A 466,534-nucleotide genomic window follows, 5' to 3' on the forward strand; every position below is an offset into this window, starting at 1 on the left:
CATTTGGCTGCCGCAGTTGTTGCCTCCTTCCATTTTCTTCCTCCTTTTTCTTCCAGTCGTTGCTCAGTCTTTTCCGGCGGTGCCCCAAGGCGTTTTTTGGTGATCATCTTGATCCCTCACCTTTGGTCGGCGACATTTCTGGTGAAACCCACAGTAGGTCTCTTTCCTTCGTTTGCTCGGAGGGTTTTTGCCTTTCTATTTTCTTCCTCCTTTTTTGTCTTCCTCTATTCAGTGAGCACAGCAATGTCAGGCGGTGCCTCGTTCTCCGGTAGGGACCCTGTCTTGCAGGAGGGAGGTCGTGTTGGAGACAGGTCATGGCCCAGACGGAGTCGGGTTCAGCTTGACCGAGGAGGAGTTGGAGCAGATCCGCGCTCAGTTTTTTTCTCAGCGCGGGTTTCGCCTTGATCCCACGGGGTCGGAAGACCGGGTGACGAGACCTCCTCCAGGTCGGATCGGGGTGTACATAGACACTCTGGGCCGGCCTGCGATCCTCCCTGCGCGGGTTCGTGAACGAGCTCCTGGCGGCGTATCAGCTCATCCCAGCGCAGCTCGCTCCGAACTCGTGGAGGACCATCATTGGCTTTCTATCCCTTTGCCTCGCGCATGGGATACCGGCCTCGGTGAACGTCTTTCGTTGGTGCTTCATGTTGAAGTCCAACCCGGTTGACAGAGAATGGCTCTATCTTGCTCTTCGGGGCGGTAGGCCGTTCTTCCGAGGTGCTCCTTCCTCCATTCGTGGGTGGAAGGAGAAATTTTTCTTCCTCTTCTTCGAGCGCACGTGGGAATTTGACCCGAGATGGGGGTAGCCCCGGCTCAAGGCCATCAACAAGCCCCCCAAGCTTTCGGCGGACGAGCATTGGATTCTTGATGCTCTTTGCAGCCTCGAGGGGAATATTCTTCTGAACGACCTCCTGAGCGAGGAGGCTTTGGTGAACGTCGGCCTGAGCTCGGCGCGTCCCCAGGGTAAGGGCGGTTGTACTGCTCCTCCGTTTCATCGCCATTTGTCTTACTTGTCTTCTTCTTCTCTTGCTTCTCTCTTTATCATCATCATTTTTTGGTGTCGATCTGACACTTGAGCTTTTTCTTCTTTTCAGACATTGCACAGATGGTGGCCAGCAATGCGGCCCTCCTCGCCTGATACAAGAAGACGATAGCCGAGGCCGGCGGGGCTCAACCCATGCCCCGGAAGAAGGCGAGGCCAGCCTCGCTCCTGCTCCCGCCGAGGTGAGGGACCCGGAGGTCGGGACTTCCGAGTTCATCCGGAAGGAAGCTCCCCTGCCGAACGCGTGAGCTCTTCCAAGGGAGCGAGGGATCTTGCGGCCCCGGCTTGCCCGACCCCCATTTCTCGGCGGCCAAGTCGCCAAGTCATTCGTTTGCAGCGCTTGGGTCCCGAGTTGGGCAGCGGTCTTGGGGTCCCGAGCTCTTCTCTGTCGAGCTTAACAAGGCCCGATCTCCCGAGCTCTTCGAGGGCTGGGAGCCGCTTTGAGAGGAGACCCTACTGCCTGGAGTGGTCGGTCTGCGAGGGCGATTCGGCCCTTCATGACAGCAACGTCGCACGCGAAATATTCCATTGCGCGCTGCTCCCAACTGATCGAGCCGAGTTCGAGGCCGCCGATCTTGGCGGTCTTGTCGATCAGACCTACTGCTCCGCCATCCGAGTAAGTTATCTTCTTGCTTTAATTTTTGCATCCTTTTGAATTCATGACCTTCACTCATCTTCACTTTCTTTCTCTACAGCATCTGCATGAAGTCGACATGTTGGTTCTCGTGGCGTCTGAGTGTCAGAATAAGGCTCGGAGGAGCCAAAGAGGGCAGGAAGAGGCTGAGAAAAAGCTCGGCGAAGCCAAGGCCGCACGGAAGGAGGCCACCGCGAAAATGGAGGCTGCCGAGGCCGAGCTGCGATTCGCGGTCGAGCGCCTCGAGGAAGAGAAGGCCTCGCATGCTTTGGCCAGTTCGAAGCTTTTGCGCCTTCGAGGCGCGCTTGGCCGACGCCCACTCCGAGACCGCCGGCCTCAAGTATGAGGTAGGGGTCCTTCGACTGAAGATTGAGCAACTCAAAGCTCGAGAGAAAAGGGCGTTGGAGCAAGCCCAAAACGTGGCGCAACTCTTCCGGGAGTCGGAAGAGTTCCGCGAGCTGATGGAGGAGGAAGCGGTGGACGGGCTCATCCGCGACTTCGAGGACTTCCGGAGGCAAATGTAGCGGATCTGCCCCCAGTTCGACCTCAGAGGTCTTCGGCCCAATATGGGGATCGCTGAGAATGAAAGCGAGCCCGGGAGTCCGGAGGACGATGGCGCGATTAGCGGCACGCCTGCAAGCCCTGAGGCCGAACGGGAGACCGTCGAGGCCGAGACTGAGGCGGCCTAGCAGACTACTCGTGAGTCTCTCCCCGGAGAGGTTGCGGAAGGCACTCCTGAAGGAGCGTCTGAAGCTGCTCCCGAGGTCACTGGCGAAGCCCCATCCGAGGTTGCTGCGGATGCTCGCAGAGACGGACCAGCCAAGGACCCTGGGGCAGCTCCCGCTGAGAATCCCAACGTGATCGTCGTGGACGACCTTAAGGCCGACGCCGAGGCCACTGCTGCCCCAGAGATGCCTTAGGACTTAGCTTTTTTCTTTTCTTCTTTTTGTAAATGAGGTCGGCCACTGCAGCCACTGTACGGCCAGGTGGGTCGGCCTCGAAATCAAGCTTTGTACTTAGCCTTTGGGCTTTTAATCAATGAAATACCTTCTTTTTCAAATTTTATTGTGTGTTTGGACCTGTTTTTATTTGTGCAATCTGCGAGCCCTTATTCCAACCGCTAGGTCTTTAGGCTCAGCTTCTAGAAAAATCCGCCAAGTCTTTAGGCTCAACTTCCGGAAAAATTTGCTAAGTCTTTAAGCTCAGCTTCCGGTAAAAGCTGCCAAATCTTTAGGCTCAGCTCCTGAAAAAATTCCCTAAGTCTTTAAGCTCAGCTTCCGGTAAAATCTGCCAAGTCTTTAGGCTCAGCATCTGAAAAAATTCGCCAAGTCTTTAGGCTCAGCATTCGGAAAAATCTTGCTAAGGCTTTGGGCTTAGACTTCGGAAGAATCCCGCTAAGTCTTTGAGCTCGGGCTCAATGGCAGTGTAAACCGAGGCTGAGTTGCCGTCGGAGCTTGCATGCTTCTTGATCTCGAACTTGGTCGAGGCGCCATTAGGTGGGACTTGAGGTTGAGTTCACGGCCAATGCAACTGGGTGTCCCTGAGCTTGGCCGGGACATTATCAGGTAGAGCCTGAAGTCGTCACAGTAGGCCATCTCGAACTAGGTTGAGGTGTCCGAACTGGGTCGTGCATCCGAACTTGGTCGGAGGATCGTGCGCGAGGTCGAGGGAGCTAGGGCTCGCGGTCGGCTCCGCGATACTTTCCGAGGTCGAGGGAGACTCGGCTCGCGGTCGACTCAGTGGTGCTCGGCGGTGCTTTCCGAAGTCGAGGGAGACTTGGCTCGCGGTCGACTCAGCGGGGCATCCCGAGGTCGAGGGAGACTTGGCTCGCCGTCGATTCGGCGGGGCATCCCGAGGTCGAGGGAGACTTGGCTCGCGGTCGATTCGGCGAGGCATCCCGACCTTGGTCGGAGAATTATGCGCGAGGTTGAGGGAGCTTGGGCTCGCGGTCGACTCTGCGATACTTTCCGAGGTCGAGGGAGACTTAGCTCGTGGTCGACTCAACGGGGCATCCCGATCTTGGTCGGGGGATCATGCACGAGGTCGAGGAAGATTGGGCTCGCGGTCGACTCTACGATGCTTTCCGAGGTCGAGGGAGACTTGGCTCACGGTCGACTCAGCGGGGCATCCCGACCTTTGTCGGAGGATCATCCCGAGGTCGAGGGAGACTTGGCTCGCGGTCGACTCAGTGGGGCATCCCGAGTTTGGTCGAGGTCTTATCGGAGATGGAGACCGAACTTGGAATTGTCGCGATGGGGCATCCCGAACTTCGTTGGGGCATCCGAACTTGGCCGGGCATCCTGAAGTCCACAAGTAGATTATCATCAGTAGAAGCATCGAATAATTAAAAGAGGGCCTTAAGTAGATTAACATAAGGGGGAGTATCAGTTGTGTTCTCAAACATCGAAGACCCCTGGGAGCTTTACTGATGATACATCCGGAGATTTTCGGAGTTCCAGCTTCAGGGAATGGGGGTCCCCTCAAGGGATTCCAACTTGTACGCTCCAGGACGCTGGACTCGGGCAACTCGGTATAGCCCCTCCCAGTTTGGGGCAAGCTTTTTTTGCTCGGTAGGTTGAGAAGCTTCAGCTTTCCTCAGGACGAGATCTCCCACCTTGAAGAGCTTAACCTTTACCTTGGAGTTGTAGTACTGCGCCGCTTTCTGTTGGTATCTCGCCATGTGGATTCGAACGACCTCCCTTGTCTCCTCGACGAGGTCCAAGATGCTTTTGAGTTGAGATGAGTTGGAGGCTGCATCATAGTTCTCCACCCTTAGCGATGGAAGTCCGATTTTCAAGGGGATGACGGCTTCCGTTCCGTAAGCCAGGTTGAAGGGTGTTTCGCCGGTGGGAAGTCGAAATGTAGTTCTGTAGGCCCAGAGAATATTGTAGAGATCTTCGACCCATTGCCTTTGAATCGGTCGAGTCTGGCTTTGAGTCCCTGAAGGATGGTACGATTCGTCACCTCGGTTTCTCCATTCATTTGTGGATGAGCGACCGAGGTGAAACGATGGTCAATGCCGAGCTCAGAGCAGAACTTCCTGAAGCGGGCGTTGTCGAACTGGCGGTCGTTGTCGGATATGAGGATGCGGGGGAGTCCGAATCTGCAGATTATTGATTTACAGACGAAGTCCCGCATCTTTGGCTTGGAGATCCGAGCCACCGGTTCAGCTTCAACCCACTTGGTGAAGTAGTCGATGGAGACAACGAGAAACTTTCTCTATCCGGTGGCTTGAAAAAATGGTCCCAAAATGTCGATCCTCCATTGGGCAAATAGCCAGGGGGAACTGATCGAGGTCAGTGGGACTGAGGGTCGGCGCTGAATGTTGGCATTTCGCTGACACCGATCGCACCTTTGGACGAAGTCCACAGCATCTTTTTGAAGTGTAGGCCAATAATATTCTTGGCGCAGAATTTTTTGGGCCAGGGCCCGGCCTCGTAGGTGGTTTTCGCAGATTCCTTCATGAACCTCTCGTATGGCATAATCCGCCTCTGAAGGGCAGAGGCATTTGAAAAGGGGAGAGATGAATGACCTGCGGTAGAGCTTGCCTTCGTACAAGAAGTACCAGGAAGCCTGACGCCTAATCCGGCGGGCTGCAAGCTCGTCATTGGGGAGGACTTCGCTCTGCAGGTAGGTGACGAGCGCGTCCATCTAGCTTGGTTCAGTCTCGATGCAGAGAGCTGGTTCAAGCTCCTCGGTGCTGGGTGCTTGGAGATACTCAAGTGTTGTGGTCTTCGGAAGCTCGCTCATACAGAAAGTCGCCAGTTTTAATAGCTGGTCCGCCCTTGCGTTCTCCGCTCTGGGGATGTGCTGGATGTCGAAGGAGCCCAGTGTGGAGGTGATGTCTCGGACCTTTGGAGATACCTCTGCATTGACGGCTCTCTTGCTTCAAAATCTTTCAGGATTTGGCTTACGACCAGTTGGGAGTCACTGAAGGCCTCTAGGCTTTCGACCTTCAACTCCTTTGCCAGTCTTAGCCAGCCGATGAGCGCCTCATAGTCCTCCTCATTATTCGAGGCGGAAAATTTGAAACGTAGGGCCTGCTCTGCAACTACCTCGTCTGGGCTAGTGAGAATGAGTCCCGCTCCGCTATCCTCCGAGGTTAAGGAGCCGTCTATATATAGAACCTATGGTTGCCTCGGGGTCTCCTCTGTTGGTGTGAGCTCGGGCTCGGGATCATCCAGCAGAGTGCATTCTACAATAAAGTCAGCGAGCACTTGGGCCTTGACTGCCGGCCTCGGACGATATTCAAGTCGAATTTTCCGAGCTCGACCGCCCATTTTGCGATCCTCCCCGCACGATCCGACCGTTGCGGGACTTACTTTATAGGCTGGTCGGTCAATATGGCCACAGTGTGAGCCTAGAAGTAAGGTCGGAGCCTTCGGGCTGAAACGACCAGTGCATAGATCGTCTTCTCCAACTTGGAGTATCGGATCTCGGCATCCCTCAGGACTCGGCTGGTGTAATATACCGGCCTTTGAGACTTGTCTTCTTCTTGGATCAGGACCGAGTTCACTGCCATCAGGGAGACGGCTAGGTATAGATAAAGGAGCTCGCCTTGTCGAGGCTTCGTGAGTAATGGAGGGAAGGCAAGATAGCGTCTGAGCTCTTCAAAGGCTTGCTGGCACTCTTCTGACCATAGGAAGTCCTTCGGCTGCTTGAGGATCTTGAAGAATGAGAGGCATCGTTCTGCCGACTTGGAGACGAACCTTCCTAGGGTCGCAACTCTTCCGGTGAGCCTTGTACCTCCTTGACCGTCTTTGGTGGTACCATTTCTTGCAGTGCTCGGATCTTCTCGGGGTTCACTTCGATTCCGCGTTGGGTTACCACGAAACCGAGGAACTTGCCCGAGGTAACTTCGAAGGCGCACTTGGTAGGTTCGCTTCGATTCAGCGTTGGGTTACCACGAAACCAAAAAACTTGCCCGAGGTAACTCCGAAGGCGCATTTGGTGGGGTTGAGCTTCATTTGGTACTTTCTGAGGGTGGAGAATGCTTCATCGAGATCGGTGATGTGGTGTTATGTCGTCTGGCTCTTCACCAGCATATCGTCTATATAGACCTCCATGTTTCGGCCTATTTGGTCTTTAAAAACCTAGTTGACCACCCTTTGATATGTCGTTCCGGCATTCTTTAACCCGAACGGCATCACTTTGTAATAGTAGAGGCCCTTGTCGGTAATGAAGGATGTCTTCTCCTCATCCTCGGGCACCATTCGGATCTGATTGTACCTCGAGAAGGCGTCCATGAAGGTCAGCAGCTGATGTCCCGAGGTGGAGTCGACAAGCTGGTCGATCCTGGAAAGAAAAAAACTGTCCTTTGGACAGGCATTGTTCAGGTTGGTGTAGTCCACACACATGCACCATTTTTCATTAGCTTTCTTCACGAGGACTACATTGGCGAGCTAATCTGGGTAGGAGACTTCTCGGATGAAGTCGGCCTCGAGAAGTTTGTTCACCTCCTCGGCCGCTACTCGCTGTCGTTCCGGCGCGGAGCTCCGTTTCTTTTGTCTTACAGACTTGTAGGTTGGTCTCACCTGGAGTCGGTGGACAATGACCTCGTGGTCTATTCCCGACATATCCGTGGGCTACCAGGCGAAGACATCCATGTTGGACTTGAGGAACCCGATCAGGCGATCCCGCTCGCGAGGGCTCGGGTCGGAGCCAATCTGCACGGTTAGTTCTGGGTAGTCTCTTCTCAGAAGGATTTGAATGAAGCTCACCAGGTTCTGCCCGCTCCCTCCGAGACTCGTCCCGTACTTCCAGGGTTTTAATGGGCAGCGCCTGATTCGAAGCTTGGGTTGATGCCTCAATTGATTGTTCCGCTCGGCTCGGTGCTTTGGCCAGTTGCTTTGCTTTGAGGATCGCCATGTAACATTGTTTGGCTGTCATCTGGTCCCCACGAACCTCGCCTACTCCTTGCTCGGTAGGGAACCGCACGAGCAGATGGTACGTCGAGACCACGACTCGGAGAGCATTGAGCCCTGGTCACCCAAAGATGGCGTTGTAGACCGAGGGCAGGCGGACCACAAAGAAGTCCATCCTCACGGTGCTCTCTCGAGAGGCGAGCATCGTGACAAGTAGGTTGATCTCACCTTCAACCAGGACTGTCTCCGGTGAATCCGACCAGCGGAGCATTCATTCTCCGGAGCTGGCCTTCTTTTTTCCATTATTTGGAAGGCATCATAATACAAAATGTTTGTCGAGCTTCCATTATCAACCAAAACACGCTTTACAACAAGCTTATTCATGATCATGGAGATGACCATAGCGTCATCATGAGGAGTCTCAACTCCTTCTAAGTCCTCGTATGAGAACGAGATGGCTTCAGAGGTGTGTTGACGCTTCGGAGGGGTCTTTCTCCTGGTCAGCTCTTCAGCCGAGCTCCCTTCGGCCGGGCCTCTTCCTATAGTATTGATGGTGCCAGCGATGAGCGTGTTGTCATTTGGATCTTGGGGCGGCGCAGCATTCTCTACCGGCCTTCTTTCATCACGCCGGTTTTGCACGAATCGGTTGAGCACTCCACGGCGAATGAGTGTCTCGATCTCATCTCGAAGTTGGAAGCACTCCTCTGTGTCGTGGCCGTGGTCTCGATGGAAGCTGCAATACTTCATGCAGTGGCGCCGGGTTCCTGACTCCCGCATCGGGGGTGGAGGTCGGAAGTAGTTTCGGCCTTCTATCTCCATAAGGATCTCTACCCGGGGTGCATTGAGAGGAGTATAGTTTTCGTACCTTCCCGGAAGCATCCGACCGAGGTGGAGATCTCAGTCGAGGCTGTGCCCACTGTCGAGGTGGACTTCTCAAACGAGGTAGATTATTTTCTCGGCGGGGGGACCGACTTCTCGGACGGCCGCGCTCCTCGCGGCGCCTTTTCTGCCCTTTTAGGGCCTGCTCGGCCGCGCCTCGCCTGGAGGCGATAGCCTCCTCGGCCTTGCATATTTCCATGCTCGGACCAGCATCTCGGTGAAGTCGGTGGGAAAGCTCTTCTCAATGGAATAGAGGAATCTGTAGGAACGAGCTCCTATCTTCAGCGCGGACATGGCGATCGACTGATCGAGCTCGCGAACCTCCCAGGTTACAGCGGTGAAACGGTCGATGTAGTCTTTAAGGGACTCTCCCTTTTTTTGCTTGATATCGAGGAGGGAGTCTGATGTTCGCCGCTGGCGTCGGCTGGCTGGAAAGTTGGCGGCGAACTGTCTGCCGAGCTGCTCGAAGCAGGACACAGTACTCGGCTTCAGACCGGAGAACCAAAGCCGAGCCGTTCCTCGGAGAGTTGCAGGGAAGGCCTTGCAGAGCACGGCCTCCGAGGACCCTTGCAGTGCTATAAGGGCCCGGTAGCTCTCCAAGTGGTCAAGGGGGTCGGTGGTTCCGTTGTAGGGCTCTATCTGGGGCATTTTGAACCTTGGTGGGACCGGTTCATCCTCGATCTGGCGGGAGAAAGGTGACTTGGTGGTGAACTCAAAGTCACCCTCGCGCCTTGCCTTCTGGTTGTGGAGCGCCTCGACCTGCCGCTTGAGTTTCTCGACTTTCCTGTCGAGTTCCTCGCCCTGGGAGACTGCCACAGTGGTCTGCTCCGGTGCTGATTGACCCAGAGCCGACTCGGCCTCCGAGGGCTGTGGGCGTCTGCCCTGGTTTCTCCCTTGCGGCTCTCTCCGAGGAGATGCTCGGGTTGAATCCTGGTGGCAGCGCCGTTCTCCATAGTTGACCCTCGAGGAGTCATGGAGATTTTGGCCTTGGAGAGCCGGTTCGTCCGGAGGGAGCACCGATTGGATCTGAACCTGTGGAGGCGGCATAGGACGAGCCTCCACGCGTTGCAGGCTTTGGACTGCTGCTGCCAGGGCTTGAACTTGCTGCACCAGGGTGTTAAACTATTCTGGCTGGACTTGGGGGACTGGATCCGCCGGAGGCCTTGGTGGTGAGTTCTGGACTGAGTGTCCAGAACTTGGTGCGGGACGCCGGGAGGTGTTAGAGGCTCCTTTACTTCTTAGCTTCATGGTCACAACTCAGTCCCTTCCTCTAGCGCCAACTGTTGCTGGAAACTGGATCCGAGGGCGACCACAAGCTGAGAAGGAGGAGCTCCGGCAGGTAGTGCGTCGGCGGGCTGCGTCCTCCAGGGGGTCTGCAAGAAGCCGGTGGCCGGGATTTCCGGCGCCGGCCCTCCGATGCTTAAGTCAAAAGGGGCTTTTGTGGAGAAAGAGAGAGTTTGTATGTAGAAGTCAAAAATCAGAAGTCCCCCTTGAGAGGAAGAGGTTTTCCTTTTTATAGGAGGGATGCCAGGGTTACCTGTGATGTCGCTGGACGAATTAATGGGTTACCATCATGATTGGGCGTGATCGTGTGAATTAATGAGTTGGCGTGGATGACTGGACGAGATTGTGTGAGTCAACGAGTTGCCGTGGATGGCCTGAAATTTTGGGCTGGCTGGAGGTCCGTGGAGATCATGCGCATTTAATTGTTAACAGTCGCTCTGGCGGAAATTGCGGGATTGGATCCCGGATGAGGAGGAGAGGAGCTTGATTCCCGGTGGAGGGGAGAGGTCTGCTTCATCCTTTGACTGGATTTTCTTCGGATTTAAGGTCGATCGGGCTCAGCTTAGCCGAGATCAAGGCTGCAAGGCTGCAAGCTCTGAGGTTGGGCGCACTGAGATCGGGCGCCTTTGAGGTCGGGCGCCTTGAGGTCGGGTGCCTTGAGGGTTGCCGTTGCACTCGTCATCACGTGCCGGCGATGTATCCATGTGTTTCGGGCAATCCATTTTTCCCCCAACAGTATGTATATACAAAATGCAATGGGCTTCCAATAATGATGTGGTGTCCATTCTAGTGTCCTAACAGCTGTAATCTTTAACCCTTTGCAAAGACGACTTCTCCTTGAGCATTACCACACTACTTTTCTCAGGCAACGCCACACATGTCAAGATCCACACTGAATCCAAATTTAAACTATTAAAAAAATTATTTTACTATTTAGCCCATATCATATGCTTATTTTAGTGAATCCATGTGGTTAACTATGATTTTGCAGTCGATGCGATCCGCCAAAACTGAAAGTGAATTTTCTCGTAGCTGATTTCCATTCCCCAAATCCCTCATTCTGTTCCACTCCACCCAGCCCAGTTCTTGTTCAAGTTCCCACTCATTCTGGTCTGGAGTCCGTCATAATGGCAATAGAAACCACTAACAGAGATGGTGGTGGATCAGCTTTTTCACCACGAGCTCTGTAACTCTACAATAGGTGAGAATAAGAGCTAGATCAGATGTAAATGCTATGAGGCTATCATAGATGCTTTTATCAGTTTGATGTTTTTTTGGAGATATTGTATAGGTGATTGAAGCAAGTTCTATTAGATTAAGGTTCACATATGATGAGTTCCTAATATATAATGGGGATTGCAACAGATGCTACCGATTTTTATATATATTTTATAAATAAATAAATAAATAAATATATTCTCTTTTATAAAGAAGTGTGGCTGATAGAGAGGGAAATGATGTGCTTGAAAATTTTAGAATGGCTAATGTGAGGAAAACCCACTTGCAATATGAGGACCAAATACAATTTGCTTTTGAATAACTTTAAGATTGTGATTGAAGTATTTGGCCGGTTCATAAGTTGCATGAAAGTACTCTGAAGCTTTGGATTTTGAATGTTGAATGATCTATGGGGTGGAATTGATGGTTGGAGAGTGATGCTGCTATTATGTCCAGCCACAAATTTAAGCTTCTTGTTGTCTCCTAAATGATTTGGAGGTGTAGAAAATGCCAAATTATAAATTCGTTGATGTAAGGGGAATATTGATTCTTGACAATGTCTTTAAACGTATTTATTGGAGGACCTTGATGTTTAAGTGATAATTGATTTAAGTCTTCTAATCGAACCTCTTTTGGAGAGGGCTAATGAGTGTAAAATAAAGGTAAATATGATATTTTTATTGTTAAAGGGTGTCCTCAATATCTTGACATATAATCATAATCGTAATTATCTGGCTTTTTCCCAACTAAAGAATGTCCTCAGTATGTCTAGATGTGCCTGACACATAATCATAATCATAACCATCGGGCCTTTTCCCAACTATTTGACGACAGCTTTATTGGTCCTCATTAGCCGAGTTCCTATTTAGGCCACCTCTGATGTTATTCCAAGTTTTGTTATATCCTTCCTCATAACCTCCATCGATGTTATCTTAGGATTTTCTCTCCTTTTTTTTTACTACCTTCAACACAAACCAAAGTACCTCTTCTTACTAGAGCCTCCTTAGATCTTCATTATATATATTTATACCATTTTAATATTTATTTTTTTTCCATCACTTTGTCCTTAATTTATGTAACTCATACAACTCCTCTACATGTTCGTTTGTTATGTATCATTTCTAGTTTTACCAGACATGTATCTTAGCATTCTCATTTCTACTATGTTCAACTTGTTTCATATTCTTTTTTTGTTGCCTGACGCTTTAAGCCAAATAACACGGCAAGCCTTATTATTCTATAAAATTTTCTCTGGAGTCTCCAAGTTTGCTCCTGTCACATAATATTCTAGATGCACCTCCCTACTTCATCCAACCAACTCTTAGCTCTGTTACATGTATCTTCACGACTTCATTTGTCTTGATATGCAAAATATATTAGAGATTATCATTTTGGATGTTCCCATGTAGATGGATAGACATAATAATTATGCCAGATTATGATTACAAAATCTCTAAAGGATTCGAATGCTATTAAATTTTCTTCCCAAAGATGTTGGGAGGTTGTTGGTAAGGAATTCAATTGAGTTCATGCTTTGGGTACATGTGCTTCTTTACCTGTTTATCATATTTCTTTTTCCTTGGTTTTTCTTCCCATTCTTTGCATGGTCAGATGGAATGTTTTCCTTCTCTCCCTCACATCATCTGCAGGAAATAGTCTTCACCTTTTCACTTGTTATTAATTTCAGTATCTTCTGATATACATACATTGATTTTTTTAAGCTGCATGTACAATCAAGTACTGATTCAACTAATGTGATTTGCCAAAGTTCCTTAATGAATATCACTAGGGATTGGTCTTCCTCATGTTTTTCAGAGAAAAGCATGCATCCCCTACGAATCAGTACAATCAAGTACTGATTCAAATATTTTAAATCAGTGGTATCTACTGTTTGATTATTAACTTTCTGAATATATCAACAATGGTAACTGTTATGCATCATAATGTCTTGTAAAAAATGTTGGGATAAGTGGCTTCCAGTTTTCCAGTTGGGAAAATGCTATCTAGATTTATCACCAATCCTGCTGTTGCTCTTGAGTTTTCCAGTTCCCTCCCTATAAAGGAACTAGCAATGTATGTTGCTAAGCCTTTCCTTATCTCAAGTATATATCATTTGCAGTGTCTCTCATAATTTTTACTTAAAAGCGGATCTCTTCTAGGGCATAAAAAACTATAAACTGTTGCCTACACCAGTATTGTCTTTCCTTGCTTTAATGGATTTCTTTATCAGTGAATTAGTCATTATATTATTCTAATTCCTTTATTTCAACTTTTGTAAGTTATATTATAAGTCATTTTCTTTTCAGCAAGTAGCACTGGTCAATTATAAGGTGTAGGAAATTCACCAATGTTTTTTTTTTTTCCAGCAAAAACAGTTCTGTAGAAAAGTGTTTTAACAGATGATGAGATGAACATGGTGACTCATATAGTCGTATTGCTGTTTGGAATGATATCCCCATGGTAAGAGACCAGCAGCTGAGCAAAACGTCTGCTGCCTTCTTGTGTACGTGAAGTGATTCTGCAAACTTGACTTATCGTGATTACATATCAGTAACCTGGAATTCGGGGTAAAAAATTTTCCACTGCTGGCACAAAGTTGTATTTGGCAATTAATCTGCAGAATAAGCTCCTTCTAGTTGCTTGAATGACCTAAATATGCCAATGTATAAATGGAGGATCTCTTTTCAGGCAGAATTATTTTTCTTAATATAGGAAACTTATTTGGTGCAGTCTTGATCAACATATTTAGTTTGTTGTGCTGATGTTTTGTATTATGACAATAATCTTTTCCTTTTAATTCTGTCCATGAGATGAATAACATATTGGTTTTGCATTAACGTTGCAGGAGCTTACTGAAAAACACCATAGAGAGGACATTTCTTGTTGATGTTGTTCCATTACAATTTACACATTGATGTCAATTTATGTGAGATGTCAGCTAGAAGCTGTTAATGCAATACCTTGAGGTTCTTCCTGCCTTGCTGCTGCTTCCTGACGTCGTCAACCTGTTTGTAGTAATATAGGATCAAGTGTTCAACGGCAGGGGGAAAAACTGAATGATGCTCGGTTCCAGATATCAGACAATTAAACCACCATTTGTCTTAAAAAGCATTGCATTTTTGATTGTTGAAATCAGCCATTTTCTTCAGCCAGACTAACCTTTAGCAACAAATCAACCAACTCTGCAGCTACAAGAATGGTATTTTGTTATACGGTCTCTACTTTTTAACAGAAATATGTGTATGCTTTTTATGCAAATATCTTGAAACCAGTCAACCAGGTCAATTAAGGTGCCGAGGCGAGCTTTTTTTACCAATAAACTGACCATTGGACTTGTACCAGCTGCCACATTGTACTTCTACAAGGTTAAAGTGGTCGTGCACCCTTTACCCACTGTCATGATACATCAGACGGAGGTAAGTATATTCTACTGCTGTCGCAGAGTTTTGCTTTGGCAATTAAGCTACAGAATTTTCTCCCTTCTAGTGATTTGAATGACTTCTGAAAATGCTTGTAACGTATACAAGGATCTCTTTGCAAGTGGAATTATGATACACTCGTGAAAATTACATGGTTATAAAAATCTTTAACCTGCTTATGTGGTGTTCAATAGAATGATATCCTTCTTTTCCTTCTTTGCTTGGACTCCATCCATGAGATGGCATGAAATACACGTCTCTTTTTCATTAATGTTGCAGAAGATTACTCAAACACCATGGAAGAGAGAGTTTAATATCTTTTTCCAGCTGAAATAGATTCATAACACATTGATGCGGACTCAAGTGAGTTGTATTCGAGCCAGAAGCTGTTAATGCAGGTGCTCAGACTCGAGTTTCTTTCCCTTTGCTGCATCATTCACCTCATCAATCTTTTTTTGTGGTACTACAGCATCTAGTTCTCTAATTGGCCATTAGTGATTTTTCTAATTTTTCTAATTTTTCTAATTAGACAAAAGAAGGCTTGCTCTGTTTTTCTAATTTTTGAGAAATTCTATAGTTTTTGATATAGTTGGAAAAAAAACTAGATAATTATGATTGATAACAAATTTATTTTTTTCCTGGCAATATCTTAAGTTCTGTTTCACCGACTGAAAGTTTATCATCTACCAGAAGGATTACAGGCTATCAATTCCAAAGTCAATCTGATAAAAGAAGCTGCTTTCATATAAAAAAGATAAAATCAAAGATGCCTAATTTATCTCGGGGCTTACGCTTTGGGTTTTCACTTTCATGCGTTCTGAGTCACCAAGTAAATAATACATCTTAAAAGAAACACGTGAATCCACAAAGAAGAGGTAGTAAGACAATACCATCGGCATAAAAGAGCAAATCAACATCCCATCTAAATCATATCCCAATTCGGCAGCGATTGGCTTCTTTTTGTCTTGCCCGGTGTTAGCATAGAGTACCACTTCGAAAAGTATCGTCCTTTTTTTTCCTTTTCTTTTTTTTTTATTTTAGCTTGAAATATCACATTTAGCTCACGCAGGAACTCACCAAGTCGACTAATCCAGCACGGCTCCCTATTGGTGTCGCTATAGCTATCGCCTAGGCCTAGCTTTGCCCTTTTGTTTTTTCCGCAGCTAACCACCACCTAGAATGTTTAAGCCCATAGGCCCATTATTGCTACTGCGGTTGTTTTAAACTTTATTTCTTCCAGCTGTAAGTTTGAAATCCAACATTACAAATAGAGAAAGATATATTCTACTTTCTGTATGTATGGATTATAGAAAATTTCTACAATTAAGGAGATCATCAATTTGGAGAGGTTCAGAAGAAATTAATTGAAGTCTTTTTTATCACATGAAATTAACCACCCTAGTGTATTAGATATTGGCATTAGTTGCCCAGCCAATAAAAATCTGCCAAATTTAGGGGAATTCTATAGGATCACTGGCAAAATTTAGATGTCCTAGTTAGTAAATGGACATCTAACCGTCCGTATAACAACTAATTGTCCTAGTTAGTAACTGGCAATTAATTGCACGGGCCCTACCATCACATCAGGCATTGTATGCAACCCCAGAGGAGGGTCTACTGATTGCACCATGACGGAGTCTTTTCCGTGCGCCCATACTGCTGACGGACGGTCCAAATAGCGATCCCACGGAAAGCAAACTAAGGACGAAATCACGAACCATAGGCTTTTTGTTATTTTATCTGACAGTCAAGGGCATTTTCGACAGTCCATAATACATCAAATTCAACCCAGCTGCGACGATTCGTGAACCAAATTGGGCTTGTGGACAACTAAGGGTGGTCCATGTCCAGATTGTAATATTTGAACTTCCCAGGTGATGACAATTTTCTAAATATTAGTTTGATAGGTCTGTATGTCAATTGCCAAAACAAGCATGGAATAACCAGGTTGCTTGCCAGCATGGTATGAGAGTCTAAGAAGCCAAGGTAAGTTTCAGGGCAGAACACTTTGGCTTGGTTCATTTATTGCTTGGTAATCAAAAAAAGAAAATTTATGGCTGTCTGAGATTGATGTCCTCTGTTTTGTTTGCAAGTAATATGCTCGTTTGAATGGCAAACACACATGATTGCAAGCAATATCATCTGGATGATTGCAGTTTCAAACGCACATGAAGATAGAAACCGATAGAGGAGGGTAATTGGACAATGAACGAAATGAGAGTAGCTCAGAAGCAACCAATGTGCAGTTTGACAAGAGGAGGTCTCGCTCAAAGCCGCCTATGAATGGGCTCAGACCCAAGACCCACTAAGCCAAAAATCGCTCTGTTGGACCATGCTTGTAGGTTGATTTCCGCCGGCTGGCCACCGCCGGCGGCCGCTCACCACTGCCTGCCACTGCCACGCCCTTGCTGGACCACCACCACTTCCTACCTTTCTCCTCTTACTTCCCCTGTTCTTTCAAAGAAGAGAAGGTAGGGAAAAAAACGAAAGAAGAAGATCCATCTCTCTTCTTTCTCTCTCTTCTTCTTGCTTCTCTCTCTAAATAGACTTATGGATCCCAGTGTAGTATTCTATCTTTTTCTTGAACCTGAGATGACCCTTGCAAAGAGGTTCTAACTGCCCTGATGCCTGAATTGCCTATTAGACCAATCATCCTGGTCTTGACGAATCTTGTTGAATGATTTTAGCCCTGATCGAGTTCGTGACCTATGATTCAATGAGCGAATCGCTTAGACCCAACCCACCCGAAATTGTTGTATGGCTGGTCAACCCTTTGCTTATTATTTTAATTCTATTAAAGTCATCAAATAAAAATTAATTTTATTTTTTAATATTTTAAATACGTCTAGCAGATTCACCTAGCAAAATTTGACGGTTTAAGGCGAAAGAGATAGGTAGGTATTGCACTTGTCAATATATTTCAAATTATCATATTTTCCATGCATATAATTTTGTCAGTAAAAATATCTTGTTTTTCTTAAATTATGGATCAACATATATATTATAAAAATCATACTTTATTATGAAAAATAGTTCCATGAATATTTTTAATAAAAGTAGCTTTGTTATAAAATATGCATCTGATCATACCATTTAGTATTTTTTATCTATTTTTTTGTATCTTTTAAAAAATATATATACTTATTCTAAAAGCTCTCAGATAGCTATGATGACCCCTTAGAATTGAATAAGATCGATATATGGAGGTAGCATCCATACGAAAATGGTCCTACAAATAGGTATAAAGTTAGCATGCGAAACATGAATCTTTATCGATTACGAAACATGGCCCTGTCATGGGTATAAAATGGTTGTAGCACAAATATTTGTGAGTAATATTTTAAATGTAGCTCAATAACAAAAGAATGATTTACGAATTTATTTGCAATATAAACTTAAAATTATGTTTATGAAAGATGGATAATTTGTTCGTGCATGATTTGTTTTATGGCTTACTTTAATATATTATACTATAAAATGCTTTATTTTTGCAATAATTATTATTTTTTTTAAAATGATGCATTGGCATAAAAAAATTTATGCTTAATTCAGTAAGGTAGTGTAAGATTTACTTACTAAGCTATATCGCTCGTATATCTTTATTTTTCTCTTTTCAAACGAGTAGGATCAGTAGGAACAAAAAATGATTCGGGCTTAGAGTTCGCACTAGCAAGCTTGGCGATTTTGTAACAAAACTTTCGTTCTTTAGTTGGCTATGAATTTGTAGCTTAATAATTTTTAAAATATTATATATATATATATATATATATATATATAATATTTATGATTGAATTTAGAAGCTCTGAATCGATGTTTACTTTGTTATTTAATGAATAATAAAATTAAACTTTTATTTATTATATTTTGTTTGAGATAGATTTGAAAACAATATAATGATTGGCTTCGTGTTATTGTGAGTTGTTCCTTTAGTAGCATGGTCATATTATGTCCTGAATTTGGGACATGATATAAGGTATATGAGAGCTATAGAGAGAGAGCAAGAGAATGACATCAGACATAACTATAGATTCAATATCAATTTATGCAATGGACATGATACACTATTTTGGAAAGATTCTTGGGTTTGTGATGCACCTCTCCAATTCCTATTTCTAGCTATATATAATCTTAGTATGAGAAAATATGCACTGTTGCCAATCACTACAACCCACATTCTATGTCTTGGAAGCTTAGAAGGCTATCTTCTGCCTCCTTGGAAGCTCGAAACCAGTTCGATAATCTTTCATCTCTTTTCGTGTCGATCACTCTTAATCAGGTAGAGGACCAAATATGTTGGAAATTAAGTAGTAATGGATCCTTCTCCACAAAATCACTTTACCACTTCTTGAACACCAGAGGTATCAAATATAGATTTGCTTACTCATTGTGGAAACCTTCAATATCACTTAAAATCAAATGCTTTCCTTAGCTATGTTGGAAAAAGAAGCTTAACACTAGAGACAACCTTGAAAAAAAGTTGGGTAAGCATCTTGGCGGTTGTGCTCTGTGCTATGATGCAAACGAGACTGTTGATCATCTCTTTTGCACCTGTAAGTTCTTTTCTACTATATAGAAGACCATCTGTTCATCTTTTAAGGTGTTTCATCCTCAACTAAGTTTTGAAAATCTATGCATTAATTGGAGGTTGAGTTATTTTACAAAATGTGCTCAGTCCGTCATTCTTATATTGATTACTGCTATATGTTAGGCCGATTGGAAGGAGCGGAACACCAAAATTTTTCTAAATAAAAAATCTTCAATTGTCTCAATTACTACAGAGGGACTTCGAATTTTCAATGATTAGTCGAGGTTATATGATCCTAGTATGCAGATAGAGCTGAAAAGAATTTGGTCCAAAGTGAAGAATATTGTCTCTAAGCTTGTGGATGACTAATGCAGTTGATTTTTTTTTTTCATCGGAGAATGCTCTCATTTCAGGTGGATCCTGTTCTCCCTTGTCAGCATGGTTTTGCCTTGGTTGCATATGATGAAATTTCAGCCAACTACATCTCTTCTAATATATGCTCTTGAAAGTCAAGTATGATTGGAGCATATTATGTCCTACTTACTATTCAACTATCATACAGCCCCACCTTCGACCTGTGCCTCAGCTACAATCAGCTTCTTCAATGTTTGAGGGATTGCAACTTAGTTTTCTTCGGCTACAGCTTTTGTTCGTCCTCTAATGCCTTCCAGTAGATTGTATTATGCTTCAGAGGAAGTACCAAACGTAGTATGAAATTGGTTATGGACTCTCTTAAGTCAAACTTTTCTGTGAAATTTGGAAGTTGAGGCCATTCTGAATTTTGGTGCTTTTTTTTAAGTCTCATTCGGATGTGGAAAAGGATACAACAACTTAGTCTTCTGAGATCAACAAAACAGAGCTCTTCAAGTTCAAAAGAGGCTAGTATAGCAGGAAAGTGTTGGCCTAAAAATTTTTGTAAAATTACTTAGAACTTTCAGACAATGAATGCTCCTGCTTGTAGGTTTGGATGAGGTCATTTCCTCTACTGCTTCTTCTTACGAGCATCAATAATTCCTATCCTGATTATCAGACACTTGATTTGAAACTATTTAGCTTCTTTTTCTTACATCTGTTTCTCTCCTCTCTTAACAATGTAACTCATCTCTGCCCCTCATTTCTGTTATAAATATGTTTAATCTTCAATAAAAATTGGATAGCTCCTTTTGCCTCCCTTTACATCAACAAAAAAAAAAAAACCAGGGCCTATGTGTAAATTAAGCGCTCTATGCTTTGAACAATTCCATCAATGTTTCAATGCAAAGACAGTATCCAATAATAGAAAAACAAGCAGAACAAAGCAAAAGAAATATATAACATACCTAAAAATGGCTCATACTCATTAGCTTATAAGGTTCATGGAGATATTACATTAACTGCTGCAAGGGAGGGAATGAAGAAAGGGAAAAAAAATAGGGAGCCCATGCAGTCTCTAACGCCCCTTCCGACCAAAACTATAAGAGAATGGAAAGCTTATCCATAATGCAAATCCCAGGCAAAAGAGGGAGAAAAAAAAAAGAGGGCAATATCCAGCCACAACCCACCAATATCACCATGAGTGCCGAAACAAACACCAGCAAACAGATGAATGTACATGGTGATCATCCATGGCTGCTACAGACTCACACAAACAGCTCTTCATAAACAGATGATCGAATTGTTTACCTTGGAGACTCACCACTCAAAGACTAATGGGTTGGGACTCATCAATCAATCCCCCAGCCTACGACGCCACGACCATCCCGGCAAGGAAAATATCCTCATGAAATGATGAATCAGAAGCATCGTAACAATCAGCTGTAGGCTTCTCCGTTTCCTCTTCAATCAAAATTTCCTGCTCGCGGCAATTGCAGCTACAGAATGCTTTCTCACCTCTGCAACGCATACAAGAATTTTTTTCAGACACTGAAACTGCTAATCCTCGTGATAGAAGAAAGAGATGAGTGCTTAAAAGGATTAAAATTCCGTGTCAAAGAAACCAGAGAGCATCAGAAGACGAACCTATACATGTAGATGTCTTTCCCCTCCAATTTCTTGTTGCAAGAGAAACAGTGGCTCAAGAAATCATTGGAGGGGCAGGGCGGCGAATCCACGGGGCACTTGACCAGCCAAGATGAGCCTCCCCCCTCTTTTCCAAGCTTATTCTTAGAATCCGGCGACTGAATCGGGTGGCTTTCAAGAACGCAATCCCCAAAAATGTGCGTCGTCTTAGGGTTAGGACCATGGGAAATTATGCAGGTATAGTCCTCCGAGAGCTCGATCTCGCTCGCGGAGAGAGAAGAGATGAATCCATGAGAGGAGCCAAGGGATATCGGGAGAGACCCCGACAAATTGTCAAAATTGATGGGCTTGCTAACTAATCGAGAAGCATCCGGTGCGGAATTCTTCGAATCGGATGGAAAAAATTCAGAACTGGACTTGGGACTACGGTACACAAAACGAGCCAAGGGAAGTGATGATCTACCGATATCGGCGGACCAAGATCGAGTTTTTCCGAACTCCCCAGGCTCCAATTCGGCTCCTTCGGATCCCACGGCCAGTTTCGAGCAGCCGGATCGGGAGGAAGGCGATCCTACGTGAGCTTGTGCAGAAACCCAGACGATCTCAGGCAGGGTTTTGGGGGTTGGGATGTTAATCCTCAGCTGTGACCCAAGCAGTATGTTCTTGGTCTCGGAGAACCCCAGCACCCTGCCGCCCGCCTTGGACTCGTCGTTGAGAGAATCCACGAGGCCAAGGCCCACCCTGGGGCAGTCCCAGCTCCTCGGCTGCCCCTCAGGGCCTGGTGATCTCGGGGACCTCACGAAGGAGCTGCCCAGATTGGAAAAGAGCTTGTAGTCCAAGGGAGAGGTAGGGCTCCTCGCTGATTCCGAATCTGCCGAGCCCTTGGCGCTGAACCCCACGAAGAGGCCGGGGGCGCTGAAGAAGGAGGTGCTCCTGGCCCTTTGCATCCGGCCATCAGGCATCAGGTGGTCTTTTCTTTGCTCCCTCTGCACCGGCCTGCTCCTCTGCCTCAGCATTATCTCAAACCTACTCTCCTCCTCCCGCCTAGAGAACAAGAGATTCCTGTACCCCAAAAATAAATTAATAAGAACAAAGAAAACCTTTTTAGAATGGAAGAAACCAGGTAACAAGCATACATCGATCAAAAGGAACGCAAGAAACAAAAAAGGATGATCGTGGTCTCACAGATATAAAGATTACAAACCGAAACTGTTCACAAAAGCCTGCTATGAAAGAGCAAATCAATATGAAGATTCATTCCATAAATGATCACATCTCTAGAGATATGTTCAGATGATGATTCATATTGAACAAGGGACATCAGGGGAAACCAACATTATAAATTAGCCCATGAGAGACGAACTCCATGAATGCACTGAAAAGACATCAGTAACAACGAAGAAAACGCACAAGCTTTAGAAAAGAAGACGGATTGAGATATATCGACGAATGTAGGCATCAAAAAAGAGACTTGCAACGCCACCGGGGCCATGCATACAAGTAGATGACAGAGGAAATAGACAGCCGTCCAATTGTTCATCCAAATACAAGCACTAACACAAGGAAAATTAAAATAGATGCATCGAAAGAGGTCTCGAGATCGTATCACCAAAGAGCAACTTGAAATCGTCAGTAAAGGCCAGATTATGACCGATTTGGAAACATTAACTCTAAGAATATGAAAGATCAAGGGAAAAAAAATCCAAGCAAACAAAACGAAAAGGATGAAGGAAAAAAAAAAGAGGATTGGAAATAGACCTGCTGCCTCCAAAACCCAAAATGGAACCCAGAAAGCAGCACCTCCACAAAAGGACTACAAAAGATGCGTCAAATTATAGAATAAATGGAAAAGGGAAAGCATCAGATTTCACGAGCTCCCGAAGGCTAAATCCAAGAGGGCATATGACGATAGCCCATGAATGCATGAGGGCAGCCCAGAGACCAGAGGGTGAAGCAGAGAACCCACCTTCGTCTTCTCTCCTCCTCCTCTCTCTCTCTCACTGTATCTGAGATGCCTCTCAGACAGAGGCTGAGGAGAGAGCCAGGTGCAGTAAAAAAAAGGTTGACAAAGGTATGAAGCTTGCACAGTACTGCTCTCCCCCCACCCCCTCCCTCTCTCTCTCCCCCCTTTTTCTGGCTTCATGCATCAAAATCAGAGCAGCAGCGTGGTTTCTGAAATACTCCTCCTCCTATTCATGACTGTCAGGAAAATAAATTAAGAAATACGTATTGAATACGGTTGGTACATACAACATAATGCTCAAAAACAGGCTCTAGTGGATGGGACCCCCTTTTTGTACTCCATGTTTTTTCTGGAGCCGTATACCGTCCACAAGAACAGAACCGGGAAACCGAATCCAGTTTGCGATGCGGACCGTTGCTTCCGTTTTTTTTTTTTTGGGGGTACCGGTGGGAAACGGATGTAATCAACGAGAACAGAAAAGGAGGAGGGGAATCCGATTCCCTCGGATTTTACCGAACAATTTAAACCAAGTAACTGCCGTCGGGGATGGCCTCCTCGATGATCAGTGCTCGCTACCGACCACCATCGTTCAATGGATGGGACCCTCGGGAGGACCGACGGTGCCGAATCACGAATGAGAGCCAAATGGATGGTGGCAGATGAGAAATAGTCCCATTCACGGGTGGGTCCAGGAAATTGGACGGTGCAGATGATCCGTCAGTGGTGGGGCCAGGATGGCAGAGTAGGGGCATCTTTTTTCCATCGGTTGAACAGGAAAGGAAAGATGACGACAGCGATAGCAGAAAAGGACAAAGCTGACCGGGCGGGTCCCGCACCAACTGACGCGTGTCTTTTTTAACCTTTACCTTCCTTCAGGTTCTTAGTTCTTATCACGGGGGGTTTACTCTTAAGAAAGTAGCGGGTGCGTCCACCGCGCCCATCTAATCGGGGCGAGTTGCCAAAACTCAAGCATACTCTCCCCTTCTTCTTCTTTTTTTTTTTTTCTTTTTTCTTTTTTTTTTTGTTTTTATAAGCCGGCCTCTCACTATACTTAACCGTGAGAAGGCCCATATTCCTGCTGCAAAATTGGTGCAAAAACAAAGGAAATGGTGCAACGCAAACATTTTCTACGAAAAATGCTTTCTTGTCCTAATATAAAATTGTACGGTATAATTTGATTAATTGTAGATTTAGTGAAAAAAAGTGGAGATGGGTTTAAGTAGCTCCTTAAATTGCGAGAGATAGATTTTGATGGAAGAAATATTAGACATCACGACCTCAAATTATACTAACCTCCTTGATCTCGATATTAACCGAGCTAAACAACTTCAATCAAAATTGAGGAGATATTCTGCGCGCGCTAATAAAAACGGTAGTTATGACAGCACTGCTATCAATATATAATCTGCGTAATTACTACTGCATGCTGCTCACGTGAAATATTTCCCACATTGTAACTATGCAGGTAACCGTTGCCTGGCAATTATGGCACGTCACGCCAAATCAGGTAACATATTGGTAGACTATCCTATATAAAGATTAGTTCCGAGGTCCTCAAATAAGCTCATTGAAAAGCTTTATTTTTTAAAAATTTCTTCCTTTTATACTGATATCCTATTATTCTAATTTAGGTATCGGAGAGTCTCTTATCGAAAACTTTTTAGCAAGCAACGTTCTTGCAAGTCACCTCTGAAGGAGACTAGTTCTTCCCCATCTCAGTCGTCTCGTTTAGTTCGATTCTCATCGATCTTATATCAGTAGTATCTCCTGCGAATAAATATCCTTCATTGGTAGGTTTCATTCTTTCATTGGATAGGTGATTTGGAGCAGGAAAAATGCTGTGGGGCCTATACCGGTTCACATGGAAATTCTACCCGGACCATCTTTTTGAGGCATGGCCGCTTGTCATTGCATGTAACCTCTTAAGCCACCAGGCAAAGAAACTTTTCTCGTGAACAAAACAAGGAGCCTCTTTGGGACCGGTTCATCATTATTAATTTATGACCATGTAAACACGTATCTTTTGCAACATGGGCAGCTCCAAATCAAGTCTATTAAATATGCGCATGGAATATACCCCATAAACTTTCTTTTCTATGCAACTTTTATGTATATCGAATGGCATTCAAGCGTCTTATATCTCCTTCATCTATTATTTTAAAGTATTTATTATGTGGTGTTTGTTGTTTTTAATTAATTTGTTGCCGGTATGATATACAAGTTAAAGGCAAATCTACTAATGAAAAAGCATGGGATGGATGACCCCATCCAAATCATCAATTCATTGAATTAAATGTTAATTTTATATTTAAAAGCCCTTATAATTCAATAACTTGCTCATCAAGGATGGAACACTATTTAGCACCAAGAAGTTGTTATTTAAGAATATTATTTTTTTCTAAAAATATTCGTTCTATCTTCTGCCTTCTTTATCTCTCTCATGGGCGCACTTGGTTAACAAATTATTATATACATAATCCAAAGCACCGAACAATTATACTTTTTTCTGTCCATCTTGGATTTTATTTCTACTTTATTTAATTTATTTGATTTAACCTGTTGATTTGCGAATTTGCATGCAGCGCAAGATCAATGCAGGTTTTAATTTCAATCCGTTCTATATCTCCAACATTTTGGAGATTTTAATTTCACAAAATCTAATATGCAGTGTGATTTTTTTTTTAAACTATGACAAAATCTAATATGTAATTTCACATTCACCCTCCTACATAACGAGTACTGCTTCATTTACCCTTATCCTATACGAATTGAGAGTCAAACTTCGTTATTGTTTATCATAGGTGGAGGCAAGTGGTTTGTGAAGGACTTTATTGCCCATTATATTCGTGCTAACTCTCTCTCTCTCTCTCTCTCTCTCTCACACACACACACACACACACAAAAAAAAACTAGGATGTGTCCGTTAAAATGTACACAAAGCATTTTCTTATATTAGACTTGCCACCAAGTAAGCAACCCATAAGTATTTAGTTACACTTCTTTATTGGCCAAATAAAACTCATGCATAAATTCAATTCAAATTGGAAACTAAGCAACAATATTCGTGTCGCTTGAATCCAAAGTTGTATTATAGCAATGACATGTCCCACACGGGATGAATTATTAGTAGTGGGAAAGGTATGAAGAGATTAATTGTACTAGGTGAACAGATGTACGAAAGTCCGTGGGTAATGAAAAGAGCCCAAGAAGTAACAAAACAAAGAACAAAGCATCGGAGGTCCCAATGCAAAAGCGTCCAAAGACTTGAGCTGCAAGGAAATTTAGGTGGTGGAAAAGATTAAAATCATCTCATCACCAAAATTAAACTCATTTCCTGCTACTAGACCAAATAACGATATCATTAACTATCCAACTTATTTTGTAATGATGGAATTAGGCTGGGAAATCATTCATTAATATCATAATTACTGGTTTTTCATTTCCTTGATCTCCTTGCATTATGTTTCATTTCACGTCCCACACGTGAATGTGATGAGTGGTTGACCCTTCAATCGATGGCCACTACAACCTTTTGCCTTGCATCGGCCCATACTTCCGTCTCCGGCCCGGCCTTAAAACGGAGCATTTACGGTTATTTTTGAGTTCCTTAATTTCCTATAAGCATTCAAGATCTCTTCAAAAGTTATCAATATAAAACTAAACACACGCCTGCATGAATCTTCACATATTTTCTCTGTTCAAACTCCGATATTTTCATCAAGCTAAAAGTTTAAATCTATTCAAATCAAATCACAATCACAATAATCGGCTCATGGTCAGCCTTCATGAATCAGATGTCATTTCTAACATCCTATAATTTTATCCAAAAAGACTAGCTAAAAAATATTTTTTAAATTTTTTAGCCTTGAATAAATATCTAAGATGTTCTTTACGAATGGTCGGTTTGGAACTAAATAAGTAAGTATGTACGGTATCACACGTGCCATCATCCCATCACGTCGCCGCTAGGTACTACGTCACCAACTTTCGATGGTAAAAAGACGAGCTACGGTTTAACTCGGACCGGGTTAGAGTTAAACCCGACGCCCCTTCGCTAATGTTACTATAGTACTGTCCTTTATAATAACAATAATAAGAACAAATGCAGTCGTTGGTGTCGTTTAGCGAGACTCAGCTTTTCATGATTTCGGGTGGCAGAAAACGTCAGATACGTACCCCCGCCTCCGACGGCCCAGGATGGAGATTCGCTGACGGTTGCCGGCTCATCGACGGCCAATATCCGCCCTCTCGTATGGCACGCACGTGGCGAGCATCGCCGCCCCACCACACGTGCACTCTCCCACGTGGCAGTCGCCGCAGCGCGCCGATGCTTGGAACGTCGCGTACGGTAACACCGCTCTACGGAATATGAAAAACTCGTCCCAATTATAATATCCACGGATTATAATATCCATCGATTAACCCCACAACGGCGAGATCCATCAGAACCAGTGCAGAAGATTCTAGGTACAATATTGCAACCGTCGTCCATCATTTGTTTGTCTTATTATTCTATTTTATCTTCACATAAATAGATATACATAAATATTAATTTTTTAATAAATACTCCCATATAAAATCGGTATTTACATATGCATACTTTATAAAATACTTACTTTTGCTACTCTATTCTTTTTTATTCTTATTTTTTACTTTTAATACTACTAAAAAATTAACGACTTCATATTCAAAGCAACATTTATAAGCCGGAAAAAACAAAAATATAATTTCAAAATTTTATTTTTAATTAAAATAAATATGATTTTTATTAACCGTGTTAAAAAAACGTTATGTTAAAGATATTTATTTAAAAATAGTATTTTATAAGAATACAAAAATGAATATAAATTTTAAAAGAATATTTATATAAATTTTATTTCTAAAAAGATATTGATAAAAAAAATCATAAATATTTAAAGATTATTTTGATTAATTTATTTTTGCATTTTTATTAATTTTTAATTTAATGAATGATTAGTGAACTTGGGATAAAATTTTGTACTGCTTTAAATTTTGAATCTCTGTAGTGGGCTCACACGCGTCATAGCTAGAGAGAGTGGCAGTAAAAAAAAAAAATAAACGGATTGTTCTGGGTGGTCGAATTTTTATATCATTCTGCTTCTTTATTTGAAAATCTACTTTGCAGTGCAATAATTGCAGCAGGATGCGACCCGTCACGATTGACGAAAAATTCCAGCAGATGGCGACCTACAAATTTTTGTTTATTCTTGCTATGATATCAAGAAAGTGCGTGGCGACAGAGGAATGGAAATAGAAACGGTAAGTAAATATTGTTTTATTTTTTTATTGTTGCTATGATATCAAGGTAGTGCGTGGTCAGGAATAGAAATAGAAAATGTAAGTAAATATTGTTTTATTTTTATTGGTGCTAGGGTATCAAGTTAGTGCGTTGCAAGAGAGGAATAGAAATAGACAATTTAAGTACAGCTAAATTAATTGAAAATAGTTGACAGCAGTATTTTAATGCTTAAATTATAAGTTATTCGCTTACCTGATCTCTACTTTACCCAAAAAGTAGAGTATTAACCCACGTTTAAGCTACGAGAGCAATACGTATTGGTTGGATACATAGGTTCATGTGGCTCGGATTTGTAGGTTCACGATGGTTACCAACCAGACCAACCAATAATAAGGCATTGCATGTCTCCGAATCAAACCATATTAAGAACATGATAAAATCTAGCAACCTTGAGTGTTTCTCCTTTTACTCATAGGTTGGATTCTTCATTCCAAGCAAACCTTTCAGTCTGAGCAAAATAATCTGACTAATCCATGTCTGATCATCTGATTTCATCATCACTTCACTGGATCGAATTTTGGCAACAACTCAAATGTTTCAAGATCACACCGTCCGCCTTCTATGCACAGGTTGATTGAGGCAATATGACAAATTTGTTTGTTTACAATTTTGAGATTGATTAGGTTTAGAGCGCGGAAGTTTCTTCTACTAGTCGATGTCTGATATGATATCACATCATTGAAAGCCATGAATTTTTTTTCAATGTCCAGATAGGTTATGCCTCGGATAGATTTGATTCCCGACGATAATACACAATTTTTGTTCATTAGAGCTGAAAATAAGGTCGGTTAATATCAAAACATATTCAGAACTATCTACCAATCAATTTTGCTGGATTTGGATTTTTTTTTAAAAAAATTGAAACCAAACCAGAATATTGGGTCAAATAATATTCAGCCTTGAAAACGAGTTGGATAATCTCTTTTTATGGTTTCCAAGCAGGTTTAGTAACTCACATGCAATCTTGATAGTGTTTATGATCGTATTATTTATTAATTTCTACTCAAGATTCGATTTATATTCGGATAATATCAACTTATATTTGTATTCAGATAGAAAGATATAAACATAATTAATATCCAACTTATATCCATATCCATTTAGAATAATATAAATATATTTAATACTCATATTTATTCAGAATAAATATGAAATTAATTTTGGTATCCATTTAATAACAGCAATCATATTCATATACTAATATAGGGCCCATATTCATTCAATTTTCCATCATATTATATTCTTTATACATAACTACACTTCTCGTGTCCTACTCACAATCATTCAACTATCGGAATAAATCGCTCTCAGCATATTGAATTTGTGACCAAGGAGCCATCTCTTTGCCTGAATTATAATGTGGCAGTCTCATTATAGAGGGGACCAGCCATGGTGGGCCCGAAGACAGTGCCGGGCCTATCAGAATCATTTCGAAGTCAGAACGAGCTCTAATTGGACGATGCTCTAAAACATTTCTTATCATAAAATAACGCACAAGATGCTCCGTGTCGCACTATATTTGCGTTGCTGCGTGCGTTCGCTTTACAGTCCGTAAACCTCCTAATCCTCCCACTCTGGTCTCCAAGAATATCTTATGGGATTTTTACCATAAAAAAGAATATCTTATGGGATCCCTTCACCAAGACTTGTCCCATTTTTCTTGCACTAAAACAAACTAAATTATGGGCCGCACAGTTTCTTTTATTTGGTGGGGTCGGCAAAAGCTTTGGACGGACCGACCTGCTTCCTTGGTCGATATTAATCATTTCATGCGACCACATCACTAACCATATAGAATAAAAATACATCAAGTGCACCGGTAAAGAATTTGGTGGTGGTTTTTTAAAAAGGGAAAAACAAAAGGTCCGGTCGGCATTGGATGAATTTTAATTTCCATGGTGACGTCTCCTTAGATACTGTTCAACCAAAGTATCTACATCAATGAGTAAACAAGCCCACTTCTTGTAAAAAAATAAGCCCTCCTCAAATGGAAAACAAATTAGAAGGGTTAACAATCTATAGAGAAGCAAGCAGTACTATAAAGTAGTGGTGATATATATAGCTAATCATACAAGAGCTATTTTATGAACTGTTGTGACGGATATTTCTTATGATTTGTTAGACATTTTATTTTCTGATTTTTATGAATATATTTATTCTAAACTAGTTTAATAAATTTGATTTTATTAAAATATATATATATATTGGTTACTAGAGGAGGGACTCAACTCTCATGAGCAAAAAGGATCAAGGGTGCACATAGAGAGAGAGAGAGAGAGAGAGAGATTAGCTTAGCATTTCCATTACCATTTTACCCCTAGCAATTTAAAGAACCAAATTATGGCATGTAAATCATTTTTATCTAGAAGATGTCAAATATTAATTGAAAAGAGCTATCAAAGATAGATAACGTGTCAGAAAAACTTTCCCCCAAAGAAAGACATATAGGCAATGAGGCGCATAATGAGCCGGGGCAGCCGCCTCCAAATACTTCCAACTTTCCAAAGCCCCGAAAAGATGGGATCGATCCCATGGGGATTTTATTAGATTGATAAGTTGGCAACATTGGAAATTATACTGGGTTGATGAAGAAAAATTTTCTGATAAGAAGAAGCTGTGGATTGGATTATTCCTAATTTTTGAGAATATTAGATTCTATTATAAAAGACCTATTTACATTTTTATTTGAAATTTAAAGATTGTGAGTTCTTTGGCTTCCTTCAGAATTGGGATCCCCTCCGGTTCACACAGGGATCGAAGAGGGATGCTTCCTTAATCACAACCATCTGTGATTGATGCAACGACTATGATTTGATGTGCTCTATCAGCTATAAAAAAATATAAAATATATAAATAAATTCATCTCTTTCTAGTAGTTTAAATTTTTGGAACAAGTGGTGATTCTACCATCATTCATTAGTGTCGGATCCAATTATGACGTAACTGTTGTGATTGTGGAATGCGGATCCACATTCCTGCCTCTGATGCGACGTCTTTCTCTTGGACGAGGCTCTTCTTTCGCATCAAAAGAAGTAGATGGGAAAATCGTTAATTTATATTAAGTAGTAAGCAGTCGGCGCTAAGTAGCGCATGACTCGTGAAATAAGTACTGGCAAGTAGATTTTTAATAATTTAGATTACTTTTAGGCCAAATAAGAAGGTTCACAAATAGGTGGAACATTATTCGATGGCTCAAAAGGAGCTTGGACGGTGCACTGCCTGGATCATAACGCAAATTTGCTGCTTTAAGTGCATCTGAAATCGAGATGTTTAAAGCATCGAGATATGGTTTGGAAGTGTGCACTAATTTTTTTTAATTTCAAATTAAATTAGTGTGGTTAGTAACTTTATATTCATTACTGTGCATTAAGAGTAGTGCCTGCAAGGTTATTTCCCATCAACATGGCAGCGCAATGGACTTGAAAATTTCTATGCGGGCCTGGGATTGCTCATACTCGACCATGTTTCAAGGTCCGAATCGGGTGAGGGCTCATTGTTCCACGGGCTTTGACCTGGCATAATTGTTAAATAGTTTGCCAGTTAATGGAGTAGCCGAAGCTCAGGTTCCGAAGCTGCCTTATATTAATGGGTGATTAGCCCATGGAGAGATGCATTCGTGGCCTATCAAGATAGACCCATACTTTTTAGCCTATTAAGTATGGGCCGCTTCTCAAAATATAATGGCGAAGCCATCAGAAAACAGTTCATTTCTTTATTATTGCATCTGAGCCTGGGTGAAGCTGCTAACGGATGGTGATGATAAGCAGTGTTTATGATTATGAACACGATTTAGAATATTTATATGAACACGATTTTCATTAAACAGGTACCAATTTAAAACAGGTTGCATGAACGACTGAACTATTTCATTGGTAGCCCCATTAACAGAGAAATTACAACCTATTACAACCTAAATAAGACCTAATCTCGGTGCCCCCCATGCAGAGACCAAGGAGCAACAAGTAATCCCAGCTGTTTTAGCTCATGTTTTATTGAGTATCTGTCTCCAAAAAAAAATAAGTTGTGCATAGTACTTATTATGCCCTTAATAAAGCAAATAAATTTATCTCATTTTATCTAAAAGCTTAAAAGTATTTTTTTAAAATTTAAAAAAATTATCTTAATTCTCAAACAGTGGGAGTTGGATTTTTTCTATATATCCCACGTAGAATTTTCTTTTCTATGAAATGTGAAAATCTTATTCTCACAAAAAAAACTACTTTTCTATGTTTCTCCTTTGAAAATTCCAATCAAGCACGAGCCATCTCTCTATTTTTCTGTTGATTCTACTTTCCTCCTCCTATTTTCCACGAACCAAACGAGTCCTAAATTTAAAATGGTTCATTGTCCTGAATCTGTCAATTGTAGACCAAAGATTAATATTGTCCTAAAAATGACATGTAACTTCCGATCGTGCTGATTGACACCAAATTCATTTGCTTCGTGGCCATTACCAAATACTCAATCTTCTTGAAAGAACCAGTGCATCCGCAAAAGGATTCCCTTTTCTCAGTGATCAAACCAGCTACAGTACTCTATAAATCTCGGAATTTTTTATCCTACAAACAGAAATAGTTCATAAAAAAGTGGCTTATCACTATTTTCTACGGAACAATATATGTGAGCACGGTTGTGCACATTCTTCTGAAGGAGATGCAATACAAAATTAAAAACAACCATAATAACAATTAGGAAACAAGAAACGAGATTCACCCCAGTGATGGAACCCAATTCACGAAACAACAAAGGGCATTAGACGTTGAGCAAAGGCTGGGGTTGTACCAGGTTTCTCGAGGTACAGTATTTGGAACAATCAAAATCGCGGGACATTTTCACTAAAGGATTACCTGAACCAGCCTTCCATCATTTCAAGGAATTTTGTGGATGCAATATGCATGCATTCATGCATGCATGCATGTATGGTTTTTTTTATTTCTTTCCTTCGGCAAGGCACACAGCCAGTGCAAGCTCGGCTGGTGTTAGCGCTGGCACCTCACCGCACTAAGTCCAGTCTATGGGCCCTTAGCCCAAGGATAGAGACATTGCATAGATATAACCAGATAGAATAGAAGATGAAAGCTGGCCTCTTCATGAATGTGAGAATCAAATTTACTGTATCATAATGGAATGAAGGCATGAAGACTGGTGTTGGTTTATTAATAAAATATTAAATTTAAAATTTTGAGATTTTAGAATTTTATATTAGATATTTATCAAATTATAAACTTAGTTAAATATAAAAACTCGGACTCCCAAATAACTTGGTATACTAAATACATAGATTTAATTTTTTATCTTTATCTCTCTCTTCTCTTAAAATTCTACGAAAATTTTATGGACATCTCTCTCACACGGTATCTTAAAAAGAAGCATAGAGATGCATTTTATGGACATATCTCTCACACGATATCTTAAAAAGAAGTATAGAGATGCTTTCTCTTCTCACAAGACATCCTGAGGGATATCTCACAAACGGACTCTTCGAAAGACTTCCATAGATGAAAAGATACATTCTTATGAAAAGATACATCTGATCTGATGGTGATTCTATGGGACACAATCTTTGATGAATGGATAGATTATAAGAAAGGATATATTCAACAAAAGGATGTTTAAGCATCTAATCATACTCACCCTTTCACGTCTATAAATAAAAAAGGATCGTACTTTCTATCCATCATAACATCTTTTCTTTCATATAAATAACTCTAAATTAGAGAAGAGAATTAAGAGCACCATGTGAGTGAACACAAGTGCACCCAATAAGCATTTGAGAAGAAGATTGTGTCCATATATAAGAGGATTGAGAGAGATTGCTTCAATCAAATTTGCTGATTTTCAACGCATTTGGATTTAGCTAGTTCAGGTTCGACCATGATTCTCCTTTGTTAATTAGAGTGCACTTAAAAAAAAAAATGGTTTATAGTAGATCGTCATCAATTATTTGCATCTGAGCAAGATGAATTCTATTATAAAGAAAGCACCTTTCATAGCATGCCTCAAACAAAGCGACATCAAAACTGAATTTATTTATTTAATATGTACAGAAAACTATTAATTAAATATTAAAAATAAAATAATAAAATTACATGAAGGAGATTTATAGGATTTTAGCATGCAGATTATTTTCCAACAATTAGATTTGAGGGAAATCTTAAAAGAGTAGTTCATTAAGTTGGAGCACGTTACACCCAATAACAACTTCAGGTAGACTAGCTACATATCAAATTGACGATATCTAAAGTATGCATTGTAACAAAGAATAGTCCCATATGAACTAGCATTATTGAGGATGGCACAACCAAAACAAAGAAACACACTTCGATTACGTTGGTTCCTCATGGCTTCTTGAACAAAGCATCATGTTTCTTGAGAGAGCTGCCACCACCTCCACCACCACCTGCGCCCCCTCCAACTCCACCACCCACTCCACCACCTCCGCCATGTCCACCACCACCGCCACCGCCACCCACTCCACCACCTCCACCTGCGCCCCCTCCAATTCCACCACCCACTCCACCTCCGCCATGTCCACCGCCAATACCTTTCTCACCCTTTCCTTTATGACGGTTCTTTTTACATCCCTTGCAACGATGATGACTACCCTTCCCAAATGCCCCACTACCACCAATTCCACCTCCTCCTCCAACTCCACCACCAATGCCAACGCCTGCACCACCTCCTCCACCAGCTCCGACACCAATCTCGTGCCCAGCTCCGCCTCCTCCACCAAACCCGCCACCAGTTCCACCACCTGAACCACCTCCTCCACCAACACCAACTCCACCTCCGCCTCCTGTACCACCACCTCCTCCAGCAAAACCACCGCCAGCTCCTCCTCCGGCACCACCACCAATGCCACCGCCTCCACCAAACCCACCACCAGCTCCACCACCAGCACCAACACCAACACCAACGCCAACACCAACACCAACGCCAATGCCACCGCCTGCACCAGCACCACCACCTCCACCAACTCCAACCCCGACTCCGCCACCTACCCCGACGCCCACGCCAGTGCCACCACCACCTATACCAATCCCGCCTCCAGCACCGGCACCTCCACCTATTCCGACGCCCCCATGCCCACCTTTGCCAATGCCACCACCAATTCCTCCACCTGCTCCGATCCCACCACCACTTCGGCCAATCCCTCCACCAACTCCGCCACCGGCTCCGTGGCCACCACCAATTCCACCACCACCCGCACCAATGCCGCCGCCAGCTCCCCCCCCTCCACCAACGCCCCCACCGATCCCACCACCAGCTCCACCGCCAGCTCCACCACCTCCACCAGCGCCTCCCCTACCAACACAGTCCTTAAGCCTTCCCTTGCCGACCCCCACTCGCATCTCTCCCAGCATAGGCTTCCCAAAGCTAAAACGCCTGCCATCACCGAAACTAGACGAATGCCCAAAACTCCAACCGTTCGAACCGCCTCCCCTGAAACCACCACCACCGCTCCAGCCCGAGCCGGACTCAAAGAAGAACTCCGGCCTCTTCGCCTTCCCGTCATCCTTTCTCCCACCATTCGTCAAGCCCTCACTCCGAGCACCGCTTACCGCCCACCATAAAACCACCAGGAGGATCCAAAGCCACTTCACCCTAAGAGCGGTAGAGGGATTACCCATACCCATTCTAAGGGAAACTCTGCGTACACCATGAATCCAAGCCGGAGGGCTTTATATAAGACTCGCTCGATCCCTATAATTTCCCCGTTTATTTCTAGTGACGAGTAGTGATTTAAATGCTCCGCCGCTGGCTTTTGAGCTCGCTCCACTTCTACGTGAATCTTGCTCCCTTGCATTTACATCCAGCTTCCCCATCTCTCTTTATGCTTTCCTCTTTTGGCTCATTAACCTTGGGAACGAGCAGGTGGCGCTGCCAACCGCCTGCAAAAGAGAGAGGAGATGCATGCTCCGCACAGGGGCGGAGGCGTATCTTTCTCGCGAAAGAAGGATTCTTCTTTCTTCGCGCGAATCCACCGTTGGATCATCCACCGCTCGCTTTGAGAGCTAGGATAGCAACGGATTCGGAGCGCTTCCTACAGTTCTTTCTCTGATCAGTATTAAATTATTAGCGTGCTTTAGGAGGGTGACTCGCAGAAAGATTGATCCAACTTTACAATGGCCAGCCGCGCTTTTTCTCTGGCTCATCGTTAATAAATAGATGGCGAGTTCATAAATAGATGCGTTTCTTTTGTTTCTTTTTTAAGAGAAAATGCGAAAATGCCATGTCCGTCTTCTTCCAAAGGATGCCCGAGTGTTAGGTTGACGACCTATCGTCGGACATGTAGAGCACGAAAAAGTAATGAGATGTTTCTTGTTTGGTTGGAGTTTTCAAATGAGATAGATGGAAAAGTTGTATTCTTATAGAAATATGATTCCCACATTCATGAAAAAATCTTCCTCATAAGAAACATAAAAAAGTTATTTTTCCATGAGGCGGAAATCACTCCATTTTTATTTTTTCCCAAAAAAGTCGTTCAGCATTAAAGAAGCATTAAAGAGGCATTAAAATCCTAATTTTTATTAAGGGCATAATGGAAAATATACATTATTTTCTCAGGAAAATGAATGGCCAATCAAACATAAGCATTTTAAAAATTTGTTACTTTTCCATTGTCAACCAAACATGCTAAAAGTATTTTTCTAGGCATTCTCTTCCCAAGAGTTTGTTTCCCAGGAATCATATTCCTACAAAAGAAAATGCTTTCCGCGAACCAAACGAGCCCGCATAGAAAAGGGCAATATGAAGACGAGAACGGGAGCCGATGGCCATGGGCATTAGCCATGAGGCTTCACATGAGAAAAAGGAGAGATAGAGCATCTATTATCTTTGCTAATAAAGGAAAAATTTGGTTAGGAGCTGGGTCGCATAGGTGGGTGCTGGATGCTTTGTTGCTTGCGTGAGATGTTGAGGAATTCATGATGCGTGGAAGGATGTTTGAGAGTATAAACTAATGTTCAGGAATTCATGATGCGTGGAAGGATGTTTGAGAGTATAAACTAGTCTGATATATATATATATATATATATATATATATATATATATATATATATATATATATATATATATATATATATATATATATATATGTTTTTCCTCTTTACACTATGTGAGAACATAACTAGGAGGTTTCACTCTATCGAGTTGGATAAGGATTGTTTGGATGTTGGAAAATCTTATAGAAGAATTTGGTGGATAGCTATCCTTCTTGTTCCTTACTTGTTCCTTCTTGGGAAGAGATTCCAACTTCACTTGCAGGTAAGGCTGCAAATGGGTTGGGCTGATCCATGACTCGACTAGGCCTGACCAGTTTAGACCTGATCCGACCAGATTTAAAGAATTCGTGAGGCTGGATCGGGTTCTAAATTTGGATCAGTTTTATTTTTTGGGTCGAGCTTGGGTATACTGAATTCTGACCCGACCCGACCCTAGTACACCATTAGAGCCCATAGCAGTGCTTAAGGGTCTCTAACTCTATATTCCTTTAATTTTTTCTTGTATTTGAATACAAGAGGAATGAAAGAGATTATTTTTGTATACTATTGAATGACATGAATTTTATATTAAAGCTTAGGTTGGTTACATTAAATGAGAATGCTCTTCTCCTAAGAAGAAAGTTCAAACCAATCAAGGCAAAATAGAGTATAACTTTACTGATGGGTTCATGATGATTTTTTTTGCAGCTGTTGAACTTTATCATATGTCATTATCAAAACTATATTTCTCGTCTTGGCTCATGGCCCCATGTATGCTTTTTTTAGTAATATGTTTTGAAAAAATAGTAGCAGATGCATTTTAACAATTTTAGATGATATCACTGCTGAATAAAAAGGATTAGTATAGATGTAATTTTTTTCTACTAAAAAAATATTAAATATATGAATAGAAATTTTTTCTTGTAGCTAACAAGGTTGAGCTTATCATTATTAGGTTAGTTTGTAATGGCATCAATCCTTGATGCTTAAGCACTTTCACTTGTATGGTCTTGCATAATCTGCTTTCCGTAACTTTCATTCATTGCAAAAAAAACCAAGCATAGAGAATAATAAGTACAAGGATCCAACCTAGACTTAATTCAGATCCGAATTTTTTGGATAAGGTCCGTAGGAACTAGGTTATACATGGATCTGATCCCACCTGAATGATCCGCTAGGTTAGAAATTTTAGCCATGGATCCGACCTAACCCGTCCCGATCTTCTATTGGATTGGGTCTGGATCCAATATTAGGACCCAAATAAGAAAACGAGTTGGGTCGGGATTACTTATAACTCGATCCGATCCGATCCATTTGTACTCCTAAGAGGTCATCTTGGATGGAGTTTTCAAGGACACCTGATGGCCTTGATTCAACCACCAGAGATAGCAATATTAATATTGCATTTTTAGTATAGATTTTCCTATTGCCAACAAAACAAGAGCCTTCACTTGTCGAGGAAAACTTTCGCTCCAACATTGATAATTTCCGGTGCGGGTTGTATGTTTTGCACGAAAGATTCCGTCAACCGTCTGATCACGTTCCGCACATCTCTCAAAGCGCCCCAATCCCTTCGTTCAATCATTCTGCGCACATCTCGAAGCGGACCTTGCGCGATCAAATGGTTCACGTTTCTTTCGCGCGCAAGTGGGTCAGAAAGAGCATTTAACGTTCTTTTGCGCGAACGACCTAAGCCAAACCTGTATCAAAGGCGCAGCCGATCGTGATAAGAACGTTATCAACTCAATCAGTTGGACGGTCATGATTATGCTCGCTTGTCAGTCTAACTAAATCGGATGGAAGGTCAAGATTATGACGAGAGTTTGGAAACCAACGTTTCCCTCTTTAGAGCCGCGGCTATAAAAGGGGCGGAGCCGAGCGCTCTAACTTTCGCCAGGCCCAGATCGTCTATCCTCTGAGCTCCTGAGATGGAGAACACGAAGGCGATCCTTGCGCTCTCTTCTCCCTCCGAATCCCTAGCGCCCGAAGCCGAATCACAGATCTCATCTCTCCTTTGCGGTACACTTCCTTCCGTTCGGAAACCCTACATTCTTGTCTTGTGACGTACTGCTAGAAACCTCTGCCCATCATTGCATCGTTCTGGTAGGCTCTTCAAGAGATTCGGTAGAACCTATAGAAAACTATTAATAATTTTTTTGGGATCGGTTTTTCTGATTGAGGATCTAAGAAAATCGTCAATCTCGTTAAATTCTTGTAAGTCTCGAGTTTTCTTTGATGGATACCTGAATGCTTCGTCTCCTCGTTGTTTTGATCTTATTAAGATCGTATTTGCTGCCTAAAGATTCATGCTAAGATGCTTTTGCTCGCGGCATTTGGAATTTCTTGATCCGTTTAAAGATCTGAAAAGTTTCTCCTTTAGGATTCAAGAACTATAGTTTCTTGAACGAATTCTAATAGATTTTATTCCCTTTTTTCTATTTGTGGATTATCTAAGTGCTATGATGTTTCTACTGTAATTTTGTTCCCATATATGTTTCCATAAGCATTTTCTAGTGAAATCTTTAACGTTGATGCACGGAAAAGCAGAGTTGCAGCGTGTTTCTTGATTAATATCAATATAGTATTTATGCTATTTTTGGAAGGAATACTCATTCCTCTTCTTTGTGTAGATCAATATGTGAAGTCATCGAATCTTTCTATATGCAAGGATTTCATCCATTTTGTAGAATCTATAGAAAACTAGTAAAAGTTTCTCGGATTAATCTGGGAGAAAACTCTTGAGTTTTCTTATGAATTCCATGCTTAAACATCTTGAATTCCTACTTTTTGGAATTAGTTTGCTGAAGATATACAAATATTCCTATCTAGGTGTTAAACTATAATTTCTTGAATGGAGTCTTATAGTTTCTTTTCCCTGAGCCATGTAATTTAGTTTGCTGGTTTATTTCACAAGCTATTCAGTGTCCGGGACTTCTAAGTGTGCTTATGCAATTCTAACAAATTATATTTCGATGGTTTCTGGTGATTGAATGGATTCATAATTTTTTTTTTCTTGTGGAGTCTTCTCCAATACTAGAAGATCTGGAAAGAGAGATGCACGTGTCACTTGATCAATGTGTGATTTAGTTTATTCTGAGACAAAGTTGTAAACTTAAAGATTTCTATAAGGGTTGCCTTAACTCTTCTCTTTGTTTTGGTTTTCATCTTAGATCATATTTACTGCTCAAAAGCTCATGTTTAGATGCTTTGGCCTGCAATCCTTGGAATTTTTTGGTTAATCTTCAAATATCTGGAAAATTTTTCCATTCCAGGAATCAAGAATCACAATTTCTTGGACTAATCTTGACATATTTCCATTTTGGGATGATTTAAGGACCAGTGTCCTAAAAAGTGGCTGCAATATGTGGGTGGTCAATGGATTGCATAGTACATATGCAGTACATGGATGAAAATAAATATAATATTTTAAGTCTAATAAAGAAAATAATGATAGTATTTTTTTATGGATGGATAATAACAATAGTAATAGCAACATGTATTATTTAATATCTACCGTCTAATAGCAATAGTTGTAGCAAAATCAATATTTTAGCACTATTAATATGTGTACAAGTCCTGCTTGAAACTCAGCAAACCTAACCATCAGCTTGAACCCGCTTCAGCTACACAGCCCCACATAAGATTGGGCTGTATATGTAGCTCCAGAGTAACAAATGCAGCCATATGATATTAAGCCGGCCAGCTTTGCTGCCGTGCAATGCTAAGTTGACTGTCCTGGTCCATATGTGATATGAGTTATATAGTAATGCATACAAACAGTGCTGTATGGTCAAGGGGCTGCATATGCTGCAACATGCATTGCATTTAAAACACTGCTAGGTACTTTGACAGTTTAATTTCTACCATAAGTTTGTTGCCATATGCATTCACGAGCTCTTGTTATTGGTAGGTACTGCAAACTATTTGAAGCATTCTGAAGTCCTGAACTTCTAGGTGTAGTCCATGCAATTCCGATCATTTTTACTGCAGTCTTTTGGTATTTGAAGAACTGATGATATCATTGTTTAACACTGAATGCATGTGAAATTTAGTTCATGCACTGCAAAACGCAGTTCCATCTGTCTGCCTGTTATACCAGCTCAAGTTATATTATCTGCAGCAGGATTTTGCGCTCTTCATTTGCAAGCTTGGTTGATTCTTTCTGCATTTGAAGGTTTGGTAAAGTTGGTAAAATTCATATAAAATTTAAAGTTTCTCAGATCATTATTGAAATTCAGTAAAATTGACAATCTAGTTGAATTCTTGCAAACCTGAGAGAATTCTTTAATTACAATTTGGAAGCTTATTCAAGATCTTATTGTTTCCAACGACTTGCAACTTTTGGAATTAAAATTTAATCTTTGAAGATCTGAGAACCTTTTTTCCTAGGATTTAATGATTGAAATTTCTTAAGTTGATTTTGATAGTTTATCTCCCCTATATTCCATTTTGGGCTTATCAGAGCATTATTTCAGTTCTACCATAATCCTTTTGAAATGTGCTTATGTATGCTTTGCTTGATGGTTGATTGTACGAGTTAAACAAAGTTTGTGAACTTCTAAGTGTTCTTATGTGATTCAGAAAAAAATTTCACAAGATGGTTTCTTGAGATGCAGTAGATTGTGAACTTTTTATTTATGGAATCTTGTGTGGTACCAGAAGGTGACATTATCATTTCATTGGAACATACATGATATTGTTGTTGATGCTTTCTGAAATAGATGCATGTATCCCTTGATCAAAATCGGTTTGATGTATTAGATTTGCAAGGAAGTGGCATTCCTCCTCGATCTAACTTTATGCAAGGCAATATTATGTTTCAACTCATGCCCTTGATCAGCAAATGCTATTAAATAGAGGGTTAAGAAGTCCTTGATATAGTTGCAATTTTCTGCCATTAGGGATATTATAGTTTTGCTGTCTTCTCATCTTGGTACAAATTCTTACTTTAAACATCCATTAATGAATACAGATGTGTCACAGCAGCTTCAGATAGCTATCCAAAACATGCTTAAGATGACCAGGTAAGCTTCTTGCTGGTTGTCATCTTCATACTAATAGTTTGAAGGTAAAACCAGTTCTTTTCAATCTAAAGAAACATAACCTGTTTTGTGTTTCAAGAAAAAACATGACTACCTTAACTAGTGCCTCACTGCAGAGTTAAGTGTCTCCTCACTTGGATGGGCGTCAACTGGTTCAGTTGGGAAAGTTGCTGGGATTAGTTACTAGTGACCTGGTTAGGTCCCACTTACCCACTTTAAAATTTATTATCTCATGAATTGAGTAGGGGCTAGAAACCCCTTTTGTTGTTCAAAAGAAAAGTCATATTTTCATTTTATTCCTCTCTTACAGCATGTCATAATTTTGATAATTATTTTTCTTCTAGGTATATCTGTTGCTCTTTATTTTATACATAAATATTGGGTTTTGATCCAAACATGCAAAGCTGACGGTTCTGTTTGCTATAACTTTGTATATCAATCAGTTTTCTATCTTCCTTTTGTTAATTTCTTGTTTCTGATTGTGCTCATCGTACATAAACAGTGAGATTGATGAAACCTCTGCTGAGATAATGGAAGAAATAGAGAAGTCCAAGGAGTCTGCAGGTGTTAAAAATAAGATCTTGGAGGAAGAGAAAGAACGATTCCAGAAAGCTGCTATTGCTGTGTTAGAGATGCTGAATGGCAGTAATGTCAATTAAGATCTGTCTACTGTCACTTCGTGAAGCATTATATGTTTTTCTTTTTATTCCATTCTTTTTTCTGGCTAGAGCCATTCATGTCACAAGGTGAACTATGTGAATAGTAGTTTGGCCTTTGAACATTGACGCATATGCAAGGTTGTCCTTTTGTGCATGATTTTCATATTGTCAATTAAAGACAATTTTTACTTTGAAGGCTACTATATTAGTTATTTGGATGGCTGTTCTTACAGGAAGATAGTGCTAGAGTTATGGTGTTCAGTTATTAAAGTATATAATGAACACAATGTACTTATATCATCAGTTTTTAATATTTCATCTTCTTTAAATTATTATTAAATGATAGTGCGCAATATTTGTAATGGGAAGATGTTTGATATCTCAGAATCTTTTTATGTGAAGGATAATCTGTTCATTTGCTGGGTACGAATTTTATAAGAATCTCTGCAACATTGTCGAGTATCTTGGTCCTGACATCATGTAAATGGCCTTGGATTTTTCTTTCATCCAAGACAATCTAGACATATAAGGACTTCAGAGACGTTGGCCTTTGTGCCCATGTACACTGCCTCAGTATGAAACAGCAGTTAATGAGTCCTGTAATTATGGAAAAAAGACCCAGATGGAATATATTCTGTTGTTTGGCTTTTTAGATGGTTCAGGATTTGATCCACTTTAAAAATCTTTGGATCTAGTAGAAAAACATTTCAGCATTATATAGCTATTGAACTATGCTATGAGTTAGATGTATGTATCTTTAAGTTAGTATTAGTCTGTTGGAGGGCTTAAATATGTAGTGCTTGTATCTGGAAGCTGCTGAAGAGATGGATTTGCAAAAAAACTTTCTATACTTCATAACACACATATTCTTTGTCCATATGTTTTTGTTCATTCTTTATGTGGTTATCTACACAGATCTAGCTATGGCATTAAGTCAAATTTATGTTGTTATCAGAAGACTTCACAGCCTAATGTTTGCACAGAAGTGATCAATGTTCCCCTAATATCTTGAACGCAAATCCAACCACAGTTAGCAACATAAGTATCATCTAGGTCAAGATGGCTAGTGTAGTAGCTAATACACTTGCATTGACTTTACAGCAGATTGATTGTTTGCAAGAAAGATCTGAATGCAGTCTAGAAAGGTGACATGCAAACAAGATTGATTGTATAGACACCACAACACTCATATTTTTATGTTATCAATAGTATCCTCTCGTGAATAAAGTTTGAACACGTACATGTGGGTTCAGTAGCTAAACTTGTTTTATTTGTTATTTTTTCTTAAAGGTATTTTTCTTTCTTGAATTGTAAGATATGAATTTGTTTTCTCACATAAGTAGAGAATAGTAATGTTTCAACCTTCACAATTGACTGTTAGTGATTTATGAGCAGTTATGATTGTTCCTTTTTGTCTTTTCACCTTGATCAAAGTGATCACATATCTGATGCTGATATTAAAGCGGTGAATTATCGACTCCTTTTGCAATAGCTAGCGGTTGACCTTGTTTAACACTGCACTTACATGTTAGCATTTGCCTTCCTTTCTCTTCATTCAGAACAGATTGCTGGCAACATCCAGGATGCTTTTTTATTCAGATTATCAAGAGTAGTGAGTGGTGACTGTTCTTCTGTTGACTAAATATTTTTTTTCTAACTTGAAAGTTCTTTTGCTTGCAGTTCTTTCATTATTTAAGTTAAAAAAATTCTCTTTTTATGCACGCATTCAAAAAACAATTTTAAATCAATTGTTTAAGGCTGCTTAGTCAAAATTGGTTTCTTTTTGCTTCTCTTCCTGTTTATTCTGTTTCCATGCCAGTCCATCCACAGCCCCCTCAACACCCCCCCACCCCAAAAGAACTTTTATTTTTTGCTGGACCGATCAAATTCTTTGTATTTGGATATCTTTAGTGGCTACAGCTGGTTGTGCAATGGAGCTTTCAGCTTCTGCTTTGGGGTCTGACTTAGGCTTCACTGCAGTCCAACCGATCGGTGTGAAACATTTTCAAGCATCGATGCAGTGCAGTTTCGCATTTTCTTGCGTACCTTTTTTGTCCTTTCTTCCAAGCTCTCTTTTCAGTCTTCCTACCTTTCAAATCTCCTCTTCAGTTTTTGGATGAGGATGGATGAGGTCAAAGTTTGGATCAAGATTTCAATAGTGAATAGTGCATTGATGATGGAAGGCCAATGAAGTAGGAGTCTGCCATAGGCTGAGGAGATGCTGATGGACTGTGCATCAAGCCTTACCTGGTCATAACTCACCTTTCAATACATTCAAATTCCATACAACCACCTTTGAGTAAGTTATTTTGTTTAATAAATTCAACATAGAATTTTCCTTCTAACTGTTCTCCTTTTTAAAATCCATTTTTTCCTACCGTCCTGAAATTCTTGCAACTCTGGCTTTTATTTTTTGCTAGTTGAAGTGGAAGAGAAAATATTAGAAAGGACATCTGGGAACCAAAAAGTACATGGGTTAGTCTTTACACTCGGTCCATTATTTCAAAATTTAATGATTTCTTCTCTATCCCCTAACAACCAAGGATGTAGGTATTAGTTCAAAATTATTAGAAAGGACATCTGGGAACCAAAAAGTACATCAGTTAGTCTTTACACTCGATCCATTATTTCAAAATTTAATGATTTCTTCTCTATCCCCTAATAACCAAGGATTAAGGTATTAGTGCCAGTACCTTTGCTGATCACCTTCCACCACATTATGCCCTTGCCATTCCGGCATGTGTCAGTTTGTATCAAAGAAAGAAAAGGTACTTGAAATCCCTTTTTTGATAAAAAATATGAAAAAGTAGATTTAATAGATGCCATGCTGACATGTGCCACTGCCAGGTGCTGGTACTAGCCTGGCATGATACATATTGACCAGCACAGACCAGTACAACCAGCACTTGATAATATTTTAACAACAAAGTAATCCATTGAATTGTTGAGCAGTAGATTTTGTAATGGGGACAGGCATCAAAAACAGCATTTGTGCTTGGTTTTGGGGCATTGCTGTTTCCTATCAGATTTCCCATTGGTTTGGTGGTGTTTCTCAAAGGCTCTTTCTGAAGATGGGAACCATCATTTATCAAAATCTTCACTCTGTTCCCTTGCATAAACCCTCTGACTAACATAAGGGTAGATATCTGGCTCTAATCCCTGTGTTAGTCCCATTTTGCCTCAGCAACCATGGATTTCTACTGATAAGAGAGACATGTGGCCTGGTTGCTGCTAGTGTTGTTTGTGATGGCCATTTGTGGAATCTCCATCACCCACCAAACTGGTAAAGTTCTGGAATGAAATATAGAAGAATGTCACATGGTTCTGTTTTACGTTGTAGTTAAAAAACAAGAAACTAGAACTTTAGTTGCTCAGTATCTTGTGATTGCGTTTATTTGGGCTGTAACAGTATAAGTTTAGGAATCATACTGTTTTCAATGACTTTTGGTTTAGTCTTGACTGCTTCTTATTTAACACTATTTAGTGTTCCTTTTCCACATTAAGTTATTTGAAATGTTTGATATTATTTTCTTTTGTTAAAAACATGTTATCAGAACCAGTGACATAAAGGACTCACCGTATTACCCTTTCTAGAAGAAATTTCAGTTCTTTACTTTTCATTCTGATCTCATCTTGCAAACATCTTATTCAAGAATACTTATTCCCCCATCATTTTTTCTTACTCTTTGCCTACCATCTCACTTGCATGGTGGCTGGTCTTCAGAAGCAGTTTTATTGCTTTGTGCCCACTCTCTCTCTCTCTCTCTCTCTCTCTCTGAGGAAATCATTGTGCCCATTCTCACGCTTACACAAATAGATATTCACACATGCACAGAGAGAGAGACCCACGTCCTGACCTACACATGTACAGACTGTAGACGGGACCCCTCTTTTAATGCCTTAGAAACTATCCAAGTGCCTTAAATAATGACACCCTGGGACCCCACTTTTGCCGGAATGGTTTGATCATGATCGTATTTTGCATTGCATCTGAGGCTGCATACTTCAATTTTTTCATGAAAGGACCAGATCACGAGGTTTCAGGATATCCGCTGTTCAAGATATTCGGACTACGTGTGATCTACTGTCTGAAGTCATAAGATGTTAGTTATGTAATCATCTGACATTTTAGCCCACCTGACAATCAGGCAACTGGCCTTATTGGATGGTAAGCTCTCCGCCATCAGATATTTTTATGACAATGAAACATCTGTCTATTGGTTCTTTTCCAATGATTTCTTCCTTGCCGTCAAATGCCTTCTAATGGTGTGATCCACACCATCAAAGGAAACAGTTGTCTTTTAGCAACTAAAGTCCGAGAGTCCCTCTCGATCCATGGTTTTTTTTTGAGATTTAGTGATTTTCTTTAGTTCCACATTGCTTGTGCCAAAACTAGGGGCCTCCCGAGGTACCTAAATAAGCCCCTCTACCTGCTAGAAGCATTGCTCAATTTCTCTAGCAAGTGGCCTGTTAGCAAAGCTCCAGCGTATCTTGCAGAAGGTGGCCAGAATTTGATTGTTTTAGGCTCCGAAGGATGCAGAGGTTTTGGGCACTGCAAAAGGTCCCGGCCAAGGGCGTAGTGATTCAGGGAAGCCCTATTTTTTCTTCTCGTCTTTCCTTTTCTTTTCTGCTCTTAGTTTAGTTTTAATCTCGCATGAGCATGGCATGGCATTTTTTCCCATCCTAGTCTTTAGTTCTCCAGGGGTTTTGGGGGAAGGAAAAGCGATCACACCGTCTTCCTTCCCCACCAATATTTCAGGTTAGTTCTCCCACAGTTAGTCCTCTAGTAGTTCTTGGCTTTAATTTTGGTAATGCTTCTAATAGTCCTCATTCTGCTCGATCTTTTTTGTAGGAAAACACTTTCAACACAACCAAGGCTCCTAGTAAAGTATACTCTTAGGGAGGTAGAATCCATAGATCAAATATCTCCTCGGAGGCGGTGTCTCAGCGGCCAGCGGAAGGGAAGAATTGGTTGGCAATCGCAGAGCATTGTTTCAGTGGTAGGTTTCTAGATCAAGGCTTGTCAACTACTACATCAGTAGCAACCCTCCACCGACTGGAGTGCGGCGAAACCCAATCCTGCACAGACATGCACACAGAGACTAAAAAACTTTGCATATGATGAACCTTTTAATCACTTGATTCTTTTCGAGCTACCTTTGTTATCATTTTCCCCAATTCTTATTTGTCCAGGTAGGGTAAATAATTCTATCTAGTTTTTTTAGTGGCTGTAGTAAACTGGTAATATATTTTTTTTGTTATTTTACCTAATTTTATCCAAGATAACAATGTTAGATGAATTTTCAATATAACTCTAATTGCTGTCACTGCTTTTCTCTTTAGTACTGTTTCTTTACTCAAAGTTTTCTATTTCAGTGATTGGTTGTTGTACAATTATTATAGTTGTGTAACACGTCCATGTTGCTTTTGTGATATTGTTGTACATATGTTCTTTCAGTTCTTCCCCTCACCAATCCAATAGTCGATACTTTTTTGGTTGTTTTGATTCTTATTTTTTGATGACGTCCATGCATATTTATTTTTAGAAAGAAAGGCTTTTTAGTCTCATTTTAGATGATCTAACAATAGGATTACTATTTGCCGCCCATTACTTTTGTTTTAGGAATGTCTATTGTTACAACTTTGAAAAGATAATCGCCCATTTTTGGCAGCTGTACAAGCAATTAATAATATGAAATATTCATATCTAGCATTATAGCAGCAATGGACAACATACCTCATTCTTTTTTAATACTTTTGTTCACCAGATGGATTAGCCCGTTTATCGCATGCATATCAAATTACTCTTTCTGTATATTGCACTTGTCTTCTTGTTTATGTGAGCGTATATTGTTGACGAGCACTGCTAGATTCAATACATCAGATTAAGTCTTCTATACCCCTTAGATTTCATGCTTTTGCATGTATTGTTTGCAAACAGCCCTATTTAACAGGTTCTATAAAATATTTTTCCTTGATTTTTTTTTTTTTTTTTGTGTAGCAATGATAATGCAAAACATCTTGTAATCCTTAAAAGCACACTCACTCTAATCGCAGGTTGTAGTTATTGTATATGGTTTTCCTCTTTTTTTTCTAAGATATTGGATTTGAAATGATGTCTTTGCTTCCAAAAGCATTCAGCTCTTCAGCTTGTGCATTACCAGAGATGAAAATCTTTCAGAGAAAAAATAAATAAATTCAAAACTTGCTGAATGTCTTTTTTCTTATATTATTTGTACCTTTTCCAAAACCTACTCAAGAAAATTAAATACTAATGCAATTGATGATGAACTCTGAAAAGGCATGCCTTCTTATTTAAATTGTTCGCCATAGCATATACTGGAAATCATTTTCAACCTTTTGAAATTCAGATGCATTTGCCATATATAAATTTGGATGGTACCATCCACCACTTAAGGGTAATGGTTTAATGCTGAAATGTGTTGATCCTTTCTTACATCGGCTTTGCAAGTATTTGGGTCAGGCTTTATTTGGCATTGCTTTAGGAGGGCTAGAAATTGCCTTTTGATTTTAAGATGCTTAGTAAAAATTTTAAAATAGCTTCTAACTTCTCCATTGGCTAAAAAAAAATGCAAAATAAGGTATCAATCTGTTGGAATATAGATTTGTAGGATAAAGAGTGGGGTATGTAAATTTTGGGTTTAAAAAAATCAGATCCCAGGTTGACATGTCAACATCTCGCATTGGACTTAGTTTTTGGGTTTTTTTGTATGTAATGGATCTGATATAGGTTGCTTAAATGCTTTATTGTCATATGATGGGTTGGTGTAGGGGCAAAAATGGATTAAACAATATTCGTTCAGACCTGTTTTCATATTCAAATTTATACGGATATAAATAAAAATTTGAGCATTTCACTAATATTCTATCCTATTCATATTCATAAAAAAAAAAGAATATAAAGATGGATGGACAACTATTCAAAATATCTATTTTTATTTATAACTCTATAATTTTATATAGCTCTCTATAATTTTTTTTTAAAAATAAATAATTACGTTAATATACTATCAACATGATTTATCATTTATTTAGTAATATTTCAATTTATATCCATATTCATATCTATTATTCCAATATCTCATATCATTAAAACAAATATAAATATAAATTTTTATATCCAACTAACATTCATATTTCAAATAATATCTATATCCATATTTATATTTATCAAATACAATAATTATATAAATATATTAGTATTCAATTATATCTGATCTAATTTCAGCCCGAGTTGGTCCGTCATTGGCCGTTTTAGGGTTGCCAGGGCCATTCTTTCCAGCTACTCCGTCCAATGAAATGGAAGCGATAAGAAAAGGTCCATTACCGCTTTTCTAGGCTGTTTTTGAATATAGAAAAATAAAAAAAAAAAATGGGGATCAGCTACGGACAAAAGTACCACAGGCCCAGGTCCCTTTGGAGACCATCACACCAGTCGTCCTGCAGCATAGAACACCAGCAATCATAAAAAATCCAGCACCGGACCGTTTGCAATCCGGGCATGACTAGATTTTTTTTTTTTTTCTTAAGAAAAAATGCTTTCATTTTTTCATTTTTACTTGTGGAATATTATCCTCTGGCCAAATGATGCTTGTTTTCCAGATATATTCACGCACAATAAGCAGCAACTCTACAACAGCTAATACATCCCAAGCCTGGTAATATCCAGATTCACACTTTTGACACTTCTCACTGTACAGCTAGTTCGTTTGTCATGGATCAAACTTTACAGGCCTGACAGCATATCTTCACGGCAAAAATATGCCCCGGTATTTTACTATGTCCTGCATTTAACCTATCTGTAGAAACCCTTGAGTTCATGCCACAAACAAAGCAATGTATCAGATGCATCATCATCCCAATAATCATTATTAATCCCAGAAATGGACAACAGGGTCTTTAGCCACTCTTCATGAAGGGAGGAAAATTTAGATCTTCCTTCACTGGACTTGAAATTTTCACCAATCATCAATTTCATTCTTTGGCTAGCCTTTGATGCAGTTTCAACAACTTGTTTTCGAATCCCTGCCATCAAAGCAACTTGTAATCCATAGCTCTCTGGGCAAGCTCCTGAAGCAAGCCGGTAGAGAAATACTAGATCTCCATCCCCATCGAAGGAGCATCCAGCTCTAGCCTTGAATGCACAGGCCATGTGCTGCAAGCTTACATGAGGATGAGATGCAAATTCCTTTGTAAGGGGATGGTAGTGCGTGGCAAAAAGCAAACGACAGCGAACCCTTTCCACAAGATGCCGAAGTACCTTGAAAGGAAATTTGTGCATGGAAAAGCATGTCATGGGTTAGACATTGGAATTTTTTTTGCAGAATCAAAACAAATGTTTTGACAAAGATGAAGTCCTCCGAAACAAACAGTAGATTGCAATGCAAGCTATGTTTTTCACCTAAAATAATCCTTTCATATGATCATCCATTGGTTTAGTTAAAAATAAAACTCTGGGGCCTCATACACAGTTTGGGTTGTTATCTGATAAATTGATGCCCTGGCATGTATTTACATGTTGGAAATCTGGAGCTCCATACATCCGCTTAAATTGCCAGCCCAGGGCATCTTCAGTTTCACACCTGCTAGTCCTAGAGCCACCAGAACTTTTGCCTACTTTTATGATTATAAAACATAAACCAAACTAGAAATGTTTACCTGTGACACTATAAAGTGGTCATCCAACCCAAGACCTGACTGAATTATCACCTAACCTACAAATTCAAATCAAGACCCATGAATAACTGAAAAGTGCCTTCATCCCATACAAAGATCCAACTCCAACCAGGTTGCAGTTTGCTGTCAATTTTCACAGGCAAGTCCCAGAACTTTGTACGGAATGAAGTCAGTATTCATGAGAATGCTGGGCAGTATTCGTGTAGGCGGATCACTTTGAGTTGGATCTTTGTCACAACTATAGTACTGCACAGAAAGATCCAATAAATGATGGATCTTCCCGATCTTACTTTGCGAGATGGCATTTTGCACACAGTAACCCGATAGAACATATGCTTAACTAGTAGAAAAGACTGTACTTACAGCATAGGCAATTGCATATCCATCAAAAGTGCTTGTTCCTCTACCAAGTTCGTCAAGCAAGACAAGAGAATCTTGAGTGGCATTTTGAAGTACTGATGCTGTTTCTGCACATTCAACCAAGAAGGTACCTAGAAGAGAGTAAATATTAAAAAGTTGAAAATGATTCTGATCTACAATAAATCGATGTGGAATAAGTCGTTCATGGTGCACTCACTTTCGCCTGACATGATGCGATCGGTTGCACCCAGCCGTGTAAAGATAACATCAGCAGGTGAGAGTGCGCACATTTCACAAGGCACATAGCAACCCAGCTGCCAACGATGACATGTAAGGTAAGTTCAACACCTGCCCTGACCTATAAAATACTTGAAGATTAAATGAACTGAATTCAGTTGTCTAATATCTAACCTGGGCCAGTATAACAGCCAGACATGTGGCACGAAGTAATGTTGATTTTCCACCCATATTTGGTCCAGTCAACAACAGTGCACAAGGATGGTGTCCATCTGAATCTTGACCAAGATAAATGTCATTGGGAACTAGACCATCTTCATTTTCTGCAACAGCATAGGGATGCCATAAACCCTTCATTCGCAGTGTTGGTCCTTTACTGTCTCGGTGTGAATCCATGTGATCTGAATTAGCTGGCAGAAATACAGGCCTACTCATAGAACCATGCGATTGAAATGCAGCTTGAGCAAATGATTGGAGCACATCAATACAGTTCAGTGCATTGATGACTTGTGACCACTCAGTAGCCTTTCCAACAAACAGCTCAACTAGAACAGCTAATGTTTCAGCATCCGAGTCTTTCACATCATGATCCTAGCAGTCATGATAAAATCAATGTACTTAAGCCAAGCATCATGGTATAATCAGTGGGTGGTTCCAGTGATATCAGGTTTTAAGTCACAATGAAGCATACAACACAAAAATGAAGGGCCTATAGAAGTAAGATAAAAGAGTTTTTATATTTAAGAACACTTTCAGATATGACAAACTATTTTTCATCAGTGCACCCATCACAAAATCGGACTAAGCTGTAAAAGAAGGAAACATCAATTTTCATAAAGCATTACTCATTGTTTTACGTTAGATTGCCATTATGCAATCTTTGAATTTGATGGAAGAAGCACTTTTACAAAACTTAAATACTGGTCTATTACAAGACCATTTGTGATATATTACATGCAGTTACAGGTAAGCAAATTCAGAACAGCCATAAGACCATGCTTTAAGTTACATGCAAAAGATTCACAAAAATACAGTAGAAATTTACAGAATTTCGATATGTATTAGCAACATCTCCTATAGTGGAAGACGAGGATAAGAACGCATTCTGGGACGAGGCACAGGAAGTTCAGACAATGGAAGGAGAACCTCACTGGCTCCTCAATCCTTCAGACAACTTATTTCGTAACTGCGCAGTTTGGAACATCCATAATGATATTAGTATTGAAGAACACTACATTGTTAAAACTTAAGATTTGGTTTATAAGTTTATGCCAGCGATCTGTAGACCTCCAAACCAGAGGTAAAAATATGTGAAGTCTTTTAATTGATTCCATGTAACAGAAGAAAAAAAAATGTGGCACGAAGTTCTGTATAGCAAACCTGATACCGTGGAAAATCATCATCCAGAGCTACTTCATACTGGTGAAGTAGTTCATCGAGCTCACTGAGCATTGGAAGATTCACAATTGTCGACAATGATGAGATTTCATGGTTCTTTTTCTGTAGAACACTTAACAAATTTATTCCCACTCGGAGACCTTTGACAAGAGACCCAAATGCTTTGATCTGAATAGGCCACAAAATATGCATGTTGATATTAATAAATCACCTTCTGTCAAGCAAAACAGAACTACCTGCAAAATATTAACTGTTCCCTAAAAATAGAATGTTTTAGTGGTAGAAAGATTATAAGCTCTATTTAGTGAATCAATTCAAGGAAAGCACTATCATAATTACCAATGCACAATTATATGATGCATAGAAAGTATGGCGTAACCTGTTACCTGTCAGATATTTAGCTCGTGCTGACATCAGGGACCGAAAATAAGACCATGCATGTCACACATAGGCAAGACCATACATTTTCTTTACAAAACTAAACAGAAAATTAAATAAGAGAGCACACATTACGGTCATAGCTGCAAATGTGTGTATATACATGGCATTGAAGGGGGATGACAAACTGTTTTACCATCCATTCCTCTTCCAACAAAAAAGTAGCAATCTCATGCCAAAGGAGATAATAATGGGTAAAATTCCTCTTCAAAACTAAACTTTGTGATGACAGACCCAAATTTCAATGTTCTTATCACTTAAAGAAACAATAATGGGTAAACTTCTCCACCAACTCCAATCAGATATGGAAAAAAACAAGGTAATCCATATAGTATATGGATCCTTAAGTTTGCCAAAAAATACTACTGATGCCATAGACTTAGAATTCATTATTTGGTGCATAAGATATCGCACACTTTGAGTTTATCCAAGTATATCCTATATATTATCATTATTTCGTCTCCTATAAAGCATAATCATGTACTATAACTCAGGCATGCCTGATACAAATAGAATGTGCAGATAATATCATACAATTTATACAACCTATAGTATCGCTAATAATAACATTAATACCTATAGAATAGATAGTCTGCCAGCAAACTGATTTTCTTTGACATCTGAAAAATAAATATTATTATTCCAATAGTAATACCATCAATTACTGACCACTTACAACAACCTGATTTGCATTTTAGGAAATACAAACTCCAGAGAACAGGCATTGCTACCACAAGCCCTTCGTTAGGAGGCCAGCTTGACCGTGCAACAGCTTTGCTATATGCAATAGAATAATCAAACAATCAACTACCAAAGTCACCTGAATGTGAAATCAGATATAGGTCAGGCCTACGCAAGTGATACAGGAATACCCCTGCATGCCGAGTGAACACATGATTGATCATAGATTAAGAGACCTCAAGTAAATTCGCAGAACATGTTCAAGTAATTCTTTACAAGAAATTTACAAGCTACTCAGCAGGCTGGATGTAAGGAGAAATAGCATATGGGTAGAAGTGATAGGTCCACTAATTAAGTGTTCTGTGCTCAAGGTGCACACAATCATTTCTGCATGCATCAATATAGTAACTAGTAGCTAGATTTGTCCTGTAGAACAATAAATGAGTTAGAAAAGTATTGGTCCCAGAGTTTTGTTCAAAGAAATCCAAGATTACAAACATTTGAAGTGCTTCATAAAAATTTTAAACAGCACGTTAATTACACCAAAAGAAGGTACATTCAAAACTGTGTTATTTGGACACGTGTCCGGCTTCAAAAATCCATGTCGGGTATGAGTTTGAGTTGGATAAATATCAGACACTTGAATATTTATGAAGCTCTATGATTGCCACTTATAAAGATTATGGGACAGTTGAACTCTTGCAACAATGAGTTTAACCCCCTATTTCCATGTTAGAAATGAGTATTCATTTTTTTTTTAAAGATTGACCAATATAGGTATTAAATTAACTTTGCAAATACTTTTATATCCTTAAGTTTATTACGAAGTATGAATGAGAAACATGTATATTGAAAGACCTTAACAACCAATATCTTCTTAATATTTATTTTTAATGTTTAAACAAATAGTATTAAAGATATAAGTATAATTTAGTAAAAATTATAACTTATTCTATGCATCCCATATCTCCTTTTTTCCCTCGCTCGTTGAGTCCAGCACTTGGATGCATTGGAATCCTACTCTTGCATCTATGTACCAACGAATGTTGCAGGTTAGCTAAAAATGAAGCACTAGTCACAGTCAGTTTCCTCAAATTACTCTATCATGTACCTAGGATTTATTATAATGAGAAAGTAGAAGACAAATGAAGATATTTCTCGGACTACAGCAAGCTAGCTGTAATAGACAGCACAATACCATATTGGCATTCATGTGATACATGCTTGCTGAGAAAACTAATGAAGAATTATGTAAAGCTAACTATGTTGTATAGAAAGTGGGATATGGAGCAGAGAACAATGCCAAGGATTCTACAACCAATTACAAAAAAATATACATTTTTATGCTAATAAAAGATAAGAATTGGTACAAATTAAAATGGCTTGGTGATACACAGTAGATCAGAGTAGCTCATGACATGGACTTTGATAGATGAACAAGAAAAGAGGAGGTAATACAGGCCTAAGATAAAACTTGATGAAGGTAATGCATTTGGACTTTCAGACTTCGAATGATTGGCCTACAATATGTAGAGACTAAGCCCTATCAGTCTGACTTTTGTGGTAATTTCGATGCAGCTGTGCTTGTAATTTAGTGCAGATCCACAAAATATAGCTAGTAGAAAAAATATGGGAATGCGTTCTTAGAAACAGTGTCATTTATACATAGCTGCATCATCCGTAGCTTTGCCTTCATGCGTTGACAGATGCAAATATATATTAGTTTATTATCTTAATTTTAATTTTCTTTTTTGTTATTTTATTATGTAGCCCACTTACCATGAGTAATAGTAAGCCTGGAGTCCTAGCAGATTCCATGGCCAGGTTGACGTTAGGCCAAGTTGTGAAACTATGCTTAATACTTATACCGAGCCTTCTTGCTTCAGAGGCACCTTTTATACCATCCTCTTGCTCAGCTGATATTCTTTATATTTTGCAAGGAATTTCTTTGAAGTTGAGCCCAATAAATAACATCAAATCCTTTATCAAACAGAGGCGATTATCAGAATATTACGCCCATTATTATATACAAGTCCTCATGTCGAAACTATGGAGAAACCAATAAACACTATCCATTCACAGAAAGCAAGATAAAGTTGCACATATAAAAAATGAACATACTGCAAGAACAAACTGTTTATATGCACACATGCAATGATGACTGTAATCAAAAGGCAGCATGCATTCATGAAAATACCATACTAGAACCAAACTAGAGGATGTAAACATGTAAAACATGACACACACAGACAGACAGAGAGAGAGAGAGAGAGAGAATCAACTACCCGTTGTTTCAGTACTCTTTCTCCAACCAAAGGCAAAAGGAGCATAGATGATGAACCAACAGTAGCCTTAACACATCCTAAGAGTCTCTCAAGATCAGGAAGCCTGCGCAGATACTCAGCTATGATGTAGGTTACCCCTGAATCCTTTATTAATCCCTCCACAATATTAAGCCTATCATTGATATCATCAATATTCTTTAGTGGATGGCATATCCACCTTCTTAAAAGCCGTTTACCAGATGCAGTTATGCAGTGATCAAGATATTTATATAATGTGCCTGGATTTGTGAAAAATGAACTTGGTAAGAAAATAGAAAATCTGCACTGCATCTGAAAAAAAAGAGTTTGGCTTTCAAAGCAAAGAAATCAACAGACTAGGAGGTTCAGGTAAAAGTCATGTTCTTACCTGACTGGCCACCATCAACATTATTGCTGAAGATCTCAAGATTCACGAGAGTCTGGCCATCCATCCTTAGGCAACTTTTATATACATGGTATGGCAAAAGTTCTCCATTACGTAGAGCATCATCTAGCTGGTTTGAAACAGGCCAAGCATCAGAAGTTGTGAAAACCAACCTAAGAGCTAGAACAACCAGCCCTTGGAAACAGTGATAATTACATGTTATCCTCTCAAATTTCAATAATTACATATAGTCTCCAATCCAATATATGAAAGTTTCTATATGCATGAACCAAGGTCCGCCGTGCCGACCATACCAACGTACTGATGGATGCCGGTACCGAACCGTTACCACTGGTTCGGCTTGGTTCACGCATACAAAAGTCCCAAAAAAATTTAAAACCGGTACGGTCGGCCGGTTTGGGCCGGTACCAGCCGGTACTAGCATTCCTTGGCATGAACCCATGATTTGACTCTTTGTAAATCCTATAAGCAAATGGTTCATCCTAATCACATCCTAAAACAAGAAATGACACAGCATAAACAACCCTATGACCAGGAAAATGAAAGGAAAATAAGAAGAAGAGATGAAAGCAAGATCACTATTTTCAAGTCTCTTGAGTTCGTCGAACCGTTACGAATTAGGGGGTTTAGGCGTACCAAACCGGATCAGTTGGTAATCACAGTTCAGCCCTTTAGTTCGATCATTTTTAATATATAAAGAGGGCGAGTGGCCTCTCAAAGGCTCCCTCCGCAATCTTTCTCTCTGCAATGCTCACCCTCTCTCTCTACAATCTCTCCCAACAATCTACATCGATGGACCCCGATGCCAACGCCTCTCCCTCGATATATGCCTCCCACCCTCTCCTTCTCCCTCTTCCCCCTCTCACTCTTCCTCTTTCTCCCCTTCATCTTCTCTCCCCCCTGGTTCTCCTCCTTCTAGGGTTAGGGGAAGGTTGGGGTTTCTCCCACTCTCTCCTCTTGTCTTCTCTCAATCTTTCATCTCCGGTACACCTCGGCTTGCAATGGTACATACTGGTATTATACATAACCGGTCGCTGGCTTGTATGAGCCTCGGTACCGGTTTGACGAACCTCCCTTGAGACTAAGGATATGTGTATGCATTAGGATTATCGAAGCACTAGAAGGATAAGGTTTTGCCTCAAAAAAGGGAAAAAGAAAGGGAAAGCAGAAAATAAATCAACTATCAAATATAAAATGTTATCTTTTGAACTACCATAATCTCTTATGGGGTTGCATGTAGGTAAAGAAAGAGGTTACATCTAATGTTGCATTTCTGGAGTCAGTTTAAAAAACTAATCTAGGAAAGTAAATGATAGAAAAGAAATACCACTGTACTCACCATTAGCCTAGATAAATGACCAACAAGTCCACCAAGAGCACAAATAATGAGATCATGGTTCATCAAACAATCAAACGTAGAAGACCATGAATTAGAAGATCCCCTGAAATATCCTTTAGAATGTATCAATTTTCTAACTTCGGAAGCATCCAGAAAGTCTATGCTGGGCATTGCAGGAGTCATTTGCACTTTAGTGGAACCTGCATTGTCATAACATGTTTTCAGGACAATGTTTAATTACCAAAAAACAATACTGTGCATCTGGACTATCTCATTCAGGTTATTGAATTCTTCTCTGCCATCTGTTTCTGACTAAGGCCAAATAGTTCCTCACAAATTCATGCAGGTTTTCATAGGTCTTCCTCTCCTTTTCTCTAACAGACACAGACCCATGCCCATGCTGCCCATCCTGCAGCAGGCATACATTCTCATCGCTGTAGATAACCATTCTCGATTGGCCATCTACAAGTTGACTATTAAGTGGTACAAACATACACCCTTCCACTGATGTCATTATGTACAATCCAGCCCTTCCTAGTTCATCATGCCTTCAGTTCAACATTCAACAAACAAATTAAAGGAATTTTAAATGATATGAAAACCACAAGATAGATCACCTAGCCAACAAAAAAAGCTTATATCCGTTCTATAAGGATTAGAAACAGTGGCTCCTCCACTTTGTGAAGGAGAATGACTTAAAAGCTATTTAATAACAATAAAGTGCTGACTGCTGAGGGGCTTCTTTTTCTAAAATACTTTGATACTATGAATATTTTTCATAAGCTCATGCTGGTACACTGCAGAAGCTCTCTCATCAGTTGCATTTTGGGGAATTGAAGTGAAAAGCAGTAACAACTAGATCTGATAGATAAACTGTATCCCCTTAAATACCGTCAAATGCAAATCATTTGTTAGCTTGACTATTTAAACGTCCAACAAAGCAAAGCACCTTATATAAAATCACAGCTAAGCCAAACAGAGAAAGTAGATAAGTAGATAAATGATACAACCCACAAAAGTAAAGAGTATGCAAAAGCCCGAAAGAGTGTTGCATCCTAAAACATCAAATGACAACCTCACAAAAGATTTCAGCATCGAGTAGATAAATTTGTTCAAGTGATGTGGGTGCCTCTTGATGCTGACAACCACAGCATTATGGCTGAAACTTATCTGGAGATATGTGCTACCAGAAGCATCCATGCTTCAAGTTACAGATGACAGCAGCATGAAAAATGTGATCAATATATTTAACAGGTCATGTAAAGAAGAAAAAACATTTAAAATTCAGAAAGAAATTTCTTTCATAATATTACGGACCTAGGACCACTCTTTGCAAAGTTTCTAACAGGCATGTTCTGAACGAAATGTAAAACAATATTAATCATTTAGGAATTAGGACAATACTTGAAGATACATAAAGCATTCCATGTGTACAAAATATTCACAAATACACGAGATCCGCAAACTAGGAAGGAAAGGAGTCAATGGTAACTAAAGTCAGTTATAAAATAGAGATGACCCAACACAACCAGGCCTGATGGAAGTATTATGAAATGTGGGGAATTAGCCCTGTAATTTACAACCAACAGAAACACAACTTAAAACTGGAACCTGTTATGATAGTCAGGTTTGGTCCAAATACAAGAGTTGAGACCAATTTGGATTGCACTCTGTCGTGTTCGGCTCCAACACACTACAAGCCCACTAGCACCTAGCAGAAAACATCTCAAGAATTTCTCTTTGGAGATGAAAGGCTTGATAGAAACTTATGGATTTTAATTCTCTGCTTCATCATAACTAGTGTCACTATTTAAAAAAGAATAGTTACGTCATTAATTATGTATATTTCAGTGATCACCTGCTGAAGCATATTTTGTCAGCGTCCTGTGGGTTTCTTCAGAGAGTCCTGCAAGTAATGCAAATGATGAGTTTTCAAACCTTGCTCTCCAGCAACCAAAAGAGAACGTTTGTCTTTATACCTGAGCTTTCATGGATAACTTCCCTTGGTGAAACCTGCAAAACTGGACCCATCAATGCAAGTTCATTAGACCAAAGAAAAAAATTATAGGTGAATAACAGAGCTTACTTGCATCAGCAAAGAACCCAAAGCTGCATGAGAATCATCATCAGATACAGAACCCACCCAGAACTTCAAGGCGGCACAATCCAGAAAAGCAAATCCATATATGGTAGAACCATTCACTGAACTCTGCTTTCCCTAAAAATTCAATCATAATAAAACTAAAGATGGTTATGCCAATCAAAAAGAAAAAGAGCTCCTTCTAAACCAAGTTTTGATATTTTGCTTTTGAACTTCTGCGAACACTTTGAGTCAGCACAAGACTACAGGCCATGATAGTGATCGGTAGCAACCATACATGCAAACCTAAACCTACACACATATAAATATATCTAAATGTATGTGTGTGTTGTATGTGTGTATTTCGTGTGGGTTATTGTGATCTTGTGTCGCATAAGATTGAATAAGGAGCATTGAAGTGCTACAAACACTACCAAGGTGTGGTCCAAGATTTACCATCTCGATACTAGACCCCGTACCAGTACCATCATATCACAATATCGGTTTACGGTACAGTACGAGATAGCAAGGTGTACCGAGTGTCGGTACGGTACGAGAGTTCGTACTAATTTTATATTGGTATGGTACGGTATGCCAGATATGGTCCGATATAGAGGTCAACTAATGACCCATGATAGCTAAAATTTAACACTGAAATTGGTAGTCAACAAGTAGAATAAGGGTACAACATTTGGAAGAAAGAACTGGAGCATATAAGGTCCTGCATTCTGAGTTGTAAAAATTCATCTGAGGTTCAAAATGAAAGTGATAAACAACAAGAATCAATTAAAGGGCTCGCCAAAGAGGTGTGCAGTGTACTCTATATAAGAAAAAATCATGGGTGAAACTCAACTACATTTTTTACATGGTGTAATGTCTAATGGGCTCGTGAGGACGTTGTGATTTGTTTTCCTGAAAATTTATCATAAAACTATGCTTGATGCTGTTGTAAGTAAATATGTGAGAATTTGTAATGAAATTTACTGGATTCTGCATTCAACTGTATGGTGATGGAAGAGTTTGTTGCTAGCTTGACGAAAGAACTGTTGGTGGTCTGTATTGTAGTTGGAAGTTGAGAGTATACTTGCAAGAACTCAGTGTACTTCTTACAACCGAGGTTTAGGTTAGGGGTTAGAAAGCACTTGGACCAGGATGGTTTCAAGTTTCAATGGTAAGTCAGGGCTGGAATAGCTTAACCCTTGAATTCAATCATTTTCATACTTGAGGTCTCTAATGATGTATGCTAAGAAGCCTATGTTGAGTTTACTAGTTTCTTGATATAATGTTCCTACTCTTGATATGGTTTTCCTCTTTTCTCATAATTGAAAAAAATGTATACACACAGTTCACTTAGAAAGTCAGTATCATTCGTTTGACTTCCTAAAAGATAAATCATGCATTGCTGAGATTACAAGTTATAGCAAAAGAAATTAAATAAACTTCACTGCATTCCTATCTATAAAACCTATACTTTATGTTATTTGGTGCAATCAAAGTCCGCCGTACCGACCATACCGACATACCGGTAGGCATCGGTACCGAACCGGTATCACGAGTTCGGCTTGGTTTACGCATCCAAAAGTCCTAAAAAAATTTGGAACAAGTACGGGCTGGTTCGAGCCGGTACCGATTTTTAACACCAAACCAGACCGGTCAGAGCCGGTACCGGTTCGATACAGACTGAACCGGCTGGTACAGGTCGTTTCAGCATTCCTTAGTTGCAATCTTTGCTAGACTTCCATGCAATGGCTTTTAGATATGTGCTATCTTTACAACTTCATAATTCTTTGCAATAATCTGTTTTGCCAAATCCAAAAACCATCTGAGGTAGTGTGAGTCAAATTTCAGGTGCAAAAAAAAAATAAATACCTCGCATTTTACTATGTTATCATAATTTGCAGATTGTGCTCATTTTGAACCTTAGTTCCTAGAATCAGGAGTGGGAGAAGGTGCTGGGAAGTGGATACTTAGGAGTACTTTTAGTAAGGAGGTGCCTAGGAAGCAGAAAAATATTCAAGATTCTCATAATATTCTGAAGCAGTTATGCTGCCCATAGGTAGAAGATTTAGGCTACTAAGATTTGAAGCTTTGACAATAATGTTTATTATTTAGCTTAATGCAAATATCCACATCAATTTATTTCTTCCTACTTCTACATGTAAGACTTTCAAATATAGTTAAGCAAGTGTTGAAGATTGATTGTATGAGTCATAAACACCTAACTGTAAGGTTAACCACCCTGCCCACCTACTGGAAATTAGGATCCAATGGCAAAGAATAGGTACATTTCTTTCTTGATGTTGACTAAGCCAAGAATAGGTACCAATTTATAGAGGCCTGACTCAAAGGTGGTCATGGAACATTCCCAAAATTTGTCACTAAGTTGTATCACACTTGCAACCAATATATATAGGAATAAGGCCTCTGCTTAACATCAAATAATACCATACATAGAGAATGAGTTAGATAAACACTTGAGACAGAATTCCATCAGAAACATGTGGGACATCATGTTTGGCAATCTAGAGAGGGGATAAACCACAGAAAAATAAATAGAGATCTGCTTGTACCTTAATTATTATTACTATTACTATTATTACTATCATTATTCTATTACTATTTTTTTTGGTATTAGGGGGTGGGGGTCCTTTCAGTGAAGTTGAAAGAAATTAGAAACATATATAAATAAAGTTTCCTGCCAACAGATAAAGTACCGGGTAAATTGTCAAGTATATTTATAAATAAAGTATATGCTAATGGGAAAAAAAAGAATAGCACCTCTTTCAAGGAAAGAAGGTGAACTGCATCTGGTCCCATGCTGCCATCAGTTATGGTGGATGGTGTTGAAACCTCAACTAATTTTCTTTGGATAACCTGAAAAATTCACATTCGTAGACATATCATAAGATAAGTACAGAAACAGAATGCATATCCATTCCTTCTAAGATCAAGCACAAAAATCATCTGAAAGAACCAGAATTTGAAAAAAAATAGCTTGAAATATAACTCTGACAGACCCCAATGGGCTCGCCAGTTAAACTAGTTTTACAGCCAGAGAGGTGTCAGATTGTAAGTATTCATTCATGACTGCATAATAGAATATAAATTGAATTTCTTACGAGTTACAAGTCATGAAAGGGGTGTAAGCCTTTCTTACAAGTCATAAGATTACAAAATGAGATCTGCATAACTGATGCAGTGAATGATGATTGAACAAGATAAAATGTTCATCTTCCGAGTCCTATTAACCAAGAACAATATGAATATGCTGACTCAACAAATTCACCATTTCCCTTTCAGAAGGTTAGCAAAAGCCATACTTTGAAATGTAATATTTAAATTATCTTGCATAGTTTTTTAGAGTTCCTAGATCAAGAGAAAAAGAGTGGCCCAGTACACGAGGCTCCCGCCATTGTGGGTTTGGGGAGTGTCAGATACATGCAGCTTTATCCCTACGTCCAGCGAGGCTATTTCTATGCTTCAAACCCGTGACCCTCTAGGTCACGATAGAGCAACCTTACTGTTGTGCTAAGGTTCGCCCTATTCCCAGGTCAAGAGACAACCTAGGTACTTAAGGAATCAAGTCATCTGCAAGGTCAGAAATTCTGTAATGAGAATACCCAGCTTGATTCTTGGAACTAAAGATGAGAACTCTCAAGCTTCGGACAATGGATTGCGTTAGTTTCAAGTTGCAACCAATCTAACACCTGCTCCTCATGTTTCAAGACTAGTCCAAGTAGTAAGGTGTTGATTATGAAATGGTGTGAGTGTATATCTAATCCTGAACGCTTTAAGAATTTTTTCTTATGTCGGTGCTGACAAGCTTTATCCAAAAACACCACCACATGGCACGAATTTTCCACTACATTATAATCTTCCTTAATGGACTAATTTACTACTGGTTATCAAAAAAGAACCAAAGAGCCGCAACAATGAAACCTTGCACTGAAGAAGGATGCATCCATAAGCTCATGAAGTACTTACAGAAGCACGCCCTCTAGCTTTAGCTTGGTCTGAGGTCTCAAGTTGCTCCATTCGTCCAACTTTATACCTATGATCACGTTAACAGTTATGAGCAACTGGCAAAGAATAGAACCACTAAGATGCATGAGCTGTAAGGAATACATATACAGAAGGACCAATAAAGAGGCACCTCTCAAAAGAACTCAACTTTGAAGGCTAACTTATGGGTAATTCATTAAGAAAAATTTACTGATACAAACAGGACAGAAAATGATCCAGCTCCATTTCTAGTTGTAAAAATCTTAATCTTCAAGAACATGTCATTTTTATCAGCAGATGATACAGTGAATTTAGAATTTGTAATATGGTATTTTATATGTAGCATCTCTGGAACTCCACTTAGTCATGAAAGCACCAAGTTGGCCATTTTTAATCAGAAACACTAAACCAATTACCTGGAGTCCCCACACTCAGGTACTAGCCATAAACATCAGGCTTTTGGATTTTGGCAGTTAAGCTAAGGCCATGACTCGCCCCAACAAGACCCATCAAAACTCCACCTTCCACCACCCTTCCAAAGTTGTTGAGCATGCCTGCACCACCTCCTGCCACTGCCATAACCACCGATGAATGTGGCATTATCCATCCTCCCACCTAGGATCGGCGGAACCGTCCCAAACCGCCTAGTTCGGGGCATCCCGAGCCATACTGGCGGCAGACCGGGACGGTTCCAGCAACGAAACTGAGACGCCGTCACCGAAGGGAGAGAAGGAAAAGGAAAGAGAAGAAAAGAGAGCGAGCGGGGGAGGGAGGGAGAGGGAGAGAGAGGGCACCCAAGCAAGAGGCGGAGGCGGAGATCGCGGCCGGGTCTCCTGTTTCGTTCGAAACAGAAGTCAAGCCGCTAAAAATTTCGGCAAATCTGAAGTCGGCAAATCGCTTGCCGACATCATTTAAAGTCGCGAAATTTTTTAGCGGCCGGACCCCTGTTTCAAACGAAACAGGGGACCCGGCCGCAGCCTCTGCCTCCTGTTCGAGCGCCGGCCTCCATCGGCCTCCGCCACCCCCCGCCGGCCTCCTCTCTCTCTCTCTTCCTCTCTCCCATGGTTTGCATTCGTCCTCTCCTCTGTCGGTACAGGCCCGGCACGGCACAGCTCGGGCCCGTACCAACTCGTGCCGCCGGAAAACCGGTACGGTGCCCGGTACCAGCACAACAGACCGTGTTCCCACCTACTTAAGCCTGCAGCTGCTGTTAGCAAGCAGCAAGCAACAGAGAGGCTATGACCAAGAGAGACTAGGAGGTTGGCAGACTGGCTTTTCCTTAGTAGATTCCTATGATTTTTTCTTGTTGTTGATTTTGTAATATGATATTATTGCAGAAAGGTCAAATAGAAACCCATCACCTAGCTTTATCAACAAGATAGAAGCAATTTGCCCTAGCCAATGCTAAAAGCTGTAAGCAACACATTTATGCATTATACATACATACATGCATACATATATATCTATGTGCGTATGCATCTACTGCACTATATCGAACTCTGCTTCCCGTTTTAATTAACATTGGACTCGTGACATTACAATGTATTTGTATAGACAGGCATAAACTGCACTATAGTAACTCTGAAAGTTACTGATATCATGATCACCAACCCAAAAGCATATATTTATTATATTTTCTTGCACAGATGCTCTAAATAACAGTGAGATTACAAATGTTAAAAGCAACAAAATCAATGTCCTCACCCACGAGCAATAAGCTTCTGAACAGCATCACCAATCCCAGCCTCGGAAATGCCAACCTGTAAGAATAATAAGAGATTACATGTTCCCAGCAATGAGAAAGATTAATAAAATTAAAGCCACAGTAACAAGAGATTGAAAACCAACTGATAGAACCAACAAAAGAAACCCAAAGATCTAGACATTATTGACTTCTTCAACAATGTCGAGGAAGCCAGCATTAAATATCTCAGAACAAACTCGATTAGAAGAGCTCCAAGACAACATACGTAAGTAAACAGACATAACCTATAAACTTGAAATCACTTAATTGGTGTAGCCATTTCATAACACTAGCCAAGGCATTCTACTTACATTTTACTTTTACATTAGATATAAAAAGACAAAGGTAGAATTTCTACCGTAGAAACATACAGGATTACATTTTCAGACCAAAATGTGCAAACCAATTTACTGACCAGGGGATTTGAATCCACAAAGAGAATCAGATTCCAACATAGAAAGGATGGAATCATGCCATCCAGGAGATTGGCAGCATCATGTTCAAAATTAAGCTTGATGCCAAACTCTATTTCTTGTTGTAAACACTAACCAGTCCCAGTCAAGAAAGCAAGCATGTGTCATATCGTCCTGTGGGCTTACATAGAGAAACCAACCTGTGTATCTTCAGTGGTTGCATATCAACATATATCAACCTAGTATCATGAAGCATTGGATTGTACTGTTGTTTATCAAATAATACATGTAAATAGAGCAGCATGATTTTCTTAAAAGCTAACATTTTAACGTACACACTTTCTGTTATTTCTTTTTCCTCACACAGGTGATTTTGGTGCAAAAGAGTACAACAATAAGTTAATATGGGAAGAAGATGAGCAAACAATACAGAAGAGGAAAACACGGAAGGCTGACATGGACAGAGGTCAGACAGCTATCTGTTTTCACATATAATATAGCACAAGAAACCTTCTTTATCGGATAACATTTTATGAAAACAAAAGAACAAAATCATTTTTCAATACAAAATCATTTCTGGGTTGCACCTTTCCAACCCTCTCTTCACACATGCAAGAGCAGTTTATAACATAGAAGATCAAAAGGAAAATTAGAAACTCATCTCCGTAAACACATGCATCAATTTTCATGATTTGAATTGTGAAAGAAAATTCTAATCCTTTCAAAGTCCAGTTAATTATGTGATGATCTCAAATAAAACCTCTGTATGCGGGGGAAAAAGACACAAAATACATGAAATTCAAACATAATGAACGATCGGCATTAAAAATTTAAGTTTGTTTTCTGTGCTGATGACAAGGTACAGTCGCATATGTTTTCTCTTTGAAGGAACACAATTGTATACATTGTTGACAGTGGTACAGGAAAAGCTGTTAACTCCATGCTTTTGGCTTTGGATGCTTCACCCAAGTCGTGGAATAGCATACCGTCATTGTTTTCATTATATAATGACCAGTGGACATCATTCCAAGAAATGGTTTAACATTACTTAATTTTTGAACAGCCACATCAAAAGATTATTATTCAGTAATGCAGATAAATTTCAGATGATCATCAGCAAGAAACTTGAGAATAAACCAAGAAATATATCAAGTCGAAAGGAGAAAAACTTCGATAGCAAAAAGAAACAAGCAATCTAAGACAAAATTTAACAAGTAACTGTAGTTGAATTCAAATGTACAGAGAAGATAAGACCATTATAACATTATGAGATAAAGTAACAATCAAGATTTTAAAAATCCTATAGGACGAGGTATCCTAGTGTCTCCATGGAACCGGACGCCCCACTGTCCCATCCCGTCCCGTCCCAGCGGCGGTCCCGGTCATGCATCCCGACGGATATCCTCCATCTCTCTCCCCTTCTTTTCTTCCTTCCTTTCTTTTTATTCTTTCTTTCCTCCCTTTCTTTCTTTTTCTTATACCTTCCTTTCTTTCCTTTCCTTTTTCTTTCTTTTTCTTAGCCCTTCCTTTATTTCCTTTTTTCTTCTCTCTTTCATTTCTTCCTTCTTTCCTTCATTTCATTCTTTTCTTCTCCCTTCCTTTATTTCCTTTTTCTTTTTCTTCTTTCCTTTCACTTTTTCCTTTTCTTCAACTTTTCTTCCTTCCTTTCTTTTCTCTTTTTTCTTCTCCCCTTGTGTGGATGGGTTTCGGACTCCCGACCCTATCCTAGTCATGTTTTCACATAGAAATGGAGCGGGACGGCTGGAATGCCCACCGTCCCCCTCAGGACTTAAAACCTTGGAAATAATAAACAAAAAAACTGCTATGAAACTACAAATAGCATAACTAGGCCTATACAACACAAAATAAACATTGCCAGCTTACCTGTCTGCATTTACCTACACCGCTCATAGTCATTTTCCAGTCAAGCTCCCTTTGGCCAATCTCAGCATCTAACTCATACAGCTCATAAAACTTGCCCTAAAATTTAAAAGTAAAAGATTATGTTGCCATTAGAATGTTCTGAGAAACAATGTGCCCTATATATGTGAGCAGATAAGCATGTTAGAAGAACTGCTAGCCTTTCAGAATCGGAAATCATGTACTACGGCAAATGAATAAGCATAGAAAGATATTATGACCAAAGCAAGAAAAAACATAGCCTAGGTGTCGATGAAGTAATGGGATTGTAGAGGCATTAAAAAGGTAAATAGGTACAAAACAGACTTCAGCAAACCTGAAGGTGTCTCAAAAGATGAACAATGTCATCATTGTTTTCTTTTCTTTTCTTTTTTTTTGATTCACGCCCTAACTGAGATAGGACATTTCCTCCAACACCTGCACCTTAATGTTGACATATACACATTGACTATTAAGTTAAACAGGAAAAACCAAACACCTTACTTGGAAAGCAAATATGCAATTATGTAGCGATGATGTATTGGTGCATCAAAGGATCACAGCTGTGCTTGCAAATGTGTAAAAGGACAGCTTCCCTAGAAAATTCTGACAAATCCTTGGGGCATATCTACGAGAGCAGTTCTTTAATAGGTTGATACAGGCAAGTTACTAAATCCAATTATTCTCACAAAAATGTAAAGCAACAGCTACCATAGAATATTCAGACAAATTCTTGTTTACTAGAGTAGCTCTTTAATTGATTGATACAGGCAAGTTATTGAATCTAATTTATTCTCTGCCAAAATTTAACATGAACAACTTAGGTATGTTCATCATGCAGAGTGTCCATCTAATCTTTAAGATGAATACACCCTCGCAAACTACAACTACAAGCATCATATGGTGTTTCCTTCTTTGGCATTGAAACAGCAAGATCAGCAGTAGTTTACTGTAGAAGGAACTCAAAGGTCCAATCTGTTGCTACAGTGAAACCATATAATTATTTTAGCATATAATCCTCTATTTTAAATAGCACAAAGTGCAGCCATCTAAATGAGATACTAAGTTGTATCAAAAAAAAATATGAGATACTAAGCAAAGGCAACTCTAATTAGGATTGCTTTAGCAAATTACAGATTTAGAAAGCATATCTGGTGTAATTGATACAGGAACTTACAACTTTAAAGAAGAGGACAACATCCATGTATCGGCATTTCGCACTCCAATACTGCTTTTGAGATGCTGACATTTTATTTAATGCATCAGGTGGAATATACAGTGTTCTCTTGTCATAAAGTGGGTCATTTGGTCGTCTTCCATTTGCATCTCTAATAGCAGAAGGATTGAGCCACTCAAACTTGCTGGTCAGACTTTCATGAACTTCACCATGAGCCTTTTGTTCAATCACAGAATCTTGAATTGATTTCAACCTTTTGCTAGAAGACAAAAGGAGAGAATCATATTTATTTTCGCTATCACAAGGATCCTCCTGTACCCGCTTTAAACGAGGAACAAGTGGCCGCATAGCTGGGGTTTCTGGCCCCAAGACATCTGCATTCAGTTCAAAATGCAGAGGCTCCATCCCTTTGGAGTCATCTTTAAACACTGAGTAATGATATTTTGAGTGTTCGTAGGTGGGTGTTTCATGTTTCATATATCTATGATCTTCTTCAAGGGTATCAGATTTAAAATGAGAGCTAAGGGAACCACTATCATCTTGGTTCCTGCAAATCACCAGGAAAGAGTTTAGCATAAATTAGTGGTAAGCATAGGCATGTAGAGAGTTTTTTTGCAAACTAAATTTACAAGAGATCCATAAAGGAGCAAGTAGTTCAGTTTCAGTGGTGGGCCAGCACAACCACCTTTCCTGCACTTCTTTTATTTTCTAATCTGTAAGAGTGCAAAATGCTTGCACAAGAAAAGGGTAAAGCATTCCAAGTTAAATCGCAATCACATACCAAAGAAATATAAAATCTCCTTCAGAAAAGAAAAAAAAAGAAACTAATGGTTAGGCAAAAACAGAAACAAGCTGACCAGTAGCTAATAATCTGGTACCAGAATAGGCCCGTGCTACTTTCTGATGGTAAGCATCCACATTCAGATTACAAATTGATTCAGTTAGAGTTAGTACCAGAGGTTTGTTTTAAAATTGTGATTTTAAAATTTGCTAGGTCTTATGCGTTAATCTTTGAGTGTATGGCCCTGCCATATTCACTATTTAATGCAAAAAAAATAATGCAAAAAGAGTACCAACTGGCATCATGGGTACAAAGCAGTAACTATCAGCCAAGATTTCCATGTATCTTGTTTCTCTTAAACTTTATTCAGCCTTCAATCTTCACCGAGATAAACCAATATCTCAGTTCAAGAGTTCATCTTATTATAGGTCGAGATATCAGCTTCAGAAATGTTGTCATTGTCAGAGATGAACTGTTGAACTGAAAAGAATCTGGTCAAAAACCAATATCGTATGTCTGTTTACATATGAAATTTTAACTAAACTATGCAGCAAATCCAGCAAAAAAGAAGAGTCGCATCGAAAAAAGAGAAAAAAAAACAGTTAATGATGATCGTCTATCCTTATTAAATGGAGAAGAAAGATAGCATTTAGCTTTCTTATAGATCATCTTTCCGTAAAGAAAAGCGAAACCCTAATTTCTCCTGGATCCCAACAGAATTGAACACAATAGTAGTGGTGGGTCAAATAAAAACACAGATATGAATTCAAGCAAAAAAACAAAATGTAAATCTATATAAAAACTTGGTGGTTGAAGACATTTAAAAGCGAGACAGGGCTATGGAGGGACCTATTAATATCTCTGCATTCAAATGATCCAACAGTCAGTGGAATGCTGAGGAGACAATGAACTGCTGGATCTCAATTTTGGCTTCAGTTTTAAGCTTGGGCAAGAAACTGAAATAAGGTTCTGGTATCTATTTCCCTGACTTGCTGCAATTGCCTTCACTCCAGAAGCTAGAGTAGCTGAAGTGGAGCAGGAACAGGGTTGGAAACCACGACCTACCCAGGAACCCGCGAAGGACCTTGTAACTGGGTCCTGTTCCTTGTATTCTATGTTAAGAGAGCAGAGCGTAGAGAATCATAGAGATGAAATTCAATGAAAATGGGATAAAAAAAAGGTGAGTTCTCAACTAAGTCAACAAATAATATTATTAACTTCAGAGAAATTAAGTCCATGTTGTTTCAGGCATTTGGAAGATCAAAGCCACTCTCAAATCAGGATCCTCTGCTGGGCTTTACACAAGAACAGACTGCCAACGAAAGACAACCTGTGCCGCATAACTATACTGATTACTGATGAATCCAGGATGAAACTTCTACTCATCTATTCTTTGGCTGCATTTTCACTAAGGTCTATGGACTGAGATCTTACACAGATTCCGAGTCGTAAGCAATCGGACGGATTATATAGAGAGGAATAACGGGATTTTGGGAAATGAAATGAGAGGAGCGGTGAAAAAGCAACTACGCGAGGGGTTTGGTCTCTTATTTCTGATTGGATCTCCAAGAGGAGGTGAAAATCCAGGTGTTGAGAAATGAGAACTCTTGAGAGAGAGGGACCAGCTTCCCTCATCTCCCTTCCCACCATTCCAATCACTCGTTGTCTGTTTTGTATTTATACCTTCCCGTTCTGGGAATGGCTGTAACTTGTAAGTTTTTCTTGTCTTAATGAAACCGATGGGAGATCATCTTTTCTTTAAAAAAATATTAAACTACATCGGAACTTAATTTGTAATCCAAGCAAAAAGATGAGGACAAAAAATCATCAGATGAGCTACGAGAGACGAAAAACAATTAAAAAGGTCCAAAAGGGGATCACGTAAAACCCTAGCTCGGTACAAACATCGTACCCCTTGCTGATGCTTTCCGATCTGTCTTCCCTGGTGAACTTATGCATGATGCTCGAGAATGACCGCGCTGCGTTCTTGTCGTCGTCGTCGGTCGCCGGAACTCCCGCTGAGAGGATCGGGCGGCGCGGCTTCTCCGGCGGAGTGTCTGTTCCTTGGATATCCGGCGAGGGATCTTTCAAGGGTTTCTCCGGTACGGAGAAGCTCCGACGCGGGTCTTGATTTGCCTCCGGCCAGCGATCGAGCATGTCGGCATACGAAGGAGGGCCGCCGGTTGGCTGGTTTTCCGGCGAAGGCTTCTGAAGGAACGAGAGAATGGACTTCTGGCGCTGCATCTCTCTTTTCCCGAGGACGGGGACAAAAAGAGACCAAGAAGCCAGAAGCCCTATATTGAGGTGGAGGGAGATTGAGGGTTTTGGCGGCAAAATATGACGAGATCGACCCGACCATCCCGTAAAATGGACGGTTTAAAGAAGTTCAAGGCCATTGATAGGACTCGAGACACGTGATGGTAGAACGAAATCATGGCCCTCGATCTCCTTAGATGCTGGTTCATCAGCTTGATTTAGTGGAAGTCTTAGCCCACCGTCCGTATTATCCATCTGTTTCTCCATCATTTAGGATTGTACACCTTGCACGTTTCTAGAACAAAAATTATGCGGCCGGATGGAAGCGAAATGCAAAATAATTATCGATAAACGATGAAACCAACTCTGCTTGCATTCTGACTCCACCATACCCTAAGCTCATCCCAAAACACCTGCGCCGACCCAGGCCCAGCTCTAGCACAAGCCAACGGTAGCAATGGAAGAAAAACGGATTGCGGCTAACCTTGACGCTGAAGAGGTCCGATAGAGTCATCCACTAGGCGAAGGACCCGGTTTTTTTTTTTTTTTTGCTTAGGAAAAGAGGAAGGATGAGGAAGGGGCAAGCCTATCCCCGCGTAGCAGCCTCCACCCCGTCAGGAGAACGTTCGATGCGGACAGAACTAACTGTGTGTTGGGCACGCCGACCGTTTTTACTCATATCCTCCTTACCCGTGGTCCAGCTCGATTATCCCTCTGGGCTCCGGCCCGAACCTCCGTGTGAGTATGTCACATCCGGCACCACCGAGGCTATCAGCGGATCAATAAGCCCTTCCATCCCATGTGTCCGAATGGAGAGCATTCGGTCTTCTCATTTAATCGACGCCCGCGCATTTCGAACTCGGACCACGTGGGTGGAAGTAAAGGCCCAGTTCCACTGAACTACCACCTCAGAGGTATTTTTTTTTCCTATTGTTTTATTTGCAAAGACTCCTGCCTTGGTTTGCGCCGTTTAGAATGAGAAGGTGTCGACGATGGGGCGACGGTGTACCCCCGAAAGCTAGACGATTTTAGCCTTAGCCAAATGTTTGCATGGGATAGATATGAGAACGAATCACCGCCCCTAACAAAATCCCAACAACACCGTACCTTGGCATTAGCTCGAATCAATCTCGGTCAAAATCTGGGTGTCTGTTCCGTAGGACACCCTCTTCTCAAATTGTTTTTTTTTTTTTTTTTTGAAATCCCTCATGCTCGCTTTACTCAAGATTGATATAATTCACCCAGCTCATGAAAAAATATGCGTACTGTCATGATGCCCGCAATATGAAAGTGGAGCTTTTACGATCCTTGGGCATCTGGGAGACAGCAGAGGTCCCCTTTTTCATCGTCGAGCTTTTGAAATTGCCATAACCGACCTTCAACATTAACGCTGATGCTACTATTACGAGCGCGCAGGAGTTTATAATGCGGGGTACTTGGGACTATCATGCAATGGTACAGCAAAGTGGCAGCGGATCTAGTTACTAGGATGCCGTTGCCGAGGTCCGGTGAACGGAATTCTTGGGTCTGAATGCCGCATCCGCAGGTACAGACGATGCTATCTCAGTCTACAGATTCTACAGATTATGGCATTTACCCTATTTCTGGAGTTATGAATATTTGGTAAAAATTTTAAAAAACTGTTTTAGCTTTTTCAGAAATCTAAAAATAGCTTTTTATAAGAAGCTTCATTTTGAAGCTTTTCGAAAAAACTATTTTGAAAAGTTATTTTTTAACCAAAATATCTATAATAAAATATAACAATTACATATTTTATCACTTTATAAATCTAAAAATCTGTTGAAGTCCTAATAATTATAATATTTTATACCTTTATTATTGTATTATACTATAAATATAATATTATATTACATTCTACGATAATACATTGATATGTTATGTTAAATAGTTTAATTATTAAATTATTATGCTACGGTATACAATATTATATTACTATATTATAATAATATTATATTACATTACCATAATATTATACTATATTATATATTTACGTATTAATATATGTTATATTTTATTATGCTCTGTTGTATAATACTATGCAATGTTTTTTATAGTAATTTTGTCATACAAAAGTACTTCAGCAGTTTGTTTATGTGTTAAAGTGCCACAATACTTTAAAAATATAGTTACCAAATAGCAAATAGCTTTTTATAAAAGCTCTACTTCAGAAAGTTCTACTTCTAATAGCTCTACTTTCAAAAACTCTACTGCCAACAACTCTTCCAAACAAAACCTAAATATTTATCTGAAAAGACTTGTGGCGACGATTGTTTGCTCACGCTCACTTGCATACATCACCGGATGCTACTTGCTCTGCTTGTGGTTTACATGTTGAAGCCATTAGACACCATTTTTTGGGCGCGGTCATGCTAGATTTGTGTGGGTAGAAAAACGTATCATTTCCTTTTCGAGTTGATGGAGGGGGGCTTGGCTCACAGCAATACAATTGAATCGGCTTCCATGTATGGCATTTTATGCTGCAATAATGCGGTATATATGGAAAAATCGGAAGGTCTTCCGATTTTTAGTAATCAACTCGTTAACACATCGTTCATCGTGCATTGGTCATCATTGCTTATGCTACCGATCTGAGTCAAGAGCATGCGAGCCTCTCAAGTGCTGTTAGCCGACACCATGACCTCCCTGACCGAAGACTGGCCTTATGTAAAGCTCCACCACGTAGTTTAATGCCTGCACACGAACTGTACCTGAAGAGAGTCCTTTTTCTTAGCACAAACTTGGTCTTGTGAAAGGTTCTACCTGTATGTACCAAAAAAGGGTTCTACTTATTATTAACGATCTTGGTGTTTCTAGACTTGATCAAAAGTACTTCTCTCAAACGGGCTAAGGTCTGATCAAAAGCAATTCTCTCAAACAGAAGAAGCGCTAATCAAAAGCGATTCTCTCAAACAGGCTAAGCGCAAATCAAAAGCGATTCTCTCAAACAGGCTAAGCGCAAATCAAAAGTGATTCTCTCAAACGGGCTAAGCGCATTCCTTGAGTTATCAAGCCTCAAACCTCTTGTTTGGCGTTTATATAGTTGGGCTTACACTACGTTTGAGTGAATCTCCACCATCTATGACCCAAAGCTTTGAATATGATCTACCATCTATAAACAACTTATCTATTAAAAATCATTTATACAACAAATAATCAAAAAATTGAATAATTTAATTAATATAAAATTATATATATATATATATAGACACTACTTAAGGTATAAATTACGGATTTCAAAATCATATAATTTTGATAATGTAAGCACACACGTAACAACTTGAGTTGTCACGAGGTAGAACACCACCATCCAATCTCGACTTGCTCATACCCGAAGATCTACTCGAATATAACCAAGTCTAATTCTCTCCATATGCATATTAATTAAAAAACCTAATAGACCCATAGACCAACCGTAGTCAAAAGGGGAGATACATCTGACATGGACTCACAACCGGATAAATATTTAACAGCAACATCAACACAAAAATCATAATTTGCTGTTGAAAGTAAACAACTAGTATAACCGAGCAGACTGAAACCACAACATTCCCAATGCAGCATGAGAAAACAACAGTTGAAATTTAATCAGGTATAATCTTTCTACCGTTTGGCACCGGCCACAGTTTACTAGGAGAACCATCAGAAGCACTGGCACAAGTTGAGGCATTCCTGAAGCATATCTCGGTATACCTCGAACCCCAATTCAGATGAGATTTTGGTCCCAAACAAAACAAACTGAATCCATCAGAACGTAAATCCAATTCTTCCCGTAAACCACTTTCCAAAAACTGGATTTCGGGTCATGAGTACAAAATAGGAAGTAAATATTAAAACCCAAATATCACCTATGCAGGAACCCGACACTCACCTTTTGCAGAGCAAGACCCTAAATGAAAGTGACAGCACCGAGACGAGCATAGCTTCTATGTAAACAACCGGACTATAATGTTTTCATGCTGCAGGATCTGTGACACCCTCTGATTTATCGGTATCCATTGGCTCAGCAGCACTCGGCGGCGCATGACCACTTTCATCAGCCACCTGCTCCCTGGAGGCACCATCTCCTTGAGGCTGCTGCTCGTTGGCTTGAGGTTGTGCTGCCGTCTCAGCTGGTGGTGGGGTCTGCGGCTTGGGTGGAGGCGGCCTTGGTTTCGTCATTATCGGTCTGCAAAACCTGTGCAAGCAATTTCTTTATACACTTAGCGAACAATATATGACGAACATGAGATGCTACACTAGTGTGGTACAAACTTCTCTCTCATTTCAAAACACTAGAGATCACGAGTGCCAAAGCTTAAATGCACAATTCAGCAAAGTCAAAAGGAGGATTCGGATGACTATTTTTAGATCAAGTTGCCAAAGAATCGGTTCCATCATAAGAGTTACAGGGGAACACTGTTTTGTTATTAATTTTAATTTCAAACACATGGATGCACAACCGAAAATCAGCCTGACAAACTATATTATGGGTCTGTTTGTTATCGTTGTTGTCTGTCTTCTTGTTCCTGTTTGGTATCATTGGTGCTGAAGATGGCATTTGCACAAAACTATGCTATTCCCGGTTTTATTTTCACTCCCTTTCGACAGCAACAGATATTTGCCACCAAAAAATATAATGACTTTACAAACAATATAAAAACAAAAGACATATCCAGTTGTACAATCATTTTGCTTCTTGGGTTTTTGAAAACTGAAAGAGAAAGCAAAAGCAATACCAAATGAGCCCTAAATTATTACCTGTCCAGTGTTTCAGCCTTCCTCTTCACATCTGCCGAAAGAAGAACGGGAGTGGCATGTTTGGGCAAGGCATCCTGCTGCTGCTTTTTCTCTCTTAACCAGGTTTCTGCTCCGGCACATTCATTAACAACCTATGATAAATGATTAACAAATAAGCACATGACTGCAAAATTTCTACAAAATTTTTACACAAATAAATCTTAGCAACTGTAATTCTTTCAAATTCAACTTAAGAACTGCAGGAGATATATTAAAATATGCAGTATATGCCAGATATTTATGCAGCGAGTATAGTGAACGATTGGATGCTAAGCTTGTGTTACAGCATAAACAATTCTGAAGATAATGTAAACTCTTGGTGGCTGAAAATTAGACAAAACCAAAATCCCAGTTGAGTGTGCCTACTGACGAAAACATGAAAGCAGGGACAAACACTGGATGTCCACATACAGATGGTTCTAACAGAAGCACAGCCAAAAATTCTGAGATTGAAAGCAAAACAATTTTTAGACATTCCAATTGAATGTTGATGCCAACGGACCACAAGGGCTTAAAAAAAAGGCATAGTTGATGTTTCACCGACAATTAAGTCATAAACATAACAATTACCAAAAAAGTGCAACAGGTTTTTCTAAAACATCATACCTTGTGCTTGTCTGCTATATCAATGTGATCAAACTTAGGATCTTTTGACGAGGCGGCCTCTCTAAAACTACTAATACAGTAAATGAGTTGATCAATGGTTGGACCTCTCTCTGTCCACTCCTTGTAGCGTTCTTCAATAGGGGCACCTTGCTGCACTCAGACAGCCCTTATCAGATGAACTAAACACCTCATCAGCTTGACACAAATGAAAACAAGAAAGTCGAATGATTTACCTTTCTAAGTTCTTCAAGCTTAGCAACATAAACACCCTTTGTCTCATCCTCACCATCTTCATACAACCAATCCTCGACATCCTGAAGCTTTGCAATGAGCTCATCCTTCTCGCTTGCTGTTACGAAATCCTGATACTTATCATGAAGCTGAAAACAAAAAAGAGACAATATTGATGTCAGACCATATAGATTAATATAAAAATATAGTACAAAATGGGTCATGAATGGATGACAAAACCTTGTTTCGCATGTCATAAACGTATGCTTCCACAGCATTCTTTTTGTCTTTGGTTTCTTCCATTACCCTATCTTGAAGAGCCATTTCAAACTCCCTCTCAACTGCCTTTTGCAAATCTTCAGCTGACATTCCGCCATACACCAGTTCAGAAACTGGAATATTTGTTTTCTTCACCTTCTTTTTTGGAACCTCAACCTGAAGGACCAACATTATATCAACAATTGATGATCTTTCAGATGTGCTTTTGCACCAGACATGGAAAAAAGGGATGTAATTTAGAACTAGAAGAGCTTTATGTAAAATATATAGATATAGCACCCCATGAAAGGTTTATTACTGTTCCTGTCAGATATTGCAAAATATTTTATTAGGGCAATCAAATTATAACATCTGCTTTACAATCACAGGAAGAGAAAATATATATTTGTAAAGGAAGAGGAGACTTGACTTCTGTCAGAGGTCAGCAGAAACATTTCACAGATATAATCTTCACATTTGTTAAGAACTAAGACAATCAACTCTCTGAAATCAAGGCATAAAAAACACATACGAAAGCATATTCTAAGATATGAACAAGTCAGAATATCCACTTTCTATTTTTTCCCTGCAGGAAAATGAAGTTCCTAGTACTTACAGAGCACGAGCAGAAAATTTTCATGAAATATATCAATTGCTAGCTTATTTCAATTCAAATACACAGCTTTTGATTTGTGCGGAAAACATTGAAACATCTGCCATATATAAATATAATGCATCTTTCAGAATCCATAAATACGAGCTTTGAGATGCAATTTAATCATTGTGAGCTGTGGGTAAAGAAACAAACTCAGGATAATTTAACTGTTTAACTAATATAGTCAAACTAATGAATAAGTTATATTAATCAAAGCCGTACCATTAATAAATAAGAAACTTGTAATGAGTACAATTCTATCTTCAAAACTACTGGAGAAGATAACAAACTCCAACTAGGTTACATAATTTATAATATAAATATGTCCATCCAACGATCAAACAAAGAAAAAATCATTGCCCTAATAAATGGGGTCAGAAGCATAAAATAACTTCGTGCAAAATCCCAGTGATATACAAGCATATTGAAAAAACTAGTAGCTGATGATTTGCAAACCTTGGCATCAGTTTCCATCTGCACAGGCTTTTCTTCAGCCTCTGGCGCACCATTTTCGACCCCAGCACCAGCGTTATCTGCTGCCACAGTTTTAACATCCTGCATATTTTCATGATTCTCAGTTCTAGATGAGTCACTTGTTTCATCTGTGTCCATCTTGGTAGCCTCCTTTGATGGCTCCTTTGCATCTGATACAGGAACTTCAACTTCTTCCTCCTCCAACATCTGCATTATTTTTTTCGGAAAGTGGAGTTAAATGAGAGAAGACACTAAAATGTAGATAATTTATATATGACTTCTTCAAGACTTACAGTTGCTGACTCGATAGAAACAATCCCATGAAGATTCAAGCGAACTTTAACCTTCAATTTTGCTCGCTCACCTTTGCTGGATTGGAATGGGCCAATCTGTCATACAGGGTCCACGATTGTCATGAACAGCAGAAGACTAGTTTTATGGCCATATTACATAAAAAAAAACATAAAACATCATATAAGTGAATGACAATGTATCATTAGTTACCGTGTAAGAACTAATCCTTGCTGGAACTTGCAAATCACCCACATCGGCATACATCACATCAACTGTAAATGTACTAGATCTGTAGAATGTAAGAGCTTTGACGCTGGGAATTGAATTCCCTTTTGGAAATACAATTGAACTCTGCTGGTTTTCCATTGCACCGTTCTGCGAATCTGGGGCAGATCCTTTCCATGACAAGGCAATTGAGAAAGGGAAGCTATCATGAACCTTCAGACATGGATAGAGTCAATGATATTGTCATGTATTCGTATGAAGGAATAACAAATGAGACACTGCTCAGTCAGTACATTCTCAAACAAGAACGCAACAATAAATAGTAAAACAAAAGAAAGAACTAAAATCCGTTACAATATATTTTAGAATGAACATATTAATAGAAGCAGCACACAAGCAATCAAACTGTAGCCTTGACCATGTTTATAGGCATTAGAAATAATAGTGGATGCAAACACCCTTGTCCATAAAAGTTGATAGGCACAACAAAAAACAAAATTAATTTGTCTCTCGCATAATAGAATGATATTGCAATTTTGCCTATTAACTGATATTTCACTGTTGGATATAAAAGCAATTGATAACCGGCCCAACAGTTCAAATGTGTAAAGTAGGCTACCCAGACCTAACCAGAAAAATATTAGGTCAAAAGAATATGAACTCACCTAAGATATGCAAAGCTATATAGACAGAATCACAAGAAAAATAATTTAGGTTATTTATTACATCCAGTTCAGAAAACTATAATTTATCACATTAGCACATACAAGAAAACTAGAAAGCTATATGTAATATTGCTAATGTGGAGCTACCTATGAACCCCAATCTATGCAACATTTACAAAAATTCAGAAAATGTATACACATATTGGTAAAATTTATCCTTGAAACATAAGTTAATCTTAGCCGGTTTCCTCGCTAATGTTGATAAGTGTGGACTCACCCACCTAAACAAATCAGAAGGCTTTATCTTGAACAGTTTTAGGACTAAGCAAAAGAGGATAGCTTTTCGGAAGTTATAGAATTTGAAGTATAAAATGAGTTTTCTTTCACGTGTGCCAATTCTTCAAAAACAAATCAAATTTCTTTACCATAAGAAGAAAAGATTTTGAGGTATAATACATGAAATGGCACACACCCATCAAATCAATCTTACAGAAGCTAACTAATAAGTCATTGTGAGCTCCTATAAAAAGGTTGGTAGCCCTTCTAGGCTGATCTCAAGATTGCACGCTGACAGACAAATAATAACAACGAGAAGCTCCCCAGGATACCGTATCAATTTCAGTTGGCCCAATTTGAATTCCAAGCTTAAGAAATAACAGGATATAAGCTCCAGCAACAGATCAAGCAGAACTTATACATCAGTTACTGGTTAATACCTTAAAAAGGTACGGCAAGAAAGAACCATTTTAAGGTATTAACCAGAAACTGAAGGTTCTTTCTTGCCGTACCTTTTTAAGGTTTTAACCAGTAACTGATGTATGAGTTCTGCTTGTTCTGATGCTGGAGCTTTTATCCTGTTATTTCTTTGAAGTTAAGCTTGGAATTCAAATTGGGCCAACTGAATTTGCAGTGCATGGACAGAATCAGAAAAAATGCTTTAGTAAATACATAAGTAGCATGTCAAGCCCCCACATATAAGGAATAACTACTTCACACTTTAACTACTAAAATCACAATTTCATCGAGTTAAGGGAGATAAAAATTTATGCACTATATGAAGCCCCCAAGAATGACAGCAAATACTTCACAGCAAGCTAAACAGAATTACGTAAGTATATGAAATGGATAGGCAAAAAAAAAAAAAAGATAATACCTGAAATTCCCGCACTTTGAATGTGGGACTGAGAATGGCACATTGAAGGGCACAGCCCCGGGCAACACATTCACTCGCATTCATGGTGCGTCTAGGCTCCTTTCCAAAAAACTCCGTTAATATCTTAATAATAGCTGGAACACGAGACCCTGATCCAACCACCTCAACTGCATGAATATTCTCGGTTGTCAGCCGAGCTTCAAGAAGTGCCGTCTCCAATGGTCCCTTTACACGCTGCAATATTGGGGCACTGATCCGCTCAAATTCCTCTCTCTTAATGAAACCCCTCACATCCTTCTCATCCATCAAGCACTCAATATTGAGCGGTGCCTCTGGGTTTGCACTCAGCACCTTCTTCAGCTTCTCGCATGCCGCCCTGAGTCTAAGGCAGGCACGGGCATTCTGGTAAACATCAATCTTGTACTCCACCTTGAATTTAGCAGCAAAGTGCTTAAAGAGGACCTCATCAAAATCTCTCCCACCAAGAGACTGATCATAAGCATGGGCCAAAATCTTCAGCTGCCCTTTCTTATAGCCAGCAATGCACACCTGCATGCTTGCATGACCAACGTCAACAAAGGCCACATTGAGCTGGTCATTCTCCGGCAAGTCTGTCTTGTAAATACCAAAAGCCAAAGCAGTTGCTGTGGTCTCGTGGAACAGCTGGAGAGGATGCAATCCAGCAACAGTAGCAGCATCCAGGACAGCCCTCCTCTGGAGATCGGTGAAATATGCAGGGATGCCAATGCAGCAATCCACAACCGCTGCACCAAGATTCTTCTCGGCAATGCTCTTCAGATTAGAAAGAACCATTGCCAGGACCTGGGTCGGAGTAAAGGCCCTCTGTTCCCCAAGGTACCTAGCATGGATCAGAGGGAAACCATCAGGGCCTTCCGTTACCAAGAAGGGGAGAGACTGCAGATCCCTCTGGAGCTCAGGATCGGAGAATTTCCGGCCCAGCAGACGCTTTATCTGGGAGACAGAGTTCTTGGGATTCATCAAAGAGGATGCGGCCCCAGCTGTCCCAACGAACCGCTGCTTCTCGCCGAAGCACACGATCGCTGGAGTCTCTCGCTTGGATTCTTCGTTGAGAACCACATCGATCCCGCGTTGCCGAGCGACCGCAACAATGCAGCTCTCATTTCCGACATCGAACCCGACAACGCTCATCGTTTTCCCGATGTATCACTATGTCCCGTGCGAAAACGAGGAGATCTGAGAATCAATAAATAAAAACATATTAAAAAAAAAATCTTAGTCATCCCATCCCTAGAAAGCCAAGGACTTGGCCCAAAAATCAGAAACTGGATAAGCAAAAACAAGAATTTTATCCAATTATGGAATAAACCATGTAATATACTCATAGACAAGAAAAGATCGGCGAAAATAGTGCTTCAGAAGATCTCTGATTTGATAAAGAATTATAAAAATGAACTATAAAAAACGGCGAACAGAAACAGCGTACAGATATTAAAGTCTTGGGTCTCGATCGATCGAAGTGTCGCGAGGAATTAGGGTTTTGGGATAAAAAGCCAAGCAGATCTGAAGAGGAAACAAGGAAGAGAGGGGAATCTGGCGTACCTTTTTGGCAGCCGCAGAGCTCCGATGCGAAGAGGTTCCCGATTCCTTTCGGAAGCTCGCCGGATCAAACGTCTTTCTATTATTTTTTTTTCAGGTTTTTCCCCCTTCTGTGGGGAGAACGGGTAGATATCGTCGTGGGAGGCGTAGCTTTTTCTAGAACCCTCGAATGCAAGTGCTTTGAGCGGCATCATAGACCTAAGCACTTCCGTGCGAGTCTGATACATAGTTAAATCGTATGGTGATTGTTCATCGCACGCCAAGTTAGGTGAGCGTTGATGGGTTTGGATTGAATCAAACGTGCGGTTGACATGGCTTGATTGTTTGCCCTGCGGGTTTGGGAGGCGAACGGACTGGACGACTCTGGAAAGGATCGAACGTTGCAGTTCCGGAAAGATCTACAAGGGACCGTTTATAAAATCTACGATTCGATTGGAACGACAGGGTTTTTTAAAAGAATTTTAACAATTTGATGTACGGAGGTGGTCATCCACTTTCCAAAATTCTTTGAAATTATTATTATTATTTTTTTTTGTTTAAGTGGAAGTCCGAGACAAATTAAGTATGAATATACCTAAAAAAAAATCAAAAAATAATAAGTTGCAAAATGCACCGAGTAATCTCCTTCCTTAGCCATAGGATCTTTCTATAATAGTTAGCCATATATAAGACTACCCAATCTACTGCTTCGTTGGTCTTATGAGATACGTGCTTTGCCTGCAATGTCATCCCACCACTGGTCATAGTCTGAATATTTCTAAATAGCGGGTGGTGCTCGCCCACCCCCTGCTGAATCCAATAGTATTTTTTTTTTAACCTTAGTAATGCAATAGATAGTTGGACATTTTAGGATATAGATCAAGCTGGAAAACCTCATGGTGATCTTTTTCAACCCATGCGTTTTGTTATTTCTTTCAAGTGCGATATGCTATGTTATTCATCTTAGAACTAGGAGATAGTAACTGTAAAGCATATCTACCATGTCTTGCATGATGTAGATTGTAATAACGATCCCGGTGCTCGCATAATATTTTTTTTAGATCTGCAAAGCTTGCTAAATTGGACACTTGAAGGGAAAAAGAAAATAGTCTTTTAGATTTTTTTCTTTTTTTGGCAATGCGGACAACTTGGGCGAATTTTTGGATAAAGATGGTGTAGGAGGTGGAATCACCGCTGCCCGCTGCACTCATCAAATGTTTTGCTTATATATCTTGAAGACGAGTCCCGAAGTAACGATGGAGTAGCGAGGTGGTCTCTATTTGTTATACCATTCATCGCATTTGGCTATACATAAATACTTGTATATTTAAAGATGTGGATCGGGGTCCTCCCACAATCAATCATAAAAGCTCAGTCTCGTGCCAACAAAATCATCCAAACTAAACTAACGCCGCTCATAGGTCTTTGATGGTTAGAAAAATTGGGCCTCCCTTAATCACTTGGCCTTGTAGGGTTATCCACTTTACATAGGATTCTCCGTTCTTGGATTTTTTTCAAGATCAACTTTGATGGCATTATCTTGGATGAGGGTAGACATGATGGTGTTGGGTTTGTCTTTTTTTTTTTGGTACAACGGTAGTTCACACCCTGCAGGTGTGGATGCAGCAAACAAAATTAAAACATAATAAAACAGATAAAGAATCTGGCACTCTGTCACACTCCATCCATACAAATTTGCTAGAATGGTGAGCCGCATTAGGATGCAGCCCAATCAACTGCTTTATTTGCTTTCCTGTAGGTATGTGTGGCTTGGTGGGCATCATACTTCTACAATAGTCTACGAACGTCGAGAAGTAGTGGCCTACCCTCACCTGTCGACCCTGACTCTAGATCCAATCGATCACCATGGGCAAGTCGCCCTCGAGAATGAGCCGGTTCGCACCCAATATCCGTCGGACAAAGAAAATGCCCTCTCAGGCAGCTCTGAGCTTGGCACACACCACTGAAGCATCGAAAATCCGCTGACCCTCCGCAGCCACTAGTATGGATTCATGATCTCTGATGATGAAGCCCGTACCTCCCCATCTTCCATCGTCTGCCACATTGCCATCGAAATTTACCTTCAGGAAGCCAGAGGCTAGGGGCACCCAAGATACGAACACATAACTGGGCGCTGCAAGAGCAAAAAGGGAGCCCCAAATGTCTTTGGCCAACCCAGTAGGTGAAGTCTCAGCAGTACTAATGAACTCCGCTGCGTGCAATAGTGCTCTGGTCACCACCACTCTTGGATGCGAGCTACTGTTCTTAAAAACTCGAGCGTTCCTGTCCAACCACGAGTAGTAGGCCAGGTACACGAGTCCCTTTCTTCTCTAGCCCAGATCCAGATGCTGACTCCTCCAAAAAAGCAGGAACTCCTCAATGGACGACCACCTCTGCCCCTGACCATGATGTACCCATGCACTCCTCCATATTTGACTAGCATGTGGGCACTCAATCAGCACATGATATATGGACTCCTCCTCCTCTAGGCAAGCTCTACACTTTGCGGCAATCCTCACTCCCCGCCGCGCCAGAATGCTCCTCGTGGGTAAGCAGTCCCGAGCTACCTTCCACAGAAAAAGTGCGACGCGGGGATGAACACGTAACCTCCAACAATTAGTACTTGTAGCAGTGTTGTTATCTTTATGATTGTTCGATACCATTGGTGGAGCTTAAAGGAGTGTAGAAAAGTTTGGTGCATGCTATTTCAATCCTCATAGCTCTTAACATCATCTTGGCAGGGAACTCCAAAACAGCTATTATTGGAATCTCCGGTCGGCTACTCACGATGACATCAATCCTATCTTAGAAGATTTAAAGTACATGATCTCCACATTGAAATGTTTTAAGACAACTCATATCTACAGGAGATTTGATAGCTTCTCATGCGGTGAATCACACTAATTTAGTAATTTGAGAGTCTTCCCTAATGTCATAGTCCCACGAACCGAGTCACCACCCAAGATTTAGATCTTTTCATGCGATCCTATTTGGACTAGTTTATCGTTCAATTATAGCCATTCATGATTCACATGATAAATGGTAGTTAGATAGAAACACAGTAGCATATGAGCAAATATAAGTATCTAAGATCTATCCAGCAAATAATCGATATGGAACTAAATACACGTCCGCACAAGTCCTCACATACTTCTTTTGTTTAAGTTCCGACATTCTTAGGCTAAAAAAATTAAATCTATTCAAATATAATTACAAATATCATGATAGGCTTGTGGTCAGTTTTAATAGATTCGTATTATTTTTATAATTTTTATAGAATTGTGAGCAGAATCTATTTTATTTTTTAATTTTATATAAATATTTAAGGCGTATCTGGTGAATAATTAATGCGAAACTGAATATAACTTTGGCACGTATCCTCGTGAAACCTTGTCCAATTCCCATCAACTATGGACGGTCTAGAGCCCGTCTTTGCAAAAAGTCCTCCCCGATCCAGGTGGGGAGGGGAGAGATTCCCATTTCCCAGCGATCAAGCCTAAAAAAATAACAGCAGTAAAAAATGAAACGAAGGAAGACAAGCTTGCGGCGGGAGTGCCCTCCCATTTTTTCTTTCACTCTTCCATCTTCCTCTCGCCCTCCCTCCATCTCTCTCTACGTCTCCCGTCTCGATCTCCACAAAAACTCTCTTCGAGCCCTCCTCCCTCGTCTCTCCTTTATTCGCCTCGTGCCTCTCGTCTCCGACCCTTTCCGCCTCTAGGGGCCGTCCCACCCAGCGATTTTCCCGCGCTTTTCCATTTGAAATGGCCGAGAAGCGCGGGAGGGGAAGGGCCGCGGGCCGCACGATCTCGGAGCCGGAGGTGGTGATTCTCGACGGTTCGTCCTCAGATCCTTCAATCTCCGCCTCGCAGTTCGCGAGGCTCCGGCTCCGGCAGCGTTGGGAGCTCGCCTCCGTTCTTAATTTCCTTCACGTGAGATTCATCCGTTTCTTTCTTTCTTCTTTTTTTTTTTTCTCGAGGATTTTTTGTTATATTTTTGCTTTTCCCTCCTTGTCTAATAGCGTGATGTTTGGATGTGAACGTAGGTTTTCGAGCCGCTCATCCAGAGCGATGTAAAGATGTCCGCGGAAGAGATCGAAACGGCTCTGATCTCGCCGAACGATGCTTTGGCTCGGATTCATATTGCCCTCTTGAAGGTTTAAATGCCCGTTTATTTACTATCTCGAGAACCTGGATTCCATTCCATGGGATTCTTTTGGCATGCTGTATTATTTGTTTAATGCGTTTTTTGTTTTATACTTGCTTGTGAATATGAATCTCTCGCTGTTCTATAATGCATGTTAATGATCCGAGCACATTCAACGTTCACTAGATCCAACAAGTCTTATACTAATTTAGAAAGAGATCGTAGGTTTTTTGTATTTAAACGTATGAATGATGTTCATGCCCTTCAGGGAGAGAACGAACTGTAACTACACAATCCACGTCATTCTATTCTGGATTTTCAACTTGTTTATTTGTTGACTGGGGGAGAATCATAGAAATGGTATGATTTCCCCTGTATTTGCTATCCTTAATTGATACTTAGGGCTGAAATGGTAAAATATCTCCCGTGTATTAGTCATCTTAAGTTTGCAGTCAAGAAACTGCCCAAATTCTAGTTGCTCATGGCTCAAATAAAATGCTCTATAGAGTTGTTTCCAGGTCTGTACCCAAAAGGAAAGAGTTGTTTCCAAGAATAAGCATAAATCATCACAAACAACATATTGGTTGAGGTGATAAATTGCTATAGTATATCTGTTTTGTCTCACCACCAATGTCTTTATATTTTTTTACACATGTAAATTTCTGGATACATTTTTTATTATGTGACCATTTGTGATTACTAGATTTGAGCTCATTTTTGACATAAGAATGGAGCTGTTATTCTATGTAGACACCAAATTTTCGATCTTATGATAGCTAATGCATGTGGATGTATTCAGAGGAGATGACTTCCTTTCTGGCACATCAGAGTGAATGCTATTCATTTCATGGGTTAAATTTTTGAAACGGGAATACTTGCACTTCTCCTACTTCTTCTTCTTCTTCCCTGCTTATCAATATGACTATGTAATTTATGTTTTGCCATGTTTTAGAATGTACTAATCAACCATTTTTTAGAATGTACTAATCAACCATTCATTTTGTTTCTCTTTACATATATAATATAAATAACTTAATTTAGGGGGAGATGATTTTACATACAAGTTTGCTAATCTAACAGCTTTATACGCTGCGATCCAATTATTATATAAATGCCTCTATATAACACTTTAAACCAGGCTCCCTCTATGGTTGTCATCTATTTGTACAAATCATGTATGGAAAGTTTTTATGTAAATGCTACAAGACTAATTCATGTAATGCAAGATGCGTACTGATTCTAGTGCATGCTATCTTGCTCGTATAGTTATTTAAATCTGATTTTGATGTGGTAACATGTCCATTTCCTTAATCCATTTTGATATGCCTTCAAAGTATTTGTCTTCTTCACATAGTTCTTTGTATGTCTTTTATCTTGTCAACAAGAGATGGTTGCTCTTCACTTTCTGTTATCTCTTTTACTTTTGCCAATGCTTTCCCCACTTTTCCTTCTTTCTTATTCTTTAGCATCTGCCTATCCTTCTCATTTGTCATGATATGCCTTATCTACTCATGAATCATCCATATTTGAATGACATAGTTTTGGAATTTGAAGAAACCTCCCCCAAACCCAACCTTCCACCAACCTCCCTCCTCCCCTCCCACTCGTCCCTGTTCCCCCCCAAAAAATATTATTCATTTCCAATTGCTCTATTTGTGCTTGCATCTTTAATGCTTTTTCCAATATGGAACATCATTTACTTTGTGTTTGTGCATCTGTACTTCAAATTCTAACATTTTCACCTTAAAACTTCTGAACACATTCTCCTTCATAAAAAAAGTCGATGCTTTTATAAACATTATGCTTTCTTTTAGATATAGAGGGCCTACAATTTTTAAAGGCCGTGCCATGCTAGCATGCATGAAAAATGGTTCATTACTTTCTTCGTGCATTTTTTTTGTATTTTACTGTTCACATACCCAGGAAGAGCTCAACTTGAAGTCTGTAGTTTTGCCGTATCTTTGCATAAATCATAATTCTGGAAGAAAGTATATAATAATTTATTGATAGACAATAGAAGTTATGGTGTGATTGTATTTGTCTTCCAAATTATATTATACTTGTATTTATATGTTTGTTTAGGTGGGCTTCTTCATGACATACCAGATTTTCTGAAAATGCAGTCTGTTTATGCTTTTTTTTTTTCCCATGCCATTGCTGAATGTCCAATAGGGTGCAAAATCTCCTCGGGTTGAACTGCAGAATATGAGCCTTGCATGAAGGGGCATTATTCAAAAACACTCTTCTTTTGGCTACGAGTTGATGAATGTGCATTTTTTTTTACTAAATTTCTTTGATATCTCACTAATGTCAGGACAAGTTTGAAAAGAATTGGCGAGATGCAAATTATGCAGAGGCCAACCTTGAGACTCCTGGTAGAATACAGGAAACATGAGAGGACAAAGTTGAAGCCAAGCGATTTTAATTTCATAATCTCTCTTTGACCATATTAACCTATTTCTACTTGTGTTCAGTAAATTATTATGTGAAGCACATTAACAAAATGGTTTATCTTGCTCTGGTTTATGATGTTTTCGCTAAAACATAGGTGAAATGCAATAGTAAACATCTGTACAGTCTCCTGAATATGGAATCTCAAAAAACTTTTATATCTAGTGTCAGTGTTCATGTTTTATTAGTTCTGCAGTTATAGGTTTTAGTGGTATTCAAGATGTGCACCAATTCTTTTGTAAGGTGCAGATTGTATGGCAAGGATGATATGTTTTGGATGCCATCTACAAGGTGTGAAAAAAAATTGTAGTTTTATAGATCTTATGGGTTTTGCCTTTGAAATAATCTGTTTTGGCTGTAACTTGAATATATTTTAGATAGAGAGAGATGTGGTCGGAGAATCAGCTAGGTTTGGAATTGTGCCTCTGTCTGTTTATCATGAGAGCAAAGAGGAAATGTCTTTTCATTTATCCTTCTGGGTTGTTCGGACTTGCTGCCAATTCCCTTCATTTCTTTGTGCAGATCCTAAGATGCCTTTGATGTCTCAAAAGTTCAAAAAAATAAAGGTCATCCTAAAGGTGCACCTAGTCTCCATGCACATACAGAGCATGTTGGAACTCATGTTAGAGTTACATAGTGAACCACAGACGAAGCAAGAGCATGCCATGCAATTGCCATGACTTTGCTTTAGATGGCAAGTTGTTTGCATGTTTATGTCTTTTAAGGTTGACGATCAATTCTTTAGTGGGTACATTATGCCTCAATGATGAGGATTTCAAATTTTCCATGCGACCAGAGTATCTTTGAAATGCACCTGTAGCTTTAGCCATGATCTAATTGTATCATTCCATGCAATCTTCCATATGGTCAATGCTTGATATCAAATGATCTGGCAATGATTGGAGATCAGTAAGGACAGATTCAACAATTCATCGAACCATCAGGGCATTCCATGATTCATGCATTGAAAGATTAAAACATTATGACTACAAAGACCTAACAATATTCCAAATGAGTAAAATCTACATACACTGATTGAAAGATTACAAAATAATGCTTACAATATACAGATGTTGTTTGATTTCAGAGTTGTCTCTTTCATGTTTTATGTGTCTCTTGGATGTGATAAACTTTTTTTCTTTAATATGCTTTTTGAAAATGAAAATACCTGCAATAAGAATGAATTTGTGCAAGCCTGGAATTAGAATGTTGAGGCTAGTAAAATCTATGGGTAATACTTTTTTGGAGGACCAATGTGATGCTTCAAGTACAAGTGATGCACTTGGATCGGTATTCAATAATCAAAAAATGAGGGAAAGTTAAGAAAACCATGGCCATACTTGCGAGGAAAGATAAAAAACTTGCTTTTTCTGAACATGTACCTGTAGTTTTTGTATAAATTGCAATGGAGGGATCTGATGCAAAATACTTGTGAAATGAGGGTTGCTGGTTGTGGAAATGGTTTTGATAATTGATATGTATCTCAGAGACTCATCCCTCAGTATTATTATCTTCTGCTATAGTAACTCGATGCCGGAAAGTCAAGCGCTCGGGGTCTCCATCCTTGGTTTTTCTTTCCCTCTCTCTCTTTGGTAATTTGTGCATTTTAAGGATAGTAAACTTATGTCAGTGCTGGAATCGCTCCTGTTATGAAAGCAACATCATCCTAACCATCATGGTTAAATGCGTAATAACCATGACAATGACAATTTAGGGAGTACGGATATGTCATGATTACCGTGACATGATAATAATATCAGTATCTTGTATCGCTGATGCCAATACTTTTGGGAGAATTAAGACATTACTCTTGTGAAATTACAGTTTTTATATCATCGATAAGTATGCAAATTATCATGCATGTATAAAATGGCAATGTCCTAAACTTGACAATTTAACAAGAGGTTCTCTATATTGCTAGTCGGGTGGCACTGCCTGTCTTTTATATGCTTTGTGGTTGTTTGTACCTTCATACAAAGAAAAAGAAATTTTCATGTGTTTCGGAAAAGTGAGATGAAATGATTATAGGTCGAGCCAAGCTCACAAGATTGACACCGAGACTTTCTTAGGGGTCTTCCTAATGGCTTGCTGAAACTAAAATGTGCTTCCCGCAACAAATGCAACCCAGGACATGGATCTTCTTCGTGAATAAGCTGGGTCATGTGGTTGCATGCATCGGACAAACTGCCAAAGTAAATTTTGTGATTTTGAGGACTTGGTTTTTTCAAAATTTGACTACTTGCTGTAAATGTTGTGATGTCAAAAACTTGGCATTTTCAATGTTCAACCACTTGCCAATATTGGAGCTTTAAAATCCTTGATCTGGTACAACTTGTGTAGTGACTGGTAGCAACTGTAATTGTTCTCCTGTTTTATTGTTTCATCTTCTCCATTTCATATATGGTCTTCTTCTAGACAGATCAACTTGCTAGTACTGTTTGGAGTTTACTTATATGCATTTCATTTATGTTACAGTTGACTGTTAGAAAAATCTTTCTTGGTTAACACAAACAACCTTTGGATTCGGTAGAATAAAATGGTGCAAAACAAAATGGCTGAGAAAAGATAGGATACAGGTAGGATAGCAGTTTATCCATATCGGTACCCATTTTTCTTTGGTTGAGGTGGATGAATATATGGATATTAGTTGGATACGAAAATTCATATCCATATTTGTCTGCATGGATGTGGTTGCAAATCAGACATTGAAAGTACGGATATGAATACGGATATAAGTTGAACAATTGAACTTTATGATCGTCAAATCAAAGATATCACTATGTGAAAGGTAAATTAAGTAAATGCCATGTTAATAGTCACTTATTTCCCTTAACAATTCACGAGTGATATATAAGATTATATGGGATTAGAAGTGGAACCGGATATACATGTATGATTTGAATACTTGTCTATCCATATATGTATCTATTTTTCTCTAATGGATATAGACACAGATATAGATATTAGTCAGATGTTCAAATTTGTATCCATATTTGGATAGATTTAGATATGAGAGTGGGGCAAGACAGGCATTATGTAGTGCACTTTCACCCCTAAATGACATGTGGATACAATTCACTTGGGTGGGCCACCCACCATATATTCTCGAACCAGGTCAAAGCTACATTTTCTATGTCCTGGGAACATAGAAAGCGATTTCTCATATATCCAAGTATGTGAGTTTAGATAACATTACTATTCGGCTACTTTGCTTGCTGGTTATACCTTTTTCTGTATTTTCAAATAAAATAATCATATGGCCTCTTGACTATGCAAACAAGCTGGTAGACATGACTTGTATGTTGTACGTGATGATTACATAAATTGAGATTGTGTATGTGTGTTCCAGGGGATACCACCTGTAAACAAAAATTGTAGAGAACCCGATGCATGGGTCACAACAGTTTGCAAAAAACTTTCTCTGTGGTGGCCATGGGTAGGTTAAAGCTTCATATTTGATCCTAGTTATCTATTTACTATCTTGATCCGACTGTGGGAACTAGGAGACTGCTTGTTCATGTTTCTTTGTCCTCAAGCAGGTTGCTGAGGGAGAGAATCCACTCAAAGTTAATCATGGGTAGGCATAGATGATTTCTCCAACCATTTGAATATTCTTCTATTCTATGTTATAAAGGCTGCAATTACGTGAACACTTTCCTGCTTGTGCAGGGAAGAGATAACAAAATATAAGGAACTTGATCCAACAATCCGTTTGCTGATCCTGAAAGCACTCTGTGAAGTTCGTGCAGATGTAATAGATGTTCCTTTGACTTTTTCTTATTTGATATTTTGAATTGTGCTGCCATATATATTCTTCCTGGTGGTTATTCAAAGTCACCTATTGCACTTATAGTTATAGGTGATCTCGATCAAATGCCCTATCAAAAATTCAGGATTTAAGCTATTTTACATGCATTGATTTTTTATTCAGATATGTACCTTTCTGCCACCTTCTACAAACTTTTGACAAATTTGTGCATGTACCTTGCAGCAAGATGATATATTGAGATACATCACTGATGAACTGAAAGCTGGAACAAAAATTACTGCTTTCCGTAAAGAAAAGATATGCAGCAGTGAGAATGGAGTTAGTTATTGGTAATCTTAGGGGCAATAAATTTTTTTTTTTAACTCATACCTCTCTACTGTGCTTATGCTGTGGAATTTACAGTTGTAAGAACATCATACAGCACGCTTTTTGAACTGTAATATTTATAATATCATGCTGTTACGGAAGGCTTGTTATTAATCATATTATAGAAAAGGTGGTAGTTCTGGAAACCATATGCAGATCCTTAACTATTCATGGTCCATACTCCATACCATGCAGATGTGTTATTATCAAAGAACTTACGTGTTCTTTCATGCTGATCGCTTCTTTTTCAATGTAAGGTATGATGGAGATCCAATTATTGGTCATAGGTTGTATAGAGAAGTTGTTAAAGTTGATTTCAAACAGAAGTGGAAGGGGAAGGGCCGCTTAACACAACCAACAATTGATTCTTGCTGGGAAACGGTGGCAACAAATCTCGAGGAATTTCGGGAACTATCGGTAAGATCCACATTTATGTTGTTTATGTACATTTAAGATCTTAATTGTCACATTTTTGCCCTGCGGATTTTTCAGAAAAATCTATCATCGAGCAAAGTTACATCCGAAGCTGCAGTTGGGGAGACAATTAAAATTGAAATCATTCCTCTTCTTGAGGAACACCAAAAGGTAAAGACTACAATCTTCTGTTTTCTTAGCTTTTTGAATTGGACTATAAAAAAATTATGGCTATAATCGATCTTCTGCTAGTATTCCCTTGGTCACAGTCAAATTTTTTGACACCACGTTCTAAATTCAGTTCATCTGTTATCATTTACAGAAGAAAAAAAGGGCATTACAAAGACAGCAGAGGCAAGTTACGTTGTTAGATAATTTGCTACATTCTAACTGGACTGGCAGTCGTTCCTGCCGTGAGCGCAGGCCTGTGAGCTACACTTTTGGTAAGACTCGAATCATCTGACTCATATATGAAGGATCAGCCTTTGTCTGAATTGGCGTGCTAGACCTTTCTGGTCTCCATTGAAATGATTTCTTGCCAATTTTGGATGTAGTAGCTTCCATATGTTCCCTGTTTGAGGGAGACTTGTTTATCTGATTTAGATGAAACATTTTATTTTGCCATATCTATAGGACAGGTTTTATGAAGGAACCTAGCCAGAATCTGAAACATATTTCATATAACCAATACATTGCACACTGTGATCTCTTGCATATAAAAATAACCTAGGGTTAAAAAACATAGGAGGTAGTTATTGTGATATAGAATTTCAGTAAACAATACATGAATATTTATCTAGTGTCTTTTTCTGAAAATTTAAATGATTATTTATTCTTTTCTTATGTATTTATACTTTTCTGAGCTAAAACCCTGCATTAACTTGGTATGCTGATTGGGAAGGCTATAGATGTACATTTAGTGCGGTTTCATTTTGTTTCTTTTCCCCGCCTTTTATATCCTAGCAACTGTGCATTAGAATACAAGGTTTGGAATTTATTACTTTTGTTGTTTAAGCTGATTCTTTCTATCAGTAGAGCCACCACTATCAGAAGCTATATAAATTCAGCTCTCTTAGAAAGTGAAAATGTCATGTTACTATGTAAAATGTTTTCTAATGGCAAAATTCTTTACTTAATGTGCTGGATGAAGGAAAGTTATCAAGAGCCTTCAGATTTATCTGGGTTTTCTACTTTTCATTTTGTTTCTCATATTAATTCCCTTTTAAATTTTCTGGGTTTATCTACAGATGAATATGATCGTTCCATTGACGAGGCTATACAGATGTCGAAGTAAGTTTGATATACTATCTAATATTTGGTTTTTAGGTTTTTGAATGCTGCTTGTGTTTTTTATTTCATCACAATTTTCATGTTACTATGCTCCAGGATGAGGCGGTTAGAATTGTAACTATCCAGCAAACTCTTAGAAAAAAAAATCATGTTTCCAGACAAAAGGTGGTTGGAACATCAGTTACATGTGTACTTTTTTGATGTATTGCCTTCTCTGCACAATTTTCGTCTTCTGTTTTCGTCTTCTGTCTAGTATTGGATATGCCAGAGATGCAGGTCTTTTGCAAGCTGAATGCTTCTAGGATTTAGAATATATTGATATATTCAATAAACGTATATCTTTTAGCTTTCTGTTTTTTAAATATGAAAAGCACAAGCATTCTATGGTGCCCATCTAACAAGCATATCAATGGCCAAACATATTCCACCTTCATCTCTTAAAATATGGTCTTACTGATTCGAACATTTTGTCATGTAATGACACCTTCGTCATTTCAAGGCATGAGGATCTATAAGAAGTGAAAATTTTAGGATGTGATGACACTATATCATTTCAAGAAGCAGCCTGTAAAAGATTTGAAATTCACCTCGCTACTAAGTATTTGGTAAGGGAAATATGATAAGTATTTCCTATCTGTTATGTTGGCATGAAAATATGAGTCCCATATTTATGCTGTCTTAATTTGGAATGGTCATAAAATTCATGGTTGATCAGGTGGTTAATTTCCACACCATGCCAAAAATTTTAACTAATTTGCATGAATTGTGATTCAGGAAATCAAACACAGATAAATTGCATGAGGACAGGGGCAAGGGAGTAGAGCATGTACCAGGTCAGAACCGCGTGCTGGATGGAACCGTGCATGCAGATACAGAGAACACTACCTCAGATTCTCAGGCTGGCGATGATGACAAGTATCGAGGTAAGATTGGTGGTGATGATGCTGAGGACGATGACTATGATCAGAAAGGTAATGACTATGCTGAGAACAGTGGCAGCAATGATAGTAACTTCGATCTGGGTGACTCCGACAAGGAAAACACTGCTTTTCCAAGGAAGAAATGGCGAGGACACGCTCAGAATAAAAAAGAAGCTAAGCCTAAAGTAGTTATAGGGGTGCGCCACAGTAGAAGAACTGCAGCAAGTGCTGACCATGGCCATCTTGGCAGATTCCACGGAGAGATGACAGGCCATGTGGAGATGAAGAAAAGGGTGAGGCAAAGACCAACTCGTAATGCGGACTATGCCGTTCATATTTTTTCAGAGTCTGAAAATGAGAAACAAGCTGAAGAGGTCTCAGGTACTGAGAAGGAGCCTGTTTCTTCTGGTGATGAATTCCAAGCGGGCAATGATGAAATTGACGATGAATAGCACTTCAAAAAAGTGCTTATCCGTAGACTTCCTGATTGATATCCTCAGAAAATACTTTCCTTACTTCATGGACTAAAGAGCAAAGTGCTTCCTTTGTGTTGTGTCATAACAAGGAAGCCCAAAGTTGTTGATGTCGGTGCTCTAGAAGGGAGCTTCCATTTCGTGGAATATTGTTGTTCTTGAACACTCTGTCTTGTATTTTGATATCCTAAACTGAAATGCTTCTTTATCTGATAGTTATGATGTACTACAATTGATCTTTTTGTTGAAAATACTTTCCTTCAAGGACTAAAGAGCAAAGTGCTTCCTTTGGGTTGTCATAACAAGGAAGCCTAAAGTTGTTGACGTCAGTGCTCTAGAAAGGAGCTTTCATTTCGTGGAATATTGTTGTTCTTGAACACTTTGACTTGTATTTTGATATCCTAAACTGAAATTCTTCTTCATCTGATAGTTATGTACTACAGTTGATCTTTTTGTTGAATATGTATCTTTTTTTGCTGAAAAATGTTGTACATGTCTATGCGGACTATTCAATGGCATAAGAGAAATGACTGGTCAGCACTAATTCCTTTGTTCGGTAGGATGAATGAATGATTTTCATTTCTGTTTAGCATAGGAAGTATAAAAGAAAAAATGAATGATATTTTTATTAAACCATCTTTTTATAAAATAATAATAATAATAATTATTATTATTATATAACATTTATTTATACTAAAAAAAGTAAGGCAATATATAAATTTATAATCTCTATAATTTATAATTATATAAAAATTACACAAATATTTAATATATAATTTAATTAAATGAATGATTTAATAAATTAATTATATATGAATTCATTTATTTATATATTAATAACTTAAATGATTAATACTTTATAATTAAATTTACATCGTTAATTAATTTTATATAAATGGTTAGCTAAAAAATAGCGAATATATATAGAAAAATAGTAGTAGTGTTAGAGTTTTATCAAAATATTAATGATGGATAATTTTGGCAGCATAAAGACCCATCCCTCATGCTCAGTCCTTCCTTCCATACTATTCTATATCCTTCCAATTTGGGAAGATGCAAATGGATAGGTTAGGATAGATGGATAATCCTTTTTTTTTTATCCATCCTTTCTAAATGGGGGCTATTCATCTTTTCAACCCCATCCATCCTTCCTTTCATGATTCCAACCAAAAATAGGGTAAAGTGTACTGATGTTATCTTGAAATTAGCTACCTCGACCAAATGATTGATTCAACAAAAGGTTCAAGGATCTGTTACTCATTGGACTATTCTACTCACACTATTTGAACATTGTGCCAAGGACAACATCTCACTAAATAACTTTTTTTTTTTACAAAAAAGGAAAACATATTAATATTCGAGATGTACCATTGAAGGCTATAATTCAGGGTCTGTTTGGATGATTGTGCTAAAAATTTTATTGGATTCATGGATTGGACCAGTGCAACCAGCAAAATTATAGAATTATAGGCTGGGCTAGGCTTATATTCGTAAGTAGCTAGGGATAGCTTTGGAGTGGGCTGGCCCGTATTTCATAGGGAGAAAAAAAGATATACTGCCATTCTTCGATGGGATTTGGCCTGACTCACTCCAAAACTATGTTTAGATACTTATAAATATAGGCTAAATCAGCCTTTAAATTCTATGATTTTGCTGATTGCTCTAGCCTAATACACGAATTCAATAGAATTTTCAACCCAATCATACAAAATGTTTTTGATTGTTATAAGTACTAGGACAGGCCTTCATGGCTCACCAAATTATTAAAAGTTCTTAATTGTTCTTAGTTGCTGGTTTCTCTGGAAATTGTAATGAATTAAGGAAAGCAGTGTATCAATAGTAGAATAAGGAGCCGTTCAATCCCTTCGCCTTCTTTTATCTATCATATCTAAATAGCATCGAAAAATTTCCAGATATATATTTTTTAAAATTGCAAAGAAGCACATGATCGGCATCAAGCTTACCACCGGAAATTAAAAAGAAAAAAAAAAGAATTTAGGATATCACAGCCTTGGCGACCTGCGGCGGAAACCGGCGGCGGCGAGATCGGTGAAGGCCCGGACGATGTGCTTGTGGACGCCGCGGTCGTTGAGTCGCAGGAAACAGTAGAGCAGCTCCTCCACGAACTCCCAATCCAGCGGCTCCTCCGGGTCCACGTGGCGCGCCTCCACCATCTCCAGCATCGACCGCCGGAAGTCGGCGTCCGGGTCCCTGGACAGGATCCCCACCGCCTGCCCCTCGCACCGCGGAGACAGAGAGCCCACGCTCAGCCGGGCCTCCTCGATGAGGGAGCTAGACGAGCCCGGCTTCACGAAGAACCGCTCCGACGCCCGGATGGGTTCCGGCAGGGTTTCCGTCGACCGCGGCGACCGCTCCGACGCGGGACCAGGCACGTACCTGGAGGTCTTGATGTTGTTGTAGTTTCGTGCGGTTGGGAGTAGTGGAGGCTGTGAAGCGGATTTCTTCCGTTTGGGAAGCGAGAGGTAGAGAGATCTGTGCATGCCTTTTCCCATTTTTTTTTTTTGATTTCTCTGTTCAATCTTTCCTGACCTCCGGATGTAATGAAACGGTTGCAGTGAAAAAACTTGGGTTGAAGAGTGAACAGGATTTTGTATATAAAAAAAAATAGTTACGAGTAAGGAGGGGTGCATGAATAAAGGGGCAGAAAGAGAAAGTCAGCTGACTATATTTGAAATTTGAACATATCTTTTTTTTTGCTATCTTTTAGCCTGGACGGATTTAATGCTACAGTACAGAATTAAAGTTTTGAAGATATTTGCGAACGGAAAGGGAGCCAAGAATTCGCAGATGAACAAGGTAAACGGACTTACAGGTTTATAACAGGAATGTAATTTCTTATTGGTTTTATGGGAGAAATAAAATGGTGTGGCTGGTATGGAAATAAGAAGAAACAATGGTAAGCACTTATTCTGAGATTAAGTGGAAATATGAGCTGAACTGAATTTGAGCAGATTCTCTAGCTGGGGACAGAATTCGGAATATATTTGGCTAAGGGTCTTTTTTTTTTTTTGTGAGATTTTATGGATAGAAAGTTTTATAGGAGGTGTTTAAATGTGTGGTGGTTATAGTTAAAATTATTATAATTTTATCACATGTTGAGCACGCACTTAAATGCGCACCCCTTTCCCGAGTTCGGAGCTTCACTCCTTGAATTTTATCTTGAATGATTAGAAGCTGCGGTGGTAGCAGTGCCAGCACCAGAGATCCCTCCAATGGCGGAAGCGGAAGAACAAAAAGAGGCGGTCTCAAAACCAGAAGCCGCACCACCTGTAGAAGAAACCGTCCAGAACAAACAAAATGAAGTACTGGAAGAAGGATAATAAGCCTCAGAAGCTCTGGCTGAGTTGCCGAAGCCCAATGAGATCCCAGCCACCTTTTTCGATAAGAAGAGGAACTTGGAGGACCTAGAGCAAAGCCGGCGATGAGGCCTCAGAGAAGAAACCAAAGGCCTCCAGCCCAGGCACAATCTTTCTCTAGCCAAAATATCCGTCTCCTTAAGCCTAGTTCGGTAGCGGCGATGACGATGGAGAAGGCGGTTGTCGGCGAACTAGGTTTATTCTCCAAGGTTTCGGCAATGGTGCTTGGGCTGGAGGGTGGTCCGGAAAAAACCCTAGTTTGGCTTTGTCTTTGATTTCGGATATATACTTTGGCTTAATTATCCGTGTCCACACTCCCATTTGCCGCCTCTCTCTCTCTCTCTCTCTCTCTTCAGAGATGGCAACGGGAAGGGTAGGTCATTATCGGTATCCATCCCATACTTATCTAGAGACAGGACAACGATAAAGTTGGATGGATCCAATCGGATAAAACTAATATATATATATATACATATTAAATTTTTTTTGAAGAGGGGATATGTGAAAATTTTTATATATTTGAGTCAAATTTGGAGTGGAATTTACCACTATAGGTATCTGCCCTGCATCTGTTGGGTCAGATAAAAACTGCCGCATTAGAGTCGAGCTTGGTTGGATATCTGATGAAACGAAGTAAATTGCACCACCTAGTCTCCAGCCCACTAAATCAAAGAAAACCAAAACAATTGAAACTTGGATCAATTAGGATGCCAACACTGCAAAACCCTAAATCTTGACGTGATCAAAGGTAGTAGGTGTGCCCCCAAAAGGAACCAAAGTCGAAATTTGAGTCGGTTAGCATAATGACGGATACTCAACAGGCCAGTGGCTTTGTGTCTTTGGTGTAGCATACAGTGTGGACCATCGATTGGGGTGGTGTTAATGTTGGACCAATTGATATTTGGGCCTTCGAGGCCGTGCCTCCGCACGGGTGCGTGCGCGGCGCCAGAAGGCGGAGCGGGTGGCAAATATTGTCGGTTGGCTGCTTGAGCAGCCTGAGCCAACGGTAATCATATCTCTCTCTTTCGTACAGGGCAGCAAGTAGTCCATCCATAGCTCATTCCATATATTTTTCCAAGAAAGAAAGCAAACATGCAATGTTACGAAGAAAGAGACGCAGTTTCCTTCTGCAATGACGCTACGGAAAGAGCTGCTCAAAAACGAGGAGGGAGTCATCATTTATTACAGTGAACATAAAGAAACCTTAATACAACATTTTCGCCTCCCGATATCTCTTGGAACTGCTCAGGAAATGGGAAGAGAGAAACAGAGAGCAAAAAAAGAGGGTTCAAAGGAGCTGCTCCTCTTCAATCAAGAGGACCCAGCTAGAAAATAAATAACAAAAGGAAAAACACGTTAATGAACCAGAAATGTAACAATAAGGGCTACAAGCATCAGTACGTAAGCTATCCCTTGATCGATCGCCTTGCTGTCACTGGTTGGCAAGGGTGCCATTGTTTGTCCATGGGCTCGCTGCATAAGCACTGATAGCAAGTACGTCACCAGCAGCAGAGCAAATACTCTAATCGACCTCATCCAAGAAGCAGCAGAAGTTGAAGCAGGCCTTTTTCTATCTCGTTTTTTTGAGGCAGCGAGGAGCAAGCAAAGAAGGCTCCTCTAATGGACGTGGGAAGGAAAGAAAGAAGACAAGGTGGAATTGCGAGGTGTTCGCGATGGCCGAGAATTTATAGTGGAAACGGGCGAAGCTTCGACCCTTCCGCAGAGAACAGTGTGCTAATAGAATTCAGAAGTCGTCCGGCTCCTTCTTTTGTTTCAAAAAGAGAGAGACGTTTGGATTCTAACTCTTGGCGCTTACCAAACAAGCAAAGAACAAACCAGTCAAATAATACCAAAAATTCCATGTTGCGGTGAAGTTCATAATCTTTGACAGCAAGAAACGTCGTCGATGGAGACTAAATACAATTAGAAACACGAGAGAAATGTTTTCTAATTAGTGGATCTAGTCTTCCAACATTTTCCCATTAGCTTAAGTTATACCGCGCATTCCATGCGGATTTATTATAAGTTGACGCCACCTACCGGCATTAGTTTGGATTTTAGTGGTATTCCTGCAGATATTTAATATTTTAAAATGCGACGTCAAGTTTGACTCATGCATTAATAATGCTCGGGAGCGTACGAGTGATGGCCGCATTGCTGCCACGAAGAATCCTCGAGGCTGCTAAGAAGGGGCGAGACAAGTACTGTAATTGACTGGGTGATATTAATGTAACCATTTCTCCGAGATTTTTTTGGGGGTTTTATAACAGTAGACTGAGAGCATCTCAACGTTCAATATGGAAGACTTGGTAATATTCTCTGCGGATCTATAAGATATGGTTGAAGAATGACAGTAAGATAAACAACTATTTTTGAAAAATATCATTATTTTACATTCACTATTGGCCAGGTGATCAATATTTTGTAAGATAAACAACTGTTTTTGAAAAATAGAGTCGCAGCTTTGATGCCAAAACACTTTTGCTTCAAAGCCAGGCTGAATTGGTTTCTGCGCATACTTTCCATAATTTCATCCATATTATCATATTTCAGAGTTTATTGGCTCCTTTAGTATATCATTGTTCGTCGGAGCAGCAAGTTCTGTCTATAGAATTAATGACATAATAAATAGAATAAATTACAAAAATTTTTCTCAGGAACATCCTAGAGTTTCTTTTTCATACCTCTCTTGGAACACAATGAGTTGTTGGGGATTTCTTTTGCAGGAACATCCTAGAGTTTCTTTCTAACCAATTTTGCCAATAAAATGTAAGTATCAATTGATCTTATGCTCTATAAAAAGAGGAGTTGACCCTCTTGCATCTCTAGGTTGTCCACAACCTCTGTAGGAAAGTTGGCCAGCCTCTCCAAGCAATGCAATTGTTGATAGCTAACCAAATATCTTTAGAAGATAGTGAAATGGAATTCAGAGCTCAGTCGTGCAGACATCAACTAAGTTCAGAGGATCATGCGGTCGTCCATGACCATAGAAGCTGATGATTTGAGTTGTGTGCATGCCATGTGTGAATCATATATTCACAATCAAAACACTTATAAAAGGTTTTAAATGGATGAGACCCGGCATTCATTGCTCGCTAAGATCTCGAGACCATTCATATCACCCAATGCAACAACCATATCCAAATTTATTCAAATTCAATCATATATACTATAAATCCAATCTAGACACATGCTACAGTATTTTCTAGTCCATATACACCATAAGCCGAGTCCACTCTGATGTCATATTAAAATTCAAAATCTTAGCTAAAAAAACAAGTCGAAAGATATTATTTAGATTTTTTGGTGCTATACAAGTATCCAAGATCTACCTTATATATAGTCAATATAAAATTAAATATACGTCCGTGTGAGTTCTGATAGAGAAGTAATGGATATATAGAAAGGTGATTAGTGGTGTTTTCAGAAGCTCTGCATCATGGGCAGACAAAATTGGTAGGGCCAACCTTTTCTTGTTAAGAATTCTTTAATATGAATTCCGTTGGTCAATAATGCAAGCCCCATGAAAATCTTCTTGTTAGAAGGTGCATTCATGGTATCATCATGAAATTTTTGCACTTCAGCAGTACTTATGGTACCTGTGCTTCGACTGCTCCCATTATCCTACACACAAACACAAAAGCACCCTTGGCATAGACAAATAATAGAAGACAGACAGCTGCAGGCTGCCAACTAGCCACAGGCAGATGGAAGCCATCAATATGCCAAAAGCTTCAATCTTTTTTTCCCTTTGGCCTCGACCCGGTTCGGTCTGCGCAGAAGAACATCGTGGTCTTTCCCACGGACGCCCACCCGGAGGCAGCTGCGCAAGTCGTGTGCAAGACCGAGAAGCCGCTCCCTCTCGGGCAAGTCGGATGGGATCCCTGGCCTACTTTGGGCTACAGAAGGAGCTGAACTTTGAACCAACCGGAGAACAACAAGCCTCATTCCAACATCAAGGTCTTTCTGACACAAACCAATCATCTAGCCGTAGGTTCGCTTGAATGAACAGTTCAATATAAGAAACAAAGACTTTTTATAACAATGATGAAATAAAAATACAAAGAATGATGAATTTCTTTTATTGAATCTGATATAAAAAAAGAATTATACAAATGATGAATTCCCGAGAATACAATGCAGTTGTTCCCATTAATGGGATTTGTACTGCTCTCTGGTGTGAGAGAAAAATCAATGAATAAGATAAGTAACAAGCAGGGCTACAATCATCAGGGCATAAGCTATCCCTTGATCCATCGCCTTGCCGTCGCTTGTTGGAGAGGGTGCCATGGCTTGGCCACGGGCGAGCTCCATAAGCCCAGACAAGAAGAAGGCGACGAAGAGCAGAGCATACACTTTCACGGCAACCATCTTCTGAACAACCAGAAAATACAACTGGATGAAATGAGTGGAAGGACAAGTTAGCGAGGTAGAAGAGATGTCAGAAGCCTTTGCTAAGAGAGCTGAGAGAAAAGAAGAGCTGTTTGGTAAGAGAGCAGGCCTTCATGTGCCTATATATAGAGAGAGGTTGGTCAGCAGTAAGAGTTCTTTAGGCCACCAAGTTTGAAATATAAGATTACCAAGGAAAAAAGACTGTGGACTAGCAAAGGGAGAACAAGCTTTAGGCCTATAACGATTTGTTGGTTGCAGCCATTGGATCCAGTGCTTTGAATGTTATCATCATCAGCCTCTGAAGCATCGAAATTTTTCCTACCAATTATTATCAGAGGAGGAAGCTTCGTTGGTCCTTTCGAGAGGAGTGTTATTCTCTTGAATTGACCACGCCGTCATTGGAGACGCCAATTATGAGCGAAGGGTTGGGCGTTCTGACAATTGCATGCCGCGCGTCGACAAATAGGAGCAGTTGGCTCCGTCAAGGGAGCGAGCTCAGACAACCGACCGTTCCAACCCTCCTAAAAAGGAAAGAAAAAACAACTAAGCCGGCCGAAGACCAAACACTCGACGTGCTGACTGCTGACCTCGATATTTGCACCAAATTATCAGCCTCTCACTTCATCTCGTGCATTCCGTTTATTTTTGGTGGCGTTACAATTGAATTAAAGTGCCTGGTACATTGCAGGTACCATGCACAACGAGAATCCTTCAACCCATACGTTATCTTAGGAAGAAATTGCCGAGGTCCGTGCGTATACATATTTAGTATTATATCGATTATTTATAAAAAAATATCTTCTAACTAGCTTTTTTGGATGAGGTATTAGATTGTGACAAATAATACTGGAGCGGATCCGGCCCATAGCTTATATGGACTAGGAGACATTAATTGCAGCACACGCTTATTGAGACTGACCATGAATCGATCATGGTGCTTATGATTAGATTTGAATGGATTTAAATCCTTGGTACGACAAGGATGTCATAGCTTAAACGAGAGAGTATGTGAGGACCTATGTGAACGTGTGTTTAGTCTCACATTGGTTATTCGTCGGAGAGATCTTAAATACTTATATAGGACTAAGAAATACAAGAAGTACATTCTCACTAGCCTTTTTGGATGAGGTCCTGAGTTGTGACAAATAGTATTATAGTAGATCCGGTCTATGGTCTATGTGGACTAGGGAATACTGCAACATGGGTTCATTGAGACTGACCACAAGCCGATCGTGATGTTTGTGATTAGTTCTACATAGGTTATTCGTTAGGAAGATCTTGGGTATTTTAAAAATTATTTTTTGACTAATTTTTTTGTATGAGATTCTGGATTGCGACAGAATTAATCACTCATAAATGGTGGGGTAAAAATTTTTTCTCCTTTTTTTTTTGACATTTAGGAGGATCAATTTAGCAATTGGAGATCCCAAGAGGACCAAAAGTGAGCCTTTATATGCAAAGAAGTACAAGAATAAGAGGTGGTAGTAACAAGGGGTTGAGGAAAGGGAAGGTGGGGAGGAGGGGGAAGATAGATCGGGACACGAGGTGTTAGTTTTTCCTAGTCCCCTTTGAATCAGGAACATTTTGATTGGAGGACGGCGCAACTGATTTTTTTAATTAGAAGAGGTACACCAAAAGAGATATAGAAATTTTAAGAGAGAAGGCCGCATAACTCAAATTTGAAATAGTTACAAAATAATAAAGAGTTTAATCAATTAACAAATAAAAATTAATAGTTTAATGAATAAATGAGTAATTTGGATAACTTCGTGAAAATAACCAAAACTTAAGGATGACTAAAATTTTTATTTACTTTTAAGACTGCTTTTTATGTCTAAGAAAAAAAAATTGCTTCAAATGTCGCCTCCTAGTCCAACTCCCTCCCAGATCAACTATTTGAAACCATAAAACTCTTCCCTTCCTTGGTCAGCTTGTTCAAACAAAGACTCTCTCTTCCTAAAATTTCAAGTTAAACTAAACCACATCGACTATAGGTTGGAATTTTGAGCTGGGCTTTAGCTTATCTTAATTGAATATTTGATTTTAGGGCCATACTTTTATATACGTAGTACTTTATCCTTACTTCATTACCTCTCTTTCTTTATCCCATCCACTAGATTATATCAGCTCTTGATTTTATCCCTCATTATAAGGCACAATCCTTTCCGCTACTCAACCGATGTGGGACTAAATCCCGAGCTCTCTTCTGCCTCTCAATACTAGCTCCCCTAGCAGGAAGGATTCGTGCGGAGGAGTTTCTGGGGAGCCCTTCCTCTTGCGCCATCTGTTAGAGCAGAAAATGGAGCTGCGTCCCAACGCAAGGTATTGTCCATTTTGGAAAAGTATGTACGTGGTTTACATCGTGCGCAGCTCGTACACGGTAATTTTTTTTCTCACGGCTTTGTCCCACAAGGGGCACCTTGACTAGGAAGGAGAGTGCTGGAGCAGCTCAGCCTGGCTAGAGCAAGGTATTGTCCGCTTTGGGGGAGTACATATGTGCTTTACATCGTGTGCAACTCGTGCACAGCAATTTCTCTCCCACGGCTTTGTCCTACAAGGGGCGCCTTGCGAGGGAAGGGGTGACCCCTCCTTATAAGGCATAATCCTTTCCGCTCCTCAACTGATGTGGGACTAAAGTTCTGAGCTCTCCTCCCTCGAAACTTCTCCGTACGAATCCTTCTTGCTAGGGGGGCTAGCATTGGGGGGCGGAGGAGAGCTCGGGACTTTAGTCCCACATCGATTGAGCAGCGAAAATGATTATGCCTTATAAGGAGGGGTCACCCCTTTCCTCGCAAGACGCCCCTTGTGGAATAAAGTCGTGAGGGAAAAATCGCCGTGCACGAGCTGCGCATGATGTAAAGCACGTGGGTACTCATCCAAAGCAGACAATACCTTGCTCTAGCCAGGCTGAGCTGCTCCAGCACTCTCCTTCCTAGTCAAGGCATCCCTTGCGGGACAAAGCCGTGAGGGAGAAATTGCCGTGTACGAGCTGCGCACGATGTAAAGCACATGCGTATTTTTCCAAAGCGGACAATATCTTGCTCCGGCTGAGCTACTCCAGCACTCTCTATCTGTAAGGCGTCTTTTAAAAGACAAAGCCATGAGGAGAAAATTGCCGTGCACGAGCGGCACACGATGTAAAGCACGTGCGTACTTTCCCAAAACGGACAATACCTTGCGCTAGGACGCAATCTTATTTTCTGCTCTAACATATGGCACTAGAGGAAGGGCTCCTCCGAAAGTTTTCCGCGCGAATCCTTCCTGCTAGGGGGGCTAGTGTTGGGGGGGGGGGGGGGAAGAGCTCGGGACTTTAGTTCCACATTGGTTGAGTAGCGGAAATGATTGTGTCTTGAGGGGTTACCCATTTCCTCGGTTGAGTAGAGGAGGTCTAACTCATGGCTTATGTAGACTAGAATATATTGCAACACAGGCTCATCAAGGCTGATTATGGCCTATCATGATGTGCTTATTATTAGATTTGAATTAATTAAAATTTTTCAACCATTGTTTTTTGGGGAGATTAGGGGTTGTTACACATCACAAAGGAGGGAGAAGAGCTTATCCAAAGTACATATCACTAATGCATATGGGTGTTCTAATTCGCTCTCACGGGGAAAACTTTGTGCAAAAGATCTGGCCATGCCAAATCTTCGTACTAATATCTATAGTATAACACGGAAGAGAAGCCGCTCCCTCTTGGGCAAGTCTGATGGGATCCCTGGCCTACTTTGGGCTACAGAAGGAGCTGAACTTTGAACCAACCGGAGAACAACAAGCCTCATTCCAACATCAAGGTCTTTCTGACACAAACCAATCATCTAGCCGTAGGTTCGCTTGAATGAACAGTACAATATAAGAAACAAAGACTTTTTATAACAATGATGAAATAAAAATACAAAGAATGATGAATTTCTTTTATTGAATCTGATATAAAAAAAATTATACGAATGATGAATTCCCGAGAATACAATGCAGTTGTTCCCATTAATGGGATTTGTACTCCTCTCTGGTGTGAGAGAAAAATCAATGAATAAGATAAGTAACAAGCAGGGCTACAATCATCAGGGCATAAGCTATCCCTTGATCAATCGCCTTGCCGTCGCTTGTTGGCGAGGGTGCCATGGCTTGGCCACGGGCGAGCTCCATAAGCCCAGACAAGAAGAAGGCGACGAAGAGCAGAGCATACGCTTTCACGGCAACCATCTTCTGAACAACTAGAAAATACAACTGGATGAAATGAGTGGAAGGACAAGTTAGCGAGGTAGAAGAGATGTCAGAAGCCTTTGCTTAGAGAGCTGAGAGCAAAGAAGATCTGTTTGGTAAGAGAGGCAGGCCTTCATGTGCCTATATATAGAGAGAGCTTTGGTCAGCAGTAAGAGTTCTTTAGGCCACCAAGTTTGAAATATAAGATTACCAAGGAAAAAAGTCTGTGGACTAGTAAAGAAAGAACAAGCTTTAGGCCTAAAACGATTTGTTGGTTGCAGCCTGCTTTGAATGTTATCGTCGTCAGTCTCTGAAGGATCTAAATTTTTCCTACCAATTAGTATCAGAGGAGGAGGCTTCCTTGGTCCTTTCGAGAGGAGAGCTATTCTCTTGGATTGACCTCGCCGTCAATGGAAACGCCAATTATGAGCGAAGGGTTGGGCGTTCTAACTATTGCATGCCGTGTGTCGACAAATTAGGAGCAGTTGGCGCTCATACTACTTGAATAAATCTTCGGGCTCGGTCAAGAGAGTGAGGTCAGCCAATGGACCGTTCCAACTTTCCTAAAAAGAAAGAAAAAAACAACTAAGCCGGCGGAAGACCAAACACTCGGCGTGCTGACCTCGATGTTTGCACCAAATCATCAGCCTCTCACTTCATCTCGTGCATTCCGTTTATTTTCGGTTGCGTGACACTTGAATTAAGTGCCTGGTACATTGCAAGTGCCATGCACAACGAGAATCCTTCAACCCATACGTCGTCTTAGGAAGGAATTGCAAAGAATCCGTATACATATATATAGTTTTATACCGATTATTTATTAAAAAAAATTTGGATACTTATACATAATTAAGGAATAAAAAAAATAATAATCTTATAACTAGTATTTTTAAATGAGATTTTGGATTATGACAAATAGTATCACAGGAGATTCGGACTATAGTGTTTGTAGACTAGGAGACATTGCAGTACAGATCTATTGGGGCTGATCATGAATCGATATAATGCTTGTAATTAGATTTGAATGAATTTAGATTCTTAGCATGATGAGAATGTTAGAACTTAAATAGGAAGAATATGCGAGGATCCTTGCGAGCAAATATTTAATTCCATATTGGTTATTCGTTAGAGTGATCTTAGGCACTTATACATGACTAAAAAACCCAAGAAGTATATTCTGGTTAGCCTTTTTGGGTGAAATCCTAAATCGTGACAAATGGTATTAGAGTAGATTCAAGTTATTACCTATGTGGACCAGAGAACACTGCAAAACGGGCTTATTGAGACTGACCACAAGCTGATCGTGATGTTTGTGAGTAGATTTAAATAGGTTTAGATCCTTAGCCTAAAAAATCGTGGGTATCTCAAAAAATATTTTTTGGCTATTTTTTTAAAGTATAACGGTTACTCACACATCTCTAACGTAAGTATAGCCAAAAGAGTCGGCTATTTTTTTTTGAATGAGATTATAGATTGTGATTGAAATAATCACTCATAAATGATTGTGTAAGAAGAATCTAGTGGTTTTTTGTTCTTTTTTTTATCATTAGAAGGATCAATTTAGCAATTAGAGATCCCAAGAGAACCAAAGGTGAGCCTTTTTATATATAGAAGTACACGAATAAAAGGTGGTAGCTAATAAGGGGTTGAAGAAAGGGAAGGCGAGGAGGAGGGGAGAGGTGTTAGTTTTCCTTGGTCCCTTTGAATTAGGAACATTGATTGGAGGACGGCGCAACTGATTTTTTTAATTAGAAACGATACACTAAAAGAGAGATTCAGGGCATAACCAAGAATCTTTCTGCTTTGCAGACTGCTTACTCTATGCTTAGTCTCGAGAAGTGGAATTCTGCGCCTCCCCGTATGCCAGAGGAGAAGGAACCCGAATGTCGAATTGTCGACTTGCATGTGTTAAGTATATAGCTAGCGTTCCTTATGAGCCAAGATCAAACTCAGATTTTGACTATGATTGGGCCCTACAGTGGTAGAACCTGGTGAACCGGGCATACAGATTTTAAGAGAGAAGGCCTCATAACTAAAATTTGAAATGGTTTTAAAATAATAAAAAGTTTAATCAATTAACTAATGAAAATTAATAGGTTAATGAACAAATGAGTAATTTGGACACCTCCGTGAAAATAACCAAAACTTAAGGATGACTAAAATTTTTATTTTCTTTTAAGACTGCTTTTGGTATCGAAGACAAAAAAAATTTGCCTCAAATGTCGCCTCCCAGATCAACTATTTGAAACAAAGTCTCTCTCTCTCTCTAAAAAAGGGAGAAGAGCATAATTGATACATTATCTTATTCAATCCAGTCAATGTATTAAGTATATCAAAACTCTCACCAAGCACAACATACATCCTGTAAAGGCCCACATGTTGGGTGGGCCGGCCTATAAGCAAGGGCAGCCCAACGCCAGAAAAAGGGGGAGAGAAGACTCCCGATCGTCTCTCCCTCCCCTGCTTTGAATCTCTTTCCCCTCCTTCCGAATCCACCAGAAGGAGAGACTTAGGGTGATCAAACCCTACCATATTTGGGTCAATGCCACAAAAGACCTCCTCCCTCTCTTCCTAGGGCATCAACCGAGAGCCCTTCCATACACACACACAAAAAAAAAGGGGGAAAAGAGGGAGATTGGAGTTCTAAGCTTGCCGCGGGAGGGATCGGAGCATTCGCCATCGATCCGGTCGAGAGGATCTCGCCGGAGGCAAGGGGAGTCGTCCCTTCTTTTTCTTCGGTCTCCAAGTCCTTGTTCCTCTTGAATCCGGCCGGCGAGCCATTGGATTTGGAGACCAAGGAGTCCCCGGTTACTTGTTCCTCCTCCCGTCGGCGGCTCATCGCCGGGGGTGGTGCGTGGCTTGCTGCCGCCGGGCGGCGCATGGCCGGCACCACGTTGGGGCCGTCGACCGCTGGGGTCGTCGGCCACGTGGCTGCTGCCACCGCCCACAGGGATGAAATAGAAAGGAGAGAGGGAGAGAGGGAGGAAGAGCCACTCCGTTCTCTCCTCTTTCTTTGCCCTTCTCTTCTCTCTCTAGTTTATCTCTCTAGTTGGGGTTTTCTCTCTAAACTTAGATTTGGGGAGATCATTGTTTTGAGGGGTCCTAGGTTGTATCTTGGGTAAATTTTAATATTGACTTGGTGCTGTAGGGGAACAATTTGTTGGACGAGAGAACGCTGAGCAGGATTTTGCGCATCCCAGTTCATAGATCGCCGTGAGAGATTGATTAAATGAACATTGACTTTGGGCCGTCTCATTATTATTGATTTGCCCGTCACAGGCTCTAAGTGTGACAATGTTGGTTTGCTTGTCACAGGCTCTAAGTGTGACAATATTGGTTTGCCCTGTCATAGACTCTAAGTGTGATAATGTTGGTTTGCCTGTCACAGGCTCTAAGTGTGACAATGTTGGTTTTGCCCGTCACAGGCTCTAAGTGTGACACTATTGGTTTGCCCCGTCACGAGCTAGAAACGTGATCGGAATTTGGCCCAAAGTCGGAAAGATAATTGATCCGGATCAAGTTAATATAGAATGAAAAGAAAAAGCATTGAACACAGTAATGAATATTTATGAGCTATCATATGCTATATCATTCTTGTATGGCTGGACTTTCATTGATGTTTGACGTACATACTTATATTGATTATTTGAGTCTTTTGATAGCTGGTTTATGATTTCATGAAATGTGCATCGATTTGTCGTAGTTTTCAAATTCATATTACTATTGTGATGGTATGGATGTGTAGGGGTTCTTACTGGGCTGTAAAGCTCGCCCCCCTTCTTCTTTCTCCTTTCAAAGTTGCAGGATGCATGCATGGATGGGTTGAGCGTCGAGCGCAAGTTTCAGAGTTATTAGCTAGCTAGTTAGTTTATCTTTCTTTGATGATGATGAGCATTTAAAGATTTTGTAATTGAACCAATTTGATTATCTGGACATGTTGGATTTGTCTATTTGAATTAATTAATTAATTATGGATTTATTAGATTTTTGTTCATCTTAGGCCTTGCATGATCTTTAGGGCACTGCTCTAGGGCTCATGCGGCGGTCGCGTACCGGACCTAGGTGCTGGGTTTGGGCGTTACACATCCAACATTTCACTAGATGCTATACCTAAACTTGGGCAAATGACCTAATGGGTTGGGTTTAGCCGTTTAGGTTATGTTAACCCAAAGCCAGCTGGAATAACTTCAAGATTAGGGATGCCGGATGCATTCGATTTGCCCTTGTAAGACTTTCAAAACCAAAGAAGCCAATTCAACACTTTGACTTCGAGAGAAGTCCAAACTCTTCAAAACAGGTTGACCAACAAGCTCAAAAGCTCCTCCTGCTGTACCACCTTACCTTGCATGGTTGCATGGATTCAACTGACCTACCAACCAATGCAAACTTCTCAATCCGCTTGCCGTTCGAGTCACCAACTAATGTCGAAATCACAAGTTCCATCCAATTCCACCCAGTTGCTAAATAACTGGCAGAAGGAACTAGGTTGGTTAGCAACAAAATAGATGTAATTTTTCTTAAATGATGTTCTCAATCCTGCAGCCAAATAAAGTTTTCGAAATGCATTGGACATTTGCCATTGGCAATTTAGATGTAATTTATCTTGCATAGCTTAAAATAACCTATGAAAGAATGGACATGTGCTTGCCTTAGTGGAAAGATCCTCATGCACATGACCAAAGAATTTGTTAATATTTTTTTTTTATAAATAACAAAAAACCAAAGTGATCTTGAAGGCCCCATGTTCATGTTCTATTAAAAGATGCATTTAAACGAGGTAAATTATTTTTGAATCTAATAGAAAGAGTTAATGACTATTAGCTATTGTTTGATGAGAATGATTTTTCTTTTTAATAGAAAATATGATCTTTATTGTTTAAAAGGGAGAATCTGTCAGATCCATTGACAAAATATTTTCAACGAAAATGTTGGATCTTCAATTGAAGTTTGAAAATCTTCAGCATATTGCTCAATCATCTGTGTCAAATAATATTGCAGTTGAAGCAAGATCATCACCATATCAAAACATAAAGATAAGAACTGAATTGTTTCATTGTGCTTCGGTGAGCATCTCTGAAATTAGAATAAACTTTAACTGCTGCTGTGTATATCCTCTTGGAGATGAAATGATTTAGCCTTTCCTTTTCATATTAAAGCCTTAATTACGCCAACTTGGTGTGCATTAAGATTGAATTTGAGTTGCGGGCGGATAGTCACAAATCGGCAAAAAGTCCGAAGCTTGCATGGACCTCAAGAACCATTTTTGCACTAAATAAAACACTGTCATGCATCGGCATGCACACAGTTACAAGCCTGCAGATGCGTCGATGATGATAAATTGCTTAATCATTATTAAAAAATGTTATAGTAAGTGGATAAATGCGAACAACATATATGAGGCAGAGTTCCTCCAAAGAATTATTGGGAATGATACAAAAAAAAAAAAAAAAAAAAATCCAGCTTTTGTCATGGAGACTTCACAAATATGATCTTTTCCGACTGCTACAAGCATCCAAGAGACCAAAGTTCTTCATAGCCCAGAATGAAAAAGCCATCAATGAACGAGGTAGGAAACAAAGTAGAGCCACAAGCATAAGCGCATAAGCTATCCCTTGGTCTATCGCCTTGCTGTCACTCGTCTGAGATGGTCCCATGGTTTGGCCATGGGCAAGCTGCATAAGCCCCGACAGGAAGAAGGCAACAAAGAGCAATGCATAAACTCTCACAGAACTCATCTCCTACTTGATGCAAACAAGAACAGCTTTAATGGAAAGGTACTAGATTTAACGCGTGGAAGCTAAGAGAAAAGGCTGGAAGGAGAGATGGAAGTTAATGGGAAAAGAAAATGTGGACGAAATTGGAGGATTGATGGAAGAGAGCTTTGATGGGCGCTTGTTTAAATAGAGTTCAGCAATGGTAACTGTTTAGCTTCTCGGCCGCCTGGTTTGAGGCGATCAAAGGAGACTTAGGAGAGGAAGGTTGTCAAAATTTTTGTTTGGTCTGTGTCGGATGAGAACGGGGTCCATCGGAATCCCATTAACCTTAGTAACGGTCAACTCTGAATCATCCGTGGGCACCATGTGGACTAATTGGACGCGGTCCATTCAAAACCATTTCAGAGCAAAATTATTGCGGGGGCTTGAATTCGCAAATTGCAAACAGTTTGGCCATTAAGCAACACAATTTTGGTATGGATACACCTACTTGCATGAGATAATGGCGTATGAAATATTTCAAAGGTGCATTATGTGAGGATCTATGTGGGCTTATATTTAGTCTTACAACGGTTATTCGTCAGAAAATTGTTTGGATATTTATACAAAATTGAGAAATTCAAAAAATACTTCCTAGCTATTTTGAGTTGTTATAGATAATATTAGATCTGATCCAGCACAGACTTATTAAGGCTAACCATAAGCCGATCTATGTATGCTTATGATTAGATTTGAACGAATTTAAATTTTGGACTAATTTTTTTGAGTGAGATCATTATGGGTTGTTACACATCACATGGGAGGGAGAAGAGGTTATCCAAAATACATATCACTAATGAACATAGGTGTTCCAAATCGCTCTCATGAGGCGAACTCAAGAACGGACTCCTACTTCGAGATATTTGGATTATGGTGAGTGACGAAGTGGCCTTTCAGACTAGGCAGTATATTTAGGGAGAGCAATAGAGTTGCGATTGGGGTGGCTCTTCTGTGGTCTCACTTCAAAAGGCATTTTGTGGGATAGAGAGGAGGATTGTCGGAAATATTTTGAGATTTATTATTTTCTGGCTTTTAATTCGAACAGTATGAAGTGTCCATTGCGCACGACAAAAAAAAAAAAAAAAAAAAAAACCTCGAGAACGGAGACTCCCTTGTGCAAAAGATCGGGCCACGCCAAATTTTCGTACTAATAATCTATAGTATAAACATGGAAGAGGAGTCTAGCGCCCCTCAGATAGTGACACGTGTCTCTTCCTCTGGTTCCACCACGTGTCCTCTTTAAATAGCCTCGGATGTGCCACGAGGTACATTACGGTCCGCAGAGACGCAGGTCAAAAAAAGGACACGTGGGAGATCGGACTCCCAGACGGCCAGACCCGAAGAGTGGGGATCCAAATTTTTTGCAACATTTGAGAGCCACTCCCGCATTCCGGCAAACACTTTGGTCCGAACCGAACCTAATCTTGCAGACCGGACCGCAGGCCTGAGAAGCCGAGCCCGACCGCGGGATCAGTTTTCGGACTTCACGGCCGGGTAAGAAATCGGGCCGAGTCGGGGCTCAACAGTACACTTTCTCGGCCCGACTCGACCCGGCCTTACATAAAAATATATAAGTAATATGTTTTTCCTTTTTCTCCTTAAATATAACAAACAAAAAATCTCCTCACAGCGTCGCTCGCCCCAAACGGCACCACTCTTGCGGTCCTCCTCCTCCTCCGCCGCCCGATCGATCGATCGATCTCGATCCCGTCACCAGGTTCTTTTTCGTCTCCAAAATCCTCCTTGTTCTGAGGATCCGGTCTTTTGGCTCCGGCACTCCGAGATCCCGATCAGGGTTCCAAGGGTTTCTTTCTTAGATCTGTGGGGAATCTTGGAATGCCCTCCATCGAATGGTGGCAGCCAAGCCAGTTTTCCGATCCCTTCTTCGTATCGGGAAATCTGTAGGGTTTCGATAACGGAGGCCATCCAAAAGTTGGGGCGGGTTCTTGGGGGATGGCCTAGAAAAGAGTAATTGGGGCTTGCCTCTGATTCTTGTTCTAACTCTAGTTTCTTTCCTTGTCGGTAGGTGTTTCTTGATTGATTGGCGATGGCCGGTCGAGCTCAGATTCGAAGCAATAACTCGGCCCTTATTGCTATGATTGCTGACGAGGTATGTTGATGGTTCTTTGATGCCAAGAGCATGAACTCGGTCTATTTTATGTCTCCAAAGAGCTAATGATCAAAGAAACAGGGTTTTGTGGCGCCGATCAGAAGAAGAATTTAGGCATCCTGTTGTGTCTTTGTTTCATTCTTGTAACTATTATTCTCTTCTTTCTTCCCCCTCCGTGAATCTTTAATCCTGTGCAAAATTTTGTTATGAGATCATGTTAATCGGACTTAATAGGCTCCAAAGCGCCCACACATCATCTGTTATTTATCAAGTGTTTGGCTATCTCTTTAATTCTAGAGATAGTTGATGTTTTATTAGCTAAGAGGCATGAATACTTCAAATCACATGTCGTGTCTGTATATCTGATATTCTTTGGAATACTTCTCATATCTGTGACTTATACTTGTACTAAGTATCTTATTTTTTTAAAATTAGAAAACCTCTGGATACTTCCAGATATATTTTAGATACTTTTCTGATTCCTCCAAAATAATAAGAGGGGACAATGTTGTAGTTTAAGGGTGTTAATTTTAAAAATATGAGGTATGGATTATGATTTATGGAATAATGACTAAATGATCAAGGCTATAAAAAATTAATGCTTACCATATAACGCATGGACTGTATTATTTGATAGTCTACTCTACTTTATGGATTTTTTTATATACATAAATAGGTAATAGGTATTTGTGCACATGTATATGTGCATGTATGTACTTTATGGATTCTTTTTTAAGATTTATCATATCAGCATATTCTGTATCCATATCCATGCTTTGTAGCTTATTAGATATGTACTTCGAACAACTAATGTAAGAAGAAAAGAAGAGAGAGAGAGAGAGGACAAGCATTCTTTTAGGACTCTGAAATGTGGAAATTAATCTTGTCCGAAAAGATTGTGAACTTTCTTTATTTATTTCATTAACCATTCTTATGATGTAGCTTAGAAGGAAAACATCAAATGAAAATGATGAAATTAGTTTTTATTTTAGAAAAAAAAAGGTGCATTTAGACTTCCTTTGAAGATAACCTGTTAAGAGGGGAATTGAATGGTGAATCTGAACCAAATATGATGCACAAAAAAGTTAAAATTGTGAAATGCCAAAAATTGGATATTAAATAAGATTCTGATGATCTTAAAATTTTTAAGAGGCTTAGCGAGACTAACTTATGGCTTAGAATATCAAGAGAGAGTATGTGCAAACATCCATGAGTAAATAAGGAGCAGGAGAGGAAAAACTAAGGATGTTTCACACTATGCAAGCTATATGCAAGGAAAATGCAATTTTGACAGAATTCCAACAATTGATGATTGAGAGCATTGCTCAAGGGAGTTACTTTAGTAGGGAACCATACTTAAAGGATGTAGACATTGTAAATCATGTCCTGTAGGAAGTCATGTTAAATGACATGCATGCTTATGTCTGCTTACATATGTTATGATATTGTTTTTGTGTGCTGTGTTCAAAATCAACAATCTGTATCCATTCCATTCTTGGATGAGTTTAATCACATTAACTGTTCTGCAAGACCACATTACATCCATTTCCCTGCAGTTCTATCATAAGACCTAGCTCTTCAAAGCTGAGCATATGAACTTTAACCAAGTCTCCTGGATACAGTCACCATAGATATGAATCTATATGCAGCTGTTATATTTCGTCTGAGATAGCATTTCTGGTCTTACTCTATGCATCAGAAGTTGTATAATCTGTGCGGCATAATGTGCAAAGGACTGCTGCTACTCTATGCAAAAGATTTTCTAAGAGCATGCTGAAATATTTGTTTCAGTTGTTGAGCTGCTGATATGATCTGTTGACTAGAGATGTATATCTGAAAATGGACTCTCTTGTTGTTATAGGACACTGTAACTGGTTTTTTGCTTGCTGGAGTTGGCAATGTTGATCTGAGAAGAAGACAAACTACCTCATCGTGGACTCAAGTATGCTAATATGCTTGCTAGTTATTGTATTCGGCTAGCTTTCGGTTATGGTCTCTCGTTTCCTGTCAAGTTGAATTTCATTTAATTCCTGTCTTGAGACAGTACGTTGCTCAATGTCAAGCAATTTAAGTGTCTAGCCATGCGTACATGTAAGTCATAAGGGCACAAGTTGACCAGTAAGCTTGGGCTGCATTTCTAGTTGTTCTTATGATAATTCCCTTCCACCTTTACATCTTTGCATTCATCCCAGATGTTAAAATTTGTCTATGTGCTAATGCTAACTCGATGCAGTTTGTCACCCTTTTTTTCTAACAATTTACATCTGATGGTCCTTCTTTTTGAAAAAAGTTTTGTTGCACTAATTATTGCATGATTCGTAATCATGTAAGATATATTGTGGACAATATGCTTTTTGTACTTGTTTCTTTTTCATATGAATCTGGCTTTCATAGTATCAAATGTTCTATCTTTAGGTTTAATGAGACAACTCCAAAGCCCAGACTCGAATAAATAATCTTTCTGATGCTCATCTAAGGATAACATTTGCTTGAATGATTAATAGCAACTTTCTTTCTGTTTATCAGAAACGACTGTGAAAACAATCGAGGATGCTTTTAAAGAGTTTACCACCAAAGAAGACATTGCCATAGTGCTGATCAGCCAATATGTAAGCTTTCATATTTGAGCACTTTATTAGTTGGTGTATGATTTTCTTTTTCTTCTAGTCACTATTGAACTTTGTTCGCCTGACATGATTTTTGGTTAGCCTAGTACATTTTGTTAATATATCATTCTATATGATGCAGTAAAAGCACGAAACTGAGTAGTGTTTGGAAGTTAATGATCAAACTTGTGCATGCCACTATATTATTAAACACATCTTCGGCTGGCAGACTTAGAGTTGCCTTAAATTCTTGCATGTGAAATTTTTGCTTGTGTCAACTCAATGTCAACTCAACTTAACTTACCTTAGCTCAGCAGGAAATTGTGTACTGCACAAAAAATTTGTACATACGAATCAACACTAGCAGAGGAGAGACGCGGGGGGGGGGGGGGGGGGGGGGGGGTGGGGCAGTTGCCCCACTGAAAATTTGCAATTTCTCATATAAAAAAGAATTTTATGGAAGATTCTGATATTGCCGTCGCTAATCTTAGAAGAGCAAGCCTAAAGAGTTTCCACTTCTACATTCTTTCTTGATATTTGCTCCCTCGAATTTTTAAATTACCCTGTAAATCATAAATATGGAAAGTCGACGACTGAAGGACTTCAATTGTCACTGTTAAAATAGGAAAAGAACTAAACATGCAACAATATCAAGAGGAGTAGCAACCATGCATCCTTTTTACCCCACATTTAAGTATATGTTTTATCTTTAAGAAAAAGGAATGACACCTGAGATCTACTCGTCTCTCCATCTTTTGTAGGGGATATGATCTTTTCTTTTTTAAAATTTCTTCAATAATTTACTATGACACATTAATGTATTTCTTAACAACTTTGCGTAGCATCATTCGATTACAATTTGGTTGCAACTTGGATTAACGGTTTGAACATTATCCCTTTTTTCTTCTTTTTGTTTGTCATCGTTCTCATCTATTATCTATTTTTATTGATAACTTGCCTATTTAAGCAAACACCACTTTATACGTAGCTTTGGGATTTAGTAGTTATTTGCAAATCAGGTTTGCACTTTTCTGCCAATAATGACAATAATCCTATATTCTTGGTGCCTTTATTTTAGTGAAAAATAAACTGAGAGTTTATGATTATAATGGTCCATTTATTAGGTTTCTACTAAAATGGTCTGTCTTATCATTTTAATACTTTAATAAGTGAAATGTTTGATGGATGTTGTGCCCCTCAAACAAGATCTTGGCTCTGCCGCTGCAAATCAAATTTACTCTACCGTTGGATTTGGCTGAACTTATTTTACTGCATAGGCCTGGACTTTCATGGACCCGAACTTTGTTTAGATCTTATCTCTAATTTTTGTTGACGTAATTTTTCCATTATATCATCTCAACTTGTTGAGCAACTGTTCAGACCATAAAACAGCTGAGAACTGGTTATCCTTTCCAGAAGTCACTGGCGTTTCAGTGCTAAAATAAAACATCTGTGGCGCCACTGACAAGTTTCTGTCTTTCTTGTTTTTGCTTTGCTTCAGGTTGCAAATACGGTCAGATTTCTCGTGGATAGCTACAACAAACCTATTCCTGCAATTTTAGAGATTCCTTCAAAAGATCATCCGTATGACCCAACACATGATTCTGTTCTTTCCGTGTGCGGTACTTGTTCGGCATCGGAGTCAGTGGCATCAGGAAGGCGCTGAAACGTCTATTTTGCATGATTTTTCTTTGATACTTATGATCGGATTTTTTTTATATATATTTAAACAATCATATGAATCCCCCTTTCTTCCATGAAGAAATAGCGTATTGCCTACAATTGGAGCTGATTCTAGCAGCGTTTAAATAAAAATCTTGTCCTTGATGCTCAAAAACCAATTGGAACGAGCAGTGCTGAAGGTTTTAGTTTGATGCTTGATATCTTTTATTGTCTATCATTCTCTCATGAACTGGACCGTCCATGTAAGCTTAGAATCATTGTCGGATTTGGTTCTTAACTGTTCCGGTGTGTTTCTCGTTCACCACCTCAGCCTCGATGGGCCAAGCTGCTGGTAAAAGTAAGAGCCAAGGAGCCGTTGCAGTTAAGCCAAGGGGCAGATCACAACTGACGTCCCGAAGCAGGAATTCATAAATTTGCGGCGGCGGTGTTGCGGGCATTCTGCACCATGGGGTGTCTCCGTTTTCTGCCACCAACAATAACAGTCTCAGAAAGGAGGACGATGGTGCGGCGGTTCTATAAATTTGAGGTGACAAAAGCAGCCTGATAGCCAGATAGGAAAATTTCTTTTGGTCTCCTTATGTTCCCCGATCTTTCGTCGGTGAAGAATCAAGCCACGCTATGACTGAAAGTAAGAAGGCAAGATATTTGCCGAATACCCTTGTTATTAATAAGATTACTGCTAGTGCGTTATGTGGCAAACCGCCTCTTTTCAGTGGTTCAACAAAATTTTAGTTTAGGTATGCGTGAGAGGACTGAGTATGAAGGCATTTTGGACTTTTAATCAAAAAATGCGCTTTGGTGAAAAAACAAGTGTTAATAATACTATTGAAGAAAATACTGCTACTAAAGATCAAAAGAAGTATTTTCAGCAGAAGCTTTATGACCATGCTTCTTTTTTTTTTGTAAATATATGACCATGCTTCTCGCTGTACCTTAATTTGACTGTTAATAACGACGAATCCAAATCTCTAACGCTATCCCTTGTCATGGTCGCTCACAAAAACCAGCCAATCTCCATCTGTCCAGTATGGAGACTGAATGGTTTTGGTTGAGCTGCTGTCGGTTTTATCGGGCACAACGTCGACGGCCGCCCTCCGCTATCCATCACCACCGCCTACTGCCACCGGACCAACATGATCACATCCATCAATCCACCTTTTATTCTCCAATTTTGCCAAGAAAGAGGAAGAGAAAAAAAAAAAAAAAGATAGAGGGAGCGCTCATCCCTCTTTCTCTCTCTTATTTTGTATCTCCTTTTTTTATCTCTTCTTCTTATTTCTCTCTCTAAATAGACCATGGTTCTCAATATGGGGTTTTGTTTACCTATTTTATGGATTTGAGTTGACCACGCAAAGAGGCCTTGAATTGCCCAGGTGTCCAGGCCAGCCTATCGACCAACCACCCTAGCCTTATAGAGTATGCTTGAGACCCACAAATGATGAACCATGTTAGAAAAAAAATATTTATTAGAGTGTTCCCATATATATATATATATATATATATATATAATGCTCTTTTTTATTTTCTGTGGCCGAATAGGGTGATACTCGCGTTCAATTGTACACGAATCCCAGCCCACTCGCTGGCAGCTAGAGGTCTGGCTCCAGCTAAGGAACGATGCAAGAAAGAGGTTAAGGCCCTCGCGACGAATGTCGGTGGTGGTTGAGAAAAAGAAAAAAGAGGCAAAAACAAGGGATCCCTTATTTTGGTCGATTTTGCGGCTTGGCGATCGAGATTTTGAAAAAAGATTGGAGTGTTACCTCAGCACCGGAGGCGGTCGATGACCCTATTTTCTGACGAGCAATTGTAGACTCAATGGGAAAAAGAGAGAGGAGAGGGAAAGAGAGGTATTGTTTGAGGTGGAGAGCTATGGAGTATGGGGCTCTCTCTTTATAGAGGAGCCCTAGGGTCTCACGAACCCTAGGACTCCTCATCCCAGCCGAAATTGCCAGAGTGGAGGAAGACTCCTCTTAGGGTTGCAACCCTAGGAGCTCTCGGTGGTATGTGAGCGAACGTATGGTTTATTGGTTTTGCCCCCTTTTTGGGCCGAGCTTGAGTCAATCAAATGGACCGGGCTCAGGGCCTTCACATCTAACATCTAAATATTAATTTATAACCAGCAGCTGCTGACAGCAGAAGAATGGCCGCTTGGATGTGTCCCAGATTCATCCTATCGAAATTATTATCATCCACTATTCTTAATACATGAGATATATTTATTATATTATTTTGTCATTTGTAATTTTAAATAGAAAGAAAAGAGAGGGGGGGTGGAAACGGGACCTTTAATTTAATTAATCCTACCACAAAGAGTTGAATATATAAAAAACGATTAAAAAGCGTCCGGAGTCTTCCCATTAGAGCGAAAAGCATCATTAATTGCTTTAGAAAAATATATATATATTTTTCTAAAAATCCATCCTGGACCATCCATGGTCCACCTTCTTATCACTTTACTCCATGGCTACTTTTATAGAACGTCGACATATGCCTTCCACTGGAAGGTAGGCATCTCATCAGGACCAAGATTTGCCCACGGCATGCCAATATAGTGGAGATAATTTGGGCCGGTCTGTGTTAAATTCGGCGCATACTGCGGGCTAACATAGTTTTGCTCAAAAATGACTCGGCTACAATAAATTGATTGGATCCAAAAATGTACTGATGCATGGAGGCTGCCATCCATTATTTTAAGACATTTGAAATATGCTAGATAGAGATGTCGCATTTCAAGCTCAAGTATGCTTTTAGAAAGGACCAATGAAAACTGGCAGGCTAATAGAATTGCAGATTGGATGGTTTTGTTTATGGTAAATTATTTTGAAAAAAATTTCTGAATTGTTAAGAGGGAGCTTAATATAGAATCTATTATTTTTTTTGACTTTTTTTGGATATATTTTATTAAATTTATATGGGTGATTCCGTTATAGCAAAAGAAATCGCCCGCTGTTTCATCCGGAAAGAATTCAAACGCTTGACCCACGGGAATGCGCAGATACCGCGCGCGCGCGCGCCCGGTTGACCCCAAGGAAAGCGTAAGATACCAGGCGCGCGCAAAAACCCACGCGAGCGCGTGGTCCTATAAATGCGAGGCTCGTGCTCGATCCTAAATAGGATTGCCATCGCAACAACGGGCAGCTAAAGAAAACGAAAAGAAGAGTAGGGCTCTGCCTCGTCTCCTTGCAATGGGAGTCCTCCAGCGGAAAGCGTCCGAGTGGAGCGGAGTGGCCGCCAGCGACGCCTTCGCTATCGACGAGACCCAACCTCTTCGAAACCCTCGGCGGTATCCAGCCCTTCGTCGACCTCTGCACCAATTTCTACACCAGGTTTCTCTTTCCGATCCTTTCTGTCCCCTTTCGTTTCCTTTCTCTCTCTGATTTGATCTTGGATTCGACCTAGGGTTTTCGATGACGAGGAGGAGTGGTTCCGGTCGATCTTTCGCTGACTCGGGGAAGGAGAACGCGTTCGGAACCTGTACGAGTTCTTGGTGCAGAGGAATGGGAGGTCCTGTTCTCTACTCCCAGAGGAAAGTAGAAGTCTGTCTTCTCTTACGATATGAGTTACGGTAGTCGGTAGATTGGAGGTTATTAGTGTTTCCCTTAGAGGCTCGTCCCATTTACATGACTGCAGTCCTTCTATGCTGGTTGACTTGTTCTTCAACTTGTCTTTTGTCCAGAATTTCCCTCTAAATTTCTCACCTTTCAGAGCCTGTTTGGGCTGAAAATCCTATAAAATTTTATAGAATTCTATAGAATTTTCAGCTCAATCATGCAAACAATACCCTTAATATTTTTTTTTCTACGTCTGTTCTCATGGATTTGTTTGGTAGCCTACTGCTGCACGATTTTTTTCATGTTGATGATATAATTTTTATTTTTTCTTATACGATAGATATGGGATAAATTATCCGTTTTTCCATTATTTTATTAATAATATGATATGCTTGGTGTAAAAGAGCAAACACCGACCGTCTGCACGAGCAGGATCTATCGTTGATGTCTCAAAGTTAAAATGGTAACAGTGAACTATAGCAGTTTTTCTTTCTCCTCTCCTCAAATTGGATTGCATTGTGGTTGCGTACAACTGCAGTTTGCAATATCAAATTCTTGTTTAGTAGCATTTGGAATTTTAAGCCGATGCCCGTGCAGAAATCTCTATTCTGCTTAATTTTAACTTTTCGTCCTTGATGAAAACTTTAACGGAAAGAAAGTTCTTTTGTGCCAATTCCCTGTACTAGAGGCTTAGATTTTTGTCACCACACCCATTTTATCTTCAATTTTCCTTCGGTAGGTGACAGTAATTATCTGTGTGTTCGACTCAAGTCACCATTTCAACAAAGCTCCCTCCACCATCCTCTCCACCTTCTACCTTTGTAGGGATCTATGTTTCCTTGAAGCTTTATTATTATTTGATATTTTTGGATGTGTAACATAGTGAAATTATTAATCTAGTGTGAGGAAAGGAGATAGGGATCTTTATCTTCTGAAGAAAAAAAGAAAAGAGAGTGTATCCAGTTGATCATAGTATTATAGAATCTCATATTGAAGGAGAAGAAATACAATATTGATATGGTGAAGAAGGTGAAGGAAGAGAAAACTAGGATGGGAAGAAACACTGCAAATGAACGTTGAAGATGGGATCTGGACCCAGGTCACCAGTACCAACCCTGCATACCAATGTTGTTGGGTTACAACTTATTCAAAAATATCCTGCTAACCAAAATCTTACATACTGTGTGCTCCTGTTGCAGGCCATCCTGCACTGATTGGAAGACATCGGCCATTTCCAGTCACGCATCAGGCAGCAGAGAGGTGGTTGCACCACATGCAGCAGCTTTAGACACCACCTCAAGCATGACCCAGATCCAAACTCAAAATGATGAATTTTTTCAGGCACTTACCTGTCCACTTGGATTTCTTCTGAGATGATTAATTTGCTGGATCAGCATATACCATTTGGTATGTTTTACACCTCTTTTTTTCCCAGGCACACAGCATACTTCCTTGTTGCTGGGAATGAGATGACAAGGCAAGGGCAAGGAGTCCCTGCAAACATGCAACAAGCAAACCAGCTGCCGGTGTAATTTCTTTGTTTTTTTTCCCTTTTAATCTTGTTTGTAGACTTAATGCGATGATATCCTATATATGTGTACGATTCCAACCATCAACATTTCAGTCTCACAGAAATTATGTATGCACATCTTTGGGAAAAAAAACATCTAAAATATATATTTGATTTATGCTTCCTGCCTGGTTGCTTCTTCTCTAATTATATTTTTGTCTGAGAGCTAATATTGTTTTCATGAGGTACAATATTATCATGCATCGATCATGTACCAAATCTTGGCATGACACAAATATGACCACCATGCTGCATGTCACCATTATTTGGCCATGTTCCGGTGGTGATTCTGTTGTTGATGTTCTGTACTGCGGAACATTAATTGTTGTCGTCTTAGCGAAGGAAATCCTGCAAGTTTAGCTTTCTGAGCTAGCTATATGTCCAAAATGAATTGCACCTCAGCCATTCGTTATATTGTAGATGTCAATCTGTTTTGTGTTGTCATTCCCTCTTAATAGATCCTTTCTGCAGTAATCTTCAAATCTTGGTGCCTTGACTACCTTCTTTCTTTGGAGGTAAGCTGTCTAGCTCTCCCTCCTGTTTGCACAGGCCAAAATCAGAGGACATACTCTTGATAGCTCAACTATATGCGCGCACCATGTTGGTGTGCTGAGAGAATTTGATTGGGCTAAGACAGTTTTGGTTAAAATAGTTGCTGTTTCAACTCAAGGATTAAATGGTTATAGTGTAACTTCGCAAGCAGGCTGTCAACTCAACAATTAAATTAAGCTATTAGTAGTGTAACTTCACAAGCAGGGCATAAGGGGCTGTATTTGGTATGATGGTCTGAGATTGAACTCCATGTTGGGATGACATAAAAGAAAATAAGAGAGCATGTGCAAGTTAGCTGGCTGAGCTTTAGCCATGAGGATCTACTCCAACATGCAAGCCTCTACTGGTGCTAGATCAGAGTGTGGCATGGGACATGGCATGTTAATGAGGTTCCAGTCTCAAGCTACCTATTTGGGTTATAAAGTTAGCCTTTTTCCTTGCAACCCACACAAACACAAAAGCTTTCTAGGTTGGGCTAAAACTGATAGAGAACCTCAATTCGCCTATATCTCTCACCCATTCGTTAGCAAGGGTTAGGGCTTGAGTTTACATTCTAAGGCCTAGAAATATAGAGCTTGCTCTTGCTTGGCGAAAGTGGATTAGTGGGCAAATTCTAGGCCTACAAATAAGATAGTTACATCGAACCTTATGTAAACACCTCAAATTTAGGTCTAAATTAATAGGGTTTGCTAAACAAACTGTCGTTCACTTTCTGGATACTGCGAAGTTGGTGAGGCTAGCTAGTCATGGGCCAAAACTTAAAGATATGTTGGCTGCAAGAAAAATTGCTGAAAACCATTTTTTTTTTTTTGGAATCTAGTTTCTTAAATTGTTTATTTCATTAGAAAATAATAAATTTGGCAAGCTTATGACTAGTTCCTGAAGAAACTTTTGTTGTCCAAGGAAAAACCATATTTTTTCCTTATCATTTCTGTCTATTTCCTCGCAACCAAGTAAGCTTTATTCCTTGGGATTCGATTGCAGCTTACTCTTGCTTCTTAGGAACCCATTTGGATCAAACTCATCTCTATAAAATTGGACTGTAATTAGGCTACAGAAAATGATGGCAATAAGGGGTTGACAAGGTTGCTTACATCAAAACCACGATTTAGAAGGCACAACCTTGTGGTTAGCATGCACGGTAAGGGTACGTAATTTGTATTGTTGGTTCTGTACACTGCGGCCACCACTTCAGAAAATAAGAAGTGAATGAATTAACACTGGGTTGTGCCATGATACAATCAGCAGAAATATATTCTAGAGCATGCCATCACCACACCTACAGCTCAGAACTATAATTAAGAAATCATTAATGGAATATTAGAACTGTGTGTTACGTATACCTATTCCAAGACCTACGTTTCTTGGCAATCTCAGCTGACAAAATATTGATACAAATACTACTGAAAGCGAAGCTCATTCTATCGCAGCCCCGCTTGTTTCCCGTTTGGAACACGCCAAAGCCAAGGAGTTAGACATACGTGAGAAGGAGAAATCCTACTTCTTTTTCGGTTTTTGGGCTACAAAATCGGGGTAGCCCTCCCGAGAAACAAGCCATTTGAGTCCCTTAAATTTGGGCAAAGCAGCTCAACCTACAGTGGAAGTCCATCACCCTTGGAAGATTGGCATAAAGTTTAGCCTCACAAGCACCGTCTTCAAGTGTAATAAGGAGAGCACAGGGGGATGAATTTCTTGCTTATCGGAGCATCACAACCTGATGGACATCAAAGACAGAGCAATCGAATACTCTACAGTAGGTTTCTAGTTGATGACCTACCAGTTGTAAATCCCCATTTGCATATGATTGTAGCTGGGCAGCAGCATAACATGTTGGCATGCAGATGTACGTGTACTTACCAATAGAATACAGAGAGGTCAATATGTATAATTAATTTTGGGGTGTTTTTTGATACTAAGGGAGGCAAAACCCCACTCAGGTCTTATTAAAAGAATTTAGTAATTATAGAAAAGATGAGTTACAGGAAGTAGAAAGTATGTCAGATCGGAACTACAAGTGTTAGTTGTAACCAAACAAACTCATGAGAAAGCAAAGAAGATAATAATCTATTAGCTGTGTATAAGTCAAACAGAAACAAAAAGAAAGAATTGTGTCATCTTTTGAAGAGCAGACCAGCCAGCCAATTTAGCAAATTAAGAAGATCTTTCTGATTGTTAGAGTATAGATCAATTCCTTAAACAGATGCATTACCTTCCCAAAATACCTTTTGTTTTGTTGAGCTTTTGTAAAGAAACATCCTAGCCGGAGCCTGCAGATTAATTTTGGGTGTTGAACTAAGTTAGCTAGAGTCTGCAGTCATTTTTGAATAACCTACAAGCACGCCGATCATCAGAATGTTATTCTTTTAATGGTAGATGTGGAAGCTTTTTCCAGCTGCTCTTGTTAATCTTTTTTTAGATCGAGGGGCGGCTTCTCCCCTTTCTTCATCCTATCTCATCATGTGCTCCATTTGCTATGCTTTGTTGAGATCATCCGCTATAAGAAAAGAAAAGGTTTCGGCTGCCCACGGCAATATAAGCGCCCTCTTTGCTACGGCATTGACATAGTGCGAGTCTGAGAGAAGTTTTGCAGCGAAGACATTTAATTGATGTTCAAAGAAATTCAGTTTAGTTGTTATATATTTTATATTTATATACATATTCAAGGATGTGCTTATATTTAGTTATACATTTGTTTTTGTTAAAAAAATATATAAAATATGTATTATATTTCTTAATAAAAAATTATTTTATTTTATCTAAAAATTTAAATTTTTTTAAAAAATTGTTTTAATTTTTAGCTGGTAAAAATTAATTTTTTCATATTTTATATATTTTTTATAAAATATGATTGAAAATTTTTTTTATTATTTTTAAAAAATGTTTTCAACCAATTATAAGATATTTTTTATCTGGTTGACCCATTCTTTTTCCTTTCCTGGTGGTCCAATGAAACCGACTTTGAAAGTCTGTCCTAGGGAAGTCCATTTCCGAATGATGATGAATTGAGATAAAAGGCCATTAGGTGTGACATTTGTTTAATGCCTGTAATTGATATAAGCTAATTTTAAGCTGGGCTAGCACTTGCTAAAGGCGGCATGGCCTTTGTGTGTTTAAAGAAATATTACTCCCCCTCAGATCGGCCACCTTTCTAAAGGAGAGCATGATTGCTCAATCTCATCAGAAATAGTTCAGGCTAATTCATGGGTTAATTAACAGCAACCTTCTGGGACCGTTGTTGCACTGCACTGGATGAACCAGGAGAGAGAATTGAATCTGTAGGTTCACAAATTCTTATTAGGGGCTCTATTAAAGTGATGGAGGAATAGATTGATTGACGGGATTATATAATAATATTTGGTCTCTACTTGATCGATACGGGATGGACGCTATCGCAGAAAAAAAAAAAATTTGTTACCGTACTATATTGATGCTGTATTAGTATGACAGAGACAAGCAAAACTTGTTGTGTATATTTCAAATCAAGGACTTTTTTGTTGGGAACATTTTCAAAGTAAGGAACACATAGGTATGCCTCTTTGATTGATTGTGGCTGAGTCATCTTTCAAAAAAAATGCATGAGGCTATTATGCGATGATCTTGCGGTGCTCAAATGAAGCTGGCCGATCTGCCAATCTTTTTAGGTAGTAGGAATGCATGCCTAGCAAAACTTGTCGAACTTGTTGGCTGATCCCACATGATGTTTGATTGCTGATAAACAAAAAAACTATTTATTATCAAACCGAGTATACGTGACTTTTTTATTGGTCTACCTCAATCAATAATAAAGTATTTTTTTTCTTTTTTTCCAGGATAGATTTATATTTATCTCATTGTTCCTGTATGAATTGTTGGAGTTTTTAAATTTTTAAACCAATCTTATCCTTTAAATCTTAGTTAGTTTATTTTTATTTTTTATTTTTTGGGCAACACCTCTTTGTGAAAAGTTATGACTTTTCAGAAGAGAATAAATTTTAAAATATTATATATATATATGAGGCATCCGACAGTGTATTGGCTTCCAAGATTGAGATATTATTTTTTAATACTTTTAAGACTGGGACACTATTTTTCTTAAGTACCCTTTCTTTCAAGTTTCTACTTTTCTTTTTATTTTCTATAAAATTTAAAAAAAAATCATTCGGATTAAGCTTTTTAGCGATTGTACATGTTAAAGGAGCATCGAACTAAAGTATATAAAAAAATTTTAGCTTAGAAATGAGATTACCATGAACTTGTATATAAAAGGGTGATCACATTATTTAGAACAGTGTATATTACATACTTCGATTCAAATAAATTTTTTAACCTTTTAAAATTTATTTTAATAAATTATTTTTTAATGATATTATTTTTAAAATAATAAAACAGCAATATAATAATTTTTAGACCGTATTCCTCCACCATGAATATTATACTCCAGATAGCATCGTTAGCCAATAAAATATTTCAAAAACGTGGTTCACTACTCAATTTTTATTCCACATCTGGGTAAAAACTAAAAAGTCATTAGGGAGGAGGTAGGCGGCAGCGGCGGCTTCATGAACGCATTAAATGAGATTGGTCGTCTCTTTGAAGGAAGAAAATGAAAAAAAGAGATTGGTTGTCCATTCCCAGGACTTTCCATGTCCGAACACTGCACTTAAGTTTAAATGCCAAGAGTTCCCCTCCTCTGCATCCATTGAAGAGTCCACCTAAAACTAAGATTTGGTGAGGCTTATATATATGACGCTAAGTTTGTTTGAAAATCCCATCCTTTTCTCATTCATATAACATCCTGGTCATCAGATTAATCTAGGCATGTGCTCGAGTTGGTATTTTGTCCGCTTTTCTCAGGTCTAAAAAGGCTGCGGTTGTTGAACTTGTGTTCCATGGGATTAGAATCACAAACACTATAGATGTATACTCCAAAGAAACCTAGCTTTTGCTGTGTCCATAGTCAAATCTTCAAAGCACGTGATGTTTGGACTTTTGAAAGTGAGGATGCAAGAGCTCAGGGCGAGGAGAGGAAACCATGAGTTTTTTGAAGATATGGACATGGGAAAATGCCCAAGGTTTATCATCAAAAGAAAAATGCCAAAAGGTTTGGTATCTCACAGACGAGATAAGATCACCAGTTAATTAGTTCTATCTCTATCTAGCGGGTCTTCTTTTTTCCTTCCTTTCTTTTTAATGTGTTTTGTAATTTTTTTGTTGAGAACTTGGTATTCTGAGCTATTATAGTAACAGGGTTCGCAAAGAGAAAGGTGAAATCCTTGTCATTTTTAAAGAAGAGAAACCAGCTCATCCAAAGTGAGGGAACACAATCTGTATCTTCTAGTGACTGGAAGTTAAACAAATGAAGCCGTTTATTCGTCACTATAAATTTTCTTTTTGCCTATCTCAAGTCTCAACTATCCACACTAAATTTGTTCATCTGCATGCAGTTCCTCGTTCCCAATATATCCAAGCTCTATGATTTAAGTAAATCAGAACAGTTGGAGTATCGACAAGAAAAGATAAATAATTTGAACTTACGAAAGATAAAAACGGGGAAAAAGAAACTAGTAGTAAGTTGAAAACATATACAGACTCAAATTGAAGGTTATAATTCCAAAACGGCAGTCCCGTTTCTGGATTCTAACCATGTGTAGGAAGAGAGAGAGAAAGACACGCTTGGAGAGGCTCGAATGCGTGCAGCAATCGGTACTTTAGGATGTACACTTATAACATAACAATACTCATTCATCCACGCACTCTCTGAAATGGTCCTGAGGGGACGGCGAACCGTGCGGAGAAAGAGCGTGACAGGTTCTCCGGCTCGACGGACGCCGATCCTTCATCAAAGTTCTGGGCATATGTGCAGGGATCGTAAGGAACCTGCATCGGGGCGCCGAGTTAAAGATCCTCCGTTTCTCCTTGATGATCCTCCGCCACCAACCCCGCCACCTCGTGCCGGTGGCCCGGGCCGATGGGTACTCCAACTCATCGTCGACCTCCCGGCTGAACCCGGAGCCCCACCGGCGGCCGTTGCCAACGTAACAGGACCTCTGCCTCTCGAGCTCTGCTCTGTAGTCCATGGCCCTCAGCCCCTGCAAGGCTGGGCTCCATGGGGTTATGTCCGCATTTATAAGCAGGGGTTGGGCTGGTGATCACGGACGTGGCATAATGATGGATTTTTCCATGTTCCTCCACTATTTCTGGACCCATGATGAGAGCGATTGCTATTGGGCCATCCGCCGCGCGTCATAGCAGGCCTAAAAGATTTCAGAGCCCATCCAATATGGGCGGCTGTGAGCCATATCGCGATGCGGATAATAGTGGGCCATTGGTGGGGATTTGGGCCTGATCCATGAGAGCTGGCTCGTAGTTGGATAGCCGTGGATTTATTGCTCCATGGATATGAGCTGAAGTCAGAGTCAACGGTCGAAGAACCGGGCGTTTGGTCAACCTTTCGCCTCACGCCGCAATGGTTCGTGAATAAGTTTCATTTTAATACGCTGTCGTGACGGTGGAATTTGTCTGCTATCACTAAGGCTGCAAATGGGTCGGGTCGACCCGTGACCCGACCCGACCCGACCCGCGTAGACCCGATCCGACTCGAATTTTAGGACCCGCGGGTCCGGGTCGGGTCCTAAAATTGGACCCGAATCATTTTCTGGGTCGGGTCTGGGTTTACCAAACGGACCCGACCCTACCCGAATGGACCCGAAGAGAGAGAGAGGAAAAGCAAAAGAAAGTCTTTTCTTTTTCTTTTTCTTTTTTTTTTTTTTTGGCGTGGGTTGTGGTACTGTTGGTCAGTGTGGGAGGATAGCAAGTTAGCAACAAGCATAGGTTCATAGAATCCAAAGGAACGTCGGCCCGTCAGGATTCTCTCTCGATCTATTACACTGTTGAGACCTCTGGTGTGTAGCTGCCTTTTTTTTTTTTTTCCTTCTGTTTTTTGGTTTTTGTTTCTTTTAACTTTTGAAGGGAGAAAGTGAGGGAACACTGCAACTGAATATGGGTCATGTGCCAGTTTTCTGTAATGGAATTGGATTTTGGAAGAAGGTCTGGGATTTTTTTTTGTCCTCGTGAGAGGGCAGCTGGGAGACACCGAGTTCCATCCAATCAGTCATATAGATAAAAAATAGTGTGATATGAAATTTGGCTTGTAGACCGACTTAGTTAGTGAGTCATGGGTCATCTGTTCTGACTGGAGCTCAATTGCAAAGTCTTTCAAAGTCATGGGTCACCCAGCACCTCATAATTATGGTATGACCAAATTAGATTTGTCCAAATTTTTTCCCAAAAGCACAAAAAAATTGGACCCGATCGGATCCGGACCCGACCCGAATCAGACCCGGACCCGACCCGAACCCGACTCGGACCCGACCCGATCTTTCAACCGGGTCGGGGTCCGGGTCCAAAATTGGGACCCGAACAAAAACCGGATCGGATCGGGGTCACCTAGGACCCGACCCGACCCGACCCATTTGCACCCCTAGCTATCACAATATATCATGAGAGACGAAGTAACATGGAGAAATTGTATCCTGGAGCCGGTCTATCAAGTCTGTAATACAGGTCCACATGGTCGGATGTTATTGGCCTGGCCTACGGTGGACCCAATCTAGAATATAATTTTTTAATAATATGTGCCATAAAAGTAACTTATCTATAGATTCTTTAAATTATTATATAAACATTAAATTAGAATGGTGATCTCCAGATATCTTGGATGGCGGTCCTTGGTTTATCATGTTATAAGATTATGATGAATTAAGGGGTACTTTTGTCCCTAAGAAGTTTTAATTGATATGAAGATGATTTTTTGAAGCATATCAAGTAGAGTTTGGACCTGAAAACTTTAAATTAGAATATATTTCTAGTAGACTTTCGGAGGAGTCAGAAAGCTGTTCTAAAATTTTTATCAAACATCTTAAAAATTATTCAATAGAGTGCTTGGCGATTCAACAAGTACTTTTTGGTTCTGAACCAACAATGCCAAACCAGACCTAAATAGGGTGATGGGATTGAGTCGTTATAAGCGTAAGCTATTCTACTGGTTTAATAGACCATCTGTTGCAACATGAAAATAAAAGATTAAGAACTAATTTTTGGATGCTCTCCTCGAGGTTTTTCATCTTAAAATTATCCAAAAGGGTTTTTAGCGCTTCATCAAGTATTTTTTTGACTCTCCAACAGTAACGCCAAATGAGACCTAAGTAGGGTGATGGAATTGACTCATTATAAGCGTAAGCTATTCTACCGGTTTAATAGACCATCCCTTGCAATATGAAAATAAATGATTAATAACTAATTTCTTGATGCTTTCCTCAAGGTTTTTCTTCTTGAAATTTTTCATCCATCGCTTTGCTTATCTAATGTAAGGGTAATACCAATAAAAGACGGTATTTGTTTTCCATGAGGTTCAAGTATGCCTTAATCCAGGCGTGCACTTGGCAGTTTGCGCCCAATGTTTTTAGAGTCTTCTAATAACTAACGGCCGTGGCAGTGTTTTAAGAGGGAAAGCAATGTAATTGAAGTCTCCAACAATTCTTGTTGATATCGGTCAGTCGCCTGTATTTGACGAGTAAAAAATAACAATTAGCATTTGGATATCACAATTAGGAAGCCTCTATCTTTCCCACCCAAACAAGAAAAACAAAGCAGAATAGAAAATAAAATTATTTTTCTTATGGATTCACCCATCTCTTCTCTATATGACAAAGTTATAAAAAGTGCAAATAGATGGAGAAACTTAGAACTCACCATCAATCATTCCAGCATTTCCTGGATACAAGATATTCACCAACAAGATGTATGCAAGTAGGAGAATTGCACCACCTCCATGAATCCCAAGGAACAAGTAGTGTTTGATGGTTACTAATATAACGTTTATTTCGAGAAAGAAGACCATGGCGTTTATTCGGGATGGAGGAAGAACGAGATGGACTGGATCTTGCTGATGTGCCTCTACCTCATTTATAGGATAGATCGATGCTATCCACTCCAACCAATGAAGAAGCACCACGTAGCAGATAATGGTCCAACACTCAAGATTTACAAGATTTTCCGGATATGCTCAACCTAAGGGTAGTGGTCTTGACCGGCCGGATGAACGGTGCTCGATTCCTTTCGACGTTTTCCAGCATCTTCTGGCATGGATCGGTCTTGAGACGTGAACCCCACGGCCGGGAAAGAGGAGCTCTGAGTATTTAAATGCAATCAATGTGGGATGAGCTTGGAAAATATCAACAATGGGCCTCTAGGTGTGAAATTTAAATTCAAGCATCTAAGAGATCTTATTCTCCACAAAAAAAAAAAAAAACTTCCCATTAAAATAAATAATGATGTTGTTTTTTACATCAAATAAGTGGCTGGTTAGAAATTTGATCCGCAAAGCTTTTATGCAGTGATTTGTAATGTGTAGGTGATTAATGGAATTTGCTTTCATTATCTCAATGAAATTGGATGCATTTCCCCCTCCTGTCTCCAATAAAAAGAAGAAAAAAATTACCATCGGCTCATTTACTATAGCCATTAAAGCTAATTAAGTGTTCTAATCATTATAAGATATATTTCTAACTGGGAGCACTCAATCTTCTCCTGATGTGGTGCTGCTGATATGAGGTTGTACCAATGAAGAATGAAATGTGCTTGGTGTAATAACCAATCTAATTAAAGCAAAATGAAACTTCACTATAGGCCTAGCTCATGTGTTTCACCCACAATTGACTCATAATTCAGCCGATTGACCTAAACGAAGAAAGCTAGATTTGCTCTTACCAAATCTCAAGATCTAAATTTCTCGGAGTGTTGTGGGTATGGTTGGATTTCTAGCCAAACTAAAGCAGAAGCACACTTCCATATATAGTCATGAATACCACTAGCCTTTTTTTGAGATAAATTAGTTTCACTATCTTGCCTAATCTTTGGAGAAAAAAAAAGTCATGATTTGAGGTGCAATCTAGTGAGGGGTCGGTCACATTAGAATGCTGTCATGGGTCAGCCATTTGTGGTCGATATGTCCAGGTTGCCGGCTATTGCGGAAATATATGAGAAGCCTGGAAATGTGAGGGCGTGTGGTCTGGATGTCTCTTTAACAAGAACTCCTAGAAAACCCATTTTATGAATCATTTTAATTGTCCGGTAAGTGACCGGGAAGCAAGACATGCATGTTTGGAAACAAAGACATGGAGTTCTTGTTTTATAAAATCAAGTACATGGAGATACAATTCCCATACAGCATTCTGGTGCTGCTTACGTATAATTTTCTATACAACTCTTGCTTACAGAATCTTTAAACAAGAAAGTTAATGCACAAGTTTTGAGCGATCGTCCCATGCACCACAATATAGGAGGAAAGTGAACACAATTTCGGGGAGAAAAGAAATCAATCCATCCAATGCAGTATGACAGTCAGTGGACAAGATAGGTCACGAGGAGTGCAACGATCATAAGCACATAAGCTATCCCTAGATCGATTGCCTTGCCTGCATAAAACAAAAAAAAAAAATTTAAATATGAGAAAGGGAAACATTAATGTTCACTGGATTAAGAAGGAATTCGAATATCCAAAAGAAAAGAATGTTAGAAACGTAAAATAAACAAGAAATGGATGCATGCGCACCATCACTGCTCGCTGCTTCCACAACGGTCGATGTGGCCGAGCCTTGGCACAGTAATGGATGAAGGAGCACTGCAAGCAAGACGTAGGTCAGGATGAGAGCTTGAACTTTGATGGAGCCCATATTGGTTCTCGAGCGTACAAGAAATGATGAGGAAAGGCAAGTGGTCAGGTAGAGAAGTGGTAGGTGAATTGGAAGTGAAGGGTGGCTGATGGTTGGAGAGAGGCCTTCCTACGTGCATCGATATATATAGAGAGAGCTCTCGAAGCAATTGAAGTTGAGATATCTTGTCTCCTTTAGAGTGAACTTAACATCGTTGACCAGTCTCTGGAGAGGTGCAGCGTGTTTCTCGGAAGGTGGGTTAGTACTGATTAATTTGGAATTGACCGGCCCACCGGTTTTGATTAGATCCAACGTATACCGTACGGGGTTGGTGCGTAGACGTGGAAGTGCAGTTCCTGCAAGCTGCTCATATTCCTTAGAGAGATATTTGTCCGAGTCGGCTGGCGTCGTTGGATTAGAATCTTGACCGCTAAAGGAGTCTTGGACCCAATGATACGTACGAATACATACATATACACACACATATATATATTATATAAATTTTGTCACGGTGAAATAATTTGTTTGGCATGGTAAACAGGCAAACAGCAACTTGAGAGAGGATCTCAATCCTCCATTTATCGACGTTAAATGGTGTTGTTTGAACCTGGACATCAATGGCAAACGTGAGAACCTTCTCGGGCTCTTAGTCCACTCCCGGCCAAACCAATGGCATCGATTGGAAATTGTTCAGCGACGACGACTACGATGATGATGATGATTGATGAATATAAGAACCACAATATTATGTTCAGACATTTTGTATTAGGCCGGCAAGCATAGCAAGGATGAGTCAACTTCTCATACAGGCCTTTCGGACCCAGTCAAAGGAAGACCAAAAAGGTGGAAGTGGTGAACAATTAGTTGAAAGAGAGAATAGCTTATTAAGATAAAATAGTAAAAGCTCTTGTCATAGTGCAAGTGATCTGAAAACATGAATAGGAAGAGAACCGACAGTGCAACACATCTCTAGCGTCATGCCTCAGCTTTCAACAAAAATCTCAAATTTACAACTTATTTAATTAATTTAATCACCTAGTTAGAAAATTTGTTACAAAGCCAATATAATCTTTTTGAGCATAGCTCAGCGATATAGACAAGAATATCTACAGACAACACATCCATATCAAATAGATTTATGTCCCGTGAAGTTATGAATGGTCGTGGCTTGCTACCTACATACATAGCAAGAGGAAGAACAGTAGCATTCGTACTGGTGCACTAAAATGATAGACCCAGAGAAGATGGGAACAGAGAGAGATAAAGAGGAAGCAAGACCATGGGAGTGGTATGTCCTAGCTGGCTGGCGGAGGGTATCACCGCTTTGGCGTAAGATCTGCAGGTACGTGCCCATGGTCATGTCGCGATGCAGGTGGCTGATAGGGGATGGCTAGCGAGTTGATGTGGTGGAGGATGCATGGGTGGACGAGATCCCATTAAGGCGTTGGCCGACCCTAGTCCGTGTTAAGGTTGGGGAGGGACTGCGGATGGATGATCTGCTCCTTTCCGATGGAGGGGGGTGGGATACTCGCCAGATCAGTTAGCTGTTTGGTGAGCCATTTGTAGAGCGGATTCAGGGATCCCAGTTCCGATACACCCATGCCCAAATATCAAAATTTAGAGCTCGTCTTGTAGATCTACAGTCAGGGTGGCCGACATCTGGCACGTTGTCTAGAAGAGCGAGTAGTAAGCAGTGGATTTTGATTGGATTTGGTGGTTTGGGTTGCACCCTAGGATTGCTTTGTTTTTTTGGAAGATCGCTTAGGGTCGCCAACTGATGAGGCTTTTACTTTTTGAGAGGGGCATGGGCATCCAACCTCAGTGCCCTGAATGTTTGACAAACGAGTCGCTAGATCATGCTATTTTTCAGTGCCACTGGGCTAGGAGGATCTGGAGGTGAGCAGGGTTTTCCGTGGAGTTCTGGTGTCATGCGACGTCGATCCTTTCTGGAGGTGCTGGGACGTTTGGCAAGGGCCTCGCATTCTAGACCGGAGGCGTTGAGGGCAACCTATATTGCCTACCAGATATGACTGGCGAGCAACGCATGGAGGTTCGGAGAGTCGAGCCCCCATCCGGGGGGTGGTGGTGGAGAGGGTGAGGCTGCTAGCTAGCAGCGGAGATCTCTCAGGCGGACCATTTGGATAGACTTTTGATAGCTCGGAACATCTGGAGCTCCACCTTTGCTAGTAGAGCACCATGTATGGTGTTTTTCACCTGGGAGCTCCTACCCCCGAGCTTCCTCAAGGTCAATTTTGATGGTTGCGTCCTGCAGGGCGGCATAAGGGAAGGTACGGACTTTGTGGTTGGAGGCCCGAGCTCCAGGGTGGTTGCTGCTGGGGGTTACTGAATGTTTGATACCTCGGTGCCCGGAACTGAGTTGAGAACGACTTGGTCTGGCTTATACTATGTGAGGCATGCTCTACAGACGAGAATGGCCGTTTTAGAGGGTGATTTTGCGAGGATCATTGGGTGGATTCAGAGGACTTCGGGGGGGATTGGCAATCACCACCCGTTGATGCGAGATATTTGGGCCATGATTCGTGCTGGGCTGATCATACAAGCACGGCACATTTTTCATGAGGCTAATGGAACTGCCGATTGGGTGGTTTCTTTTGTTCCCAATCATTCAGAGGGACACCTATGGGTGGGTGAGTGGGAGGTGCCTAGTGCTCTTTGAGATGTACTGCTTTTTGATTTTCTTAGTTGTATTCGTGCTCGTCTAGTATAAGTCTTTCGGTTTAGCAAAAAAAAAAAAGAAAAAAAAAAGAGGAAGAGGAAGCAAGAGGGTGTATGAAAATATAAACAACATACCATGGCCTTTAAGATATAGAGAGGATTGGAGAGTGACTGGGGATATTACAACCTAACCCAGCATGGCCAATTCAGCCTGAACTGCAAATTCTTAACCGTCCACTCGGTTCCTTGGAAAAACGGACAAGAATATTCCATCCCGAGGTCCAAAAAACTTGGATCTTGCCTGATCTCCTTCGTTGAAAAGTGGGCCAGGTGTTGGATGACCAACACGATTCGATTCCACGTACGATTCGTTGGAATTGCCAGATCCAGCTAGCATTCCAAAGCACTATGGATGAACCAAGTCATCCACCAGCCTCCTCCTTTCTTGGTTAGAATGGTGTCTACGAATCCTGCAGCTCAGATCTCAGAAACAAACTTCCCACGTTGTAGAGAAACGAACAGCTTCAAATTCCATTCCATTTTCCCATTCGCCATCCTTTTCTATTTTTTTACAGAATTGACGCATCCGGAGATCTCAGAAACAAACTTCCCACGTTGCAGAGAAACGAACAGCTTCAAATTCCCCTCCATTTTCCTACTCGCCATCCTTTTTTGTTTTTTTACAGAATTTGTATCATGAAGTGCTCCTTCACGAAGAGCGGAGCGGCGGAGAGGGGAGGGAGATGGGACTGCATGCAAAGAGACATAGCTGCGAGTATTTTCCAGCATCTGAACATCATGGAGTTGCTGCTGCTGGTCACCTCGAGTCGACCTCTGAACGTCCTCGCTTCCAAGAAGCGTAACATCAATGATTGGAGCCTAATCCTGCATGCGCTCTCTTGCTCCAGAAGCTCTAAATTAAGGAGCTCCGAAAGAAGTGAGGCCTACCTGCTTTCTGAGATCACTCACTGGTTGAAGTGCTCGGCCTCGTTACAAGCACCAAAAGATTTTCGAAACCGATGCATTAAAACAAAAGAAAGCATACATCAGCAGAAAGTCTCACAAGGACGGCACTCGACTCCCTGTTTCTGGACCCCGTAAGTCGGAATCCAGACATCTACGACCCCTGCTGATTAGAATTTCTGTAAAAAGAGCCTCAAAACTCTGAAGCAGCAGCTTCGAAAAGTTGGTACAGTCTCGATCTCTAGCCAACAAAAAGGAGGAATTCAGGAACCTGACTCATAACATTCCATTAATTCTGATTATAGTTCAAGATTCTAGTCCCTATCTCCTTCCGTTAGTAAACTTTTAATCCTCGTTTCGGTCTCCCTGGGGTTTTATGTTGGCAGATACCCTAGAAATGCATTATTATCTCCTTTAACTCCCATGTAATAAGACTGCACAATCTTTTATTTTAATAGATTTGGTTGGTCGTCGCCACCCTTATATCAAAAGAATACATAGATAGATAGATATTAAACAAGTCGAAAATTCCGAGAGAAATAAACAGACCATAATCTTTGCAAAAACTTACAAAAGTCGTGCAATAATAAACAAGTCTATCTTTGCTGCGATGCGACAGAAGAAGGAGAGAACAGAAATATTCTAAGCATATATGCAGCTTAACTACTGCTGAATCCAAAAACAAGACGATAAAGCAAGAACAGGAAGCGACGGAAGCATACGATTTAAAGAAAGGATGCAAGCAGCACTGAAACTGAAAACAACGCAGCATGTCCGGTGTTAACATAAGGTAGCGGAAGTTAAACATCAAGACACAAGATGACACAGCATCGCATCATAAGGTATCATCGTAACTTAGAGCACCTTGTTCTCATTTGAGAACTCTCAATCTGAAAAACCTTTAGCGATGCCGCGCAGGCCTTAATGCCTGAATGTCTTGGAACTCCTTGAGTATCTCATTATCACTAGGCCTCTTTGATGCTTTCCGCAGACATCTTCTTGCCAAAGCAATTAGGCTCTGTAGCTCCTTTGGTTGATAAGGAGAAGGGCGCAATTTCTTTGAAAGAAGAAAATCAAGAGCTCTACTTTTATACTTCTTGCCATTGATTTTTACTGCTAGATCTTTGCCCTTCCTGGAGATTGGTTTTCTTCCCAACAGCACCACTAGCATCAAAACACCAAATGAGTAGGTATCTATTCCTATGCTGGCACGACCTGCTAAGGGAAAAAAGGTCGAAATTTGTAACTTGCATAATAGTTTAACAGCAGTTTCATAAGAGTTTTATATGTGTGAAAATAAATTAAGAATGCACGTCGACCTTTCTTTCTATAGGAAGGATCTGTGTAACCAGGTGTCCCCATTGTTTCTGGGGCCTGGATAAAAGTATTTGGGGGCCTAGGTCCGTCGATTGTCGCTCCAAAATCAACCAATTTCGCATTCATCTCCTTGAAGATATAAGAAATGATCATGTATATCCTCTAGAAAATATGCAAGCTAAGAGCTAGATAGCATACAAAGAGAGAAGTAAATAAACCTACAGGATCGAGCACTATGTTGACAGCTTTTAGATCACGATAGATCAAATTCTTTTCATGAAGATACGTCATAGCTTTTGCTACGTCATGAAGTATATCGACTCTTTTGTCCCACTCGATCGGCACAACTTCCGGTCTTTCTAAAGCAGAATAAATATTCAGTCAGCTTGAACAGATAAATAAATGGGTAAGCTGCAAAAAGATAGATTAATATATACCTTCAGTGCCAAAGATCCGCTCCTTCAAGTTTCCTCCGGGAACGTGTTCGAGAACCAAAGCTTTTTTCTCTTGTCCGTCGTGAGGCTTGTCATGAAAATAACCAATCAATCTGACGATATTTGGATGATTTAATTTCATGAGATGCTCTCTCTCAATCTGCAAACATCGTAATGGATTAGAGAAGAAAATTATGCTGACATAAATGTATGGATTGTTATATAGTTTATCTAGCTAGTTTAATTACCTCCCATAGGTGAAATGTTTTAAGCTCTCTGAAACTATACTCCTTAACTGCAACTTGTTGGGCCGACAATCCACCTCTGAAACCATCAGGAATAAGTCCTGCCCACACCCTACCAGATCGCCCACTTCCTATCACTACGTTACCCGCTTGATCCAAAATATGTATAATTTCGGGTTCAGTGAACACTAGGACCGGATCCGGCTGCTCTGAATGTCATGAAAATATGTCGTTTAAATTATATATAAAAAAAAAACGAAGAAAATTTTGCCGAGCTTATTTATTGGATGGCCATCGAGATATATTGGCAGTGGCGCATATCTCAATAAAAATTTCAAAGCATCATCTCATCTCAAACGTGGTTATATGAGAAATGACGCTTCCAACGGCAAGTATATATATATAATTGTTTCACGTCGCTCCATGCATGAAATGATGGAGTAGCAACGATAATTAACTTGAGTAAAGGCAGCAAATTAATAACCGACCACTGGTTTCTCCTGCTTTCTGTTTCTTTGGATCAGCCAGCATCCCAGTGGATGAGCCAGCCCGTCCCTTCCCTTTGTCGGCCTGTAAGCGAAGAAGTAATTAATAATACATATAGAAGTCATCAAAGAAGAGGAGAGTTTTTTGTTTCTTCTTCTTCTTCTTCTAAGAAAACACTAATTTTTACCATCAGAACTTCTCCCTGCCTCTTCCCCTATGAATACTGCTTGCTCTCCTGAACTTCTCCTTTTATAGCGAAAATGGGCAGCATGACTCACTATTTCTCACCAACAGTCCTTGTCTTCTTTCTCCCTCCTGCAACCATTACTCTGAAAAAGAAGAAGAATATTCGCCCACTACTCTGCAAACAAATCAGGGCAGACCTGCCAAGTTTGTTTTATTTTTTCTTTTCTTTTCCAGAAGCTTCATTTCATTTCGTTGCAATGTAATTATGGGGTCGTCGACGTCCTTTTCACCTGGATTTCAGGGCTGCAAAACCTGCAGGCCCCTGACAAACATCATCTTTTGGTGAATGAATGGCCGCGCCTGAATGCCAGCTTTGCTGCAAAATAAATTAAACAAGTTTTAATCTTTGCTGCATTTTGTATAATAACAACAAGTAGTTGTGATTTCCACCCCAAATATAGGAGAAGCGTGGAAATGCGAGATGTCTGCTCCCGGATTCCGAACTCCATTACATGGAATTCATAGCTTCTATTCGGGCATTTGCTCATTCGTGGTTTGACGCATCCAAGTAAAAGAAAAGAAAACCCAGCCCATTTATGAATCATTCTAATTCTCCCTAAGTGACCGGGAAGCAAGATATGTTCGGAAACAAAGTCATGGACTTCTTGTTCTATAAAATCAAGTACATGGAGATACAGTTCCCATGCACAGTATTCTGGTGTTGCTTACGACTCTTGCTTGCAGAATCCTTAAACAAGAAAGTTATTGCACAAGTTAATTTGAGTGCTCGTGATCCCATCACAATAGGAGGAAAGGGAACATCAATGGTAAACAGGCAAACAGCTACTTGAGAGAGGATCTCACTCCTCCGTTTATCGACGTTAAATTGTATTGTTCGAACCAGGACATCAAAGGCAAACTTGAGAACCTTTTCGGGCTCTTAGTCCACTCTCTGCAAAACCGATGGTGTAGATTGGAAATTGTTCAGCGATGACAACATTAACGTTCAAACATTTTGTATTTGGCCAGCAAGCATGGCAAGGACAAGTCAACTTCTTGGACCGAGCCAAAGGAAGACCAATGGTGGAAGTCGTGAACAAATGTCAAGCCCATAACTAGCTAATTAGTTGAAAGAGAGAAAGGACTATTAAGATAAACTAGTACGTAAAAGCTCTTGTCATAATGCAAGTGATCTGAAAATATGAATAGGAAGAGAAATAACAGTGTAACTGTCATGACCCGAACCCAACACTTAAATTCGGCACACGACACGCCCGCATAAGCCCTAGAGTAGTGCTCTAAAGACCATGCAAGGCTTAAGATGACAAAAAACTGATAACATCTCAATAAATCAATTAATCGAAATAGATAAAGTCAACATATCCAATTAATCAAACTGGTGCAGTTACAAAATCTTCAAATATTCATCGGTATCAAAAAAAGATAAACTAACTAGTTAATAACTCTGATACTCGTACTCCATGCCAACCTATTTGGAACTATGCTTTCTGCAACTCTGAAAAAGAGAAAGAAGAAGAAGAAGAGGTTGCGAGCTTTACAACCCAGTAAGAATATTCACACATCCACACCAACATAATAATAATAATATAAGTTTGAAAATTATAAGAAAACATTGTACACATCATAAAATTACAAACCGACTATTAATAATACTCGAATAATCAATATACAGTATGTATATCAAATACCAATAGATATACAACTACATAAGGATAAAATATCATATGACATCTCATAAATCTTCAATAGTATTTTTCAAGACTTTTTATTCCATTTTTTTTTAACTTGATCCGGATCAATTATCTTTCCAATTTTGAGCTAAATCCTGATCACGTTTTCAGCCTGTGATGAGGCAATCGATAGTACCACATTTTTAGCTTGTGATGGGGCAATCGATAGTATCACATTTTCGGTCTATAATAGGGCAGTCGATAGTATCACATTTTTAGCTTATGACGGGGCAATCGATAGTATCACATTTTTAGCATATGATGACAATCGATAGTATCACATTTCTAGTATGTAATAGGGCAATCGATAGTATCACATTTCCATCATATAATAGGACAATCGATAGTAACAAGATAAGCCCAAAGTTCTTGTTCATTTAATTAAGTTCACATCCACACACCATTTTCTTTTTATTTTCGACTTTAGACTAACCACGGTCGCGTTTCCAGCCCATGATGGAGCAATCGGTAATATCACGTTTCTAACATGTGACGAGACAATCGATATAACATGGTTAGTCTAGAACACCACATTCATTAGTCTGATCATGCAAGTGTAAGTTATGCTCATATAAGTATCCATCATACCATCAATCACATGTATACTTGATAAAAATATGATTTAATATAGAAACCATCATAAAATTATTCTTGATTCTTACTTATCTTGATCATTAGCACATAATCACATTATACATATATAGGTGCAAAAATATTTATATCATGCAGTTTAGTGTATAAGAATTCTTATATCTTTGCTGGCAACCAAACAAATCAATTACCTGCCCACACCACGATCTGCAAACTGGGATCCGCAGAACCCTGCTCAACGTCCTCTTGTCCAACAAATTATTTTCCTACAAAACCAAGTCAATATTAAAAATTATCTAGGATATTTGACAACCCAGAACCTTCTATTGATCCTCTAAAGGGTTCACCATCACCTAGCAACCCAGGACTATCCAGTAGTCCTCACAAACAATGATCTCTCCGTATCAAGCTAGAGAAAGAAAACACCTACAAGAAGAGAGAGAAATTAGAGAGAGAAAAAAACAAGGAGAGAGGAAGAGAGGAATGGGAGGCTCTCTCTCTCTCTCTCTCTCTCTCTCTCTCTCTTTCTCTCTCTCTCTCTCTCTCTCTTTCTTCCTTCTTCCCAGAGGAAAATGCTTGGCGACGGCGGTCGCTCATAGCCGACGCCCCTTGTGGTCGTTTCCCCCTAGCAGTCCTCTGGTTGGCCCAACGATGAACACTTTGAGTTCTTTCCCACGGCAAGCTTAGAGATCCAAGTCTCTAATGGAAGGATTTCCAAAGACGAAGCCAAAGGAGAGGGGAAGAGAATATTTTATAGATCGAGACTGACTCAAACTAGGTAAGGTTTGATCACTCTAGAGTCTAGACTCCTCCTTCCGGTGGACTCGGAGGGAGAGAGTCGGAATAGGGGAGGAAGAAGACTTTGATCGGAAGTCTCCCTCTCCTACCACACGGGCCGACCGGTGCTGTGGCCCAGAAGCCGACCCACGCCCAAAAATAATATGGGCTCTTACAGTAACACATCTCGAGCGCCATGCCTCATCTTTCAACAGCATTTAAAAATCTCAAATTCAGTGTTTGTTTAGCCAATTTGATACGCCTAGCTTGGGAATGGTACGCAGTTGGACTTGCCAGCCACATGCATCCAACAGAGGTAAGGCAATAAGGAGGTGCACTGTGGAAACTATAGCAAAGTTTATCTGAGATAAGATCGAATTTTATATATGATACCAGGTAGAAAACATGCAACTATGGGTGTTACTACAAAGCCAATGCAATCTTCTTAAGCATAGTCCAGCGATATAGACAAGAATATCGACAGACAACACTTTCACATCAAGCATATTTATGATCTGTGAAGGTATTGATGGTCGTGGCTTGCTTTCTGCATTAACAATAAGAGGGGGAACACGTATTGATATTGGTGCACGAAAATGATACACCCAGAGAAGATGGGAATAGACAGAGATAAAAGAGGAAGCAAGAGGGTGCATGGAAATATAAGCAACATACTACGGACTTAAAGATTTAGGGCTCGTTTGGTTCGCGGGAAAAGAAGGAGGGAAAGTGTGGTCAACGGGAAAGTAATGAAATGCCTCTTGTTTGGTTGGAGTTTTCAAAGGAGAGAGAAGGGAAAGTTGTATTCCCATGGGAATGTGATTCTCACATTTCATGGGAAAGTCTTTCCCATGAGAAACATGGGAAAGTTACTTTCCCATGAGGCGGGAATCGCTCCATTTTTACTTTTTCCCAAAAAGTCCCTTCAGCATTAAAGAAGCATTAAAGAGGCATTAAAAACCTAATTTTTATTAAGGGCATAATAGGAATTATATATAACTTTCCTAGGAAAGTGGATGGCCAACCAAACATAAGCATCTTGGAAATTTGTCACTTTCCCATGGTCAACCAAACATGCCAAAAGTACTTTCCTAGGCATCCTCTTCCTAGAAATTTGTTTCCCAGGAATCATATTCCTAGGAAGAAAAATGCTTCCCGCGAACCAAACGAGCCCATAGAGATGATTGGAGAGTGACTGGGGATATTACAACCTAACCCAGCATGGCCAATTCAGCCTGAGCTGCAAATTCTTAACCGTCCACTCAGCTCCTTGGGAGAACGGCCAGAATTTGCCATCCCGAGGTCCAAAAAACTTGGATCTTGCCTGATCTCCTTCGTTGAAAAGTGGGCCAGGTGTTGGATGACCAACACGATCCGCTACCACGAACGATTCGTTGGAATTGCCAGATCCAGCTAGCATTCCAATTAAAGCACTATGGATGAACCAAGTCATCCACCAGCCTCCTCCTTTCTCGGTTAGAATGGTGTCTACGAATCCTGCAGCTCAGATCTCAGAAACAAACTTCCCACGTTGCAGAGAAACGAACAGCTTCAAATTCCACTCCATTTTCCTATTCGCCATCCTTTTTTCTTTTTTTACAGAATTTCTATCATGAAGTGCTCCTTCACGAATAGCGGAGCAACGGAGAGTGGAGGGAGATGGAACTGCATGCAAAGAGACATAGCTGCGAGTATTTTCCAGCATCTGAACATCATGGAGTTGCTGCTGCTGGTCCCTCTGGTGTGCCGATCATGGCGTGCCGCATCCCTCGACCCCCTCTGCTGGTCCACCCTCGACATGAGGCTCATCGCCGATTTAAAGGACTACTGGGAGTTTTCCGATCCCAACATTAATGGACGAGTACATATGCGAGTGTTCAAAGCGGCCGTCGACCGCTGTGGAGCAGCAGTCAGATGCTTCATCTTCTCCATATTTGTCCCGCCGACCGATGAGGAGTTGGAGTATATCTCTCAGAGGTTAGATTCTATCATAATTTTTTTGTCATGGAGTCTACTCACTCGATCGAGTGAGGTATTGAGGTGCGACCAGGAAATATATATTAGCAATCATGCTGTTAATTGTTATTTTTTATATTTGCACCTAGCTGTCCCAATATCAGCTCTGGTTACCCACAAGCATCCCTCAATCCATCAGCAGTAGTGCTGAGGAATCAAACCAGCAGCCTGTGCTGTTGCCTCGGTCTCATATAATTCCACCATGACTTTTGTATGTGTGGGAAAAAATCCATTTTACTGACCCAGCATAAGCCTTCGTTTAAGCTTCAACCTCGAGAGCTGGGTTGAATCTCCTCATTCACCGGTCGACACTCTCTAACGAGATGCATGCAGCTGCTATCCTTCCCAAAGATGTTATCCTTGCGCGCGGTAACTGAGATGGGGCAGTATCATCCGAACTAGCATTGGTGGTCTATATACGAAATCTGACCACACAAAAGAAAAGATGTTCTAGATCTCTTATTGCATGATCAATTTTTATAGTTTTGGCAATCACTTCTCAAAAAAGGTTTTCGACATTCATTAAAATATTCTTGGCAGATGTCGCAACCTCAAGCAGCTTGTCTTGCCCAACTGTGAGCTCCTCTCAGCTGACGGCTTCTGCAATGCCTTGAGCAATTGGAGTGAGCTCGAGGATTTAGCTATGCACCCCAAAGACACATATCTATGCGGTTGGCCTCCGAATAGATCCCTCCCTCCGTTGTATTTCTCGAGGATTATGGAGGGCATCGGCATGCACTGCAAACGACTGATCAAGCTCAGACTTTTGAGTTGTATCAGTCTCTCCAACGCATCAGAAATAACAAAACACATCCCTTGGCTCAAGATTCTGGATCTCTCATTTGCGCCAATATCGGAGGCAGGCTTTGCACTTATTTTAGAGGGCTGCAAGCAATTGATTCACCTAAATATCGCTCACTTCCGCAGTGATACTGAATATCGAGGCAGCGGTTGGTGTCCAGCTGCCGGTGAATTCAATCCGGAGCTCATCACCAGAGCAGCTCATGGCCTCAAGGAATTCATCCGGTGCCACCCAGATGAATGTGACACGTGCCAATCTATGTTCCCTGATCTGCACCTATTAGATGTCAGATATTTTTGGCTATTAGAAGGGCATCCAGTTTCGTTGGCAAAGGCCGCCTTTATGGATTTTTATCCAATCGATATTGGTTGGAGCTATCTGAATGCTCGGTTCATCCCCAAATATATATCGACCACTTTAATATGCAACCGAAGAAAAATTTTCTGGCATCGCGGAAGGGTGCGGCGGGTCTATGAAAAAACCTATGGACAGAGCTTGATTCTGTAATGTGTCTTGCCTAGGACATGTTTTCCTGACAATTTTATTTCTTACTCTTTGATTTCACAAATCAAACAAGACAATAAACGAACCCTTCTCTGCTGATATCTAAATTTGTTATTTTATCGTTATTTGACAAAATAATTTTTTATGGTCAAAATAAATTTAATTTTTAAGAAGAAAGAATAAAAACACAAAATAGTTGGAGTTAGGCCCATGCAACTACTCCTGCTTCCGCCCGCGGTATATGAAGGCCCCTGGAGGAATGCTAGAGTTAAATCTCGCCACCTCAAGTCGAAGCGCCGAGCGACCTCCAAACATCCTGACAACCATAAGGCTAAATAGATTAAATCTGTTGAAATCACTACTTATTCCAAAAGCTTAAGTTTTTAGGACAAGTTGTGATTTCAACATGGTATCAGAGCAAAAGTACTAAGTTCGAACCATGTCTCCGTACTATTTAACTCCATTATTAAAAATTTCACTTGGACTCACCCATTAAAAAAAAGTCCGACCCATATGTATCAGGACAAATGGTGATTTCAATAAAATCTTTGGCAACCACTTTCCACTAAGGTAATCATGAATAGCCATTATTGATTGTTTGGTTGATTTATTAGAATAATTGTGAAAAAGTGAAAAAGCAGAGAGAGAGAGAGAGAGAGAGAGAGAGAGGCAGCATAATTGTGCACATCGGCTATGATGTGATTGCCTTGCAAGAATCAGAGTAGGAGGGTCCATCATTGGGTTAATGAAGTTGATGTGCTCGGCCTCATTACAAGCACAAAAGAATTTTGGAAACCAGAAAATACTGCTGTCTCCAGGATGCACTAAAACAAAAGGAAATATGCATCAGCAGAAAAATCTCAAAGGGACGGCCGTTTACTCCCTTGACCGGACCCTGCAAATCGGAATCAAGTCATGCATGGCCTCTGCTGATTACTGTAAAAAGAGCCTCAAAACTCTGAAGCAGCAGCTTCAAAAGGATGGTACATTCTCTATAGCCAACAAAAAGGAGGATTTTAGGAGTGATATTAGTATCAGTAAACAAATCGTGAAAATGAACAGAATAAATATTTTGTAAGAGTATTTTAGTACCCATATTGTTGCTGTGCAGAGCTTGTATTTAAGGCTGTTAACGTGTTTCAATTATTCACCGTCATCCTGGGTTTGCAGGTTCATAGGTTCAGGAATATCTTCTGTTGGTGTATGCACTGCGTCATGATCTAGCTGCAACATCAGAGTTGATAAACAAGTTGAAAACGAATAAAACCTCTTCAGCATCTTCATTTGCTGAAGCTACATTGTCTCTACACGATTGGTTGATGCTGTACAAAGAGGAAGATTTATATACCTGGCTTCATGCATGAGGTTGTGGAACCTAACTCATAACATTCCATGCTCATTATAGTTCAAGAATCTTGTCCTTATCTCCTCCCATCAACTATACTTTCAATCCGCGTTTCAGTCTCCCTGGGGTATTATGTTGGCAGATACCCTAAAAATACATTATTATCTCCTTGAACTCCCTTGTAATAAATACAATCTTTTATTTTAATAGATTTGAGTGGTCATTACCACCCTTATATCAAATAAATAAATAAATAATAAACAAATTGAAAATTTGAGAGAAATAAACAAGCCAAATCTTCGCAAAAAAACTACAAAAGTTGTACAATAATAAACAAGTTTATCTTTGCTCCGATACAATAGTAGGATAATGGTTAGGCTACATATGATCGTTCATTGCCTTACTATTCTTCACAACCAGGAAAGACTGGACTGTCAAGTTTAGCATGAGATCAGTCTTGACATCCATGATCAGCCATATCCTACAACTGATATTTGGATATCTAAAAATCCTTCAAATACATTAGGATTCCAAAGAGGATATCTATTCTTTAACTTGGTTTGGTTAGGTCACCTTTTCACTGATATACCAGGTAATCAGACAAGAGTTACAAGATTAAATCGAATGCTTATACTTCAGGTCGAACTCAGATCAATCCCAATCTTATCTCAACCTGGTCCATGAACAAGTATAATGATGAGAAAGCAGGACTAAGGTGCAAGAGGAATAAGAAATTCAGAAAATGACTTAGATATTAACTTAACAATTTCGTTTTGAATGTTACCTACAGCCATTAATAAGTGGCTTGAATTTTATAATAAATGTCACCTATTTGAACTGTTGTTGATGCTCTGACCTAAACCTGCTCTGATATCAAAATTTTCTAACCCATGCTTGGGACAAATCAAGTTGATAAAAATTCAGTTGGTGGGTTAAAACAAACATGGTCAATCTTCGTCTAGCAAATACACAGAAATAATTTCAACATCAAGCAGTGCCTTGGGCCAATCAATATAGGCAGAAGTCACAAAAGAAACTCGAGACTCCAATACATCAAGATTGCAGCTCCTAACTGCATGGTAAGAGAGGAGGTGGCAGTGGGGCATATCCAAGCAATGATAGAGAAAGTGAAGAGGAGAAGGTGAGGAAACAGGAGGTGAAGATCACCAATAGGGAGAGCATGGGTTAGGTAATGGTCAGGGATTTAAATTTTAAGAATATGAAGATATCCATTGTGCGATACTATATTATGTCATATCATAGCATTTTACATCGTATCAAGTCATATCATATTAGTCACTCAAGCTTCATTGGGGGTTGGTTGAGGCCAAGGGAAGCCCTCGCATGGTCAAAATCCATCTCAAGTTTAAGAGGATGAGCCTAACACAATTCACTGGACAACTTTGTTCAGTTCCACTGGCGAGCTAATCTAAGCATCCGAGCTCCTAGCAGTCAAAAGTTAAGAACGAAGGATCATAATCTTGATTTCTGCATCCTAAAGCAGCAAGCCCAGTCCAAAATAATTAGTAAAAACAATATCGATCCTTTCTTTCCAAGGCCAGAAACTAAACCACCTTCTCAGCATATTTCTACATTAAAGCAGTACTTGGTACCCTTCACACAATCTTAACATAAATGAAGCCATTTTTCTATGGGGCAGAACAATCAGCAACATTTAGCCTTTATGAACTACAATAAACAAGGCATGATAGAGGTATTTCTTCTAACATCACTATGCTGTGATTTGATAAAAATGGGTTCTCATGATGAAAGCAAAACAGATTTCTATAGCTTGCCTTCCTACATAACCTGAATTATAAAGTTGAAAGGAGAAACCATAGAAAACCTTAGAAATCTATCTTTACACGCCAGAATAATCAATAGAAGACACTACATATACATGTATCATAAAGCATGCAAAGTCTGTTTACTTGAAGCATATATAAAGAATTGCCCATAACAACCAAAACTTTACATACCAACATAAGGAGCAGCACTGCAGCAATAATGCATTGAACTTGATAAAGCTCTGCAAGACTCCAGCCTTCATGAAACATCAAGTAAGAAATCATTTGCAAGCTGCACACTTATTAGTAAATTGCAAACAACATGGAGCTCTCAAAAAAGATCAGCATGTCAAGTTAATATAAGATATGACATAATGAGAAGGCAAAAAGGGCTTTGCGTCTTTTAACCAGTACTAGAGTATAGAAATTAATCACAATAAAATTGCTCTCCATGCTTTGATCATCTTCAAAAACTTTTCCAATTGCAGATAAACATTCTTGCCAGCATTCTGTCTGAATAACCTTTTATCTGCAGATAAGAGAAGCATGATCAAACCATCATGGTAGAGTGCTATCAACAAGGTTCTTACTGCAACTACAAATAAAATTAATTTTATGAATTACTGATTGTACCAAACAAAGATGATAAAATCAGGTTCTTCCTGGAGAGTCTGACCTGAGACATTTCCACCTGACAAAAAAAGGAAGGGTAGGGGGAGTGGATCTGGAACATAGGTAATACCTTTTGCTGCCAAATGCACACTTAGACCGTGCAGTCTACAAGATTAGCAGAACTACAGAAAGGGGAGATGAATTTCACCAAGCTCACAATTGAGGCAGTGACAATACAAAAATCATTTAGTACAGTCCTGGTGGAGCAAAGTAAGCGGGTCAACACCATGTGGTACCATTGGTAGTCACAAGCAAAAGCTGTCCAATGGCTTAAAAACAAAAAGAAATGACTCATAATAGGTTGTCCAAACAGTCAATTTTGTTGCATAAGCATAAGCAATGGGAAATGACCATTCAGTACAGTGACTGTATACAATACTATATGTCACGCCCCGAACCCAGTATCCGGGTCCGGTACGCGACCAGCTGCATGAGCCCTAGAGCAGTGCCCTAAAGATCATGCAAGGCCTAAGATGAAAAAAAATCTGATAATTCCACAGTTAATCACTTAATTCAAATAGATAAATCCAACATGTCCAAATAATCAAATTGGTTCAATTACCAGATCTTCAAATGCTCATCGGCATAAAAAAAAAAAAAACTAATTAACTAATTAATAACTCTGAGACTCGCACTCCGCGCCCAACCCATCAATATCTATGCATCCTGCAACTCTGAAAAGAGAAAGAAGAAGGGGGGTGAGCTTTACAGCCCAGTAAGAACTCCTACACATCCATACCAACACAATAGTAATATGAACTTGAAAACCATGACAAATCGATGCACATTTCATGAAATCATAAACCGGCTATCAAAAGGCTCAAATAATCAATATAAGTATGTACGTCAAACATCAATGAAAGTCCAGCCACATAAGAATGATATAGCATATGATAGCTCATAAATCTTTCTTACTGCTTTCAATGCCTTTTATTTTCATTCTATATTAACTCGATCTGAATCAATTATCTTTCCGACTTTGGGCTACATTCCGATCACGTTTTCGGCCCGTGATGGGGCAATCGATGGTATCACATTTCCAGCCTGTAACGGGGCAATCAATAATAACGAGATAAGCCCAAAGTCCATGTTAATCAATTCACAAACACACATCAATCCCTTTTTTCACTTTATTTCCGACCTAGACTAACCACGGTCACATTTTCGGCCCGTGACAGGGGCAATCAACATAACATGGTTAGTCTATACCACCATATCCATAAATCCAATTATGTAGGTATAGGTTATACGCATACATGCATCCATCATAATACCAATCACAAGCCAATACGATCAAAATACAATTTAATATAAAATTATTTTTGCTTTGTCTGGATCATAGCATATCATACATATATGGAAAGGGAAAAGGGAAGAGAAGACCCAAATAAACTCCCTTTCTCTCTCTCTCTTCTTCATTCTTTCCGACAGAAAGGGGGAAGATGCTTGGCAGCAAGCGGCCTACGGCCTGCGATGCCCCATGGTCGTCGGCCCGTGGCGGTGCCGGCGGTGCGTCATGCTCGACGACGGCCGGCTGAACGAAAGAAGGGACCAAGCCACCGAGAGCAGGATCGGTTCTCCTCAATCCGACAGCTTACTGGCCATATTCCCAAAGAAGTAATGGCCCAAAGATGAAGGAGAAGGAGGAGAGGGTGCTCACCTTGCCTCCGGCGAGTTCCCTCGGCTAGATCGGTGGCGAATACTCCGATCTCCTCTCACAGATTGCTTGCCGGTCAATCCTCCTATGGAAGGGCTCTTGGTTGATGCCCTAGGGAGGAGGGGAAAGGGAGTCTTTATAGGCAAGAATAAGGCTCAATTTAGGTAAGATTTGAGCCTCGTTTTCCTTTGGTTTTTTTTTTCGATGGATTCGGGAGGATGAAGATGGGTTTGAAACAGGGGAGGGAGAAGACCTGATTGGGAGTCTCCCTCCCCCTTCTCATGGTCGGATTGATACCCCAAGCCCAATAAAATGTGGGCCTTTATATTCTCCCCCCCTAAAAAAAATTTCGTCCTCGAAATTAGCATACCTGAGGTTTCAAATAGTTGTGGATGCTTGACCTTCATCTCTTCTTCGAGCTTCCAAGCAGCCTCTCTTTCGAATGATTGTTCCATTGTACTTTCACAAAAGGAATGGTTCGATGCCGTAGTACCTGATCTTTTCGGTCCATGATTCGTGTTGGAAACTCCTCATAGGTCAAATCCTCAGGAAGATGTAATGGCTCATTTGCTATCACGTGACTTGGGTCTGGGACATATTTTTTTTCAACATTGACACATGAAAAATATTGTGCACACTGGATAAAGCCGGTAGTAAAGCCAGTCGATATGCCACCTCTCCAACCTTGTCCAAAATCTCAAAAAAAAACCAACATACCTAGGGCTCAATTTACCACGAATCCCAAATCTCATCACTCCCTTAGTGGGTGACACTCTCAAGAAAACATGATCCCCAATTTAAAATTTCAGTTTTCTCCTTCTATTATCAGCATAACTCTTTTGACGACTCTGAGCTGTACGAAGTCGTTCTCTGATCACTTGCACCTTATCTATGGTTTATTGCACTATCTTTAGGTCTAATAATTTTCTCTCGCCCACATCATCCCAACAAATAGGAGATCCATGTTAAAACATTCCAAGTCTAAGACCAACCAAGGAATCATCAACCGTTAACGCTAAATTTAAGATACCCAAGATTCTTCCAAAAGTTGTCAACAATAGAAGAACCCACTGGTGAAAATTACATAGCTACCTCTAGATCATCCATAGAATCAACAACATTCTCCTCTACTGGAAATTAACTCAAGTGTTCCATCATAATACCTTTTAAATTAAATATTAATGTCTTTAACCAGTTTCAAAATAACTCAAACCACCACACTTTCACTACGCACTCTGATTTAATTCATTAAATGCTCTAAAGCCTCTAAATGATTTATGACTGAAATATCACTTTGTACTAGGAGTAAGAAAATCTAAATTTTAAAACTTTAATTGAGCAGAACCTCCAGATCTCTCTATCCTCAATTTATGTAGAGTATACTTACCATAACTAAGTCTAAAGCTATTATTCAAGTTTAAGGTCACTGCATGATCTCCACAACTTATAATCCAAAATATTTAGGTTTAATTAACTTTGGATTTTCTTAACAATTCGATTAGACAATCTAGATTGATCTTCCTTCCAACAGGATTTACTCCAAATTCAATGGGTTAAAAGTTACTGAGCCAATATCACTATGATTAGAAATTAACTCTATCAACCTTCAAATCTTTCTTTACCAAGATTCTTAATATGTATGATCAATGCTATATATGATAACTCACATAAGCATCTCAAAATCTAAATCTCTACTCAATGACAAAGATTCTTGGTTAGATCATAAATCTAGACTTTAGTTTAAATTACACATCCAATATTCTCTAACAATTATAAGAAAAATCCAATAAACTGATCCAAATATGAGAATTTAATTTACTACAATTTCCACCAATTTGCATACTCTATGGCCTTAAGAATTTAATCCACCGATAGGAATACATCTATTGCAATATCTAAGCATGCCAATACCAAATATAATCCATATGCAGATTTAACCTCGAAAAACAATCTACTCTAATATTATGAAAAATCTTTCTTAGCTCACTCCAATACTATGACAGATCCATGCACAAAGTATACTTCAAAAATTAGCAGCAAAACCAAAAATACTATTACATCTACACCCATATCAAGTTTAAACTTCCAAATCATTGACGCAATATCTAAATATGATATAACTGATATGCCATGGTTAACCTTCATACACTTACGTTAGGTCTAACCTCTCGTATCATGATCAGAGACAATTTATCCAATCTTTCCGTACTCATCGAATATCAAACCCAATACTTATATTTTATCACAATGCCGAGTGATCTTACATCTAAGCATTAAATTTAATTCTGCTACTTTATGTCAAGTTCAGAATGATCATAACCTCAAGATCTGACACAATTCTATCGCAATCCCTGGTGATCCTAAACTTATGCTTTGGTTCTAATTTTGTCACTATCCCCAATGATCTTAAACCTCAAATTGTAATGCCACTAAGGCCAGAGTCTCTAGTTGTCTTAAACCTTAGATTATAATATCATTCCTGTTACAATGTCAAGTGATTATAAACCATGGCTCTAATAGTTTTTCTATCATAATTGCCCACTCACCTTAACCTAAACCCTAGGATACCTTAACTTGAAGCTCTGATACCATTCTATCACGCCCCGAACCCAGCACCCGGGTCCGGTACGCGACCGGCCGCATGAGCCCTAGAGCAGTGCCCTAAAGATCATGCAAAGCCTAAGATGAAAAAAAATCTGATAATTCCACAGTTAATCACTTAATTCAAATAGATAAATCCAACATGTCCAGATAATCAAATTGGTTCAATTACCAGATCTTCAAATGCTCATCGGCATCAAAAAATATAAACTAACTAACTAATTAATAACTCTGATAATCGCACTCCGCGCCCAACCCATCAATATCTATGCATCCTGCAACTCTGAAAAGAGAAAGAAGGGGGTGAGCTTTATAGCCCAGTAAGAACTCCTACACATCCATACCAATACAATAGTAATATGAACTTGAAAACCACGACAAATCGATGCACATTTCATAAAATCATAAACCGGCTATCAAAAAGCTTAAATAATCAATATAAGTATGTACGTCAAACATCAATGAAAGTCCAGCCACACAAGAATGATATAGCATACGATAACTCATAAATCTTTCTTACTATTTTCAATACCTTTTTTTTCTATTCTATATTAACTTGGTCTGGATCAATTATCTTTCCGACTTTGGGCTACATCCCGGTCACGTTTCTGGCCCATGATGGGGCAACCGATAGTATCACATTTCCAGCCTGTGACGAAGTAATCGATAGTATCACATTTCCAGCCTGTGACGGAGCAATCGATAGTATCATATTTTCAGCTTGTGACGGGGCAATCGATAGTGTCACATTTCCAGCCTATGACGGGGCAATCGATAATATCACATTTCCAGCCTATGATGGGGCAATCAATAATAACGAGATAAGCCCAAAGTCCATGTTCATTTAATCAATTCACAAACACACACCAATCCCTTTTTCCACTTTATTTCCGACCTAGACTAACCACGGTCACGTTTCCGGCCCGTGACAGGGCAATCAACATAACATGGTTAGTCTATACCACCACATCCATAAATCCAATTATGTAGGTATAGGTTATACGCATATATGCATCCATCATAATACCAATCATAAGCCAATACAATCAAAATACAATTTAATATAAAACTATTTTTGCTTTGTCTGGATCATAGCATATCATACATATATGGTACAAAAGTATTTATATCATGCAGGTTGGCGTACAAGAATTCTTACACTTTGTTGAAAAACTCAGACAAACTAATCACCCGCCCTCATGGCGATCAATGAATTGGGATGCTCAGAACCCCGCTCAGCGTCCTCTCGTCCAACAAATTGTTTCCCTACAGAATCAACTCATCATTAAAACTTATCCAAGATATATGACAATCCAGAATCCTCAAAACAATAATCTCTCCGGATCCAAGGTTAGGGAGAGAACCCCCAACTAGAGAGAAAAGAAAAAAACATATAATAAGAGAAAAGGGAAAGGGAAGAGAAGACCCAAATAAACTCCCTTTCTCTCTCTCTCTTCTTCATTCTTTCCGACGGAAAGGGGGAAGATGCTCGGCAGCAAGCGGCCCACGGTCGGCGATGCCCCATGGTCGTCGGCCCGTGGCAGTGCCGGCGGTGCGCCATGCTCGGCAACGGCCGGCTGAACGAAAGAAGGGACCAAGCCACCGAGAGCAGGATTGGTTCTCCTCAATCCGGTAGCTTACCGGCCATATTCCCAAAGAAGTAATGGCTCAAAGATGAAGGAGAAGGAGGAGAGGGTGCTCACCTTGCCTCCGGCAAGTTCCTCCGGCTAGATCGGCGGCGAATACTCCGATCTCCTCTCATAGATTGCTTGGCGGTCAATCCTCCTATGGAAGGGTTCTTGGTTGATGCCCTAGGGAGGAGGGGAAAGGGAGTCTTTATAGGCAAGAATAAGGCTCAATTTAGGTAAGATTTGAGCCCCGTTTTCCTCTGTTTTTTTTTTCGGTGGATTCGGAAGGATGAAGATGGGTTTGGAACAGGGGAGGGAGAAGACCTGATCGGGAGTCTCCCTCCCCCTTCTCATGGGTTGGATTGATACCCCAAGCCCAATAAAATGTGGGCCTTTACACTATAATGAGTGTGAATTGAAGCCTTTAATTTCCACGTCTGTATGATGGACCCACAATTAATGATCCAACACTAATTTTACGTTAGTCTAGATGGAGAAGTCACCTGAAGCAGGCTGATAATGATCCAAGAAACTATAATAGGACTGGAATCACCCAACAGCTTAAGGTATCACTCTTATCATTTCTATAGAGGTACACTCTAGTATACCTTAGAAGAATCTACTTGCCGCAAAATAAAATGCAGAGTCCAAAGGACAAACCATAGTACAACAGGTAGAAAGTCCAAATTTGTATTCGACACAGAAAAATTCATAGCACAAAATAAAAATATAACAGTTTGAAAGGGATGTGTGCATTGTGAATCCAATAGATTGTAACTTTAAATATCTTCCGAAGCTGGCAGAGCATGAACTAATCAAGGTTGTGGAATAAAGTGTCGAACTATGCCAGAGTCCCTAATTTTCTTTCTTTCTTTTTTTGGTTAACAAAATCCCTAACCTTCTTAATGAACTAGCATTCTAACTATAAGAATAAATCCTAATTAAACCAAGATTTCGAAACACAAATCCTTTACAAGAATCCGAGGACTCTGTCCAAAAGCTTTTTAAAAATCAAAAAAAAAAAAATTCTTTGAACAGACTGGATTTCAAACAGTCGAGAGAGAATCTCATCTTTTCAGCGAAATAAAATTCGATCTTTAAAGACATGAACACCGCATGCAGACACATGATCCACCGCAACAGAGATTCCTCAGAAGAATCCAAGAACTGGAACCCTAAGAGAGAGAAAAGAAAGACCCTGATCTTTTCAACAAACCAGAATTCAAACAATAAAAGTAAAATCGTAAATGAGAAAGCGAAACAAAAAGCCGTCGGAAGAATCCGAGAACTATATCCAAAAGTCTAACATGAAAAGAAACATTAGACAGAAGAAGAAGCCCGAATCTTTTCAATGAAGATCGCACATGCGACACCGATTGAATCCCACGCCCCTCTAACAAAGATTGCAATTTCTAGGGTTCTTGATCGATTTCTAGTGTTCTTGGTTTCCTTTCCTTTTCTTTCTTGTCTGTCGATCCGGTGATGGATACCAATGGAGAAGAGATGAAAGGGAAAGAAGGAGTCAAAGATCTTTGAAAGAAAAGCGAGAGAGATGAAGAGAAGAAAGAGAGATTACCAGATGGGAAGGACGTCGCCTTAGTTGCCCTGGTGCTCTCCATCTCTCCGTCTCCTCTCTCGCTTTCTTGCACCTTTATAGCGAAGGTTCCGCTCCTGAGATCTTGGGACGACATATATCGGTTAAGCAGAGGCCTCGATTTCGTCGCCGCAAGTTATTATTATGCGGACGTTTTATAGACGGTATAGACCGCCACGTGTAACGAAAATATTTATGCGCAAAAGGCCTGGATTGGTTCGTCAAGATTCGTACCATGAACCATGATGTCCCTACCTCCTCTCTCCCTTCCTAGTGTAGTTATGAACTTGAAAGAATCCCCACTTGCTAATAGTTTCATGGTATAATTAACGCCCACCTTACATCTTATAGACATCCCAGTATTGCAATTTAGATGACACGCCAACGAAAATGACTCAATGGGAAACATCATTAAAGTTCTAAAAAACTTAAAATTCATATATGCATGAGATCTAGCAACACTCTGTAAGTAACAAGCATATAGTGACACAATAGATGAATGATAATTTTGTATTTCATGTTGGACATATTACTTCATGTTTGGATGATGTTCGTATGTATTAAAATATCCATTACTTCAAACATATTTTAGATTCAAACAGCATTTGCAACTATTATGTTTAATCCATGAGATTATCCAAATCTTGGCGATGATACGCAAGAAATTGTTTACAATAAGCAAGAAACTTGCTAGCATGTGAAACTTTTGCGCTGCTCATCATCACTTAACCAGCAATTGTTAGACAATGATGTGGCCTAAATCTAATCCGCCCATTACGGCTCGGCACGTGACGAGCATTTTGAAAAGATTTGAATCTGAAAAAATGTAACTTTTTCGTAGGGTCCAAACCAGAAAGGAGATTATAGCATCTTTGAATCAAAGTAAGGAAAGAAGTCACGACAGTCCCTTGATTTTCGCCTCCAAATCATAATAGATATATGCTCCCTCCTCTATATAAATAAGGCCAAGGGACTCCAAAAGAGGGAGAGAAAGCAACGGTTAGAGGTTCCCGAGAACAAACGGCGAGAAGCTCCAAAAAAGAAGCTCTCAAGACTCATGATAACAAGACGAGCTCTCATGGAGAGAAGCTCCCGTGGAGAGGCCTTCGAGCTCTCATGGCTACCTCTGTGCCTAACTCCTCTTCCATAACCATCCCCGCATGCTATCTCCTCTACATATGGGATATGCGTCCTTAGAGACTAGGGTAAGCATCCTTAGAGGCCGCCCTTCTATATCAACCGAGATCCAAGCACCGTGCGTATGACACCCGCATCCTTGGAGATTAGGATGCGAGTTTCTAGAGGCCATGCTCTTTTGTGCCACTGGAGACATGAGCGTCATGATGTAGGATGCGCGTTCGCCGACCGAAGCCATGTCGAACTCCTAGTCTGCGCATCTTTAGAGACTAGGATGCGAGTCCCTAGAGACCGGAATGCGTGACCACCGATCAGAGCCAAGCCGAGCTCCCAATCCATACTCCCAGACTGAGCTATTAGTCTGTGCTCCCAAGCTAAGCTCCCAGTTCATGTATCCTCAAAGACCAGGATGCGAGTCCATGAAGGCCAGGTTGCGCGTCTCCCGACCAGAGCTATATCAAGCTCCTAGTTCATGCTCCTAGTCTGCACATCCTCGAAAACCAGCATGAAGTCCCTAGAGACTAGAACGCCGGACTTCCGACTAGAGCCCTGTCGAGCTCCCAATCCATGCATCTTCGAAGACCAAGACATGAGTTTTTGGAGACTAGGACATGAGTTTCTAGAGACCGGGATGCGTGGCTGCCGACCAGAGCCAAACTAAGCTCCTAGTCTGCATATCCTTGGAGACCAAGATGCAAGTCCTTTGAGACTGAGACATGCATTTGCCGACCAGAGCCACGCCGAGCTCCCAATCCGCACTCCCAATCTATGCATCCTTGGAAAACTAGCACGCAAATCCCCGGAGATTGGGATAGCGACTACTGACTAGAACCATGCCGAGCTCGCAGTCCATGCTCCTAGTCTTTGTGTCCTTAAAGACTAGGATGCAAGTCCCTGGAACCGGAACACATGACCACCGACCAAAGCCATGTCGAGCTCCTAGTCTGCGCATCCTTGGAGACCAGGATGCGAGTTTATGGAGATCTGGATGCGACCGTCGACCAGAGCCAAGCCGAGCTCCCAGGCCAAGTTTCCAGTTCGTGCTCCCAGTCTGCGCATCCTCAAAGACCAGGACGCGAGTCCCTGAAGACTGAGACATGCGTCCGCCTGCCAGAGCCTTGCAGAGCTCCCAATATGTGCTCCCAAGTAGGGGTGGCAATCGGGTCAGGTCAGGCATAAACAGGTCGGGTCAAATACAGGTCGGGATAGAAAACTATAAATCTGAACCCGACCTGTTTATTAAACGGATCAGGAATTACAAACCTGAACCTGACCTGTTTATTAAACAGGTAACCTGACCCGACCCGTTTAACCTGTTTAATAAACAGGTAACCTGTTTACCCAACCCGACCCGACCTATTTAACCTGTTTGCCCAACCTGACCCGTTTAACCTATTTAGACCTGTTTAATCTGTCCAACCCAACCTGTTTAACCTGCCCAACTCGACATGTTTAGACCTGTTTAGACCCGTTTAACCCGTTTAACCCGTTTAATCCGTTTAACCTGTTTAGACCTGTTTAACCTGCCCAACAGTTAAACGGGTTAAACGGTTTAAACGGGTCAGATATCTAAAACCCGTATCCGACCCAATTAATAAACAGGTTAAACGGGTCGACCTGTTTACGACCCGAACCTATTTAGGCCAAACCCAAACCTATTTATGGCGGGTCAAACACGGGTCGGATTGGCGGGTCGGGTCATATTTTGCCACCCCTACTCCCAAGTCGCGCATCCTTAGAAACCACCATGCAAGTCCTTGGAGACCGGGATGCGCGACTGCTGACCATATCCATGCTAAGCTCCCAATACGTGCTCCTAGTCTGCACATCTTTGGAAATTAGGATGCGAGTTCCTGGAGACCAGAATATGTGATGCCGACTAGAGCCATGATGAGCTCCCGATCCACGTATCTTTGGAGATTAGGATGCGATTCCTTGAAGACTGGGACAAGCGACCATTGATCAGAACCATGCTAAACTCCTAGGTCAAGCTCCCAGTTCACCCGTCCTTAGAGACTAAGATGCAAGTCTCTAAATACTAGGACGTACAACTGGCGACTAGAGCCATGCCGAGCTCCTAGTTCGTGCATCTTTGGAGACCAGAACACGAGTCTCTAGAGATCCGGACGTGCAATCTCTGACCAAAGCCATGCTGAGCTCCTAGGCAAACCTCCTAGTCTGTGCTCGCAGTCTGTGCATCCACGTAGACTAGAACGTGAGTCCTTGGAGACCGAAATACGTGTCCGCCGACCAGAGCCATGCCGAGCACTCTAGGCCAAGCTCCTATACCGAGCACTCTAAGTCGAGTACTCCAAATCAGACACTCAAGGCCTAACGATCTAGGAAAATCATCCTACTCTGGTGTTTTTTATTTTCTTGCCATTTCATGCTGTTAATCCAAAGCCTGTTTGACTTAAGCATCAGAGGAGGCCCGGCCGGAGCCATCCTGATGGACCTTTCGCTTCTCTCTGTGTGCAAAACTGCGACTCTCTAAGGTAGTTGGCGCTCCGTTGTTTGCCATCGTGGATCGAGCAGGTTGTTCTGCACCCCGCACACCTCCAGATCATCAAAATATAATCGGGCATGATTTAGGCATCAACAGGCACATACACGAACCTGATCAAAGAGCATAAAAGATTGAATCCCGTTTTCTTTTATTTGTTTTTTAAAATAAAACTCCCGTTTTCCCTATTACTGGGCCCACCAATCCATCAAACAAACCAGTCCCACATCATAAGTTTTAAGATTTAGAAACATCAACCATAGTCGACTCGCAGATCTCCACCGTCGAATACACATCCCCCGATCAAACGGACGAGATGTTGTCTCTGAAGCTGGTGGACCGGGATTAACTTTCACGCGCCTCCTCTCCCAGGCTCTTTTGGATTCGGCAAAACTTGGGCCGACGGACATGAGAAGAATACGCCGCCCCCCTTCTTTGCCCATCCTTCGTCTTCTTCTCACGGCATCATTCGTCCTCCCCCCTCTTCTTCTCGATTCCCCGAAAAAAAACTGATCAAGAATCTAATCTCTAGGGTTTCGTTTTCGTCGATCAATCAATCTTGGAATCGAACGGCATCGATGGCGAAGAAGAGCAAGTCGGAGGCGACGCGGCTGGACGAGGTGGATCGGAGCGTGTACTCGACCTTCTGCGGCGCGGCGAACTCGCTGTCTCAGATCTACACGCAGGCGATGGCGCAGCAGAAGGTCGCCTTCCAGGCCGGAGAGCGCCACGCCTTGGTTTGTCTGTCCTCCCTTCTCCCTCTCACTCTTCTTGCTTTCTCTCAGCTTCTTTTGTTTGCCGATCGGCGATGAGATATGTCTGCCCCATATGCGCCTCTTTTCTTTGGCTTTCTTGTGTGGGTTTTTCGTTGATAATAATGGAATCCTTTTGTTTTTCCTTTTCCTTTAAAAGGAATTATGTTCTACTTGATGAATGGGTTTTAGTCGACGGAATAATCTATTTAGTGGGGCGTATCCTATGATTGTTGATATACTTTCAGATCCAAATCTTTTTTTCTTTTGTTTTGATTCAGTTGCTTGTTAGCTTTTATAAAAGAAAGGAAAATTTGTTGGTGTGTTGTTCGATTTTGCTTTAATCATGGGGAAATCTTCTGGTGCACGAGCTTCTCTTTGCTTAATAAATCTCAAGTGGCGATAAATTTGTCCTGCACTGTGAGGAATTTTTCCCCTCTTTAGTTACTGTGTTTATATTTGTTTCTGTCTTCTTCTTCTTTTAATGCTATCTTTCACAGATAATCCCCCCCCCCCCCCCCCCCCTTCTTTCTCCTTCATTGGTGACGGTCCCTTGGAGTATTTTTCAAATGCTGCATACCGCAATTAAAGGGGTGATAGATGAGCACTATTTCTCACTTTTTATTATGAATTATAAGCATGCTCTAACTAGAACTTGTCATTCTTCTTATCATAGACGTGGAAAATTGAAGTGAGGTTACTGGTCCTTTCTTGGATCAAAGGTTTTATCTACTCCAGTAGTGAATGTACTAGGATAATGATAACAGTAGACAACTCAGAACAATGCCTTTCTTTTTATGGATTTTTTGCCTTGAATCTATTGCAATTGAAATTTTTGTTTAGAGTGGATCCCAGGCTGTGCCAGTAAATTAATCAAGTGTGACTTTCATTTGCCTGTACTTTTCATATGTCAATTTTGATCTATATGGATTTTCTGTTTTATGAAAAATTCATAAGCAAGCTGCACTCACAAATTCAGATTAACTTCAGCCCTGATGAGCTCTTCACAAAGGTCTTGCCTTTTAGCTAGTAGTTATATAGTTTACTCCATTTTAATTTGGGGATGGTACTTTCAGTTTCAAAGCATTTTAATTTGGGGATGGTACTTTCAGTTTCAAGGTCTGTTTTGCTCTCCTGGGTTTTGTGCTCTCTTTGTGGTTGTTATATTGGTTATGCTGCATAAGCTTCTTACTGTTTCTGAATTTATGTTTTATGCAGGAAAAACTCTACCAGTGGATTCTGAGGCAGCATGAGGATGGGGCAAGGGTGACTGCAGCAGATGTCATGACTTATTTGCAGGTTTTATTAATTTCTTATTCTTTCAATTTGATATTTTTGTGGTTTTATGCTGTCTGATTTGACATATAGCTTTTAGTTTACCCTCTTCAATAATTACAGCTCAAGCTTCAAAAGTCTCTCTCTCTCTCTCTCTCTCTCTCTCTCTCTCTCTCTCTCTCTCTTCCTCTGTGTGTGTATGTTTCCCCTGCTTTAACTGGGACATATATTGTGTATTTTTTCATTGCACTTTTTTCCTTGGGTGAGCAATTAGTAGGAGCCTTTTTCAATCGGATTTAATTGTTGATTTATAAATTGTAATATAATTTCCTTGCCTATTTTGTGGGATTTTGCTTTTTGTGGGTTGGTTGTTTCTCTAACATAATTGGCCTAAGCACTCTAGGCTGACTGTCTTGTGATGTTTAATACTTCACGTTCTTTGTTTACGAAACTACAAGTTTTGTTGAAATTGGTCCTCGAATCAAGTCCCTATAAGGTATAAGGTTGTTTCTCTTGGGGGTGTTTAGGTGCCATTTAATTCTGTACAATGATTAGAAAGCTGGAGAGTTCAATCCTTGGATAGAATTGCCCTGGGTATGCTTTGGAATAGTTCAAGAAGAAGATGCATGAAAACAAGGTAACTGAAGATGCATAGCTTCTGTTCGAGAGTCCAGCTTTGATCCAACATGAGGTGGTTAATTCTGAGTATCTCGGGTGGATGGCATGTTATTTATAGCACGACAAGGCATACAAGTAGTCGTATGGGCTTGCACATATGATGCTTGATGAGTTATTCACTTTTCTTAGTTATGCTTAGCACTATAATGGAATCATGAATGTTAAACATAATACAAACCTGACACTTGTTAGTCCTTACAGTAATTGAATTTTATGATATTGGTTGCATCTTTCTAATCCATGTAAACCCATCATTTTCATTTAGATTGATTTTCATTGCAGCCATATGCTAGTTTGTGCCCACTTTGCATCTGTTTGTTGGAAGCACACAGTTGTGACACACTTAAAAGAGCAAAATGTTGGTTGCTCTTTTAGTTCCTTAAAGACTCTTGGGTTTTAGTGGTTCATGGGAGAAGTCCCTATTAATATGTTGCTCGAAACCTTGTAGATTTTTAGTTGTACATGGATGATTTTGACTGCCTTTTTGAGCTATTGTCATCAGTGTCCCTGAAACCTCAAGATATCTACCTCATGCACAATTTGTCTGATTTATTTCATGCGGTGGGAAAATGGAATAAGAAGTTGGAGCTTTTTGATGTTCAGATTCCCCATTACCTCTATCTCGTGGTGAATTAGATGGATGTAAAAGGGATGTCATTGGGTTGGGTCTAGGCAGAGCATATACAAAATTTAGAATAGGCTCAACGGAATGACATGGCTCAAAACTGTGTAAGATGAGGCCAGTGAATCTGTCTGTTGACATCCCTATGGACAACCATTTACTCTATGAGATCCAAAAATGTAATCTTGTACTACATCTATTTAAGCTGCTTGATTATTAATCTGTACCAGGAGATAGGTGTATCATCTTTAATTCCATAGCTTGTTTTATAGGACTCAGGCTTGCTTTATGGTGTGTTGATCTTTATAGCTAAAAGAACAAATGATTGTCTCTAAGTGGATGCGTAGAATCTATTGGATGTTCACTTGGTGACACTTCACTCATTTTATTAGTAGTTTTAAAATTTTAAGGGCTCCCTGGATCCATCGTTTTCCTTCAGTAAATCTGGGCTTTAGAAGTGGACATATGTCTATCATATTTTACATGTGGCACAAGCGAAAGCACAAATAAATACTATAATGAACCTAGGAAGATGCAGCATGATGGATATGGTAATTCCTTATTAGGTGTGATGAAAAAACCAGTGTGTCACCTTGAGTCCTTGTACTTGCAGTCACCTTTGGTTTGCACAAAATATCTGCAGCGATGCTAACAACCATTCAGCCAAATGCTTGTTTACTTGGTGCCAATTCTCCCATCATCCAAAAATTATCTGTTCGTTCTTCTGAATTTCTCAATCAAATGATTAGAAACAAAATCTTTGAAGGACTGTGCAAGTCAGATTCTTGTTTCTTATTGACCGTGACATGAATACTCAATGGTAGATGTGGCATCTGCCCCTCGTTGACATGTGTCGTATTGTTTTGTTAGCATCATTGTATTGTAGTTTGCTTTGTGGTGTTTTACAAGAACACTAGTTAGTGAACTAGTATAGTGAGATGGTTTGATTTCCTTTACATTTTGAATTTCCTTGGTTGCTTTAGTGTTTCTGATGACAAACAGGTTGTTTTTTCAATATTCTTAAATAGGAAAGCTTAGAACTATCGTGTTAACTGCATATTTTCTGGTATGTAGATCATATCAGACATGTCATGTAACTTGTTATGGTCTTGCAGCACGAGATTGATTGTGGAGGGGAGGATGTGTCAATGCCTCCAAGGCTGCAATTTCCTAGCCATCCTCAACCCACAATGCACTTTACGAACACAAACATCCAGGCCTCTTCTGGTGTTTCTGGACCAACAACTGTTGGACTTGCCCCACGGATTGGGCACTCTGATCAAACGAAGAACCCAGTTTTCTCAAATGCTCTCTCTGGCCCTGTTCCTCACAGCCTTCAGCCTTATCACCTAGCCCAGGGTGGAGGATTTTATCCAAATGGTGTCTTGCTAAATGGAAGTGGAACTCGGAACAATGAAGTTGTCTTTCCTAATCAAATCCGGGGCTCTAACTCCCTCAGCTCCAGCGACTTATCTATGGATATGCATTCAGATAGCCCACCTCATGAATCCTATTAATGTTTTTCAGTAAAGTTGCACCATTTCTTTGTTGTTAGTCTCAGTAACCCTATCTGCAGTTACTTCATTAAAACTCCATCCTCAAGAACTTGGTGAATCAAGAAGGTGCTATAATAGTGAGGTCTGCAGGCTGGAGTTTTTGTGGAGGCATCCAAAGTACATGTTTCTCATGAATCTCCCTCCACCCTCACAGCCAAAGCAATCTGTTAGTTCCAAGCTTACTTTTGGCCTCCTGCCGTTGGCCTAATTCCATGTTAAAAATGGCCCCATTTTGTTTTTTTCTTTTTTGTTTTTTTAGCTGCTTGTCTTTTTGAGTTGGATCATATGGATTTGGTGGACTTGGTAGATAGTATATTTGGTTTTCATGTGATGATCCTGTGAATCAAATAGGTATCTAACAAACACAGCTTGGTTGAAGCCTCATATTATGCACATGGATGCATGTTTGAAACAGGGAGACTTAAGCCTTTGGTTGATTGCTCAATCTGTTCAGCCTTGACAGCTTGCTGCAAGGAACAATCTGGCTGCATGTTATTCAACAAATGATGGTTTCAAGGGTTGATATGCATTTTTCTGGTTTAGTTTTTCCTATTGTGAACGCTGAAGATTTTAGTTGCTTCCTGTCGTTTAAGCGCTGCCCTCGTTCAATTTTACTCAACCGTGTGCTGTTTCCTATTGGGTCCTCTCTTGCTAGTCGCTTAGACTGGGGACTGTTTTTGGAAGCAGAATAACTAGTAAAGTCATTTAATGTCGTTATTCCTTCTTTTCATGACCACTTTTCAAGAAAGCCATAACGAGTGTTTTTACAAAGTTGTTACACAATTTTTTTTGCCTCTTTACTCAATCCAGGAATAAATTATTTTATCATGTAGAGGAGTAATTTTCCAGAATAAAGACCATCTGCTTATGTTTTAGTATTTATCTTTTTATTGCTAGGTTTATATGAGTCGGGTGCTACTTAGAGGCCTTTTTTTTTTGGGTGTAATTCCAAATGCTGTTATATAAAATAAATTACTAGGTGGCTCAGTTATAAAGGAGAAATTATTAGGTGGTTCAGATCCACTGTGGATTCAGGATGAAATCATTCTAGCATGTATTACTGTTACACCTAAAGAAGAGAGAGAGAGAGAGAGAGAGAGAGAGAGAGAGAGAGAGAGATTATCCGCGTAGATTTGGTCCATTTAATAATTTCTAGACAAATGGGTCTTTTTGGCCGGTGGGGGATAGAGATTCTGGCACTCTGTCGTAGTTATTGTAGAAAGGTATACCTTTCCAATTGCAATAAAGCAGACTTTTGCTTGATGAAGGAACTGAAGCAAGGCCCTGAGCCAGTACTGAAATTGGCATACTTTTTTTTGAGTTTTTAAAAATATTTAATCGATAATCATTTTTTTAATTTTTTTAATAATTTTAAATTTAATTTTTTTAAAAATTTTTTAGTATTTTTTTATATTTTTTGATGTTTCGATGATTCCGGCTTAATCTAAATGATGCATTTTATTGTTATAAAATGATACAAATCATAAAATGATTAGTAAAATGTTATATGCTACAAAAAATAATATAAAATATTTTCAAATCAAGTAGTGACATAAAAATTATAAAATGATACAATCAATTACATGCATTTAAAGTACAACATACATACAGATATCTAAAATTAGGTCGAGTGATGATGGCTCTCGTAGATATCTAGATCATCAGCATAGTCATTAGGCACATCAACCTACCCTTCTAATCAAGCAATATTATAGTCTTGTATATTCATTTCATAAGGAACGCCGAATTATAAGCACTCTCAAATCTCTCGTTGAAGCTTTAGCTCTGAGAAGTGTTTTTTGGCTAATAATACGACTATGGAGGGGCCTATCTGAATATGCCGGCAGCAAAATTCGATCTGTAAGATACTCTAGGATGCATAGGATAGTAGCTATAGGAAGATACCTCAAACGCACCATATCCATATCTGTATTCGTATGGGTTATAGACTGTCTGTGGTTGCAAATAATAGGATACGGTATATGACTTAGAACATGATATATCTATAGATTCTACTCCACGTGTGAGGTCATCTGCAGCTGCATCGTGTCCTCCTGAATGATCTTGAGAAGTTCGTCTTCTCGAACATTTCCAACAGCCACCTGATGCTTTAAAAACACCAGGTGGATCCATAGTAACAACCAGGTTTGGAACCAGGTTGACTCGGTGCGAATCAGTCGGTGCGTATTGAGTCTGCACCAAACCGGTCGGTTCCAGCTAGTTCCGATCGGTAAGGGACCAGTCCGGCCGGCTTGGTATAGGTTCCGACCGATACGGGGCCGGAACTGATATTATGAGGCGAACCGACCCAGTTTCGCACCAAGTCAGCTTGGTATTGGTCGAATAGGGCAGTTCGGCTCGATTGAGGTGATGTTGTTAATCTATTTGTTTAATATCAATATTATCATGTTTCCAAGAAAAAAGAAAAAGAAAGAAAGAAGAAAACAAAAAACGGAAGCACAATCTACTGCATTGCAAGGGAAAAAAAAAATACTCTTATCTACTTATTTGGAGGAGCACTCGTTTTCTGCTCAGCATTCTGCTCTTGCTCTGTTGGATATTTTTCTCGCGGGAAATTTCGTAAGTAATTGATACCCAGATATTTCCTAAGGGGCCGGTGCCGATGCTAGCCACCTGTACCTGTGTTTCTGGCAGCTGGGAAAGAAGAGAGGAGAGGAAAGCAAGCAGAAGCTGTGGTAGCTAGCAATATTACAACGTTCAGGTTTGCATTTTCTTTGCTTAAACTTTCTGAGAATGTTACTGAAACCTGGATTAAATGCTAAAAATCTTTGGATGGAGCCTCTTGAGGAGAGGGATCCTCATTCTCCAGCCATGAGGAGTAATTCAGCTGATCTCTGCTCAAGAAGGATACAATAACCGTCACCTTCAGATACAGTAACTGTCGGGTGCTGAAAAGATTCCAGAATCATCTTTGACTTTTCTATTCCTCTCAAATAATAATAATAATAATAATAAGATCGTCCGAGTCGCCTAATTTTTCTTTTTTACTTCAGCTCTTTCATCGGACCACCGGCTCTTTGGATGGCGGACCAGCCTCACTTTTGAGTGGAACACTCGAGTGAGGCTGTAGAGTATCAATTAATGCGGCAGGTGAATGTCGACCGATCCATCTGGCATTACTGTATCAGAAACAATTTCCTTCTCATACAGTGAGTGGGTTCTATGCTTTGCCTTAACCAAGCACTGAATGCGACACAAATAAAATTAGCGCACCATAAATTACAAAAAAGAATTGTGATCATCCAGTCCAGACTCGCATTAATCTCCACCTCGTATTAAAAGCCGTGTCCCATGACGGACAAGTAGCGTTACTATTATAAAATAAAAACTGATGTTCATCCTCCATTGTTCGGCAACTTTTCGTGTATTTGACAATGATGAAAATGTGTTGCTATCGCATCTGACATGAGAAAATTATGACCGTTTCTGCCTACAGGCATTCTTCAAAACAAATTAAGTTAAAAGAAGTTAATAACCGTTGACTTTTGCAAGTTTAATCATGCAATGCGAAACATCATGATAGAGCGTGCAAACTAGGTTGCCAAAAGCCTCCGCAGTTTGCAATCCATTGTCATCAGACCTGCAGGTGAGTGCCAGAGATCCACGGGGATCTCAACAGGTAAGAGGGCAGCCTAATTCCTTGGCAGCAGCATCGAGGAAAGCAAGCGTCAAGCCAGTTGCGCGCCTGCTGTGAGCTTCCCATTTTATGCATTTCTCGATGTCTGCATGCCAGTTGACGATACCGACACTCAAGCATCCGTAAGAGGGATCGCGGAGGCCCTGGCTATCCCCATGCATAAAGCTAGTGGACTTGATTGGGTTACTGTACATTATATCTCGAAGAACTGATGTGCTGAGAGCACGCACATGTGCGCTTGGATGAGAGAGGCAACGGATTGTGGCTGATAGACGACACTGCAGACGATGATTTGTGAATCATATTGCTTAAAAGTGCATACCTACACAAATGCCGGTTGATTGGAATGAGTGAGATAATTACCTTCAGCAGATTTGAGAGCCCATCTGCAACTGCCAAGCCTGATTCTCCCCAGTTGGCAACAAGAAGAACTGCTCTAGCTGTTGCTTCCAAAAGCTGCTCATGTTCATATAGATGGGAGCATGATCTCAGAAATAAGAATCATAAGACACAAAGCAATAACCCATGTCTATAATGTAATTCAAGAATGTTCACAAACAGAAATACATGCTCGAGGCATTAGACATCAGTTAACCTGATAATAGCAAAAGATTTTAATGGAAAAATAAATAATCTAAAGAGAGAGACCCAATGTATCAAAAAATTTTACTGAATCAAACTTTGATGAACAATATCATATATCAATAGAAAATTGACACCAGAAAGTCAGGGCTTGACATTTGCAACATAACCATCGGGTGTCGTCCCAATGTAGTTCATATAGACTATTTGTTTAATTTTGTTGAAAAAAATAGTTCATTCAGGCATTACCTCTAGCTGTGGCAAAGTGCATGCTTCACCATCAACAAGCATTCCATCTGTAGCACGTAGAAGAAGATCTGAAGCACTCGCGAGAATTATTAGTGCTTCTGGGCTATCATGATTCCTCAGAAGTTCAGCAATCAACTTTACAATTCTCTGGTTGATTCTCCACATTCTCTGACCTTGTTCATCATCCCTTGCAATCCAGGGCTGCAAATCCTTTTCTGCCTGTCAAGAACACGAGAGTCCACAAAAGTGACTGAAAAAAATGGGACAGCAGAAATAGGGCAAATACGATTTAACTAATCTACTGACTAAGAATCTGAAGATAAACGAGTTTTGGACCTGTAGAACGATAGCAGTTGATGCTTTTGTTGGTGATGCTGAAACAACATCGCAAAGGGCATCTACTACCTATACATAATGGAAAAGATGATCAGTCTGACTAATCTTTGAACTGCAAACACAGCAGTTTGTGAGTAGATGGAGGGAGATTTAGTTGGCAAACTTCCGTACTATATATGACAAGATGAAATTCATGTTTGCAATTTCTTTATTTACTTGGACATTGGAACACTATGCTTTATTTTTGTTTCTACGTGAATCTAATAAAGATAGTATGCTACTTTAACTCAAGAAATCTACTTGGATGGGTTGCAAGCAGCTATTTTTTAAAAAGAAAAATCCACATATACATAATCACATGGTATGGAGCAAGCATATTGTTGTATACAACAACTACAAAAAAAACTATGCAAAAATTGCTCTAAGAAATTCCTCGAACAAATGAGACTAGCAGCTTGCTACAATAGATGCTAGATCCACTTATTGTAATAGAGTTGAAGGGAAAAGAAAATAGACGAAGTGGTGCATGAAGTGACATCTAATTTCTATGTGCCTTTACTGCTCATGAATAACCAGGTGCCCTTTTTTTAATTACTATCACAAACATAAGGGATCATGAAAAATGAGAGTAATGCTCAAGTTAGAAGATGTCAAGACCAGGTGACCTCCACATGCAACGCATGATAAGGGATCATGAAAAATGAGAGTAATGCTCAAGTTAGAAGATGTCAAGACCAGATGACCTCCACATGCAATGCATGATTTAGCTCATGTACATAGTCGAACTCTTAGAATTTAAGATGCAATACAATCACTTGAGGCACTGATGGATTTGCCAAACTGACTAGGAACCATAATGCTGACGTCCCAAAATCCAGACATGAATTATATGACAATACATGCATTGAACAGTGAAGATGCAAAGCACAAAGCAATGAAACATAAAAAACACCAGAGAAGACAACTGATATTGGTTATAGGATAGAAGCCTTCTAGATACAAAGCATTAGGCAGTGAATCAACGCTATAGGTGGATCAAAGAGATTAGTGCAATATATTAAGACAAATAATGCATAACAAAGATAGTTGCCAGAACAAGCAGTACAAGTACAGGGATTCTGAACCATCTAAACTCTTGCTATATTTCCACTTTCAGTCTAATCTTTTGATCCTACTGTGTTAATCTTTATCATATCAAATGATCACAGTTTTGAGATAGGAAAGAATGTACCTGTCTCCAGCCTTGATGAGCAGATGTACTTTCTGCTGTCATTTGTGTTTCTGGTGCTGCAATTAATTTTTGCCATAACAATGAAACAACAGAGAAACATAATTCCTGTTTCTCTGCAAGAACAGATCTTAGCAGAGCTTGTGCACTGCGGTTGCATCCTCCATTTCGATCCATTGTGAGAAAGTTCGCTAAATCTGTTGCATCCATTCGCAGACTTGCTATATTTTTCCCTGATCTATCTACAATAACATCATTTAATATAATTTCACATGTTAAAAATGCTCGTGAAGAACTATCCTTAGACTCTGATGACGAAGGATCCTTTAATTCAGAGATGCTGCAACTTGCAGAACTGGATTGTCCTCTGACACTGAAATGCACCAGATCATCCTTCCGTACTGGCACATGCACCAAGTGTGCCTCAAGGGGTTCTGCCTTGTCAACTATGGAGGCAACCATTTTTCCATGTATGTCAATAAGGTGATAAAGAGAAGATGCCCTAGTAGAAATCTCAGTGTCCCACTTGCAATGCATTAGAACAGAGAGAGCATTCATGCAGACTTTGGAACGTCCAAATAACTCAGAAACATGAGCAGCAACCATAGCTGCAGCCACTATCTCATTGGAACTGTAACTCCATGATGTACCAACAGATGATGGCTTCAATGAGAAAAGGGCTTCCAGAATTCCGAGGATTCTACGAGTGTGACAAACAGCAGAAAAAACACTATTCTGTAGCTCATTAAACACACCATTAGTTTTTAATGTTTTGGTCATCTTTGCAGAATTTTTAGAATCTGAATGTGTACCATTTTTCGAAACCAAAGGGCACAGTTGAAGTTCACAAGCCAGAGCACATACAGCAGCCAGCACATAGGAATCAAATGTTGCAACGGGCCCTTGTTTTCTCTTGTTTCTGTTTTTTTTAGGTGCTTTCCCGTTAATTATCTGTGGCCCCTCAAAGTTCTCATCAAGCAAAAGTCTGTCACTACCTGCTGGTCTTTTACTCCCATTGGGCAAAGCCTCGTGACTGACGCAAACGGTTAGCACGACGAACAATAGGCGGGAGGCAAGGTCCGTGGATGCACAAGATTCCAGAAATAGTGAATGAATCATTGTATGAAGCTCAGCAACAGCAAGGTTCTTCATTGTAGACCATATACTGCCATGAGCTCTTGATTTTCTTTGTTGATCACCAGAGGTTTCTGGTGGAAAGGTTCTTCGCAGTATAGCTTCTACAGTAGCCACAAAGATCCTCATGAGGCATGCTTCAGATGGGCTTCCACGTGGGAGATACTCCAATACTTTTAGAAGTGGCAAGTACAAATTCCAAGACAAGGTAGGAGGTTGCAATGGGGTTGCAACTACAATTTCTGGCAAATCAACAGCCGAGGAACTCAGAGGAAGCAGGCCATATGCAGCTTCCCATATGGTGCATATTCTCCATTCAACATCAGGACCATGGGCACATAGCATAGAAGCAATTCCTTGTGCAGTTGCCTCAACAGTGGCTTCAGATGCAGGAACTTCTAGCTGATCCAATTTCAATAAGCATGGATGGATGTTAGGCATAAAACAAGCAACATAAGCTAGCTGAGTCAGCATATTCTTAAAGCAGATTTCGGGCACATGGACAAATAAATCATGGTAGTCAATAATTCAAAAAATATGAAACTGGTAATAGTACAAATCCTTGACTCTTAAGTGAAAAAAATGCCAATAATGCAAAACGACTTAAATTACCTGTTTTTTATAGGATGATATGTAGCCACCTAGAGGTTCATGCTGGACTTGAACTCCTTCAGCATGTCTTAGTGGAGGAAAAAGCAACGCAGGCTGTGAGAGTATGCGGAAAAGTAAAGCAGCTGCAGCATCTGCTGCAATACCAGCTCTCATGGACATTGCAGTGCCAATTGCTCGCAAGAAATGCAAATGCATCCAATTTCTTGGAAGCTACAATATGAAGAACAAGAAATTCAATGACTATATACTTTGCAATCAGAAATACTTCATTGACTTAATCAGCTATAGTGATGCCACCTTTTCTCGTGGAACAGGATGCCACATTTTGGATGCTAAATGGAAAACAATATAAAATATGAAGAAAAATTTGTACTCACACTTTATTTATACATAAATAAAATTTAGAAATGTTATACATCAAAATTCATGGAGATGCTGTACAGCATACTTACCAGTTACCCCAAAATTAGAATAATTGTAAAATAATAAAGGAAGAAATAATCTTTTATCTCTGTCTCCACAGGGCAAGGGTGGAGAGAGAGAGAGAGAGAGATTCACCAGTGGTAATATACAAAGAAGATATATACCAAAGTACCTACATTTCCATTTGTTAAATTTGGTGGTTAACCTATTACGCAAAATATATGTACAGTGGGTTGTAAGTGATTCTTTATATTAGGGCAACAATGTAAAGTATTCCATATATAGAATATATCTAAAACCCTTCTTTAAACTTACTGGGAATCTACTACCAAAGAGTTTGCTAAGAAGGTATTGAATACGGCCAGTATTATGGGCCTTCATCAAAAAACCCATAAGCTGCATCGTAGATGATACATACAGAAGGGAGATGCGGTATGAGGATGAAACCAGCTAATGTAGTGGAAATTATCTAGATGGGCTGTGTCATTCATGGAAATAGGAATAGCCTAATCTAGGTTATATTCTGATTGTCACAATATAAGTGATTAGACCTCTAAGTTCCAGCATTCACGAAGCGATTATAGTAGGCAAATGGTCAAGGTACTTCCTGCATGGTGCCTAAATGGTATGCAGCTACTTACTGCTGATCATTATTGAATAAATGTTAGACGATATATAAATTTATAGTAATATATAATGGAATAAAAAAATAGAAATATCTCAATAGAAATCAGGAAAAAATAAGAAAAATTATAGAGTTCGAGGGATGCATATCTAGAGATTGGGCTTATACCGGCCACAAGGGTACCCACTACGCAACTTGAAAGCTACATGCAAACATAGACTAGAAACTATGCAGGGTGGTGAGGAGGCTGCACATGCATATGCAATCACATAGACTGCTTTTTAAACAGTACTAAAAATGAATGTCCACAACTTAGGATGGTGCAACCAAACAACATCCACAGTTAAGTGACATCTAGAAGTAGCGACTAGAGTGGTCAGTGGTGCTTGATAGGATGCAGGAGTACAAATGAGTCTCATCAGCCAGTTCAAATATTGCCAACTCCAAATGCAATAGAGGAGGACTACGAATCAGTCCCTGAATAGGCTTGAACTTAGGGTGAACCCATTAGTGATCATGGCACCAATAATATATTTTGGCTGCATAAGGAAAGACTGGATCCCAGAGTCAGCAGCTCATGTTGGTGTTGGAACATTAGAGCACAAAACTCTTGCATCAATTGTTCAACCAGTTATATAAAACAGAATAACTGCTGCCCACAAACCCCAATCAACACTACAAACCCCTCTCAATTGCTATAGGCAGGACAGATAGTCTGAAATCTTCTAAGCTATCAAAAAGTTGGCAAGCTGGGGACATATGGACGATCAAATGATGTCATCAAATACAACTAGATAATTTTAACTTAGAAAAGGCTTTAGATCCCAAACAACAATATAGCCCCATAAGCACACTAAGGAAGATAGCTACAGAAGGGATAGTTATGTGAGAGAATACTGATGGGACCAAAATGCGCAACAAGATGAAAGAAAGGCAGTCAAACCTTAGCAAAAAATGATATAGGTGAAGACTGGTACTTTTCTTCCAACAAATTGGCACTTAGATCAGATATATTGACATAGACCAAGAAGGCCAAAGAGCAGCAACCATTAATAGAAATGCAACAGGTGAAGAGCACTTTTTCTCCAAATTTATACCTAGATCAAATACATCAACATAGCCTGATACGTCAGGTCCAAGAAGATGGGTCCACAAGGTAATAAACTGGCATCCAGTTGCTTGTACTAATGAGTTAAATGTCAAAGGTTAAATAGTAACTGGAATTCAGACAAGCAGTAGCCACAAGAATGAAGGAAGATAGAACCAAATGTGCTACAAGGTCGAAGAAAGGTAGCCAACCACTAGCAAAAATGCTAAAGGCGCACATTGGCATTTTTGCTTTTCCCCCAACAAATTTGATCCTGTCAGATGAGCTTTGTCACATGATTTCCTAAAGAAAAAAAACATTGATAACAGACATATCTCAAATAGAGATGGAATTCTCCTAATGATTAAAAAGATGAGAAAATTATCAAAGAACATGAGCAGTATGATGAAAACAGCACAAAGAAAGATAAAATAGGCAGTAATTTTTCCAACTCTAAACGAAGGGGAAGGGGTAAAATGCATTAGGGGACAGTGGATTATCAAATAGATATTTTCAGGTCAATAGGATGTGAGAGTTCCAGTCAGCTGCAAAAACAATGAAAACAAGGAAATTTGTCCGAAAAAAGAGTCTTTGAATCTGCACTAATAGCAGACAGGCAATGAGGTGAGAAGGAGATGGCAGAGTGCAAGACTAACTTCAGAAGGGGGAAAAACAAAAGGAGCCTCGACAGTCAAACATGCTGGAGAAGTGAAAATAATAGTTAATCCAACTCATATAAAGAAAGAAAAGGAAATCAGACCCTAAATTCAGGCTACTGAAGTGGAACCGATCCTCTGATTTGATTCAATTCCAGCAGTCAATGGCCATTGGGCCATTACTGTTTAACAGATTCTGGCAAAGTGGTTCATTGAAGTTGGCAAGGGTAGCATTACATATGTCTTAGTGCAATGATCAAATTTAATGGTAGAGATTATGTGAAGAGACTGAGTCCTGCACATGCTTCTGTCAATTCTCATGTAATAGTCCTGAGCACATATTTGAGCTATTGTACAACGAAACTTGAGTATGATCATAAATACAGAGAGAGGCATCAAATTACATTGAGACAAGGCTCTAAATGTACCATTGCAAATTACAATGTACTAAGTTGTCCAATGTGTAGTATACAGGGACAATACAAGAATGTATAATTTATACATTTGTAGAACAGTATCTCTAAAAGAAACTGATTACATACTATATGCTTTACATACCTAAGATACAACATATCTGATGAGACATTACAAGTTACTAGCATCCATCTTCCCATATGCATTCATGCCAAACTGATTTGAGAGTGTTTGTGAGGAATAATGTTTAAGCTTTACTCATCTAACTACTAAACAAATTGAAAGGAACCTTTTACCTGCTTAAATTATGTGGTGCATCTGGTCACAAATGGTGAATCTCCAGAAGCCATAAGTAAAAACAAGTCCAATCTTTTTCACGGTGTAGTACTAGCCTAAACAATAATATTTACAACTATAAAAAAAAGAAGCATGTACTATCACATATTCGTAATGGAGTAAAACCAGCAAACTTATCATTAAATTGGCATTTAAGTGGCAAAGGGAATAATTATATGAAGTACAGAAACACTGGATAGATATACCACTAGAACAGCATCATATCACATGGGCATGGTTCAATTTCATAGTTCTACACCTACCCTCATTCCACTTGCATAGTCCTCAGCTGCTCTAAGGAGTTCAACAAGTTGCACTGCAGCATCAAGTGCATCTGGAGCCCATGAGGGTGGTGCCTCAAGGAGTCCAAGAAGCAGCCTCTGTGTAGCACTTGGAGTAGCAATTGCATAGTACCTGACTCAGAAAATTTCAGTTGTATATAAAAAAAAATTCAAACATTATAACATGAAAATAAGTTAAAGGTTCAAATATCCACCTATGAAATAAACGAGCATATGGCTCAAGAGCAGGCAGCCCTGCAACTAGATGCTCATCTAAGGCAGTCGTAGGAGGAGGAAGCAAAAGTGCAGGAACAGCAGCTGCTGTTAAATTTGCAGTTTCATAGCGAGCTACTTCCTCATCACAGACACTCAATATGACTCCAGCTCCATTAGCCACAGCCCATCGAGGAGTGGATGGCATAAGTTGAGGATGCTTTCCAGACCCACGACTACAAGCTAGCATAGGCAAAAACTTAAAAATGATTACTAGTTTTACAGCATATGCTCAATTTCAGAACAAGACATGTCTTACAGACAGGATATAGTACAACTATGACAATGTAGTAAGAACTGCTAAGCCTGATATACATTGCTGGCCCTTTCCCAATTAGCTTGAGCTTTTGGGGTCAATTAGCTAGTTAACATGGCAATGGAGCTCAGATTTGCTAGAGTTCATGAGTTCAGATCCCTTGAATTCAGTTATTTATTTATCCCTAGTTATAATAGTTTATCTTTCTCAGTTATTTTTCTGTGTGTCATCCAGGCCGCATGCGAGTGGGGGAAGTTAAATTTGATATACATTGTTGACCCTTTCCCTATTAGCTTAAGCTTTTGGGGTCAATTGGTTAGTTAACAAGAACAACCAAAAGATTCAACTAATAGTCTGCAAAATCTATGAAATATTTTCTGATTATCCCATAAAAACAACTATAAATGCAATGAATATGGATCAGTAAATAGAACCAAAAAAGGTCCCAATTGCATGCAGAAATTGAAGCAGAAAACTAGAATACACAAGAATATGGAAATCTCATGTATCCATAAGATAAACAAGATGAATAAAACTTATACTGAAACATTCCAGTGATAAAAGCAACAATCAACTCCATTAACCAGCTGCAGGATAAAAACAACAAGTACGAAAAGGAAAAGCACATAAAGAGGACTTAAGTGTCAAGCTAGCAGAATAACAAAAATTAAAGGAAGATTGGACTTGCTAAAAAGGACATTGAAGAATCTATAGAAATAACATATTTTTGTTCCATTAATTCTGTCATTTACGAGTAACAAAATGAATCAAAAGCAACTAGCTAATAGGCATAATGAAGCAGTGGTTCAACTCTCAGAATGGTACTTATATACATATTTTCATAGAGAAGGATGTTGCTGTACCTGCATGCATGTATCCATATGACATTACCTTGCACGACGACAATCTAATGTAAGTTAGCATGTTGCGCAGATGAATATTATATATCAAGCAATGATCCGGACCCTTCCACAAATGATTACAGAGAGCCATTTCACTCTCTACCATAAGCTTCACTTGTTGAAGCAAACTGAATCATCTGTGGTCTCCAACCATTCATCATTGAGATTGATGCCAAAAATCTGAAGACTTATTTTTTCCTGTTAGATAATAATTATGCAAATGGACCCAATTCCATCTTGTAAGAATTGCCATGAGATATTGCTGGATATTGGAATTCAACTTACCATCCTAGACTCTGATAGGTTTCCTGTCTGTTGGCTAGCTAGTGCTTTCTCACTATGATATTAGCAACCTAATTAAAATTTTATCCAGATTTCTCAAACCTCTACCTGTTCAGATCTTGCCATGATATGCTCTCATGTTCTAAATTTCACATGCCCTGATGCTCTATCCTGTTTCTAGCTGCACCTGTTTCAGAATCTTGATCTACTCAAGCCAGTGAAGTAGGATTATTTCTCATGTCTCATGATTTATTTGAATATAATCACCAAATTCATCTATAAAGGAGAAGGATACAACCACAAATTTACTCCTCTCTTAAAATCGATGTTTTTCTGTATAGCTTTCTCTTTGTAGGAGTACCAGTTTCATGCTTTAACAATGGTTTCCCAATTGAATTTGCTCCCATATAACAATTGTCACATTTCTTGTATACATGAGCTAATTTTGAAGTTGGAGTAAGGAACCTGTACTCTAAAACACCTTAATAATTTTAATGCATTATATAGAGAGAATTAGGCTGGAATGCTTTTAGGAGCAGTAAATTCCAAATGCTTCCTAACAGAAATCAATGAAGGGTCTCTCAAAATAAAAATCAACACCATTGATCATGATCTAGGATGTATATTTAGAAAGTAGAAGTCATTTATTTTGGAGCTGCTCGCCTATACATCTAGGTAGCAAGGAAATGAACAATAGCAATATAGCTAGTAAGCAAGAACATAGTATAAATCATTTAATTTGCAATTCTAAACTATTGATCTTGATCTAAATATTTCAAAAAGTATGCAGAAAAACATCACAGCTCTTTTGGATGTTTTTAAGCTATATATGAAACTAAAACATGATATCATGCCATTAAAATAATTGATTTTGTTGTCATTTGACAAATGAGTAAAAGCCCTTAAAATCCATGACCTTTTGTTTCTAACTATTCTAGATATCATAGATCGCAATCAACGTTGCTGATTTTTATTTTTAAGGCCCGTCAATGATTTCCATTAAGAAGCATTTGCAGCCAATTTCTCTCAAAAGCACTCCAGCCTAAATATATACGCACACATGTATCCCCATAACTTTTTCTTTCTTTTCTCATGTTTGACACTTGGATACATATCATACAACAATGGAGGGGAAAAAGCTCCAATGGATATAAAAGTATAATAGGGGCCCTTATGAGCACAAACTAGTCCTTATTAGCTCATGCTCCTCCACCAAACCAGCACATTGCGGTACAAAGCCAATACAGATTGGCACCATCCAATATGCACAGGATAGTATTTTTGCACTTCGCACCATGCACATATTAGGTTGGCACAATATGTACAAACTAACATGGTTAGCTCCTGATACCTCTAATAAGATTTAGAACCATTGCGAAATTCCAAGATAGTCCATTCTAGGCATCTAAATAATCATCCCCAAGTTTCCTTTCAATTCTTGACATCCTGATGCCACTCATACAACCAAAGGAGTCCTATTTTTACTCAAGCACACACAAAAAAATTCCAATAAGCAAGGTATTTAAAGGATTATTGAATAGGTGCATAAAGGGTCTGGACTGAAACTGACTAAACTATCTGTAACTCTAAATCCTAATTAAGGTTCCCTAGGAATCAACCCCAATGCCTTATCCAATAAATCATCATAGTTCCTAGTTCCTCCTATTTTTTTATCTTAATTTATTGATTGCATAGGAATGGACTGATCATTGCTACAATCCAGAATTATTCATGAACATACTTCTCTAGATCTCATTACAGTTTAAAGACACTTCAACTATCTCTTTTCCTAAAGAATAGAATAATGAATCAGAGGGAAAATAATAATCATATAAAGGTATAGAAAAATCATTTCTAAAAGTTAACATGCATTTCAATCTCCTGTTGCTTGCAACATTAAACATCTATAAAGGCTTTCACTTGATCCAATCATCAATCAACTCTATATGCCATTCCATTTTAGTAAAATCTAACAAAAATTAGCAGCTTAAACTTGTAATAGAAATTTAAGAATTAAAATAATGTATTTGTTTATATAATAGATTTTCATAATTAAAGAAATGAGAGATCACTGTTAATCTGAAATCGAATTAGACTCCAAAAGTGAACAAATCAAAGATATTTACTCAAAATCTTCACTAACCAGTCATTGGAGGCTTTAGTTCTCCACCAGCTGCATACTTGCCCATGACCCCGCCACACCTGATTTCACAGGCATCATTCAATGATCATGATGAGCACAACATTCTGAACTTATAATTAATGCAATGCCAATATTCTAATGGGAAACAACTGCCAGTGTCTCATACTTGTTGAATAAAAGAAAATGAGTGCTGCTTTTTAGCACCACTCCAGTCCCTGCTCACAGCACCAGTCCTCCATAGCAGTTGGGGTTTGGTGTAGTACACGGGGTCAAATAATTGACAGGCAGGCCCCATGTACCAGCCTGACAATCACCGTGCATGGGTGCCGTGAGTGGGGAATAGAGTGGTGCGGTGAAGCTTTTTCCGAAGAATATTTATTGGTGCGACATTGCATACCACTTGTGGTATAACCAAACTCAAGATTTTAATGAAGGCATGGAACGTACCATTGCTCTCTTAATATCCAACAAAAACAAGAAAAAAAGAGATTTAAATTAGAACATAGTAATTTTGGCTAAACAAAATTTCCATCTTAATAAAACCATCAACATTTAAGATATCATGTTCTGTGCCTCATGCGGATGATATTCAGTTAATTGACGAGATGGCAACAGAACAGATTATTGTTTTAGAATAGAAAAAGGACTCAAACTGTTAAGGTCTAGATATTGTGACATCTAGAACAATAGTGGGAACAAAAAAGAGAACAACCCTGTGATCAAACTTGATCGACATGAGATATCCCAACATGGTTATTTTTTGATAAACGAAATGTATTACATGGTAGAAATAACGATAAGAAGAAAAATATCTATGTTACATTAAGGTGAAGTACCTAGAGAGGGCATGTGGGAGTTTAAGCAATCATTGCATTTCTTTTTTTCTGGCACACAATCATTACATATCTTTGATTTAAAGGAAAATAACATAGTAGTAACACTACCATGTTGTGTTCTTTAGGATAGGAACAACATAGATTAAGAATATTTACCAGGATATATCATAAAATTAGAAAGGATATAGTCAGTATTTAGTAAAAAATTGGAAGTTAGTTCCCTTGATAAAAGATGCCGATTGGAGAATAGTCCAAGACATTATGAAGTATATGCCAAAGTAGGATTAGAGAATAGAATTAGAATAACGATGACACCACGATAACTGTTAAAGTAAAAAACTTGAACTGACAAAAGGATGCATTTCAGCCCAAATAGTTAGAGTAAGGCTTGTTGACTTTAGTTGTGGCTCAAGCTCCTAAAAGATAGACTAAATCTGTAGGACGTCGACATTGTTTCAGCATAATCTTCAAAGTATCACTTATTAATAATTACCCCCAACTTAAAGGAACTCGAGAGAACAGAGATAGGAGTGAACATGAATAGAATGAATTTCATTGACATCTGTGGATATACAAGGAATATGTATTGTTCTAAGCTAGATATCTTTCATGGCTTTATAATGAAGAAGGATTATGCATTGAATTTTTAAACTATATTAGATTCAAAAAAATGTAATTTTGAGATCATATTATCTAATATACATGAATTCCCTAATCTTTTCAAGAGTTCCTCTTCCCTGCTCCCACAGCAGCTCCTGATTCAGGTATCTAAATTTCCATCATCGCAAATTTATGGTGAACTTTTATATTTTCCAACATAAGGGAAGCTTCTATTTTAAGTCAAAAAAAATGAAGAAAGATAATTTGGAAGAATTATGCCAGAAGATGAGTTCTGTGATTTGTCATAAAGCATGCAAAGAAGGAATTGACAGGCTTTGTCTTGATGTCTGAACCATAGACTATTAAGCAAATTATGCAAGCTCTGAAATCAAATTCTTAAATGAAATGCTACTATTGAAAGCTATTTCTGCATATACCATAATATGTCTGTGAGAAGCAATGTTCCCGACTTATCTAACTATACATGATTGAACAGCATCAAAGAAAAAAGAAAAAGGGAATTGCTCACCATCGAAAATAGTCACTTCTAATGCCCAAAGGTGCAGCAAGCAAGATATCTGTAATCCAAGGAGACAATGGCCGCAATGGTTTCCGATCATGCTCCTGCAGAAGTGAATTGGAGGCTTCTTTCTCCTTGGAGTCACTTGTGGGGGCATGATTGCTACAGCTGCTTCTATCCACTTCACTACTATGATGCTCAGACTTGTAAATTGGTCGATTATAGTGAGTAAGCACCCGAAGAATTTCCCCACATGCTAAAGCCCATTGTTCATTATAATCTTTCTGCAATTAGAAGTAACAAATATTGACGATGACATATATACAACAAAACAAATGCTCGAATGTGTTCGTTGGAACTTACAGATCATGATTTTAGAATCAAATGGTGCCACATGTAGTTAAAAAATTGAGTCTACATCAAAATACATCAGACTGTTGAAATAGAAAACCTACACAACAAATAATCAAGAATGACTTACCTCATTATTTTGGCTGAATAGAGATATAAAAGAACTAAATGGAGGATCATTCTTATCATAAACCAATGTCCCATCAATTATACGTGAAAGAATAGGATGGACAATAGCATGGCCATGCTCTGGATGATGAAGAACAAATATTGCTGGAATACAAAGTAAACAGTAAAGATCAGCAAGTTGTTTCAACACGACAGAAATAAAGGCAATATGATCAGTTTAAGCTGTTGCTACTATATCAGCTGATTAATAGGAGTGTGATTCCAGTACCTAATACATCATCCAAAAGGCGCTTTTCTTTAGATGGATAGTAATTCTGGATTAGCTGCACAGGTAAAATCAAGAAGCAGGTGAAGATAAGTTGTTTAAGCATCATTTTGTTCATTCAAATTTATGTTTTATCAGTACGAGGTCCATATAGATGAAAAGCTCATTATGGTTTCACAAGATTCCTGATTTAAGTTCATCTCATGCCAAATTCTCCTAACATGTTTTGCCAATTGACAACCACCTATACAAAAATAAAAAGGTCCATACCTGAGCTACATCTTCTGGGAATTGCTCCGAGGTGAACTGACCAAAATATTCAACATAGGCCACAATTTGTGCCTTACAAAATAGCACAAAGCATATCAGTTTTTGGAGAAAAGAAGAATGAGAAAAATTTAGAAGCTGGCTTGACACAAATAATAATATATACATGCAATAGCTATAAAGGAATAGCTATTTGTTCTAAAAGCAAGTATTGTATTATGCTGCCCCAATTAATGTCAAATCATAAATTCACAATACACCTTCAGATTTCAGCAGAATTGAAGAAACTCAAAGAAGCCCGAAATAGACATAAATGACAAAAAGCAGAAGCTTTGCATGTTTGCATTTCTATCAGTTAAGGGACAATGTGCATGTCAGCATGTCAATTTAGATGTTTATAATGCAAAAGTAACTTGAGAAAAGGAAATGGAACTAATATCGATATTTTAGCATGTAATAGAACTATAAAAGTTTTTTTTCCTAAAGTGTTGTTTTCCTATGGAAGGCAAGACGGAGTTGAAGAAAGCATGCCTGAATATCACACTTATCTTTTTTTAAGAAAAAAGTGCCTCCTATAATTAAGTAATGGTGAGAAAAGTTAACTATTCAACATTCTGTAGCATCAGAAATAGCCATGATAAGTGTGGAATAAGTAAGCAAATTAAGCACCTTACTTACAGAATAATAGAGAAAAGAGACAAATATACTTCCTTGCACCAATAACAAGTAATGGCATAAAGCACCAGATTTGTTTTTCTTTTATTTGCACAAGGATTGCCATGGGTGTAACAATCAAGATTCCATCTTCAATGTAGTGCTTCGTATTAATATTGTAGGAAAAATGTGTGAAAGCTAAAATCTTGACTCCCGACTTGCATATGTATTGGTCATTTGAAGGGATGATTTAAAATAATAATAATAGACACGACATAAGAGGGTGAGCCTTGGTGCGTTGGGAAGGTTGCTCCATTGTGACCAGGAGATCATGCATGCAAAACACAGAAATAATCTTTCTGCATATGGGGGTAAGGCTGCATACATATAACCCTCCCCAATATTGAGAGCCTTATGCATTGGGCCGGCCCTTTTAACAACAGACAAGACATGAAAAGAGAGGATGAGAGTAAGATAAGGTAAAAAGAAGATGAAAGGAGGAGAATAGAGCCACAAAAGAAAGTTTATAAAGGAACAAAGAGGGGAAAGATCAAATATAAGAGTATTGAACAATTTCTCATATTATTTATTGTTATCATAAACGAACACTAGGGAGGTGGCAAACTCCAAGCTCCCAACTTTCGGTACCCAGCCACTTAAGGTTACAAAATATCAGTACTTGGGCATGCCTGCACATGCCATAATCAAGTATAGTGAGCTGTGATAATGAGTTGCAACACAGAAGCACCTGGAATATTGAAATTTATATATAGTTAAAATATTAATTGAAAACACACAAACACATACATTACAGGAATGCCAAAGAGTCCGGCATGCTTGTTGGACTATGTGATTTTCCGTTATATTTAAGGAGATGCTAGCTAGGGGTTCCAAACAATCTATGATGTGACTAAGTAACCTATTATGTGAACACATTAAATTCAGCAATGAATCCTACAAATAACAATCGCAAACAACGCATTAGTGCTCCTCTCCGGCTGGCACAAAGTTGCTTCCACATGCTAGCGCCGTGGATAAAACTCAGAAGTGAATTCATTAAGAACATTTGTAAGGAAGGGAAAAATTGTTCCTTTATGAATTTCTATTTTTTCTTTTGTTTTATTTTTTTACATATGCACTACTAGGATTTCTGCAGATGTTTTTATTCACCTTTTTTTTACGTATGCAATACTAGGCCAGTTGACTGTTTTTATTCACATTTCACATGCCAAAACCCTCTAGATAAAGACATTTTGTAGCTCTGTGTTGGATTTATTTTTGGTCAACATCCCGTACTCTAGCAAGTAGGTTTTTTTCTCCAGAGCAAAAACTAAATACTGATGTAGACAGTGTAAAGCAAGGGCACTTAATCAAGTGGAAGCTTCAAGAATTATACAAAAAATTGGCTTGTATTGAAGATAGTGGTACTACAACATGGTTCAAGCCAACAAGTGATTAGATATAACTAAATTAATATACAAGTAAACATGAAATCAAGCCTTAATCCATTTTTTTGGCATATGTTAGCAGATTTTTATTTGTCTTTGGTTCCTATTCAACAGGAATGTATCTCTTCACCTCCATGGCATTCTCTGTGACCAACACTAGACATATCCAAACATTCTTTGACTTAATCTTTGTTTAACGGGAGGAAACTTAGTTAATCTAATCATTGAACCATGCTTCTGTGGAATGCCAACTTGTGATAATACCTTAGTACTTTTGCGGAACCCTTGGCCGATAATCCTAGAAGAGCTCTTCTGAGAGTTAAGATCTCCAAATCTTGGCACATTTTAAGTTTGTGTAGCAGTATTATTGACACAAATAGGAAAATCTTTTTTTTTTTTTCCGCTAACAAGATAAAAATGTCAAGATAGCTTTCTCTTTTCAAAAATGGAAGGTTTGCCAGAATAGTTGTTTATTAATGCCAAACTCATATTAAATATATACACATGAAACAGGGTTAAAGAAAAATCCAGCAGTGCCCCAAATATCAAGATGTGAGGGTGAAACAAAGAAGGAGAAAAAAGAAGAAATATTTATAAAATATCAAATAAAAATCAAGTGAAGTCATAAGAATATCCTCCATACCTGCCTCTGCCGCTCATCTTGTGGCGGACGCCAGAGCAGAGATGAGAACTGCAGCCCATCGATCCACTTTTCATTAGAAACAGACATTCTAATCCCTTATGAAAAAGACTCAACTCCCTCCTCGCAGCGTTCCCACAAACCCACAAATTGTTCCCCTACCAAGAACCAGAGCACGTGTAACCAAAACAGCCTCCAAAACACCACTCATCTTCGCAATACAAACCAAGGAAACCTAATCCCTGCATCAGAATCGATCTCAACCCCTCGAATCAAGAACCCTCGGCCAACACAACTTTCTTTAAATCCACACAAAACAGAAATCTTCTTCCGATCATCAATCAACCCCCCTCCAAGAGTTCTATCTCCAACGCAAGACTACGAAACATCGGAACTGATCTCGGAAACATCAACGACTCTCCAATTCTCTGCATAAGAAAAAGACAAACAAGTAGGGAAAAGGAGAAAAAGGAAAAAAGAAAAAAAATCTTCTTCACTTCCGTGAGAATAAAAGATTCGAATGGGAAAATTCAAGAATGCAAAGAAAAGGAACATATCCACCCGTTTATGGAAAGAAATCCGAAAAATGCTCCAAGAACTCGAAATTCTTGTAGAAATCAGGCGGAAAATCCAAGAGCTCCACAGGGGAAAAAAAAAAACAGCAGAAAAAATGGGGGAGAGGAGAGAAAAATAGCGGTACCTGGATGGATCGTTGCTTGGAGACGAAGCTAGGGTTTAAGAGCTGTTGTTAAGGTTGGGACTTGGGAGGAGGAGGAGGAGGAGGACGACGACGAGAAGGCTGGGGAAAGAAAAATAGATTTTTCTGGAGGCCGTGGCGTTTTATTTTTGGTAGAGAGAGAGTAAGATACTTCGCCGATCCTGCTCTGGAGGCTGGGCTTCGCCCTCCTGATCGCCCCGCTTACGTGGCACTTGATATTTTTCGCGCAGATCGGAAGGCCTTCTCATGCCATGACATGGATGCACATATCGATCTCCATTTATACATACATGAATATAGGTTACCACTAACCCCGCAAGCAAAACATCCCCCTTAGAAGAATATGAGTCCGAAATGACGAAACTGCCCTCAAACGTTCGAAAGGGACTTGCTGTCTACCTAGAAACGGGGGTTATATCTTTCGCCCGATGGAAGGATTCACCTTTCTTCGCGCGAATCCACCGTTCAAAAACTGTGCTGATGAGTTTCAGGTGCTTTGATAACTGTGCAATCTGTGATCCAATGGTTGACGCCGCAAAAAAAGATTAATCACTCTTTTGCGCAAAAGATGTAACCGAACCCAGAGAGCTAAAGCCGCGGCAGACAAAACTGGATAAGTGGGCGGTGGGAAATGCGTAAGTGGGTCCCATCAATTACATTATTGGACCTTGGCTGTTACACATAAGAAAGGCTAGATAACAAGGTTGCCGGGAATGGGATCCATGGTTTTCTTATAAGATTAGATTAGAATATTAGATTAGACGAGCAGATTGTGCCACGCAAGACAAGTGCTACATTTGAGGTAAGATGATAGGTAATTCTTTTTTTTCCGTCAATGACCTTCTATGATTGAATTCTCTCTCACTTGTTCGTTTGCGAGGCTCGCGGAGTTTTTTTTCCTAAAGATGGTAATCTATGTCTAACCCATCAATCCGACTCGCAAACGATTCACTTTAAGCATGTTTGGATTTGCCATAAATGAGCTTGGATCGTAAATAGATCAATCCGTCTAAGCATGTTTATTAAATAGGTCGAGTTCAGATTTAAACCTTGGACTTGTTTAATCTATTTTGACTCATTTAGTAATTGGGTCGGGTTATGATCCAACCCATTTAATCTAACATGTTTTTGACTGGTTTAACCTAACTTACTTAATATAATTTAATCTATTTAACCCGTAAAAAACTCCTCTAGCCCGTTTAACCTGTATGATAAATAGATTACACGGGTCGGGTCAGGTTACTTATTTAATAAATAGATTAGATTCAGAATTGAAATTTTGACCTGTTTAATAAATAGGTCGGATTTGGATTGATGAATTTTAGACTCGACCTGCTTTCGATGCTACACATATTTGATTCGACCTGATCCGATTGTCACCTAATTTTTTGGAGGCCATAGTTTGCTTGTATATGTAGCATCAGGTGGTTCCATGAAATATCTACATGCGTTGTCCTACTAGAAGATGCTTTAATAGTTGCTTTCCTGGTGCTCGATTCAATCATTTGTAATACTGGTGGGGTTCCTAGGTGGACAACCTGATAGGCTGCTTTTGTGCTGCATGATCTTTTATTACATTGAAACTCTTAAAGTATTAGAGCAAGTTATGCAAGCAACTGCAAGTTTGCTCCTTGCTGTGACATGCTTGCAGTGTGTAGGTCTTTCTTTTTCAATTAACTTGCAATAGGGATACAAATTAGTGCAAACAATTGCAATGGAGCTCCTTATCATAATGCTCTTATACTGTATATGTCCTCTCTCTACTGAGCACATTACTGATTCTCATGGTATTCTACATGCATCAATTGCAATTGATAGATGCTGATCGCCATCCCATCACTTCAATAGGTAGATTCTTGATTGCCAACCTTTTTCCAAGTAGGCCTGTTTACTACATCAATTTAGATCATAATCCCCCATGATCGAGAATTTTATAGATGCTGGCCAGATCTAATTAACCCAAATCCCTGCTTTGTTTTCACCTTTGACAACATGCTTTATGATACTCAAGTAGTGATCCTCCTTACTTTCGCACATTCAATATATGGCTAAAGATCACAGAAAATCAAAAAAAAAGAGCAATCGTTGGCCGTAATTGTCAAAGATTAATGCAGCATTTTAAGATGCCATGGTTAGTTCTCTTCTTTGATGGTTGCTGGGGAGAAAAGAGGGGCCAAACTTAGTCCCACATCGGTTGAGTAGTAGAAAGGATTGTGCCTTATAAGAAGGGGCACATTTTCTTTCTTTGAGAGGCAACTTTTAAAAGGCAAAGCTGTGAGGAGAATATTATCTTCAAAGACGGCGCATGTATGTCCTTTTGCAAAACAGACAATGCCTCGCACCGGGACGCAACCCTTTTTTCTCCTCTAACAGATGGTGCGGTGAGCGTGGACCCCTCCATAACCTCGTAAAACCTTCGGATCAACATGAATCCTTTCCACTAGAAGAGGCTAGTATTGGAGAGAAGAGAGGGCTCCGGACTTAGTCCCACATCGGTTGAGTAGTGGAAAGAATTGTGGCTTATAAGGAGGGGCACACTTTCTTTCCTTGAGAGACGTCTTTTAAAGAGCAAAGCTATGAGAAAAATATTGCGTTCAAAGGTTGTGCACATATGTCCTTTTCCAAAGCAGACAATATCTCGTATCGGGATGCAACTCTTTTTCTGCTCTAACAATAGTGATCCCTAGTAATTGTAATTTTGTAACCAAAGATAAAGGGAAATCATAAGAAGATGAAATCTTGTTCTCTTCATGTGCAGAAATAAGGTTACGGTATGTCTGACCCTCTTTAGACTCTATTCACATTATTTCCAAACTATATACCTGTTTGGCTCGAGAAAAACCCCAAGGCAGTAAAATATTTAATTTTTGCCAACATTTGAAACTTAACTTCACATAGGTATCCATGTTTCTTAACATTTGGAATTTGCCCAACAAGGTGGATAGCTTACTAATCTGTCGCACTCGCTGCAAAAACAGATAAAGTCCTTGATAGAATTATGAGAGAAGAACACCTCCACCAAGATACAAAAGGGGTGGGGCTTCCAACTTTCCTGACAAGACATTGACCTTCAATAATTGCTCTTCAATAATACTCTGCGAAATAATTAGATTTCCATCTCTAAAACAAGCCTCGGCCCACTCAGTTAATAAAGTTTAATGCTTCTTGGACTGTCCATTACTGCTAAATTCTGCACTGACGTCGGATTTTAAGTAGAATAGCTAATGTCGGTCGGAATCCAAGTGCATTAAGATCAAATAGTACCGAAGAACCCTAAGATCAGTTGAATTCGAAGTAAAAATATCCGTAGATTTTCAATAGAAAAACTTCCAATGCTTAAGTCAAAAATCTACAGCAACGATGGAAAAAAAAAAAAAAAAAAAAAGAAGAGAGGAGCAGTGAATTGCTTAACCGAGGGCCTCCAAGTCCTTTCTATATATAGTGTGTGTGGGGTCTGCTATCTAATTTATCGGGCAGTGTTATATCATAACTACATAATAACGGCTGATTGTATATTAACTGCATGGTAACGGCTCTTTACGATTACTATTTAGTGACAACCGTACAGATTGTGCATTATTGGTGCAACCGTCGCTAATGCAATTATTGCTATTCATACAATGATCTTTGGCATTATTTTCGTGCTGGACTGACCGGAATGGCACCTCGATCCATACCGAGCTCATTTTTCTTGACTAATATTTAGGTCAGGAAGGTCGAATCAATATGAGGCCAAGATAACCAATATTCTCTCTATCATCATCCATCTTTTGTTGCATATCTCACTTCACGTGATACATACCTAGTTTTTGTCGAGGAAGGTACACATCTATAGTACACATGTAACCAAATTTTTCACGGACAGACAGGGAGAGATGGTTTCACTTTCGAACGATTGGCTGCCTAATGCCACCGTCCTAGTCCTCTATGAATGCAATCAAACTTCCAATCATGCAGTTGGAGTTTTAGTCTAAAAAAAAAAAATTAAAAAATAAATAAATCAGCTTTATTTTCTAAAATTTAGATGTCTTAAAAATTTTAAAATTTTTATTTTTTTCTTCTAAAAAAAATGTTGATTCTAATTTCTATAACAGTACAATATAATGCTACTGAAACATCGCATTTTTAAAAATGTTGTACTGTATCTGTCAAATAGAGTCTATAAATAGACTTTAATCCGGTATTTTGGGTTGCTCAATTCACATTACTATTTGTTTATTTCTTGAGATGAGACAGAAAATCCTTCTTTCTCTTTTTTTTTTTTCTTTTCTCTTCTTTCAAGCCTCTTTTGAGTTTTCGTTTTTATATGGATATCAATCGTGCTCGTAAAGAAATGAGATCGCCACAGACTCGCATGTAGGAGGCGAATCGCATTCTTAAAGTAATGTTGTTCACACGCCTCGAACCAGACAAATTTTTTTTTTAATTTTATAAATTTATTTTAATAAATTATATTTTATAATACTATTATAAAATAACGATATAGTAATTTTTAGATAATATTTTTTTCCAACAGATGCTACGTGTTTGCGTGGCCACGGCATGATTTTGCTACGGTAGACCCCCCTCCCATCCCTTCTGAACCCCACAATCGGACGTACGATGGACCTAACCATTTGCCCATCATCCAATCATGGTCGGACAGGATCGAACGGTCCAAGGAGTGGCCCCGAGGCGCGGATAATACCCTCCCTTTTCTTTCTTTTGTTATTTCCCCCTTACTGTCCTCTTCCTTCTCTCCCGCGGCGGGTGGTCCTAAGGTGGGACACGTGGCAGAAAGGAGTGATGGCGTATCTGGTGGACACCGCACCGCCTCGGCATCAGATATTTCTCTTTCGGCCCGACACCGACACGAGTATGTTTTTTGGATCGCAAGGAAGAAATAAAAAAAAAAAGGAGATGTGATGCGCTGGCCAATGGGCAGCGAGCAACGGATATGTGCGGTCGTCCTGCTGACTGCGTACGTGGCGCGACGCGGTGCGAGGAATATATCTCGATCTCCCTCCCTGCGCTTGCCCCGTGGACCCCACGCACGCCATCACCTTGGATGCATGTATGTGCATGTTGAATGGGAATGGCATCGAGAGAGCGATGATGCTTTGCGGGGCCCGCCATTTGGTGGTTTCCGCGCCACCTTGGTGGGTTTGGGTCAGCGTCAGCGCTGACCGGGGTAGTGGGTTGAGCGCCGCGACGACATTGTCCTCATCTTCTCATCTTAATTACATAATTACCCTCTCAATGACCCGTGATGTGAGACGTCGTCTGGAGCACTGGATGCCATGAACTCTCAGCCGTCTGATCAATCAAACGATGAGTCAGCTGGATCTGAACGTGCCCTCAAGAAAGGGGTTTGAGCAGTTTGACTTTTGCACGGGTCAATTAGTGGAAGATATTTTCTCTCGCAACTCCAAAGGATGTTTGACGGATTTACCAAAAGCATGTTTGTTGGGCTCTCGTTGGACGGCCGTCCATGGAACCAGGACCATCGGATCAAGACTTGACGGTTGCGGTAGGCTCGGAAACCCAACTGAGAACCCACGTAAGAAGCACTTATCATGGTTTAAAAAAAAGGAGGAGTGATGATGAAAGTCAACTGGTCGGCCGAGCATGACTCAGAAACTTGGAATAAATAAAAGAGAGACGGTGGTCAGCGGCTCCCGGCCACCTACGATAAATATATTTTATATTTAGAAAGTTTAGAATGATAAGGGACGAGCAGTGTCTCCACTTAGAATTGAAAAGCAGATGAAGGAGAACAGCATTTGTGTGGATTGGGTCGTTGCTTCTCATCCCTCTCACATCCCCTCACTACACTAATTTATTAACAAATTATACCCTACACTGTATGCACCTTTTTGGCTGTGCAAGTAGATAATCATAGCTGCTCATTTCTATAATGCTGCACTAAAATGAATGCTTGATAAATTGGACTCATAGAAACAAGTTGTCGCTTTGATGCATACATGACAGCTGATGCATGCAGTGTGGAGTATAATTTCTTTCAATTGGTACGCAAGTTAGAAAACCAAGCCCGACACATGGTGTTCTGCTACCTAAAAAAAATGCTTATCAAAATCTACAGCTTGATTGAATATGGAAGGACTTTAAAAAGATCTCGAGTGGCAGATTATATATAAGAATCAAGAGAAAGCTGCCTAAACTAAAGCCGTAAATGGGTCGAGTTGAACCGTGATCTGATTCGGCCTCAACCATTTAGACCCGATTTAAAGGATTCGTAGAACCAGATCGGGTTCTAAAATTAGATTCGTTCCATTTTCTGGGTCAGTCCTAGGTTTACAAAATTTTGACCCGACCCGATTCATTTGATTTTTGGGATAATTTTGGATTTTCTACCCCATGATCCGGCTCGACCCGAACTTAGTATACCGTAGGGCCTGCAGAGATACTTAAAGTTCTCTAACTCTCTATCCTCTAATCTCTTCTTGTGTTTGAGGCTGAGAGAACTGGATGAGACTATTTTTGTGTACTATCGAATGATATGAATTTTACATTAAAACTTAGGTCGGTTACATTAAATGAGAACAGCATTTGTGTGGATTGGGTTGTTGCTTCTCATCCCTCTCACATCCCCTCACTACACTAATTTATTAACAAATTATACCCTACACTGTATGCACCTTTTTGGCTGTGCAAGTAGATAATCACAGCCGCTCATTTCTATAATGCTGCACTAAAATGAATGCTTGATAAATTGGACTCATAGAAACAAGTTGTCGCTTTGATGCATACATGACAAGTGATGCATGCAGTGTGGAGTATAATTTCTTTCAATTGGTACGCAAGTTAGAAAACCAAGCCGGACACACGGTGTTCTGCTACCTAAAAAAAATGCTTATCAAAATCTACAGCTTGATTGAATATGGAAGGACTTCAAAAAGATCTCGAGTGGCAGATTGTATATAAAAATCAAGAGAAAGCTGCCTAAACTAAAGTCGTAAATGGGTCGAGTTGAACCGTGATCTGATTCGGCTTGAACTATTTAGACCCGATTTAAAGGATTCGTGGAACCAGGTCGGGTTCTAAAATTAGACTCGTTCCATTTTCTAGGTCAGTCCTAGGTTTACTAAATTTTGACCCGACCCGATCCATTTGATTTTTAAGACAATTTTGGATTTTCCACCCTATGACCCGGTTCGACCCGAACTCAGTATACCGTTAGGGCCCGCAGAGATACTTAAAGTTCTCTAACTCTCTATCCTCTAATCTCTTCTTGTGTTTGAGGCTGAGAGAACTGGATGAGACTATTTTTGTGTACTATCGAATGATATGAATTTTACATTAAAACTTAGGTCGGTTACATTAAATGAGAACACTATTTTCCTAAGAAGGAAGTTCAAACTAATGAAGGCAAAATAGAGTATAACCTTGCCATGTAGAAGAAGATAGGTTCATAATGAGTCCTTTGCATATGTTGAACTTTATCATATATCATTATCAAAACTATATTCCTCACGTTGGCCCATTTATATTTTTCTAGTAGTATGTTCAGAAAAAATAGAAGCAGATTCATTCTAACAAATTCAAAAAATATCACTGTTGAGTAAAAAGGATTAGCATAGATGCAATTTTTTTCTACTCAGAAAAAAAATGGTGCATATATAAACAAAAAAATTTTCTTGCAGCTAAGAAGGTTGAACCTATCATTATTCACTTAGTTTGTAATGGCATCAATCCTTGATACTTGTGCACTTTCACCTGAATAGTCCTGCATAACCTGCTTTCTATAGTTTTCACTCATTGTAAGAGAAACCAAGTATAGAGAATGACAAGTACAGGAATCCGACTTGGACCCGATCTAGAGCTGACCCAGACTCGGTTTGGACCCAAATTTTTGGGTTATGACCGGATTATAAATGGACCCAGCCCGATCCGAATGACCTATTGAATTAGAAATTTTAGTCATGGACCTGACCGACTCGATCTTCTATTGGGTTGGGTATAGATCCAACATTAGGACCTGAACATAGAATCAGGTTGGGTTGAGGTCACTCATGACCTGGTCCAACCCGACCCATTTGCACCCTTAGCCTAAACTATGCTTTACTTGAAAACTGCTTACTAGTTCATTCCAAATTGATTTGTCACGTACGAAAGATACGTTGACCAAACTCATAAAATACCGCAAAATTTACAATGATCGGAGATGATACACCCCGAAATTTCCAAACAGGTGCACATAGATAACAAACACTAGAAAGCACAGGACCCATCACTTCTCAATACACCATTCATGTGCTACACAGAGCATTTTTTTCCGCTATTTCCACAAATGATGATGATGAGATCAGTGCTCACTAAGTTTGTATCTCCTAGCTTCCAATACAGTGGCTGATGATAGAAGGAGAAAAATACAATTGCCCAACCAAATAACGGGGAATTCATGCAAACATCTGTAAGAAGTTTTGATACGTACGTCAAATTTCTCCAGCTGACACACGACATTTTAGGTTAGGTGTCACAGATTGTGGCACATTCGTGGCACAACAAGGCCCTCAAGTCCAGAGTCTTTACAGTATGTGCGGTTGGGTTGGCAGTCTTATATGCGCACCTTCACCACGTTTCCTATTTCAACATGGCCTTCCCGTTGAAGCAGAATTAGGTATGTCTCGTCCAAAATGGACCAAAGTACCAAGCAGATGGAGCACGTCCTGACCGCACATCCGAGTCCAGCGAAGTCGAACATGACCGGCACCGAACTAGATATTACCGTGGAGCTGAAGACAGCTCAAGATAGAAAGAATTGGGTTCGTCTTGATGGGATTTGGTACATTAGTGCTGGCATCAGGTGGTTGAGAATGGGTGCCCATGGTGTGCTCTAACCGCAAGATAGTTGGTCATAGGGTCGAAGCTTGCCCTGTTTAGGAGTTGAAAGTTACTACAATATGGGTCGAGAGATGGAAGGTGCTTGTGGTAATCTAACCAGCTAAGCTACCTAAATAACCTTTCTAATTAAGAAAGGGCAGTTATATCGTTTCCCAATTTTGAAACTGAGAGTGCAAAGTCACAAGCTGATGAGCTATATTTGAAGTTTAAAAACTCAGTTAAGAAAGAAAATATATAGGCCCAGATCCCGACTCTGTCTTTGCTGACCAAAGGAGTAAGTGCCACCAAAGACAAGCAAAAGAAAAGAGAGAGGGTCCGATTGGTCTTGATCTCACTTTCTTCACTAGCTTGGAATAAGCAACTGAGTTCAAGAGGGAAAAGTAGTTATGGCACCCTCTGGATTTGGGTTTGTTGTGACCGAGGGTGCAGCTCGTAGGTGGATTGGGCTGGGCCTCAAGTTGATGGCCTTATATCTTATTAGATTTTTGATTGCCTACTCTTTGATTGGAGCTAGGTTTGGATTTAGCCCAGCCCAAGTTGAGCCCTACAATGGCAGGCCAGATCATTTTATACTCCAAACCTAATCCAGCTTTCGTAGAACGAAAACCCAAAGCCCCAAAAGAGCCTAGTTGCTTTGGTCTAGTAAAATTGGACCTAAGTAGAACCAACCTTGTTGAGCCACATTAATGGAGTCTGTAAAAATAACTAGGCAGAATTAGAGTGAATCTTCTAATACTAAACTTGATTCGAATGAAATCTATTTGGGATGGACGAAATCGGACATAAGGTGATTGGAGGAGAGCATACTGAATTTGAGAGGCCTGATGGGTGCAGAATCTGGCACATAAACCTGAAAAAGCTCTGCCTCAGGAACAAAGCAACAAAGAAGTCTACGAGCCCAAGCATGTATTAATCTCCCATTGCTGTCCTTGAGGATAGACCAACCCTGCACCAGTGACATGGTCCTTAAGAGACCTGCAAATCTGACCTTAATGACGTGGAGGGGTGGGGCCGCCACGGCACTAACAAGTCAGAAGAGGAAAGAGTCCTAAGCAACCAAGCGTAGCTCCAGTGCCCAAATTTCGAAGTTCCATTCTCAGTGTTCATCACTTGCTGCTGCTCAGCTTTAGAAAAGGAGCTGTGTCCACAATTATTGAGGAAATATGAGATTGGGATTGACAGAGATCTAAAAACATCTGGTTCTGATCCAGTACGCCCTTGTCACGAAAGAAATAATCTTGTGTGAAGTTTCCACGGCCTAACTTCCAACAGCATCTGCATGTAGGATGGAGGAATTAAAAATAGAAATGGATTGGAATAAAAATCAGAAAGGCCCTATTCTCTAGCACGTTTGGTTTGCGACTGAAATCGAAATTGGAATCGAAATGAAATTTGAATACTAGAGAAGAGTCGAAATTGGATTCTGGAGGATCGGGGTATTGCCGTTCTCTATTAAACTTGGAACAAGAATGAAACTTTCCCAACCAAACGGATGGAATGGGAGTCACTCATTCCCATTTTCATTCCAAAACTTAACTTTCTTTGACCAAACATGCCCTAAATGTAATGACCATTGAGCTACTAGGGATTTATAGGTAGAGTTGTTTGTATTGCTGCTGCAGTTCTCTCTATTTATTATGGTATAAAATTTGGTTAGGCAGAGCAACTATGCATTGCCATGTCCAATATTTGAAAGCAATAAATAAATAAATAAATTTTAATTTAATAAATAATAAATAAAGTTTCATTTGTGAAGTTTATGTAAGAATATTATTAAATTAATATTTTATTAAAGTGTCCTACATATCCTATAATAAATGATTAAGAGTTATTACTAGTCCAATTATATTTATGGGTAGAAGACCTATTAAAGGAGTCTTTTAGTTTTCTTGCTGATAGAAAATTTATTAAAAGAGTCTTTTGGTTTTCTCAGAATCTTTTGATTTTCTTGATGGTGGAAGACCTATAAAAGAAATGAGAGACTCTAGGGTTCATACATACAACATAATTTGTGCCTCTAACCATCGTGAGACACTCTTGAGGAATGTTGTTAGGATGATCTTTTTCTTTAAAAGCAAAGGCAGATTTTAGCAATAGATATAGGTATGTCTTTATAGTTTTATATTCCGTGTTATGATTGTGTTTAATATGATAATCCAGGATCTTCTTAATGTATAATTTCATATTTGAAATTATAACAGTCTATCCTTACTATGTCGGGGAGGGGATAGGAATTTCTTCCTCCAATCCTTGACCTGGATTAAAGTCATGTCTCTAAGACATCACATTATTGCAATAGACTTTGGAGGGACCTTTCCCGAATTCTTATCGAAGTTTTTAAGGGTCCTTTCTAAAAGAACGAAAGGTAAATGGTCAAAAGAAAAGTCTCCCGGTTGCTCCTTTAGGCCTTACTGCGGTATTAGGCCTTTATAGAGTTGGACCCAGATTCAGTGGCCAGGACCAAAGCTGAAACTTTTCATTGGAGTCAGAGTCACATTACGTCGGTTAACGAATTAAACAAAAATCAAAACTAATTTCGCTGTTGGAAATGATCAAGAATTAAACAAAAAAAAAAAAATCCTTGTAAAAGATATGAAACAAAAGCGTAAAAAAAAAACAAAAACAAAAAAAAACCATCGGAATCTGCACACCGCTCTATCTGAGGGGGAAAAAGAAAAGCAAAGCTCATGCTGCCCTACAAAAACACAACCTTGTCACACCTATATATAAAAGCGAACATGACCTAAAGGACCCTTACAATTTGGCAGCCTTTCATGCACCATCAACTATTACTTAGATCTCTCATTAAGTTCACATATTGGAAAGCGATGCAGATATAGTTCTTTCACTTGCACCACTCCCAGAAAGACTTAAGGGGACCCAGCCAAAGGCCCTCTTTATTCTCACTTACATGGGACTACCACAAATGATGCATGAAGCACAGAATGTGAGGGAAAACTACGAGCTACCAGAAGAAGCTGATCTGAGATGCAGCAGCAGCTCCGGTGTCATCTTCATCGTGGGACGGAGAATGTGCATGCCGGCCCTCATACGTCGTGATCACCATCCTCGGATCCTCGGCCAAACGCTCGACCCGCTTCTTGACCCGGCAGTTGTCCTGCGTGCATCGGTAGTAGCTCCTACACATGAAGCAACTCATCATGACTTGGCCACCTTTTACAGGAGCCTTCCATCATGAAAAATATAGTAATTATTGCATGGAATATGGCTTCGGGCCCTGGGCATTTGCTTTTCAACAGTAAGATTCGTGAGAGCATTGAGCCAACCCATCAAATTCATGGCCAACCTATGGGATCCCATCGACTTCAAAAACAACAGTGGCTGGGCCATAAAAGTTATTAGAAGGAATGATTGCAATGCCATGGGTTCTTTTCATGTCTAGTGGTGAGCCAGACCCAGGGAGGACCGACTCAGTGGAATCATGAACAAGCAGTGGTTATCAGAGAAGACTAGTTGCTGGAACTATATATGTCGCTCTCTTTGTGGGGTACTAACGGGTTGCACTCTTGCTCGTCATCATTACTTGATCACATGATCCAAGAGGAGGACTTGCTACCTCCTTGCGTCGAAGGCAGCGAACAGTGATGGATGTGGCTTGGTTTGCCATTTGTTGGCCGGCATGTAAAACCCTGGCCATATAATCCACTGAATTCTGCTTTTGAAAAAGCTCGCCGGCCAGAAAGCTAATATCATATTCTGATCATTTTCCTCGAAAAGGATATTAATTCTAATCATTATATAATCCAAGAAAACCATCATATACCTACCATTTTTAACTAGTAAAATATTTCTCTAATAGAATCTTCTCCTTCTTCTTCTTCTTTTTTGGTATATGGTGATGGTTGCAATTGTGATAGAGCTTCTCCAGACCAGCATCTCACTCTAAATACTAGAAACCAGGCATGCGCAGTGCATGCAGGAAGGAAGAGAAAACAAAGAGAAAGTAATAAGGTCCAATCTATATAGGAGTCAAATCAAGAAGTCAAAGTTTATACATAGGAGTCAAATTAAAGAAAGAGATGGAGCCTAATATGATTCGGAGTTTGAAAGGGGTCCGATTTTTCATTTGGAAAAGAAGGAGAGAGAGAGAGAGAGCACACCTGGTCGTTAACATATACAACAAATTAAGTGTGATAATAAACATACTTTTAAGATAATAAGAACAGTATTCTCAGCATAAAAAATGATAGACAGAATTAAGAAAGAATATTTTCCAACTCTGTCATTTTTATATATTATATGGATCATGTTTTTGGGGTAACATATGGCACCATCCATTGTCATCACTTCTTGATCACATGATAGAGCAGGACCTAGCTACGTTTGAGTATCCAAGACAGGAATCAACAAGGAATTAATGTAGCCAAGTAGCAGCTAGCCATGACAACCATTGGATGTACAACACAAACATTGGTAATTATATAATATAATGTTAATAGTAACAATTGTATGGGGTCTTCGATCATTCAGTTATTTACGTAGAAGTTTGATGGGTAACAAATGATGGCTCATATGATTAATTTATTGGAATTAAATATCATTATGATAGAACTTTTGCAATCTAATGATTGAAATAACTTCAGTATCTTTTTTTTTCATTTTCAAGCATGAGAACTTAATTACCAATTGATTTCGCTTTCTTAAAATAACACCTTGCCATCTTGTTCTTCATCAAAAGTATTTACCTGGAACCTTTTCATCCTTATCTTTGCACACTTCAAAATACCAAAATAGATTTATGAACAATGCTGTGTACCATAATAATTCCAAAACAAGAAAATATATATCAGCAACATGACTCTTTTCGTTCTAAGTTTATTGCTTATCATTAAAAGCTAAAATTCCTCCAAAATTAATTTATCGAGCACATATGGCATGGAAATCTTGAATAGAGAATTTCTAAGTTTTTTTTTGGTACAAAATTTCTAAGTATTTTACAGAATGGAAATAAAGTTACAGTTAAAACAAAAGGAAGTGGTTTCTCATTTAAAAAAAATAAATGGAGCTGATGCTGAAAGGAAAACCTATACATCAAACCACAATTGCACTAAAAAAAATACAACCCCATTTTCTGATTTTGGTGAAAACAGCACAAATGGAGAAAATCACCAAAGGAATTATTTGTATAAGTTGGAAAATATTCATTCTTATCCAGCCCTTGGTGATGCACAAAAATCGCTAATAATATTCTAAGTTTCAATAAACACAATAAATAAGCTGGGAAGGTTGCTAAATTCTTGTCCTTGCTTTTTTCTATGTAGATTTTTCTGTTTTCTTTGTATTGCAATGAAACAGATTCCACCTTTTCACTCAGACTAGATGGAATCACAGAAAATATACACTTCATGAGATAAAATACATGAAAATGATATGGCAAGGATGTGGAACACCTAACTAGAAGTATCATTCTATACTATGGTCATGCCTCCTTCAATTCTCAAGGTTCTTTAAATAATACAAAAAAACTTACGTATTCATGTTATTTTGCTGCGGCAAAAAATAGAGCGCACTGTTTCGGCCATTAAAACTTGTCTACTTCCAACGTTTGAAGTCTCATCCGACCTAGATTTGATCCAAGTTAGTGATAGGAAACTATTATATCAGCGTTTACTGAATCCTAGCTAGTTGAACCCAACTTAATCCTATCCTAAAGTTGACCCGTACGTAGTTAACCCATATAACTCGAACAAGCACTCCATAACTAGCGATTTTTAACAGAGCACTGCATATCGTGTTTCCGTCTGCACCAAATGTAGTGAGACCGATCCCTGGAGCCACTTTCTTTTATGCACTGTAAAAAAGGATCCTCATAGCATCTGCAATATATAAAAATCTCTTGGATTTTTTTCTCCTTCATAAGAAACAAAAATGCAAGTCTTAGTATCAATGACAAAGAAATGAAATCTGGACGGGAATTTGGGTCTTATGATATATGATTATACTCATACTTATCATCAAAAAAAAAAAAAAAAGATCTTCTGTCTATCATTTCCATCAAGTGTTTGTAAAGGCAAGCAGTAGTCTAGCTTCATCCAAGAATCATTATAGGTCCATGAGTCTATACAGCTCCTCTATATAACTTTTCCATGAATCTTTTCAAGCACCAATCTTTATCTTCTGTAACCACTAGTGTACCTCCAAGCCTCTGTGATACACTCATTTAGGGATCAATCTTTTTTACTTACCTATCCATTTTAACATTTTCATATCAGTTATGTCCCTTCGTTTGGATATGGATTGGGCATTGCTAGCATTCTCTAAAAGCTGTATATTATTGATGAAACTCACTTACTTTCTCGTTTAATAGTGCAAGACTTCATAGGTAACAAAAAAGAAGTTGAGAACAAAACTTATTTCCACTCTTTTACTCCATACATCTAACTAAATTGTTTTGATAGGTATTCGTAAGTTCGTCTCATTAAAAGGTTGATTGCATTACGAAAAAAACTATAACTTAAAGTTTTCTAACTATTTGGATTAATCCCACGTTCTGAGTTTTTAATTACAGAAATGACTTTTTTTTTCTTTTTTGTAGGTCTTGACATGGTTTCAAATTTGGAGTTCCGGGTACACCAATTTGATAGTCTTTTAACCTGTGTTTGTTTTTCTCTTTTCTTTTATGAGTCATCCGAAGTAGCTTGACTTAGGTTCGGCTGCGGGCCACGGTGGGATATGTCCCTTCGTTTTGGTTGCTTTTATAGAAGTAGACGGTAACAAATGTTTAACTGCTAAAGAATTTTGAAATTGATATGGCATTAAAGCTTCTCATCTTTCTCAAAAAAAAAAAAAAAAAAAAAAAAAAAAAGCTTCTCATTAGACTTTCACCTCCGTATTCTCTACTTGATTATCTGTGCTTAATTTGCAGCTTAGATCTGCCATGTAACTTTTTGATTTTTTTTTTTCAATTGATGTCTTTAGATTTTTCGGGGGTGAATGATATATTTAATTAGATTTTCAGAATTTTAAGTTTCCAATCTCGCATACTCAAAAACGCTATGCCTGCACTAAGAAAAATAGAATAAAGCGAAATCCAACTCCCACCAAACCACAAAGAAGACTTCCATATCACATGTAATGACTAAGAATAAGAGGCTGAAACTGATGGGGAAGTCTCCTTTTTCTTTTCAACCCTAACCCTAAATCCCTTCATGCAGAAAACCATAGAAAAGTAGGTTCTTGTTTGAAGATTTGTTTACCTTGGGTGCTGTGTGTTCTTCACAACCTTCTGGCCATACTTCCTCCACTTGTAGCCATCATCCAACACATCCACTTCACTCATGGTCTTAAAACAAAACCTTGGCTCCCTCACCTTCCTTCTTGCCTTCATCTTCTTCATCCTTAAGGCGCTGACTGAGAGACAGTTGATACTGCTACTAGGACCATTACTGGTGCCGCTGTTGTTCCTGTTGTTACTATGATGCTCCTCTCCAACTGATGATCTCTTGTTGTTCAATGACCACTCTTCATTCCATGGCCTAAGTTCCACGAAAGAAACCCAGGTATGGAAAGTCTTATAATTTTCTCATGAATGGTAAATAAAGATCAGATAAAAAGCGATAGAAGAGAAGCTAAATATGTTGCATTCCAGATTTCAGAGTAGATTAATTGGATCGTTTGAGGGAAAAAAATAATAATGGGTTTTGTGCTTCACTTGAATTAAATAAAGGGCGTTTTATGCGATCTTACCAAGGACTATTGCTGCTTGATCTTTGCACTGCAGAAGCTCCAATTTGGGGTGAGCCACCAACTCTGAGCTTTAGAGGCAAGGATGGGAGGGTTTCCCTCGGATGAGAGGCAGCATCCCCTCCCAGAGAGTGCTGGAGGCCATATGGGGAGAAGGCCAGATGAGGAAGAGGTGAGGTTTGAGGGGTGAAGCTCATGTGGGGAGTCCCCATGGTCTCTTGACTCGCCACCAACCCTTGGCTCAGCACTACTGCACTGGAGGTGGAAGGAAACATCTCTCCCAATCCTTCACTCTACCTCTCTCTTCTGTCTCATATAGGACAAAGGAATATGGTGAAGGATAATGAAAGTGAGGAAGAATGTTGTCTTTAAGTCTTGGAAGGTGGCATGTACCAGTATCAGTTTCCATCACAAAGCTAATGACCAATTAGTCCTTTGTGAGCTACACCCTTCACTGTTATTCTTTTTGGTAGTAAAAATTAATGGCAATATTCTTCTACTAAAAATCTTTGTTATATGGTGATGCTTTTATTACTCGTAAGCACTACTGTAGACCAGGGAAAGAAACAAATAATCTATACTTTGCAGTTCCACTTTAGCCCATGGATACGGATCTTAGATCCATGCAAACTCCTTTCCAATATTATTGGCATATATAAATTACACACATATCAAGGAGTGGTTTGTTGCTACAGTGTCAAGATCCATGCCTCACGTGAGCGAGGACATAATCCGATGCTCTTCTCAGGAATTACACCTCTTTCGATTACCTCGCACAGGATGAAGACATGATTCAGGAAAGGCATTGGCTTGCGTTCCATCTCTCATGACTCCCATTTGCATCATTAATGATGTGAACTTTACTTAAAATATATCCCAGTAACATCATTAATGACGCCAACCGGTGGTTGGCACGCCTCCCCTCAGCCCTCGCATATAGGGGAAATAAGTTCTTGGAGCGCTTACAATGGGGGGACGTTTCAACTATGACTTTGTCATTCTCTCACCATTGTTTTCAGTTTAATTGATTATCTGAATTAAAAGTCTGCTATGGTCTAGAAATGCTTGAGTTGTTCAGCAGCATGATTGGCTTGTATCATATCACATAGATAGCAATATGTATGTGACGATTTATACGGACGTATATTTTATTTTACATCAATTATTTGCCGAAAAAATATTAGATATATATATAGAACTAAGAAACTCAAAAATTACTTTCTAACTAATTTTTTGAATGAAATTTTGAATTGTTATATTGTGTATTTTATGTATGGATAATACTAATTTGCTCTTTAAAAAACAAAATTGAACTGTATGCAAATGCTAATGGGAAGCATATTGAGTCATTGAGTGGCCTCCTCTCGTAAAGAACAAAACTAAGTTTTGTAAATTATATTAATGCATCTTGAGATCATCATGCTAAATGCGTCTGCAAATGGCAAATGTAATTATATTATAACATGAAGTTAAAACCGTTAGTTGATGCCCGGACAGAGGCAGTAAAAAGACGGGGAGAAGCATGATAGATCTCTTCTACTGACAAGGACGTGTAGCCATTGGATATTAGAAAGATTCTCGTCTTTTCAGCTTGTTTTACTCTCGATTACATATAATGAATAAATAATCTGATGTATATCCATGATTTTTTTGCAGTCTTTTGATGAGTAAGCAATAATAATAGGGCACTGATGTTTATCCATTCAGCTAGGGCTCTCTTTTCCACGGCCTACATATGAAGCAATGATGGTAAATCTTGGGCGCAGATCTCCTCTCCGGACTTGGGCGGTGAAGATCTCATGATTGTTGAAGAGCGCATTTGGTGACCACCAGTCACCCCTCCCAAAAAGCCGTAAAAAGCTCTCCATCTTTTAACTTTTCACTTGCAACTTTTACTGATTTGAAATCTCAATTCTCTCTCAGAAAAATAGAGAATGAAATATTTTTAAAAAATTTATTTTTTTAAAAAAATAAAATATATTTAGATAATATTTTTATAGAATTAAGCTGAAAATTTTATAAAAATCAAAATTATAAGACCACGGAAAGAGAAAAAATATCTATAATTTATTTTACTTCTTATAAAATTAAGGTTGGAAAATATTTGGTTGATAAAGCCGTCGGAAAAAAAAAAAAAAAACGATGAAAGCCAACTACAGTACAGTTAGCCTAGTCTTGCCCAACTGTTGATAATGGTATTTTGAAAAAGCTCATTCTATGGTTGGATATGCTAGTTATGATTGATTTTATGAGCGTAAGACGATCGTGTTAAGTTAAATACAATAACTTAAATATATTAAGTTCTTCTTCTTTCTATTTCTTTAAAAAAATCTATTTTACACTTAAAGAGAGAGGTTAGATGGAGAGATCAAATACGATGCCTTTTTTCGTATTTTGTGCTTTCCGCCTCGTGAAACAAGATTCGTACAAGAAGCATATGTCCCTGCTTGCATTTTGATTACCCAAACAGATTCTTAATTCATCCAAATCCAAATCTTACCCAATACAGCAAATTGGTAACCAGAGACTATTTTCAGACATAGATTCTAAATTAATAAGCTAAAAACATTTTAAAAAATAATTAAAGAGAAATTAAAATATCAGATAATATGTTTATATTTTTTTAATCATGAAACTGCAGATATAACCAATTTATGTCGGCCGAGATGATAATTACTAAGACTCTAGATTTATATTATATTATGCAGAATGCTCGATGAGGATCGGTATGAAAACCTGGACTCTAAAAATAAGGAAGCATAGCTATATACCGTGATCCAGATAATCATGGATGGAATTATTGGAGCCTGTTGGGACCAACCCGGTCCCCAAAGAACTGAAAAAAGATCAGCAATTAAAGCTGCATTCATGCATCAGATTATGCTCTTATAGATCTAGGAAGTACCTGCATTGGTCCAAACAAAGAAATACGAAATGATTAGGGCATACTAGATTGCAGATCTCTGGTAATGATAGATAAATGAAATTGCAATGAATCCAAATTTAGCTTCTCCAATGCATTCAAGCTTTGCGACTCAAGCCAATGTATCATGGGTGCAGATTATTCATTAAAATTTGAATTGGTTTGTATATGCATATACATGCATGGCCTCGTGCAAGCATGCATGCATGCATACTGACACACACATATGCATGTATGCATATATGTACATGCATACATATAAATATATACATGAATGATTGCTTGTATGTATGCTTTCTATGTATGTACAGTTACATGTGTACGTTGCCCTTAAAAAATGAGTAGAAGGGAGGCAAGAGCCACCCAGAGTTTATTGTTGAAACAAATCATATCTACAGCTAGATGAACAGCTTTTGTTTAGGATTGTTCACCATCTAAAGGGTCTCAAATTAGAATATTCTACTGAAACTGCAGGAACTGATTAGAAGATAATTCAGTCTGAGACTGCTAAAACTCCGCATCTCTAAATTGTTTTCCTCGAAGCATCATGTTACCTAATATGCATAAATAAAAATCAATACTATCTGTTGTAACGGCAAGGAAAGAACAAAGACACGGAGCATATTGAGAACTTGGACAATGATAAACAAGTAAACTTAATAACAGAACTTGAATGAGAGCTATTTGTTTCTGAGTTTCCTTTCCAGAACTAATTAACAGCAGATGAAATGAGCTCCTTGTGACTTCATCCCAACAGATGATTCAGCTATGAGTGTAATAAAGAAGAAGGCAGAGATTTTACTTCGTTCCATATTTTGCTAAAATCAGGCAGAAGGTTATGGCTGCATAAAGATGAATAATGCTCGAAAAGATTAAGACCGATGGCAGCAGTAGAAGCACAACAAAAAGAGAGTTGCAGCAACTAGATTTTATGGATAGATTAGTTGAAGTTGCCTAACCATGTTCGATAATCTAATAGTTTAAGAGCAGTTTGAGATACTGTAATGATACGGTAAAGTTGAATTAAGTTTGATATTTTTATCGTTTATATTATATTGCAAGAACATTAGATGGTTAAGTATTTAAGGATGTCTTGTGAGGAAGAACTGGACAATACTCATCATTACAAAACAGCTTCGAGATATTTTCTGTTTGATTAGACTAAGCTTCCATGATCTTTATGGCTTCGTGATAAAAATTCTAGCTTTGCTTTGTGCAAATGCCAAGTGCACTACTTCTAATAAAATAAAAGGTAAATTTAAAATCTCAGTATAGCTGTGGAGGTAAATTGATTCATCTACGAGATCTAATCCAACACCCAATATAGTTTCACAAATCTATTATCGGCAGGCGTGCATATGCAGCCCTTTTCACATGCATATGCGTGCACCGATCATTGAATGTAGAACTCATCATCATGCCATCCACATGTACCGATCATGGAGCTTAAAAAAATGATTAATTGGATGTGTTAAAAAGAATGCTTTAGAAACATGAAAATATAGCTCAAAAAGGGTTCGTGTTGTATCGTTTGCACAAAAGAATGACTGATCTTTTTTCTCGATATCAACTGCAATCTCAAAGAAACCCAAACATCTCCATCCATCCACCTGTTCAGATCTCAAAGTGGCCATCACATGATTCAATGGTGGATTCATGCAAAAGAAAGTGAATCCTTTCTCTTTTTCTTTTCTAAGTTATTGGATGCCTCGTCGGGACGAAAAAGACTCTTGAAAGCAAATATATTAGCTAAGTCTTGGGCACTAAGAGGTGGAAGTAGACTTTGATGGCCATGCCTAGTTTTAGCTAGGCTCTAAATTATGATCAAGTCAAGCACGTGTGAGCTCATTAATTCCAAAGTCATGTTTGAATTGTTCACGAACAAACATTTAAAAATCTAGTAAGAGTTATTATTTTAAAAAATTATTAATATTTATTAGATTTTAACTTCATAGCCAGAATGCATTAGATTGTAAATAATCTATATTAATTTATATTTAATGCTTATAATATAATTATTCATATTGATTCCAACAATAATCAAAATAATATATTATATATGAATTATTTATATATTTATATTTCAAGTTAATTCAAGAGAGCTTCAACAAGCTAAATCTAGCTCTAGCCCGGCTCATTTCTTAACCAAGCAAGCTATTTTTTTAGCACAACTTGAGATAACTGACTAATAGCTTGCCTATTTTCCAGCCTTGTCTACGGTTCAAATCCTCTGTATTGCTCAAAAAATCGAAAGAGTGCAGACCATGTTTATGGAAGATGTTTTGAGAGCTGCCATCTGTGAATTATCTACAAAGTTGTCCATCCGCAAATCTCCAAGCCATTCTGCAAGTTAGATTGTGTGGCATCTGGATCATTATCTTCTTGCTCCATCCCAGAGAATGAAGTTGGGGCAACTTGGGAGGGAATTTACAAGGCTAATGAAGTGTGGTTGGAAGATTGGGTGACTCATTCCCAGTTATAAAATGCAATAATGGCTCTTTCTCTTCCTCTCCAAATCATATTCCCATCCTTCAAACAATCAACCATTTCGTAAGCAAATGAAATGTCAAGATTGATAGACATTATATGGAAATGTGTTTGCTTCTTTTAGGCGGATGCTTTTGCGATAATTAAAGAATTATGCTATGCAAACTTTTAATGTAAATTTCTTAGCATATGGTGGAAATTTTTTGGTCCCAAGGGGGGTTATTCAACAGCAAATGGCCCTCCATCACCATAATGGATGACTCGAGAGTCCATATTGAATTCATGACATTAAGTTTTGCTGGTACTTGACCACACTCAAACATATATACACATTTAAGCATTTAAGCATAACTCACGCCAGCCCAAGCTACCCTCGGCTCAACCACCGGGACCAAGGTGTCGAAGATCTAGTAGCCACCAGCCGCAATCGCCATGGACTTGTCCGAACCTCTGATGATAAATTCAACACCTCCCCTTCCCTCGTCAACCAGTATACAATCGTCGAAATTTACCTTGAGAAAACTCGGAAGGTGGGGGCTCTCAGGTAAAAACACCATACAAGACGTTCCAAGAGCAAAAGCAGAGCTCTAGGTATTTCAAGCTATCAAGGATCCATCCAACAGCTGCAAGTGCGCAGTTTCTGCCGCTTGAATCCGGGCCAGCTCAACAACGAATCTCGGTGAGGTATAGTTTTCACCGAACGTCTTAGTATTTTTGGATGGTCAGATCTAATAAGTCATATAGGTCGCCATATTAGCCGCCAGCCAACTGAATAATTTTTTGGCTCGGTAAACGAGGCTTAGCCATTAACCCACCCCCCCCCCCCCCACACACGCACACACAGAGAGGATATCCCTCCTTAGTGAGCCTATTAACCTATCCGGGGCTCAACTAGGCCTATTCCCTCCAAGAGGATATCTAAACTACCATATTATCCCTCTAATTTACTCTTTTATGTCTATCCACTCTCTGAATGGACTAAGAAAAGGTGATATGACATTTTTTGTCCTGAATAAAATTCAAAGTTAACGCTTACCATGAAACTCAAAGTACTTTGTTCCCATTCCTATCCCTTTTCAACTATTCCTCTTGCAGAATGCCAATAAATTCTTATTTCACAGAATAAGCCTATCACTACCGCATGCCAATCACTTCCACATTGTCTAGATAACTTTTTTCTAATTCTCTTAAAATTTATTCTGCAGTCAAACATGACTTTAAGGTTCATTTACTGAAAGAAAATTTTTTGGTTATTGTAGCTGGAAAAAAAAAGTAATGGACAGCATGAAGAAAAATTAAATTAAGATATTTTCTCATATCACCAAACAGATGATAAAATATATTTTAACTATCTTCAAAATATAGCATATTATTTTCAACTACCATAAAATTACATTTGATAAATACTATTTTATTGTGCACATATCTGTATACAGTACAATAGTAAAGGGTTAAAAAATTGTTATAATTTTGAGACTTTTTTTTTTCTTTTGTATGAAGGAACAATAGGTGTCTAATACCGAAATATGTGACAATTTAATGAAATTTTGTTGCAGTGCCGCTATAACCATTGGAAGGTGCAAAAAGATTCGGACACCAAGTTGTGGAGCGGAATTATGATGCCATCCGTCAAACCATCTTACGTCAGATTTGCGTATGTGTGGCGTCACGGCAATGTGAAACCGAACCACCGAGTTCCTTTTTTGAACAAAACGGAATTCGGCAATCAAGTGATGCTTAGCCCATTGCTCGCCATGGTTATAGACGGTCTGACCCTGCGGGACCCGACCTAGCCCATTTATTTATTGCCCGAGTTTAAGCCGGGTCGGACTTTTGCTAAGGGACTGGATCCCTCGAACGAACCCAAATCGGAAGGAATCCCAACCACGGCTATTAATCACCTCTAGGTTCATGTGTCATGTATTTTATAGTTTTTTTTTTTACATGAATACTCTTCTAAATATTAAATTTTGCATAAATATTCTTCCAAAATTGATATTTGCAAATAGCCCTCGTAAGATACTTGTTTTGCTTTTCCACTCTTTTTTTATCCTTATTTTTAATATATGTATCCACATCATCCAACGCCGTTAAAAAATTAACAGTTTCAAATTAAAATGACTAAAATATCTTTAATGGCAGATGTATAAGAAAATATTTATAAAGTGATCGCAATGAGAGACCAAAAAAAGTAATTTTAAAATTTTATTTATTTTAAATTAAAATAAATATGATTTTTATTAACGGTGTTAGAAAAATCGTTATAATATGGGCATTTGTATAAAATAGTGTTTTATGAAAGTACAAAAATAAATATAAATTTTAAGAGGATACTTACGTAAATTTAAATTTTTAGAAGAATATTCATAAAAAAAATCCTTTACTTTATTCTTAGTAACTAGGGTGGATTGAATGCTTAGTTTAAACAATAAAATCAGCAGCATTAAAGGTTTGTTTGTTGCATTACCTCGAATTGGCCTCAAGTGTCTGTATTACCTGTGTATTGGTGTTTCCAAATTTTTGGAAATTCTAACTTCAAGCTTTTGGCACCCACATTTCTTTTTAAATTTCGCATATGGGTCTGAAGAAGTTTTGAAGCCCCGGTTTGTTGCTGTTTATCGGAAAAGTGGGAGTCGTAGACAAATTTATGTTCATTTGTTCTCCATAATTTATATAATTTTAATTCAAGTGTTAATAATATCATGCCAAGACATTATTTTATTTTTCATTTCAAGAACTCCATGGCCAGAGAGGACTTGTTAAAGCTTCCTTTTATCTGGAAGAAAAAAAAGGGATAAGTTTTTTTTTTCTCCTGGATACGCAGCACCAGTAGTTGCTTAAAGTTGGACCAATCTATTTTTTGCTTCTAAGGTTGCAGTATGAGATTATATTCAAAGTTCTGCTACTTGATACTGAAACTTGGGGGCTATAATCCCTCATGATGTCTCATATTATAGATCTATTCATGCTTTTTATGTTGTTGGTGTGAATCTCATGGTAACGCCGATAACGAGCGTTATTGCATTTGCTATCTTGCATGGGCAAGAATGTATAATAATCCCTTATGCTTCTTTTCCATGGTACATTGAACTTATTGCATACAGCAAAATCCTCCATTAGATTATTTCATGCACCAATGATGGGAATCTACCAGCATCACTAGCATTGTATGTGCACCTATTATTCGGGAGAACATCGATTGTAAATTTATTGAGAGCTTCTGTTTATGGTCGAAATTCTTTGGATGTAATATGAACAATAAAAAGGTTTGCTTTAGTCTTGAGAGTCATCAAACCAAAACTAAGCAATAGGGTTAAAATAAAGTGGTTAAAATTCATAGATACAGAGTGAGAGAAAAGAGGAAAAGTATGTTAAAATGGTGATATATTTAGAAGGAATGTTTGACTTCATGTAGAATATTTTAGCTACTATGGGTAGGTCTAGAGAGGTCTCAAAACGAGATTTATCAAATTAGAAGCCAAACTGCATACTTAAACTTTCGCTGGCCATAACTTTTTCTTGCAATATTTGATGAAAATATTTCTTTTTTTTTCTCTCTCTTAAAATCGAATAACCTTTTGAGATCTACGACACCGCATTTATCCTTACAAGGTTCAACTCATATAGGAATCGAGGATGATTTTTCTCTTTAGGCTTTGATGGCCCAACTAAAGTAAAAGAAAAGAAAAGGTTTTGACTAGAAATACCTTACAATTCGAAAAAATTAGATGAAGCTGAAAAAAAAACTAATGCAGAAGTAGAGATCTGGCTCCTATAAGTTATATATTAAGTCAAGATCTAGCTCAAAGAGATTTTATCAATTTTATCATGAAATTAATGAAAGAAAAGGGAATCTAGCACTCTACTTCTGAAAATCATTTTTTTTTTCTTTTGAGAGATCCAAGTTTAGCAAATTAAAAAAAAATCTTTTCTTCTCTTTGATTGGATTACATGTTTTACTTATATTTGGTTTTACGAGCATTAAAAGCTTAGCTATTCTTGCTGCAACAAGCATCTATGACTAAAATATGATTTACTACGTGACATCAAGGGTGGTTTAGTAAAATAGAATAGGGAGCAAGAATAATTAGCCATTTCATTTACTTGTGCAAACAGCATTGTGTCTTTTATTAAATTAGTAATCCAGATATCTCAAAGCTATAAAATAAAAACCATGAAGTATTTACCTAAGGATCTATGAATTGTTTTTCGCTCCACATAATCCAGGTGAACACCTTTCTAGGATAAGCCTTAGTTAATATAATTTTTCATTCACATATTTAATAACTTGTAGCACATGACAAGTTATTCTTCCTCCACATGTTGGTCAATGCTAAGCTGGAAATATGTATTAGATTAGTAACTAATTGTTATGTAATAATTTATAGCAAACTTTAAAAGAGCTCCTTGTATGGTGATTACAATTGTTATGTTGGTTTAGGTACATCATTTATTTTAATTGTGCTACATACATGCAACGCGTATGAAGTTAAAGAGGAAGTTTGTGATCATGTGGCAACAACATAGATAATTTGGGATCATGTGAAGAGAAATACTAAACTATGATCATGTTTTATAATTGTATAAGAGTGCAAGCTCTCTACAATATTATTTGCAAGTAATTTCTATAATGTGATAAAATTGGATGTTAGTAATAAGGATTTTGAGATTCTGAAAAATTATATCATATCAAGAACTTATTTGGTTTACGGAAAAAGAAGGAAAAAAAAGGTAAGGTCAACTTTGGTTGGAGTTTGTAAAGAGGAAAAATGAAAAAGTAGCATTTCCATAAAAATAAGATTTCTATTTTATAAAAAAAATTATGAAGGACATGGAAAAACTACTAAAAATTTGAATTTTTTTAGCCATCAAAATTTATGGATATAGTCTTTCACTCTTTCTCTTTATTAAGGGTATAATGGATATTTCATATCACTTAAAAAAAAAAAAAGAAGATGTTCAACCAAATATAAGCCATTATAAAGTATATCTTTTTTTATAAATTAACTAAATATGCTAAAATAATTTTTGTAAGCATCATATTTTCATGAATTAGTTTTTTTTTAAAAAATATTTCAGGGATGAAAAATTTAATGTGTCTCAACTGATATTTAAGATATTGTAAGTAACGGTATCGGAGGAGATGCAAGGGGGATATCGGCGTCGTCCAAACGATATATCCTTATGTGTCGGTTATATCGTAAGTCGTAACTCGTAAGGCAACTAGATATCGGCATCACGTTATTTCCATCGAGCGGATACCGTTATTGCAGCGATAATTATATGTCGGTCACGGGCCGGCTATAAAAGGCGAAGTTAAACTCCAATGATGCGATTCGCCATGGAGCTCCTCTCGCTCCCCTTCTTACTCCTTCTGGCTCTTTCTTTTTTCTCCCGTCCGACGGTTACCATTGCGAGAGGAGGCGGTGAGTGCTCTCTATCTAACTAGGATTCTCGAATTCCTTTTTTGCCAGATTTCTTTTTTTCCCGGATTTCTTTCCTAAGTTTTCTTGTTTTCGATCCATTGATCGCTTTCTTTTTTTTCTTCTTTAAATTCTATGAATTGGATTCAGTTGTTTTGGTGGTGGGATCTGACGCGAATCTTTAGCGGGTCGAACGGATCCAAGAAAACCCATTGTTTAGGGTTTATGCGCGTTCTTGATTGTGGGCTTTTATTCCCTAAGATTTATACGTTAATTTTGTCAGTTTTGATTCCAACTAGAAACTTGGGATGTTGCTCAAATTTCGATTTCTTTCCTAACAGTTTTTGTCTTTGTTAAAACTCACTCAAAACGTCATTCAAATGTCAACAAGAATTGGATTTAGTATCTGGCTTTTAGGATCTTTAACGAATCTCAAGCGGACGAACGGATTCAAGAAAATCCGCTGATCAGGGTTTTTGTGCTCTATTCTTGGAATCGTGATCGTGGTTAACAATCTGAGATCACGCATCTTTCACTCATGAAAGAGTGTTGGTTTAGGTAATCTTGGTAAGAAATAAAGAAAGAGCATTGGTTTATTGATCAGTGCTAGATTTGGCACGCTACATCTTGATTCCTTTCCTGATTGATCGCCTCTATCCTGTGTTCTTTAATCCTATAAGCCGTTGTAATTCAAAATTAGTTACCATAATAGTCACAGCAGAAGTACATACGTTCAGCTGAGCGGTAAAAAAAAATTCAAGAAGTTCCTATAAGAGATAGAAGCCAGTGGGATTGAGCTGTTCCGGCACTTTGCTGGGTAGTTTGGTCGGAATGTAAAGCTCGGTTCTTTTTTCAAGAAGTTCCTATTAGAGATGGAAGCTAGTGGGATTGTGCTGTTACGGCACTTTGCTGGGTAGATTGGTCAGAATGTAATGCTCGGTTCTTTTGTCAAGGGAGGCAGCCTATTATGGAGTTATGTATGAAGACTCGTGCCTTATGGATGAATGGGTCGAGAATTTGGCAAAAACGAGTTAAGTTCACCCCATACAAGGCAGGGATTGGTCTTCCCGCTTTGATGTGGTGACTGACGGGAGCCAGACTCTCTTGGCTCCACAGGGTGATCGAGTGACTGAGGTTGGTTTTCTAGGGTGCTGTCTTGGGTGTTGTCATCCATCTTTTTCTTTCCTCTTGTGGATTTCCTTATTCCTATACTCCATTTCACGTTCTAATGAAAACTGTTCTTCTCAAAATAAAAAAAGGACGACGATATGATTTCGTATGTTCAACGTATTATTGCCCATGACTCCATTTTCTGATGTTTGTTAACATCGACCAACAAGCGCTGGTTTTGTGATTGAAGCAACCTTAAACTGATTGTTAATTCTTTGCAGAAGAGTTATGTTGTGTGATCAATATGTGCTCTGAAAGAGGCGCATCTTTCTTCGTAAACTTGGAAAACATTATCTAACTTTCATTTTTGGGCACCCATTGTATATTTGTCAGGTCATATGGACTGTACTCATGGAGTATTTGCCCGGCATCTGTTTGAAGAGAGCCAGCCTCGGATATCGTATGTTTTGGATAAGAATTTCTTTGATTATTCTCCTGTTATCCTTTTTCTTTTTTACTGATTTCCTTTATCAGACCACATCTAAAGGTTGATGCCTGTTTGTATTACAGGGAAGCCATGACTCATGAGTATATGAGTAACTCTGAACTTGAGAAGGCCATGAAGGAATTTACTCAAAGATGTGCTAATATTTCCAGGATATACAGGTATGTTTCATTTGAACTTTGATGCTGATGTTGCCAGTTTTTTCTTAATGGGAGTCACAGGTAACTGATAAATCTTGAATGGGAACCAAATGTGAACGCTACAATGTTTTACAATGCCCCATAAACATTGGGGACATTAATGGAACTCTGCTATTCAGAAATACATCCATAATTATCAACTGTTTGTGCTAGAGTGCCAAAATAGGAGATGCCTACTGCATATTAACTTTTTTTTAATCCTCCACTGGTATGCCAGCTTTTACCTAACTATGCTGATCTCTTTTTCTTCTCTCTTTGAGGGATTGTTGGAATCTGCTACCAGCATTGGAAAGAGTGTGAAAGGGATACCATTGGTAATCTTGTTGAAAACAAAAGAGTTACTTTGTCTTTCTTTATCTGAATGTGTAAAGCGTGTAATTTTGGTGAAAATAGTAATTTCTCTTGCTTATTGCATGTAGTGGGTAGTGGAAATTTCTGACAAGCCTGGGCAGGAAGAAGCTGAACCTGCATTTAAGGTTAGTGATCTTTAATCAACCTTTCTCTTATCTATTTAATTGTTAGTTTTTTCTCTTTTTTTTTTAAATTTCAGATATTCATGCAAGAATATCTTTTATATGTATATGTGTGTGCATATATGTGTGTATTTCAATTTTGATGTATATTCTGTTAAAGACCAGTTGCCATCTTTACAGAGTGAAGGAGATCTTGGTAAACATGTGAATTACCAGTACTTGCCGGTGGAATTGTTTTTTCCCTTCTTCCTCTTTCAATTGTTTGGGTTAAATCTGTCAAAAATTATGTATGTGCATTCACATATTCTAATTGATAGCTTGGAAAAGAATATGGCATGGATTGGTGGTTCAATTTCAGATGCCACCTTTTGGTTTTTATACCTGACCTCAATCACTTATATGTTAATGCAGTTTCTTCACATATCCTCTTTCATGTGATTTTTACTTTGGAAACTTCATTTTTTATATCTTTAAAATCTATTGGGATAACTGTATTTTGGGAATATTTCCACTTGCTATTAGACTCTTATCTATCCTAGATGCTGGTCATGTCACCAAAATTTTGATCATCTTGATCTTTGTATTGCTTTTCCCTGAATATTATATTAAGGGAAAGGTGAACAAGTTTGGCCCAAATCGCTGTGTATTACATTCCATCACTCATATGAAAAAATATCCACAGGACACCTTATTTCTGCTTGAAAAGTTGAGGTGTCAGTTGAAAAATTATGCCAATTAGAAGTTAGTAAACTTTAAGTATAATTGATCGAGATTTGGTTAGGATTTATCAATATCCTGGATTTTTGTAGTATGGGTCAGTTTTTCAATCCTAAGCCTGACCAAAGAGTTTGAATTGTGTAGCCCGAGTTTTGGTCCCGAGGACCAAGCAAATGGTTTTCGGGATGAACCTATTGATAATCTTAACCTTCTCATCTTTTCCTATTAGTGGTCTACTGGAGGTATGTGAAGTTGCACTGGAGTCATCTGCTGTAGTTTGTGCATAAGGGTAATTTGCGCTGTTTCTCATATTTGGTTCAGGCAACTTCATGGAAGTTAAGCATCAAGACTTCGACACCAGTTGTTCTTCTTTTGTTACTATAGATTGCAATGTTGTTTGGTTCATGTAAGGATTCTTTGTCATGCCTTTTTGCACCAATAATATGTCTAAGATCTTGTTTTTGCTAACTTTGATGAATGTTGATTTATTTGTCATATTTAGGGGCTCCCCCACCCCCCATGCCCTGCCTAATTTATTAACTAAGAGAAAGACATTGCATGTAACACAAAACACCACCATCACAATTTTGCTGAAGAGATTGCTCAACAGTAAACTCTGAATATGATGGTTCATTCTTCAGGTGATTCTGGAGATTGCATTGCTGTATATGTATCTATCTACATCGTCATTATGTTGTAGGTTTCTATCTGTTGACTCTGAGGGGAGTTAGTCCATCAAAATTATTGAATCAGATATGTGCTTAATCGCCACCCCTTTGCAGAATAGCTATTTTCAATGTGTTGTTAATATCCCAATTATGGAATAAATAATCCTTTTTTTTACTTGTGTGCTGGCTCTATTTAGTAATTTTGTTGATCTTAGTTTGAGAGACAGTTCTGCACATAAGTCTGCTGTCAACAAATTATGTTATCCCACAACCTTTTAAATCATATTGAGACTAATTTTTTCTATGCTTTCTATATTCTGATATATATCATCTTTTGTCATGTTTAGTTTGACCATATATGAATAATGGATATGACATAATTCTATAGTGTGGAGAGATGAGCAAATGAAGTAACATATTTGTTTGAATTTGAACCTGGGACTGCTTTGAGACTGCCAATATCATATTCTGACTGCATTTCTGTGGATTCTGTGCATTTCTTATGAGTCATCCCCATGGATTATGCTCTTTTGTACTCTGATGTCTAAAATGCACTGAAGATTACCAAATGGATATCGTAGTTCATTGGAAACGTGCACGGTGATGAACCTGTTGGGAGAGAGCTACTTATATCTCTTGCAAATTGGCTGTGTGACAACTATAGGAAGGATCCATTGGTAACTCTTTTCTCTCCCTTCTTTCTCTAGAAATCCCCCTTGCTCTCACAAGGTTTCTTCTTTTTTTTTTTCTTTTTTTTTTTCAGCACATAAGTATAAATTTTAATATTTTTGACTAGTCTTGATTATTTAATTGCTTTTTAAGGGATATTGCCATGGATATATGAAAAAAATTGGCTCTCTAGAGCCTACCCTGATAGAAGGGAGAAGGGTTGTGCATTATCACTGTTGAAGTTTTTGGTATATCGATATGCCTAATAAGCTTCATGCCAATGTGGTTCGTGGAATCTAGCATCTTGTTCTTCAGTAAGATTGTTTAGTTTTCCTGGTTCTTGTTGTGTTCTTAGTCAGGGACAGCTATCGACGTGCTGGCATTGTGTTTATATGAAAACTAATGGATAGATGGAACATATGTATGCAGCAGCCATGCAGCCATGCCTGCCAACGTGCACACCTAGACACCGAAATCGTGGTCAATGATTGATTAACAATCACCATACTCACATGCGGCACATAGTTATGCTGCAATGGATGGTTGATTTGATGGTAATTGCCCATCAATAAAAAGAAAAGTTATCGAAGTTAAAATTGAGCTTTGAATTTAATTTGTAGTAAGAATATATCTTCAAAACTAGCAAGTAACTGTGAGAGAAAAGGTGGAAAAAGAAGCTAATGTGCACTCCCTCATTTTATATAATGAATCACTGTCAGTGATCAGTTTAACAATCATAGTGCTTACACCTGGAAACCTGATAACCATCACCATCAAGCCCTGTCCAAACTATTTGAGTTGGGTTCAAAGTAGCATAGATAGCAACCGTCAATGTTAAGCCACAATATTCAAACAGTATCATAGGTAGGGAGTCCTTACATACCTTCTAAGATAATTGATGTTTATCTTTTTTCGTAACTCACCATTAAGCCTTGTCCAAACTATCTGAGCTGGCTTAAAAAAGCATACATAGCAGCCACCAATTTCAAGCCACAACATTTAAAGTGTTATAGGGAGTCCTTACACTCTTTTGAGATAATTTATTTTATCTTATTAACTAGCAGACTGTAGACGGAAGTGCATGGAAAAGAAACTAATTCATATATCTCCAGCTTATATTGAGCTTTTTGGATCTGCAAATGGCAAAGTATTCTTAAAAAAAAATTATATGCAGAAAGAAAGCTAAGAGTTATGTACAATATAAAAAAGATGAAACATTGTTAGAACATTTTGACCGGCTCTCCTAGTTCTATCACACAAAGATACATACATACGTACATATGTATGTAGGTATGTGGGTACGTGCGTACGTACGTACCTAGGTACATAGGTACGTATGTACATACCTACACACACACACACACACACATATATATATATATATATTAATTTAGTCATATTATGTTCCATAGAAGTTATGGTCATTGGACTATTTGTCTATACCCAATTTCAAGACTTGTATATAATGTAGAATGAACTGATAATTTAATGGAGAAAGAGGAGTCAAATGGATACCTCATTTAATTAGTGTTACCACTAATTTCTTTTCTGCATTATCTTTGGTGAAAAGAGGAACTAGAACTGTTTTTGGATGAAAAACAAACAGGATCAGAGGTATCACAGATCTCATCATGGATCTTATATGTTCCTGGTTTCTATTATGTGATAACTTGTGCGATCTCCAACTATTTTGCACAATACGAATGGAAGACACTTCAGAACCTTTGAATATTTGAATCCAATACTTTCGTGGTGACAGAGAGTTGAGCGGATCCTGTCTTGGCTATCTGCTACCCCAATTTCAGGGACTTTACAAGTGCAGATATTCAATGGCATTTGCGAACTCCAATATGTGAATATTCGCTTAATGTATTTTTCACTACCTTGTTTATCCACTTGATGCAGCTCCTCTCTTTTTCTTCTTTCTGTTGAAATTTTTCCTTTTCCAATGGTAGATAGCTGGTCATTCTAATTGTATAAATGAATGCTCAGAAATTTTTTGTCCACATGTGCTAGAATTTATTACATACAATCTGCAGGATTATGCTGATTAGTTAGAAAATTTTAGTTTATACAACAGAAATTCATGGAGTCTCTGCTGTACTTTTCATCTTATTCTTATAAGAAGGCTAGTATCTTATCATGCAACATTTTTTAAAAACTTCGTTTAGTGACCTCTATATTCTGAATTAATGTTCTGTGTTTATAGGCAACATTGATTGTAAACAATGTTCACCTACATGTTCTTCCTACTATGAATCCTGATGGATTTGCTCTTAGGAGACGTGGGAATGCAAATAATGTGGACCTAAATCGGGATTTTCCTGATCAAGTGAGCACTTTCATATTCACAATATGTCAATATTAATGATTTTATAACATCTTCTATGGTTATTTCTTGCTCCAGTCTGCTGCTAGATTACTTTATTTACTTCCTGCAGTTTACGATTGCTAACCTTTATTTATAATATTACTGAATGAATTTGAATAGTTTTATCCTATGAATGACATTGTAAGCCTGCGACAACCTGAAACGAGAGCAATTATGAACTGGATAAAAGAGCGACACTTCACGGCCTCTGCAAGTTTACATGGGGTAAGATTTTCTTTTTTGTTCTTTGTTTTTTTTTTTTTTTTTTGGTGAACATTGCTTATTGTTCTTGGCTCTTGCCCTAATAGAAGAAATCTGATGATTATGGGGAACCTTTTTCCCTCCATTAAATCCATATTATTGCTGATACCTTATGGAATTGTAAATGCTAATCTGTATCCATTATTTTACAAAGTCTGGTATTCGTCACAAGCTTGGAAGGAAAATGGCATGGATGATAATTATATGATTCTGTAACCTGTCTTACCACCGAACGAAGAACAGGAGCACCATGGGCAGTGGTAATAGTGATGGCTAGAGGACCAGCGACAGTCAACTGTTGGCCCTAATTTGATTGTTTTCTAGTTCTGGAGAATGTTTTGATGTAAACATCCAATAAACAAAAAGTCTTTCTAAATTTAAAATTTGTAAAGCTGGTACCCAATTTTCTGTTAAAGTAATTCAAGCCTACTTGTTTGCAGCCAAAACATACTGTTCGTGAAACATAAGATCATATTTCTGGTCTACTGTATCATACAATCGTGGTTGCTTAAGGATGCAATAGTTGTATTTCACTGTCAAACGTTATGTATATCAATTGCATGCTATCAATTTGCATCCCCAAATATTTTGAAGTTTGGTTTCTAACCTTGATTTAAATTGATCAATGAAACCATGGAAGCGGTGAGAGGCAATCAAGTTTATTAAACTGCCTTTGCAGTCGCAGTCAGTAAACCTTCTGAAGGCTTAGATGGAACTTTTAGGAAACCAAGCTGGCACATAAAGTTAAAAGTTGCCTATTAATTCATCAGACTTAATTAAATATTGTAATGTGACATACGATATATAAATCTTAAAGGCATAGCTTTGAGATGAGGGTGAGGTGGAAAAGAGATGGAGTATTTGATGTAATTCTTTGGTCTCATTAATTAATTCATTCAGTGTTGATAAGTAGATAATATTTTAAATTTGTTAGTTTTGCTTCTCTCCCTAAAACATTGTTTGGAAAAGTCAAGAGGGTGATTACCCGTCTGCCCATAAGTAGTGGCAGAGCACCGGGCAACCTTTAGGGTCAAATTGAACATGGCAAATCCATGAAAGGTGTGTATGTGGTGGTTGAGCTGGAAAGCAAGCAATGGTTTCATTGTAGATCATAATTCAAAGTAGCATCTGGAAGAGAACTAGAGAGGGACCAGGAGCATGGATGTGGGAATAGGCACACTTAACAACCCCCGCTTCTCTTGGGAATTGTTTCTTCTGTTGGATGCACAGGAAAGAATCCCATGTGGGCTTTGAGTGACGAAGGTCATAGTATTTGTCTGAATTTTATCATGTTTATGTACCACTGTGCCTTCATGACGTAACTCATCTTCTGTGGAAAAAGGCTGAATGGTAAAAGGGCCATGAGTCTTGGATTTCCTTTCTTGGAGATTTAAGCAGTAATGATATTTGATGAATAAACATCACCTAACCTTGCCTGTTAATACTTTTTTTTTGATGTAATTATCATATTTCATTTATCTTTTTTGGATGACATGGTGATGATGAGCACTTCTTTGAGTGAAGCAAAAGATTTCTCCCCTGGTGTACATTAAAACCTCATATATTTTCTTTGATTTATGGAAACTTCCTTTGTGCTTACATGGCATATCGTTCCCCCTAAAATAATGAGAGTCCATTTGGAAACTTTTGTGATGAGTTCTCTATAACATATATTATTGGTTTTCCCAATAAGTTTCTTTCAAACCGACCAGTTAATATCCCTTTTTCTCTCTCACTACCTGCTTGTGATGTAAATCTAGCAGTTCTGGTTATTTTTCGATCAATATATAGCCACAGAACTAATGTAAGGACTTATGAATGAAAATCATTTCCAAATTACTTTTTTTTTATATGAATATTGAACTTATTTGATTTCATTTGAGTCTTGAAAATCAAGTTTTCGCTTGGTTAAAATGACAAAGGTGTTTCCTGATAGGGGGTAGGAATTATTTTGGTGGTTGTGTAATCATAAGAAAGGTGTAACAAATAAAGTCATATGATTTGTTGTGTTTTTCTTACTTGAATGACATATCACCCTGGAAAGTATTGAACTCTTGCTGTGTAATATGTAAAACATTCATAAAATTCTTTCACTTACTTTATAAAGTAAATTGGTTTTGGTTATGGTTAATCATGGTGAGTGTTTGAAGCCAGCTGATCTAGTTATACCTCATCTTTGCTTATGGAATAGCACAGCCAATATCTGCTTCATTAAGCAGGTATTGGCAGGTGCTTTCTATCGTGTGAAATTGTTATATTAAACTAGTTTTTACAGGGTGCACTTGTTGCAAATTATCCTTGGGATGGCTCTCAAGATACAAGGTAATATATTTTATGAGCATTCTGTATCTATTACTTGATTTATACTGCCACTGTAATATAGGTTGCTTTCTAAGTTTGATGTTGGACTTTGTTAGCAACAAGAGCATATGAATTTTTTTTCTAGACTTATAAAATATAAATGAACATACATCTGATACTGCTCTATGGTTATTATCTCCTTGCCGCACCCTTATGGGCTTCTTCAACTAATCCAGTTGTTTGACATGATTTATATTTATGTTAGTTTGGTGAGATCCTGTGGTATAGTAAATTTCATAGTTCATTTTTTTTAGCAGAATGTAATCATCCTGCAATTCTCAGATGGATGTTTTTGTCATTTTTTTCTACCAGTTTTATTTTGCAATTGGTATTTGTATGATATTCAGTTTTTCCTTTCTTCTTCTTCCCTAACGTTTTCCTTTTGAATCTCTCTTCCACTACGCACTGAGCGACTTAGGCTAGGAATAAGAATAGTTTGATGGAGGGATGCCACAAGGTTGATGGTGGCCACAAAATGTCGTTTACTCTCTTTTGAAAGTTTTCTGCCACCACTTGAAGTCTACAAGCAACTCTTGTTTTGTTATAAATTTCTGTTATGTTGTTGGCATTATATTTTATGCTATAACTCTGTAGATTATCACAGCTGCGCATCCTAGTCTGCTCACTTTCATTTGCACCTTTTTGTTTCTATTTGGCCACAAATTGACTTGAAGAAAGCAGTCATGTCACACAATTTCTTCCTTGTGTGCCTATATGGCATGCTAGTGCTGTCAATTTGTTATTCACTTTGTGAATCAATTTTAGCTTGGACATGCAACTTATTCTTAGGCTTTCAGTTTCAGTTCTACTAGCATATGACCCATGTATGTGTGGGGTACATTTTTCTCTTTTATTCTTAGTATGTTTGTCTCATACAGATGTGACCATAACAATTTATTTTCTAACTTAGTTGGATATAAATCATTTCGATTCAAATACTCTTTTTCAAACAAAGTGCATACCGTGGAAGTCGGTTGTTTAAGCTAACAAGTGTCCGATGTCATCAGACTTATAGATCAAAAGGCAACATGACATAGAAAACTATTCAATTCATATGATATAAAACTATTAGAAACTTTATTTGAATAACAAAATAAGCCATAATTAGAACCAAGGTCCGCCGTACCGGTACCGGTCGGCGTACCGGTGGCCGGCCGGACCGGTACGGTACCGGTACGTACCGGCTGGTACCGGTCCCGTACCGGCCGGTACGCGGTGGTTTCAAAAACCACAGCGCGCGGCGCTGTGGTTTTAAAAAAAAAAAAAAATCGTACCGGTGCGAACCGGCCGGTTCGCACCGGTACGAGGCCGGTACCGGCCAGTACGGGCTCCGAACCGGCCGGTACAGGCCCGAACCGGCCGGTACAGGCCCGAACCGGCCGGTACAGGCCCGAACCGGCCGGTACAGGCCCGAACCGGCCGGTACGCACCCGTACCGGCCGGTTCGGATAAAAAACCGGAAAATACCGGTTTTTTATCCGTTCCGGTACCGGTCCACGGCCGGACCGGTACGTACCGGCCCGTACCGGCCGGTACGGGCCGGTACGGCATTCCATGATTAGAACCAAGTAATCCTAATTGGAACACAGTCGAACTGGACAGGGGCTGTCCTAGCCATCCAGTGAGATCACGACACGTGGGATGGGTGCAGGACAACCCCGAAACAGACTTCCGTCTCCCTTCTTGGCCATCCCGCCTTCATCTTTGCCGGATCACGTGCTGAAATGGCCGATGTGCCCTTGTTTTTTTTGCAACGTTGCTTCGGCCTTCAGCTCGTTGTCGGGAAGTCAGCGTTGTTGCTGGGAGGAAGGAGGGAGGAAGCTCGGTTCATGGGCTCATCTTTCTTTTGTGTTTTTTCCATGATGAGCGGAGCATGAGATCAGAGCCTTGAATCGCTCAGAAACCCCGCCTTTCGCGTTTTACATGCTCGAACCACTTGGAAACCGCTTCTCCCATGTTTTTCCCATGATGAGCAGAGCACGGACCTCTCGGGAGGGAGGAGGGAGGAGGGAGGAGTCATGGGGTGCTTAGAAGTTATGGGGCGCTTAGGAGCTACAAGGCATGCCTTTATTAGTATTTTTTGCTTTTTTCCTTCTCGATGCGCACACTGAGTAGATGCGGTCCACGTGAATTTGTGCGAAAGTCTCCTTCGCATGAATTTATCCTTTGATCACCAGCCACATCGTTCTCAAATTGTGCAAAACTCCATCATTTACTTATCTGCATAGATCTCAAAGCGAATAGCTGATGATTGAGTGGTGCAGAACTGCAGATGTTGACCGAGAGCTAAGAAATCGTCCTTTAGTTCACGTGTACTCACCTCTTTTTATTTTTTTTAAAATTTTATTAGTGATTGAGAAATCGTCCTAGACACGTACCAGGATGCTTGATCGGGACAACCACCGGGATGGGGTGAGGCATGGGCGCCTTGTTCCATGGGAAAACCGAGACACCCCTTTCCATGGGATTTAAAACCTTGGTTGAATTGTCATAAGACAAATCCAAAAAAAAAATCATTATATTTGAACAAAGCATTCAGAAGGTAAAATTTCCTGATGCAATTACATAAAAAATATGTGAAGTCTTTTGTTTTCATGATCTGTTGTAATGCAAGCAATATCCTTGTTCATAAATTGTTTATTTTTTCCTTTTCCCCCTATGTAGATGCTAGTGTCTGAAGACATCTTGATGTATCTTATTTTAAATCTTTTTTTTTTGCAAAATAAATTATATAGTTTTCTATGCAAATTCACTCCGCTAAAAGAAAATAACCCCCCCTAAAATATAGTTTTTATTAATTGCATAACTTTTCAGGAAATAACACCTTTATGTTCCGGTTCATCTAACTATAATGATTTTAGCCCCTCGCAATGAAATAAAACCATTATTGAAACTTTCATATCAAGGAGGATTTTCGCTATTATCCACTTCTCGCTTGTATTTCAATCAATAACTTCAAATTTTACATTGTGATGATGGTTACTTTCTTGAGATCTTTTTGGTGGGGTTGGCCGCAATATTTTTGTGGGGCAGGTTGAAGGTAGATTAACAGAGCTTTCTGATATAATTTTCTAACTTGCTTTTGGTTTGGAGGATTACAATCTAAGAAGGCCTTGTGGAATAGTACACAAACAGGCATAGTTATTGGCCGGTTGACGGGGCCCAATGAAGCAAAAGAAGAAAGCATGGTAGGAGTTGGCAACAATATATCATTACTATGCCCCATGATCGGCAGTGCTAGATGTTGACCATCATATGGTTACTATGAAAACGGGCTACTTTTTACAGGCCAGGCTACTCTATTTGTGCTGATTCATCTTGTTGTTATTGTCATGCCTAAAGTCTTCTGTATCTTAGGAAAACCAGGACATTTAATTTGCAAATGTTTGAGAGTTTTGCAAATTTAAATGGAGTATGTGTTTAGCAGTGTTAGAAAAGTAATTTCCATATTGATAATTCGATAAAATATTATGATCTAGCAGTTGCTGATTTTAAGAGAACATTTGATAAGTATGTCAAATAAGTAATAACGATATTGTAGCTAGAGCTATAAATGTATGGTATAAATTTGCCTAGATCTTTGTTGGGCTTGTTTGAATTGTATCAAGATATTGAAATTGAAACATAAATTAAAATATAACTCCCAACTTTCATAATCGCTGCTGGGCAGTGGGGCCCCAAAACCCACTAAACCAGGTCTGGGTAACGGTGGCTACCGCCTTATTTTGTGATTGACTGGTTTTCCTTCCCATTTCCATGACAGTTTTATCTATCTTCACCTTGAAAAACGTCCACTACAACACCCTCTACTTAACACAGTGGCAACAAACTCTCAGTCTTTTTGTTGGTTACAGGGTTTCAATCTTGGATTTGAGAAAGCTCGGGCCTCTTTTACTTTGAAATGTTTTGTGATTTTAACTTTTGGTGGATCAGTATTCCGTGAGTACCATAACAACATAATATTTTATGTCCCAAACGATGCATGTATGCATGGTCTGTGTGGCTCATGGCATTAATATTTGCAACTGTAACTGAAAATAGTATAGTACAAGGTAAAATCTGAAGTCTATCTCTTCCTGGAATGCCCTTTCTATTGCTGAAGCATTCATACCGAAGCATTTGTTGCCCTTCGTGGTGGATCCCAGGCGCAATTGCAAGCTGTGGAATTAAATGCCACTTGTACATGTGGCAAATGGAGAGCTCTACTCAAGCAGAGCCTTCATGTTAGTGTATATATTTATTAGATGAGCAACTATCCAATGTTGTCTTTTGGAAGCAATATGGTACGCATGCATATGATGTGTTTAAGACTGTAATTTTGCTTATTGTAAATTATTCTTATCTCTATTCTCTTCTTTGATGATAAATGATGAGAGGATATGGATTCTTTATCATGCGATTAGCTTTTTCATGATTCCATCTTCTATGTTTATTGAGCTTTCTTGTTTGATGTGTATACATTTCAGAAAACAGTATGTTGCATGCCCTGATGACAAGACATTTCGCTCCATGGCACGTTTGTATAGTCGTTCACATTACAACATGTCTTTGAGCAAAGAATTTGAGGGGGGGATTACTAATGGGGCTCTTTGGTATGGTGGAGTTGCATTGATTTTGAATTTCTTTTTTTCTTTATTTTTAACACTTCATGTTACATGCCTCTCCTATAATTATTTTTGAAAAACTTGCTCTTGTTCTTGTGTTACTTCTCTGAACTTGTTCTCAGAAAATGTTTTTTTTAGGTATCCTATCTATGGCGGTATGCAAGATTGGAACTACATACATGGGGGCTGTTTCGAATTAACCTTGGAAATTAGTGATGACAAATGGCCTAAAGCAAATGAGGTTTGATTGTTAATGACATCTTCTGCTATTGCAGCGCTTGCTACATTTTCATCATCGATGACATACTTTTCTGGACCATTTTCATGATATCTGTTAAACCTGTGTGACATTCTTTCTCATGCTTTATATCTTCTTGTGAATATTCAAAGTCTTGGCAATATTTATTTTCCTTCATTAGCTAACTTCAACTTTTTTCACTATCATTTACAACAAAAGAACTTGTATTTGCATGCATATAAAATAGTCCTACCTTGTTTATAGAAAAGAACTAGGATAAAGAATTGATAACATCAAGTTACAGATAAAATTGGATAGTATTGGCAGTTATTGATTCAATTACATGATATATTGATCATTTTCTCGTCAATAAAATAATATTATCAATGAGACTGGATTTTACTTCAGTGTCTTTGTAAATACATGTTATCTATCATGGAGTTAAAATCTCAACCTTCAATGTAGGAAAGGGTAAATTTGGCATGTTCACTTTTATCAATTCAACTGGTTAAAAATTTTAAAAAACTTAAGGGATTCTCATTAGTGCTGTACACTTTCAAGAAATTAGATTTGCTTTGATTCATGATAATATTATTCACTATTCCTTACTATATGGTAATACTCTGGACATACCATGAAAGAGGAGCAAATGAAGCTTCAAATTCCTCCCTTTCAGGTAGAGATCCACCTACCTTTTGTTCTCTCTCTCTCTCTCTCCTCCCCCCTCCTTTCTCCCTTCCCCTTTCCAATCTCTAGTTCTGAAGCCCAGTTTTTTTCTCTTTCTCCATCCTTCGAAATGGAGGACATTAAATCCCTTGGTCTATAAAATGATATGACACCAATGTTCTGAAACTTGCCCGGCTATCGGCTCGTTTTGGTGTTCAAGACCTGTTAACCCGTGACTAAGGATTCAAGTCCCAGCGGGATGTCTCGCGGGACACTAGGGCGGGGTACCATCCCATGTGTCTGGGCAAGACCGTCCGCCCATTGTCCTCGTAACTTGATCGGCACATCTTGGGACATTCCTTATCCCAATTGTCGGAATGGGGCGGGATGGCAGTACATCCTATCCCATGGAAAAAGTGAGATAGCCCTGTCCCATGGAATTTAAAACCTGCATGTGACATCATAAATAAATAATTAAGTAAATACTAAAAATAGTAGAAATATTTAAAAATCTAAATATATAAAAATAATATATATACACATATATATGTAATGATAATTATGGTACATGCTTAACATTAATACCATAAATGAAGAGATGCTTAATTCTTACAGGTTACTCCTCAAAGAATAGTACAAAAGATGTATATATTAGCACCTAATAATGATACCCTATAAGTTTTTCATTCTTCGAAGAAGAGTAAAAATATAATTTACAAAATAATGTCTAGAATCTTCAATATAAATCATCACATCAATCAAACAAGAAGTCTTTGAATAGCGGATGGAATTGGCAGGTGAATACCGGGTCAACTAGGAGAGACAATACTGGGTCGTTTGAGAGAGTCAATAGTGGGTCGCATGGGTTTTTAGGAAATGCAGATCTAAGGTTGATACTCGACTTGTGTAGGCTTACGGTTCATGGATCAAGCAGGTTGACCCAGTCAACCCAGTCGGGTATTAGAACACTGCATGATACAGACATGGCTAACAAAGGCTATCACCTTCTTGTGTGTAGAAAGAGAGAAGAGGGGGAGGTAGGGAGGTCTGTGGGCTTGCAAGCTTATAGACAGGATGAAAAAAGGAAAGCTAGCAAAAGCTCCTAGATGGGGGAGGAAGAGAAACATCACGAACTATACTGGAGGGGCTCCAAATTGTTTGATATTCTATTAGTCAATGGGGGACCTTGCACCAGTGCTCACCACCCCCCCCCTGATCCTCAGCAAGTTCCAGCTGTTGAAAATTTAAATCTGGACCATCTAACTATAGAACATTGACAGCTTAGGAAAAAATGGAAGGTACCAAAGGATCACCTTGAGAAATTTTATCCCGATCAATGTTGATGCTTTGCTAGTTAAAATTCCTAATATGTACTATATTAGATAGCAGCAATATTAATTGTATATCTTTCTCATTTTTGTTCCAAAGCCTCATGAACTAGATATGGCTGTCTTTGACAATGTCTGTGGAAGGTTCAAATGGAAATTGTTGGGTAATGTCCTCTTGCATGTTTTATGGATTTTATATGTCTTACTTAAGCATTTACGAATGCAACATGTTACTGTGAATTCATGCTTGATTTATCTAGGTTATTATTAAAGAAAATTAAGGAGCAAGTTTTGTAGTGCTACGTATTAGGACATTATACAACCAAAACTCATGCTCTTAAAGGAAACCACCTTCAGGGTGCATTAAACTCCAACTCGTATCTATGTATAAGAGATAGTTTATCCAAAAGACAGCATGCTAAAATTGTCGCGCTATGATGTATATGCAAAATTATAGGCTACCAAGTTACTTTCTTTATCATCTTCTCATGTTCTCACTAAACCATTTGTCATTAGTTTGCCATGAGAATGATGGACTGTTAGTTTGGAGTCATGATGACAATTTCCATCCACTAGGATGATTTTTTGAGACATTTTCTACTTCATTGAGGAAAAGGGACCTGACTACATAAGTTTGCCCATAGTCTGACTGGTTCTGAAAGGATTCAATTTATTGTTGTTTGACATGAGCAAAATTTAACCCAGGTTGTACCTATCAATATTTTCATTAATTAACTGATAGGTGCTGTTACCACTTATTATCATGTAAATAGTCAAAGGCGAAAATCTATTTCAGCATATAGTGATTTGAGTAGGGAAACAATGGTTCATATCCTAGCATGTCCCTAGATATATAGCATATGAACTCGAATCCTTATTTGTGTGTTTTAGATGATCCAAATCTGGTTGTTTCTTCATTATATACAATTTGTTTGGTTGCCAAGGCCCAAGGCAGTGAGGAATGGAGGAAAAGTGTGAGGTGATGTTTATGGTAGGTGGGAGTAGAGGAAGAAGAAGCTTCAAGAGAAGAGGGTGCAAGAAAATGGAGGTTTGAACTTAGGAGGACAGGAGTGGAGCCAACAGATGTGAAGAAACAAAGATTTTATTTCTTCAGATTGAAAACTTCTGCCTCAACAAGGGTGAGGGCATCCCTTTATATACACAAAAACTATTAGTGGTTTCCAATTGATTTTGGAGTCCGATGGTTAGTGGCCGGCTGAGAAAAAAAATAAAGTTAGATGTGACTAAAGCAATTTGCTTTTATAAAGTAAGCAATTTGCTTTTACAAAGTAGCTTTTGAAAAGAGGATTCTTTTTTCCTTCGTCTTCTTCTGGGCTGGAGAAATAAGATGCTTTCTTCCTCCTGAAGTAAAGTTGATGTAGACATTGATGTTGATTAAAGTAGCTTTATTAAAGCTGAGGTGTCCCAAAGTAGGCTCCGAAAGTAGCCGAAAGTGGATTCCTTCTGGATGAGGTTGCCGAAAGTAGATTCCTTCTGTCGAAAGTAGCTGGTGACTCAGGAATTGATTTGACGAGTCACATGTCTTGGTCGGTCGACTCTAAGAGGATTAGTTTGAGTGTGCTGGCTCTTTGCCTTTATCTAGTCTTGATTTGACTGTTCCTTTGCGGAGTCCAGTGGTAAGGATTCTTTCTCAGATTTTTTCTGTCTTGTCTTTTGCATGGAGAGACTGTGTTTCTTCTTCATAAGGGTCTTGGAATTCTCCTGCTAAGCATCTATACATATTGTGGTCTTCTGAAGTGGACAATGATGATGTCCTTGATTCAGTAGATTTTATGGAGGCAGTTGAAGGTGCCTCGAATATGCAGTAGCATTGCTGCTTCATATGGTCAAGACATTTGACCATGATCTCTTTGTCGATGCAGTTAGGGTGGTTCTGAGAGCTTTTGCTTTAATTTAATAAAATAATTATCATTAAAGTTATCTGATTATTGAGTTATGGCATGTTTATTCATGCTCTTATAAGAAATTAAATTAGTTTTAATAAAGATGATGATATCTTGATATTTTTCTCTAGACATGCCCAGCCACCACTTATATAAATTTTTTTTTCAGCATAGGAAGATTTTTTCTGGTTTCAAATTTTGCGGATAGGATCCATTTCCATATCCAAGGAATTTTGTTCTCGATGATGAAAATCATTGGACATAATTTTGAGGAGATTTGATCATCCGTCATTTTGTTGATGGTGGGATACTTGTCCACCCATTCTTCAAAATATTCGAATATTTCTTTGGGCAATATGTTGAGGTCTGGCCCAAAGTAAATCCACCATTCTTCAAGAGTGCTTTTTCTTGGGGTTCTCATCAAAGAACATGTTAGTAAAAGCTTGGACATAGTTCCAGTAATTTGCTAGGACTATTTACCCATTTACTTAGAATGGTTTGCCTTGATTCGGGTCAAGTCTCCATTCATTTGGTCTAATCACCTTGTGAATAGTGCATTTGCTAAAGTTGATGATGTTGCTCCTCATAGTATTATTATAAAAATTATGATTAATTTCAACAGAACTAGTTAGGAGTAAAATTACCTCCATAACTATGTTTTTTCCTTCGCATGAAGGATAACCCAATTCGTCAAAATATTTTTGACGCATAAACCATGGATCTTTCAGATTATTAACATCATTATGATCAAGGTACATAATCACCTGTTCGGATTGCTTCTCCGATTAAGTACTGTCCAGGATATTTTTCTATAGTACTTCCTTCATCGTAGGGTTGGATGATGAAGTTGGCTGGAAAAGCATTCCTTCCTTTATAGCATCAATTTGCTGTTGTTAGTCAACCTTCTTGTCCCCTTTTAGATAGTTTGCCAGATCCACCATTTGCAGATATCTCATGGAAAGTGCATTGGCACTGCGTCCCCTGCTCAAATGAGACAGAGCATTCTTTGAACTCATGGAAAGTGCATTGGCATTGCATCTCCTGTCATATCGAGCAGAATTTCTGCCTCGATTATAATATGTTCATCTGTGAGGAATCATCCCTGCAAAAATTCTCTAGTCAGAAAATCAGAAAGAGATTTTTTTTTAAAATTTAGTATGTTCTATTTCAAAATAAAAAACAAACAATTGTGCTTGCCATCCAGCAAATATTTGCTTGGATACTAAATTCTTAACATCTTTTTGTATAATTTGTTTGATTGCACTGCAGTCTATTCTCAACAGAAATTGCTGATTTAGCAGATCACTCATAGAGAAACATATTATAATCGAGACAGAAATTTTGCTCGATATGGCAGGGAATGCAGTGCCAATGCACTTTCCATAAGATATCCGCAAATGGTGGATCTTGGCAACCTATCTAAAAGGGGACAAGAAGGTTGACTAACAACAGCAAATTGATGCAGTAAAGAAAGAAATGCTTTTCCAGCCAACTTCATCATCTAACCCTACGATGAAGGAAGTACTACAGAAAAATATCTTGGACAGTACTTATTCGGATAAGCAATCCGAATAGGTGATTATGTACCTTGATCATAATGATGTTAATAACCTGAATGATCTATGGTTCATACGTCAAAAATATTTTGACGAATTGGGTTATCCTTCATGCGAAGGAAAGAATAAAGTAGTTATGGAGGCAATTTTACTCCTAATTAGTTTTGTTGGAATTAATCATAATTTTCATAATAATACTATGAGGAGCAACATCATCAACTGAAGCAAATGCACTATTCATAAGGTGATTAGACCAAATGAATGGGGACTTGACCCGAATTAGGGCAAACCATTTCAGGTAAATGGGCAGACAGTCCTAGCAAATTACTGGGACTATGTCCAAGCTTTTACCAACATGTTCTTTTATGAGAACTCCAAGAGAAAGCACTCTTAGTTTTTGCAGGTCAATCTAGACGTGTTACAGAAGCCTCTTCTAAGCTGGTTCTATAAATGGTGGTCTTACTTTGGGCTAGACCTCAACATATTGCTCAAAGAAATATTCAAATATTTCGAAGAATGGGTGGAAAATCATCCCACTATCAACAAAATGACGGATGATCAAACCTCCTCAGAATTATGTCTAATGATTTTCATCATCAAAAACAAAATTCCTTGGATATGGAAATGGATCCTATCCGCAGAATTTGAAGCCAGGAAAAATCTTCCTGTGCTGAAAAGAAAGTTTTTATATAAGTGGTGGTTGTGCATGCCTAGAAAAAAATATCAAGATATCATCACCACCATTAAAACTAATTTAATTTCTTATAAGAGCATGAATAAACATGCCATAACTCAGCAATCAGCTAACTTTAATGATAATTATTTTCTTAAATTAAAACAAAAGTTCTCTCGGAAGCACTCCAACTGTACCGACGAAGAGATCATGGTCAAATGCCTTAACCATATGAAATTGCAATTCTACTGCATATTCGAGGCACCTTCAACTGCCTTCATGAAATCTACTGAATCAAGGACATCATCATTGTCTACTCCAGAAGATCACAATAAATACAGATGTTTAGCAGGAGAATTTCAAGACCCCTACGAAGAAGAAGCACAGTGCACCAATACAGAAGACAAGATAGGAGAAATCTGGCAAAGAATCCTTGCCACAAGACCCCGTAAAGGAGTAGTCAAATCAAGACCAGATAAAGCAAAGAGCCAGCACACTCAGACTAATCCTCTCAGAGTCGACCGACCAAGACATGTGACTTGTCAAATCAATTTCTGAGTCACTAGCTACTTTCGGCAACCTCATTCAGAAGGAATCCACTTTCGGCTACTTTTGGCGCCTACTTTGGGACACCTTAGCTTTAATAAAGCTACTTTAGTCAACGTCAATGTCTACATCAACTTTACTTCGGGAGGAAGAAGCATCTTATTTCTCCAGCCCGGAAGAAGACAAAGGAAAAGAGAATCCTCTTTTCAAAAGCTACTTTGTAAAAGCAAATTGCTTACTTTATAAAAACAAATTGTTTTAGTCATATCTAACTTTATTTCTTTTCTTAGCCGGCCGCTAACCATCGGACTCCAAAATCAATTGGAATCCACTTATAGTTTTTGTGTATATAAAAGGATCTCTCTCTCTCTCTCTCTTGTTGAGGCAGAAGTTTTCATTTTGAAGAAATAGAATCTTTGTTTCTTCACATCTGTTGACTCCACTCCTCCAGAGGGTGGCAAGCGTCATGAACAAAAGGGAAGGAGTTAAAGGATGGTCTAAAGGCAGTGCAAGGTGTCATTGGTGGAAGACGACGGAGGATAACAGGGCTTGGATGGTGGTGTGCTTGGAGGGACAAGTCAATTAGTGAAGCAAGTGCATATATTGGCATTTGGTGAAAGGTGTTTTGGAGTAAAAGGTACTATCTTGGGTTGGGATTGGGATTTCGTAGCCCACTAACCCTGACTTGAAGCCTAGGCTTTTGGTATGAAAATTAGGCCTACTAACCTATTGGGTGTTGGGTTTGGGTTTCAAAATCAAGACTGATTTTTTTCCTGGTCCCTTTGGGGTGCAGGTTGAGCCGCACCCTTAATGTGAAAGCGGCGACAATCATTTGTGCATAGTTTTATGTATAAATATTCTACTGTTTTTCTTTTTATTCAGTCATCTTAACAACTAGATGGTTCCCCTCTCTGTCTGTCTCTTGCAAGCTTCCTGAGGTTCTTTCCTTCTATAATGAAGGTGGCAATTGAAGTGCTGACAAGCATCGATGCAATGGATAACGAGACAAAAAATTAGTTCACTCTCTTGTTCCCCTTGCCTCTCTACTTGTCCACCCTTGACCTTGCCCTCCTGTCTTGTCTTATGACCACGATAAGGCTCAGAATAACCTAACAATTATCCAACACAAATGTTGAAGATTGGTCAATAATCAAGTAGTCTTGGTTTAGATTTGTGTTTTTATATAATTTGGTTTGGGTATGGATATGAGAAATCGGAGCAGAACTCATTGCATTATTATCCCTTACTGCATTTTGGTGTTGGGGGTGGGTGAGAGTTTGGATGGGGGTGTGTTTAGAGGTAGAGGGTGGTTGGCATGGCGAATAGGGCATTTAGGGGTTTGGAGGGAGGTATGTTGGACGAAGAGGATGAAGGTGTCAAGGGGTGGGGTAGGGTGGGGTGGAGTGTACTACTACCACCCATTGCTGTTCACCACTTGATAAAATACCTTCTACTGGTGCATAATTTGTTGTTGCAGCCCCAAAATATTGACAAAAGGAAGCATGCAAGAGCGACTTAAGCTTTACATAGGGGTGGAAATTGGATGAGTCGGGCAAGGTTAGAGAACAAACTATAATCAACATGAGATCCCAAAACCTGTCCAGAATTTGATTGATTGGGCCAAGATGGATCAAATCAAATTGATTGCGTTAAGCTGGATTTTTGAGTTTAAGAAATCACATTTTTCACTTCAGCATTTCAATGAATAGCTTCCGGGTCTCAACCACGGACCCTATTTCACAAATCTACTGATGATCATCATGCATAAAGAGCATGCAAGGTACTTGGGGATTATTTTTTCTTCTTTTTTGTTAAATTATTTTGAGGAAATATGACCAACATTGGGGAATGGTGTTTTCATTAATTGCTCCTTGGTCGATAAATTTGGAGAGTGAAAGTAGAGATGTTTAATTGCTCGATCAAAAGAAAAGAAAAGAAAAGAAACAGAACCTAGGTGCTTCACACTCTCATGTATGGTATACTGTCTCGGTACCAGGCTTCGTATTGGTGCCATCCTATCATTATAGCGGTACTCCTGATATGGGGCCGGTTTGGCATACCGAGTATCGGTACCGAATCGGTGCGGTACGGTACGATATGTTCTATATCGTCCGATTTGGTATGGTATGGCATACCATGCTCTCATGCATAATAGGCTGGCCTAGTTCAATGTAGCTAATCGAGCCCAAGCCTGTAACAACCCACCAAAACATCCTTTACAAGGTTTTCTAGACTAGTCACAACTCTAGAGAAAAGTATATAATTGATTGTGATGGTTCTTTGTTATCCTATGACCAATAGGAGATTGGCTAGCCTTTGGGCAATATTATTAATGTGGAATTGCCTTTCTTCCTCTTCGGTGTTTTTCTTCCCTTTTGATTGCTAGAGTAGAGAGGAATCTTCTTGTTGACATGATCTACTCTACAAAGTTGTTTTCTTGGAAGAGAGTAGAAGAGAAAATATAGACAACCCATGTAACTATTTAAAGAGAGATTAGATGAAGCTAGAGGTACAACCATGGTCAGCCGAACCGGCCGATTTGGCCCAGCATAGACTGGTCCGGCCTGGAACCGGTACCCGGACAGCGTGGATACCGGTTCCAGCTATTTTCGGACTGGTACCGATCGGTACGCATACGTACCGGCTGCGTACTGTCTCGTACCGGTGCAAACCGGTACCCTTTTTTTTTTACTCCAACGCACGCGTTGTGGATTTTAAACCCCAGTGCACGTGCGCTATGGTGCAGAGCACGTGGCTCGTCCCTCGGGGCAGAGCGCCCTGCGTGCGGTTCCTCCCGCGCGTTTCCGCGTGCAGTGCGGCATGATTCCCCGCACTGAAAATCGCCTCATGTGCGGTTCCCTCACCTGCGCGGGGCATAAATGCCACAAAGTCATAAATGCCCCACGCGGGCAGCAGACGTGTGCGGACGAGAACTGAAAAAAAACAAGGAAACCGGTTCGTACCGGACCGGTTCCGGTACGAACCGGTCTCGAACCGGTCCGGTAGGCGACTGGTATGCCTACCGGTACCGGTTCAGCGTACCTTGGGTACAACTATGTGAAACCAAAGGACAAACCAATGACGAGCCTTCAATGAAGCAGGTTGCAAGTTTGTTGCATGGATCTGGTCAATCGCACCAAATTTCTAATTGGCCCTATGTGAATTGTGGCAAAAAATTAGTGGAGTTGAAGATTTAACCTCCATGTTGATAGGGCTTTATGACATATAGGTAGCCTATATATATTTTGAAGATTTGTGCTAGTCAGTAATATTTTGAATGTTCTCATAGATGCATTGTAGCAAGCCAAGGTTATGTGAAATTTCACTAGATTGAACATAGCTATTTTTCACTTACTACCACTCCTTGAATGTTAAGAGTCTATCATAGCCAAGATGTAGTTGTAGGCTTGGTAAGTATTAGTGATCTTAAAGTTTTTTTTTTTTTTTTTAAATTTGTTGTTCATAGAGTGGTTTATGCTTAATTTTTATTCACATTATGGCGCTTATAAAAAGAATTTCTATTAATGGCAAAAAATCATGCATGCTGCACTTGATTTGGTACATATGCACGGGAATGGTGTTTAACCTTTGAAGTAATCTGCAATGTAGAAGATCTTCCTCTTATTTTTGCCCCAAGAAGGTTTTGGAGATGTATCATATTACTCAATTAGCACTAGCACCCCCTCCATCCTAATTAGTGAAGAGGGAAAAATTAAAAAAATGATTTTGAAGGAGAGAGAGGGAGAGGGAGAGCGGTGAGGTATTACCTAGTAATGGGAATGATCCAAAATGGAGAAGAAAGTACAGGTTGCTAGCTCACTCTCCGTCATCTCTCATCAACCATGAGAATGAGCGATAGAGAGAGATAAAGATCAAGGGGGTCAGGTGGTCTAGGGCCCCCGCGGCCTTCGCCGCGCCCCCGTGGTTGCTTCTCCCTCCTGCCCCTGCTCGCTCGCTGTTTCTCCCTTTCTTCCCTGGCTCCGGTGCGTACCGGTTTCCACGGCGGAACCGTACTGGTAGGCCACCGGACCGGTCCAGTAAGGGCTAAACCGGCTGGTACATACCATACTGAGAAGATGGAGTATGGATTTGGAGAGGAAGATTGGGGGATATGAAGGCCCTTCCTTGGAAAAGAGGATTTCATCCACCTATACCATAAGTCAGTCATTCTCTTACATGCAAATACTTAGAACTTAGTGGATTTATATAAGGAAGAAGGTCAAATAAAAGCAAAACTTTTATCTCCTTGAGAACTCACTACTAACTAATGTCTCCTTCGCTTCTAGCTTTGGTAAATGACAATAGCTAATTTATAGCACCCATCTTAAGAATTACGAAAACTTGCAATACCGTAGCTAGTATGGGGGAATCTGTGGCACCAACATAAAGATGACTCCACCTCCACTTTTATAAAACATTTAGATAATGTTATATATTTGTTCACACTTGAGTATATGGGTTCATGTTGTGTTGGTTGCCAAATGCTTTAGCCCAAGCTTGGCTGGAATTCAAGTCTGCTTGGCCCTAAGCCTGACACAAGCTAGGGATCAAACTGCCAAAATGTGAGCCAAGTTCAGGGTTGGGTTCAGAGCTTCCTGCCTAATTTCCTCCCCTAGCTTTACCTTTCACCCATATGTTCATTTAGATTTGCCTTCATTGAAATTGGACCAAATATTTTTTGGCGCCAATTTTTTGGTATCCCTGCCTGAAATTTTAAAATTCAAGGTTTTGCATTACCAGTCCTTATTGGTCCCTATTGGCGTTCTGTACCGTACTGGTACCGAATTGGTATAGTACAAAGGCTTGAACTAGTACCATAGGAAAACATGGTATAGGTGCTGTTCCAACTTAGCGCAACTTTATTGTGTCAGTATAGGTGCATGCCATGCCGTGTCGTACTGTATCGGTATGGTACGATACAGGACTTGGTAGCGAGATGGTAGATCTTTGTTCCATATTGAAATAAAATTTGATTAGTAGGTCATCAAACTCTATTCCTGTTCTTTGATTAGAACAAGAGGTATAATTCCATTTTCCAATCTTTCATGAAGATGATTGAAAACACCAACCAGGTTAGTTTAAGCTTTTAGTAGCAGAGAACTTCCACTTAAGGTGTTGTACAAGCTTCAGAAACTTGCCCCTGCATTCACTGCCTGAGTGTTTATTCTTTTTTTGGTTTAGAGAGCGATTGAGAGAGAGAGAGAGAGATCTACTTCCTTGTTTTTTGAGAAGATTATTATTCATTCAATAACTTTATTCTTTGATGACATTGCATAGACCTTGATATGGAGGTTTTACACTGGACTTAGCTATTGAAACACTCTAAACCATTCTCTCAAATAAAGCACATTTCATCATGTACAATGCGCTAAATCAAATCAGAAAAGAAAGATATGAGCTACATGATAACTTTAGTTCGATAAGTTTAAAGTTTGAAGATTTCCCTCATTAAGCTACAAACAAAAACATATGCCATAATATGGAAATGAGGCAGGGAAGTTTTTAAAGTAGAGTATAATTAAATCCGAAAATATTCTCCTAAGATTAAATCTGCTAATGCTCACACCATGAATTTTTTTTTTTTAAAGGAAAAAGTCTAATTGAGCCCTAATATAACTCTAGATCGAAATATATCAAACTAAAATCAAACTACTGATGCAATAAAGACAACCTCAATCTTAATTGATCTCTTAAAATCTAGCTACCAAAATGAGACATGGTGACAAATCAAAAGTTTGATACTTTTCTTTTTCCAAAAAAAAAGAGAGCTGTAAGGATGTAATCTAAGGCCTTGCTCCTCTCTTCTTGATCTCAAATTCTACGTTTTATCTTGTTCTTGAGTTGAGCAAGACCTTGTTGAAAGCCTATCGAACTGTTTCGAGATTCTGCATGTATGTTTGTATTTGCATGAACATGTGTCTTTTATTGTGTGATAGTATCACCTAAATCATTCTTTTTTATTTTCTGTTAATATTATACTTGCAGCTTCCTGTCATCTGGGAGTACAACAGAATGAGCATGTTAAATCTTGTTGCTAGTCTTGTGAAGGTAAAATATTTGTTCTAACTTTACTGGATTCTCTTTTATAGATGACATTTCCACCATGATGTCATCATAAGGCTGTTATACGTGGTACCAAAAACTGAAACTCTGCTTTTCTGTATTGTAGCCTCAAAGTGCTGTTGGAATTGGAATGTTTATTAGTGGTAAAGATATTTGAAAAACTGACCCATGCATCAATGCACCAGTGGGCCATATAATCCTTTACAGTTTTGAAATGTCAAAAATTTTTCACATTATATATTGAACATATTAATAGCTGTTCACCTGTTTAGGCAACATTTTGTCACTAGTGTATAAGACAAGTGTTGGGAGAGGATGATTATGGCCTGTTGCAGTGCTGTTATCCTTAACTCAGCTTAAATTTCCAGTATACTGCTGATTAGATGAAGCAAAGCACATCTGTCTTTGAAATTTCAAACTCTTTGATTTGAAGTAGTTTTCACAGAAGTTGTCCGACAGGACTTATGCCATAAATAGTGATAGCTATTATAACAGTTTCGGCCAATGTCCTTTGTGATATTAACAAATACAACAGCATAAGAAATAATAACTGCTATCTCTGCACGACATTCATTTTGCTAGGTTTGTGATGACCATTATTTGTACATCAATACTGTGATATTAAAATTGATCTTATAAAATAAATAACAATGTTATTTTGTATATACAACAGTATTTTATTTGACTACAAAATATTCATATTAAACATTGTAGTATGTTAAAATGTTATGGTTCATAGTGATCGATTACAAGGTTTAAATTCTTCATACTTCAAGTACAGCATGGTACGGCTAGTACATGCCAGTATGGTATGGTAATTCAATCCATAATCTGCTATAACTGGTATGATAGTCCTTAGTGGCTTTGAGGCATATCCAATACATGCAGATAGCAGTGTTATTGAAACAGTCATTGTCAATAAGACACTCTTAATTCCAAATCTTTCTATAACATGTAATGGTGAGATGGAAGGGTTTATCCTTATTATGTTACTGGGTGGTAAATTGGCAGCTTAGCAGGGCAACTGGATTCTTCATTGACTGGAAAATATAAAATATGTGTGTGGGTAGGCTTCTGAAGGAGAAGCCAGAAACCTGCAAAATTCTAAATAATAAACTATGCTGGGATATACTTAAAACAGCATGATTCATGATAAAGTTTAAATGTTCTTTTTTCAATTTCATGTATATTTACTTGGTGCCATTTTTTATGTTTCAGTTAGTATTGTTTGGTGTTGGGCTGTCAGATTTTTCTTTTTGAATTATGTTAATCTTTCAGACAGGAGTTCATGGAAGGATATTCTCATCAGACAAAGGGCGTCCTTTACCAGCCTCTGTAGTGATCCAGGGAATTGATATTAGAGTATGTCTCCTCTAATACTAAAGAAGAATTTGTGTTAATATGTTTTTCATTAATTTTAGTCAACTGGATCATTTTGGTCCAAATTGTTCATGATAATGGTTTTTAATTCTTCTAATCATTGTGTATTACATCTAAGCACTTGGGCTATCTTATCATGTGGATCGTCGGTTCTGTAGCTTAAAAGCTTTGTCTACAGTCAACCATGACTGGAGCTAAACAGTTTCAAGATACTGCATATTTTTGATAGGGTTCTCTTGTCCTCAGGGGTTGCGATTTTTGTAGAATACATAGAAGATGGAAGAAGTGTTCTAGATTAATCTAGTAGAATATTAATGAATGTCAGAACATTTTGTGGTTTCCAACCACTTGACCCATTTCTTTTCTGAAGGTGAATGCTAGCAGGACATACGGTGATTACCATCGCATGCTTGCCCCTGGGGAGAGGTATGAAGGTAAAATCTCCATGTAAAAGGTTCTTGTTTTATGCTAGTCTGTTTTTCCTTGATATTGCAACATGTATCATCTTGGCAATCACCACAAAGATCACTTGTCAATAATTTGATAATTGAAAGAGATATTTTTTAAGTTTTAGGGACTTACTAAGTAGTTTTCCTCAACTGCTTTAAGCCTTTAACCAGCATTGCTCGTCTCTTTTAGTGATGAGAAATTTGAGCAACTTACCTTGTTGCTTAAGTTCTAATGGGGTTGAAAGTCCTGTTTTCACTTTCACATGCTGAATACTCAAATACTGGATAACACATACTGATCTATCCAAATGCCTAGATGGTTTTATGTCTTTTGCCTATGATCAACAAAATATCACCAGATGGATCAACCGTCATGTACTCTGTGGAGCAGTGGACTGTCTTGTTCCCATGTTCGGGCTCCTTCCAGAGCTCTAGATGAAAGAGTTATGCCTTTTTTGGTTAATTCTAATTTCGTAAACATTCGCCTGCCTCTTGGCAGTGTTGATGCTTATCATTCTCTTACTGCATGGTAGATTACCTTGTCAATGTGACCTGAATGGTTATGCAGAGAACATGTGGTGTACCATACGAAAGAATGCCTTGGCATGTTCCTGAAATACCTGCATATATGGACGCCCTAGAAACTGCTGGGAGCTCTTGAATTTTCAATTGAGATATTTGTATATTTGACATGGTGATGCTTAAGACCATATTTGATGTGTTCTCCAAATTAGATAAAGCCAATGATTTTCAAATTAGAACTCCAGCTATGAAACTCTTGATTTGCTCTATCTATATAACTTAGCAGCAGGAAGTGTTTGGTTATCGTGGAAACCTAATGAAATTGTGTAAACTTTTCTTGCAGTTACGGCATCTATGCCTGGCTTCCAATCTAAAACTACACATATATTGCTGGAAGATGAGGCTATGAACTTGGATTTCATTCTGAGTCCAGAAGATTCAAGCAAACATGAGGAAGTCAGGAACGAATGTGATTGCACCTGTGATGGCAAGGACAAGCTTGAGGTGGTTGAGTTTCTAAGGGGGATTAATTTGGGGATATACCTTCTGCTTTCTGTGATGTTCCTCATTTTCTGCTGTCTGTTGAGGAGGAAAACAATGTTTAAGTTTCTAAACCGTAGACAGTTTAATGGGTATAAAAGGTCAATTGTTGTGTAAGGCTTTGACAGAAACACGCGCATGTTGTAAATTATTTTTTTGGCTAGTTCAAGGCTATTTTGTTGCCCTATGGCATGCAATTTCCGTTGGGAATAGGCTTGATGGGATTGTTGTGTAAGACTTTGATAATAACATTCAAATGCTGTAAATTATCTTTTTGCTAGTACGACGCATTAACTGTTAACCTGACAACTGGTGATACTCTTCTACCAAAAAAATAAAAGGCCAGTGCGATGCCATCACATTAAACCCAGCGGTAAATTTGATGAGATTTAAACCTCTGTGGGGACGCACAAGGAAAACAAACTGCCTTAACTATTTGGAAAATGCTTCAGATGCCCGCATGAAGCTCCCAGAGCTTACGGCAGCTGAGCTGGCAACTCCATAATTAATTGGCATGTTATTTATATAACTCAGCAAGAAAATAATTTGTGCGCACATAAATGGAGCCGCATGCATTACTCTATTTATTTTGTGAAAAATTACTTGTCATTTAACTTGTTTTACCCCATCTGATGAGATCAAGTTAGGTTGCCACCCTGTTTGTTTATTAAAATTTTGTTGTCATTTCACTTTTTTTGCCATCAGATTAGATCAAGTTGGTTGCTTCTCTCCAATTAACAGCCAGCACATTGCTTGCGGGGAAAAACAAAGGGCAAACAGCCAATGCAACTGAGTCACGGTTCATGCTGCATTTTTTTTTTATTTAATTGGTCCGCTAACATTATAAAATTTGCTGCTGCTTTCCCTAACAAATTTCAACAGCTTTATTTTCTTGAATGATCCCAAATTAAGCGTTCTTCTCACATATTTCTGGCTTTCTCCTTGGTGACCAAAGCACCCATCCGTTGCATCAACAAATCGAAGTCATCCTGGGACCTGATGAGGCTCAGACGAGCGTAGCGGTTATCCGCTCCAAATTTGTACCCTGCGCGGGAGATTATTCCTCCAGCTCTCAATACAGCATGGCAGTTCCTGTCTTCCTCCTTCTCGCACTTCAACCAAGCGTAAGCTGCCGAAAGGCCGTCAACCAGAATGACCAGAGAAATCATTAATACATGCTTTGGCAATGCTCGGGTCTAATTTCCATGAAAGCTATTAGCTATGATCGATGAAACATAAACATGCCGTGCAGGATGTTAGCTTAAGAATTTCAAAGGCGGATCGGAGAAAAGAGGGGGAGAGCAAAGATAGGATCGATCGGATAGACGCCTTCGAGTGAAGGGAGGTAATTAAGAGTCACCTGGAGAAGGGTCCCTGATCTTTCCAAAGTAGCTGCAGTACTCAGGACGCATTTGTTGGAGGGAGAACCGGTCAGACGACGACACAAGCTTGTTCAATTTGTGCCACCTTTCCCTCATGGTACTAAATGCAAACCCAAAGATGCTCCCTGCCGCCCCTCTCTCTTCAGCCAGCATCGCTTTCAAGAGCTTCAGACTTCTTAGATGAGTATCCCTGGAAACACCCATCGTGTTGATTCCCAGGTAGCTCAGCATTCTCCTGTACACTCCTTCATCCTTCACGATCGCCCACCTGCATGCCGAACAAATAAAGCATGAGACCACCTCCTGAAACTCATACACATTCCTAGAGCAGAGTCTCCGATGCTTTTACCCGAATCTGCTGCCGGCGTGACCTGTGAGCTTGGAGATGGTGAAGAGCATGAGATCGCCATCAGCCGGAGCTTTGACTGCCGAGAAGTGAGGCCAGTAGTAGGCGTGGTCGTAGATGACGGATGAACCTTGAAGAACTGGTTGCTGCAGGCGCCCATCTGGGTTGTTGGGAGATGTCACAAATTCGATAAAATTTGCCGCAACTTCTCCACCCATCTTTGACGTGACTCCTTTCCATTCATACGCTCGGGAGTTGAAGAACTCGGTCTGCGTCCTATAAACCTGAACGTCGAAGACAAGACCCAAGCAGCCATGCCATTAGGAAGGAACTTGGCGACATCGTTAACAGTCATACTGGAAGGTGATTAAGATGGAGAGGCAACCGTATAGTAGGGAACGGATGCAACAACGCTGGCAGGTGATGATGCCGAGCTGTTGGGAGAAAGAGCATGGACTGCTGCATTGATCAGCTGCGTGGATCCGGCCCCAAAGACGATGAATCTCCCATCGGTGATTGCATTTCCTACATGCGAATGCAGTCTTCGAATGTGTCTCTCGAGTTCGATGGAGATGAAGTAGTCACCATCTGTTTGGTAGCTCATGCGGTGCCAACCGGCCACAACAACTGCACTGCTCGCTGCATGCTGCCTCCAGTATGGCTCCAGGAACAGGGGATCGCCACTGCAGCAGTCAAATAAATAGCGTTTATGAGAAATGAACAATGCGAAGAATGGCAAGGCCAACAATGATAGAAAGATGATGATGAATCTTCTATTGTAGACTAGGATCATCTCTCTCTTCCTCTCTGCACACACACACACACACACACACACACACACCATATATATTGCTTTCATCAAAGCAAGTTGCAAAAAGCCTAGGTGCTCTTTTGATCGCTAACTAGGAAGAGAATTACATTACATCTAAATCAGGAGAGGCTCTATATCATTATTTCTTCTGAATCTGTGCAAACTGATATAATTGCACGCCAAGAAAAAAAAATGCATGTTGTTATTGTTAACTTTGAATGTCAAACTTTTTGCGTGCATGACTGATATGAAACATGTTTGCTTCTTATTTAACACCGTTTCCTGTAAGCCTAAACAATAAGATATCAATCCTACTTGGTTTCCTCTTTAACATTGAAAAACTAGTGCAAGATTTTTCTTGAGATAAATCGGTCGATAGATAGGTAGAGAGAGAGAGAGAGACTTAGTTTATAGGCAAGACTATAAATTAAAGATATTCTATTGATATGTGTAGTGATGTAAACTCGAAAAACTAATGCGAGAAATTTATATAGACATGACTATAAATTAAAAGATATCTTACTGATATGCTTATTGATACAAATTCACCAGTTTGCGACCGAATTCAAGAGCATAATTTGAGATTCTGAAATGTTTTAGGGTGCACACGGCACTGAAATGAATTTTCCCTAGTTGATATTGAAAACCAGGAAAATTCTATCCATCTAATTCAACACCAAGAGCCCCACCTTTCAGCATCAGCAGCACAACCCTGCACAAACTCCGAGCAATCTTGGCCTCTATAGCATGCATTACACTCGCAGACATGTTTGCCATCGACGAGAATCCCGTCCACAAAGGCTGATCCATGCCCGGAACACGAGAGAGCTGCAACAGCTTCAGCCTCTGTGGCTGCTCTGCTGCTCCAGCTTAGCTCAGGCGATTGGAAGAGGGCTCTAGAGATGAAGAAGAAATTCAAACATGGAGAACATAAAAGCAAGAATAGACAGAAGAGGTATTTGGAGCTGTAGGCCTTGGTATTATTGGACTCTTTGGGCCCTTCTATCAGTTTAGAGAGGTGGGATGAATCCATATTTATTTGTTTTATTTCCATTAGTTTTCGAGTTCTATGAGGTCCTTTTATGTTCGAAGCTTTAGCTTGCGTGGAACAAACACCAATCTGCAAAGAAACCATTCAACACCCGGAAACTTTGAGCAGGTGCCCATTTTGAATACTAGATTAGGAATGACCACTTTGATGAAGCACCAGATCAGGATCGTTGACTGGACCCAATAATCTTCAGATCAAGGCGGAGGAAATGACGGCCAATAAACTAAAGCAAAAGTCAGCATCGGCACCATTGAGGCCGTCATCTGCTTCGTTTCAGGAGGCACAGATGATAATAATATGATTCGCTTCTTGGTGCGGTTTCTTTGACCAATCTTTCTGGTTTACGTTCTCAAATTGTGTTCGCAGGTCATGAATGACGATAACCATTAGTATTTCAAAATAGACTGCAGTTCAACCCATTGCTTCCAACTTGTTGCATCTTACGGGAAATTGTAAGCTTTGAAAAGTAGTCTATGAAGACGCTAAAAATAATCAATTGCAATGTAAGAACAACCTGGAATTGAGTGGAGATGGCAATTTGTTTTCTTCTGCTGCTGCTGCTTTTTTTTTTGTGGGTGTAGAAAATTGTAAGTTTTGAAAAGCATTGATGCAGGACAACCTACCAATGCAACCTATTATGATTTCAGAAATCAGTAAGCGTTCACAAGAGTAACTTAAAATTTACTGGTTGCTCATTTTTATTTGGAGTTAAGGTACGAGATTAATCAATATAAGAGATTAGATTACAAACAAGTATTATAGTTGTTCTGATCCTAAAGTAATCTGATCATGGAATGTTGAGAAACTTTCTGTTGCTAGAATGTACTAATTGAATAACAAAGATTTTTAAAAGGGTTGGTAGGATGGGTGTGGAAATGAATGAATCTAAATTTTGAAATTTCAGCAGCAAGGTAAGTTTTCAACGGTATAGATTTCATGCAAGAGAACTTAGAACATAAATCGGTGAGCAAATCCAGGAGGAGGAACCTATTACCTGTAGGGAAGAAGAGGATCAGAACCTTTCATTGGTGGATCCTCAAGCAATGACGAAGATGAAGGTTGCTGCGCAGAAAAATTAGCAAGTTGATTTGCTGAATCTGGATCGTTGCGCATTGGGGATGAATGCCAATGAGATGATGGACGGCTGGATGACGACCCGCGGAGGAGGGGCTGCTGCTGATGCACGAGCTGATGTTAGAATTGAAGATGGAAGGCTCAGATCAGAAGGAAGAAAGGATCATGTGCAGGCAAATGAAGGAGGAATCCTTTGGAGACTAGGGCTCCTAGTTTGACGTGGATTGGGTTGGCGTGAGGACTTCCTTGCTAAACAAAGGGTCCTTCTTAGATGGTTCATGAGATGAAACCATGGGAGAGGCGTCGTGGAGAATGAAGTCCTTATTGTTCAAGGAAAGAGGCGCTTGGAGAAAGATCCTATTCCTATTTGGATTAGGATTGCTTGTTAATGGAACGCCTTTGATGCAGAAAAATTTGATTCTTTGTTAGAGCAGGAAGACACCAAAATAAGAAAGAAGGTTGAGAGGTGTGGGAGAAGAGAAGAAAGAGGGGATCACCACACAGCATGAAGAGAAGGAGAAGAGAAGCCACGCACGGCTGAAGAAGGGAGAAGAGAAGAGAGAAGGAGGCGGCCAAAGAGAAAGGAGTTTTCATTCAATCATCAATTGCCCAAAGAGAAAAGCCTTACATCAAGTCAAATAATTGATAATAATCACATAATAAAGTAACAACAGGTTGTTCATGCAAAAAACTTGCTTTTACCTTAAAAAAAATAAAAGCAATATACAGGAAAGGATGCAACTATGCAGATAAGCCTATTAGACCAAAAGAGCCCATGGAGCAGGAATCATTGGCTTGAATTTCAGAAGCAAAACTAAGCCCCAACAGAACAGGGAGTGGTGTAAACAGATGATAACACCAAGTTCCGACCCTCAGCAATGATAAATTTAAACAAAGCACCAGCAAATATTGGTAGCTTCCAAAGTACAAGGAAAAACCACATTATTTAATTGCCAGTCGCAAGAAAGCATTGATCAGCTAAATGATCTTTGTTGTTCAGTATCCCCAGTTGTCATTACGGATTTCATCATCAAACTTCTTCTTGAGCTCAGGGTGCTTCTCGAAATACTCATCAGCCGTCATGGTGCTAATCTTCTTCTGCACAGGATATGAGGTTTATGAGAATCAATCACATCACAAAGAGCACTGCAAAAAACTGATTATAATCCAAAAAAGAAAGTGGTTGGTGTAACATGGATTCAAGCTATTCTTACCTTCATCTCTTGAACCTCAACAATTTCCTTCTCCAACCTTTCTGACTCCTTCAGAGATTTCTGTTCTGCTTCTTTCAACTCCACCAACTGAAGATTAAAAATATATATATATTTTTGTTGTCTCTTTTTTCAGAGATATAGATTGGGAGAAAAAAAAAATAAAGGACAGTAAGGTAGACTATCTCACCAAAGCATCAAACTTGGGCTTGTATTCTGGAGTCACAGTGTCAACATACTTGGGGATCTCTATGCCTACAAAAGGATGGCATTTGCATGAACTCATTAGTGCAATAAAAGATGAATCACCAATAAAACTGCAGATATGCATGAGACAAGAATAAATTAGTAAATTGTGATATGAGTCTAAATAGAAATGCTTGGCGATTCATAAAGCCAAGCCAAATAGTCGGGACAATGCTTCAAGTTTAATCAATTATGGTTGTGGTAAATTTCCACTAACATATAGAGTGAAATCTTATGGCACATCCATCATATTACTGAAATGAACCTCCAAAAATGAAGGGTACATTAAAGAACTTCTTAGTTGGTGGGTTCAGACCATCAAACCCATGAGTTCACATCCAAGAATCAAGCCATTGATCAGACAGATAAAATCTGAACAGATACTTCTTGGTTATTTTATCTTGACCCAAAATATGTTAGGCTTTTAGTACAGTAAATTCTAGAAAGATGGCATAACTCTTGGCATTAACTTCCAGACAAACGAAATGTTTAGGAATCTAATTTCCTCAAATTGCTGAAGAAAACTAGAATATGAATCTTTGAGACCAGATCAGCAGTAGGATCAATCAATCAAATCCCATTCAGCATCCAGTATGGAGTGAAAAAACTGCTCTTAAATATTCTGATGGGATAAGCAGCAGACCAACTTGATGGTTGCCCATCTAGACATAGAAGATTGTATGCAGTTTATGGATAATAATGAAATTTTCCAGCTCATAAAATGTGAAATAAAAATTAACTATAATCTGTATATTATAGATGATCCAAGCACTACTAATACTTACTAACATGATAGTTAAACGTTAGAGGCAAATAATATTCATACTCCAAGCACTACTAATACCTACTAGGGCTTCCATCTCTGAGACGGAAAGAGAGAGGGGAAATACAACAAAGAAGCAGATGAAAGTGGAGCCATACTGTAAAACAGGTGGGTGGCCAGATTTCTTCTCTGACAGAATTATTGTTTTCCCCTTCCAGACCAATCAAAAATTTGTTGCACACCATAAGTTTCCAAATGTGACCTTCCAGCTGAATTGACTAACTAATAACACTTTCTTCTACAATTAGGCCTCTATGCATTTCTAAAATTAGAATTTCCCCATTCACTTCCACATAAAGGCCTGTAACTACTTCTAAAACATGTCAAGTTCTGACTGTACGGCGACTATCACTTTCAACCCAAACACATTACATGCTCAGAAGATGCTCCACTTGCCAAACCTGCCAAAAAGAAATCAAGAAGAGTATTAGGCATATCTCACCCCTTTCTTCGTCAAGATATTATGTCGTCCTCTCCTGAGCCTCCCTGAAGACTAGAGGACAATGATGTGCCTTCCTCCGCAAGATTCATAACAACCTCCGACAAATCATCTTCTCAGACAACCTACCAGTTCTGGAATGAATAATCACCACCATCTACTATGCACTGAGGTTCCTAAGACAGCATATACCAATCTTAACAAGTCAATTCCAGACAAGTTAAAGCTAAAGCCCTTTTCAAATGAAGTATTTTGATGTCCACATTGGTCAATTCTTTAAAGAACTTATAACACATTCACAACATTTGTTTTCCAAGATATGCCAGATATGCCTATATCCCAAATAAAACCAGTGAGCAGGTTGCCAACTAGTCCCTAAACTGGGTTGAGGCAGGCCCTCTATCCTAATGAAAGTGATTTTAGACAGTAAGACTAGTGGGTTGACGTTATCCTCAATGTGGCATTCTCATAAGCATTGTCAGAACATTTGGCATCATACCAAACATAAAACCATTATAAGTATCCATCAAGACAAACTACTTAAACCTTAAAGGACATTTTTACATATGCATGGAGGGACAAAAGACAAATGATTACAGAAACTGAATTTGAAATAACTTTGACATATTTAGTCATGGATAAGTGATTGATAATTGCAAAGTTTCAAGCTTCATATTCAACATCTTATCAAGATTTTCACATGTAAGGCAGATGAAATACATGTAGAATAAGACATTTCTTCAATTTCATAGTTCTTTATAATCTAAATATTTTCTCTTTACCAGGGTTATTATGAGAAAAATATAATTGTATGCGTGTGCATGTGTTTCTCATTCATGCAGAGGTGCCATTTATTTCATTTCCATAACTTGCTTTTCTCATATATGACCTATCATTGTGGGCTTATATATTGTCAAGTTATACATACATGCATACATAGAGAGCCAAGGTTTCTGATGCTATGTCATAAACCATTATAGTGTCTAGAAAAATCGACACTTCTAGACATGACTTTTAATATTCAAGTTCTTCATAACCCACCATTTAATATACTCATCTTGAACTTCAAATTTTTAGCATAAGTTTCCATTTGCAAACTCAATTTATATTATTTACTGGCTGCTATAAGCATTACTGTCCTCTTATTTGTGATTTGGAATCTTGAAGTTCCCATTGCCAGTTCTGCAGACACCATCTTTTGGTGCCAAAGCCCATGCACAGAAATGTCCTTTAATTGAATTCATGCCATTGTTATTTCACCTCAAGATACTCTTATATATCCACTGAAGCTGAATTATCTCCCACATCATTTATGCAATGACTGTACCTACTTTTGTCTTCATAAATTTTACTGTATAAAGAGAAACTGAATAACAATTTAGTGACCTTAATTCTGTACTTTAAGCACAAAAATATAAGCTGAATGAATTGCATCTATATCCAGATATTATCAGATATTATCAGATATCCATCCAAATTTGTTTCTGTAATTGAATATATCCATATACAAATACAAATTACAACATCTGAACTGATATCTATGTCCATATTTTGTACCCAGCAAAGAAAAGCAAATATGGATATGGATATACCAACATCCAATCCATATCCAAATATCTAATTCCATCTACAATTCTATTTAGTTTCATTGAGCTGTTATAAACTTCCAATGAAAATAAGTGATAGTATCAACAGATCTTTGGTTTAATCTTCTTTTCGTGCAGTAACATTTTTGATTTAGTGGACAGCATCCTCAATAATAATCCGTTTTTCACTTCAAAACATGCTAAGTAACTTTGGAGAATTATTAGGATCCATAGAAAAAGTCAGATGACTAGATGAAGGCAATTATATCTTCAAATATTTATTTTAGGAATAATAAAAAAGGGAGGCTTACATACTTAAAAATAGTTAAAATAAAGTAGAACAATAGTTTTATCCATAAAATTTAAAATCCAATTTATATCAATATTTTTCAGTACCTGATTCATATCTGAACCTATCTATGGTTACAAATTTTAGCATCCATCTAATATTCATACCCGGATTCATATTCGATAAACAAAGCAGATAGAGATATGGGTCTACCAATATTCTATCCGTTTTCAATATGTTTGCAGCCCTACTTGCATCCATATTGTATGTAAGCTTAAATATACATATAGATCTTCATAAAATGCCAAGTTTATAATGTAACAACCAGATTTCTTGGTTACAACATGAAAACCATAAGTCTATCTCATGAAATGAGAATATATCCTCTAATCAGATACCAGTAACGAGAAACTAATTTTCCGATGTTCCATGAAGATTATAAGTATGAAGAAAACATACTCTCATAAGCCTCTTTATACATATCCACCAAGCGAGATCCAATTCCTTTTCTATAATATTCCCAGTCGATGGGTTCAGGTTCCTACATGAGTAACAAGAGAATAACAAGTAATAGTTGTCAGCATATTATAACATGCGAGCTAGAAAATAAAATACATGAAGCAAAGAGGACAATGCCCTGTTTCTAGAGTTGGGGGGGGGGGGGGGGGCGGGGGGGGGGGGGGGGGGGGGGGGGGGGGAGAGAGAGAGAGAGAAAATCACATCTACATTTCAAAAAGTAACCTTACTACTTGTCAAACTAGTTATATAATCAATGAACTAATTAAAATAAAGGGAATATATGTGCCTGAGTAACACTGATGCGTATGGATACACCATCATTGAACTATAGATGGCAAAAGAAGCATAGTATCATCTTCAGCATCCAGCTGATATTCTTGAGAAATATTGGACCCTTGAAAAAAACTAAGATGAGTATGTTTGTGTGAGATCTCATGAGCCTGTATACTTCACATAAAATAATGTTAATATTTACATGCTGGCATACATAAGCCTGAAGCTCATGGTCAAAAGTCTCTCTCTCTCTCTCTCTCTCTCTCTCTCTCTCTCTCTCTCTGTGACTGTAAAGAATATATGGATGCAAATTTAGTAGGAAAATTACAGGAAAAAAAAAACAAAATATTGCACTGGTAGAAAAAATAAATGACTGACTAAAAAAACTGTTTTTGTTTGCTCTCTCAAAAGCAGAAAGAAAAACAAATGAAGACACTCCAGTGAAACAAGAATCAAAAATATGGCTTATTTCCCCTGGAGTATTCTTCAGAAAAGCACAAGCACGGAGACCAACCATGGATAGAAAATCAGGACTTGTGGGAAGACCCGGTTTGAAAAAGGCCGGATTTGCTTTTCTTTTTTCTGTCAGTATACGAGTGAATCAATATATATATATATATATATATATATATATATATATATATATATATATATATATATATTGGTTTCGATCGTGATGGTTAATACAAGTAAGCCAACAATGGACCAGGTTGGCAAGGACCTTTTTCCTCTACTTTTAAGAGATTTGAATACGGCATGAATCGGTGTCGAAAAAAATCACTTTTTTATCCTTGAACACAAAACATCACAGCATCTCGAAAGCATACTTTCGGAAGTTTGTATTAAAATTAAGTTCTCGGACCAGATCATCCGAGCACAAGCCTCTCAACTGGGCACGATCGGAACACCATTTCAAGAAATACATCGGAAACAAGAAACGGAAGCCCTATGGAAGAATACAGCGAATCTAGGAAAGAAACCCTAGATCCCAAAGCATTCATGGAATTGAAAAGAAGCAAAGAAGGACGCGACCGGATGAGATTACCTGGCTGAACTTGGTCTGTAGGGAGTGGTTGACCTCGTCGAAGGCGCGGCGGAGGTTGGCGAACTCCTTGCGGGCCTCCTCGGAGACGAGAAGCTTCGCCATGCCCTCCCAATCGATCGACTTGGTGGCCTTCGCGGCCGTCTCCACCACCTTCTTCGTCCCGCTCCCGCTCATCCTCGCTTCCTCTTGTTTTAGTGGGGAAGGCGGCGTTCCTTCTCCGCTTCCGCGATCGCTTCTTCCAATCTTGAGGGCAGGGGGAGCCCGAGGACATGGCAAGGGAATGAATGCGGCTAAAAGAAGGCTCAAATGGGCCGGACTGGGGCTCGGCCTGGTCAATATACTTTGTTGACCCCGAGAGCCAGCCCGACACTGGCCGGCCCACAAAACGAAGGGCAGCATGGGCTTGCAAGACAGTGCGAAAGGGCTTATCGGTCGATTCGACCTGTAATTAATATTGGAATCCATATAACTCGGTGCAAGTTTGATACTTTGAGAAGAATTGATCAAATTCCCTCCCGTCCTCCTCCTGATAAAAAAATGCAGTGAATCTGTGAGTCCTCCATCGACATTAGAGAATTTGGTTGACTCGAGTAGATCCAGCTAAAATTCTGACTCAATGTAAGAAATTTGCAAAGTCCAGCAAACAAATCTGATAGCTAAGGAATCATTTCTGCAATCCTATTGTCCTTGAATGGCTCTCCATGCAAGTTTAATGAATCTTTCAAGTGCAATCCTATCTTGCTCGCTAACATAATCAAATCTGCTGTAGCACAATTTTGTGCAAGTCTATAGTGGATCAATTTTGTCTCGATCTATCCTTTGTACATGCCTCATTGAACCTTTTGATCATAATGGCTACCCATTTCCTCCCATTCCCTCTGGCCTCTTGTACCTATGCCCAATATTAGCGCATCCCTCTGCTCGACGCTTTCTCATCTTAGTAGAATTTATCAACCTGACATAGATAAAATGAGATCTAATGACATATATGATACATACCATGGGCATGTAGACTCTTATCATGTAGCCAACTGTTTTCTCTGACTTTCTTCGTGCATCAGAGGGCATTTTTGTTTCGTTTGTATGCATAGTTGTGCATGTTTTTAATATAAGAGCTGGGTAAATTGAGTTTTCAAATTTGGCTTGAGTTCCCCCTGTAATGGAACTCTTTTGCTGTGCTTTGCTGTACCATCATATACTATTCAATTTTGACACTATATTGGAAAAATTGCATCCTACAAAACTGTACATGGTAAAAACCACTACCATTATTGCTCCGTAACAATTTCAAGAATCCAAATCTACTTTACTCATCATTAGGGTTCTTCTTTGTTAGAGGATATTTATTAACCTTTGTTTTTTTGTGCTGCGTGCTTGATCTGCTATTTGATCTACGAGTGTAAACGTCAGTAGAACCAGTACTGGGCACTGTACCGGTTGCTCGGCGGAACGAGTCGGTACGGATCCATACCATGCTGTGCCGAGCCAGTACCGACACAGTAGAAGAGATGGGAGAGATAGAGAACGACACAAGAGATGGGAGAGATAGGGAACGACACAGTAGAAGGTTGGCCTCGGCCCGCCTCTCTCTTCATCCCTCTCCCTCTTCCTCTCTTCCCCTCTCTCTCTCTCTCTCTCTCTCTCTCTCTCTCTCTCTTTCTCTCTCTCTCTCTCTTTTCTTCTCTCCTCTCCGGCAACACCGTCTTTATTTTAGTGCCGGAGACGTTCCGGTCCACCACCGGTACGGCCTGAGATGCCTCAAACCGGGCGGTTCGAGACAGTTCCGCAGGCCTTGATTGTAACATTCACTCTATGAGAGTTTTGTGCATGATACTGTGCAAATGTTATTTGGCTTGAGTCGGCTTTTTAAGGTAATCTTGATGCTAGAAATGAGGCTCTTGTTAAATATGGTATAAACAAAAAAAAAATTTTTTGGTACAACGGCGGTTCATATACGACGGGTGTGGATGCGGCCAACAAAATCAGAAAACAAAAGACTACATAAGAGCTCCGGCATAGAGCCATGATCCATCCAGACGAAACCTCTCAAGTGGTGAGCCGCAAAGGAAGCAACCAAATCGGCGGCACCATTTGCCTCCCTGTAGATGTGCGTGGCCTGATGGAAGCTGCACTCTTCCATTAATCTGCGAATGTCGTAGAGTAGCAGCCCATTCTCACCTGCGCGTCCTCGACCTCGGATCTATTTGATTACCGTGGCTGAATCCTCCTCGAAAAGGAGGCGGTTCGTGTCCAATATCTGTCTGGCATAGAAAATATCCTCCCAAGCGGCTCTAAGCTCGATACACATGACAGACGAGTCGAAGATCTGTTAACCTCCCACTACCGCTAGCATGGCGTTGTGATCACTGATGATGAAGCCTACACCTCCGTATCTCCCGTTCTCAGCCACACTACCATCGAAATTCACCTTAAGAAAACTAGGAGGTGGAGGCACCCAGGATACGAGCACAATCCTGGACCACAAAGTTGTTTTCAATGATATTAGTACATGCTGCATGCGTATCAACCGCTTGCTGGTAGGAGATGGCAGCATTAGCGGCTGCAAGTGCAAGTGCAACTGGACTGTCTGGTCTGAGTCTGATCTAAATAATCCAATCATATCTGCATCCAAAATTCAGATGCATCATGTGGGTCTCGCACCAGTGTGCGACCTACATGACTTCAATCTGTACCCACACAGAAATCCAGCTCGCGAATGCTCGTAAGTCGTGGACAGTTCAAGCACGCAAGTTCCAACAATCATCAGACCAAACAGCCAGCACGCAGCATTTTGCTGAGCAGATAGGAAGGTACAGTGGCATTAATATCAGGTTATAGCTGAAACCAAAATGGCATTAATCGACTACCTTGGCCTTTTATCTCCAGAATTTTGACTATGAAATTTGGTGGATATCTTTACCTTGCTATTCATCAACACGTCCCTAATGTTCTGTGACTGAACTTTGCTCCCAAGGGTGTTCGTCGCAGAACACTGCTCCTGATCAAATGCGAGAATTTCACTCCCAATAAAGTGAAATACCAACTACCATTACCAGATAACGAAATACCAATTACAACAGTCAGCTTGTCTAAAACAGTAGGAATTTATGCAGTGGTCTCAGATATAAACAAGACAATTACATTCACAGGGAAACCTAGAGAGCAACAGAGAAACACATCCTCACAGTCAGCAAATAACAAATACAGTTCAAACATGTGCGTTTGTCAGCACGTGCCAAAATGAGAGCAAATGTGTAATCCATAACCCTACTTGAGCAGAACACCCTTTGCTCCATTTACCAACAAAACTGGACTAATAATATAATGGTCACCATCTTCAGTTGCAAATAAGTTTTGCTCAGGGAAGTCTTGGACTTATAGAGTTTCAATTGCAAATATAGGCTTCAGATCTGATTGTGACTACAGTTATAGAAGAAAACAATATGACTGATGGCCTATTTTTATTCCTAATTGAATTGTTTAAATAACAATTTTGTCACATAACATCCCCTGCCGCTGAAACAGTAAATCATCTCCAAAGGGAAGAAAACCCGCATCATCCAATACCGTGGTTGTGGCTAAGGACATCCTTTTTTGGCATCACTGCTGTTTTGATGGATCAGATTTTGTATCCTCAGTGGAACCCCACTGGGAGGCTAGCCGCTTTGTCCTCTCTAGAACACTGAAGAAAATTGAACCGCCAATACCAATCCATAAAACTCTTGGTCCAATACCCTGTCAAAGAAATCAAATCATATGAACGTAAAAAGAAGTTCAATCCTTTTTTACCTTCTGAAGTATTCATCTTTTTTTGATAGTAGCATCCTTATTTGGTACATATACAACATGTCTACTTCATATAGCATAAATCTTCCAATTGGCACAAAACTGAATGATGGATTATGGAATAATGGGTCAGAAACCATATTAATCTATCAACAAAAAGGATGCTTTAACCTAGACTGATGTTAGTTATGCCTAGATCATTGTTATAGCATTCAGTCTGTTAATACCACATGTACAAATAGTTTGATTTAATTACTTCAATTGCAGAAATTACGTTAGTATAATTAACATAAGCAGTCTTTGGTACAACAAAAAAATGCACAAGACAATGGCTCCAGATCATTCCCAATTTTACATCCTAGAGACAAGATTATCATGATGAAGCCTCCTAACAACCTTGCTATACTGGCAATTTGTGTTAACCAAGATTAAAAAGTACGTGCCAATTCAATAGGTAATGGATACCCAAGATAGCTGCTTTTGTGGTGATAAGAAGCATGGTATATTGCCACATAATATACTACTGGGGGTATATATGGGTTTCTAGATTGACTAAAGGCAGAAAAGCACAAGATAATGCGATCAGACCTTCAAGAAAGCAGCTGGACCTTCTTCTCTGATAATAGTCTGAGCACAATTAAGCAGCCCATTGTATTGGTTTGCCGAGCCCTGCGACACAAGCCCGATGAACAACTAAATTTCAACAAGGTTATTACACATAGCAAAATTTAAAAGAACAAACAATTCTACCTGAACCATCAATCTTGTCTTCATTACATCAAGCGGCGTAGTTACAGCTCCAGTTATTGCACCTGTAAACATGAGAAATTCTATCAACAGAGGCAAAAAAGATAGAATTTTGACACACTACCTAGAAATTTACTGGTGCAATTTTTAAGTGGATGCACATGACTAATATTGTAATTGTGCATGTACATGCAAGCATTAGTTGTTTCCGGAATGATGTGACTTGATAAGTGATATAATAGTTAGCTGCGTAAACCAACGGTCTACTTGCAGTTTGCTGAAGATGGCCAACTACCCGATGGGTCATCTTCCACAGTACATCCAAGTAAAACCATGATGACTCATGCAGAAGTCATTTTCATGACAGTGAAAGTCATAGTTAGAAAAAAAAAATGCCACAAGTAACCTTCAGGTTTAAGACTTTTTGGTACTAATTTTTGGATAGGCACCCTGAATCTGAGAATAGAATCCATGTGTACAAAACATGTCTGGCATTAAGAACACGAAGTTGATAACGGAATTTATGAGGTGCAGTGTAGACGAGTTATATACATCTAGGTAACAGCGCACAAGGCACTAGAAACAAGACCATCGAAAGGATTTGGGTGTACCAGCAAAGGCACCAATTACAGCATTCTCTGGATCATTTAACTCTCTCCTTGCCTGCATGAACAAGAAAAATAAAAGAGGAAAGAAGAGGGCATTAGTTTTTAGTTTACATCTCCCCTGGCGTCATTCCCCATCTTCTCAACACAAAGTTCCTGTACAGGAATACAAGTCAAACAAGAAACATTGGAAACAAACTAGTCTATCTAGCTTCTTTCAAACCATATGATACAGCATCATATATTATACTTTCTTTTTTTTTTCTGGGATAGAGATGAAGGCAACATACTTTATTGACTTATGGTACGAAGAAATCTCATGGATTAACTACAGATTAGCACATTTCAATCTCAACAAGAACCTTTTTCCTTTGAAAACTCATATGCCTAAAAACATGAACACTTTTAAACCCCAAGATACATATCCTTGTCTGCAGACAGGACACATGGTAAAACTCCAAAAGATTAAATGTAAAAGATCATCACACTTTCCATGTAAATGCATTACATGGACTATCCTAATGAACAAATTCATCTAAGACAATTTCTTGTGCACTTGTACATCTATTCCATAAAGAAAAGAAGCAATCAGGCTTAATTTGCAAGATGAACTTCAAAAGTTCATAATAGTGAGGTCTGAAATTGCCTTAAGCTTTCATCAGCATCATAATCATTGGAGGAAGATTGGATCAAGCAGCTAAATGACTATTTCATGGTACTGTTCCTTAACTTTCAGATTAAACTTAGGAGAGGTAAGGCCTTTCACCTTATGCTCTTCACAATTGCACCAAAAGCTTTGAGAGAGACAAATGCTTAGTCCGCTTGCACGATAGATCCTTCTAGATAATTTGTCGCAACTCCCAAATTTCTTCACTAACAAATCCCTTGTAAGAAGAAGACTTGAGAGGAATTCTCAAATATCTGATGGGAAGGGAAACAATCATTGAACTCAAAGCTTCCACCAGAATCTTAACTCTCCCCCGATGCCCATTCAACCTCCCTACAAATTTCGAAGTCACATCAAACAATGAAGCACAAACTTGAGACTTCAAAAAATTGTTCAAATTTTTTCTTTTAGGTAGCTCAGCCTCCACTGAGATCCAAATTCTCAAATCTTGTTCACGCCCTAAAAAAGTACTATTTCCAACATTGGACAGGTGGCGTGCAAAGCCAACCAGTTGCTTCATGAGCACCTTTAAACCATTCGATGATGTTGTCAGTTGGAAATTAGATGTTTTCAAATCCAGTGTGTGTCAAGAATTTTAAGAACAGGAAATAAATAATTGACTAGGATCAACTGAATATAATTATATGAATGGCATGAATACTCTTTCTACACCATGTAAGAAGCACTAGCTTCATTACAAAGATATCTTGAGGCAGATAATAAATCATCTCCATCAAATGAGTACAAATGCAGCATGTCATCTTACAAAAATTAGTTAGTATGAAGCATACCGCAATCTTATATCCAATTCGAAGCTGCTCATATATACAAAATTGGATGGCATCAAATGGTAGATCTCGCAACAGAAAGGAACTGTATCCCTACAAACACAATAAGGAACAATGCCAAGCATCAGATACATAAAATCATCGCGTGGCCTCAAATGCTGTTATAGTTGTTAAGTATCTATAATGACATGAAATTAGCAACAATATAAGAGGTCACAAACTCAATTAAATAAAAGCATAAGGACATCATAAAATTTAAGTTAGGCTGAACACAATACATACAGCATAAAGACCTCTAAAACCTTCTTTAGCAATGATAAGACGAACAGCATCAGGTGCAGAGGCAAACTGCCCAGTCTGCATCCTTTGTTTGACTACCTGAAACATGGCAACAGCAAGAGTGAACTTAGAGAAATCTTAGAAACTCTACCAAAAAAATATGTACTTACCTCTGTAGGAACACGAATAAGTGAAGAAGCAGCTCCTCCAATGGCACCTGCAGTCTGAGTGGAATTTTTCATCTTAGCGAAACTAACAGAAAAGTAACATAATTCCAATAACATCTTAATGCTGGTCAACTAAATCTAAAATAACAATGTCATCTATATCTAGTTTAAGGGATATGTTGCATTTAATTGTCAGCAAGCCATGAAAAAGCACTGATAAGCCTATTTATTGTGAAAAATGCCTGTCAGCCAGACTCAGGAGTTTAAAGCCCTACCAAGCTTTGAACAACAACCCAGAAATATAAGCCACTTTACAAAATTTAATTATTAACAGAGTTGCACCCATGGTTTGCTGTACCGGCCTGAACCAGACGGTACGGAGCGTACCGTACTGTACCGTACTGGTTCAGTACGGTACCTAGTATGTGTGGCATACCGACACTCGGTACACCAAAAAAATTTCATTTTGTACCGACACAGTACTAGTGTGACACCGATGCGAGGTCTGGTACCAAGACAGTAAACCTTGGTTGCACCGATGTATAATATGTACTATACATATAACAGATTTTATACTATAAATGGATCAGAATTCAATTTCTGAATTCAACAGTGCTAACACTGTAAGGACATCTATACTAAATGAACATCTCGCTCACATATGGAAGGAAATTTGGTGGGCTATAGAAGTCTGCAGTATCATGGATGACTAAAGTAGACAAGTATTTCCATAGGTATCAAAACTTCCAAACTAACAGATAGTGCTCGTTCTAGGGATGGAAGATCCAGTCCTGAATATGGGTACAAACGCAGTCGACAGAGCAGTAATCATCATGTGACATCAAAATAATCTCCCCAAGTAACAAGTCAGAGAGATCATTCGAGAAAGAGATTGCTTCTATTGAGTTATGCAATTAAGATTCTTTAAAGAAGAAAATGCTAATCAATTGCTCGAGCATCCTTCTTCCCAAATTACAAGAATAGAAGAACAGGCACAAATATGAAACAATAATGGAGTTGGCAAACAAACAACTATATAATTATAATAGATACTGATTGAATAAAGATAATGATAAATGAATATGATACTTATGGAGGAGTTACATGGACTTATTCCGGAGTAGCGAATTACCAGGATTATTAGTTGTGCAAATACTTGCAACTTCTCAAAAGTAACTAGTTCGCAAAATGCTTGGAACCTTTGATCAACTTGGGGAACGCATGTAATGAAGGTTGAGAAATAATAACCGGAAAGGTGCTGTGTCAGACATAACGATGGTTTATAGCAAGATCATAATTACAGTACTAGGGGTAAGAAACAAGAATGAGTGGTGAAGGTGGGAGTTTTACAGAAGTGGTGGACCAAGGGCTGGTCTTTTTGCCATGTCCTCCTTACACTTGTCATAGTAGTCCAGGCGGTTCATATTGCAGAATCCCCGTGTCTCATGCTATACATTGCTGCTATTCATGTGGGTGGTGCTGCTAATTCTTGAAGCATTAACATAATCCAATGCATATAAGAATGTATAAATACAAGTTGAGTAGGCGTGTAATAAGCTACAGAATAATTCAAATCTTGAATGACGGGGAAACTCCTGGTTTCCCCACAGAGCTGGACATGCCACGTCCAACATGGTCATAGTAGCCATCTTGATCAAGTGTTCTAATACTTTCTTGGGCCGCCCTTTTATCTATCTTTTATTTTTTATTTATCTTAGAAGTTTTATTGTTTTATTTGTTAAAAAATTATTGGACTCTTCAAGTAGCATATTTAGTTTTATCAAAAAAAGTAGCATATTTAGTTTTATCAAAAAAAGTAGCATATTTAGTTTTATCAAAAAAAGTAGCATATTTAGGGTGAATTGGCCTTATTTATTGTACTCTAAGGCTAATATTTGCTATGGTCAAAACCTATGTAACTCTGCTTGTATCTATTTTATTTTCATTGTTATTAGTAAGTACCTAAAACTAGCTTCAAGTCGCTACGCTTGTTCCCATTATTTTAAATTTAAAATATCTTTTTATAATTTTCACATAATTTTTATTCACACCCCCCAATGGGTACTTCATATGTTTTTCCAACCTGAGAGTAGTATCTTGGTCAGAATAGTTTTAAATTAATTTTGATATTTGGGTGTAGATTTGGGTATTGCCAAACACATCCAAAATTTATCCATAAGAACAAAAATTAAGTAGCATGCTGCAACAATAACCAAAACATGTTACATTTTTCCTGCATTTTTTATATTTTTAATAATTAATTTATCTTGAAAATATTATAATCTTATAAAAATAGAAAATAATTTAGAAAAATAAAAAATAACTATTTTGTAGCTTTGATCCTTACTCTACATCATATAATAATTTCATGCCAAACAAAAAAGATGGCACGATTTACCCTATTTTTCTTTTTTGGCTAATTTATGGCAAATAAAAGCTCACCATGATAGAGTTTCTTGAGCAACTGGCCACGGTGATCAAAATCCTAGATCGTGCAACGTCCCTTCCTCTCCCCCTCCCTCTCCCTCTCTTTTTCTCCTGTTTCCTTTCTCTTCCTCTCTTTCTCTCTTAGTTTCTACCTGCAGGGGTGATGGCAGTGATGGGCATCAAAGCCCACAACACCTCAAACAAGGTAGCGAGACACAGGTGTGGAACCTGGTCCCATTATTCTTTTAAAAAATAAAAACCCATCACGCATGAGGTTTCTCCCAGCCATTAGGAGACTTAGGGCCCGTTAGAGGAGTTGTTGGCAGTAGAGCTTTTAGAAGTAGAGCTTTTATAAAAAGTTGTTTGCTATTTGGTAACTACATTTCTAAAATGTTGTGCCACTTTAACATGTGTTTGATAAACAAAGTAACAAAGTACTTTTGGTATGACAAGATGACCATAAAGGACATTGCAGAGTATTATACAACAGAGCATAATAAAATATAATATGTATTAATACATAATATATGATATAGTATAATATTATTGTAATGTAATATAATATTATAATATAGTAATATAATATTGTATACTATAGCATAATAATTTAATATATTATTAAATTATTTAACATAACACATTAATGTATTATGATATAATGTAATATAATATTATATTTATAGTATAATACAAAAATAAAGATATATAATATTATTATTATTAGCGTAAATTAATTTTTCATAATATAACAAATTTTCTAGCTAGGTGATAAAATTGATTAAACAATTATTAAAGGGACATTTTGTGTAATTGTTATATTTTATCACGGATATTTTGGTTAAAAAAATAGCTTTCCGACCGGGTCTAAAAGTGATTTTCCGGAAAGCTCCAAAATGAAGCTTCTCCCAAAAGGTTGTTTTTAGCTTTCTAGAAAAGCTAAAACAGTTTTCCAAAATTTTTACCAAACACCCTATTTCATCTAAAAGTACCTTTGGAGGGCCAGAAAGTACGTTTTGACCCTCCAAAAGCTTCCCCAAATGGGGTCTTAAGCTAGTCCCATATTATTTTCTTTAAAAAAAAGGAATAGAAGAGATCAGAATATTGAGGGCCTCGCATGGACATGCTTCCTCTATGGATTGAGGGACCCAACCAGTCTTCCCACAAGACAAGTGGATTGTGTGGTCAGGCCCCCATCCTAGGTAGGACCACCATGGGATGGGTGGGGCGTTGCGTGTGAGGGTTTTGAGGTCCCGTCCTTGTCCCAAATCCCAGTTTCTTGCAGGAATAGGATGCCCCACCCCCCACCCCCCCCCCACCCCCCACCCCCCAACCCCCCTTCTCCCTCTCTCTCTCCCCCCTACTGATTCTTAAAATATTGAAGCTGCAAAATAATGTTGAACACTAACATTTCCAACCCTTTCTTTTGCCGTTATAAATGAATGTAACACTAGAAAGAACTTACATTTATCATTATACAATCTACTTCCTTCAATAAATGAGATAAAACCACATTTTCTAGGCCAAACAGACTCTATATACCTTAAAATAATCGTTACACAAGCACTAAGCACCTAGCTAGCTGCCCAGCCATGACCAACACACCCAAACTATGTTACAATATCCAGAATAATTAGGTTGTGCAGAAACACTGGCCTTGCATATGTGGTGAGCAGATAGTTTTTGTAAATCTTTAATTCTTTTAGATAAACAGAGATTAATGCATATGATGCTTTCTCTTTACAATTTAATCTTATAAACTAATTCTACCTAACAAGAAAATATATTATGCTATAATGACGTCATATACTATCCATTCTGTTGGAACAAGAATTTACATTCATGGACATAATTAGCAATAACTAATAAATGAGAAAACATTATACAAATGCAAGTTACCTTCCATCAAGCACATAACAGAATATTTCTAAGACAATTGCTGGAAAATTTCATGAAAAACATAAAAAGCCTGAAATAAATGAAATTAGTATGCACTTACCAGATGAGCAAAAGCGCTAAGATTTGCAGGAAAAACCTCTAGTAATTTTCGCTTAGTAGGTTCATATATACCCACAAATACAGCAGATGCTCTGTTCGATAAAAAGGAATATTAATTTGCAAATTGCAGAATTTCAAAGCAATAATAGAATATGAATAATGCCATATCTGAACATAAGAAAGAATTCTCCTAGCTCTCAATAAAAAATAACAGCAAATGAAGCTATAAGATGGGCAGCAAACATTTGGAAGAACTCAACCAAAAAAGACTAAAGAGAAGCCACACAAACTAGGGTTTCTTTAATATTATCCAAGAACAATATTTCCACAGAAAAATCAATGACAATGCCTTTATATAAGACAAATAACTCTGTAAGTATTTCCACATATGCAAAGAGTGATGAGAAGAAGAAATCAAGACAGCTAATAGTGATCCAGCTGCAACATAGAATTTGAAACAAAATGACTGTATACGCAAAAGCGCAAGAAAGAAAGAGGTTATTAGAAAAAAGGCCCAATGGATAACACTTCTATTTAGATAAATTCATGAAGAAGTAAATCTATAATATCCAGCTTAGCATGAGAAACCTATAACTTGCGTTTAAGATACTCACGGTAACACCCCAGCAAGATTGCCTGCCAATCCTGAATAAAGACCTTTCCAATGAATTTTGCTTCCACCATGAGCAGCCTGGGAGGGAAAGAGATTCCCCGTTTAAAAGGACTTTACCATATTGTTTCAACAAAATGTTATCTCAAGTGGAACAACCATAAAAGCCCAGACTTGATATTATACCAAAAACAAAATTAAATACAACCTTAAGGCAAGCTAATGACCAGCACAGGCATGGAGTTATAACATATGGAAAACAAATGGAAAGTGAAGCAGAACATAAGGTAGATCAATAGAAATGAACATTATAGTTTACAAGATTTAAAGATCATATGCTGCCGCATAGCTTCTGTCATATTTTCTATGTGAGGATATCAAATGGGCAAGCAGAAGCTATCGTGATACAAAGACAAAAGCATGTCAAAGTTTTGCTTGTAGACAGGGCAGTGGTGGTTGATGTGTCAGCTGCACATGCAAAAAGAAAATTATTTTTATCTCACATCTAGAACATGACTAGCATCAGGAAATATGGAGTTCACACTTGTATACAGCAAATTCTAAGTAAATCCAGCAAATCATGGAAGGAGTTGTTCGAAAATGAAACCACCAAATACAACACATCCAGCTTGTCCAGTTATAGTGCATCCTGCATATCAAGATGGATCTGGCAATAAACCCAGAAATGCAAAAATTTATTCACTCAAGCAAGAACCAAAATTACAACCAAAAAAATCCTCCTTGCCACAGATAAGGAAAAGCTTGATATTAATTAAACAGTATCTTTTCATTTCTCCATGGGGTTCATCACAATGTTAGCACAATCCTCCTAAATGGGGCTTGGACAATAACATTAGATATTTACAGGAACTATAGCACTCTTGAAGGATCTAAGCAAGGTTTAATTTTACAACCAGATGAATATTTTGGAAAAACCATTTCAATTCTTGAGGATTTAAAGGAAGAAGTGATGCCAAAACAGGTATTAGCCAATGTTGAAAATCTGTCCTTCTTAGACAAAAAATCTATGGTTTTGTCTGGAATGCTGTATTTTTGGATGGAACTGTTTGTCTGAAACAATGGAACGTCAGCATTCACAACCTACCTTTCAGATTACAGAAACTCGTTCAGAAAATAATAACTGAATGGTCGCTACTATAAAGTGTAAGGTCAAGAATCCATCAAAATTAGTCTTGCATCTATCAGCAGCACAACTTGGCACATGGAGGGCTAATGTATATAAATGCAGTATGCAATCCAATAAGACATTTACCTCTGGCATAGAAATATCTACTGACATTCATGATTTTATCAAACATTACACATTGTAACATCACGTCCAAAACCGTTAAGAGCCATAACATTTCTGCAGGCAGGCTAAGAACAGTGATATAATAGTAAAAGAAAAAATAATAACAAATGCTTTCTGGATGATTAGCCTGCCTGAAGCCGAGTCTTTATCGTATCAATTGGATATAAAACTGTTTCGACAACAACACCAGCAGTACCTCCAGCTATAATACCCTCTGAAAAAAACACAAATATCTACTTTAAACAAAAATAAGTGATATGTAATGTAAAAGATATTTATGGTGAGATATGGTTCCACCGCAAAAGCATACTATAAGACTAATATACTCATGAGAGGATTGCTCAGATGGTCCTCTCACCTTTGAAATTAATGATAGGCCATCTAAATTCAAGATTCAGACTGTGTTTCCCACGTCGGACCCTGCCGGGTGCACGATACCATACCACAAAACAACCCGTACTAATATTGTACTAGAATGGTACTGGTATGGGTACTACAACCCGTAGTGTGAACCTTGATTTAAACCGTTGAACATGATATAGTGTTACAAAAAAAAAATATCTAGAAACTAAACTTCATATATTTTGATGGTCTATGACCTAATCATCAAGAAAGTATCAAAATGAACATCTTTAATGGCATGATACCATATTTTACTATGATCTAATCATCAAAACATAGTGAACCTAAATCTGTCTATGGTTTAAATGGGTAAATTATGAAGGGAGGGAGGATCTGCATTCTACTTTCACCCATGCCAAAAAAGGCAGACTGATAACCCGATGCACTGCCAAGGTCAGGGAAGCTCATCAGCAACATTTTTACCATGCTTCCACTAAAGAGAAAAAGTACTCTTCACGGGATCTCTTGTGGAAAATTCAACTCTTCCAAGGATGAGGACAATTTATGTGCCCTATCTTGTATTTTACCATACTAGTGCAGTTGATATAGTTCATTTTCGTACCTGATTTGATGCATAGGTTAGAGACCACCAAAACATATGAAGTTTGGTTTCTACACATTTTTTGTGGTATAGGTCATGCTCAACAATTTGGATGGCATATCATTGATTTTGAAGGTGGGAGGAGCATCTCAACCATCCTCTTGTGAGTAAGCATCGATACATTCACACATACATATGTTCTTCTCCCTTATCTCATGAATCGACATGCACTTCTAATTGAATAACAAAAGGTTATAGAACCAGAGTGCTTTGTTGCATGTTCTACTTTTCCATGTGTGGATGTGTGAGAATAAATATCATTACATCCGTGTGTGAAATTTTTGAAACTTCAATAATGGGTATGCTTTTACAATAAATACACAATATTGTCAACTTTATGTTTTCTTTTCTTACTATCTCCATCCCTTGAAGCTCAAGAATACCCACCTATAGATCTATGACTTAATAAAAGTATAATGCATCATTAAATACCAATCATATATTCACTGTAATGTACATTTTCTTTTCTTAAGGTAATCTGATTGCAACACCACGATCTCATGATTCCAAACAAAGAAAGACCAACATGTTAACCTAGAAGTTGAACCTTTGCATCATATTTGCTATTGGATTATTATACAATTTATTTAGAATTTTGAAAAGCAATTTTTAAGCCTGATAATGTTATTTTACTTCAGATCGTGACATGTCTATGCAAATCTTTTATTGATGTATATGGTTTGACCTCCTTAAAGCAAGACAGACAGTTCAACAAGCCAATTTCATTGTTTCATTTTAAAACATTGTAGTACAAGTCTTGAGCAGTCAGACAGGAATTATTATAAACAAATTTATAAGATGCAGAATTTACCACAGAATACGCGAAGAAAATTCAATGGCTTTTCTCCTCCCACGGTAACTGATGAAAAGGGCTTTGGTGTCTCCATTATAGGGTGATGGAACTTACTTGAGGATGCATCTACAAAACCAAAAAATGAAAAATAAATAGCCTGCTTAGGGGGGAAAATGGTGAGAATAAGCATGATCTTTTTGATAACACATGAATATAATGGCACCAACTTCAGCTACTAAAATTTATTATTTGATCAGGTTCTGTAACACATACAATGTCTACATGGGTACAAAGACTACATGCATCAAAGACTAGGCATGCATCAATGAATCCCGAGGACTCCTATCTGCAAATTGGAGGATATTCGTTATAAAAAATGAAGAGAATATTTGTTAAGGTTCATAGCAGATGATTAATCTGTTGTGTCAAGGGCCAGGAAGAGTTTTAGCATTCCTCAGAGGAGTACAGAGAAATGTTATGCCTTATTGATGACAAGTAGGTTTCTTTATGAAGAAAATATAAAATAATGGCACAACAGATAACAACGGAAGGACACAAAAGTATCAAAGAAATCAAGCTTTTATGCTAATATATTACGAGGTATATTAAAGTGTTTAGTTGTGTTGTTTTACGCTTCCACTCTATATACCATCATATCAGTAAAAAAATTTATCACCAAGAAAGAAAGGGGAAAAACCAGATAAGACAAGAGGTTAATCCAAAATACAAAGCCTCTACCAGTCATGCATCACAATTAAAATCATCCCAGAAATGCTACTTATAACACTCCAACCAAAGTATCATTTGTAGATTATATCTTCCTTTATGTGATTACTATGCAAAACAGCAGAAGCTACCTGATGAAACTGCAGAACTTCTAGTATCGACAGCCAATATTGGAGGGCCCATCAAGTTCCAACTATCTACACCTGGGGTCAACAAAAGATAATTTTCAACTTGAACCATCATGCATCATCAAACTCTTCATAAAATGTGAGACTTCAGTTTCATTATCAAAGGCGGAAAATCCTATGTACATAAATCAAAAGGAAGATTATAGTGATTGGTTACAAAGCTAGGAATTGAATAATTTCAGGGAGAAATCCTGCTCTAATAATTGTTAGATAAGGCATATTTTTGTCAAATTTATGACTCTGAATTAATGCGCATGAATGTACTGTCATAGATGTCAGCAAGAAAAGAAAGTAAGAGAGAGAGAGAGAAGAAAAGAATAGCATTCCCATCGGTGCTATGTCAAAAAAAAAAAAAATGTCATACATTATATAGCATGACCATGCAATCCTTAAAGACTGAATACATCCGTCAGAAGCATTATTTATTAAAAACTAACCAGATTAGCATTTTAAATTAATGCCTACAGATAGAGAATTGGAGATGAAGAAAAACAGCATGATCCACATCTGTCTGAAAACTAAATTTCGATAGAATCCATTGAGAATTAATGCCAAAAATTAATTCATAAATTGAAAGACGCTGTTTGAGAGCAATTTGTACTACCAAATATACCCATTATAGGAAAAAGGAAACGAAAGAAAAAAAATGATGACCCGGAATCTTTCCCCTTTGCAGTCCACCAAAAATGACGTTCTTGGTTCGATCATCACAGAAACTTCACGAAAATCAAATACTAAAGAAAACGAAAATAAATGAATTTGTCGCGAAACGCAAGCTCTGTAGATGCAGTCCTAAAACTATGGCCACGAAACTAAATTTCAAAGAAATCCCTTTACTCAGTAACGCCTGGAAATTAATCAATAAACTGAAAAAGATACAGCTTATAATCAAATCGTGTCACCAAACATAGACATCAAAGATCAAGAAAGGAAGAAAGAAGAAAGACATAAAGAAAATGCGCCCTCGATTCTTCCCCGATTACATGGTGATGGTGTTCTTCGTTATATCGCTCCATAAAGCTCGAAAAAAAAAAAGCAACGATTACAGAATTCGAAGAGAAGATAACAAGAATTTTGCCACGACACGTAAAATCTTGCAGATATCGCCGCATAAAAATAACGTAAGTTTACCTTTTTGGAAGACCGACTTTCTTGGAAGAACGGCCTTCTTGGGAGGACGGAAGGAGGGGGGAGGGACAGAGAGAGCGAGCGAGCGAGCTGTGGATGTGAATCGGTGAGATGGGGTGTTAAGAGGGGATTTCTTGAGGGTTTTGGTTGGCGGCGGCTCAGGTCAGGTCTGACTTCTGACCCAGCGACCGGGCCGAACCCGGCCCGTTCCGTCCCGGCCAGATTCACCTCTCAGGCCCATGCATAAAATCGGACCGGAACCGTCGCTGGTCGGGCAGCCCATTTATAGGACAAGGCGCTGGGCGCCACCCCCCGTGTGTCAAACGCCAACTGTTTTAAAGGACTTGTTGCAGGAAAAATATAAACATAATAAAAATAAAAATAAAAAAACAAAATCTTTTTCATGTAAAAGAAAAAGTATTTCTGGAGACGTAGGAAAAGACATGCTAAAATTATCAACTTTCTGTTGAAACAAACGATTTAAGACTAGATTTTTCAAGGAAAACAACTTTCCAATTCAGATTTTCCTTGCAGCCAAGCATGTCCCCAACAGAAAACCGTTTCCTCCTACCTTCCTCTCCCGCCATTGTTAAGAGACTCCATCGAACATCATCAACAAGGGACCTCTTCTCAAATCTTCCTCCTCCCAGTAGCTCCCAATGGAGCCTCCTCGCCGAAGAACCATGATATGGGTCCTGTGCGCTGCCCTGGTGGCCTCGGCCGCATCCACGGAAGCCATCGGCGTGAACTGGGGGACCCAGACGTCGCACCCGATGCCCCCAAAGATCGTCGTCCAGATGCTCAAGGACAACGGGATCCAGAAGGTCAAGCTGTTCGACGCGGAGTCGTCGGTGATGAGCGCCCTGGCCAACACAGGGATCGAGGTCATGGTTGCCATCCCGAACGATCAGCTCGAGCAGATGGGCACCTACTCGAACGCAAAAGCCTGGGTTCACGAGAACGTCACAGGTTACCGAGATGTCAATATCAAGTATGATGAATTAAATTATAGTTGGCCATCTTTGCATCATCTCTTAGCTTCTTTTATATAATAATATTACATAAACATGCATTTCTGGTCAGGTATGTTGCCGTGGGGAACGAACCCTTCCTCAAGAGCTACAATGGCACGTTCTTGAAAGCCACGTTCCCTGCACTCAAGAACATTCAGAAGGCCCTGGATGAGATGGGAAGCAAGCAGATCAAGGCCACCGTCCCCATGAATGCCGACATCTACAGCTCCCCGGAGGACAACTCCGTGCCTTCTGCAGGGGACTTCCGCTCCGATATTCGTGATCTCATGGTCGAAATCGCGCGGTTCCTCAGCTCCAACGGCTCGCCCTTCGTTATCAACATCTACCCCTTCCTCAGCCTCTACGAAAATCCCAACTTTCCGGCGGACTTCGCCTTCTTCGATGGCGGCGGCCGGTCGATCAACGATAAGGGCACCAAGTACACCAACGTGTTCGACGCCAACTTCGACACACTCGTGTGGGCCTTGAAGAAGGCTGGCATCTCCAGCATGAAGATCATAGTCGGCGAAGTCGGCTGGCCGACGGATGGCAGCAAGAATGCGGACGTAGCAGGTGCGAAGAGATTCTACGATGGGTTGATGAAGAAGATGGCGAGCAATACTGGCACGCCGGTGAGGCCCGGGCCGATGGACGTCTACCTCTTCGCCTTCATCGACGAGGACATGAAGAGCATCCAGCCGGGCTACTTTGAGCGGCACTGGGGGATCTTCACGTACGACGGGAAGCCCAAGTTCCCGATGGACCTCTCGGGCAAGGGAAATGGTAAGTACTTGGCAGGCGCATCCGGGGTGGAATATCTATCGGATGAGTGGTGCGTCTACGATCCGAGTGCGAGGAATCAGGAGGCAGTGCCACGGAGCATGGATTTTGCGTGCTCCAACGGGGACTGCACGGCATTGATGGGCTCATCGCCGTGCAGCAAGTTGGATCGCAGCGGCAGGGTATCGTATGCCTTCAACATGTATTTCCAGATGAAGGACCAGGACGTCAGGGCATGCGACTTCCAAGGCTTGGCGAAGATCACCAGCAGGAATGCGTCCCGAGATGGCTGCTTGTTCCCCATACAAATTGTGAATGCCGCTGGAAGAAGCCCGGCGGAGTTGGGCTTACTGATGCTGCCATGGATTGCTGTATTATTATTTCTATGAGAGAGAGGACTCACTCGGAAGGGTACTGGTGGGGGCTGCTTGTACAGTAGATTTGGTGAATGTCTGGGGGCCAACTAATACATATTAGTTTATCATGAATTCAAATTCATATAAATCTAATCACAAATATTACGATCGATCATGATTGGTCAATTCTAATAGGTTCGTACTGCAGTGTCTCCTAGTTCATATAGATTATAAGCCAGATCCGCTCTGATATCATTAGATTGTGGTCTGCACAGCTCTTGAAGCAGCCGTTGCATAATTCGATCGGTGGATACGTGCGAGGGATCCAACCCCTATTCTATAATCACAGCCTATTTTTAGCAAGCACAATCGTACATTCTCAGTCTCAAGTTTCAAATGCCTGGGCGAAGAAAAAGGCAAAAAAGATGATTGAAAATACAAAGTATTTTCAACCATCCATAGAATATTCTTTTGTCTTAAATAAGTTACATACATTACACTTGCTAGTTACTCCTTAAAAATATGCTAACACATTAAACTAACAATACCAAAAAATGACGGAAAACACTTGAATTACATTAAGGAGTGAGGGTCACTTGCTAAATGAAAGGCTATCTCATAAGTAGATATTTCAGGACATGGCATAGTTTGTACGTTCATGTGAACATGCGAATGCTTCACAATTTTGGGATGTTTCATGTGGACTACTCCTATAAATCTCATTAACCTTGAACTGCATGGCCCAATACAAATCCGAAACAGAGAGAGAAACCTACACCATGACCTATAGAGTTTTTGAGATTCACGAGAAGTTGCAAAATTGCATCCAAAATCTGATACCAAGTTAACTTCATTCTTATTTTCTTTTCTAGGTTGGCGTTGCCATGTTTTTTGCGAGGTTCGTTTATTTAAAAACTTCTAAATCTTTTCAACCCTTGAAAGGAGAAGGGTCGACATCAAGTCATCTATATATCTATATATAATCATGGGGAGATCTAGAAGGAATGAAACTATTTACTATGAAGAATGGCAAATGTTAGTGAGCATCTCATGCCTAGACTCGAGACTAGAGCATTTGAAAACCCCTTAATGTGTGTTATTTGAAAAATAATCTTGCAAATCAATAGTTAAGTGGCTTCTTTGTGCAAGGTTTATATCTAGCTATAATATATATATTGTGTGCACGTATGTATAAATTGCAAGGCTAATAAACTTTCTTCCCTGAGCATAGCACAGCACACGAATATTGCAAATGTAAAATATTTGATGGCCATGTGCATGCATTTCTTGGAATCAATGATTCTTTGAGTGCAATTTATTTTTAACTTAAAAAGCATCAGTTGGAGAGAGTATTCTTATGACATGAAAACCATAAGCACTCAAAATTCAATATAATTGAAAATGACGATGATGGATGTCTCTAAATTTCATTCTAGATAATCAATGTTTTTAAAACCAATTGGGAACCAGTCGTCGCCTATCCATTCAGGTTGAAAGGACCATTTAAAGAAGGTCAAAATTCGATCGAACTCAGGAGAACCGGATAAACTAGTCAGACCAGTTGGTTCGATCTAATTTGGATTTTTTTTTGAAAAAATCAACTCAAAAATAGCTGCGGATGAAATAGATTTTTTTTTCTTCTTTTTTAGACCGAAACTTAAGCATCTAAGGCTCTCCCTTTATTCTCTGGTCTCCGACGGCCCTCTTTCTCCTATTGTCTTCTCTTTGATTCTGTTGATGAAGATGATGACCATATGTGGATGGTCATTGGTGCTGTGGTGCAACATGCACGTCTTCAGCGCATTGATGAAAAACTTCAGATTTCAAATTTGTGTGGATCCCCCACGATCCCATATGTCGACGATTTTAACGAGGGATAGGGCTAATGTGGTCCATGATCAGGAGCACATCAAGGATGTCATCACAGCCATCAAGGTGTTGATCCCCAACTCCAAGGACCCCATGATTGCCCCTTTCGTCCACGATCTCCAGTCCCGGGTCAATAGTTCTCCCGACATTCTTCGTCAGATAGTGATTGCGAATTTCTTTCTTCTTTTGGATTTATTATTTGTAATATACTCTGAAAATCTGATCTTTTTTGTGGTTTTTGGCTTATTTGGTCGGGACAAAAGATATTATGCCTAGATTGCTAGTTTTTTCGTATGGATTTATAATCACTAAATTCTAGTAATAATTTAGAAAAGTGCAACAGATTTGAATGCTTTTGGTTTCGTAGTTATGGTCTTTGTGTTATCATTGTTTCTATGTTAGCTTTTATGTTTTGTTGCTGTTGAGAATTGACTGGCCTCAAGCACCATGGCGAAAGGCGTGACGACACTGGAGAGCTCAGCGGTCGGCTGTTTTTGTCAGATTTGAGGAAAGTGAATAGTGCTCGGTCGCTGCGAATAAGTCCTCGTCCGATAAAAGCACCTCCAACCTGAAACAACATAGAGCAAAGAAGTCCATTGACCGGAATGTATCCAGCAGAGAATAGAAGTCCACTAGCCGGAATGTATACAGCGGAGACCATCTGATGCCTAAGTCAATAAAATTATCAAGGAATAGAAGGAGGCACTCTCTCAAGTTGTAAGAGTGATCTCTTTTTTTTTACCTCTTTTTTTTTGTATATATTGGGTGGAAAAGTTTACCTGCCACTAGAAAATGTGGGTACGTGGGTCGACCAAAAGTGACTGGTTTGAGTATGGCCTGGATATCGGACTTGAATGCTTTGCAAACGAATGATATCCTATCTATTATATCGGTGGGATTGCGATAATCACTAGGTCCCTCAATAAAAATACAAGCACTTGTAGAAAGTTCTCGATAAGTAAGCTCGGTGGTATGGCGTTGGGCCCGCCCAGTAATCACTCTTGATCCACCACATATTGGAGCTGTAGTATGGTTTGATTGGCTAGTCCTCTTGGTGAGAAGTAGCCAATTTGGAGGCGTATTATGTTTTATGTCTAACTTGGAAGCTGGTTGGGGAAGAAAAAATTTTTGAATTCTTTATATCTTAAACAAAGAAGAGGCATCTCGTATGTCGACCCAGCCTTTTCTTTTTTTTTTTGGGCGGGGGGTGGGTGAGCATCATACATTAAGTTTTGATTAATCACTGAGATACAAATTCTCATTTATAACTAGAGAAATAATATTGTACTAATTTATCTTGCTAGGAATTGGATCAGAGAGGATTACTAATTGAATTAGGGATACAGTTTTCCTTTTTTATTATTTTTTAAAATAAAAATATAATTGTGATGCCATGATGACATCTTGCCGATATTACCGACTGGATCAGCTGCTGGATCGGCTAACTCGGGAACCAGTTTGCTAGTTTGATGTCCTATCCAATTTTAAAAATATTGTGGATAAGAAGACACATTCCTTCCGAATTCTTAGGATAAAATGAATTCATCTAATAATTTTACTTTAAAATGAAATGAAACCATGTAGGATAGTTTCACCTTTGGTTGCATGGGGACACGATCCACCCAAGAATTAGTACTTGGTTGCGGCGGAGCCCGCACAGGAAACGCGTAGCACCGAGAGCCCGCACCCAGTGGGAAAAACACTGTTCCCGCCGCCGTTGCGATACCAAATAGGAAGCGCAGCTGCGACGCGCTTCGCTCGTTGCAACGCCTCCGACTGCCCACAGCGGCATCGACCCAAGACGCGTCTCCATCCCACTCGTCCGTCCTTTCTATTTTTGTCTTTCTTAGCCGTTATCGACGCCGTTTCCACCGGCATCTATTTATAGGTCTCTATGCTTCCTCCTTTCCCTCATTCGTCTTTCTCCCGTTCTTTTTTCTCTTCTTCCCAGGGCTAGGGTTTCCAGCGAGAGGAAAGAAGGAGCCGTTCCTGGGTTTTATCTGTTTCTTCTTCTTCTTCTTCTTTTCTCTTGAGCCATTTTGATACGAGAAAAAATGGTGGCGTTCGAGGTGGGCAGCGCAAATGACGCCGTGGAGAGGATCCCCAAGGAGGCGATGAGGATTCTTGACAGATTGGCGTCGGAATGGAGCGACGTGGCCGACTCCAAGGCCTTGGAGGTGGTGCACCTCAAGGGGGCGATGACCAACCAGGTCTACCAGATCAACTGGCCGACCATGGGGAAGGACGGCGTCTCTCGGAAGGTGCTCGTCCGGATCTACGGCGACGGGGTGGATGTCTTCTTCGACCGGGAGGACGAGATCCGGACGTTCGAGTGCATGTCGAGGCACGGGCAGGGGCCGCGCCTTCTTGGGCGGTTTCCCAATGGCCGGGTCGAGGAGTTCATCAACGCCAGGGTATGCCCAATTTCGCAAGAAATTTTCTTTCTTTCTTTTTTGTTTAGTTAATCTTTTAATTTCTAGGTGCGTGCCGATTCTTTGATTGCTCTGTTTGCTATTAGTTGTTTTAACATATTACTAGATGAGGTATGTAGAATTTGTTATTTGTTTTATCATTGTAATTGTTTTTTTTTTTCCATTTTCTTCCATGGTTGATGAGAACGATTTGAATTCATGAATGTTTTCAAGCTGAAATTTTCTTTCTTCCTTCTTTCTTTCTTCCCCCCCAAGCCGGATCTTTTGATATTTATTATTTTCCTTATTAAGATCGGTGTGCTGTCACTAACATATACTTGAGATTTGATATGGAGAAGGATGGATGCATATGGTGTGTATTTTGGGCTCTTTTTGTGGGAAGACTAGGTCTTTTATTCGCTTACTATTTAGTCCAAAAGTGCTTGTGGGGTCAAGAAGCTTTATGCTTTGCTACTTTATGATTTATGCTGTCACTGTTGCTGTTGTTGCCGGTAGTTTATCCGCATAAGATTCTAACATGTGAAAAGGCATTCTTTAGGACCTCAGCACATGCTAAACTGTAAGTGAATAATGGTAGCCTAGCACCAAATAGTCAGAAACCTTGTTTACAACTGTGAGTAGAGAGAAGTCCTGGTAAATTTACATCTAAAGGTGGAATATACCTTCATATATGAAGAGAGCTGGAATCAGGTGCATTCATCTTTTATTGAATAGACAACCTTAGGGTCTGTAGGATCGACCTCAGCTTAAGTGCTTTAATTTTTTAAAGATTAAATGGTGCTTACTTTAAAACAGAAGAGGATTATGACAGCCCACGGTATCTAGGTTGCTTAGGTAGCAACATACCTGGACTTACAAGTTACTCCTTACATTTCCCCTGGCTTGTGAATTTGGATTCATGTAGCATCATGCCTCGTGGCTTTTGTTCAGATCGTGCTTGTTAGGACAATGGTGCCTCTGGTCCCACTTAGAATGTGTTCTGAAAAAGTGTCTCCTCTCAAAACCAGATAAATGGTGTTCTTGGAATCATCTTCATAATGAAGGTGCCAGTGAGACAGTGATGATGGGAGCAAGATATTTCTTACTCTGATGTCAAGTCCTCCATTTCTTTGAAAAATCTTTTGGCAATAGATTTTAGAAAGATGCAATGAAAATAATCTCATGGCTTCTTTTTAGCCATACCACTATCATCCACACAGGTTTCATACAGGATTTTTTTAATTGAAGTTTAACATCAGTTGGGTGACAAGCATCAAGGATGGAGAGAGATAATTGTGGGAGTGTTATTTGCTACAGGTCAGCTTCTTCGTTGCTGTTATGCAAAGATGGAAAATGATGTAGTTATGGTTCTTAGGTTTTGATTGGGGTCGCTTGACGCCATACCTGGATTATCTATCTGAAGTATACACTTTATGTCCTCATCTAAATGGCTGAGGCTGTCTGGTAAGATGATTATTTTCCCCTTTTGCCAGATGATCTGACTTCCTCATGATCATTCTCGGTTGCATGAAGAATGAACCAAACATTTGCTAAGATACGTGCTGTGATGTTGGTACGTGAATGCTGTTTGATTTCATCAAGTTGTAATTGCTGCTTAAGAGCTCCTAAATCACCTGGTCATCCCATGATTTTATTAGTTACTTATGCATGGAAAGCTCTGTGGTTTTTCTTGTGTAATCTACTCATGGTAATCTTTAAACAGCAATGGTGGCATTACTTGTTAAATTTTCACAGTTTGTGTATCAATGTTCTGAATTGGTCATGCTGCTTTTGCTATTTTAGACACTTTCTGCAGCTGATCTGCGGGACCCAGAAATATCTGCTCTTGTAGCATCAAAATTAAAGGAGTTTCATGACCTTGACATGCCCAGTCCAAGGAATGTATTCTTATGGGAAAGATTGAGGTATATTTTAATTATCTATCAAACTTTGGGCTTAACTTTGAGCAGTGATGTGCCTGATAGCTTATATTATCTCTCTTTATCTCAGAAAATGGCTGAAAACAGCTCGAAATTTGTGCTTACCTGAAGAATCTAAAGAATTTCGCTTGGATACCCTAGCGGAGGAGATAGCTGCTTTCGAAAGTTTTTTCTCTGGGAAAGATCAGAGAATAGGATTCTGTCATAATGATCTCCAGTATGGGAATATCATGGTTGACGAGGAGACCAGACAAGTAACTATAATAGTAAGTTGCTTTCTCTAATACACTTAATCTACGGGCTCTTTTAGTCAATTTCTTAAAAGTTAACTTTTCAAACTTCCGTTTCTGCTAAGTGAAATGGAAAACGTTATAGTTTTGGTTGAATGGTTAGAGTGCTAGTTCCTTTAGGAGTCCTATCTTGTATTGTTTTAAATTTGGTTTCCCAACCAAATTGTTTTTCTCCAGGGACGATTCCATCTCATATGGAATTGTTGCTGCAGCTTGGTCATGAAGTTCTGATAGTAGCTGTGAGATCTTAAGCCATGAAAAGCATAAACTAAGCACTGCATTGCCAATGATGAGTCTTTTTCTTGTCCTTTTCAATTTGTTCTTTTTCCCTATCAACTTTAGGGAGAGTGATGCGGGCCAAGGAACATTAGATCTTAGGATTTCAGTATATTTCATTTCATACCATAACTTCAAAAGTTCAAAGATATCATAAGGAGTAAAATGGTTTGCTTTGTAGAGAATGGCACAATTAATGACTCCATAAGATATGCAGGAAGTTCTGATATTAGCTGTGAATGTTTTAAGAAATGTTCATAGTACTACTTCTGGTGCCTATACTAGTACCATTTTGGTATAGTGTCTGTGCAGTCGGTTCGTGGTACGAACACTTTGTACGCTTCCCATACTTAGTATTGGTTCACTACCAGTACGGTTTGGTATTGTCCGATACAAGGTATTACGGTTTGGTATGGCAAGTCATGGTTTTAAGCCATGAAAAATATGGTGGGTACTGGCCCTACTCTTGTGGTGTATGCTCCCAAACTAAGTACTACACTACCAATGACGAGTCAAATCTTTTTTTTTTTCCATTTTAATTTGTTTGCTTTTTAGAGAATAGTACAGTTAACAACTTGAGATTCCTAATTACATAGATTAATCACGTTAATCTTTAGTTGGTGAGAAGTTTATCTCTTAATAGGGCCAAATATAGTGTCTTGAGAAGTCATATTTGAATCACATTGTCCCAACAGTCAATTTTTTGGAATAAATTTTAGTGCATGGCCATAGGTAAGCATATATAATGGGGCTGTCTTGTATTATATGTTGTCTGAGAATGTAAACGGTTACTTTGTTAACTGTCATTCTTTATGTGAAAACTTATCTGCATAGGTAATGTATTGGTAGTTTCCTGTATGCGTGTTGTGTGAGAATATGAATGAATGAAAATTTCAGCACTCTTTGATCTGCGTTAGAAGCAAAGTGATTTAACTTTGCAAATGGTGTTCCATTCGTGCCAATGATAATCATCCTTTTTTTTTGTGGGTTGGGGTTGGGGGGCTGTGTTCTAGCAATTGCTAGTTATTTATGCTGAGGAATGCCTCGAGTGTTCTGTCTCTTTAGTTGCTGGAAGCAGGAGCAGGTGTGGAGGTGGGTGTGGGTGTGGGTAAGGGGAAATTGGTCTGTCACATCATAAAAGAAAAATAGGGAAATGCTTAAGAAACAGGTGCAAGGATGTCCTGACTGCCTCTTTAGTTTCTAGAGCGGGTATGCTCCACTAAATAGAAGTGGTCAGCTAAGGTCTGCTCTTGGAATGGTATGACTTGGCATGTCAAATGATTATATGTTGTATTCTAGCGATTGTAACATCATGCCTGTTGTTGTAGAGTTGTATATCCAGACACTCTGCATATCCGTACTCTGGTGTTTACTTATCTTTTTAGTTATGCACTAAGACATTTCTGTGACTTCTGGATGGAGATATAAATCATATTTCTCTTATTCTTTAATTTATTGATCAATTTTAAGCCTGCTTCTTGATGCATCAATGATATAATCGGAGCCAATCTCTGGCATAGCCAGCATTCTGTTTTAATTTTTTTTCTCGACCTCTCAACACCAGACTGAATGCAGAAATATATGAAATTATGTAGGATGTCCATGGTGTCCACTTCTCATTATTCTTTATTTTTACAATTTCTAGGACTATGAGTATGCAAGTTTCAACCCCATTGCATATGATCTTGCCAATCACTTTTGTGAGATGGCTGCTGATTACCATACAGAGACTCCTCACATTTTGGATTTCAATAAATACCCAGGTTTGTTATTCTTGGTTTTCAGTTTGCTGACATTGAAATGGACACCCCTATGCTGGTGTTAATGCTCTGTTTCTGATCTTTTTGGAAGCAGATTATGAGGAGCGCAAGAGATTTGTGCAGGCATATCTGAGTTCGTCAGGTAATCTGTTCAAAGGCTGCATAAAAAACACATAAAGAGAACTGATCTTTTTGGTTCAACTTGTACCTCAACAACAGATTGAAATAACTTATCACGATCTTAAGCAGTCTTAGACATTCCATACGTGCATCTATAAGTGCAGTGGTGTAAATGCATACATGATATTAGAACTGATAGGTGTAAGTTTCATGCAGATCCTACTTCTTTTCCACACTATGAAGGTTGAATTACAGAACTAAGTGGTTATTTTGACATCGAGATAATGAGTTAGGAAACTATAAATTTCTTGCCTTTTTTAATGTGTTCATGTGTCGCTATAGCTCACTAAACCTGGTAGATTGATGAGTTACAGTTTTTCAATTGTATATCAAGTAGGAAGCATTAAGCATGATGACCGTCAGGAGTTTATCAGATTATGTGGTCGCCATAGGATTGCACATACAATGAGATATATTGGACCACATTAATAGTTTGATAGCATCAATGTGAATTTAGATCATCTTTCAATAAGAAAGACAAATAAAAACTCCTCGTGTCCTGGAAGCTATTTAATCATCTTAATATGTGTAATGCTGGGTCATTTTTCAAGATACGGATGCTAGAGGTTGTTAGTCAAAATTTTCGGCACTATCAGATTTTTTAAAAAAAATTATTTCTGTTCCCCAAGGTGGTTATTCAAAATTTTTGGAACTACCCAATCTCAATTTTATTTCTGCTCCCCACACCCCGTCTCCTTTTTAAAATTTTCGTGGACTCTATATTCTTTTATCTATAGGTGAAACAGGCAATCTCGTGGAAATTGACAATTTACTGGAGCTTATTGAGAAGTATACTCTTGCAAGTCATCTTGTTTGGGGCCTATGGGGAATAATATCAGTAAGGCACTTCGGTTTGTTTTCTTGTTCGGTCGGGCTCTTGTTGCTTGGAAGTTGGTTTCAACCTTTTCAATTCATTTATCCATTTGTCTGCAGGAACATGTCAATGATATTGACTTCAATTACATGGAGTATGCAAAGCAGAGGTTTCAGCAGTACTGGTTAAGGAAGTCTGCCACATAGGGAGCTGGGTGGGTGAATTGAATGGTTTACGTGCCTTTGTACTTACTTGTCAGCGTTAGAAGCCACTATGAATACATGGCATGGGTTCTTCAATACTGAAATTAGATTTTTTGAGTGTTGCAAAATAATACAGCTATGTTCAATAAACCGAAGGCAGCCCCTGGTGTTTTTGTTTTGGTTTTAGGATTACAGTTAATACGAGAAAAATTTCACGTTGGTCGTTAGCATTCATAAAAAAAAAAAAGAAATATGCTTTAATGAAAGCATTTTGTAATGTTTTGTTGTTCAATATTTAGTAGTAGTATTAGCTTCCCATTTAACAAGGGCATCGTGTGTGCTTGAGCATCTTTTGTTTTTGTCCGTTCATTTCTTTTCTTCTTTGCTTTTGGCTCCAAGTCAATCAAGGAATTGAAAGTAAAGAGAGACAAAAATGCGTATTAAGATTCTCTCTTTTTTTTTTGGGTTAAAAATAGGAGGGGAGGGGGGAGGGACCAGCTCACCCGTATAACAGCCGTACTACTGGGCCTCTCTTCCATACAGGTCGTAGGTTTCGTGTGCCTTTTCCGATCCGTGGGCTTACCAGGCCCGCCGTCTCATGTGTGGGTACGTCATTTTAGCGCCATCTCGGTTTAGATGAAAGGAAAGCATATCCACTAACGAGTGGGAAAAAGTTTATGTGCCGATATGGGATGGGATGGGTGGGGTTTAGAAGGTTGGATAATTATAGTTTGTCTCATTTGACAGCGAGGCAATATCAAGTTAATGTGCCATAGGGATGGCTTAGAACTTTGGTGGACCATGGCTACGGGTTCGATCACCTTGCTATTTGCAATTAGCTGCCTTTGCCTGAGAAATATTGGTCAAATGGTTTTGTGGTGCGTGCAATGGGCCTTCAAAAAGGCTGTGAAGGCATTGATGGTTGGGATTAATCTCATCTGATATAAATGCAATTCTTGGCTCCATATATCCAGGAACGAATTAGGATTCCATGCCCATGAAGGAAGATAGTGTCAGCTGTCACTTTTATGGTTGTTATTTAACATCAATCATTCTGATGAGTCCTGTGTGCAGCATCTCCCTCTTCCCGGAAACCCTAACTGATTTCAGATGGCATTTTGGTTTTATGCGAGATGGTGCATTTGGCCTAGTCAGAGTTAGGATTTTTCAGGAATCTAGGCAAGCTCAGCGCCCATAATACTCGACGGGTTCCAAAGAAGGATTCACTTTCCTTAGCATGAATCAACAGTTGGATCGCACAGGATTGAATGAAGTCAGAGCTGGTCTTCTACTAGACCAATGAACCCCCATCCTTTCCTTTCCCTCGTGAGAGATTCTGAGTTGGCCTGTCCTGATTAGACTCGGCTGCGGTTGCCCCCCGACATCCCTGTATCTCATGCATGCCGCTCTCTGCGGCCGCCACCTAATAGTATCCCTAAGCCATTGATGGTGATAACAGGAAGGTTCTCCCATCTTTGGCTTATTCTCGGCAGACCATATCAGGTATATAAAAGGCAATTCAGTAATGCAACGCTGTATGGGAAAATGAAAGTTAGTCTGAAAATGAAAGTTAGTCTGAAAGTAGAACATTAAAGGTTTTTAGAAACAGTATTAAATTGTTATTTTTTTAGGAATGTGTGATACAACTGAGTACATGGGTGCTGCATATTGAAGCTGCATTTGCTGCAAAACCATACAGAAGTAAGCCATTAGAACACGCCATTGTTAATTCTTTTAATCAATATTAAAATGAGGGAGAAAATACCCATTATCCCAACTGTTAGAAGTAAGCTGCCTCCCATTTTTTATGAGCCTACGAAGAGAGATGATTCAGCTGATGTTGGCTGAGATTGGTTTGGACTATGCAAGGACTATTTATAATGGTCACAGCTCAGAGTGAGCAACTTCTTTTTCAGTATAGTGGACAGGTAAAATGGGAGTACTTGGCTGTATTTTCTTGACATGGGTAGCCAGCAAGAGAATATTGCTTCATGCTGTGGATGTGAGCCGCCCTTCTAAATTGCCAGGCAATTTTTGCTATTTTCCTTTCTCATGTTTAGGCCGACGAGCCGAGCCTGAGCCTGAAGGCTTGGGCTCGGCTCGTTTTACAGAAGCTCGGGCTCGGGCTCGGTATCGAGCTTGGTATTGGGCTCGAGCTCAGACTTGCTTGGCAAAGTAAAGGCTCGGGCTTGAGCTCATAAAGCTCGTTTCAATTACGAGCTCAAGCCCGAGCCTGAGCTCAGGCTCCGGCTCAGGCTCGATAACAAGCTATCGGGTGTTCATGTCGGGGATGTTCACCCTGCTCTTTCTGGCGGCCCTCTCGGTGCTGCTCTTCACCAACCCCTCCTTCCCCGTTGCCACCTCCATCGCGGGCGACCCTTCTGTCGCCGGCGACGCCCTCCGGCCCTACCTCGGCCGCACCTTCCTGGCCCTCAAGTCCGACCCCCTCCGCACCCGCCTCCACCTCCTCCTCCGCTAGGCGGCCGACCACTCCGCCCTTGTCCATGCCTACGCCGCCTCAAGCTCGATAACTCCTGCCAGCTCTGCACATTCAAAGACCTCACCGCCTCCCTCTCCTCCCTCACCGCCCGCCTCGACTCTGACCTCCCCTCCGACAAGGACTCCCTCCGCCCTCTCGAGAAGGAGGCTAAAGACCGCATCAAGTTCGTCCGTGCCCTCATCTCCGAATCCAAGGAGTCCTTCGACACCCAGCTCAAGATCCAGAAGCTGCGTGACACCATCTTCACGGTCTAGGAGCAGCTCCACTCTCGCCAAGAAGCTCGACGCTCTCACCAACCGCATCGCCGCCGGATATACCCCCAAAAGCCTCCACCACCTTGCCATGCGCCTCATGGAGGACCGCATCGCCCACCCGAACTCTTACCGCCGCCCCGGCCCCGACCCGCCGGAGCTCGCTTACCCGAATCTCTACCACTCCATTCTCATCTCCGACAACATCATCGCCGTCTCCACCGTCATCAACTCCGCTATCCGCAATGCGGCCGACCTGAATCTCTACCACCGTCACGAGCTCGTTTGGGCTCGTGAGCTGCTCGGCCTCGGATTTAAACGGGCCTCATTTTGGGCTCGGGCTCGGATTTAAACGGGCCTCATTTTGACTAACGGGCCGAGCCCGAGCCGAGCTTTTATCGAGCCGATCCCGAGTAGCTCGGCCCGTTAACAGCCCTACTCATGTTCTGCAACTGCCATCACCTTCCTTAATTTCTTATGTTTTGTAATTGCCACCACTTTAATTCTGTCTAAAATAAATAACCCAGTCTTTCTATAAATAACCTAGTTTTTCTATAATCAAGGAATGCTCCATATGCATGCATCTTATAAACGTCTTCGTGGTAGCTGCTCCTGTCAAAGGCAATATTTGATATGTTTTCAAGTGCTGAAACCAAGATAATTATAGGGTGAATGTGTGGTTTTCTCTCTCTCTCAAAAGAAAAATTGATTAAATCTTGAAAAGCTATAAGAAGCGGATTCCCTAGCAAAACCAATTATCGATAGTTCTCTACTACTACTTCGTGGCTTCTAAATTATCAGAAATTTCTTGCTATTTTCCTCTCTCAAGTTTTGCAGCTGCCAGCACCTTTCTTTCTTATGTTTTGTAACTGTTTTAAACGTTAAAGTGGCAGCAGTTACAAAACATAAGAAAGGAAGGTGGTGGTTACATGAATTTTATAGTATAATATTGTATACTATAGCATGATAATTTAATATAATATTAACTTATTTAACATAACATATCAATATATTATATTATTATGATATAATGTAATACAATATTATATTTATAGTATAATACAATAATAAAGATATAAAATATTATAATTATTAGCGTAAATTAATTTTTTATAATATAACAAATTTTTTATCTAGATGATAAAATTAGCTAAACAATTATTAAAGGGACATTTTGTGTAATTGTTATATTTTATCACAGGTATTTTGGTCAAAAAATAGCTTTTCGATTAGGTCTAAAAGTGCTTTTCTGAAAAGCTTCAAAATGTAGCTTCTCCTAAAAAGTTGTTTTTAATTTTTTGAGAAAGCTAAAACAGCTTCTCGAAATTTTTACCAAATACCATTATTTCATCTAAAAATGCTTTTAGAAGGCCAGAAGCTCTTCCAAATGGAGCCTAAGTGATTTTCTCCGAGCCAAAAGGATCCAGAAGGGCCGATGGTGGCGGAATGTAGAAGTCAGTAAATGCTAGATGGCAGGACATTGAAGTCAGTCAACACTAGATGGCAGTCAGAAAATTCTAGGAAGAATGGACAAAATTGTGAGTGGGTAGGATAAGAAAGAAAGCATGACCATTGGAAAATGTGAGGCTCCAGTTCTGCCCCAACTCTCGTTCGTTATAAAAGCCTGAGCTTGGTAGAAGGATCATCGCATTTCAGGAGAACGAGGTAGAGCGGATAAAAGGAAAATGCTTCTTCCAAAGACATTCCTCCTACTCTATCTGCTTCTCCTTTCCACTTCATTCATTCCAAATGGGACCACTGCTAGGGAGCTTGTTAAACCAAGTGAGCCTGATTTATATTTTCTCCCAAGAAGTAAATTTAATCTATCATGTTCTTTCTTACTCTTTTGTACTTGACCTCCCTACTGCACCAAGACATGGGCCATATGTATAAAAAAATAAGCATTTAGCTAGGGTAAGTTGATCAATGTTTTTTTTCTTCTAAAAAGCCGCTAAAATATCATTTATATTTGCTTTATATGCCATGCTATCGAATCTAACTCATGATCAGAATCCATCTCATTTCTTAGCTCAACTGGTTGGCATCCATCTCGATCTCGAAGAGATCCAAGGCTCAAACCTAGGTGGTGGTGCTGCCATCATATTTTTCTTAAAAAAACAGAAGAAAAGGAAACCAGTGGGCTTAAGTATATTCTGTGTCAGCTACATATATATCCTACCCCCTAGATGTCCTCACCCTTGCCAGAATCAGCTAAGCTTAGGTTTTAGTGTGCTTCCCCCCGTAAGAAATCATAAAAGTCTTTTCCGCTGCAAGAAAACATTCCAAACATAATTATATCTTGCTTGTTGGTTAAATCTGAATACGGATATATATAACTTGCTATTGGTGCATGGGTGCAGGAACTAGTGGCCAGACGCCAGCGGATGCCACGGGCATCATCGGATATCGTGCCCCCTTGGTGCCTCCGCCTCCCCTTCGCAACGTTCCACACATCCCATATCGTCGCAAGTGCAACAGCTATTACCGTTGTGCACCCCCGGTCCCATAGCTGCAGAGTAAAATCGCAGGTGTACTACTAGTAATGGCGGCAGCAGGTGCTCCATCCTCGCGTATACTGCCTTGAAATTGGCATATGAACTAAATAAGCAGTCGTATCATGATGCCATTTTCGATCGCTTTGTTGTACGCGTATGTGTACCTAATGGTAGTTGGGAATTTCAAAGCTGCCGCGTTGTTTCTGTTGCTGTTATATTCAGTTACGGGCTCTCTCTTATCTACTTCTTTTTCACTATTTTTTGCAATCCTCGTTGCTCGGATGGGAATTTTGACATCCTCTACTCCTTGCATTAATTATTAAATGGCCGATTGCCCGAGTTGTTTCCAACACCGGTGGACTCGTCAAACTACGGACCAACACAAACAAAGATGCATGCATCGCATTCTTTTGGACCAACACATACAAAAGATGCACGCCCACCACAACCAATAATCACTTCTGGCAGAGAACTTTGGCGGCTGCGTAGGAACTTTGGTACGTAGCTGCGCTTTCTGCGTACGATGATGCACCCTGAAATAGTTGACCACGTCCTCCTATCTTGTTCTTCTGTCTCTCGGTTTTGGTCATTCCACAGTGATGTCACGGATTCTCCAGTTCCTCCTCATAACTTGCCGCATCTCGCGCACCGAGAATTTTCCTCCGTTCTTGCAATCAGCTATTCTCATGCTTTTAGTGCCATTTGATTGGATCTGTTCTTGGACTGAGATGAAATCTCTCGCATCGTCCTTCACTAGAGGTCTCCCTTTGGGCCCCCATAAAGAACTCTACAGCTTCTCTAGGCTGGCAGGAGAGCTTAAGGAGAATCACTCGCAGGTTCTGTCGCGCCCCAAACCCGTCATCCGGGTAGCCACGAGATACTGCTGCACACTTTCTAGAGTAAGACCTTAGAGAATATGCTAGGCGTGAAATTTTATTACAACTTCAAAAATCCATAAACAAAAATCATGTCATTTTATAATAAGAAGAAACCTGGATAGGATGCATGGCCCAGGCTCTAATACAAAGCTTGGTGTGGTGGATTATAGGATGCATGCCCAGGATCTGACGCTGGTGGTGCTCTCGGGTGCAGCGTTGCTACACTACTACGACGCCAAGCATGCCATCGATGACGACGAAAAACTTCAGTCCTTAAATTGTAGCGAGTGCATATCCAGCCTCCACCTTAGCTTTCATTGCAGATCTGCATTCGAAATGAACGACCTCTTCGTCTCTACGGCCTCCTTCAAAAAGCACACCGACCTGAAGCAGCTGGTCCACCTGGACGAGATGGAAGTCCGGCATGACGGGCGGAATGGGGGAGGCCGGCAAGGAGAGCGTCAACCTGCACAAGTTCTTCGAGGACGTCGAGACCGTGAAGGACGACCTCCGTGGCCTCGAGAAGCTGTACCGCCGCCTCCAGGGGGCCAACGAGGCTCTAGAGCAAGAAGAAGACGACGAAAGAACTCCGGGCGCGCATGGATGCCGACATCAATCGAGCAGGTCCTCCGCCGCGCCGAGGCCATGAAGGGAACCTCCGCCGCCGCCCTCAAATATTGAGGCCACTAAATTTTGTCAGCCTTTTAGTCTATATAAAGGTTGCTCATGTATATTGTAAAGACAAGGTAGAAATACATTTTTCTTGGCTTTTTTCTTCTTTCAACATATAGTATCAGAGCTACCGATCATGTAACCTGTTGCCGTCCTCTCTTTCGCTTTCTTGTGGTCGTCGTCGTCGCTCATAGATCCTCTGTATCTTCTGCGGGGGTAGCCGGAGCTCTGGCCTCGGCAGCTTTCATTTTTTTTTTTCCGTTGAAATCCTCATGACATCATAGACTTTTTTCCTTTCTTTTTTTTTAAAAAAAATTATTTTTTGTTTGTCTTTCGTTCAAAAAAGAAAAAATGCCGCTGACGGTGTGCTTCACGTGAAGGGGGGAGGCTTGCTTCACGTGGGGAGGCATCAGAGGGTTGTGCGTGTTCTCTCATCATGAGTTATACCAGCAGATTGAGTTGTTGGGTCAGAATTTGTTTGGAAGTATTTGGGGCTGCGAGCCCATGACTTCTATCATGCAGTGCGTCACCTAATGGAACCTTGATTTCACAGAGATGAGGGAGTTAATCTCCCTTAGCAACCGCTTCCAGTGCTCATATTCCTCCATGTCGGTAAAATCTAAACTCCAGCAGCAGCGCGTTAAATCGTACTGTCAGAGCTTGGCGAGTAAATTTAGCAGGCGCGATCTCGTTCCAAATTCTAGCAGCGGCGTGTCAAACCGTACCGTCAAAAGCTTGGCGGATAATTTTGGCAGGCATGATCTCGTTCCAAATTCCAGCAGCGGCGCGTCAAACCGTATTGTCAGAAATTGGACGGATAAATTTGGCAGGTGTAATCTCGCTCTCGATCATGGAGGCATACATTTACATGGCATCACCTCAGTTCTCAATCTTCGGCTTTATTTGCTGCCTCCGGCTCCTTCATCATCCAATTCGAGGTCTCATGCTCTTCTTCTATGGTGCTTTCGTCTACGAGCATCGTTAAGCTTCAGTTACCTTCTCTCTGAGTTTTATCCTTGCTGCGGACGTCTTCGCCAAAGCTTATCCTTATGGCATCTTTCAATTTTTTGCTTCCAAACTCAAGTTGGTGTCCATATTACCACCTTGAGTTTAAGGGGGGCTGTTAAAATCATATGATTAATTAGGTCCATTGATTGATTGATTATGCCAAACTTAGTTGGTCTTACTAAACTTCACCTTGATTGATTTGTGATTGATTGTGTCAAACTTAGTCGGCCTTATCAAATTTCGTTATTTTTCTAGTCTATATAAAGGTTGCTCATGTACATTGTAAAGACAAGGCAGAAATACAATTCTCTTCTCCCTTTCTCTTCTTTCAACAATTTTAATCAATATCAAAATGAGAGATAAAATACCCATTATTCCAACAGTTAGAAGTAAGCTGCCTCCCATTTTTCTATGAGCCTAGGAAGGGAGATGATTCAGCTGATGTTGCCTGGTCACAGCTCGAGTGAGCAACTTCTTTTTCAGTACAGTGGACAGGTAAAATGGGAGTACTTGGCTGTATTTTCTTGACACGGGCAGCCAGCAAGAGAATATTGCTTCATGCTGTGGATGTGAGCCGCCCTTCTACATTGTCAGGCAATTCTTGCTATTTTCCTTTCTCATGTTCTGCAACTGCCACCACCTTCCTTTCTTATGTTTTGTAATTGCCACCACTTTAATTCTATCTAAAATAAATAACCTAGTATTTCTATAAATAACCTAGTTTTTCTATAAGCAAGGAATGCTCCTATGCATGTATCTTATAAACGCCTTCACGGTATCTGCTCCTGTCAGAGGCAATATTTGATATGTTTCCGAGTACTGAAACCTAGATAATTATAGGGCTCGTTTGGTTTGCAGGAAAAGAAGGGAAAAAAGTATACTCAATGGAAAAGTAATGAGATGCCTCTTATTTGGTTGGAGTTTTAAAATGAGAGAGACGAGAAAGTTGTATTCCAGGGGAATATGATTCCCACGTCTCATGAAAAAGTTTTTTCCATGAGAAACATGAAAAAGTTACTTTTCCGTGATCCAGAAATCGAAATATTTTTTCCTCAAAAAGTCCCTTCAGCATCAAATCAAGGATCCTTATTTGATCCAAAGCATGAAAAACCTAATTTTTATTAAAGGTATAATTGGAATTACATATAACTTTTCCAGAAAAGTGGATAATTAACTAAACATAAGCATTTTGAAAATCTATCACTTTTCCATGGTCAACCAAACATGCCAAAAGTACTTTTCTAGGCATCTTCTTTTTAGAAATTTAGTTTCCAGGAATCATATTTCTATGAAAAAAATACTCTCTACGAACCAAACGAGCCCATAGGGTGAATGTGTGGTCTTCCCTCTCTCTCTCTCTCTCAAAAAAAAGATTAAATCTTGAAAAGCTATAAGAAGTGGATTCTCTAGCAAAACCAATTATCGATAGTTCTCTCTACTACTACTTCGTAGCTCCAAAATGAAGCTTTTTCCAAAAAGCTGTTTTTAGCTTTCTGAAGAAAGCTAAAACCGCTTTCCGAAATTTTTACCAGATACCCTTATTTCATCTAAAAGTGCTTTTGAAAGGCTAGAAGCTCTCCCAAATGGAGCCTAAGTGATTTTTCTCCGAGCCAAAAGGATCCACAATAGGTACATGATGAAAAAGGGCCGATGGTGGCGGAATGTAGAAGTCAGTCAATGCTAGATGGCAGGACATGGAAGTCAGTACAACACTGGAAGGCAGTCCGAAAATTCTAGGAATAATGGACAAAATTGTGAGTGGGTAGGATAAGAAAGAAAGCATGACCACTGGAAAATGTGAGGCTCCAGTTCTGCCCCAACTCTCGTTCGTTATAAAAGCCAGAGCTTGGTAGAAGGATCATCGCATTTCAGGAGAACGAGGTAATAGAGCGGATAAAAGGAAAATGCTTCTTCCAAAGACATTCCTCCTTCTCTATCTGCTTCTCCTTTCCACTTCATTCATTCCAAATGGGACAACAGCTAGGGAGCTTGTTAAACCAAGTGAGCCTGATTTATATTTTCTCCCAAGATTTAAATTTAATCATGTTCTTTCTTACTCTTTTGTACCTGACCTCCCTACTGCACCAAGACATGGGCCATATGTATAAAAAATAAGCATTTAGCTAGGGTAGGTTGAATGTTCTTTTTTTCTAAAAGACCGCTAAAACATCATTTATATTTGCTTTATATGCCATGCTATCGATTCTATCTCATGATCAGAATCCATCTCATTTCTTAGCTCAACTGGTTGGCATCCATCTCGATCTCGAAGAGATCCAAGGCTCAAACCTAGGCGGTGGTGCTGCCATCATATTTTTCTTAAAAAAACAAAAGAAAGGAAAACAGTGGGCTTAAGTATATTCTGTGCATGTCAGCTACATATATATCCTACCCCTAGATGTTCTCACCCTTGCCAGAATCAGCTAAGCTTAGGTTTTAGTGTGTTCCCCCCCGTAAGAAATCATAAAAATCTTTTCCACTGCAAGAAACATCCCAAACATAATTATATCTTGCTTGTTGGTTAAATCTGAATACGGATATATAACTTGCTATTGGTGCAGCAACTGGTGGCCAGACGCCTGTGGATGCCGCGCGCCCCTTTGCATATCGTGCCCTGTCACCAAGGTCTGCCGTGCCATCAACTGGGCCTGGCCTTCCATATACTCGCAGGTGCAAGTATTACCGTTGTCGACCCCCGGTCCCATAGCTTTAGAGTAAAATAGTAGGTGTACTACTGGTAATGGCTGCAGCGGGTGCTACATCCTCGCATATACTTCCTTCAAATTGGCATATGAACTAAATAAGCAGTCGTATCATGATGCCATGTTCGCTTTGTTGTACGTGTAATGTGTACCTAATGGTAGTTGGGAATTTTAAAGCTGCCGCGTTGTTTCTGTTGCTGTTATATTGAGTTACGGGCTCTCTCTTATCTACTTCTTTTTCACTATTTTTTGCAATGCTCGTTGCTCTGATCGATGCCGACATCGAGCAGGTCCTCCGCCGCCCTCAAGTCTGCAGGTCACTAATAATATCACATTGTTGCAGGTCACTGACCTCAAATCTGCGAAGCGGTGGATATGCCTGTGAATCAGACAATATTCTTAGAAATTCGACCTCCTTGATTCTAACATAATGGCACCAGTGGTCTGGTGGTAGAATAGTATTATATTTAGATCAAAATGCATGACAATGCATCACCTCCATAAGCCATTGAATGTTGCCTGCACTCAACTTGATAATAACATTCATCGAAACCACCAGAAAGTAGCCACACAACAATAACTATGAATGCTTTGGAACTCAAGCTCAAACATAACACAAGCTTAAATTTGGGAAGGGAGATTAGACAAGGCACGGAGTTTGCCGATGATGGTATCAAAGATAGCATGCGATTTTTTTTTTTAATCGCTCCAAGTATAATATCACACTATTACTTTCATTTTCCGTAATTCTTTATCATTTACCATTAGGATTAGGTCAAAATGCACGACAATGCATCATCTCCATAAGCTATTGACTGTTGCCTGCACTCAACTTGATAATAATATTCATCGAAACCACCAGAAAGTACCCACACAACAATAACTATGAATGCTTTGGAACTCAAGCTCAAACGTAACACAAGCTTAAATTTCGGAAGGGAGATTAGACAAGGCACAGAGTTTGTCGATGATGGCATCAATGACAGCATGCGAGCTAGCTGTTCCTGCAAATGGCAAATGTTTAGGTGCTTCTGCACGGTCAAAATAGAATGCACCGGATGCCAACTTCTCCTTTGGCTGCAAGGCCAACCAAATCACCGTGTCTGCGCCCTCCTCGCTTGTCCTAAGCTTCCCTGATAACCTGGATTATATATGCAAATCAATATATATCAAGCTATAGTAATAAACAAGTGCAGTGCAGTCACAAGGGTGACTGTTCTTACTTCTCTGAAAAGCCAGGCAAACTTTTTGCTGTTCCAGGTGTATCGGCCCAGCCTGGATGCATCGAGTAGAAGCTCACCCCTTTGTTCTTGTAAGTTTCAGCCCACTTTTCAGTTAATGCCACCTGAAACATGTTGAGAGGGCAGGAAAGAAACCCAAATGTATAAATTATATTCATGTAAAGAAGGGAAAGAAGCATCTTGATGTGTTCCGTAGCTTAGTATGAAACATCACGAGTAAGTTAATGCCAAACATGTCCTATTTGACAGAATATGGTTTGGAAAAGAACCACCGTCTATCAAATCAAAAAGGACAGCTTGAAACTTTGCTTCAACCCATTATGACAGATAATCTGCAAGCGATCCTTGTAGATGAGAGTAACTCCATAATGCCCTCTGAAGTTTCGTATAGCTCCAGATCTTCGATCTAGGTTGTTTTAAGAATCATTCTTTATTCAAAATAACCCTTCACGGAGAACCATGGAAGACATGATGTCAAAGCTGTAAATGTGCAACGGGGTTAATATCTTTTTGTTTAAGTTTCTCTAATGAGTTCACAGAGGTTGCCGTAGTACTCTGGGATTAGGCTTACATGATACCCGATTCAATTTTCAGGTAATGTGAGTTAGCTGCCCTTCTGGTGCATAACTCAATATACATATCCAGTTTTATAACTATTGGTTTCAAAAGATGCCTCAATGTTCCGTATCTTTCATACTACAGCTTTTTGGCAGTTCTTGTTGCAAGAGTCCTGAACTTTGAGTTACAATAAGATGACAACGTTGCACCTAGATCAATGCCAACACTGGCATAGGTTTGATAGGTTCTTCCTAATTCTAAATTGATGGATCCCACATTGCTTAAAAGGTTCTTTCTCCCTCTCAAGATAGCAGATTAAAGCACTTGTTTGAGTCAAACAAAGATACTGTTTGGCAGGTTGTGTCGAAGTCATGTTAATATAGGGTGTTGAGACCATAGCGACATTATGACATACCAGTTAATCACTGCTTGTGGCCAAATAGTTTTCTCATAAGGAATCTCTAATGAATACTTTATGAGCCCAAGGAACTGATACTTTTCAATAAAGTATTTTAAGATAGAACAAATGCATCCGTATCACTTGTTTGCTTCAGCAACTTCTTGTATGCTGTTCTTGTGATCAAGGGATAAGGCTGGAAGTGGGCCGGGCTATGCCCCTATCCAAACCTGGCCTAAATTTTGTTCGGGCTAAGGCCTGAAAATTTTTGGACAATCCAAGCCTGAGCCCAACCCGAGCCTAGGCCTAGGCCTGACCTGAACCTGATTGGGCCCAGCCACATCATTGAAGTTTAATATTTCATAATATTGCTTCACAAGTAAATGAGCTAGCTAAAAATTGGACTCTCTCCTATAACACAAATAAATGATACATGATACATTATTCTCTGCTCAACCCATTTTAATTTTTTGTTTACTTTCTCATTATTCTCTCTAAATAACAACATACAAAAACAAATTGATCCGGGCTTGATTTCGGGCTCAATTTCGAGCCTTGTTCGGGCTTCATTTTCGGGCCTTGTTCGGGCTTGGGCTAGGCCCTGGTCGGGCCAATGACATACCCAAGCCCGGCTCGAAAAATAAATGGGCTCTACATTTAAGCGCAAACCCGCTCGAAACATTTTCGGGCCTAGTCTGAAACCCGGCCCGAAAGGCCTCGGGCTGGCCCGAGCCCATTTCTAGCCCTATCAAGGGAAGGTTCTGATTATATTCAAGCCTAGATCAAATCTGAAATGGCAAGCACCGAGTACTGCTTTTAGTTTTTGGCTTTGGAATATTGAAACATTCACAGTCATGCTGAAGTATTCAGAGTAAAAGGCATTCTTGGATGAATGATATTACAAAGGAATTCTAGACCTTGTTTACTGACCTGAACTCTCTTGTTTCGAGCATATTGTAGCACCCCATCAAACTTGCTTTCACTGAACTGCAGTGAGAAAATATCATCAGTAAGTTCAAGATTGTAAGTTTGAAACCCAGGCAGAAACCCAGGTAGATTGTTATTATATATTCAGACTACAAATCAAATTATCTGTCTAAAGAACTCAAAACAATAAATGAGAATTAAGTGATAGGAAACTGTATAATGAAGGAATGCAGCAATAGAATAAGTAGTTTTAAAATGACATTAAACAAAACCTAAGTTAAACAGTAATACCAAATCCATCTATATCGTTTGCTCATTTGAGAAGTATGAATAAAAAGAAAGCAACCTGCAAATCCTCGGTCAAAGGTGTTGTGTACATGCCACCAGAAGAAACTGTAATAACCCGAGCATCGGGTGCTGCTTTCTCCAATGATGGCATCATTAATTCTGTAATAGCATATGTTGCTACTACATTAACAGCGAAGCTTAACTCCAATCTGGTAGAAGATGACAAAAAGTTATAGGCAAGTTGTCAGTTTCAGGATGGTTAGAAAAGAAATTTTCATCCCCTAAGCCAGAGAAGTTCTAGCTACATAAATGACTATATTAAATTGAATGGGAACGATAGGGTGAACTTCATATGCAAAGACTAAATAAAGATCAAATTTATATGGCAAATAATGAAAGGGGCACACCCTTCTGCTGTGGTAACTCGGTTGTGCTCCAGTAAACCAGCATTGTTAACCTAAATGCACAAGTCTGTCAGAACCTTCTCATTTCGCACTTGTATAAAGCATTTACTTTGCTATAATCACAAGGTGAAAAAGATCTAGGCAGAATAAACTTCCCCAGGATTTTGGAAAGAGCCGGGCATGGTGAAATTACTCGAAGAAAACACAACTATTTTATAGCATCATTTGTTTCGGAATTATTTTCCTGTCCATAAATCTATGGACCACTTCGCTAAAGAATGCTGACGTATTTTGCCTATAATATTTGGATGCTCTGAAGAGACAATAGGGTAACACATTGCCAGAAATACAAATAAACAGGCTTTCAAGGCAGACATGAGTGCCTTCATGAATCCCTTGAGGGAGGTTCCAGTTCAGACCATGGACGTGGCATCCCCACTGTACTTCTTTTTTTTTTCTTTTGAAAAAAAAAAGAGTCAATAAATCCCTATGGTTCAATAAGGAAAGGCGTAATAATTTAAAAATAAAGAAAAGATAAAGCACATATTATTTACAGAAAATTGTGGCCATCATAGGCCATATGCCATCATGAACGGCCGAGCGAGCAAAAATGCATAATAAATAACAGATTACAAGGTTATATGTATAAAGGACTTCATCATTCATTGTAACTTAAAAGCTATCCTATGCACAAACAGAAGCATACATAGCCACATATATATAAAAATATGGCAGGCACTTTATCTTCTTCACTCATTCAAAATGTGTAACAACCAGAATTTGGACAAAGGAAACATTTGAATCAAAATTACGAAGCATGGTTAAAAAGAGTAATAAAAGACGATATATATTGTACTATTAGCTATGTATCTTTTCAAAATTCATAAACTATATACAAGGAAAAAGCTTACTAAAACATGAAGTCCCTTCTCCTCTGAAGAAAATCTAGACACAAACGACTTAACTTCGCTGATGGAAGACAGATCACAAACCTACCACAAAAAGTGAATAAATAATTAAACATGTTGAAGAAATAGATATGATACAACACAAGCAATGATTTGCTCACAGGTCAAACAGCAAAAATGTATGAGAAGAAAGTCCAGTATTTGATCTTTATGATTGTGTCAAAAAGTTATTGTGCCTCTAAACTTTTAAATGCAAAGGATGTCTATAGGAATTGTCAGATGAATCACATGAAGAAACAAGAACTTCAGGCAGTATACCTCCAGATGGACATTTGGGTTACCCGTGGTTGACTGAATTTTAGAAAGGGCAGCCTCTCCCCTCTCCTTACTGCGACAGACCATATAAACCGTTGCACCACTAAAAAGAATATGATACAATATTATGTGAAAACACTCTTCCTGAGAGTAAACAGCCAAGAGCTTCAGTAGAAGAATTACATCATTCGAAACAGAAGAAATCATTACCGTGAAGCCAAGCCCTCTGCAGTAGCATAACCAATGCCAGAATTAGCCCCCGTGACCAAGCAATTTTTCCCTTCCATAGAAATTTGCATATCTTCTTCTTTGAATTTCTTGGCATGTTCCCTGGGAAATTACATTCTGATATCAGCAAGGAATCCATAAAACTCACAACAAGTTAACTAATAAATAAAAAAATAAAAAAAGCTGGAAATAGAAGTGTAAAACTTTTCTGTAATACAGTATATAAATACATAATTGGCATGCTTTATCCCATAAGTTTGTGGCAAGCTTTCTCATATTTCACCATTCATTTTCGAACAGTCCAAGTCATCTAATACTGCACCTGTCTTCAAATCACATATAAGATTTTTTTTTTCTCACTGGTCAATAGGCCTCAGGTCATTTTTTCTTTGCTTTGATTCGACAGTGAACTTCTCCTAGCTATAGTCACTGCCAAATGACACTTTGCTATAGGTTTCTCTTAGAACTTGTTTTGTTCACGGGAAAATTTTTTCCTTACTAGAATGCTTTTCCTAAAAAGCCGATGCCTAGGTAGATGATGTCTGGAAAAATGATTTTTGCAAGTTTGGTTGACCATAATAAAGTGGCACATGCTAGAGTGGCTTATGTTTGATTGAGTATCTATTTTTGTGGAAAAGTTGTGTAAAATCCTGTTATTCCCTTAATAAAGGAAAAGACCTTATTGCATTCTTTCTAAAAACTTAAGGACACTTTTGAAAAAAAAATAATTATCCTAATTTCCAACCGGTAGGAATTGGAGTTTTCCATGTCCCACAATTTTTTTTTTTTTAAATCTTATTCCCATAGAAATAGGTATCCAGGGCCTCTTGTCACGATTGCTCTCTCCCCACGCCATCGTCATTGAAACAAACATATATCCCAGTTATGAGGTTCGGAGACAAATTTGCCAAAGATTAGCAAATCCTACGAAGGATTTATAGAAGAACAGACAGTACCATATAGAAGCGAAACAATTCTGTCGGTATATTTCGGTAGATAGTGAAGTAAAAGTTGAAGGGATAATAAGAAGGAAAGATTACTGAAAGCCGGCTTTTGTGAACTGCTTGAAGCCATATAACCCGAAAGCCGCAGTCCTCCATGCCTGCGAGGTCGAGCTTTCTTTAGCTTTTTTTAACAAGTATAATATAATCGGAGGAGAGGAGAGGAGAGGAGTCGGGATCTGTCGCTTCTCAAAACCCTAGAAACCGGGACGAGATCAATTGGGAAGAGCGGGGTTTTACCTTCAGAAGAAACATAATTCGGTCCCCAACGGCGAACGTACAATCCGGCCTTCTGCGGGTTCCGATTTTGTCTGTGCGTGCGTACTAAGTTCGTGCGCTCGGATTATACTAATAACGAGTACCTTACAAATGATGCACTATCTAAAATTTTTTCGAACGAATAATTGATATAAAATTAATATTTTTTAATTTTTTTAATTTTATTAAGTACCTATAAATTTTTATCAATGTAAAACTAAATGCACATCCTTACCGTAAGAGTTTTCATAATCCGCACCCATACCATAATATTAATTCTTTTCTTTTCTTTATAAAAAAAAAAGAGACATCCCTTAATCTTAATCATATGGTGATCATGGGTGGTCCAACCGCGAGCTAGATTGTGGTGGACGTCTGTTGGATTCCTTGTTCCTTTTGTCTTTTGCTTCCTTTTTCTCATTATTAGACTTCTGAATTATAATTTCTAATCTTTTTGACTGTAGGACTCTTGTATCGATCAAACAGCGATATTATATAGGGTCACAAAATATTCATAAATATAATTTTAACTTAATATGCAACAAGATATTTCTTCTATGGGGTCATTATTGGGTTTGATTAAGCTAAATTTGAGTTCGGTTGGATTGGTGAGCTGAAATAATGCACATCAGGTTTGAATAGAACTGAGTTGTAATTACTGACGTCAAAAATTTAATTGCATAACTTTTTTTGCTTATCATGCTTTTTTTTTTGGAGTCCATTCAAGCCTTGCTGATTGGTTAATTAATAATGACTTCAATCATATAAAGAGAGAACTTTCTTGCTTGTTGAACAGATCATGGTGCCCAAGCATTTTTTGCAGATCTCAATTGAAGTCTTTGTCGAGCTGCTAAGAGTGTTGAGTTAGAGGTTAAGCAGGAGATGCACTTCCTCTCTGTTTTGTTTTCTCAGCTTCATCAGGTTCTAGTGTGGTAAGTCGCAATGACTTGATAGGAAAATTGACTCTCGGGTTTTAGCTTCTTTAATATGGCCTACATCCCGGAGGGGAAGGTTTTAACTAAGCATATCTATTTCTTTCCAAAATATCATACCATTCTTTGTAACTCGATGCCATGTTCCAGTCAAGCCTTAACATCCTAATAGTTGCAGAGTTTGAAAAGGGCTGAAGAGGAGTAATACATCAATATGACACTGGGTTTGTAGTTTGTTTTAATTCTTTACAATATACTACACATTTTTCATAATTCAAGTTACATGGCTTCTTTTAAGATGTATACCCACATTATGATTTTACGATGGTATATGACATACTATTAGCTCTCACTTGCTTTGAGAAAAAGAACTCTCACTGGGTAACTTTTAGAAACGGACAAATAGTGAAATACTAGTTAAATAGATTTAAAATTGATTAAGTTTTGTGTAAAAATTGTAAAATTATGTTGGATGAGAATTTAACCATCCAACATGGATTGGTGGTTTCAGATGCACGTATCAAAGAAGAGAAGGATGGAAGAAAATAAGAATCCAAGAACTAGAAGATGTTATTTACGAGAAGAAAAACAAATAACTTTTAAGGATAGAATCTCGAATAAATAAAAACGGAATACAGATGAAAAAATCACTACCATACAGAGCACTTCATACACTCTCATTAAGTAGTAAAACATACAGAGCACTTCATACACTCTTATAAACGATGTGTTATAGCTTACATTCCATTCATTAATCTGCCACTTCTCAATCTCTTTGCATACAAACCTAATACAGTAAAACTACAAGGATGTACCAAACCATATAGATTAGTAGAGTATGATCCTGCATTTCTTTGAACAGAGAGCTACAAAAAAAAAAAACTTTTTGCTGCGTCTACTTGCAGTATATCTATAAACCAACAGCACCAATAAGGAATATCTATCATTGTAGATAAGCACTTAAAGCATCCTTTCTGCAACAATAGAAGAAATGTTCAACAGCAGTTTGAGCATACGTTCTCCCAGTCACTGTCAGCTATTGTCTCCGGCGGCCTATACCATAAGCATCATCCTGTAAAATAGACAGTAAATCCCAGTGAATATGATCTCCTGCTTCCCAACAGCAGTCCCCTTGCAGAGCCATTTTTGCAATGAAGTCAGCTGCCCTATTAGCTTCACGAAGAGTGTAGGATAACTTGAATCTGCCCAATTCAAAATATCTTTTAGTAGTGGCATCTCCAAGGACCTGCCCAAGGAAAAGTTAGCAATCCATGATATCACAGTTATATTCTCTTGCATTAAGGAAAGATATAGGCTATCCAAGCTGCTTTTTTGCATCCTGGGATCAGTGCCGGCTCGAGCCTTAGGCGACCGAGGCGGTCGCCTAAGGCCCCCGGCCCAGGGAAGGCCCCCACGGGCCACCACCCACTTGTTTTTTTTTTTTTATTCCAGCTCAGGGCTATTGCGGAGGGGACTGGCTATGCCTATGGCTATGGGCTATCAGCTATAGAGGGAGTGGCCGAGTGGCGGAGTGGGCAGCGGGTTTGGGCGGCGGCGACGCGACGTAAAACGGTGAAAGGCTGAGGCCGACTGCGGCGACTGGCGACGGGCGACGGGCGATGGCGTGGTCGGTGGTCGAGCGGTCGAGTCGTCGACACTCGACAAGCAACGGGCAAGTGGGCAACGGCTTTTTCCTCCCCGGTTCCCCCCTTCTCTCCGACAATCCGACTCTCCCCTTCTCTGCCTTTTTAATGCCGGAACCTTCTCCGGTTCTCGGCACTCGGTCTCGGCACTCGGCAGGGCAGATCGGCTATTCGGCTTGCAAAACCCTCTCTAGCTCTCTGCTCTCCTCGCCGACGTCCGGTCCACTGTGCGTCCGTGCAGAGTCCCGTGACTTCCGTCCTCTCCTCGGCATCCAGCGTCCTCGCCGACTCCGAGTCGCCGTCCTCGGCAGTCAGCTCCTCCGACATCCGACTCCGCGGCGACCGAGGGCCGAGGCGGTGAGGCCTCAGTCCCATCCTCTTCTCGCCGACGTCGCCGACTCGCCGTCCTCGGCCTCCCGTGAGGCTGTGACCGGCGCCGGCGGTGGCCCCGTCCTCTCCTCAGACCTCAGCTCCTCCGCCGCTCCGGCCGGCGGCCTCCTCGTCCTCGAGGTTCCCGGTTCCCAAATCCCAAGTCCCGACGGCCGACGGACCCGACACCCGACCTCCTCCCACTCCCAGGCTCCCAGTCCCACGGTCCCACCGGCACCGGGCCACCTCCCGAGGTTCGGCTGTTCCCAAATCCCAGTTCCCACTGTGGCACTGTGCCACTGTCTACAGTCCACTGATCCCGATTCTCCAATCCCACTGAGGTGAGTAAGTAACTGTAGTATGTAGTTACTTAGTTTATTAATTATTTTTTGGTTTAATTAAATTATATTTAGTTAAGTAATTAATTTAAAATTTGTTATTTTTTGGTTCAATTGTAGATTGGTTGTGACTTCACTACTTCAGCGGTTCGGCACTATTCGGCCTCTTCTCGCTGTCGAGTTCGGAACTATTCCACCTCTTCTCGACACAATTAAGTTCGGCACTGCTTGTCGGGACCCGAGTTTATTTTTCTTGACACAATTAAGTTTTATCATTTTTAACTTTTTATATTTTGATTTGTTTGTGGTGGTTTTTTAATTGCTTAGTTTGATAATATTATTTATAGATTAAAATGTCTAATAGAAAATATGACTGTGGGTATGAAAAACTCAAAAAAAAAAGAAAAATCGATAAACTCATTCAATCTCAAAAAGGAGCTCTAGATAGATTTGTTGTTACAAACAAACATAACACTACATCAAATTCAACTCAAGAATTAGCAATAGAACAGGCACCCGAAATAGAGTTAAAAAATGAGATTGCCAGTGAAACAATATCTAGTGAAGAACACAATGGAGAATCAGATGGAGATAGGATAAACAAGCAAAAAGATTGTGAAACTAGTTCTATTCCTACAAATTTATATGATCCTGGTCAATGGAAAATAATTGATACAAAATTTAGAGATCTAATAGTGGAAAGAGGTCCAATTAGGGATTATGATTTTCATTTTCCTAAGGATGAAAACAATAGACACTTTTCTACGATATATTATATTCGTAAGTTATCTAATGGTAAAAAATATGATAGAAAATGGTTAGTGTATTCGAAAGATTTGGATAGAGTATATTGTTTTTGCTGTAAATTATTTGATTCAAAGTCTAGCACGAGTCAATTAGTCAATGAAGGAAGTAGGGATTGGAAAAATCTAGGTATCAAGCTTAAAAGTCATGAAACAACTAATGAACATATCATTAGCATGAATAGGTGGATTGAGTTAGAAGTGAGATTGCTAAAAAATAATACAATTGATAAAAATCTCCAAGAACAAATAAACCAAGAGAAGGATCATTGGAAAAAAGTTCTATTTAGAATTATTGCTGTCGTAAAAAATCTTGCAAAAAATAATTTAGCATTTCGAGGAAAGAATGAAAAGATCTATCAAAGCAATAACGGAAATTTTCTAAGTTTTATTGAAACGATTGCAGAATTTGATCCAATAATGCAAGAACATATTCGACGCATTCAACATGGTGAAATTTACAATCATTATTTAGGTCATAATATTCAAAATGAATTGATTCAAATGTTAGCATCTGAAATTAAAGCTATAATACTTAAAAAGATTAAAGAAGCAAAATATTTTTCTGTAATACTTGATTGCACTCCTGATGCAAGCCATCAGGAACAAATGACCCTAGTTTTAAGATGTGTAGATACTTCAACAAGTTCAGTAAAAGTAGAAGAATATTTTTTAGAATTTTTAGAAATAGATGATACCTCTGAAAAGGGCCTTTTTAATGAACTTATAAATATAATAGAAAAACATAAACTTGAGGTTAATGATATAAGAGGACAAGGGTATGATAATGGATCTAATATGAAAGGAAAACATCAAGGTGTACAAAGAAGATTATTAGATATAAATCCTAGAGCATTTTACACACCATGTGGATGTCATAACTTGAATTTAGTATTATGTGATACTGCTAACTCGTGTCCTAAAGCTATATCTTTTTTTGGAGTGATACAACGAATTTATACCTTATTTTCTTCTTCTACAAAACGATGGAAAATTTTACAAGATAATATATCCACATTAACTCTTAAACCCTTGTCACAAACACGTTGGGAAGGTCGTATTGAAAGTGTCAAAGCAATTAAAAACCAAGCTCCTAAAATAAGAGATGCTTTAGTTCAATTAGCGGAAACTAGTGAAGATCCTAAAATAAAGAGTGAAGCCACATGTTTAGCTACATATGAGATTGAAAATTTTGAATTTTTATTAGGCATGAATATTTGGTATGATATATTGTTTGCTGTTAACTCAGTTAGTAAGATTTTACAATCTGAAGACATGCATATTGATGTTGCTATAAATCAATTAAAAGGTCTTCTTTCTTATTTGAAAAGTTATAGGGAAAATGGATTCATGAATGCTTTGAATTCATCTAAAGAAATTGCAAATGAAATGGAAATAGAACCTATATTTCGTGAAAAACGTGTGATCCGTAGAAAAAAATATTTTGATGAAAATAATGATGATGAGATAACAAGATCAGCTGAAGAATCTTTTAGAATTGATTACTTTTTATATATAGTAGATCAAGCTATTTTTTCAATTCAAAATAGGTTTGAACAATTTACCGTATATGAAAATGTTTTTGGTTTTTTGTTTAATTTTAGAAAGTTAAAATCTTTGAATGAAGATGATTTGAAAAAGTGTTGTCTTAATCTTGAAAACTTTTTAAAGCATGGTGAATATTCTGATATTGATGGTATTGATCTGTTTTCAGAGTTAAAAATTTTAAAAGAATTTTTACAAACAGAAACTAGTACCCCTATTGATATTTTAAGTTTTATAAAAAAAACAGATTCTTTTCCAAATGCATGCATTGCATATAGGATATTATTAACAATACCTGTAACAGTTGCTTCTGCTGAAAGAAGTTTTTCGAAATTAAAGTTGATAAAATCTTATTTGCGATCAACTATGTCTCAAGAAAGATTAAATGGATTAGCTATATTATCGATTGAAAATAGTATTTTAATGGATCTTGAGTATAAAAGTTTAATTAGTAATTTTGCTTCTCAAAAAGCTAGGCGAATTATTTTTAAATAAAAATTTTAAAATATTTTTATACTTATTAAAAAAATTATTATTTAAATAATAATAAAAAAGGCCCCTTCTAATGAGTTCGCCTAAGGCCCCCAAATGTATTGGGCCGCCCCTGCCTGGGATGATGATAACAAAATTTGTGGACCAAATTTTGCCGATCACAGATGTGCTGTGTGATGTAACTACCTATGAAGTGTTTGAAAAATCCAACTTATTGATGGAAGATAAATGCTTCTATTTGTATGAATTTTGATGCAACTGAGCAACTCTACTAGGAAAGATACTTACCTCCTCAAGCCTAGCTTACACGGCCCATTCCAACTTCAAAATCTATATCTGATAGAATTTCCCCATCCCCAATCTCTGCATCTGTCAGTATAAGAGCCTTTTGAAGTTTTCTATGACAGAATACCTCAACCTCGGCCATGAAAATGGCAGTCACTGGGCGGTGATCTGAAAGTTTCAGCTCGGATCTTTGGTAACTCAACAACTTCACACCCTTTCCAAATGAAAGAATACGGTCACACCTGAGGAGAAATCAGTTACTATAGTCTTGAAGAACATGATCATTGGAATTCACAAACAGAAGCTGAAATTAACAATATTCCTAGTGCCCCATAAATGTTGAGATAGCATTTGAAGAAGCATGGGAGGAAATGGACTACAGTCAAAGAAAAATTATAGTGGTATCCATGAGATTCACTACTCAAAGCACAGTGTAAACTGAAAGGAAAGATAACATAACCTGGTATAGAAGTCAGAATTTTTTCTACAAGCAACTAACTCGAGTCAAAGCAGGAAAATCAATCATTGCCATATCATTTACGTGTCCTCTCTCCTTTATTTTAAAAAAATACATATTGTTAAATTAATTTAAAAACTAATCAACATATTTCTCCTGATATGAATCAGGCCTTCATGAGACCTACAACACGAGTTTCAAACTCTATAATTGTCGAATCATTAATTGGTGAAGTACAGGCATGGGCCCAAATCTACTGAACACCACTTTGTAAAAAATGTTATTATCAACCATCTGGATGGATGCATGAGTTTTAACTCAAGGTTTCTATCAACTTAAAAAAAAAGTCATCTCTTGACAATGATATTCTGACAGATCAAGATATACTTGCACAATTCATGTTTCACTACAAACAAATAATACAATAGTGCAAGATAAAACATAAATTAGTAATTGCTCAAGAATATGTGTACAATAGCCAGTATATATAATTTCAGTCGACATATCCAAAATGTTGTTTGGTATCCCAGTCTCGATCATATTTCAGCTGAGAATTTAACCAAAAACAAGCTGTTTCCAACAAATATACGCACTTTAATCAATTGGGAGGTTAAGAAACCACATGGAGTAAGGTTCAAACAATAAAGGGGAAAAAGAATTATATATAATATAGGATTGTTAAGAGCAGTGCCCAAAGAGGATAACTGTAATACCCAAAAAAAAAAAAAAAAAAAAAAAAAAAAGGTTAACGGGCCGGCCCGAAAAGACCGGACCCGTATCCCTCTTAAGATCGTGCCCTAGGCACGATCGTGGAGGAAACCCTTTTGAGAGGGTGCACGGGAGGGAGACGGCGGCGGCGTTAGAGGGGATCGCCGGAGGGAGCTGATCGCCGGAGGAGACGAGCGCCGGAGAGGATCCGGCCGGCCGCGGGGGAAGCTCCACAGCTTCCTTTCCTTCGGTGAAGACCATCCACAAACCGGGAGAAGAAAGAAGCCGAGCTCGATTCCTCCGATTCCTCGCCGGAAAGGCCGCCGGAACACCCATCGGACTGAGGTAAGCGTGGATCTTTCCCTTGCGTTTCATTTGCTAGGTTTTTCGGGGGGTGTTGTGGGGGTTTTTGGTCGGAGAATCGTCGGAGAAGAGCCCGAAACAGGGGTACCCTGTTTCGCCCTCTCTCCTCCGGATTTTGCCACCGCCGGCCGTCGGGATTGGCCGGGATCCATGGTACTTGGGCGTTGATCAAGTTTGTATGGAGTTTGGTGAGGGACTGAAGGCTTGGATGGAGATGGGGGATGGCGGATCCGAGGCTTTCTTCCTCGTGATCCCGCCCCTTCCTCCTCTTCCTCGCGTCGGATGACCATCGCCGGCGGCAATGGCGGTCGGGGGACTGTTGGGTTGCCGCCGGGTGGGGTGGGAAAGGCCGAGCCACCATCACGGTGGCCTTTCCGTGGAAGAAATGGAGGAAGGGGGAGGGGTCAGTGTCGGTTGGAAAGAAGAAGAAGAAGAAGAAGAAGAAGAAGAAAAAGAAGAAGAAGAGGAAGAGGAGACCCCTTCTCCTCTCTTTCTCTTGGCCGGCCACCATCGCCGACGACTGCAGCAGGGGTGGCCGGCGATGGTTCGGCCAATGGTGGCCGAGGGTGGGGAAGGTGAGGGCACAGCCCCCCTGGCTGTTGCCCTTGGAACAAAGAGGCGGAGGAAGAACCCTTCTCTCTCGTCCATCCTTTCTTTTGGTCTCTTCACCGGGACCGATTATCGTCGCGGCGTGGTTGCGGCTATGGCGGACGACGACATAGGCTGGTGGTACCAGGGTGGGAGTCGGGCCACCCCGACTGCCCTAGAATTGGAGAAATTGAGATGTTTGGGGATCTGGAGATGGACCCCATAGTAAATGTCAATTATGGTTTAGAATATTTAAATATTAAATGATTTAGTTTGTGATTTGCAATTGATGTTGTAGAGGAAGAGTCGGCGGAGCCAGAAGGTTTTGATCAGGGGACTCAGCACCCCAACGCGTAGGTTGTGATTCGGACCGTGTTGAGTCAGTCTACAATTTCGTAAGAATCCTTGTACGCCAATCCTACATGATATACATATTTTTGCACTATATATGTTTGATATGCTATGATCCAGACAAAGCAAAATAGTTTTATATTTAATTATATTTTGATCGTGTTGGCTTGTGGTTGGTAGTGTGATGGATGCTTGTATGTGTATAACTTATACCTGCATAATTGAATTTATGGATGTGGTGGTATGGACTAACACCGGTCGGTTTTGGTGTAATGGTAGCGCTTGATCCTGACAATTGGTATCAAAGCCAGGGGTCTCGAGTTCGAAACCCAGGCATCGCGTTGGGGGGGGGGAATGTTGGACATACTCGGCCGCTGTGCGGGCCATACCCGCGGGGTCCCTGAGCAGCACAGGGAGGGTCACTGTCAGCATGTCCTGCCGCCTGTCAACGGCGATGGCCTGGTTAGTAGGTGGGTCATACCGAGGGTCCCTGAACCCATGGCGAGGCCAGGTCGGAGTCCGGGGTTGGGTGAGGCCTTGGTCGGAGTCGACTCGTGGCGCTGTCTTTGGTGGGGTTTAAGGAAATAGAGTTGCGCCTTCACTAATACCGGTCGGTTTGGAATGGATGTGTGGATGTGAAATTGATTAAATGAACATTGACTTTGGGCCGTCTCGTTATTATGGGTTTGCCCGTCACAGGCTCTAAGTGTGACATTATTGTTTTGCCCTGTCACGGGCTGGAAACGTGACCGGGATTTGGCCCAAAGTCGGAAAGATAATTGATCCGGATCAAGTTAATATAGAATGGAAAGAAAAAGCATTGAAAACATTAATGAAGATTTATGAGCTATCGTATGCTATATCATTCTTGCGTGGTTGGACTTTCATTGATATTTGACGTGCATACTTATATTGATTATTTGAGCCTTTTGATAGTCAGTTTATGATTTCATGAAATGTGCATCGATTTATCGTGGTTTTCGAATTCATATTATTATTGTGTTGGTATGGATGTGTAGGAATTCTTACTGGGCTGTAAAGCTCACCCCCCTTTTTCTTCTTTTTCTTTATCAGAGTTGCAGAATGCTTAGATTTGGATGGGATGAGCGCAGCGTGCGAGTACCAGAGTCATTAGTTAGTTTATTTGTTTATCTTTCTTTGATGTCGATGAACATTTGAAGATATTGTAATTGAACTAATGTGTTTATTTGGGCATGTCGGATTGTCTATTTGAATTACTAATTAATTATGGATTTATTGGAATTTTTGTTAATCATAGGCCTTGCATGATCTTTAGGGCACTGCTCTAGGGCTCATGCGGCCGGTCGCGTTTCGGACCCGGGTGCTGGGTTCGGGGCGTGACAGAGTGGTATCAGAGCTTAAGGTTAAGATATCCTGAGGTTTAGGTTCAGGTGAGTGTGAGTGGGAAATTATGATAGAAAAACTATCAGAGCCTTGGTTTATAGTCACTTGAGATTGTAACATGAATGATATTATAACCTACGGCTTAAGACCACTAGGGACTGTAGGCTTAATGGCATTAGAGTTTGACGTTTAAGATCATTAGGGATTGTGACATAAATATATCATAGCTTAAGGTTATGATCAATTGGGACATGACAATTATATTTGGTGCTTAAGGTGTAAGATCACTGGGCATTGTGATAAAATGTATGCATCGGGTTTGGTTTTCGATGAGTGTGGAAGGAAAGTATAAATTATCTTTGATCATGATAAGAGAGGTTTGACCTAAGATAAGTGTAGGAAAATTAACAATGGCATCCCGGTTATACCATGTTCAGATATTATTTAAACGACTTGGAAGTTCAAACTTGATATGGGTTGTGATATGATCGTACTTTTGGTTTTGCTACTAATTATCAGAGTGTGATTTATACATACATCTTCCGTATCATTGGAGTGGGCTAAGAAAGATTTTTCGTAGTATTAGTGCAGAATATTTTCGAGGTTAAATCTGTATGGGGATTATATTTGGATTTGACATGTTTGAATATTGTAAATCGGCATATTTCTATTAGTGGATTAAATTCTTAAGGCCATATAGTATGCAAATTGGTGGAGTATTCTAATTAGTTGAATTTGTATATTTGGATTGGGCTACTAAATTTTTCTTATAATTGTTGGAGACCATTGGATGTGTTAACTTGAACTCAAGTCAAGGTTTATGACCTAACTAGAAATCTTTGTCATTGCAAAATACAAAATTGAGTAGAAATTTCGATTTTGAAATGCTTATGTGAGTTATCATGGGTAGCATTAATCATAGACATTAAGGATTTTGGTAAAGAAGGATTTGGTGGTTGATAGAGTTAATTCCTACTCATAGTGATATTGGCTCAACAGTTCTAACCCATTGAGTTTGAGGTAAATTCTGTTGGAAGGAAAATCAATGTAGATTTTCTAATTAAATTGCAAAGAGAATACAAGAATTACCCCCTTTAAATTAAACCTAGATATTTTGGATTCTAAAAAGGTTGTGGAGATCACATAGTGACCTTAAACTTGACTAAAGGATCGGGGGTTAGTTATGGTAAGTACACTCTATATAAATCGAGAACAAAAAGATCTAGAGGTTTTGCTCTAGTTCTACTTGGAAAATTTGAAATTTGGAGTTTCTTAGTCTCAATGCAAAGTGATACTTTAGTCAGAAATCATTTTGTGACTTTAGAGAATTAAATGAATTAAATCAGAGTGTGCAGCGGAAGTGTGATAGTTTGACTTATTTTGAAACTGGTTAAGATCATTAATATTTGATCTAAAAGGCATTATGATAAAATACTTGAGTTAGTTTCAAGAGAATGTTGTTGATTCTATGGATCTCTTATTTGTTGGAATGATGTGGGAGAAAGAAAAGAAAAATGATTGTAGAATATTAAGAGCATTTGATATTAAAGATTTCTTCTATTTCTGTCAAGCCAATTATGATCTGTATGTAGAATCAAGAGAAATTAATTTCTTTGGGATATAATTACGGCATTTTAATCCAAGGTTGGAAATTTGGAATTCTTTTGAAGGAGATCAAAAGAACTTAATACGTGTGGTAAACGTAAAGGATTAAGTTTTGAGATGCTGTGATTTTTGTATGTCAAAATCTTGTGAGTAGTTACTCCGAGAGGGAGACTATTTGAGATCTCAGGGACGATATGATGGATGTATATTTTTTTTTAGGTTTGAAACTTCAAGTAAGTTAATTTCGAGGACGAAATTTTTTTAAGGGGGAGAGTATGTAATACCCAAAAAAAAAAAAAAAAAAAGAGGTTAACGGGCCGGCCCGAAAAGACCGGACCCGTATCCCTCTTAAGATCGTGCCCTAGGCACGATCGTGGAGGAAACCCTTTTGAGAGGGTGCACGGGAGGGAGACGGCGGCGGCGTTAGAGGGGATCGCCGGAGGGAGCTGATCGCCGGAGGAGACGAGCGCCGGAGAGGATCCGGCCGGCCGCGGGGGAAGCTCCACAGCTTCCTTTCCTTCGGTGAAGACCATCCACAAACCGGGAGAAGAAAGAAGCCGAGCTCGATTCCTCCGATTCCTCGCCGGAAAGGCCGCCGGAACACCCATCGGACTGAGGTAAGCGTGGATCTTTCCCTTGCGTTTCATTTGCTAGGTTTTTCGGGTGGTGTTGTGGGGGTTTTTGGTCGGAGAATCGTCGGAGAAGAGCCCGAAACAGGGGTACCCTGTTTCGCCCTCTCTCCTCCGGATTTTGCCACCGCCGGCCGTCGGGATTGGCCGGGATCCATGGTACTTGGGCGTTGATCAAGTTTGTATGGAGTTTGGTGAGGGACTGAAGGCTTGGATGGAGATGGGGGATGGCGGATCCGAGGCTTTCTTCCTCGTGATCCCGCCCCTTCCTCCTCTTCCTCGCGTCGGATGACCATCGCCGGCGGCAATGGCGGTCGGGGGACTGTTGGGTTGCCGCCGGGTGGGGTGGGAAAGGCCGAGCCACCATCACGGTGGCCTTTCCGTGGAAGAAATGGAGGAAGGGGGAGGGGTCAGTGTCGGTTGGAAAGAAGAAGAAGAAGAAGAAGAAGAAGAAGAAAAACAAGAAGAAGAGGAAGAGGAGACCCCTTCTCCTCTCTTTCTCTTGGCCGGCCACCATCGCCGACGACTGCAGCAGGGGTGGCCGGCGATGGTTCGGCCAATGGTGGCCGAGGGTGGGGAAGGTGAGGGCACAGCCACCCTGGCTGTTGCCCTTGGAACAAAGAGGCGGAGGAAGAACCCTTCTCTCTCGTCCATCCTTTCTTTTGGTCTCTTCACCGGGACCGATTATCGTCGCGGCGTGGTTGCGGCTATGGCGGACGACGACATAGGCTGGTGGTACCAGGGTGGGAGTCGGGCCACCCCGACTGCCCTAGAATTGGAGGAATTGAGATGTTTGGGGATCTGGAGATGGACCCCATAGTAAATGTCAATTATGGTTTAGAATATTTAAATATTAAATGATTTAGTTTGTGATTTGCAATTGATGTTGTAGAGGAAGAGTCGGCGGAGCCAGAAGGTTTTGATCAGGGGACTCAGCACCCCAACGCGTAGGTTGTGATTCGGACCGTGTTGAGTCAGTCTACAATTTCGTAAGAATCCTTGTACGCCAATCCTACATGATATACATATTTTTGCACTATATATGTTTGATATGCTATGATCCAGACAAAGCAAAATAGTTTTATATTTAATTATATTTTGATCGTGTTGGCTTGTGGTTGGTAGTGTGATGGATGCTTGTATGTGTATAACTTATACCTGCATAATTGAATTTATGGATGTGGTGGTATGGACTAACACCGGTCGGTTTTGGTGTAATGGTAGCGCTTGATCCTGACAATTGGTATCAGAGCCAGGGGTCTCGAGTTCGAAACCCAGGCATCGCGTTGGGGGGGGGAATGTTGGACATACTCGGCCGCTGTGCGGGCCATACCCGCGGGGTCCCTGAGCAGCACAGGGAGGGTCACTGTCAGCATGTCCTGCCGCCTGTCAACGGCGATGGCCTGGTTAGTAGGTGGGTCATACCGAGGGTCCCTGAACCCATGGCGAGGCCAGGTCGGAGTCCGGGGTTGGGTGAGGCCTTGGTCGGAGTCGACTCGTGGCGCTGTCTTTGGTGGGGTTTAAGGAAATAGAGTTGCGCCTTCACTAATACCGGTCGGTTTGGAATGGATGTGTGGATGTGAAATTGATTAAATGAACATTGACTTTGGGCCGTCTCGTTATTATGGGTTTGCCCGTCACAGGCTCTAAGTGTGACACTATTGGTTTGCCCTGTCACGGGCTGGAAACGTGACCGGGATTTGGCCCAAAGTCGGAAAGATAATTGATCCGGATCAAGTTAATATAGAATGGAAAGAAAAAGCATTGAAAACATTAATGAAGATTTATGAGCTATCGTATGCTATATCATTCTTGCGTGGTTGGACTTTCATTGATATTTGACGTGCATACTTATATTGATTATTTGAGCCTTTTGATAGTCGGTTTATGATTTCATGAAATGTGCATCGATTTATCGTGGTTTTCGAATTCATATTATTATTGTGTTGGTATGGATGTGTAGGAATTCTTACTGGGCTGTAAAGCTCACCCCCCTTTTTCTTCTTTTTCTTTATCAGAGTTGCAGAATGCTTAGATTTGGATGGGATGAGCGCAGCGTGCGAGTACCAGAGTCATTAGTTAGTTTATTTGTTTATCTTTCTTTGATGTCGATGAACATTTGAAGATATTGTAATTGAACTAATGTGTTTATTTGGGCATGTCGGATTGTCTATTTGAATTACTAATTAATTATGGATTTATTGGAATTTTTGTTAATCATAGGCCTTGCATGATCTTTAGGGCACTGCTCTAGGGCTCATGCGGCCGGTCGCGTTTCGGACCCGGGTGCTGGGTTCGGGGCGTGACAATAACATAGGGAAGGCCACTTTAAATGAGCTGAGTACATGCACTACACAGACCTGGACTGAGAAAACCCAAATTAGGAGGAATTTCAGATTCAGGTTGAACAGTCAGAACAAACCAGAAGAAACAAAACAGGGACTTGAATGGAAGTAGCAACAACAAATCAAAAGATTCCATGTTGGTATACTTGGCCATGGATAAGAACCAATAGATAAGTTGCACGCAAAAAGCTGTCCTAGCATTCGTATGGTTTTATAATACAAGCACAACCTCACACGCGACCTCCTTAGAATCTGCAGTAAATGAATAAAATATCAATTAGGAGGAAACATTGTAAAACTCTATCTTAAAGGATTTCTACCTTTTAATTTAGTACTTTTCCTTAATGATCTCTTTTAATTACTAGGTATGTAATTTGTTTTAATAGTTTCAACTAAGTATGTAATTTCAAATGATGTGGTGCACTGAAAAAACAGAATACGTAAATTTCAAACAGGTTTATCAATTTTGTTACATGCAACAGTAGATAACCACCGTATATTTTTCCTTTATACATATAATACACATGAAGTAGTAGATATTTAATTTGACGAATCGTTTAATGATGAAGGCACGGACTAAGATTGGTTAATAAACCAGAGATGTAAGCAGAAAGCATCCCATTTTCTCTAATATATAGACCAAGAAAGGGTTAATCAATAATCATAAAATACTGCATATCCAAGTTTTCCAAATATACTAACTCCCACAATGATTAAAAAGCAAAGAAAAAGAGTAATGAAATTAAATATTGCATTTATTTAACAATTACTTCAGCTTCATACCATGCAGGAGTTCTCCTCCGACCCTTTTGATCTTCTCCAATATATTTCTCCGAATTAAACTCGTATTTGTAGGTAGGGGGAAAATTTATAACACCTTCTGACCACCCATCAAAAGCACGTCCTTTCTTTAGCTCTCGCTTTAGCTGCGACAGAATAATAAAGAGTTTTGGTAAAATCATTCTTCAAACTACTTTCAGTTACCCATCTATTTGTAATAGCACATTGCAGTTATGAATGATAATGCTAACCTGCACCATGAACTAACTTTATTAGAATCATATAACTAAATGGAAAAGTCTGTACTTTGTTAAAGACTTGGGATAAAAAGTAAACAGACCACATTCTAATTCATGAAGTAGCCGTACTTTCTCATAAACAAGTCAATGCAAAATATTCGAATATACACCTGTTATGGGTATGGCAAATTAATTTTTTTGGTTCTACTAAACCATAGAGCTCTTCTTTGGTGGTTTGTGAGATTGAGGGACTACACACTAACATCTTGGTCATCAAAAAAAAAAAAAGAGAAAAGGATAGGCTTCCTTAATTACTACATCTTTTCCAATTTTTCTATGGCAAGCCTGTTCTTGCTAAAAATTGGCTTGATGAAAATTAGAACACCAAGAAAAGGTTGGCATCAGTATTAGAAAAAGTTTCTGAATATGATGGATCACATTTTGATCCATAAACTCAAACCCCATGTGGCTGCATGGAATATGGTTTGCAGGTCAATATTAAGATAGCTTGTGGAGAAGGTTGAGAAAGAGCATATAATTCTAAAGAAAAAAGTTGAAAGTCTTCTAATCCTCCTAAAAGAAAGTCAAATTTGGTGGGAGCGTGAAGAGGTTATATGGACCTTCTGAAGTACACTTCATCATATCAAAGGCTTCTGTTTCAGTTATGGTAGTATTTAGTTCCTTTCCAACTCAAAAATATACAGCTAGGACTTAAAAATCATATAGGCACTTCAAAATATATTAAGCTACATATTATGCAATATTTTATCCATGAAATAATTTCTTTTAGTACTTTTTTTCTTATGTCATTATTTTTCACCTCCTATTTTCTCCTCTTCTTATTTCTTCTATTATCAACCCAAGATCCTGGAACCCTATCTCCATGGTTATATCAGTTTATCCAAAGGTAGTTCTTAGGCCCATTGTTTATACCGTTTCCATGGCTGAAGATGGTAGTGGTCCATGTAGGATGTGACTGCGGCTACAAGTGGCTTTAATCGTAAAAAAAAAGAGGTTCATAATATTTTGTTTTGGTCCACAATTTGGACTTGACTGGGCTTGAAAACTTTTGGGTAAATAAATAATTTGGATGTTCATAATAATCACATATATTTTGTAACAGAGAAAACAAAGAAAAGGTTACCTGATCCTTTTCAGCCAACCCAGACCAACCCTTTTTGGATATAAGTTCATGTGTTCTTTCATATGATAAGTCAATGCGATAATTTAGATCTCCAAGCCAGAAAATTCTTCTGCAAAATGTTAAGTAGTTAGAACAGACGCATACTTCAAGGAAGTTGGAGAAGCAGATAAGAAAAAATTAAATATATAGAAGGAAGATTTGAACAGATTCTCAGAAGATTTTAGACTGCATTAAAGACATATAAATCCTCATGCCCATGTGAATCTTTTCAAGGAGTGTCGCCTTCCACTAATGAAGCCCATACTTATGTATTTGTGGGACCTGTAGCACTTCTTTATTTTTTTTCTTCTTTTTCTAAATAAAGTGTATAGGACTATCGTACCAAATATGCAATTCATTAAATGAATGTTCTTCAGAAAATGCACAATGTTCTAAAATTTCAATATCTAGGACAGCAATTGTCATAAATACCACTTTCATTCAATGTCACAAACATAGTTGAAGTTTGGTGGACATAAATAAAGGACTAAATCAAGGTGGATAAAACAAGAGTGATAGCAGAGTATTGTTAGAAACATTAACTTCATATCCAAGATAACATGGCAAATCTCCATGTAACCATCATGGTTTGCAGCAAGGTCCGCAATCTCAGTCCCGGACCTTGCTACAAACCATGTACCAAAATAGCTCTATAACCATTTTTCTCAATCTTTATCTTGGTATGCCTCGGTATGGGCCGGTACGCACCACGGTAGGCATCGGTACACCTCAGCATGGAGTGGTACATCTCGGTACTGAGCCGTACGGGGTTTGTACAGACTTAAAGTTAAATTTTGTACTGATTTTCTCCCTATACAATACGGTATGAAGCGGTACAGCAAATCATGGTTTGCAGTATTGATTCGATTCTTGTAAAAGAACCATGCTGATACAATGCTAATTCAAGTAAGTTCCTAGTACCGACAAGTATTGGTTGTCGACCATTACATTACGATATGCTCTGGAAGGGATGGTATGATTTGGTGTGACAAACTATAATAACAATGAAGACATGCATGCTTTTAACTTTTGGGGGGGAGGGGGGGGGGACTTTTGGTGGAGGAGGGGGGATGGAAGAGAGGACATGCTAGTTGGATGCATATGTACCAAAATAAGGCAAATTACTTAAATTGTGCTAGGTTAACTGGACTAGGTAGGAAACAGACAACCAGATTTTCTAGAGTAGCATCACAATGACAGAAGGTCATATCCTGATGTTAAAAGGGAGGGAAAAATCCAAAAGAAGTAGCAACTAGAAGCTTTGACTCAACAAGTCAAACAATAAAGAAATCTCATAAAGAAAAGCCGATGGAGCAACACCATCACCAAGACAAAAGCCAGAGTCTTATACTTAGATGCATCTAGCCAAAAGGTCAAGGAAAACTATCATTTAGAATAGATGTTTTATATTAGAGGAATGGAAGCAACTTTGGATGAACATGATCTGAACAGTATGTGGACTTGTCAGATGTCACATTAATCACCTAACAAGATCAAATAGAAATAAAAAAGTTGCCTCACTTAAATACGACAAGAATGAATGTTACATTAGGAAAGTTTAATTCATATTGGATATTGGAAAGTAGTGGCTTTATTTGATTTCATCAATTATATGGCTGGTAAACAGTAAAAGAGGACAGCAATATAGAGAAGCATTAGGGATTCAAAAAGCAATTAATAAAATTAAACTCCAAAATTTCAAATCATCATGAAGCTACATATTTTGAGCTCATATCAGTGAATGAAGCCTCAAATATAAAACTATTGGTAACTGGGCGCATGTAATGCATGCTGGAGGGAAGAAAGAAGAGACTGTTAGGGATCAAATCAAAGAGTCCAATCTAGATGAGAGTCAAATTAGTAAAAAGGATGGAGTCCAATCTGTTAATGTGTTTTATGATAGGGTCTGATTTGATTAGGAAAGAAGAAAGAGAGCGTGTGGTAGCAAACTTGAGCTAGAAAGTTAATGCAATTATCTTTTAAGATTAATAAAAGGGTATTTTCGGTATAAAAAGTGAGACGGAATCAAGAAGGAATATTCTCTAATTTCAAAACTCTTGTTCTTATATATAGTAAAAATAAGGTAAACATCTAAAAGTCTATTAAAACTAGTAAGTGCTGCAATTACACCAGAAAGGATTGCACGTCAGAATTTAAACTTCTTTCGAGGTACACAGAGCAACATAATGTTTAGCCCTAATTTAATTAGTAAATAGCTTCAAATATACAGATGGTTATTAAAAAAAAGAGAAATAAACTTCGTCAACATCCTTGGTGACATATCTACTGAAGAAGTGCAATGCACAAGTTGGTGGACTTGATGATACAGGTTGAGATCCCATTACATATGAACGTTCAGACATTCACACTATAAAGTATAAACCTAATCTAATCCAGTCATTTCAGTGCATATACAATTAGTGATTTGTTACTCTATTCTCAAGAAACTTTATACTCCATAATAATGAATGCTTCCTTTCTGCTTGGTTTTGGAAAGTTTTATCAGCACAAAGACTTCATTGTTCACTTTTTTTTTGTTCAAACATGCATTCCAGCTAAAAATTTGTTGAACGTTCTCAATAATATAATTCTAACCTGAGAAAATCATCTTGTTTATGGATGTGTAAGTTCCGTTCCAGTCCACCTTACTAACTATGAAAATTTTGAGAAACACAGTGGGACGAGGCCACGACCAAGGCTTAAACCATAGATTCCTCCCAAGTGGAGTGGCATGCCAACTAGATAGGCAAAGACTAGTTTATTAATTATATATATATAATTATATATTTATATAATTATATATATATATATATTATTCAAGATATTTTTGTCTCTAAAAGATAATTTCCAGAATTTGAAAGTTATTTTGGCCATTTTGTGTTATGCTGTAAAAAAACAACAAAAGGGGTTTTACAAAAGAGTATTTTAAGCATTTGAAGAGTATTATGTCTGCAATTAGTTTATTTCCAACAAGAGGTTTTATCTGCTGCAATCTTTGTTTATTATTACATTATCTTGCACATGAAATTTTGGATTAGTCATACTAATTTATGTTAAAAACTTCACCCGAAGATTGGGTAGATCAATAGCTGAAATCAATTTCATGAGCCCCAGCCAAAAGCACAGGAGAATTATAGCTACTATTACCAATCCACCACATAGTCAATGGAGAACACTAGTTGCATTATGAGTCAGTGCATGGATCAAACAAAGTCTTCAAAAAAGCAAGATCCTCATGCAGGGCCCAAGCATCTATGAGTTTGCAGGATAGTAGGTTGGTTTTCATTTCCTTGATAAAGAAAAGAGTGATGTGCACTGAAGAAGATTAAGTCAGAAACAAATGGGCAGTTTTCCATGTCTTCTGATATTACATTATATATTTGTAGAAGTATTTGAATTAATCATGACAAGATATCAAGGATAGAGCCTATGCAGATTCTTTGCTTTCATGCTTACTAAGTACTATGCATCATATAATAATCATCTTGTATAAATTATGTGAAATTCAAGATTTTTCGACATTCTTTTTCCTTGAAAAGACTAGTATTTTTGAACATATCTAAGTATTGAACAAAAGTATGGTAAAATAATATATTCTTGATTTCTTCTTGCTAATTCACAAAAGTGACCATTTTAATTAACCACTTGATGGTGCATAGAACAATCCTACAAATACAATAACAACAAAAAGGAGGAAAAATTTTTGTCTAGATGCCACTAAACAAGACAGATTCTACTTACTCATGATCATGGATTTTTTTGGGAACTCCAACAGTGGCAACTGTACTAAATCGTGTTCTACGATGAATTTCTTGCACATCTGTATTCCTTCTAAGTTCATTTCCGCCCTTTTCACCTGATGATAGGTGCGTACAGACAAAGCAAAACAGAGTCTGGTATATAGACATGCTGACTGAGATTGAACCCTGGATCATATTTGAAAGTTGTCAATATGCTTCTAAATCAGAACAATGTTCACCTACTGAGATTCTGCATGCACTTGCATGAAGGAAATGGCATACCCATAGGCTTAAGAAGTCAAAATATTGAGGCTGCAAAACTTAACAAGCAAGAAACTTAAATTCGATAAGGACTTAACAAAAAATTTGATCATAAAAATGGAAAGAGGGAGAGAAAAGTCAAAACAAGGGTAATACGGGGACAAATGGACACTTTATTAAATCTTGCATGGCATATTATATACTAAGCTTCGGATCAAGATAAAATCTACTGATAGAAACATATATTTACAACCAGAAGCAGCTTCTACTTGTCCTAGAGGTTCTAGCAACACGTGTGTGAAAAAATCATTTACCACATCTTGTCTTCTCTCATCAAGTGGTCATTGCAGCAGTATACCTTTAATATGATTGATCATGCACGTTTGATTTATAATTAGATCAATGATACCTCAATGGAACAGCTTTGTCCTATAAATGGTAAAGCTACTTCCAAACCTACTCCATAGCCTCTTAAGTGCCTTATCTGTCCAATCATCCTGTAACACAAATCCTTGTACAGGATCTATTAGTCAATACCCTCTCTGCATTCATTGTGAAAATAAAATGCATATCTTTGGGTAAATCCGGAGGATGATCACTAACTCATTCCACTATGTAGCCTACAGAAATGCTAATTGTGCAGATTATCTTACTGGGTGGGCTACTACCTGTTTTGCACCTTCCTCACAGATTCGCTCACCTTGGATGAGGAAAAAAACAAGAAATTACCTATGTTTCAACATCAAGAGCAGGTATCATTTTCACTATTATTGTGTGCATCAATATTTTCCCTTTGAGAAATTATGCATAACAACATTGATTGACATTCTGTCAGAATATCTATCTTGCTAAGCCATCGCCTCCAAACATCTAATTTACTTTTTCACTTCTTTACAGAGACTCTTAATGACTTGGAGTTCTATTTTATAAGCAATTTATCCGCCATTAGTTTGAAGGGTTGAGAAGTTAGATGGACTTTACATTTTATGAATCATTGGAAAAGAGGGTCATATCCCAAAGTTATGCATATTTTCAATGTTACAGCCCATATAGCAAATTGTATTGTTTTATATAGTGAATTATGACCTGTGAAACATAAAAGTTTGGACCTCCAAAACATTCAACATGATGGAGTGCAACACTGATAATATGTTGGTTATAAAAGTGGTCATAACAAGACATCCATATACAAGCTTGTCTTCAATCCTAACTCAAAATTAAAGAATCTCTAAGGATTGCATAGTACCAAAAACTGCTACAGCATAAACATCACCAAATGGTTCTCAGGCTACACACAATATGCATGTTGATCCAACTCACTAGCTAGATGTTTAATAGAGTTGTGAGCGAAGGAGATGTCCCTTAAATATTACTCTTTAGCATCATGCAGAAAACCTGCTACCAACTTGTATGACATTATTATAATATGATCAGCCAATTCAGCAAGATACCACTATTTCATTTATTTTGCAAGGTTTCATTTTATTCTCCATTAATCACCATATGTAGATTTCTTTCCCAGTTATTCACATCACCCCAGGAAATAGTTCAAATTGGAAATAAAATATAAGACTTAGAAAACTATATGACATGAACCAGGTGAGATGTCAATATGATAGCTGGTAGGAGCACAAAATCAGGGATGTATCTTTCCATATTTAGAGAGATAATGATAGCACAAAATCAGGGATATATCTTCCCATATTTAGAGAGATATGATAGCTGGTAGGAGCACAAAATTAGGGATGTATCTCTGTACAGTTTTCTATTTAATGAAAGACACTCTCACATTGAGAGACATTCAGCAAAATTGTCATGGTATCAGAGCCATTTGTGCTCTCGGAGTTTTCTGGTTTTCTTGGCTTTCTTTGGTGTTTAGTCCTAGATTCTAGGGCTCTTGGGTTTCGGCTTTCTCTGCAGCGTGTTTTCTAGATTTCTGGATCTGCTGCAATGTGTTTTCTGGTGCTCTTGGTCTTTCGGGTTTTTTGGTTTTTTTGGTGCTATGATATTCGAAAATTCTTGTGTTATTCCTATGCTGCTGTGTTGTGCATTGACGGCATTCTTTCACCTTGTCTGCAAGCAATTCTGATGCTTTCAGTGTCCGATTCACTGGTAAGAACTATTCTACCTGGGAATTTCAGTTTCAAATATTTGTCACAGGGAAGGAATTGTGGGGTCATATAGATGGAAATGATCCAGCCCCTACGGATCCTACGAAGTTGGCTTAATGGAAGGTCAAAGATGCTCGGGTGATGACCTAGATATTAGGGTCTGTTGACCCTCTTATTGTTCTTAATCTGAGGCCATATAAGACTACCAAAACCATGTGGGATTATTTGAAAAAGGTTTACAATCTGGACAACACAGCAAGATGATTTCAGTTGGAGTATGAAATTGCTAGTTACTCTCAGGGCAATCTCTCCATCCAGGACTACTTTTATGGCTTTCAAAACTTATGGGCAGAATTTTCTGACATTGTATATGCTAAGGTACCCGCCGAATCTCTCTCTACTATTCAGGTAGTTCACGAGCAAAGCAAGAGATATCATTTTTTGATGAAGTTGCAACCTGAATTTGGGGTTACTCGCTCCAATTTGATGAATCGTGACCCTCCTCCATCCTAAGATGTTTGTTTTGGAGAATTACTTCGTGAAGAACAGTGTATTCTCACACAGGCTACTTTCGAGCAAAAGAGGATGTCATCTAATGCTGTTACAGTTGCTTATGCCGCTCAAAGAAAGGGGAAGAGTAGGGATATGCGCAAGGTGCAGTGCTACAGCTGCAAAGAATACGGACACATTGCTATCAATTGTGGAAAAAGATTCTGCAACTACTGTAAACAGCAAGGTCACATCATCAAGGAGTGCCCCACTCGCCCTCAAAACCCCCAAGCCAATGCTTTTCAGGTTGCAGTTAGCACTTCTCCAAATGGTCAATCTTCGGCAGGGACTAGCAATCAGTTTACTCTTGCAGTGCCTACCAGCACTTCTACGGTTGCTGGACCAGTTGTTCTTACTCTTGAAATGGTGCGGCAGATAATTGTTTCGGCCTTTTCAGCCTTAGGGCTGCAAGGTAAAGGTACTACACCACCTCAACCTTGGTTTGTTGATTCTGGTGCATCAAATCATATGACAAGTTCATCTGATATGCTTAGAAATGTTTGTCCGCATCATGGTTCATCACATATTCAGATTGCTAATGAAAGTAATTTACCTATTACTACTGTTGGGGATATTACTTCATCTTTCAAGAATGTTTTTGTATCGCCCGGACTTTCTAGTCTTATTTTGGTTGGTCAATTGGTGGATAACAACTGTGATGTCCATTTTTCTCATGATGGTTGTCTTGTGCAGGATCAGGTGTCGGGGACGATAATCGCGAAGGGGCCTAAAGTTGGAAGATTGTTTCCACTGCACTTTTTCATTCCTAGTTTCATATCTTTGGCTTGCATTGTTAAAAATAAGAGTCAAGTAGGGCATAAATGTTTGGGCTATCCAAATTCTATTGTTTTATCCCATTTGTTGAACTCTGGTTTGTTGGGCAATACATATCAATTTTCTTCTCATAGCCTTTCCTTTGATTGTTCTACAAGTAAATTAGGAAAGAATAAGACTTCCTTTTTCTTCTCTTGATAATCGTGTAGAAAGGTGTTTTGATATTATTCATAGTGATGTTTGAGGCATTACACCTATTATTTCTCATGCTCACTATAAGTACTTTGTGACATTCATTGATGATTACAATCGATTTGCCTGGGTGTATATTTAACGTTCCAAATTTGAAGTTTTCTCTGTTTTCCAGGCCTTTCTGGCATATGTTGAGACTCAATTTTCTACTAGTATTAAAGTATTGAGATCTGATTCTGGTGAAAAATATATGTCTCACGAGTTCCATAATTTTCAGCATCAGAAAGGTATTGTCTCACAACGCTCATACCCTTATACGCCACAACAAAATGGCATGGCTGAACGGAAGAACCGTCATCTTTTGGATGCCGTTCGAACTTTATTACTTGAGTCTTATGTTCCATCTAAATTCTGGGTTGAGGCTTTATTTATTGTAGTTTATTTAATTAATAGATTGCCATCTCAGGTGTTAAACTTCGACTCTCCATATTATCGTCTTTACCGTCAGCATTCTAGATATCATGATTTGCATACTTTTGGTTGTGTTTGCTTTATGCATTTGCCTTCTCATAAAGGCCACAAACTTTCTGCTCAATCTGTTAAATGCGCCTTTATGGGTTATAGTGTTTCTCAAAAAGATTTTGTTTACTATGATCCATACTCTAACAGAATTCGTGTTTACTATGTTGTCTTCTTTGAGACTCGGTACTTTTCTATTCATGTTGAGTCATCTTCTGCAGTTTTTGTTCTTCCTAGTTTTAATGACTTGACCCCTCCTCCTGAGCGGTTCAAGCCTAGATTTGTGTATAAACGACGTCGACCGATTTTGCCCCTTTTCGAGACTGATCCGCCACCTGAGCCTGCTCAGGCTGCTCCTCGACGATCTACCAGAGTCTCTCATCCTCCTGATCGATATGGTTTTCCTCACACATCTCTCAATGCTACTCTATCCACTATTTCGGTTCCATCATGTTACTCACAGGCTGTGAAGCATGAGTGTTGGCTGAAGACAATGCAAGAGGAACTTCGGGCTCTTCAAGAAAATCATACATAGGACATTGTTCTTTGTCCCTCTATCGTTACGCCCACGGTTAAGCTTTGTTCAGATGGGACTCTAGATTGCTATAAGGCACAGTTGGTTGCTCTTGGTAACAGGCAGAAGCATGGGGTGGACTATAAGGAGACATTTGCTCCAATGGCGAAAATGACCACGGTGCATATAGTTATTGCCATTGCTGCTTCATAGGGCTAACCACTACATCAAATGGACGTCAAAAACACTTTTCTCCATGGTGATCTCAAGAAGGATATTTACATGACACCTCCACCTAGTTTGCTCTCCACATCTACTTCCGACGTCTGTAAGTTGAAGAGGTCTTTGTATGGCTTGAAACAGGCTCCCCGGGAGTGGTTTGAAATTTCCGATCAACCTTGCTTCGCTTCTTTTTTGTGCAGAGTCACTATGACTCCTTGTTTCTTTGCAAGACATCCCCTGGTATTGTTCTCCTCCTTGTTTATGTAAATGACATTTTGATTACAAGGACGGATTCCTTGTTGATTACCCGCCTTCAGCAGCATCTCTTGGACTCTTTTTACATGAAGGACCTTGGTCCTCTTGTGTACTTCTTGAAATTGGAGGTTCATACTGATCCTTCTAGTGTGTTCTTGCATCAATACAAATATACGCAAGATTTGATTGCTTTGGCTGGTCTTTAGGACTCTTCCTCTGTGGACACTCCTCCGAAAATAAATGTTAAGTATCGTCGTGAGGAGGGCGATCTTCTTCCTAATCCTACTCGATTTCGCCAGTTAGTTGGCAGCATGAATTATCTGACTATACATGGCCAGATACCTCTTTTGTTGTCCAGCAAGTCAGCCAGTTTACGCAATCCCCACAGTATCTACATTCGGCAGCTATTCGTCGTATTATTGGGTATCTTTGAGACTCTCCTAACCGTGGATTGTTCTTTTCTGCTGTTTCTCCTATTCGTCTTGTTGCTTTTAGTGATTCTGATTGAGCAGAATGTCCCGATACTCATCGCTCTATCACGGGTTGGTGTATGTTTCTTGGAGATTCCTTATTATCTTGGAAGAGTAAGAAGCAGGATCGTATTTCCAAATCTTCGATTGAGTCAAAGTATCGTGCCATATCTGTTGCTTGATCCGAAATTGAATAGCTTCGTGGGCTCCTGACTAAGCTTGGATTTCCTCAGTCTGATCCCACTCCTCTCCATGCCGATAACATGAGTGCCATTCAGATTGCTACTAATCTTGTTTTACATAAGCGTACCAAGCACATCAAAGTGGATTATCATTCTATTCGGAAAGCTGTGGATACTCATGTCATTTCTCTTCCGCATGTTTTCACTGACCTTCAGATTGTTGATGTGTTTACCAAAGCTATGATCCGGTAGCGTCATCTGTTTCTGGTTGGCAAATTGATACTTCTTGATCAACCAGCATCAATTTGAGGGGGGATGTCAATATGATAGTTGGTAGAAGCACAAAATCAAGGATGTATCTTTCCATATTTTGAGAGATATAGCACAAAATCATGGATGTATCTTTCCATATTTAGAAAGATATGAAAGCACAAAATCAGAAATGTATCTTCCCATATTAGAAAGATATGATAGCTGGTAGGAGCACAAAATCGGGGATATATCTCTGTACAGTTTTCTATTTAATGAAGGGCACTCTAGCATTAAGAGACATTCAGCAAAATTGTCATGAGACTAAAATGAAAAACTAGAGTATTCATTACAAGTAATAGCTGCAAAAGAAAGAATCCGACTTTGTCATTACTGCATTTATGGGGGAAATTATAGAACTGTTGTAGGCTGCATAACAAAATGGAGAGATACTTGAAAACTATAAGGATGATGGCAAAAACCTTCAAGCTGTGAAGAAGGAAATCTTACCTTGTTGCCTATGTAACCCATGACACCAACACCAACAGTAGATACCTTCAAGTTCAGGATGTGCTTCCTCAGGCTTCGTCGGACCCATATTGAAAGGAAAATCCCAACCATTTGCTTACTTACGATCCTTACAAAAGGTGCTCTTTTCTTTCTGGGTCTAATGATATTCAAGTTAAATTCAGGAATCGGACCAATCTCCGGCAGATCCTTGTAGTGTACTGACTTGAAAGAATTGTATGTTCTAAAAGACTTTACTGATCCGAAAGAATTTGAACTATCTAGAACACGTGTAGCTAACAACTCCAATGGTTGTTCTGGCCAGATCAACCCAATCCTCTCTGAGCTGCTAAGTGTTTTGATTAGCTTCTTTTGCTGGGTTGCTGATGTTTCTGAATTCACATCATAGTCTAATGAAGTGAAATGATGGCATCGGTCTAGCCTCTTCATTGTAGACTTATGCTGGTCAGGTTCCTGTGGTACGGATGCATCTGCACTAGGACTGCAACTGGAAGATAGAGTGCATTTCGAATCATCTATGCTTGATGGGCATTCATCGCTGTCCATATGAAAACTGGATTGTTGTTCATCATCATCAGTGTCACTATCCATATCAGGAAGTAGTTCATCCATAGTGACAGCAGTATCTCCTGATGGCTTGAACCTTGATGGAGAAGGAGGATCACTGTAACATTTATAGTTTGGTTTTACTGTTTGAATCCTATTCAGTGTCTCATGTATAAGATGTTCCCATCTTGAAACTGGGCGGCTGCCCTGGGGACCGAAGATGTTTCCTGCATTTAACGGAACAATCTCCTGAAAACTGCAAAAAGAGCATGTATGCAATTTCTTATGAACACCTTTAATCATAGCAACTGCAGAAAACAGAAAATACTGTAAAATTAGAATACCAACAACATAGGATGTACTTAAAAAGAGAAATCAAAACATAAAATAAAGAATAATATAATATAATAAAACTTAATGCCTTACAAAAATAATAAGTAGTACAAATATAACCTGCATTATTGCTTCTTCAAACATAAGAGCACCCTAAATAACCTGCATTATTGCTTATCAGGAGGTTTAATGTGAGGAAGGCCTTGAGTATTTCTTGATTTGTCAAATAAAGTAGAAAATTACAGAAACAATAAACATTCAAGCAAAAAAAATTATAATAAAAGAAGATGGGACATATCATGTGAATAAGCATTAATACACCTCCAATATATTACTTATATACCTGAATACATCTTACATGTAAAAAATGATATACAATCTACACACCACATCAGTAATGAACCCGGTCCTCTGGAAGCTAAAGGATATACCACAGATCACATAAATCCAGCTTATTTATAGCAGACTTCCCGGTTAGCTCTTTAGGGGAGGCCTCTTCAAGCCATGGAATCCTTGTTCTTAATTAGTGTACAGAGATTGTGCCAAAAGAAAGTAAACCACATTCAACTATGATACCATAAAAATCCATGAAAATTTTATTGGAAACAAAAGCATGTTTAGGTCCATGGACCAATTGCTAAGCACTGTGGAAGGTAATTTCCATCACCAAGGGCTTTGTCCAATGGTAAATTCGGGCAAATCAATACAAGAAAGGTAGAAGGAATGAAGCTTGTAATGCTCAGCTTCATGGCAACGTTTTCAAAAACTGGTATCCTGTTTTTTGCTTGAATGGCATGGTACTGGGTACTGACACACAGTACGGGACTACATTCCATACTAGCACACTATGTACCGGTGACGGAAACCTGATGAAATAGTGTAATACCATTCATGCCATCCCATTCCGGCGGTATTTGAAACCTTGTTTCATAGTATTGGTCATGTAGTTTTAGTTTAAGATGGCCAAACTTTTATCAGCCATTATTGCAGATGGGAATTCTGATGAAAGGACCCACACCATTACACTATAATAATTGCACCTTCAAAAGCTCCTGGCCTACTACCATAATGCCATATGTAAGTATTACCATAATAGGAAAGGTATGCCATTACATAGTTAAAGAATTACATGTATGCTCAGAAATATTTACCCAAACACATATATATCAGCAGGCTTCTCTTTATCTAGCCACTCTTCGATGTTTAGGTCTTCTGCTGGAAGTTTTCCTCCAACATTCCATGTCCCTATGCAGATCCTGCAAGAGCAAAAGCTTGAGATTTAGTGAGAAGATAAAGACTTTCTCCCCACAAGGATAAAGAAAAGATATCAAACTTCTTAAGGAGTTCACTGATAGCTGCATGTAGACAGAACAATTATATAGAGAAACTTAGACATGCCTGAGTTCTTTGGTATCTATGTATTGTGCACGAAGGGTCTCTGAATTTCGTCTTCTTAGCTTGTATGGGATATCCTCTAAGTGGTCATCTGCACATAAAAGCCATCAAGATATCAAAGATGCAACAATAAATGCAAAGGCATTTCTGGTCCATTTGTGGTACTATGTTACTAGTTAACATGTTTTTTCACATCCCATACTACAAAAACAATTACCTTAAAATATAACAGATATTGTTTCTCCTAGTGCTATCAATTCTGGGAGCTAATGACTTACAGGGTAAAAGTCAAAGAAATGACTGTGTTCTTTTTTGTTTTTAACACTGTGAATATCCCAATTAACAATCAGACATGAATCGCCTTGCCACATAGATGTGTATAAGAGCCAGGCTGGCATTAAAGCAACAGAATATCCACTTTACACAGTTTCTGCAATCTCAGCTTCTCAAAATCTCCAGTGGCATTGAAAGCTTTCAAGTGCTTCATAAGTCTTAGTTATTTACAGAAACAAATAAAGTCAATTCCAGAAAATCATCTCTCTAGGGCAGAGGGGTTGTTGGCGGGGAAGCTAGGGTAAGGTTACAATGGAAGCCAAGAGAAATTTCTACTTCGCATACAAAATATTGATTACATAATTTGGGAATTTTCAAGAACATAAAATAAGAAACCTACACTTGCATTTTTTCCAAATGGTTCTGCAGCATGTTCAAACATAAGCTAAGAAAAAGCGGTGTATTCAAAAAAAAAAAAAAAAAAAGACCAATGCTTCTCCAATTCCTGATTTCAAAAAATAATAAAAAGAATACCAGGTAGCTGTCTGGTTGTTGAAGTGAAAAAAGATTAAAAGAAAGATTTGTTATTCTCTGGGTAAAAAACCAAATCATGAACATAAAAAATTCTAGTGAGAGTAGATATTCCAGTTCCATGATTCTAGGTATTTCCTTAAATTTTTTTAAAAAAAGCAAGCTCATCCACAAAAAAAAAATTGTTTATTAGTTTAAGTTTATACTATCTGATGTCATAAAAATGTCTCTACTTATCATCTTAACAAACTAGAACTAAAAACAACACAATGTCATGGAAGAATAAATTTATACTAAAATATTTATATTTGTGGTGATTCAGGGCCCCAATTCACAGCACAAATCTAGTCTGTAAAATCCATCAGTAAATATAGTTTTGATTTCACAAATTCGCTAGAAGTAATCTAATATACATGTTGCTACAGATTTGCAGGTGCTATCATGCCAGCAAAGCATAAATCAGGCCATCAGAAGAGAGTATTATTATTCCATAAGATTGGATGATCTAAATGTTGAAAATAACAGCTGCGGTCTGCATAACGAGTACCTATCAAGAAGCATCACATCCTGTGCTTTGGATGCACATGATATCCAGGCATATACATGCACGTGGCACATGACATCCTGTATGCGCAACTGTAACCACATCCCCTACTTTCTTTTCTTTTCTTTTTTTTTGCTTAAATCCACATCCCCTACTTTCCATGTCCATAACTAGCTGCCGCCCCACCTCACTTTTCAAACCCTCCCCCCCCCCCCCCCCAAAGAAAAAAGCAACAGAAAACCGACAAGAAGAAGAAGAAGAAAGAAGAATCGCAATCAAGAAGCATCAAGAATTCGCGAGCCGCACTGACACGCACGTAAACATCATCTTGCTCAAAAAATCAATCAAGAAATCTGATCTACGAGACAGAGTAAGACTCTCCTCTCCTCTGAAAGATAAAAGAAAACACCCACCGCACCAAGAACCAAGAACCAAATCAAGGAAATTAAACAGCCGACGCGGATAAAAAAGCTTAATTCGCGGGAAATAAAGAGGAAACAGAACCAATCCATCCATCCATCGTACTAGCATCACATCAACAACAAGAAAAGCACCTTCTTCGTCGCCGTCGTCGTCGTCGTCGTCGTCGCCCTCGTCGGCGCTCAAGTCGTCGGAATCTTTTGCCCTGATGTGGAGCCATTTCTTGAGGACGGTCGTGGGTCGGAAGAGCTGGGAATCAAGAAACCAAACAACTCGCCCTTCAAAACCAGTTCAAGAAAGAAACAAGCAAGGAAGTGTCAGGGAACCACCTCTCCGCGCTTCCTTGGGCTCTGCGGACTCATTTACGTATTGTTATTATTATTTCAAGGAGAGAGAAAAACGAAGCTGTGAGAGCGCGGGCGGACGACTCCTCCTTCCTTCTCTTCCCTCTTTCTTCGTTTATTTACGAGTGCTGTAAAAAAAAACCCAGAGCCATTATAATGACGCGTCTTTGACGAAGGGAAGCTGGTTTACTACTTCGACAGGCATTCCAGAGCGCGCCATGGTGATTGATGGTGATGGGACCCGAAATGGAAGGAAACATGGGTGTACACCTAACCGACTTCCGTCGCATCGTCACGAGTGCCACAGCCGTTCGATTTTAGCTTGATGGCTAAGATTAGGAAGACGCAGTTCAAACGTCGGTCTCATTGTACTATTTATTTAAGATTTTTTTTATAAATATTTTTTCCGTTTTGCATGAATACCATCCCATATTGAAATTTGTATGTATACTCTAAAACACTTATTTTGCCTTCTATTTTTTTTTTTTTTTCCGTATGTATCCATGCTATCTAGGCATCTAGCGGCATTAAAAAATTAACGGTTTCAAATTAAAATGACTAAAATATTCTTAATGAGTAGACATGCAAATAGATTGCAATATAGAAAAAAAACAATAGTATAATTTTAATATTTTATTTTATTTTTAATTAATATAAATATATTTTTTTAACACGATTAGACCAACCGTTATATTTGGAGAATTTGTACAATAATAAAGTTTTACGAGGGTATACATGCAAATATCAATTTTAGAAGAGTATTCATGCAAAATTCGATATGTAGAAGGGTTTCCATGCAAAATTTAATGCCGAAAAGATTTGATTTTTCCCTGCAAATAGATACTAAAAAAATGTTGCTTTAAAAGATCAGAGCCGTCCGTGTAGTATACCTCACTAACGGTTATTAAATACGTAATCTAATTTATTCTATAATGAGTTGAAACAAGTTAAGCTATCAACTTCACTTTCTCGCAGTCGTTTATATCAATCACGACCTCACGATGAAGTTCTTGTAGGAGTGGCAATTGGTCGGGTGGGATGAGATACAAATCGAGTTGATACAGTATAGATCAAAAATCTACCAATTCAAATTTGATAGGCCAAAAATACAGATCCGGACTTGATCATTTTATTGAATAAATAATTTAATACAACCTACAATGAATTGAAACAAGTTAAATTGCCATCCCCACTCCCTTGTGTGTGTGTGTATATATATGTGGTTGTTTCTGCTGAAGTGTTGCAGAAACCAACATCTAATACAATGATCTAATTCCTTCTCTCCCTAATAATCTTGTATGGGAAACTTCTATGTTGACCAAGACCTCACGATGAAGTCCCTATAGGAGTAGCAATTGGTCGGGGGGACGAGATACAAATCGAGTTGATACATTATAGACCAAAAATCTACCAATTTAAATTTAATTTATTTATTAAACAGATTAAAAATACAGATTCAAACTTGATCATTTTATTAAATAAATAATCTAATTCAACCTACAATGAGTTGAAACAAGTTAAATTGCCATCCTCACCCCCTTGTCTATATATATATATATATATATATATATATATGGTCGTTTCTATTGAAGTGTTGCAGAAACCAACATTTAATGCAATGATCTAATTCCTCCTCTCCCTAATAATCTTGTATGGGAAACTTCTATGTTGACCACGACCTCATAATGAAGTCACCCGCAGGGGTGGCAATTGGTCGGATGGGAAGAGATATAGATCGAGCTGATACATTATAGATCAAAAATCTACCAATTCAATTTTGATTTATTTATTAAACAAATCAAAAATATATTTTTGAATCTGATCATTTTATTAAATAGATAATCTAATTCAACCTAGAACGAGTTGAAACAAGTTAAACTGCCATCCTTGCTCCCACCTTCCACTTCCTCTTTCTTTTTGTGATCTCACATGGGCGGCAACGATTGATGAGAGCGATCGGTGGATCCCCCGGGGATTTTGACGTATTGGTATTCTAATCACTACTCATGGCGTAGGGAGGGGCATAGAGGAAAACGTGCTGCTAAGCGACAAAGGTTCGATAAGTTCTGGTGTTATTTAAGTAGATTCACCATAGATTTTTAAGTCCCTTTAGGTTAATACCTAATTGTTTAGTGTTTAAATCTATTGTGCTTTATACTCTATTTGACTTTAACTCGTTCTGTGGTTCATCGGATGCAAAACGTGTCTAAATCGGCTGAAGTAGAAGGGGGGAGGGAATGGGATGAAGCCGAGTTTCACATGCTATAAATATAAAAATGGTTGTAATGATATAGATGTTAGGTCAAAACCCATGTTTATCTAAGGTTCTAAGATTCAATGAGTGGCTGGCTTGCAAAGGGATTACCAAGGGAGAATAAAAAAAGTGGTATGGTAGGACTCATTCATCTTTCTGGTTTCTAGATAAGATCCTCTACTAAATGAATTGGGAAATCATGTATTGAAAATAAAGAATTGGAAAACCCCTATTAGAACTTCAGAATCGAGGGTCCGATTCAATCATCTATTTTTTTTTTCCATTAATTGATCAGCGATGAATGACTGAATAGATACATATAGTGAGACTCGATCTAGGTTTCATGCCATGCTCCGGTCAATTATTTGCTCGTTCGCTATATAGACAACGGGTGGTTGATTTTTTATTTTTTATTTTTTTTTTTGAGAAAGGGATAGCTTCGTCTATTGTCATTAAGAGGATAAACAGATTTTAAAATGCTTTCTAAAGGATAAAAAAGAGTTACATATCATAGATCGGGATTAAGAAATTCAGAAGCAGATTATATACTTGGTACACAGAAAACTCCCCAAATTGTAAGTGCATCAACTAAACACATAAATGAGTGTCTAGATAGATTTGTTTGGATTTCAGAAAGGCCAATGCATGTATGGCTGCAAACCAAATCATTCCATAAACAAAAAATAATGTGAGGTGCCCTGTCATACCTACCAACATAAATGATGTTTCCAATGAAAAAGAAGGTATCATAGGTTGGAAACAAATTCTAACCATTTCATACCAAGATACACTGTTGTAAGAAAGGCAACACTTTAGCCTTCTACTGGAGGTGCAATTTTTAGTTGGACCAGATCTACCAGTGAGCCGATGGATCAATCCATTTTTCTTTTTTCTCCAACTTTGTGCATATTGCTTTGCAGCTCGACTAGTCCACCAATAGCCACTCGTCTACTGGTGCTTCCAATCAATTACTCATTACTCTGGGCCTACCTGATGTCTTCAACTGGATTGTTGCTTTTATCTTGAACATAAACAATTATAGTTAGCAACCTTGAGATCCAGTTGTTAAGTAGATACCCAAACCCTTTTTTGTGGAGTGGGACATATAAATGCATCTGATTTCTTTATACTGTCTGTGATAAGGTGAGTATTCAAAAAAGTGATGCTGGGTTGTGCTTCCTTGTTTTACACATAATGTTCCTCCTGCCATGTGGCACAAAAGGAATAGTGTAACTTGTCAAACTCCATTTGGTCCACATATTTGCAGTAGGTGAGCTCAAGCATCTGCTTAGGTAAGCTATCAAGCTCTCCATAGCATCAAAGCTTAAGAAAATAGTTATAAAATAGTGACTACTATAATAGATTTGGAGGCCTCCCTCTCTATTATCCATCTTTAAAATGAAATCTTAGAGCCTCTTTCGGACGGGTACTATTTTCTTATTTTTGTTTCTCTACAAATTAGTAAAATCCTAGTTAGAGATTGATGTGGAATAACGCATTGGCGCCAAACTTTTTTTCTTTTTCTTGTTTTAAATCTTTGCTTTTTTTGAAAGTAACTAAAAGTCCAGCTGCAAAGTGTATCTAGGTTATAAAAATGAGTAGATACTAAATGAGTTGAGTATCTTATATGATGTGTTGATGTTTATACCAGTTACTACTCCAAATATTTGCCACAAGATAAGACTAAAACAGATGAGATTTTATGAGAGCAAACTGAGAAAAATAGTTGATGATCGAGTACAGGGTATGTATCACTTTAATAGAAACCATTTAATCTGGAATTGGAATGAAATAATTAAGAGTCGGCTTAGATGATTAGTTCAAAAATTTTATGAAATTCATGGGATGTCGGCTGTTTATAATTTTGCTGGTTGTACTGGTTCAACTCGCGGATTTTATAGGATTTTCAGTCCAATCATCCAAATATATCTCAATATTTTTAATCTAGTCGCAGCAAAAGATATGAAGATTATCTTCTCTCCAAGAGTAAGATCTACAAAATTATAAACCAAACCATATACAAGAACGCACCTTCTCTCTCTGTCTCTTCACAGCCAGCCTTCTCTGTTCTTCCCTCTGCGCAAGCTCTGCTCCTGCCTCGAAGAACCGCTTCCGGCGGGCTGCGGCCAACCTTTATATCCATCCCCCGCAACTCAATTAGCGACACGTGTCCCGGACAAACGAGTTCAACGACGAGGTCGCCCAATCAGACCCAGGCATTGGAATGGTCGATCACAACCATCTGATGATTATGATCGAGCGAATTCTGATCGACCTTAGAGTGTACAATCATATGGATGGAATCTGACATTACGAATGCAACCCATCATTGAATTGATTTAGTTTAATCAAGATTGAAGCAGGGGAGTGCAACGACCATGACGGCACCTACCACCCTCTTAACCTCTCATGTCAAGTTACTTGCAGGATGCTTCTTCTCCTGCAAAGCTACAAATTTCATTAGGGTCCCACTAGAAAACTTCAAGAGCACAGATTTTGTTTACACCATAGAGTTCTATGCATGCCCTTCATTAAGAGATGTATAGCTATCAGATAAAAAAGTTTTAGGACGCATCGCTATCGATAGCCGCTCATTTTTTGGTGGCAACAATTGAGTGTTGTACAGCACTATGCGGTGCAAATCGTGTATCGTAGAGGATCCTAGATCTACAAGATGAGCTTGCAGGAGACCTATGAGCAAAACAAGCTTATAGGTCGTGCGGTTTTGGATTCTTGCTATCAATATTTCGTTGTTTTAAAATAGATATGGATATTTTAAAGAAAAATGTTGATATTAGCGATTAATTTGCACACTCGGCGGTGCATCCAAAACTATATTACATCTTTTGATACAGCTGTTCGTGAAGTTGTTGTAAAAAATTACTTTTATATAAATGTTTTTTAATAATCTGATTATGGTAGGTTAGTGATTAGAGCTAAAATATGCACAGTTGTCTTTTGTTGGTTACTAGGTGGAAGCATGCAGTAGGTTAGAGTATTTCAATCAGCGAGAATAATAAGCATGAGAAGTCAATTAATCTTCACATGCAAGGTCAGAAATTGTGTATTCATGATATAGATTAGGTGCAACAATGACGATAACAACAAAAATTTTACTAACCCTAACTTGTGAAGTATTATTAAGATCATTGTCGGCAGGCCGGTTTGTCAAACAGATGGCATTATTTGCAAGCAGCTTTTATTTGCTTCAAAGTTCGGCGCAAAATTAACTTGTTCCATTGGTCAATGTGTTACACATGAGCTACAATCTTATGCTAGGAGAATAAATAAACCAAACGCAAGATAGGTGCATCCAGCAGCAAAACCAAGCATGCACCTCTTTCATTCTCCTCTTTATTACCTCCCATTTTGCTTATGCACCTTCATTTTCCCATTTTTACCTCCTGTTCTTGGCTATAATCTCCTCTCTGGAGATGATTGCAAATACCTAACCTAACCAAGTTACTCTTGAGCGAGCTCGAGTCGGGATGACAATGAATGAGCAAATTTTTAGGTCGAATTAAGCAACTCAAAACAAGCTCAATCCAAGCTCAAGTTAGCCATTCATTGATTTGATTGCAAGATAGATTAATGGGAAAAAAAAGATTATACATTCATGACGATGATTTGATTCTTGATGCCGGCATAGTTCCTTTCTTAGGAAGAGATGGCGATGGGCGAAACGCATCATCACAGCTATTGGCATTTGATTGGGTCATCAAACCAGGACAGCTTACAAGTTGTAGGTAATCCTCATCATGGCCACTATCAGTCCATAAGAGACATATTCATCCATATGGCACATATCCTGGTTCCTTGTTTGCATGAACTCGATCTTTGACTTTTGGGGCTAAGTGTGAATGGCCCAAACTTGGAAGGATGTCTCTGTAATTTTCTCTAAGAATTATTGATGGCTATTTGGCCTTTCAGAAGCTCTTGGAGCTGCATTAGTTTTAAGATTATTGGTTCCAAGAACCTCAGAATGGTCGGATAGAATTATTGATAACTAATTGGCCTTTCAGCATGAGAGCGACCCTGGACCCCATGGGAGAAGACCATAATAGGCCCCTCGATAGAAAGGTCATTATAGCCAAATTGGAATCTTCGAAAATTAAGAAACTAGGAAATAGACAAGAATTAAGGTAGAATATAACCGCCGGTAGTGATGGTCCTAGAGGTAGAATATAGGTCTTTGACTATAAAGATCTGCCTCAAATGTAAGATCCAAAAGATGATAGAGCTCAAGATGGATACATTTAAATTCGTCGATATTTTAAACCTATTAGGTTAACCATATCGCAGCTTCATTCATCAGTTCAATGTGTTGCACATGGATTGCTGCGACACATGAGGGAGAGATAGCATATAGCTAGTGATCTCTAGAATTTTTCATTTGAAAGTCTGGATCCGCTCCACGTGGTTCGAAAACATAATCCTTCATGATTTCGAGCCACAACCTTCTATAATGCTAGGGATAAGCTCAAAAGACTTCAAAAGCATGTAACACTACCCAACTAATTTGATGGATAATATGGTGGATTGAAATTTTAAGAGTTGCTTTGATTGGTCTTGTTCTTTTTCACTTTTTTTTTTTTAAAAAAAAAGTGAACATATTCTCTTTCCTTAAACATGGTGGAATTAGCATAAGTTGTGCAAAAGTAGGAGAGAGTTGCAAAAAAATGTGCTCAAATTAACATAACTTATCCATCTCTTTTATTGAAATGACCATATCCTATTCGACTGAGAAACGCATGGGACATTAGACTTACTGGATTTGGCGACCTGAATAAAAATGGTTAAAGCTTGTTATGACTTAGTATTATATGATCTGTTGGCCAAGTAAAAAGGATTCGGCATGCTCCTACCTTACAGAGAGGGACAGATGGCGCCATGCTCGACGTTTCACAGCCTATGAGAATGATACAATTATGTGTTCTCTGTATATAATACTGGTCATTGGCCACCAAATCACATCCACCATATGAGACAATCGATCAAAATATCAAGCAAAACACTATAACATATGTTTTGGATAAAAACTAAAGAAATAAATAAACAAAGGTAACACACAATATCTAACTTATGCACACGAGCGACACGAGTGGTGCAATTGGTTTGTGACTAGAAGCGGAATTGGAATTGGAATGGAAATCGGAGTGGCCATATTCTCTGACATATTTAGTTCGTGACTGGAATCAGAATCAAAATCAAAATCAAAATCAAAATAGAATTTGAATACTGTGGGAGATTAGAAATTGAGTTTTGAGAAATTGGGATATCTCATTTCTCCTGGAATCGGAATGAAAATAGGACTTATTTCTATTCCCATTCTAGATCCAACTTTCTCCAACCAAAAATGCCCTAAATGAAATCAAAAATGAGTCGAGCAAAGCCACATCAAATGCCTTTGCTCCCGTGCTATGCAAATGGGCCAACCCACCATCTTAATTTGACATTAGTTGGGCCAGTCCATCAGGTTGGCCCTATGGAATTGTTTCGTTATCCCTGGTCCATGCCGGGCCCGTTAGGGTGGAAGCTTGACCCTAACCAATTCCACTCGTTCTCTGGACTAGTTCCCCACATTCTTACAAAAAGTTGAGCCACTTAATGAATACTTAGGATATATAACTATGTCACAACCTTTTCCTCAAAAACTACGTCCACAAATTGACTCAACCCATTTAACGTAAAATGTAACCCAAATTACAGGCTAAATCGGCCACAATCTCAGGATCTGATGCTGAATCACCTCAAGGCCTTTGCATTGTTGCCAGATTATACTACCGTTAGAAACATTTAGTGCAAGTAGAAATCCAGAAAGTAAGAATTACTAGCGAAAGTAGTAGGTATTTCTGGTTCGCTTGCACGAGATTTAACTGAATTCTTTTCTCGATCGAAAGTTGAAGCAGCTTAATTAAGGAGCCTTTGAAGGAAATGAATGAGATCATTAAAGTTTCTATAACGACTTTTCCAAATTATAACCAGTATTTTGGTTCTAAATGTGATCCACAGTTCCTAGCTCATTAGGCTTCCAAGAAAAAAAAAACAAAAAAAACAGAAGAACTGGTGACCTGAATCTCTTACAAATAAAAAAAGCCTAAATCTTTCGTGTTCGGCATCACTTGGATACAAATTTTTGATGCCATGGTGCTTTGCTCTCCAAGAAATTCTTGTGTTCTACCATTGCAGAAGAACCTCAGTTACATATGCGTTGCAAATTTAATCATTCAAATCAACAGCACATTGACAGAAATTCTCACAATAATCTAATTAATCAAAAATAGTCAAAACAAATAATTTCTAATAACCTTTAAAAAGACAAAAGAGGCAGCAAAATTCATGGAAACTTGCGGAACAACTCCTAGATTACTAAATTGTTAGCTGATGATAACGAGTCCATGCATTCAACTATGCCAGACATCATGAAATTATAGAACAAAATTATCAAAGTCCAGCCAGTAACATCTCCATGTCCAAAACGATAAGAATATATTGATTAAATCGATGCTGCGTCTAAATTCTTCCCCATCTTAAGGTACATAATTTTTGTTGTCACCATCAAAATAGAATGCCAAGGTATTCATCAGATCAAGAAATTATTCTCTATGTACCTTATGTGTGCTATATGGCCATGCATGCAATCGATCATAACCGTTCGTTCATATAGCAGTACATCGAGAGTGTGCGCGGCTGCATGGGGCATGTAGTAGGGAATAATTTCTCGAGGAGCCAACCGTATTCTTTCCAACTTTATGATTACGGATGCAAATGGATCAGGTCAGGTTATAAGTAACCCCAACCCAATCTGGTTTCTTGTTCGATCCTAATATGGGACCTAGACCCGATTTTTGACCCAATGGGTTATTCTGGTCGGTTCCAACCCAAAAAATTCGGATCTAGTTTGGGTCCAAATCGGGTCCGGTTCAGGTCAATCCATTTATGGCTTCAGAACTTGTGTTTGCACCTCCGCGGGCTGCAGCACGCATGTCCAAATAATTTTACAGGTTCGGATCGACCGAGTCGTAAGATTGAAAACCCAAAATTACTCAAATTTCAAATGGGTCGGATCTGAATTCAGTAAATCCAGATTTGATCCGAAAAATGGAACGAGTCTAATTTTAAGACCCGACCCGGCCACACAAATCCTCCAAAACAGGTTGGATCAGATCGGGTCATGGGTTAATCCGACCCATTTTCAGCCTTATTTACGCACGGTATTCTTCCCAAATATAGCCCAAGCCCGGTCCGTCATGGAGCGATCCGGCCCAGTCTGAGCCCGCAAAGTACCGGCCGCATTCCCGAGATGCTGTCTCGTGTGGGGTACGGTCATAAATAGAAAAAGCCAAAACCCTCCCTCCGATTCAAAACCCAGCGCCCGGCCGGACCCCAGCTCGCGAACCGTGCCCTCCTAATATTATATAACTCGGCAACCTGGTCCGGTTTTTCCTTTAAACTAATTTTCTTTCGTCCGATTCCCAAAACGCCCCCACTATTCCCGCCTCGGTAACCCAATCCCCTCCGGATATCTTAAACCACCTCCATGCCCCTCTCTCCTACATGATTCTACCCTCTTTTACCCCTTTTGACCCCTGCCGCCAGACCTCAAACAATATCCTTTCTACCTCCACGCCTTGTCCTGCCTTCAACTTAAGAAAATGGCCGGAGGTGGGTAAAAATTTAGGCCCATCTCAGCATCCCGAAGCCTTGAGGAGGGCGTTGCTCCACTCCACTCCAAGTCTCCGAGGGGGTTTTCGGGGTGAGTCCTCCTTTTACTTTAACACACTCCCCTAAGCTTTGCCTCTCTCCCATTATCATCAAATCTCCCCTTCCCGAGGCAAGGAGAGGGGCTTGCCGGAATCTGGCCCATTTGGGCCGGATCCCACATGGGACCCGAGTGCAATGACGGTCACACCCTTGGGTTAGGCTAGGGTTGGGGCGATGGGGAAGAAGGACTTAGGGGTAGTTTTGTCATTTGGGTTATCAGGGCCTGGGGATTAGGGATCGGGTTTGGGATTAGGGCCTCGGGTAAGAGGTCTCATTGGTTGGGTTCGCCAATCCCGATAGAGATGTCAGTGGGCCTGCTCTTGACAGGCCCAAGGAGTACATGACAGCCCAGCTCAGAGCTAGACTACTCTTAAGGAAAAGCCCAGCTCACTGGTGCGGGTTTTGTGATACGGGACCCGCACTGCAAAGTGCTGGCAGCAGATAGCTGTCAGTTGTTCGGCACGTCGGTTTTCAGGGCAGAGTTAAGAGCTGCCTGGGCGGATCTTCGATATGCGAGGCAGGTTTTGCAGGCTGGCTCGATTATTTTGGAGGGCGACTCGGCCACAGTTATCAGTTGGATCCAGAAGGGGTTAAGGGGCGAGGGCACAGACCACCCCTTGGTTCGGAATATAGGGATGATGTGTGGAGTTGGGGTAGCTGTTCAGGCCAAGCATATATTTAGAGAAGTCAATGGGGCAGCCGATTAGGTGGCTGCCTTCGCGGCTCATCATTCAGGATACACCCTTTGGGTAGGAGAGGTGGAGCTACCACTGGCTCTCTGTGAGTTAGTATTTTTTAACTTTATTGGGTGTATTGTACTGTATGAAAATCCGTCTTTAGCAAAAAAGAAAAATGAATAATCATATTAGCAAACAAAAGTTTTCTTGCTTATGATGTTTCTTTTAGAAGATAAAAAGTAATTTTACATCAATTTTACTAAATTATATTAATTTATATCTTTAATCTTTAACCAACCTCTGTTTACTTCCTTGCTTGTAGGGGGTCAAGTTATTAATTACGTTTTTCTCGCTTTTATCTGATTTTGACAACATAGTTTTTTACTCTGTTATTCTCTCCAAAACAGAAGTTGATACAGTACACAACATACAATCCAGCTCTATTGTTTGCGGCTTAGAATATTTTTGTTTATGACAGCCAAGTCAGCAATTGGATGGCTGAGAAGAGCAAAAAGGATGAACATGTTGACTAGTGACTCTTTCTACATAAAAATTTATGCGAGCATGTATTTAGTTCTACATTGGTTATTCGCTAAGTAGGTCTTAAATATTTATATAGAATTAGAAAACTCAAATAATATTTTCCAACTGACCTTTTTAGATAAAATCTTGAATTGTTACTAATGGTATCATAGCAGATCTGATCCATAATCTATGTGGACTAAAAGATACCACAGCATGGATCATTGGAACTGACCACGGATTGATCATAGTATATGTAATTAGATTTGAATGGATTTAACCTCTTAGTCGGTTAATAGTAGTAGAATCCAATAGTAAGTTGGCTAAAAACCTATCCGCAATGCCAGTAATAAATTAATATTAGCTTGTGGAGATATGAGCGGGCATCTATTGGGCCTCGGCCTTGAAGTGGGGCCCATAACGGAGAAAGGGACAAAGGAAGCGGCCTGAGATCACGTGGTGCAGAGAACAGCCATACGTGGTGCGAGTCGGATTTTCTGAGACAAAATCAGAAGATTTTGGTCATTAATATACCGATCATCTCGCACTCTCATACCTTAAGAAAAAAGATCCATATTTTTTTTGTGTGTGTATACTTCCAAACTCCTCCCTCCCTCTGGCTTTAATAACAAGCCATCAGGACTCAAAAGTTTTGCGTCAAACATCAAGTCCTTGCTTCGATTTCATGCATCCACACCCTCAAAACCCTTACCATCTCAACCGGCATGGCCATTTTTCCATTTCTCAAGCCTTAAATCTACATCCATTCACCATTTTGTTCTTCTTTGAGTTCATGTTTTAGATTTTTGGCGGCCAGAGTTTGAAGCCGCCTCCTTCCTCCTGACGTGCATTGTTTCCATGCATTCTCTCCATAGACACTGCACTCAACTCAGATAACCCAAGCAGTATCATCACCATAAAACTATAAAGGTGGTAACCCAAGCAGGAGAGCAACAGAGAAGAAAACGCAAATGAAGATATCCAGGAGCATTCCTTGCACGTCGGTCCTCCTTGTCCCATTCCTCTTCATGGCCATGGTCTCTTTCTTGAAGACCGCCACTTCCCTCTCCCCTGATGGCAAGTCCCTGCTCTCCCTCTTAGCCGCCGCCGCCGCCACCTCGTCGTCCTCCGTCCTCCTCCCCTCATGGGACCCGTCCGACCCTGACCCCTGCTCCTGGAAGGGAGTCACCTGCTCGCCTGAGGGCAGAGTCGTCTCCCTCTCCCTCCCCAACACCTTCCTCAACCTCTCCCACATCCCTCCAGAGCTCTCCTCCCTCACCTCCCTCCAACTCCTCAACCTCTCCTCCGCCAACATCTCCGGCCCCATCCCCGCCTCCCTCGGCGCCTTGTCCTCCCTCCGCCTCCTCGACCTCTCCTCCAACTCCCTCTCCGGCGCCATCCCCTCCCAGCTCGGCTCCCTCTCCTCCCTTCAGTTCCTCCTCCTCAACTCCAACCACCTCTCCGGGCCCATCCCCGCTACCCTCGCCAACCTCTCCTCCCTCCAGGTCCTCTGCCTCCAGGACAACCTCCTCAACGGCTCCATCCCCTCCCAACTCGGCTCTCTCCTCTCCCTCCAGGAGCTCCGCATCGGCGGCAACCCCTACCTCGCCGGCCAAATCCCGCCCCACCTCGGCCTCCTCGCCAACCTCACCACCTTCGGCGCCGCCGCCACCGCCCTCTCCGGTCCCATCCCCGCGGAGTTCGGCAACCTGGTCAGCCTCCAGACCTTGGCGCTCTACGACACCTACGTCTCCGGCTCCATTCCGCCCGAGCTAGGCTCGTGCTCCCAGCTCACCAACCTCTTCCTGCACATGAACAAGATCGCCGGCTCCATCCCCCCCGAACTGGGCAAGCTGCAGAAGCTCACCAGCCTGCTTCTCTGGGGGAATGCAATCGTGGGGCCCATCCCCCCGGAGCTTTCCAACTGCTCGGCTCTGGCGGTCCTCGACCTCGCCACGAATAAGCTCTCGGGGGCAATCCCCGGCGAGCTCGGGAGGCTGGGTCTCTTGGAGCAGCTCCACCTCTCCGACAACATGCTCACAGGTCCCATCCCCGAGGAGCTGAGCAACTGCAGCAGCCTAACTGCTCTCCAGCTCGACAAGAATGCACTGTCCGGGCCCCTTCCTCGCCGGATTGGGAACTTGAACTTGCTGCAGAGTCTCTTCCTGTGGGGAAATTCCATATCCGGAGCCATCCCTCCATCGCTCCGCAACTGCACCGATCTCTACGCCCTCGACCTCTCCGAGAACAGCCTTTCCGGGACGATCCCGAGTGAGATTTTTGGCCTCACGAAGCTCAGCAAGTTGCTTCTTTTGGGCAACTCCTTGACCGGAGAGCTGCCCAAAAGCGTCGCCGATTGCCAGTCTCTGGTGAGGCTCCGGCTTGGAGAGAACCAGCTATCCGGCGAGATCCCGAAGGACATTGGCAGGCTTCAAAATCTCGTCTTTTTGGATCTCTACACCAACCGATTCTCCGGGAAGCTGCCTGCCGAGCTTGCCAACATCACGGTTCTGGAGCTGCTCGACGTCCACGACAATCGCATCACAGGAGAGATTCCGCCGCAGCTGGGGGAGCTGATGAACCTTGAGCAGCTCGATCTTAGCCGCAACAGCTTCACCGGGGAAATCCCTTCCAGCTTCGGTAATTTCAGCTACCTGAACAAGCTCATCCTCAGCGACAACATGCTCGCCGGGTCGTTGCCCAAATCTATAGGGAACTTGCGCAAGCTGACTCTGCTAGATTTAAGCGGCAATAGCCTTTCGGGTCCGATTCCTCCCGAGATCGGCTCCTTGACGAGTCTGACGATTGATCTGGACTTGAGATCCAACCATTTTGTCGGAGATATCCCGCACGAGATGTCCGGTTTGACTCAGCTGCAGTCGCTGGATCTTTCCAGCAACATGCTCTACGGAGGCATCGCAGTCTTGGGTATGCTCACAAGCCTCACTAGTCTCAACATCTCGTACAATAACTTCTCCGGTCCGATTCCGGTGACTCCATTCTTCCGAACTCTCTCGGCAAATTCCTACCTCGAGAACCCAAATCTCTGCGAGTCTCTCGACGGATACACCTGTTCTTCGGACCTCGTGCGTAGAACTGCCATGAAATCCATAAGAACAGCAGCTCTTGTCAGTGCCATTCTGGGCTCCGTCGCTGTGCTGCTCGTTGCGACGTGGATTCTGGTTGGCAGGAAAGGGAGGCTTGCAGCGGAGAAAGCAATGGCCTCAGCATCCTGCGGAGCTGATGATTTCTCGTATCCATGGTCCTTCATCCCGTTTCAGAAGCTAAGCTTCAGCATCGGCAGCATTTTGGAGTGCATAAAGGACGAGAATATCATTGGAAAAGGGTGCTCTGGGGTCGTATACAGAGCCGAGATGCCGAATGGGGAACTCGTCGCTGTGAAGAAGCTCTGGAAATCGAAGAAGGAAGAGGAGACGGTCGATGCATTCGCTGCAGAGATTCAGATTCTTGGGCATATAAGGCACAGAAACATTGTGAAGCTGCTTGGTTACTGTTCAAACAAGTGTTCCAAGCTCCTCCTCTATAACTACATCTCCAATGGCAATCTGCAGCAGCTCCTGCAAGAGAACAGGAGCTTGGATTGGGAGACGAGGTACAAAATCGCGGTTGGATCGGCACAAGGTTTGGCCTATCTCCACCATGACTGTGTTCCGGCCATTCTTCACAGGGATGTCAAGTGCAACAACATACTATTGGATTCAAAATATGAAGCTTATTTGGCTGACTTTGGGTTGGCAAAGCTGATGAACTCCCCCAATTTCCATCACGCAATGTCCAGGGTAGCAGGCTCTTACGGCTACATAGCACCAGGCAAGTGAAAAATCTCATTATAATCCCAATATATTCTTTTAATCTGTTTTGAGCTTTTCAAATTCTTTCATTGAAACCAAATTCTTGCATCTACCTCATAGAGGCAAGGACTATAGGTTCTTAAGTTGCTCTTCTGTTCATGGATTTGATGAACTTCTGATAGTTTTATATTAGTATGTGTAAAGGAACACTTGTACTCATGCGATTGAAATTTTCTTAACATATAATCGATGAATTCCACAAGCACCTGTGAACTCGTTTTACCTTCTTGTTGCTTTGATACTGAACAAGTAAATACTATTTAGCAAACATATGATCTAATGTCGCGCCCCACTCTTACGCCATCTCCTTATTTTTAGACTCTGCTTGTTACACTCTTCGAGAGATTCTTTTCTTCAGACCACTATTCACTTATTCATGCACAAAATTTGTTTGTTTAATGTAAATACATATTAGATGCATATTTCCACTGTTAAAATTTGATAAAAAGTCACTAAATTTGATGGTGCTAATGATGCATCTATGATTTTTGACAGAGTATGGTTACACTACAAATATAACAGATAAGAGCGACGTCTACAGCTATGGCGTGGTCCTTCTAGAGATTTTGTCTGGGCGCAGTGCCATTGAACCAATGGTTGGTGATGGCCTCCATATCGTGGAGTGGGTGAAGAAGAAGATGGGAAGCTTCGAGCCTGCGATCAACATCTTGGATTCAAAGCTGCGAGGCATGCCTGATCAGGTAGTTCAGGAGATGCTCCAGACGCTGGGGATCGCCATGTTCTGCGTCAACTCGACTCCATCGGAGCGGCCCACCATGAAGGAGGTGGTGGCATTGTTGATGGAAGTGAAAAGCCCTCCTGAAGAATGGGGAAAGACTTCACAGCAGCCTCTCATAAAGCCTGTGAACCATGGTTGATGGATTGGTTCTTTCTTACTCAATTCATCCTTTTCTGATGCATATCTCGATGATATTTCTGTGGTGCCTGAAAGATGGTAGATTCTATCCAGTCGGGAATAGGAGGAATAGGAGGTTTTGGGTGTTTGTTCGATGTTTGTGATGGGATTGTTGTACAGTTTCTCAGAACTATGGTTTATTTAAGTTACTTCATGGAAATTCATGCAGCATTTTCTCTTTCTAAGTAACCATGACTTTGTTTTAAGGATTCATGGTATCACAGCTGGGAATATCAATCACGATATGGAATGAAAGCTTATAAACTGATTAAAGCTATGCAAGATCACGCTTTCCTTTTGCTTGTGGATAAACGTGTTTAATCCTCTCTTTTTTTTTTGTAAAGACAGACGACTCACACCATTCTAGTATGAATACATTCAAAAATTTTATTCCGAAGCGCCTTCAGAGCTGGCGTCAGGTTATTTATCAACTTCAACATTGTTTGGATGCCTGCAATATTCTCTACCCCACGACTCTTCACAAAGATTATTAATTAAATGAGATCCTAGACTGCATCAATTAGTCTAATAAAAGTTTAAACGAACTTTCCTGAAAAAAAATTTAAACCAGAATGAGGGGCTAAGGCTGACTGTGGTCTGGGAATATCCATATTCCTGACAAACAGGCTTTGTAAGAATAGGAAAATGGAGGAACAATTATTCCAGGTGCGAATGAGAGAACGCTATTCCTTGAATTAGGCTCTCTTTCTGAACTTCAAACAATCAAAAAAGAGGAATAGCTATCCGCGTTCCACCTCTTCTCATTCTGGAACCAGCGGCCAAGACACCTCATAATATACTGATAGAGGACGTATCTATCAGCCATCACTTGTAATTGAGAACAAGCCATGTTCCCCAGTGCAAATTAAACAACCCACATGTGTGTAGAGCTTGAAAGAGGACAAAGAGTTCTAAAAATCAAGAAGATGGCCCTTCATGCACTGGAAAGCAAGAAAGAGACCATGCTCTAAAAGAGTTCATCGTTCCCTCAAGTACCTTTCAGAATCTTTCCTGCAGGCACCGCATGCTCCCGACGATCTCTGTGTCGCATTTCTCGGGCTATCATACACCCTTTTCCACAAGCCACCAAAGTTTGATGTCAAGGTTGGGCCCATCAGAGGCCATGATATGGTCAATCAGAAGCTATCACTGTTTGATCTGTCTGACCCTAGCTAAATATCGACCATCCAACAGAAGTTCATTGGATGGTTCAGAGTAGCATCAATGAAATCCTATGCAGATAACTTGAGTTAAAGATGGAACTAAGTACAAATTTGAAGATGGAGTATTTCTTAAGCTTTGTTGGAGTTATAAGGAAGTTCACCCATTTGATCAGACATTTCTACTACTGTAACTCAATTTGCTCCAAGCTTCCATCTGAGCCTCTTTTGTGCTGTAATGTCGTTACCTACTCATCCATGAGCTGCTCTATATCTTTGTAAACAAAAACATCTCAATCAGTTCCGCCCTTCCTTATGTGAAAAAAATAAGCTTAGTGCAGTGAACAGCCATTTTCATTAATTTCCTACATTTACTAACTAAATAGACATTCGAATGATCTAAATTTGATGACTTGAAATCTCCTGGATTGCTAGGAAGTGTTCTTTTTTCATCAGTGTGGAGTTCCAGTTAGTGGCATATAGACAGCAGAATAATTTGGTGCATACATGGCAATTGAGAATTCTCAGAGCTCATTTGAATAGATGAGTGTAGGATGTTTTTATTAACTGTCTTCATGAAAATTCTTGTCTGAGATTCACATATAAAATTTTATTGTAAAATTTGCCTGATACCTGTAGAAAATTAGAAAAAAGTATTCCACAAATTGCAATAGGATAGCATGATAACTTAAACAAGTCATTGTTTACGAATTCTGTGCGGGCACTCTTTTTTTTCAAAAAAAAAAAAATATTTGAAACGTTGCTTGCCGAGTCCCAAGAGAAAGCCAGCCCTAGTCCTGGCTATCAGAAGACAATTCTGACGTATCTCTTGGACCTAACACCATCAAAATAAACTAAAACCCTTCTCTTAGCTCCTCTGTATCTGGACTGCTGATTGTGAAAAAACATAGGATAACCGATGATGGATGTAAATATTGGAACAGACAATGAATTCTTTTAATGGGCAAAGCTCATCATTCCCCTCAACCAAAATTTCATCAATAGTGCATGCGCATACACGTGTGTTTCGTCATCCCATTTTCCTGTCATAATTTATTTATCTAAGACAACAAAAAATGAATTAGAAACAGCAAATTATCAAAACAGCATGGGTCATCCTTCCACAATCTCAATTAGTTTGAATAAAATAGAGCATTTGATTCAAGCCCGACTTGCAAATTCACTGCCGTTCACCATTATTATCTCTGGTGCAAAGCACTCCTATTCACCATGACTACCCATGGTACGTAATCTTCCTTCCAACTTCAAATGTCAGAGCATACTATGTGGGTATTCTAAGCCTTGAGCTCTTTCTGGTGGCCCCTAATTAGCAAAAATCATTACCACTAAAACTAATCATCCATCTCACAAGCAGAATACTACATATTCACCCCTTTACATTGGCATATCAGTCTTTTAAATCCTTACGGAATTTTGGAGCATCCTGATCATCTGTAAGATGCACCCCACGTAATCAAGTAGGAAGCATGCAATAAACAGACTGACAATCTTCTATAACTGCCTAGCTTCGGATCCTTCAGAGAGTAATCAAGAAATGGTTTTGCATAGAGATTTTACCTTTTCGAGAATAGTCCATGCCAAGAGGAGATCAATTATTTTTTTGGAATCATCGGTCGCCAGAAACTCAAAAGGCAACAGACTGTAGACCTAAACCATGGAGAAATCATAGAAGATAAAAAGGTACATGATTGTCATTGCAACCGCACCACAAGAAGCTCACCATGCTCATGATGAATCCTAGGTAGTTTTCTAGTCCTTACTGCTTTACCCATTGAATCCATAGATATGATCTTAGTTGCTTGGCAAGGTTGCAGAAAGTTATATGATACACCATACGGGTTGTCCTTGAGCTCCATTTGGAATATGTGCACAAAATAACTTCACTTAGAATGGCTCATTGCCGTTTTAATTCCAACAGCATTCCATTTTACCTCCAAAAGTTGTGCATGACTCCTGACTCTTGAGAGTTGCTGAACGAGAACCAACTCACATGAATATACCTCCCATATATTCTCCCAACATGGGGTATATCACCTCTCAGACATTCCCTTCCATCCATATATTAATGAAGTAAATTTTACCTCTTTCAGCAAAAAAAAAGAGTAAATTTTACCTCTAGAACAGTAGAACTCCCTCCCCATCCCATAGCAACATCTTCATTACCCACTTGCCATATGTACTAGTTTGTTAATCTTTCATAATTATTTGACCCTAGACAATAAATGATCACCAAAATTCTACTTCAACATGAACCCCTTTGATATTTAGTACAAGTATAGTTTCATTCATGCAAATATCTCACTAGCATTACGTCACCTAGTAAGTACAAAGACTGGCTTCTAGGTTTTATTTTTTGAGCCTAACACATGCAATTGTTTAGTGATGCACAAAGGCCAAGAGACACAGTTATGCATAGAAATGATATGAATCCAAAAAAGTTCCTCAAGCTAATTTAGACACTCGATACTGACATGGAACTTTGTCTACACCATAGCTTGAACTTTGTCCTTTATCTTATGGTGAAGATGGTCAGATGGAGCACTCCTAATTTGCACGCGTCTCAGAATAAGTTCCAATATCAAAGCAACACAACAATCGCATTAACCTCAAGATTCCTTATTGTGTCACAACAATCACTTTAATGCGTTCACCCATAATGCATAAATTCAGGTGCTTTTTCCACTAGGATATAATCAACACGACCTCTATAAGTCTATAACACCATACAAACAAATGATAATAGACCAATCAAGAGCAGAAGTTCAGCGATGCAATCTTCCCAAACTAGCCTTTGAAGAATAGATGAAGTGATGGAGAACAATTCAGCAGTTAGATAAATGTCAGGATCCTATGGAATAAAGAAACAAAGAACAACAACTGCTATAGGTCCAACTCCCTTTCCCTTCCATAAAAGCAGAACAACTTTGATCATGCTGCTTACCAAAATATGCTTTTATTTCTAGTTTAGGATTAAGGTTCCCTGACATTTAATTTTCAATTTCACAAAATAAGCAGTGATATAATCTACTTTTCTCAAGTTTGTTAAGAATGGAATTTATCAATAGTCCTTCAGGTTCCTTTGTCTAGACGATACCTTATGTCCTTGCTTACCTTAAACTTGCCAATTCGTTCCCACGGTCATAATCATTAACCCCTTTCCCATCTTTCTCGATTGCTCTCAGCAGCTAAAACAGGACAAGAAATTATACACAAAAAAAAAACAATTTTGAGTATATATCGTCCATAACCAGACTTCATTAAAAAGAAAATCCAATATTATCCAATAATTTCTCAAATAAATGAGCGAAGGTTCAAGAATTTATTGATAAAAAACAACTCGATACTCCAGGAGCAAAGATACGAAACCGAAGAACACCCACCTCAACTAATCATCCAACTGCTTGAGCTCGGCCTTCAGTTGTTCGATCTTAAGGCCCATCGACCTCTGCAGCGCCGTTCTCTCCTTTTCCGGCAGCCTTGCGAGAAGCCCTTCGAACATTTCCAGCACTACCTTCGCCGCCTCCCGCGCGCACTCCGCCTCCTCGTCGAAGTAGACCGTCTCCTTGGACTCCAGCGCCGCCTCGATCTCCTCACGAGCCTCCGCGAACTTAAGGTTGATCTCGTCCACCTCCTTGCTGTGGTCGGTGGGCAGCTCGCCGGCGCTGAACTCGCGGCGGTCTCCGGCGCGGTTCCTGGCATGGGGCGAAGGGTTGGGGAGGAAGGTGCGGCAAAGAGGACGGGTGGCCGAGGTGGGGAGGGGCAAACGACTGGATTTTGGGGGCTTCGCGGGGATTCTCGGGAGAGAAGACGACGAGGGTTTCGGAGAGGGGCAGGAAGTAGATATGGATTTAAGGAGAAGAGATCGAGCGACGGTCCGTCGCATCTTTGCCGTGGGGGTTTTCGTTGGAATGGGAAAGAGAGGAAGAAGGGCGACGTTCGAGGGCTCTCGGCGCGGAGGGTTTGGGGTTCGGATCCTCCGGTGCATATCTTTTACGCCACAGAACAGGATACAGCTCTTGATTGCTGCCACGTTTTCGGATTCTGAAGATGGAAGGCTATCAAATAAAATACAATAAATCATATTGAGTTACATGCCATATATGATGTATTGCTCTTCGATGTTTAATAGCCATCCGTTTATGCAATCGAATGGTAAGGCGGTTATTCAAGAATGTACAGCTCTTTATATCATACCGCAGCGAATTCGGAGTCATGTCAAAGTTCAGAATTATAGCTTTTAGTTTCATCCTTGCTCTTATGTGGGATTAGTCTTGGTATATGGTCTCACTAGTGCAAAATTATTACAAAATATACTAGCACGTAACTCAACAAGTAATAGCCTTAAGTTCACGCAAGGCTTGCATATCTAATTTTCGGCTCTCTCTCTCTCTCTCTCTCTCTCTCTCTCGGCTCTCTCTCTCTCTCTCTCTCTCTCTCTCTCTCTCTCTCTCTCTCTCTCTCTCTCTCTATATATATATATATATATATATATATATATATGAGTTACGTGCTATATATGATGTATTACTCTTAGATGTTTGATGGCCATCTGTTTATGCAATCAAATAATATGGTGGCTATTTAAAAATGTACAACTCTTTATATCAAACCGTAGGGGATCCTGGGTCAACCATTGAAGCTAATTTGCATAATATAAAAGGAAAATAGAGTATTAGGGTGTTATCTTCTTTGACTCATGTCAAAGTTCAGAATTATAGTTTTTAGTTTCATCCTTGCTCTTATGTGGGATTGGTCTTGGTATATGATCTCACTAGTTCAAAATTATTATAAAATATACTTGCACGTAACTCAACAAGTAATAGCCTTAAGTTCACACAAGACTTGCATACCTAATTTTCGGCTCTATACATACATACATACATACATACATATATATATATATATATATATATATATATATATATATATATATATATATATATATATATATATATATATATATATATAAAAGTTATGTGCTATATATGATGTATTGCGCTTAGATGTTTGATAGCCATCCGTTTATGCAATCGAATGATATGGCGGTTATTTAAGAATGTACAGCTCTTTATATCAGACTGTAAAGGATCTCGAGTCAACCACTGAACCTAATTTGAATGATATGAAAAGAAAATAGAGTACTAGGGTGTTATCTTCCCTAACGTATGCATGTCAAAGTTCAGAATCACAGTTTTCAGTTTCATCCTTGCACTTATGTGGGATTAGTCTTGGTATATCATCTCATTAGTTCATAATTATTACAAAGTATATTTGCAAGCCTTGTGTGAACTTAAAGGCTTTTACTTGTTGCTTCTTGCTCTCTTGCATTCTCTTTATACCACCTTTCTTGTTCTCCTTTCGTCTTGTTACAATATTATGAACAGTCCTAATTTTTATACAATATTATAGCAACCAGCATTTCACTACATTACACAACGCGCGCGCGCGCAGGATTTTGGAGGGGAAGGGTATAACGAGAGCTTGTTAATAACTTTGAATTTTAGTTGATAATTAATATGGATATATTTGGAGATACGAAAGAAGACCTTATGGCTCTAGATTTAGTTTATCCTTAGTATTTATTACATGTATGGCAGACAAAATTATGTATTATATATATAAGAAAAAATTACTGTTTCACTTCCTCTAATTTGACCAATTTGCATTCACATCTTCTCAATTTCAAAATTTTTTAATGGGATCCTTTAAATGAGTATATTGACATAATATGATCTAACCATTCATCTCCATTAACATGATCTTAAAAAACAATCCACCCTACATGATAACTTAAGGACTAAAATATCCTTAACACATGCAACGCCTTCGTGCAAGTGACCACCATCTTGATCCAGCACCCCTCCAGAACCAATGCAGCATCTCATTGAGTCAACTCAAGCTCGTTGCTAGTGCCACTACACTAGATGTGCATGTAGTCGTAGCAGCAATCCTGCTGGCAGCAAAGTAGCATAGCCAAAAAAGCCAGTAGGTTTCAACGCAAGTAAGTAGTCACGTAGCCAAAAAGCTAGCAACAACAAGAGCAGTGAGTAACCAGTCCCAATCCATCGCGATCGACCCCTGGCTTCCGGCTTGAGAGGTTCAACACGCGCCCTTGATTGAGTTCATCGATCACTACCCAGCTCAGCGCCAGATTGATCAGCAAGCTCACCAAAGCTGCCATTGGCACTCACTCGGTCATTTTGGGACTTTGCAAAGGATTTGGTAGAAAAGAGCTAACATCGTTGAAGAGAGCCACCCTGTGCTATACTACTTGAGCGTGACTCGGCGACAGTCATCAGCTAGATCCAGCAGAGCGCGGGAGGGGTGGGCAACTATCACTCATTGCTTAGGGATATCCGGACGATGGTTGGTGGTGGGATGGCCTTGCAGGCCAAGCATGTATATAGAGAGGCCAACAGGGCAGCGGATTGGATAGCCTCTTTTGTGGCTAACCACTCTAGAAATACTTTTTGGCTAGGGGAGAGAAGGTTATCTGGTGCGTTCCGAAACTTATTATTTTTTAACTCCTTTTGGTGTATTCGTACCCTGCACTATATGATACATCCATCCTAGCAAAAAAAAAACCAGAGAGAGAGAGAGCCACTCTTTGAGGCAAGAGGCAAAGAGACTTGGTCGAAAGATTTTGTGGAAGGCTGAAAAGGGGGAGGGTAACTTCGTTATTTAGTATGCTGCACTAAGGACGTTCGACGATGGATGGTATGCTGCACTAAGGACGTTGAACGATAGACAAGCCGCATGATCATATTGAGTAAAATACTAACTTAAAGGATCCAATTAACAATTTTTAACTTTAAGGCATGAATGCAAATCCGTCAAAATCAAGGAGATGAAATTATAATTTTTCCAGTATATAATCCATGCTAGAACATATCAAAACTATCTAAAACTCTATCCCTACGGAGACCTAGCACAATCGAGTGGGGTATCACCTATGCCTATTTGGTCTATCATATCTGGCCGAACATAAATGCCTATCTCTTTGAAAACAGAAGGGTGCCCCCAAGGACTATGCTAGACAAAGCTCGTCTTCATATTATCGAGATCACCAACACTACTACGGCGACTTTAACTGAGATGGATAGGGACATCTGGGACTCCCACTTCGCTTTTACAGCATCTAGGTTTGCCCTTGTCCTTTGGGAGCCGCCATCTTCCGGTCATCTCAAGGTAAACTTCAACGATAGTATATCCATAAGTAGAGACAGTGGAGATATGGGCTTTGTGATCAGAAATCATGACTCCAAATTAATTTCAACTGGGGGGGGGGTATACCTATACGAGGCGTGTTCTGGGTGCGGATAGCATTTGTCTTGAAGGAGATTCTGCAATGGTGGTCGAGTAGATGCAGGATGAGCACAAATATAGGGATGGACATTTGCTACTCTGTGATATTCGCAGACTGGTGAGAGATTGTGGCTCATTCCAAATCGCTCATGTGTACCGGAAGGCGAACGGAGCCATGGACTGGGTTGCTTCCTTCGCTGTTCAGCACTCGAAAAAGATTCTTTGGGAGAGTTATGTAGCTGCTTCTCCTCTTTGCCAACTTTTTTTCTCATGACTCTGCTAAGTATACTCATGTAAGATCTGTGCGAGGAAGAAAAAAAAAAAGAAGCAGCCCATTGTCTTAAACTCTCAACAGCTCCGTAAAAGAAGAAAAAATAATCCTTTAAATTTCTAATTAAATCAAAACCAGCGGAAATAAAAATATAATAACAAGCACAGACACGTTATTAGAAAAGCCTCGGAGTCCAAAACTCTACAACTAATACTCCAGCAACCTTATCTGTGATGCTTTTACAGTATATATTACATAGAGTCTTGGTGGTCTTCATCTTCTTCAAAGAATCAGAACTCCAGGGTTTCTCACCTACGGTCTCCCACGCCATCATAGCTGATACCACAGTTTAACTCTCTTTCTCTCGACATTCGCTGCTTTTCTCCCTCTTCAAGCTTTAACATGATCTTAACCATCAACATTGAACATTAACCCCATCTTGCTTCATATATATATAAGACTGTATTCGTCTATTCTAACTTCATAATTTTATTAACTTGAAGTTTTGCTTCAGCGGAGCATAGGTCGCAGAAGGATTCCTACATATGGAGTTGATAGCAGACACAAAAGCTAGGAGAAAGAATCTATACCAATCGGAGTAAAGGACTCAAAAAGACTCGGACATTCGTACTCCTCTCGAACCATACATGGTTTGGTTGAGACCCCAGAAACCAATCTCCCTTCTTCAACTTCTACACTACAACTGAGTAGTTGGACTACTACTTACAAACGACTCCATATCAGCTTTGACTCCTTCCGACATGCCTTCATAAATAGAGAGAAGATACATAGAGCCCGGCAAGTCATGTTCGTTCGTCACCAAAATAATAACCCAAATGTCTCGCCAACTTTTCTTCGACAAGCACACCATGGACACAACCAAAGCAAGGTTTGGAGCAGCAGCAACCTTCCTGCTTCTCTGTGCTCTCACAGCAATGGCTTGCGTTTCCCATTCCAGGCGTTGGCGCTGCTTCATGGCTGCACGGCGTCGGAGCTCTGAGTCAGCTATAAGCGTTCAACAAGTCCAGCCAGGAGTTGATGAATATTGTATCTGGCAGAAGAACATACTAATGGGAGAGAAATGCCAACTCCCAGATTTCTCAGGCATCATCACCTATGATTCTGCTGGAAACCTTGTTGCTCCTGGCCATCCTCATGCAACATACGCTCTCAAATGATTGAAAGTCCTTTTCCGTAACAAGTTTGTGCTTCGAGCGTGCAATTGCCATGTTTAAAGCTCTCAATTATGCTCTCATTTTGCGGTGGATGAAACTAATGTAGCGCCACAACATACATTAGAAAATCATTAACTGGGCTACAGGAGAATGGTTAGATTGGATTTCATCTCTGACTCTGGTCTTCATTTGTGAGAAGAAAATTACAGACACTTTTCTTTTCCATTTCCCAAAAACCAGAAATTATCTTGATTACAAAAATCAACCATCCAGTTCGTCAAAACGATCTGTCCTAGTACCGTCAGTACTCAAATAAGAACTCAGATTTCTTACTCTCATCAAATAAAAACAAGAAATTGCCCATTTCTGTCCTAGTACCCAAGCATTGTGACAATGCTTGGGTCTCTTTCTGTAAAAGAACTCAGATTCAAACGCTCTCTCTCAAGCCGTTGTTCAGATTCTGCTTTTGCAGAGGGTATAATGTCATCAATGAAACTTCTTTTGCAGATGGTATAATGGCATGTTTGGTTGATCAAAAAAAAAAAATTCAGAATAATTTATATTTGATTGAGCATTTATTTTTCTAAAATAGTTACATAAAAGCCCTATTATACTCTTAATAAAAAGTACAACTTTATCCATAGATTTTAATAATTTGAAAATATTTTTGGAAAGAAAATTAATTTCTAACTGGTGAAAAAGTAGTTTTTTTATGTTCTTCATAATTTTTTTATAAAATCTAAAAATTTAATTTCATAAAAATACTACTTTTCTATCTCTTTTTTAAACATTCTAATCAAATAAAAAATATTTTTTTTATTTTTCTATCCACCTCACTTTTTTTTTTCCCGCGAACCAAACGCGCAGGTGTGCGGTCGGCATTCTCCGCCAGCTACTAGGTCCAATGAGAACGAGGCAGTGATGAGAGGCCATCGCTGTAGCCTTTTTCGGCCGTTTTTTAATACCTTATAGAAACGGAGGGGAAGGATGGAAACGGAAAGCCTCGAAGTGACAAATGATACCTTATAGATCTTCATTCAATAATGAAAATATCTATTCATTTACCCAAAAATTCCAACGCTGAACTCATAAGGATCTTGACATAGCAAAAACCAAAACAAATAACCACCGCTTGCAACTGACTGAAATGTATTGGAAGAATTCAACACTGAAACCTGATCGTAATTAATACTGGTTACATTTGAATTATTGAAATTTCCAAACAAACCAAGAGACCAAAGGTTTCGCCACCGGTCGGCATTAACCTAAAAACTTTTTTAAAAAAAGGCAAAAAAGAAAGAAAAGAAAGAAAAGAACGAGGAAGGCTGAAGGGTCCTATACACTAAAAGTGTTGATTTTTCACACTGAATCCAGAATGTAGGGTCGTTTTTTATTTAAGAAAAATCTTGATTTCACAACTCTCAATCCGGTATGTTGAGGCCTCCTGTCTGTCCAGTTTCTGTCGTAGGGATTTCTTCTATAGTTCGATTGATCTGGTAAGGCTCTAGTACAGCGGCCCGTTGGACGTTGCACGAGCCATGCATGAGCTCTACAGCGCGTCCCATAGTTTTTTATGATATAAAACAAACTCCTTACGTACCCCACCCCAAAAAATTAAGAGTAATAATAATAATAATAATAAAACCAAAAATATTTTAGAACCTTCTTCAGTGATTGAAATTTCTTGACAGAAACCAAAACCAAAGCCACGGTGATCAATTATATCAATGAAATAGGCAAGATTACAAATTTAACTAGAACTTACAAAAATAAATGATTTTTTTTAAAAGGAAGGATATGAAATAGGCAAAATTCTACAACCTGGGTGATGAAGCCCAAAGGACCATGCCATAAGCCCTCCACCATCCTTCGTTGAGCCTGAGATGGGGGGGAGAGTAAGCAGGAGGCAAGAGAAAGGAAAGTTCTAAGTTTCAATCTCTCAGGGTCCGTGTCCTGAGTTTGGATCTTACATGAATACGATTTTCTCAAGGGTGGGGAAAAAACACTCGTCCAAGAAGCTCCGGTATGCAGCATTTACAGTGGGTACATTCCTAAATGCGTCACCCATGATACATCAACTTGGTCTTAGTGATTCCTTTTTTCTAGAGGAACTGCGCCCCCTGAATCCAACAATGCTGAGCTTCGCAGCAGCAGCCTTCGCAGTTTGAGAGTTTTTACCCTTTAAGGATTCTCTCTTTCCACCACTAGTAGCAAGAGATTTTATTGGCCTTTTAAGTGCAGCACTCTTTCTTGCCTTAGTGGGTGCTGATCTTTTACCTGTTATGGTTGCTTTTCTCCCAACTTTGCTCTTCTTGTTTGCAGCTTTTATAATGCTAGAGTTCTTTCCCTTTCGATCCACCGGTATTGACTTGGCGGCATCCCTTCTGACATTGTTTACATTAAGAGATTCCAGGCTCTCATTTTTCTTGATGGCTTCTTCAATTCGAGTTGCTAAAGGAAGATCTTTCTTTGCAACAAGGCTTGTTACTTTGCCTGCATGAGGAAATTTGTAAAACAATAAGAATACACAGCGGAATCGTAGAGAAGGATAATATAAAAAGATAATGTCAACATAATCCTGTTAACTATCATCTCTGTTTCAAGAACATGTCAGCACAAGAGCTGAAAAACTACAGAAATGGCTAAAAAAATAAATATAACAATCACAACAACTACATGCAGAAGCACATCTCTGCAATGGTGGCCCATCCAATTAAACAAAGAGGAAACATTGATACATAATTTCTTTTACTTCCATTTTTTTGTACCCCATCAACCTCATCATACGTGTAAGTTGAGATGACCATTCACGATGGTATTGCTTAGATTTTTATTACTGACATAAATTAATAAGCCAAAAGATGAAAAACAAGGTCCCTCCAAAAGATGAAGGTATGGTTGCCAATCAAAAAGTTTAAAAATCGTGGTTTACGAGCCAATTCAGGTCAGCCAGGAAATAAATGCTCCATCCAAAACAAAATCATTTTGGTTAATCTACACCAAAACTCATAGAAAACATCAAAAAGAAATTGCATAACACAAGATGCAGAAAATCAGAAAATATCTAATAAAGCATTAAGAGGTTGCCTATATCAGGAATGCTCGTGAATTTAACACCAATGTCAAGTTCATTAATGCAAGCCTTAAATTCACACAGTGTGGATTTGATATTTGATACGGTATTCAAGTCAAAAAATTTAATACAAAAACATAAACCAATAGAACTGAGTAATCAAACATTAGAACATGTCAGTATTTTCTACTTGGAGAGTATCTCTACAAACATCACTAAAAATCAGGTGTTAAATTTGAGAGTATCGCTTTCTCTTCACTCCCCCCCCCCTCCCCCTCCTTGAGGATTTCCACATCTCCACTCTAAGAAAATCAAGACAACTTATCAAACTTCTAAATCAGTAACAAGAAATCTAAGCTCTAGTTCATGAAGAGAGAAGGAAAGAAGAAGAGAATTCGGTGAAGGCATTAAATCAGAACTTCAGAAACAGAAGATCAACAAAAAAAAGAGTAAGAACATTTGTTGACATCATATCTACAGTTGCAAAAGTTGAACAAAGTATCATTCATATGCAAAAAAAAAAAAAGATAGTTTAGCTCAGTGTATAATGCAATTAATGGCATGTGAAAAAATAGATAAACACATTTCACATAAGCAGACCTTTGGCACCCATCCGAGCAGTTCTTCCAGTACGATGGAGGTAATCAATCTAGAATCACATAAGAATGAATAATTCAAGCTCAAAGCTAAGGAGAGTAAAAACTAGTAAAAATTGTGGATCTAAGAGTCAAGAAGAAAAGCAGCACCCACAGAATTCAGTGGAAAGTCGAACATGATAACATGGTCGACATCTAAATCAAGTCCTCTTGCAGCCAAGTCTGTGCACACCAATGTTGGGCAATCCCCTTCCTCACTCTTAAACTTTTTCAGGTTTTCAACTCTGGCATCAAAAACATATTTCTTGATAAATATTTTTGATACCTTAAAATCTCAATTGTGAAAATGTCCTCTTTAGGTAATATAGTGAATATCTCTTCTTTAAATAATATAATGAGCATAATATTTTAAGAAAACTTTACACCAGTTATATACTTAAAAAAAAAAAAAAACTATGCAACTACACATACAAAACATATCATAGACATTATGGTATGATCTTTTGGCAAACTTGCAGCAAAAAGATAAAAGAATTGATATGGATATTGTCATAGTATCATAGACATATCTATATATATATGTGTGTGTGTGTGTGTGTGTGTGTGTGTGTGTGTGTGTGTGCTATTCTCTATATAGAACGATCTTGCTGCACTTAAAAATCATGATAGACGCACAAGCAGGAGTTAAGCATAAGAAGGAAGGGAACAATCATAACATGCGCAGCGAGTTCAGAGAAGGGAAAGGACTAAAAGTAGTATACTAGCAAAGAAATTAAAGGGAACAAGTATTACTTATAAATTTTGAAAAAAAAATACTGATATGGTGCACAAGTACAGAATATGAAAAGGAAATACTTGGTGCAAGCTCAAAATGAAATAAAAGGCATCTGAATGATTTTTGGTTTTAAAGAAGACCTAAAAGTGAGCCAAGAAAACTCTCACTGTAGCTACATGAAGCATGATTAGCAATTAGAGATCACAGATATGGCAAGTGATGAACGCAGAAGTGCACATCCTTTAGGAAGTCGCCAAGTGAAAGTGTGAATGCTCAAGTGATCCTTTAAACCACTGATGCTGATATAACTGCCAGTTAGGAAGTCTAACAAGGCAAGCTATTAAGGACACTAGGTTACATGCAGCAACAACTTGTCTGTCAATCACTTCCCCTCCACAATGTGCATATAGCTGGCTTTTATTTCATTTATTTGTGTCGTAAGTATTCTATAGCTTGATACCTATTTAGGGTTACATATAAATAGCCCATTTAGGCCCTGTCCTGCATCAACATTGTTGGCTACTTAAATAATTCACGTTTGCATCTGAATATATCTTCTCTTCCTGTTAAATGAAAATCCTATGTATCAGTCTAAATTGTGCATTTTTTCTAAACTTATTTCCTTACTTTAAGTACATGTGCACTTAATGTTTTGAAGGTTCCATAAATATTCAATAAATTTATTCTATATTTTTAACTTTATAACATTCCTTTTTAGCTAAGGCAGAAATCACTCTCTTTTTTTTAACTTAAATAATTCAGGTTTATCACTAAATCTTTAGTTATCATTCATTGATGATAGTCCAGACAATAGATATGAAGTTCCATGCAAGAAATCACTCCAAAATAAGGGTTTAAATCTTGGTACTGGGCCCTGTCTTGGTTTGCTCCTGGAACAGTAATGGTACTGAGACAACAAGACAATACGGTCGGATGGTTCAAAATAGTTAGTAGTAACAGGGATTTTGGGGGGTGGGAGGACATAATACATATATCAATAATATTTCAATTTTATAAAATAATAAACAATTATTTGGTATTGTTTCATCAAACACAAAGAAAATTAGACTCCTAGCTAATAATACAGTATATTATATATGACATACATATTTTTACAAATGAATCAATTTTCTTCTTTCGAATCTAAATGGTTATACTTCCAAATAATTGTTCCCAGATCTTGAAATACACAAATAACCTTATCACTTCATTGATAACAGGGATAAAAGTATTAAAAGGATTTAATCAAGACTTGAAAGTTATATTCGACAAATTCAAAATGAAAAATAGCAATAGACAACAACCAATAGATTGTGTAGTTGCATATTTTCTTTGAAAGATATGTGTGTGTGTAATTTAATAATAAAAGAAATAGTAAACAAAAGAGAAAGGAATAACTTGCTTTGAGTGATAAAATTATGTTCTATCTATCGGATTGATGTAGTAGAAAAGATATAAACAGATTAGAGGATAAGAGGGACAAAGCCAAGTTGATGCTAGGAGTCGCTGGACTATAAAAAAAATGAGAGAAAAAGTTGTGTAGCTCTACAGAGGTAGATTGTGGAGCCATGATGGTTGTGGCCTTCTCATAATTAACATTGTAAGCAATTAGTATATTTCCAAATCCACCCTTTACTCACATGTGGATAAATCCTCCAATTAAGGTGTTGGTTGGTGATCCTAATTTAGTCGATTTTTTATAAAACTTTTATTTGGATTCTCACAAAAAATTTTGAGAAAAACCTAGAGCATTATCTTATTTAGAAATTCAAAATATCGCATGAAAATTTTGAGATGCGAAAATTTAGGAAAGTGGGATAAGCCGGTTGGTATTTTGGGAAAAAGAATGCAGAAATTTAGGAAAGCAGGATAAGCCGGTTGGTATTTTGGGAAAAAGAATGCAGAAATTTAGGAAAGCAGGATAAGCCGTTGGTATTTTGGGAAAAAAGATGAGTGTGTGTTGGGGCGTGGGGGGGATTCCAGATTCCAAGTAAATAGGAATTTTGGAAAATATACTTGCGAAAGGCAGATTATTAAGGTACTTTTCCCAATACTTGGAGAGCCATGGTCCCCACCAACCCCTTTAGATCCACCCCTAAGTAACAACAAGAACAAAACTTAAAAAAAAAAAAAAAAAAACCGTTTTTGTCCCAACCATCCCAAATGCAAGCGCAACTAAGACAAGTGAGATGGGCCGGGACAGTCAGGAGAGAGAACCACTGTCCCATACCCATCTCAGTCATGTTTTCTTATCGGAAGGCACGGCACCAAGGATATCGTCCCATTTCAATGGGACCTAAATCCTTGCTCCAGAGATGTCATGGGCATGCACTCTGTCAGTAATATGAATTGCATCATCAAACTAATTAGCAATAGCTATTGGAAGATTGAGATTGATCAAAAAAAATGTAATATCAAGTAGTATCACTCAGCAACTTGAACTGGAACTGAAATCTGGCATTACCATGGGGCAACATAAGCATTTTTCCAAGATGTCACATGTATCTACCAAAGATTACCTTTGTGCACAGCTAAATAATGAAAACAAACTTTGAATAAATGGGCTTACGAATGGAATCATTTATTAGCAGTGTACGACCAGTATTGATAATTTAATGTTCAATATAAAGTCACAATTCCTTTTCAACTACCAGCAAACTGCACCACAGTAATATACAGTAACCAGAACCAATCAACTAACCTTTCCTCTGCTGGCACCTCCCCATGGTAATTTACCGTGAATATCTGGTTTTCAGTTAGAAAATGATCCACGGCACGACTTGAATTCAGTGTATTGCAGAACACCATCACCCTATTTCCCTTTGCCAGACTTGGCTCAAGAACCTGCCATGACTCATGACACATTATTTTCAGAAAGTTTGCATGTTGGAAAGCGCCATACTTTCTGATATTTAAGCATTCATCGTCAATGCAAAAAATGGTCGACACCAAATGCAAGGATTGCAGATGGACTAGAATTAAGGAACCAAATATAGATACATTATAAGCCTAGAATTTGAGTACCAAAGTGTATCAGTCTGTACAAGCAATACCATGCAATACTAGTTAGGCACAAGTACTGGGATGCTCCTAGTCCATGTCAACAAGTAGTACATCATCTCAATTTTGTTGTGCCGGCACCAAGCAATGTACGAGGTGTCGGTATGATATTGTATAGTACCAGCAAGGGTATCATTAATCAACCCTTGCTATAAGCATAACTTGAATATTTTGAATATTATGTTCTAAATTTTTGGCTAGCATCTATAGTTTAGTGTAGTCCTAATATTAAAGTATGATTATGGACTTCGTGGGCAGGAAAAACTACATAAGTTTTTGAAAATTGGGTGGCTTGTAAGCTTCGTATGAAAGCGTGAATTTCAAACTTGAATAATAACTAAAACTAGTTTCTAGTTATTAGATACATGTCTTCCTAGTTTTCAATTCTTTCCCTCTTCTATTCAGACCTTTAATGCCAAGGATCCTACAAAGTCACAATCTCCAAGTTCAAAAATCTTGCAAAAGACAATGTCAAAATATTAAGGCATTATTAGCAGATTAATAAAGATATTTGCATTAGAAAACCACATTTCTCTAAAATACTCCATCCCAATATTATCATCAGACTTAAGCATTTTCAGCCCAACCTGCCAAACCCATCCCAGCACAGCCTGATTTGGGCGGGCCTGGGGGCCCGAGCATTGGCTAGGAATTTTGAGCCAATGGAAATTCCCCTCAGGCCTAGGCTGGTCCAAATTATATAGGCCCATCTTGAAATTATACATAACAAAAAGCTGCCTTTCGCTTTCCCAATCCATCTCGTTCCTAATCCCCTTCCTCTCACTCCGTCCACCTCACCACAACCTCTTGCCTCCTCCCTCCTCTTCTGTTATATTGAAGATCTCATCAAGTTCCCGTCACTCTATCTCTCTCTCCATCTCGCTTCACCCACCTCCTTCGTCCACTGGCCATCTCTTTCCTTCCCTTTGCATGCCTCCCTGACATGGCCACTGCACTCGCCCTCGAATGATCCAGATTAAGCTGAATTGGTCTGAGGTTTGGGCTGTAGGAGCCGATCCATGTCAGGTTCAAGCCAGCATTTTTGGCCTTCAATATGCAGCTTAGAGCCAACCCAATCCCGAATGCTTAGGTACAATTGTCTTGTGTTGGGAATCCTTTAGTAAGATAAGGTCTCTTTCTTGATAAAAATGTTGTAAAGGCAACATTAGTAAAACTTCATCTAACCTTCATCTTTTAAAGTCATATCCCAAAGAGGGCACCAAAAGTAGAAGGAAACACAAAGATAGACAGCGTATCAAGAGAGCTAGATGCATAACTTTATGTTTATTCAATTCTCAACAATACAAATAATCATGTTTCTTCTCTTAAGTTGACAATACTTAATTAACCTTTTTCTTAATTAAAAATAACCTTCCACACTTCTAACAGCACATTAGATCTAGATAGAACTTTTCATTCTCATATGAAAAAAACAAATTGGGGGCCTACAAACATCTTCGCGCCAAAAGTAACATGCAGCAGAAAGTTGTACAGATTATTTACATGTGAAATACTGAAAAACTCTAAAATTTGGTTGGAAAACTAAGTTTCGCGCATGGAGCAAAAACACCAATATCTCCACCAAAAGAAAATGTGTAACATTGTCCCCGTATCATCTGACAAGAGCATAAAGCACAAAGGTAACAAGTAAAAAACAACAGCAGGCAATTGATATGTAAACAACACGAGATAATTATCAAGTTGTGTAAGAAGCTAATAATTATATTCGTAACTATTTTGTGTCTTGTATATCAAAACTAAAATGAGAGTATTTCAATAAATAATCATAATATAATTCTTTCTACTAAGAAAATTTTTAGTACAGGTAATATCAAGGTTTGCCATCTTGGAACCGAACCTCATACCGATATCATCCTATTTACGGTGTCGGTACACGCGATATAATACCCGGTTCAACATACAGCTACAATTAATCACATATATATTTTTAGAGATATATATTAATTAGATTAAAGACCTTAAAATATAATCAATTTAATATTGAGCACAATTATTAAATACAGTTATTAATTCTTTATCCCAATTCTTAAGATCAAAATAATTTTCTCTGCTCATATTTCAAGCAACCAATGGCAAAAGTTGGGCATTAAGGCATAGCATATATCTCGCACATATTATATATGGTAAGACAACATGGTAATTAACATGATTGCATCCTTTGTATGGAGTTAAGTGGCACCGACAAATTCCTAGATATGTCCAAATTCATAAATCAGAAGAATTAGCAAAACTAGGCATGTTGATCTCAATAATATAACTTAGCTGAATTTAAGAGGTACTATGTTCAACCATCCACATGTTTGTATATGGACAAGATTACCAATTCACAAGTATGTTAATAAAAATAAAAGCACATTAAATTGTCTGAAAGTCTGACCTGCAGAAGAGCGTCCAGCTTGTTTTCAACACCAGAAAGTTTGATAAAATCATGCCTTGCAGATGCAACTTTCTTGTGCAAAGTGGATGTATGCAAATGGATTATTCCTTGAAATTCCTCATCAATCAGTTTTTGCACTGCCTGCAACGCATTGACAGGTCAAGGATCCCAGTTAAAAAGAAGAATGTGAATTAGAGAAGGGGGGGGGGGGGTGCGGAATCAGTTTCATTAGCTGACTGCTAACTTTTTATGACAAGCCATGGGCTGAGAATATAACATCATTGTGCCATAACAAACACCCTAGAGTGATCAGAGGCTTTCAAATGAATATGATGGAATCACACAAAAGGCAGAAGCATATGACTACAATAAATAGCCCTTGGTTTTAGAAATATGCAAGGAAGAGTGTTAGGTTTCAACTAAAATTTGGAATAACCTTCGTCATGGTTGCAGCAACCAAAACAGTTTGAAATCCATGGTCACCAGGTTTTGCTGCACGGTTCTTTAATGGACCAAGAAACTTGCGAATGTCAGGACCAAAACCTCGATCAAACATCGTATCTGCCTCATCCAAAACCTGCATGCATAATGCCAATTCCACTTACTAGTCAACAGCATTCATGAAAACATATTTAGATTGCACACCAGTTCCAAGATAAAAAATCAAAGGAGTTGTTATGAGTCGTAAATATAACCCACCAAGTACTTGATATCCCCATAAACCATGTTCCCATCCTCAATATGCTGCAGAACCCTTCCAGGGGTCCCAACAACCATATCAATTGGAGTATTTAGTGAATCTTCTTGAGGTCTTAAACGGCCACCTCCGCTTATCATGGTCGACCGAAATCGTGCATGGTGACCTATAGACTTCGCAACATGGAAGACCTGCAATTTTACCCCATAGTTTATTCCTTTCCAGTGCATAGTCTATTATATATTGAGGCACAAACTTTGAAAAGCATTCCCAACCTGCTCACATAGCTCCCTTGTGGGACAAAGCACAACTGCTCTAGGACGCCTCGGTTTCATCAGCATGCCTGACAAGGCTTCATCACGCCTCATTAGCTGCAGAACAGTTAGCTCAATTTAAGTATTTTTCAGATTAATCCAACCAAATATGTGGCCCACAAAACGTGAAAGCAGTTCTATTCTGGTATACAGAATTTAAATATGCAGCATGTTAGCCAAAATATGTCCTAAAGAGGATGTAAAATAATAATAATAACAGCTCTGCATCAGATAAATTACCCGTGAAATATCTAATACAAGAATTGTTTTCTAAAACTCTTTAAACTTCCAATGAACATTGGGGTTATCAAATAGGTTGTGGCCTTTGTATCAGAAAGAAAACATGCTAATCTCATGGTACGAACAAAAAGAGAATAGTCTTATCAATCCTTTAAAGTAAGGATCATCAAAGATTATAAATGAATGCTCAGAGACACAAAGACCTCTTAAACAACAGCAAGATACTATTTTATCAAACAAATCAATGGCGGACTTGAAACAAGAACTCAACATGTGAAACCCCCAAATCAAAAATTGTAAGTATAACGGAAACAAGAGCCAAGAAATGGATTTCTCTGATGATTATACTAATTAAACCACAGCAAGATTAATTCTTTTATCAGACACGTCGAGGTAAAAAAAAAGTTCAAGAAACTCATGCATGTTAACTTGGCTGAAACTCAAAATCCGTAAATAAAAAAAAGATAGACGGGTCAGGAAGACCTGAACAATAGGCAGCATATAAGCCAGGGTCTTCCCGGACCCTGTGTGAGAGCCCAAGACAACGCTCCTCCCCTCGAGCACCGCCGGCACCCCGATGCACTGGATCTCCGTTGGCACCGAGATCCCCATCTCCTTGGCGGCCCTCATCACCTCCTCGCCGAGACCCAGCTCCTCGAAGCTTGAAGCCATCACGCTCTTCTTTTCCTTCTTCTTCTCGACGGGTGCGGTAACAGGAGCCAGGGAAGCAGGGGAAGAGGGCGTTCTCTTGGCAGTGTCTTTGAGGTGCCTGACCCGAAGGCGCTCTAGGAGGAGGGATTTCCGGAGGGACTGCGTGTCCTGCTCGGCCTCGGCGGCGGGCCCGGTGGAGAGGCAGCGGGTCCGATTAGACCGTAGATAAACCCTAGGCAGCGAGGGGCGGGCTCGGGCGGAGGAGAAGAGGACGGAGGAGGAGGAGAAGGAGAGGGAGAGGAGGGCTCTTCCGGTCCCTCCGCCGCCGGCCATAGCTGCTGTCACCGAGACCCGCCGGTTGGATGGGGTGGGGTTCTTGAATCCAGGGAGGGCGTGGATTGTTGGATATTCATATGTAAGGGTGCTATGCTATCCGGTATACGGTATTCCAAGTTTGCTACCGCGGCGTGGTGTTAATTTCGGCCCAAGCTTGAGCAGCATGCTAACAGTTTGTTTGAAAGATATAGTAAAAATTTAATATCATTTAAGACTTTTATTTCATTGTTATATTTTAATTATACGGTAGGAATACACGCCATTCTTATATGAATTAAACAATTATCTATTATATATAATAATAATTAAAATAATATAATATATAATTTATTTTTATATTTTTATTTTCTAGCTAATTTGTGTCGATCTCATTTCTCAATTGGGCGGACAAAACTTAAGCCAATTCAGGAGCAAGTTTGTCGCTTACTTGCCCTATCTTCATTGTAATTAGAGGAGCAATACTAGTTTCTTTTTTTTTTAGTTACTAAATGAACTAGACTTGATTAAAATTTCTTTTAGCTTATTTTATTTTATTCCAACACCGCATTTTGATGATCTTATCCTAGATTGTAAGAAACTTAGGGTATTTTTGTAATGCAATTATTTTACAGGATCATAATGGTTGTATTTCAGATGTCATTCATGACTACTCGGGTCATACTTGCTCTTGGAGCTGCCCTTGCATGTGAGAAGTTAATCTATGTGATCGAACTACATTTTGCTTAAGAGGGAGTGACGTTCCTCAAGATTCCTAAGATTATTATTAAGAAGGATTCTTCTATTGTAATCTCTTGGATTGATAGGCACGGCAACTTCATTCATGGGTATCTAATGAAGATTAGGAGTTTGCCATTCAATATAGTTTAAGCCATTCATACTCCAAGGGAAGGTAATCAAGTTGTGGATCACCTCGCAAACATGGCATAAGTTGAAGCCAAGTTCTGAAATTTCCCTCTGCTATTACATGGTGGATGCTAGTTCTACTTCATTACTGGATCTATAATATATATTCTACAAACAATATATTTATTGTATTTACCTCTTACTAATATATAATAAGAATTCTCAATTGGCCAATTGCAATTGAAAGTTTCCCTAAATCTCACATGTAACCATGTGATGCAAGGAGTCACATAATCTTTCTATTTTTCAATGTGTTTACGTTATTGTATGTTTGATCATTCCATTAGTTATCTCACAAATCACCAACAGCCTTCTGTCAATGGTAGAAGCCATCATGGAATTTCAAGAAAGAATGTCTTCTTCAAGTATTTGACCGGGAAAAATCAATTTTTAAATAATTTAATCGTTCGTCAATCACCATGGGATTGTACGGCCAAGCCAACGGATGCGATGCAGGCTCGCCAAAGGTCCAGCGCTTGAGGCCAGTTTAGTCCCATATCGGGAATGGTGGAAATACGAAGGGCAACCACCAGTATAAGATCAGATGGCTGTGTGACAAGAGGTCATACTTACCTGGACGGGGTCGATGGGTGATCAAGAAGGCCCATGGCCTGGAGCAGCGGCCCTCATTGCACTTAGAGGGAGCGCTGTTCTACCATCTCCCCAAGTGGGAGAGTGGACGTCATAATTTGTGCAAGAGGGGGTACGCGTTCGCGCGGCCCCTGCCAATCCTAATTTTAAAGACTTATTAACTACGGGCTCGTTTGAAGGGGGGAAAAGTGTGGGCTGGAAAAGTAATGAAATGTCTCTTGTTTGGTTGGAGTTTTTAAAGGAGAGAGAAGGGAAAGTTGAATTCTCATGGAAATATGATTTCCTCATGGGAAAGTTACTTTCCCATGAGGCAGGAATTACTCCATTTTTACTTTTTTCCAAAAAGTCCCTTCAGCATTAAAGAAGCATTAAAGAGACATTAAAAACCTAATTTTTATTAAGAGCATAATAGAAATTATACATAACTTTCCTAGGAAAGTGGATGGCCAACCAAACATAAGCACTTTGGAAATTTGTCACTTTCCCATGGTCAACCAAACATGCCAAAAGTATTTTCCTAGGCATCCTCTTCCCAGGAATTTGTTTCCCAGAAATCATATTCCTAGGAGGGAAAATGCTTCCCGCGAACCAAACGAGCCCTTCGTCGCATTGCATTTACCTTGCATTGTTCTTACGAGGATGAGTGGGGTGGTGAATCATTCCAAGTTTTTGTGTTACGTTTGCATTAGATGCTTCTAAAGTTTGCTGCATCAGATTTAGGCTTGATAAATTGATGAAGGATACACTAAAAAAAATTATATATAATTATATTAATATATTATTGATTTAATTTATTATTTATGTGCTAAAATTTTTAATTATATAGTTATAAAATTTAATTTTTTTTAATTTATATTTTAATTTATATATTTAATTTGTATTTATTTTAAAATAAATATGAATATAAATATATTAATATCCAATTTCGATTGGTATACTTTAGCCTATCATAACTCACTGCTCCTTTTCTAGGCACAGAAGGGATCGGGTTGTGACTTTCGTGTCTTTCTCACAGCATTATATGTGGGATCGCGCCTACATAGCTCTTCGAACTATCTGATTCATTAGGTTAAACAGATCTCGAAGTTACAGTTGCCCGGTCCATCGGCGGACCCATGCAAGGGAAGGTGAATTTCTTTTGACGCCTATCCGCTTATACAAGAAGCAACAAAAACCACAATAACCAGTAAACAAATCAATAGTTTATAATAACTATTACAGTTGATAAGCAGATAAATGAGGAAAACAAAACTGCCACAAGTAATAAACCAAGCCACAGGTTCTGGAACTTCACGAAATAAATGGTTTATTGCAGTTATTCGCAGTCGTATACATTCCGTGCTATAGTGATGCATAAGTTACAGATCCAACCTAGTGTTTCCTCAAAAATTAAACACATTAGTCATGTTCCCTGGATACATCAAAGCTTCATTTGTACACTTCTGGTCTAAGGACACCAACATAAGGCAGGTTTCTGTAAAGTTCATCATAATCCATGCCATAGCCAACGACAAAATAATCTGGGCACTGCAAGAGGAAAGACAAGGAGAATCCATCATTTTCAGGAAAATTCAAATTAAGATGAGCATTAAAGTGAAACCTTAGAAAAGTAGTAGTTTTTTTTCTTTTTGGTAAGGGAAAAGTAGTAGTATTTGCAAGCTATGCATGCAAGTAAACATAGAAAAAATTTGGCAGATGCATATAGCAACTTCTTACCTCAAAACCTCGATAAAATTTTCCCTCTCCCACTAGCTTAAAATGAACTTGCCTTCTTGCAGGTTTATCCAGCAAAGTGCAAACAGATACAGAAGATGCTCCTTTTGTTTCCAGGTGTGAAATAAGAGAGGATAGGGTATTTCCTGTGTCTACAATGTCCTCAACCTACAAAAACAAATATTAATTATACAGCAAACCAAGTCATTAAAGCACTTGTTATCTGATCAGGGAAAAGGAAAATCATGGTATAATAGATAAATAAAATAACCACCTCAGAGTTACGATGGTATGCACATGGCATGAGTGCAACTGCCAATGGCATAATGGAATTAATAGGATAGATATATAAAAATTTAAAAAATTTAAAATTCTTGAAGGATGGAAACAGCTGCTACAAAAAATATTCAATTTGTCTAACAGCCAAATTTTACCCATCATGGTATCATAAAAAATGTTGGCTGCTTCAAATTTCAAATTACCCGATCAAGGACAATAACCACATGACAAGTATTTTTACCGTTGGAAAATTCTCAGCTTATCTATCAGTTTAGCAGGCTAGAAAATCATGACAGCATGTAACCACTTGTTCAATGCTAGCACACATTTAGCATCTGTTAAGGAAATAAAGGCTATTTCTGTCACCCATCTTGAATACAACAAACTAATTGCCAAAGCTTTGAAACTTAATTTTTATAATGTGCAGTTAATCTGAACTTAAGGATGAAGCAATAGAAGTAGTTGTCACTTAAAGTAAGGCATCTTTTAACATCACTATGAAAAATTCTAATTTCTCTATGCAAGTTTTCCTAAGCAATAATATCAATTAACTAAACAATAGACACCTCCATCAAATTGCTACGGCAAACTCAAGTATTCATTTTGTATTCAATACTGATGTGGGGTCGGAACCCCGACACCAGCCCGCACACCGGACGAGCAGGGAAAGCATCCGCGTCCTCCCCGAGGTATTGTCCGCTCTGGGATTGCCGCTTCGGGTCTGCGGGAGGTCGCCCAGGGCCGTGGCCCAATGACAGTCCCGAGCCCTGCCGGCGCGGGGGTCCGCGGAGGTACTACCCCTACCCTTACGGTTTTGTCCTACAAAAGGGCCCTCGGTGAGAAGAGGTGTTTGCACCCCCATTTAAGGCACAGACCTTTTCGCTGATTATCCGATGTGGGACTAAACTGGGAACCCCATCCCACAACACAGCCCCCCGAGCGGGAAGGTCTGTGCGTGGCCGGGGCCCTCCTTCTAGCGCCATCTGATGTGGGGTCGGAACCCCGACACCAGCCCGCACACCGGACGAGCAGGGAAAGCATCCGCGTCCTCCCCGAGGTATTGTCCGCTCTGGGATTGCCGCTTCGGGTCTGCGGGAGGTCGCCCAGGGCCGTGGCCCAATGACAGTCCCGAGCCCTGCCAGCGCGGGGGTCCGCGGAGGTACTACCCCTACCCTCACGGTTTTGTCCTACAAAAGGGCCCTCGGTGAGAAGAGGTGTTTGCACCCCCCATTTAAGGCACAGACCTTTCCGCTGATTATCCGATGTGGGACTAAACTGGGAACCCCATCCCACAACAAATACCATCCTATTACTCTAAAATTAGAACAATTTTATTGATTGAATCATTCTGTCGATTAGCACAATGAAATCGTCCTTTTTTTTCCAGAAAGCATTTTAACCTTTGACTACTCTTTGATAGTTAGGTAGGTGATCTACTTCTTCCACTCAGTTAGGTCCTACCTGAAATCAGTATGGTGACATACAAGAATTGTTTCTTTGATGAAACTCAAATGTACAAACTTTACTTCCATATCATTTGATTTTCTCCTTTCTTATATGAAGGAATAATTGAATTAGATTTACTTCCATATCCTTTGATGTTCTCCTTTCTTGGATGAAGGAATAATTGAATTAGATTTTTGTGCTTGCAGGACCATCTAGAGAAAAATTGGAGTACATCTTCAAGGAACATAATTAACCATTAATTACACCATTATTGTGCACGTGATATGAACATGTTTTTCATGGAAAAAAGGGGAGAGAGAGTGACGGAAGAAGAAAAGGAGTTATTGTGCATGGAAGCCCTCCCTCTCACTCTCTTAAGCTACATAGGCCCATGAGGTATTTATTTTTTTCTAAGATAAGACCTCCACCCATAGGAATTATATAGGGGCTAGACTTTTGGAGTCCATCTTCGCATGATCAACTCTGGGAATTTCTATAATATATATAATGTAGTATATAATATATAATATATGGTATATGATATAATAGATAGAAAGATAGAGAGATAAATTGAAATAAGCGAACAATCTCAGTACCACCACTCTTCTTTGTATAAAGAAATGCAACTCCAATGATGTGGTTTGGCCTCAACAACATCAATATAGGATTTGATAATTATACCACCACAAGCAAGGCCTTCATCTCAGCCAAGATCTTGGTTTATTCCAGTATCAAGAACTCCCCAATACAAATATACAAAAATATTGGTCAATATAAATTGATAAAATCTTAGATATCTGCAAATATTTTCCAATCATTTCTTTACTTCCTTAAATAATTTTTTAAGCTACTAACTTTTGTAATCAATGTTCAGGTGTAGATGGTAATCTTGGATTTATCCTGTTGGCTAGGATTTAGATATCTTGGTCCTAAAATATTTGAAAAACCTCAATTGCCTATTTTCCCACTTGTTGTTATAGTCTCGGACAAAAACCAGATCTTGGCTCATCTTGTCTCGGTAATATATGGGGATTTGAAAACGATTTAAGACCTAGATCATGAACCTATGAGCTGATAATTAACAAACTCACCTACCGTATACAAACCCGAACGAATTCACAGAATTTAATGATGCTCCAGCCATCATAAACTTGCATTTCAGCCCAACAAGATAAAGTGATCGGGCATGTTTTATGATTTTTTGCAACACAGAGTTTTAAAACTTTGCATCTGAACTCGTGAAAATCCCTTACTCTGATTGATCCATTGATCCTCAATCAGCTCCATAACCAGCTATCCTCAATCATGTCTTTCTTTCATCCCAAAAAGGGAATCCTCCCTTCTATCTACCTGGATAGTCTTTGTATCTTGAAGTTCCTACACTAACCCAGTATTAATTCCTGCTCTTTCCTCTATACCGTGTGTTTTCCAAGTATTAATTAGAGATATACTATGACAATTTCAAACTTGTGGCAGTGCACCTGCTAAAACACGGATAAATTGTTCATCTAGCAGTTCTATAATTGAAAGGAGCTACCTTTCTGGTTCTGTAAGTAAAGTAGTCATATTTTGTTGATCATTCATTGATATGATGAACTGATGACATCAAGCGAAACAGAACAAGAAAGACTCCAGGGATCTACACCAAGGGATCATACCAAAATCACGTGTTTGCCGCCGATATCGATCTTGAGGTCGCTGGAGATCCTGGGAACGCCACTGGACTCCGTCCCCGACCCATACGACTCGGCCCGGATGAAGTCGACAGCGACGGGCAAAGTAATCTTCCTCACGATGTCGGCGATGAAGAGGAAGGCCCCCGTGGCGACCCCGACGACGACTACAGGGACCGGGGACCCCCTGAAGTCGTCGGAGATCTGCGAGGCGAGCTCGGCGACGCGGCCGGAAATCTCCTCCTCCGTCCACAGGACCCGCTCGATATTGGCATCGGAACCCATGGGACCGAGCGAGGGACGGCAGCGGAAGGCGGAAGCCTAGAATCTCTAGGGCTTATCATTTTGAAATCCCGATGCGCGACCACCGCTGAATAGGAAACAACGAAGGGGAAAAAATTCAAGGCGACGAATCCGGAGGAATGTGGGAAAAGGAAAGTGGGTTGCCGTCAAATCGTGATTCCATAAACGAAAAGGATGTATAAAAAAATAATAATCTATTAATAAAAATATACCTACACGCTATCCAAGTTTCCATACAGAGAGAGTGCACGTGAGAGTTGCACGTGCAAATACATATACGAGAGAGGATGTAGGGAAAGGAAAATATGAAAAATATAATTGATTATATTAAAGAAATTTGCTAAATTATTGAGTAATAACTTATTATTTGATCCATAATATATAATGTTTGGGCAGTGATTGAGGATGTGAACTTTGAAGTTGGTGCAGAATTAAATGTTGTGGTGGCTGAGTTTCAAAATTATTGGATTTCTGATAGTGATGCAGCTGGTTGTGCTCATGCGATCGCAGTGTGAGCAGCCATTGTACCAAAAAAATAAAATTATTAAAATTTTTGAAAAAGAATGGTGGTGCTATGAATAATTTGAAAATTGACAAAGTGCTACTTGTAAATGCATGTAAAACTAATGCACTCTATTTGAAATTATTAGCACGTGATCTCCCTCTAGACTAAAATTAATAATGTTGAGCATTCTTTCATTCAAATCTAGTAGAAGGACACGATGTTTATGGGACTTGTAGTCATTGGTAGGGCAAGAACGGATGCTAATGTCTAAGATGGTTGAACAAATGCAATGATAAGTATGCAGCCATTTATATGAGTGCACTAGCACTCTTATTAAAAAAACAATATTTGAAATGGAGAAAATAACAAATGAATAAACATGGAAGATATTATAAAGATAAATGGGTAAGATATAATGAGTAGTTTATAATATACAACAATCAATATAACAAGATTAAAACCTATTATGTTAGATGATCATGAATAAGAATACCAAGAGTCCTAGATGAAGGCATAAAGAGCTCTTGGAAGAGACCTTGCCAACCTTGAAATACTCTTGACATGGTCATTGGTTTGTCTGTCACTTCCCCGAAATTTATACAAGATATTGCTCTGGACCTGCAATGGCTACATGATTCAATTTAAAAAGATTTGCTTTGAGTCTCGTAATCAAATCTGAATGTTATAGTTACTTATCTCATTAAAATGGTTAACGGACATGGATACTCCGGTTAGGGCTGAAATAAGATTAGATACTAGTATATCTATATCCATATTTATTTTATTTGATGGATATGGATACTTCGGTTAGGGCTGAAACAAGATTGGATACCAATATATTTATATCCATATTTATTTTATTTAATGGATATGGATATTTATATGGATGTTAGTTGGATGAAAAAATTTGTATCTATATTTGTTTTAAGCAATTATAAATACATATTGGATCATAGAAGTACGGATATAAATACGAATATCAATTGGATAATTAAATTTCATGAGCACAAAATCAAAGATAATTAGTTATTTATTTTTTCAAAAATTTATGAGTGCTATATAAATACATATATCCCTAGAGCAGAGCTCAGAGTTATTTGAAAAGGCCTTACTTATGCGAGGCTCGTCTTAGGTGTAGATAGTATCCACCTTGAAGGAGCCTCTGTAACGACCTAGGATCTCACCCAAAATGGCTAGCCGGAAGTTATTATTTGAGTTCCTTGATCTTGTATAAGTACCCAAGATTTACTCAGCGAATAACTGATGTGGGACTAAACACACGCTCGCACGGATTCTCACATACTCTCCCCGTTCAAGCCCTGACGTCCTCGTCAGGCTAAGGGTTCAAATATATTCAAATCTAATCACAAACACCATGATTGGTCCGTGGTCAGCCCCAATGGATCCGTACTGCAGTGTCTCCTAGTCCACATAGGTTATAGGCTGGGTCCGCTCTGATACCATTTGTAACGACCCAAGATCTCACCCAAAATGGCTAGCCGAAAGTTATTATTTGGGTTCCTTGATCCTGTATAAGTACCCAAGATTTACCCAGCGAATAACCGATGTGGGACTAAATACATGCCCGCACGGGTTCTCACAGCCTCTACTACAATGATCGAGTAGATCCGGGGCCAGCACAAATCTGACGATGGGCACCTGCTGCTATAGAACGTCCATAGGCTAACGAGGATTTGTGGCGCTTTCCAAACTACTTATGTTTACCAGAAGGTGAGCAGAACTGTCAACTTAGTTGGCTCCTCGTTACTTAGCATTCGGGTGGAGTCCTCTGGGGGACCCATGGGCTGCCTCTACTCCTCTACCACAACTTTTTTTTTTCTTTTTTTTTTTTATAGTACTCATAGATCAGTATAATCCACCGTTCTACCAAAAAAATAGAAAAGTAAAATAATATTTCTTACCAAATCTATTCCCTAGCCAAAGGGGGTTAGATTTTATTTATTTATTTTGACAGATACGATTCTCTACTATAAAATAATATTTCTTACAAAATCTATTCCAGCCAAAGGGGGTTAAATATATAATATGGATTATTATTATATTGTTATTTTTGGCGAGATATCGTCAGATATTTCAACGGTCAAAGGTCCGAAGTTGAATTTCGGCTCCCCTAACATGGTGAGCTTACCTCCCAACGGCGGTCCGGGTGCTGGCTCGGGCGTCCCTGCCAACCCTGCGGAAGCGGTGTGGATATAAATATCACCTGGCGGTGACAGCAAAACGGAGAGAAACCGCCGACGGAATTCACCCCAAAACCATGACCTATGACTTTTGCCCATCAGTTCACACGTGTTCCCAGTCTCAACCGTCACGATAAAGTCCGTAGATTTAACGCCACGACGTCAGACCGCACGTGCGAATACCACATCACTCTCTGAGGATCCCAGTCCCCGTTGTCCTCCGCCTATATAAATTCCCTCCCTCTCTTCTTTTCGCTCCCCTCTCGCGTTTTCGCCTCCCCCGAGCCCCTTTTGAAGTCACCCAAAAAGGAAAAAAAAAATCAGAAAAATCCCTCAGAAAATCCCAAAAAGATCGATATACCCTAACCCTAGCGAGGGCTTCGCCTCGTTGTTGATCCAACCCTTCTTCTCCTCGTCGTCGTCTTCGATCGTGCTTCCTTTCTACTCCGGCGGCAATGGCGAACATGGCTCCCGCTCCCCTGGCCGGCCCCGTCCAGCCTTCCCCGCCGCAGATGTCGCCGACGCCGGTGCCGAGCGAGGCGTACATCAACGCCTCGCTTTACGTCGGCGATCTCGATCTGTCCATTACGGAGGGGCAGCTTTTCGATCTTTTTAGCCAGGTCGGGCCCGTCGCCTCCGTTAGGGTTTGCAGGGACCAAATCCGCAGGGTTTCCCTCGGTTATGCTTACGTCAATTTCCATACCGCCCAAGACGGTAAGACCGATCGAATTGTTGATCTTTATCGGTAGATTTTTAGGGTTTCTATTGTGTTCTTATTGTTTTTGATCGGATATTGGATTCTTGATGCTTGTTGCCCGTCTGCATGTTTGCATGTCCGAGTCCAGGTCTTAGTTTTATAATCGATCATGATTTTTAACTCATTGGCCTACTTCATTAGGGAAAAAAGAAGTTATTTTGTTGTCTGATTATCTACGTGTTTTGTTATAAATCGGACTTCTTGTGTTTCTGGGGTCTTGGATTTTTAAATTTAGCCTGTAATCCATATTACATGGATTTTTCTTGGTATGGATTCGAAGCCTTTTTTTCCCTTTTTTTTGCTAAGATATCTTCAGAAATTTGGCTGTGGGTTATTGGCTATGACTGTTTCGGCTACATAACAATGAAATCTGAGATCTTTGTTAGCTAAAGTGCCACATGCACAATTTAAAAAGCTGCGAGCCCTGTATAAATTTGCACTGCTTAATGCAGCACCACCTTGAGTGTTTGCGGCTTTTATGTTTTTGTGATACTTGTAGACTTGGAGATGGAATAAAACTTTGTATCATATTGGATTCGTTGATTCTGATTTCTCTACAATGTCTGAGAATTAGAACCTTTTTATGTATGATTCAGATGTTATGTTTTAGGAGATCATTGAAGATAATTTAGAAGGCTTATTCTTTCTTTATCCTGTTTGGTAATGAAATTGTAAGATTTTTCCAATGACAGAATTATTAGAGTCCAATTTATAATTCTGCTCCCAGAAAATCAAGGAGCTGAAATATATTTTCATGGATAATATCTATAGAAATTGGAGATTCCTGGGTTACTTTTCACTACAAAGAGGTGAAAAAGTTGAAGCTGGAAGATTCATTTAGAAGTTGGGTAAGCTTAAGCTTGATTGAGGTTTTGCAAATTTATTGGCAAGCCTGAATTGAGAGGCATTTTGCGGAAACATAATGTGAACATTATCTTTTGTTTGTGTAGTGGACTCTCTTAAATTAAATAAGGCTTTTATGCTAGAGTAGCAAGGATGGTCAAGATCCCCTATGGGAACGCTTAAACCAGCAAGAAGCCCTTTGATTGCTGTTCTGGGCCAAAGTTAGTTTGATTCATTTGGGTTCTAGAGGAAGGTTTGGGCTGTGGGATCAGGCTTAAGTGGAAAGCAGTTAAGTCATTTGAAGGTGATTCACTGTTAAGTTAGGAAGGTTTTTCAAGATATTTTTAGGAGCTCCAAGACACCAAAGCATTTGTCCTTTAATATATTTATCTCTTTTTGCGGAATGGAATTAGGGCTTTTTTCCTCCCAGATTCGAAGTTGTACTCAAATTATGAACCATAGGAGGTCTTTAGTGGTCTATTTAAAGGAGATGCCAAGGTGGCTGGTTTTTTTGACTTGGGAATGGACATCTAGCAAAGGAAATCAAAAGAAGAGCCTAGGTTAATGTTCCCTTCTTTGTCAATATTTATTTGTTCTATTTTTTCTCTTGCTGTTTTCATCGTCATCATCATCATCATCTGTTCTTCTTCTTGATATAGGTTACAAAGATATGGATCGAGAATACTAAACTACTACTTCTTCTCCATCTTCTACATGAAGTGAGAATATAAAAACTTAGCATAGGGTATAGAAAGATATGAATTGAGTCTACTAAAACCTAATACAGGTTACCAAGATATGGATTGTGAATACTTAATAAACGGGAAGATAGGGGTGGGAGTGTGTTGTAACACAACTTTCTATTGCATGGTTGACATTATAATTATAAAGAATTAGTATGTTATATAAATGTGCAAGATCATTTGAGAGCCTGAATTTGTCAATATGTGAGTGAATCTAAGGAGCAAAATATGATTAAAGTATGATTTTGATTTCAGAACTAATTTATACCATTACCTTGAGGTCAATCCAATGTGACTGCCAAATCTGTAGCCTAGACAACAATGCGAAAGGGGCTTGACATAAAACCAAAAAGACTTTTTGGCAGAGTGGAGGTCACCACCTTATTGGCTTGACATAGTTTTTTTCTTCTTTTAATTGTTCCGGACTTTATAATTCCCCATTCCTCCCCTAAAACCATTTCTCGGCTTGTATCTCCTCTCCATACTTTATTTTTCCACCAACATCGAACAGGTTGAGTGGAGGAAAATGCAGCATTAACTGATGCTGTTTGAGGTGCACACTTTTGCAAGATTTTGTACCTGCTTAGTCTCATAGACAGATGTTTATCTTTATTTGTGTTTTTCTTCTTTTATATTTTAAGCTACTGCCTCGTTCAAATAAAATAGAGCAAACAGTGTCTTTTTTACTATTAAAAGCAGCTACTGGATTTTGTAACTGATCCAAGCATGGTTGGTAAACCAAAAGAAGGAAAATGCATACAATTTTTTTGTGCAATTATCTACATGTTTATTTGTTATTTGTAAATTGGTTATTGCAGTTTATTGGTAGGACTACAATATACCTCGTTCCATGGAGATTTTCTGTAAGCACCTACACTTGCTCTTAGTACCTTATAATTTGTGTTTTCTTGCAGCTAATCATGCCCTAGAGGTTTTGAATTTTACGCCAATAAATGGGAAACCTATCAGGATTATGTTTTCGCACCGAGATCCTAGTATTCGAAAGAGTGGTTATGCTAATGTATTTATCAAGAATCTTGACCACTCGATCGATAACAAGGCATTGCATGATATATTTGTCTCCTTTGGTACTGTCCTTTCCTGTAAGGTGGCCATTGATTTTAATGGTCAGTCGAAAGGATATGGCTTTGTGCAGTTTGAACGTGATGATGCAGCTCAGAAGGCTATTAATCAACTTAATGGGATGTTGATCAATGGAAAACAAGTTTATGTTGGTTTCTTTATCCGTCGTCAAGAAAGAGAATCTGCAAATGGAACTCCAAAGTTCTTTAATGTATATGTAAAGAATTTGCCTGAAAAGTTTACTGATGATGATTTGAAAAATGAATTTGGAGCATTCGGTGAGATCACTAGTGCAGCAGTTATGAAAGATGAAAATGGAATTTCTAGGGGATTTGGCTTTGTAAATTTTAAAGACTCAAGTGCTGCTGCTTCTGCAGTTGAGAAATATAATGGAAAGGCTTTACATGATAAAGTTTTGTATGTTGGAAAAGCACAGAAAAAATCTGAAAGAGAGGCTGAGTTGAAGGCCAAATATGAACAGGAGAGAAGTGGAAGAATGGAAAAACTTCAAGGGTGTAACTTGTATTTAAAGAATCTTGATGATAATGTTAATGATGATCGTCTTAAAGAGCTGTTCCGTCCATTTGGCACTATAATTTCGTGCAAGGTATGATTATGCAGATTTATACATTGATTTATAATGAACACTTCGTCTAGAACTTCATGTAAGTTTATTCTGTATTTTTATTCTTTCCAGGTCATGGTGGATTCACAAGGCCAGAGCAAAGGTTCTGGTTTTGTGCAATTTTTTTCTCCAGACGAAGCTAACAGTGCTGTAAGTGAATAATCATTTACAAATTATTTAATGTTTTTTTTTCCTTTGTGAGATTATTGAGATGCATGCAATCTTTCCTGCTAAGCTACATTTGACTTTGAACATTGTTCAGATAAATGAAATGAATGGCAAGATGATAGGAACGAAGCCTTTATATGTTGCTGTGGCTCAACGTAAAGAGGAGAGAAGAGCAAGGTTGCAGGTGCATGTTGCTTTGTTACTAATTTACTAGTGCATCAGTACAGAGCTTATTGGTAACCTATAAGTAGGATGACTATATTGTTTCCTTGGCTGTTTTTTTCCCGATTTTTTGATCTTGTATAATTTTCCCTATTCTTGTCTTGCTTATACTTCTTATTGATACTCTTCTTTAGTAATGGGTTCTGGTTAATACATATCATTCGGGTTCCTTCAATGTTTGTGTTATCGTCCTTGAGAATTTAATTTGTCTTTCTTAATATGTTTGTTTTTCGATCTTTGTTTCTTTTACAATCTAAAATAACATCCATGACATTCTAACCATGTATTAGGAATTTGCTTTGGAAAAAAATTATCATTTTCAAATCTTATGTGGTCATGGCTGTGCAGAGTGGATTTTGTATTTAGATCTGAAACTGTTTGTTTTTAATACGACATAAAGTCAAAAACATAAATGAATGTGCATCTTTATGGGGATATTTATTTATTGATGCAGGTCCTTTCTATGGCTGGGCAATTGTTAACCATAAGCGCATAGTTTTCATGGATCCTACTTAACCATAAATTAGTGCCATGCATAGTCTTCACCTATCCCGTAACCTTGTAACCTGAAAATCCAAGGCCTCCTTTGAGGGGCTTTTTTTGTGCCGAAACTGCACTTGCTTAACCATTCCTACATGTGATTGGACTTATCTGTCATTTATTTTTTGGTATATTGCTTACAAGTTTCCCTACAACTCACTTTCTTCTCATCATATCATCATTCTGCTCAGAAGTCAGTTTTAGCATCATCATTGTACTACCGTCACCGTATGCTCTCCTGTCCCTATTTTAGTGTTTGATATAGACATCAATGCACCATAGCCTGTCTGTTGTTTCTCCAAAAGGTTCTCTAGCACCTACTCACTCTTATTGGCATTTGATGATAGCTTAAAATTTGAGAGTAATACTTCAATATCCCCATCTGTTTTAACTTTCAACTCTAATTGGTACCATTATTATCTTCCATCTTCTACATAATTGATTTAATTTTAAAAAAATGTTTTCTTTTGGAATCTTTTATCATTTTTATTTTTGTTGCTTTCTCTGTTATAGACATATTCTAGATAAAGCTACATTTTAGGTCCCCTGCTTAGTTATGCTTCATTTAGAGCTTTGCCACCCACAACTTATAATCCCAATTTGAAATATCCAGGGGGCGTTTTTATTATAATTTTTTCTTACATTCCTTTATTTTGAATTCCTCACTAATTAATCTCGCTTGGCTTTTTCTAGATTGATAATAACCTTTTTGGGCATGATGCAAAAATAAACTGCTTGTTTAATTCTTATGTTGACCATTGTTTGGTTTATCTCACATTGAAGTTCATAGGCATTAGTAAGTTCATTTTTTCAATGGGAAACAATATTATCGAGCCAAAAGCTAATGCTAGCGCAATTAAATATGCCATTTATATATTGATAATTTTATCCTCTAAAGCAAATCTCTGTTTCAAACTTTTTTACTTAAATACAATAATGCCATTTAATTCCTAGGCAAACACTTTCCCCTGCTCATCAGGGTAAGATGGGATGTGGATTCATTTTGTACCAAGGTTCTTCATCTCGGTCCTGGACCCCATACTGGTACCATCCTATTGTGTCGGTATGCCTGATATAGAGACTGATTTGGCTTACCGATACTCGGTACACCTCCCATACTACGTGCCAGTTCGGTACCGGTATGGTACGGTCGATATGCACCGGTACCGACCAATACAGAAACATTGTTTTGTACCATATATTATGGTCTAATTTGTACCATCAAGTAGGCCCTTGATCCAAAGATGCCTTTGCCAAGGTTCATGCACTAATCCGAGTATTGGTGTTGGATACTTGAGAACCATTGTTAAGATGTTCCAAAATTTGAATGGACTGTATCTGTTATTTTTTTTAAAGCTACTTGTTTTATTGTTGGCTAACGTCAATTAAAGTTGCTGTGGTGTCCAATAGACAATTATTTCAGGTTGAAGTTCAATAAAGCAAATTGCATATGGATGATTTAATTAGATTTGTGTTGCTAATGGTCTAAATTTATTGTCTTGATTGCATGGAATGATGTTTTGTAAAGGGATAATTGTGTTTTTTCTATTCAAACATCTGGGTTGGTCACGGGGCATGGTCCCATGCAAGTAATCCTAGTGCTAGACCTTGTTATGGTCCTTCCTCTCTCATTAGATTTTCCTATAAATTGGTCCACTGAGCTGATAAGCCTAAGTTGGGGTGTGCATGTCTGTGGTTACTCCATTTGTGCAAGCGTCTTCTTTTTTTCTTTTTTCTTTTTTTTTGTGTGTGGGGTTGGGGGGGGGGGGACAGATATACCTGTAGGGGGCCGTAGCACCGCGGACATGAATTGCTGAGACTACCAACTGAGCTGATAAGCGTGAGTTGGGGTGTGTGTCTGGTACTGTGTTCGTGTGTGGTGTGTGGATGGGGAGGGGGTGCGGAGAGAGAGAGAGAGAGAGATGCCCGTGTAGGAGTCCGTAGCATCATGAGTATGGAGTGCCAAGACTACCGATTTCTCTTTCCCTCTTCTTTCCAATCTTCTACCCGGCCACACACCTCTGAAAATTCTATATTTTCCCAGAATGATATACATCTCATCCAGGCTCTTTTCCTCTTCCTATTACTTTTGTTCTCTCCTTTTTCCTTTCTTCTGTCTCTGCTCCCTTTCTCCCATATGGATGATTTTATTAGATTTGTGTTGCTAATGGTCTAAATTTATTGTCTTGATTGCATGGAATGATGTTTTGTAAAGGGATAATTGTGTTTTTTCTATTCAAACATCTGGGTTGGTCACGGGGCATGGTCCCATGCAAGTAATCCTAGTGCTAGACCTTGTAATGGTCCTTCCTCTTTCATTAGATTTTCCTATAAATTGGTCCACTGAGCTGATAAGCCTAAGTTGGGGTGTGCATGTCTGTGGTTACTCCATTTGTGCAAGCGTCTTCTTTTTTTCTTTTTTTCTTTTTTTTTTGTGTGTGGGGGTTGTTTTTTTTTTGGGGGGGAGGGGGGGGGAGACAGATATTCCTGTAGGGGGCCGTAGCTCCGCGGACATGAATTGCTGAGACTACCAACTGAGCTGATAAGCGTGAGTTGGGGTGTGTGTCTGGTACTGTGTTCATGTGTGGTGTGTGGATGGGGAGAGGGTGCGGAGAGAGAGAGAGAGATACCTGTGTAGGAGGCTGTAGCATCATGAGTATGGAGTGCCAAGACTACCGCTTTCTCTTCCCCTCTTCTTTCCAATCTTCTACCAGGCCACACACCTTTGAAAATTCTATATTTTCCCAGAATGATATACGTCTCATCCAGGCTCTTTTCCTCTTCCTATTACTTTCGTTCTCTCCTTTTTCCTTTCTTCTGTCTCTGCTCCCTTTTCTCCCTTCTCCCTTTTTTGGCAGATCCTCTTCCCCTTTTCCTTTCTCTTCTCCTCTTTGCCCATATCCTCTTTTTGCAGAACTCTGTTCTGCTTCTTTTCTTTTCTTATTTGTCATTCCCTTGTTCTTTCCCCCTCTCTTTTTCTTTTTCTTCTAGTTCCTATTTTTTTCCTGCGCTTAGATCTGGAAACTGATTATCATGTTTACACTGCCACACCACTCTGAAGTTCTATTCCTGCTTTCCTGAGTAAACATGTCTGCTTCATAAGAAATGCATTTTATTCATTATGCTTTCCAATTCATTCCTTGATTTACTGTGTTTAGATACTTCCATTCAGAAGTGGAGAGGAAGTTTCTGTTGTCATCTTATGCCGCACATGTTGAATTCATGGCAATCCTTGAAATGCTTTCAATGATTTTGTCATTGATCAGTCATTTTCTCAATGTGTTTAATAATCATGTATTGCTCTTCTCGTTTGCTCTTTGCTTCAGGATTTATTGACTTAAGAATTTCAAGTGCCATTTAGTGTTTCTCAATGTTAAGATAATTTTGAATGTACTTTTTAATATGTATGTGTGTATGTACACGTGTGCATTCACATGTGCCCACACACGCTAGTGATGTGGTCGTACAACTTGTATTTCTGAGGCCATGTATTTCTTTTGCAGGCTCATTTTGCACAGCTTAGTGCTCAGGGGACTATGACACCTGCAATGCCCTCTATGCCCAGCTACCACCCTGGTCCACCTAGGCTTGCCCCACAGCAACTTTACTTTGGTCAGGGTGCTCCTGGTCTCATTCCGCCCCAACCTGCGGGCTATGGTTTCCAACAGCAGCTTATTCCAGGAATCCGGCCTGGTGTTGCCCCTAACTTCATGATGCCTTATAACCTTCAGAGGCAAGGACAACCTGGACAAAGGGTAGGTGCTAGGCGAGGAGTGTCCCAGCAAATGCAGCAGCAGCAGGTACGAGTATTTTCATTGAGCATTCTAACCTTGACTCATATGAATTCTCTATGCTTATGCTTTTATCTGAAGTTTCTGATGCCAGTATACTTGCTCGAAAGCCATCATACTTAATTTGTAATAAGAAACCTTTCTTTACTCTTTTAAGTGTTGAGATCTTTCTAGGATAACCTTATTTAGTTTTTGCCAATTAAATGAATTCCTCACCTAATATCTAACTTTGTCCAGCTCTTTGGAACTGCTTGATGAACCTTATTTAGTTTTATATGGTCACCCATTTTGCTCCTAGGCTGCACTAGTAGCATTTTTTTTAAACATAGGACCGTTTCTGAGCAATATTAAATTTATTATCTTATTGATATTATAGAATTGGTGATGGTCTTTTGAGTTAGGAGTGGTTAGGACAACAATAACAATTCTTACTTTTGCATCAACTGCCTTGATTTCCGATGTGGTTTCCCCATTATCTTTCCATTACACAGGTAGCAGATCTGTTGTGTAAATCCCGCTATCATTACTTGTATATCTGGTCATAATTGCTGTTAAGATTATGCGTCGTCATGAAGGATCTAAGCAACTTTCTTGTTCCATCGTGAAATGACGGATAAGAGTGTCGTATGAAGAAGCCCTTGGTAAGAAGGCTTCCACCTTGAGCTGCTTTTGGAGGAAGTGGATATTTTTAAGAGAGAATAATTTAAAAGGCATCCCTGACACCCACTTATGATAATGTTCCTTTTAGACTTTTAGTAAAGCACACTGAAGGACATTTTTATCCGAGCAACACATTTGCACATCTAATGATTCAATGTCAACTTCTTGTGGATATGCTCTCCAATTTACAACTAATTAGGTTCTTTGATTAATCTCTCATATCCAAATTGGATATGTTCATTTTGAGATTGACCTTTATTTGACTACCTTCAGCGAGACTTCTGAACAACTTGGATAACTCCCTTAGGATGACAAGCATAATGGGAGAGATGATTTAGTCCACTTCAGATACGTTGCTACACTTATTTCTTTTGATTGGATGGCTTGTTACAAATTGATGGGCATGATAAATTGCATGGGTGTGCATGTGCCTGTGCGTGTCCATGTCTGCACCTGTGTGATTATTATTTTATGTCGAACATGTTTATCTTCACTTTTTAGTTGGGATAATATCTCTAAGATGGTTATCAGGCCGAAAGCTTGGCCCTTGGAATTAGCAGCCACCTGGCAGGCAAAAACTTATAAAATATTTAATTTGATCAAATCATTATGAGATGTTGTTTTTGTCTTCATTATGTAGCTGCTAACACGATTGTTTCCCTCATTCTGATTATGTTATCACATTCCTGGAAATGTTTTCACTTTGCTTCTTTAAGTTAAATATTTGCTATCTCAACTTGTCTCTACCAGAAAAATGAAATTGTTCTTGTAGTATTATGATTTGTTCTGCCAGTTTTTGTTTTTTTACTTGATCTTTCTGATACTCCACTTTCTGCTTTCAACTATGATTGACTCATGTTTCTCATCTCCTGTTTATGATCCATGGATTCAGTTGATTCAGCGTAATGCTAATCAGGGCTTTAGATATATGCAAAGTGCTCGTAATGGGGTTGATCCAACAATGATACCTCAGGGTCTGATGGGTCCAATGATGCCTTTGCCACTTGATGCAAGTGGTATGCATGTCGCTCCGATGGATGCAGTCCGATCTTCACCAATTCCAATCACAGCTCTTGCCTCTGCTCTAGCTTCTGCAGCTCCTGAGCGTCAACGACTGGTAAGATGCTTCAACTTGTTAAGTCATGACATAATTAGTCAGGAAGCCACTAGTCCTTTTACTAATGCATGAATATTGCAATGCAATTATATGTTGGTACAGTTCTGTCAGTGCCAACCAACTTTTCTTTCATCCTACAATGTTATGTGTTTAATCAATTGCTCCAAATTATTCGACGCTGTTTAGACTCTAGACACTCTATCCTCAAATAATCTTTCATTTATGGAATTTCACAGTTGAAAATAAGCAGGAAGAAAGGAAGTTGGAGAGATTTGGGGTGTTTTGGATTTCCAAATCCCAATTTTTCAGGGATAAGCTAAATCGCCTCTCAAATGATACATTGTCCCAAGAAAAAGGATTTTAGGGATCAAGTGGATTGCAGAAATCTCCAAATTCTCTTCTTCATTTCCTTAATAAGAAATCTCTTCTGATGACGAGATATGACTTGGACAAATTTGTCCCCCATCCGAATAGGTCCTTATTTTTTAAATTTCAATGCACAGAAAAATCCAAAAATTCAAGAACCTATTGCATAATTTCAGATGATGATGGTAACTGGATCTAGGGATAGATGTGATTTTGTTTAGATCTTGAAAGTTTATTTTATGCATCCATACTCCTGAAGTCAAAATTGCAGGTGTTTTTGGTTGTTACCTTTTGGACAATATATGATGCACCTAATTGTCATAAAAGTTTGGGCAAGGCTGGTTGCTCTGTTTAAGATTAGGTTCACATGATCTCATTGTAAATTTTGCATCTGTTCCTGTTTTTAGTGTGATCCTGTTCATTTAGTTCACTAAAGCCGATGGTCTCATTTTTATTGGAAGTGATACAAACTGGACTCCACCTGCAATTACACTTTACCCATTGGCTTATTTATTCTTCTGGATTTTCAGATGCTGGGTGAGCAGTTATACCCACTTGTTGAACGTGTTGAACGGGATCAGGCTGGCAAAGTGACTGGAATGCTCCTAGAGATGGATCAAACTGAGGTCCTCCACCTTATAGAATCTCCAGATGCACTCCAGAAGAAAGTTGCAGAAGCTTTGGAAGTCCTACGGTTAGCACAATCTCCAGGTTCAGATGCTGCAGATCAGCTTGGCTCATTGTCCCTGAATGACTAAAGTTATCTGTCTTCTTTAGATGGCTATCTATCTTTAGTTAAGAGTTGCTTCATGACATAAATTTATTTTGGATTGCTTTATTCCATTTAGGCTTTGGCACCTGCAATGCCAGAATTTTTGGGGATTCAACATGGTACAAGCAAGGGGCAGCATATGTACTTGGGGGTTTTTATATTATTATTCTTCCGCTTATTATTGTTTTTTCGGGTTTGTTTATTAGTTGGATTACGTATTGTGGACAGAAGTCTGGGGTTGATGGTTTTGCTTTGTGTGGATTCTAATACTAGTTATCTTGTTCCAAATTTTATAGATGATTGGATGTTATATTACCTCTTACCTCCCTGATGTTTTATATCTCGGGATAAGCTTTGAACATCAGAAGCGTCGACAGTAAAAATATATGTGCATCAATATAAACTTGTAGTTCGGCTGTGTTCCAGCAAGCTCCAATTTTCGCTCTCTTGATGTTCTAATCTTTGGATGCTGCTTTACGAAAGGTGGTGCAATAACATTAATCTTGATCAAACATAACATGCTTAGGTTGCACCATTAAATGTGGAGGATGAGAGTTCATCCAGGAGCAGTTGGCTTCAGTCTCTGGGTGACCCTGGATCCATATTGCTGGTGGGCTGGCTTGGATGTGAGATTTGATGGTTCGCTTGCTGATTCCGAGTTTATTTTCAGAACCTCACCCGGCTGAAGATGGATACCATAATAGGATCCTCCTCTATTGTTCCTGGGCTCCCATTTGTGGAAGTGTTTCGACTGTTTTTTCTTCGGAATTAGATGTTCTTTATTAGAGGCACGTTGGTAGTAGCAGCAACTGTTGTAGGCGTCATTCTCACCTGGAGGCATTACCAAAGTACTTCCATCTAAAATTTTGGGTCGCATTGTTTTATTTTGGCCGTAGGGCGGCCCTAGAGAATGACCTAAAGGCTTTCAGCCGAGCGTTGCATTAGAGAGCCCTATTGAGTGCGACCATCACGGAATGCATGGAGTAACAAACGTAGATTTTATGCATGAACGTAGGTGCCAACTGGTTCAGCGGATATCGCCCCAGTCGTCCCTGCATCTGCACAGGGGCAGCTCGTCCCTTCTCTCAAAAAATTTAAAAAAAAATCCTTTTCCTCTGAAAAACAATTCTCAACAACAACCTGAATAATTCCAGCAAAATATCCCGGATGATCCAAAGCTTTTTTCATTTTATTCATTTATCTGAAAGAGATACTGCATTAATTATTCAATCCTAGGTCTAGAATATAATAGCAGTACTGAATAATATCAAATTATTTAGCTCAGTTTAGCATAGCTTTTGGTGGGTCAAAAATTCAAAAATTACTTTTTAACCCTTCAAAAGTAGAATGTTTAATTAAAAAAAAAAAAAGAAAGAAAGCTAAAATAGCTTCATAGAGGAAGCTTCAAAATAGAACTTCTTAAAAAAAATGCATCGAAAAGTTATCTTAATTTATAAAATTATTTTTTTACCAAAATATCCATAATAAAATATTATAATTATAGAAAATATTCTTTATACTATAAAAATCTGCAGGAACTCAACAAAGAAAACAAAGAACCCTAAATCTCCCTTCTTAATAATAATAATAATAATAATAATTTATACCTTTATTATTATATTATACTTCAAATATAATATAATATCATATTATATTATTATGTTATAATAATATTGTATTATATTACAATAATATTATACTATATCATATATTTATATTTTAATATATATATATATATAATATTTTATTATGCTTTGTTGTATAATACTGTGCTATGTTCTTTATGATCATTTTATCGTACTAAAAGTACTTTTGCAGTTTGTTAAACAAACACATTAAAATTTTCCAGTACTTTAGAAATGTAATTAGCAAACAGCAAATAGATTTTTATAAAATTTCTACTTTTAAAAGCTTAATCACTGAAATCTTGCTTATTTAAAAATAAAAAATAATACAGTAAATACAAGGATTACTGTTTCAGTAACACACCCAAAACAATTTTACACCATAGTGACACGTATTATTTCAGTCCTTACAGCAGCATGCTCCTTTCGCATGGTTATACAAATAAATCAAGGCCTAAAATACTGTTAAGAAAGAAATTTCCATGGTTCAAGTGATAATCTTGTGATATGCAGACAGAACACGCTGCTTTATTCTACCATTTCCTTTGACCTCTCCTGTTCTCAGCAACCATGAGGAATTTCCTGCCTCCGCAGAGCTGATTAGGAGACCATCAGACAGTATAATGGCATCTTCAATCTTCATGTAAGCATATGGAGGAACGAAAATGTTAGAGATTTTTTTTTTTTTTGTTGGGGTTGGGGGGGGGGGGGGGGTGGTTGAAAGAAAACCTTAGAGAGGTTATTGAAAGAAAACCGTAGGGACCTTAGAGAAGTTATTGAATAAAAGATGGCAGAGGCTACATTCATATGTACGAACGGCCAATGCGAATTTAGTGCTACAAAATATTGCAAGAACATTTGTTTGTACAGAATAAAATCATGCATTCTGCATATAAAAGAAAAATGTAGTGATTTCAAGCTCTGCGCATTCAAGATGATATAGATTTGGCAATTAAGCTACAGGTCTGATTAGTAAATTTTTTTATGCAAATAAGATATTCAAATGGATCAGATGAGTATTATTCTGGAATCACGTATGATCACCATAAAATGTAATTTCAACTACTAATAAAAAAATTAAAATGCTGATACGCTGCACCAAGGGCCAAATTGCAAACTAACCAAACTAAAACTTACCTATTTAACCATTAGGACACTTTCAGCAGTTCATGGAATGCTTCTTGTGGTATATCAACAGAACCCACGCGCTTCATGCGTTTCTTCCCTTCCTTCTGCTTCTCCAAGAGCTTCTTCTTCCGTGTAACATCACCACCATAGCATTTTGCTAGAACATTTTTTCTCATTGCTGAAATACTGCAAGGAGAAAAAGATGATCTGAAGTGTTTGTAGGAGCGAATAAACGATCCAGTCATTATGAAGCACACAATCATCAAAGAATCAGAACCGAAACAGGAACGATTTTAGAAGTACAAAAATAGCATGTATTTCGTCTTGAGACAAGGAGAGAACTTCAAACACCATCTTAGATTATGGATTTCCATGGTTTAAGAAATAGCATATACTTGAGAATGAATATTTAAGTTGGCCAGTCCATGTACAGATCAATTCATGCCACCGTGCAGTCACCTCATCTTAAGGAAAAATATATCATATATGTGGATTTTTAGTTCTACGTACCCAGAATCCTATGTTTAGGGTTGAAAAGAAATGTTCTACACCACACAAAACAAGCTTAAGTCATCAATATGTGAAGATTAAGTTCAAATGTTTTAATTATTAGAATTATATTTATTTCCAAATTTTTAGGATGTGTATATATACAAATATGTATATTAACTGACTGACATCAAATTAATAATTAATTGGAATACAGTTAAAAAAATTTGGTGGGTAACTCTCATCCTTCCTTCTACTTCCCACATCCCCTTCTTTACCTTCTAAATCACTGTTTTTTCTCCTTTCTCCATGACACATGCAAATCATGCAGATTTCCTAGTCATCCTTTCAAGGTTGCATCATTAGACTCCAATGCAAAAGAATTTACATTTTACAACCCCAGACAAGCTCCATCTTTGATGAAAAACTTTAGATTTTACAATCGATGTAGGTTCGAGAAGAGGATTAAACATCACATGGCAACATGTGAGAACTTCAAGAAGAAATTTTCTACATTGAAAGCATGTTTTGTTCTGTTATTCCTCATATGCAGCAAATATTTCTATACTCTTAAGGTGAGAATAGTTTAAAAGAGGTTTACCAAAATCCACATATAACAAACAGACAAATTTTTTTCCCTTGCAAATGCGCACACCCCAAAAAGGAAAAAAAAGATAAGTTTTGTCGAATGCTCTTATACACAACTCAGTACATGAGAAAGATATGCTGCAGAATTATAATTTCCTGGTGAATCATCTTGAGAAAATTTAATCAAGCAGTTAAGATTTTTAAGAAAGTGATTGTAGAAATGGATGCAAAACACATCAAAAATCAAGCTACCATCAGCAGCACAAACCAACAAGCGTATTTATTTGTACTAAATATGTATGAAAATACAAGACCAAGAAATAGCTCATCATATACTCCAAGATGGAATTGGGATCTGAGAAATCCAAAAGTCAAGCAAATCAGAGGGGTGGAAAGCGATGGACTGCACCATGAACCCTACTCAAAGTTGGAAAAATGGCAGAATATCTAGAAGGTCACTGATATTCTGACATGGAAATGAATCATTTATCAGAACAAACATTGGGAAGATGGAACAATCAAAGTTCAGAACAGACCCAATTGACTTAAGATGAATGCAAGACAAATTACAGCCTGACCAGGAGATCCTGTTGCAGGGAATGCTTACGTGGAGTATAGGAAGTAGGAAAGGAATGGCAATTCCTATGAACGTACAACCCCACAGTTCAACACCATGAGATATCATTGTTCTTCAAGAACCTTTGAGAATAGGCGGTGAATTTCTATATAAACAACACAAACACAATTGGAACAATACGAAACTTTGATTTAATGGTGGAGACGGATGTTCAACAATGCAAGGAATCAAAATATAAAATTTTCATTAATAGCCATGAAAAGCTTATGATGTTACTTGGTGAAGTACTTAAAACATGAGAAATACTCTAATTGGTTGGAGATGCTAGTCAAGACTACCAGGAGCAAGTATCCAAAATATCCAGCTTCCATTGCTATTCAACATTTAATGATAAAAATCATTGCGCTCAAATTTAGGACACCTTTGGGTGATTGAAGCATAAAATGATTCTTATTTAACAGTTCAATTGAACGTTATAATTCACAAGATATCTACTCTAATATAATGGGAAAGCCACAGTCCAGCATGTGTGTTAGACTCTGTGGCGTCTCTTTGAACACCTTAACAGAGAATCGAGTGCATGCTGGACTTCAAAGCCTACAAAACCACCTCTTAACAGAAAATGGGGAGAAAAGCTAAGAGAGCCTAGCTGGTGAACGTGCAAAAAAGATGCTGGAGACGTAGTCAATCGTAATTCGACAAACTTTTTGATGGTCAGCAGTGCCCAAATGTTTCGGATTATGAGCTGCTTTAGCACCTTGTCCTCAAAGACAAACCAAATGATTAGGGATCAAATAACGCACCAGTATCTCCAATGTGAACAAAGTTGTTCAGCACTTATTTTGGGATTAGAATTTATTAAATCTATCTTCACGTGATTTTATCTTAGGCCATAGTACTAAAGAGCGCAAGTTTATAATTTACGGGTAGAGTCCATAAAATGGAAGTGATTGGAATCCCATTTTTATGAGAATTAGGGAGAGGGAGGAAGCCTGGCTGAAATCAAGGTGAGGGCAAGATCGAGCCAAGGTCATTAGAATCCAACACTTGGTGACATTACCAACTCAACCAATTGGCACCCTCATTGGAGTCCTAGATATAATTCACATCTAAGAGGAAAAAAATACAATATTAGATTGGTACCAACACTTACCAGTAGGGGTTGGATCAGTATGGTCCAACCCCATATTGACATATGATACACTGTTGTCAGTGACAGTACATTATCATATTGAGCCTCTGTACCATCCAGTACCTTATTAGATTTTGTACAGTACACCTAGTATCAGGCAACACAAGTAGACACGGAAAACCTTGGTTGAAGGATTTCGTACTTTATACTTTCAACTTGTAGAATTCTTCAAGTCGAATTACTCTAAAAAAAAAATTCATCGAGAGCTACCAATAAAATTGGCGCATTATCACAAGCACAAATATCCATAGAGTAGTATGAAATTTCTAAGCTATATCGTCATGTCTTTTTTCCCTTTTCTTTTTTTCTAAGAGGAACTAACATGTCCTAAAAATCTTCTTAAACATAAGCACATGAGTTCACAAAGCTACTATGGCAATTTGTTGGAAACAATTGATAGTTTAATACAAGTTATGTAAGCTGTTTTATAAGTTTCAAGTGAGATTGTGGCAGTTACCCCATCACAGGGAATAGGTGTCTCGATCCTTGGTCATGCATGTGTGCTTGCATGCACTGCTGCTCTCTATGTAAAGTGAAAAGCTGGCAGTAATTATGTGTGAACAATTGCAGGGATGCATCTATTATGAATATATTTATGTGTGCGACATATACCATGCATGAGCCATCCTTCTTATTCTATATGGATCAAGAACATGTCATTAATAAAATGCAAAAGAATTGGCAGTAATTATAAACTATTAGGTTGCAACAAGGAGGAAGAGGTTGTGCCAATATCTTACGACTCCCTTGCGATAATCTTTGAGCCAATCGCAGCTTGTATCGTTATTTCAAACATTTGCCTGCAAAAATTTATGACATATTGAGACATAAACAAAAGAACAGAAGAAGTCAATAAAGGATGCACTTCCGATTGCACTAAGCACTATTACACCTGTCTATGAACTTCTTTAGTTTTTCCACCAATTCACGTCCAATCCTCTGCGCTTTCAGATTGTGAACAATGGTTGCCATAGCATCAACAGGCTGGGCATTGAGGAGGATATCAAGTTTGACCAAATCAGATTTTTGATACCTATAACACAAATTGAGAATGTTAGTTATGTTTGGAAGACATAAGAACCAAGAGTGATAGATACTAAAAATGGACAATGATGGAGTCAACACCATCCTGGTCTCTATGACATACTGATCCTTCCAGGACAGTCTTTTTTTTTCTAAGTAGGATCCTTCCAGGACAGTCAAACAATGAAATGGTCTAGAATAAAGGGTAAGAGTTCAGGATAGTGTGTGCAGAGTGCCCGTCACAACCAACTTTTGATGCCATTCAAAAGTTTTTGTTCGTATCCAAGACCACGTCCATCAATTTGATTTTCAAATTATGTCTAGCATCTTGATGCATAAGTCTTCTTCTCTTATTAGATTCTTTTACAGATTCTTCCTCAAGTAGGAGCATGTACCAGTGCTTCTTATGTGTATCCAGCTGCTGCTACCTGGTACTGCATTTATTAGAACATTTTCTTTCATAAACAGTCTCAACGCCAGCAGACAATCTGAACCATACTTTCTTCTCCCCGACTCTTTTACTTAACATGTGCCCAGAGAGCAGTGTAAATTATCTTACCACATTTGGTATTCTAAGTGGTCTTTATAATAATAATAATCGCATGAAATCTCAGTATCATGCTGAACAGCCAAGGAAACATACTTCCCTAAAGGAGCATGAAAATAAATTCGCACATATTGTGTGCATAATTCATATATCAGGTTGATTATACAACTTATTCTTGGTAAAAGATGTTATGCTATCATGCTTTCGTCTTGAAATTAAATTATGAGAAAACACTAAATCCACAAACACAATGTTAACTAAAAAAGCATTGATGTTAGTAAGCTAGAGTGAATAAATCAGTTTCCCAGGAGAATGATAAAAATACTGGAGCAGCCCCTCCAAAAGGATTGCTACCAACATCTACTTAAATATTCACTAACGAAAAAACACAGCCCATCCAAGCAAAATTCATCGTCTTTGTCAGACTGACGCTTGCACCACAGTCAACCTTACTATAAAACATATAATCAGGAAATACAAAAATTTTGGACTTGCCAAGTAGGTCAAGAAAATTTTTCAGAGTATAACACTTGTGCACTCGAACTTTTTTATGATAAAAGGTGGTAACATTATTTACTTAAGTCACAAATTTGATTAAAATGTAGATACTATCCAAAAAAAGAAAGAAAAACTTTGCTCATCAAACACCAGCATAAACTGTATGATGATTAGAATATTGATAAGGTTGATAATACTCTTCCCACATGTTGGTTGAACACAAAAGAAAGTTGAAACTTACTCAGAATCTTCATAATCAAATGTGGCATATCCGGATGTTATACTTTTCAATTCATTGTAGAAATCCACAATGATTTCCCTCAGTGGTAACCGATATTTCATAAGCACACGCTGGCTGCACAGAAGAATCCAGCATCAACTGGTAGTCGCCAATTAGTTTACCAAATGCAAAACTGTTTGTCTTCCAAAAAGACTTACTTGTCAATAAATGAATATTCTAGCTGCTCTCCTCTCCTTTCTGAACAAAGTGTTATAACAGGTCCAACATACCTGAATATCAATAAAATGAATAGATGACACATCAATACTTTACAAATTAAATCAACTAATATCATGTCAGATGAATACTTGCAAAAGAACCAAAATAAGGAAACAGCGCTTACTCACTAGGAATAATAATGGTTGCAATAACAGATGGTTCCCAACATGCAGTTACACGCTTCCCAGGATTTGAAGCCAGTGAAGCAGGATTTTGAACTTGTATCTTACTAAACAAGCAAAGAAGCTTTAGCTGCGATGACCATTTTAATAGCATGTGAACTGATAACACGAGTAGTCGAGTACCATACCTTCCATCTGAATACTCAAAAATATATGGCACAGTTGGTATGGTAGATATGATTCGAGCTCCATACTCCTACAAAGCACATGTAAACAAAGATAATTTCAGAAACATTTCAAGGGAAGGACTAATATATGGTGAAGAAATAGAATGCATACTGTTTTTATTTTTTTAGTGTACGAAAATACAAAATATTATTAGAGAAACAGAAAATTAAGGCATGAATCAATGGACAATATTGAGAGCAAGCCAAATGTCTTTTATTGACAGAATACTGTTGTTGCATGGGCATCTTAACAATCATTTGGTATTTGACTTGCGGAACACTATAATCATATCTGAAAGTGACCTATCCAACAGGGGAAAGAAAAACCAAGAATTATGTTGACATCTAGGTTGAAAAGATATGGGTTGCTTCCTTTTTAAAAACAAACAAACATATTGGAGATTAATTTCTGCCTGTAACGGAAAAGGAAAAAGAAAATCATATCATGCCTGATATTAGGCTAAATACTTAGGAAATTCTTCGTAACAAAGATGGCATGTTTCTAGATCTGTCATTCATAAGCTGCATGAAGCACAGAAAGTGCTTATATTAATTCATTGCAATATCATGAACTCTATCACCACTACCTGAACTTGAAGTTATCAATAGCTTGGACCAACAAAAACAAAAATGTAATTTCTGCTATATTTCTGAAACGCAGCATAACAAGAATGTTAATAGCAGAAGAGTATATACTTGCTCAAGCCGCTGATGAAAGACATCCATGTGAAGTAAACCTAAGAAGCCACACCTGTCCGAAGCACATCATATGCATATAAAAAAACAAGGATAGGTGCTGAATCTAGTAAAAAGGAACTGACAATATCTCTTTAACTCACAAAACTGATGGAGAACAATACAGAATAGGCTAAAATTTCTCCTCAAATGAATATACCTGAATCCCATGCCAAGAGCAGTGCTAGACTCTTTGGCAGCAGATACACTAGCATCATTGCATGTCAATCTCTCTATTGCATGGTTAAGAGCATCAAAATCAGATCCATCAGCTGGATAAAGACCAGAGAATACCATATGCTTTGCAGGCTTGAAACCTGCAAGACCAGATAGTTTATAAAGCCAAAAATATAAAAGAATATCTGAATAGAAGAAATCAAGCAACAAATAGTTAAAAAAAACACTACCTAAATTGACTAGTAGTTACTGGCAAGAATCTGTTTATGGGTATTATTCAACAAACAAAGAAATGAAAATGAAGTCTATAAATGGGTCTATGTCGAGAAGATTAACCTGGAAGAGGTACCACAACGCTCTTGGAATGGTAAAGTGTATCACCAACACGTGCTTCTTTTGTTGTACGCATGCCACTAACAACATAACCAACTTGTCCAGTAAAAAGTACTCCAGTTGGAGTAAGTTCAGGATGCATTATTCCAACATCTAAGACTTCATAATTCTGGCCAGTTGCTACAGATGCAATCTTATCCCCCTTGCGGAGAGCACCATCAACAACAGCAACATGGCAGATTACTCCTTTATACTCATCGTAGTAAGAATCTAACAAAAGCATCCGCAAAGGTGAATCACATTTCCCAGGAGGAGAAGGTAGGCGCTCTATAACAGCAGGCAGGATTTGCTCAAGCCCTTGGCCAGTTTTGGCAGAAGTTAAAAGAGCATCATTTGGATCAAGATCAAACAATGATTTCAATTGAGTTTTAACACGATCAGGATCAGCAGTGGGTTGGTCAATTTTGTTTATGACAGGAATAATACTCAGGTTACATTCAAATGCAAGATAAAAGTTAGCAACTGTCTGTGCTTGAACACCTTGGGCAGCATCAACTACTAAAAGGGCACCCTGGCAAGCTGCAAGAGATCTTGATACCTCATAGCTGAAATCCACATGACCAGGAGTGTCGATCAGATTCAGTAGAAAATTTGGTGGATCTTGAATATCGGAGGCATCAGGGAAACCAAATTTATGCTTGTGGAACATAGTTGCTGTCTGCGCTTTAACTGTAATACCCCTCTCTCTTTCTACCTGTAAATATAAGTCATTCACAACATTTACAGGGGGGAGGGGGGGTAGTTGAAAAGAGATTACTAATTTAGAAATGGCAAAATGAGAAAGATGAAAACAATTATTTCATGTCAGGTTGATGAACCAATTTCAGATTCTTTATTTGACTTCCTTTGTCCCTTTCAGCACTGAGGCTTTTGGTATGGTCTTGTTGAGGGTTGTTAAGTTATATGTGCCCGCTGTCTTGTTTATCATTATTTATTACGAAGAGATGATGCCATGTGTGATCTTAGCACTAAATCCAATATAATTCAGATTACATGGTTCTTGAGCCGCTTTCTTCGTTATCACACCATAATGGTGCTTTTTATAATTAAGGGCACAATTATATAAAAGATCACATATACCAAGCCCCTTGACGTGATTCTCTGTAATGCAAAGCACCATGGATGCTTACTGAATCTTCATAGTGTTTCAAGGACTTGAGTATAAGTATCGAATGCAGGTGCATGTCAGAGTAATATCTTGGTAATTTCTAAGATTTTGTTCTTGTGGACATTGTGTGACACTGATACGCATTTATGAGTATCTAGTATGGTTACTTTGTGTTAAGCTGAAGGGTCTGATGGCATGGATGGCAAATACATAAATGGCAAATAAAAGCACAAACTCTATTTTTCCTTCAAGTGGAGTCATAGAGATGCAGGATAAATCTCAATGTACATAGTTGGTTATTTTTTCTACCTAAAGGTAGCATAGTGTGTTTTCTCGAAGGGTTTCTAATGGAGAAAATTGGCACCATCAGAAGCAGTTATTTGCTCCATCAGCTTGGCAAGAATATTCAATTCCCCAGCCTGTCCAATGAGAAGCCAAATAACACCTACCGAGATGGAAATTTAAAAATCTGTTTCCATTTTGTAACAATGTTCTTAGATATCCACCCTTCTTTCAGCAAATGCCTTCCCTCCAAGCTCAAAAATACCCATGTAGACGCATCAAAAGAATAAAAACACCCAACCACACATGAATCTTGAGGATTTAAGAAGCCCTAAACAAATACTCACCATCAAAACATCCTAAACTGAAATAAAGAAAACACAAGAACATAGCTTGTTAACTATTTTGTCCAAACCTGTAACTTGTCGAGGTACTGAGGTTGGCCGTGGCCTCTCTTGATGGTCCCCGTCAGCTCCAGGAGACGATCGGCAAGCGTTGATTTCCCGTGATCAACGTGGGCGATGATGGAGAAGTTCCGTATCCTTTCCGGCGGATATTGGCTCAAATCTACGCCACTTTCTCTGCTATTCTGACGAGATTGGGAGCAGAACGAGCGATCAACGCATCCGAACGGGATTCCCCTAAATGTAGATGAAATAGGACTCGTAGTAAATAGAAGAGGCCGGAGTTTCGACCTCGCCGCCCTCGATGCACGATCCAGAGCGCCCATTGAAGCTCTTTCTTCTCGTTTATTCGGTTCCCTTCGACGCTATCGCAGGGATCGAAGGAGGAAGAGAGCTAGGGTTTTGGGAGGGTTTCGCATCGGAGAAGGCGGAGGGTTTCGGGGGGCCGGACGGAAGAAATAAGAAAGGCGAGAAGACGGAAGAGCTCGCGAAAGGGTTTTGGTTCGAAGCACGACTCATGGACTAAGATGTGAAAATATATCTTGATAGGGACTTAAGTGACATAGTTCTCGCGTTAACTTTGTACAGGTCCCGGCAGGCCGAGTGCAGGGACTGGCTAGAAGATAAAACTTTCGTTTTTACAAGCTCTGCCCCAAGTGATACAAATTTTATGGTAACTCCCATGCGTAAGGTTTACGCAGTCCTCCCTGTTTGGGGGAGCTTTTGGAGGGCCAGAAAGCGCTTTCTGTCTCTCCAAAAGTACTTTTAGATGAAAAACTGTATTTGGTAAATTTTTCAAAAAGCTGTTTCAGCTTTTGCGGAAAGCTGAAAACAGCTTTTGGGAGGAAGTTGCAATTTGGAGCTTTTGAGAGGAAGCTGTTTCAGCTTTTTCGAAAAGCTGTATTTTTGACAAAAATGCCCATATTAAAATAACATAATTACATAGTTTGTCCCTTTATAAACCTAAAAATCTGCTGGAGCTAAGAACCCTAGCCGTCAGACTCCCTTCTGTAAGAAAAGGTATTTTTCTTTTCAATTTTTGTATGCATCTCTTGAACCACATTTTAGAAGAAAATTTTTTTAATCCTTTTCCATACCTTCCAAAATCAATTTATTGTTTTTTTTTATCATCAACCTCGCGGCCCACGCTGAGGTCCTCCTCGAGCGTGGACCACGAAGAAGAGCCCCTGGACCGCGAAAAATTATTTTATGGGAAATTATGAAAAATTATTATGGGAAATTATTTTATACTAATAATTATAATATTTTATACCTTTATGTTTGTATTATACTATAAATATAATATCATATTATATTATATCATAATACATTAATATGTTATGTTAAATAATTTAATATTATGTTATATTATGAAAAATTAATTTATACTAATAATTATAATATTTTATACCTCTATTTTTGTATTATACTATAAATATAATATCATATTATATTATATCATAATACATTAATATGTTATGTTAAATAATTTAATATTATGTTATATTATGGAAAATTAATTTATACTAATAATTATAATATTTTATACCTTTATTATTGTATTATACTATAAATATTATATTATATTACATTACATTATAATACATTAATATGTTATTTTAAATAATTTAATATTATGTTATATTATGGAAAATTAATTTATAATAATAATTATAATATTTTATACCTTTATTATTGTATTATACTATAAATATTGTATTATATTACATTACATTATAATACATTAATATGTTATTTTAAATAATTTAATATTATGTTATATTATGAGAAATTAATTTATACTAATAATTATAATATTTTATACTTTTATTATTGTATTATACTATAAATATAATATATATTACATTATATCATAATACATTAATATGTTATATTAAATAATTTAATATTATGTCATATTACCAAATATTAATTTACTCTAATAATTATATTACTATTATGCTATATTAATATAATATTATTATATATTACAATAATATTATACTATATCGTATATTTATGTATTAATTTATGTTATGTTTTATTATGTTCTGTTGTATAATACTATGCAATGTCCTTTATGGTAATTTTGTCATACAAAAGTACTTTCTCAGTTTGTTTACCAAACACAAAATAAAGTACCACAGCACTTTACGAATGTAGTTACCAAACAGCAAACAGCTTTTTATAACAGCTCTACTTTAGACAGCTCTACTTCCAACAGCTCTATTTCCAACAGCTCTACTGCCAACAGCTCTCCCAAACAGGGCCTTAATATTATCGCCTTTCATAGAGACCTTTATATAATATTTCGCATAAGCCAATATTTTGCATGTAACTCCATAGTTGACTCAAAAATCGTGTACAATTCAGGTGCTGCAACTCTAGATACGTGCCGAGTTTGTACCGGTCTCGGCAAGTTGAGTGCCGGAATTAGCTCAGCCATGAAAGAGTCATTCCATGTTTATCTCTGAAGACACCTTTGGTTTGTCGAATTTTTTTTTTTTTTACTAGGATATTTTTTCTTATAGAAATATAATACCTGAAAAAATAATTTTAGCGTATTTGATTGATCATATAAAAATGGCACATTATAAGTAGCTTACGTTTAGTTGAACATCTACTTTTTTATAAAAGTTGTGTAAAATATCTATTATATCTCTAATAAAGAAAAAACTTTATCCATAGATTTTGATAAACTTCATGGTATTTTTGAAAAAAAATAATTTTTAATCCGTGGAAAAGTAGCTTTCTTATACCACTCATGAATTTTTTTAAAATCTTATTTTCATGAGAATGCTACTTTTCTATTGCTCTTCTTTAAAAACTCCAACCAAACGAACGACATTTCTTTATTTTTTTGTTGACCATACTTTTTTTCTTCTTTTTCTGCAAACCAAACGAGCCATAATTTAACGCAGAAAATACTCTTCTCAGATTAGTAGCGATCCCAGCAGATTGAGTGGTGGAAGTGGTTCAAACTTACAAAAATGAACATATTCTACTGGCCTTAGCATACTGGGTGCAGTGATTTGCTCAGACTCTGTATATATATATATATCCCCTCCTCATTTGACTCAAAAATTATAAACAAATCACCTGCAATGAATTAAATAGTCATGCTAACAGCTCGAATTTTGAGACTGGTTTAGACTTAGAATGAACTTATTTCATGCATATACTTATTGAGCACACAAATTTACATATAAGCTTTGTATTAGACTTAAATTGTTCTACGCATTTGGAATTCCAAAACTGGTATCGACTCCATGTAAGCATAATTTTATCACTCTATACTAATCTCCACCACCTAGGCATTTACCAATATTCCCTCCCACCTCTTCTTTGTTTGATCATGGCTCATGATGAGCCAACTAGCCATTAGTGAAAAAGTGGTTATCACTTTTCTGAAATCATCTTTTCTGAAATGCTGTAGATCTTCTTGAGCATGCAGAGAGTTAGAAATATCTTTGAACTTTCCAACTATATCTAAAATTTGCAATCTATTACTTTCTCAAAAGTTCGTACATGATTAGATGAAGTTGTAGTCCTTTTCCTCTATAATTTTATTGCTTTATTATAACGGTCATGACTAGTTCATTGCTATAATCTTAGCTCTTTATGAGTTATTTCTCAAAATCTATTAAAATTGTCCTTTTTTTTTGTTTTTCTTTTATCATGCACTAGTATAATCCACATGCGATGCATGTTGTCAAACTAATAATCTATCTTATATCATGAAATATACGAATTAATTATAAAAAGCTATGAAAACAAACAAAAAAGATGTTGAACAGATTGCATGAGATTGCACTTTGAAAAAAAAAAATCTAAAAAAATAATGCATAACTATAAGTTCACAAACAAAACCAAAATTATTTCTAGATTACCGAAACATCAAAGAAAGGATGAACTAAACTCGCTTATGAGTTTTTTATTTTTTTTAAATAAGGGAGCATCGGTCTCTAAAATTTTAAAATTATTGCACTAGAATAAAGGTAGGACTTTGCTCCAAATTTGTATAGAATGATTAAAAAATTTAACTTGTAACTAGCCAACATCTTCTATTTGTCATGAGTTTATACAAAATATAAGTTTCTTATTTTTAAAATCTTAAAATTAATGGTTTTTTATTTTTTTCCCAAAAATAGTGAAATGATTTTTTTATTGCTGAAATAGATGTCTCAGATTTATATAGTTTGAGGATACATTATTATGTCATAAAACAAATAATGCCGAAAAAGATAAGGTGTAGTAGCACAGTTTGTCAATAAGATTTTGCCACAATGATCCACAACATAGAATAGTATCCGGTCCGCTGTGTTGTTCACCTCCATCAATTATTGAGAAATAAGCTAAGACCATTATACTGTCTTATTGTATTGGTAATGACTAGTCCATTGCTATAATCTCATTTCTTTATAAGTTATTTCTCAAAATCTATTAATTTTTTTTACCATGCTAGTAGAATCCACCTGCAATGCATGTTGTCAATCTAATAATCCATATTATAGTATGAACTATCCAAATTAAATATAAGTAGTTATGAAACAAATAAAAAATATGTCGAACAAATTACACGAGATTGCAATTCAAAAAAAAATAATCCAAAAAAAAATAAAACATAACTATAAGTTCACAAACAAACCCAAAATATTTCTAGATAATATCAAAGAAAAGGTAGACTAAACTTACTCATGAGTTTTTTTTTAATTTATTTTTTAAAAATAAGAGAGTAGCCAATCCCTAAAATCTAGAAATTATCACACCAAAATGAAGGTAAGACTTGATTCCAAATTTGTATAGAATGATTAAAAAAATAAGCTCGTAGGCTAGCCAGGACCTTCTATTTGTTTCAAGTTTATATAAATCAAAAGCTTTTTTATTTTTAAAAATATTAAAAAAAAATTTCTTGTTTTTTAAAAATAATAAAAATAGATGATTTAGGTCTATTTAGTTCGAGTGCAACCAATCATATCAAAAAAACAAACAATGCCAAAAAATGTAAGATGCAATAGTATTATCTATCGATAAGGTTCTATCAAAATGATCCACAACATAGGACGTCATTATTCATCTTCATGCAGATGTGTGAAATACCATAGGATATATATGTAAGATTTGGCTATGTCCGGAGATCCAACTCACCACCATTGCATCATCTTTTTGGTTCTTGTAATTCTTTTTAAAAAATTGTTGCTAAATAGGTCCTACAACATGGTGTTCCGTTTATAATACATTTTTTTTTTTTTTTTTTTTTTTACTAAAGCGGATGGATCATACCTATGAGTACATATGCATCCAAAAAAAAATCTTTTTCTTTGATGAAGAGTTTTTAATACAAAATCCGCAAAGCTTCCTCTTGCACGCATCACACATCACACGAAGTCTCGACGTACCACTGGCCTGCAGTACTAAATTAATATAAAATCCTAACTCGAGACAAGGAAAGCGTCACGAGCAAAACATATTATACTTGGTAAGGGGGAAAAGAGTAATCCGCGTGTGCTAAAGTTTGGTTAGATTTTATCAAATTAGGCCGAGTCATTGACCACGCCGCCTCTTTTTTTTTTTTCTTTTTTTTACTGAAATGGATATTCATATCGTTCTAATATAGTTATATTTAATAAAATTAAAAAATAATAAATTTTAGAGTGCACTAGACAGTTTTTTTTTCCAACCGAGGAGGTCTCTGAAATGACTAGCCATGTAGGAAGCTACCTAGTCTGCATCCCATTTACTTCCTCTGGAGGCATGCTTCACCTGTTTTTTTTTTTTTGGGTACATACGAATCTATTCCTAAAATTGGAGGTCATTTCTAGTGCATCAGGAAGTGGACTCCTCCAACTATTTAAATCCAACGGCTGAAATAATTCAATCCTATCGGTGCGACCCAACAATAAAAAAAAGAGACAAAAAAACCCAACTGAAACCAATAATTCGATTCAGTTACCAATAATTTCCATCGGTGTCTCCAATCAACCCCGTGGCAATGGCGCTGGTCCCGCATATCTAAAACGGATCCGGCGGTCCAGAGAAGAGGACCCCAAGCAGAGACGGAAGCCACCATCAAACTTACGCATAGAGATTTCTATGCGATGCTATATCCTCCGTCCAATTTATCGCGGTATCCGATCACGAAGGAACCTAGAGCGAACTGACGGTTTGATCACTTGTTCTCATATATGTTATATGCGTACCTTTAGTTCGTTCGATTCCGTGGGGACGGGGCGGCGAACCTATGTTACCTATCCAGCGAATGGCGTCACGATGAAGTAAAGCAATTTAACGAGTAAACCAAATTATTAAATTAATTCAACGCGGAAATGAACCCTAAGATTTCGGCCACTTCGCCCTTTCTTATATCTCGCCTCCTGCTCTCCTGGTCTCTCCCCTTCCTATAAATGGGGAGGAGACCCCTCTGATCTCTCCCCTCTCGAGGCTTAGCAGTAGGAAAAGAGAGGGGGAGACCACGGATTCGCTTAGCCGGAGGCCGACGCTAGGAGAAGCACTGGTCCGCGCCCCGGGGCGCTGAAACCCTAGGAAAGGATCGGCGGCGGTGTTCGCCGCGGTGGATTACAGGTAAATAGATCTTTATGCGGCTCTCTTGCGATCGTTTCTTGATTCTTTTCGCGGTTTTACCTCTCTTCTTGTGCGCGATGTGGGTGGTAACCGGATCCTGGCAGGAAAACCCTAAACGGGGAAACCCTAGTTTTGGATGCTGGTTCTTGTGATCGTGGGTGGATTGGCGTCGAATTATTCGAATCATCGGGGCCTGTGAGGAAGCCCAGGATTCAGGAAAACATGATTTCATTCATGGTTGCTCTTTTGGATTCTGTTCTATGAGATCTGCGTTGCGTCTGGTGTTTGACAATTGGGATTTGTTTCGTGGTGTTAATCCCAAATTTCGACTTTGATGTATGTAAAAACTGCCTACTCTTGGGATCTTGATCCTGTTGTAATGCGAAAAGTCGGAACCTTTTTCATAATTGGGTGGCGATCGGACAATTCTGGTTGGTACTGATCAAATTTAGAAACTCTAAATTCCAGTTTTACTTTTCATATAGGTTATAGCTGTGTATCTATGGGAGATAAACTTTTTGTCATTTTTTTCCTTTTTGCTGGTCAGTAATGATATTTTTGATCTTTTTTTGGTTTTTCTTGTATATTATTTTCTTGTTCAATTTGGCGATGAAACAGATCTTGGTAAGACTAGCCCTAGGTTGGTTAGTTGTATGTGCAGTTGCTGGAACCCTAGGCTTGGCTATAGATTTTGCTAACCTGGTGCGAATTGGACTTGAATTAATCAAATCACTGGACTGTGGTGCTTCAACATGCATCTCTAACAAAGAAACTCCAGATCTGAATCTTGATTGTTCTTTTTGAATTCATTTTTCCAATTGATCATCCATTCCAATGCACCTACTTGCAAATTCATGGTGCGCTGAAATTTGCATGTTATCAAGAATTGGCATCTGATTCATATGTGGGGCAATCCCGTATTATAATTTTGATGTAGGTGGAGCTCTCCATTTTTGTGCGATGTTAATCTTGTTTGAACGTGAAAGCTGTTAACATTTTGTCATCTTGGTTATATGGAGCTTGAAGTAGCTGATGTTCACCTGGCTTCTGGCTAACAATTTTCGAAGAAAACTGATTTACTCTTGTGCTGGCTATGATTATGTATCTTTGGGACATAAACCGATATCCCAGAGATTACGTCGAATAATTTTATGACTATGATTATGTATCTCTGGGATTTACTCCTGTACTGGTTATGATTATGTCTTCTGGCTGATAATTTTATGATTTACTCTTGTACTGGTTATGATTATGATGTTCTTGTTTTCTTTCTTTCCTTTTTTCCCGTTTGGGATTGGGATAAAATGTTATGGATTATATAGGTGGTGAGGATGTCGACCCCTGCAAGGAAGAGGCTGATGAGGGATTTTAAGCGATTGCAACAGGACCCTCCTGCAGGAATCAGTGGTGCTCCACAGGACAACAACATCATGCTCTGGAATGCTGTCATATTTGGGTATGTCTGTATGAAACTGTACGGATGTAGTTTTCTAGATATTTCTTTATGTAGTGACCTTGCTGATACTCTGTGCTTGGGTTTTGTTTTGCAGCCCTGATGACACCCCTTGGGATGGAGGTGAGGCATTTTAAGTACTTAAGCATTGGTTCGCAAAAGAGAATGAAAGTTGAAGCATGAGATGGACTTTTTATAGTTTGCTGTAGCTATTGATAGTCTTTTATTTATTTATTTATTTATTTATTGGTCTGATGTATTTTTTACCATCAGTTTTGGTGCCAGTTCATTTTTTAAAAATAGTATTAACTCTGAATCTTAGTTGCTATTTTTCTTTGCATTTTAAAGGGTAATTTTAATAACGCATAGTTGGCGTATTGTATGTTTCCATATCAAAATGATAATGCAGCATCTGCGAATACTGATTTTGCTGCATGATCCTTATAGTGTTGTTGCTATGTAGAACAGTATGCGACATAACTCAAGATGCCAAGCTATGTTCTCATGTGTTATTTCTTATGTTCTGATATGCTTTAAGTTCCTTAAGCACATGATCGATATCTTGTTTCTCAAATGGAGATTAGGCTATTAAAATATTTATTTTTTTATTTCTTTGTTCTCTCTTGAATGCAGGGATTTGTAGTCTGATGTGGGACATGGTGAAGCCTTATTTTAAACCTTCATCTAGTGTGACTTATCTAAATATGTCATAAACTGGAATTCATCAAACAATTGATTTTATGTCTGATATTGGTATAACTCAGCTTTAAAAAAGACAAGACAACATTATAAGTCATTTCTTAGAAAAACAGGGAAGAAGTCATTTGTGAACAGCGTTCGGTGCCTTCAAGTACCTTGAATCCGACCAAATAGATTAGGAAGCAGAAAAGATAGTTTCTTGTTTAAGATGAGAGAAAGATGAGATGGAGTAGAATGCCATGTTCATTATGAGAAGATGTTTGGACAGTTGGATGAAACAGAGAGAGAAGAGAGGAAGGAAAAATCAGGGGTGTATATTTTCCCCAACATTTATCAATAGTCAATATTTTAGTTACAGTTATAATGTTTTGCAGAGTTTTATAAGTGAAGCCTCCAAAAGTACTTCAAATTTACAAATTCAATGAGTTCAAGATATCCTCTTTTAACATTCACTCTTGAGGAGGCCAGAATATGACCTCTATAACAAAAAATTAGTTTCTTTTTAACTAAAAAATGGAATTGGATGTTTGAAAATTTAAATAAAAAATGCCTCTTTGAAGGACATCCTTTTTACCAAAAATTCTTTTATGAGTTTTCATTGATCTTACCATATATTCTAATACTGTAATCCATCATTAGATTTCATGGATGCCCATTTATTTGGGGATTTCTGCCAGCTATAACTCTTTGCAACTCAATATACATTTAAAATTTTACTTGATAATGAAATTCATCACCAAAGATCAAACTTCTTATGACACCAAAATAATGTGACCTAGAATAAAGAAGTCATTGCTTCAGAGGAGGCAAGAAGATATAGAAATCCACACACTTTAGGCCTTGGATGCCATGTAGTGCCTATTCTTTCATATCATGTAGATAGGACTAGAAAGAGGATAATATGAGAACTTCTTGGTTTACAGAAGGATGCAAAGATGGACCAAGACCCCCTTTTTACTAGGACTAGTTTTGGGCATACGCAGTGCAGGCTAAATGAAAACTAAAAATAGAATGTTATAAATACTCAAAAAACAAACAGCAGAACAAATGCAAGAATTAAATGCCCACTTGGGCTACCTGCTCATTGTTGGGATGAATGACACCATCATCCAAGTCATTTCTTTTCTCTCTCTTTTTTTTTGGGGGGGTGGGTGGGGTGGGGGGTGGGGAGGCGGGGGGATCCACACATGACACACATGTATATATAAAGCCTACTTGGATGGTAGGTGTGAGAGCTTGGAAATTGGTATCAGTTACTGTATAAGGTGGGATCTTCTAGCAATAGGATTCTGCTGTTATTGTCACTTTAATGGTTGGACAGGGATGGAATTTTGGTGGAAAAAAAAGAAAGATACTGGAAGAGGAATTATGGAGAATAGGGGAGGCAAGGGTCGATATTGGGAAAGTACAGGCTTCCTCTTTGTTTTGCATTCTTGAATTTATTGGAATTGTGTTACTTGAGTTTGAACTGGTGATGAGATTCCTGATTTAGAAGGGTTTTGTATTCTGGCTTGAATTAGGTTGGATAGAATTAAATTCTTATTTTAACACATTTCGAACCATGGAATGAAGTGGAATGGGAAACTTATGTCCATATTGTTGTCTTCTTACATCCAATTGAAAAGGGTCAAATTTTTTTGCCCCCCAAAAAAAATCGTTTCATTATAAAATAATATAAACAATAGAAGTCAAATAAAAAAGTAGGAATAATTAAAAGAAGCGAGTACTATCACTTGATCATTATACTAGCCTTGTGATGTTACATGTGGGGTCAACAATAGAAGATTCAAAATTGAAAAGGCTCCATTGGAAGGATTTAGTAGTACAACTGGTTGTCAACTTGACTCTTTTTTTTGGAAGTTGGTGCCAAATTCCTGGCCTGGGCAGATTCAAGAAAGGTGTCTATCATAAAACTTATTAGCCTAGTTGGTGGTTAGAGAGACCTACATTGTTTGCAATTTAAGCTCATCAACCAAGAAGTAACCTTCTGAGTTCAGAAATTCCCCTAGACTTGGAAAGACGCTAGGAGAAAGAGATAATGATTATGTGTTGAATAACTTTCCCTTAAGAATGAAACTGTGCCCTCTAGGAAAGTAAATGTGCACAGTAAATGATAATATCTACTTGCTTGAATTTAGTAGTTCTCCAAATAATAAGGAATGCTACAAGCACACAAGTTAGTTTATATATAGTATTTATTGTTATACATGGTATATATCAAGGTCTGCCATATCGCCCCAAACTGCTTGATTTGGGCGTATTGAGCCGTATTGGAGTCTGACCGGTGCTATTCCAGCCCTCAGTTCGAGAAATCGGCGAGGGAAGGGGAGAGGGAGAAGGAGAGAGAGGAAAATAGAGAGGGAGGGAGAGGGAGGGAGGGAGAGGGAGAGAGGGAGGGCACGGAAGCCCACCTGTCCTCCTTTGCTTGTTTGTAGGGGGTGATGGGCGAAGCCCCTATTTTGGAACCCTATTTTGAACAAGTTTGAAACAGGGGCTCCATCCCGATTTTCATTTTTATTTTTTCATTTCTTTAAGTGAAGTTGGTCTCGATTTTTTATTTTTTTCTTATTCTTTAAGTGAAGCGACAAACTCTATGCTGACTTCATTTAAAAAAATGAAAAAAATACCGCTCAACGCCTCTGTGGACGAGAAGGGCTTTCGAGCCTGCTCTCTCACCCTCTCCCGACGTCTCCTTCGCTCCCCCTGCTCTTCCTTTCTCGCCCTCCCTCCCTCTCTCTCTCTCTTCACATCGAGCCCCTGTTTCGTTCTCCGCCCAGTGGCCCAAGCAGAGGAGAGGAGGGCTCCCGAGCCCCCTCTTTCTCCCTCTTCCAGCATCTTCCCCCCTCCTCCGGTTTTTCTTCATCGGTACATGCTGGAACAGCACAACACGATATTGTACCATCCCATACCGCCGGCCTACCAGCATGGGTGCTGGTTCCGGTACTGTGGACCTTAGTATATATTAGTTACAATATAGTTGGATATATTAACTAGGGTTGTGTCATACATTAAGAGGAACATAAAATTCCAAGTCTCATTATTAGGCTTGAGTTACCATTGCAATAGCAAAAGGAAGAGATGTCTACTTTCTTTGTCTTTACGTGTGTGACACACAAACACATAGGGTACTTATGCTAGGAAATATAGATACATCTGTTTGATTATTGAGGGAGCACAAAGAGACATCATGAAGAATCCTATCGTATTAATTAGGTGCTTGTTAAGGAGTTTGACTGAATAATGATCTGAGTGTAAGTTGTTTCCTGATTGGCTCAGGTGAGAGAGGTGAGGTGGAGATGGGCCAGTAAATCTGCAATATGCCCATTGCCCTTACACCACAATCACAAGAACTTTTCGGAAATCTGGTTGATAGATTTTTTATTCATTGGTTAATCCTATTAATGGCTACCTCTAGATGGACAGTGAGTGGAGATGATTGGATGTATCACTACTATATTGATGTAACTTTCTGAGATGTACAATTTTTACTTTAATATACTTATTATTTGTTCTTTAATAAGCTCTTTTCTCCATAATGGCATTTCAAATCTGAAAATATATAATTCTTGTAATGATTATGCAGTTTTGGCTGCCTTTTTGCAATTCGTAATTGCTTATATGACTTATAAAGTTGTTGATTTTGTTATCATGGATGTTCTCTCTAACATATGGATATATCTTGAGTTTGTCAGGTACGTTCAAACTGACACTTCAGTTTACAGAGGATTATCCTAATAAACCACCAACTGTGCGCTTTGTTTCTCGAATGTTTCATCCAAACAGTAAGTTCTGGATGCTGAGATTGATCCACGTAATAGGATCTATACTTGCATTGCTTCCTCTAGGTCTTGGTTCATTATTTATCTTTGTAATCTCTAATAGTTGCAAGAAGTTCCATGCTGAAACATTTTGATCCTATGAAGCTGCTTTTTAACCGACAGCAGTAACACTTAAGCTATGTGAGCACTTTGCAACAATAGCAAACATGGAGAGTGGATGTCCTGATGCCTCCTATTTATCAGTCCATTGTGATCTGTTCATGATGGTTTCGTTTTCTTGAATATCTTATGTTTTGTGATTTAATAAAATTACACTTTTGGTTGGCTACCTGGTCTTTAAAAGGTTTCTCTATAACTGCAATGCGCTGTTGTTTTTTCAACAGGGCTGTCATTTCATCTTAAAAGGGCCCCTATACTCTTAGCATATTGCTTAAATATTGCTTTGATTATGACATTATATTTCATTTTATGATTTTTTTAACATTATCAGCATTGCCACTGTTATATGTTGGAAGCTAACCCATACTTTTTCTTACTTTAACCTTTTGTGGTTGAATATTTATAGTTTATGCGGATGGAAGCATATGCTTGGATATCCTACAGAATCAGTGGAGTCCAATATATGATGTTGCTGCAATACTTACATCAATCCAGGTTGGAGAATCCTCCTTTTTTTTTTACAAATAAATTGTTTTTATATGAAAGTTCTGATGCTTATTTAACACTGACTAGTTCATAAACACCATAGCAATGCCATGAATAAATGAATCCTGACAAGGAAGTTAGAGTCACAACCAAATTACTATATAGTTTGATATAATGCCTGGAATCTATTTTCAGTTGATATCATCATCATGGTTTTCGTTCATATTTATAATTGCTTGTTCTTTTGCAATCCATTCAAATTTCACCGGTAAGATGAACTTATAGAGCCATCAGAATATTATATGAAACTTCTTGGTAATTTTGTTCTGTTGCTATATGCTGAAAGCTATGTTACATGGGTTCGGGCAGGGTTGTCATGGAGTCAAGCTTGATACAGCACTGAAAGTGTAGAAAGCCTGTAGAAAATTTAAGAAGAGAAAAATATGGATAAAAGAGAATTCAGAAGAGAGATTTAGAAGGAGAGAAGGGAGATTGTGGAATACACCAAGCTAAATCATTTCTTCATAATTATGAAAATTCAAACCTATCTTTACAACCTTCTGCGAACTATACAAATGGACTATAAATAATATTAACCTTATACAACTTTTAATCTAGATCATGCATCTAACTAAAGGACAACTAAAGGACCCTTAATACAAATGAAATTCTATATTTCGGTGTGAATTCACTGCTAACTACAGCTGAGGCTTTCTGCTACTTTTGGGCATAGAAAATACTTGAATTTGTCTGAGGAACGTGAAATATCAATTGTAGATATTGAAGAGACCTTTCCAACAGGTCTAAGATCATCAAAACATGATATCCGTACGAAAAGTTATGCCTTGCTTTCCATGTAGACTATGACATGATTTGGTCATTTAATTTGACAAATCCTTATATCCATCCTACATTAATCAAGGCTGGATCTGATCAAGCTTGGTTTGGAATTGTTTTGGGCTTGAACTCTTTGTCAAACAGGATTTGTTTATTACTACTTTAAGCTTAATTCAAGTTTAATTTCAAACCAAGCTGAACATGGGCCTAATTCATCAACTTGATAGTCCTAAATTGAGCTGTAATCTATTCAAGTTTGATCAAACTCGGTCCAAATTTGAATTGTAGCTTTATTCAAGCTTGATTCCTGGTCAAAATAACATTTAATCGATTCCAGGAATAAATAAAACACATTGGCGAAAGCCTTAATCCCACCATATGTAATATATAGCATATATAATGTATGGATTTCATTGTAGCGCTTCTCAAGATTTGAGTGCTTATTTTTATTTTAGCAAAACTAGCTCTCTTCTACAAAGTAGATGGCCAAGATAGCTCAAAGATTAACATGCAATCACCTGTTGCAACCCAAAGTGCGAGTGACAAGTACCATAAGTTATTTGAAATCATGGATTATGTTTTTTAAAATAAAGGGAGCGACTGCCATCATCTTTCTTGCAACAGTGGTGATGAGAGAGAGAGAGAGAGAGAGAGAGAGAGAGAGGCTACCCGTTCTGAGCACCGCTGTCGATGCCAATCGCAACAGGGAAGCAGTTCTAATTGGCGACGAATGACTGGGTCCTTGCCGAGTACATTGAGAGCTCCCTCAAGTTCCCTAACCTCATCATGTTGAAGTCCTGCTTTCCAACGAGGGCCCCTGTGAAGGCCCCGTCGGAGGTCAACGGTCAGCATGTTCTGGATTGGTGGTGGCAACTGAGGAGGTTCGAGAGACGTTCAGGGCCAATGGTGGGTGTTTGGGGTATCTGACAAGAAGGAAGAGGGTGTTAGGGTAGTGGTTGGGGCGGAGGAATGGGATCAGGGAGTTGTATTCGAGATGGCCGATGATGCCAGAGGATGAGAGGGTTCTCAGGACGAAGAGTTTTAGGATGAATAAAAAAGGGCAACCGACTGCCAACCAGTTGCCTATTATTTTACTTTAATGCTCTTGCAAAGGAAGCGCCATAATCTATTTTAACTTTTTACGAAAAATAAAAATGTACAGTAGCCACACCCTTAATATAATTATCTTCAAGCCTTACTGAGCTAGGTCAATTTTTGCCATGCTTGAAAATAATTTTCACCTTGTTCTGCTGGTTCGAACTTGATTTGTTTAACTTCCAATGGACCTTGTTCTTAGCTTTTCTCAAGCTGAGGTTGAGCTGGTTAGCTCATTTGGCAGCCCTAGGATTGGGTATGGTTGTCAAGTGTGGGTATGTATTGAGAGGTCAATTTCATCTTATTCAGAAATATTAGGATATGAGGAGTTTGCTAAAAAAGGATCTTTTTTATACACACTTGTCTCTTTCTTATCCACACAGTTATGCCTATTTCATACAAACTTGTTTTATGAGCAGGTGAGGGACTGAAAAATAAGCCGCAATCAAAACCATGCACTGAGTGTAAATATTTGTAGGAACAATCCTTGAATGATAAATCATATGCAAAACAGAGACTGTATCTTAATCTGTTTAATTAAATGGATGCACAGCCATCCATCTATTGCTGTCTTTGCTACCCGTATTAATTGCAAGTATTTATAAACCGAACCCTGTGCCCTTCCCGTTTTCCCTTTCTCAACTATCTATCTAGTGCGGCACCATGTATTCCATCTCTAGCCATGTATTCCATCTCTAGCCGACTGAATCCGTCAACCACTATTTTGTCTCCTGGTGACCTTGTCAACCAGATCAAGCCCCACCAACCGCCTGTCTCATCCCAGGTGGGTACCATGCAGCCTTTTTCTTCAATCTTCTCCCCCTTTCTTCTCCTCCTTCGCCCTCTTCCCTCCCTTTAGGGATTATTCAAGACTTCCACCTTCCCTTCTTGTTCTTTATCGAACTTCTCAATTTCTTGTACAGCCTGGTGAGATGGTATTGTAACGTGTCAAAGTCGTATATCTTGTATCCACACCTGTGTCATCTTGTGTTGACATGAGTACATTGGGTATGGAGGTGAGTCCAGTTATCATTAGACTGAAAGCTGAAATGGTGGACCTTGGACCTTTCTGTGAATCTCCATTCAAAGTCCTTGTTGCTAAAACTATGTCAAAACTCATTTTTTGTATCAACGCTTGGGTATATTTTTCTCTCGTTTCTTTTCAGTTTGCGCATTTGTACACATGCTCAAGTTGATTTACTTCTTTTGACACTACCTTGCTCTAATGCTTTCTTTTATGATCATAGCTTCTGCTGTTTTAGGTGTTCCTTTGTCCTATCTTACTCTCTTTGATAATTCAATGGTTTGTTCCTTGTGTAATTCAATATTGTAATTTAGTGGTCTTGCTCTTATATTGTCTTCTTAGGTGGCTAGGCATTTAGCAAGGTGGCTGAGCATGCACCTGAGCCTAGAGAGCCAGGTACCTGGAATCTCTGGTTTCAGAAATACTGATTAGAATTTGGGAGAATTAAGGATAAGGAAAAGATAATATGAAGAAAGCAAAAGAGAAATTACAATAAAAACTAGTGGAACTCTCAGTTAGCGTTCATGAACCCCCAACATAAAATGGGATACTTATGCGGAATGTTGTATTGTGGTAAAGCTAGTGTAATGTGCGATGTTAAGAACCTAAACATACCATTGATAGAATTAATGTAGGAGGGTGCCAGCAGGCTCGGTTGGTGAAGTCCACCTTGCCTAGTTCTTTAAAAAAAAAAGACTTGTTTGCAATCCATCTAAATCATTTACTCCATGGTTGGAAGAATGTTTATTTAGAGTGGAAATGTGAGAGATTTTGTGAACTACTTGGCTACTTGGGCTCTCATCGTGGTTCTTGTCAATCTCTTACCGAAAGAAAGCCAAAAGAAAAAAAGAAAGAAAACAAAGAAATGATGTTATTGCTCTTAGCAAGCATGCTGGTTGGATGAGTTCTCAGCATAATCATTCATGTAATTTTTTCCAGTTGCACATGATTTCTTAGTCCTAGAGAAATTATTTAGAAAGGCCTAATAGCAAAAGCTTTAGCTTCTTGTACCTCCTAATTCATCTATTCTCTCTGTATATTCATGTACTTGTGTGAAGAATGCACTTAATGTGATTAGCCTCCTCATTTAGCTTATCAAAAAGGAATCACATCTGGTAGTTTTCTTATAAAACCAAGCCCCCAGATTCTATCCTCCCGACATTCTTAATTTAGCAAGAAATCGTTATGTGCCAACTCAGATGGGAACATAGCATGGACTCTCCAAGTGATAATCTAGACAAGAATTTGGGTCTGTTGATTCTGCCCAATACAAAAGCTCAGCCTTTCAGCAGTTGTCCTCCCCTTAAATGATATGTTCAAATCAAACTCCAGTCTTCCCTAAAATCTATTATTTTAGCCTTGAATCATTTTGCTCTTAGAGTCTTTTAAAGTAGCTTTCTTGAAATCCAAAAATCATGTGCACATCTAAAGGAACTATTAAATTCTGCTCAGTTAGCCAATAGCTGGTAACCAAGAACTTTGCATAGGTTAAGTCACCTGATTTGGAAGTTCTGTGAAGCTTTGCTCGCATGCTGGCTTCATGAGCACATCCTTTAAAATTTATATCCACTTTTTTGCTACATACCAATATCCGGTCTTGCACCTTCTCCCATCTCTCAACTAATTAAGATCCAGAGACTGACATCAGGACTCTGAAGGCAAGCTTATGGTACAAAGAATGATTGTTTAACACAACAGTGATTAGATCACTATTCTATAAAAGCCCACTATTCCACCTAACCAAATCCACATAAACCTTTTTTCTTGACTCCATGGTGCCAATAAGGATTCCTTAGTCGAAGGCTTAAACTTGAAATGCTGAGATCATTAACTGTACTAGTAAGCTCCACTTTAGCCTGGAGTCGCAAGTTCCCATCTGCATACCGGTCAAGGTCATTTTCCATTTGCACTTGACTCATAAAATGTTCTTTAAATTAGAACTCTTCCTGACTTCAGTGAGTGTAGAGGTGTAATTTTTTTCCAATAAATTTTCTAACACTCATCATGTTCCTTTCCCTTGGGTTTCCAGACATCATCTAATTATTGATTCATGCCTGGATTTTTGGTGCCCACTGAGCTCACAGAGGTCATCTAATCTAACCTCACATCCCCTATTCTAAGTTGAAATCCATCTTGGGGCATGCCATCTTCAGATTGTGGCTAATTGTAATTAAGGCTCTATTTGGTTGAGAAATTTAAAGAAAAGAAACTAGATAGAGAGGAATCTTCTTTTTGATTCTTTGGTAGTGAAAACAAAATTCAGGATAAGTGAAAAAGGAGAAAATAATGGGCCAAAACTTTCTCGAAAAGATCTAACAAGTTCCCCAAAGCTAGGGATTTTAAGAGAAAATAGGGAATAGGGAAGTGGTTCTGGACTTCCTGTGTCATATTTGGTCCAACCAAATATGAGAGAATTCCTATTTTAACATTTTCTTCTTCATTTTAACATGGATGTATTTTCATCAATTTTCTCTACAACCAACTAGAACTCAAGACAGATAATCTATACATTTTATAAAGAAGAGGTAATGCAAGAATGAGGGCCTTGCTGACAACAAATGTAGAAGTTGGTAAATTGTTTAGCGACCAAGCAGATTCGCAACTGCTTAATGTTTAGCTTGTTAGACCACATTAAGTTTTCTAGGTAAGTGGGTTGTTAAAGAGACAACCACACATTATGTAGAGCTTCTAAATGTAGATTCTGCTGGGTGACTTTTGAGAATTTTTTAGAAGTTGCTTTGTTATTGATGTCTGGTATGAATTGGTCATAAGCCACTAAGCCAGATGAGGAATGGTGGGTTAAAGGAGATCATAGTAACCAACCAAACAAGATCATTAAATTTAAGGTGTACTTCCTCATAATGCAGATCTGGAAGTAAACATTGTTTTTTAATTTTTAACTACAATCATATACTTAATTTTTATGCGGTTACACAAATTTGAAAGATGTAGAAATGGACCTCGGGCCAGGTAATGCACCAGTCAGTTGGAAGTATGCTAACTGTCTGGGTTGGGTCATGCCTTAGTCTGTCCTAATGCTTCATCTTTTATCACATAAGAATCATATCTTGACCCCATACTTAGGTGCTGTTTGGTTGAGAGGTTTTAGTAAGAAACACTTTTCCAAAATTCATATCTATAGAATTTTATGGAAGTTGCTGTTTGGAAAAGATCTATCAAAACAATTTTACCCCGTACAGGAAAAATTGGTTTTAGAAAGATCTGGGATTCCACGTTTTTCTTGAGATGGATTTTTCTCACTCTTGGTTATCAGGATAGAGACGGATTTTGCCACTGCCTTACTCCTCAACCCTGCCAAATTTTTGTGTATGTTCCCATTCCACCACAAACCTAATATATTAGTTTCTCCTGTAAAATAAGGAATCGAATGGAACTTAATTTTTAAGAAAACAATTTTTTTTATAAAAAATCTGGTTTTTGGAAAACAACTCTCATAAAACCAACAACCAAACACCACCTTCGACTGTTAGCAACACACTTTGCTAGGTTGATCTTTTTCATGGTTACGAGCCAATTCGCTGATAGAAGGCTGTCTTTATATTCTTTAGATTTTGTCTAGATCATATATATAGTATGCTATATAACTCGCCTAAAGAAAATAACAAATTAAAAATTCTCTCTTTGGCATTGCTTGGTCCCTACTCTCTCTCTTCTCCGAAGAATGAAATGGTCCTATCATTTTTATTTTTTGTAACTTGAGTTGGAGTCCATTAGTAGTGAAAGTATCTGTATAGCCAATACCTGTCAAGTGACCATCGTTGTCATTACTGGGCCATTTATTCATTTGGTGACAATGTTACTTATAAATCCTCCTTCAATACTTTTGCCTACGAAGGCCATTTCGTCATTTAAAATAGGAACTATTATCCATTAACATTGGAACCACTTTTTTGTTGCAGTCATTGCTCTGTGATCCAAACCCCAATTCCCCTGCAAATTCAGAAGCTGCACGCTTGTTCAGTGAAAACAAGCGCGAGTACAACAGGAAAGTACGTGAGATTGTGGAGCAGAGCTGGACAGCAGATTGATGGTGGATCCCGCCCCCTCCAATCAACTGATGCTTGGTTGCTTTATCCGAAAGTTGTGGGACACCATCTGTAGTTAAATGATGCAGTATATATATTGTATTCCAACTTCATGCTTGCTGGTACCATATAGCTGCGTGGCTTTCAGACATGGACATTTTTAGCTCGTTTTCTGGAATATCTGCTAAGCTTTGTGATATGGACATGGACATTTTCACCGGACCTTTTGTTTCACACCTTTGTCGATACCTATTTCATTCGATGTGCTGGCTTGTCGGATGAATCGATGCTCCATTGGTCACTCTTTACGTTTCCGCTCTCCTGTTTAAGCTTTTCTGTAGGTTTTTCTCCGGTCAAAAAAGATATGCAGGTTTTTGGGGCAAATGAATTTTGTTATTTTGTTTGACGATTGATGTGATTAGTAGCCTCCTCCGGTGCTTGACTGCGTTCGGGGACTGACTTGAGAGTTGAGAGATTTAGGTTCCTGAAGACTATAGGATCCGAGTCATACTATCTGTATTTGGATATTCTGTTTTCCTACCCCGCCTTCAAGCATGGAATGCAGGGCGCTCTGGTTTGACCAAGAGCAGCTAACCTATGGCACTTTTTGAGGCAGTGCTTCCTGGTAGCAATGGAGGCAGTTTTTTTTTTTTTTTTTTTGTCCCTTAGCAGGTACCAGTCACCAAGTCTTCATGTTTTGCGCCTACAGTCTAAGCTTGTGGGTGCTTAAATCCTTGTACTAGTTAACTGGACCGGACTGGACATGACTTCTTCTTTTTAAATTTTTAGATGTTTTATTATTTGAATGTAAATTGGATAATATTGTGCCCGCTTTTTCCCCCTCTTTTCGCAGTTTTGTCGGTTTGAAATTTAGAAAGCTATTGTGATCAGTTTTGAATTTTAATGTATTGCGAATGATGTGCTGTTCGAAACCTCTCTGTGAGCATCATGTCTACCCATGCAGGTTTTCCCTTTTCACCATACATAAAAGCGAGGGCTGGCTGAGAGAAAACAGGTTCTGCTGCCATCGCCAGCACCATATATGGACTAACCTTACCTACCGCATTTTCCTACAACCCAGTGCCTGAACTAAAGGTGCCTAAAACCCAGTGCCATATTTGACAAGAGCTGCTTCTTGGAGGTTGCCTTCCTATCACTAAAACACTACTGATTTGTTGAGATTTTCAAACTAGATTTGTGACATGTAATGTTGTTGTTACTGGATGCAGCAGCAGAGCTCAAGGTCACGCTAAGATTTTGATCACTTCTATAAATATTTAACTTCACTCATGGCTTCTGTGAGTTGCACATACAGACTAAATATACAAATAGCTACTTGCATGACCTCTACTGGTAGCAAGGTTATCACAGATTGAAAGTACAGACAGAATAAAACAAATATGGGCGAAAAAATTGAAAGCAAATACACCTCAAGATCTAGGATTGGGTGCTGAGATTCTCGCTGCTGCCCCATCCATCCTGGACTTGCACAGAATACTGTAGGTTCCAGAGAACATCATCGATCGAGGGACGCATGCTGGGATCTTCAGATATACAGTTCAAGGTAATTTCAACTGCCGTTTTCAAGGAGCCAAGAGCAAAGGTGCCGCAAATGGCAGGGTCGGCCATTCCTTTCAGCTTTGCCGGGCCATCGGTTAAGCTTTTCTGGAGCTGCGGAACATGGTAAGCACTTCCCATGTTATTCATGCTTCCTTTTTGGTAATTAAGGCTATTAAGACTTTTGTTTAGTGCAAAAGCCAAATCTGAAGTCTAAATCGATGTTATCGTGACACCAAAGAAGATAAGAACTGAATACCTGAACTTTCAGAGAATCCAATTCGCTTTGGGATTCTGCAGGTTTGCCCGTGATAATTTCTAAAAGAATCAGGCCCAGCTGATAAATATCTTCTTTTTCACCATGATCCAAACTCTGAATGCTGCGAACATGAGAAAGTGGGGAAGAAAAGAATTAGACTTTCATATGATCATAAGCCAAACCTACTTCCACCTTTGACTTGCATCACCTTCATATGGTATTAAACATAAGCATAACTCTGAATGCAATTACTTTGTAAACATTTTCCCACAAACTTTTTTGTAACTACTATTCTTTTCCAATGTCTTCTTCTTTTGAGCAATATGGTGATTTTGTACCACCACCAGGGTCCAAACTCTGGACCTCCCTCTGGACCTTCTGGCAACTTCTCTCAAGACTCATCATGTTGTTTTGGATTGGTGATTGTGTTTTAGTTTTTTTCTCTTTTGTTTTTCCCCCTTTTAAAATTTCCTCCCCTTGTATTTCCCTTGCAGAGTTTAGGCATTGGACAGTGTTCAGTAGTCATGTAATCAAACTACTTTTGCCAATCAAATTGTCCACTTGCAATCAATATGGATTAGACATGTTACCTGCCAAAGTCGCTATCTTCCATTTTGGCGAAAGGGCTTTCAGAACCTACCTGATAGACCCAAGACAGAGATTTAGCTATGAACGAAATATGGAACACTAAAACCTTTGCCTTCAATAAAGTTTGTGCTTACCTTGTTGTTCTTATTCTTCAGCAGCACTGGAAGATTATAATTCCTAATTTTTGTAGTAAGAGTTTGGTCCAACAAAATATTTTCGATGTTGAGATCATTTCCAACAATACCAGGAACTGTCACTGTGTGCAAGAACTGAATTCCCCTTGCAACCCCAATAACTGCTGATACTCTCTGCGGCCATTTCATCATCTCGCGCTTTCTCCACTCTGGCAAGTTGGAGGGCAAAAAAAAAAAAAAAACATCAAGTAAAATCCACTCATCTAATCTAGTCTTAGGAAGCAAGAGAATGTTCGCCTTTCAATTACCAGTAAGATGACTCCTTAAAGTTCCATTTTGGACATGCTCAAAAACAAGCAAGACAGTACTTGCTGCGTTAGCACCATCCTGGCCACTAACAATGCAATGCCCCAAAATGCTGACCAAATGACGGTGCCTGAGCTTTGAAATGAGATCCATGCACTTCAGTAGGCTTTGAAGAGAATGCTTTGGTTTCAACTTCAAACATCTCACCACAGCCATAGAGCCATCCTGAAGCCAACCCCTGTAGAACTGAGAAGGCAGGGAAGAATTTTTTAAAATTAAAGGAGGGTCAGCAAAGACAGTATCTTTTTTTTCAGTAAAAAAAGTGAATCCCTGACAAAAAGAAACAAAGCGGCACCAAAAAGCATAAAGATCGTCTCTTCCACCATCATAGGAATTTCTACCACCTAAAAGAAAATTGAAAGAAGTCCACCAAGGTAACCATAGTTTCCATCACAGAGAGATGATTCAAGAAGAGATCTGGAACTTGACCAACAAGCTTATCACCTCATCATGAAATACACATGTGAAATATTTTAGAAAACAGTAGGCAAACACAAGTTGTACATGCAATGCACAAGATCATCCTTGTAGCTAAGACTTGTAAACGAAAAAGTTTGGCAGGGCTGAATGGTTTATAATATTTATGGTGAAGACAGGAAGATGCATAACTCTTGATGCTTAAGCAATGCTACATTACATGCTCTCTACTTTTCAGACTTGATTTCAGTCATTCTAGTGGATGATAAAACTTGATGAGATTGTGCAGAGAGGTAAATCTAAAAATTGCCATGCGAGAGGGTTTTAAGAAATTCAAATAGACTTCTAGTCAGCCTTCTGAAGTCTTAGGTTACTTCCTTAAATTCAAGGAAAATACCCATGTGCATGATTTGAATGTGTTTGGACTTTTTCTTTCATCATATTATACATACATACATACATACATATATATATATATATATATGTAGAGAGAGAGAGAGAGAGAGAGAGAAAGGGTGACCTAATTAATATAATTTATCTCTTTTGTCAGCTTGACACTAGAACAGAGGACCTCATAACAAAAGGATTTAACATTCAAGTAGCAAGAGGATTTATCTCTTACATCAACTTTTACTCTTGTTTAGATATATTCATGAGGAGAAATCTAAGTCAACTCCAAACATAATGTCTAGACTAGTCTTAGATTTCAAAATTCTATTGGTAAAGAGAATTAGTACTGGAGATCAAAATTTCCATATGTTTCGATTTCATCTCCTAAAGCAAAAACAATTATATATATTTCACTCTCTTACATGTCCTTACGGACCATCCTCAATCAAATTTGATGGTCCGCAAGGACAGGTAAGAGAGTAAAAAAAACACTAGAATGTGTATGGATTTTTTCTTTCATCATATAGAGAGACAGATAGAGAGAGAGAGAGAGAGAGAGGGTGACCTAATTAATCTAATTTATCTCTTTTGTCAGCTTGACACTGGAACAGAGGACCTCATAACAAAAGGATTTTAACATTCAAGAAGCAAGAGGATGCTCTTACATCAACTTTTACTCTTGTTTAGATATATTCATGAGGAGAAATCTAAGTCAACTCCAAACATAATGTCTAGACTAGTCTTAGATTTCAAAATTCTATTGGTAAAGAGAATTAGTACTGGAGATCAAAAATTCCATTTGTTTTGATTTCATCTCCTAAAGCAAAAACAATTCTATATATTTCACTCTCTTACCTGTCCTCGCGGACCATCCTCGATCAAATTTGATGGGTCGAATGTATCGGTTGCTTCCTCGAGTTCTTCGATGCTAAAAACACGATAGGGAGTCAGCCCAAGTGTAGCTACACTCGCTGCTTGAGACATGTGCCCTATCAAAGACAGAATTTTGGTTTCATGGTCAAAAAAAAAAAAATGCATGAGAATTTCAAACAGATTCAAGCCATCCAAGAGGAAAGTTTTTGTTTTATTTTTATGGTGGTCTACATATGAACTTCAGAATTTTTTATTTCTTTCCTAAAGGTTCATCATATATCTAACATCAGAATAGCTCATCAAAGAGTATTAGAATTCAGCAAGTATTCTTACGTGTCTCTGCAGGAGTTCTTCTTGGAGAGGCTTGAACCTGAGTTTTTCTCGCAATGGATTTCTGGAACATGCTGCTCTCTGGATTCGCTCCTGCTCTCCTCGTCCTTGAAACCAAGAAAAGTACTAGACCCAACAGCACTGCGCCACCCACGACACCTCCGGCAATGCCGAATATAAGGCCCAGCTTGCTCTTCGATCTGCTCTTCTCATCAGCTGGAGGCAGAATGGCCGCCAGCGCCCCAGCGTTGCAATAAGAATTCGAGCGCTGGTACCTCGAATCCCCAGAAGTCATGCAGTTCCCCGAATTCAGCACCACCAGGCTCGAAGAATTCGAGCGGATGCAGCGAGGCAGTCCTCCGATCAAAAGATTGTTGGAGATGTCGACGTATCCCAGATCGCCGCTGCAAGACAGGTTCGCCGGAAGTTGCCCGGCGAGATGGTTCGCGGACAGATCCAAGTATCGAATAGATGGCAGTGAAAACAGGAAGGGCGGAATCCAGCCGACGAAGTGATTGGAAGCCGCATCCAGCTTCTGCAGCTGATCGAGTGCTGCTAGTCCCGCCGGGATTTTGCCGCTAAAGCTGTTGTTTTTGAGGACCAGAGTCACGAGACTCTCGCCGAGGGAGGGGAAGTCGGGGCCGAGGCGGTTGCCGCCCAAGTCCAACTCGGCGAGAATCGGCAAGGATTTTTTGAGGTCGGGAATCGTTCCGTTGAAGGAGTTCCCCGCCAAGACGAGATTTTGGAGGCTGGACATGGTCGAAATCTCCAGAGGGATCGCGCCGTGGAGGAAGTTGGAGCTCAAGTTGAGGACTTTGAGGGAGGCGAAGCGATCCACCTTCCCGGGCAGCGGTCCCCAGATACCGAGTGATACCAGGGAGAGGACGGTCAAGCTGGGGAGCCTCGAAAGGGTGGTGAACAGGGAATCGGAGGAGAAGCTGGAGGGCAGGGGGATCCGGCGGCCGCCGACGATAGCGAGCTGGGTGATGCGGTCGCCGGAGCAGGCGACAGAGAGGGAGGGGGAGGGAGGGAGGAAGCAGAAGTTGGTGTAGTTGGTCAATCCGGCGAGCGCGGGAGGGAACTCGAGGAGCCGCTGGAGGCGGAGGAGGGTCTTAGATTGGGAGGGGGAAAGCTGTTGGGCCGAGGCAGTGAGAAAGAAGCAGAGGAGGACAAAAACAGAGAGGTAGAAGAATCTGGGCTTGGAACGCCATGATAAAGATGCCATTTTTATCTGATGAATTGAGTGATGGTGGTGGCGGACAATGGGAGAATGTGCATGGATACGAGTCATGCTGAGTTTTGCCTTGAAAACTCTTGACAAGTCGCCATTTGTGAGCTTTAGCTACGTCAGAGAAGCTTCATATGCAGCTCTCTACTGTTCCATTTCCAGCAAAACCAAACTAAATATGAGAGAGAGATGAAAGATGGTGATTTGCTCAATGGCCAAAACGATTGAAAAAGATGGTGATTTGCTCGATGGCCAGAACGATTGAGAAAAATGGTTGTTATCAAACTGGTGGGCGAGTCAGAGTCCGGAGGTGGCGAGGGAGAGACACAGAGAGAGAGAGAGAGAAGGCAACCACCGGTGGAAGTGGAAACCAGAAATAGTGGACGGCTGGCGGGGGACGCGGGGGTTCGCTTTACAGCCTACCCACGTGTCGTAGTCACGTGCGCTCTGTGGAAACCGGCGAGTTCCATGGCCCGGTATGATGCCAAACTCCTCCTCTTCTTCTTCTTTTTTCTTTTTTTATTGCTCGGAGATCGGGGAGAGGAGTTGAAATAACGCGTTATTTTCACATTAAGAGTCTTTAATAAGTCTTCTGCATTACGAATATTAAATAATAATTAATAATTGTATGCAAAGATAACTACATAAGCCGAGCTGGAGCACACTTAAGTATCTCTATATTTAAGAAGGCTATTAATTGAATGATTGAAGGGGGGAAGTAACTTCAATAACATGTCATTATAATTATTTAGAAATTATGAGTGGTGCATAAGATTGTAATAGAATTATTGATAAAATTGGATATTAAATAAAGATTAAAATAGTTTATTTCTTTATGGATATAAATATTTAATCTTTAATGGTGTCGCGCTCATTGAAGATTAGTTTAGTCAATTTCTTTGAAAACTGGGGAGGTCCTCTCCTTTTCAGGATGGGGCTCTACATGTGCGTGGGTTGAAATGGGCAAGACTAGTTTAGCCAATTTTTTTGAAAACTTGGAGGTCCCCCTTCCTTTCAAGATGGCGCTCTCCATGTGCATAGGTTGAAATAGGCACAGTGCCTGAGCTTTCGTAACGGAATCTCAATGGTAGTGCGAAGCAGCGCCATATTTATGATCAGAGGCCTCAACTCTAGACTATTGTAGCAGGAAGCAGACGTAATTATGACATTTCTGTCATATAAGAGGAGCTGAGAGCTACTTGGAAGAGCTATCGCCTACGCAATGCTTCGTTTCAGAACGGATTGCATTCTCTTCAATAGCAGATTGCATCTACCTGACATGGTGATTAAATGGATTTAGAGCCAGTGCAGAGCACATGGCGTGGACATCCGTTCCTGCAGGACATCCATAGGCTGATAAAATATTATGTTGCTTTATGATTCGCTCATATGTATCAAGAGCTGATTGGACCGTTTTTTTATGTTGCTCAATGTTTTGGTGGTATTTTCTGTAATAGTTATGAAATTATTTTTTATCTTTTTTATTTTTTTGATGTAGAACTGAATTGACTTATCCATTTTTTTTAAAAAAAAATAACTATGGGGCACAATGCTGTCCTTGTCTTAGGAAATCTTTTATTCGTACATCTACTTGATGACAGATAATTTACTAATGGACTCGGAACCACTTCTTTAGTCATCATTCAACGCGTCAAAAAAAATGAGCCCGCCCATCCCCACGCGAGTCAAAGAATCCCAAAAAAGTTTCTCCATCTCTACGCTCTTTCCAGTCACCGCTATGAGTGCATGACCTACCAATTCGAGACCCACTCAACGATCGATTGGCGTCGCGTAGAGTAATAACTCTCGCAACCCAAAACCACTGCATAATCTTCAACCCGAATATTGGTCATCTTGGTAGGTCAGGGGCATGCGAAATTCCATAACACGTATGTCGTCGTTACCGAATGATATTATTGTCATTATTCTCGGTTTTCAAGCTAAAAGTTTGGCTACGAAATAAAAGTTTTCCATGCTTGTAGAAAATTTGATTTGGTAATCAGATGCAGGCCAATGACTTCAATTGAATATCTTTCCTGCAAGAAAAAAACCAACTAAATTCGTATTGAAAAATAAGAAGTGGAGCTTATTGCACAGGTCAACCTTTTTTCTGCTCAATAAAAATAGTTTGGATAAATTAAAACCATCGACTCACTCACTCTCATATGTATGTTAGATACCACTAGGGATAGATATTTCCATTTTTTTTTTGGGTATCCTATGATTTTTATATAGTAATTGTTACGGCTTGCACTAAACACTTCTACTAAGAAAAGAAAATATTCTTTGATTTATTAATTTGTTCCCACCTATCTAAAAAAATTAAAAGTCAGATGTTTTTCGAGAATTTTCTTATAAGACATTATTGCCTACACTACATACACTAATAACTACTGCTTGTTCCTATAGCTTCTATTCATCAAGTGTGCATATCAGAACATCGCCATAAGAATCAGCAGTCGTGATTGGCTGCATGCACGATCATAGTGTAGATAATAATTTCTCCAAAATTATATCTACATCTCCGAGATGAAGATGTTTGGATAAATATTTTAATATAATAATTGTGTAATCATAATATGGGGAAAGCACGTGAAAGGATGGTTTGAATTAATGATAGTTAGGTTGGCGTTGGTCTACTCCCCAATCCTTAGTAACTAGTTAAAGATACACTCCCAAGGTCCACTCTACAAGGAAAAAAATTTAAAAAGTTCAATGGGAGTTGGTGAGAAGAGAGTGTGAGGGAGAGCCTCTTGTTTCCTTCCTCCTTGTCCTCAAATCATTTTGCCCATTGCGGTCCCACAAAGCAGAGGAGGTGTCGGTGGGGCTGTTCTACTGCTTTTACTGAGTTGCCATGGCAATGTTATAGCAAATTAAATATTTAGTTGGTAATGTTATGGGCCTAGGATTCTCCCACATTAGCTAATGTTTAGCTATCCCTGACCATATTGATGGAGCTGCCTTTTAGATGAATGGATTAGGATATTTGCTCCATCATTCTCTTTTGTCACATTGCGTTACATAATTTTCTCTCAGTTAACTTCTATTGGCTGTTTTTGCTCTGTCTCTACTTGGTACACATCATCGAAGCTCTCTCTGGTGCTGTCTGCTCTGGACCCTCTGGTACTTATTTCATCTTCCACACTGGAATTCTTTGTATCCTATTTATTATAACTATGATGCTTTTCTCCCAGCCTTGACTCTTGTGTACATCCTTTCCCACTCCCCTCTTCCACATTAATAGAACTAGCCATGTGGCACTTTCCCTCTTTCTTCCTCTCTTTCTGCTTCTTCTCTCCTTCTCCTTCTTCTTTTTCTTCTTTTTATCTTAAAAAAAAAAAAAGAGGGAGAGAAAAACCTCACCCCACGTAGTAGCCCCCATTGGGCCCTCCTTCCATCAGAAAATATTCCATACAGATAGAAAGTTTCTCATACCCTCCCCGACCCGTGAATTACCCCACGTATGAGTAAGTCATCCCAGCATCACCTCAGTACCAGAGGACTAGTAGCGCTTCCAACAGGCAAGTCAGGGAAGGGCATCCGATTTCCACATTTAATCGACACCCGCGCGTTTCGAACCTGGATCACTTTATTAAAAACAAAGCCTCGTTCTAACTGTGCAACCACCTCGGTGGTGCACTTTCCCTCTCTTCAATGGGCTAATCAGGTATTCAGGTTCAGAGATAAGGCAGAACATTTCTTGGAACAATGAGCAGGATGGAAACTTGGATTTCCGGCACTATATTCAATGGCAGTTGCCTTGGATCTCAAGCAGGAATACGACACGTTTTTCATGGTTCCCACACAGCCCTGATATCAATGATCTAATGGAGTCAGAAAATAATATATCACAGAAAAAAAAAAAAGCACAGTTGCATAATCAACTCATAATACAATACTCTACGGCGAAGGATACAATTTAGTCTGTAATTTTGTTAGCCTCATAGTATGTATGACTAGCTCAAAAAATGGTACAATCCTTGGCAAAGCGCCAAATATCTTGGAGCAAGAGTTATCTATCTACTACCTTCGGCTACCTTGAAATTCAATCAGCTACAGTAGCTGAATCATCCTCCAAATAGATAGAAAACAGTCTCGCATAGCTAATGTCCCACCAAGCTATCCTTAACTTGGCTGTAGGGACGGTGGTATCATAAATTTGATTGTCGACGACTTCTTTATTGCCACCATGGCGAGTTCACATTCAGCAGATACTAACAAAAATAACAGCCATAGTAGAGTAGTATCATATAGAATTTTTTGCAGATCATATCCTATATTAATATTATATATAAAATCTCTCTGCATCCCTATTTAGAAATCAATGCTGAAAATATCAACTTAAACTGCAAACGATTCTTTCTATTAATCTCCAATCATCTCAATAAACCATTGTTCCTGATTAAGTTAATCATGTATGAGGGTAAAGTGGGAATCTCAAAGTGAAACGGGAAACAAATTTTCAAGAGCTAACGGACACTAAACAAGAAATCCGGTTCGTTGGTTCGAGTCGATTACCAATCCTTCATTTTTGATGTCCAGGTCACGTACTAGGCCATTGTGAGAAAAAGTGGCCGAGGCCAGCGGCACCTTCTGGATTCTCAAAAGAGGGTGAGGGGGAAGGTATTTTTTTTTTTTTTTTTTTTTGGTAAATCGGCCGCTCACAAGGGGGAAGGTATTTGGTATGCGAGACAGATGCTGAGGTTAACAGCCTATTTCTCAAGGATGATTCCTCCATGGTAGTTGACTGGATTCGGAGAGCGGATAGAGACGGAGACGGTCACCCATTGATACGAGACACCCGTAGATTGGTGCGAGAGTTGTTCTCCTGCCAGATAGCGCATGTGTATCGAGGGGCGAACAGTGCAGCAGACTAGATTGCCTCTTATTTTGCCTGGCATTCCGGAGAGATCATTTGGATAAGCTTAGCTTGTATCCCACGCCCATTGTACTGTTTACTTTTATTTGATCTGACTGATTGTACTCATGTTATGAAATTAAATACCGTTTTGACCAAAAAAAAAAAAAAAAAAAAAAAAGAAGAAGAAAAAAAAAGGTGAGGGAGGACGAGTGATGGGGAGCGCGCAAAGGAGCCACCGCAGCTCAAGTTCTCAAATCCCTAATTTCTCCCCCACCAAATCCCTAATCTCTGGCCTCCAACCCTCAAATCCAACCCCTTTATGTGCTTCCAATCTAATTTTCCTCTCTGAGATCTCTTAATTCATGCCAATCTCACTGTTTGCCTGGGTGATTAATCCCCTAACTTGCAATGATCCAACTCAAATGGCTAAACAAAGGGCCATCTACTAATCTCTTGAGATAAACTTAACTCGAGGTCTTCACAACAAAAGAGATGAATTTTATTATGTATGTATGTGTGTATTTATCTATATATATATATCTATAATATTAAAAAAATATTGAACGTAATTTGCAAAAAGTCCTATTATATAGAAGAGGATTGGAGGACTAATCCGGAGGACAAGAAAAGGATGCTTGCCTAGCTATTCAGGACTTTCATGCCTGCCTTTGATGGTATGTCCTCTCTAGGGAATGGGATAGAGCACTGGCTTTGGATTAATTTTGGTATCATCTTTGTGGACGGGTTTAAAAGAAACATATATTCCTACCACCATGCAGGTTAGCTCCTTTTCCTGTGGCAACGTGACACAGTGACGTTCGCTCAGCAGGAGATGGACTTTGAGTCTAGTGGGCCAAACACAAATTATGGTCCAAATTTATATCAACCCAAAAAAACTATGGACTCGATTTGGTTCGCAAGAAAAAGAAGGAAAAAAAAAAGTATGGTTAACATAGAAATAAAGAAATATATCATGGAAGAGAGATAGAAAAGTAGTTTTTTTTATAGGATTAAGATTCTCACATTTCATTAAAAAAAAAAATCCATGTGAGATATGCAAAAGTTCCATTCCCATCAACTAAAAATTAGGATATTTTTTTTTCCAAAAATGTACTTAAGCTTTTTGATAGATCTCTTCCTTTATTAAGAAAATAATAGGTATTTTATATAATTTTCTTAGAAAAATATAAGCTTAACCTAAACCATCCTAGAATATGTTACTTTTTCATGATTAACCAAATATACAAAAATCACTTCTGTTAGTATCATATATTCAAAAAAAATATTTTAGCGGGGAAATTTTTCTCACGAACGAAATGAGTCCTACATGTTGCTGCAGTCTCCCGGTAAATTCCAGTCCAAATTTACAATGTTTTTATAGAATCAATTAAAATGACTTGCAAACTCAAATTAGAATTAAAAAAAAAAAATCACTCATCTAATGCGGACAGCATGCTGAATTCACAAAGTTCCCCCTTGCTTCTACGAATGTGTTTTCAATCTAATTAAGGGCCTGTTTGATATGGTGTAGCTGGAATGATGGGGTGCTCACATCGCTGAAGCCTTCCGAGTACCCAAGCAGAAGTTACATCCGGCCATTTCTTTGTAAATTGGGACATGCGGGGGCACTCGCTCTTCAACAAAAGCAAGTGTTTTGCTAGGTGAGTATTAAATGTGCTCATGTAGTAGCTCATGAACATAATCAAAAGAGCATACTTAAGTTCATGCGATTTCACCAGAAGCAAGTGTTTTGCTAGATGAATGATCTGTTTCCCCCAGGTTGAAGGTTACTTCATGGATGATCAACTCATCATATATATATAGTAGAAGAGATAATACCCCTAATTTTCTTCTCTTCCACAAACTTAGGTTAGTTGTGAGGTTTCCTTTCATCTTGCGTTAAATAGACTTGAGGTGAAATCGCAAACGAACAAGTTTCCCTAAGTTCAGAGATGTAACAGCAAAACATGAATCCGGCCCAGCACAAGGCATAGTCCAAATGGCTGGAGCCCTGTAGATCTGTCACCAGACAAACCATCAAGCTCTATGATTCCACAAGGCAATAGACGTAGTTCACCGTTAAGTTTGTCAGATTTGAATCCAAATTGGATTGAAGAAAAAGTTTTAATGCTTGTCAAAGCCATTCCAAACTCTTAACAAAAAGATTTGATGATTCTATACGGCATTAGTAGGTTCATGAATGCGACCCAAGCTCCCAGCAGCCTCAGCCCTTCAGGCTACTATAACTAAGATATGATTCTTTTGGAATAAGAATTCCTCACCCAAACATTTCAGAAGAATTTCATTGCTTTTGACAAATATCACAAAAGAAGAAAAAAAATCCTATATGTAATGCTTATATAGAAATCAACACCACTTCGAGCTGATCAAACAATACAAGCAAAACTAACTAGTGCAAGCACAACCCTGGCATTACACGTAACACTACTAGTACATGTCTCTCTTTATCCCTTTCTATAGTTTAAAAATATTAAATAGAACTTTCAATCATATATCAACAGCAAACTGTAGCAACAGACTGGAAAACACAACCCATCTTCACATTCAGCAATAAAAATTCGAATCTGAAGTTACTGACTCAGTTTGTTTGAGTTTCCTCAATCCTCGCTCCATCTATTAGCTGAATATTCTACAATAACACAGAAAAAAAAAAGATATAGTAAGGGGAAAAAATCAAAGGGCATATTGAGGACAATGGTTATCTTAGCGATAATGGAAGCAACATTATAATGTAATATGCCACATAAACAAAACAGAGCTATCCGTTGAGTCAAAACTAATGAGCATACCATGTTCTCCTTGTCTTCAAAAGATGTCTCCTCAATAGGAAAAGGATCAGCTGAATCAACTAAAATAAAAACCAATCATTTAAAATATTAGCATATTAGAATGCTAAACAATACAGTAATTAGAGAGAAACATGCTCAGGAGCGAAAGGAATTTCACACAATAACCATTAATAAGAAGGCCCATCATGTTGCCATCCGATAGATTTCATGATTAGATATTATCCTACACATGCAACTCATATGAAAAACATGTTCCGTTAGAAATCAACAGCAAAACCTCTGCAGCAGGCCGAGAAGATCTTTTTTTGTAATTCTTAGTAATCCAAGGAGACCGGATATGCTAAAAGACATGCCAGCCACATGATGACTCTTATTAAGAAAATGTGATGATCCAAATTTCTTAGTAGTTACCTGATTCGGGCATTATTGACTTCTTTGGTGAGCTCTTGATCTTCCCCTTTCCCCTGTTAGATTCCGTCTTTCTTGGCTGCCGAGATTTTTTCTGCGCATTACTACCATTAGTATCTTCCACAGACAAAGCAGACACTGGGCTCTCATTGCAGGATCCCTTGTTCTTAGATGCTGGTTTTCTCTTCTGAACGTTCTCTCGCTTATTTGATTCTGCAACTGCCACAGTGTTTGAATTCAGTGACTTTGTTTTCAGATTCCCACTTTTGGAGGCAGCGGAGAAGCTGCGAGGACCTTTGTCTGAAATCTGGTTTCCCTCTGCAGCTAACTGAGAACAACTCTCAGAAACCTTCAACTGTTCAAGATCTTCGACAATGTTGTACATCTTGAGTAAATCCTTTGCAGGCTCTCCTAGCTCTGCTACAAGGTTGTGTCTGCATGCATATGATTTGAGCTCATCTCGCACTCGATCCAAAGGCTGTAGATTTGATTAAAAAATAGAACTAAAATTAATAAAATGATATATAACTAAAGAAGAGAGAAAAATGGGCATCCCTCTACAAATAACTTTGTGGGTTTTGTATTGTAAATGTAGACTCTGATCATCAATGCCTGGAAATCAGGGCCTTGCAAAGTATATATCCATGCTTATATAAATTACTTTACATAGAGAAGCAGAGTTCTGCTTGAAAAAGTTGTTTACGTAATTTCAATAAATAAACAAAAAGGAAAGATAGGAAGAAGAGACCATTATGTAAATTTAAAACACAGTCAACAAGCACGAAATGCCGAGCATAAATACCTCACATCCTGACTCCATTGCAAGCTTGAAGAAACCAAGTGAGATTGAGTGCTTTGAAGCAGACTCTGACAGTTTGATCTGTGCCAACCAATAAGAGACTGAAGATATCATGCTGAACTTTCGCCTGGTCATAGACTTTGATACATCAGAGACGGGAGTATCACTTTTCCCTGGGGTGTTTGATCTCTTCATTCGGGTCTCTGATATTGGAGTTATACTTCCAAAAGGGGCCTGTCGAGGGCTGGCAGTAGGTTTGGTAGGTATGGAGAGCCTTCGTGGAGGTTTTGCTGATTTCTCTTTTCCAGAAATATCAAGAGCACTCACACTCTTGCTTACAACTGATGGAGGCCTTCCCCTGAATAATATATTGCAGAAGAAATGAATACTTGAATAGTTGGAAATGGTAATGGCAAAATCAGTCAGTACAGCATGGAAAAGCCAACATATATAGCACTTGCAGTATGTTTCTATTGGAAAATCTTGCATAAAATTGTACAAAGGTAGGACTCACAGGATAATATGAAACTTTCAAAAAGTCTAGGCATCAAATTTGAGACAAGATCACCACCAACAACTCAGATAGGCAAATTTAGCTCTAATTCATAACCCAAACATAACTTTATTAGCATTATGTTCATAAACAGACAACTCAAAAGAAAGGTCCATACCAACAGACTAAACATATACTGCATTATAACCACAAAACTATTATAACAGCAGTAAAACTTATGATGAAATGAAAACACTCACAAAAACAACTGTGTGCAAGAAAGAACTGTATTAGATAAGTTCGACCTTAAAGTGAACCAATTTTATCATTGTTGTCATTGGCATCTAGCACATTTAGTCTTCAAGGGTTCCTTCCATAAAGTAGCTCGATCAGAAGCATAGTTTTGGCTGGCTCATACGGTTTCCCGTCTTGTGTGAGCATGTGTGTGTGTGCGTGCGTGCATTCAAGGAGTGGTGTGGGGAGGGGGAGAGAAGAAAGTTCTACATGCTGGAATCAGATATATACCGATTTTTTATGTGCTTTAACAATCAGAACTATTATTTGCTAGAACAAAAAAAAACAACCTGATTCCAGCTAGAGAATCCAGACAGTGCTTCATTATTGGAACGATGATAGAATTCCACTATTGACACAATTAAACTAGATATAAGTTTATCAAGAACCATGTTAGTTTTCAGAGATTAGTAAGTCAAATAGTTGGTTATTGTCATAAGGAAGTAAAATATGACTACAATACAATGATACATGATCATAAATGTAATTTGCCGGTGACATATTCCAGTGACCATCCATCTAAATTGCTGGTGTAATGTTTCATATTTTTCATAGTTTCACCAAATGCAGCCCAGAGAATAATATATGTTTTTTTTACACATGTTACAATGTATACAAAATACAGCAGGCCATTAAATCAACACTAGTAAGAAATCAAATTGATGCAATCATACAGCAACATATCTGATCAAAGCATTGTTTGTTCCAACCGAAAAACAAACACTAGATTGCATGTGACTCACACACCTGCCCTTTCATCCATCTTCTTTCACATGAAAGTTTAACTACCAATGCTATTTCACTCCCTTTTTGCATGTCATTCGTGCGTCTAATGTACAAAAGCCTTTTGTAACTTGATATTCCCATTATTTTAGAGATCATGATCCTTGGGATCCTACATAATGTTCTCTGAGACTCCTAGGCAAATGGACTGCCTCATCCAAATTGTACTAACTGTAAATCTTGATATTTGTACTGACAATTTAAGTTTACTATGAACCTATATAATAATTATTGTACTAATCATTTTCAACTTGAAGAAAGAAAGAGAGGTATGGATGCAGTTAATAATTGTTCAAGCACCTTTAGATCTCTCATGTTTCACTCCCCTTTAAAAATTTAAATATATTTGATTTGGTATAGTTGTAATTATAGTAAAAGTATGTCTCATTTGCACTTATATATTTCTATACTTCCTAATTAAATTATACAATCCCTAATTTGTAATTGTTATCTTTGCTTTTTATAATAGTGGTATCTTGTTATAAATAAATATCAATTCAGTAGCATTCTATCAATGTTGGAAAGCATTCCATAACATATATTTTTAAAGGTAACATTCTCACCATAAAGGAGCCTGAACAAATGTGTCCCCTTCATATACTTCAATTCAAGAAAAACAACTCTTTCATGGAGTAAAGAAATGCCACTTTGTTCTATTGATTAAATCCCTTCAACTTCAACTGCGCTTTCCGAGATGTGTGCATCAATCACAACCTAATGTATAGAGTTAATACATTAAGCAACACACAAATATTTGGCAACACTGTATTTCTGTTCAAGTTTGCTGACCAATCAAAAGGCAGCAATCTGACATAACAGGAATCAATCACTCCATTCGGCAATTATAGTAAATCTTAGGGACCAGGCTTGAATCAAGAGTCCATAGGATTCAAGAGACACAAAGTTTTCCACATACAAGGTAATATCTAATAAATATTAGATTACGTCAATATTTTAGATAATACAATAATGCTTACACTACCAATACTGAAATAATCCAGATAAACTGCTTAATCTTGCAAATTATTATTTTGTTGTGAAAGCAGAATGTCCCTGTAAAGGAATTCTCATTGAACAAACCTGAATAGCTTTTTCTTTGGGGAAAAAACTCAAACAACTTGTGATGCAGTTAATATTGGGTTTCCGGTATCCTCTGGTACAAATCCCATATTCCCATCCGTCAATTGAAACCATGCTTGTTCCCAAAATGGCCGCACTGACAAAATTCAATTCCAAAATCGCCCCGATAACTATATAAGCAGTGAAAACTATCGATCCCATGACTTGCGGCCTCATTTCTTCTTCAAGTTAGGGGGAAAAAAAGAATCCAAAGACCCTAATTCATTTACGGCAACATAAACCGAAACATGGAATTAAAACGAAACGAGGAAGATTAACAAACACCCACCATCTATCTACATCCAGAGACAGAAATTAATCGTAACAACAAAATGCTGATTTAGAACCCGGGGGAAAATAAAAGGAAGGGAAAAAAAACCTCTTTGAGGTGGAATTTGATGAATCCGCGATCGCCGGATTCCCCTCCTTCGGCCTGGCAGCAGATCGCAGCGGGTACCGTAACTTCGATGCTCTCAGCGAAGTTGCTAGAATTAAGCAAATTATGTGGGAAGTAAATCAAAAAAATAGAGAGTAAAAGAGTGAAAGAAGGAAGAGATGCAGAGAAAGAAACAGTGGGCAAGCGTAGGAAGATTACCAGGGCCCGCGGAGTCGTCCTTCTCCATCTTCCCTCTTCTCTCTCGCTCTCTCTCTCTCTCTTCTCGAATGCGGTGGAGTTAATGCGTTGTGTCGGTTGCTAATTTTCGCTGTGATATAAAGAGAGGGGGAGGGAGCTTTGCTTGGGACCCACCGCTCGATTCAAATTGTTGTTTGGGCGGGAAAAGGCTGCCTGTAATCGGGAATTCAGAAAAAACGGTGAAGATAACGCTCCATGTTGCCGTTAACGGTCGGGATGGCAGCGCGCACAGTGGGACCCACACTTACGAGAAATGTAAAAGTTTTCGGCAGGTATAACCGCACCCACAGTGGCGCCCAGCGCGACCGTGCTCTCCCACCGAGTCGCGGGTCCCACGTTGTTTGTTGGCGAGGTGCAGAAGTTGGTAAATGTTTTGTTTTCTTGTTTTAAGATTTCGAAATTTGAAACGCATGGGAGTGGCGGGTGGGTCCAGGCAGAGAGGCGGACCCGTGGAGTTTTCTTTTCGTTGTTTTGTTTGGGAACGGAGAATTTCTTTTTATCCGTTTTATTTTGAGCTGCGCCAAGAACCGTGCCGGTGTGAAACGGAAACGGTTGACGGAGGGTAACCGTACCTCCCCTCAGCCCTCCTCCAAAACCACCGCCGCCCTCCCTTCCAATAGCCTACCTCAGATTTGCCCGCACCCTCCCCTACTGCCCCGTCGCCTAGGTCTAACATACGATATGCTAAATAAATCTAATAGTACACGGGCGTGAAAGACCATATGGGTTTCCGGGCGAAAGATGACCTGAAACCTTGACCATAGCAAGATGACTCAACTACGATGATCGGCTGGGTCCAGAGATATACAAACGGTATATATGGGTGTCACCCCCTGTTTTCAGATATCCGGACTATAGTTAGTATTGACGTGGTTGTCCAGGCTAGACGTGTACACAAAGAGGCTAACAGGACTGCGGACTGGGTAGTCTCATATGTGGTCAATCACTCTAGAGGTGCCTCATGGGTCGGAGAGAGAAAGCTGTCTAAAGAACTTCAAGAGAGACTGTATTTTCATCTTTTTGCATGTGTTCGTACTAGAAATGTATAAATTATCCGTTCTAGCAAAAAAAAAAAAAATATGAATTATGGCATGCAAGAGAGGAGTGGCACAATTCGTGAGCAAGACGGAGCCCAAAACATTTTCTCTCTTGAAATTAATCAAAACATGGGTCATTGAATCAATCTTGTCAATCACACCAATCTTCGCATGCCACATGACATGTAACATGCCGTGCATATTTTTTTGGCCAATATTGAGCCTAGCAGCATTACTCTTCCAAGCCATATCGTAGATGTTTGGTCATGAAAAATAGCTATGTGTTTCAACAGGAGGGATCCATTGTATCCCTCTATGAAATGAATTATTAGCAAGGGACACATCCACGATTCAAAGTAATACCTGTTATAACGTATTGAACACTTCTTTGCTGGCTATGGAGAAGACAAATTTTGTTTGCTTATCATAGGTGGGTTAAGCTTTCAATGCACTGGAGGCCAACAAGGAGATGCTCGAGTATGTGGCGAGATATTGTAAATGCACTACCGGCTTTCTGGAACAGAATCCAATTCAAGTAGAGCCAACCCTTCTTCGGATGCTAGGACTCAATTCTCCCAACTATCAGCTCTACTTGCTTATGCATACCCAACACGGGGAAGACCAGATTTTATGGAAGCCAAAGGATAATGGAATTCTCTCCACTGCTTCCTTGTATGATTTCTTAAAAAACTAGAGGGGTTAAATGCAGGTTTGCAAAGTCTCTCCTTATACCTTTGAAGATCAAAAGCTACTTGTGGTTGTGTTGGAAGAAAAAACTCAATACATGAGAGATTATTGGAAGAAAATTGGGGAGTAATCTAGGTGGATGTGCCCTATGAAACCAATCACCAGAAACAGTGGATCATCTTTTCTCCCATGTTATTTCTTCTCCACCATTTGGATGGCCATTTGCTCAGCATTGAGAGTCCTACACCCTCAATCCTCTTTTCAGTTCCTTTGCTTTGATTGGGTTCAAAGAAACTTCCATAGGTCAGCCCACCCCATCATTCTGATGTTGTTAGCTGCCATGGCATGGACATGTTGGAAGGAATGAAATACCAGGCTTTTCCTCATTAAGTGCTCTTCCATTATCTCAGTTGCAGCAAAAGGACTGCACACTTTCAATGATTGGTCCTGGTTGTGCAACTTCAAAGAGCTTGCTGAATTCGGGGGCATTTGGTCTAAAGTCGAGGATATTTGCAGATCGCTTTCGGAAGATTGAACATCTTTGTAGACGCAAAACTCTGTTGCAATTCACCTCCTAGAATATAAAAATCTCCACTGCAGCTTCGGAGTTCCCTCGCTGCTTGCTGCTATCGCAGGGGTGTGCTGGAAAGAAAGAAATCCATAAGCTTCTTCCTGAATTTGTCATGATTTGGGACCAAATGTATTTTTTCAGTAAGCATTCTGGTTGGAAGCCTGTCTCTATGATGTTACCATCCTACTGATCCTTCTTCTGTATTGCTGCTACACACTGGGATGCTCACTTTTGGACCCATGAAAATCTCTATTTCTGCAAGACTTTTCCTTTTGTTCCACAATTCTCCATGATTCTCTTCTGTTTTTCAGAGCATTGGTTCCCTTTCTAGAGAACAATTGAAGACAGCACAAATGTTGGAGCCCCAGCCTCTCTCTTTCTACTTTGGAGGAATTTGGTCCGGAGCAGAGAAATCTCAACTAGCTAAACTTTCCATGCTGCAGTTATCCAAAATGATTTTTTTTTCTTAGGAGCACATTTGTCTATTTTTTGGGGCTTGGTTTCTGTTTCCTCACTCTCCTCTTATGTTCTGAACACAGTCAATTGCTAATTGCTCATTCATAAGAGCAGAGACCATCTAGTGTAAATTCTACCTTTTTTTTTCCTCTTTACAATAATTTTCAGGGCGGCCTTTTCAGCCTCCTTTATCCTCAAAAAAAAAAAAAATTCAAGCAAATGGTTGTCATCATAGCAGCTTGCAACAATCTAGGATAGGATCTATTATAGCAAAATAATTGTATTGTTGAAAGTTTAGTCCCACCTTCATTGCTTTTTCATTGTGATGGATGATCTCAATCTAGACAGTGATATTTTTGGCTTTTAAGCTAGCTTGAAATTGCACTCAATCAGGTCCTCCTAAACTCTCATCCTGAGCAAGCTTTTTTCGGGTTTCAATTTCTTGATCTTGGTTTAAAAATGCTTGGATCAAACCTAAATTCTCTTTTGAGTTTAAACCTTTGAACCGATTAAACCTTACCACCTTGTATGGCTCTCTTATCTCAGCATGACAACAGAAATGCTAAGCTAATATTGGGGGGAAAGAAGAAGAACATCCAAGAATCATTTCTAGTCTACATTTGAGATAAAGGGTCAAAAACCTAGGTGGTGGTGGGGTCCCAATAGCACTAATTTTTGGGCCATTCTTGTTGGGTTGATATTGCTCGAAGCTCAATGTATGGTATTGTAGCCATTGACCTATTCTCGTCAATATTAAGGTCAACCTAGTTGCTATGAAATATATTTCAGCTAAGAGTGATGCAATATGTCGTCAGTATGATGGATTGTTTGGATTTTTTTTTTTTCATTTCTAAAATCGTCTAGTTAGAGGCGTATCTTTCACATGAAAGAATAATTAACCTTTTCTCTCACAAAACCATCGTTGGATTATCAGCTACATACTTTGAGATCTATGCTGATGGATGAATGACGGACTTCGAAGTGCTTTGAGAAATGCGAGGTGGGTGATCCAATGGTGGTTTTGTGTGAAAAAAGGTTAATCGTTTCCTCTATCTTTGTCTCATTGCTCACCGTGCATGCGAATGCGCACAAACTTGCACACGTATTATGTGGTATGATATCTCACGGTGAGATGGTTGTGTTTGAATTATTGCATTTTGTTGTACCTCAATGATAGGTAATAGTGATTAAATCAAGAAAACCAAATCTTAACAAAAACTATGAAAATTGGAAAATCGAGGCATGGATACACTAAATGAGGTGTAGATCTTTGTCTATTTCATGATAGTGATAATACACAGTCATTAAACATAGTGAGTTTTGATATGGGCAAGATAAAGAATGTTGCCAATGCGTCCATGCCATTATGTTTTTGGGATTATGTATTCCAATGATAAGGTAATTCAAATGGTCATAAAATTATAAATATATAGATTTTCAGTACTTCAAAAAAATTTCTAACATCCGCTACTAGGCGACATCTGTTGGCTGGTGGCTGGTGAGGAGTGTACTGCCTTTCAGGCCGTACATATATACCGAAATGCGAATAGAACAGTTGATTGAGTCGCCTCATTTGCTGCCCAACACTTCAGGGAGATTCTTTGGACTCGTCATATATCTATTTTTCCACTACTGAGCCGTCTTCTTTTCTTTAACTTTGTTGGTTGTATTCATGTGAAATTAGTGTGAGCAGTGGGTGTTAAAAAAAAAAAAAAAATCCTCTCATCCGCTAATCTTCTTTCATTGATATAAACACATCCATGATGCGGACACATAATCTCCGCCGTACAATTAATGCACCGGTAAAAATGGAACTCGAATTATGAGGTGGCCAGTTGTTAGGGTCAGATAAGTGGTTATGATTGTTCCGTCATTTCTTTTTCGGGACTCCGACGCCGGCTCCTTCCAAAAGGAAAAAGTTAAAGTTAGGTTGATTTGGAGTGCACCATCTGAGCCGTTGGATGTGCACCGAGACGATAAAGATCCGTCGTCTAGCACGCGCCTCATCATAACGCGTCGGTGTTATAATGGACGCACGTGATTTGCTGCAGCCCCCGCGTCCGAGCGGCAGTGGCCGGGTGGCGTCCCGATGTCTCGTCTCCATCACTAGCGGTTATATGCGGGTGTTCGATCTACCGTTGCAAGCATACCTTGTATTGGCGGGCGGTCAGGATCCACTCGAAAGAGACAAGATCGGCAGCGGTTTCATTGTTCGCATATAAATTTATATGCGGACTATTCTTCCATCTGTTCTATTCTCACACCTTTCGGCAGCACCTTAGTGCCAGGTGTCATTCGACTGCCAAGTTCCACCACCGACTTCATTATGACAACGAAATGACATAAATACCCTTAGCAGCCTAGCAGGACGACGAAATTATGTTCGGAACCCGGAAAGAAAATCCACAGATCCAATTGCCAAATTTCTCCACCGACAGTAGCCCCAGTTTGAATGGTCGTTGATCCAGCCACTTCAGAGGGAGAGAGATAGAGCACTACCGTCAATATTCGATAATATTGGGGGTAGTTCTGGAATCTAGTTTAGATAATATCGTGAGGATGGATAACGGCTAATACCGGACCATGGAGTGCAAAAAAAGTCAAATAAATTAAGATCTCTGTTATGCGGCCCCGTCGAAGCCCACGAAAAGAATGAACACTCGTAAAGCGGTCCGCGAGAAAACCGCGTCACCTGCACGCAAAGCTGGTCTTCCCTCGACTTTGGGGGATATATTGGGGCCGCATTTCTTCCTGTTTATACTGTTTAATATCTACCTGCTCATGTTATCCAACGGCTCTTTCTTGAAGAGCGTTTCCGATCCCGTTCATGTTTCGCTTTTCCGACACTCTCAAGCCCAGCAAACCCCAACCCCCCCGCCCCCCATTTTCCTCTCTGTCTCTCTACTTTACTTTTCTTTTTTTCTTTTTTTTTTACTTCTTTTTTGTTGGTTACGGGTTTCCATCAGCTCCTTAGAGATCCGAAACCTAGTCTGATCTCTCTCGCCTTTTCTTTCTCCATCTCTCCCCTTTCTTGATTTCTGTGGAGGCTAAGGTGTAGGTAGGGTTTCCGGTAACTGGGTTCATCTGGTAAGCTTCAGATCCATGAGATTTCTTTTCTTATCTATTTGATTTCACTCCGTGTTAGTTTTTTCCTTTTTCATGTGCATTGGATTTGGAGTTTGGACAAAGTTGGTCGAGCTCTGGGACTGACCGTGGCGTTCTTGTCGATCGGAGTCAGGCTTTCACGCTTTTCTTTGTGATTTGAGCTGTTTTTCTACATATTTTCAGTGTTTTGGTCTCAAAAGCTTTGATTCTTCCTGTCGATTAATTGTTTTGGCCTTCTTTGTTCTAGCAAGTAATTGTTTTTTGGGGTAGGTTTTCCTATTCCCCTTTTCTCGTTTTTCTCTCATTTAAGCGTTTTGACCTTTTCGATAGAATGCGAAGTGCTGAGACGATCGGTTGAGTCATAGTTTCCTTCACCTTACAAGTCATTTCTCTGCCTTTCGTTCTATGAATCAGATTTCTCCTTACTTGATGTTGCTTGCTCTATATTCTGTGCCGTGATCAAGGGTTCTTGCAGGTTTTGTTTCGAGATATTACAATTTAGGGTCTTGAATTTTTGCTGATGGGGAGGTCTCCTGGAAGATGGATCAAGACAGTGCTCTTTGGCAAGAAATCATCCAGATCTCATGCATCAAAAGGAAGGGATGCTTTGGTATGCAACTGGATGCCTTTGTTCTTTATGTCAATAATTCTTTTATGTTTTTTTTTCTGTGGTTAATGATTAGATGTCTGGTTTTTAGAGGTAAAGATTCACTTGGCAATTGATCTACATGTGTTATATATAGCTTCTGTCATTTGCTTCCTAAGCTGATTAAGGAAGCCTTCCATAGCAGCAAGTTGCTAGTTTTGTGTACTTTTTTAGCCACACGTTATTCTCACCATCACCAATTAATTCAAGTGATGATGTCTGCATGACTCCCTGTAACATCTCTGATCTTTCATTTGTGCATACATTCGTTCCTAGATTAACCAAACAGATCTAAAGCATTACATACATGCCATCTTACTGTTATGTCAAGGGATGTGGTTGTCTTGCAGTGAAGATGAAGTGGGGGTTTGGTTAGGTTGGTGTATATTTGGCTTCTTTATATGATGGATATAAGAATCTTCAATAGAGAAAGGACTGAGGTGATGAACATGGTGCAAGCCTTCTTTTATATAGGACTAAGGTGATAAATATCATGAGTTTAGAGTTAATGATGGTTTGATAAGATATAGCTTTATGGGGATGGAATGCATTGAAACATGAATCATTAAAAATGAAATGGGAAGACTGGCATTGCAAGATGAGCTACTTGATAGTTGCATTGTGATTCATACAAATCAAGGTATTGGTAAGTTTGATGGGATGATTTTTGACTTTTGAGAGGAAATGGGTAAGGTTAATGCCGTTTGAATGCCGATGCATTTCTAAGCTAGGAGGTATTATCCTGTGTCTTTGGAGGACAAGGGAGTGTTAAAAGTGAATGACATGTAGGATAGATAGCACACATGCATTGCATTTGGCTTTAACATGAGGACGAGTGAGCTTCATGGTCTCAATTCTCTAATGGAAGGATGTCCTTAAATTTTGTAAGATCTCTTCCTGTTGATTATAGGTTTCATTCTTTTTTCCAAAGCCCCTATTATTGTTCCATCCTGTGATCTGATGGCTATTTTGCACACAAGGTTAATAAATCCAAACATAATGACCATAACATGTAGTAAGCTCATAAAGTTTCATCTTTTGGAACAAAGTTTCAAATATCGGCATTGCATCTCATACCAGTTTTTTGTCGGAATGGTATGGTACCAGTTACCAACACAGGGTATGGGACGCGACACATTATGTATTGGTGTTGAAAACTTTCTAGAACGGTATGGTATTGTTCTTACTGTCCTGTTCTGGCGGTATTTGATATCTTTTTTTCGGAATGTGAATATTACAACCAAAAGCGAGGAGTTTGGTTGAAAGTTTATATGATTAAAAAGAGGTATGGGTATGTAACCATCCAAAAGGGGCATTAAATAGAATGTTGGGGAACAAAGAGGTCAGGAGTTTTTTTATCAAAATACTGTGTTTTGGAACAAATATGATTTAATGTCAATGACAAAAAATAGGGAAAGAGAGGGGGAGGGTACCATTGTGCTTGCAAAAAATTAACACCTGAAACCAAATGTTGGAGGAAGCACATAAAGGGTATCATTGTGCTTGCAAAAATTAACACTTGAAACCAAATGTTGGTGGAAGCACATAAAAGATAAGTCATCAAAGAAATAATTCATAATTTATAAGCTTCTGCATCAGCCTTTAGAGTTGAGATATGCTTGAGAGTTGGCTTCTCTAAACTCAAAAGAGACTATTAGGCTTCGCTCTGTCATGTAATGGGTCAAATTTGATTCAACAGACTGTCATTGTAGTGATACTGTATTTTTACAATGTGGTTTTCCACAACGAAGACAATGATTTTTAAGGGCATTTGCTGATTATACATGAAAACTGAGCTATATGATTATAATAGATCATCAAACACTGCTTCATTTCCGAGGGCCTGTTTGGATGCAGGTATAACTTGTCCTTGAGTTAAACTAAACAATTGGTCGAAGTTGAGGAAGGTAGTGGCGGACGTAAAGAAGAAAATTGATGAGAACATACATACTCTTGTCTTTCATGGAGCACCCAACCCCTAAAAAATTGAGATACTGTATTCCACTTAAAAGGCGTTTTCTCGTGTCCTGATCCTTTTGGGATTTTGATCTCAAGTTTCCCTAATGGGAAACTTATTCGCACTATTTACTTATTCTCAGCATTTGTCATATATAGATAATTCAACCGGATAATCTATAGCGGCATCCAAACAGCCCCTACATTAGGGCTTTGCATTCCTTAGAGTTGACAGTGACTACAATACAATGAGGTTTCCTGGGGATAGAGAGTGGATGCCTTACCAAGTAAACGAATGATTTTGGGCAATGAATTAGAGACATGTTGTTACTTGATGTGCCTTTATTTAATCAATGTTTCAACTTGGAACAATATCAGAAATTGTGTAATTTATTATATCCATCTTTGATGCTAACTGAGATGCATTGATGCAGTTAAGAATCTTACAGATTGAAAATGATGCACTTTGGGCTTAAAAAATAACTCAACTAAATTTGTCTTGGCTGCTTTAGTCAATTATGAAGATATAATTTACCAAAAGTAAGATGGTTTGACTTGGTTTTAAGTAAATTAGGGAAGATTAGATGGTCATGATTAGATAGTATGTTGGAAATGTCGCTGATTGGAAGGGAATGTTTATCTTTGAGGGCTCGAATCACTTTCTTGAAGTTGTTTTGTCTATCATATAATTTTCTCTTATACATGTATGCATCATATTTCCATGGAGAGAAAGAAAAGGTGATGGTAAGAGACCAATCTGTTTTACTTGAAAAAGGCTACATAACGAGGGTTCAGCATTAAGCCTTTGAAGAAAGTATATCATGCACCTTGCTCACAGTTCATCATTCTTCCTATTACTTAATTTCTGAACATGCAAGATATAAGAGGATATCAAATTACTGGGAAGATGATTTGCTAGGAATACAACTGACCTTGTGGGGTCCGTGTATTTGATGCTGCTGAGTGTAATATTGCTTAATATTCACGTACCACTGAAATTTAGGTTTTTTCTTTGTTTAATTTCAGAGGAGTCTAAAGGAAAATTATTTCCTTGAGGAGGCATCTTTCTTTTCGAAGGAGTTGCTCCTTGTTAATGTTAATTCTACTGTTGTCTTCTCCTCCATATATTTATTTTTGTTGATCCCCTTTTCCCCTTACCCCCTTATCAGGGCAGTGGATGAGCTAACCTTGCTTTTACTTTGTTCCATCTCATGGAATTTCTTGCCATGAATAGACTTTAATTTCAGAGGAGTCTAAAGGAAAATGATTTCCTTGAGGAGGCATCTTTCTTTTCGAAGGAGTTGCTCCTTGTTAATGTTAATTCTACTGTTGTCTTCTCCTCCATATATTTATTTTTGTTGATCCCCTTTTCCCCTTACCCCCTTATCAGGGCAGTGGATGAGCTAACCTTGCTTTTACTTTGTTCCATCTCATGGAATTTCTTGCCATGAATAGACTTTAATTTCAGAGGAGTCTAAAGGAAAATGATTTCCTTGAGGAGGCATCTTTCTTTTCGAAGGAGTTGCTCCTTGTTAATGTTAATTCTACTGTTGTCTTCTCCTCCATATATTTATTTTTGTTGATCCCCTTTTCCCCTTACCCCCTTATCAGGGCAGTGGATGAGCTAACCTTGCTTTTACTTTGTTCCATCTCATGGAATTTCTTGCCATGAATAGACTTTAAGAAATATTGCCTCTGCCTGCTGTAGAGAAATTAAGTCACAAGATATCAACATGATCGTCTTTTGGGTCTGCAACCAAATATAAAGGAAAAAGGAGCATTGGTGATTGATCTTAGTTATCGATGGCTGGATATCTTACTGTTGTTTTGTCTTTTGGTTGCTTTCAGTGCATGTCTGTTTGGTTGCTGTTTCTAGGCCTTATTTTCTCTGGCTTTTCTTTCTTCGGGGTGGGGGTGTTTCTTGTTCTGTCTCTACTTATGAGTTGAAGATCTTGGGGTATGATCTTGTATTGTCCGCTTTTTCCCCTCAAGACTATTCTTGAGGCAGCTATAAAGTTACAACTGCTAAGGTCTCACCTTTTTTGGGAGAAAAACCCAAAAAAAAAAAAAACAAAATTGTTCATTGCTTATTCTAGCCTCTTCTGCATGTGGTGTCGGACTTATGAGAGCTTGGTTTGGCTCGAGATTGCCTGCAAGATATGCAGTCCTTCGGTAAACTTGTACTATTGTGGCACCAAACTGCTTTGGCTGGCTTGGCATTGACAAGTCAGCATAGCTTTGTTTTGTGATTTTAATACCATTCTGTGAAATTTGTTAACTTTCCAGGATCTTTTTAACTTTCTCTGCATGGTTACTCTTCTTTTAGAGATGACCAGAAACCTATCAGATATAACTAAACATAAGGACTGTTAGTGTTCCTGTATTTCATCAGCAATGCAATGATTCCCAGATGGAAATGGAATCATGCCTTTTGACGTATGTCACAAGAACCTAAAGAATCCTGATTAAGCCGTTTATCGAGAAAAGTTTGAGGTTCTTAATATTTTTTCCTGCTAGGTCTGTTCACTTTCACCTGTGCAAGATTTATTAGCATCCTAAAACCTTTTTCCTTTAATTTAAAATTTGTCAGATACGTTCTCTCAACATCACTTTCACTTGGAATCCTGGATTGTTAATAGAGTCATAACTTTTCAGTAAGTTTTCAATACTATATATTAGCTGTCTTTTTTCATGTCGCAAAGCTATTTGGTGACAAATATTGAAGGTAGATAGGTCTGGCTGGTTAGTTTCATAACCAGTAGATAGGGCCATTAAATGATGACAGAAAAGAACTTGCAATATCAAGTGCAGTTGTCAAAGAGGACTATTAAGGAGCAAAATGCATGTGTTATTAGTTGTACAGGGCCTATTAGTGGGAAATATCATAGATTTAACCAACTGTCGAAAACCATTTTTATTTTAATGTGAAGTCAGAGAGATGAGGAATAACATGTGCCTTTTAAAAGTCAAATCCTGGTTTTCTGTGTATATTTCTATATATCTCAATATTTCTTACTCTCCTTCAAGTTTGCTAAAGTTTATCATTAAGTTTCCTCACCAAAAAAAAGTTTTCATGCATAGTATGCCCAGTCTAAATCTGCTAGAGTGATTGAATTTGCAAGGACTGACCAATCTGTCTATTTCTATTAGAAGAAAGCTGCAAATGATAAAGAGAATATTGGTGGAAAAGGACCATCTGCTCAGGTTGTGAGTTCACCAGTGATATCTCAATCAGTACTTGTAAATGCCAGAGCTAATGATATCATCTCAGAACCAGAAAAGGGGGCACCTGCTGATATGGCTGCTGGAGCAGTTCCATCATCCATAGGTCAAGATGCAGATGATCAAGGAATTGTTGGTCCTGATGTATCAAAGGAGACTGAAAAAGTCAAGGAAGAGCAGGCTGCTACCAAGCTGCAAGCAGCCTTCAGGGGTTATCTGGTAATGTTTGATTGGAGTTATGATAATTTGCATTTACTTTGGCTATTTCCTATTTTCCTTCCTCACACTACATCTATATTGCAATTTGGCCAGGATAATGCACTCCTATTTGCACACACTCTTATTTGCACATTATTTCAGTAATGTGCTCATCAATATTTTTTTTACTCTTTAAGCTCTTTGGGGGAGATAATTGTCGATATCCCTGTCCTTCCCTCTCTCATCATTTGATATGCTCTCTCTCTCTCTCTCTCTCTCTCTCTCTCTCTCTATATATATATATATATATATATATATATATATATATATCTTTCTCTCTCTCTCTCTCTGTGTAATTTTTTAACTGCTTTTGCAAAGTGTGGAACAGATAGATATGCGGGAGAATACAATGGAAAAAAAGTCCTCAATGCTGTCTGATATCTGTATATTTTTGATGCAGTCACGCAGGGCATTTTGTGCGCTTAAGGGCATCATAAGGCTGCAGGCATTAGTTCGCGGGCACTTGGTGAGGAGACAAGCAGTTGTAACTCTACGTTCTTTTCAGGGAATCGTTAGGTTACAAGCATTGATTCGTGGGCGGCGAGTCAGGCTTTCTGGTATTGGCCTTGAAATCGACACAAAACGCAATCAGGGAAAGGATGTGGTAAATATTCTTACCTTGGAACTTTTGAACTATAAAGAATTAACTTAGTGGGTGTGTAACTTGTTCTTTTATTTTTCTCATCCTTCTCTGAAATGAATCTCCTTGTGGATGTCAATGTTCCACTACTTTGAAAAAAAAAGCCACATAATCTTGATTTATTGCGATGTCGGTCAAATTGGTGGAGTCACAACTGGTTGGCTATTGTTAGTCCAGCTGCCTTGCCGTTGTGTTATGAAAACAAGGTCTTGCATATAGTTCTGTAGCAATGAAGCTACTATTTCTTTTTGTTTCACACTCTCTTGGGAATTGTACTGACATGTATGCCCCTTGTGAGATTGTGGCCTTGCATGTTTGGGTAAAGGCAGGCAATTAGGGGATGTGTGGATGCAAATGTGCATTCAGCTTTTGGCAACACAAAAAATTCAAAATTGCAAGAACAACATGCGTGCATGCATTTTGTTTTATTTTATGGTCTAAATAGAGTTGGCCATATTTTGCTTGTTCAAGCTTTACTTGTATCTTAATCAATTCGCTATAAGGTCTTGGAATGGTTGCACCAGTTTATTGAACTTTCTCATCTCTTGTTGAAGATTGTCTGCCTCTTTCTTTTCAGGATGCTAAACACTTGAGAACTTGGAATGAGAAACTGTCAACTAACGCTTTCATTTGTAAGGTAAGTTATGTTGCGTTAGAGCTATTAGCATGATGAGATCATGTTTTTCAAAATGCTGCTTCATATGCTTGCTTACTGTCACTGCTATATCTGCCAAGCTGGTTAAACAAGCCTTTAAACAATTTTCCAGAATATATATTGCGCATCAATCTTGTTTATTATATATTCATTTGACAAGGGATATCGCTTGTTCCATTGCTGTAGCTTCTTTCTGCATCACCTGTTACAAAACCTCTGCAAATCCAGTATGGTGATGGGGAACCCAATTCAGTCTTGAGCTGGATGGAGCGCTGGACGTCCTATCGTTTTTGGAAACCACTTCCTCAACCAAAGAAGGCTGTTGATTTGAAATCTCAGGCGAGAAGGGGTGTTGGTGCTATGGAGAGTGAATCAAGCAGACCTAAACGTCGAGTTCATAGGAATTCAGCTGCAAATGCTGACTCTGGGCCAGCAAATGTCATGACTGAACCTGGAAAATCCAAACGCAACCCGAGGAAAGTACCTAATTCCCCTGCTGATTCTGCCCAGGAAAATCCACAAACTGAGCTTGAAAAGGTCAAGCGTAATTTAAGGAAGGTATCTAATGCGACAACGGAAGCCTCTAACAGGTTGGATACTGAAAATGAGATACCACCTCGCAGTTTGAAGGTGTCAAGTTCCCCTTCTGATGTTATGCAACAGAGCATTGAGGATTCTGCAGACAAGATGAAGAGAGACACTGCAGTGACTCTTGAGAATAAACCTGATGTGGAAACTGCAAGACTGGTGGCATCAGATGGGCCTACGAATACATTTCTAGATGATGGCCCCCCTCTTGAATTGTATCCATCGCAAAATCACAGTAAAGAAGATAATCTTTCTGCATCTTATAGGGATTTGAGCATGAAGGATGAACAGCCATGTGATGGAAGCCAGAAAAGCAGCAAGAGGCGGGCTTCTTTCTCGTCAAAATCTGAACATCATGCAGAAAATGGTTTGCAGAATGCTCCAAAATTACCAAGCTATATGCAAGCAACTGAATCTGCAAAGGCAAAACTACGGGGACAAGTTTCACCGAGGTTTGGCTCAGATTCAGCTGAGAAAAATAGCACCACACGCCGCCATTCTTTGCCATCTTCAATGAATGGAAAGCAGAGCTCGCAGTCGCCACGGACACAGAAACTGATTCAAGCAATTGGCAAGGGGGTGATTAGAAATGACAGATCTCTGACATCATCTGGAGATGGTAATGATTTAGGACCAACTCTGCCTATATTTTTGGGAACCACATTCTTGGATTTGTTTTGTTAGGGTCATATATTCTTTCTTTTTCATAAGAGCATAGCTCAATGATTTTACTTGAGATATTGATAGTTCTCTTGTACTTGCTATTCCATCTGGAAATTGCTTGAGTACTTTGTCGCATTTTACACAATCATGTACTCACTCCCCTTTTCTTTTTATTATTAAATGCAGAGAAGGCGATCAAAGTAGATTGGAGGAGGTGATGACACAAGTGGGATTCACGTTCTTACAATAGCAAATATTGTGGTTTATCTGCAGGTTTCCCCTCTTAATTGTGTGTGGGTGGTGCAGGGTTGCCCTGTAATCCTGTAACAACTTATTATCATTTGGGGTTTGGTGTGCTTAATGCTGTGTTCTTCACAAACTTCAGGTTACAGAATGTTGTTTTGTATTTGTACAGAAGAAATGCCTTTCGGATTCGTCTTGTTTGTCATTTAGGTAGATTGCTTTGAATTTTCCAAATGTCGGACATGGCCATCAACTGCGGGACCACTTATTAAATTCAGCATCATCTCGGTACCTTTTCCTACATGAACGAATTCCTAGACATGCTGTTATAAAAATGGGGCAGGTTCTTTGTTTAATGATCTGTTAGAGGTAGCTTTGTGGTTTTGAATATATTATTGTAGAAATGTTGTTAGGCTCTGTTTGGAGAACATTGGTAGTAGAATTTTTGGAAATAGAGCTTTTGGAAGTAGAGTTGTTTGAAGTAGAGTTTTTATAAAATGTTGTTTGCTGTTTGGTAACTACATTTCTAAAGTGTTGTGATATTTGGTAAACAAGCCGAGAAAGTATTTTTAGTATAACAAAATGGTCATAAAGGATATTGTATAATATTATACAATAGAGCATAATAAATATAGTATGTATTAGTATATAAATATATGATATAATATAATACTACTATAATATAATATAATATTATTATAATATAGTAAAATAATATTGTATACTATAGCATAATAATTTAATATAATATTAAAATATTTAACATAAGATATCAATATGTTATGCTATAATGTAATATAATATTATTTTTATAGTATAATATAATAATAAGGTATAAAATATTATAATTATTAGCGTAAATTAATTTTTCATAATATAACATCATATTAAATTATTTAATATAATATATTAATATATTATGATACAATGTAATATAATACTATATTTATAGTATAATATAATAATAAAGATATAAAATATTATAATTATTAGTGTAAATTAATTTTTTACCTTCTGACGACCATTTATCTGTATAACAAATTTTTTAGTAGATTTTTAGAATTGTAAAGGATATTTTGTGTAATTGTTATATTTTATTACGGATATTTTGATTTAAAAAAATAGTTTTCCAACTGGGCCTAAAAATGCTTTTTTGGAAAGCTCCAAAATTGGAGCTTTTCTCAAAAAGCTATTTTTAGCTTCCTAGAAAAACTAAAATAGTTTTCTAAAATTTTTACTAAATAATCTTATTTCATCTAAAAGTGTTTTTGGAGGGTTAGAAAATATTTTTTGGCCCGTCAAAAGTTTTCCCAAATAGGGCTTTAGACATTTTATTTTTCAAAGTATCTCTAAAAGGTGCCCTAGAACTTTTGAAGCTGAATTTGAGTTCTACACTAACACATCTTTTATCTTGAGTTGTGGTCTGCAACAAGGGCTTTTTCTTTTAGATTTTTTACATGGATACCCTTCTAAATATCGAATTTTGTATGAATACCTTCCAAAATTGATATTTGCATGTATATTCTCGTGAAACTCTGTTATTGTACAAATGCCGTAATATAACGGTTATTCTAACGATGTTAAGAAAAATCATATTTATATTAATTAAAAATAAAATAAAATTTTAAAATTACGCTATTGTCTTTATCTTCTTCTCCTGCTATCAGGATTGCGATCTATTTGCATGTCTACCTATTAAGGATATTTTAGTCATTTTAATTTGAAACGGTTAATTTTTTAACATCGTTAGATATCATGGGTACATATACAAAAACAAAAATATAATAAAAGGATAGAATGGCAAAACAAGTGTTTTACGAGGGTATACATGTAAATATTAATTTTGGAAGGGTATTTATGCAAAATTTGATATTTAGGAGGATATTTATGCAAAAAATTTTTTTCTTTTTTTTCTAGTCATGATATACCTGCTATAACATGCACTCTCCTACTGTTTAGTTTTCTCTATCCTATGCTTCTATTGCACTCTCCTACTGTTTAGTTTTCTCTATCCTATGCTTCTATTTTCCTCGCTAAGTTATTTACAATGTAACTGTCGAGTCAAGTATTTAATTAGATGGTATTATTTTTTTCTCACTTGGATAAGGGGATGGAAAACCGAGTTTGGTTGGAGGCGGTCCTCAAAGAATTAATAATAATAAGATCAGGGTCGAAGGTTCAAATTCTTTCTGTATATTTATTATTTATTTAGATTTTTTTATTGAAAAGCTTGAAAAGTATGTATATTGTACGTACTGCATCCTAGTTCGTATAAATCATTTTATTTTAACACTACATTCTCTAATTGTAGCTTGCGTGATTGGTTCTTACCTGAATCTTTCGAGCAAGATCTTGGACCCATATTCCTGTACGGAAAAACTATTGCACTTCCATGCTCCTGCTCCTCAACTCATTATTAAAATAACACAGCCAAAGCAAGTGCAACGGTTTATTTATTTATTTATTTCGGTACAACGGTTTATTTGTTTGAATTAGTTTTCTTGTGCCAAGATTTTTTTTTTTTCAATAAATGACAACAAGCTGTCATCCAAAGGAACATGAGGGGACATAGTTTTATTGCATGCATGAAGACTTTAAATTTTTTTATGTAACTCCCATCTTATTGTTGATAGGTGATTAGCTTTATAATTCATGGCAAAATGGCTACCAATTTTTTTGGGTTGGTTTGTCAAGCTAAAAATATATGCGTGCTTAAATAAGTTAGTTAGATGTTTTGCATTTTCTTTTCAGCCAAATATCCCAACTATAAAATGAGACAGATAGCATTGTAGCTGATCCAACTCCTCACATACATGATTTTTTTTTTTTTGTGAAAAATAAGAAAAGGAAAAGAAAACCTCATCCGCGTAGGGGCTCCCACTGGACCCTTCTTCCATCCGAAAATATTCGATGCATGCTGCAAATTTTCGCATATCCTTTTCGATTCATAGACTTTTTTTACTGAGATCAACTTGAGTACGTTACTCTAGCGCCATCTCGATACCAGCGGGCCAGTAAAGTTTCTACTGACCGCGTCCCGGCGTGGCCCGGAGATGATCTTGGACTTCACGGCGCGTACTGCGTCCACCAGTCCATTTACGTCAACTCAGTAAATGTCTTAGCTGTCTGCGAGCAAACACGAAACAACTTCAGTAGCCCCCACGCCATTACAGACCAGACTGTAG

At 39.0% G+C, this 466,534-nt stretch overlaps 31 protein-coding genes, 5 long non-coding RNA genes, 1 other non-coding gene and 2 pseudogenes across 64 annotated transcripts in view; 19 read left to right on the forward strand and 20 right to left on the reverse strand.

The window, feature by feature from the left end:
- The window catches only part of LOC113462900, a 21,683-nt gene extending 7,654 nt beyond the window's left edge, over positions 1-14,029 (forward strand). For all 3 annotated transcript variants that reach the window (XR_005512997.1, XR_005512998.1, XR_003386188.2), the window contains 2 exons: positions 13,288-13,488; positions 13,767-14,029. This is a non-coding gene — a long non-coding RNA (uncharacterized LOC113462900). The remainder of the gene's footprint in view (positions 1-13,287; positions 13,489-13,766) is intronic.
- A 6,143-nt stretch (positions 14,030-20,172) lies between these two features.
- On the reverse strand, positions 20,173-23,000 carry LOC103709740 (FCS-Like Zinc finger 8-like). Its single transcript, XM_008795231.4, has 3 exons — positions 22,830-23,000; positions 20,864-21,925; positions 20,173-20,736 (listed from the first exon to the last, which is right to left on the reverse strand). The coding sequence occupies exons 2-3, from the start codon at positions 21,877-21,879 to the stop codon at positions 20,586-20,588; spliced, it is 1,167 nt and encodes a 388-aa protein (XP_008793453.2). The 5' UTR covers positions 21,880-21,925; positions 22,830-23,000; the 3' UTR covers positions 20,173-20,585.
- An 11,484-nt stretch (positions 23,001-34,484) lies between these two features.
- LOC103709788 (glycine-rich cell wall structural protein-like) lies at positions 34,485-35,783 on the reverse strand. The gene has a single exon (XM_008795286.2). The coding sequence runs from the start codon at positions 35,781-35,783 to the stop codon at positions 34,485-34,487; it is 1,299 nt and encodes a 432-aa protein (XP_008793508.2).
- A 3,217-nt stretch (positions 35,784-39,000) lies between these two features.
- Positions 39,001-48,097, forward strand: LOC103709741. Of its 2 annotated transcripts, XR_005512999.1 has the most exons (4): positions 39,001-39,149; positions 42,103-42,154; positions 42,675-47,590; positions 47,684-48,097. XR_005512999.1 is itself a non-coding variant. In XM_008795234.3 (3 exons), exons 1-3 carry the CDS (start codon positions 39,059-39,061, stop codon positions 42,829-42,831), a joined length of 300 nt encoding a protein of 99 aa, XP_008793456.1. In that variant the 5' UTR covers positions 39,001-39,058; the 3' UTR covers positions 42,832-48,097. The 2 variants fall into 2 exon arrangements, 1 of the variants encoding a protein (XP_008793456.1); XM_008795234.3 differs by having other exon boundaries at positions 42,675-48,097.
- Positions 48,098-50,395: 2,298 nt separating this feature from the next.
- LOC103709742 (DNA mismatch repair protein MSH7) lies at positions 50,396-73,096 on the reverse strand. 3 transcript variants are annotated; one of them, XM_039129229.1, is made up of 17 exons: positions 72,699-73,096; positions 70,006-70,552; positions 68,814-68,909; positions 66,477-66,532; positions 64,755-64,821; positions 63,549-63,644; positions 60,777-60,908; positions 60,670-60,703; positions 60,549-60,596; positions 58,691-58,890; positions 57,334-57,460; positions 56,928-57,205; positions 53,506-53,691; positions 52,300-52,716; positions 52,106-52,202; positions 51,892-51,995; positions 50,396-51,112 (listed from the first exon to the last, which is right to left on the reverse strand). In XM_039129229.1, the coding sequence occupies exons 1-17, from the start codon at positions 73,028-73,030 to the stop codon at positions 50,648-50,650; spliced, it is 3,282 nt and encodes a 1,093-aa protein (XP_038985157.1). In that variant the 5' UTR covers positions 73,031-73,096; the 3' UTR covers positions 50,396-50,647. The 3 variants fall into 3 exon arrangements, with proteins under 3 accessions (XP_038985157.1, XP_038985156.1, XP_008793457.2); XM_039129228.1 differs by having other exon boundaries at positions 51,892-52,019; positions 60,777-60,899; positions 72,699-73,095; XM_008795235.3 differs by having other exon boundaries at positions 51,892-52,019; positions 72,699-73,094.
- Positions 73,097-76,616: 3,520 nt separating this feature from the next.
- Positions 76,617-84,164, reverse strand: LOC103709743 (heat shock 70 kDa protein 14-like). The gene is made up of 10 exons (XM_008795238.4): positions 83,982-84,164; positions 82,401-83,615; positions 80,568-80,795; positions 80,357-80,452; positions 80,046-80,270; positions 78,917-79,111; positions 78,679-78,825; positions 78,446-78,595; positions 77,801-77,931; positions 76,617-77,237 (listed from the first exon to the last, which is right to left on the reverse strand). Exons 2-10 carry the CDS (start codon positions 83,568-83,570, stop codon positions 77,015-77,017), a joined length of 2,565 nt encoding a protein of 854 aa, XP_008793460.2. The 5' UTR covers positions 83,571-83,615; positions 83,982-84,164; the 3' UTR covers positions 76,617-77,014.
- A 3,362-nt stretch (positions 84,165-87,526) lies between these two features.
- LOC103709744 (DDT domain-containing protein DDR4) lies at positions 87,527-98,205 on the forward strand. The gene is made up of 11 exons (XM_008795239.4): positions 87,527-87,886; positions 88,000-88,110; positions 93,901-93,987; positions 94,091-94,128; positions 94,221-94,302; positions 94,543-94,649; positions 94,944-95,103; positions 95,179-95,271; positions 95,423-95,543; positions 96,348-96,390; positions 97,165-98,205. Exons 1-11 carry the CDS (start codon positions 87,719-87,721, stop codon positions 97,760-97,762), a joined length of 1,608 nt encoding a protein of 535 aa, XP_008793461.1. The 5' UTR covers positions 87,527-87,718; the 3' UTR covers positions 97,763-98,205.
- Positions 98,206-99,786: 1,581 nt separating this feature from the next.
- LOC103709789 (transcription repressor OFP14-like) lies at positions 99,787-100,284 on the reverse strand. The gene has a single exon (XM_026805682.2). The coding sequence runs from the start codon at positions 100,282-100,284 to the stop codon at positions 99,787-99,789; it is 498 nt and encodes a 165-aa protein (XP_026661483.2).
- Positions 100,285-117,111: 16,827 nt separating this feature from the next.
- LOC103709746 lies at positions 117,112-122,119 on the forward strand (annotated as a pseudogene).
- Positions 122,120-124,918: 2,799 nt separating this feature from the next.
- Positions 124,919-127,151, forward strand: LOC103709745 (annotated as a pseudogene).
- Positions 127,152-142,811: 15,660 nt separating this feature from the next.
- On the reverse strand, positions 142,812-149,150 carry LOC103709791 (probable serine/threonine-protein kinase PBL17). Its single transcript, XM_008795288.2, has 8 exons — positions 149,022-149,150; positions 147,112-147,186; positions 144,395-144,476; positions 143,910-144,115; positions 143,665-143,821; positions 143,450-143,586; positions 143,230-143,356; positions 142,812-143,125 (listed from the first exon to the last, which is right to left on the reverse strand). The coding sequence occupies exons 1-8, from the start codon at positions 149,148-149,150 to the stop codon at positions 142,812-142,814; spliced, it is 1,227 nt and encodes a 408-aa protein (XP_008793510.2).
- Positions 149,151-149,309: 159 nt separating this feature from the next.
- Positions 149,310-151,022, forward strand: LOC103709792 (F-box/LRR-repeat protein At3g48880-like). Its single transcript, XM_008795289.2, has 2 exons — positions 149,310-149,674; positions 150,254-151,022. The coding sequence occupies exons 1-2, from the start codon at positions 149,310-149,312 to the stop codon at positions 151,020-151,022; spliced, it is 1,134 nt and encodes a 377-aa protein (XP_008793511.2).
- A 665-nt stretch (positions 151,023-151,687) lies between these two features.
- On the reverse strand, positions 151,688-162,390 carry LOC103709747. 13 transcript variants are annotated; one of them, XR_005513001.1, is made up of 7 exons: positions 162,286-162,390; positions 160,241-160,347; positions 155,386-155,497; positions 154,344-155,020; positions 152,368-152,511; positions 152,112-152,243; positions 151,688-152,011 (listed from the first exon to the last, which is right to left on the reverse strand). It is a non-coding gene; the product is annotated as an uncharacterized LOC103709747 (long non-coding RNA). The 13 variants fall into 13 exon arrangements; XR_604504.3 differs by having other exon boundaries at positions 154,344-154,680; positions 154,894-155,497; XR_604498.3 differs by having other exon boundaries at positions 154,344-154,680; positions 154,785-155,497.
- A 3,922-nt stretch (positions 162,391-166,312) lies between these two features.
- On the forward strand, positions 166,313-171,244 carry LOC103709793. Its single transcript, XM_039129230.1, has 3 exons — positions 166,313-166,680; positions 167,914-167,994; positions 170,386-171,244. The coding sequence occupies exons 1-3, from the start codon at positions 166,522-166,524 to the stop codon at positions 170,785-170,787; spliced, it is 642 nt and encodes a 213-aa protein (XP_038985158.1). The 5' UTR covers positions 166,313-166,521; the 3' UTR covers positions 170,788-171,244.
- Positions 171,245-174,100: 2,856 nt separating this feature from the next.
- LOC103709749 (protein GIGANTEA-like) lies at positions 174,101-192,990 on the reverse strand. Its single transcript, XM_008795242.4, has 15 exons — positions 192,714-192,990; positions 192,017-192,441; positions 189,275-189,346; positions 189,008-189,062; positions 188,741-188,883; positions 188,269-188,543; positions 186,304-186,362; positions 182,663-182,903; positions 182,430-182,580; positions 178,626-178,835; positions 176,883-178,415; positions 175,652-175,720; positions 175,316-175,534; positions 174,848-174,940; positions 174,101-174,762 (listed from the first exon to the last, which is right to left on the reverse strand). Exons 2-15 carry the CDS (start codon positions 192,101-192,103, stop codon positions 174,460-174,462), a joined length of 3,510 nt encoding a protein of 1,169 aa, XP_008793464.1. The 5' UTR covers positions 192,104-192,441; positions 192,714-192,990; the 3' UTR covers positions 174,101-174,459.
- An 11,252-nt stretch (positions 192,991-204,242) lies between these two features.
- On the reverse strand, positions 204,243-209,615 carry LOC103709750 (probable WRKY transcription factor 13). Its single transcript, XM_008795243.4, has 3 exons — positions 209,283-209,615; positions 208,793-209,071; positions 204,243-204,715 (listed from the first exon to the last, which is right to left on the reverse strand). Exons 1-3 carry the CDS (start codon positions 209,552-209,554, stop codon positions 204,541-204,543), a joined length of 726 nt encoding a protein of 241 aa, XP_008793465.1. The 5' UTR covers positions 209,555-209,615; the 3' UTR covers positions 204,243-204,540.
- A 10,389-nt stretch (positions 209,616-220,004) lies between these two features.
- LOC103709752 (carboxypeptidase SOL1) lies at positions 220,005-250,199 on the forward strand. Its single transcript, XM_008795246.3, has 15 exons — positions 220,005-220,115; positions 221,616-221,682; positions 221,793-221,888; positions 222,211-222,241; positions 222,347-222,403; positions 224,367-224,462; positions 226,664-226,786; positions 226,946-227,050; positions 229,362-229,408; positions 233,914-234,039; positions 234,190-234,292; positions 246,948-247,010; positions 248,304-248,387; positions 248,776-248,839; positions 249,720-250,199. The coding sequence occupies exons 1-15, from the start codon at positions 220,016-220,018 to the stop codon at positions 250,031-250,033; spliced, it is 1,476 nt and encodes a 491-aa protein (XP_008793468.3). The 5' UTR covers positions 220,005-220,015; the 3' UTR covers positions 250,034-250,199.
- A 161-nt stretch (positions 250,200-250,360) lies between these two features.
- LOC103709751 (tryptophan aminotransferase-related protein 4-like) lies at positions 250,361-254,040 on the reverse strand. Its single transcript, XM_026805680.2, has 5 exons — positions 253,145-254,040; positions 252,030-252,327; positions 251,648-251,928; positions 251,277-251,566; positions 250,361-251,045 (listed from the first exon to the last, which is right to left on the reverse strand). The coding sequence occupies exons 1-5, from the start codon at positions 253,588-253,590 to the stop codon at positions 250,837-250,839; spliced, it is 1,524 nt and encodes a 507-aa protein (XP_026661481.2). The 5' UTR covers positions 253,591-254,040; the 3' UTR covers positions 250,361-250,836.
- Positions 254,041-255,304: 1,264 nt separating this feature from the next.
- On the reverse strand, positions 255,305-261,305 carry LOC103709753 (ATP synthase subunit d, mitochondrial). The gene is made up of 5 exons (XM_008795250.4): positions 261,012-261,305; positions 259,634-259,715; positions 255,982-256,046; positions 255,795-255,881; positions 255,305-255,678 (listed from the first exon to the last, which is right to left on the reverse strand). The coding sequence occupies exons 1-5, from the start codon at positions 261,183-261,185 to the stop codon at positions 255,577-255,579; spliced, it is 510 nt and encodes a 169-aa protein (XP_008793472.2). The 5' UTR covers positions 261,186-261,305; the 3' UTR covers positions 255,305-255,576.
- Positions 261,306-264,115: 2,810 nt separating this feature from the next.
- On the reverse strand, positions 264,116-278,388 carry LOC103709754 (S-adenosylmethionine carrier 1, chloroplastic/mitochondrial-like). Its single transcript, XM_008795251.4, has 13 exons — positions 278,236-278,388; positions 277,048-277,119; positions 276,209-276,316; positions 274,526-274,608; positions 273,087-273,163; positions 272,474-272,564; positions 268,054-268,107; positions 267,887-267,982; positions 267,608-267,697; positions 266,156-266,207; positions 265,548-265,609; positions 265,386-265,466; positions 264,116-264,746 (listed from the first exon to the last, which is right to left on the reverse strand). The coding sequence occupies exons 2-13, from the start codon at positions 277,097-277,099 to the stop codon at positions 264,612-264,614; spliced, it is 981 nt and encodes a 326-aa protein (XP_008793473.2). The 5' UTR covers positions 277,100-277,119; positions 278,236-278,388; the 3' UTR covers positions 264,116-264,611.
- Positions 278,389-278,833: 445 nt separating this feature from the next.
- On the forward strand, positions 278,834-280,555 carry LOC103709755 (glucan endo-1,3-beta-glucosidase 8-like). The gene is made up of 2 exons (XM_008795252.4): positions 278,834-279,223; positions 279,316-280,555. The coding sequence occupies exons 1-2, from the start codon at positions 278,892-278,894 to the stop codon at positions 280,412-280,414; spliced, it is 1,431 nt and encodes a 476-aa protein (XP_008793474.2). The 5' UTR covers positions 278,834-278,891; the 3' UTR covers positions 280,415-280,555.
- A 3,354-nt stretch (positions 280,556-283,909) lies between these two features.
- Positions 283,910-290,438, forward strand: LOC103709756 (probable choline kinase 2). Of its 2 annotated transcripts, none has more exons than XM_039129233.1 (8): positions 283,910-284,138; positions 284,328-284,664; positions 286,465-286,586; positions 286,672-286,867; positions 288,813-288,930; positions 289,022-289,069; positions 289,845-289,945; positions 290,041-290,438. In XM_039129233.1, exons 2-8 carry the CDS (start codon positions 284,365-284,367, stop codon positions 290,125-290,127), a joined length of 972 nt encoding a protein of 323 aa, XP_038985161.1. In that variant the 5' UTR covers positions 283,910-284,138; positions 284,328-284,364; the 3' UTR covers positions 290,128-290,438. The 2 variants fall into 2 exon arrangements, with proteins under 2 accessions (XP_038985161.1, XP_008793475.2); XM_008795253.4 differs by having other exon boundaries at positions 283,910-284,070; positions 284,202-284,664.
- Positions 290,439-294,494: 4,056 nt separating this feature from the next.
- Positions 294,495-297,032, forward strand: LOC113462903. Of its 2 annotated transcripts, XR_005513008.1 has the most exons (3): positions 294,495-294,657; positions 295,236-295,591; positions 296,419-297,032. It is a non-coding gene; the product is annotated as an uncharacterized LOC113462903 (long non-coding RNA). The 2 variants fall into 2 exon arrangements; XR_005513007.1 differs by lacking the exon at positions 296,419-297,032 and having other exon boundaries at positions 294,498-294,657; positions 295,236-295,635.
- LOC120111625 lies at positions 294,664-294,995 on the forward strand. The gene is made up of 2 exons (XR_005513009.1): positions 294,664-294,789; positions 294,905-294,995. It is a non-coding gene; the product is annotated as an uncharacterized LOC120111625 (long non-coding RNA).
- A 2,745-nt stretch (positions 297,033-299,777) lies between the features above and the next one.
- LOC120111624 lies at positions 299,778-300,872 on the forward strand. The gene is made up of 2 exons (XR_005513006.1): positions 299,778-299,929; positions 300,490-300,872. It is a non-coding gene; the product is annotated as an uncharacterized LOC120111624 (long non-coding RNA).
- A 528-nt stretch (positions 300,873-301,400) lies between these two features.
- Positions 301,401-307,290, reverse strand: LOC103709761 (dehydrogenase/reductase SDR family member 12). The gene is made up of 10 exons (XM_039129234.1): positions 307,138-307,290; positions 306,937-306,998; positions 305,879-305,998; positions 305,672-305,771; positions 305,357-305,437; positions 304,449-304,498; positions 304,100-304,250; positions 303,757-303,813; positions 301,854-301,975; positions 301,401-301,771 (listed from the first exon to the last, which is right to left on the reverse strand). Exons 1-10 carry the CDS (start codon positions 307,150-307,152, stop codon positions 301,555-301,557), a joined length of 975 nt encoding a protein of 324 aa, XP_038985162.1. The 5' UTR covers positions 307,153-307,290; the 3' UTR covers positions 301,401-301,554.
- Positions 307,291-308,723: 1,433 nt separating this feature from the next.
- On the reverse strand, positions 308,724-343,539 carry LOC103709762 (type IV inositol polyphosphate 5-phosphatase 3). 6 transcript variants are annotated; one of them, XR_005513010.1, is made up of 11 exons: positions 343,413-343,490; positions 339,113-339,255; positions 338,918-339,032; positions 337,019-337,106; positions 336,772-336,876; positions 334,724-335,543; positions 327,917-328,101; positions 324,137-324,245; positions 322,757-322,899; positions 313,394-313,804; positions 308,724-309,426 (listed from the first exon to the last, which is right to left on the reverse strand). XR_005513010.1 is itself a non-coding variant. In XM_008795258.4 (11 exons), exons 2-10 carry the CDS (start codon positions 339,143-339,145, stop codon positions 313,576-313,578), a joined length of 1,827 nt encoding a protein of 608 aa, XP_008793480.2. In that variant the 5' UTR covers positions 339,146-339,255; positions 343,413-343,490; the 3' UTR covers positions 308,724-309,289; positions 313,566-313,575. The 6 variants fall into 6 exon arrangements, 5 of the variants coding, with proteins under 5 accessions (XP_008793480.2, XP_008793479.2, XP_008793481.2 ...); XM_008795258.4 differs by having other exon boundaries at positions 308,724-309,289; positions 313,566-313,804; XM_008795257.4 differs by having other exon boundaries at positions 308,727-309,333; positions 313,566-313,804.
- On the forward strand, positions 309,426-310,759 carry LOC120111626. Its single transcript, XM_039129236.1, has 2 exons — positions 309,426-310,440; positions 310,558-310,759. The coding sequence occupies exons 1-2, from the start codon at positions 309,707-309,709 to the stop codon at positions 310,754-310,756; spliced, it is 933 nt and encodes a 310-aa protein (XP_038985164.1). The 5' UTR covers positions 309,426-309,706; the 3' UTR covers positions 310,757-310,759.
- Positions 343,540-350,886: 7,347 nt separating the features above from the next.
- LOC103709763 (probable LRR receptor-like serine/threonine-protein kinase At1g34110) lies at positions 350,887-355,317 on the forward strand. The gene is made up of 2 exons (XM_008795261.4): positions 350,887-354,175; positions 354,712-355,317. Exons 1-2 carry the CDS (start codon positions 351,316-351,318, stop codon positions 355,092-355,094), a joined length of 3,243 nt encoding a protein of 1,080 aa, XP_008793483.2. The 5' UTR covers positions 350,887-351,315; the 3' UTR covers positions 355,095-355,317.
- A 4,236-nt stretch (positions 355,318-359,553) lies between these two features.
- LOC103709764 lies at positions 359,554-360,304 on the reverse strand. The gene has a single exon (XM_008795262.3). It carries the CDS (start codon positions 360,296-360,298, stop codon positions 359,699-359,701), a length of 600 nt encoding a protein of 199 aa, XP_008793484.2. The 5' UTR covers positions 360,299-360,304; the 3' UTR covers positions 359,554-359,698.
- Positions 360,305-366,754: 6,450 nt separating this feature from the next.
- On the reverse strand, positions 366,755-377,269 carry LOC103709765 (DEAD-box ATP-dependent RNA helicase 39). The gene is made up of 9 exons (XM_008795264.4): positions 376,701-377,269; positions 375,939-376,034; positions 375,666-375,854; positions 375,403-375,543; positions 374,967-375,107; positions 372,210-372,352; positions 368,888-369,017; positions 368,738-368,786; positions 366,755-367,557 (listed from the first exon to the last, which is right to left on the reverse strand). Exons 1-9 carry the CDS (start codon positions 377,199-377,201, stop codon positions 367,139-367,141), a joined length of 1,809 nt encoding a protein of 602 aa, XP_008793486.2. The 5' UTR covers positions 377,202-377,269; the 3' UTR covers positions 366,755-367,138.
- A 1,403-nt stretch (positions 377,270-378,672) lies between these two features.
- LOC113462905 lies at positions 378,673-378,833 on the forward strand. Its single transcript, XR_003386222.1, has one exon. It is a non-coding gene; the product is annotated as a U1 spliceosomal RNA (small nuclear RNA).
- A 1,145-nt stretch (positions 378,834-379,978) lies between these two features.
- LOC103709766 (hypoxanthine-guanine phosphoribosyltransferase) lies at positions 379,979-384,211 on the reverse strand. The gene is made up of 3 exons (XM_008795265.4): positions 383,795-384,211; positions 380,415-380,579; positions 379,979-380,225 (listed from the first exon to the last, which is right to left on the reverse strand). The coding sequence occupies exons 1-3, from the start codon at positions 384,092-384,094 to the stop codon at positions 380,127-380,129; spliced, it is 564 nt and encodes a 187-aa protein (XP_008793487.1). The 5' UTR covers positions 384,095-384,211; the 3' UTR covers positions 379,979-380,126.
- Positions 384,212-387,064: 2,853 nt separating this feature from the next.
- On the forward strand, positions 387,065-398,827 carry LOC103709767 (polyadenylate-binding protein 3). Its single transcript, XM_008795266.4, has 7 exons — positions 387,065-387,532; positions 390,076-390,851; positions 390,942-391,019; positions 391,132-391,221; positions 395,303-395,599; positions 397,143-397,367; positions 398,264-398,827. Exons 1-7 carry the CDS (start codon positions 387,274-387,276, stop codon positions 398,489-398,491), a joined length of 1,953 nt encoding a protein of 650 aa, XP_008793488.2. The 5' UTR covers positions 387,065-387,273; the 3' UTR covers positions 398,492-398,827.
- Positions 398,828-400,407: 1,580 nt separating this feature from the next.
- On the reverse strand, positions 400,408-410,614 carry LOC103709768 (translation factor GUF1 homolog, mitochondrial). Of its 3 annotated transcripts, none has more exons than XM_008795268.3 (12): positions 410,131-410,614; positions 408,269-409,019; positions 407,916-408,072; positions 407,717-407,771; positions 406,982-407,049; positions 406,796-406,900; positions 406,611-406,682; positions 406,414-406,527; positions 404,997-405,137; positions 404,845-404,904; positions 401,268-401,444; positions 400,408-400,726 (listed from the first exon to the last, which is right to left on the reverse strand). In XM_008795268.3, exons 1-11 carry the CDS (start codon positions 410,443-410,445, stop codon positions 401,279-401,281), a joined length of 2,004 nt encoding a protein of 667 aa, XP_008793490.2. In that variant the 5' UTR covers positions 410,446-410,614; the 3' UTR covers positions 400,408-400,726; positions 401,268-401,278. The 3 variants fall into 3 exon arrangements, with proteins under 3 accessions (XP_008793490.2, XP_008793489.2, XP_017698960.2); XM_008795267.3 differs by having other exon boundaries at positions 400,408-400,767; XM_017843471.3 differs by having other exon boundaries at positions 400,408-400,755; positions 401,267-401,444.
- Positions 410,615-416,444: 5,830 nt separating this feature from the next.
- LOC103709769 (ubiquitin-conjugating enzyme E2 2-like) lies at positions 416,445-430,562 on the forward strand. The gene is made up of 6 exons (XM_008795269.4): positions 416,445-416,701; positions 418,024-418,157; positions 418,252-418,277; positions 422,546-422,635; positions 423,198-423,286; positions 430,154-430,562. The coding sequence occupies exons 2-6, from the start codon at positions 418,033-418,035 to the stop codon at positions 430,280-430,282; spliced, it is 459 nt and encodes a 152-aa protein (XP_008793491.1). The 5' UTR covers positions 416,445-416,701; positions 418,024-418,032; the 3' UTR covers positions 430,283-430,562.
- A 961-nt stretch (positions 430,563-431,523) lies between these two features.
- LOC103709770 (probable LRR receptor-like serine/threonine-protein kinase At1g14390) lies at positions 431,524-436,983 on the reverse strand. The gene is made up of 7 exons (XM_008795270.4): positions 435,197-436,983; positions 434,846-434,979; positions 433,126-433,369; positions 432,818-433,026; positions 432,686-432,735; positions 432,096-432,216; positions 431,524-431,950 (listed from the first exon to the last, which is right to left on the reverse strand). Exons 1-7 carry the CDS (start codon positions 436,482-436,484, stop codon positions 431,717-431,719), a joined length of 2,280 nt encoding a protein of 759 aa, XP_008793492.2. The 5' UTR covers positions 436,485-436,983; the 3' UTR covers positions 431,524-431,716.
- Positions 436,984-443,556: 6,573 nt separating this feature from the next.
- LOC103709771 lies at positions 443,557-448,674 on the reverse strand. Its single transcript, XM_008795271.4, has 6 exons — positions 448,584-448,674; positions 448,368-448,473; positions 445,303-445,657; positions 444,504-444,978; positions 444,093-444,151; positions 443,557-443,932 (listed from the first exon to the last, which is right to left on the reverse strand). Exons 1-6 carry the CDS (start codon positions 448,609-448,611, stop codon positions 443,882-443,884), a joined length of 1,074 nt encoding a protein of 357 aa, XP_008793493.2. The 5' UTR covers positions 448,612-448,674; the 3' UTR covers positions 443,557-443,881.
- Positions 448,675-454,178: 5,504 nt separating this feature from the next.
- On the forward strand, positions 454,179-463,705 carry LOC103709773 (protein IQ-DOMAIN 31-like). 2 transcript variants are annotated; one of them, XM_008795272.3, is made up of 7 exons: positions 454,179-454,460; positions 454,954-455,088; positions 460,231-460,521; positions 460,961-461,164; positions 461,778-461,837; positions 462,042-463,062; positions 463,293-463,705. In XM_008795272.3, exons 2-7 carry the CDS (start codon positions 454,999-455,001, stop codon positions 463,322-463,324), a joined length of 1,698 nt encoding a protein of 565 aa, XP_008793494.2. In that variant the 5' UTR covers positions 454,179-454,460; positions 454,954-454,998; the 3' UTR covers positions 463,325-463,705. The 2 variants fall into 2 exon arrangements, with proteins under 2 accessions (XP_008793494.2, XP_008793495.2); XM_008795273.2 differs by having other exon boundaries at positions 460,234-460,521.
- The last annotated feature ends 2,829 nt before the right edge of the window (positions 463,706-466,534 follow it).

This window comes from Phoenix dactylifera, chromosome 8 (genome assembly GCF_009389715.1).
Source record: "Phoenix dactylifera cultivar Barhee BC4 chromosome 8, palm_55x_up_171113_PBpolish2nd_filt_p, whole genome shotgun sequence".
In the NCBI taxonomy this organism is placed as follows: Eukaryota; Viridiplantae; Streptophyta; class Magnoliopsida; order Arecales; family Arecaceae; genus Phoenix; species Phoenix dactylifera.

Excerpts from the sequence above, each read along its gene's own strand:
- LOC103709740 (XM_008795231.4), bottom strand. The coding sequence starts at position 21,879 with ATGCTGAGGCAGAGGAGCAGGCCGGTGCAGAGGGAGCAAAGAAAAGAC. Across the intron at positions 20,737-20,863 it reads AAAGACATCTACATGTATAG|AGGTGAGAAAGCATTCTGTA; the intron begins GTTCGTCTTCTG and ends TATGCGTTGCAG.
- LOC103709788 (XM_008795286.2), bottom strand. The coding sequence starts at position 35,783 with ATGGGTATGGGTAATCCCTCTACCGCTCTTAGGGTGAAGTGGCTTTGG.
- LOC103709741 (XM_008795234.3), top strand. The coding sequence starts at position 39,059 with ATGGAGAACACGAAGGCGATCCTTGCGCTCTCTTCTCCCTCCGAATCC. Across the intron at positions 39,150-42,102 it reads GATCTCATCTCTCCTTTGCG|ATGTGTCACAGCAGCTTCAG; the intron begins GTACACTTCCTT and ends TAATGAATACAG. Across the intron at positions 42,155-42,674 it reads AACATGCTTAAGATGACCAG|TGAGATTGATGAAACCTCTG; the intron begins GTAAGCTTCTTG and ends GTACATAAACAG.
- LOC103709742 (XM_008795235.3), bottom strand. The coding sequence starts at position 73,030 with ATGCAGCGCCAGAAGTCCATTCTCTCGTTCCTTCAGAAGCCTTCGCCG. Across the intron at positions 70,553-72,698 it reads TCGGAAAGCATCAGCAAGGG|GAACCAAGATGATAGTGGTT; the intron begins GTACGATGTTTG and ends GGTGATTTGCAG. Across the intron at positions 52,203-52,299 it reads TGGCTGTTATACTGGCCCAG|CTGGGTTGCTATGTGCCTTG; the intron begins GTTAGATATTAG and ends CATCGTTGGCAG.
- LOC103709743 (XM_008795238.4), bottom strand. The coding sequence starts at position 83,570 with ATGAGCGTTGTCGGGTTCGATGTCGGAAATGAGAGCTGCATTGTTGCG. Across the intron at positions 80,796-82,400 it reads TCAAAGTGCGGGAATTTCAG|GTTCATGATAGCTTCCCTTT; the intron begins GTATTATCTTTT and ends CCATGTCTGAAG. Across the intron at positions 78,826-78,916 it reads TTTATGACATGCGAAACAAG|CTTCATGATAAGTATCAGGA; the intron begins GTTTTGTCATCC and ends TTTTGTTTTCAG.
- LOC103709744 (XM_008795239.4), top strand. The coding sequence starts at position 87,719 with ATGGCCGAGAAGCGCGGGAGGGGAAGGGCCGCGGGCCGCACGATCTCG. Across the intron at positions 93,988-94,090 it reads TTTCTCTGTGGTGGCCATGG|GTTGCTGAGGGAGAGAATCC; the intron begins GTAGGTTAAAGC and ends GTCCTCAAGCAG. Across the intron at positions 94,129-94,220 it reads CCACTCAAAGTTAATCATGG|GGAAGAGATAACAAAATATA; the intron begins GTAGGCATAGAT and ends CTGCTTGTGCAG.
- LOC103709789 (XM_026805682.2), bottom strand. The coding sequence starts at position 100,284 with ATGCACAGATCTCTCTACCTCTCGCTTCCCAAACGGAAGAAATCCGCT.
- LOC103709791 (XM_008795288.2), bottom strand. The coding sequence starts at position 149,150 with ATGACTTGGTTCATCCATAGTGCTTTAATTGGAATGCTAGCTGGATCT. Across the intron at positions 147,187-149,021 it reads TTTTCAACGAAGGAGATCAG|GAAAATAATTTGTTGGACAA; the intron begins GCAAGATCCAAG and ends TTGGTTTTGTAG. Across the intron at positions 143,126-143,229 it reads TCCTTCCTATAGAAAGAAAG|GTCGTGCCAGCATAGGAATA; the intron begins GTCGACGTGCAT and ends TTCCCTTAGCAG.
- LOC103709792 (XM_008795289.2), top strand. The coding sequence starts at position 149,310 with ATGAAGTGCTCCTTCACGAATAGCGGAGCAACGGAGAGTGGAGGGAGA. Across the intron at positions 149,675-150,253 it reads TTGGAGTATATCTCTCAGAG|ATGTCGCAACCTCAAGCAGC; the intron begins GTTAGATTCTAT and ends TATTCTTGGCAG.
- LOC103709793 (XM_039129230.1), top strand. The coding sequence starts at position 166,522 with ATGGCGAAGAAGAGCAAGTCGGAGGCGACGCGGCTGGACGAGGTGGAT. Across the intron at positions 166,681-167,913 it reads CCGGAGAGCGCCACGCCTTG|GAAAAACTCTACCAGTGGAT; the intron begins GTTTGTCTGTCC and ends TGTTTTATGCAG. Across the intron at positions 167,995-170,385 it reads ATGTCATGACTTATTTGCAG|CACGAGATTGATTGTGGAGG; the intron begins GTTTTATTAATT and ends ATGGTCTTGCAG.
- LOC103709749 (XM_008795242.4), bottom strand. The coding sequence starts at position 192,103 with ATGTCTGTTTCTAATGAAAAGTGGATCGATGGGCTGCAGTTCTCATCT. Across the intron at positions 189,347-192,016 it reads AAGATGAGCGGCAGAGGCAG|GCACAAATTGTGGCCTATGT; the intron begins GTATGGAGGATA and ends CTATTTTGTAAG. Across the intron at positions 186,363-188,268 it reads AGAAGTGACTATTTTCGATG|GTGTGGCGGGGTCATGGGCA; the intron begins GTGAGCAATTCC and ends CTGTGAAATCAG.
- LOC103709750 (XM_008795243.4), bottom strand. The coding sequence starts at position 209,554 with ATGTTTCCTTCCACCTCCAGTGCAGTAGTGCTGAGCCAAGGGTTGGTG. Across the intron at positions 209,072-209,282 it reads TCAAGCAGCAATAGTCCTTG|GCCATGGAATGAAGAGTGGT; the intron begins GTAAGATCGCAT and ends CGTGGAACTTAG. Across the intron at positions 204,716-208,792 it reads AAGAACACACAGCACCCAAG|GAGCTACTACCGATGCACGC; the intron begins GTAAACAAATCT and ends CTTCATGTGTAG.
- LOC103709752 (XM_008795246.3), top strand. The coding sequence starts at position 220,016 with ATGATGCGATTCGCCATGGAGCTCCTCTCGCTCCCCTTCTTACTCCTT. Across the intron at positions 221,889-222,210 it reads AATATTTCCAGGATATACAG|CATTGGAAAGAGTGTGAAAG; the intron begins GTATGTTTCATT and ends ATCTGCTACCAG. Across the intron at positions 248,388-248,775 it reads TCCAGGGAATTGATATTAGA|GTGAATGCTAGCAGGACATA; the intron begins GTATGTCTCCTC and ends TCTTTTCTGAAG.
- LOC103709751 (XM_026805680.2), bottom strand. The coding sequence starts at position 253,590 with ATGGTTTCTTTGCAGATTGGTGTTTGTTCCACGCAAGCTAAAGCTTCG. Across the intron at positions 252,328-253,144 it reads TGTGCTGCTGATGCTGAAAG|TGGCGATCCCCTGTTCCTGG; the intron begins GTGGGGCTCTTG and ends TGACTGCTGCAG. Across the intron at positions 251,567-251,647 it reads CACGCCGGCAGCAGATTCGG|GTGGGCGATCGTGAAGGATG; the intron begins GTAAAAGCATCG and ends TTCGGCATGCAG.
- LOC103709753 (XM_008795250.4), bottom strand. The coding sequence starts at position 261,185 with ATGAGCGGGAGCGGGACGAAGAAGGTGGTGGAGACGGCCGCGAAGGCC. Across the intron at positions 256,047-259,633 it reads GTATAAAGAGGCTTATGAGA|GCATAGAGATCCCCAAGTAT; the intron begins GTATGTTTTCTT and ends ATCCTTTTGTAG. Across the intron at positions 255,882-255,981 it reads AGCCCAAGTTTGATGCTTTG|TTGGTGGAGTTGAAAGAAGC; the intron begins GTGAGATAGTCT and ends TTTAATCTTCAG.
- LOC103709754 (XM_008795251.4), bottom strand. The coding sequence starts at position 277,099 with ATGGGCCCTCCAATATTGGCTGTCGATACTAGAAGTTCTGCAGTTTCA. Across the intron at positions 276,317-277,047 it reads AAGTTCTGCAGTTTCATCAG|ATGCATCCTCAAGTAAGTTC; the intron begins GTAGCTTCTGCT and ends TTGGTTTTGTAG. Across the intron at positions 267,983-268,053 it reads TTATTCGTGTTCCTACAGAG|GTAGTCAAACAAAGGATGCA; the intron begins GTAAGTACATAT and ends GCCATGTTTCAG.
- LOC103709755 (XM_008795252.4), top strand. The coding sequence starts at position 278,892 with ATGGAGCCTCCTCGCCGAAGAACCATGATATGGGTCCTGTGCGCTGCC. Across the intron at positions 279,224-279,315 it reads TACCGAGATGTCAATATCAA|GTATGTTGCCGTGGGGAACG; the intron begins GTATGATGAATT and ends ATTTCTGGTCAG.
- LOC103709756 (XM_008795253.4), top strand. The coding sequence starts at position 284,305 with ATGGTGGCGTTCGAGGTGGGCAGCGCAAATGACGCCGTGGAGAGGATC. Across the intron at positions 286,587-286,671 it reads TTCTTATGGGAAAGATTGAG|AAAATGGCTGAAAACAGCTC; the intron begins GTATATTTTAAT and ends TCTTTATCTCAG. Across the intron at positions 286,868-288,812 it reads CCAGACAAGTAACTATAATA|GACTATGAGTATGCAAGTTT; the intron begins GTAAGTTGCTTT and ends TACAATTTCTAG.
- LOC103709761 (XM_039129234.1), bottom strand. Across the intron at positions 305,438-305,671 it reads ACCCAAATGTCCATCTGGAG|GTTTGTGATCTGTCTTCCAT; the intron begins GTATACTGCCTG and ends TTTTTGTGGTAG. Across the intron at positions 303,814-304,099 it reads CTTTGACCGAGGATTTGCAG|TTCAGTGAAAGCAAGTTTGA; the intron begins GTTGCTTTCTTT and ends TTCTCACTGCAG.
- LOC120111626 (XM_039129236.1), top strand. The coding sequence starts at position 309,707 with ATGGCGTGGTCGGTGGTCGAGCGGTCGAGTCGTCGACACTCGACAAGC. Across the intron at positions 310,441-310,557 it reads GATTCTCCAATCCCACTGAG|ATTGGTTGTGACTTCACTAC; the intron begins GTGAGTAAGTAA and ends GTTCAATTGTAG.
- LOC103709762 (XM_008795258.4), bottom strand. The coding sequence starts at position 339,145 with ATGAGTCCGCAGAGCCCAAGGAAGCGCGGAGAG. Across the intron at positions 335,544-336,771 it reads GCTGATATATATGTGTTTGG|TTTTCAGGAGATTGTTCCGT; the intron begins GTAAATATTTCT and ends CTCTTTTTGCAG. Across the intron at positions 322,900-324,136 it reads GGTTGGCTGAAAAGGATCAG|CTAAAGCGAGAGCTAAAGAA; the intron begins GTAACCTTTTCT and ends ATTCTGTCGCAG.
- LOC103709763 (XM_008795261.4), top strand. The coding sequence starts at position 351,316 with ATGAAGATATCCAGGAGCATTCCTTGCACGTCGGTCCTCCTTGTCCCA. Across the intron at positions 354,176-354,711 it reads TTACGGCTACATAGCACCAG|AGTATGGTTACACTACAAAT; the intron begins GCAAGTGAAAAA and ends GATTTTTGACAG.
- LOC103709764 (XM_008795262.3), bottom strand. The coding sequence starts at position 360,298 with ATGCACCGGAGGATCCGAACCCCAAACCCTCCGCGCCGAGAGCCCTCG.
- LOC103709765 (XM_008795264.4), bottom strand. The coding sequence starts at position 377,201 with ATGGCCGGCGGCGGAGGGACCGGAAGAGCCCTCCTCTCCCTCTCCTTC. Across the intron at positions 372,353-374,966 it reads AGCTGGACGCTCTTCTGCAG|GTTCTTGAGCCAAGTCTGGC; the intron begins GTCAGACTTTCA and ends GAGTCATGGCAG. Across the intron at positions 367,558-368,737 it reads TGCTCGGATGGGTGCCAAAG|GCAAAGTAACAAGCCTTGTT; the intron begins GTCTGCTTATGT and ends TTCCTCATGCAG.
- LOC103709766 (XM_008795265.4), bottom strand. The coding sequence starts at position 384,094 with ATGGGTTCCGATGCCAATATCGAGCGGGTCCTGTGGACGGAGGAGGAG. Across the intron at positions 380,580-383,794 it reads GCGGCAAACACGTGATTTTG|GTTGAGGACATTGTAGACAC; the intron begins GTATGATCCCTT and ends TTGTTTTTGTAG. Across the intron at positions 380,226-380,414 it reads AATTTTATCGAGGTTTTGAG|TGCCCAGATTATTTTGTCGT; the intron begins GTAAGAAGTTGC and ends TTCCTCTTGCAG.
- LOC103709767 (XM_008795266.4), top strand. The coding sequence starts at position 387,274 with ATGGCGAACATGGCTCCCGCTCCCCTGGCCGGCCCCGTCCAGCCTTCC. Across the intron at positions 387,533-390,075 it reads TTTCCATACCGCCCAAGACG|CTAATCATGCCCTAGAGGTT; the intron begins GTAAGACCGATC and ends GTTTTCTTGCAG. Across the intron at positions 397,368-398,263 it reads CTCCTGAGCGTCAACGACTG|ATGCTGGGTGAGCAGTTATA; the intron begins GTAAGATGCTTC and ends CTGGATTTTCAG.
- LOC103709768 (XM_008795268.3), bottom strand. The coding sequence starts at position 410,445 with ATGGGCGCTCTGGATCGTGCATCGAGGGCGGCGAGGTCGAAACTCCGG. Across the intron at positions 409,020-410,130 it reads AGTACCTCGACAAGTTACAG|GTAGAAAGAGAGAGGGGTAT; the intron begins GTTTGGACAAAA and ends TTATATTTACAG. Across the intron at positions 408,073-408,268 it reads CGTTGTGGTACCTCTTCCAG|GTTTCAAGCCTGCAAAGCAT; the intron begins GTTAATCTTCTC and ends CTGGTCTTGCAG.
- LOC103709769 (XM_008795269.4), top strand. The coding sequence starts at position 418,033 with ATGTCGACCCCTGCAAGGAAGAGGCTGATGAGGGATTTTAAGCGATTG. Across the intron at positions 418,158-418,251 it reads TGGAATGCTGTCATATTTGG|CCCTGATGACACCCCTTGGG; the intron begins GTATGTCTGTAT and ends TTTGTTTTGCAG. Across the intron at positions 422,636-423,197 it reads TCGAATGTTTCATCCAAACA|TTTATGCGGATGGAAGCATA; the intron begins GTAAGTTCTGGA and ends GAATATTTATAG.
- LOC103709770 (XM_008795270.4), bottom strand. The coding sequence starts at position 436,484 with ATGACTCGTATCCATGCACATTCTCCCATTGTCCGCCACCACCATCAC. Across the intron at positions 433,370-434,845 it reads AGGATGGTCCGCGAGGACAG|TTCTACAGGGGTTGGCTTCA; the intron begins GTAAGAGAGTGA and ends CTGCCTTCTCAG. Across the intron at positions 433,027-433,125 it reads TTTAAGGAGTCATCTTACTG|AGTGGAGAAAGCGCGAGATG; the intron begins GTAATTGAAAGG and ends CCAACTTGCCAG.
- LOC103709771 (XM_008795271.4), bottom strand. The coding sequence starts at position 448,611 with ATGGAGAAGGACGACTCCGCGGGCCCTG. Across the intron at positions 448,474-448,583 it reads GGACGACTCCGCGGGCCCTG|CAACTTCGCTGAGAGCATCG; the intron begins GTAATCTTCCTA and ends GCTTAATTCTAG. Across the intron at positions 444,979-445,302 it reads CAATGGAGTCAGGATGTGAG|CCTTTGGATCGAGTGCGAGA; the intron begins GTATTTATGCTC and ends TCAAATCTACAG.
- LOC103709773 (XM_008795272.3), top strand. The coding sequence starts at position 454,999 with ATGGGGAGGTCTCCTGGAAGATGGATCAAGACAGTGCTCTTTGGCAAG. Across the intron at positions 455,089-460,230 it reads CAAAAGGAAGGGATGCTTTG|AAGAAAGCTGCAAATGATAA; the intron begins GTATGCAACTGG and ends TATTTCTATTAG. Across the intron at positions 461,838-462,041 it reads CTAACGCTTTCATTTGTAAG|CTTCTTTCTGCATCACCTGT; the intron begins GTAAGTTATGTT and ends CCATTGCTGTAG.